We start from the raw sequence: 550,168 nt of genomic DNA on the forward strand, positions 1-550,168 counted from the left end.
TATCACAAGGATGAAGGAACAGCCAGTCTTCCCTGGTGGCGCAGTGGTAAAGAATCTGTCTGCCAGTGCAGGAGACGCAAGAGATGTGGGTTCTATCTCTGGGTTGGGAAGATCCCCTAGAGGAGGAAATGATAACCCACTCCAGTATTCTTGCCTGGGAAACTTCATGAACTTGGGGAGCTGGTGGGCTACATTCCATGGGGTCACCAAAGAGTTAGACACGACTGAGCGACTGAACAAGAACACAAAGGAGCAGTCAGATGTAGAGACACACAAGGCGAGGTGCAGGAGGGCCCTGAACGGAGGAGTTTCTGATCCTGTGGAGTCGGGAAGGTGTCACCATCCTGGCATGTGGATGCACTCTTGTTCATCAGTCCATCCTTCTGGGATTTTCCTTCTGGGTTCTTTGGGAAGCTTTATTACATAGACACCAATTGCTTATATCACTAGCTATGGGTTGAACATGTTCTGTAGCCCCTCCCCCCTGCCAAGGTGGGGGTGGGGCTGAAAGTTCCAACCCCTCTCTCTGATCACAGGGTTGGTTCCCTGCCAACCAGCCCATCCTGGGGGCTTTCCAAAAGTCTCCTTGTTAATATGAACTCTGATGTGATTGAAAGGGGCTTGTTATGAATAACAAAATACATCTTTATGGCTCTTACTACTTAGGAAATCCTAGGAGTTTTAGGAGCCTTGTGCCAGAAAAAGGGGAAGACCAAATACATATTCTTATCATAAATCACAACATTGTACTGTCCTTTGCCAACTCTCTCTACGTCCTCTGTCCACTGTCCACGCACATACCTGCCTTTCCATGCCTCGGGGTCTGGCTCGGTTCCTGCCCGTTCTTTACAATCACCTCTGTCAGAGCTCCCCTTCTCCATCCCACTGTTTCCACTGTCTTCGCTTCTGTGGAAATGAGAGAAAAGATGGGGAGGTAGGAGTGAGGAAGAGCAGGAAGTAGGAGGGAAAGAAAGATTAGAGACAGGAGGCTGGGTCACTCCTGAAGGTGGAAGGCTACTGATGTGCCTTTGATCCATACACTTGTTTTTTAAATTTTGTTTATTTTTGGCTGTGCTGGGTCTGCATTGCTGTGTGGGCTTTCCTCTAGTTGTGGCAAGCAGGGCAACTCTCTAATTGCAGTGCATCAGCTTCTCACTGCAGTGGCTTCTCTTGTTGCAGATGAGCATGGGCTCTCAGGTATGCGGGCTTCAGTATTTGCAGCACTTGAGCTTAGTAGTTGCGGTTCCCCAGCTCTGGAGCACAGGTTCAATAGTTGTGGCGCACAGGTTTAGCTGTTCCATGGCAGGTGGGCTCTTCCCAGGTCAGGGATCAAAGCACTTTTGTCTCCTGCATTGGCAGGTAAATTCTTTACCACTGATCCACCAGGGAAGCGCCAATACACTTGTCTTTATACTGCTGGAATTAGGATAAAATCATGCCTACAGATAGCCTTAACTGGGTAGAGAAGTCAGCAAAGGGTGACAGATGTGCTGAGGGGTAAATGTGGAAAGGGGACAGAGAGAGAGGTATGGGAGAGGAGGTTCTGGAAAAGGGAAGAGAGTTCCCCAATTTACCACCTGCTGGGCTTTTTACAATAAGGAAGGTTAAGGAGGGGGAGCCTCTCCTTCTCAGTCCTCCCCTAACCCTGCCCCCACCACATCCCACATCCCTAGTGTGAAGGGGACTGACTGAGACCAGGGGCCTCCCTCTCAGCCTCTCAGCAGCCCTGAGGGTGGTGAGGATGCTCAGACCTGGGAATACAGGAAAATCTGGACTGGCTCTGGTTGGAGAGAAATGGGATGGGGAGACAGAGATTTCTTTTAATGAAAGGGCTGATAAGTCTGAAATTTCTAAGGCAGGCTGGAAACTTGTGCTGCAGAACTTTTTCTTCCCCAGGAAACCTCAGACTTTGCTCTTATGAGCAAAATTGAACTGATTGAATGGGGCTGATGAACATTATGAAGGATCATCTTCTTTACTAAAAGTCAACTGATTATAATTAATCCTATCTGTCAATATTGGGTTGGCTGAAAAGTTTGTTTTGGTTTTTCCATAAGATATCATGGAAATAAACTTTCTGGCCAACTCGTGGTTCACAGCAACTCCTAGATTCATGTTTGATTAGATATCAGACACTATACCCCATAGTTGGCTTAAAACTTAACATTCAGAAAACTAAGATCATGGCATGCGGTCCCATCACTTCATGGCAAATAGATGGGGAAACAATGGAAAGAGTGAGAGACATTATTTTTGGGGGCTCCAAAATCACTGTAGATGGTGACTGCAGCCTTAAAATTAAAAGATGCTTGCTCCTTGCAAGAAAAGCTATGACCAACCTAGACAGCATATTAAAAAGCAGAGAATTACCTTGCCAACAAAGGTCTGTGTAGTCAAAGCTATGGTCTTTCCAGTAGTCATGTATGGATGTGAGAGTTGGACCATAAAAAAAGCTGAGTGTTGAAGAATTGATGCTTTTGAACTGTGGTGTTGGAGAAGACTCTTGAGAATCCTTTGGACTGCAAGGAGATCCAACCAGTCCATCCTAAAGGAAATCTGTCCTGAATATTCATTGGAAGGACTGAGGCTGCAGCTGCAGCTCCAATACTTTGACAACCTGATACTCATTGGAAAATACCCTGATGTTGGGAAATATTGAAGGCAGGAGAAGGGGATGACAAGGATGAGATGGTTGGATGACATCACCAACTCAATGGAAATGAGTTTGAGTAAGCTCCAGGAGTTGGTGATGGACAGGGAAGCCTGGTGTGCTGCAGTCCATGGGATCACAAAGAGTCAGACTGGACTGAGTGACTGAACTGAGCTGATACCCTATATTGGATACTATACAATACTTTCAAACTGTAGTGCTGGAGAAGACTCTTTAGAGTACCATGGATAGCGAGAAGATCAAAACAGTCAATCCTAAAGGAAATCAACTCTGAATATTCATTGGAAGGACAGATGCTGAAGCTAAAGCCCCAATATTTTGACCACCTGATGTGAAGGACTGACTCTTTGGGAGAGACCCTGATGCTGGGAAAAATTGACGGCAGGAGGAAAAGGGGATGACAGACGATGAGATGGTTGATGAGCATCACTGACTCAATGGACACGAGTTTGAGCAACCTCCTATAGAAAGTGAAGGGCAGGGAAGCCTAGCATGCTGCAGTCCATGGGGTCACAAAGAGTCAGACACAACTTAGTGACTCAACAACAACAACAGCAGCAACTATACCCTAGCTGAGTAGACACATAAATTTAGCCATCATAGTAGATAAAGTGGGGAACAGAATAAGCAGATTTTGTGCTTCTAATGCAAGGCAGTAGAGATTCATGTGGAGTGGAAAACAGCAGTGTTTTCACATGACTCACCATTTTGAATGAAAGTCAAGTGGTTTCCTAAGGTTTAGCTCCTGTTGATCTGAATGCCGTTTAGCTGGTTTTGCAGAAGTCCCGGTGCTTTCCGAGGACTAGTGCTCTCCAACTGGGTGTTGGATGACGATGGAAAGAAGACTCAGATTATTTCCAGTGTTTGGATTTGGTTCTAAATTAGGAAAGGAGTATGTCAAGGCTGGATATTGTCACCCTGTTTGTTTAACTTATATGCAGAGTACATCATGCAAAATGCCAGGCTGAATGAAGCACAAGCTGGAATCAAGATTGTTGGGAGAAATATCAATAACCTCAGATACACAGATGACACCACCCTTATGGCAGAAAGTGAAGAAGAATTAAAGAGCCTCTTGATGGAAGTGAAAGAGGAGAGTGAAAAAGCTGGCTTAAAACTCAACATTCAGAAAACTAAGATCATGGCATGCGGTCCCATCACTTCATGGCAAATAGATTGGGAAACAATGGAAAGAGTGAGAGACTTTATTTTTGGGGGGCTCCAAAATCACTGTAGATGGTGACTGCAGCCTTGAAATTAAAAGATGCTTGCTCCTTGCAAGAAAAGCTATGACCAACCTAGACAGCATATTAAAAAGCAGAGAATTACTTTGCCAACAAAGGTCTGTGTAGTCAAAGCTATGGTTTTTCCAGTAGTCATGTATGGGTGTGAGAGTTGGACCATAAAGAAAGCTGAGCATTGAAGAATTGATGGTTTTGAACTGTGGTGTTGGAGAAGACTCTTGAGAGTCCCTTGGACTGCAAGGAGATCCAACCAGTCCATCCTAAAGGAAAACAGCCTTGAGTAGACCTGAGGCTGAAGCTGAAGCTCTAATACTTTGGCCACCTGATGTGAAGAACTGACTCATTGGAAAAGACCCTGATGTTGGGAATTATTGAAGGCAGGAGAAGGGGATGACGAGGATGAGATTGTTGGATGGCATCACCGACTCAATGGACATGAGTTTGAGTAAGCTCCAGGAGTTGGTGATGGACAGGGAAGCCTGGTGTGCTGCAGTCCATGGGGTCACAAAGAATTGAACAGGACTGAGCAACTGAACTGAACTGAGGCGGGAAAGGCCACTAGGCAAGCCATGACACCATCTTGGGGTAACACTACTGGGTTAGTTGGCTTCCACCAGGTCATGATGCAGTAACATACTGCCCCCACATCTTGGCGGCTTAGAACAGCCACAGCATGTTTCTCCCTCATGTTATATATTCATGGCTACAGTTCTGTCCATCTGACTGTTTATTCCAGGACACATGCTGAAGGAGGATCTCCTATCTGGAATCTGGTATTCCCAAGGCAAAAAGAAAGTGAGAGTGCTGCAGGAAACACTTCAGGCTTCTACTTGGAGATGGCATATCATTCATACTCCTGTCTCACGTTGTTGTTGTTGCCAGTCATGTCTGACTCTTTTCAACCCCATGGACTGCAGCACGCCAGGCTTCCTTGTCCTTCACTTTCTACAGGAGTTTGCTCAAACTTGTGTCCATTGAGTCAATGATGCCAATCAACCATCTCATCCTCTGTTGCCCGCTTCTCCTGCCCTCAGTCTTTCCCAGCATCAGAGTCTTTTCCCCTGAGTTGGCTCTTTGCATCAGTTGGCCAAAGTTGGCTTCAGCTTAGCATCAGTCTTTCCAATGAATATACAGGGTTGATTCACTAAAGGAAATGATCCCCTTGATCTCCTTGCAGTCCAAGGGACTCTCAAGAGTCTTCTCCAGCACCACAATTCAAAAGCATCAATTCTTCGGTGTTTAGCCTTCTTTTTTTTTTTTTTTTAGCCTTCTTTATGGTCCAACTCTCACATCCATCCGTGGACTACTAGAAAAACCATAGCTTTGACTATGTGAAATTTTGTCAGCAAAGTGACATCTCTGCCTTTTAATACACTGTCTAGGTTTGTCATAGCTTTTCTTTCAAGGAGCAAGCATCCTATCTCACAAGTGGTGCTAAATCACAGGGCCAGGGACTTCCTTGGTGGTCCAGTGGTTAAGGCTCCAGGCTCCCGATGCAGGATGCTTGGGTTCGATCCCTGATCAGGGAATGAGATCCCAGATGCTGCAACTAAGACCCAGCGCAGTCAAATAAATACATATTAAAAAATATATTTTAGGAAGTTCTGACCTGTAATTATAACAACTTTAAAATTTAAATAAAAAATTTCCCAGAAAAAAAAAAATCATAGGGCTAGGTCTGACAACAGGGTGGGGACCACAAATCTTACAGTGAGCACAAACAATCCTTTCACAGGAAGGGAGGGCAGTGGATAATGGAAACCACAGCACAGTGTATCCAGCCCGCATCTACCTGATTCTTAGAATTCCAGCTGGCCTCTTTAACAGCATTATTTAACTAACATGACTGACAAGAAGAAAGTCATTTTACACTGAGTTCATGGGAGGGAGCAAAGTAATAAAACCAGGTCTTACCTACCCAGGTTCTTGGACTGTTTAATCAATAGAAATTGATAGGAAGCCTGGTGATAAATTCAAGCAAGGCTTTGTTGGGACTTGGGCTGCAGCACGAGGGGCCGAAAAGAGGCAACATGTGCCCTTGCTTGCTCCCTGGGGGAAAGGGGGCGAACTGGTTCCTCAAATGGGGTGAGGATAGGGGCGGGTAGATGGGTCTGGCTGGAGGGGTGGCTTAGGTGGTCTGCCCACCCCCAGAGTGGTACTGTGTGCAGGGGTCATGCACAGTGCCCTGGTACCCTGCTTTTGCTACCAGCATGTCACAAAATGGCAATTAGGTTTTGGCATCTTTGTATCTGGGTTTCCCTGGTGGCTTAGCAGTAGAGAATCTGCCTACAATGCAGGAGACGTGAGTTTGATCTCTAGGTTGGGAAGATCCCCTGGAGAAGGGCATGGCAACTCACTCCAGCATTCTTGCCCAGAGAATCCCATGGACAGAGCAGTCTGGTGGGCTACAGTCTAGGGGTCGTAAAGAGTCGGACACGCCTGAAGGGACTGAGCAGGCACACATTTTTGTATTTTGTTGTTCATAACTGCCCTGACTTCGTGTAGTTATTTTTAGCCTTTTATAGTTCCTTTGTGTCTGTGCTTGAGGAAATGTTTGTTGAGGCACAAGCCCTGCAGTCAAGGGTCTCAGGTCCCAGGTCCCAGCCTACCTCACAGGCGCTGGGTGACAAGGTCAGGACTTGGGCAGAGGACTCTTTCCAGTTCCTGACATCCTGGCCAGAGCGCCAGAAGGACGTCCAGCCCTCCTGTGGCCTCTGGGATTTCCCTCTGACACCCAGGGCTCGGGACACTGCCCCCTCCAGGGTTATGGGTTCAGCCTGTCTGGGACCTTGGTGGTAGGAATTTTTTGGGTGTTTTTTCCTAATAAACAAAACAAGGGGTCAGATGGGATGAGCTGGCCTTACTGTTTGAAACCTCCGGAAGTGCTGTGGTTTGGGCTGCCATAAACATCTGGATGCAGGAAGCAGTGTGGGCAGACACAGACCCAGAGGAAAGCCACGCTCTCTAGAAGCCACAGGCCCCGATTTCTCTATTTATTGTCCCCCTCCCTGCACCTCACCCCTTGTTTTGGTAAAAGAGTCAAATTGTTAGAATAGTAGAATTTCAGATCAAAAGTTGAATTATATAATCACAAAAGGCAAGGTTGGAAGGCATGCTGGATATCATTTGGGTGCAGCCTGTTGAAAAAAAAGAGACTTCCCTGGTGGTGCAGTGGTTAAGAAACTGCCTTCCAATACAGGGAATCCCCACACCCCATTGGGTACTGGGTCTGCGTTTGCTCAGTGAGAGAAGAACAACAGGGTAGACTCATCCATGGATCCCAGGACAGGATTTCCAGGCAACAGGGTGCCCACTGAAGGGCCAGGCAGCAGGGCAGAGGTCTTCAAGTTCTGAGATTCTTTTCGTTTATCTAGTGGTGGGGAAAGGCACCTTCTGATTTGTGACACCAGCTTTTCAAGACTGTGTCAGTTCAGTGGAAAAGCATTTTGGGATGTCCTGCAAATAATCTATGACCCACACACCAAGCAAACAAATCAGTTGCATGTAACTCTTGGGTCTGCAGGTCTGGGGTTCCTGGCAAAGAAATAGGAGATATGTCAATGGAGTGGTGTGACTGGGGGAAGTGAGACTCTGAGACTTGACTTGTATTTCCTTTGTCCAGTCTTTTTCTTTGGAAAAGTCTGGTGAGCTTCCACTTTAGTGGTGAATGCTTATGGGTGGGAATGGAATGCAGGAAGTGCCAAATTAAATAAAATTTAACAAGTTGTGTTAATAGTAACAAAGCCTATCTTTACTGAGCTCTATTAATATATACCAAACAGTATTCTATGCTTTATGTGTACTTACCTAACAAAACACCCCTAAGGTAGATACTGCTATGAAAACGCTGGGGGCACAGAGTCAGGAACTTATCCCAGGTCACATAGCTAGAAGGCAGTGAGAGCTGGGATTTGAACCTTGGCAGTGGGGCTCCAGAACCCACACTCAGCCTACATCACATTGCCTTTAGCAATGATTATCACTATTGAATGAGCACTTACCTTGATGAGGGGTGGGCTAGGGGCAGGGGGGTGGATTGGGCTGGCATTCGGCTAGTGCGTTAGAGTTGCCTTATTTCATTTGCTCCAAAACAACTGCTTCAGGTATTAGGTAATATTTCTACCTATGGCATGAAGAAACAGGCTCCGAGAGACTGAACACCTTGCCCAGGATCCCAACACTAACTGGTAGTCCCAGCACTAATTCCAACATCGGCTTGTTTCCCAAATCCCTCCTCCCTCAGGTTCTTCACTTTTTTTTTTTTTGCCACACCATGGGCCATGTGGGATCTTAGTTCCCCAACCAGGGGTTGAACCCTTGCCCTCTGTGTTGGAAGCATAGTCTTAACCACTGGACTGCCAGGAAAGTCCCCCAAACTCCAACAGTTTCTTAAATATTGATAATTGTTGAAAGTGGATAATACATCCAAAGAGTTTGATTTTACTATTCACTTCACTTGTGTGTATTTGAAAATTTCCTTAAGAACCCCCCTCCAAAAAAAACAAAACAAAACAGAACTATGAACTTAGCCACTGTGTTGTCCCAATTCCACTGGTTCCTGTGTGTTTCCTTGATGGGGCAGGAAGAGGAAGAGATGAAGTTTAGATATGGGTCGGTAGAATTTCGTTCCCAACAATGTGCGTGTATTAGTCTGACTCTCTGTGACCCCATGGACTGTAGCCCACCAGATTCCTCTGTCCATGGAATCCTCTAGGCAAAAATACTGGAGCGGCTTGCCATTTCCTTCTCCAGGGGAATCTTCTTGACACAGGGATAGAAGCTGTATCTCCTGCTTGGCAGGTGGATTCTTTACCACTGGGCCAGCAGGAAAGCCCAGGGACTATCATTTTGTTTGCTAAGTGGTGGGAGCTGCAGTCCAGCGTGTACTGGGCCACAGAGCCCTTTGGGCCTTATGTTGAGACTAGGGAAGGCTCTGCAGCTTTTGGAACGATGTGGTGGCTCAGGCTTCTATCCCCAGAGGATACCCCTTCCCAGGGAGTCAGGCCTTGACCTAGAACTTCCATTGACCAGAGGACTCGGGACAAGTACCTCAAGATCATAGAACATCTGGCCATAGAGAGGTTGTCCAAGGAACTATTCTAGCATGGGCTGGGGCCGTTCTGCTCCTCTGAGGGCCTTGTGGGACAGTGAGGAGCCTCAGCCCACACTGCCCGGGGACAGAGGACAAATTCTGACAGTACCCGCCCGAGGCCATCTGACTCAGGGCCTCCTCTCTTGCCCAGAGCTGGCTCATCTCCTTAGCAGGCCGGGAGGGCCAGGCAGGAAATATTGCCTCCAGCTGTGTTCAGTTGTATGTGACTTTGTTCTTGGGGGAGGATGCGGCTGAAATTCAGGGAATTTCCAAAACGTCCGAAGGAGGCTGGTATTAAAGGATTGTGAGAGGCTCGGGGTTGAGCAGGAGACAGGATGAGGCCCTCCACTCTTCAGTCAACTGGGAGCCTCTTGTGGCTTCCTGTGCGCTGCTGCCAGAGTTCCATTTATCCCTCTTTTCTCCCAGGATTTCGCAGTGCTTAGCAGTATCTCAATAATTCTGCTTGCTCGGTGGATGGATTGATGCTTTTCAGACATCAGCTGAAAACATCAAGTTCCTGACACTGGTCAATGAGTCAGAACTAGAATGATCATCCTCTCATGGATCCTCTTTCCCCAAACTTACGTTTTGTACATTAGATTTCCTGAAGTGGTTATGTTACTGAGAGGTGTACGGTCCGGCCACTCGCTGCTCAAAAGCCAATAAACAGGCCAGGTTGGTGGAAAGAAAAATTTGCTTTATTTTAGATGCTGGCAACTGGTGGGGGGAGTGTGGATATCTGTCCGAAGGCCAACTTTCCTCACTGCCAAGCAGCAGGTGAGAGCTTTTATAGGCTGAGGGAGGGGACTACATGTAGAAACAACACAGTCAGCTCTGACAGTCATCTTCAGATAGGTTATCGATGGACTGACCAGCGTCATCTTGATTGTTTTAGGTACAGTTAATCTTCAGTTCCAAGGTCGGTTTGCTTCCATTTCTTTGAGGCCATTTCTTGGAACTGTGGCAGCCTATGTCACAGCTGCAGTCTGGTTATCATGTAGTTAACTTCTTCCACCCGGTGGGGGTTTCAGTATCTATAAGACAGCTCACAGGACATGGCTCAGAATATTATCTATAGTCCTTGAGGAGAAACTAAAGGTCCTTGACTATGCTTAATGAGTACCTTATTATTATTTGGTCTCCTTTGTTTTCCTTCGTTTCTGCATGTTCTCATTTCTCTGATTAAACTCATTCTTTAAATTTTTCCACAGACAAAGGCAGGCAGAGAACATGGGGGAAGGACCGTAGAGTCCTGCTGTGTTTCAGTTACTTGTAAAAAGAAAAAAGGAAGAAGCAGCTGCAACATATAGTCAGGGCTTTCTCTGGTCAGCCTTGATTTTTTTTTAACCTTTTTTTTCAATTGGCTGCACTATGCAGCATGTGGGATCTTAGTTGCCTGACCAGGAATCAAACCTGTGTCCCCTGCATTGACGTGTGGCATCTTAACCATCAAGTCTGATGAGGGAAGTCTCATCAGACTTGATTTGAAGTCACTAAATACATTGCCTCCTCAATCTTTACAATCACCCTGTGTGGTAATTGCTATTCCTTTATCATCTTTCCACGTTTGTGAGGCCCTGAAGCTTATACAATTGGTGGGCCCTCTTTTAAAACAAATTAGATTCCAATTATGTAAATATAAGTACAAAATTAGGTTCAGGGCCTTGACAAGTGGCATATGACAAGTGGCAGAAACCAACAAAATATTGTAAAACAATTATCCTCCAATTAAAAATAAATAATTTTTTTAATTACTGAAAAAAAATTTAAACATTAATTTACTATTTTTTTGCTGTGTTGCGTCTTCACTGCAGTGTGCAGGTTTCTCTAGATGTGGTGGGCCGGCTTAATTCCCCTGAGGCATGTGGGCTGTTAATTCTTGAACCATGTCTACTGCTTGGAAAGGTAGATTCTTAACTGCTGGGCAACCAGGGAAGTCCTCAAGGTATTGTTTCTTTCCTTTTTGAAAGGCTTCCATATTTTCTGCAGTTCTAATAAGGAGCATGTAATTCCTATGAAAAGAAATTTTGTTCTATTGACTGCCCAAGCAGGAAAGAGTCTGACGAGTGTGTAGCCGTGCTCCTGTGTGGGTTAGAGTCAAAGTGAAGGCAGTGGGCACAGGATCAGGCCACCTGTACCCACTGCCTTGGTCTTGCCCAGGACTGGGAATGGAGCATCCCGACTCTAGAGTTTGAGCATCTGGACCCAGAGGGAAGAGGTAAACTGACACCAGTGAGCTTCGAGCAAGTACTCTGGGTGACCTCTGGCCGTTGCTGGGTGTCGCCCAGGGAGGACTACTTTAGACCCGGAACTCTCACATGGGGAGCTTTCCTGGTGGCTCACACGGTAAAGAATCTGCCTACAATGCAGAAGACCCAGGTTTGATCCCTGGGTTGGGGAGATCCCCTGGAGAAGGGAATGGCTACCCACTCCAGGATTCTTGCCTGGAGAATTCCATGGACAGGAGAGCCTGGTGGGCTACAGCCCATGGGGTTGCAGAGTCAGACATGAATGAGCAACCAACACTTTCACTTTCACTTTGGGCTTCCCTGGTGGCTCAGATGGTAAAGAATCTGCCTGGAAAGAAGGAGACCTGGGTTTAATGCCTGGGTTGGGAAGATCCCCTGGAGAACGGAACAGCTACCCGCTCCAGGATTCTTGCCTGGAGAATTCCAAGGACAGAGGAGCCTGGGGTCAAAAGAGTTGGACATGACTGAGTGAACACCTTCACTTTTTTCCCTCTCATCTGGAGGATGAGGGGCCAATTCCCCAAAGACAGAACTGCTGGCTTCGACTCCACAGCTGAATGTGCAGGATTCATTCTCAATTCATATCTTTGCCATCACTGATCCTCCTTCTTGGAAGGCCCTCTCCTTTTTTACTTTGCTTCAAGGCTTAATTCATGATCCACTTGGTCATAGGACTCTGCAGTATAGACTTACACCACTCACCCAACCTTTGGTTCTTTCTGTCTTAAAATGCCTCTTCTCCCTTCCTCTCTTGTGAAACAACAGTAGCTGATAGAGCTATGGATCAGGCACTTCCTATGGACAGTTTTCATGCATTTTGGGGATTATCTCATCAACATGTACATGTGTGCTCTGCTCACTTTGCCCCTCATGGACTGTAGCCCGCCAGGCTCTTCTGTCCTGGATTCTCCAGGCAAGAATACTCGGAGTGGGTTGCCAGTTCCTCCTCCGGGAGACCTTCCCAACCCAGGCATTGAACCAGAGTCTCTTGTGTCTCCTGCATTAGCAAGCAGATTCTTTACTACTGTGCCACCTGAGGAGCTACCTCATTTAATCTTCTAAACAAGCTAATCAGTGACTTTTATCAAATCCATTTTTCCAGACAAGGAAGCAGAGGCTGAAAGTCATACAGTATCTGACTTGAGGTCACATAACTGGGAAGGGGCAGAGCCAGAACTCCAAGAAAAGACACGGGTCTGTGCTAAACTTCTTGCCTGACCTATCTTCTGATTAAACTAGAAGCTCTAAGAGATGCCTGAGGGGACTTCCCTGGTGGTCTGGAAGTTAAGACTTCACTGTCGGGGGCGTGGGTTCAATCCCTGGTTGGGGAACTAAGATCCCACATGCTGCACAGCATGGCTAAAGAATAAAAAACTAAAAAGAGAAAAATAATGTTTAAAAAAGAGGTGCCTTGGACCTCTTGATGTCCTCATGGCATGGCTGAGTGGCTAGTACAGAATGGGCATGCAGTGTCAGTAGAGAAGTGTGGGAGGAACTGGGGACATTTTGAAAAGATTCTTCAGCTGATGCTGAGCTCCGGATTGGGAGGAGAAATCACAGATAGAAGCATTGCAAATGAGCCTCTGAGCTGGACCTGGTCTGGCAAGAGGCTAGATTCTGAATCCAGTCTCTCTGCCATTAGGCCCCAGCCCAAAGTCCTGCCTTGATCAGCTAAGGACTGAGCATCCTGTCTTCTGAAGGCTGAACTTGAAAGCCACATCATCATGGAAGGGTCTGATTTTCATTTGGTTCTGGTGTCTCCAAAGATCTTAATAGTTTTCCTAGTTTCTGCAAATGTTCCAAGGCCGTCTGGGATTCTAGTCCAAAATACACTATCCATCACTTTGAGCCTCGAGACCCTGGCAGGTCCCTTCTGGACCACACGGTCCCACCTGTGATTGCCTGCACCCTTCCTTGTTCAGTGGTGAGAGCCAGTGCACCTGCAAATGTGTGTGTGTGTGCGCGCGCGTGTGCGTGCGCGTGTGCTTTGTAACCTGCAGGGCTCTCACTCACATCCTGCTGGCATTTCATTTGCATTAACTCACTCTGTCCTTGAGGCAATCCAGGGAGGTACTCACTGCTACCCTTGGGTTTTGTTTATCTAATGCAACTTTTGTTTTTTAATATATAGTCATTGAAATAATTCAGAACTTTAAAGCTCCGAAACATATACTTCTAAAAAGTCTCCCTCCCTCCCCTGGTCCTCAGCCACCCAATTTCCTTTCCTGGCAGCAACCCAAACAGCCCATTTTTTTGTTTATCCTTCCAGACATACTTCTTGCACACACAAGGAGATGTGTATAAATATTATGTCCTCCTCCTCTGCCTTCTCCAATGGTGGCCCACTATCCATCCAGTCTGTACCTCACCTACTTTACCTAGCAATACACTCTCCCCAATATTAATACTTCTTAGTACCTCACCTACTTTACTTAGCAATACACCCTTCCCAATATTAATACTTTTTAAAAGTTGTTTTCTTTTTTTATGTGCATCATTTTAAAAGTCTTTATTGAATTTGTTACAATATTGTTTCTGTTTTATGTTTTGGTTTTTTTGGCCAGGAGACATGTGGGATCTTAGTTCTCCAACCAGGGATGGAACCTGTACCCCTAGCATTACATGGGGAAATATTAATCACTGGACCACCAGGGAAGTCCCTCTCCACATTATTTTTAAACCCTTGAGGTTACTGGGGTTATGGAGCCTGGATGGCAAATCAGGTCTTTCAGGATGCAAAGCCTGTAAGGCGCTGACTCTGGGAGGGCACATCCGAAAGCCCTGTTCCTATTCAGGACTTTCCCTCAATGGGCCCAGGCAGCTCTGATCGACACACCTCCGGGTGCCAAGAAAGCTGGGAACAAACCAGCCAATGGCTTGGCCTGGCAGAAGGTTCCAGGACCTGGAGGAGAAAAGGGTTTTGTTCTCCGCCCCCTGAAGACTGGCAGGAGTTGGCCTGTCCGGGGGCCATGCTGTCTTTCTCTCTGCTGTCTATAAGAGCAGAGAAAAAAAAAAAGTTTTCTCTTCCTGCCAAGACCCGATGGCAGTTCGGCGGGTCTTGTGCTGGTGCCTCCAAGGGCCCGGCTCCCACGCTCACCTCCTTTAGATGGCCGTGCTGGCGGTGGGCAGCCTTGGAGGTCCCTGCCAAGGCTGGGGGCCTGGCCTCCCTGGGAATGTACATCTGCTCCACGTCTGTACCTAATTGCTGTGCTGGGAAGGAGCTCTCCATGACCGTGTCCAGACAGCCGGCCTTCTGGGATTGGTGTGGGGTAGGAGGCCAGGGAGAGCCGGCCAGCCCGGGCTGATGAGGAAATGTCATTGGGAGTTAAGTGTGTTTTTCTGCTTTTCCCTATAAAGAGCCCTGTTTGTGGCCTCTCTGTCACCGGCTGTCCCCCAACCCCAACCCCCCAGGCTCTCTGCTCCTCCACAACACTGGGTCTTGAAGGTCCCTGGGAGGCTGCCGGCGGCTTCCTTCCGGTGCACTTGATTCCCAGGGAGCCTGCCCCCAACTTCCAAGCTCACTGGAGGGAGGGAGGGAGAGAGGGAGGCCAGATGGGAGCCTGGAAGCTGCCCACGGGGGACGGCTTTGATGAGGTTTCTTACTGGGAGCACCAGGTCCCAAGCCAGGATCTACTCTCTGTCCTCAGAAGCTGGGCTTACAGACAAAGCGCCCAGCAGCCGTGTCCCTGAGCAGGCCAGCAGGTGGAGGTTTCTCTGAGCTTCATCCTCCCAACTGTGAAATGGGTGCAATAGCGAGATCTGAAGCCAGTGGCGAGAGGGCCCAGATAAAGCCGGGTGGGGGCAGGCTACAGCCTGAGTCTCTATGGGCCGGCGAAGTTTGGCTGGAAGAGCAGAAACAGAGGGACCTGCTGGGGCGGGCAGGGAGGGGAGAGGGCTTTGGTTTGGCTGGGGTCCATGCTCGCCCCCGGGGGAAGTGGGCCCCTAGACTAGCGTTAGGGAGGTGTACCTCCGGGCATCTTCAGCAGTGAACCTGTCTTTTGAAGGATGGTAAAGAGGGGCATCCAGTGTTCAGAGTGTAGAGCCTGCCCCCTGAGAACTGAGCAGCAAGATGTGGTCTGAGCCCCCACTCAAAGGGGCTGCTGGGGGCAGCTCAGGGAGGTAATGCAGGCTGGAGGTTTCAGTAGCAGCAGTGTGGAAAATGGGCAAGAAAGAGCCTGTTGATGGCTTTTTCCTGGTGGTCCAGTAGGTTAAGACGCCAAGCTTCCACTGCAGGGGCCGCGGGTTCCATCCCTGGTCAGGGAACTAAGATCCCTCATGCCAAGTGGTGTGGCCAAAAATAATAATAATAATATTAAAAAAGAAAGAAAGAAAGAAAAAAAAAAAGAGCCTAGGAGGGGATGGCAGGACAATGGGTGTACACCAGTTCTTTGGGAAGTGCTGGGGAAGCCATTTGGGAACTGCCACTCTTAGGACACAGGAGCCAGGTGCCAGTGATAACTCTGAAGGGGGAGGGCCTTGGGAGACCCCCTCCTTCCACATTCATCAGGGAGTTTTGGTAACTCATGGGCAGGCCTGCTAAGTCGCTCAGTCACGTCCAGCTCTTTGTGATCCACTGGACTGTAACCCTCCAGGCTCCACTGTCCATGGGATTCTCTAGGTGAGAATACTGGAGCGGGTTGCCATGCCCTCCTCCAGCGGATCTTCCTGACCTCGGGATCGAACCCATGTCTCTTATGTCTCCTGCATTGACAGGCAGATTCTTTACCATTAACACCACCGGGGAAAGCCCAACTCAAGGGCATCCACTTGCTAGTTCAAGGAAGAAATGGGTCTCAGAGCTCCACCAAGATCTCTGGCATTGAAAAATTTTAAAGTTGCTGTTGGAAGGCCATATGGAGAGAGACATGGAGAGGGCGGTGTGCAATTAGTTTGTCCAGCCTCTGAGAGCCATGGTGGTCTACGTTAGAATGTGTCAGGGGGCCCCTATCACGGTTTGCCTCATTAGGCTTGGATGAGCTTGAGTCCCTGCTGGGCTTCGAGCCCCTTTTAGTCACCTTTATGCCCCTTTGGCATTCACACCAGGCCTGGCAGATGCTAAATACTCACGGTGAAGATGGAGAATTCAGTGAATCATCTGTAATTTTCCAGGGCCACTTTGCAAGGCTGGATAAGTAATCTGGATTAACTGTGGCCGGTAATGTGAGGTCCAACTACTTTTCTGTATCCCTCCCTACTTTACTTCCTTCCCCTCCCATCCCAGTAGAAAAGAGTTCTTTTAGTATTATAATGTAGCAAAGTCAAGTTTCCAGGCAATGAGAAAAGTCTGCTTGAGCAGCTGATTCTCATCTTGATGCATCTTATGAGAGCTCTAAGGGCTACTGGGCCCTGGCACATTATGTAGTGGGTGCCAGTTGAGTGCATGCATTCTCAGTTGCTCAGTTATGTCTGACTCTTTGCAACCCCACAGACTGTAGTCCACCAGGCTCCTCTGTCCATGGGGTTCTCCAGGCAAGAATACTGGAGTGGGTTGCCATTTCCTCCTCCAGGGGATCTTCCCGACCCAGGGATTGAACTCACTTCGCCTGTAGTGGCACGTGTACTCTTGACCTCTGCGCCACCTGGGAATAATCTGGGTCTCAGGTACCCCACCATAAAAAACGGCAGAGCCAAGTTTCCATTTGTTGACTTAAAAGATGCAGGAGAGTTGCAAGTTAAGTTTTATTTGGGCCAAATGAGGCCTGCAGCCCAGAAGACAGCACCTCAGATGGTTCTGAGAGACTGCTCCAAAGGGGCAGTGGGAGAAGGTCATTATATAAGATTTCAGTGAATGGGGAGTTCAATGCAATCAAGCACTTACTTTACAAAAGGTTTTCTACTAGTCATGAGGAGCTGAGGTCACCATGAAGGGATTTAGTGCTTTTCCAGATATTATGAGATGCAAGGATTGGGATCATGAAGTCAGTTCCTGAAAATATCTATCTAAAGACCTGTTCCACCAGTTTCCCTGGAGCACAGAATGCCTCATTCTCCAACCTGAATTCCTTCAGGGAGTGTCAAAGGTCAGCAGCTGCAGCAGTCCAGGATTCAACCCCCCCAGAGGCAGATGGCAAAGACCCTTGTGTTGTTCAGTCATTCAGTTGTGTCTAACTCTTTGTGACCCCATGGGCTACAGCATGCCAGGCTTCCCTGTCCTTAACTATTTCCTGGAGTTTGCTTGAATTCATGTCCATTGAGTTGGTGATGCTATCTAACCATCTCATCCGATGCTGCCCTCTTCTGCTTTTGCCTTCAATCTTCCCCAGCATCAGGGTCTTTTCCAATGAGTCGGTTCTTCACATCAAGTGGCCAAAGTACTGGAGCTTCAGCTTCAGCATCAGTCCTTCCAATGAATATTCAGGGTTGATTTCAGGATTGACTGGTGGCAAGTGCCAGTTTGTAGTTGACACATTCCAGTTTGGAGGATTCAGAAGTCCGTGGGCCTCTCATGTCTTAGGGCCTTAGGGCCTTAGGGCCTGCCTTAGGGCCAGCAGGCACTCAAAACCTTTTCATTCCGCTGCCCCTTCTTCTTCAAGCATCCAGGGAATCTGGGCTTGCTGTAGAGAAGAACCAGTTCTGACTCTGTGTTGGAACTGTTTCTTTGACTTGCTTTCATTGCTGTTGTTGTTGAGCCCCTAAATCACGTCCAACTCTTTGGGACCCTGTGGACTGCAGCACACCATGCTTCCCTGTTCTTCACTATCTCCCGGAGTTTGCGCAAACTCAGTCCGTTGAGTTGGTGATGCTATCTAACCATCTCATCCTCTGCCACCCTCTTCTCCTGGGTGAAGAGGAGAATCTTGCCCAGCCTCAGGGTCTTTTCCAATGAGTGGGCTCTTCATATTAGGTGGCTAAAATATTGGGTTCTTTTCATTGCTGTTATTAAAATCATTCATAATGGCCTTCCTCAAAGGACCCAGCCCCTCTGCCTGACTGTTAAAGTGCCTTTGTTCGGCTCAGAGAGAGATAATCTGAGCCTGCCCACTTGTAATGGCCACAAAGGAGAGATTAACTCACCCCTTCCAAAGTCTGGCCCTTTCTGGAGATGTTTTGCAAGACTGAGGGCCCTTTTTACTTTACTTCCTCACTGCCCCTCCCTCTCTATTCTGCCTTTTGACTTTAGTTCCTCATCACTTCTCTCTCTGGTTCTATAAAAGAACATGGCATCCAGACCCCTTAGTCTGGCATCTTCTCGGTCAGCTGGCTTTCTGCCTCTACACCTCATCTCGGATCCATCGGCCTGGCCTGCGGCAAGCAGAGTGAGCCCAGACTGAGGTGAGGGAGTGCGCGTTTGCAGAGAGCCCTACAGGTGAATGCACACAGGTTTGGCTTTCTTCCTGCGTCTGCATTTTCACGCCTTGGGTTGCCACCTTAGAGCTGGTGATTTTCACATCTATCTGTATGGATCAACTAGCTCCCAGGGACTTTATTGCCAACTTCCCCAATGCCTCAGGACATTCCAGCTTTGTATTCTCAAACACAAAGATCACTGGAAGAACAACCTCCCCCCACCACACCAGACAGCAGAGTGAAGGAGGAGGAGGGCCACCCTCCGCTAAGAATGCAATTGCCCTTTTACAAGTTTCACTTCAAAGCCCCAGCCAGGTCTTTGTGAGTGTAGCTGAGAACGGCCCTTTAAGGAGACCGTTCTTGCTGGGACCCTTTCTCACTCCTGGCAGCCCAAGGGGCTGGGGGTGGGGTGGTGTGAAGTGCTCACTCGGTATCTGAGGGCCATTAGGAACATTGCTCTGTCCTCCTTAAGGGTTGTGCTGCTATGTACTCCGCTCAGTCGATCGGTCATGCCCGACTCTTTGCGACCCCGCTAGGTTCCTCTGTCCATGGAATTTTCCAGGCAAGAATACTGGAGTGGATTGCCATTTCCTCTAGGGTCTTCCTAACGCAGGGATCTGACCTGTGTCTCTTGGCTCTCCTCCATTGGCAGGTGGATTCTTTACCACCTGGGAAGCTATTTCTGAGAATGAGTGTTTGCCCTTGGGAAGCCTGGGGGCATCTGATTCAGCAGTGATGCGCTGGATTAGTGGGAAAATGAAGAGGCTTTTCTGCAAGTTACCTTGCGGGTGAGACCTTGAGGCGGTCTGGACTTGGTAGGCCAAAGCTTTCCCAGCCAAAGGTCATCAGACAAGCTGTCTAGTCCCCAGGGCGTTAATCAAGGTTCTAGATTCTAAAAAGACAAATAGACTCTAGAATCTAAATTCTAGAAAGACAAATAGTTTAGACCCGTGGATATGCTGGGAAAGGAGTGGATTCTGGCTCCAGGCAGGAGTCTCAGCAAGCTCCTCGACTGAGGTTAGCAGACACTTGGAAAGTGGGGATGGGAAGTGTGCAAGGCTAGGAATTGGCATACCCCCTAAAGGTCCTGTGAGGAGGATTTAATGCCTTAGGATCAAGAGGTTGGCAGTGCTAGGTAAGGGCTTTAGGGGCTCCAGGTCTTGTTGAGAACTGCAGGGTAAAATAGGATTCATTACAAACCATTGCTGAGAAGGAAAAAACTCCTCCTCTACACTCTTATGTTCTGTTATGAGGGCCTGTGGATTAAACTGACAAAAGACAGTTTAACAAGAATTTACTTACACATAGGTGATCAATGATGAGCAACCCAAAAGGGGAGTTAGAATTAGGGGTCTGAGTATCTAACTTAGTAGGTGAAAGGAAAGAGGAAGAAAAGGATCCTATGGAAGGAATAGGTTTCTCTAGAAGAACTAAGGGGACATAAGAATATTGGCAAACATGTTTCTCTAAAAGGGTATGAGTGGTCTTTCTGTCATCTACAGGACCCTAAAACTCCTCTAGAGAGGGGTTTACTGTAGTTTACTCCTGGTCTCTTCATGGGAGCAGAGCCACCCCGAAGAGGGCATTTATGACAATTCTCAAGTCTCAAAGTTTTCTGCTTTTAGTCATATAGGGAAGCTCTGAGAAGGCTTCTTTCCACATCAATTGAGTTCCAGATGTCTTCAGCTTAAAATAATCCTTGTTTCAACTCTGAGGTGCTGAATGGGCCTTCATGCCACATAGCTTGGCAATTGCTCAGTAAATATTTTTCAGTGAATGAACACAGTAGCGACTAGGTAGGGAGGGTGTTGATTTATGGCTACACATTTCACACCGAGGATTGGGGCAGGAGATGTAGTCCAATTCCTCTCTGGAGACAAGTTTGCCCCACAGCCAAGTTGAGCTCCCTCTGCGCTCAGTGGCATTTTTGGAATATGGCAAAGACTGGGTAGACCAACTTGTTCACCTGGCAGTTTTACAAAAGTGCATGTAACCTCTGCCAGGACTTGGGAGTTGAGTTCAAAGGGGCACTGGGGCCAGAGCTGCAGCATAGTGGGTTTGGAGCAAGCAATCAGAAATTTTAAGTCTGCTGCTCAGTTCAGTGAGAGTTAAATAACACAACCAAGTAAATCTTAAAGATCTCATTGGCTTTATTAAACAATTCGTGAATTGGGCAGCATTCCACTTAGCGAGTATAGAAAGGAGCTCCACCAAACTGGAAAAAATGAAAGATTTCTAAAGACAGAGAGGGGGCAGAAAAAGGAAATTATGAGCAAAAAGATGCATTGTTTCAGGCAGGGTCACCTTCCTGAGGGGAACAGAAGGGACCTACGAGGCAGAATATCTCATTAGTGCTGACCAGGTAATTTCAAGCTGGTTAAAGATTACATTCCTGGGGGAGGCTGTAATTGCAGTTGGGTTAGGTATTAAGTCTTGGTTTGCTAAGGAGGGGTTTTAACATAAGTAATTCCATTTTGAAACTTTAATTTTCATTGTTGTTGTCTCTTTTTTCTTTTTGACAAGAGGGTTGACTATTTCTTGGGGGAAATGGCAAAATGAGTGTCTGACAAGTTCTCCTGGGGCTGCTGGCTTGAAAAGGAGGCAGTAGTAAGAGAAAGAAGACAGGGCTGAGATCTCTGCATAAACAAGGCACCCATATCCTTAAAGGGAGACCCTTCCAGCTGGAGGATGAGAGAGTGTTGGGTGGGCGAGTGGGGGGGTGGGGGTTAGTCTGTGACAAACCCTCCTGGGCCTGTGGTTTACTAACCACTCTTCAACCCTGCCCAACCTGGAGCTCTGGCTTCATTCCTCCCCGAGTTCAATTTCTAAGAAAGGACTTGATGTTCTTCCCGGAAATGGCCTTGCTCTGGACTCAGGCAGGAGATGGCTTGTCCAGATGTCCAGCTGGCCCCATTAAAAAGGCTTTGAACAGAGCCCTACAAAAATAGATCTTTCTAAGGCATTTCTTCCGTGTCCCCTTTCTGCTCTGCAGATCAAATCCCCGACCCAGGTGTGGTGGTATTTCTTTTCCACACCAGATGCTGACTCTGAGGACTGCTCTGGGCCGGCGAGGCAACCTCCCTGCATGACACTAACCTCCCGGGGAGAAAAGGAAGCAGACTTTGAATGAAGATTAATGTGCCTGGTTAGCAGCTTTGGTCGAGGTACCAGGCAGGTAAGATGGGAAGCTGGGGCTCAAATCCAGGTCTCGGGTCTAAATCTCTCTGTGCAACACCCAACTGTCTCTCAGAGGAGCAGACAAACCAGGTGGGGAGGCATCTCAGGGTGCCAGGAACTGTGAACAGGAGACCATTGGCTGTTCTGAGCATCAGGGCTTCAGGAGTTCAGAGAAGGAGAAATTAGTGAGGGTGGAGGGAGTTGCCAGGGAAATTAGTGAGGATAGTGTTCAGAGGTAAGGAAAATCATATAAAGGAACCTCAGAATTTGGCCCACCTTTTGGTTTCAGCGAGAAAACACTTTTACATTTTTAAACTGAAAGCATGTTTATTCCCCATTGCCGGCCCTTGGCCTTTGGCTGAAAAACAAAAGGAGGTTGTTCAGTCCCTGGGCTGGGATGTTTGCTCACAGATCATGATGTGTGCTTGGAGCATCTGGTCTGGGAAAGGGGGTGTGCATCTAAGGAGCGTGAGCTTGGGACTGCCGTGCTGTTCTGCTCCAGCCCCGCCTGCTTTCACAGATGCTGGAGGGCAGGAGAGGAATGGCTGGACTAGACAAATGCTTCCTTCCTCTCCACATCAATGGAGTTGGGCAGTGTTGACAAATACATAATCATAAACCAGCATCTTAGAGATAGTGACTGTGCCTCTCATATACCCTCCTCCTGACTCATGCTTTTTGCTTGAATCCCTCCAGCCACAGGGACTCACCCCTGCAACAACTCAATCTGTTTCCCAATGCAAACATAGCAGCTATCATTGGAGAGCACTGTTTTCTTTTTGAGCACTTTCTGGATGCTCCAGGCTCTTCTTATATCCTTCCTGCCCTCAGTTCAGTTCAGTCGCTCAGTCGTGTCCAACGCTTTGCGACCCCATGAACCGCAGCATGCCAGGCCTCCCTGTCCATCACCAACTCCCGGAGTTTACTCAGACTCATGTCCATCGAGTCGGTGATGCCATCCAGCCATCTCATCCTCTGTCGTCCCCTTCTCCTGCCCCCAATCCATCCCAGCATCAGGGTCTTTTCCAATGAGTCAACTCTTCGCATGAGGTGGCCAAAGTATTGGAGTTTCAGCTTCAGCATCAGTCCTTCCAATGAACACCCAGGACTGATCTTTAGGATGGACTGGTTGGATCTCCTTGCAGTCCAAGGGACTCTCAAGAGTCTTCTCCAACACCATAGTTCAAAAGCATCAATTCTTCGGTGCTCAGCTTTCTTCACAGTCCACCTCTCACATCCATACATGACCACTGGAAAAACCATAGCCTTGACTAGACGGACCTTTGTTGGCAAAGTAATGTCTCTGCTTTTTAATATGCTATTAAAAAGGTTGGTCATAACTTTCCTTCCAAGGAGCAAGCGTCTTTTAATTTCATGGCTGCAATCACCATCTGCAGTGATTTTGGAGCCCAAAAAAATAAAGTCTGACACTGTTTCCACTGTTTCCCCATCTATTTCCCATGAAATGATGGGACCAGATGCCATGATCTTAGTTTTCTGAATGTTGAGCTTTAAGCCAATATTTTCACTCTCCTCTTTCACTTTCATCAAGAAGCTTTTTAGTTCCTCTTCCCTTTCTGCCATAAGGGTGGTGTCATCTGCATATCTGAGGTTATTGATATTTCTCCCAGCAATCTTGATTCCAGCTTGTGCTTCTTCCAGCCCAGCGCTTCTCATGATGTACTCTGCATGTAAGTTAAACAAGCAGGGTGACAATATACAGCCTTGATGTACTCCTTTTCCTATTTGGAACCAATCTGTTGTTCCACGTCCAGTTCTAACTGTTGCTTCCTGACCTGCATACAGGTTTCTCAAGAGGCAGGTCAGGTTTTCTGGTATTCCCATCTCTTGAAGCATTTTCCACAGTTATTGTGATCCACACAAAGGCTTTGGCATAATCAATAAAGGAGAAGTAGATGTTTCTCTGGAACTCTCTTGCTTTTTTGATGATCCAGTGGATGTTGGCAATTTTATCTCTGGTTCTTCTGCCTTTTCTAAAACCAGCTTGAACATCTGGAAGTTCACGGTTCACGTATTGCTGAAGGCTGGCTTGGAGAATTTTGAGCATTACTTTACTAGCATGTGAGATGAGTGCAATTGTGCGGCAGTTTGAACATTCTTTGGCATTGCCTTTCTTTGGGATTGGAATGAAAACGGACCTTTTCCAGTCCTCTGGCCACTGCTGAGTTTTCCAAATTTGCTGGCATATTGAGTGCAGCACTTTCATAGCATCATCTTTCAGGATTCGAAATAGCTCAACTGGAATTCCATCACCTCCACTAGCTTTGTTCGTAGTGATGCTTTCTAAGGCCCACTTGACTTCGCATTCCAGGGTGTCTGGCTCTAGGTAAGTGATCACACCATTGTGATTGTCTGGGTCATGTACATCTTTTTTGTACAGTCCTTCTGTGTATTCTTGCCACCACTTCTTAATATCTTCTGCTTCTGTTAGGTCCATACCATTTCTGTCCTTTATGGAGCCCATCTTTGCATGAAATGTTCCCTTGGTATCTCTAATTTTCTTGAAGAGATCTCTAGTCTTCCCCATTCTGTAGTTTTCCTCTATTTCTTTGCATTGATCGCTGAGGAAGGCTTTCTTATCTCTCCTGGCTATTCTTTGGAACTCTGCATTCAAACGGGAATATCTTTCCTTTTCTCCTTTGCTTTTCGCTTCTCTTCTTTTCACAGCTATTTGTAAGGCCTCCTCAGACAACCATTTTGCCTTTTTGCATTTCTTTTCCATGGGGATGGTCTTGATCCCTGTCTCCTACACAATGTCATAAACCTCTGTCCATAGTTCTTCAGGCTCTCTGTCTATCAGATCTAGTCCCTTAAATCTATTTCTCACTTCCACTGTAAAATCATAAGGGATTTGATTTAGGTCATACCTGAATGGTCTAGTGGTTTCCCCTATTTTCTTCAATTTAAGTCTGAATTTGGCAATAAGGAGTTCATGATCTGAGCCACAGTCAGCTCCCAGTCTTGTTTTTGCTGACTGTATAGAGCTTCTCCATCTTTGGCTGCAAAGAATATAATCAATCTGATTTTGGTGTTGATCATCTGGTGATGTCCATGTGTAGAGTCTTCTCTTGTGTTGTTGGAAGAGGGTGTTTGCTCTGACCAGTGCATTCTCTCGGCAAAACTCTATTAGCCTTTGCCCTGCTTCATTCCACTACTCCAAGGCCAAATTTGCCTGTTACTCCAGGTGTTTCTTGACTTCCTACTTTTTCATTCTAGTCCCCTATAATGAAAAGGACGTCTTTTTTTTGGGTGTTAGTTCTAAAAGGTCTTGTAGGTCTTCATAGAACTGTTCAGCTTCAGCTTCTTCACCATTACTGATTGGAGCAAAGGCTTGGATTACCGTGATACTGAATTTCTCCAAAGCACTCTCATCCCTTTTGTTGGAGACTGGTATTAGAGACGAAGGTCTGAGCACTAAGGTGCTCATTGCTACTGGGGTGTCACTGTTTCTAGGCCTTCTCAGCAGACAGAGCTAGGAAATAAACATAACTCTTTGGAGAAGGAAATGACAACCCACTCTAGTATTCTTGCCTGGAAAATTCCATAGACAGAAGAGCCTGGTAGGCTACAGTTGATGGGGTCACGAAACAGTTGGACATGACTTAGCAACTGAACTACAACAACATTATGACTCTTGTATACACGCATATCTATAATTATTTCTGTACCCATTCATCTGTATCTAGGTTAAGTTGAATTTGAAGTCATACTAGTATCTCTGATTAATCTAGTACTATGTGGATTATTCCAACCTCCTTTCTTGCTTATCTACAACTTCTTTCTCCAACAGTGAGAAATCTGAGTCCTATCATCAACCATCCATTTACTCACTTGTTTAAGCCCCAGTATACATGCATACAGGAGGCTTCCCAGGTGGCTTAGTGGTAAAGAATCTGCCTGCCAGTGCAGAAGATGCAGGTCCCTGGGTCTGGAGGATCCCCTGGAGGAGGAAATGGCAACCCATTCCAGTATTCTTGCCTGGGAAATCCCATGAACAGAGGAGCCTGCAGGCCACAGTTCTTGGGTTGCTAAGAGTTGGACATGACTGAACAACTGAGCACATATATGCACATGTTAACCTGAAACTCCATGAAAAACAACTTTACTGCCTTTACTGACTAGCTTTTGGGGATTATGCGGAATTCCGTTTGTCCTCAGCCTTATAGTTTCCAGTCAAAACACTGTTTTCCTAAGCTGCTTATGTCAGTTCCTCTCCACTCCCCTTCCCGCCTCCCCCACCAACTGCTTGCACTGAGGTTTGTCATACATTTGCAATCAAGTTAGACTCTTCTGTCACAGTCTGGGGTTCCCCAGCCATCCTGGCTGACTTTTAAGTATTTGTCTATGTTAATAAAGTTCACTTTTTGTGTTGTGAAGTCTGTGGATTTGGCTAAATTGGGTAGCATCACGTATCTAGCACTCCAGTGTTATACAGAATATTCCATCACCCAAAAATTCCCCCAAGCTTGCCCTTTGCGGTTAACCACTCCTGCTTCCCCAAACCCCTGGCAACCACTCATCCATTCTTCATCCCTATAGTTTTACTTTTCCCAGAATGTTATGTGAATGAAATCATAAAACATGTAGCTTTTTAGGTCTGTTTTCTCTATCTTAGCAAAATGCATTTAAGATTCATCCATGTTGCCATATGAATCACTATCTCAGTAATTTTTTCACAGATAAGTATGCCATCATATGGTTACACTACAATTTGCCAATTCATTGATTAAAAGACATCTTTGTTGCTTCCAGTTTCTAAAAAAAATTTATTTATTTATTTTGTCTGTGTTGGGTCTTCATTGCTGTGCCTGGGCTTTCTCTAGTTGCTGCAAGCGAGGGCTACTCTTCATTGTGGTGCATGAGCTTCTTATTGAGATGGTTTCTCTAGTTGCAGAGCACAGGCTTTAGGGCATGTGGGCTTCAGAAGTTGTGGTTAGTTGCCCTGGGGCATGTGGAATCTTCCTGGACCAGGGATCGAACCCATGTCCTCTGCATTAACAGGTGGATTTTTAACCACTGGACCACCAGGGAAGTCCTCCAGTTTTTAATGACTATGAATGAAGCTGCTGTAAACATTTGTGTACAGGTTTCCATGTTAACATATGTTTTAATTCACTTGGATACACATCTCGAGTGTAACTGCCTGTGTGTCATAAGTCTATGTTAAATTTTATAAGAAACCACCAAATTGTCTTCCAAAATGACTGCACCATCTTCCATCCTCATGGGCAGTGAATGAGGGTTCCTATTGCTCTGCATTGCTGTCAATAAGTATTTGGGGTGATCAAGTTTGTTTTTTATTTTTTTGGATTTTGGCCATTCTATAGGTCTGCAGCAATATTAAATAGTTGTTTGCATTTTTATTTTCTTAGTGAAAAATCACTTTGAGCATCTCTTCTTATGCTTATTTGCCATCCACTTATCTTCTTTGTTGGGCTTCCCTGATAGCTCAGTTGGTAAAGAATCTGCCTGCAATGCAGGAAACCCTGGTTTGATTCCTGGGTCAGGAAGATCCACTGGAGAAGGAATAGGCTACTCACTCCAGTATTCTTGGGCTTCCCTTGTGGCTCAGATTTGGGTAAAGAATCTGCCTCAAGCCTGGGTTCGATCCCTGGGTTGGGGAGATCCCCTGGAGAAGGGAAAGGCTACCCATTCCAGTATTCTGGCCTAGAAAATTCCATGGACTGTACAGGCCATGGGGTCACAAAGAGCTGGACATGACTGAGAGGCTTTCACTATCTTCTTTGTCAGTTTAGGTCTTTTGCCTATTTAACAAACTGGATTGTATATTTTCTTATTTTTGAGTTTTAAGAGTTCTTTATTCTGGATATATGTTCTTTATAAGATATGTGATTTGCAGACGTTTTCTTAGTGTGTGGTTTGTCTTTATTTCTCTTAACAATGTTATTGCAGAGCAAAAAGTTTTCTTTCATGAAGTCCAGTTTGTCCATTTTTCTTTCACGGACCCTGCTTTTAGTACAGTATTTCAAGCTCATCACCCAAAGAGAAGTTACGCAGACTTTCTTCCAGACGTTCTATAGTTTTCTGGTATAGAGTTATTTCTATGATCCTTTTTGAGTTAAGTTTTATATAAGATTACAGTTTAATTTTGTTTTTATTTTCTTTTGGGCATGCAGTCATCTGATTCTTCCAGTACCCTTAGTTGAAAAACCTATCCTTTGCCAGGTATTGCCCTGGCACCTTCAAAATTCAGTTGATCAAATTGGTGTATATATTGGGGTTAATATCTGAGCTCTCTGCTCTGTTCCTTTCTCAGAGCTTTTGCTTCTTCAGATCCTGGTAAGGCTGGCTTCTTATTCAGGATCAGTGTGAAAGTCACCTTTTTATTTTTTATTTTTTTTTATTTTTTATTTTTTTAAAGTATTTATTTATTTGGCTGCCCTGGGTCTTAGTTTTGACATTCGAACTCTTAGTTGCGGCATGTGGGATCTAGTTCCTTGACCAGGGATTGAACCCAGGCCCCCTGTGTTGGGAGCATGGAGTCTTTAGCCACTGGACTACCAGGAAAGTCCCGAAAGTCACCTTTTTAAAGAGGTCTTTCCGGGTCACCCGAGCTAAACTTGTCCTCCTTTATTCGAAACATGTCATATTGTTGTGCTGTCTTTGTAGCACTAAGACCTGAAATCATCTAGTACTGGGTAAGAAAGTGTTCAGGCCAAGGAGATACCATCCCACTGAAGTCCAAAAGGGGCAGATCATAAAAGAAAAGCCCCTTCCTCTCTGGCCCTGTCTCACTTGTTAAACCCTCTCTCAGCTCCAGATCTCAAGGCCCAGGTCTTTTGTCTCTGTCCTCAGTGAGTGGAGCCAGTGGTTTCCATTCTCACTGCGCATGAGCTTTAACTGGGGGAACTTTAAGAATACTGATTCCCAGGCTCCACCCCAGGGATTCTAATGTAATTATGTGGAAATGTGGCCTGGTCATCTGTATGTTTTAAAAGCTTCCCAGTTGATGGCAGTGTGCAGCCACCATTTCCAGCTTGATTGCTGCCCACAGTTGGTACTCAATAAATGATTGTTGAATGACTTGATGACGACATGTAACTTAAGTTGGTAGCTCTGCATTTGTACCAGGTGGGTGGCAGAAAGTCAGTGAGGGTGATCAGGAACTTTGGTTCTGCTGGGGTTTGTGGCATTAACCAGCAAGGATGATGTACTCACAGCCCTCTCGATCTGTTATCTGAGGTGGGATTTCATTTTTCTTCTCTTTTCTGGCTGTGCCATACAGCTTGTGGGATTTTAGTTCCCTGACCAGGAATCGAACTCAGGCCCTCACAGTGAAAGCACTGAGTCCTAACCACTGGGCCACTAGGGGATTCCCTTAGGTGGGATTTCTGAAGAGCTGTATTTCCTTTTTATTGAGATATAATTCACAGAACATAAAATTCACCCTTTAAAAATGTACAGTGGTTTTAGTATACTCTCAAGGTTGTACAACCATCACTGCTAATTTCAGAACATGTTCATCACCCCTAAAAGAAACCTTGTACCCATGAACTATCTTTCAGTTAGCATAATGTTTTCAAGTTTCATCCATGTTGCAGCAGTGATCAGTACTTCATTCATTTTTATGGCTGAGTAATGGTTCATTGAGTGGCTATACCAGTCGGTTTATATATTCATCAGTTGATAGACATTTGAATTGTTTTCAATTGTGGGCTGTTGATAATGAGTCAGGAACATTCATGTGTAAGTTTTTGTATGAACTTGTCTTCAGTTCTTTTGTGTATGTACTTAGGAGTAGAATTGCTGGGTCCTATGGTAACTCTGTGTTAAACTTTTTGGGAAACTGCCAAACTGTTTTCCCCAGAGGCTGTACCATCTTACAAGCCCATCAGTAATGTGTGAGGGTTCCAATCTCCCTATATCCTCACTAGCATTTATTATCATATGACTTTTTGATTATAGCCATCGTAATGGGTATGTGAAGTGGTATCTCATGTGTTTTTTTTTTTTTTCCCAATTCTTATTTACTTATTTAGCTGCACTGGGTCTTAGTTGCAGTACATGGGATCTTTGAAGCAGCAGGTGGGATCTAGTTCCCTGACCAGGGATCGACCCCAGGCCCCCTGCATTGACAGTGAGGAGTCTTAGCCACTGGACCACCAGGGAAGTCCCTCACGTGATTTTGATTTTGACTTCCATTTTTCTGATGACTTAAAGCATCTTTTCATGTATATCTTCCATTTGTTTATCTTCTTTGGAGAAATATCCATTCAAATTCTTTTCCCATTTAAAAACTGATTTGTCCTTCTGTTAAATTCTGAATTATTTATATATTCTTGATATTAGATCCTTACAAATGACTTGCATTTAATTCTTCCGATTCCGTGGGTTGAAAAGATCTTTTTGAAAGTGTCCTTTGGAGTATAAAAGTTTTAAATGTTGATGCAGTCCTATGGATCTATTTTTTCCTTTAGTTGCTTATGTTTTAGGTGTCATGTCTAAAAATCCACTACCTGATCCAAGATCATAAAGATTTATGCCTGTTTCATTTTACAAGTTTTATAGTTTTAACTCTTACAGTTAGTTCTTTGATCTCTTTCGAGTTAGTCTTTTGTATAAAGTATGTGGGAGTCCAACTTTATTCTTTTGTGTCTATCCAGTTGTTCCAGCACGATTTGGTGAAAAGACTACTCTTTTTTGGGCTGTACCACATGTCTTGTGGGATTCCAGTCTCCTGACCAGGGATCAAACCTGGACCCATGGTAGTGAAAATGCTGAGTCCTAACCACGGGACCACCAGGGATATTCCCAGACTATTCTTTTCTACTGAATTATCTTGGCACTCGTTGAAAATCAATTGACCATAGATGTATGACTTTATTTCTGGACTCTCAGTTCTATTCCATCGATCTATGTATCTTTCCTTATGCCAGTACCACATGGTGTTTTTTTTAATTAAAAAAAATATTTATTTGGCAGTTCCAGATATTAGTTGAGGCATGTGGGCTCTTAGTTGAAGCTTTTGGGATCCAGTTCCCTGACAAGCCCCCACCTCCCCTCCCCTGTTGGGGGTGTGGAGTCTTAGCCGCTGGTCCACCAGAGTTCCCACACAGTCTTGATTACAGTTGTGTTGGAGCAGGTTTTAAAATTGTGAAGTATGAGTCTTACAACTTTGTTCTTCCCCTACTAAGATTGTTTTGATCATTCTAGGTCCCTTCTGTTTCTACCTGAATTCTAGGATCAGCTTTCAATTTCTGCAAAAAAAAAGACGGTTGGAATTTTTATAGAAGTTGTGTTCAACTTGTCAATCAGTTTGGAGAGTACTGCCATCTTAACAAATCTTAACAATATGTCTTCCAATTCATGAACAAAAATGTTTACATTTATTTAAGTCTTCTTTAATTTCTTTCAATGTTTGTTAGTATTCAGTATACAAGTCTTCTACTTCTTCTGTTAAATTTATTTGTAAGTATTTTATTCTTTTTTGATGTGTTTACATTTAAGTCTTCTTTAATTTCTTTCAATGTTGGTTAGTATTCAGTATACAAGTCTTCTACTTCTTCTGTTAAATTTATTTGTAAGTATTTTATTCTTTTTTGATGCTACTGTGAATGAAATTGTTTTCTTAATTATTAATCCATTTTTGTATTGTTCATTTCCGGGCTTCCCTAGTGGCTCAGAGGTAAAGAATCCCCCTGCCAATGTAGGAGATTTGATCCCTGATCAGGTTTGATCCCTGAGTCGGGAGGACCCCCTGGAGATGGAAACAACAGCCCACTCCATGGACAGAGAAGCCTGGAGGGCTATACTCCATACGTTGCAAAAGAGCCCAACACAACTTGGTGACTAAGCAACAACAAAATCATGAAGGGTACTGGATTTTTACCAAATGCTTTTTCTGTGGCTACCGAGTTGATCATGTAAGTGTAGTGTTTTTCCTTCTGAGTGGTTTTAAGAAGGGTCTCCTGCCAGTAGTTAAGTCTGACTAGTCTGAACCTAGGTATCAACATAGCTGGTAGGGGAGATATCTGGCTGCTCTCTTTTGTGTTTGTGTGTGGCTGGTCGGATGAGAACACTATTATTAAAATATTTTTACCCCCGAAAATAGGCAATACCTGCATATGATAAAAAATAATTATTTAGGAAAAATTCAACCGTGACAAGCAAGTCTGTTTCGACCCTGACACTCTAGTTTCTGCCCCCTTAAACAACCACCGTGTTAATTTCATTTCCTGGAACACTGAGATGTTTTCCTGCTACAAGGAAGGGCAGAGGTGAACAGTTGCCTCAGGGACTTTATAGCGTGAAAATCCTGAAGTATTTTCTACCTGGCCCTTTACAGAAAAATATGCTGATGATTCTTTTTTTTTTTTTTAAAGTCTCTTACCATTTCAAAGGATGATGCTATGATATGCTATGCTATCTTTGTTGTGTACATGTCATTTTATGCGTGAGAGTTTCGGCAGAATGAATTCCTTTACGGGGAATTGCTAGGTCTTCCGGTCTCAGCCTTTGTCATGTTGATAGATATTACCGCACAGCTCTCTGGGGAAGTTGAACCAATTTACATTCTCCAGCAATGCATGCTTGAGCCTGTTCCCGAGAGCCTCGCACTCACAGTGCGCTACTAATTTGATGCTTGCCAATCTGATAAATGAAAATGGTACCCGTCCTTGTAATCTGGGTTTTTCTTACAATGAATAAGGTTTAGCATCTTTTCTTAAGCCTAAGAAGTTAAAACAAAACCAAAAAGCAAAAAACAGACAACTCCTGAGCCCTTTACTTCTCAGACGACTCGGAACTCCAGGCCTGGTCACTCGCACCCGGCGGGATGCAGGGCGTGGCTCGGACTGAAGTGGGCGGCCGCGGACCCCCGGCTCCTCCCAGCCCCTCCCCAGTCCGCGGAGCCCCGCCCCGAGCCCGCCTCTGGCGGGCCTGGGCGGAGCACGTGGCCCGGTGGGAGGTGCTGCGCTGCCTGATTTATTCCCGTCCAGGAGCAGGAGTGCGAGCCCCCGGGTCTGAACCGCCGAGCGCCGGGTCCCGCGCCCTCGTCCCCACACCATGCCGTGTCCCCGTCTGCTGGCCGCGCTCTGCGGCGCGCTCTTCTGCGCCTCCGGACTCTTCGCCTTCTCCGGTGAGTCGATCGCACCGCCCTCTCGCCCTCGCCCCTCCTCTCCGCGCCGCTCGGAAGTTCGCCGCCGCGCCCTCCCTCTGCCTCCGCTGTTTACAAACTTGGTCCAAGAGCCGGAGCTGAGCCGAGGGGCGACCTCTCCGGTTGCGCCCGGGCGGGCGGCGGGGATGCTCTCGGCCTCTTCTGCTGGGGGTGGGGGTTTGGCCGGTGCTCGAGGCTTGAGCGTTGGGCGGGGGCTCGGGACACGGGGTGACAGCCCAGCCTCCCCCAGGGAAGTGGCTTACACAGAACAAAGGAATCCGCTGTGTGGGGCCTCTCTTTTCCCATCTGTAAAATGAGGCCACATCCCTCATAGCTCAGACGGTAAAGAATCTGTCCGCAATGCGGGAGACCCGGGTTCAATCTCTGGGTAGGGAAGATCCCCTGGAAGAAGAAATGGCAACCCAGCCCAGTACTCTTGCCCGGAGAATGCCATGGCCGGAGGCTCCTGGCGGGTTACAGTCCATGGGGTCGCAGAGTCGGACACGACTGAGCGACTAACATAGTGCTTCTGCGCTCCTTCCACCAGGAAGTTTCTAGGACTCTTGTATTGATAAATCTTTTCCAGGCAACTTTACCTGGAAACTCCCTCCCAGGCCATGCCGGCGGCTGGTCTGTTCATTGGGATTTTATCCTCCGTTTAAAAATAGGTATTTGGTCAGATAAGCGAGGGGCTGGCTAGGGAGCCAGAGGACTGGATAGGCTTGGGGCTGGGTTGGGGGTGGGAGGAACTCAGGAGGGGGCGAGGAGCCTAGAGAGGGATTCGGAAAAGGGCTCCGACCGGAGATGGCGGCTCCTAACTCCCCTCTCTCCGTATGGCCTTGGCCTGCCGCTTTATCTTTCTTGGCCCTCCTCCCCTGCCTAGGACGCATCCTGCTGAGAGCTGGGCCTCCAGCAGGCTGGTGATGGGGATGGGCGATGCCCCACACCACGGGCTGAGGAAAGGGTGCCCATGGGGTGAGCGGGATATGGCAAAGACTCTTCAGGCACCGCTTCCATCCTTTCTTCCTAGAAATAAGATTGATGAAATACGTTGGGGTGGGAGGGTCATGGCTGAGCCCCGGCTCTGTCATCCGGTGCCAGCCTGCCCCCTCCCCCCTCCCCACAACTGGAGTGGAAGCCTTAAAGCCACTTGAAGTCTCTTGGAGACACAGAGAGATGGCTGGGTCTTAAAAGTCCCTTGCCTCGCCTCCCCTGGCCCCACAGCCTGAGCCCTGGCAAAATGTCCCTGGGGAGATCTCCCAGAGAAGGCAGGACCCTGAAATCCCAAAGGTGATTTTGGAGACCCAGCTTAAGCGGGAAGGAGGAAGCTCCACAGCTGCGAGGCGCCGTGAGTGGGTCAGGCGCCTGGCAGGTAGGGAACACCTTTCTCTTCCTCTTTCCCCCTCCTCTGCTTTGCCCTGGAGCTCTGCAGGGAGAGCGCCCTTTGGGAGGGGGACAGAGGGGAGTCAGATTTTGCCGGCAGGAGCCCAAGGCTCTGGCCATTCTCAAGCCTCTGCTGAGGCAGTGCCTGCCGCCTGTCAGGTCAGGGAGGGGATTAACCTGCTATTTAAAGCCAATGACTAATGGCTCATTGGGAGCCGCCTTAAGCTCCTGAGGCCCCCACCGCTCATTAACGGTGTTCCCTTTGAGCCCCCGCCCAGCTCTCCAGGGCTTTGGGGTTTCAGGGGGGCCCTCCAGCCTGGGATGGTGTGACTCTGCAGGGAGGAAAAAAGGTTTCTCATGTCTCACCCCAAGTGATGCGTAGGGGTGTGGGGTCTGGGGCAGCCCTTCTGGGATGCAAAGATCAACTAGAAGATGCTCTGAAGGTCTGGCTGACCTAATGGGCTGAAGTCCACCCAAGTCAAAGCACTGGGGACAGGCTAACATTTGTCACCTAGGCCCCCAGATAGAATCTGTGAAGTCCTCTCCAGCCCTCTTCCCACCTCTTGTTGTTGTCCAGTGTTTCTCAAATCCACCTTCCTCCTTACCTCTCAGCCTGACTTGGTCTTTTACCAGGAGGCCTGTGGCAGCATCCTTGATGCTTTCCTGGTCTCCTCTCTCACCTGCTCAGTCACATTTCCATGCAGAGCCAGAGGAATCTTTGTATACTTCTGAGCCACTTCTCCACCCCGGCAGCCCATCCACATCTCAGCACAAGGCCTTTTCTTGACATTCTCCCTCACCATCTAGGAAATGGCTTCCCCAATCCCACCTCATGCTTGTGAACCTCTGACTTTTTCCTGGTGGCCAGTGGTGGGGATGCTAAAGAAGGGTTAAGAGCCCTTGTTCTGCAGGATGAAGAGTCTCCACTTGTCATTCGTAAGGTCCCCCCACCCCCAACCTCCCTTTTCAGCAATGTCTTTATTCTTGTTCTGCAGCATACCATGTGCTCTGGGCTTCTGCTTCTTTTTGGAAACTTCTTTCCTCATTCCCCAGCCGGGCACCATCCCACTGTGACTTTTAGCCAGCGCAAATGTCCCTACCTCTGAACCTTCCAGCTTTCTGGCAGAAACCATCCTCCCTTGGCCCCTCACACAGCAGAGCTCATGGTGCCTCCTCATTACCTGGTGACTTGTAGGTCACCACCACTTTCCTCTGACTTCTTATTTTTTTTTTTAAATAGGTATTTGCTTAGTTGGCTGTATCTGGTCTTAGTTGTGGCATGCAGGATCTTCAGTCTTAATTGCAGCATGCAAACTCTTAGTTGAGGCATGTGGGATCTAGTTGCCTGACCAGGGATTGAACCCAGGCCCCCTGCATTGGGAGTGTGGAGTCTCAGCCACTGGACCACCAGGGATGTCCCTCTTCTGGCTTCTTGAGACCCAGACTGCATCTGTCTTAGGGGCCCAGAATGTATACCTGGTAGTTGCCCAAACCCCTCCCTCCCCCCAATATTTACTCAATGAATGACTGTTCCTAACCCAGAACTGGCATTGCAGGTGACTTCTGTGACTCCAGCCAGTGCCTGAATGGTGGGACCTGCTTGTTGAACGAGGACAGAAAACCCCCCTTCTACTGCCTCTGCCCCAAAGGCTTCACGGGCCTCCTATGCAACGAGACGGAGCACGGTACCTGTCCTGGGCCGTGCCTGCTGCTCCCCACCAGCTCCCCAGCTGCAGCCCAGGCTGCTGGCCTAGCTTGTCCCGCTGTGGGCAGTGGTCCCCAGCACCCCTCCCGTTGTTCGCTGCCCTTTTCCTGGAAGCTCCCAGGTCACTTGGAAAGCTGGGTGCTTCCTTCACTTGGGCTGACTCACCTCCACGTGACCCTTCTTGGCTCCAGGCTGGCCCAGGCCCCATCGGGCAGATTGAGAGGGGTGAGGGAGGAGCTGGGGGGCACTGGCAGGCAGTGGGGCGAATTTGGGTGGAGGGTCCTTTGGGGCTTGGCCTGTCTGTCGTTGCCTGTCTCCAGCTCCTTCTTGACCACCTGCCCGTCTTACCTGCTTCCTCCCCAGGTCCCTGTTCCCCAAACCCCTGTCACAATGATGCTGAGTGCCAGGAAATTGACCACGGCCTCCGAGGGGATGTCTTCACCGAGTACATCTGCAGGTGCCCTGTTGGATTCATGGGCACCCACTGTGAGAGCAGTGAGTATCCAGGGGTGCCTGCTCCGAGGGGCACACCCTGTACCACAGGCCTGGTGGCTCAGGCCACATGCTGGCCTTCCTTGTGCATCAGGGTCTCCTCCGGGTGGATTTGGAGCAGGGCAGAGCTCAGTTACTTTGGACTGGGGAGGCAGGGAGCGACTCTGTCCCTCCCCAGGCTTCTTCCTGCCTGGTTCTCTCTCCTGGGACTGCTGGCCAGGCCTGATGTCCCTGCAGGGGAGTGAGGGGTGGGGGTGACCCCAGAGGTCGTGGGAGTGTTATTTTCTGTCACCACAAACAAGACATACAGCCTTAGAGTTAAGTCCTGGGATTTTTCTACCGAGAAGGGAAAACCAACACATTCTTAATCTTTTGGGGCCCAGGGAGTCAGTTAATAAGGTTTGATCCTGAGGGTCTGACAGTGCTGGCCCAAGTGTGACCTCTGGCCTCCTCGCGAAGCTCAGAGAGGAGGGAGAGGCCTGGGCAGCCTGGGCCGTCCGCTCACAGCCAGGCGGTCAGAGGCCCGGAGTGTGCAGAGGGGCTGACCAGCCTGGCTCGCTTGGTTATCCACCCAGCCGCAGATCGGCCCTGGCGGGTGCCCAGCAAACCTTGCCAGTGGCGTCTGTCCATGCCGTCCTCGCTCCTGGCCTAGCTGAGCTTCCTCCCACAAGCCGGGACTGTTCCTCACCTGCCATCGGGTGGGCGAATCTAGGCCCAGGGCTGGATGGGGTGAGGGAGGCGGTGCCTGATATCTGCAGCCCAGGGGGTCTGTCCCTGAGCGGGTGAGCAGGGGGCAGTGTCCTGCTCTGGGCAGATACGGGGGCGGTCTCCAGGGAAAGGAGAAAGGGCTGGGCCAGCCGGGTGGGAGCCAGCTCCCCGGGGAGACCAGGTAAGTGCCTGCTTACCCTTCACCTCAGAGGAGACAGGCCCCGAGGCCCTGTGCCTAGGGCTGAGACCAACGTGTCTGAGACGCTGGGTAGAGGAATGTGGGGGGTGGTGGGCATTTGCCAAGGCCGCTGGGAGCCCTGGGTGGAGCCAGGTGGGCCCACTAATTACTGTGCCAGAGCCCAGGTAACCCTGGGTGTGCCTGAGTGCGAATTACTCATCTTGCCTGCTTCTGCTTCTCGGCTTGGGGTCTGTCCCAGGCTGGATGTGGCAGCGACCACAAAGGGCGAGGAACTGCCCCGCCCCCCCATAGGGCCCTCTGTTGCCCCCCCTACTTGTTATGTGGTGTGTGTCTTTGGAGCCCATAAGGACCCCGCAGGCATGTTTGGGGCCCGCTGGGTGTGGATGTGAGGGCTGAGGACAGAACAGATGTGAGTTCGGATCTCCGTTTAGCCAGCGGCTGGCTCTGATCTCGGCCACATGGCCTCGCTTGTGCCTCTGTCTCCCTGTGAAAGGGTCATACACCGAGCTTGGCTGGAAGACAAGTGGATCTCTCCCGGGTTCTCTGCTTGGGACCCGAGGTCCAGGCTTGGCCCCCGAAGACCACATTGCTGGTGAAGGCGATGGGCCTTGGCCAGGGGGGTTGTCCTGATGGCCGGTCAGGACCAGTAGTTAGAAGGCCCAAAGGGTACCAGAGTAAACAATGGCACTCACACTCCATTCAGAAAACTCCTGCCAGTGAGAGTCTAGAAAACTCCAGGCACATGTGCTCAGTGCTTTATGTGCAGTGTAGGGACTGTTCGCTGCCGTCTGAGGGGCCCTTCTTACAAAGCCGTCCTCCTGGGGGGCCAGGGGGCTGGGCTGGATGTGGCGGGACATGGAGGAGGACAGGAGGTCATACTGGTATGTGCTCACCAGCCCACCCCCTGTGTTAGAATAATTGCTGCTTGATGTCCTGTAAAAGAGAGACCACCTCCTGCAGCCTGGTGGGGGACTCCAGCTGCCAGTCGTGACATGTGGGCCTCGCCTGGAACCTTCTAGCAGCCCAGTGTCCCAAACCCCTTCACGACTCTGCCCGGCCCCTCTGTTCCTCACTGTGCGCTTTGTTTCCGCACCTCCTCCTTGGCCCTCGTTGTCCTTTCATGGTCTCTGCTCTGGGTCCTCTGGGTCCTCAGCAGAGGCCACAACTGTCTTGTTCTCGTGTCTTCTGGGCCCCGCCTGCGTGGGTGGCCCTCTGACTGCCCTTCTCCCCCTCAGGTTGCACCTCGCCGCTGGGCATGCAGACGGGTGCCATTGCCAACTCCCAGATCTCTGCCTCATCCATGCACTTGGGCTTCATGGGTTTGCAGCGCTGGGCCCCGGAGCTGGCCCGCCTGCACCACACGGGCATCGTCAACGCGTGGACATCCAGCAACTACGACAGAAACCCCTGGATCCAGGTATGGAAGGGGTGGCCCAGGGATGGGTGATATGTTAGGAGTGAAGGTGGTGTGATGGGAGATTGTGGGTGCCTACGTTGGGGGGAACACCATGGGAGGGTTCAGAACTGGGGTCCAGGTAACAAGGTAGCCGGTTCCCACAGGTGAAGTATCTTTAAGTGGAGGGCTGCTCTGGGGGCCTGGAGTGGGTGGGCGGGATGAAGGGAGTGAATACTAGGCTGTTAGAGAGACTGTTTGCAATGTTTGCAGGCTCTGGAAGCTGGTCCATTTTTTTTTTTTTAAGACTTTATTGAATTTGTTACAATATTGCTTTTGTTTTATGTCTTGGTTTTTTTGGCCACAAGCCATGTGGAATCTAGTTCTCCAACCAGAGCAGGGATGGAGCCCATACCTCCTGCACTGGAAGGCAGATTCTTAACCCCTGGACCACCAGGGAAGTCCCTGGAATCTTGTCCCTGTGTCCTGAGCACTGGGTCCAGAGCCTGGAGACGGCCAGATGAGAAAGCCCCTGCTTCTTTGTCCTGATTGGGGGAGTGACGAGGGTAGGAAGAACCCGGGAGATAGGGTTCTGTCCTGCCTGCCCTGGTCCAGGTGAACCTGATGCGGAAGATGCGGGTGACGGGCGTGGTGACCCAGGGGGCCAGCCGCGCAGGGAGTGCTGAGTACCTGAAGACTTTCAAAGTGGCCTACAGCACCGATGGGCGCCGATTCAAGTTCATCCAGGTTGCAGGGCGGTCAGGAGAAGGGCAGTCAGGAGATAAGGTGAGGTTTGTTGGGAACCCTGAAGAAGGGCTGTGGTCAGCAACCCCTGGGGCTCAGTGCTGTTTGAGGGCTCCCAAGGAGGCGAGGGTACCCGGGATGATGAACCATAAGGTGGGCTTTCAGGTGTATCTTGGCTCACAGAAATTGGGAAGCCCAGATTGTGTCTGTGCTCTGATTTACAAGTAATAGGTCCATATTACAGATATAAGAATTGTTTTTAGTTGCTCAGTCGTGTCTGACTCGTGCGGCCCCATGGCCTGTAGCCTGCTGGGCTCCTCTGTCTATGGGGTTTCCCAGGTAAGAATACTGGAGTGGGTAGCCATTTCCTTCTCCAAGGGATCTTCCCAACTCAGGGACCGAACCCACTTCTCCTGCATTGGCAGGTGGATTCTTTACCACTGAGCCACTAGGGAAGCCCATAGATAAGAATAATGAGACTCAAGAAGTTTCAATGACTTGTTGAGGGTGGCTGTAGTGGTGGAGATGGGATGCATTTATAGCCTTCAGGGATACCATGTACAGTTGTATGGGTTGTGCACTGCTCAAGGGCTACTACTTAGCATCATTCACAATGTAGACCTCAGTGTACTTCTGTCTGTGGGAAAATTGTTGTTATAAAGTCTTTTGAGAGAGGAGTACCTTTTCCTAATTTGCATAGAGGCGCCCTGTAGATCATAGGTGGTCCTGGGTGAAAGATGAGGATTTACACCTACGCCCCATGGTGACCAAAGAAGGTATGAAAAAGGGAATCTGTTGAGGGCTGTGGGCTGTCTGGAGGAACGGGGAACTCCTGCCAGCTCTGCTATGCACACCTCTGTCTCCTGGCCCAAAGTGGAAGTGGGGGAGAGACCACCCCAGGAAGCGGGACTGCCCGCACTGACCCACTCCTCCAATCTGCCTCTTCCCTCCTAGATATTTATGGGTAATGTGAACAACAGTGGCCTGAAGATCAACATGTTTGATACCCCCTTGGAGGTACAGTATGTGAGACTGGTGCCCATCATCTGCCACCGGGGCTGCACCCTCCGCTTTGAGCTCCTTGGCTGTGAGTGGAATGGTGAGTGCCAGTGGCTCTGCCATCCTCAGAGATGGCTGTCCCTGTCCCCTCCTTTCTCAGCCACGGCGAGGAGTTGGGTAGGCAGGCAGCAAGGCCCAGGAACCTGAGCTCACACAGAAGGATCACCAGGCCTTAAGCAGTCCTGCCCAGGTGCTTACTCTTTGCTGGTTGGTAAGAGGAAAAAAGGACTTCTGCGGCTCAGTGATAAAGAATCCGCCTGCAATGTAGGAGAGCCGGGTTTGACCCCTGGGTCGGGAAGATCCCCTGCAGGAGGAAATGGCAACCTACTCCAGTATTCTTGCCTGGGAAATCCTGTGGATAGAGAAGTCTGACGGGCTACAGTCCATGGGGTTGCAAAGAGTCAGAGATGACTTAGCAACTAAATAGCAAATGACAACAAAGAGGAAAAAAAAGATACCACCTCAGTTTTCAAAATATTTTCACGTACTCTGATAGGTACCTCGAGCTTCTAGAACATTTAGCGTTGGTTCTGTTTTGCAGATGTCAGTTCTACCAGGGCAGGGAGTTTGTTTTGTTCACTGCTGCATTCCCAGTGCATAGAATAGAGCCTTCATCATAGGCGCTCAATAAATACTGATTAATGAGTGAATGAATGAAGGAGGAAAGTGAGGCCCAGATAAATTGTTTATCAAGGGCACACAGCTGGTAGGCATTAAAACTTGGTCTGAATTCCTGGGCTTTGACACCCACTCATCCACGGTTTCTCCCTCCCAAACCTATAATCTGCATTCAGGAGAAATATTTCGGGACTTGGAGGGTGATAGGGCTGGAGATGGTGCTTCTTGTCGCTGTTTCTGGAGAGATCAGGGTACAGGGGTTGGGCTGAGGGCATTGTCTCTGCCCAGCTCAGTCCAGCCTTGTTTTCTCCCTGAGGTCTGGATATTTTTCTCTCTTTTCAGCGACAGTGCCACCTGCTGGCTGCCGGCAGAACTGCAGGGCCTCTAGGCAGAGCTTGCAGAGCAGAGATGGCTCTCTGCCTTTCTTTTCTTAACCCAGGGCCTACCCTTTGCACCTCCTTCCCCACTGTGGATCCTCTTTCTGTTATTGCATTTCAGTTACCACCCCAAACCACTCAGTGCTGAGTTCAGTGCCTGTCTGGGGTTATTCTTTTTTTAAAGCATGAAGTAAACTCAGTTTATTTTTGCTCCCAGGGTCACTGCCTTTTGAACCTAATTGTTTTGGGGAGTTAAAGACTCTGCTTTTGCTGAAAGAAAATTTAAGCAATTGGTAAAGGACAGAACAGGTCTGGGGACTCAAACCATGGGCTCCTCTCCCTGGTGTCCCTCACTACTTGCTGTCGTAGTCCGAAGCCCTTGCCTGTTTAAAGTTGCTGACCTGAGCCTCTCATGTCACAACTGGCTCCTTCTAAGGCCAAGAGAGGGTGTGTTTGGCAAGGGGAGGAGGTGAAGCTGACTTGTTTATTTTCCTTAAGGATTGGACCAATCTCCTTTCCCTTGTAGGGATTTGGGTTGGCTGGAGAGAGTATTGGTGTGTGCGTGTGTGTATACATGTGTGCACGTCTGTGGGACTGAGATCTGGGCATTTCTGGGCATGCCCTGCACTAGATTCCTCTTTACCAGCAGACACAGTCTCCTTGGTGAATTGATTAGTTATTTAACTCAGTAGATATTTATTAAGGTATTTATTAAGCTCCTTCTGAGTGTCTGGCTCTAGGGAGTAAGGCTGTTGGGTTCTAATGAGAGAGTCTGATGTGAGACAAGAAGCAAATATAAAAGAAAGGTCAGATAGCAGTAAGAATGATAAAGGAAAAATTAGCAGGAGATGTGACGATGGTGACTTGGGGTGAAGAGAGGGAAGGGCATGGGGACTGCCCTGTTGGGATGGCCTTTGAGTAGAAGCTTGAATAATGCAGATCAGGCCATGTGAAGAACTTGGAAAGGGCATCCCAGGTCAGGAATTGGTGAGTGCAAAGCCCTTGGGACATGTTGAAGGGTAGAAGGGAGGCCAGTGGGGCTGGAGCCTAGAAAATGAAGGATGGCTTGGTGGGCGATGGGCAGAGATGGACCAGGCAGGGACCGTGTGGATCATTTTAAGGATTCAGGCCTTCGTCCTCAGAACAACAGGCAGCCATTGTTGCGGGGGTGCTGATAGGCGTGGTTAGAGTTGGGTCCAGAAGGGACCCCTCAGGCTGTGTAGGGAGAATGGAGGCAGGGGGCATTGTGAGCGAGGGGGAGACGTGTGGAGATGAGGCGGCTTGGGTCAGGGTGGCGCAGCCAGTGGGTTGGGTGGATGAGTGTCTTCTACTCCAAGTGAGCTCCATGGCCCGGCAGAATGAGCATCACTTGGAAGCTTGTAAACTTCCAGCCCCACCCTAGACCTTCTGAGACAGAATCCCTGTATTAGCAGGGTCCCTCAGTGATCTAAGGGCTTCCCAGGTGGCACTAGTGGTAAAGAACCCACCTGTCAATGCAGGAGACATGAGACAAGGGTTCGATCCCTGGGTTGGGAAGATCCCCTGGAGAAGGGCATGGCAACCCACTCCAGTATTCTTGCCTGGAGAATCCCATGGATAGAGGATCCTGGAGGGACTATAGTACATGGGATTGCACAGTCAGATATGACTGAAGTGACTTAGCTCGCACGCATGCACCAGTGATCTGAAAACCATCAGTATTCTGGTTCAGATGGTGAAGAATCTGCCTGCAATGCAAGACACCTGGGTTCGATCCCTGGATTGGGAAGATCCCCGAAGAAGGGAATGCATCTCACTCCAATATTCTTGCCTGGAGAATCCCATGGAAAGAGGAGATTGGTGGTCTATAGTCCATGGGGTCGCAAAAAGTCAGATATGACCGAGTGGCTAACACTTCATTTCACTTCCACTGATCTATGAGAAACACTGCTCTGGTACCTAGATGGGGAGTCTGAGGACCAGAGTGGGGAGGAGGCTTCCCCAAGCTCACACAGGGGGTGGTGGAGCTGAGCTCTGCGTGGTGCCCTGCCAGTTCTCTTTTATATGGAAGGCTGTCTGACTTCTGGGGAGAGGGCCCGTAATGATGGGGAAATGTCATGCTGGAAGCAGATGGGGTGTAGAAGGGTGCACCATGATCAAATGATGCCTTGGCTCCTCTCCAGAGCGCTCCAGGTTTATGCCAGCTCCTTGGCCTTCCAGGTCTGAAGCTTTGGGATGAGCCAGCTCCCAGCCCATCAGCCTGTCTTCATGGGAGAGGCTGAAGGTTACCTGATGCATCACCATCACAAAGAGATGGTGTGATTGATCAGCGTCGGCACCGTCTGAAGGCAAATGTCTTTACTGGCAAGGTCACCAGCATCTGGGGAGATGTAAAGCACCGTGTACTATAGTCTGCTCCCAGATGGCACCATGGATTTGCAAGTCTTACCCCAGATTCTGCAAAGGGACAGACAGTCAGTTGTGCAGTGAAGATTCTGACATGTGTGAGACATACCTGTTGTTCTCTTGGGAATTTTTTTTTTTAAGATATTTATTTATTTGGCTACACCAGGTCTCAGTTGCAGCATGTGAACTCTTAGTTTCGGCATTATGGGGTCTAGTTTCCTGGCCAAGGATCGAACCTGGGCCTCCTGACACTGGGAGTGTGGAGTCTTAGCCACTGGACCACCAGGGAAGTCCCCTCATGGGAGTTTGTCTCCTGCCCATCCCCAGCCGTTCTGGTCTCCTGCAGGTGCAGATGAGAGGACAAAACAGCCCGGCACATTCCTGAATGTTTGGAGCAGGCCTGAGTGAACCCAAGGCCAGCTTCTCAGGCAACCCTCTCAGGCACGTCAGATAGCAGCAGAGTAGTGAATGTGTAAACCCTTTGGGAGGGGCTGTGGGGCCGGGAGACATGGTCGTTCCTGAGCCTCAGGAGTTCTGACTTGTTAGCTTCCACCTGCTGGGGAGCAGGAATGCTGTGCTATTCATCACTGGGTCATCACCAGGCAGGCCTTCCCAGCTCTGAGGGTGCAGGAGTGGTGAAGACAGTGTCACGTGTGGCGTGGTGACTCGCTCTGTGTGTGTGTGTGGTGTGTGTCAGAGAGACCTGGGGACAGTGCTTCATGGCTTTTAGCCTCAGTTTTCTCATCCGTGGAATGGGGTTGCTAATATCCTGTTGATTCCGGTTTTTGTATGGTGGATTAAGTGACTGAAGTCAGCACTGAGTCAGTGAGATGGTTATTATTAGTTACTCCAGGACTTGGCGGTAGGAATCGCAGCCGTACGGTAGGAACGACAGGAAGTGCTGTGAGTCCAGAGGGGAGAGGAGTCCCACCTGAGTGAGGTGGTCAGGGCAGGCTTCTTGGAGGAGGGGTCTGAGTCAGGCTTTGAAGGAGGGTGAGAGGTGGTGGATCACGGCCCTGCCCTGGTGCAGAGGGAGAAGAGTACTGGGTGATCTGTACAGAGCATCTGAGGGGCGTGGGGCGGGAACTGAGCTGAGGTGTGGGTCGGGCTGTCAGCAAGAAATTATTTAGACCAGTTAGTTGGCTCTAAAAGGTGGAAGGAGATTGTTCTTTTGTTTTTTAATGGTTTTTAAGTGTAATTTTATTCTCTTGGCTGTTCTGGGTCTTCATTGCTGCGTGGGCTTTTCTCTAGTTGCTGCAGCCGAGGGCTACTCTCTAACTGTGGTGCACGGGCTTCTCACTGCAGTGGCTTCTCGTTGTGGAGCACAGGTGTGCATGGGCTTCAGTAGTTGCGGCTCCAGAGCTCAATAGTCATGGTGCACGGGCTTAGTTGCTCCGTGGCATGTGGGATCTTCCTGGACCAGGGATCGAACCTTTGTCTCCTGCATTGCCAGGCAGATTCTTTACCACTGAGCCACCAGGGAAGCCTGAAGGAGCTTCTGTGTTTTGTCCAAGAGGATGCCAGAGGCTTGTCAGAAGCCAGAGTTCTTTTCCCTTCACTGCTTCACTCTCACACCTACTGGGGGAGGCTTTGGATCCCAGATCTGGGTGACAGCCCCCCACCCCCCACCTCCTTGTTGGCAGGATGCGCTGAACCCCTAGGCCTGAAGGATAATACCATCCCCAACAAGCAGATCACAGCCTCCAGCTACTACAAAACCTGGGGCCTGAGTGCCTTTAGCTGGTTTCCCTACTACGCACGACTGGATAATCAGGGCAAGTTCAACGCCTGGACCGCCCAGACCAACAGTGCCTCTGAGTGGCTGCAGGTGGGTCAGGCTCCTCCGGGGATGCAGGGCTGGGGTTGGGTGGGGCTGTGGGATCTATGACCCTGGACCAACCCTGGCTTCTGCTTGCCAAGAGGGAGTTTCTTTGAGACTTGTTTGTGTTCGACTTTGCTCTTTTCTTCCTCTTGTGTTCCCACCTTTCTGCTGGTTCTGTAACTTGAGTGGGGGGATGGTGGAGGAGCTCAGAGCTGCTTCTGTCAAGGCTCTCAGCCCCGGGTGATGAGTGTGTGTGTGTAGAGGTGGGGCCACCTCCAGTGGCTGCCACAGGGTAATAAGGCTGAGCCCAGGGCCAGCAGGGCAGGATGGAGGAGGGACATGTCGGGCTTCCTGTGCCTGCTCTCAGAGGATGCTCTCTCACTCGCTGAGAGCACACCGCGTGATGGCCCTTGGACTTCACTGCAGCTGGGAAGCTCAGGAGAGTCGTGGAGAACCAGAGCATCCTCTCTTATCTCTGAGGAAGCCGGGTCCTGGCAGGGCGAGGACTTGCCTGGGGCTCCCCTTCTGGTTGGCAGTGAGATGGGTTTGTAGCCTGGATCTTACTGAGCACCATCTGCCTCTGGTCAGCTGGCAGGCTCCCCAGGTTGGACTTGGGGGCAGGAGGGTGGTGGTGTCTCTAGGCCCCAAGGAGCACATTAGCCTGGGGGACTGGGTTCCATGAGAAGCTGCCTGCGTTTGGAATCCCCCAGGACCAATATCAGGCTCTGGACAGCCTGCAGGGCCTCATGAGCAGTTCATGTCTCTATAGACTATGGCCTCTCTGCCCCTGTTTCCATCCTACAGGGGTTGCTTGGGGCCAGGCTCTGAAATCTGACCTTTGTTGCAGTGAAGTGCTTGACAAAGTTGGTGGAATTATTTATGCCCATTTGATTGATGGGGAAACTGAGGCTCTGCCAAATGAAGTAATTTCCCCAAAACTAGAATGTATGCCCCAGCATGTATGTGTGCTTTTTCCCACCTTACTGGAGATGGTGCAAGCGGAGAAGACGGAATTGATTTTTTTTTCCCCCTTGTAGATTGACCTGGGCTCCCAGAAGCGAGTGACTGGCATCATCACCCAGGGTGCCCGAGACTTTGGCCACATTCAGTATGTGGCTGCCTACAAGGTGGCCTACGGTGATGATGGTGTGACCTGGACTGAGTACAAGGACCCGGGGGCCAAAGAAAGCAAGGTGAGTGTGTGTCCAGCTGTCCTGCCTTCCTCACTCCAGGGGTGCCCTGCGAGTCAGACCTTGGGGTCTGAGGGGGAGGAGGGCTGGCTCTGGGGGCCTCCTGACACCTCCTCTGCCTCCAGATTTTCCCTGGTAACATGGACAATAATTCCCACAAGAAGAACATGTTTGAGATGGCGTTCCAGGCTCGCTTCGTGCGCATCCAGCCCGTGGCCTGGCACAACCGCATCACCCTGCGTGTGGAGCTGCTGGGCTGCTAGTGGTAGGCCCAGCCGCAGTGACCGGAAGGGCCCTGGGGCGGCTGCTTCTTTCCGTGGACCTGCTGCCTCCTCCGCCTGCCCTTCTGATTGTAGCTGACCTGGGGGCAGGCAGTGTCTCCCTCCCAGTCACCTCTCCCTCCCTCCTCTTCCCTCGCCCCCTCCCAGGGGTCTCTGGCACCCAGTCCTCAAGGCATCCCGTTTTCTTAGTCACGGTGGGAGCTGACTAGGTCTGGGATGGACAGGGAAGGGCAAAGTACGGAGCGTGGGTGACCTGTGCCTCTCCAGGTCCCCAGGTCCAGCCCCCGTGTCCTTTCTGAGCTGCTCCCACACCCCACACCCCCAGGGACCTGGAGGAATAAACTGGTCCTGAGGCCTCAGGCTGGAGAGAACAGCCTGAGGCATGATGCTGCACTCCTGACCCCCGAGACTTCCCCCTCATCCCCACCCACTCCCCACAGACCCCTCTTGACTCTCATCCTGAAGCCTAGAAAGAGGTAGAAGGTGGGGTGGGGTGGGTCTGTGGAGTGATGGGGGAGGAGGCGGGTGAGCGCAGGGAAGGCGGGGAGCCCCCTGTGCTGGTTCTTTACCCCAGAGTACACAGGCAGCTTCCAAAATATATTTATATCACCCCCTGAATGCTCACTGTGGTTCATCATTGCTCCGTCGAAATGGGCTTCCGCCTGCAATGCAGGAGACCCTCGTTCGATTTCTGGGTTGGGAAGATCCTCTGGAGAAGGGATAGGCTACCCACTCCAGTATTCTTGGGCTTCCCTGTGGCTCAGCTGGTAAAGAATCTGCCCGCAATGCGGGAGGCCTGGGTTGGATCCCTGGGTTGGGAAGATCTCCTGGAGAAAGGAAAGGCTACCCACTGCAGTATTCTGGCCTGGAGAATTCCTTGGACTGCGTAGTCCATAAGGTCGCAAAGAGTCAGACACCACTGAGTGACTTTCACTCACTCAATGGGCTTAGACTTGGGCTGGTTGCTGCCGCCACCCTCAGCCCTCGCTGAACCCCAGCATTCTGTGTCACCTGTCCTGGCTGCAGAGAGGGAGGAGGCTGCTGGGGGGCTTGGGCTGGAGACCCACTGGAGGGGTCAGGACTGTTCCCCATAGTTCTCCTGCTTCAGAGCCATGCAGCCCAGGGCCTTAGTTGCTGCCAGGTGAGGGGCCCCTGGGAGCCTGCGCAGTGGCTTCCTTCACGCCTGCCTTTGCTCCTTTCCAGCTCCAGGAAAACAGGGGGAGGCGGCTGGTTTTCCCCTGTGGCAGTTTCCATTTTCTTTGCCACTGGAATGGTGGGTTGGAGGAGCTGTTAGAAACTTGGTGAACCTAGGCAGCTTTCAGAGCCGCGGGAGGCCCCAGGGTGGGGTGCAGTGTGGGATGGGGGGGCGATGGCAGGGCTTTGCCAAAGGGGCTCGGCGCTGCTGGCCAAGCACACTGGGTCCTGGGAAGCCACTGACAATTTTACTCCAGGGCTGGGAGGAAACTCCTGGGGTACCCCTCTTCCCACTCCCTACTCTTAGTGGGGAGCCATCAGGAAGTGGCTCATGTGTAGGGGGGCACACTGCAAGCCAGTGATCTGGAAGGGGGGGCTGGCAGATACAGGAGGGACTGACTACCCGGGAGAGGGGCATATGAAACCACCCGTTAGTCTTGGGACACAAGATGGATTTTCCTGAACAGACTTTGGGAGTGTGCCTTGACACATATATAGGCAGCGTCTGGGCTGCAGATCTGGCCATGTGGCTGCCAAAGGGAGGGTGTGGTTTTGTTGGAACTTCATCAGGGAAATTAGTCTGGAAGTGGCTCCTCCCCTAAAGCTTCTTGGCTGGGCTTCTTGGCTGGGCAGGGATAGAATAAAAGGTGCAGACTGTGGTCTCCAGTTGAACTGGGAGGGTGGGGTTCCCCATCCCTGGGGGCTGGGGTTCTTTCCCATTTCAGAGCTCTCCTCTGTGGAGCTGCATGGTCTGGGTCTAGAGTTGGTCTTTCTGGGTGGTTACTGACTTTAGGACTCCCTCCTAGGAGCATATCCTACAACCAAACTTGTTCAGGCCTCTCCTGGGGACTGGGCATCTTTTCCCCCCTGCATCTCTCCTCTGGGATGGTGCCGCCCCCAGTAAGTCCCACTTGCAGTAAGTCCCAGGAGTCCCACTTGCAGAAGGGGAAACTGAGCTTCTCTCTAGTCTGTCAACTTGTCCCTCTGTGGCATTGGATATTTCCTGCTGGCCAGTTTCACTGGCTGGTTGGCCAGGTGGACTGGTGGGCAGTAGTCATGAACCCTCTACCTGGCCCAGGAGACCCCAGGTGACTCTGGAATTGCCTACACCACCTCTCAGTCCCTTCTTCCACTCATCTTTGCACGCTTGGATATGTTGGCTCATAGCCTTCTCAAAGTCCCCCTCCTGGGACCCTAGATGAGGGTCCCTTCCCTCCTGACCCCTTCTGTCCTTGACTCCTCTCCCTGGGCAGCCCCCTCCACTTCCAAAGCTTTCACTATCACCTCCACCAAGTGGTCACTGTAGTTTTTTATTCCTGACCACAGTTCTGAGAGCCACCTCTTGAGATTTTACCTGCTGGCCAGCCCTGCCACTGGCCAGGATGTTAAACTTGCTTTGCTGTAACAAAACTGATCTTCCCTGCTGTCCATCTATCCCTCTCCCTAACATGTGTGGCTGTCAGCACTGGGACCTGTTGACCTGCCTCTCCCAGGAGTCCAGATACCTTTTCATTCCTGGTTTAAGTATAGTGGAGTGATTAGAAGCACAAGGCCTCAAGTTGGAGAAAAGTGAAAGCGTTAGTCGCTCAGTCGTGTCTGATTCTTTGTGACCCCATGGACTTTAGCCTGCCAGGCTCCTCTGTCTGTGGAATTCTACAGGCAAAAATACTGGAGCAGGTTGCCATTTCCTCCTCCAGGGGATCTTCCAGACACGGGGCTCGAACCTGGGTCACCTGCATTGCAGGTGGATTCTTTACCATCTGAGCGACCAGGGAAGGCTTCAAGTTGGAGAATCTGGGTTCAAATCCTGACTCTGAGTGATCTTGGGCAATTTACTTAAATCCCTCTGAGCCTCATTCCCCACCTGTAAAGCAGAAATAAGAGGACCAACTCCATGGCCTTGGGTTGGATGGAGAGAATGTACATAAGCACTGATGAAAAGCCTGGCTCATCAGGGGCCTCAGAAACTTGGATCATTGTCAGCAAAGCTTGCAAGGGTTTCCTAATTGGAACTGGCATCCTACTCATTTCCCCATCCTATCCATCCTGCACCCAGTTTTCTGACAGCTCTCCTTTGGGGAGGAAACTGCACTGGTTCCCTTTTGCCCATCAGGCTGGCATTCACTTTGGGTGCAATTTAGTCCACCATGGAGAAGGGAATGGCTACCCACTCCAGTATTCTTGCCTGGAGAATCCCATGGACAGAGGAGCCTGGCGGGCTACTGTCCACGGGGTCACAGAAGTCGGACACGACTGAGCACACACACACTACTCCTGCAGCTCTTTGTGGTCTGAGATGCTCCTGGCAAGTCACACACACACACATACTGTCAAGGTGTATTTAGGAAGAGGTTCTGGGTTCAGTGACCACTTGGCCAAGGCGGAAAGACCTCCTTATGCTTGGCTGCTGAGGAACCAATGGGGCTTTCAGGCCAGGCCTCCCGTTGGCCTGGAGGGAAAATTAAACACCCAGTCCAAACAGGCATCCCGGGAGCTGGCTGCCTGATAGCTGTGTTGACAGGTCAGGATTCTAAAGCCGAGTCACCCCTGTTGGAGGACAAGGCAGAAGCCTGACCGCCCCTGCAGGCTGCTGGGAGCACCATCTGCCCATCCTGTGTTCCCCCTTCCCGCCCCCAGGACTACTCACTCAAGCCCCACCTACTAGGGGCAGCCTCCCTGTGCCTGATGCTGAGTTAGCCGACCCGCAGATTTCCTGACGGTCAAACTCTAGGGCAGGAGGGCTGTCAGCGCCCCTTTGCCTTCTCTGGGCGAAAGGCAGGTGAGAACGGTCACCCCTCCCTCACCTGAAGGTGGGAGTCGGCCGTAGCCCACCCGCAGTGTGGAGGTGGGGGGCTCCCCCCTGCTTAGTCTCGTTGCTTTTGGTAAACCGGGACGTTCTACTGAGACCCTCTCTCTACGAACGCTCGTCTTCCACGCCCCTAAATATGACAGCCTCAACTCCTGGGCACTCCCTTCACCGCGCGGCCTGCCAGATGCTCCGCAGGCTGGGGTGGTCTCCAGCCGGTATGGGGTGGTCTCCAGGCAAGTCTGGAGGCCGCCCAAATCTGTCGCACCTCCTCCGTTTGGGGCCAGCCCAAGGGAGGGAAAGGGGCGTGTGTTCCTTTAAGGGGCTGGCCCGGCGGGAGCGCGGGGGTTCGTCCGCAGCCGCTTCCCTTCGGGCCATTCAAGATCCCCGAGTCCGCCTGCTTCCTCCGACCAGATCAGCCCCGCAGCCCGGAGCGCTCGAGCCGTCGAGGAGCCGCCTGGGGACGGTACGTAGCTCAGGGGTGGCCGGGCTCTTGGGGCGCCCTATGGACCAATTCCTCTCTTCCCGCTTCCTCAGCCTCACGCTTCCTGGGCAGGGTTGGGGAAGTGGGCAGAAGGAGTGAGCCGGGCCCCGTGGGGCCGGGGCCGAGTTGGGTTGTGATCGCCGCCGCCGGTCGGGGGCGCCCCGGGCGCCCGCGGGTTCAGAGCAGCGCGTGGCGTGGGCTGGCTTGCGTGGGACCCTTGTGCATAGACCCTGGTCGGCGAGGAGGCCAATTCTGAGGGAAACCAGTGGCCTCCGAGACCACCTCCCGGGTCTCCTCTCTCCCACCGGATCTCTTCGCATCTTATCCCGCAGCCTCCACAGCGCCCCAGGCGCCGGGCTCTGCCTCGGGGCATCTTTTGGGTGCTCATCTGTTCGGGGCGGGAGCGGGGTCGGGGGTCGGGAACACTGCGAGGGGCAGGGGACACCTCCTGAGGCAGCGGGCGGGTGGTCCTCTGCTGGCCTGCTCTGGCCCTCTCAGGGCAAACGCAATGGATGCTCGTGGGTTTCAGGCCTGGGTTCAGTGGGGTTTCTAACTTAGGGAACACCCGGAGCGCGCGGAGAGTAAAGTCCTGGGTGGGAGATGGGATCCTTTAGGGAGAAATTTAGAGCTCCTGAGCAGCCAGGGGGAAAAAAAAACGACAGCGCCGGACACTTGGACCGAGCTCTGTCACCAACTCGCTGGGTGGCCTTCAGCAGCCTGTGACCCGGTCTGGACCTTGACTCCCAGCGCTGACCTTTGGAGGGCCTTTTGCCTTCTGCCGCAGGAGGAGGTGGCCGAGAGGCGCCCTGGCCCTTCTCCCACAGCCCTGCACGGGCCAGCGGGCTGGGAATGCTGGTAGGAAACACCTCCGGACTTCTACTTTCCGGGAACCGCAGGTTTCAAACGGCTTGGGGCACCGAAGTCAAATTCCTCTCCGGGAGCGGAATGATGGAGACCTGGAGGGCAAGGCTGCCCTCTGCTGGTGGCAGGGAGACGTGTTCTGCCCGGTGGTGCAGTCGGGGTACTCGGCTGTAGCTCGTCTTCCTACCAAGTCAAGGTTCAGCTTATTCTGATGTGCGGAGGGGTCCTAAGGCACGTGGTGGCTGGGAAAAGCAAAGAATGGGTCGTCAGGAATAAGGAAATCCACACATCTTGTTTTGGTCACTCCAATACTTCAGTGAGCTGGGGGAAAAAAAAATCACCCCCAGACCGGAAACTAAGAGCTGTTTTGGCTCAGGGCTTAGTTTCTGAACCGTGAATTACCTCGTGCACGGCTGGTAAGAACCCTGGGGGAGCAACGTCGTATGACATGGAATGGCTTTGGACTGGTGGTGATCCCCCCCCCCCCCCCCCCCCCCCCCCCCCCGCCAAGCTCACTAATGTATTAAAGTGACCAAAACAAGATTTTTTCACTATTAAAGAGCAAACCTCAGCAGTGTGTGAATTCCTTAAGATAAATGCTGTCAGTCCTGCAGAAAGTGCCTTTCTTACTGATGTCCCTCACTATTCGAATGCTTGCTACTCACTGTCCAGCACTCAAGAACCGAATAGACAGCATCCTTCCCTGTCCAGATTCCCCAAACTCTTAGTATCCAAACTCTTGCCATCCCATCTGAAGGATGCGAGAGATGTGGTGAGGCAGGAGCGCTGTACTGCTGGTTTAGCCGCTGAACAGAACTTAGCATAAAGTTTTCTGATAAAAGTAGAAACCAGGGACTTCCCCGGTGATCCAGTGGTTAGGAATCCACCTTCCAATGCAGAGGATGCAGGTTCGATCCCTCCTTGGGGAATTACATCCCACATACCTCAGGGCCGTGAAATTCTCCTGGCCAGAATACTGCTCAGATGGTAAAGAATCCGCCTGCAATGCAGGTGACCCGGGTTGACCCTTGGGTCCAGAAGATCCCCTGGAGAAGGAAATGTCAACCCACTTCAGTATTCTTGCCTGGGGAATCCCATGGACAGAGGAACCTGCAGTCCATAGGGTCACAAAGAGCCGGACATGACTAAGCGACTAGCACTACCTCAGGGCAACTAAGCCTGCGAGCAGCCACTAGAGGGGCCCACAACTAGAGAAGCCTGTGCATCACAACTAGTAAGCCCACCTGCTGCAACTAGAGAAGCGCCTGTGTGCCACAGCTAGAGAAAAGCCTGCCCAATGGAAAGAGACCCAGCACAGCCAAAAAAAAGTGGGCAACAACAGCTGAAGAAGTTGCAAAGACATTTCCTCTGTGTTAAAAAACAAAACATTTAAGAAGATGGCTTTACCCTGGGTCAGACTTTTAATTTTGGTAAATCTAGTATCTTTTGGAATCCAGTGCCCCTAAGAACCCACATCCTGAAGGAAGAAGTGTTTGCCCCAGTGGTGGGGGAAAGCTGCAAAGCGGGGATTGACATGCTGTTTTTTTTTTTTTCTTTTTTCTGGATTGCTCTTGTTTCTGTTAGTCCTTTGGTTACAAAGTTGCATGTAGTGCTCTGGTTACAAAGTTGCATGTGTTTTGAGCTGTTGAGTTGTTCAGTCCTGTCGGACTCTTTTGCAACGCTGTGGACTGTAGCCCACCAGGCTCCTCTGTTCATGGGGATTTCTCAGGCAAGAATACTGGAGTGGGTTGCCATGCCCTCCTCTGGGTGATTTTCTAGACCGTCTAGACCCAGGGATCACACCTGTGTCTCTGGCATCTCCTGCATTGGCAGGTGAATTCTTTACCACTGAGCCACCTGGGAAACTCCTGTTTGTGCTTAGGCTGCTTGGATCCGAGTCACCAAGAGGCTTTGTGGATGTCACCTGGGGATTCCTCTTGGATAAGAAGCGAGGCTCACAGTGTCCTGTCATGCACAGCACACAGGGCAAGTCTGGGCCTTGGGCTCCCTGCAAAGAGGTCTAAGGGCACAGTGGATTCTACCCTTCAACTTCCTTCACAGCATTGCTTCTTCTCCAGTAAGAGCTCCTAACTGTTCTGAAAACAAGAATGTTTCCTCCACAATTCCACCACCCTTACAGGCCAATGCTTTTCTTTCTTCCCCTCGCTTGCTCTCCCTTTCTCTGGTTTTGCTGTTCCTCCCCTTCTGGTTTCTGTACACAGGCATTCTTAGGGTCACACACTTACAATCACAGCAGAGTGGCAAGTCTGTGTTCTGCTTTGTCTACCCTAAATTATACCTTGTGCACTTTCCACGTTGCTGCCTGATGATTGTACTCATACTTCCAAATGCCTGCTGTCAACTCTGGTCTTGCTGCCCCAGAGTCTGCTTCCACTCAGCCGCTGGAGGGATGTTTTTAACATGTAGGTCTGATCCTGTGGCTCCTCTGCCTAAAGCCACTACTAGCACCCCAGGGCCTTGGGGACAAAGGACAGGCTGCTGAGTCTGACACTCAAGGGCATCTAGACACTGGTCCTTCTGTCCTCCTCTCCCATGTTTCAGCCAGAGCCTTGGAAGGAAGCAGAATTCATCCTGGATGTTTCCAATAAAGACTCTCGAATGATGGCTCAGTGGTAAAGAAACTACCTGCCACGGGAGATGGTGGGTTCGATCCCTGGGTTGGGAAGATCCCTTGGAGAAGGAAATGGCAATCCACTCCAATATTCTTGTCTGGAGAATCCCATGGATAGAGGAACCTGACAGACTACAGTCTATGGGGTTGCAAAGATTTGGACCCAGTTGAAGTAACTGAGTAAACACATGGCACTTTCAGTAAATGGACAAGCAGGGCAGGAATGAGGGGGAGGTATGTGGGGTACTAGGCTCCTGTGCAAAATTTTTTTTTCAATGTGGACCATTTTTAAAGTCTCTACTGAACTTGTTACAACATTACTTCTATTTTATGTCTTGGTTTTCTTGACTACCAGACATGTGGGATCCCAGCTTCCCGACTAGGGATCAAACCCACATCCCCAACATTGGAAGGTAAAGTCTTAACCACTGGACCACCAGGGAAGTCCCCTCATGTGAAAATTTAAGGGAGGGGAGTGTGCATACCAAAAATCTCAATAATCAAGACATAATATTTTGATGCAATACAAAAAAAAATTGAATCAACAATCTGTAGCCCTTGGGCCAGCTGCCTATTTTATTTGAGTGTCCACTTAAACTGTAAGAGCCCCCCAGAAGTATTCTAGCGTAGCATTAAAAAGATTTTTTTTTTTTTAACCTCTACCTCCATAGTCGTTTCTGGACTGAAACAAAAGCTTTGCAGTGCAGGACTCATCCTCACTGACCATGAATGCCCCTGATATTTTCTACTAGTCTGGTCTCTTCAATGTCATTTTAAAATGCTGCTAACAACTTTTCCAGTTCAACCTTGCAGTTTGAAAAATGGTAATACTGTCATATGGTCCTGCTTAATTTTTTCTGCAGTCTTTTCACTGCCTCCTAATTCCTGCTTGGGCTTCCCTAGTGGCTCAGTGGTAAAGAATCTGCCTGCCAATGCAGAAGACACGGGTTTGATCCCTGATCCAGGAAGATCCCCTGGAGGAGGGCATGGCAATCAACTCTAGTATTCTTGCCTGGAGAATCCCATGGAGAAGGGAGCCTTCAGTACATGGCGCCACAAAAGAGTCTGACATGACTTAGGGACTAAAAAACGACAACACTAAATTCCTGCTTAGGATCTGTTGGCTTGCCTGTTGCCCATCTTGCCTGCAGGGTGCAGTCCTCTGAGAACAGGGACCTCATCTTGCTCATCACCGCTGTTGTCCAGCCGTGAGAACAGTGCCTGGCATGTCAAAGCTGCTCTATCACAGGGTTCCCCAACCTCCAGGATCTAATGCCTGGTCATCTGAGATGGAGCTGATATAATAATAATATAAATAAAGTGCACAATAAACATAATGTGCTTGAATCATTCTGAAACCGTCACCACCCCTACTTTCACCCTGCCCCAGTCCGTGGAAAAATTGTCTTCCTTGAAACAGGTCCCTGGTGCCAAAAAGGTTGGAAAGTGAAAGTCATTCAGTCATGACCAACTCTGTGACCCCATGGACTGCAGCCTGCCAGGCTCCTCTGTCCATGGAATTCTCCAGGCAAGAATACTGGAGTGGGTAGCCATTCCCTTCTCCAAGGGATCTTCCCAATCCAGGGACTGAACCCCGGTCTCCTGCATTGCAGGCAGATTCTTTAGCACCTGAGCCACACACACACACATACACACACTGCAGGGGATCTTCTTGACCCAGGGACTGAACCCTGGTCTCCTGCATTGCAGGCAGATTCTTTAGCATCTGAGCCACACACACACATACATACACTCCAGGGGATCATCCCGACCCAGGGATCGAACCCTCGCCTCCTGCTTGGGAGGCAGATTCTTTACCACTGAACCACAAGGGAAGCTGCTAAATTCCTGTTGATTGAACGAATGAGTAAGTGGGTCCCTGGGCCCCGCTGCAGACTTCTCTAACTGGCTTGTTTCTCTTCTCCTCCCAGCTTGCCCCGGGCCCCAGCCTTGCCTGGACACCCTGGCGCTGCCCGGCGCATGACGCCATGGGCCTGCGGCTCCCGATCCCGCTGCTCCTGCTGGGCTGCGTCTCCGGCCTGCCTTTCTACAACGGCTTCTACTACTCCAACCGTGCCAACGGCCGGAACCTGGGCAATGGCTACAGCGACGGTGGGTGGCCTCTTGGCTCTGCTCTTAGCTCAGCTCTTGGTTTGGCTAGGTGACGAAGGCCTCTCCTGGCCCCTGCAAGTTCCGAGTTGGGTAGGGGCTCAGGACGTGAAGCCAGCAGCCCTGCTCCCATCTGGGCCCGTGCAGTGGTCCAGCCTTGTCGCTAAGATGAGCAGAAGGGTGAGAAGGTTACTCCATGTCTACTGGCCCCTCAGATATGGAGGGCTTCCCTGGTGGCTCAGTCAGTAAAGAATCCATCCGCAATGCAGGAGACCCAGGTTTGATCGTCCCCTGGAGGAGGAAATGGCAACCCACTCCAGCATTCTTGCCTTTAGAATCCCATGGAAAGAGGAACCTGGTAGGCTACAGCCCGTGGGGTTGCAAGAGTCAGACACGACTGAGCGACTAAATCAACAACAACCCATGGTTGTGGAGCTGAATGCACTATAGCACGGTCAATTTTGCTTTTTATACTTTCCCCAAAGTCCTGCCAACTTTTCAAAATTCCGCTTAAACGTGACTTCCCCAGGTCTTCCCAGTGGAAAAGGGGTTTGGAGTTAGGGAGATAGGTTTGACTCTCCATTTTGCCACTTACTACCTATGTGGCTTTGGACAGGTGACTTTTTTTTTTTTTTTTAACTTTTATTTGCATTTATTTTTTTGCGGCATTTCTTCCCCAGGCAGTACGTTTCTTTTTTAATATTTATTTATTTATTTGGCTGTGCTGGGTCTTAGTTGTGACACTTTGGGATCTTTAGTTAAGGCATGTGGGATCTAGTTCCCTGACCAGGGATCGAACCCAGGCCCCCTGCATTGGGAGTGTGAAGTCTTAGCCATGAACCACCAGGGAAGTCCCAGGGCCATAAATTATTGTTTTTTTGGTTTCTTTTGGGATATCTTTTTCTTCTGTGCAGCTTTCTCTTCTGGTTTAGGAATAATCTGACCCTTTTCAATAAGGATCATCTACATGTGGCAGGGGAGCTTAGGTATGGGTTGATACAGCCCTGAGCTCTGTAAGTCCTGTCCCGCATCTTTAGGGGCTTTTTCACCTGGACGTGCTCCATGACCAGAGAATCTACATCTAAGCTCTGAAGTCTGGAATCACTCTCTGCATTTCTGAGCATGTGCAATAAAAATTCAGCACCCTTCTTGGGCCACCAACCCTGCATCCAGCCCCACTGTTTGGCCTGGGAACACCTATCAACACCATTGTAATGACAGAATGGCACACAATATCTTTAAAGTGACATCTTTCAGATACTTGGTGGCTTTCCGGATATGCATACCCTTCATGGCCTGGGTGGTTTCATGAGTGTTCTTAAAAGAAAGTGAAAGTCGATTAGTCATGTCTGACCAACTTTTGCGATCCCATGGACTATACAGTCCATGGAATTCTCCAGGTCAGAATACTGCAGTGGGTAGCCTTTCCCTTTTCCAGGGGATCTTCCCAACCCAAGGATTGAACCCAGGTCTCCCACATTACAGGCAGATTCTTTACCAGCTGAGCCACATGGGAAGCCCAAGAATACTGGATTGGTAGCCTATCCCTTCTCCACGGGATCTTCCCGACCCAGGAATCTTCTTTACCAGCTGAGCCACCAGGGAAGCAGTGTTCTTAAAGTGAACATGAAAATTTGAACCTCTTGATTTTGTGCAGTTTTCTGGGCCAAGTGAATAGCAAACCATTTTTAGAGGTCACTTCAGGCCAGTTACTGGAAAAGCCAGGTGACTTTTTATCAGCAGCTTTACACACCTACTATGCATCATTTGTTAGGTCACATGAGCCTCATAGACACTCGGACATAGGCAAGGAGTTGTTAGGTATGGCTGTTTTACAGCATGAGATTCTCTACAGGGAGCCTCCCTGTCTATCCCTTGTTTACTCCTGAGGTTACCCCCTGCCCTCAGCCTGTGTACCTCTAAGGTCTGAAGTCCAGACCTAAGGCCGTGAGACCATGAGGCCCCGATACGAAGACTCCAGTGAGAGATGGGCCAGCCTTAGCCATAAATCTGGTTCTTGTGGCGCATGTTAGGCCCGGTGTTTATTTGTCCCCCTGAGCCTGACTGCAGTCTCCTCTGTGAGTCCTGGCCTGGTCTCACCTGTGTCTCTAGGTGTTTGGGAAGAGTCGTGGTGGACAGCTGGCCAGAGTGAAGGGCAGGCTGTGCTCTCCTGTGACCAGTGTGTTAGAGAAGGAGACTCAGATGATCTGAGTCCCCCCACCCTCCCTTCTGAGGTGCTCTTGCTGCCAGCTACACCAATTTGCCTTTTGCTTTTCTTTCTTTTTTTTTCTTTTTTTAGCTGAACCACATGGCATCTTAGTTCCCCAACCAGGGATCAAACCCTCCTCCCCCCACTGCCACCGCATTGAAAGTGTGGATTCTTTTTTCCCCCCATTTAAAAAATTTAAAGATATTTAAAAAGTGAAGGACAGGGAAGTCTGGTGTGCTGCTGTTCATGGGGTCATGAAGAGTTGGACATGACTGAGTGACTCAATAACAACAAAACATTTTTACAGTGTTGTATTGGTTTCTGCTATACAGTGCAAATCAGCCATCATTACACACACATCCCCTCTGTCTCTAGCCTCCCTCCCCTCTCTGCATCCCATCCCTCCAGGTCCTCACAGAGCACCAGAGGTAGCCTCCCTGTGCTACACAAGCAACTTCTATCTGCCATCCATGGACCATCAGGGAAGTCCCAGTTCGCATCTTCTGCCTAACAAACCTAGTGGTTTAAGACAACAGCCATGTACTTTGCTCATGGTTTCATGGGCCAGCATTTTGGGCTGGACTCCATCTTTCCTGTCTTGGCTGTGCTCACTTAATTGATTGTGCCTGCGGTGGGCGGGCAGGTCAGCTGGGGGCTGGTGGGTCTAGGATGGCCTCAGCTGGGAGGGCTTGTCTCTGCTCTCTGCGTGTTCTCACCCTACAGGGGAGCCCAGGCCTTATTCTGATGGTGGTTGGCAAGATTCCGAGAGAAAGAGAGGCCTCAGCAGGGCCCCCTGGAGCCTCAGCTCTGAACAAGCACCTCAGAACACTCACTTCCCCTGTGTTCATTTGGTCAAAGCAAGTGGCAGGGCCAGCAAGGATTTCAGGGACTAGGGGTGGTTCATAGAGTCACCTCCTGAAGGAAGGAGTTGTGAAGTCACATTGCAGAGTGTGTGGGTACAGGGGTGGTGCAATCTAGAACTCCTGAGCCTGGCGGGAGCTGGGGGTGAGGGTGAGGGAGGGGGTGGCCCCTGCAGGACTACCGATGTGCCGCCGGAGGTCACCATCTGCACCCCACCTTTCCCCTCAGGCATCTTCAATGGAGTGAAGCTGGTGGTAGAGACGCCGGAGGAGACCCTGTTTTCCCACCGAGGCGCCAACGTGACCCTGCCCTGCCGCTACCACTACGAGCCAGCCCTGGCCTCTCCACGGCCCGTGCGCATCAAATGGTGGAAGCTGTCAGAGAATGGGGTCCCGGAGCAGGACGTGCTGGTGGCCATTGGGCTGAGACAGCGCACCTTTGGGGATTACCGAGGCCGGGTGCACCTGCGGCAGGACAGAGTGCGGGAGGTGTCGCTGGAGATCCGGGACCTGCGACTGGAGGACTATGGACGCTACCGCTGCGAGGTCATCGATGGGCTGGAGGATGAGAGTGGCCTGGTAGAGTTGGAGCTTCGGGGTGAGACCCTGACCGTGGCTGGGTCCTGGGGGCTGTGGGGAGAAGGCCTGAGAAAGCATCTAGACCTCTGTGCTTCTGGCAGATAAAGCATTTAATCCTCAGAACAGCCCCATGAGGAAGCTCCTGTTATTCTCACCCGCAACTTATGGATGAGAAAACTGAGGCACAGAGAGGTCAAGTCACTTACCTAAGGTCACACAGCTCATACATGGCTGAGTAGGGGTTTGACCCCAGGCAGTCAGACTCCAGAATCCTCTGCTCTCTGCTCCCTCTTGCTCACGTCCTATTCAGAGAGAGGGAGACAGGAGCTGGTGACACAGCTCATTGAGTCAGAGCTGAAATTCACACAGGGTTGGCAGGAGACACAAATGAGGCAGCCCAGGGTGGGTGATCAGGAGTGGTGGGGACGGGGGCCACTCCTGAGCCCTCCTACTCAGGCCCAGCTGATGATGCTACACCAGAAGCAAGCCCAGTGCAGCCCAGTTTTCTTTCTTTCTTTCAAATATTTACTTATTTGACTGCATTGGGTCTTAGTTTCAATGCAAGGGGTCTTTGTCATGGTGCACAGGCTCTAGAGCAGTTGGGCTTAGTTGCACCAAGTAATGTGGGATCTTAGTTCCCCAACCACGGATCGAACCCACGTTTCCTGCATTGCAAGGCAGATTCTTTACCACTGGACCACCAGGAAAGTCCCTGCAGCCAGATTTTCTGATTTGATAAGAGAAGCTTTATTCATGTGTGAAACCTCTGGATTTTTATGTAGAAATCGCCTAACTAAAAAAAAAAAAAAAAAAAAAAACCAACCAGTGCTGTCCAAAGCTGCCAGCTGTGGTCTCCACATGACTTCTGCCTTCTCTGACCCTAGGCTGGGGCTGTGTGTCCTCAGACCTCTCCTGCCTGTTAGGGAGGCTGCCGGGAGGGTATAGAGGGAAGGCTGATCTGACTCCATGTCTGCCCCGTCCTAGCTGTGGCACTCCAGATCAGTGCCTTCCCCCAGAGCTCCAGTCCTGTCACATGTGAAATGAAGAATAAGGGTAGTTCCTCCTTCACCTCCTTTGAGGAGATGAGGATAGAATGTGGCTCAAGGGCTTGTCAATCAGAGGCGGACCTTGCCACCAGCAGCCACCTGCCCAGTCCATGGGGCTTAGATGGTGGCCCAGAGGGGCCATGTTCCTTGTCCCTGATGTTGGGGATGGTGTGGGATGTGTGCGAGCCGGTCAGAGCCAGTTGTCTGGGGGCCGCGGGGGCAGCCTAGAGAAGCAGGGAGTCCTCACCTTTTTGGGGGTACACTTTTATTTCCTTTTTATTAATTTTTATTGGAGTATAGTGTCTTTACAATGTTGTGCTGTTTTTTTTTGCTGCACAGAAGAGGGAATCAGCCGTACGTATTCGTGTATCCTCTCTGTTTTAGATTTGCTTCCCCTTTAGGTCAGCGCAGAGCCCTGAGTCGAGTTCCCCATGCTGCACGGCAGGGTCTCATTAGATTTCTGTTTTATACGTAATAGTGTGTGTATCACACAATGCGTTTGTGTCAGTCCCAATCCAGGGAACCCTCACTCCAGGCCCTGCCTTTGAACAGCGCCAGCCCCAGGCCCTAGGGATACCCCTTCTCCTTAAGGTTTCATCTGACTTGGTAGAGACTGAGTCCGGGGGAGTTAACATTTTTTATTACAGTCAAGTTTCAAACATGGAATTTTGAGGGAGCCTGTGGCACCTCCCAGACTATGGCACCAGAAAGGGAAGCCACCTGCTCAGGACCTCCCTGACCTCGAGTCTCCTTTAATAAGACCTTTTTCCACCCCTCCTCTTCCCCTGGAGCTTCCCTCATGGCTCAGGTGGTAAAGGATTTGCCTGCAATGCGGGAGACCCCGGTTTGATTCCTGGGTGGGGAAGATCCCTTGGAGAAGGAAATAGCAACCCCATTCTTGCCTGGAGAATCCCATGGACAGAAGACTCTGGCAGGCTACCGTTCACAGGGTCACAGTCAGACATGACTGAGTCACTAACACTTTCACTGTCTTCTTTCCTTGTCCTGTGAAAGTTGTCTGTCACATGAGGGACATTTCTTCCATCCTCCTCTGAAGCTTCCATATTAATGTTAACATAGACGATGAGGTCTCAGCTTCTGAGTCAGAGCCCAACAATGCCTATCTCCTGTAGGTGGCAGCACCTCCTCACTGGTGTCTTACTTCAGGCTGCAGTAACCAACACAGCCCTGGGGACCTCTGAACAACAGCAATTCATTTCACATAGTTCTAGAGGCTGGAAGTCCCACACCAGGGTGCCAGGTCGCAGACTTCTGTGTCCTCACAACGGTGGAAGGGGCTTGGGGGGAACTCTCTGGGGTGTCTTTTTTAAGGGTACTAAAACTAAGACTCCACCCTCATGACCTAATCACCTCCCAAAAGCGCCATCTCCTGATACCATCATATTGTGCATTAGGATTTATTTATTTAGCTGCACTGTGAGACTTGCAGGATCTTAGTCCCCTGACCAGGGATTGATCCTGAGCCCTGGCAGTGAAAGCACCATTTGCTAACCACTGGACTGCCAGGGGGAATTCCTGGGCATTAGGATTTAAACATCTGTATTGAGACCGTGGGCTTCCTCAGTGGCTCAGTGGTAAAGAATCCTCCTGCAATGTAGGAGACGTAGGGGACAAAGCTTCAATCCCTGGGTTGAGAAGATCCCCTAGAGATGGAAATGGCAGCTCACTCCAGGATTCTTGCCTGGAAGAATAGGCAGGAGCCCATCGGGCTCCAGCCTGTGGGGTCACAAAGAGTCAACCGAGTGACTTGGTAGGCATAGCACTGGGGTTCTTGGCACAGCCCTGTGGATTAGGTATTAATCCTGTTCTGTAATTGGGGATATTATTTGACTGACTCATTCATTCCTTTAACAAGTTAGTAGATTTCTGAGAGCTGCTGTGTGCCTGTCTAGCTTTGGGAGGGAGATGTAAAGCAGATATTGGTTCTGCGTTGGACTTGGACAGTGGACAGGAGGTGACAGGTTTGTAGAGCTTTACTGAGGGACTGTGTGTGTGTGTGTGTTGAGGGAAGCCTCTGTCTCAGTGGAGGTGGGTCTCCCATCGCCGGGCCCTGCCCACCCATTCAAGCCCCCTTTTCCGCCCTCCCCAGGTGTGGTCTTTCCTTACCAGCACCCCCAAGGGCGCTACAAGTTCAACTTCCACGAAGCCCAGCAGGCCTGCGAGGAGCAGGATGCGGTGGTGGCCTCCTTCGAGCAGCTGTTCCGGGCCTGGGAGGAGGGCCTGGACTGGTGCAACGCAGGCTGGCTGCAGGACGCCTCGGTGCAGTACCCCATCACGCAGGCCCGGCACCCCTGTGGAGGCCCGGGCCTGGCCCCCGGCGTGCGCAGCTACGGCCCGCGCCACCACCGCCTGCACCGCTACGACGTCTTCTGCTTCGCTGTTGCCCTCAGGGGTGAGTCGACTGGCCACGCATGGGCCTGCGGGTGGGAGGGCAGCGTCTGGGGGGACCTGCAGTCCTCTCGGCCCACCCTGCTGGTGCTTCCAGCTGAAGCCCTGTCCAACTGAGTGCCTTGATGCTGCTGCTTCACACCGATCATCAGTTTAGTCATTCACCTAACATTCCCTGAGTGCCTACTAGGTGTTGGGTCATCATAGACACAGAAAACACAGTCTGCCCTCACAAAGGAGCTCATTTCATGGGAAGATACATGAATAAAAACAAATTGGTTCAGTGCCATATCCCAGCTTGGGACATAGTAGGTGCTCAGTAAATGGCTGAACAGATGAGAGACTCTTGATTGGTCCAGCAGAGGTGGGGCGCCCTCCTAGAGTAAAATTAGGAAAGGCTGGGGCAGAGTACAGATCTGACTGTGGGGAACCCAGCCCCATGGCATGTGGGATGATGCTTTTGGAGAGGGGCTGAGATTTGGGAAGGGGCCCCTGACAGTCTCCACTGCAGATGCTCCATAGCATGGCAGCTCCCTAAGCGCAGAGAGTTAACAGGTCTTTGGGGGCTGGGTGGTGGGGTCTGCATGGGCTTGCCTTGCCCCAGGCCCTCTCTGGCTGCACCCTCCGCTTCTCCATCCTCACGCCCCGCATCCCACAGGGCAGGTGTACTACCTGGAGCACCCTGAGAAGCTGACGCTGACAGAGGCAAGGGAGGCCTGCCGGGAAGATGGCGCTCAGATCGCGAAGGTGGGCCAGCTCTTTGCAGCCTGGAAGTTCCGTGGCCTGGACCGCTGCGATGCTGGCTGGCTGGCAGATGGCAGTGCCCGCTACCCTGTGGCTCACCCACGTTCCAACTGTGGGACCCTGGAGCCTGGGGTCCGAAGCTTTGGCTTCCCAGACCCACACAGCCGCAAGTACGGTGTCTATTGCTACCGGCCGCGCTAGCGCCGGGGTCTCAGCTCTGTTCCCGCCCCTGCCCCCTCCCCTTGCGGGCTGTATTTATTGAGTAGTTCATTTTCCCTTACAGGTTGGGGCAATTTTCATCTTGTTTTTATGCTTTCCAACTTAAAATTTTTTTTAATATTATTTTTTGGGTAAATCCCACAGATCCCATATCATCCCTTTACTCAGGTGGACACCCAAAGGCTCTCACCCTCCCTGAATCCTCCTGCCTCGCTCCTCCGGGACGTTTGAGGTCCTTGGGCTCATGAGAGCTCTCTGCCACCGCTGAGTCCATCCCCTCTCCTGGCCCTGGGGAGGCTGCTCTCAGAGCCGGCAGTGGCTCCCAGAGGAGCCAGGGCTGCGACCTGTCCTCTGCCTCTGCCTGGGGATGAGAGGGCAGCCAGGTGGCTCTGGAGCTGGGGTCCGGGCCTGGTGGTCTCCTGCCCCTCGTACTTCTTTGGGGAGCAGCTGGCCCACGTCGGCATGGCAGAGGAGCCTGGGAGGGAAGCGGGTCCCTGGGCTTCCATGTGACGTCCCAGGGAAGGAAGAGAGTTCCCTCCCCATGTTTTCCTTCTCTCTTGGCTCCAAAGAGTCTGTGTTTTGTTCTCATTTTTCCCTGTTTGGCGAGTGGCCCTCGGGTCTGTGTACTATTTTGGACAATAAATGGTGCTGTGACTCCTCCCTCCATCCTGAGCCTTCCTCTGTGTCTCGCTCTTTTTTTTTTTTTTTAATATTTGCTTCTTTACTTATTTGGCTGCACCAGGTCTTAGTTGTGACATGCAGGATTTTTGATCTGCATTGCAGCAGGCAAACCTTTAGTTGCAGCATGTGGGATCTAGTTCCCTGACCAGGGATCGAACTCTTACTCCCTGCATTGGGAGTGCAGAGTCTTCACCAGGGAAGTCCGTGTGTCTCATCTTTATCTCATTCAGTCTTAGGGTCCAGCTCCCTGCATGGGGGATGGTTCTGTCCTAGACGTGAGGTCACCTGGGTCTGTCCACTTGGGTGGGCAGGGAACGCCATGGGCTGCACCTTCAGGCTGCCATGGTCTGGCCTGGCCTGCCCTGGGTGTACCCTGCCTCGGGGACTGACCTAGCAGCTGGAGGCCCCGGCGTGTTCTCCCACCGTCCCACTCCGGGCTGTGTGTCTGTGAGGACCCAGCGTAAGAGTGGGAGGCCGGAGGAGGCTGTGCCCTGCAGAGATACTGGGGACCAGCCCTCTGTGTTCCTCACTCTGGTCCCCACCCCCATGTCAGCCTTAAGAAACCAGCTCTCTTGCCTCTGCACAGGCACACCTCGGCCACGCACAGCCGACCCTTTACGTAGCAAGGTGCTTCTCCAAGTGTGGCCGGCACCACCAGCTTCACCTGGGAATGTGTTTGAGATGCACCTTTCTGCACCTGACCCCAGACCCACTGAGTCAAAAACTCTGGAGTGGGGTCTCTCACAAGCCCTCTTGATGCAGACTCAATGTTGAAAACCAGTGACATAGGTGTGTTCCCAATGAATCAGTTACTTAATCAATAAATGGCATAATTTTTGAGTTCCTACTCTGTGAACATCGCTGCATCTTCTACTTTTGTCCACGGATCCTTTCCAGAGCTGTAGGTAACCTGGGCACACAAAAATACTCACCAGCAAACACTCAACCACACAAGTACACACCTGAAGAGACATCAGCAGACTCACACTGGCACATGCTAACCAACACCAGTGTTAGTCCCTCAGTTGTGTCTGACTCTTTGTGACCCCATGGACCATAGCCCACCAGGCTCCTCTGTCCATGGAATTCTCTAGGCAAGAATACTGGGGTGAGTTGCCATTCCCTTCTCCAGGGGATCTTTCCAACCCAGGCATCGAACCTGGGCCTCCTGCATTGCAGGGCGACTCTACCGTCTACAACCAACATCAGACACTTTCACACACAATCAGTGCCCATTGAGCAAGTGTGATGAGGGAGTGGCACTAACCTGACCTTCCAGGGAGGAGGCTGGCAGATGGTAACTGTCTGGCACACACACCCCAGCTCCACTCAAGGTCTGTTGGAGGAAATCCATAAACAATTGAAAGCGTTTTCATTGATAACCTACAGCCTACTTATGGGCAGGATGCCCAGACCTTTGTGCTAGTGGCTAGCTAACCCATTTGACCCCAAAAATGTATAAACAAGATTCACCATTCCCAGACTGTCTGCAGTTTTTTTCTTCCCTCTTATAAATTTTGATTTTGCCTCTGTTCTTGGACTCACTCTATAAATCGACTCCTCTTGTGTGAGCAAACAGTGTAAATCAAAGGACCAAACTATGGAAAGTGGCCAGAAGTCTGACTTGAGTTACTCTCTGACAGCATGCCAACTCACAGATCCATATACAGCACCTCTTGGCTGACACACACACACACACACATGCACACACACACACATGCATACACACATACACAGAGAGGAACTCATGTAAGAATAGAGCACCACAGGTGTGACTGTCCCAGGCCTTCTGATCAAACAGGATTCGCACAAATTTAGAGCCATTTGATCAGAATGTGTCCCTACAGCCCCCATTCCTAAGAAAGACCCTGGACCATGATTGCCTTCTCTTTAAATTAAGAAAAAAGAAGGGAAAAGAAAAGAAATAGATCTCTTCCAATGTCTTTATTATTATAATTATCATAATCTTTACTTTTCAAAAATATAAATAGGTGCACGGAACCCTGGTGCCTGCACGGTCCCGGGGGTGGGGAGAGGTGGGGGGAGGGGTGGGCGACACTCCCACCGGGAGGGAAGTGCCCCCCGGCCCAGCCCTGCCGAGACGGACACCTGCTCGGGTGGCAGACCCAGGAGAGAGGACTCTGGAGGAGGGACCCTTGGAGGGAACCCGACCCCCATGCTTCGAAGATCCCTTGATGGCTTGCTCTCTCAGTGGGCTGGAAGCCTCCCCCTCTCCCCTGGGCTTCTCCCCGACACAGATGAACTCCATCTTATCCAATACATTCAGCTGCGGTTCCAGAGTTCTTCAGCCCTCGGGTCTCTCTGCCCCTCCTCCCTCCTCCCTAGCTCTCCCTGGAGGTGAAAGAACCAACGATTGCACTGCTCTTGGATAAAGTCAGGAAACAAAAAATAATCTTCTTTATTTAACTTAACCCCTTCCCTTCTCCCCCTGTCCTGTGCTGGTCCCTGGAAAGGCACAGCGGGAGACGGAAGGAACGTCTCTAAACTCCAGTCCACGGGTTACCATACGTTTGCTTTGCTTTGGCATTTGGGGGGAAAATTAGATGCAGATTTGGCGATTTGGGGGTGGGGTGGGCGGGTGCATACACAATGTGGGGTTTATTTTTTTTTCTTCTTTAATGGAATTCCTTATATGACAGAAAGCGACAAGGAGAGGACACCATCTGGATGGGGTGTCAGCCTGGCCAGGCTTCTGGGCTCAGCATCCTGGGCATGTCCGGGAAGCTCCTCTCAGTGGGCCGTGCTGGGGCGGCTCCTCCTTAGGGTCCGTGAGCTCCGCTTCTGTAGTCTGCGCTTGTAGGTGGCGGCTGGGGTGCAAGGGAAATGGAAAAATCTGGGTGAACCCTGGGAAGAAAGCAGGCCAGCCCAGCCTCCCCCAATCCCTCTCTGTCGATCCCCTCCCTGTAGAAACCATGGGCTCATGAAGGCAGCCTGAGGTTTTAGCTGCTTCTTGGTTTTGATTTTTCTTGAAACCACCTTGGGCTAAAGGGCTTCAGGCTAGAATACTGGAGTAAGAAATGGCAACCCGCTCCAGTATTCTTGCCTGGAAAATACTATGGACAGAGGAGCCTGGTGGGCTACAGTCCATGGGGTTGCAGAGTCGGACATGACTGAGCGACTGATAACAGGGGGCTTTGGGCTGGTGTTGAAAAGGCCACTAGGGCACTCGCCTTCACCTTCCCCCTCTCAGTGAAAGTGAACCTCCCGGGGGGCAGGGGACATCTGTGACAGAGCCCTCAATGGTGTTGGCAGTGGGGGATAGGGAGGAGGATGCATTGGCCAGATCTAACGCTGTGCGGGGTGATGCTCACGGTCCGTGCAGGTGATCCGAGGCTCCTCCCAGTGCCCGCTGGGCTGGCACCGGATGGTGGGCACGTGGCGCTGGATGAAGCCCTCGGTGCACTGGTACCGCACCAGGGCATTGATCTCGTACCGGTCCTTCTTCTGTCCGAAGATTCTGGCGTGCTCCACCACGGGGGGCTCTCCGCAGGCCACTGAGGGGCAAACATCCTTCAGAAAGGGCTCTCAGAGGGTCTCCCCTGATGCCCTGTGATGAGCTGGTGTGGTCCCCCTGGCTGTGGGGAGCCAGCTCAGAGTCCAAGGAAGGGGCAGGGAGCCTTGACACCCAGCCATGAGCCCTGCCTCTGGGGTGGGGGGGCACTTTCACTCTGCACTGAGAATCTGGAAGCCACTGGTTCTGACATCTGGGCTCCTCAATGATTTAGAGCATCAGGAAGTGAATACAAGGATGAAGGGTTGGGAAAGAGGGTGAGGGCCAGGCAGACTGGCTGTGACTTCGCTGTGATAATGGGCTATGAAAACGGCGGTGCAGATGGACATCTAGGGTGCTTCCATGTCCTGGCTATTATAAACAGTGCTGCGATAAACATTGGGGTGCATGTGTCTCTTTCAGATCTGGTTTCCTCGGTGTGTATGCCCAGAAGTGGGATTGCTGGGTCATATGGCAGTTCTATTTCCAGTTTTTTAAGAAATCTCCACACTGTTCTCCATAGCGGCTGTACTAGTTTGCATTCCCACCAACAGTGTAAGAGGGTTCCCTTTTCTCCAGCATTTATTGCTTGTAGACTTTTGGATAGCAGCCATCCTGACTGGCGTGTAATGGTACCTCACTGTGGTTTTGATTTGCATTTCTCTGATAATGAGTGATGTTGAACATCTTTTCATGTGTTTGTTAGCCATCTGTATGTCTTCTTTGGAGAAATTTCTGTTTAGTTCTTTGGCCCATTTTTTGATTGGGTCATTTATTTTTCTGGAATTGAGCTGCAGGAGTTGCTTGTATATTTTTGAGATTAATCCTTTGTCTGTTGCTTCATTTGCTATTATTTTCTCCCAATCTGAGGGCTGTCTTTTCACCTTGCTTATAGTTTCCTTTGTTGTGCAAAAGCTTTTAAGTTTCATTAGGTCCCATTTGTTTATTTTTGCTTTTATTTCCAATATTCTGGGAGGTGGGTCATAGAGGATCCTGCTGTGATTTATGTCAGAGAGTGTTTTGCCTATGTTCTCCTCTAGGAGTTTTATAGTCTCTAGTCTTACATTTACATCTTTAATCCATTTTGAGTTTATTTTTGTGTGTGGTGTTAGAAAGTGTTCTAGTTTCATTCTTTTACAAGTGGTTGACCAGTTTTCCCAGCACCACTTGTTAAAGAGGTTGTCTTTTTTCCATTGTATATTCATCAGTAGACGAATGGATAAGGAAACTGTGGTACATATACACCATGGAATATTGCTCAGCCATTAAAAAGAATTCATTTGAATCAGTTCTAATGAGATGGATGAAACTGGAGCCCATTATACAGAGTGAAGTAAGCCAGAAAGATAAAGACCAATACAGTATACTAAGGCAAATATATGGAATTTAGAAAGATGGTAACGATAACCCTATATGCAAAACAGAAAAAGAAACACAGATGTACAGAACAGACTTTTGGACTCTGTGGGAGAAGGTGAAGGTGGGATGTTTAGAAAGAACAGCATCGAAATATGTATATTATCAAGGGTGAAACAGATCACCAGCCCAGGTTGGATGCATGAGACAAGTGCTCGGGCCTGGTGCACTGGGAAGACCCAGAGAGATCGGGTGGAGAGGGAGGTGGGAGAGGGGATCGGAATGGGGAATACATGTAAATCCATGGCTGATTCATGTCAATGTATGGCAAAAACCACTACAATATTGTAAAGTAACTAGCCTCCAACTAATAAAAATAAATGGAAAAAAAAAAAAAAGATAGCAGCTAAAAAAAAAAAAAAGAAAACGGCGGTTCAGGGGAAGGAGAAACCATAGGAGGCTGGGGGGAGGGGGAGGGGCACGAGGCCAGGAGCAGGAACAGCTGGCGAGCGTCCTAGCCATACCTCCAAGTCTGCAGACTCAAAGCCAAGGATCAAGGCCTGACAACTCCAACTCGTGTGACTGATGGACTTGGGATCCTAGAGAGGGAGGCTGCCAACTAATGTGCAACTGTGGGTGACTTTCTGTGCTGATACCCAGGGTACTGTGTGCGCAGGGGGCTCTGTCCTCTAGCCTGTGACCTTCACCCTCTCCCTGTCCCTAGTGGGTCAGCCTTTCCCTTGGTTCTGGGATGCTGGCATGGGGCAAGACCCCTGCCCCCCAGGTCAGCTCCAATCTGCTAGTTGGGCAGGTGAGTGATGCCAGCAGCCAGAAGTCCAGGTGACGTGGCCCAGGTCACACTGCAGGAACCTGGGGTCTTGAGTCTGTCCTCGTGGGACCCCTCCCAAGCTGCCACTTACCTGTGCCCTTTTTACAGGTGAAGGGCAGCTGGTAATTGCATGGGACATCGTTCCACTCGCCCTTCTCATGCCAGATCATCACCACGCAGTCCTCCCCAGTGGCAAAGAAGTTGTCAGGCTGGTTGGGGCGCCAGTTCTCAAATTGCTGTGGGTGGGATTGGGGAAGGGGTGAGCAGAGGGCAGGAGTGGGACAGCCTGCCTAACCCCTGCTTTCACTCCCTGTCCAGCCCCTTCCTGGCCATGGTGCAAAGACTGCCGGGAGTCTGGTGGTGCCATGGGACTCACAGGCCCTCCAAAGAACTTGATCACACCGCCAGGCTATGGTCATTGTCAGGAACTCAGAAGACCCCGGGTTCACAGTCCCTGTTAATGAGCTGATGCCAATCTCCTCTTCCATATGGGCCAGCGGGGATGGTCACCAGGCTGCCAGGCTTGGGCAGGACTTGGTGGTAGAGCTACTGTTCCTATGTTCAGACTCTGCCTTTCCAGGCTTCTCCCTCTAGCCTGACTGCAGACAAACGAGGCCCCTTTCCTCTGATGTAGCTGCTCCTCTTCCCCATGACCATAACAGAGCCATGACCCTATTCACATTTGCCTCTTCTAGGAAGTCTTCCCTGAGGTCCTTTGCTGATCTTCATTATTTACTATGTATACTATTCAACTGGCATCTATGTTGCTTTCTATCTGTCTGTCTACCTCCTTGTGTGGACTCTAGTGCTCTGTGGGCAAGAAACCTCTCTAAACCTTCCTTTTGGGGACTTCTCAGGTGGCTCAGTGGGTAAAGAATCTGCCTGCCAATGCAGGAGACATGGGTTCGATTCCTGGGTTGGGAAGACCTCCTAGAGGAGAGTATGGCAATCCATTCCAGCATTCTTGCCTAGAGAATCCCATGGACAGAGGAGTCTGGCAGGCTACAGTCCATAGGGCCACAAGGAGTCAGAGACAATTGAAGCAACTGAGCATGTATGCATGCATGCATACATACCCTCTTGGTGATTTGCCCTCATTCATTCATTGCCTTCCTCATCCCCACCCTTCCCTTCATGTTATTATTCAGGTGTCCAGCCTTGGGCTAGTCTCTAAAGGTGAGATGAACAAGACACAATCCCGACTTCAGGGCTCCTGGTCTAGCACCTGCTCAGTGAATGTTTGCATGTGATTTGAACGTGTCTGTCTCTGGGGTTCTTCCTTCATTCTCTCTGGGCCACCAACTATCCTGGGTGCCAGCAGAACTCACCAAGGTGTGTCCATCTGACCAGCGGAAGTCCCCTTCGATGGTCTTGTCATTCAGGCCGATCCACTGGTAGTCCTGGGCATTGTCTGGAGAAAGGATGTGGGTATTGGGCACCTGAAGGTATCTGGGAGAAACTTGAGTTCATCGAGACAGAGGGGACGGAGGGGTGCCAGGAGCTGGGTGGGTGCTTAGGAGCATGCCACCTGCCTCCGGGGTCCTGACAAGGGCCTTGATACGTGCATGTTTGCGTTGCACTTGGGCCCACCTCCCTGAGCTGACGTAGACTGATGACAGGGTTAGTCTGAGGCTGACTGACAGACTGTGGGCTGTCCTGGGTACAGTCAGAGCCGCTGGCCCCTCAGCCTGTGGAAATGCCCCCTTTCCCTCCCTCCCAAGTCCACTGACTGCCGGCCAGGGAGGCCCTTGGCTTGCGTGGCCATTCCCCTCTCGGGCCCCTCAGGCCCCACCACACTCACTGTTGACAAACTCCTGCTCCTCGGGGGTGACGATGCTGCTGAGGTGTGACTGCTGCTTCCGGCACTGGCTCTCGGCGTCCACCCAGGTTGCCCGGTCGGGGAAGTGGCGGTAACAGTGGCCCTGGAACTTGGTCCAGCCCTCCTCGCACAGCTTCTGGTCTGCAATACAGGGCAGGGGCTTGAGGAGAGGGCCAGGGGGCTGACTAGGGGTGGTGGATTCCTGTGTTCACCCTGCCTTCTGCGTCACACCCCGAACGGCAGGGAGAGGCCCCACTGGATGGAGGCTCAAGTGGGAAGCCAGGAGGCCTGGTCCCGCCCCTTATCCCCCAGAGGCCTCTGGGAAATGCCAGGGACCCGCTCTTTTTCTGATATCGCCTCCCATCCCCGAAGCTTTTCTCCTGTTGATGCCTGCTTGGCAGGACTGGCAGAACTCAGCAGGCCAGGTAAAAAGAGGTGGGAAGGTAGGAGGTATTGAGGCTTAAGGACAACTTAAGGAGACTCTGAGGGGCTTCAGGGAGAGAGGGGGCGGCGGGGGAGTGTGTGCAGGTGGCAGGAGCAGGCAGTGCTTGGGGCATAGAATGGAAGCTTGGGTGGGGACAGAGGAGGAGAACCAAGTCCACTTTGGTCCAAAGAAGACACAGACCTCTCAGTCTTTTGATCAGAGTTGGCTCTAGCAGAGCACACAATACTGGCTTGGGGTCCATGACCCAGAGACCCTGGTTCTTCATGTTATTTCTTGGTGGCGGATGAGAAGAGGGACTTCTCTCCCCCTAAATCTATATTGATAACAGGTTCTGAGTTCAGGAGAAAGCACTGAGTTGGAGCTCTTGGAACTGTCTAGAAGGACAGACAGAGGCAGGGGTGTGCTAGAGCTGGCGTGTGTCTTCCCAACTTGGCCTTTATTTTTATTTATTTATTGCCGCTCCGTGAGGCATGTGGGATCTTAGTTCCCTGACCAGGGATCGAACCCATGTCCCCTGCAGTAGAAGCAGGGAGTCTTAACCACTGGACCATTATGGAAGCCCCCCAACTCGGCCTTTAGTGGTATGACATTGGTAGCTGCCCTGGCCCTCGTGGGAGTGTTGAATCTCAGAAACTGGCAGGTGCTACACATCATCTTTGAGAGTCTCTACCAGCACAGCACTGGACAGAGGGAATTCCAAGACCCTCTCTTCTTTCTTCCCCTGGTGTCTCACAGGTGAAGGACTGTCCCTAGGGCCCTAGAGCTGAGTGTGGGGCCATGAACCCCTCAGGCTGTGTGGCAGCCTTCTGGTCGGGCAGTTCTAGGAAGAAAGGATCACTACTGCTTGGCAGGGTTGGAAGACAGACACAGAGAGACGAGTTCGTGGCCAGCGGTCTTTGAAGAGGGAGGCAGAGCAGCAGGAAGCGCTTAGGAGGAGGTGGCTGGTGCCCTTGCCACCAACACCTTCCCCCAAAGGGTTTGGAAAGAAAGGCAGAGAGGCCTCAGTGATAACTGAGCACCTGAGGAAGCCACAGACATCATCCCAGGGCTGACTTGTGGGGTCAATTGGGGCTTGAGGGCTGAGCTGGGCTGGCAAAGCTGGAGGGAATAGCTGAGCCGGGAGGAGCCAGGGTCCTGCAAAATGGAGGCTCTCAGGAAATAAGCAACAGACTCCAGGAGGCAACAGGAAATAAGCAACAGGAAGGCTACAAGAAGGCTCAGGGCTATAGGAAGGTTGGAAGCATCCGCTGGGGGTGGTGAGTGCTGGACTGGATGGGAGAAGACAGGCAGCCCTGCTCAGCTGGGTGCCCAGGCCCGGGGCCCAGTTCCGGGGCCCTGGCAGCACCCTCTCTTTGCTGCATCAGAAGCAGAGCCCTGTGCAGGCACCTCCTTGCCAGGCCTGGCACCCAGGAGCTGGGGTCCGCGTGGACATTCCAGACTCTTCTCCCTGTGGCAAATATTCTGGCATTACGGGGAGAAAATCCTTGTAACTCTCCACTCCCACCCCAGGCAAGACCCATTGCACCAACTTCTTGGAGCCTTGGGGTGAAGGTGGAGGATGGGAGGCTGCAGAGAAGGAGGGTCCAGGCCAAGCCTTTTTGTCCAGAATTTCCTCCACCAGCCTGAAACCTTCCAAAACTATCTTCACACACTGATTAGGAGTTTCAGCTGCTGTCTGAAAGCTTCTGGGATGTACAACTTGAGGGTTCATTGTAAATGGCTTTGGCCGCTGAACACTTCCAGTTCTGCGTGGATCATTGCTACTAGCAACAGCAAGCTTTCCTGAGATGGGGTGGCCCTGAGACCCAGGAGGATGAGGAGACTAGGAAACACCAAAGGCGAAAGAGCTTCAGGCATAGTCTGGCCTCAGGAAGTTCCTGGCCCACAGCTCCCCTTGGCAGGTCCTGGCCCAGATGCAGAAGCAGAGGGGTTGGCAAGAGGAAGCTCATCCAGTGAAGGGGGCACAGGTTTGATTCCTGGTCGGGAACTAAGATTCCACATGCCGCATGGTGTGGCCAAAAAAAAAAAAAGCACGAAAATTGTTTAAGAAGGAACAGGAAGCTCAGCTCCTGTCTCACGCAACGAGGCTCTGTTCTCCCTGGCCAGCCTTTCGCCTTGCACAAGGAAGTGAGAAAGGAAGTGCAGACCGGAGTGGCATTGACATGGCAGCTGTCGTGGTGGCAACGATGACAAGGTGACACGGAGCAGTCCCTGTGCATGCGTGACCTGAGCATGCTGGTGACATGGGAGCTCTCAGACAGGCCGACCATAGCTCTTGCCAGAGTAGAAGTCAGCTTGGCCAGTGTGGTGCGGTGGCTCCCCGGGCCATGGAGTGGCCACTAAGGTCCCGTGGGCAATAAGGCAGGCAGACACAAGCCCATGGGCATGTTGGGAGGATCCATGGCCATCACCCAGAGCAAGGACCAATGACTCCCACCCATAGTTTCCTTCAAGACAAATGCATGGAATCGGCTCTGTCTTCTTAGTCTGATGCAGGCACCAACTTTGCTGGTGGCATCTGGCAGCCCTGGAGAAGGTTAGTATTTGAAAGTTTCCCCCAGAGCCCCACCTTCCAAAATGCAGATTGGCCCGGCTTGCCTGGCTCTTCTGCGGTCAGGTCAGCCAGTGAACCAGAGGAGGGTTTCCGCGGGGAACAGCAAGAGAAGGAGTGAGAGTGAGGGAGGCTGACTTCTCAGTTGTGACCCCAGAAGTGGCTGCCTGGATGGATCTTGGGTGGGGGGTCCAGCCAGGGCCTAGAACCTGTGGTTAGCAGGGAAGGGTGAGGGAGGAAGAGTGGGTGCAGCAGTTAGTAACATTAGCTGAAGCCGAGACGGCCGTACCAATCTCACACACGTCCCCTTGGTAGCTGGGAAGGCATAAGCATGTGAAAGAGTCGATGGCATCCACGCAGGTGGCTCCATTCAGACAAGGGCTTGAGAGGCACTCGTCAATGTCTGCAAGAAACCAAGGGCCACCATTAGGACTCCTGCCCGCAACTCCAGCTTCTCAATTGCATTGCAGCTTCTTTATGGGTGGCCAGCCCTGCGGTTCTCCACAGCCCTGGATTTCCTAAGAACTGTTGCTGCTGCTGCTGCTGCCACCATCTTGGAGCACTGAGCCAAAGATCCAGCAAGGGTTTTCTCGCATGTGTGTGATTCTTGACTGGCAAGCTTGGGGCACTGGAGCCAGGTTTCCCAGCGGGTGAAGAGATCTGGGGCTTCTGAAGGCAAAGGCCTATTGTGAGAATGAGCTTGGAGTTCCCCCAGGTGTCTTCTCTTGTGAATATTTCAAGTGGCCTTGGGGTCTGAATTGGCTCTCAACATGGCAGTGAGCAAGGACGCTGGAATTCAAATACTGGAAGCTTAGTAAGAGCTCTTTCTTTCCCTAACTTCTTCTGTCATTTTGAACCAAGGAAAGAGGACAAGGTCATGCAGTACTAGAACAAACAAGCTAGAAGTGGTTTGCAGAGCACAGGTTCATGAGAAAATGGCAGTGTGGAATATTCACACGAGATTTTTTTTTTGGTTGCAGAACCTTCTTTGTCTTCAGTAAATAAAAGTCTAGAGTATCTTATAAAGATGAAGGCAACTTTGTTATCTTGGGGGGATGGAACAGAAATTCAGCCTAATATCTCCTCATGTAATCTTCTCTTTCAGCCAAAGGCCTCAGAACAGGGACATCTCCAGTGAATCATGATTTCTAGGAGGGTTGCATCCTGGCCAGTGGGAGACCAGTGTTGGGAGCTGGCGAGGCACTTAGTAAGTGGCCACCCACCAGCACCAGCCTGGGATACGGGCAGGTCTCCATCAGCCTCGTTCCCCAGAAGACTCTTCTCTCCTTCTGTTCTTCTGGTCCAAGATGTACTTTGTGATCCATCTTTGTGGAACTTATACTGAGAAGTCATTGGCCTTTGCCTCAGATTTTCATCCATTAGCCAAGATGAGAACTGAAACTCCTAATATAGTCTTTCTGTATCTTTCAGAGAAGCCAGAGACCTAGAAGATCCTTCTACTCTTTTCGTATTCATTCTTCAAAGGCACCTGCTGGGTTCCTTCCTCTGAGAACATGACAAAAGGTATTGGAAGCTCCTCTTTCCAGGGGATTCATACAATTCTGGAATGAATAGATTCCACTGTCTTATAAGTCAGCATGATGTGTACAGCTATGTTCATACAAACTTCAGGACCTGATGTGTCGATGGGTGGTCTCCACGTAGGCACCTTCCTAAATATGTTCCAGGACTTAGTTCTTACTTCTTAAGAACAGACTAGACCGTTAAGTCAATCCTCTGAGAAGATAAAAGAACTTTCTTCTGGATCCTCTTCATTAGTGTGACACTGATGTTATCTAGACCTTAGCTGGTTTTGTGCCATGAGAGGCCCTGAGAATCTCAAGTCCTCAGGGAGGTCTCTCTTCCCACGAAGATCTTGATTTCATTTCAGGGAGTTGTGCACCATGGGCTAGAAACCAACAGTTCCAAGTTTGAAACTGTTCCAAGCAAAACCAAAATGCATGGAGGAACGGGCTGAAATCCCAGCATGCACTTGGATTCCCAGCATGCACCAGGATTCTCAGCAGCAGCAGTAGCAGCAATAGGTCAGGCCGGTGGGCTGGGCAGAAGCTGGGGGAGGCTCTTTTGCTTCTACTGTTGTCTTTTGGTCCATTAGCGTCATTATGGGAGATGGGAAGCACTGGGCAAGGGGGTATTAAGCAAATGTAGGCGCTAAAGCAGTTGTACAGAGCAGGGGCGGGAGTGGCCCTTGGGAAGAAGAGCTAGACATCAACCCTGGGGCCTCTGGCCAACCCACGGGGGAGAGGGTGGGAGGACAGAGGCCCAAGGGACGTCAGGCCCGGTGGTCTCCAGTGGCCCCAGAGGCTTATTTTACATCACTTGCCCCCCTCAGGTGGCCTGAGCCCCGGGACAGTGCGTTTTCCTTTGTTATGTTTGGCCAGGGCACAGAATCTGAGAAGACTGCAGGGACTGAAACTCAAGGAACTAGTTTCCTGGGCTCAGAAGCTGTTTCATACAGCGTCCAAGATTCACAGATAAAGAGGGAAGGCAGGGCCGTAATCCTGAAGACCTGAGAGCCTGTGAGTGGCACTGGAGCAACTTAGGCCGTCAGCAGGATGGAGAGGGTGGGACATCCTGGGTGGGGTCTTCTCTTTGGTCACTCAGGCCTGTCGTGCCTCTTCTCTTCCTCTGATTAGGAGAGCCATTCTGGCCCTGATTCGCCCCACCTCTTTCAGTGAAGGCAGTTAGAACATTGCTTGTCTTCTGGAACCATGAGAACAGTTGGGCTGGGCCCTGCTGTACTTTGGGGACACCAGACAAGGTGACAGCAGATGGAGAATGGGAAGGGCTTTGGGCAGACTATGTGAAGGAAGAGAGGAAAGAGAGGGAGCCATTATCTCCCAAGAATCTTCTCTGAGCCAGACACCATATCTCACAACCTCTTATCCTCCAAGTGTTCCTCTAGCATGGATGTCATTGTGTCATATTATAGATAAGAAAATAAATGAAGTGACCTGCCCATGCTGGTAAGAAGGGGAGACAGATTGGAGGAGATGGAGGAGAGAATTAGACCATGAGGATGAAAGTCAGGCCTCTGTTATACGTGGAGGGAGAGAGACACTGGATCTCAGCATCTCATTACCATTTTGTGCCTCCCCAGCCAAGGGCTCACAGGTCATCACTGAGTAGGGACTCTGAGTCTGCTTTCCACTACTCTAACCAAAAGGGATTTTTTGTTCCTGAACAAGGTTTTCTAGTGATGTCGCTAGCTAAGAACCCCTGGTAAAGGTGATAGGAATAAAGATACTTGCAAATAATCACCTTGGTCTCTGAATTGGAGAACTCAGGCCTCTACCCTGAATAGATCTTGTCCAGCTGTTGCCTGGGTCAAAACTCAAGACATCCAAATTAGCATTTATTTTGTTTACAGAAAAAGTTGAGTGAAGTGACAGCAGGTGCTTTTACTCAAGTGATATCCAACCAAAGGGGTTGCCACTCATAAACACCATGGTATGAGTGCTACCCCTCAAGTTGTTCAGTGTGCAACCTGTGTGGCTATATGTGATGACCCTGGACATGACTTTACTGAACAAGGATGGTCGGGGGGAAATCCCCTCAAGAAGCACATAGGCAATTTCTTAGCTCAACAGATGCTCCACACCCTGCAAAGACCTAGGATCAATCAGGATGAACAGAATTGAACATATATACTTGCTTTCCAGCATATCACAATGGATAGTAGGACTATGTGTGTGTGCTCAGTCGTGTCTGACTCTTTGCCACCCCCTGGATTGTAGCCTGCTAGGCTCCTCTGTCCAGAGAATGCTCTAGGAGAGAATACTGGGGCGGGCTGCCATTTCCTACTCCAGGAGAAGAGCTATAACAGCATATTTATCAGTTCCAATTAGCTTTAAAAACAAACATGATTAAAGTTATAGTTATTTATACTGTCAAGTCTTTTATATTTTAAAGGTTGATCTTGGATGCAACTTTAGTATCCCTCTTCTTAAATTCAACTAGTTGCCTGTTAAAATCTGCCTGTGGGCTTCTTGGTTATGTCAAGTTAAGATGTAATTTGTATTTTCACTTGTAACCCTGTATTTTTACTTGCTTTGAAAGCATTTCCCCCAACCCCCAGGGATAAGGTTTCACTGGAATTCAAACATCACCCCACTGGGGAAAGAGACAGTGTCGGATCATAGACCAGAATCTCAAATCCACAAAGTGAAAAATATCAATAAAACAGAAAAGAGTCTGATTAAAATTTAAGTTCATGCCCTTCTAACCATGGAGTTTAGAGAAATCCAGGCAATGCCAGTGATTGCTGGGAAATTGAATGTGAGATCTGCTTTATTAAACTTAGCTGTTCATTAGAATCATTGTGATAGTTAATTTTTAGATTAAAAAAAAAACTACCAACACTACCAGAGTCCCTTTCCAGACCAAGTGAATCAGAATGGCTCAGGGTAGGGCCCAGGTATGGCACTTTTAAAAAGCATTCCAGCATTTCCCTGGTGGTACAGTAGATAAGAATCCACCTGCCAGTGCAGGGGATGTGGGTTCGATCCCTGGTCTGGGAAGATACCACATGCCACAGGGCAACTAAGCTGGTGTGCCACAACTACTAAACCCACGTACTGTAACTACTGAGGCCTGTGCGCCTAAAGCCCATGCTCTACAACAAGAGAAGCCACTGCAATGAGAAGCCCAAGCACTCGAGAGTAGCCCCCACTTGCCACAACTTAAGAAAGTCCACGCACAGCAACAAAGACCCAGGGTAACCAAAAAAAATAAATACATAAAAATAATAAAGTATCCCAGGTGATTCTAAGGAGCTGCCAGGATTGAAACCTCAGGATCAGAAATCTAATTCCTACAGGAAAGACTGTGTTAACAATGGAAGTCAGGAGAGTGCTTCTGCTTTTTAAGTCGATAGGAATAGGATAGTCTTACTTTTTTTTTGGCCACATCTCGTGGCCTGTGGGACCTTAGTTCCCCCACCAAGGATCAAACCTGCCCTCCTGCAGTGGAAGCGAAGAGTCTTATCCACTGGACTGCCAGGGAACTCTCCAGTTCAGCACTTAACTGCCAAAGAAACTGTAGTAGTAGAAGTGCTCACTGCTAGTCTTGTCTGACTCTTCGAGATCTCATGGACTGTAGCCCTCCTGGCTCCTCTGTCCATGGGATTTACCAGATAAGAATACTGGAGCGGGTGCCATCTCCAGTATGACAATACTGGTTGCCATCTCCTACTCCAGGGGATATTCCCAACCCAAGGATTGAACCTTCGTCTCTTGTGTCTCCTGCATTAGCAGGCAGGCTTTTTACCACTGTGCCACCTGGGAAGCCTTGCTAAAGAATCTGAGTATTCATTAAGCATTTATTTTGCTGTAAAGAGTACAGATTAATAGTTTATCAAGAACTTGTTTACGGAACGCTGACTAAACAAGATGACACAGATCTATAAGGCCTTTTAACAACCTGTGGTTCCCGGTTCTATAGCCACATGATAGGTGGGTGATCTATGGATGCTGGACACCATCTGTAGTCCTTTTGGAAGCACCAAGTCTTGAGTTAAATTGAACAGGAGTGACTTGGGACCCCAGGGGTATTGTGGTGGGCATTGAGATGCCAGATTTTGCATGTGGATGACTCACTACTCACTCTTTACAGATGACAAAGCTTTTCGTAATCAGTGGCATGAGAGACAGAAAAGGGAACCTGTAAGATGTACATGGATGATCTTAATCCTCACAGCAGTGTTTCCCAGCTCTGCCTGCACACTGGAGTCACCTGGGAGATTAAAAAACCCCAGTGCCAAGGCCACAGGGGTGGGGCCGAGGCACCAGGTCTTAAAGCAGAGAACCACCATCTCTGACACTGTTTACAAATGAGGTAGCGAGGGCTCGTCTGTGTCTAGTTGAACCACTGCGATACTACAGCCACTCTTCATTCTGGTTCCCCGGAAATTTAGCTTCTAGCTTTTTAAGGCCAACAACTGGTGCTATGTTCAAGAGGTTTCTTATTCAGCTGGATGTATTAAGCAGTGAAGACCTCAATTCTTTTTTTTTTAAATCACAAATTCATTTCCTGGATATTAGCACACAAATGTTTTCGATACAAAAAGTGTTAGAAATTGTTAGTCGCTCAGTCGTGTCCAATTCTTTGTGACCCTATGGACTCTAGCCCGCCAGGCTCCTCTGCCCAAAAAATTCTCCAAGCAAGAATGCTGGAGTAGGTAGTCATTTTCTTCTCTAGGGGATCTTCTTGACCCAGGGGTTGAACCTGGGTCTCCTGCATTGCAGGCATATTCTGTACCGTCTTTGCCACCAGGAAATTATATCCTGGAAAAAGAACCAGTAATGTGCTATTAAAATAATGCCTATCAATATAACTCAAACTAAATGGCCAATTGATTAGGTAATTATTGAATAGATCTAACTCAATTGTTAATTGAAATAATAAAAGTGTTTCCTGAACTGGTCACTGTAATCATCTTTTAACCCAGTTGGTTAGTTAAGTCGCTCAGTCTGTCTGACTCTTTGAGACCCCATGGACTGTATGTAGCTGCCAGGCTCCTCAGTCCATGGAACTTTCCAGGCAAGGATACTGGAGTGGGTTGCCATTTCCTTCTCCAGGGGATCTTCCTGACCCAGGGATCGAATCCAGGTCTCCCGCACTGCAGGCAGATCCTTTACCGTCCGAGACAATTGGTTGGGATATGCATTAATTACAGAGTATTTTGTACTCTTATCCACTACCTTCACCACATGCACATAACAGAATTGTTTTGAAGACCTCAGTTCTTGATTGGACTCACTCAGTGGAGTTAGGCAAATTGCTTAACCTCTAGGGGCTGCACTTTCAAATGGACATGATTACCAGGCTCTCAGAGCTGCCTGGGAAGAAACTGCGGGAAGGAACGCCCATTGGAAATTTACATGATTAAAGAAAAGCTGTCTTTAGAGCAGATTAGCTGAGGTCCATTGTCACCTACTTCTAATTTCAGAGGTGCCAGGACGCGAGCCTTGCCGCGTGACTTCTGATACCAGTGTTCCATTTTTGTTTCAAGTAGCAGGTTGGAGAAGGAGTCGCTAAGAATGGAGAGAGGTGTCAGAAGATACTAAAAGAGGGCAAGGGGGCTCTGATCCTGGTGGCTGCCCCCATCCCAGAAGCCCTGCTGGGCCCTGAGTCTGTTCCTCGCTGACCCAGGCTGGGCTGGCTGACAGAGCTGAGCTCCATAGCACTTCACCAAGACGGGCGCCCTGCTGCTCTCCACCTGCACACCCAGACCCGGGAGTGGGGAACGTGTCTGCACACCTGTCTACCAGGCAGAGTCACTTCTACTGCCGACTGAGGGCTCTGTGCTGCAAAGCGCACCAGGTCTCCCCAGGTTGTCATCAGCGGTGGGCTCTCCCAGGACAGAGGCAGTGCTCTGCCTTCCCCGTGGGGATGGAAGACAGAGGGGTGTGTCTGCAGCCCCTGGGGTCATGATGGCTCAGTGGAAGCACTGTCCCCTTGGTAGAAAGGCCAGGACCTTCCTAGGAGAACCAACCTTCTTTGGCCACAGAGGCCTGTAGTGTTCTCAGTCACGGCCCCCACATGTAGGCAGAGGCTGATCCCAAAGGTGAAGAGAGTAAATAGTATACACTCTAGAGCCTGTTTGTGTATATATATATATATATATATATATATATACACACACACACACATTTCCTGTGTAAGTGCCAAGTATATAGCAGGTTTATATTAAGAGTGTATATATATTAAGAGTATATAACTCATTCACAGTAATTTCCCTACATCTGAGCCTTCAAGTTGCAAACTTTCAAAGATGCGAACGTGCATGTGGTTTCAGCAAGGAACCGGAACCCATGCCATCGGCATCAGGCATTGTGCCCTCCATCTCCTGTTGCTGACGACCCTTCATCACTACCATCTCCCACCTCCTCTCCCTCCTCCGGCCTAACTCTTCTAGCCTGTTCACTCGATGCCAGTGCCTGTATGCCAGTGTTATACTTCTCAAGGTACTGTCCTGTATGATTAAAAATGTTTTCTTTGTTTTTGTGTCTGTTTTGGATGTATTACTTGTGTGAAAAGTATTATAAGCCTATTACAGTACAGTACTCTATAGCCAATTGTATAGTCGGGTACCTAGGCTAATTTTGTTGGACTTAGAACAAACTGGACATACAAATGTGGTCTCTGTACAGAACTCATTTACATGGAGGGGACTTGCTGTATTATTTTGAATATATATTGATATCTATATTAATGTACCTTCATGTATGATGTAAAGGCATTTTGCATGCGTCTTAGGAATGAAGCCTAATGGAAGGCCTTGGGTCTCGGATCTCTGACTCCAGACACAAGCAGGGGTAAGGACGTGGAGGGAGTGCAGAGAGCTAACCCAAGAATCTGAGCTTGGAGGGAACTGGGCATTTCTTCCCTCAAGGGAGGTGATGTTGATGAGCTGAAATGTCCTCACGGCCACAGGCCTCCAGGTGCTCAGGGAGCAACACATAGATTCTATCATCTCATTTTGGGAACCACCTCCAATCAGAGGATCCCTCAGGCTCCTCACTTATCTCACAAGCTGCTTGGACAGACAGAGGCCCCAGCATGGTGGGTGCTCAAGGGTGGGGCTCTGCTGGGTCATAGCTGACCTGCAGCCATAAATCCTGGAGCTGGGAGTGATGAATTCTATCTGTGTCATCTCATTTAAGGCAAGAAAGGTACTCAAACCCCACCCAGGCCTAAGCATGGAGGGGACCATAGGGGCTTTCCCAGAGTGGTCCACTCTGCATGATGCAAGATAGCCTACCCTCAGATTTTCCCTCCCAGGGACTTTGGGGCATGACTGGCTCTCTTCAATACACCCTCTAGCTCAAAATTTCTTTGAAGTCTCCAGCTTTATCTTCAAAATCCAAGCACCCTTTAGATTTTGCTCATAAAACAATCATTGGCTTGAAAAAAAAAAAAGAACTACTTCTCAGTTTAATGACTTTTTTCTCTTAAACCATCACGCAGAACAGACCCTCTAGAAAGACATGCCATGCTTACCCTGTGGCTGCTACCCCAACACATCACTATGTACTCTCCTATGCCAGTGTGACCAGAAGCCTGCACCTCAGGTGACCTCGGACGCCTTCTCCTGACCCTTCTGTCTGCACCCCCATGGCCGCCGAGGGTCTTACCTACATCGCAGTGCTTGCCAGTGTGGCCAGGGGGCACAGGCATATAACGTGTCCCTCCATCTCCTGGCAGGTCCCAGCACCACAGGGCTTCTCTCACAGGAACTGGTGGAGGCTGCAACCCCCAGGGAGAGGCTGGGCATCAAGAATGTAGCTGCCTGGGGTACAGTGCAGCCTCCAAGACCTCCAGGGTGGGGCCCCAGGCCACAGAAACCCACAAGGCTGGTTTTGGGTCAACATGATTTCTGGGGACTCTCTCCCTCCTGAGCCCCTGCTTCTGGCAGGGCTGAATTCTCTGACTGGACTCTCAGTACACAGGGGGATGCAAGGGGTCCCAGAAAATAAAGGAAAATCAGCAGCTGCTGGGTTTGTGTCAAGGTGAGACCATCACTACAGTACAGAGGAGGGTTCACTTGCACAGGGTCGGGGTGAGGACCCAGGGTCCAAAGGCATGACACAGCTGAAGTGATGCATCATAGTTTCTTGAACTGTGCAGGTTTTAACCCTGCACAAAGTAAATAATGGCACATAAATATCATCAGCAGATTCATTCTCTCCTTTCACACTCATTCTGTGGGCCAGGGACAGGAGAAGAATTTCCAGCACTATCTAAACAGTACTTCTTGTGCCAAGTACAGATAGTTGAGTTCACATATAAATGTTTGTGTTATGGAACTCTACTGTGACCGTAACAATTGTGAACCTACAAGTGTGTACTGTGTGCAAAAGATATAGCCTCATTCTTGACATATTTATATCTCATTTACTCTCTCCTGGTACTATTGCCGTTTTACAGATGAGGCTCAGAGAGGTTAAGAAACTTGCTTAAGCCTGCACAGCTCAGAAACTTGAGTCGACACTGCTTCCTACCATGCTACAGTCTGAATCACTCCGACCCACTTAAAGGAAAATAATCCCAACTGTACCTGTTGTGGTTGCCTCTGAATCATCTGTCCCTCCTGCAGAGGTTGGGATAGAAGCATCAGTTGGGGAGGTGGCTGTGTCAGCTGTTTGGCTCTCTTCTCCTGAGTGCACGGGGCTTGAGGATTCGATTTCTAGACGTGCCTCTGCAGGGCGCTGGGTTTGCTGAGTCCACTCGGATTCTGGGATGGTGGTGCTGATGACAATATCCAGCCCTGAGGTGTGGCCAGACAGGTCTCCGCTGGTGTCAGTCTTGTCTCCAGAAGCCAGGGGAGTGGTGGAAGGTGAGCCTGATGCCTCTACGCTCACGTCAAAGGTGGTGGTTGACTCTCCACTCACTTCCGGGGTGGCCAAGCCCTCCGTGGGGCCTTGCGGAAAGGCTGAGGGGCTGCCGCTTGCTCCCAGGCCTGAGGTTCCCTCCAGATCAGCTTCATGGAAGGTGGAGGTGGTTTCACTCAGGTCAGGGGACCCGGAAGCTCCTCCGCTTGCCTCGGGGGCAGCAGACGCTCCCACCTCAGCCTCGGGATAGGCCGACATCTCACCGCTGGATTCTGGGACTGATGATGCTTCTATCCCAGATCCAGGGAACCTTGGCACATCCCCAGATGCAGAGGCTTCACCACTGGTTTCAAAAAGCTGGGGGGTGTATGTTACGGGGGGTCTCTGGCCCAGTTCCTGGGAAACGGTTGGTTCAGTAACACCCTCCACCAACTCAGATGTGATTAACGTAACTTCTGGAAGTCCGGAGGCCTCCCCACTGGTGCTCGTGGCTGCAGAGGATTCCCCACTTACATCAGTGGTGCCAGAAAAGTCCCCACTAAAATATGGAGTACTTGCAGGCTCCCTACTGGGCTCCACTAGCCCAGACTGAAGCCCACTTTGGTCCAAAGATCCCAAATGGTCTCCAGACATGTCTGGTGCTCCAGAAGGGGCACCACTAAGTTCCAGAATGCCTGAAGGCCCTTCTCCTGCTTCTTGGGCAGTTGGAGCCTGGGTTACAGATTCCACCAAAGTCCTGTCTACAAAAGAGACAGTGGGGAAACCAGACGGAAGTCCACTGCTGTCATATGCTCCGGAGGGCAGGCTGCTCCCACTCTCAGCTCTGGAGGCTTCTCCACTGACCTCAGTTACTCCACTTGGCAGGCCACTGAATTCTGGAGGCTGGGACGTAAACCCACTGGAGTCAATTGCTCCAGAAGACAGTCCACTGACATCCACTAGCCCAGATGTGCCTGAGAGATCTGCCTCTCCTGAAGGGAGGCCACTGAGTTCCACAGATCCTAAGCCTTCTTCTTCTTTAAATGTCGTTGGGGTCACTTCAACCAAACTGGTGTCCACGAACGTAATGCCAGAAGATTCACCACTGCCACTCATGGCACTGGAAACCAGGTCAGGGATCCCAGATGTTGTCCCACTGAACTCTGGCAAACCTGATGGTTGCCCACTGAGATCAGGGATCCCAGGTGCTTCTCCACTCAGGTCAGTTATGCCAAATGGTGGACCAAGGCCAGAAAGAATTCCAGAAGCTTCTCCACTGATTTCTGGTTGTCCAGAGGGCAGTCCACTAAGCTCAGTCATGCCAGATATTTCTCCAGAAAACCCTGATGGCTGCCCACTGATCTCAAGAATCCCGGAAGTTTCCCCACTAATGTCAGGAAACCCTGAGGGCTGTCCACTGACACCAAAGAGTCCAGAGGTTTCCCCACTGATGTCAGGTGACCCGGATGCTTGGCCACTGAGTTCAGCTCCTGAAGAGAGTCCGCTTGCTCCTCCACTAATGTCCAACTCACTGAAGGGCAGCCCAGATGTTTCTCCAGCACCGCTGATGTCAATGGTTCCCCTTCCTTCTAGTTCACCTGCTGTGGTGGCTGTGACAACTTCCACCAATGTAGTATCCACTAGGGAGACAGTTGGGAACCCAGATGGAAGTCCACTGAAGTCAGGAAGGCCAGATGATGGGCCACTTCCAAGGTCCACCCCAGAATACTCACCACTAAATCCAGAAGGAAGACCACTTGCTTCTGGAGCTTGCCCACTTCCTAGAGTTACAGAAGGTATTCTGCCAAGGTCCAAGTCTCCAGAAGCTGACTCAGTCAAGTCTTCTTTTCCAGAAATCAACCCACTAAGATCCCCAGCTCCAGAAGCAGAGATCTCCAGACCGTCCCTTCCAGAAGGAAGTCCACTAAGGTCCCCTACTCCAGAAGCAGAAGTCTCTAGATGATCCTCTCCTCTAGAAGGAAGTCTACTGAGGTCCTCTACACCAGAGGCAGAGATCTCTAGATGACCTTCTCCAGAAGGAAGAACACCAAGGTCCTCTACTCCAGAGGCAGAGACTTCTGGACCTTCTCCAGAAGGAAGTCTACTGAGGTCCTCTACTCCAGAGGTAGAGGTCTCTAGATGACCTTCTCCAGAAGGAAGTCTACTGAGGTCCTCTACTTCAGAGGTAGAGGTCTCTAGATGACCTTCTCCAGAAGGAAGTCTACTGAGGTCTTCTACTTCAGAGGTAGAGGTCTCTAGATGACCTTCTCCAGAAGGAAGTCTACTGAGGTCCTCTACTCCAGAGGTAGAGGTCTCTAGATGACCTTCTCCAGAAGGAAGAACACCGAGGTCCTCTACTCCAGAGGTAGAGGTCTCTAGATGACCTTCTCCAGAAGGAAGAACACCGAGGTCCTCTACTCCAGAGGCAGAGACTTCTGGACCTTCTCCAGAAGGAAGTCTACTGAGGTCCTCTTCTCCAGAGGCAGAGATCTCTAGATGACCTTCTCCAGAAGGAAGTCTACTGAGGTCCTCTACTCCAGAAGCAGAGGTCTCTAGATGACCTTCTCCAGAAGGAAGAACACCAAGGTCCTCTACTCCAGAGGCAGAGACTTCTGGACCTTCTCCAGAAGGAAGTCTACTGAGGTCCTCTACTCCAGAGGCTGAGATCTCTAGATGACCTTCTCCAGAAGGAAGAACACTGAGGTCCTCTACTCCAGAGGCAGAGACTTCTGGACCTTCTCCAGAAGGAAGTCTGCTGAGGTCCTCTACTCCAGAGGCAGAGACTTCTGGACCTTCTCCAGAAGGAAGTCCGCTGAGGTCCTCTACTCCAGAAACAGAGACTTCTGGACCTTCTCCAGAAGGAAGTCCGCTGAGGTCCTCTACTCCAGAAACAGAGACTTCTGGACCTTCTCCAGAAGGAAGTCCGCTGAGGTCCTCTACTCCAGAAACAGAGACTTCTGGACCTTCTCCAGAAGGAAGTCCGCTGAGGTCCTCTACTCCAGAAACAGAGACTTCTGGACCTTCTCCAGAAGGAAGTCCGCTGAGGTCCTCTACTCCAGAAACAGAGACTTCTGGACCTTCTCCAGAAGGAAGTCCGCTGAGGTCCTCTACTCCAGAAACAGAGACTTCAGGACCTTCTCCAGAAGGAAGTCCGCTGAGGTCCTCTACTCCAGAAACAGAGACTTCTGGACCTTCTCCAGAAGGAAGTCCACTGAGGTCCTCTACTCCAGAAACAGAGACTTCAGGACCTTCTCCAGAAGGAATTACGCTGAGGTCTTCTACTCCAGAGGCAGAGATCTCTAGATGACCTTCTTCTCCAGAAGGAAGTCCACTGAGGTCCTCTACTCCAGAGGCAGAGATCTCTAGATGAACCTCTCCTCCAGAAGGAAGTCCACTGATGTCCTCTACTCCAGAGGCAGAGATTTCTAGATGAACCTCTCCTCCAGAAGGAAGTCCACTGATGTCCTCTACTCCAGAGGCAGAGATCTCTAGATGAACCTCTCCTCCAGAAGGAAGTCCACTGATGTCCTCTACTCCAGAAGCAGAAACTTCTGGGCCCTCACCCCCAGAGGGCAACCTGTCAACTTTAGGAGCACTGGTCCATGTAATTCTCTCTTCTTCCCCTGAAGGCAGTCCACTTTCCACAGGCAGGCCTGAGCCCACTGTAGAGGTGAGCCCACTGGAGTCAAGGTCTTCAGAGGGCAGTCCACTTGCACTTTCCCCTGAGGGCTGCCCACTGAAGTCTAGGTGTCCTGAAATTTCTCCACTGCCTGTGAAGTCACCACTGACTTCGGGCACCCCGGATGCCTCCCCAGAGCTTGGCAGCTCAGTCCTGCTGGGCACTGGGGCTGAAAGTGTGGATGGCTCCTCTGAGGGGAATGGCTCCTCTGAGGGGAATGGCTTCTCTGAGGGGAAAGGCTCCTCTGAGGGGATTGGTTTCTCTGAGGGGAATGGTTCCTCTGGGGGGAATGGCTTCTCTGAGGGGAATGGCTCCTCTGAGGGGAATGGCTTCTCTGAGGGGAACAGTTCCTCTGGGGGGAATGGTTTTTCTGAGGGGAATGGTTCCTCTGAGGGGAACGGCTTCTCTGAGGGGAATGGCTTCTCTGAGGGGAACGGCTTCTCTGAAGGGAACAGTTCCTCTGGGGGGAATGGTTTCTCTGAGGGGAATGGTTCCTCTGGGGGGAATGGTTCCTCTGAGGGGAACGGCTTCTCTGAGGCTGAGGGCACTTCCGTTGCAGAAGGGCCTTCTGTGTGCTCTTCTGTTGCTGCGCCAGTGGGAGGCCATGTAGGAGGGATCCCTGGAGGAAAGGAAGAAGAAAGACAAGGTGTGAATTTAGTAACTCTACCCATTTTAAGCTCATGCAGAGAAGCTGAACTCCATTCCTTCCACAGTAAGACTTTTTCCTCAAGAGCTCAGAGATGTGTCTAGACATTTTCTAATGGACCCTTGCACAGACACTTGGGAGAATAGGGACCAGAAAGCTCCCCACCACCCTCAGGCTCTGCTTTGTGAGACTCTAGGGGGCGCCACCCAAACAAGTCACAGTATGTGAGAGCTTGGCTGCCGTTGAAGGCAATCAAGGTCACCTTCTTTCAAGTGCTTCTACATTATCACCTCATTTATCTAGAACTATGATTTTTAAAGTGTGGTTTTTGGACCATCAGCACTGCATCAGCTGGGAGATGGCAGAAAAGGAGATTCTTGGGTCCCTCCCCAGCTCCACTGAATTAGGAATTCTGGGGCAGGACATGGCACAATGATTTTAATATCCTGACCATGCTGATAATCCTTGTAAGTGAGAATTGTGCACCAGAACTCATCCCTCTGAGGCCAAGAGGGATGTTTTCAAAAATACATCAACTTTTTCCATTCTGAGAGCCCTAATAGGGCTAATAGAGAGGATTTGGAAGAGAGAGAGAGAGAGAGAGAGAAAAGAAAGAAACCCCATAACTCTAAATAATTATGGTTACATTATTTCCTTTCTGTCCTGTTTCCTTTGGCATTGAAAAATAACTAGCTGGGATTGTACCTTGCATATATTTTTGAGCTAATTTCCCAGGCAGAGAACCTGAGCACAGAGGGTGCTGGGTCCCAGTGGTCAGGCTCACAGCCTACCTTCACTTAAAGGAGAATCCTGGATGAGGGTAGGGAGCTCAGGAGCAGTGGCGGTATGCATGCAAGAGGATTTTAGATGGATATTTATCTATCTATTTAAACACACATATACATGTGTGTGTGCATGCTCTGTCACTTCAGTAGTGTCTGACTCTTTGCAACCCCATAGACTATAGCCCGCCAGACTCCCCTGTCCATGGGATTCTTCAGGCATGAATACTGGAGCGGGTTGCCATACCCTTCCAGGGGGATCTTCCCTATCCAGGACTCAAACCCAGGTCTCCTGCATTGCAGGCAGTTTCTTTACCACTGAGCCACTGGGGAAGTCCCCCGCATGCATACATATACACATAAATATATACACACACCACAAATCAGAAAATAGCCACTTACAGACATTACATTTTTGGTTTCTTGTCAAAAGCAAGTCAATTTAAAGAAAAAGGTCCAGAGTTAACAGCAGCAGAGATGGTTCCCCATAGGGCTCAAATCAGTGAAGTGGTAGGGAGCTGACGAAATATTGGGAAATATTTCTGTGGGGCCACTGGAGTCCCCTCCCATGAATAACTTCTGTTACTGGCTTCCCGAGTTCTCTGCCAAGCCACACACTCATGCCTACGAGGACTCAGTTCTTCCTGTCCTGGTGAAGGGCAAGGAAAGGGCCTGGAGCAGGTGTGACTGCTGGGTGAAGTCCCTGAGTGAAAATTCTACTTATTCCACTGATGCACCTTTACCTTCTGGGTTTGCATTTCCAGCACCCAGAGGAGCACTTGGTGCGGCCAGATTGCTTGGGAACTGTGCACTGACTGAGTGACTAGATGAATTAGTGGGAAGCTTTGATATATTCCTGTCTTCAAATGCACGTGACCCTGGGCAAACTGACTCTGCTAGGTACACACAGGTTACTGTGCATCACTATAAATCAGTCTTACCTGAAGTGGCCATGTTAAAAATGTTCCATGAAAAAACAAAAAAGACCCTGTGGTCAAATTCATTTGGGACCTATTGAATACACTGCCCTCTCTGCTTTACAGAGCATATTAGCACATCCAAGGCTCTGAGAAGGTCTGCAATGGTGGGGGTTGTGGGGTGGGTGCTATTAATGTTTCTGTAAGCCAGGAGTTCCTAAACCTGATACCTACTAAATGCTTTTTCTAATAGGGTTTGAAGTCTGTGGATTTCATCCCAGCAAGTCCCATGTGATTTAATCATGACAGCTGTTGCTCAGGAAGTTCTGACTGGGGACACCTGGCCCGAAAAAGGACCCAAAAGGAGAAACAAGAGAAGAAGACAGGTCACAGTGGGACTGCCAACAGCCACCCCCTTCCAGGTCCTTTCTCCTCTGTTGGAGTTCCTCCCACAAGAGTTTTAAGAGTTTAGAGAGTAGAGGTCTGAATGCAGGAGCACAGAGTGAGTGAGAGTCCTCCAGTTGATACAGTGCTGGGCATTTGGGGCGTGTAGCTGGAAGATAACTGAGTGCAGAGAGAGAGTGAGAGAGAGAGAGAGAAGAGGTGTGTTTTATGAACAAAGCCGCCCTTTTTCTCCCTTAGGAGTTGGTCTTTGATGCCTGCTGAGATGGCTGAAGTTGCCCATGGCAGCACACTTAGATAATGTCAGGGCTGGGGGTCAGGGCTGGGGAAATAGAGCACAGGTCCCAGGGAGAGAACATCCTCTCCTCCCCCTATCCAGGCCACACCCTAGCCCAGGGAGGCAGCAGGACTTGCAGGAGAGCCCGGACGGACCTGGTAGTGGGAAAGTGCCCGCTGGGGTGTAGGCGAGTTCCCATTCCGTCTTGTTTTCTGGCTCAATGGTGAAGCCTGGGGTTGCAGTCGTCTCCTCCCCGACGGGGACAGCAGCCACGCCAGGCCCCACTTGGGTCACGATCCAATCCTCCACGTCAGGGCCTGCGGTGGGTGTGCTACCCTCCTCTTCTCCTGGAGAGGGCGCCACTGAAACACCTAAAGGGGATATGGGTGGTGAGGGCTGGGGGCTCCTTCTTACCAGTGACCCACCTCAGGCTGGCCCTTCTTCAAGGGACGCAGGGGACCATGAGGTGGGCCAAGCCTGTGCACAAATCTTGCTGGTCCTTGGCCTTCCAATCCCCACCCAGTCCGTTGAGATGACATTCGTCCTTAATTAATAAGAGCTGTTTGCTTCAACTATATCAATATGAACATACCATCAGCACTTTATTTCAGGGTGGTCTGGGGCACCTCTTTTGCAGAATCTATTATACACGCCAGGCATTGTTTAAAGGTGTGATGCATCGATGCATAAAATCATCTTAGAGGACTTCCCTGGTAATCCAGTGGCTGAGACTCAGTGCTCCCAATGCTGGAGCCTGGGTTTAATTCCAGGTCAGGAAACCAGATCCCATACACTGCAACTAAGAGTTCGCGTGGAGCAACTAAAGATCCCTCCTGTCAGAACTAAAGATCCTGCATGCTGTAACTAAGACCCAGCACAGCCAAATAAATAAGCAAATATTTTAAAATAAGATAAAATAATTTTATCCCACAAGAGCCACGTGAGAGAGATACATTATCTCACAAACAGGGAAACTAAGGTTAAGTGACTTTTCCAGTGTCAGTAGCTTCTAAGTGACAGATCTAGTCCATGGGCCCAAGTATCTGGTGCCAGGGGCTTCCCAGGTGGTGTAGTAGTAAAGAATCCACCTGCTAATGCAGGCAATGCAAGAGATGTGGGCTTGATCCCTGGGTCAGGAAGATCCCCTGGAGGGGAAAATGGCAATCTGCTCCAGTATCCTTGCCTGCAGAATTCCATAGACAGAGGAGCCCGACAGGCTACAGTCCATAGGGTCACAAAAGAGTTGGACACGACTGAGCGACTATGCACACACCACAATCTGATGTCAGACTCTCTGCTCTTAAGTACTGCAATGATGCTGCCTTTCTTGGACAGAAATTATGTTCCAAGTATGTCTGGATCAAAGTCAGGAGAGTGCTATTTAACATGCATGAAGCCATCCTGGCACTGGCTAGTGAAGGCAGGATTCATTGACTGGGAGTAACTGTTCTCGTTTAGTGGGCTTGATCAGGAAGGAAGCCAGGTTTCTCAGCAGATGTATAAAAGGCTGAGTCTACAGAGTGTTGGGGGCAGATGGTAGAAATGCTTGGCTGAGAATTTATTGGGGGGCTAATTGGCTTGCTTCTGATGTCCAGAGCAAGGAGAGGGGTGCTGGGGCAAGGGCCTCATCAATTCCTCTGGGAAGGGATTGACTTTCCTGACTGGCAGAGTGAGACTGAACTTTCTTTGAATTAGGTTTTAAAAGGTGATCCTGGGGCTTCCCAGGTGGGGCTAATGGTAAAGAACCCGGTCTGTTAATGCAGGGGACATAAGAGACATGGGTTCGATTCATGGGTCAGGAAGATCCCCTGGTGGAGGGCATGGCAACCCACTCCAGTATTCTTGCCTGCAGAATCCCATAGACAGGATCTTGGTGGGCTATGGTCCATAGCGTCGCAAAGAGTCAGACATGGCTGAAGCGACTTAGCACTGAAAGTCTTGGAAACTTTGGGTCATTCAAGGCTTTTTTTTTTTTAAGATCCTTTTTTTAAAAAAAATTTAGACCATTTTTAAAGTCTGTATTGAATTTGTTACAATATTGTTTCTGTTCCATGTTTTGTTTTTTTGGCCACAAGGCATGTGGGATCCTAGCTCCCTGACCAGGGATTGAACCCACGCTCCCTGCATTGGAAGGCTAAATCTTATCTACTGGACTGCCAGGGAAGTCCCTTGGGGAGTTTTTTTAAAAAATTAACTTTATTTTGAAATAATTATATATTCACAGGAAGTTATAAATATACTGAGTTTTGATGTATAATATGTAAAATATGGCACAAGCCAGTACTACAATCTACATTCTGGGCAGTGCATCTGGACCCATGGACCCTGTAAGAACTCATCCAATCAGAGCCCAGCCAGGCCTTGGCCATAGCCTGGCCATGCCCACTGAGTCGATGACATCCCTCTCAGAACTCTGGTAACATGGCATAGAATCCTCAGCACGGGTCAGTTAGAAATATGAATTTTTGGTGCTTAGTGAAGAATAATTTGACTAAACTCATCACAGAAATATTTAGAAGCAAATGAAAGTTTGACCAGGCTGTACAAGTCGAAACTGTATGTATACTTATATACACACATACACACAACATATATGTGTGTTATTTATTTGCAAAGCTAACATTCATTGAGCATTTAGTATTTCCCAGGTACTATGCTAAATGTTCTGTATGCATTACCCCAGTTAATCCTTCCAGCAACAATTCAAGGTAGGAAATATTATATCACTATTTTATAGAGAAAGCAGAGAAACAGGGAGACTAAGTGACTTGCCTAAGGTCACACAGCTACAAAGCAGCAGAGTCATAACTAAAATTCAGATTTGCCCGATTTTAGAGCCCAAGTTCTTACTTGTTTCTCTTTATGTGTCTCTGGGGGCACATTAAAAGGGTGTACTTGCCATGGAGTCAAAGCCTAAGGTCACCCCATCCAGTGGACTGACTTTGTCCTCTTTGCTGTGATGGATGGGCAGAGATCAGGAGGGTCGAGTCTGGGGGAGTCACCCCCAAGACAGAGGGGGGCCGGAGGGGAGATGAGGACACAAACCTCGGAAGCAGAAGGCGTGGTGCCGGGACAGCGGATCCAGGAGGCCCGTCTGGTTGGGGTAGAGGTAGACGGTTCTCACGCCTGGTTTGTCGCCGCCGCAGGCGGGCCTCGGGGTGACAATGGGGTAGCGGAGGCTGCCGTCGGACAGCCAGCCGGCGTAGCACTTGTCCAGACCGCGGCTCCAGGCAGCGTAGAGCTGGCCCGTGGTGGCCAGCGTGGCGTTTTGGGATTCACAGAACTCCTGGGCTTCCCGGAAGGTGAACTGCTCCAGGCGTGTGGCAAAGAACACCTCCCCTGGGGGTAGAGGCAGGTGGCAGGTGTGAGCCTTCGTGCCCATGGCCAGAGCAGCCGCTGCTCACCCCGGGGCAGGCAGGCTGCACTAAGACGAGTTAGTCACGCTCCATCTGAACAACCTCCCCTCCTTCTCTCTGGATTCTCCAGTCACACTTAGGCACCCCCTCTTCTGTCTAAGAGAGGCACTCCTGGGCACCCTGTGCTCCCCTGAGCCTCAGCACTTGATCATGGAGCACTGAATGCTATGGACCTGTGGCCCCACCCGCATCCTGTGAACTCAGAGAGCAGGGCCTGTGGCCACTCTTAGGGGTCGGAGTCCCAACACCCAGAACAGTACTGGGGTCTGCGTCTGATCTGGGGGGAGGAAGTTCACATTTACTGAACACCTGCTTATACCAGGCACTTTTTATGCACATCTCATTTAATACTCAGTGAAGTCTCTGATATAAGCATAAATCAGCTCCATTTTATAGATGAGGAAACTGAGGCCTAGAGAGGTTAAGTAACTTGCCCAGGTCCCCAAACAAGTGAGTGGCAGTGTTAAAATCTCTCCAAAATACCAGCATTTCCAAGACTGGGTTCAGTGGGACAGTGATTTGGTGATTTTAATCGAAATGATAAGAAATAAGACCAAACAAGGGTCTGTGTTTCTTTAAGCTTGGGTGATGCTGGATTAAGCAGAGTTGAAGAGGTTTTTTTTTTTTTTTTAAATGCAGGACTTCTCAGAGTCTTTGATTTGTTCATGGCATTGAGATGCTCAATGAGGCAGAAGGTACATATAACATTTTAATTCATTTATCTATAGAACTTATTGCTTTTTCAAGAAACCAGTGCTTCCCTGCAATGCTGGGGAATCCACGTGAACCATCTGGGAGGCAGATAAGGGGCCTGGCCTGAGAAGGGGACTGGGAAGGCCTTCTTTCTTAAGTAGGATCCTTTCCTGGCTGCCTGCCCAGGTGAGAATGGGACTAGGTGGATGGTGACTCCCCCTCCGCTGTACCTCCCCATCAGCCCCCTCACCCATCCACAGCCCGAAATGTGAGAACAGGGCCTGTACCCTCGAGTCTGTCCACGTAGCAGTAGACATCGTAGGTTTCTGATGGTGGCCGCACGCCGTAGGTCCTGACCCCTGGGCTGCTGTCCTTGTCACCCACACAGGGGGTCCGCGGGCTCACAATGGGGTATCTGCAGGGAAGGGTGGCAGGGGCAGATGAGCGTTTGTTCTAGAAAACTGGGGATGTAGGCCCCAGGGTGAGGCGGCAGGTCTCCTGGAGGATTCAAACCAGGAAGGAGGACTTCCCTGGTGCGCCAGTGGTTAAGAATCTGCCTGCCAGTGCAGGGGACACAGGTTCAATCCCTGGTCTGGGAAGATCCCATATGCTGTGGGGCAACTAAGCCCATGTGCCACAATTACTGAGCCCGTGCACCCTAGAGCCCACGCTACGCAGCGAGAGAAGCCACCACAATGAGAAGACTGCACACAGTAACTAGAGAGTAGCCCCCACTTGCCACAACCAGAGAAAGTCCACAAGCAGCAGCGAAGACCCAGTGCAGCCAAAAAAATAAAAAATAAAACAGGAAGGAATCTCTCATGCAACATGCTCCCTGTGCAGCTGGGGGTAGGGCCGCCTGGGGGCCATTGCGGGATTCCTGGCTTCAGAAGAAAGCCCACGGCATAGAAGGGTCAGGCTGGGGAGGACTGGGGGGCTTGACAGGGAGCTCTCAATATGTTTTTTGAGGAGAAATGACCAAGGAGCTAATGTCTCCTGGGACCCATTCCCACCCTCTCAGAATACGCCTTGGTTCTGGGGGAGAAATTAAGGGGTCAGCCAGGAGTGTGGTGGGTGCCCGCTCGGTGGTGGCTGCCGCAGGCTCAGGCTCCCCAAGCCTGACCTCGCACGGTTGGGTTTGGATGGGGAGGGGAGCCCAGCTCGTCTCACCTGACTGTCTGGTCCTGCAGCCAGCCGGCGTCACACTGCTCGTAGCCTGCTTCATAGGCGGCCTGGAGCTGCTCTGGCGAAGCAATGACGGCCCCGGTGCGCAGGCAGGCCTGCTTGGCCTCCTCAAAGGTCAGTGAGTAGCGGGAGGAGCCCGGGCGGTAGTGGAACACGACTCCTGGGTGGGGAGGAGAGGGAGAGAAGGTGAGACAGGTCAGGATCAGGGCATGGGCCAAGGGCCACAATGCCAGTGTCTGTGGTACCTGGTTCTCAAGGCTTTGCAGGTGTGGAAGGAGCCCTGGCTCCTTGAGGAATGACCTCCTTTCACCCCCTCCTTCCTTTCCTACTCCCCATCTGATTCCCTGTCAAGCTGGTAATCTCTGCTTGTTCAAACTGCTCCTGAAATCCACTTTCCTGAGAAAGCCTTCTAGGACCTTTCTGCCATGGGTGTCCCCAACCCTTCATTCTGGCTTCCTCATTCCAAGGCTGCTCATTTGTCCCCGGACTCTTTAAAATAAAGGCACTTGCTCTTAGTATATAAAAAGAATAAGTGATCACTGCAGAGCATTCAGAAAATACAGAGAAGGACAAAGAAGAAATCAAACAAATCAATCAAACCATTGCCTTTCTTCCACTTGGCCCAAAGTCCTGGGTTCAGGGGGTAGGTGGTCCTCCTGAAAACGGCTGCAAGAGTTTGTGCGGGTGCACTGGGTGTATGTCTGGGGACGGGCACAGGACACAGCCTGTCCATGAACCCCCACTCACTCTGCCTCCCCTGTTGCATTTAACTGGACACACATTGGATTTTGACACTTCCCTGGGTGACTGGCCAGTTCGTGTCCAGTTGCGGACGGATCCCCAGTCTGAGTCTCTCTCACGTTCTTGTCCTTTCCTGTGTTAGATGCCCACCTATCCATTGGCACCTTAATGGGTCGCGGCCATGTGGAGGGAGTGAGGGTCTCTCCAGCCCTGAGCCAACCCTGGGACACAGCTACTGTTGGACTTACCCCCAAACTTCTAAGCAATTCTTCCTTCTCAATATACTGTATTTATCTGGGCGATTCAGGCTGACATCTCACTTTGTGTCATCATGGGAGTGAAGGTGGATGGCAGTGTCCATCTGACCTGCCCCCAGGTGGAGATACTACCAAGGTCCTCATGGAGGCCACCGCAGTATATCTTTCCTATTCATGGACTTGAGTTTTGGAACTAGCCAAGTTCTATGTGACATGACATCCCAATTATCCAAATATTTATTTAGTTTTTGGTCGCCTGGCATGTGGGATCTTAGTTCCCTGACCAGGGACTGAACCCACGCCCCATGCATTGGAAGTGCAGAGTCTTAACCACTGGACTACCAGGGAAGTCCCCGTCCAGACATTTATTAAGCACCTGAAACACCACCATCCCAGAACCAAGGTGGCAAACGTTTTCTGGAAAAAGCCTGACAGAACACATTTCAGACTTTGTGGGCTAAATGGGGTTTGTACATCTACCTGATCCTGTCCTGATGGCCCTAAATGGCTCTAAATGGCCACAGACAACATGTTACCAAATGGGTGTGACTTTGTTCCAGTCAAACTTTATTTGCGGACATTAAAATGTGAATTTTATATAATTTTCACGATATGTCACAAAATGTTATTCTTCTTTGGATTTTCCCCCTCAACTACTTAAAAAGCTTCTTAATTCTTAGTTCACGGGCCACAGAAAAACGGAACATGGGCTAGGGCTAGGTTTGGTCCGTGGACCACAGTTTGCAGACCCCTGTTCTGGAAGGCCAGTGCCGTGAGAAGCCCTGAGGGTAGCCAGTGCAGCTGAGCTCGGCGGCTGAAGTGCCTGTTGGGGCGAGGAGGGCCCGTGGGCAGAAGGGCCCTGGTTTTCCTTTGCCCTTCACCTCTACCTGTCGATACATTCACTGGTTTTTACGTCTGACTTCATTTGAAGGAAATGCTTTGGGACAGAGAGCCGCACACACATAAAAGAGCGTGAGCATCACTGGTGTGGCCCATCCCCTTTGTTCCTTGTTTCACAAGTGAGGAGAGCTGAGTCTGAGAGGTGGGACGCTTGTCTCACATCCCAGGTGAAGCTGAGAGTACAGAAGAACCTCCACCCAGGTGGCTCAGTGGTAAAGAATCTGCCTGCCAGCACAGGAGACGCAGGTTCGATTCCCTGGGCTGGGAAGATCCCCCGGAGAAGGGAAATGGCAACCCACTCCAGCATCCTTGCCTGGAGAATTCCATGGACAGAGGAGCCTGGCAGGCACAGTCCACAGGGTCGCAAAGAGTGGGAATGACTGAGTGACTGACCGCTTCCTGAACTGCACATAGAAGACCCCAGACCAAGCCCTTTCCCCAGCCCTGGATGCAGCCCCTGAGGGGTGGACACTTACCCCCTGGCAGTCGTGGCTGCCCAGGGACCTCGGCTGCACCTGGGGCTAAGGTCACCTGCACGACGAGGTCCTCGCTGGTGAAGGCCGTGGGGGCTTCCAGGCCGGGCGTGGACTCTCCGGGAAAGGCCCAGGGCCGGGTGGCCTCTCCAGTCCTGTTCTCCACTGCGGGGAATGCAGTGGCCCTTACTTCAGGGACAAACGTGAAAGGCTCTTCGGGTTCCGGGGCGGTGGGAGAGACTTCAAAGTCGGGCTTCGCCGTGAGGATCACGTTGCCTCGGGCTTCACCCTCGGTTATGTTTCGGGGCAGGGGCAGCTCCACGTCAGGCCAGGTCACCGTCTGGATAGTGATGTCCTCCTCGCCGCCCACCCCGAAAAAGTTTTCTGGGATGTCTACAAAGTCTTCACCTGGGGCAGGGGGCAGGGGGCAGAGACAAGCATTAGTGCTTGGCCTGGAGCTGGCTTGATGGAGATGAATATCAGATGCCCCCTTCCTCTGCTAAGAAAAGAAAGCACCTACTGTGTGCCAGGCACCTGGCCGGGCCCATTGCTGGAGACCTCAATAGCTTGAGTATTTATTATAGGGGTGCCCTAGATTGCAAAAATATGCAGTCACCATAGCACAAAACCCTGACCAATCAGCTCACTGTTTATTAAAACCATCTTGTTCCAACATCCCTTCCTGTGTAATGCCAGCCAGTTGCTTCCTTACTATCTTGTGAGCACCTGCTGACCCTCTGATGTTAGAACTAGCCAATGGGACAATGTAAATCAATCAGAAAAAGAAATGAAAAAATCTTCCCAAAGATGCAGGAGCTCATGAAATTGATCAAAGTGCCATGAGAGAACTGCCTGCCTCAGTCATGAACAAACGAGCCACTTAGTAATTAATAAAGAGAGCATCCATGAGGATGCTACAACTGCAAACAGGGTGGTGGGAATATTGAAAAGTGAAGAGAAGCTTTTGGGGGTAATTCTAGTTATTTTTGCACAAATAACCCTAGACAGTGTAAAATACAGGATAAAAACATTTTTAAAAGTTTTAGTCTAAATGTTCACAATAAAGTCCTTGTCAAAAACTTTTTCCCACTCTTAAGTAACACTATGGCCCTCATTTTGAAGTGAATTCAATTAAAAGGGCAACTGTGGAGAGGAAGGTGGGAGGGAGGCTCAAGAGGGAGGGGACATATGTATACCTATGGCTGAATGTTTGACAGAAAGCAACTCAATTCTGTAGAGCAATTATCCTTCAATTAAAAAATAAATACTTTTAAAATTTAAAAAAGGGCAAATCACAGCGCCCTCCTGTGGTGCATGGTCTCAAGTCAGGCCCCACATCTTCTCGTTAGACAGATGAGGAAAGTGAGGCTCAGGGCCTTGACTTTGTCACAGCTGCCCAGGAGTGAGTGGCAGAAACGTTTCAAACTTGAGAAAACAGTCTCTGAATCTCATGTTTTCCCCCAATTCTGGGCTGATGAGATAGGACTGGGTATTGCAGGTTGCAGTGATTCTAGCTCCCCAAGGAACCCATGAAAATAGGGGGTGCTGAGATATGGGGTTCAGGTACCCAGTGGACACTTGAAGGAGGTAAAACCCAACTCCCCATTCTAAGATCTCATCCTCTGGGTCTCCATTTTGGTGGCAACTCCCCCTCCGAAATGCCTCCAGGCCATTCCTACCTGTGTAGCAGATGGCGTCGTAGCGGGATGAAGGGTCAGGGTAGCCTGTCTGGTTGGCGTGCAGGTAGACGGTCCTCACTCCCAGGAGGTTGCCCCCGCAGTTCGGCCGGGCCTTGGAGATGGGGTATCGCACGCTGCGGTCAGCTAGCCAGCCGGCGCTGCACATGTCCATGCCGCCTTGCCAGGCCAGGTAGAGTTGGCCCGTGGTGGCCAGCCGGGCGCCCAGCCTCCGGCACTCGTTGGCTGCCTCCTGAAAGGTGAACTTCTCCGGGGATGTTGCATAGAAGACCTCGCCTGCAAAAGACAGCCGGCAGGGTAAGGAGCTCCTTCCCATGTCTGCCCTGAGTCCCCAGGGAGATCCCCAGGTTCCTCTGGGTTTGGTCTTTAACTGGGCAAAGCCCTGGTCCCACATGTCTATATTTCAGGGGAAGAATGGGGGTGTTGGGAGGGGTGTCGAGGTAGGGTATGGTATCCTGGGTTAGTGCCCTGCCCAGGAAGAGGCCCGCATGACTCCGAGAGTCAGCAGGAAGAAGGGGATGGATAGCAGGAAGAAGGGGATGGGCAGCAGGAAGAAGGGGAAGAGCCTCCCAAGGGGCTCTTGGGAGGGTAGGGGGTGGCCTCACCCTCCATCTCCTCCGCGAAGCAGTACACATCATAGGTTTCATTGGTGTCACGGATGCCATAGGTTCTCACACCAGGAAACTCATCCTTGTCTCCATAGCAACCTTCCCTTGGAGTGTGGATGGGGTACCTGCCGGGAACCCAAAGTAGGGATGTGACACGCGGGGGACAGAGGGGGCCGGTGACCTTGTACCCTACTCCCTTGTGGGAGGAAGCAGTGACTTACTGGTGTGTTTGCTGGGATCTGCTGAGATCTGTGGGCTACTTGTTTCTACAGTTTTTGCCCGGGTTTATTGAGATAGATGTTTTCATCACTATTGGTGACAGAAGGCAGCCCCTTTGACTGAAAATTTATTGTACCAAACATGTTCTATCAGGGGTTTGAAAACCTTTTCTGTAAAAGGATGGATAGTAAATATTTCAGGTCTTGCAGGCCAGAGGGTCTCCACTGTGACCAACCACTCAACCTTGCCATCCTAGTGCAAACGAAGCAACCACAGACAAAAGAACAAGTGTGGCTGTGTTCCCATAAAGCTTTGTTTACAGAAACAAGGAGTGGGTTGGACTTGACCCATGAGCCATAGTTTGCTGAACCCTGCTCTGTATCACTGGAGTCTCATATCAACCTAAGGAGGAAGGTGCTATAACCACTCTGAACCATAAGAAAGTGGGGCCCAGAGATGTTAAACAATTTGTTCAAAGTCACACAGCCTCTGAGTATCAGAACTGGGGGTTGAGGTATATAGATACCTCCTGTATCTGAGGTGTGGTCTCTTGCACTATGCTAGGCTGTTGAATCATCTTGCCTTTTTTTTTTTTTTTAATGGTTAATGGCTTTTTTTATCCTGAGATCTTTTGCCTATCCCAGTATTACAGAGCTATTTCCCTTTGTTTTCTTCTTGTGGCTTTGTGGTTCTGGCTTTTGCATTTGGAGCTTTGATCCACCTCGAAAGAATTGTCTCATCTTGCTTTTATAGTCTTGCTTACATGATTGCCCTCCCTTGAAGGTAAGGCTCTGTCTGTCTTGCTGGGCAACCCACCCCTTAGCAGCTGTGCTCAGGCAAAAATGAGTCAAAAAGATTAATTTACATGTGTCTTGCCCTATTAAAAAACAGAATAGAAAGTGGTTCACAAAAATATTAAACACCAAAATTTAAAAAAGATGTAAAGGGAAAAATGAGTAGGAAGAATAATGATGTAAAATTTGCATGGAGAAAATGCTCATGTAGAGCTATGCTGCTAGTGATCATTCATCCACCACAGGACAGAGGACCAAGGATTTGGGACCTGACCTTGAACTGGCCAAGGCATCTGTCCAGCCCCAGCCCAGGTTGGCCTTGGTGTCAGGCTGGCACCAGCTCAGTGCTGGTCAGCGTTCCAGTCCATCTCCCACTCACTCCGATGGTGGCCCCGGGGCTCACCTGACAGTCTGATCGGCCAGCCAGCCTGCGTCGCACTGGTGGAAGCCGTCCTCATAGGCGGCCTGCAGCTGCTCGGGTGTGGCGATGATGGCGCTGTTCTGCAGGCAGGCCCGCTGAGCCCTGTCAAAGTCCAGGGTGTAGCGCGTGGAGATGGCTCTGTAATGGAACACGATGCCTGCAAGACACAGGAGAGCGAGAGGGCAGGTCAGCACAGCCTCCACTCATCCAGGCCCTCATAGAATCAGGGAGAGCCAAGGGGGCATACAGACATCTGGGCTGGGCCTCCAGCTGATGGGTGGATTCTAGCTCCCTATCTGCATGGGGTCCTTCTGCCTTTGCTAGAATATTTCTATTAACAGGGAGCTCATTACCTTACAAGGCATCTTTTTGGAAACCTGTGATAATTCTGGTAATCAGGTTATTTGACTTGGATCAAAATCTGCCTTCCTCATAATTTTTCATATCATTCCAGGACCCCATATTTGCTTTGCAGAAAGAAGCTCCCTCAGCCCAGAGCCATCCCAGTGAGAGTCTTGTTTAAGGCACAGGTAGGAGCAGACCGCCTTTTGGAGAGTGTTGAGCACCAAAGAATTGATGTTTTCGAATTGTGGTGCTGGAGAAGACTCTTGAGAATCCCTTGGACAGAAAGGAGATTAAACCAGTCAATCCTAAAGGAAATCAACCCTGAATATTCACTGGAAGTACTGATGCTGGAGCTGAAGCTCCAACACTCTGGCCACCTGATGTGAAACGTCACCTCACTGGAAAACACACTGATGCTGGGAAAGAGTGAAGACAGGAGGAGAAGAGGGAAACAGAGGATGAGATGGCTGGATGGCATCATCAACTCAATGGACATGAGTTTGAGAAAACTCCAGGAGATAGTGAAGGACAGGGAAGCCTGGCATGCTGCAGAACTGAGCAAATGAGCAACAACCACCCAACAGGAAAAACTTGGTGCTGACTGAAGTCCTGAAGCCTACCAAGAACACACCCATATTCCTTAGTCCATCGAGGGCAGGGGACCAGAAAGTCCTCATCCCTTTCTTTGGCTTCTGGAACTGGAAGTGGGGGAGGGACACCTGGGTGGAGAGTCAGGAGATGCTCAGGCTCCCTTCCTGGGAAACTTCAGGCAAGTCACTTAACCTCAGTTTGCTTGTCTGTAAAATGGGGATGATCATAAAGCAATCAAATCACAAGACTGTTGGGAAGCACAGATTGTCATTCATTACACATGACTGTGGCCACGGAGTATTTAATTCACTCAAAGTCCAGTGAGAGTGATGTTACTAGCTTCGCGTTACAGAGGAAGCAACTGAAGTTAAGTAACTCAACCAAGGTGCAAACTGGCAGGAGGAGGAGCTGGGGTTTGCAAGCCAGCCAGCCTGGGTGCCCATCAGTGAGGATGGCATTCTGGTTTTTTCTGTAGGTGAAGTAGGGTTCCCCCGGGGCAGACTCTCACCTTTCACCACAACCTCCAGGGTGGCCTGGCTGTCCTCGATGCCGTGCATCACCTCGCAGCGATAGATCCCGGAGTCATTGGAGCGCAGGTTCTGGATTTCCAGGGTGGCATCGCTGGGGATGGCGGGGTAGTTGGGCAGCGTGACCTTGTCTTGGTAGGCGCTGTTGACCCGCACCCGCCCTTCAGTGGCCACCAGCAGCACCACCTCCTTCTCCTTGGAAATGCGGCTCCACTTGATTCTCGGGGCGAGGGGGGCAGTGGAGGGGGCGGTGGTCACGGGGTGCATGGGGTCGATGAAGTAGCAGGGGATGGTGAGGGAGCTCCCCAGGAGGACCCGCAGCGGGGACGGTTCAGGGATGCTGACACTCAGCGAGTTGTCAGGTTCTGTGCGGGGAGACACGGGGGCGGGAGACAGACCCGTTAGTGCCCAGAGAGGACCACCCAGCCTCTCTGTCGGTCCTTCTGGAAATGACAGTGTCCGTGCTGGTGCTGGGGAAGCCTCCTGTGTCATAAGGAATTCCCTTTCTAGAGCAGCTTCCTCAAGACCCCCTGGTCTCTCTGTCTCAAGACGGGAACTATGGAGCCAGAAAGGGTTGCAGAGGGGGCCATCGATAAGTTCAAAGGCGTACCTCTTTGTTTCTCAAACTGGGGTACCCTAGGTGATGCCAAGCCATGGGATAAACAGAACCCATCTTTCTGGAGTGACAAGCCATGGGATAAACAGAATCCATCTTTCTGGAGTGACAGCTTGACTCAAATATTGGTAAAAAGTTACTTTGGGGGAGAAGCTCCAGTACTTTGGCCACCTGATGTGAAGAGCTGACTCATTGGAAAAGACCCTGATGCTGGGAAAGACTGAAGGCAGGAGGAGAAGGGGATGATAGAGGATGAGATGGTTGGATGGCGTCACCGACTCAATGGACATGAGTCTGAGCTAGCTCCAGGAGATGGTGAAGAACAGAGAAGCCTGGGGTGCTGCAGTCCATGGGGTTGCAAAGAGTTGGACATGACTTAGTGACTGAACTACATCAAGAAAAAATTACTATGGGGAAGAAAAAATTTATACAGCTTGTAAAGCTAAGATATAAAAATATCAAACATTTAAGGAGGTCTGCTTTGGGCTTCATCCTGACCTTGCAGAAGGACTAGTCATTCTCTTCTGTTGTTGGGGGATCAGGGGCCTAGTTGGAGAGGCATCAGTGAAAATCAGACGTTTAAGTCTGCAAAGAGTCAGCCTGGGGTGGGGTTGGGATATGATTAGACTCCATAAAAAAAAAAGACAACAAACCTAGATAGTATTGATAGGGAAGATGCAGAGAGTTTGCAAATTCTCTTAGAAGTCAAAAATCTTCCTGGTATTGGAAAGAAAGAGCCTTTGAAAAAACAGCACTTTTATGAACAGTCATATACTTACCAAACTTTTTTTTCCAGGAGAGCCTGCAGGTTGACCATAAAAATGTTTCAGATATTTGTGGGTGGCAGATACATAGCACGGCAGGAAAGAGGGAGCCAGGAATGTTTGGGGTCCAGCCCTAACCTTTTGATATCCTGGGGGATCACTAGCAGGCCCTTCACGGAAATATCCCTCTGAGGCTCCGCCCTAGCACAGCACAGAGCGTGGTTTTAGTGGTGGTAGCTCTCCAGGGCAGGTTCTTCCCAGGTAGCACTAGTGGTAAAGAACCCACCTGCCGATGCAGGAGACATAAGAGACTCAGGTTCAACCCCTGGGTCAGGAAGATCCTCTGAAGGCGGGTGTGGCAATCCACTCCAGTATTCTTGCCTAGAGAATCCTATGGACAGAGGAACCTGGTGGGCTATAGTCCATGGGGTCACAAAGAGTCAGACATGACTACAGTGACTGATCACACACGTACGGTTCTCCAGGGACAACTGGAAGTGACAGCAGCACCCAGCTCTGCAGTTTTTAAAGCTCTCAACCAACCCTCAAGAGATGGTTGGCCTGTGTGGGCAAATCACCCCAGGGTACAGCCAGCTGGGTACTCAAGGGTCTCAGGGCAAGAGCACAAGTGGAGACTCAGGGATCATATGTCTAAATGTTTAAAAGCTACAAATCAAGCCAACAGATTGTTTAAAAAAAATGTTCTATCTTCTTATTTGACAATGATACCTTTCAAAATTAAAAACCAGATTCAAATTTAGAATTCTTGGATCCCTAGAGTTTTGCACTGGGATGTGGTGGCCACGCTGGAGAGAGGGAATCAGGACCCCTTTTATTCCCTCCACGGCTCTGCACTGTGAAGCGTCTGTATTAATCCAGGCCCTCACAACCCAGCTCTGTCTGAACAGCCACCCCTTCACCGCTCCCTCTGGCCTTCTGGTGGCTCAGACTGGTGGTGGTGGGTGGTCCTTTCATGGAAGGATGGACCCAGAGGAGCAAACCATGCAGCCCTAAAAATGACTTGGGTCCAGCTGCACAGGGAATTCTGGGCATCCTGGGTACCCAGAGGGAGCATAGAGTGGGGTGGACACATATCACTGGTCCTACAATTCCTCATTTTTAGGGAATGTTGGGGCTGTAGGAGAGTCAGAGAGGAGGGCCTCTAAAGTGATGGCCCAGATCAAGCACCAGGACTATCAGTGCCAGGCTTGGTCTCCATCTCCCGAGTTCAGGCCTCAGTGCCTGCTGGGTAAATGAGACACGCGTGGGGATGTCCTCACCTGAAACTTCTACTGAGATGGCTGCTGCGATGACCCTCAGAGTCACAAACACCAAGAGTAAAGTGGTCATAGTTCACCTGGAAGAGAGGGGAACAGAGATGTTATTGGGAGGTTCAGATACAGTGAGGTTGAGGGTCATGTGTCACGTGACAAGTGTGATAAACTCCTCATCCATGGATCTGAAATAACATCAAATAAGGAGGCTAATTTTAAAAAAGTGATAATGATTATACTTGAACAATGGCTTTATGGATAATTTTATTTTGCACTTTGGATTTTTTTTCATGTTTTATAAAAGTGTCTATGATAAGCATGCATAGCTTTTGTGATTAAATAAAACAACAGATATTTATCTAAAGAGCTATAAAGAGTCAGACACGAATGAGTGACTTAGTGTATACATACATACACACACATTAAGGATTATAAAATATCTTCAACTGATTTACTGTTTATCTTACATATGTGACTGCAAAGAAAAATAAAGAGATTTTATTGGAAAAAAAAATGAGGCTGCATTGTGATCTGAGAGATATCTTCTCCAAGAATCCTGTCCTCATAAAACCTTCATGGATTCCTTAGTTTAGTTACTGGTGTGAGGCTGTAATTAAATTTATCTCCTCCTGTTTTTTCTAGGGAACCTCTCATCTTCTAACCAGTAAAGTTTCATCCTAAAGGATCCCTGGGATGGTTGATTTTATGTGTCAACTTGACTGGTCCATGAGGTGCTCAAATATTTGGTCAAATGTTATTCTGGGTGTGTCTGTGAGGGTGTCTTGGGAGGAGATGAACATTTAAATCGGCAGACTAAGTACAGCAGATGCCCTGCCAGTGTGGGTGGGCCTCACCTAATCGCGAAGGCCTGCATTGCCCCCAGTGGCTGAATAAGAGATAATGTCTCTTGCCTGATGTTCACCAAACTGCCTTCAGACTTAAACTGAAACACTGCTTCTTCTTGGTTTCAAGGTTTCACACCCTGGCTCTCTAGCTTGCCAAGTGAAAGTGTTAGTCACTGAGGTGTGTCCAACTCTTTGCAACTTTATGCTCTGTAGCCCACCAGGCTCCTCTCTCCATGGAATTCTCCAGGTGAGGATACTGAAATGGGCTGCCATTTCCTCCTCCAGGGGAATCTTCCTGACCCAGGGACTGAACCTGGGTTTCCTACATTGCAGGCAGATTCTTTACCATTTGAGCCAATTTGTTAGCTTGCCAAAAACCTTCATAATCATCTGAGCTAATTCCTTAGAATAAATCTCTTTCTATATGTATATGCACAACCAAATAGTTCTGTTTCTCTGGAGAACCCTGACTAACACAGTTTCCCAGGCCCAGAAAAGTGACACGAGTTACCCCATCTCCTTGATGAAATCTGAACCTGCCATCAACTTCAAATTGAGGAATTTGTGTGTCTTAGGACAGAGAATGTACCAAGATTTGGGGCACAATTCAGGGGTCTCATTCAAGTCAGGGGAAGGATGCTCACCCAGATTGCTCTGTGGGATATGTGCTAAGTCAATTTAGTCATGTCTGACTCTGTGACCCTATGGACTGTAGCCTTCCAGGCTCCTCTGTCCATGGGATTCTCCAGGCAAGAATACTGTGTGTTGCCATTCTCTCCCCAAGGGGGTCTTCTTAACCAGGGCTTGAACTTGCCTCTCTTACATCTCCTGCATTAGCAGGCAAGTTCTTTATCGCTAGCACCATGAAGGAGATGACAGCCTAGGACCCCTGAAGCAACCCCTATTGGCCCAAACAATGACTTCATATGAATTAGAGAAACAAACTTTCCTTACTGTCTTCTGTTGGAAAACTGTCCCACAAAGTATACTAATCTGTGATGACAAAATGTAAAGGGAGCCCCCTGCGTAACTGGAACCCTGACTGAGTGGGCCAGAGTACTCAGACCTCAAGAAGACCCATCTGAACTTACAAGAGATCAACCAGAGGGATGGTTCTCAACTTGGGTTGCACACTGAAATCACCTGGGCTTCAGCCTGGTCCTCAGACATTTTAAAAACTCCCTAGATGGTTCTAAAATGTGGCCAGGGCGCCGCTGGCTAGAGTATGCAGTCACACTGCGGACACTTGTGACTTGCACCCCATGACACGTGCCCTAAAGACAGGAAGGGAGCTTTCACAGGCTGAGTGCAATGCCCGACTGAGGCTACAGCCAGTGTCCCTGACCTGGACTCTGTCAGTGTCTGATGACCCAGTAGGAGTCTCTACTGACTCAGTTACCATCAGCTGTGGCTGGACGGATTTGAGGATGAGGGCCTCTGAGGTTCTCACCCTTAGACTGTGGGGAAGGGAGTGGGTAGGGCCAGGACTCTGGGGACCCTCGTGGGTGATCCCAGTCTGTCATTCTTTAAAATTTGTTTTTTCTTTTTAGATGTATTTTTTTTTTTTTTTTTGGCTGTGCTGGGTCTCAGTTGCAGGATCTTTATTTGCGGCATGTGGTATCTAGTTCCCTGACCAGCGATTGAACCCAGGTCCCCTGCATTGGGAGTGCAGAGTCTTAGCCGCTAGACCACCAGGGAAGTCCCTTAGTTTGTTGCTTGAGTGATCTTTCCACAGCTATCCATCATTCATTCCACATACAGTGGGCACCTGAGGAATGAAAGGGTTGTCTGTGTGGGTGCTGCTGGGGGCTCAGAGATGAAGGTGTGAGGCATAGGATGAGTAGGAAGTCTGGAAAATTCCGAAGGCTTAAGAAGCAGCTCCTAGCTTCTCCTGAGGGATTTTTCTCCTTAGAAGCTGCCTTGAAAAAAAAAAATCTCTGGGACTCCAGGTTCTGGCTCGTGAGGTGCCTTTTCCTCAGGCCCAGTGTGATCCCTCATGGCCAAGAACTATTCCTCCGGAGGCTAAAAGGGTCAGGTGTCTCCTCCTCTGTGAGGAGGGGCTAGACTTGCAGGGCCCTCTCTTCCTAGAGCCTCAGGGAAACCGTGTGCAGACACAAGGCCGCCTGTTCTTCTTCCCTCAGAACACCCTTCACTGGGAAGTTCTCTGTATGTTTTCAGAGTTGTGTTTCTTCCCTCACTCTCTGAACAAGCCTGACGTTGTCCGGGAAGCAGTGGTTCTCTGTGGGGCTTGAGTCTGCTCTGTTTTTCTCCCTGGCTTCGGCCGGGAATGAAAAGGGCAGGGAGTGGGCACTGGTGGTGGTGGGTGGGGGGATGGGTTGTGGGCAGAGAAATTAATTTTACTTCGTCTTCTTTTTTTTTTCAAGACAAACTTTGGGATAGAAATATCGTAATAAATATGCTCTTGTGTTTGTGTGTGTTTTCTCAGCTGTAAAGAAAATAGGGAGAAATTCCATTCTGTCTGGATTCCAGTGTGTCCGGGCCTCACTGAGCCTTTATGTGAGGAGATGGACTCTGCCAGTCCCCACAACAGGGCGGCCTTTCTGCAGGGGAAGTGGAGCTGGGTGGTGGCGACGGGATTGGGAGGCTGGGACTGAGGACAGGGGAAGGAGCTGTCTAAAATGGAGGGAAAGAGGGGCTTGAGGAGCGGGTGAAAGTTGGAGGGTCTGTGCAGAGCTTCTGTGGGATCCATGTGAGTGAGGTTGGGCTCATTACCAAGGAACTGGCTTTTTCAGGACAGAATTATTAGGAAGTTTGCTGGGGGAAAGAAAGTGTGCTAGTGCTTTGAACCTGAGCTCAGGCCATGTGTGTGTATGTGTGAGAGACAGACAGACAGACAGACACACACAGACCCATAGTTGAATGTATGGAAACCCTCCACCGCCTGATCAGTTAGACCCTATCCCATGGCTGCCAACCCAGTCAGGGCTTTGACCTTTATTCCATCAGATTATGGGGCGGAATGGGAGGGGCTCCCCTGCTTGCCCTGAATTCTTATTCCAGCAACATGCAGTGGAGACCCCTAGACCTGGGTCCCAGTCCTGCTCGGCACCTCCTGCTTTAATAACCCAAGATCCCACTCCATGGCTATTTCAGAGACTGAGCGAGAGAATGTGCCAGGCAGACCCGGCTTCTGGAGGGCGGGGGCTGTGTCTCTGGCTCGGCGGCCAGCCCAGGGTCTGGCACTCAGCAGGCATCCGTCAGCACCACCCTCCTCCCTAGTGTCAGGCCTGGGTGAGCCTCTCAGAATGTGGGGACTGGAAGAGAGTCTAGCGGTTACAGGGAGGCTTCTTGCCCTGGGATGAGGGTTGGATGAGATGATTTTCCATAAAGGATAAAACTGCCTTTGCCAACATCACCACCCTACCACACATTTGGAAAATAAGGAACTAGAGAAAATAAATCACCATCATCCTCCATCCTAATCCAACCATTGTTCGTGTTTTGATAGTTTTCCTTCTGGTTTTTTTCCTTAGGCATCCACTTGCGTTTCGTGGAGTTGTAATCTTTTTGCATCCTGTTAGCTTTTTCCACATAGCATGGTGGATCAAATGACTTGGTTTTTGTTCCTTCAGAACTGATGGATGGCTTTGGGGCTGTACAATCACGACCTTGCTGCTCGGAATCCTGTCTACATGGCCGAGGCAGGTGGTCTTCAGTCTCTAATTGAACAGGAAGTGCTCATTCATTCTTCACGGGGTGATCCACCCCATGGTTAGTGTGTTAGTTGTGTTAGTCACACAGTTGTTTCTGACTCTTTGCGACCCCGTGGACTGTAGCCTCCCAGGCTCCTCTGTCCATGGAATTCTCCAAGCAAGAATACCAGAAAGAGAGATTTTAAACCCAGAAGAGGGAAAGTGGCAGGGATCCCACATCAAGGACACATCTGGCCAGACTGACTCCAACTGCAGCTGCTAATTTCCCACATATTCTAAATAGACATGGTGGGAAGGTGTGGAAAGGGGGAGTCAGGAAACTGACTCCAGGTGAACTCACACAAGCCCTCAGTTTTCTCATCTGCACACTGGAATCAGAATGCAAGCTCCACCCCAGGGACATGGTGAAGATAGTTTTCATGGATGTTAATGCTCATTTTATATTTTCTCCTCTTTCTCTTCTCTCTGTTTTGCTTATTCTCTCTCCATCTGTGTCTTTTTTTTTTTTTAAATAGAGTTGATTTCTTTATTCCTATTGTATTACTTGGGCTTCCCTGGTGGCTCAAAAGGTAAAGAATCTGCCTGCAATGCAGGAGATCTGGGTTCGATCCCTGGCTTGGGAAGATCCCCTGGAGGAGGGCACGGCAACCCACTCCAATATTCTTGCCTGGAAAATCCCCATGGACAGAGAAGTCTGGTGGGTACAGTCCATGGGGTCACAAAGAGTTGGACATGACTGAGTGACTAAGCACAGTGCATTGCATTACTTGCTTGGTTATCACTGCAAATTAAATTCTGCAAATGTTTTCCTGCTTTCTGGGCAATTAAGCGGATTCATTGGAAAAAGCTGTGGCAGCGGGCTGAGGGTGCTGCAGATTGACCTCTCAAACCTATAGTTTTGTCTAGGATTGGCCTCAAGCAGCCCTGTGCTAAGACAAGGGCAGAGTGTGGTGGGGAGGGAGGGTTTTCCTCTGAGTTTCTTATGTTCTTGTAGATGGAGACATATCTGTACCTAGAAAATAGCAGGCGTGTGAATGGTGCCAGGTCCTTGATGCTGTCTAGAATGACTGTATGACCCCAAGTGTAGTTTCTGCATCTTTCACAGAGGGCAGAGTGGGACAATTGGCCCTGGAGTTCTCTGAGACTCTAAATGTCAGCTCCACACAGTGCAGAAAAGAGACATTTGATACAGGGTCAGAGTTGGTCACATCTCACCTGTCACAGCCTCCCCGCCCCGGGTTAGAAATGAGCTCATCTTTTGTTCTGATCCTGCACCCAGATCAGCATTCCCTGGGAAGGTTCAAACCCACTTGGAAAGATGCCCCCTTGTGCCCTCCACATGCTGGGAAAGAAGTGGGGGGGCAGCAGAGGGATGCAAAGAGGGGAGCTGTGAGGTTATGAGTATCTTGCCTAAGTTTCAGAGGAATTAGGCTTTCAGGGGAGCCTCAGGCTCTCAAGGGAGGAGCAAGATTTAAGTGAAGGAATTAGGAGAAAAAAGAAAAGAAATCAAGAAATGATACAGGTCCAGGAACTTCCCTGGTGGTCCAGGGGCTAAGACTTCATATTTCCAAAGTAGGGTGCCTGGTTCGATCCCTGGTCAGGGGACTAGATCCCACATGCTGCAATGAAGATTAAAGATCCCATGTGTTGCAACTAAGAGCCAGAGCAGCCAAATAAATAAATAAAACAATATATTAGTTAATAAAAAATAAGAAAACAAAGACATGTGTCCAGAAGGTGTCACATCTGGTGCATGAGTGTGTGTGCTCTCAGCTGTGTTCAACTCCCTGTGACCCCACGGACTGTAGCCCACCAGGCACTCTCTACTAATGTGGGCTTGCCTTCCAGTCGTGCCTTTGGTTTGGGTCTGGCCCTCCTCTTTCTCTTCCTTCCTTTTGCTCACACAGTTTGTTCCTTCCAGAAGACTTTACATTTGTAGAACAGCTCTACATCTGACCTAATCATAGCCTTTTCTGAATCCAGGGTAAATACTACCTTCTGGGAACTTCCAGATACCTTGGCCTGAAACCGTCTCCTTTCTGCCCATGTTCTTTGTCATTCCTTGTGGTTACCACCAACTAATTAACAAACACATGCCAGCTTGTCGTTTCTTTCCCACTGTAGTTTTAAACTACTGGGCTAAGCACTTATGGAGCGTGTATGGGTGGGGAGTGGGGCTGTGTAGTGAGAAGATGGTTTTGGAGTCACATGCATGTGCTTGTGTGTGCTGAGTCATGTCCGACTTTTTGTGACCCCAGGGACTGTAGTCCACCAGGCTCCTCTGTCCATGGGATTCTCCAGGCAAGAAATACTGGAGTGGATTGCCATTTCCTCCTCCAGGGGATCTTCCTGATCTAGGGATCGAACCCATGTCTTCTGTGTCTCCTGCATTGGCAGGTGGATTCTTTTACCACTGAGCCACCTGGGAAGCCCTTTGAGTCACATAGATTCTGTTGAATTGCAGCTGTGATGCATGTGAACATAAAACCTTGGCCCAACTATTTAACCTCTTGAAGTATCGATTTCTTTGCTTCTAAAGTGCTGATCAAGTAGAATCTATCATATAGGATTTTTGCAATTCCCTGGAGAAGGGCAAGGCAACCCACTCCAATATTCTTGCCTGGACAGAGGAGCCTGGCGGGCTACAGTCCACAGGGTCACAAAAGAGTTGGACATGACTGAAGTGACTTAGCATGCATGCACTGTGTGGCTTTCAGTAAATTCTGTCTCTTTCCTAAATCATCCAACCGGATCCTCCCCGACTGAGGAGGGAGAATGGCTGCATTGTGTATACACATCACGGTCTTCAATCCATTGTGGATGCGTTGAGCACCTACTGTGGGCACCACACGCTGGGCTCTGCACGTCGTAGCCCCTCAACCAACATGCAATGACTTGATAGAAGTTATACCCAGTACAGTTCATGCCTAGATCTAATTGAAATGATGTCCCATGCATAGATGGTCATTTGATTTGCAATGACAGCAAACAGTGGGATCCCCCACAACTTGGTTAACTTAGGGCTCATGGATATATTCACTCCAAGCCTGGGTGTAGGATGAGAGTTCAAATAAAAGTCTGGATTCTTTAAGTGAGATCCTGACGCTGCTGGTGTCCTCTCCAGTGACCCAAGACTTGTCACTCTCAGAGCTGCCCCGTGTTTGCTGAATGAGGGCAGCCATCCCTGTCCCACCCTTAGGCAACAGTGAGCACCTTACAGCCAAAATCAGCTTGTACAGTGGTTTCACGGGCAATCTAAAGACTGCCTTTATTGGACTTCCTTGGTGGCACAGTGGATGGGAATCCTTCTGCCAAGGCAGGGGACATGGGTCCGATCCCTGGTCAGGGAAGATCCCAGATGCTGAGGCGCAACTAAGCCTGTGCACCACAACTCCTGAGCCTGTGCTCTGGAGCCTGGGAGCTGCAACTCCTGAAGCTCCCGTGCTGTCGAGCCCATGCTCCACAGCAAGAGAAGCTACCGCAGTGAGACGCCTGTGCACTGCAACAAACAGTAGCTTTCACCTGCTGCCAGCACAGTCAAAATAGATAAATAACAGCACTGACTTTGGTTGGCTGGAGGTGTAAGGGTTTGCAGGTAAAGGCCCTCCCCATGGAGGTGGGTGATAGGCACAGTAGGAACCTGAAAGGAGCAGATTCTGGTTCAGGGCACAGTGAAAGTGTTAGTTGCTCAGTCGTGTCTGACTCTGCGATCCTATGGACTATAGCCCGCCAGGCTCCTCTGTCCATGGGATTTTCCAGGTAAGAATACGGGAGTGGGTTGCCATTTCCTTCTCAGGGGATCTTCCCGACTCAGGGATTGAACCTGGGTCGCCTGCATTGCAAGCAGATTCTTTACCGTCTGAACCACCAGGGAAGCCCACAGATGTTTTTAAAAAACATCAATTTCTGCTCTCTCTGGCCTTTCTGTCTTGATTTTCTTCACTCACTGAAAAAGGTACTTGCTAGTAATAATTGGTTGACCTGGATCTACTGTGACGAGAGATATGCTATTCTTCTTCTCTCTGGAGTCCACTTTGAACCCAGGAACCATGCAATTTCCTGAAATAGCCTAGTCTCAGTTTCCTAGGAGACCATATGGTATGAGAGAAGGTGGGTACGTTAAAACTACAACCTGAATTCATACCTTTGACTCATCACTTGCTGTATTTTAGATGAGCTTGAGAAAGTTTCTTGACAACTCTGGCCAGAATATCCATGAATGAGGGCTCTGGAAATTGCTAATTTCCAGTTAGGAGGAGAACAGGGAGTGATGACTCCCATGACAAATTGCTCTAAACGTCTTATTTCCTCTAAATCATCAAACAGAAGTCCTTTTATTCCCTGAGCAGCCTGATCCTGTTGGGTGGGGTGGTAAAAGGCATTGGGAGGAAGGAAGCTTATATCACATTGGAATCTTGAGTGAGCCAGGGACGTAGAGCTCAGATCAGAAAGGACCGTTAAAACAAAATGAATCTTGGCCTATATTTCATGGCAGAACAGGACGAATGCTCTTGGAGTAAAGTCCAGCCCCTTCTCGTGTTCTGTTAAGATACATTCTATGCCCTCACTCCTGCTCACACCACATCATACCTCTATTCCCAGCTACATTCTAGCTATTTCTCGAACATAAAAATGTGTTTCCTCTTAACGGCTTTAGTTCCTTCTCGTCCTTCCTCCTGGTACACAGTTCTGGATCTTTCCCTCATTGGCCACTTTCATCATTCTAGCCTCAGTTCAAATGTCCCTTCCCTGACCACCCTGTTCCCTCACCCCTACCCAGTACCTCCCTATCACATCACCCTATTATTGTTTGTTTATAGCATTATCATTACTAGAACTTACTGCCCTTTTCCATCTGCTTGTTTATTGTTTGTTTCCTCTACTAGAATATACACTCCATGAGGGCAGGAACTTTCGTCTGTTTTGCTCACTACTATCCCTGGTGGCTCAGATGGTAAAGAATCTTCCCGCAATGCGGGAGACCCAGGTTCGATCCCTGGGTTGGGAAGATCCCCTGGAGAAGGGACTGGCTACCCACTCCAATATTCTGGTCTGGAGGATTCCATGGACAGAGGAGCCTGGCAGGCTACATACAGTACATGACTTTGCAAAGAGTTGGACACAACTGAGTGACTAACACTATACCTACTTAGGCTTTCTAGGTGGTGCAGTGGTAAAGAATTCACCTGCCAATAAAGGATACAGAGGAGATATGGGTTCTATCCCTGGGTCAGGAAGATCCCCTGGAGTAGGAAATGGTAACCCACTTCAGTATTCTTACCTGGAATATTCCATGGACAGAGGAGCCTGGCAGGCCACAGTCCATGGGGTCACAAAAAGTCAGACACAACTGAGCACCCACAAATGCATACATACTTCAGGTGTCTGCAACAGTGCCTGGTACATAGCAGGTGTTCAACACATATTTGTTGAATGAATGAATGAATGGTGCTTCATGAATGGGCAATGTCCCTTCTGGATTGTTTGGGAATGGAAGGAGCACTAAGCTTAAGACTGATAATAACTGTTGCAAATCATTTCAAAACATCTTGCTTCCTCAACCCTAAAACACATTAGAAGCCCTAGGAGGAAGTGTTAACTCTGAATGTGGGTTAGGGGTAGCCTGGAGCATACCATGGCCCCTGGAAACATCCATTCACCCTCCTCTCCTGTTAGGAGAGGACCAAGACTGGTCAGCATGGATCTGGGGACCACCGAGAAGGGAGTGGTGGGTGACCCAGGAGATAGCACCCAGGGACAGAACAGAACTCAGAGTCATCTAGCAGCCTGATGAAGCCTGTGTATTTAAGGGGCTGGGAGTGAGCCAAGTCCAGAGCTGGGAAGGAAGGCCAGCCATGATGGTGCTTCTTAGGATGGGAGGCTGCACCCAAACCTGGCCCCAAAACATAAGACCAGACCAGGGTGGGCACCAGAGGGAAGAATTCAGCTCAACATCACCAGCCTTTCCCCATTACTCCCACCTCTCCTTACCCTCGACTGCAAATTCCCAGTAATACCAGTTTAAAATGGAGAGTGGCACATTAATGGCTCCTGATTCACTCGCCCAGAGACACTGAGCTTTGCCCAGTTTTCTGTGTGGAAAAAAACCTGGTACTTGGGACCTGCCCCTTCCTGTTCTCAGCCTTCCATTCCAACCCGGGCTCTTGGAGGTTTTCTCTGCATTAATTTCAGACGTTGTGTAAATAGCAGACCTGGGAGTTTGGAAAAGAGTAAGTATCCTTCAGCCCAAACTTTCCATCAGGCACAAGAACCTTTCCTGGGGCAGGAATCTGGGGCCAAGAACTGAGTTCCCTCCAGTTGGCGCTGACCACCAACCTGGCAGGACAGAGTGCTCCTTCCTGTAGGAGTTTGGGAAGGGGCTAGGGGACCCAGCAGGACTCCTCAGGGGCCTCCCTTGGTGGGAGCTGAGCCCAGGTTTCCAAAACGATCTTCGGTAAAGGTTTCTGGCAGCTGAAGGTCCTGGCCAGCAACGACACAGGCGTTTGGGGTTACAGATGAATTCCTGAGCAAAGCAGAGGGCCAAGTGCCTAGGATGCAGCCGAAAGGAAGCAAGGGGCAACTAGCCCAACCCCTTAAACTCTGGGGGCAGATGCCCAGGTTCTTGGAGTTTAGTCTAGATTTGGGGTCTAGTCAAGAGTAAGAAAGAGGATGGGCCACTGGAATCAAGCCTCATTCTCTTGACTGTAGTTTGCATGCCCTAATTCTAGGACTGGGAAGACGTCATAGAGAACATTCACTTAGCTCCTTTTGGGTCAGGCTTTTCTTTGAGAGCCACTGGGATTTATGGACCTGGCTCCCAGAAGGTAGTCTCTATGTCTTCATTTACCTGGGGGCCTTGGGCCACGCTGGATTGTCTGTAATAACATTGTGATTTACGGTGGGGGTCTTGGGTCATGTGATATCAACCTGACCTCTGGAAGGACTGGAAACTAAGGTCAGCCATGTGGGTGGTCAGCCATGTCTACAGGACCAACCCACAGTGAAAATCCTGGACAGCCAGGCTCAGGTGAGCTTCCCGGGTTGGTAACACTCTGTACACATTGCAACCCATTGATGCTAGGGAAGTAAAGGTTGTCCACACAACTCTCTGGGACAGTGCAACTGGACACTCACGCCTGGTCTCTCTGGGACCCTGTGCTGTGCGGCTCTTCCCTGTGCTGATTTTGATCTGTATCCATCTGCTGTGATAACCAGTAACTGTGAGTATAACAGCTTTGCTGAGCTCTGAGTCCTTCTAGTAATCGACTGGACCACAGGGAGGTCTTGGGGACCTCCTACAATGGAAACTTTCTGCTCCACCAGGTTAGGTCGCCCTTCCCAGGGGGGTTCAGTGTAGCCCGAGTAGACAGCAGACAAGCCTGCTTCTTCCCATGGCCATCCCTCAGTGACATTGCTTTCTCTTCTTGGCGCGTGTGCTCTGAAGAGCTAAGCATTCTTTTTTTGGCCCTCATGTGGAGGGAATCATTGCCTTTCATCTGGAAAAGTTCCAAGGGCTTCCTGGCTCTCCTCCCTTCCTCTTTTCCTCTGTCAAACACCCATCATGTGGAAAACTGCAGCAGGTGTCGAGGAAGGATCAGAGTGAATCCATTGCCGGGGCTCACTGTGTGAGATAGGAGATGAGATGTGTGAGTAAATCCTACAGTACCAGAGGAGAACCTCTCTCAGCGAGACTGCTCCACAAGCTAAGATACAGAAATCACTCCTGTTTTGGGAAGACCTGGGAGAACTGTGAAGAAGAGATGGCTTTTGAACTGAGCCTTGAAAGATGTGACGAAGGGGACATCAGAGGAAGAGATGGTTGGATGGCATCACCGACTCAATGGACCTGAGTTTGAGTAAACTCCAGGAGATGGTGAAGGACAGGGAAGGCTGGCCTGCTGCAGTCCATGGGGTCGAAAAGAGTCAGACATGACTGAGTGACTGAATGATGACAATGGGCCTGTGGAGGTAGGGGAAGGGCATTCTAGGAGGGTCACATGAATAAAGGTATGGTGAAAGGAGTAGACCCAACTGGTGTAGGATCACATAAAGTTAGAAACAAAGCGGGGCCAGATTCTGAAGAGACTCTATGATTGGGCTGATGAGATTGGCTTTATTTTGTAGGTGATGGTGCCGGGGGGGGGGGTGTCTCAGGGTTTTGGGGAATGACCTGATCTCAGGTGTGTATCAGGAGGAAACCACGGCCCCCAGTATCTCTGTTGGCTTATCTCTGCTCTATGAAGTTCCCATTGCCATCAAGTGCACCCCACTCCCTCACAGCAGGAGTGCATGCTGCCTATAGCATTTGTCTGTTTCTTTGGGGAGACTGCACCCATTGGGGTAGGCACTGGGCTTGTCCATCCTTGGGTTTCCCTTGTCCATGAGCACCTACCCTTCCTCTAAAAATGGCTATAGATTGAAGGATGAGCCCAAGCTAGGCATGGTGCCCAGCAGCAGTGTGAACAAACAAATCATCTCCTTCAAGATTCACAATCGTCCTGGGAGGGGCTCCATTACTGGTCCTGTTTTTAGAAAGGAGGATACAGAGGCTCAGAGTGGTTAAATGACTTACCATAAACCCTGTAGCCAGGGAATGCCAGACCCAGAATTCAAACCCAGATCGGTCTGACTCCAAAACCAGTGCTCCTAACTAGATCCCTGCTTCCCATGTCCATGCTAGGGATGGGGGCAGGTGCTGAGAATGGAACCTGTCATGGGTTTGTTCTTGTCACCCAAAGAACTTTGACAATCTGTGGTCTCAGCTTTAAAGCATGATTCAATGAAGGGACATTCGTGGTGTGCCTCCTACATGGGGGACTTCACATCTTGACTCAAAGCACCAAGGCACCTTGGGGCTGTAGAATGAGTTCAACACCCAGAGACAGGCCGAGAACTTACTCTCTGAACCCCTCACAGACTCTTGATTTGTTTCAGAACAGTTGGAGAAGAGCTGCAAACATTGACATGAAAAGATGTTGCACCCCTTTCCAGCTTCCTCCCTTTCCAGCTGTCTCCGGCGTGTCCCCAGTTCGCTGGCAGCTGCTCCTGGTGGTGTGACTCTGCCTCGCAAGGCTGTCAGGACTATGGTGCCTATTAGCCTCCTGATGGGATGCCAGAGCAGCGACCTTCATGAAAACGCCTTCTAGGGATTCATGCTGTCTGCTGCCTCCTAGCTCCTCCTAGTCAGGGTTTCTTCCTCACAAGAAAGCCAACTTTCCTTTTTCAAAAAATTGATTCTTTTTTTTTTTTTAAGCTGTGGTAAAATACAAATAGGGCTTCCCAGGTGGCACTAGTGGTAAAGAACCCAGCTGCCAGTGCAGGAGACAGAAGAGACGCAAGTTTGATTCCTGGGTCAGGAAGAGCCCCTGGAGGAAGGCATGGCAACCCACTCCACATGGCAACCCACTTCAGTATTCTTGCCTGGAGAATCCCCTGGACCGAGGAGCCCAGCAGGCCACAAAGAGTCAGACATGACTGAAGCGACTTAGCACGCACACAAAATACAAATAACATAAAATTTGCCATCTTAACTATTTTCAAGTTCAGATATTTTATCATGAATTGGCATTAAGTGCATTCACATTGTTCCACAACCATCCATTCACATTGTTCCACCATCCATCTTCAGAATTCATCTTGCAAAATGAAACTCTGTACCCATTAAACAAGAACTTCCATTTCTGCTCCCTGCAGCCCCTAGAAACCACCAGGCTACTTTTTGTTTCTATGGACTGGACTTGGATTACTATCTCTCCTTCTGAGGAGGCAAATCTATACCCCTGTCTGGCACAATCTTTAGAGATCTTTGTGCGCTATTCCAATTGGAATTTTTCCCATCCAAATTTTCTGGAATATTTTGTATACCCAGGGAGGCCTTCATGTACTCAGGACTCTCTGGGGCACCACACTGCCTCCAGCATCCTGGGATGCTTTCACATACCCCAGCAATGATCTACATCTTCAGGGGGTTGGGCTCTAAGGCTGCACACAAGCTGGAACCCAAGTAGGATCAAAACTCCCCTTGAAAGTCTCTTAAGAACTGGTGAAGTCCCCCCACCAACATTCTCTCCCAATGTGTTGAACGCAATAATCTTTCTTCCATTACTGGGTGGGACTGTTGTTTCTTTATCTGAGAAGAAGGTAAATTTGTTGGCTTTTTAGGAGGGCCAGGATGTATAAGAAATACATATCATTAAACACTAGATACACATGTGATACCTCAAGATCCTCATGCTCTGAGAGGAACAAGGGGACAGAGGCCAATCCTGGGGACAGCAAATTTGAGCCCCTTGTCACTGCCTCACTGGGGACCCAGAGCCATTAGTGGAGTGGCTGCAGAGTTTCTCACTAAAGCGTGCTCTCTCCCAATGACTGTCACTGCACTGTGGCTGCTTCAAACTCAGGAGAGCTTGATGCCAATTTCCCTTGATGGAAAAATTCACCCGCAGCTGCACAACCAGTAGAAGTATGAGGACAAGGAACCAGGGCTCTCTGCATCATGTGATGAGCAGACAGCACTCTCTCCCATCTAAGCTGTGGGCTCTCCTGAAGGTCAAGGAAAACTTTTCATTTCTTGTTTTGTATTCCCTACCGTGTCCAATAGAGAGCCTGGCATGTAGAAGATTCCAGTTATGGAAAAACTGTTTACTGACTTAGAAACACATTCACCTTATATGACGGAGCACACACACACACAAAAACAAGTTGCAAAATAATATACAGAATGAGACTCCATTTCATTTTTATGTAAATCTATTCATGGAAAAAAGACCACAAAGATATACAGAAATGTAACTGGTTATCTTCTGGTGGAGAGTTTGCAGTCACTATTAACTTTTTTCATTTTGAGAGTTTTTATTTCCTAAACTTTCTATGCTGTTCACTATTTTTTTTAAAGCAAAAATGTTTCTAAAAAGAAAAGGAAATTTTATGTCCTTAAAAAAACTTCATCCAAGACAATCACAAAAGAGAAGAAACTCCAGTCCTGGAGGCCATTAGGAGAACTGGAGTCTGTGGGTCAAAGCCAACAGACTCCCCAGTGACCAACGTGACAGCCAACTGGGGTTGGGGTGGGTGGAGAGGAGTGTCCCAGTGGAGAAAGGCGGAGGGAGAAAGTTCTCTCCGTGTTAAAAGTCTTGGAAATCTGCTGGGAAACAGAATTTTCTTCTGTCCCAGTGTTCATAGACTCTGGACCCACAGTCTTTCTAGTTCATGGCTCCCTCTCCTGGAGGTGGCCCTGAATCTGCCAAAGAATCCCCATGAATCAAGGGCATGGTGTGCAGGAATAAACAGGGCTTTACACATACACCCTGAAGGACAAGCCCCAGACAGAGGGACAAACTCTGCGGCTTCTCTTTCTTACGCTAGATGTCAGGGCCGGGTCTGAGAAATTCATCTTCTCTCTGGGCAGAGTGCAGGAAACCATGAACTTTATAATCAGATAGTCATGAGTTCAAGTTCTGGCCCTACCACTTAACACTGTGCCTCAGTTTCACTATCTACTATCTCAGCATGGAGGGTGTGTATGTGTGTGTGTGTGTGTGTGTGTGTGTGTGTGTTAGCATACAAGCACTGATCTATTGGAGTGCTATCACTTACTTAATCTGCGTTTCCTGACAGAACTTCCTTTATATCTTACAAATGCAAAAAGTGAAAGTGTTAGTCACTCAGTCCTGTCTGACTCTTTGCAACCCCAGGGATTGTAGCCTTCTAGGCTCCTCTGTCCATGGGATTCTCCAGGCAAGAATACTGGAGTGGGTAACCTTTCCCTTCTCCAGGGGATTGTCCGGAGCCAGGGATTGAACCCAGGTCTCCTGCATTGCAGGTGGATACTTTACCATCTGAGCCACCAGGAAAGACCTACAAATGAAGCATAGATCTAAAATATAACAAGAGTCAATAAAGAATGCTATGGGCTGAATTCTGTCTCTCTCCTTGCCCCAAAAGGTATGCTGAAGCTCTAACCCCCAGTACCTGTGAATGTGAGCTTATCTGGAAATAGAAGCTTTGCAGATGTAATTTAGTTAAGATGAGGTCATTACAATGGTTCAATAGGGCTTGCTGCAGTTTCCAGGTATGTCTGGAGGCCTGCGCTAGCTTCAGGGTGGCTGGAAATATAAGGTAATTGCTGCATCTCTCTGGTCCCTTCCTGCTCTGAGCTTGTATGACTATTCAAGAGCTTAAGTGGGCAGAAAAGCAGCTGATCAACTTCATCATGGGCAAGAAGAGGCAGTCACGTGGTCATCCAACCCACTGACTCAAAATTCAGGTTCTGAGACACCAGGAATGGGCCCGGGGAACATTCCCAACGGACAGCAATTACTGCTTCAGTGCACTTGCTCTGTGCCACACACTTTGGTTTAGCTATGTTATCTTGCTTTATCCTTTCAACAACCTCATGAAGGGAGAGTCAATGTGCCCAATTTACAGATAAGGAAACTGATGCACACAAGACTAGTCAACCCTGGCAAAGTCACACCTCTGGTTGAACAGTCCAAACTGGGCCCAGAGCCCTTCAACCTAATTCCACCCCTGGAAAACAGTGGCCTGATGGATTCCTTGGTGAGTCCAGGTGTTAGATGTCATTAGGAAGGAAGCTGGAAATAAAATGTAAGTGACAATGCACTGGACCCTCCATCACAAAAGAGAGACAAGATGGACTTGGAGTTCAAGGAAGGCCCACAGTGGGTGGGGCCTGAGGGCACAGAGTTGGAGGGGAATACTCTTAAGTGTGGATGGTGAAGGCTGAGAAGAGCTGCCCACTGAGGTCTTCAGAATCATGAAGACGCTGAGCTGCAATGCCAGGGGAAGCCTTGTCTTGTTCTCCATCCTCTCCCCTGGTGCCTGGCTGGCCTCCTAACACGTCACGGGGAGTGCTGGGACCCTGCAGTTTGAAAGAGGTACTGGAAATGCAATAAAAGAGCCCATGACCCATGCTGGGTGGCCAGTGATAGAACCCGAGGCTCCAAAGGTGGCAGGACCTAAAACTGAACGTTTATTTCTAAAAGTAGCTGCTCCTCACGATGTTTGAGTCAGCATGAATCATTAAGGAAAATTTGAAAAGAGAGCAGCCATTCATCTCCTCAGCTGGGCACCTCTGATGGCAGAACATCAGCTCGCCGGGGTGACTACGCAGAGTCCCTGGGTCCTGGCCGGGGTGGGTGGGGCCGCTGAAGTGGGCAGGGCAGGTGGGAACTGTCCATAGCAGCTGCCATGTTCAGCAGACAGAGCACTGGGAGCAGGGAAATTGGGCCCTCGTTCTAGCATTGACAGTCACACCTCCAGGCAGGACATATATTTTTCTAGGTTCTGGCTTTCACATCCACAACAAGAGAAAGATGCACCATACAATGGCTTTCAGAAGACATAAAATCAGAGTTGTTCTCATAGAATCTGATGCTGACTCCCATAATCATTGCCCCTCTCAACTCACTTCTGTGGCCCCTAAGGGGTGTCAGAGACACACAACTCCTATGCCGACCCCCTGGAGGATAGTTTGAAAAGCACTGGATAGAAATCACTTGGCAGATTTTTAATTAATTTTTTTGGCCATGCCTTGTGGCATGCGGAATCTTAGTTCCCTGACCACGGATGGAACCTGGGCCCACGGCAGTAAAAGTGCAGAGTCCTAACCACTGGACCACCAGGGAGGTCCCACACACCTACTGTGTGGCAAGCGTTTTCCATGTGTTGGAGATAGAAGACAATCAAGATAGACAGGGCTTTTGGTCTTGGAGGGGCTGGGAAGGGGGCAGACAACCACCGAGGAAAACAACCAAGCAGAAACTTTCAGACAGTGATAAGCTGCAAGGAAAATATGACAAAGGACTGCTGGAGTGTGGGGTTGAGGGTGTTCATGTTAACTGGGTGGCCAAGAAGGCTTCATTGAGGAGGTGACATTTGGACCCGAATGACCAGAAACAGCCAGCCACGCAAAGCCCTGTGGGAAGGGCATCCAGGCAGAGGAGCCCATGAGGGCAAAGGCCCTGAGGTGGGAATAAAGTGGGAGGCCAGTGGTGGGTGAGGGGAGAGTGTATTATGGAGATCAGCTCCGGAGGGCCTTGGGCCAAGAAAGGGGACTAGGCTTTATTCTAAGTGTGAAAGGACCACACCACTAAGGCCTTCTAAGAGCCTTGGCAATCCCCAAAGGGCAAAGGAGGGCCTGACTGCCTGGGGCCTGCATCTAAGGGTAGGTTCCTACACCGACACAGGGTTCCTACGGTGACTAAGGAGCAGTCTAGACTGGTGACCAGTGTCCGGCCACAGCAGTTACCCGAGCCTTACCTGCTGTTTATCAGAGTCTTGCTGACCCCTGTGGGTGAAGCCCGGGGTGTGAGCCCCTGAGGCACTGAGACAGCCGAGGGAGCTCCTGAGAGCAATGAGGGTGAGGAGCCTCCTTGACCAACAGAGTCACTCCAGTCCCCCGACCGGGTGACACAGCAGCCCTCTCCCTGTGGAACGGGCAGGAAGGACTCAGGTTCTCTCACACCACAGGGACCTTTCTCTCTTAAAATGTCAACAAGCTATAGCAGAAGCCACGGCAGGTGGGGTTCAGGAAGCAGCTGAAATCCAGAATGAGGCTGCGCCAGGGGAGTTAAAGGCTGCGGTAAAGGGGTGAAGAAGCCCCCTGACTGGGCTGTGTGGACCTGGGGGTGGGGTGACAGCCACAGATGGAGTCGTGAGGAAGGGGGACAGAGACAGGCAGGGAGACAGGGCACCTCTCTGCTAAGGACTGGGGCTGCCAATCCCCGCCGGGGGCGGGGGCGTGCTAGTCACAGAGACAGGAGACTGGCGCCCCCTGGAGTCAGACAATGGGTAGAGCACACTGGGTCAGGCCTGCAGCCCAAGGGGAGGGGACAGGGTGTGGGGGTGTGTGTGTTGGAGGGAGACCAGCCTGGTCTGGAGACAGAACCCTGCTCAGAGGCAGAAGCCAGAGGAGGAGCCAGGGCCCCACCCTCCAGTAAACCACACTGAATGCTCTACTTCTCTCTCTCTCTTTTTTTTTAATCTAGGGGAAAAAAGAACTAAAACGAACTCCCAGCAAGACCAGTGTTTAAACGGAAGGTGGCAGGTAGGAGGTGGAAAAGGAGAGGTTGGGTTCAACTTGGCTCAGATGGTAATGAATCCACCTGCCATGCAGGAGACCTGGGTGCGATCCCTGGGTCAGGAAGATCCCCTGGAGCGGGGCGTGGCAACCTACTCCAGTGTTCTTGCCTGGAGAATTCCCATGGACAGAGGAGCCTGGCGGGCTACACTCCATGGGGTCGTAAAGAGTTGGACACGACGGCGAGACTAAGCACAGCAGTGACTGCGTTTGAGGTTTAGGGCTTTAGGCTCTCCTTGGTGGGGTCCCCCTTGTCCTGGGTTGGCCCCTGGGGCCCTGGTGCTGCAGCCTCATTCCTGCTGCAGCATCAGATCTGGCTGACTGCCTAGATCGGCATCTCCAGACGGAGAACCTCACTCTGCTCTAGGGAAGAAGAGTGCTCTGGTCACATTCAATGTGAGGAACTTGATGGTGATTTCCAATGCTCAGCACATTGAGAAGTCCTACAAGAAAGGGGCACTTTTTATTCTGTTTAACCCTTGGGGATGTGCTTTTTTTTTTTTTTCACATGCAATGCCTATTGACATCTCGGGAAGGAATGTTCCACTTTGGAGAACCCTGGGCTAGCTTCTGCCTCTAGAGCAGAATGTACCTTTACATTCCAGTACATTAAATGTATTTTAATCCCGGGTCAAGGACAACTGTATGATGAAAGAATGGTCCCTGTCTCAGGTAGGAGAGGGGATATGTGAAAGTTGCTCAGTTGTATCTGACTCTTTGTGACCCCATGGACTATACAGTCCATGGAATTCTCCAGGCCAGAATACTGGAGTGGGTAGCCTCTCCCACAGGAGAGGGGAGGCAGGCCTCTACTTTCTCACTCCTCTAAAGAATAAAGGTAGGGGCAGAGGCTGTAGTTCTGTCTACAAAAAAGGGGAGGATAAGTCATACCAAAAGGCAGGGCTAGAGGGAGGGGCTCAGAATCAAATGCAACAAGAGGAACAGTTTTGGGCTTTAAACGAGGGGTTCGGAAATGGGGCCTCATTAGAATCATCTGGGGAGATTTTGAAAAACACAGATGCCTAACCTGCCTTCCCCCAACAATCGCTTGGGGCACATACGGCTCAGGAATCCCTGTTTCTCAAAAACTCCTCCAATGTTTATGATTCTAGGGATAGAGCCTCTAGGCCCCCTTTTCAGTGTCTTGTAAAACAGACAAACATCTGCTGCATCCCTGAGTCATCTTAGAATCCAGGTGTTCCCCTGAGCCATTTGGATAAGCAGGTCAAAAAGAGGGGCTTGGGGGGGAAGGAAGCACCCCTGACGGGGCAGGGAAGTAGTGGTGGGAAGGTCAGGCCAAGACCCAGAGTTTGTTGGGGAAAATGTGGCTTCCACTCCCCCTGGCTTTGGACTTTTCTCTTCTAATAGGTTTTCTTCCCCAAAACAACCCTGAGACCAGCAAGGACCCTGGAGGGACAGAGCCAGAAGGTGGCCCAATGGTGGGTGATGGGTGGTCCCAGGACACAGTGTGTCCACAGGTAGATGCGATGGCCCAGGGTTTCTGTGTCCTAGCACCTCCTGTTACTGGTTTGAATGTGACATGTGACATGGAGGGAGGAGCCTCAGCAGCCTGGTTAAAACCATGACTCCGCCAAGAGCAGCCTGCGCCCCTCCAAGTCCAGTGCCCTCCCCTCTTTGGGACTCAGTCTCCTCCCCTGTATGATGAAGGAGGCAGGGGGTTATTTTTTCTGGCCATACCTTGCAGCATGTGGGATCTTAGTTACCTGACCAGTGATTGAACCCATGTCCTCTGCTTTGGGAGTGCAGAGTCTTAACCACTGGACCACCAGGGAAGTGTCCCAGGGAGGTGATTTAAATTCTCCCTAAGTCCCCCTGTGCTCTGAGGTTTCATGATTCTGAGAAGGCTCAGAGAAGTTTGTTCCTGCTCAGTCACTCAATCAACCCCATGGACTGTAGCCCGTCAGGTTCCTCTGTCCATGGAATTTTCCAGGCAAGAGTACTGGAATGGGTTGCCATTTCCATCTCCAGGGGATCTTCCCAACCCAGGGATAGAACCCGCGTCTCCTGCATTGGAAGGCAGATTCTTTACCAGTGAGTCACTTGGATTTCTCAAATCCACCCATTTGGATAGTGGCTTTCAGTTAGGCCTTAATTTATTTCAACTCCATGTAAGTGACAAATGGTCCCATTTTAAAGAAAGGATTCAATGACATGCCTGCACTGAGATAAGTCTCTGGGTGCCTGATCCTGATTTGGTCCTCTTTTCAGTTCTAAGGCCCCATTTCTACCTCCCTCTCTCCATGGGGATCCAGCTCTTGGGGCTGTCCCAGCTCAATGGTTGTATCTGCAGTTCCCTCTAGAGGGAGCTGTTGCCTGGTGCAGTAACCTGACCCTAGCAGGCAGTGGGAACCATAGGTCCTGGTTTCTGGCCTTCTTGGGATAGATCAGCAAAGTGGAGGATGCCCAGCTGGGTATTGTTGGCACTTTCCTCGTCAAGAATTGAAAGGAGTTTATAGAGCAACGGTCCACTGGTTTGTTCATTCAGCCTGTCTGTGTGTACCCAGTACTGGCTTAGGTACAATGTACACCAGATATAAAACCAGCTTAGGCTTCACAGGCACCCCCTCAAGGCAGCTTCCTGGACAGTAATTTCTCACTAATCTGGACCTGTGAGGGTAGGACTTAGTATCTCTATTTTACAGAAAAGGAAACTGAGGCCCAGAGAGGTGAAGCAATTTCCTCACATTACACAACTCAGTTCATGTGACTCCAAGTCCAGGGTGCCTCACAGTGGTGAATGCACACACTGGGCTTCTCGTTGAAGCAAAGCCTTACCCATCTTTTCATCCCTTGCTGAGAGCTATATGTATGAGGAGGAGGAGCTGACCCCCCCACCCCTACAAGCAGAAGGCATTACTATGGCAACTGTGCTCTAAACAGCAAACTTCTTGGACATTATAATCACATGTCTACACTGGCTGATGCGGTAACTTTCCAGAGTGGAACCTTTAAAAACCTCAGATAATAATAACAGCTGCTATTTTATTGTATTGTGTGTCAGGTCCTTTATTTGCTTTATCTTGAATTCTCTCAAACTATCTCACAAGCCCCATTTCATAGGCGCAGAAACTGAGGCTCAGAGCTGATGACTTGCCCAAGTGCTTGTAGCTAGGATTTCAACTTGGATCTGGGCCACCAAAGTCCAAGTTATCTCTACTTTACCTCTGTGGCCCTGGCTCTTTTTTTCATTTGTTGTCTTACTCTTACTCACCTGCCACACTCTCTCTTCTTGCCCTCCTACCCCCCAGCTTACTTTCCTGCTGTTAGACACAGTCGGACATGGCCTGACCTAACAACTAAATGAAGATCTGGAGCAGGGTTTCTTAATCTTGGCACTATTGACATTTGGGGCTGGGTAATTCTCTCTTGCTGAGGTGAAGCACTGTTCTGTGCATCATACATATTCAGCAGCATCCTTGGTCTCTACCCACTAAAGATCAACAGACAGTATCACTCCTCTCTACAGTGACAACACTAAGTATCTACAGACATGACCAAATATTCCCTGGGGTGCACAACAGCTCTCCAGTTTAGAACCACTGTCTTATAGAAATGAGGAGTCAGGGTCAAGTTGATTATAACCTGCCTTCCCCATTAGATCACGGGCAGCTGGAGGGCAGGAAGAGCAAACTGTTTGATGTACTGCTGTGTTATCCACACCTACTGCAGTGCCTGGCATGTGGCAAGTGCTGCTGAAAGAATGAATGAATGAATGAGGTTTCCATGAACATGGTATGTTTCAGGATGAGGGCCTGAAGGACGATGTTCCCATCCAGATCCTCATCGACCTGCACGGCCTGGTGCACAATACCTTTTCCTTTTTAGGCCTCAGTCCCCCTTTGCCATCTCTTAAATGAGGGTCCTCCCTGGCCCTGAAGCCCTGGACATCAGTGGTCTGCGAACTGCCATGTTCCATCTCTGAGGCCCAGAGTCCAGGGGCTGAGAAGAGTGTTAGCCTTGGACAGAAGAGAGGCTGTCTCCCCACAGGCTGGACACTGAGATCTGCCCAGTCTTGAGTTTATCCTTCTTTATCCACGCTCCTCAAGTCAAATCAATTACAGAGAGACAGGCAAGTGCTCCCCCCTCGCCGCCTCCCCCCAAGACCCTATGCAGTAGAGGTGGCTCCTTTTCAGAGTGTGTGTCTTAAAAGGAAAAACATGTAACCTCAAAGGTAACCAAATATCCCGATCGTGGTGCCCAGCACCACACACCCCAAATCCACCTATTCATGAGTTTAACAAAAAGCTTCTTTAGGGTACACTGTAAGGCCATTGAGAGGGAGAAAAGTCGCCTCTTACACACCCAGGCCAGCCCGCAGGGCCGCCCTCCCAGCACACACATACACACACTCACACACACACACACTCAGGCCGCTTACAAGAAGGCTCTGAGTTTTTAAAAGTAAACCCTACCGTTTCCGCTCTTGCCCTGGATTCAACTTTTGAAAAAAGGAACCGTTTTACCGCTTTCCCTACAAATTCCCCCTTTCTCTGGCCTCCCTTTGCCTCAATCCCGCGCCCTCCCCCGAACCCTACTTTTGCCCCGCCCCCAGCAGCTGATCCTTTGCAGTCCCCACCCCAGCACCCCAGGGCAGATGCCACACTGACAACCCTGGCCTTTGCCCCCTGGAACAGGGCTTTCTTAAGCGTTGCAGTAAAGCTCCCATCAAATATGATGGGGGCATGGCCAAGAGGTGGCCTGGTGACAGCAGTAGAGGACAGCTCCTGTTTCAAGATGTGTTCCCGTCCATAGACCCCGCTTCCCTTTCCAAGGGCAGCCAGTTAGCCCTGTCCCCTCGCCTGCTCTACTTGTAAGCAGGCCTGTCCTCTTCCTTGAACTTGCCCTTCACTCCCACCTCCAGCTTCCATCTTCCAAGATACTTAAGGGTCTTGTTCCTACAAGGGCAGCAAGGATGCCCCAGTGCCTGCCAGCTGGGACCATGAGGCAGGAGTTTCTCAGAGACGAAAACATCATCGGGACCAGTGGCTTTCCAGTTCTTTTGATTGCAACCCCCAGTGAGAAATACATTACACAAATACCAAATTTGTGTACATTAATGCATATACATGTAGATTGTCAACACAAATATGCTTCTGTAGAACTGCAAAGTATATACCAGAAAGCAAAGTTTCTAGAAGCAATACTTACCTTTGCAGCATGGGAGACACTATTCCTATTTCATTAAACTGCCACTAAATTGGTTTCAAAACTGGCAGTTGGACAACTCCTGTGCTAGATGTTCTTGTGGGAACAGGCTAAAAATGACACTTCTAACTGGGGCCCATGGGCTTCCCTTGGCTCAGCTGAGGTCTTCTTAGCATCTAACAAGAGGGGCCTTGAGAGGGACCAGGTTCTAGAAGGGATCGTTAAAAAAAAATCCACATCAAAATTTGAACACATGGTCTTTCACTGAGACAGAATTGGGACCCTGGGGTGGACGGGGTGGCTAGAAACCGCTAGAGGAGAGGAATTCAGGTTTGTGGTGCCTGCTGAGAGCTGAACAAGGCATTATATTATATCTTTTAATCCTCATAAAAATCCCCAATTGGAGATTTTCCTCCCCTTTTTAGAGAAAAGGAAACTGAGTCTCAGGGAGGCTAAGTAAGATAAAGTCATGTGGCCAGAAGTTAGTTGAGCTGGGATTCGAACCCGTGTCTGCCTTGGCCGGCAGGCTTCTCAGCCACATGGCTCTTCTCTACCAGCTCAGGAGGTGAGCTCTCTCTTGGATTCCAACTCTGACTGGGGACTCTGACAGGCCATTCTGGGTCTGTGAGGATGGAGAAACGCCCCATCTCAGCAGGTGGGGGTGCAGGCTGCCTGGGATGGGACTGTGCGTGTGAGAAGGTGACATGGGCAAAATGTGTGCATAGGTGTGAGGAAGGGCTCAGACAGCACAGGTTCTCACCCCTCAAACACACAGACTCCCCACCCCAAAGAAGTAATAATATATGTTTTCCCTTTCTGAATTCTTTGCTGTTGAACAGAGAGCTTTCAGATAATAAAGGGAGAATCCCAATTCAAGTATGAAATTCACTGAAAATTTCTAGTGAAAGAAAACCTTCAAAAGAAAAATAAAACCTTCTACTTAATATTAAAATCAGTAATAATAATAATATCAAACAGCTTTGAGTACTTGTCTGGTGGCAGGCACTGTGCTAAGAGCTTTGCTTGGGTCACGTCAAACCTTCCGTTTACAGAGGATCCGCTCTGGGCCAGCACTGAGCACAAAGCCTGGTACCTAGGTGGCGCTTGCAGATATCAGAGAATGAATGAATGTGCCTAGTGTTGAGCTAGAAACTGCACAGAAGTACAACTAATTTAAACACAACTCTATGTCACCTGAGGAATTCCAGCATGTCTCTGAGAGATATTTTCTTCCTTTTGAATATCCTTCATCCAAAACTTTTTAAACTGGAGAGATCTTTTGTTCTGTACTTTTATCTTCCAGGTTAGAATCATCATTTCCCCCCACCCCACGTTCTCACCTCTAACAAGCCTTTGACTATTCTCCCCTATTGCCTTTCCATTCCTGGGTGGTCTCTTCCTGGCCCAGTGATTGACAGGTCAACACCCTTACATCAAACTTCACTGAGCCTTGTAAGCCCCTTTGCCCAGGAGCCCAGGCAACCTGACTGTCCTGTCTCCTTGGCAACCCAGAAGGCAAGGAAGAAAGAGAAGGATTTGATCCCAGACGTCTGGACCCTTCAGTCAGGACTAGTGATCGACTGTGGCCTCAGAAAACCTACATTCTAGTCCTACCCATGCCCCTTAGATATTTCTGGAATCACTCTCCCCAGAGATGCTCCCCATCCTGCTCCACCATCACTGGCTTCTCCTGTAGGGGAACCTAGAGATGGAAAGGATACCTGTGGCCATGGGGCCTCATCTCTCCTCTTCTTCCTTGAGGAATGCTCCTCCTGGGTGGCATGTTCAGAGCACTGCTCTTGGCTCTCTTGTGGGCAGCTCAGGCGCCCTGTCCCAGGTTCTGCCAATTCCTCCTGGCTTTTTCCCCACCTCCAGGTGCCCAGTGGCCAAGGAAGTGGGACCAAATGGGGAAGTTCTCTCAGCCTCTGCTTAGGCACCTGCTGGGTAACTGACACCCTGCCTTGTCATTTCATTTAGTGTCCAACCACTCTGCTGTCAGGAAGCCTCCTCTTTCCCCTCAGACAGAGGACAGGCCAAGGCTCCGGAAGATGAAGCATCTCCCCAACCCCCCTCAACTCAAAAGTAGCCCAGCAGGATTGGGACCCACGGTTCTCTGACTGTGGCTCTGACTCTGAAGCAGCTACTCTGTCCACTACAGCTCCTCCCAGACCCCGAGACTTGAAAACAAACGGGAGTTTGGAGCGAAGGCTCCTTTGCTCTCTCTTCCTTCATTCTGGGGACCGGGAGACAGGAGCCCCTCATCACGTGTTCCCTCGCCCCATCCACGCTGAGTCTGCAACAGCCAGAAAGTTTGCCCAAGTCCATTACGGGTGCAGCGGGTGGATGTCGGGGGTCCGCAGCACACGCCTCCCGGGAGAGGGGGAGACCGAGGCAGCGCAGCCTCCGGCACAGAGGGGGAGCCACAGCATCTCCCCCGGCTCGCCAGGCGCGCTGAGAGAGCCTCCCTCTGGAGGGCAGGAGACGGTTACCTTCAAGAGTTGGGCTTCCTTCTCCAAGAACTTCAGTCCCATACACTTGGCGAGACAGCGGGGGCACCTGGGGCCGGGAGGCCCGGGTCTGGCCGCGCCGCGGGGGAGACGCTCTGGGCAGGCGCTGCGCACCCCTCCTCCTGCCGGCGTCCTGTCCGCAGGTCCCCTCGGGCGGTGGCCGCAGCGGCGGCGTCTGGGTAGCGGAGTACCGGCCGGCCTGGGGAAGGGATGCTGAAAGGCGCCCGGAGCCCCCTGGCACCCGTGTCAGATGCCGGCCGGCGAGGGTGCTGAGAGAGAGACCTTGAGCAGCGCCGCGCGTCCTCAGCTCTGCGAGCCCCCTCTGGAGCGGCGGAAAGGTAGGTGGGCGGGCGGGCGGGCGGGCGGGCACGGCGCGCGGTGACACATACATAGGGGCGGGCGGGGGAGGGGAGGGCCTGGGAGGGGGCGGGGGGGGTCGAGCGCGAAGGGAAACCCCACCCCCGGGGGACCCGAGGGGCGGCCGACAGGGGGAGGGGAAGGCAGAAGCTGCTGAAGCGCTCTGGACCCCGGCTCCGGTCCGGCGCGCAGCTGGGGAAGCCGCCCGGCGCGCAGGGCGCGAGAGGAGGGCTCCCCACGGCGGCGCGGCCCCGGCAGCTCCGGGGCCGGCGGGAGGACGGCGACGCGAGAAGGGCTGGAGTGCCCCGCGTCTGCAATGCGGTCGGGCCGCTCCGCAGTCGGAGGGGGCCCCGGAGGGCCGCACCGGCGCTGGCAGCCCCCGGCGGGCCGGGCTCCGCCGCCGCCACGGCCGGACCCGGCTCCCCGGCGCGCTCGCGGGGTCTGCGGCTGATGCTCCGCAAGATGCGATAGCGAGGGGCGCGGCCCCCTGCTCCCGGGCGGCGCTCCGGAAGGACCCTCCTGGGGAACTGGCTGAAAGTTTTTGGGGAAGGGGTGCGCCGAGAGGGCAGGGGAGTGCGGAGGGGGCAAAGGAGGTTCGGGGACTGCGGGAAGGTGTGCTGGGGGCTGGAAGCCTCAGCTCCAAAGGCTGAGGGTCTTCACAATCCAGGAGAGAGAGACAAGGATATTTCAAACGGAGCAGGAATTCTCCAGTAGCTGCAGACACCACCCTCCTTAATTTTGATTCCAGGCAAAAGAATAAAAGAACTAACAGCATTTGAAGACTTTCTGTGAGCTGGTTGCTTAATACACATTAATATCTCATTTAATTTTCCCAAAGAGCCCAAGGAGCTACATATTACAACTACTTTACCTCTCGCAGAAGAAAAAAAAAAAAAAAGTGAAAACTGAGGCTCAGAGGGTGATGGGATTACCTCTCAAGGCGGGTCTGAATTCATACCCAAAGTTACACTCTCTTTGCTGCTATGCGAGCTGCGGGTTCAGCCTCAGCACTTTTGGGGGACGCAGGCTGGCTGGCGGCCTTCAGCATCCTTAGGGAGGAAGATACTGGTGACTGACACTAGGATTTAGCGGCCTTGGTCAGTGTGGTAGAAGCCTCTACACCCATCACTGGGTAGGGACTAAATGGAGAAGCACGGGGGTGGGATCTTTGTGGGCTGCCCATTAGGGAGATAATAGACCCAGTTTTTCCTCGATTAAAGGGGGCCAGACTGCCTCAGTTTCCCCAGTGTGACTACTCTAGAATTGTGTGGGTATTTCCCCCTGTTGGAGGGGCAGGACTGGCCCTTGCCCAGCACATTCTCTGGAGCTGCCGCCGCCCCCCATCCCCTTCTCTGTCCTGGCCTGAGGAGGGTGTGGTGCCCAATCCACCCGCTGGTCCTGGGAGCTGGGCTATAAGGTGTTCCCTTGGTTGCCGGCTCTGACTTCACCCCCTTTCTACCTGAGTCTATTGGTTTTCCTGAGTCAGGTATCTAAGTTGCAGAACACTTTGGGCACTGCTGACAAGATGGTGCTCAGAACCCCTCGCAGGAAAACAGTGTCTTTGGGATGAAATCTTACTAGTTAGTGACCTCAGTGTCCAGACCAGAGGAAATGACCCTTCTAGAAAAAAGACAATCCTTAAAATTCAAACAGGAAGGTCATGGATTCCCCTGTCAGTATTCATTCAGCTGATGCTGTCTGGTGAGAACAAACCATACCCTCATTTGTGACATGGGTCCTGTCTGACATATGTCTCAGGACAGGTGGGGTTAGTGAAGGATAATTCATATTCAAGGACAAATATTAATTAGGTAGGTAATCTTTGTAATGAGGGGAATGAATGTTTATTGATCATCTAGATTGTATTGAGGCTAGAAAGCATATAATAGACACCTATTGCGTGCCAGACACTGCTTGATACTACAGCCTGGCAGGTGGCTCTTATTCCCATTTTACACACCAAGAGACTGAGAGGTAGTGAATGAGTGTGGGTTGGCATGACTGCACACTGCCTGCCCTTACAGGCTACAGAAAACCCAGCATGACGGGAAAGCGTTTGAACACTTTAAAGACGGTGTTCAGCAAATCAAAGGACTTGAGTGTCTGAAAGCCCTTGGTGGCATATGGATATTCCCCTATTCCATGCAGGTGTCTACACAAGTCTTGTGTAGTATTTCTGATCCTGGTTTTCCCTCCTCTGCTGAACACTTTGTAGTTTGCCCCCTGCCTTCTCCAGGCCCTGACCTGGTCTGCTGTCATTGGGAAGTTCTAACCTCTTGCTGCTCAGACTTGTTGACATGCTAGCGGGGTCAGCTGGAGCTTTTTGGAAATGCAGACCCTCAGGCCCACCCCAGACTCAGGATCTGCATTTTAATAAGGTCCCCCAGGTGTCTTCTGTATCTGCTTATGTTTGAGAAGCATCTTTCAGCAGGTTTACTCATTCAGTCACAGAATTACAGAACAAGAGAATCTCTGTGCTAGGAAGGGCTCTTAGAGAATGTTGAGGACAACTTTTTCTGGGTCTTCACTCGGGCTGGGGCTGAGTTCCAGGACAGGGCACTTGAGACAGCCCTTCTAGGATACCATGGCTCCATATCCCAGTTTTTATGGCAGTGTGTCACTTGACCCCAAGATTTGGTGGCTTAAGTCATTGTCTCTCATGGTTTCTATGGATGAGGAATTTGGGAGAAGCTAGCCCAGGCAGTTCTGGCTTGGGCCATCTCATGGGGTTGTGGTCCAGACGTTAGCTGCAGCTCCATCATCTGAAGACTTGGCTGAGGCTGGAGGATCCAGGTCTCAGGTGGCTCACTCACATGGATTGGCTCTTGGCCAGTGGCTTCAGGTCACCTCTGGATGGGCCCTGCCAGTGAGACTCCTTCATGGCATGACACCTGGCTTCCATGACAGTGAGTAATGCCAGAGCCCAAGGGGAAGTCACAGTGCTTTTATGCCCCAGCTTTGGAAGTCACAGATGGTCATGTTCACTGTAGAGTGTTGGTCACATATGGTCAGCCCTGAACTAGTGTGAGAAGGGACACACAAAGCTGTGAATATGGGTCTGGGGATGGCTGAGAGGCATCTTGGAAGCTGGTTTCCACTCTCCATTAAATTGACTCTTAGAGGATGGCCAGTCTCCTGGTCCGTGTAACTGTATTACCATGGAGTGCTTGTTATTGACCCTGTCATGGTGATGCCATGTAAATGCCTCACCAGTTCAAGTATAAGATGTTTGCAGAATTCCTCTGAAGCATCTTTCCAATACCCTTGTATGAGTGAGTGTTCTAGCTTGCCCTCCACAACAACAGATTTGTCCCAATCTCTGCAGGACAGGCTTCATTTAGCCCAAGAGGAGTTTCTATGTCTTTTCTCATAGTGGAATGCCCACAGGTCTTTCAACTATTTCCTGAAGGAGTTTCCTTCTGGCTTCCTTGCTCTCTGGAAACTTCTGTTTGTGGCTGTCCCTCTAATGTGTAATGCCCAAGATCAGCTGTGGACTGACCAGGGCAGAGCCAAGACAACCTTTCCCTCTCACCATTTGGGTGTTTTGCACCTACCGATGCCACCAGAGATTGTTGAATCTCCCATTCAAATACTAACCAGGCCCGACTCTGCTTGGGATGGTCGTAGACAAGTTTGTTGAGTCTTAGCACTACGTCATGCTTTTGGTTGATACTGAAACTTGTGGACAGTTGAAACCATCAGACTGTTCTCAGACTGGCCACCACAAAAAGGCTTATCTCAAGCAACAAAACAGGGTTGAGGAGGGGAAGGGTCCCTGTGTGTTCAAGAGCTACAGGACATGAATCCCAGTTCTGGCACAGACATCTGGAGCAAGTTGTGTAACCTCACTGGGTCTCGATGTTCTCATATGTAAAATGGAGCAAACTTATGGAATTGTTATGAGAATTAGAATAGGAGCTGGGATGGCAGCACTGAGCGAATGATCTAGCTCAAGGTGCAAGGTGGTTAGTTTTCTTCTCTGGTCCCCTTCACTGCAGTTTGATGTCCTTGAATAAGTGCATTCTCTTCTGTCTGCTGGTCTCTGGGTTTGTAAAAGAAGTTAAAAATACTCACCTCCTAGAGCATGGCAATGATTAATACTATATGTAATGTGTGTAGAAAACATTGTGATCCTTTCTGGAAGCAAAGGACCATAGAAATATGGTATAGAAGTAGCTTTCTTATAGCAGAACTGTGAACCAGGAAGCCAAGTCTTCTGAGAACTAGTGGAACATTTGAAAAATGCTGTTTTATTTGTTCAACAGTGTGTGAGTGATGAACTCAGAGGGAAAGGTTCTAATAATAAAGAGCATGGGGTACGTTAATGAAACATTTACAGTTTCACGCAGGACTGTGTGGAACAATCACGTACGGTAACAGGAAAGTGCCGTTGTCACTTAAGACATAGAAGTTGAAGGGCGTGTTTGAGGAAACTCTCATTTCTTGAAGATTCAGTTTGATTTTTTTTTCCCCCTGAATTCATCGCAGATTCTATTTTCAATAAACCCTGCCATTTATAAAAGAGGAAGTCATGGCAAACGTTTCACTCGTGACTCACTTGTGCTTTATTATTGAGGATACGCAGGGAGTGATGCTGATTGAGGTGTTCATGTGTTGGTTTCTGCCATCATAGTCATCATCATAGCATCATCATCATCACCAGTTATGACAGGTCTGGGGTAAGAAGAGGGATAGAAGGGTGCTTCTCTAGGTAACTCCAGACCCCACAGCTCCCGGAGCCTCCCCATCTTATCTCTTCATCACCCTGAATCCTAGGGCATCTCCCACACCTGGACCTGAGCTGGCTCTTCTTTGTATTCCAGCCATCAGAGTCCTTGGAACTGACTGCCCAGCCCTTGTCACATTGGGCTCGATCTTTTTATTTCCTTTCACTGATAAATATTGTGTCATTCTGGAGAAATTTTCCTAGATTTTTACACCTTTTAGTAGAGAAACAAAATTGGTATCATATGAACAAATACAGTACCCCATAAACAAATGCTTGCTAGAAATGAAACAAAAGAGGGACAGACAGCAACTCCATAGTTTGAAAATGACCTGCTAAGACACGGGCATGGCTTTTCCCCACAAAACCTGGCACTCATTTGGTATACAGTGCTGGGGGATAGTCCTCTTAACATTTTAGTTACTGCTCTTCATCTATTCGGCTTCTTACCGTGTATTCCTTCCAGAGGAGAAAACCCAGAATACATAAGGGGACAAAGCTGTATTTCAGTAGACTATTTTTTATTATTAGGACTTTTACTTGTTAGCATTTTGATCTTGAAAGAATCATAAAAATAGGCATAAAAGTAGGCATTATTAAAATGCTGGAGGGCTGTCTGACTAGTCTCAAAATTCCAAGTTTAAAAAAAATGGGATTTCAGTTTCTTCACGGGTTAGCACAATGTCATCATCATAGTAATATTTATTGGTGTGTTTATTTGTCATTTATTTATTATTATAAAGCACATATAAAATTTATTGTTTTAACAATTTAAAATATACAATTCAGTTCCACAGTATTAAGTAAACACACACTGTTGTACAACCATCCCCACCATCCATTTCCTGAACTATTTTGTCTTCACAAATTGAAACTCTATCTATTAAACAGTAAACTCCCCATGCCCTCTCTCCTCCCAGTGCCCGGCAACCACCAGTCTACTTTGTGTCTGTGTGAGTCCAGCTACTCTAGGTAGCTCCTATGGCTGGAATTACGCAGTGTTAGTCCTTTATTGATGGCTTGTTCACTTAGCATAATGTCTTTAAAGTTCATCCATGTTGTAACCGGTGTCAGAACTTTCTGTTTTTCACAGTAATATTTACTGGGTGCTTACTATGAGCCAGGACCTGTGCTAAATGCTTCGTTAAACCTCACAGTGACTCAATGAGGTCTTGTTGGCTTTATTTCACTGATGAAGCAATTGAGGACAGGGAAGCTGCTCAGGTTCATGTTGTTGCTAAATGATAGAACCAGGCATCTAACCCAGGCCTCCTGGCTTCAGAACCCTCATACTTAAAATGTTAATATCAGTCATTTATTGAGCACCTACTATGTGTCTGGTCCTAGGCATTACACCATTTTCCCTCTCCCTTTCTTCCTTTTGCTGTATCATTTACATAGAATGAAGTACATCTTTAGTATACAATCAGTGAACTTTTTCACATCTACAAACACCATTGTAACCACAACCAAATCAGGGTGTAGAACATTCCCTTGTTCATCTTCTAGTCAATAGCTGTCCCCTCCCTGCTCCCCCACCCCCACCAGAGATCACTGTTCTAAACTCACTGATGGACCAATTTTGTCTATTTTTTACTTGATAGAAATGTCATCTTCCGATGAGTACTCCTTTTTGTTTGGCTTCTTTTACTCAAACCAGAGGCAAACTGGAGAGAGTGTGGCCTGTCCAAAGGGACAGCCACCAGCCACTAGCCAGCTTCACCTGAATGTTGCCATTTAGGAGTTCAGGCTCCATGTTGCTGGGTCATGTACTAGCAGTGGTAATAGTAGCCGTAGTTGTTTTCCTTGAGAAACCAAATATCTAGATCTTCGTGGGATATCAATGGTGATTAACTTAAAAATTTAAAATATAGCATGTGTCAAAACACTGAAGAATCAGCAAAATTTGTCTATGGGTGGTTGGATAAATACTATGATGGCGAGAATGGACAGGAAAGAACATTCAAAAGGGAAAATCAAAGACACCGGGTCTTGAGGGAGAGCGAGAGAAGCAGGAATCAAGATGGTCTCAACCTTCTGAAGCTGAATGACTGGAAATGGGGAGTCCCATCAGGAAATGGGCAGTGGGGAAGGGCAGCTGGCTTGGGGAGACAAGACAGCAAGTCCCATTGTAGACAAGCTTGGTTTTCCGAGGTGGAGAGACGCCCAGGGGGAGGCGGCCAGACGGCAGAGAGATCTTTGGGACTGGGGCTCAGGGAAATGCTGGGTCTGCAATTCCACACGTCTGTGTTTAACATAAGAACTGCTGCTGATAAGTCATGTCTGACTATTTACAGCCCCGTGGACTGTAGCCTGCCAGGGCTCTTCTGTCGAGGGGATGCCCCAGGCAAGACTACTCGAGGGGGTTGCCATTTCCTCTTCCAGGGGGTCTCCCTGACCCAGGGATCAAACCCCGCATCTTCTGCATTGGCAGGTGAATTCTTTACTGCTGAACCACCAGGGAAGCCCCCAATATAAGAACAGGGAACATTAAATTGTAGTTGACAAATGTTAAAATATACTTTAATTTTGTACTGTAGCTAATGAAGGGAGAAAGTAGAAGGGCAGAAAAAAGGGAAGAAAAGAGACTTTGGAGAGAAATGCAAGGATATGCTGGAGACCCTGACACCCAAAGAAAAGTGATGCAGGTAATGGGGTTCTAGAGAAAAAGAAATGTGGACAAGTGTCAAGTAATGCATTTCCATCAGCCATAGATACAATTGGGGTTTGATTGCTTGACAGCTGCATTTTGTGGCTATTAGGACTTTGTGGTTAATGAACTTCTAAATTCAGTTTATCCCCACAGTGTTCAGTAACAGAATTCATGATTTTTTGAGGGGCGGTGCACCACAAGGCATGTGTAATCTTCCCCGATCAGGGATAGAACTCATGCCCCCTGCATTGGGAGCAGAGTCTTAACTACTGGACCACTAGGGAAGTCTTTAAATTCCTTTTTTGAACAACTGTTGCATTTTTGCAGCTTATAGACACAGATATGAGTCTGGTGCTTCATGGCATTTACCTGTAAGCCCAAATGAATGAGATTAACAGCTATGATCTTTTTATACACACTGGCCAGATCTCACCACGGAATCATGGCATTAAGTCCTTCTTAGGTCCCGGATCAAGTCAGATATCCAGCCCCACAAAAGCCATGCCAGCCTTCCTGAGGATCCTTGGTTTCATAAGGGCATGTATGGTTCAGGCTAGAAGTTCTCCACAGAGATGTTTCAGCGCCACTTTAACCTTTGAAGGATGAAGAAAAGGGACATGGTAAAATTCATTCAACTTAGGGGTGGTGTCATTTAATTGCTCTTTCTTGCTTCCCGTTTTCCACAATTGAAGGAATAGGACCATCAAGTCCCGCTGTTATGCCTACAGAGTAAAATGGTAGACTAGGTCCTAAGCTCTCTGTGTTGTGTGTGTGCACCATACAGCTACCAAGGGAACACTTATGATTTAATTCAAAAACAGAAAATTGACAAATGAGAATGCTTAAAGCCATAAGAAGCAAATAGGAATATATGAGAAAATTTGTGTATGCATGCTTAGTCGCTCAGTCATCTCCGACCCTTTGCGACCTGATGGACTATAGCCCGCCAGGCTCCTCTGTCCATGGGATTCTCCAAACAAGAATACTGAAGTGAGTTGCCATTTCCTCATCCGGGGATCTTCTCAACCCAGGGATCGAACCCTGGTCTCCTGCATTACAGGCAGATTCTTTACTGTCTAAGCCACCAGGAAAGCCCATGAGAAATTTAATACTTGATAAAATTAATACTCAATAAAACTCCCCAATAGAGAGGAAAAAGATGACAGACACAGAGGAGAGAATGGCTACCAGTGAGTGGGGGTGTATTGGGGAGTGTAAGAGGACAGGGCAGTCTATGAATTATCTGGTGAAGAAATAAATAGAAATTACATTGGAGCGTCAAAGGGGATCCTCCCCTAGTACCCCCAGTCTGAAAATCAGCTATTGCCTGTGCCCAGGTGAGCTGTGTCCCACTACCTGTCCAAATCTCACACCCGTGCGTTTTTTTCCCCGTCTCTGGCCCCTCTGCATGCCTTGGTTGGAAACGTGGCTTTTCCAGAGTCAAAAGCCAGAGGACAAGGCACCTATTCACCCTGCTGGGTTTGAAATTCTCCTTCGAAATTCCTTTAACTGCAAACGCCTTCTCCCAAGTACACTGTGCATCTTTTCAAATTTCAGACATAAACAGCAGCGTAGCCCCGCCTGGCAACCCCCTCTCACCCTCCTGATAAAAATAGAAAGTGCCAAGGTGGGGAAAGTCATGGACACAGTGGGGTTTTGTGGACCAGCTGTTTGCACGAGTCTTCCTGACCCCTCTGCCTATTTTGAGGAGGGGTGTCTCTTGAGGGGAGGGAGCTTTGAGCTGGATTCTTGGGGGATTTGTCATCCCTGGCACCTTGGCCCCTTCCATTCTGGGCCCAAGACGCATCTCTGTGGTTGTGTGTTTAACTCTGTGTCCCAGGGAGAGACACGTTTACCTGTGGTTGTTGGCTTGGGTGTCAACTCTGGTGACTGCGGGGGATGGAAACAGTGGTGGGAAGAAGTGCGGGGAAGCAGTTCATTTGCAGAAACCACTGATGTGAAAACTTTCACTGGACAGCCAATTGCACATGGCAGAGTCCTGGGTGTGGTATGAGTTTAAATCGAGGCAGGCGCCGTGACCCCACGAGCAGGTGAAGGGCATTTGGAGGTAATGAGCACTTACCCTGCGCACTCGATTCCCACTGTGTGGGACGTGGGTGGGTGAGCAGTGTGTGGTGAATTGGCAGGTTCATTGAGCTAGGGCTTGCGAGACCTGTTCTACTTCCAGCTGCACCATTTATCAGCAGTGTGACCTTGGGCCTCAGTTTCCTTTTTAGTAAAAGAGGAATTGCAGGGATTTCCCTCCTGGTCCAGTGGCTAAGACTCTGCACTCCCAATGCAGGGGGCCCAGGTTCCATCCCTTGTCTGGGAACTACATCCCACACTCCCCAACTAAAGATCCTGCATGCTGCAATGAAGATTGAAGATCTCGAATGTGGCAACTAGGACATGACACAGCCAAATAAATAAATATAAATGAATGAAAGAAGAATGACAATATCCCCACACAAAGATGCAGGTGAGTTCCTGTTGCTTCTCTGCTTACAACCATCCAGTGGCTTTTGGTTGCATTCAGGACACAGCGGCCAACAGAGCTTGAATGACCTGGCCCTGCCTCTCTCACCTCATGTCCCCTCCAGCTGCCTTACTCTTCCCCTCTGTGTTTTCGCTCCATTTCATCTTCATATTGTACTTTAAATATCAGAGAGGCCTTCCCTGACCATCCAGCTTCTTTGCTGCCCCCAGTTTCTATTACGGCGTCTCATTCCTTCCCTTCCTGGCCTAGCCCACACCTTGCTGGTGTGTATTTTGAGCTGTTTACGTGTAGTGTCCCCCGCTCTCTCTTACCAGACTCTGAGCTTCATGAGGGTAGGAACATATATCGCCAACTCCCAGCTCAGTGTGGGTCAGTCGCAGGCTCTCAATCGATATTTGTTGAATGAATGAATGAATAGGTCTTTTTTCTTCTTTGTTTCTCCTGTGTCTGACACGTTTAGAGACTCCAGATCATAATAACTCACATCCATTGAGCACTCTGTGTTAGGCAGTGTTCTAAGCATTTGACATCTAGTGACTCATTTAGTAACCGTGATAATCTTACAATTTGTTAATGGCCATCATAACTTATTCCTGTTTTCCAAAAAAAGAAACTGAGGGTCCGGAGAGGTCAAGTGCTTTGCCTAAATCATAGCTAGTGAATGGCAGAGCAGAGGTTCAGTCCCAGATAATTAGATACCAGAATCTGTATCTTTAACCTCTCACCATCCTGCTTGAATGAAGAGATGAGTGAAGGAAAGAAGCTAGTTTATTGCAGAGGCTCATAAACATTCATTTATTCTTTCCCTCTGCCTGCATGCTTGATTGAAATGGTCGAGTTAGAGCTTTATATGACAGTAAAGATGTGTAAAGTGTATAGTGATGAATGGGAGTGGATGGATGGGGAGCTCTAAGGGTGGGTAGGGTGGGGCCTCAGTACCAATCAGTCAGGCTCTATCACCCAAGAGAACTTCCTGGGGATGGTAGGGTTAGGAAATGTTTAAATAACAGGAAGAGGGGGGTGGGGGGTGATGGCAGGCCAAGGCCATGGCCTGAGGCTAGAGCTGACAAGGGTGGGCAGCAAAGAAAGACTAGAAGCTACAAATCCCATGGATAGCAAGTTAGAAAATTAATAGGAGAACAGAAGTACCACTAGGATGCATCAGGACGTGAAGCTTAAGATGGTGATCCATCAAGTCAGGACCCACAGGTGGGAGTTCTTCTTGTCTAAGATGAAACCTTGGAAGAGATGAAGTTGGTTTGTCTTTAGTCAAATCTGGCAAGAAGTGTTTGAGCTCCAGAGTCTGATGTCGGTTCACATGTTACAGTTCAACTTCTGGTATTTGGTTGGCAGCCCAAGCCTTGCCACCTATAGTTGACTAATCCTGACCTTAACACGCAACTAGAATCTACCAGATCCTGAAGAGCTGGCATCTTTGACTTAGAGAAGATAATCAATTTGGAGTCTTTAAGCTGGGCAGGAGGATTCTGTGGCATTCTGACACTTTCACTGTGTTAGGACTGAGGTGTTGACATAGACTCAAAATTAAAAGTGGATGATTGGGAAACAAGGCAGTGTGGGTCACTGGGAATAGTGACATTGACCTTGTGTTGTGCTAGTTAACCTTTGGCCCATGTGTCAGCTGGGCTTCCCAGGTGGCTCAATGGTAAAGAGTCGCCTGCTAATGCAAAAGAAACAAGAGGCTTGGGTTTGATCCTTGGGTCAGGAAGATCCCCTGGAGGAGGGCACAGCAACCCAGTCACTCCAGTATTCTTGCCTGGAGAATCCCATGGACAGAGGAGCCTGGCGAGCTACAGTCCATAGGGTCACCAAGAGTTGGACATGACTGAAGTGACTTAGCACACATTAAGCACTCAGTCAGGATAGGCTGGGTTATGCTGCAATAACAACAGCCCCCAAATCTTAGGGACTTGAAATAATAAAGATTTGGTTCTTGCCCACATCCATAATGTGGATGGTTGGGAACTTTGCACCATGTCATTATCCTCCAGGTCAGGCTGATGGAGCAGCCACCATCTGGGACATTCCCCTCTGGTTCCATGGCAGAGGGGAAAAAAGGGTCCTGTTGTGTATCAGCAATTAAATGCTCCAGCCCAGAATAGGCACATGTCATTTGTGGTTCCAAAATCACTGTGGACAGTGACTGCAGCCACGAAATTAAAAGATGCTTGCTTCTTATAAGAAAGGCTATGATAAACCTAGATAGCATATTACAAAGCAGAGACATCACTTTGCTGACAAAGGTCTGTATAGTCAAAGCTATGGTTTTTCCAGTAGTCATGTACGGAATTGAGAGCTGGACCATAAAGATGGCCGAAGAATTGATTCTTTCAAAATGTGGTGCTGGAGAAGACTCTTGAGAGTCCCTTGGACAGCAAGGAGATCAAACCAGTCAATCCTAAATTAAATCAACCCTGAATATCATTGGAAAGACTGATGCTGAAGCTGAGGCTCCAGTACTTTAGTCACCTGATGGGAAGAGCTGACTCATTGGAAATGGTCTTGATGCTGGGAAAGACTGAGGGCAGGAGGAGAAGGGCGCAAGAGAGAATAAGATGGTTAGATAGTGTCACTGACTCAATAGACATGAGTTTGAGCAAACTCTGGGAGATAGTGGAGGACAGAGAAGCCTGGCATGCTATAGTCCATGGGACTGCAAAGAGCCTTACACAACTTAGTGACTGAACAAAAATTTCTGGTTACAACTTATTGGTTAGAATTAGTCATGTGACCCCCATCCAGCAAACATGGGAGAGGAAGTGTAATGCTAAGTGCCAGGTGGATGAAAAGCTGGAAAACTGTGAAAGGCATCATTACTGTCTCTAGTCAGTCCTCTCAGTGATGGAGTAAGGTTTGCATTCCACCTGGCTATTTTAGTCACTGGGATCCTTTCTTTAGGGGTCAGAATGTCTCCCAGACACTGGGGACTCAGAGTAGGTGAGGGTGATATGGTGCACTGGGGGGTCCTGGGTGGCCCCAATTATTGCCAGAACAGCCTTCACCTTCTAACAAGAGTCTTAGACATTTGATGGAACCCCATTTAGTACCCATGTACCCATGCTCCTTCCTCCACTCTTCTGGAAAGAGAGGAGGGCCACCTCCTCCTTGCATTCCTTTCCTGGGCTTTCAGAACCTGGAAGCCCCACTTAGGACATGTTCAGTCTTTGACACAAGGTGGTGGGTTCAGGGTGCTTGCCAGGGTGAGATCTCCTCTTTGCTATAGGACTGTTAGCTCCTCAGAAGACCCCCTTCCTTTCCCATGGCTTTATTTCTTGTCTTCTGGGACCAGATCTTGGAGGCCACTGGACTCTCCAAAAGGTGGAGCCGTCACTGGAGTTGGTTGTGGTCTTTCAGGCTATGGACTTCCCATCTGGGGACCTCTTGCAGGTCTTCCTGCTCAGCTTGTCAGTGTGGAGCTCTGATGACCCCTAAAAATGATACAAACAAGGAATGATCATAAGAAAATGAGGGAGCATTTTGTATGGTGAGAGCAAGAATGCAGGGAGGCCTACTTGGAGCCATAGGGCTCAGCTTTCCTAGTTGTGGCTTGGCCCAGGCTCTGGGAAGCCTGCCTTTTCTCACTCAGCAAAGGAGGAGAAGCTTCCTGGCTTATGGAGACAAGGGGAGGATATAGGCTAAGAGATTCCAAGCTGTCTCCTTAGGCAAAGCACACAGAATGAAATCCAGGGGATTGTGCTGAAATGAGAGCCTGAGAAGTTTCAAATTGCTTCATTTTTGTTCCAAGGAAGCCCTGGGGCCGTGGCATGGGTCCATCCCTGAGAGCCTAGGAGTTGAAGTATTGTGGCCTAGGGATGGGGACTGAGGTAGGGCTCAGGAACCAGGTCGTAGGAGAAGGTCTAACCATCCATGGCATCCCTGCACTAGGTAGGGCAGAGCTCACCTGGGTAGAGTCTTCATGAGAAGCCAGAGCTAGCACAGATACAGGAAGGGACCAATAATTCAAGTCAAAGAAGAAGAGCCCTGGGAACATGAAGGCCGGTCTGGAGCTGTGGGTTGGAACCTGGGGTGGAGTAGTAATGGAAAGAGACAGCCAGACTGCTTTTCTAAAACAGGGGCCTCCCCAACATGCCTTATTGAAGATCATGGTCTGTTGTTGAGGCTTCATTTTTGAAGAATAGAGAAGGGATTGGCATGACTGACACATGGCCCAACATGAGCAAAAGAAAGGAGACAGAACAGAATGCCTAGAGAGGCCACCCTGGGTAGGCTTGAGTCAGATGGGGAGAGGGCCAAGAGGACCCAGGGCATACTAAAGTTTATAAGCAGGAAGAAACTGGCATTGGTATTTCTGCATGTAAAAACCCAGCCCTGGGCTTCCCTGGTGGTCTAGGGGTTAAGAATAAGCCTGCCAGTGCAGGAGACATGGGTTTGATCCCTGGTCCAGAAAGATCTCACATGCTGAGGAGCAACTAAACCCAAGTGCCACAGCTACTTGAAATCTGAGTGACTAGAGCCCGTGCTCTGCAACAAGAGAAGCCACTGAAGTGAGAAGTCCGGGCACTGCAACGAAGAGTAGTCCTCGCTTGCTACAGCTAGAGGACACACACACACAGCAATGAAAACCCAGTGCGGGCAAAAATAAATAAATAAATAAATAAAATAAAAGATTAAAAAAAATCCTGGCCCCATTTTCAGGGCCCACACTCAAATGCTACCCCATCTAGAGAGTTCTATCATAATCTAGGGTGAGAATACATCCCCAAATACATTCCTCTGTGATTCTGTATCTGTCACTTGTTGTCACAGGTGCCTTGTCCTGGAATTAGTTTTGAGTGTCTCTCCCAAAAGCCTGATCTCCCTGTGGACAGCACCCCACAGCAGGGCACCGCCAGGTTAGCACCTGGCTCTCAGGTAAATGAGGAGCTGAAGGGAGGCAGTGGGATGTGGGAAGTCCTTCCAGAATCCTGCTTCCCCAGGGAGGTTCCAGGACCACCCACCTCCCATATACCTGGGCCATTTGTTTAGAATTCACCCCCTGACTTGCCAAATCTGACTTTACAACCCCCTAAATCGTCACTTGTTTGCTTTCTTTTAAAATTAACGTTAATGGAGCTTCTCTGGTGTCTCAGCATTGAAGAATCCACCTGCCAATGCAGGAGACTTGGGTTTGATCCCTAATCTGGGAAGATCCCACATGCCATGGAGCAATGAAGCCCATGCACCACAACTACTGAGTCTGTGCCCTAGAGCCTGGGAGCCACAGCTACTGAAGTCCGTGCACCCTAGAGCCTGTGTTCCACAACGAGAGAAACCACTGCAGTGAGAAGCCTGCACACCACAACTAGAGAAAAGCCCATGCAGCAACAAAGACCCAGCACAGTCAAAACTAAATAAGTAAAGTTACTGAAGCATAATATGTGTAATAAAATGTACCCATTGTAAGGGTAAAGTTTGATGAGTTTTGGTAATTTTACAGTCATGTAATCATCATCTCAATCATGATATGGAGTATTTATTTCACACCAGAAAGTTCTCTCATGTCCCTTTGCAGTTAATCAACTACCTTCCTTGGCTCCAGATGACCACTTCTTTTTGTTTCTAGAGATTAGTTCCAGGACTTCATATAAATGGAAACATGTGATGTGGTAGGTTGAATAGTAGTTCCAAAGATGTGTCCTAATTGCTGGAACCTGTAAATGTTACCTTATTTGGAAAAACTGTTCCTGCAGTTGGGGCTTTCTGGGTGGCTCAGCAATAAAGAATCCGCCTGCAATGCAGGAGACTCAGGAGATGTGGGTTTGATGGGTCTGGAAGATTCCCTGGAGGAGGAAATGGCAACCCACTCCGGTATTCTTGCCTAAGAAATCCCATGGACAGAGGAATCTGGTGGGCTACGGTCCATAGGGTGGCAAAGAGCCAGACACACTGAAGTGACTGATTCCATCTCTGCAGATGGGATTAAGTTAATGATTTTGAGATGAGGAAATAATTCTGGATTATCTGGGTGGGTCCTGAATGCCACTGAATGGTGTTTTTATAAGAGAGAAGTAGAGGGAGATTCAACACTACACATACACAGGGAGATGTCAATGTGAAGACGGTGGCAAAAATTGGAGTGGTGTGGCCGTAAGCCAAGTAATGCTGGTAGCCACCAGATCTGGAAGACAAGGAATGGATTCTCTCCCAGTGCCTCTGAAGGGAGGGCTGCTATACTGGGACGTGGATTTTAGTCTCCTGGTATCCAGAACTCTGAGAGAATAAATTTCTGTTGTTTTAAGCCTAGGATGTTTTAAACAACCTTAAGTTGTTTTAAGGTTGTGGTAATTTTTCACAGCAGCTCAAGGAAACTAATGCACATGGAATATAATTTTCTGTGTCTAATTTCTTTTGCTTGGATTGATTTTAATATTCCTCCATGATATTTGTGTTCACAGTTCATTTTCCTTATTACTGCAGTCATATTTCACTGTATGGATATGCCATGATTTGTTTATTCATTTTGCCTATTGATGAATATTTGAATTGTTTCCAGATTCAGAGGACTGGGACTAGAGCTGTTATGAACGAGTTCCTGTGTGTGTGTATACATGTATCCTATTTCTTTTGGGTAACAATCAGGAGTGAAATTGTTGGATTATGCTATAAGTGTATGTTTAAATTAATATGAAACTATCAAATACTTTCTCAAAGGGGTTATACCAGTTTGAATCCCCATGAACAGCGTATGAGAGTTCTATTACTTTGGTTCTCACTAACACATGATTTTGTCAGTCTTTCATATATTATATATGTATATTATATATAATAAATAAAAATATGTAATTTAACTTTAATTGAAATTATTATCTATATAATCTATAATAAATGCACACATTTATGCTAGAGTTATAGTTATATTTAATAAATATATATGTATTATATATATAATAAATATACTAAATATATATAGGACATACATATATTCAACTTTATTTGAAAAACACTTACTTGTTTAAAAAAATGCTTCTTTTTTCCAAAAAAAAATTAGGACTTCCCTGGTGGTCCTATGGTTAGGAATCTATCTGCTAATGCAGGGGACACAGGTTCGATCCCTGATCTGGGAAGATCCCGCGTGCCTTGGAGCAACTAAGCCCGTGTGCCACAACTACTGAGCCTGTGTGCCCTAGGGCCCATGCTCTGCAACAGGAGAAGTCATGGCAATGAGAAGCCCATGCACCACAACTAGAGAAAGTCCTCTTGCAGCAACAAAGACCCAGTGCAGCCAAAATAATCTAAAAAGTTTGTGATAAGTGATGTACATAGGTGATACTCTACTAGTACTGGAAGATCAGAAAGTACTGGAAGATCAGAAAATCTGTAGTAGTTTTATCTATAGAAATAGCTAAACATGAACCAAAACGATATTTAGTGTAAAGTGTAGATATTAAGTGTAAAGTTGTAGACTTACTGAAATCTTTCATTTTTATTTTCTAATTTTGTATTAAAAATTAACATGATTCTTCAAATGTTGTGTCACAATTTTTACCAACCTAAGTCTTGTCAAAAAATATGGAATGCTTCATGATTTTGCATGTCATCCTTGCACAGGGGCCGTACTTATCTCCGTATTCTAATTTTTGAATGTATAGAGGTACTCCCCTGTGGTTTCAATTTGCATTTCCCTAATTGAGCACTTCTGGGTGTGCTTATTGGTCATTTGTATATCTTTCTCAGACAGCTGTGCAAACTTTTGCCCATTGTATATGTAGGAGATGTTGTTTAATTTCTTACTGAACTTTAAGAGTTCCTTGTTTATTCTGGATACAAGTCCTTTGTTGAATATAAATACTACAAATCTTTTCCCCCAGTCTGTGGCTTTCCTTTTCATTTCCTTGACAGCGAATTTCAAAGAGTGGAAGTCTTTTGATACAGTTCAGATTTCCAATTTTCCCCTGTATAGTTAGTGTTTTTTGTTTACTACCTAAGAAATCTTTGCCTACCAAAGTCACAAAGATTTTCTCCTGTTTTCTTCTAGAAGTTTGCTAGTTTTAACTTTTATGTTTAGGTCTGTGTTACATCTTGAGTTATTTTGTGTGTGTGTGATGTAAGAGCTGAGATTAACTTTTATTCTTTTTTTTTTTTTTTTTTTTTAGTGGAGTGCAGTTTATTACACCGGCGGGCCCAAGGCAGAGTCTCCTCTTAGCCAAGGACCCTGACCAGCATTTGTGAAAATCTTTCATACCCCATGTGTCCAAACCCACTACCCCAATTCCCTTGAGACTTACATAAACAAAGGAAGGGTAACTACAACTACAATAACCCCATCATTCACGTGTTATGTGTTCAAGCAGTCAATAAGCCCGCAGTTACATTCCAAATAGTTAATAACTGATAAGCCTGTACTTACATTCTGATAGATAGTGTCCGGAGGCAGGGGTGATTAGTGTCTGTTCTTCAAGAGTCCCCTGCCCAGAGGGGGGTCTTATCCTTCCATTGTCATTCCCACAGGCGCTAAGCACAGAGTTCAGAGTCCACTGGAGAGGTGGCCACGCACGATCAGCACAGACAGGCCTGAGATGGAGTCCAGGCCCTATGAATTCCTTCTTCATTCCCCCCTCTTGATGCTCTTAGTTTCCATAACAAGCATCATTTATTGAGATATATTGTACCTTAGCCCTCCTGCCACCCACATGAGAGAATGCTATCAACCTCTGGGTTACAAAATTCACAAGGCATTGTAGGAAGCAGGGTCCACAAAGCAGTATGATCAAGATTACTATAACAACAGTTCATTAGACATGGCTTTCACTTGATTTTGCATATCCTCCAAGGCAGCAGATACATCTTCAGACAGGTCAGGGATGTACACACCATTCGCCAAAGTCCCTCCTTGGGCTGCTGTGAGTATGTCTAATGCCATCCTATTTTGAATTACTGCCTTCCTCATCTGAATCTGTTCTTCGTTCAAAGCTTGAATGGCTTTAGTACTGTCTAAGAGGGCCTGTTTAATGAAATTAGTTAAGGCCTCTACCTTAACCATGATATCCGTTGTCCCTACAGAGGGTATAAACAAGGCAACACAGATCGTGTCCATCTTGCATGCATATAAGGCAGGTTTACTGGAGGCTGGTGTAGGCTAGGCTTAATTCTGCCATGGGCGAAAGCAAATCCTAATGTGCAACGCCCCACCCAGCCAACTGGTAACCATGGCCATAAGTTAAGCCCACAGAGCCACTGGGTCCCATTGGGGGCTACCCAGCGGATTCCAGGATTATATTTCCAGTCGGAACCGGGCCACTGAGCAGACTGATTGGGGTGATAGGTAACTTCCAAGATTTGTTTACTTTGTTCAGGGGACAAATAACAATTCTTTTGGGTCTAGGGGATGGTCTCCAAATCCAACTTTCTGTTCTTTTTGTTCCCAGCAAATAGTAGCAGGGGCAATCAACTGTCCTTTCTCAGGAGTCATCCAGAAATATTCATCCCAGACCTGGTAGTATTGCTCAAGGCACCGGGAGGCCTGTCCCCCTTTTGTAAGGGAGCCCTTTTCCTCTTTAATTCTCATATATGAGGTATAAGCCTTTGTTATCTCCGTAAGGCTGGTGTTCATGTTAAATGTAACCCTATGTCCCTGGCCCATTGATGGCTTCTTCTAACACCAGAGGGTAAAGAAAGGTTATGGTTGGTGAGAGAGAGGAAAGTTCCTTTCTGTTGTTAAAGTCCCCATAACGGAGTGACGATACCCACCAGGGGAGTCTATTACTGACAGGGGCATAGCCCCACATACCCAAGTTCAGAATTGCATTGGTGAGGCCGAGCAGCAGGAGTCGTTTACCCAGCTCTATCCTGTAGAGGGCTCATCTGGGACCTAGTTTTCTTCTTCCTCCTCAGAATGATCTTGGTTTCCCGTGGGTCGGTGGGGTCCTTCTGGGTGGTCCACTCGGCGTCCTCCGGGTCAGCCTGGTATGTCTTCTTTGCTCTGGTGTGATGGATCAAGGGACAATACCTGCAACTTTAACTGAGCGCTCAGTTCCCCTGCTGCCGTCCACTACCTGCTGACGTGAAAGGTCTGGGCGTTGAGAAGCAGAATCCTTCCAGAGGGGCGAGGCGCCTTCCCCCCTCTAGGAGATTCAAGCCACAAAGCTTCGGGGTGGCCTCAAATGAGACCTGTCTCCTCAAAGTGAGGAGTTTCCCGGCCAATGCACCAAATGTTATAGCCACGCTTTCCGGGAAACAAACTCACTCAGAAGGACAATGCAGATAGTGGAGTGCAGTCCATTACACCGGCGGGCCCAAGGCAGAGTCTCCTCTTAGCCAAGGACCTAACTTTTATTCTTATAGGTATTCAGGTTTTTTCAGCGCCATTTATTGAAAAGACCTGTTTCCCCCATTGAATTACCTTGGTTCCTGTGTTGAAAATCAGCATGTAGGTTGTTTATCCACTCATCCATGGATGGATCATGTGTTTTTTTAAAATTTATTTTAAAATTATTTATTTATTTATGGCTATGCTGGGCCTTCATTGCTTTTGCACAGGCTTTCTCTAGTTGTGGCAAGCGGGGTTTACTCCTCATTGTGGTGTGAGGGCTTCTCATTGCAGTGGTTTCTCTTGTTGCAGAGCACAGGCTCTAGGCGCTCGGGCTTCAGTAGTTGTAGCACACAGGCTCAGTAGTTGTGGCTTGTGGGTTTAGTTGCTCCACAGCATGTGGAATCTTCCTGGACCAGGGATTGAACCCATGCCCCCTGTATTGGTAGGCAGATTCTTATCTACTGCGCCACCACTAAAGTCTGGATCATGTGTTTTTGAGGCGACCGGAAGATATTACTTTTTAGATTTCTTTTCCCTAATGGTTTGTGGCTCAACTCTGCATTATTAATGAGCACCTCTGGTGATTCTTGTATGACTAATGTATGGGACCACTGGCTTGTAGGGCAGTGGTTCCTAGTCAGGAATGTGGATGATAATTACCCAATGCCAGGGCCCTACCTCCAAAGGGCCTGATTTAGCAGATCTGGAGGAAGCTTCCAGAAGAAAACTTCCCTAAGAGCTAATGATACTTTACTTAAGAACAATGGGTATACTCTCTCCTTTGCATGCAAATGTTCCTTAGACACATGATGACTGGCTTTTCTGCTGGGCTCTGAGGTGCTTCAGTGAATAAGGTTTGGTAGAGGCATCAATAAGCAAACAGGTCAGTGCAACCCCATGAATGGGGTGTAGATGAAGCAAACAGAGCCTTGTGGGAAGAGTGGGTGAGTCTGGTGGACCTAGGTGCCACTGTGAATGCTGCAGCTAGAGATTCAGGGTGCCTCTGTTTGTCCTGCAAAGATCCCCATGGGGCCTGGCTGCACCCTCATGCTGGTTAGACCCTGAGCGTGAATTCCTTCTTGTGGTGAAGACTGCATGTCACATTCCCTCCACTCGTGGACTTTCTGGCTTTGTCTTGAGACGGCTGCGTCATGCTGTCTCCAGGTGCCCTGTCCCTAGTGGAAAATTTTGGTCTCTGGAGGTGTGGAGAGAAGGCAGCTCTGTTGGTTCTGGTGGATTCTGTGACCGCTGAGCCATCCACATAACTTGGTCTTGGTCCATGCTGCCCTGTTTGTTTGCCGTCTGGGTCGCTTCTCCTAGTAGGGTGAACTGTCCCCCTTGCCTAATTTCACACCAGACCAGAAGCCACTTGGCCTTTCTTCCTGCCCGCCTCCTTCTGATCAGTGCTTCTGGGAGGATTATCCATCCTGATGGCTCAAAATGTACAAACCCATCTCAATACACAGGGCACCCAGGTGCCAGAGGCATTAACCCGGCTCAGCTTTACGTGGTTTTCTTTCTGGTCTGGGCTAGAGCCCTGCAGTTGTGTAAGAAGTGGGGAGCCTGTTTGCTGTTCCATAGAATGGTCCAGAAGTGAAGGTAGCCTGGGTGCTCTAGCTCTGAAATTGGTCAGAAACAGTGGTTATCAAAGTGGGCTTCCCAGGTGGCTCAGTGGTGAGGAACCCACATGCCAATGCAGGAGACACAAGAGACGTGGGTTCGATCCCTGGGTCAAGAAGATCCCCTGGAGGAGGAAATGTTAGCATGCTCCACAATCCTGTGGACAGAGGAGCCTGGCAGGCTACAGTCCATGGGCTCGCAAAGAGATGCTTTCATTTTCGTATAGCCGATTGTGTTAGTTGGGTACCTAGGCTGACTTTGTTGGCCATACAAACAAACTGGACTTACAAACGTGCTCTCAGAACAGAACTCATTCATACATAGGGGACTTAGTTATAGACATTCTTCAAGATGGGCCCTACATGCCATTATCTTTCTGTTCAAAGCCAGTTATAACTGTTCAAACTTTATTCTTTTATATGTGGATGTCCAGTCTTCCTACCACTATTTGTTGAAGAGACTGTCCATTCTCCGTTGAATGGCCTCCACTGAATGGCACCCTTATTGAAAGTTATTTGACCATATATATTCAAGGGCTTATTTCTGGGATCACTAGTTTATTCCATTAGTCTATATGTCTATCTTTATGACAGTGCTACACTGTTTTGCTTATTATAGCTTTGTCATAAATTCCTCTATGTCACTTTAAAAATATTTAGTTTTTGTGTTTTCACAGATGTGTGTGTATGTATACCTGTGTGTGAATACAGCTTAAAGTGTCTATTATACTTTAAGGTTTATTACCCTGCCTCTCAAATCAAGCCCTTCTTTTTTTTTGCTCCCTGGAGGCAACCACTTCAATTCTTTTATCTTTTTCATTTGGAATTCATCTCAATACACTTAAGCAATGTTAACATAGTGATACTTCTTTGTTTTTTAGGTTCTAGGCATGATCTATTGATTTCTCATTGTGTTGGAAATGAAGATTTAGCTCTCAATAAGTGCATACTTTCTATCCCCTTCATCCTCCCAGAAGAGTTAAATCATAACTTTGGACAAGTCAGTATATAGCACTACTCTGATGATGGAAGGGCTTCCCTGGTGGCTCACTGGTAAAGAATCCACCTGCCAGTGCAGAAGATACAGGTTCAATCCCTGGATTGGGAAGATTCCCTGGGGAAGGAAATGGCAACCCACTCCATTGCCTGGGAAATCCCATGGACAGAGGAGCCTGGTGGCCTGTGGTCCATGAGGTTGCAAAAGAGTCGGACACACCTTAGAGACTAAACAACAACAACGTGACAGTGAAATGTGCTTTATAGCTGGGCCATGTAGAACCCTGTTGTTTAGTTTCTTTTCTTACAGAACTTTTTGTTTTCCATTGACATCAGAATACTATTATTTGTTTGTCATGTTTTCTATGTATGTATCGTTAATTCAACCCCAGAGGATGCCTGGGAGCTCCCTTTGGCACAACTCTGCTGAACATGAGGAAGCCTGTAGCTCAGGGGTGGGTCATGTATCTCAGAACAGGGCACCTTCCCTTGTCAGGAAGAGGCTTGTGCAACAGGCAACTGAAAGTATTTATCCGTGTCGGAGTGTGCTCAGTCCCTCAGCTGTGTTCGACTCTTTTGTGACCCCATGGACTATAGCCTGCGAGGCTTCTCTGTCCATGGGATTTCCCAGGCAAGGATACTGGTATGGGTTGCCATTTCCTTCTCCAGGGGATCTTCCCAACCCAGGGATTGAATCCGCATCTCCTGCATCTCCTGCCTTAGAAGGTGGATTTGTTGGAGTTAGGTGGGCTAAGGTGACAAGGATGGATGTGATAGTATTTTGCACCAGGCACTTACACTTGAGTAAGAAGGATGGTATTGAGACAATCTTTCTGATTTGAAGCAAACTTTGATGAGAGAAGAAGAGCAACTGCAAATTTGAGAAAGGACAGATTAGAAGCAGTTATTTCTAAGTAGAATATTCAGGGAAGGCTTTAGCGGGGAGGAGATATTTAAACTGAATTAAGTGTTCAATGGGAAGAGTTGCTGGTGCAGAGAGAATGGCATTTAGGTGCAGGGAGAAAGGGCAGGAAAGGTACAGAAATTGGGAAGTATACTGTGGGTTCAGGAAAAGACCAGTGTGGCCACGGTGTGGGCTATGTGGGGATGCACCAGACAAGGCAGAGCTGATTCTGTGCTTGAGCATCTCTGTGCTGGGACTGGGTTCAGTCTGTTATAGGCACCAAACTAGTGGTTTTCAAAATGGTATCCTTGGACTTCCCTGGTGGTCCAAGGTTGAGACTCTGGGCTCCCAAATGTAGGGGGCATGAGTTTGATCCCTGGTCAAAGAACTAAGGTCCTGTATGCTGCATAATGCAGCCAAAAAAATGTTATAACCTGGGAACTTGCTATTTGTTTATTTATCTTTGACTGGGCTGGGTCTTCATTGCTGCGTGTGGACTCTCTCCAGTTGTGACAAGTGGGCTTCTCATTCCTGTGGCTTCTCTCATTGCAGAGCATGGACTCTAGGGCACACAGCCTTCAGTGGTAGCAACACAAAGGCTCAGCAGCCCTGTGCTTGTGGGATCTTCCCAGGCCGGGAATCGAAACTCATGTGCTCTGCATTGGCAGGTGGATTCTCAACCACTGGACTGTCAAGGAAACCCTGGGAACTTGTTAGAAATGAAAGCTTTTGGGCTTCCCAGGTGGTGCTAGTGGTAAAGAACCTGCCTGCTGATGCAGGAGAAATGAAAGCTCTTAAGCCCCACTCAGATTCATGGAATCAAACACTCTGGGAGTAGGGCCTAGCAATCTGTGTTTTAGCAAGCCCTAGATGGTTCTGAAGCATGCTAATGATTGTACCATACAATTTGATGCTTACAACAGTGCCATAGCTGGGCGCTCACTGTCCATGCTGTGCAGATGGGGAAGTTGTCTCAGAGTGAGCAGGTAACTTACCAAGGTCCAGAGGGATGCTGAAGCTGGCTTGCATCCGGCTCTTGAGAGCAAATTATAAGCATCGCTTCCCAGCTCTAAATTTAGTGATGTCATATTGGTAGCTTGAAACTGGCCATAATGGAAGTATTAATACCATGGAAATTGGCAATGCTGCGAATCAGGGCGTCAAGCCCACCTTGAGAGTCAGTTGTTAAACATTCACTGACATAGCTCTCTCAGGGCACTCGGTCAGTAAGTGGTTGGTAGGCTTGGGTCTTGAACCCTGACAGCCTGGCTCCCAAGTGCATGCTCTTAAACCACTAGGTTAAACTTATTCTGAAAGTCTGGAAAGGCGGTCCGGGGCCCACAGTGTGGAATCTTTAAGTGCATGTTGAAAATCTGGGCTTTATTCCGTACACACTGGATTTTTCAGAATTCCGAACGGGTAAGTGATATGATGGTATGTTTAGGCAGGAGAGTGAAATTGTTGGCTGTGGCTTCTCCCTTTGCAAATATGCTGAAAAGATGGGATGAGAGGGTGTTGTAAGGCAAGTCAAAATACATAGTTGCACTTCATGGTGAAGGGCCTCAGCAGCCAAAGGTTGCCCATTCGCAGAAGAGGTCGTGAAGCCCTGCGGAGCAGAGGCCTCTTGCCTCACAAAGCCTCCTTGTTCTTCAGGAGAAAGGTCCCCTGTCTCTTACTCCAAACATCTGCCACAACGCATACTGGGCTTGACGCAGCCCTGCTGGCCAGACGTGTCCCAGGAGTCCCCGGTCCAGGGTGAGCGTTCACTCTGCAGCCACTGGAGCGGACCACGTGGTCACTTACCAACACTCACTCCCGCTTCCTCACAGAACCTCGAGGGTTTCAAGGCCCCCCTCAAGTCAAGGAGCCGCATGCCTCCTGGGAGGCTGGACAACCCTCCGATCCTAGAGGGTGAATTCTGCTTAAGCCAGTAGTTCTCAAACCTTTTGGTCTCAAGACTGTTAAAAATTGGGCTTCCCACGTGGTATGGTGGTAAAGAATCTGCCTGCAATGCAGGAGACTGTCTGAAATGCAGGAGATGGGGGTTCGATCCCTGGGTCAGGAAGATCCTCTGGAGAAGGAAATGGCAACCCACTCCAGTATTCTTGCCTGGGAAATCCCATGGACAGAGGAATCTGGTGGGCTACAGTCCATAGGGTCGCAGAGTCAGACGTGACTGAGCAACTAAACAACAAGCTTTTGTTTATGTGTTGTTTCAATTGACATTACCACATTAGAAATTAAAACAGAATTTTTAATATTTATGTATATGGTTGCATTGGGTCTTAGTTGAGGCACCTGAGATCTTGGTTGCATCATGCGGGATCTTTTCTTGCTGTGTATGGACTCTTTAGCTGTGGCCTGGAGGCTTAGAAGTTGCGGCGCTTGGGCTTTGTTTCTTCTCGGCATGTGGGATCTTAGTTCCCCAACCAGAGATTGAACACGCCTCCCCTGAATTGCAAGGTGGATGGATTACCAAACACTGGACCATCAGGGAAGTCCCCTGAAGCTGAGAATTTAAAATTTATTAATTCATTTACAAACAACTCATTTCATGTTAACATATGTTTATGACAGAAATATTAATAACCTCAGATATGTAGATGACACCATCCTTATGGCAGAAAGTGAAGAAGAACTAAAGAGCTTCTTGATGAAAGTGAAAGAGGAGAGTGAAAAAGTTGGCTTGAAGTTCAGCATTCAGAAAATAAAGATCATGGCATCTGGTCCCATCACTTCATGGGAAATAGATGGAGAAACAGTGGAAACAGTGGCTGACTTTATTTTTTTGGGCTTCAAAATCACTGCAGATTGTGACTGCAGCCATGAAATTAAAAGGCACTTACTCCTTGGAAGAAAAGTTATGACTAACCCAGACAGCATATTAAAAAGCAGAGATATTACTTTGCCAGCAAAGGTCTGTCTAGTTAAGGCTATGGTTTTTCCAGTAGTCATGTATGGATGTGAGAGTTGGACTATAAAGAAAGCTGAGTGCCAAAGAATTGATGCTTTTGAACTGTGGTGTTGAAGACTCTTGAGAGTCCCTTGGACTGCAAGGAGATCCAACTAGTCCATCCTAAAGGAAATCAGTCCTGAATGTTCATTGGAAGGACTGATGCTAAAGCTGAAACTCCAATATTTTGGCCACCTAATGTGAAGAACTGACTCATTGGAGAAGACCCTAATGCTGGGAAAGATTGAGGGCAGGAGGAGAAGGGGATGACAGAGGATGAGATGGTTAGATGGCATCACCGACTCAATGGGCATGAATTCTAGTAAACTGTGGGAATTGGTGATGGACAGGGAGGCCTTGCGTGCTGCAGTCCTTGGGGTCGCAAAGAGTCGGACATGACTGAGTGACTGAACTGAACCGATGACAAATTAGCGTATTTCCTAACACAAAAATATTTCATGGCACTGTCTAGGTGTAAAAGAGAGAGGTATTCATGTACTGTACAGCTGAAATTTGCTGAGGAAGTAAATCTCACCCCACAGGAGAGATTGCTGTGTGGCTTGATGAATGTGCTAATTAGCTTGGTTGGGGTAATCATTTCATAATGTAACATCTGTATCAAAACATCATGCTGTATAACCTAAATATATACAACTTTTATTTGTCAGTCATACCTCAATAAAGCAGGGGGAGAAGAGCAAGAAGGAAAAAAGGAGTACTTGAATAGCTTTTTCATATAATTGGATATTTTTCTCTGATACTGCACCAAAACTCAACAAGAAGTAGTTTTGAAAAAGTTTGCTGTAATTTGATACCTGAAATGAGGTCAATGAACTTTTCATACCTTCTTGTGAGAAAATCTGTTGGTGTACCTCTTACTTTGGGTGGATCGTCTACCCATCTGTGATCATTTGGAAAATACTGGTATGCACATATTCCAAATGTTGACACATTTTGTTATACAGCGTAAAAAACAAAAATCGTATTTGTTAATATCACCACCAAGAAAGTTTTTATTGGAAAGCTGCCAAAGTCATGGCGTCAACGCAAGTTTTACAAAATTTGAATTTTTGTTTGAAAGCTTGAATGTCATCATTGGCTGCAAACACTGTCAGTTGTTTTTCTTGAAATGACAGGCTCGCTTTGTTCATCTTCAAGAAAATGTCTGTCAAATACACAAGTTTGAATAACTATAGTTTGGCAGTTGTTGTTCCACATAAAAATTATGTTCTCTGCAAAAAGTGGCTAGTTTAGTTTACAACTCAGTTGTAAATTTTTTTTGTAAATGCTTTTTCTCTAGATAAGCATTTTCGTACATGAGTTATGCTTTTTATGCTTTATGCATAATTTTCATTTCATCACATAGGATATTAAACTATCATGTTAAAAAAAAGTCATGCTTAGGTGTTGAGAGTTAATAAAATTAATAGTTCTCACTGCTTCATCAAGGACATCCTAGAGTGAAACTGGCTTCTTTTTAAATTGGGAGAGCACGATACCAAAGTGTACAATGATAGTATAGTTTGCCACTGCCTGGGTGCTATGACCTCAGCAGTTTAACCCGCCTTGCTTTTGTTTCACCAGTGCAAATGTCAACATGGTTGATAACCCTTAAGATAATCCATAAGATTCAAAAAAGTTCTTCAATGCTGAATATTTCAGCACCACTGGTGTCTGTTGCCAAGCATCCATGTAAAAGAAGATATTCTTTGATGATTAGTTGGTGTTGATCCTGAACAAATACAAACGAAGCAGCTGATCTAGCCACCCCTGTGTATTCATCCATTTATAAGACAGACATACATTTCTTCCGATAAGAGATCAATTCAGTCTTCATGTTGACAACTAAACTGTTCATTTGACAAACTGCTATATCACCTGGAAGTGGAGTGCTGTAATTTTTTTTTTTTTAACTGAGTTCTCATTCAACAGACATCAGCAGTGTCCACTGGATAAGACTTTCTTAGTCTCCATTGATGCAGTTTGATGACTTACTCTGTCAGACGCTGCTGTGACTTTTTCACTTCTAGTTTGAAAAGCTGTATGAAAGCATTTTTGGCTCTTTGAGAGTTCATAATGTCTACATTTAAAGTATTTAGTTGGGGACTTCCCTGGTCATCTAGCAGTGAAGAATCAGCCTGCCAATAGGTTTGATTCCTGGCCACGGAAGATTCCACATGCCACGGGGCAACTAAGCCCATGCACCACAACTGAGCCCACGTGCCTAAAAGCGTTAGTCGCTCAATCGTGTCAGTCTCTTTGTGACCCCATGGACTGTAACCCTACAGGTTCCTCTGTCCATGGGATTCTCCAGGCAAGAATACTGGAGTGGGTGGCCATTCCCTTCTCCAGGGGATCTTCCCGACCCAAGGATCAAACCAGGTCTCCTGCACTGAAGGCAGTTTCTTTGCTGTCTGAGCCACCAGGAAATTCAACAAGAGAAGCCACTGCAATGAGAAACCTGTGCACCACAACTAGAGTGTAGCCTTCGCTCGCTGCAACTAGAGAAAGCCCAAAGGCAGCAACAAAGACCCGGTGCAGCCGAAAATAAAAAAATTTAAAAATTAAATTAAAAAATGAAATATTTAATTCCTTTTTCTTTAAACTCTGATTTTTAAAATGATGCCACAATTCAAATGGCCCCATCGGGGCTGGAACAGGGGTGAGGCAAGTGAGTGCCGAGGACACAGGATTTAAAGGGGTGTCCATTCTGCCTCCCTGCACTTGCAGGAGTCTGACAGCAAGGGCCTCCTGATATTCTGCACCTGGGCACCTCACTAGCTTCTCCCTAGAACTGGCCCTGGGCACCGTAACACTATTCAGAAATGTTCTGTTGCATAAGACACAATGAAGTAAATAATTAATTTCTCTAAAGCAGAGGGAGAGAATGCTTTCATCCTATACTTTCATTCTTACTCACAATATCTCCCATTCCAGGTGGCACTAGTGGTAAAGAACCCACCTGCCAAGGCAGGAGACATAAGAAATGAGGGTTTGATCCCTGGGTCAGGAAGATCCCCTGGAGGAGGGCATGGCAACCCACTCCAGTATTCTTGCTCAGAGAATCCCATGAACAGAGGCGCCAGTCCATGGGGTCACAAAGAGTTGGACATGACTACAGACTGGTTCCAAATTGGAAAAGGAGTACGTCAAGGCTGTATATTGTCACTCTGCTTATTTAACTTATATGCAGAGTACATCATGAGAAACGCTGGGCTGGAAGAAGCACAAGCTGGAATTAAGATTGCCGGGAGAAATATCAATAACCTCAGATATGCAGATGACACCATCCTTATGGCAGAGAGAGAAGATGAACTAAAAAAATCTCTTGATGAAAGCGAAAGAGGAGAGTGAAAAAGTTGGCTTAAAGCTTAACATTCAGAATACTAAGATCATGGCATCTGGTCCCATCACCTCATGGGAAATAGATGGGGAGACAGTGGAAACAGTGTCAGACTTCATTTTTTTGGGCCCCAAAATCACTGTGGATGGTGACTGCAGCCATGAAATTAAAAGACGCTTACTCCTTGGAAGGAAAGTTATGACCAACCTAGATAGCATATTAAAAAGCAGAGACATTACTTTGCCAACAAAAGTCTGTCTGGTCAAGGCTATGGTTTTTCCAGTGGTCATGTATGGATGTGAGAGTTGGACTGTGAAGAAAGCTGAGCACTGAAAAATTGATGCTTTTGAACTGTGGTGTTGGAGAAGACTCTTGAGAGTCCCTTGGACTGCAAGGAGATCCAACCAGTCCATCCTAAAGCAGATCAGTCCTGGGTGTTCATTGAAAGGACTGATGCTGAAGCTGAAAGTCCAATACTTTGGCCACCTGATGCTAAGAGTTGACTCATTGGAAAAGACCCTGATGCTGGGAGGGATTGGGGGCAGGAGGAGAAGGGGACGACAGAGGATGAGATGGCTGGATGGCATCACCAACTCGATGGACATGAGTTTGAGTAAGCTCCGGGGGTTTGTGATGGACAGGGAGGCCTGGCATGCTGCGGTTCATGGGGTCGCAAAGAGTCAGACATGACTGAGCGACTGAACTGAACTGAAAGCGACTTAGCACATGCACAGCACACCAGTTGTCAGCAAACTCTTTGACATACTACTTTCATCTTCAGGATGTTTAGATTTAGTGATGGGCTGAGAAAGGGAGTCTTCTAAGCATGTCTTTTAAAGCTACTGATCAATGTAGAAAATGTAAATATAAACAAAATTTTAAATTCAGAATAAAATATTGTTAAATTCTAAAGTAAGAGTTAGAGATCCAATTTAAAAATTAAGAAAAGTTTTTGAACATTTAGTGAATAGTATTTCAAAATGGGGATTCCCTGATGGCTCAGACAGTAAAAAATTTGCCTGCATTGCAGGAGACCTAGGTTCAATCCCTGACTTGGGAAGATCCTCTGGAGAAGGGATTCACTCCACTCCAGTATTCTTGCCTGGAGAATTAGAAAACAACAAATTGAACTTCTTATGCTTCTGTGTAGGTGCAAAAGAAACTTTGGGATTTTGAAATAATGATTTTTTGGATGATAATGAGGTCACAGGTTGTAACCAGCATAACTAAAGATAGCCAATAAAAGCACAGAAATACTGAGAACAAACTGAGTTAATCTCTGAAAATGCATGTATTTATGCCCTAAACTTACTTTTCTTAGAAAATTCTAGAAAACACAGGAATACACAAGTATATATTTCATGAATTGTTTGAGCAATGACATTATATATCATTATATATCATGTAGCCTCTGGAAAACTCTACTGTATACTTGGGAGAGAATTAACATGAACAAGACATATGAAATCATATATTATTAGGAAAACAGTTTTCACCTTACAGGCCCACTTAAAGGGGTTCCTGGATCACATTTGAAGAACCTCTGGCCTAGTAGCTCAGCTGGTAAAGAATCTACTTGCTTTATTTATTTTTTTCCATAGCATTTCCATGGTCTGCAATGTAGGAGACTGGGATTTGATCCCTGAGTCAGGAAGATCCCCTGCAGAAGGAAATGGCAGCCCACTCTAGTATTCTTGCCTGGGAAACCCCATGGACAGAAGAGCCTGGTGGGCTACAATCTAGGGGATTACAAAGAGTCAGACACGACTGAGTGACTAAACCGTCACCACCTGGTCTAAGGTAGTATTAATCTTCTTGCCAGTGATTGGTTTAGGCATAGTTGTGTGACACAAGTGAAACATGAAGAGAATTCTGCTGCGTGGTTTCTGGGAAGGTTTCCTAGTCCTTAAGAGAGAAATGCAAGAGATAATCTCTTCTTCCACTGGTCATTGTTGGGATTGAATGTAATGTCTGAAACTATTGCAGACATTTCATGCCTTTGAATTTTGCTGATTCATGTCTATCTTTCATACTCCACATCTAATATGTCAGAAAATACCATTAGCTCTACTGGTAAAATATATCCAGCATCTGACCTTCTTCTACCATCTCCACACTCCTCACTCAAGTCCAAGCCATCATCATTTCTCACTCAGATTATTATAACAGTTTCCTAATTTTCCTGTTCCCTTTGTTCCCCAGGGCAACCAGGGTAAGTCTTTTTTATTTTTCCTTCAGGGTAAATCTTTTAAAAAGAAATCCAGGTCATGTCACTCTTCCATTCAAAACTTTTTGGTAGCTGTCCTTCTCTTAAGATAAAAGCCCAGTCCTTACTATGACCATAGGATGTACCTGATCTGGCTCCCAGAAACATCTCCTGATGCTTGGCCCTTCCTTACTCATTCCATCTTCCTTACTTGCCTTCTGCCCATCAAACAAACCAAGCATGCTCTTCTCTTAAAGCCTTTGCCTAATGCTTTTCTAGATATCTGCATGGCTTTGTTCTAACTATTTCTCCCTTGATTATTCTAGGCATTTGCTCAGAGATGCCTTCCAATCACCCTCAGTCCCACCTGGGACCTCCTACCCCTTTATTCCTGCTTTATTTATTTTTTTCCATAGCATTTTCATCTTTGACGTATTACATTGGAGCTTGTTTGTTGCCTATTTTTCCTACCATAATGCAAGTTCCATGAGGGCTTTGCTTTGTTCAGCACTGTAACCTCATCGCCTAGAAAAGGGCTTGGTATTTAGTAGAGATCATTAAATGAGATTTCCAGAAAGATAGAAAAAAAAAGCGTATGGAAAAGAGGAAACAGTGACTAAGAATTTCATAGAATTGAAAGGAAGAACTTGGATCTTAAAAGTTCACAGAGTACTAAATGGGGGCAGATTGACTCAAGACAAACAAATAGTCAAGTTAGGGGCATCACAGAGAAGTCTTAGAACACCGAACACAGGAGAAAATTTTGAGTTTACTTTCAGAAAAAACAAAAGAAAGAGCAGATCATGTACAAATATAAGAATTATATTGACATTAGATTTCTCATGAGGAAGGAATGAGGCATGGGAAATGAGGACTTATAAATAACTTACTAAGATTTGTCATTCTCTAAAAATAAAATTTTAAGTAGAAATAGGAAAATTGTCTATAATGATGAAGAACCAATTCTGGGTGATACCAGCGTGGCGGGGTGGGGATGATGCTGAGGAGATGTAGAGACTGGAAAGAGGTGAGTGAGGGCCAAGGGAAAAGAAATTGGCAATGAAAAATAAACAGAAGTATCATATTTAAATAGGGGAAACAACTAGAAGAATGAAAGTAGAATATACAACTTTCAATCTAGCATAAGAAAATCTGATTCCTGCAGTGGAAAATAGGAGAGAGAAAACAGAATAAATACAAAATAAGATGGTAAATACAGTAAACACAAAGTGAAATGGCTGAAATAAGTCCTAATATACCAGCAATTAAAATAAATGGAAATGAATTAAACTCAGTGATCTGATTGGATAATAAAATGTAAACAAAACATGACTAAGCAATATATTGTCTTCCAGAGACTGTGGCAGATAAAGTATTATTCCCCTTTTCCTTATTGCTTTTCTCTGTAGAGGTTGGAACATTAAACTATTACTCTTTTAGTCTCCATTCCAAGTGAAGTGACCTTGGGACCCAGTTCTATCCCTTGAGACATAAGTGGAAGTCAGCAGGACCAAACTGTCACAGGAAACAATAGAAAACTTGCACAGACCAATAAACATTAAAAAAAATTGGAATAGTAACCAAAGACTTTCCTATATCAAAAAGCCCTAGGACTAGATAATTATATGGGCCTTTTAAGGGACAATAATCTCCATCTTGTACAAGTTTTCCAGAAAACAGGAATGACATTAATAAAATGATTTTCTGAGGTTAGCATAACCTTGATTTCGAAACTGATAAAAGACATCATAAGAAAAGAAAATGACAAGTGTGTTTAATTTATACACAAAACTATGAAAATCCTAAGTAAGATATCAGCTGAACTAATCTAAATGTGTATTATTTGAAAAAAAAATAAGGCATTACAATCAAGTAGAGTTTATCTCAGGAAAGCAAGAATGGCTCAGCATCAGGAAAAAAGTCAATGTAATTCACTGTATTAATGAGTAAAGGAAAAAAAACATACCAATGACAAAGAGACGGTCTGTTCTGTTCCATCGATATAAAATGCACACCTATTTAAGACTCTTAAAATTCTTAGAAAATTAAGGATAGACAGAAACTCTATTGATAAGGGTCATCGACCCAAAATATCATATTTAAAGAGAAATTTTAGAGGCATTCCTTTTTATATTAAGAATTAGACAAGGATGCTTGCTGTTTGACAAAGAAATTGAGGTGCTCTGAGTAATAAGACAAGAAAATAAAATAATAGGCAGAACAATTAGGAAGGAAGAATTAAAACAGTCATTATTTATAGATAAGATGATCAATTACATAAAAATCCATTAAAATCAACAAACCTCTGGCACTACTAAGACAGTTGAACAGATTTATTAGATTCAAGATCAACTTGAAAAAAAATCAGCAACATTTCCATACTCCAGGAAAAACTAGCCAGAAAATAAGGTAACATTTACAATGGTAACAAAAATTTTAATGAAAAAATGCTTGAGATATTTATAAATGAAATTTTAAAAGGAAAATTAAGGTCTTAAATGAATACATGAATAAATGAAGAGAGAGATGTATGCTGTCCAATCCATAGCCCCTAGCCATATGTGAGCACTTAAAATGTGGCCAGTTCAAATTGAAATGTGACATTAAGTGTAAACACTGGTTTTCAAAGAATTAGTATAACAAAATGATGTAAAGAATTTCATTAGTTGTTAGTTTAGTCACTAAATTACATCCAACTCTTTGCGACCCCATGGAATGCAGCATGCCAGACTTTCCTGCCCTCTCTCTTTCGAAGTTTGCTCAAGTTCATGTCCACTGAGTCAGGGATGCTATCTAATCATCTTATCCTCTGTTGCCCTCTTCTCCTTTTGCCTTCAATCTTTCCCAGCATCAGGATCTTTTCCAACGAGTCAGCTCTTCCCATCAGGTGGCCAAAGTATTGGAGGTTCAGCATTCAGTCCTTCCAGTGAATATTCAGGGTTGATTTCCTTTAGGGTTGACTGGTTTGATCTTGCCATCCAAGGGACTCTCAAGAGTCTTATCCAGCAACACAATTTGAAAGCATCAATTCACATGTGGAAATTTTATATATATTGGCTTAAACTAATTTCATTTTTCTTTTTACTTCTTAAAAAATTTTGCTACTAAATTGTTAAAATTACATATGTGGCTTACATTTCTGTTACACTGTGGGGGATCATGATCCTGGATGGTATAACTTAACATAGTAATGATATAAATTGTCTTTTAGTTAATGTCTATCCAATGCAATTCCAATCACAATTCCACCAGAGGTCTGTGTGTGTGTAACTAAGAAAAATGGTTAAGAAAAGATAGTAAGTGAAAATTTATAGAAGGTGAGACCAGAACTTTTTGAAAAGATAGCTTACCTCAGTAGCCATGAGAAAAATAATTTTTAAAAGCAATATTTTAAACTCAAATATTGGCCATCAGTAGAAAATTGAGTAATATCAAGTGCTGGTAAGTAAGATGATGAGGCAATGGGAACTCCGTTGCCCTGTTGGTGAAAGTGTAAACTGATGACAGGCATTCAGGAAGCTTATCTGGCAGTACTTAGTGAAACCAAGGGAGTGTGCAACTTGCAAGTCAGCAATCCACATCCTGGACATGTAGGTCCCAGAATTTCTGGCAAAAGAGCGATAAGGGGACACATATATGGCTTGGGCTTCCCAGGTGGCGCTAGTGGTAAAGAACCCACCTGCCAATACAGGAGACATAAGAGACGTGCTTTCGATCCCTGGGTTGTGAAGATCCCCTAGAGGAGTGCATGGCAACCCACTCCAGTATTCTTGCCTAGAGAATCCTGTGGATGGGGGAAGCTGGTGGGCTACAGTCCATAAGGTTGCAAAGAATTGGACATGACTGAATTGGCCTAGCATGCATGCACACACATGGCTGTTCACCTTTATGTTATTTGTGGTGTCTAGGAACTAGAAACAACCCAGGTATCCATCAACAGGCAAATGGACTGATGTAGTCGGGGCGTGTGCTGGGCTTTAATGTGGTGGTCCCATACAGCAGGGCTAAATAGCAACACGATACAGCGTCCAAATATAGGACCATAACGAAAAAGTTATAGTGAATTTATAACAGTACCACTTATGAAATTAAACTCACAATACTATCTTTTCAAAGGCACATACACGTGAAAAAAGTGCATTAAACCAATTTGAATGCAGTTGTCAATGGAGAAGGATTGGAAGTGAGGATGTGGGGAGAAGAGGAAGAAACAGAAGCTAGGGAAAGTGACTATGTATGGACAAGGCTGCCGTATGACCTTCTTTTGGCTACCTGACACCCTGAAATAAAATAGTAAAATATGATATAAAATAAAATGATAAAAATTTCACCAAGGGGCAAACTGATTTGACTGGATCAGGAGAACAGTTCCTTGTCTTCTGGGGCAAAGCTCTCTGCCCCGCATTCTCTCCTGAGAACCCACTTTTTTTTTCAAAGAGGCCTTTCCTGTGGCCTCACAATACAGCAGGCCTGTGTGAGGCTCCTGGAAACCTGTGTGGAGAGCGCAGAACAAACTGAAACCCACTCTTTCCCCTGAGTGGGGGGTGGACCGCTTCCCTGGTCAGGCCTGGGAGGCACCTTGGCCAGGCGGGCAGCTTTGCGAAACACAGCGGGGTCTCTGTGCAGGCCTGAGGTAACCCAACAGGAGCGAGACCGCTCCTCCTGGGCCGCAGAGAATGGGCTTCTCTGTGTGCGCTTGTTTGCTTTGGTTTCGAGCTAAAAAAAAAAAAAAAAATGATTTCACACATAATTAGGGCTGTGGCAGCGAGATTGTGTTCGAGGTGCTTTTACTGGAAATATCAAGAGGAGGGACAAGGCAGGACTGTGTTCCTCTTCCAGCCGGGGCTAGGAGCGGGAGGAGGAGCCCCGGGCTGCGTGGATGGGACAACAGGCAGTGTTCACAACAGACAAGCAGCTTTCAGGGAGGCAGGCCCAGCTGCGAGGGGCTGAGGTTGACCGTGGAGGTGGCAGTGTGTGGGGTGTGTGGTGCGTGCCTGTGGTGTGTTGGGGTGGGGAGTGTGCCACTCCCCACCCCTGCCCCTCTTTCCCCTTCCCCTTCCTCATCTCCCAGCTGCCCGTGGAGGAGACAGGCGCCCTCAGAGGAAGAAGAGGTGGGGAGAGCTGGGAAGGAGGTGAGGAGGCCGGGGCAAAGGGGCCGGCCCCAGGAGAGACTGAAGGGGTGAGGAAAGAGATGCCCCCACACACTTCCACTCGGGTCTGCACAGCCCATGTGCCCAACACCGAGCTGGCCCGGTGGCAGCTGCCTGGCACTGGGGAGCCAGCCCTAAGCCAGACACCGGGTGACCTGGCTTGTGGTCCTGCCTCTGCCTAGGACTGGACAGATCTCTGGAGCCTTCTGGGCCTCTAACGGCTTCTCCATGCCATTAGGGCTGGACTGTCAGCCTTTTGCAGAATGAGAGCTCATTTAAAAAAAAAAAACCTTTCGGGGGCTGGTGGCTCACTGGGGAGCAGTCCGCCTGCCGATGCAGGAGACATGGGTTAAATCCCCGATCCGGGGAGATCCCACATGCTGCAGAGCAACTGAGCCCCTCCACCACAACTAGTGAGCCTGTGCTCTGGAGCCTGGGAGCTGCAACGGCTGAGCCCACACGATGCCCCCGCACCCAGAGCCCGTGCTTCACGGCTAGAGAAGCCACCGAAAGAGAAGTGGTGCACTGCACCGAAGAGTAGCCCCCACTCACTGCAACTAGAGAAAAGCCTGCGCAGCAATGAAGACCCAGGGTAGCCAATAAATAAATTAAAAAAAAAACAACCTTTTGGGAACACCAAATACCATATCTCCCTCTTAGAGATTCACAGTACACCTTATGAATTAAAAGCTGTGAGGGAGGAGGCCTGCAGAAAAATAAAGGCCTGTTTCACTGGGAATTTGTGTAACAGAGCACTTTCCAAAACATTTAATTATAAGGATCCCTCCCCCTATTTTGCATAATGTCTATTAACATCATGTGTATTCAGTTACTATTGATGTATAATAAACCGTGTCAAAACTTAGTGGCCTAAAACAACCATTTTATTATGCTCCCAGATTCTGTGAGTCAGAAACTCGAACAGGACACAAGCAAGGATGGCATGTTTCTACATCATGCTGTTTGGGGCCTTGTCTGAAACGCCTTCATGACTGGAGGCGACTATGGGTGGAGGCTGTCTTCACTTGTGCGCCTGGCAGTTGATGCTGGCTGTGGTTGGGACCTCAGCCAGGGCTGGGAGCTAGAACACCTCTGGTGTCTTGTCCATGTGCCTCGGGCTTAGCAGCCTCTGGGGAGTCAGACTTCTTACCTGGTGGCTCAGGGCTCCGAGGCGAGTGTTCCAAAGACCCAGGCAGCAGCTCTAGATCTTTTATGATTTAGCCTTGGATGTCAAGGTCACATTAGTGATAGTTTGGTTGGGAAGCTTTGGGAAGGACAGGATTGACCAAGCCCTTCTGCTTTGGGGAGATCATTTCTCCATGACCAACTCATAGTCTTCTTCATGTTTCCCCCACTTGTAAATCCACATCCTTTACCACAAAATTCTTTTCCTGAACCAGTCAACCCAGACACAGGTATAATGACCAGCGTACTTTATGTCAGTTAATTAGTGCAGAGAACACTGAATACACAAGAGGAGAGGGCAGCTTGGAGTTGAAGGATGAATGGACGTTAGCTCGATCGGGATGGGGACAGAGGGAAGGAGGAGGAGAACCTTCCAGATGCAGGGAATGGCCCCTGGGAAGGTGCTGGGGAACAAGGAGTGTAGCAGGCATTTGGACATGGTCTGTGGGTGGGTATGCAGAACTGCCATGGAAGAATGTGAGATGAAGCTCTTAGAATCAACCATTCAAGGTTTTGTAGATCTTGTTGAAGCTTTTGGATTTTATCCCAAGAGTAACCGGGACGGGGCGGGGGTTGGAGAGGGAGGGGTCTTGATGATTTTCATTTTAAAAAGCCCCCTCTGGCTGTTGCTAGAGGATGGACGTGAGGGTGAATGTGGACAGCTGGGGGTTATTGCCATGCTGATGTGGAGATGGAGAGAAGTGGATGACTTGGGCAGATGTTTTGGAGGCAGGGCATGGCTTTGGCACCTGTGTGGTGCTTTTTCTGTTGGAAGGAACCCCGGAGAAGGAAGAATTTAGGATGACAAAATGAAGAGTTTGCATCTGGGAATGGTGACATTGGGCTACCTCTGAGACACCGTTGTTAAGGAAGGGTAGTTGGATATGAGGGTCTGAAGTTCAGAGAACAGGCTGGGGGCAGATACACAAACCTGGGAATCAGCTCCCTGTAAATGGAGCTGTGGAGCAGATGGCCTTGCCTGGGAAAGGGTATAGAATGAGGAGGCAGGGAGCCGGTGATGCAGAGGTGATGTGTAAGAATTCTAGGTTAAGAACCTTACCAAAATCCTGAGTATCTCCAGCGTATCAAAATCTGGATGGAGTCAGCTGAGCCTCTGTCTTTCTGCTGGTGCCTGAGATGGCCCACTCTCCCCAAGGAGTCTCTGCCCCTCCCTTTCTATGGAAACATAGGATGTGGCATACGGTAAGAGCTTATTGGAATTAAAAGATTGAGAGAGATCTGGGCCCATTCTGTGTTTTTGGAGACTTCTGCTATATTAAAAATAAATAAATTCCAGGTCTTCCCTGGTGGACCAGTGGTTAAGAATCTGCTTGCCCATGCAGGACACAGGGGTTTGATCCCTGGTCTGGGAAGATTCTACATGCCATGGGGTAACTAAGCCTGTGTGACACTACTACTGAGCTCTAGAGCCTGCACATGGCATCTACTGAAGCCCACGCGCCAAGAGCCCGTGCTCTGCAACAAGAGAAGCCACCGCAATGAGAAGCCTGCACCATATCTAGAGGGTAGCCTCCACTCGCCACAACTAGAGAAAGCCCATGCAGTAATAAAGGCCCAGTGCAGCCAAAATATAATGAATAAATAAATAAATCCCAAAATATAGAAATTGACAAATTTTAAAAGCTTTTTATTTGGAAATAATTCCAAACTTACAGATAGTACACAAAAATAAAACCTGTACAAACATACCTATAACCCTTTACCCAGATTCACCTCCTGTTACCATCTTACTCATTTGCTTTATCATTTGCTTCCCCTCCTTCCCTTTCATTATCATCTCTATCTGTCAACCCCCTCAGCCGTCCATCTGTCTATCCATCTATCACCTATCTATTTTCTTTTCTAAACCACTTGAGGGTAAGTTATATACATTATGACCCTTTACCCCTACATATTTTAGGGTTTATTTCCAAAGAATAGGGATATTCTTGTACATAACCATAGTACAGTAATAAATGTGATTAATTTAATATTGATGTGCTCTGCTTGCGCTTAGTAGCTCAGTCATGTCTGACTCTTTGTAACCCCAGGGACTGTAGCTTGCCAGGCTCCTCTGTCAAGGGGATTCTCCAGGCAAGAATACTGGAGTGGGTAGCCTATTCCTTCTTCAGGGGAACTTCCTGACCCAGGAATCGAATTGGTATCTCCTGCATTACAGGCGGATTCTTTACCAGCTGAGCTACCAGGGAAGCCCTTAATATTGATACAATACTTGAAATTGTGGTGTATTTAAAATATTGACATAAATTGATGTTTTATAGAAATACAATATAGTAGGATTGTACTATTCGCAAGAGAATAATAGGATTTATAAAACCACATTATTTCACAGTGCTTGGTGGTTCTGTCCTGGGACCTTGAAGCCAAGTGATGATCATTCTTTTGTGTCCATCCTGGCAGCTAATATGTGTGACTGTACCAAAAGCCTTATTGGGGAGAATTTTAAAATTCTGAGTTTGAAGCACTTTGTGAAATTTGAAATTCATGTCAATCAACCCTTCTCTGCCACACCCTGGGTCCCCTATTCCATCCACATCCTAGTTACAGCATTAGCATTTGAATAGTTTTGGTTACAGAAGTACCTCTTAAGCTGCAAATGCCTGGTATTGTTTACCTGAAGAACAAGTTCCTCTTTGTGACCTTACTGTCCTGGCCTAGGGCTGACCAGAGATGCTAACTTCCCCCATTTGGGCACCTCGGTCCATCTGGTCTCCCAACAGTAAGCCTTTCTTTGGTTCCTCAGAGCTTCCCTTTTTTCCCCCTATAAACAGTTGTAAAACATTCTGTCCCTCCTGAACTGAGCCCAATCAACACCAGAGAAAAGCTCAGATAGGCTCTGATGCCAAAGATGGGCAAAGTCTTGTGTTTTGAGAAAAAACATTGATGTTTAATCTTTTTATTATTAAAGCATATTCTGTGTTTAAAGCTGTGGCCTCACCTTCTGACCCATAGTACCCTGGATTTCTGGGCAGCTAATCTTCTGGAGGTTTCCCAAGGAGACTGGGGACACTGTACCCCAGATCTTACCCCACCAGGGAAAGGTTGGATGTTGGGTCTTGAGGAAGGGAACCTTGGAGCTCAGGAAGAAGGTGTTTAAGCAGCCTGTTACAAGTCAACCCAAGAAACCTTTATTGAATTAGAACTCCCTGCAAGGACCTTATTGATGCAAAGAGCTGACTCATTGGTAAAGACCCTGATGCTGGGAAAGACTGAAGGCAAAAGGAGAAGAGGGCAGCAGAGGATGAGATGGTTGGATGGCATCACTGACTCAATGGACATGAGTTTGAGCAAACTCCTGGAGATAGTGAAGGACAGGGAAGCCTGGCGTGCTGCAGTCCATGGGGTGGCAGAGTCAGACATAACTTAGTGACTGAACAACAGCAGGACAAGGAGCCTGCCTCAAGGAGCCTCAAGTCCAATTCCTGCCTCAAGGAGTCTCAGTTTAGTGGGGAAACCGGCTCAACCAACTGGAATATAGTAGGCTGTGGCTTCTGCTCAGGAGAGAGAGCAACTACTCTGTGAATCCAAGGAAGAGAGAAGTTCCTTCAGCCAGGAGGAGGCTTTCAGGAAGGGGTGGTGTGCCAGCAGGACACTGAAGGATGAAGAAGAGGATGAGATGAGGGGGAGGGAGAAAGGGGAGGTGAGGTTGAAGGCAAGCCTGGGGACTCAAGATCCGCCTCCATAGACCTGGCTTCTCCCCAGAGTCTCCCTTGCTGGCTTCTGCTGAGCCTGCAAGGCCTGGTATTAAATGGAAAGCATGTGGGATAGAGTGGCTTTATGACTGTGGGAACCGAAATCCTCCTGCTGTGGGTACTCGCTGGCACCCGGGACAGGGCCTATGCTTTGGGAGTGTCCACTGCCCAACACAGTGACCTTGGGGTGAATTCAAAGTCGAGAGTCCCAGGACAGCAGTTGCCACCACTCACCTCTGTGAGCACGGATAGTAGGAGAGGAGTCTGCACACGCAGGGGATTGAGGTGGGAGCAGGCCAGACTCATTGCTCCCCGGGATATGTACCCAGCCAATTCAAGAATAATTGATCCGTCCTCAGAGGAGAGTTAGCACACACACATGCATGTACAGAGAAGAGGTGCTTTAATTCAAAAGCAACTTCTCGGGCTTCCCTCATGGTCCAGTGGTAAGGAATCCACCTGCCAATGCAGGACACACGGGTTTGATCCCAGATCTGGGAAGACCCCACATACTGCGGGGCAACTAAGCCCATGTGCCACAACTACTCAGCCTGTGCTCTGAAACCTGGGAACCGCAACTACTGAAGCCTGCTGGCCCTGCAGCCTGTGCTCCACAGCAAGAGAAGCTACCACGATGAGAAGCCCTCAGTCTGCAGCTAGAGTAGCCCCCTACTCACCATAAGTAGAGAAAAGCCTGCGAAGCAGTGAAGACTCAACACAGCCAAAAATGAATAAAAAAACAAACAAAAAACCCAACTTCCTCTCTTCAGTCTTGTTTGAGAGCAGGCCTGTCTGGGTCCAGGCTCTGAGAACATGAGTTTGTTTCTTTTTAGCCTTGCTTCCACCTCAGGGCTTTTGCACTTCCTGGTTCTTCATCTTGAATTACCCTTTCACCACATACACACAGCCTCCCTTCTTCATCCTCTCGAGTCCTTGCTTATCTGGTCCCTTTTCAATAAGATGTCCCTGACTTCCCTGAATAAAGATGCAGCACATTAACACTGAAACATCAGTAATTTCCAGGGGTCAATAGTGAGACACTAGACACTAGACAGCATATTAAAAAGCAGAGATGTTACTTTGCCAGCAAAGGTCTGTCTAGTCAAGATATGGTTTTTCCATTAGTCTTGGATGTGAGAGTTGGACCATAAAGAAAGCTGAGCGCTGAAGAATTGATGCTTTTGAACTGTGGTGTTGAAGACTCTTGAGAGTCCTTTGGACTGCAAGGAGATCCAACCAGTCCATCCTAAAGGAGATCAGTCCTGAGTGTTCATTGGAAGGACTGATGCTGAAGCTGAAGCTCCAATACTTTGACCACCTGATGTGAAGAGCTGACTCATTGGAAAAGACCTTGATGCTGGGAAGGATTGAAGGCAGGAGGAGAAGGGGACAACAGAGGATGAGATGGTTGGATGGTATCACTGACTCAATGGACATGAGTTTGAGTAAACTCCGGGAGTTGGTGATGGACACAGAGAGGCCTGCGTGCTGTGGTCCACGGGGTCGTGAAGAGTCGGACATAACTGAACGACTGAACTGAACTGAACTGAGTGGTGAGAAAAAGGATGAGGAGCAGAGCACAGAAGGTTTTTTAGAGTTGTGATACTACATTGCATGATACTATAATGGTGGATATCTGTCATCAGAAGATTTTCCACAGCATGTACATCAAAAAGTGAGTGTGTTAGTCACTCAGTTGTGTCTGACTCTTTGCGATTCCATGGACTGTAGCCCATCAGGCTCCTCTGTCCATAGAATTCTCCAGGCAAGAATACTGGAGTGGGTTGCCATTCCTCATCCAAGGGATCTTCCCAACTGAGGGATTGAACCCAGGTTTCCCGTACTGTAGGCAGATTCTTTACCATCTGAGCCACCAATGTAGGTTCAGTTGCAACAAATGTACAACCTTCCTGGGGAATGTTGATGTGGAAGAGGCTATGATTGTGTGGGGGCAGGAGGAGTATACGGGAAATCTGAGTACCTTCTGCTCTATTTTGCTGCGACCTAAAATTGCTTTTTTTCTTAAGTGTATTTTTAAAAAGGCATCCCTGGACTTCCGTTTCTCTGAAATCTCTGTTCTTAGTTTCATGTGTGTTTTTAATTGTTCTTCATTGCACCTGCACACCAGTAAACATTTGTATCCCCTCAAAAAGTGCAGCACATTTCCACACTGTATTTACTCTTCCTTCTGCTATTTTCTCCATTGCACTTTTTGACACTCAACATGCCACATATTTCATTTGCTTATTTTGTTAACTGTCTATCTCTTCTTCTTCCCCTGCCGCACACAATAGAATGTAAGCTCCATGAGGGCAAGGATACTTGTCTGTTTTGTCCATTGCTTTATGCCTTGTGCCTAGATCAGTATTTGGCCCAAATACATTCCCAATAAATATTTGATGATAGACAGAGAACCTTTCTGAGCAAAAAGACCAGGCTGGCCTGTCTGAGTCCTGCATTCAGCAGTAGCATCTGGGTGACAATATGATCCTGGGAGTGTGGGTGGCCTCAGCAACCTTGGCAAAAGGCCTCAGGAGAAAACACAGTAGAAAGTCTCTTTCCCAGTGGTTGATGCTTAACACTCAGTAAATTTCCATCTTGGCCACTTGTGAGAGCTGTTTGCAAATAAAGCTGTGTTGTGAGGCATCTCCCATCCTCTCTGGCTGATGCTGGGTGGTGGGGAGCTTTGGCTGGACTAGTGCTTCTTGTCAAAGCCCAACTCTCCAGCGGTGGGGGGGTGTTTGCTAAGAGAGCTCTTTATTTATTTTCCCTTGAATTTTTAAAAAACTTTTTATTCTGTATTGGAGTATAGCCGATTAACAATGTGGTAACAGTTTCAGGTGGACAGCAAATGACTCAGCCATACCTATACATGATTTATTCTCTCAGGGGTGGGGTGAGTTCTGTCTCCTGCAAAATGGATGCTTTGCATCCTCAAATGTGGGCACAGATTTTACAGGTAAGCCACAGCTCTGCAGTTGATTATTATTCTAGATTGTTGAGTCCATGTGTGAGGTGTACATTTCCAAGTGGTGATTGGTGGGGCTGGTAAGAAACTCACCTTCAAAAGTCCATCACCTTACCCTATATGCGAGACACTAAAAGAGACACAGATATAAAGAACAGACTTTTGGACTCTGTGGGAGAAGGCGAGGGTGGGATGATTTGAGAGAATAGCATTGAAACATGTATATTACCATATGTGAAATAGATCACCAGTCCAAGTTTGATGCAAGAAACAGGGCACTCAAAGCCAGTGCACTGGGACAACCCAGAGGGATGGAATGGGGAGGGAGCTGGGAGGGGAGTTCAGGATGGGGGACACATGTACACTCATGGCTGATTCACGTCAATGTATAGCAAAAATCACTACAATATCACAATTAGCCTCCAATTAAAAAAAAGTCCATCACCTATACCGGTGGTCTTGGGTGAAGTAGGGCTTCCAAAGAAGCAAAGACAGACTCTGTAGACCATTTTAAGCATAGCATGCTTCATTTCTGTTCTGATACCACTATTTTCTTTCCTTGAAATAGGATAAAATATCTCAGAAGGGGAGAGTGAGAGACAGGAAATCTTTTTGACGTTGTTTTCAAAATGTATGCAAAATCCAACCACTTCTCACCACTCCCATTGTTATCATCTCTCCTTTGAATTGTCTCCTAACAGGTCCCTCTTCCTCTATTTTGTCCCGCTTTGGTCTTCATTTGGAAGCCAGTATTAAAACCCACATCAGATCATGACACTTCTCTACTCAAAACTATTTTTCATCTCCCCGCTTCACTGGCTGTTCTCTCCTTCTCTGTCCTCATCTCCATTACTCTCTTCCTCACTCCATTCCTCCATATGTTCCTGGGACATTCTAGGCACACACTTGCCACAGGACCTTTGCATATGTTGTTGCTCAGAGCTCTGTCTCCTTGGCTCATTCTTTTTTGAGATTTGCATTCAAACACCACTTACTCAGGGTTTTCCCAGGTGGTCCAGTGGCTGAGACTCTACACTGTCAATGCAAGGGGCCTGAGTTTGATCCTTGGTCAGCCATAACTAAGAGTTCGCATGCTTCAACAAAGATCAAAGGTCCCATGTGCCGCAACTAAGACCCACTACAGCCAAATACTTAAATAAATGTTAAAAAAAACACACAAATACTGCCTACTCAGATCATGCTATCAAAAGTTCAGTTCTCCTCTAAACACCACATGCTCCCTTTCCTTCTTCATTTTCTCCTTTGTATTTATCACGAACATCCTACCCATTTTTTTTGCATTTTTCTCTTGCTTATTGTCTATCTCCATTACCAGGATAAAAACTCTCTAGTGTCTTAGTCTGTTTGGGCTGCTATGACAAAATACCCTAGGTTGGGTGCCTTAAACAACAGAGGTTTATTTCTCACAGTCCTGGAGGCTGCCAAGATTAAAGCATTGGAAGATTTTGTGTCTGGTGAGGACCTGCTTCCTGGTTCATAGATGGCTATCTTTTTGCAGTGTCTTCACATGACAGAAGGGGCAAGGGTACTCTCTGGAGTCCCATTATAAGGGCACTAAACCCATTCATGAGGCTTCCACCCTCATGACCTAAGTACCTCCCAAGGGCCCTGCCTCCTAAAACCATCCCCTTAGGGGTTATAATTTCAACATATAAATCCTATATGTTGGGGGACAAAAGCATTCAGTCTATAGCAGTGGTCCCTAACCTTTTTGACACGAGGGCCCTGTCTCATGTAAGAATTTTTCCATGGATAGGGGACAGGATGGTTTGAGGATGATTCAAGTGTATTATATTTATTATGCACTTTATTCCTATTTTGTGGCACTCTCAGGATATTCCATCTTGATTTTAGGGTTAGGGTTTATGCTTCCATGAGAATCTAATGCTGCTGCTGACCTGAAGGGAGGTGATGCTCAGGTGGTAATGAGAGTGATTGGGAGTGGCTGTAAACACAGATGAAGCTTCACTCAGTTGTCCATGGCTTACCTCCTGCTACGCGGGCCAGTTCCTAACAGGCCAAGGACCAGAACCGGTCTGTGGCCCAAGAGTTGGGGACCTCTGGTTTATATAGTGAATATTTTAGTCTGGTTTCCCAGAGGCAGACCCTGAGGTGAGGATCTGTGGGCAAGTGATTTATTAAGAAAATTCTCCTTGGAGAAACAAGTGGGGGAGATAGGAGGGATGGAAGAAGAGAGAAGAAATCAAGCAAGGATGAGATTTGATATGAGATTCCAACCTTAGTCTGATTACCAGGGGAACTCTAGAGTGTGCATTACATCTCAGAGTTTTCCTCCTACACAAGTTAGTCACTAGCTGCTGGCTACATGGGTGTGCATATGAGTGAGTGTGTGTGTGTGTGTGTATGGTGGGGTTAGGGGGGTGGACATTACCTCCTGGGCACTTCCTGCTTTGCAGCAGTGAGTGTTGGAGAGGAAATGGCTCCAAAAGTCCAGAGCAGCCCTCTGAAGATCACAGATGCAAGCCTTCAAAAGCAAAGCACACAGAACCTGAAGAGAACTCGCAGGACCAGTGAAGGGGATCTGAGCTAAAGCATTTATTGCAGTGGTCCAGGTGGCGCTAGTGGTGAAGAACCCACCTGCCCATGCAGGAGTTACAGGAGACGTGGTTTCAATCCCTGGGTCAGGAAGATCCCCTATAGAAGGAAGTGGCAACCCATTCCAGTATTCTTGCCTGGAGAATTCCATGGACAGAGGAACCTGGTGGGCTATGGTCCATAAGGTTGCAAAGAGTCAGACATGACTAAAGTGACTTAGGACACAGGAGGACCAACTTTTTTGGCATCAGGGACCTGTTTCATGGAAGACAATTTTTCCATGGATGGATATGGTGGTGGTGGGGGGGATTGGTTTCTGGATGATTCAAGTGCATTATATTTATAGTGCACTTTATTTCTATTATTTTCACATCAGTTCCACCTCAGATCATCAGGTATAGATCCCAAAGGTTGGAAACCCCTGATTTATAGTGTCAGCTATAATAGGCAAAGGTTCCATTCAGATCCCTGGCCTGCACTCCTCCTTCCCCTATATTAATTTGTCTTCATTCATTGGGTACCAGGGGCTTACGCAAAAAAACAAGATCATTTCTGGAAGAAAATGACAGGGACCACCTCTTGGGCCTGAGAGAGAAGAGTCAGGGGAATTTTGCTTTCTACCTCTATCTCCTTTATCACTGTTGGAATATTTGCCATGAACACATCCTTAATATATGGTTTAAAAATACACATGTGAGGGTCTTCCCTGGAGATCAAGTGGGTAAGGCTCCACATTCCCAGTGCATGGGTCCCTGGTTCAATCTCTGGTTGGAGAACTAAGATCCCACAAGCGTGCTGCAACTAAGAACCAGTGCAGCCTAAATAAATAAATAAAATATTTTAAAAAAACATGTGTGTTTTACACTCACCCCTTCAATGTTTCTTTCTGAGTCACCTCCTAAATGGTAGGGTCTATGCCATGCCATGTGAGGTAAGGGTGGTCCCAAGAAGGCTGCCTGGTTAGGGAGGTGATAGAAGCTCCGGTGACACGAGTTCAAATAAAGTCACAAATGAGGCAACAAATCCCCCCAGTGGAAGGCAAATCAGAGAACTGGGAACTGTCTCAGGGAGGAAATGGAGCTGGGAGTGAGTCTTGAAGCAAGAGCTCCATTTAATGCAAGATAAGGGTGGACTTTAATTTTTAAAAAAATGTTTATTTTATTTATTTATTCATCCATTCATTTGACTGAGCCTGGTCCCAGTTGCGGCCTGTGGGATCCTTGATCTTCATTGTGGATTTTCTGTCGGGGCATGTGGGATCCAGTTCCCCGACCAGAGATCAAATCCAGGCTCCCTGCATTGGAAGCGTGGAGTCTTAGCCACTGGACCACCAGGGGAATCTCAAGGGTTGAGATTTATGTATTGAGATTTATATATCCTCTCTGTTCCTGGCACCGGGCTGGGTCTGGGGGTCTGGACACCTGGACCTAGATGAACTTGGGAAATGTGTGGTTGCTGAGGGAACTCAACCCAAGGTCAGGTCTACAGGCAGTAAGGAGGTGGTTTGTGAAGACAGGCGGGAACAAGGGTGCTGAGCAGGATAAATGATTGTGACTTAAACAGTGTGTGGTAACCTTTTCTACACAGCGAGACTGTAGTGCAGTCACAATGATTTGGAAGGGGTGAAGAGGGCATTTTAAATTCTCACTTCATGCCTGATGACATATTCAAGTCTTCCTTGGACTCATTGTACACTCTCTGTGCACTACTTGGATTCCCTCCTTTGCGTTCCCCGTGTACCACGAAATGATATCCCAACTTGAGTTCTCTAATTGTTTTATGTCTTTGTAACAATAGTAATTATAATGATCACAATTCCCTCACATGCCTTTTATTAATATACCCAATACCTAGTGAGTCAGTGTCATGTGCCAAATCTATAGATGAAGGACCTGGAGCTTAGATTCTTTTGGAAAGTGGGGGAACTAGTCTTGAAATCAGGCCTTATGTATGACCTTGCACACCCTACACCCTGGGTTCTGACTGTTATAGCACAGTTGTCTCCTTCCTGGGTTGGTAGTAACTTGGAAACAGGATCCATATTTCGTGATTAAAAAAAAATGTTGTATAAAATTTGGACTTCCCTGGTGGTCCAGTGGTTAAGAATCAGCCTGCCAGTGCAGGGGATATGAGTTTGAACCCTGGTCTGGGAAGATTCCACATGTTGCGAGCAATTGAGCCCACGCACCACAGCTACTGAGCTTGCGCTCTGGAGCCTGGGAGCCGCAACTACTGAAGTCTTGAGTGTCCCAGAGCCCATGCTCCACAGCAAAAGAAGCCACCACAATGAGGCCCGCACATTGCAACTAGAGAAAGCCTGGGTGTCGCAATGAAGACCCAGCGCAACCCAAAATAAATAGATTAAAAAAAAATCCTAATGTACAAAATAATGTGCAAATTTCAATCCACAAACTACAATGTGCAAAAAGAGTAACTTTATCTTTTTGAGACTGATCTCTGCTCTGAGTCCTGATTACCCTTCATTGTGGAGATATTCTCAGTTAGCCTGTGGTTCCTGTCACTTCCCCCTTGAGTTGTGGTGCCAGGGGGCTGGGCTTGGGGCAGTGAGCCACTCCTGTGTCATTCCTGTCTCTGTATGTGAGGTCCTTCAGGTTGAATAACTGTCCTCGTCCTTCAGGGCCACCTCTGTGCACAGAGATGCTTGCCTGCTCTGCTGGGCCATGGGGACTTGGTGATGTCACTGAGTCCTGCCTGCCTGCACAACCCATTCGGGCATGTCTGCTTTGGGTTGTTGACAGCCCTCCACTGCTCTCAGATTTTCTGAACTGGCTCTGTCATTTCCATATGGCTCTGTCATCCCTGTTTGACCAGGTTCTTGTTGTTGTTCAGTCACTAAGTCATGTACTTAGTCTTGTTCATGTACATGTACTAAGTCTTTGCGACCCCATGGACTACAGCACACCAGGCTTCCCTGTCCTTCACTCTCTCCTGCAGTTTGCTCAAACTCATGTCCGTTGAGTCAGTGATGCCATCGAACATCTCATTTTCTGTTGTCCCCTTCTCCTCCTGCCCTCAATCTTTCCCGGCATCAAGACTTTTTGCAATGTGCTGACTCTTCGCATCAGGTGGCCAAAATATTGGAGCTTCAGCTTCAGCATTCATCCTCCCAATGAATATTCAGGACTGATTTCCTTTAGGATTGACTGGTTTGATCTCCTTGCTGTCCAAGGGACTCACAAGAGTCTTCTCCAACACCACAGTTCAAAAGCATCAGTTCTTCAGCCCTCAGCCTTCTTTATAGTCTAACTTTCACATCGGTACATGACTACTAGGAAAACCATAGTTTTCACTATACAGATCTTTGTCAGCAAAGTGATGTCTCCGCTTTTTAGTACTCTGTCTGGGTTTGTCATAGCTTTCCTTTCATGGAGCAAGCGTCTTTTAATTTCTTGGCTGTAGTCACTGTCCACAGTGATTTTTGAGTCCAGGAAAATAAAATCTGTCACTGCTTCTACTTTTTCTCCTCCTATTTGCTGGGTGAAGGGAATGGACAAAATAGGTTCCACCTCCCGTGGACACATCTGTGTTTTAATGCTCTTTGCTTCCCATCAATTCTCTTACGCTACTCTTACATGGGCCTCATCTAGTCCTGGGCTCCAAGCCTCGCTCTGACACTGAACATTCTCCCAGACTGATGGTCTCTGCTAAAATCCTTCATGTTAGCTCTAGGGCCTCAACTCAGAAGCCAGGAAAAAAGATTCATTTTCTTATTTCCTCTACCATTCTGCCTCATTATCCCTTCTCTGAGGCAAAAGATCCCACACACTATGTCTGCTGGAACTGAGAAAGGGCCACAGGGTTCATAGCATTGTAAGAGTCAAAGAAAAAAAAAACCCACAGTTGACATTTCAAAATATTATCTAAGCACAGTGGCAATATGCTCATCACATAGTAAAACATCCTAATTGTATGGATTATAAATTGTGCCAACATGTGTTGTGATAAACCAGCCTGAAAGCAGAGTGCTTGGGTTTGAATCCCAGCTTTACCACTTACTTGCTCTGTGACCTGGTACAAGTTACCTACCCTATCTGCGTCTCATTTTCCTCATATTTGAAATGGGAACAATAACTTTACAGAGTTGTCATGAGGATTAAATAAGCAAATGTATGGAAAGCACAAAGACTGGCACCTGGCACATAATGAATCCTTAATAAGCATCATTATTATGGGGTGTTGACTCCTTGGGTTCATGGAGCGCCCTGGAAACCCACTTGGAAGATGATTCAAAACCTGGCTGAGGTTTGGGATGATGTCCTGATACAGTCTGGCTCAGTGCTTCCTCCACCCTCTGCATTTATCTCTAATAGCTGTCATCAGGAGAGTAAAGCTGCCACTTTTTTGGGTCATGGAACAGGCTCTGTGGTTTGGCATGGAAAATAAAATCCCCCTGGGGACATATAACTTCATATTCACCAGCATTTATATTGAGGAAGATCAAGTATTTATAATAAGAAATCAAATTGATTTGCTTTCCAAAAGCATAAACCATAGAGATCCAAATACAATGAAGATGAACAGAAAAATCCATATCCTGGCGCCAGCCTGGACCTTAGAAATTGTCCACTTGGTTTTCCAGGATTAATGAATAGGAGGTCTTGGATGGGAGAAGGGGGAGGGATTTTCCCAGAATTACGTTGGCCAGTAACTGAGCTGGATCTAGAACCAGGTAGATGATCTGCTTTTCATTTATGGCACTGACTTTATCCAGTCACTGCAGTTATCCAGAATGCTCCAGCAAAGGCACACATCTTAGGCAGGCTTTTCCTCTATATCCCTTTGTGTTGATACCTTCTTCCTCTACGAAACTGAATGTGAAGAAACTCTGGGATCCATTTACCTCCCAGCCTCAAGGTTTAGGGCCTATCTTAGCATAACTTCCAGACCTTGGGCCCTGGGGCAATTCATTTTTTTACCCTAAGCAGTAAATGATTTTTCTTTTGAAAATGCATAATGCAGCGTGCCCTACTGACTTTGAAGTATAGTGAGTATCAGGGTGTGATAATGTAGGTTAAAGGGCTTAGGATTTAAATGGACATAAATAAGAAGCAGGCATGGTTGACCTCATTTCAAGCTAGGACAACTTAAGAAACAAAATGTTACATTATGTGGTCAACTCAGTCTTCCTTTTCCTGTTTGTTCAAAGATGAAAAGAGAAAGGTTGGGATGCATTTTTCTACCTTACCTATTCTTAGGCAATTTATCATTTTGGAATTGATTAGAGCAAAGAGAAAATATTACTTAAAACATTTATACATGATGTTCCTACTCTAAAAAGACTTTGAAGACTGCTAGCTATTAGGATTCCATGAATGTAGCTTGGAGTCACACACTCATATGTGCACAGAGACTGTGCAAGAAAACCGTGTAATCTTTTTTTTTCTTTTTCTTATATATATATATATTTCTTATATATATATGTATAATATATATATATTTCTTATATATATATGTATAATATATATATATTTCCATTTATTTTTATTAGTTGGAGGCTAATTACTTTACAATATTGTAGTGGTTTTTGCCATACATTGACATGAATCAGCCATGGATTTACATGTGTTCCCCATCCCGATCCCCCCTCCTGCCTCCCTCTCCATCCCATCCCTCTGGGTCTTCCCAGTGCACCAGCCCTGAGCACTTGTCTCATGCATCCAACCTGGGCTGGTGATCTGTTTCACCCTTGATAGTCTACTTGTTTCAATGCTGTTCTCTCTGAACATCCCACCCTGGCCTTCTCCCACAGAGTCCAAAAGTCTGTTCTGTACATCTGTGTCTCTTTTTCTGTTTTGCATATAGGGTTATCATTACCATCTTTTACAATTCCATATATATGCGTTAGTATACTGTATTGGTCTTTATCTTTCTGGCTTACTTCATTCTGTATCATGGGCTCCAGTTTCATCCATCTCATTAGAACTGATTCAAATGAATTCTTTTTAATGGTTGAGTAATATTCCATGGTGTATATGTACCACAGCTTCCTTATCCACTCGTCTGCTGATGGGCATCTAGGTTGCTTCCATGTCCTGGCTATTATAAACAGTGCTTCGATGAACATTGGGGTGCATGTGTCTCTTTCAGATCTGGTTTCCTCGGTGTGTATGCCCAGAAGTGGTATTGCTGGGTCATATGGCAGTTCTATTTCCAGTTTTTTAAGGAATTTCCACACTGTTCTCCATAGTGGCTTTATTAGTCTGCATTCCCATGAACAGTGTAAGAGGGTTCCCTTTTCTCCACACTCTCTCTAGCATTTTTTGCTTGTAGACTTTTGGATAGCAGCCATCCTGACTGGTGTGTAATGGTACCTCATTGTGGTTTTGATTTGCATTTCTCTGATAATGAGTTATGTTGAGCATCTTTTCATGTGCTTGTTAGCCATCTGTATGTCTTCTTTGGAGAAATGTCCATGTAATCTTGATATTAAATAATCCCTGGAATTTAGTGTTAGAGCTTTTATAGGGAGTGCTGGAGACTGTGGAAAACTGGAAAGGACCGTCTGTGTCTAAAGGGGAAGGCAGTTTTCAGCATCAATATAGTTTTTTTTTTTTTTTTAACGAGAAGCCAGAAATCTGTATTTATGTTTCTCAAATCTTAAATGTTGATGTATAATCCAGTAGTATGTGGGTCAAGCAAAGCTGATTTGTGGGCAAGGTTTGGTTCTCAGGTTGACAACCTGAGACATCTTATCAGACAGGAAAAACCAAAGCGGAGTGTTGGCAGAAGGGGCTGAGTGCACACTGTTCTGGAGGAAGATTGGTGGTGGACTGGGTGCAGGGAAAAGAATAGCTTGAAGACCTGGGAGAACTCCGGATTGTGAACTGAAGGAGAGCTTGCTTTGGTGTAAGGAGAGAGAGAGAGAGTGAGTGTGTGTGTGTGTGTGTGTGTGTGTGTGTGTGTGTGTGTGTGTGTGGTGGGTTGGGGTAGGAAGATGAGTTCAGATGGGAAACCAGAGGAAAAATGAGTTCTGTTTTAACAAGTTGCATTTGAGTTCATGGCTGGGCATATCCAAGGACAAGGAGGATGTAATTAACCTTGAATTCAATATGCAGTTACAGCAATAGGCAGCTGCAGTGTTATGTGACTAGAGTTAGTGTCTGGCATCATCAAGGAGGCATTTATCTGTAGTGTCTTGCTCTCTGAACTTATCAGAAGATTATATTCTGTTCCAAATACTATTTAAAAATATATTATTTTTCTCTTAAATTACAAAAGTAATATATTTTCAAAACAGAAAAGTAGGAAAAATGTTGAAATTGAGGGAAGGAAAATTGCCTATAATCCTACCATCTATAATAATTAATGGCTTCATAGGTATCCTTCTTGTCTGTTATTTCTATACATATATCTTAAATAGTTTACAGAATTGGAGCTATATGGTAAATACTACATTGTACAGTAAGTCCCCTACATACAAACCTTCAAGTTGTGAAAAGAGGTAAATGTGTTTTCTATCAGTGTCAGGCATGAGTGAAATTGCAGCTTGCCCTCCATCTCCTGTTGCTGATGATCTTTCAGCTCTACCATCTCCCACCGCCAGCTTCTCCAGTCAGTAACTCTTCTACTCTTCTTGCCTGATCACTTGATTCCAGTCCCTGTATGCCAGTGGTTGTACTGTGCTACTGTACTTTTCAAGGTACTGTACTGTAAGATTAAAAATGTTTTCTTTTTTTGGTGTGTTTGTTTTTTATGTATTATTTGTGTGAAAAGTAACATAAACCTATTATAATACTACATAGCCAATTGTGTTAGTTGGGTACCTAGGCTAACTTTGTTGGACTTAGGAACACATTGGACTTAGGAGCATGCTCTTGGAATGGAACTCTTTTGTATATAGGGGACTTACTGTAATATGTTTTTCCCCCATAACATATCTTAAACATATCAATAAAATGTCAATACCATATCAATTAAATAATCTGCTACAATATGATTTTTAATGACTATTTAGTATTTATTCCATTTGATGAAGGAATCAAAATTTAGAGCTAAAAATGCTTTTGCATACATGCTGCGTCTTCAAATTAAACAATGTCGTCTTAGGTGCTAAATCTTTGCACACATTCCGGGCTATTTTCTTAGGATAAACTCCCAGAAAATGGAATTATTAGGTATGCCAAGTCACGAAAGCACTATTGAAAACTTGAAAGAGATCTATTTTCTGTGAAGCAAAGGAAAACTGCCTTGAGACACGCTTCCTAAACAAAGCAAAGGAATTCAAGGATTAGCTGGAACAGAAGCGAGGATGTTAAGGATTGGTTGACCTTTAGCTGTGGAGGTGAGGTTTGCTGAAGTGCAACTGATTGGCTGACAGAATCATAGGACTGTTTCTGATTGGCTGGCTATCACAAGTGTGGGTCATTCATTGATTGGCTGACACTCAGAAGCTTGGATTCTGATTTGAAACCTGTGAATGGAACAGGTTGCAAAGTCTCATGACTCTTGTTTCTTACTATGACTCAGGAACAATTAGTCATGACCTACAAGAGAGGAGGAACTTTTCATTCTCTAGTCAAAAGGCCAAATTGCTGAATATATATATGTACACACACACACACACACATACCCATATATCCATGAGATCAACCCTCTTCACAAAATTTCAAGTGTACAATGCAGTATTGTTAACTATAAGCACAGTATTGTTCAGCAAATTTCTAGGGCTTTTTTTTTTAAAAAATCTTAGATGACTGAAACTTTATACCCATTGAACAGCAACTCCCCATTTCCCTCTCCCCTCAGACCCTGGCAGCAACCCTTTTACTTTGTGGTTCTATGAGTTTGATTACTTTAGATAACTCATATAAGTGGAATCATGCAGTATCTGTCCTCCAGGGACTGACATTTCAATTAGCATAATTAGCATAATGTCCACAAGCTTCATCCATGTTGTAGCATATGACAGAAGGTTTTTTTTGTTTGTTTGTTTGCTTTTCATTTTACAGCTGAATAATATTCTATTGTATGCATATACCACATTTTCTTTATTCATTCCTTTATCCATTCATCCCTCAATGGACATTTAGGTTGCTTTAGTCTCTTGGATATTGTGATTAATCCTGTACTGAGCACGGGAATAAAAATATCTTTATGGAATCCTGATTTCAAGTCTTTTTGATAAATACCTAGGAATGGGACTTCCTACTGTTCTCCATAGATGCTGCACCACTTGACATTCCTAACAGCAGTGCACAAGGGTTCCAGTTTCTCTGTAACCTTACCAGCACAGGTTATTCTCTGTTTTTTTTTTTCAATAGTAGCCATCACTACAGGTGTGAAGTGATATTTGATTTTCATTTCCCTGGTGATCTGTGATGTTGAACATTTTTTCGTATCAGTGTTGGCCATTTATATGTCTTTTTTGGAGACGTATGTGTTTAAGTCCTTTGCCCAGTTTTTAATTGGGTTATTTGTTTTTTGTTATTCAGTTTTGAGTTCTCTATATATTCTGGATGTTAATCCCTTACAAGATATATGGTTTGCATAATTCATTTTGAGTTGATCTTTAGGTCATGTAAGATAAGGATACAATTTCATTATTTTACATGCAGATATTCATTTTTTGTAACATCATTTGTTGAAGAGATTATATTTTTCCCCATAGGATATTCTAGGCCTCTTTGCTGAGAATCCGTTGACAGTATATGCATGGGTTTTTTCTGGGCTCTCTGTTCTGCTTCATTAGTGTGTATGTTTGTCTTTATGTCAGTACCATACTGTTTGATTACAGTAGCTTTGTAATATGTTTTGAAATCAGGATGTGTGACACCTTCAGCTTTTTTCTTCTTTTTCAAGATTGTTTTGGCTATTCAGGTTCCTTTGTGGTTCCATGTGAATTTTAGGATTGGTTTTTCTATTTTTGTAAAATATACCATTGGGATTTTGATAGGGGTTGCATTGAATCTGTGGTCTGCTTTGGATAGTATGGACATTTTAACAATGTTAAGTCTTCTTAATCTATGATTAAGTTATGATCTATCATCTCTGATCATGTTATGTCTTTCCATTTATTTGTGTCTTCTTTATTTCAGTGATGTTTTGTAGTTTTCAATGTACAAGTCTTTTGACTCTTTAGTTAAATTTTAATTAAATTTAACTAAAATTTAAATTTAATTAAATTTCCAAATTTTTTTTGATGCTATTGTAAATGAGATTATTTTCTTATTTTTTGGGGATTGTTGTTTGTTTTTTGGCACCTATTTGAAGCAATATATACATATACTAAAATATCAAGTATAATATATCATACTATTTCATACTATCCTTGTGAAAAACATAGGGATAACCAGCCTTGAATAGAGAAGACCAGGGTGGATGTAACTAGTTTGGTAGTCAAAGTCAGTGGCTATCAAAATGCATGGTTCACTTTTCTCTAATGATGGAAGCCCTCCAACTTTGTAATAGAAGCATCATTAAAGTAAGAAACTTCTATATTCGCTGGACAATCATAATACAAACTGTTCAGGAGTTTGGGGTTGAGACACTTAAGACTTGTGAGTGAGTCCAGCTGGGCCATTTGTCAGGACACTGTGTGACCTGGGGCAGGTTATTTAAGCTCTCTGAATCTGAGCTTTTTTCACTTATCAAGTGAGAAAAATAACAGTATCTTCCATGTAATAATGCTATGTCATAATTCTGAAGACTTGGAGTGCTCTTTGGTGATTTCGGTGAATATTATTAAGACTTTTAGTGAACATTATTGAGAGCACATGGCAATGTCCAGGTGCTGTGCCCTCAAAAGGATTCAGTTCAGTTCAGTTCAGTCACTTAGTCGTGTCTGACTCTTTGCGACCCTATGGACTGCAGCATGCCAGGCTTCCCTGTCCATCACCAGCTCCTGGAGCTTGCTCAAATTCATGTCCACCGAGTCGGTGATGCCATCCAACCATCTCATCCTTTGTCATCCCCTTCTCCTGCCTTCAGTCTTTCCCAGCATCAGGGTCTTTTCCAATGAGTCAGTTTTTCACATCAGGTGGCCAAAGTATTGGAGTTTCAGCTTCAACATCAGTCCTTCCAATGAATATTCAGGACTTATTTCCTTTAGGATTGACTGGTTGGATCTCCTTGCAGTCCAAGGGACTCTCAAGAGTCTTCTCCAATACCACAGTTCAAAAGCATCTCTTCTTCGGCACTCAGCTTTCTTTATAGTCCAACTCTCACATCCATATATGACTACTGGAAAAACCATAGCTTTGACTAGACGGACCTTTGTTGGCAAAGTAATGTCCCTGCTTTTTAATATGCTGTCTAGGTTGGTCATAGCTTTTTTTCCAAGGAGCAAGTATCTTTTAATTTCATGGCTGCAGTCACCATCTGCAGTGATTTTGGAGCTGAAGAAAATAAAGTCTGTCACTGTTTCCATAGTTTTCCCATCTCTTTGCCATGAAGTGATGGGACCAGATGCTGTGATCTTAGTTTTCTGAATGTTGAGTTTTAAGCCAACTTTTTCACTCTCCTCTTTTATTTTCATCAAGAGGCTCTTCTTTCTTTTATTTTCATCAAGAGGTTCTTCTTTACTTTCTGCCATAAGGGTGGTGTCATCTGATATTGATATTTATTGATATCAAAAGGATTATAGAGAGACAAAGATATGATCCCTGTCCTTGAAGAGATTTCATAGAGACAAGATGGAAGGAAGTAGACTGGACACCATGAACTGGGGATGGGACATTTTCCAGAAAATAAACAATGAGGCAAAAAATGTATGTAACATGTATATACAAACCATGTAACAAACATACAAATATATTTGCAAACTAACAACAGTAACCAAAAAAACAAAAAAAGAAAGTAAGAAAACCACAAAAATTCTTACACGTTAGATAATTTCTCTTATTTTCCAAATTCTGTGCAATATTAGTGTAACCGAAGTAAGAAATTGTATTTACATTTACTGCTGAAGAGTTCATAGAAAACAAGAGGAAAGAATGAGAGGGACTGGGGACCGTTGACATTTGGGTTACGTTACATTTAAAAATAACTCTTATTTTTCAGTACTATAGAGAAACCCATATTTGGTGATGAGTAGATTTTAAGGATAAATTTAGCATGCTACCATCTGCAAATAACTTTTAATCCGTTAGTTGCATCAGTATTTTTGTAGCCAATAAAGTCATGCTGATTTATGCCTGCTTTTAAAGAAACCATTTAGAAAAATGTTGTTTCCACTCATTGAAACAACAAGCTTGAGAATTTTTAGATTCACAAAAAGCTATTTTTCTGTGGGTGGTTAGATTTCTAAATGTAACCCTTGTGTAAATATATAGAAATATCATTCCAAGTCACAAAATAAAGCTAATAGGTCAAAGACCACATTCAAATGAAGCTTTTAATAAATAGTTCAGTATATTTAAAAAAAATCACATATTTGCTCAGCAGATATTGATTGAGTCCAGTGGCTGACCATGTCTCCTGCTCTATGCTATAGATACCCAGGCTTGGTGTTGTCAGACTTTACCTCTGTCTCCATGGAGAGATTAAGCAGAGTTCACTGACCCCAGGTCAGGAGTTGTAGAGAGCATTACTGCCATGGGTGACAGCCTCAATTGGACAACTGCCAAGCTTCTGTGTTCCTGAAACATGGCAGCTGACCCTTGCCAGTTCCATGACATGGCTTCACTTATAGCCAGATAAGAAAGAAGCGTGTATTTCTTGAATGATTTCATTCTTATCCCTGAATTTCTTAATAGAGGCATAGTGCTGGTGTGGCAGGTATGCTCAGTTATACCCAGGATGAAGTAAAGGTCTGTTGGCAGGAGGGCATGCTTGAGATGTTATCAAAGCTTGGTTATTCCAAAGATTTTTGCTTTTACATTCTACCTTGATGTAAAATTAGCAATTTTAAACCTAGAGCCTATTATCCAGAGTGAAAAAAGTCAGAGTGAAACAAATACCATATATTAACACATATATGTGGAATCTAGAAAGATGGGTACTGATGACCCTATTTGTAGGGCAGGGATAGAGACATGGAGAACAGACTTATGGACTGTTCCCCTCTCCTTGTGGGGGAAGTAGAGGGTGGGGTGAACTGAGAAAATAGCATTGAAATACATATACCACCATGTGTAAAACAGATAGCTAATGGGAAGTTGCTGGATAACACAGGGAACCCAGCTCCGTGCTCTGTGACAACCTAGAGGGATGGGGTGGGGTGGGAGGTGAGAGGAAGGTTCAAGAGGGAAGGAGCATGTGTATATCTATGGCTGATTCATGTTGATGTATGGTAGAAACCAATACAACATTTTAAAGCAATTATCCTTAAAGTAAAAATAAATAAAAATTTTAAAAATTAGCAATTTTTACCTATCTCAGAAAAAATATTACTATGAAATACATTTCACATTCATTGATATTGATGGGGACTCGGTAGACTTCTGGGAGTGATCCCAGATTGTGTCCACATGTGGGGGTTCAGACACACAGGAATGAAGTGTAGAAGCCAACAGACACTTAATTGCAAGGGGGATGAATATTTGAGGACCTGGAAGAGAAAGGACACCACAGGGAAAGGAGGACAAGCCATGGTGAGGCTGACTCAGCAAAGGGGTTGAGGATTGAAGGGGACCAGCATTTCATTAGTCACAGTATTTCGCTGTGTCTTGAACCTGCCCAAGCCCAGTCTCCCTGGAAATGTATATGTGGACTGAGGAAGAAGGGACTGTGCGTGTCTAACCCCTGGGGACCTGAGGATCTGAGTAGCTCTAAGAGAGTGGGCCACCGGGCAGGACACAGGTGAGCTCTGGCACCTAGGAAGGCAGTTGAGAGCATCAAGGTGTAGTCAGTACTGAAGGTGAGTGGTTACAGGAGCAGGATGGTGAGCATGGTGTTGATCCCCATGGGGTGGGATCTGAGGTGTAAGGTTAGAATTTTAATTTGCATTCCCCCATCTCCAGAGCAATAGAGCATCTTACATCAAGTATGTTAGTCACTCATTCTACCTTCCTTTTCTTTAAACTGGATCTCCATATCCTTTGCTCATTTTTACTATTGAGCTTGACTTTTGGTGATATTTAAGAAGTCTTTTATAAATTGTGGGACCAATCCATGTCAATTAAATCTGCTAAAAAAGTCTCCCAGCCTGTCACTTGCCTCTCTCTCTCTTTTTTTCCTTCCCTTGTCATGCAGGAAGCTTTAATTTTATCATTTTTATCACATTATGGTTTTTTCATATATTTTATGTCTTATTTGGGACATTCTTCCCAACCCCAAACATAGGATAAATATGTTATTCTATGTTTTCTTGAAATATTTTCAGAAATATGAATTCTTCTATTACTAGCAATTGTTGTCCAATGCTATGGTTTTGAAATTCATCTATGGTCATGAATGTAGCTGTGGTTCATGCATTTACTGATCCACAGTATTTCATTTTATGAATAGATTATGATTTGTTTATGCATTCTATCAAGGGCCATTTCATTTGTTTTCCTTCTTTTACTATCATAAATACAACTGCAATAGCATTCTTGTACTGGCTCTTGGGGCATATGGGAAAGTTTCTGAGAGTGGAATTGTTGGGTCATAGGTTATGCCCATCTCTTTTCCCCCACATTTTAAACTTTACTAGATGAGGAAAATTATTTTTAAATTGATTGTATCCAGTTACATTCTCTCCATAGACGTAGAAGCGTTGACATGACCTTATGATGTTGCCAACACTTATCTTTATTATTCCCTTCCTTCTGGTTTCTTCAGGTTTACTCTGGTTTTTCTTTCTCAAATGTTGCTGATTAATTTTTAGTCTGCTTTTCTTATTTGAGCCTTTAAGGCTACAAAATCTCCCTGTATGGCTTTAGCTGCATCCTGTAAGGTTTTTTAAATGATTTTTTAAACATAATCAACTTATAGAAAAGTTTCAAGCACAGCATAAAAAAATCTGTCATGGGACGTCAGAGACCAGCCAGGGTAAGAAGGATGTCTGTCTGCTTAGCGGAGAGGCGGCAGCAGTAGTGGGGGGTTGGTTTCAAGGGGAATGGATCAAAGGTGTCATTATATTAAGGTATTAAGAATAATGGGAGCCATTATTAGGTTTCTTGCTATTGGAGAAAGGAGTTACATCAATGGAGACAGAGATAACTAGAATGAACCCTTGATGTTGGATTGGAACTGGAGGCATAGTGTGAGGTCTGTGGGTACCCTTCCTTACCCAGCTTGGGCTCTGACACCTGGCACTAGTCTGCGTTCTGTGTGGTTGCCCTCCTCACCCTACTGGGACTCTGGCACCTCCCATCAGGCAACCCCCTAGCCTAGTGGATGCCGTGCTTACCGGCTTTGGGCTTCAACATCCCACACCAGGCTTCTTCCTTGCACAGACGCCCTCCTCTCCTGGCTCAGGCTCTGACTCCCCACGCCACGCGGCACCCCCTGCATGGACGTGCTCCTCATTCTACTTGGGCTGCGACGTGGGTTCCAGGTCACCCCTCTCAGTGGACACCTATCTTGCTTTGTCCACCTAACAGCTTAAAACTGAATGGGTCAGGAAGGGAAGTGCAGGAGAAAGGCATCTCATGTTTTGATACATAAGACTTTCAGTGTCTTTCAGTGTTAAATAATTTCTAATTTCCCATTTTAATTTTTCTGTAATCCATGTGTTGTTTAAAAGTTTGTTTTGAATTTTACAAAAAATTTACAGTCATCTTTTTGATTCTTGATTTCTGTCTTAATTACATTGTGTTCAGGGCATATGGTTTATATGCAACTGATTCTGGGTTTTATTACGATTTGCCTCGTGCCTAGCAAATAATTAGTTTTTGCAAATGGGGTATGTGTACTTGAAATATTTCTAGGTGTTGGATACATGGTTCTATACATGTTCATAGATTAAACTTAATTTTATTGTTTAAATTCATTGTCCTTACTAAATTTTTGTCTGCTTGATCTGTCAGTTACTGAAAGAAGCATAATAAATCTGCCATTATTATTGAGGATTTATAAACTTCTCCTTGTAATTCTATCACATTGTTTTACAAATTTGGATCTTAAACTTATGTTATTACAATTGTCATAGGTTCGTGGTGAATTGCACCTTTTACAATTATGTAGTTGCTGATATTCTTAAAAATGCTTTTTCTCCTTACAATTTAATATAGCCATAGCAGCTGGGTTTTTTTTGGGGGGGGGGGGGACTGGGATTAGCATTTTTTGGTATATCTTTTTCAGTCTTATTTTCAACCTTTCTATTTCATATTTTGACTGTTTCTTTTATAAATCTTACACATATAGTTGTGAATTTATAAATTTCTATCACTTTTTGACTTGTGCACATATTTTTAAAACCAAATTTGGCAAACTTTTAAGTGCTGATTTTAGACTTCTACCATTTGTTATAATTCCTAATATAGTTCTTATTTTCACCATCTTACTGTATGTTTTAGATTCATCTTGCCTTTCCTATGCTTCTTTTTAAACCCCCTCTTCTGCTTTTCTATCTTTTTCATCTTGTTTTTAAAAATTTCCCTCTGTGTCATAAGCATTTGGTGAATGCTGACTAGTGTGATTTGATTTGCTGGTCAAGAAAACCCTGTGCTTTATGTTATTTGGCATGGATGTATACTTGGAAATCATGGATTCTCTTTATTTTATCTTTTAGCTCTAAATATTCAGAACACTGGCTTCCTCTGGGCCTATCAGAGCTCTTAAACTGAAAGCATTCAGTTTTGTATCTTACATTTTCTCCACTTAATGATACGGTGACAATTTTTCTCCTCTCTATGCCATGTGATGTCTATATAAGTCTATTGTTGTCCATGAATTTGTTTCCAGTTGCTTTGTTATTATAAGTAACTATGCATTGAACATCTTTGTGCCGGCATCTAGCTCCTCCGTTAGGAAAAATTCCTTGAAATTGCTGATCAGAAGGAAAGAACCATTTTAAAGGCCTTGCCTCCTCAAATATCACACTCTTTTGTTGCGGACACTTTCCAGCAGAGTATAAGAATGCTCAGAGAACATTCCAACAACTGGGTTCCCAAGGTCACACTGACCCCTGGAAGGGGAGTAGGGACGGTCAGGCTTCAGGCAGAGCCCCAGTCAGTTGGAAGACAGAGGTAGGGGTGTGGTCGGCTGCTGCCCGGGTGCTGGGATCACTGGGTGGGTGTGACTTAGGACTGGGATCTTGGGATGAGCCCCTTCTCCCTCCCACCTGTTGTCCGTGTTTTGGACTCTGCACTTAGACCCTGCATCAAGTCCAGACAACGGATCAGAGAGGGCAAGACACTCCCGCCGCCTCCACCCCCCTCCCCACCCCAGCTCCAGAAGGTCTTGGGGAAGCAGGCCCTGGGATAGGAGGGAGGAGCCCTTGGACACCGCCCCCCACCCCCTCCGCTGCCCTGGATGCACTTTTCGCTCTTCCAGTCGGTAGGCAGCCAAGTGCGCCGGCGCTGTTGGGTGAAAAGTCAGCTTGTGCTGCGATCACCGCCATCCGTCGACTCCGTGGCGGATTTGCGTCCCCCGGAGGTCTAGGGGCAAGCTTCTCTCTGCTCTGGAGCTTTCCCCCCCCCGCCCCGAGTGGGAGGGGAGGGCTAGAGGGCCGAGGCTGAGGTCTCCGCCGGCCCGCCCGCCGCCGCCGCCGCCGCCGCGGAGCTGCCAAGATGCCGCGGCCGCAGGAATCCGCCGGGGAGCGGCGAGGAGACCTGGGCCGGGAGGGGCGCGGGGACTCGCCGTCCTGCCGCCGGCCCGCGGCACAAAGCCCGCCCTTGTTCGGCTGCCTCGGATGCGTGCCCTGGGCCCAGACCTCCCGGGGTCCCTCTCTGTCCGGACCACGCCGGGAAGGGGACGTGCCGCCTGCCGCAGACTCCTGCTGGGGATGGGGGCGGGGGTGAGGAGGTGGGGCTTGGGGGTGTGGACAGCTCTGCCCGGGAGCCTGGGGCCCAGCCTCGGGCTCTGTTCTGCCAAGGAAGGCCAGGCCCAGACCCTGGTTGCTTGGCCCCCAGCCGGTGGGTTGCTCCAGCTGTGAGTCATGGACGTTCGCCACCTACTGAGGCAGCAAAGGTGCCCTTGTCACGGTCACCCTTGCAGTGGGCAGGATGGGGTGCTGGGTGGGAGTGGACTGAGGTGGACGCAGGCGCCAGGCGCCTTCTCCTGTGCTGTTCTGACAGAGCATCACTCTGGGCAAGCCTTGGCCAGACTCATCCTCAGAGGTGGATCTGTCTCCCCTCCCACCCCCCTATACAGCCTTATCACTCACTGCCCACCATCCCCCAGAGGGAGTGGCCCATTTTTCCAAAACCTGGCAGATGGCAATGAGGTATTCTCCAGCTGGTGTCCCCCGACCCTGCCCGGCATTCCTTACACATGCATCTCTCATGATGGGCAGCCATCCCTCCATTCACTTCTCTACTTAGCATCCACTTATTGAGCGCCTGCTGTGTGCTAGGCACTGTTCCAGTGATGCAGGGAATACATCAGAGAAGAGGGCAGACCTAGTCTCAACCCACAAGGGTGCTGTGGCCTGACTCCAAAACCTGTTCCTTCACAGTTATTACGTTGACTTTGGCAGATCACTCCCGCTGGCCTTAGCTTTCCCTAGCTACAGATTCAACATAACGGGTCCACAGGACAGACCCGCCAGTCCTGGGCAGCTTTTTTGCTAAGGATTCTCTAATGGGTGACTAGCAAAGAGCACGGTGCAGAGTTAAGGGGAAAAAAAAGACGTTCCAGGAAAGTGAGAAGAAACGTGTGTGAAAAATAGACACCACACTAGATCAGCGTTCAATCAAACCAGGGCCTGCTGAGAAACAAGTGCAGACCTGCTATGTCTCGCTGAGTCCTGTTATTTTTACTCAGCAAATTCAAGCAAGATTTCATGGTCGCATCCAGAGGGCTGGAAAGAAGAAAGCTATGATCCTCAATGGCAAAGCTGATCCCTTTGCTGTGTAGGCTGGGGGTGAGGCTGGGAGTTTGGGGGGAATGGGGTAGGCCTGATCTGAACACACAGGCTCTGGTGACAGCACGGGCTGATTTTAAGCTCTCCATTTCCACCTCCTTCAGTGGCTTCCATGACCACTAAATTGAGTATAAAATTCCCAAAGGCCACAACTGTAACGTGAACTCCAGTCTGTTTTTCTTCAGCCCCATCTCATGTGATTTTTCCCACCTGTCCCCAGCTCCATCAAACAGGACAACACGTTGCTGCCTCTGTGCCCCGCTGCCTTGGCACTTGATAACCATGGTAACAGACACTCGCTCAGCACTCACTACATGCTAGGTCCTGAGCTTCCCTTATCTCAATCCTACAAGGTAGGAAGTGTTATTACCTTGACAGATGAGAAAACTGACACCTAGAATAGTTCCTGACTCACCCAAGATCACCCTGTAAATGGGAATTTGAACACAGTCCCCAGAACCAAGGGCTTCCCAGGTGGTGCTAGTGGTAGAGAACCTGCCTGCTAATACAGGAGATGTAAGAGATTTGGATTTGATTCCTGGTTCGGGAAGATCCCCTGGAGGAGGGCATGGCAACCCACTCCAGTATTCTTGCCTGGAGAATCCCATGGACAGAAGAGCCTGGTGGGCTACAGTCCATGGGGTTGCAAAGAGTTGAACATGACTGACGCGACTTAGCACACATGTACGCATGCATGCCCCAGAACCTAAACACTTGACAGTTATCGGGATCTTTGGAATCACAGTGCTGTGTCCTGTGTGATCTCTAGTAAATTGATGCTATGAACACTCTGGAAGTTTGGGGTGAAGATACCAAAAGCAAGAGATGAGACCAGTTGACCTGGATCTCTTGGGAGCCCCCAGATGGTCTCCTGTTTTAGATCGTTCTCTCTTTCCCCAACTCACGTTCATGAAGTACCGCACCTCTCCTCTAGCTGCCTTGCACCCTGCCGGCTGACTTGATGGAGCACAAGTTCCTGGGCAGTGACCAGCAGCATCTTCCCTTCCCCACCATGTCAGTCTGCAGAGATGGAGCCACTGTCCTGGGGAACGGTGTGTTATGATTGTCCAATCTCTCTGAAATCCTCACCCTGGCCAGTCAGGGCTTTTGTTATATGTAAGATAACTGATTGTCATGACTCCCTGCCATGCAGGAGGGAGACGGTGAAAGGGAGAGGGTGGTGGGTAAGGTGACGTACTGTGGCCATAGAAAGGAGCCTCTCAACTTCTGACAGAGTGTGTGTGTGTGCTCAGTTGCTGAGTCATGTCTGACTCTTTGAGACCCTTTGGGTTGTAGCCCGCCAGTCTCCTCTGTCCATGAGATTGTCCCGGTAAGAATACTCGAGTGGGTTGCCATTTCTTCCTCCAGGGGATCTTCCCAACCCAGAGATCTAACCTAAGTCTGTGTGTCTCCTGCATTGCAGGCAGATTCTTTTCCACTGAGCCACCGGGAAGCCCAGCTTCTAATGGAGAGCAGCACCCAAACCAGAGGAAAGGATAGAAATGTTGCAGTCTTCTCTGCTCTTCCAAGTTTCCAGGAAGTCCCCCGAAGTGCCAAATTGGGAGTCCAAGAGAGCAGAGTAGGTCCTGGGCTGGTGGAAGGAAAGTCTTTTGTTATAGGACTCCCTAGGCTTTGCCCACTGCCCATTAGGCCCAAAGGTCAAGTGAGGCAGTTGAGAAAAAAAAAAAAAAATTCCTCACTGTGAAGTGTCTGAGGCCCTTTTGAGATGAGAGAATGGCCCCCTTTCAGCAGCCCTGCTTGGAGCCAGGACAGTATTCCCAGAGGGAGCAGACTGCTGAATGATCATCTGTCTGCCCAGATGGACCAAGGCCTGACCTGCCAGGGAGGAGACTCCTGACTCTGGTTTCTGTTTTCGAATTCAGAGACTCTGGAGTACTTCAATAAATAAACACCTATTTATTGAGCTCCTACTGTGTGCGAAGCTTGGTGAAGGACACAAAGAAGCACTGATTTGAAAAACCACAGATCAGAATTTATTCATGCAAATGAGCTTGCTCTCTGGTACTCACATATCCAGGGAGGCCATCACTGTTTGAGGAACTACTCCCAGCCCCTTCTCCCAGTGATCTTGAATTTTCTCAGGGAAGATGGTGGATGTTTTAAAATTAAAAATAGCTAATGGTCATTTGGCACTCATTCACCCGTTGCTTACTATGAGCCAGTCATTGTTCTTATCGCTTGGGGATGAGAAGGTCCTGAAAGTTTTCATGGCTTGCTAGGGGCCATCGGCAGGTTGGCTAGCCTGGTGACCAACTGGTCATTCTTCCAAGAGGCCCCTTGACCCACATGGTCTGGAAATGGTGCCAGCCCTCGAGGAGCACAGGTCAGGCCTGGTGTATGATGGCAGGAAATGACAATGCCCAGGGGTTAAGCACAAGGATAGCAGCTTGGGGATGCTGAGGGAACAGAGAGGAGGGAGCTCTAACCACACACAGGAGGGATGGAGCATTAGCCAGGGCTTTCCTGGAAAGGACAGCAATCACCAGTGTTTACTGAACACTTTTTATGTACTAGGCATGAGGGTGAGTACTTTACATGGGTTAATTATCTTGCTTTATCATCACTGCCCTTCCGGAGAGATACAATGGGACTTCCTGAGGAGGAACCCTTCCAATCTTGGAGGAGCATGGCTTTGGGAGGCAGACAGACTTGGGGGTGCATCCCAGATCTCTCTCTTCTTGCTGAAGGACCAACCTTTAGGCACTAACCTCTGGGCACTGGTTTCCTTATCTGTAAAATGGAGCCATTGAGACCAATTTGGCAGTGCTATTATGAATACTTGAAAAAGGATAATTTATGTAAAGCATTTAGCAGAGTATCCACTCGATGACTATCAGTCCTCTTTTCTCTTCTTAAAGAGATTATTCAGAAGGGCAACACTTACACTGATAGACTTAGGAGACTAAAGTTGTCATGATCCTAGCCGTCATATGCGTATATGTGTTTTTAGTTGCTCATTTGTGTCCGACTCTTTGTGACCCCATGGACTGTAGCCCACCAGGCTTCTCTGTCCATGGGATTTCTCAGGCAAGAATGCTGGAGTGGGTTGCCATTTGCTTCTCCAGGGGATCTTCCCAACCCAAGGATCGTGGAGTCTCCTTTGTCTTCTGCATTGCAGACAGATTCTTTACCTGCTGAACCAATGGAGGTGGGCCTAGTTAAAAATGGAAAAACAACTGGCTAGATCAGAAGTTGGCACAAGAACCCAAGGAACTGACTTTCAGTCTTGGAGAAAGGACTGGAAAGAAGGGGAAAATAGCCATTATTTTAATTTTTGCTGATGTACCTGAGTATGTTTATTCCCTGGCTCCCATAGAAGCACTTTGCTGTCTCTCTGGCAATATTAATAGTGATATTACACATCAGTTGGGCTACCCAGGTGACACAGTGGTAGAAAATCTGTCTGCTGATGTAGGAGATATGAGACATGGGTTTGATCCCTTGGTCAGGAAGATCCCCTGAAATAGGAAGTGGAAACCCACTCTGGTACTCTTGCCTGGGAAATCCCATGGTCAGAGAAGCCTAGTGGGCTACCGTCCATGGGGTGGCAAGAGAGTCAGACACAACTTAGCAACTAAAACGACACCATCAGTTATAGTATTAGTTTTCATATTTTGGGAGCACAAAGGGAGGCAGCTGAGAATACTAAATTCCCCCAAGTCCTAGAAGTGGAATCTCTGGATTTTTTTTCTCTTCTTCCAGGTGTGGGAAGGCCTCACAGCCTGGGTGAGTCAACAGGGTCAGACTCAGAAGGATTGACTCAGGGTCCTGTCCCTCCCCTCTCATGACTGGCCTCCCTCATGCCTCATTCTGGGTGGGGTCTGGAATGCTCTGCTCACCCAGAGTCCAAATGCCACGTCCTGCCGAGCTCAGGAGGAATTTCACAGCCTCTGTACAAACCCAGCCTGGCAGAACCTGACCCCTGGCCTCTTCTTTAGGCTGTTTAACCTTCAACTGATGGATCCCCAAACTCTTGAGGGGTGGAAGGGTGGAGCCATCCCCACACTCGCGCTGATCTCTGTGGCTCCCTGTCTCACGTGCTCCTGGGCATTTATACACCTGGTTCGGGTTGTTTTTTGCCCTAGGATGGGAGTTATTGTTGTGAAGTCACTAAGTCGTGTCTGACTCTTTTCGACTCCATGGACTGCAGCATGCCAGGCTCTTTTGTCCATGGGATTCTCCAGGCAAGAGTACTGGAGTGAGTTGCCATTTCCTTCTCCAGGGGATCTTCCTGATCCAGAGATTGAACCTGTGTCTCCTGCATTGGCAGGTGGATTCTTCACCACTGAGCCGCCAGGGAAGCCCCTGGGAAGGGAGAGAAGTGGTCTAAAATCCTGAGGACAGTTGGGGAAGCACCGCTGGCTTTTTCCTCTTGCCCTCTTCCTTCCCCAAAGAACAAACACCATTAGGACACTGCGTAAAGTCAGATGACAAATGTTGCCCTGGGGGCAATATTTACAGTCTCTATCACAAGTAAAGTGATGGCATATAAAGAGCTCTTTGAGAAGAAAAAGAGCAAAAACCCAACAGAAAAATGGGTAAATGACATGAGCAGATAGTTATAGGAAAAAGAAAGGCAAATGGCTCTTAAACATGTGAAACTGTGTTCAGTGTCATAAGCAATCAGAGAAATGCATATTAAAACTTAATTGAACTATCGTTTCTCACTTATGAAATTAGCAATTCAATCTGAGGCCTGGCTGGCTGGTGCGCCCCTGTGAGAGTGCAAAACAGAGGGGAAGTTGGCAGGCTAACCACGTGGCATAGGTATTGAATTGGTCAAAAAGTTCTTTTGAGTTTTTGGTGCCATCTTACGGAAAAACCCGAATGAACTTTTTGGCCAATCCAATAGTTATCCTTTATCAATAGGTATCCAATGACCCGACACTGTCATTCCAGGAATCTACCCTGCAGACAGAACAAAACAAATAAGTACATGGTTATTCACTGTGGCGTTATTTGTCAAAGCAAAAGATAGAAGAACCCAAACACCCATCAAAAGGGGGCTGGTTGAATAAACTCTGGTATGTGCAGGTAGTGAATACCAGGCAGGTCTGAAAAAGAACAAGGAAAAATCCCTATGAATACATGTGTATTGACTTCTGGGATATATTGTTAAGTGGAGACAGCAGGAGGCTGAACAGAATATATAATATTACCTTCTGTATAAGAAAGAAATGAAAATAATAATTGGATATTGTTTGCAAAACAGAAACTAGAGAAAATAATTACATATTCAGTGGGGATGGGCTGCTAATGAACAGGGTAGAAAAGATAAGGATGATAGCAAGACTTTTTCTGAGTATGTCATCTCATATAGTTTTAACTTTGAATATATTTGGCTGCTCTAGGTCTTAGTTGTGGCACATGGGCTCTTCAGGCTTTTTTGCAGCATGCAGGATCTTTAGCTGTGGGGTGAGAACTATTAGTGGCATCTAGTTCTCTGACCAGGGATTGAGTCTGGGCCCCCTGCATAGAGAGCAACTGAAAGTTAAAACATTCAGTTTTAGCTTTTTGAGTATTTTATGTATTTGAAAGCAAAATTACTAGTAAATAAAAGGAAAAACCACCCTCTAAAGCTGAACAGAAACAGATAAACCTAACTCCATGTTAAATTTATAATATTACTTCATGGAGAAAGTAATTATTTCAAGTAACTTTTAAACATAATATTCTGACTAGAGTAGAATATATTTTACGGAGTAAAACAACTGGAAAAAATTCAAATTTTCACTTAGTAGGTTTATTGTTGGAAGTAATAGTAGCATTGTAATTTTGAAACTTTTATTTTTATGAAATAAAGCAAAAAAATAAAATATACTAATTTTATTAGGAACCAAGATTTTTAACATGAGAAAAAAGATACAAATATAAAAATAAAAGAAATTAGAAAAAAATTTGCACTACTAAATTTGCTTTAAAAATTATAATATAGATGCATATTTTTTAACAATTTATTTTCTACCTCTGTCCTTAAAGCACTTAAAACAGTGACACCCCAGTGTCGATGAGCATTCCTAGTGCCCAGATCTTGGTTCCTAAACATTATGGTGCCTTGGAGGTCAGCTGAGGCCAGCTCTGGAGCAGGAAAAGTATGAAATGGGTCTGGAATATCGTCTGTGTCATAAAGCAAGGTGGCACTCAAAGACGAATGGAAATTATGCCAAAAGAACATAGGAGCCAACTGAAGAGCCTTCTCCTAAACAAATGTGGCCCAATTTGAGCCAAATCACAAACATAATGATGGCCATTAATTGTAACACTAAGAATTAAAAAGAGTTCTGAGCTTCCCTGGTGGTCTCGTGGAAGTTCAGGGAACTAAGATCCCCATGGCACATGGCCAAAAACCCAAAACACTACCAATGTGATGTCACTGAACTCCAAGTTGAGAAGACCTTCTCATAAACAGGTCTCAGAGGCCCATGCGAGCCGGCTGCAGCACACCACTGCCGTCCAGCCAGACAAAGGGTTGGAGCAGACAGGATGCATCCTGATTTCTCCGGAGTTAAGGTAGGGCTGGTGGTTGGAACCTTTTGTTTTTGTTGTTCAGTAGCTCAGTCGTGTCCAGCTCTTTGTGTCCCCATGAACTGCAGCACAACAGGCTTCCCAGTCCTTCACTGTCTCCCAAAGTTTGCTCAGAATCATGTCCCTTGAGTCAATGATGCTGTCCAACCATCTCATCCTCTGTCTCCCCGTTCTCTTCCTGCCCTCCCATCTTTCTCTGCATGATAGTATTTTCCAGTTAGTTGTCTCTTCGAGTTAGGTGGCCAAAGTGTTCGAGCTTCAGCTTCAACATCAGTCCTTCCAATAAATATTCAGAGTTGGAACCTGGACCTCAGGAAAGAAGGCATGTATCAGCTAAGATGTAGGATAAAATGAGCCTCCCAGCTGGAGCTAGGCCCCTCCACTGCTGGAAACTAGCACTCTCCACTATGCTCCCCGTGGGTTCCACTCTCTCCAAGCTGGATGCCCCTACCTCCAGACGGCTGCTCACCATCCCCAGACTGCCCATAGCACACCTTCTTTCCCAATAGTCCATCTTTGCTCAAAGCTCCTGGGCTCTCCACTTTACTACCCAGAGTCTCAACTCCTCTGCCTCGGCGTTCTCTCCTTGCTCCACTTCATTTCTCACACCAGTCCAGTGTTCATCCTCCCCTCACTGCCACACAAATACAACCTATATATTCTACTCCTGCAAATTCTCACTAACATTTTCCTGGCTTGGAATGTCCTACTCTATCCTGTCTAAATTCTGCAAGTCTGTAAATTCTGGTTCCAGACTCACACATTCCAGGAATCCCTCCCTGACTGCTCCAGCTCACAGTTGACTTCTTTCTGCTTTATTCTCACCTTCACTGCAGTGATTGCTTCCATTAATTGTCACCTCCACCACCACCTCCAGTGCCTTCCTCACTTCCACCATCCTAGTTCCTTACGTTCACTAGCACCACTATTCCTCACTACCACCATCACCTCTACCTTTATCTTCATCTCCTACATCACCTATACCATCACTGGTTCTCTACTTCCACATCACTTTCTTTTTTTTTTTTTCCAGTTTACTTTTTTTTTTATTAGTTGGAGGCTAATTACTTCACAACATTTCAGTGGGTTTTGTCATACATTGATATGAATCAGCCATAGATTTACACGTATTCCCCATCCCGATCCCCCCTCCCACCCTTCCACATCACTTTCATGCTTCCACCACCAATGTGCTATTACCTTCACTATCACTTCCTCCAGCACAGTTATCATCACCTCCAATTTTACTTCCATGGAGTCCACTTCCTTCATCACCTCCATTGCTGCTCTATGATCTTCACTACCACTTCCACCGTCATGGCCTCTGTCATCATCACTTCCGTCTTCTCCATCATTACTTCCTGGCTTATTATCACCCATCAACTCCGCCATTATGACCACTGCTATTTATCTCTTTGACCTCTATCCTTAGCACCACCTCCTCATTATCAGATTTTTCTTAATTGTCTCCATGTCCCTATCTTCGACACTGAACATAGAGATCTCCTATCTGGCCCTTGCCCATGAATGATATCTGTGTAAAAATGAGCCTCATTCTGTTGAGATTAAGGAGACCTGTATAAAGAAAGTCAAGTCAGATTTTGCTCAATCCCATGGACAAGGACATTCACAGCCCTTCTTGGGCACTAGAGCTTGGCACATATGTGAGTAGTGGGGGAAAAGAACATATGTTCAGTTCAGAGGGTGGCGCCACACGCTCAACAGCTCCTGCTCTGAGTCCCGCTGCCCTGTCATTATCAGAACCAGGGTTCCCCGGGCTTGAGGTCAGTGATGCAGGGAGCAGGAAGTGGCGCCAAGCCTGCTGGAATGAGTGGTCAGTCCAGCCCAACCCTTGGTCTGCCCTGTCTGCAGGCTTGCTGGGAAAGCATGCTGGTGCTCCAAGACTCCAACCTCAGGTGGTTAGGCATAAGTGCCAAACATCCCTAGCTTCCCTTAATAATCACTGTGACTCTCCCACCCCTGAAATTATCAAAACCCTCCTTGAACCAATTCTTGTTTGCCTCCCTACCATCTCTAGGGTGGATTAATTCCAGATGTTTGCAGCTTCCTGGGCAAAGTACTGCTTCCTGTTTTTTTTTTTCTTCCCCCCAAAGCATCCCTTCCCAAGCTTCTTGGGGATACTCCCTGCTTCTACCATTTTGAAATGCTGAACTTTCTCCGTATTTTTCATGACATGAACACTTTCTCTCTTCTCGATGCTCTTGAGAATGAACCAGACAAATAAGTAAATCTATTTGCAGACTAGGTTCCTGGATGCTCTAATAGGCTTAATCGATCTTTCCCCCTGTGTAATCATGCCTTTATCACTGGGGAATGGGGTGCATTGACCCTGGCTCCGTATCATGAAACTCATACTGTCAGGTACCCATCCAGTACCTAAGTATGTGCCTTCAGGGTAAATTCAGAAGAGGAGCAGGTTATAAAATTCTCTTTCAGATTTGGCCTCTCTCACCATCCTGCTTCCCTCCCTTAGCCCCCTGCCATCCGCTGAACAATCACAGCTCTGTGCCTTTGCCCTTGAGGCTTCTCCTCTTGGAAAGCCCTTCCTTCTCTTCCTCCTCTGGCTCAAGACCCAGCTCAGGCTCTGGGTCCCTAGAAGGCTTCTCTGATACTCCAGAGAGAGCCGGATGCCTCCACTGGGCTCCCCAAGCTCCCTGCTCTCCCTCAATTAGAGCATTCATCACACTCCACTGTAACTGTCAGGTTAGGTATCCCCATCAGGCTGCACTATCTTCCCCCTAAACTGAGATCTTCACAAGGGGGTGGGGCATGGCTCCATCTCTGACTTGAAATAGTTCATACTATTGGTTTGAGATCTCTCCTGTAAGAAGTTCCTTGAATTATGTTTGTGACCTATGAACCTTTTTAAGTCAGTTCATAAAAGAGAGGCTTGAGGATGAGAGAATTCATCCTTCTACAGAAGAGAGCTTACCGTTTAGATCAAACAGAGTAGGAACACAGCTGGGGCTTGGATGGATCAGGACACAGTGCAGACATCGGGATACAGTGAGGTTCAGGACCAGCTGCCTCTCTCTGGTAGGGGGCTTCTGGGTTCCTGTGCTTCCTCAGACTCACTTCCCATTTTTGAAAGCATACTTTTTGCTCTGCGATGATCTATAGTTTCACTAGCCCAGTCAGCATGCATGTGTGCTAAGTTGCTCAGTCGCGTCCGACTCTTTGCGACCCTATGAGCTATAGCCCACCATGCTCCTCTGTCCATGGGATTTCCCAGGCAAGAATCCTGGAGTGGGTTGCCATTTCCTCCTCCAGGGGATCTTCCCAACCCAGGGATCGAATCAGTATCTCTTGCGTCTCCTGGATTGGCAGGCGGGTTCTTTACCACCAGCGCCACCTGGGAAGCCCCGACCCAGCCAGACAGGTTCATTATTTAGCAGCTATTTTGAAGCCCTAGCTCACATCTTTCCTGGACTTTCAATATGACATTTTAAATAGTCTGTGGCTTCCTGTGGACTATTTACTTTTAAAGCAGAAAAATTGTTCTATTTATTTCTATTTTTCCCTAACAATATTTTCCAATAGTTCCTCTTACTAAAAATGACAGGTTTTTTTTTTTTTTTTGGTTGTTCCCCTATCACCAGGAGGTAGAGTTTAATCAAGTGTGTGTGTTGAGGTGAGAGGTTTACCCAAATATTTCCTGTGTAAGAGCCAGGTGACTTAGGACCAAGCCCTGTGTGTGTCCTTTCCCTGCGGGTTCTAAAGCTATAGTGCCTACCCCAGGAAATGCTTGCGAATCTCCTTGTCAAACATCTCTTCCGTTTTGTGTTTGGACGAGGTTATTTCTGCTTTCAGAAAAGATGTCAGGTTGGGTGTGCACCATCACTGTGGGTGGATGGGTGTTCCTGGCCCAGGGGTTTCCAGGGTCACCACCCTGGCAGGGTGTGTGGGAGGAGAGGAGCTGACCAGCCTAGACGGGCTTCGAGGTGGCTGAGGTCCAGCTCTTGAGAAGCAGAATCAGCTTTACTGTGGGCTTGGGACCAGTGAACTTTATCTCAGTGTTCAAGAGTCATTGGGTGGTGGGTGCCTACTCATGCCACATAAAAGGGAGACATTTCCCCTCAAAAGACTTCATTCTCCCTGGTCTCTCTGGCAGAGCCTTTCCTATCCTTTCCAACAGGGTACAAAAATTCCATCTAAGCAAGGGCCAAGGTCAGGGCTTCCCTGGTGGCTTAGTGGTAAAGAATCCACTCACCAATGCAAGAGACGAGGGTTCAGTCCCTGGGTTTTGGAGATCCCCTGGAGAAGGAAATGGCAACCCACTCCAGTGTTCTTGCCTGGAGAATCCTATGGACAGAGGAGCCTGGCCGGCTACAGTCCATGGGGTCTCAAAGAGTTGGGCACAACTTAACAACTAAGCAACAGTATCAGGGCACAGGTTGAGAGACTGTTGCTCTCAAGCTCCTATACAGCTTGACAGGGCTCCCTCAGCTAGCTCAGATCAGGCCCGCCACCGCTCCCCCTGCACCGCGCCCCCCGCCCCCCCCCACCCCCCGCGCCGCCCCCGCTGCCTCCGCTTCCAGGTTCATCATCTGAGCAGAGTTCTTTTGGTACCACGTGCTTTTATTCCCTTTTGTTATCAGTCTCTTCTCTGAACAAAGCTGTGCAGTGCAGTCTTCCACGTATTCCTTTCTGGTGCTCTGTGTCCTTTCAAACCTAAGGCTGCGGACTTTCTTGCTGGTCCAGTGATTAAGAATCGTCTCCCAGAACAGTGTGGAGATTTCTTAAAAAACTGGAAATAGAACTGCCATATGACCCAGCAATCCCACTCCTGGGCATACACACCGAGGAAACCAGATCTGAAAGAGACATGTGTACCCCAATGTTCATCGCAGCACTGTTTATAATAGCCAGGACATGGAAGCAACCTAGATGCCCATCAGCAGACGAATGGATAAGGAAGCTGTGGTACATATACACCATGGAATATTACTCAGCCATTAAAAAGAATTCATTTGAATCAGTTCTAATGAGATGGATGAAACTGGAGCCCATGATACAGAGTGAAGTAAGCCAGAAAGATAAAGATCATTACAGTATACTAACACATATATATGGAATTTAGAAAGATGGTAATGATAACCCTATATGCAAAACAGCAAAAGAGACACAGATGTACAGAACAGACTTTTGGACTCTGTGGGAGAAGGCGAGGGAGGGATGTTTCGAGAGAATAGCATCAAAACATGTATATTATCTAGGGTGAAACAGATCACCAGCTCAGGTTGGGTGCATGAGACAAGTGCTTGGGCCTGGTGCACTGGGAAGACCCAGAGGAATCGGGTGGAGAGGGAGGGGTGAGGGGGATCGGGATGGGGAATACATGTAAATCCATGGCTGATTCATGTCAATGTATGACAAAAACCACTACAATATTGTGAAGTAATTAGCCCCCAACTAATAAAAAAAAAAAAAAAAGAATCGTCTCCCAATGCAGGAGACGTGGGTTCCATCCCTGGTTGGGGAACTAAGATCCCACATGCAGTGGGGCAACTAGAGAGCCTTTGAGCTGCAACTACCGAGCCTGTGGGCTCTTGAGCCCATGCCCTGCGACATGAGAAGCATGCATGCTTGAGCGAGAAGCCGCAACAAAGACCCAGCACAACCAAAACAAAAAACAAAAATGCACAACAAAACAAAAACCCTAAGACTAAAGTCACTTAGAAGACATTTCTATTTTATACTTTAAAGTGTGCAGGGTATTGTGAATAAATCTGCTGTAGACATTTTTTTTTTTCATGTCTTTTTGGTGAACATTTGTACTCCTCTCTGTTGGTGGGATCACTGAGTCATGGAGTGCTATTCACCTTTAGTAGATTCTACGAAATGATTTTCCAAAGCAGCTGAGCCGACTTACTCTCCCACTAGCACTGTCTGAGTGTTACGCTTCTCCACACCCTCCCCAACACTTGGGATTATCCATTTTTTAAATTTTAGTCTTCCTGGTGGGTATGTAGCAATGTCTCACTGGGTTATTGTTTACATTTCCCTGACAAGTAATGATGTTGGGTTTTTTTTTTTCCAAAGTAACCATTTTGGACATCTTTTTTTTAAAGTTTCTGTTCAAATATTTTCCCTATTTTTTAACTGAGTTGTTTCTCTCCTTATCACTGACTTGTGGAGTCTTAAAAGTAGACATTCTAAATAGGACTACTTTGTCAGTATATATATTGCAAACGTCTCTCAGTCTTTGTCTTATCTATTTGCTTTCTTTTTTAAAAAGATTTTTTTTTAATGTGTACCATTTTTTAATGTCTTTACTGAATTTGTTACAATATTGCTTCTGTTTTAGTTTTTTGGCCATGAGGCATGTGGGATGATAGTTCCCGGACCAGGGATCAAACCCGCACCCCCTGCATTGGAAGGTGAAGTCTTAACCACTGGACCACCAGGGAAGTTCCCTTTATTTGCTTTCTTAATAGTGTCTTTTGATGAACAGGTTGTTAATTTTAATGAGTTCCAGAATGTGGGAACTCCTAGAGTCCTAAATCATTAGCTCTAGAAACAGTCTTAGGACTCATTTGGCTGAGCCATCTCGTTTTATAGAAGAACCAATTAGGGCTGACAAGAAAGAGGACTGTAAAAATGAAAACTTGGAATAAACTCTTTATTCCTAAAAGCTAAAGGAGTTCTGGGCTTCCCAGGTGGTGCAGTGGTAAAGAATCTGCCTGCCAGTGCAGGAGATGCTAGAGACGCAGGTTGGATCCTTGGGTTGGGGCGATCCCCTTGAGTAGAAAGTGGCACCCCCTCCAGTAGAAAGTGGCACCCCCTCCAGTATTCTTGCCTGGAAAATTCCATGGGCAGAGGAGCCTGGTTGGTACAGTCCATGGGGCCGCAAAGAGTCAGACATGACTAAGCATACACACACACGAAGGAGTTCTATGATCATCGTTATTATCTTTATCAACAAGGCCACTAAGATTTTACAGACTTACTTCATGGCAGGCACTATCTAATTAATCACCACATAAGTATATTTTTAGGGTCCCTGGTTAATTCATCCACCCAGCTGATCTTTCACCTGGTCTCTTTCATGCATATCATGCCTTCAGCAAGAAGCAAGCACATCCTGAAGTTGGCGGTTGACAGAACATGCTCTCCTGCTCTAAGGCACAACCTCTGGGCTGGAGTAGAGAGAACTCTGGTGGGAAAGTTTTGCTGCTAATGTATTTATGGAATGAATGTATTTAATTCAAATCTGTATTCCTCTTTGTTGTTGTTTAGTTGCTAAGTTCTGTCCATCTCTTTGCGACCCTATGGACTCCTCTGTCCATGTAGGCCACCAGGCTCCTCTGTCCATGGGATTTCCCAGGCAAGAGTTCTGGAGTGGGTTACCATGTTCTTCTCCAGGGGATCTTCCTGACCCAGGGATGGAACCTGTGTCTCCTGTATTGGCAGGCAGATTCTTTACTGCTGAGCCACAAAGGAAGCCCTGTATTCCTCTAGCAAGGATGAAAATACAAACTTTAAAAAAACAAATACAAAAAAAAAGCTAAGCCTTACCTAATTAATCCTCCCAACAAGCCTATGAGGAGGAGGCTAGTGTTCGCATGTGGGACAGATGAAGAGTGCAGAGCTTGAATGGGCCCAGGTCACACAGCTGTATCTGCCTGACCCAGGGCTGTCTGAGTCTTCCTAACGGGCCACTCTGTGCCCCTCCAGTGCTTCCATTGCTCAAACATGTGATTTCTGTAGGCTTCAGTGCTCGTATGGTCTTTGAGTAGACCTGGCCCTCTGTTCCAGGAGGGCATGAGTCCACACAGCATCTTCAGGGTCCGCCCCAGTCTGCTGTGGTCCTGAGGCTACAACCATATGGGAGCTACCTTTAGATGTGCAGATGTGAAGGGCCCTCCCCAGAGCCTGTTCCCTTGCATTCCCTCCCACTTTCTTTATCTCTGTCGGAGTCTCTGTCCTCTTTGTGGTGTTGGGCCAGTCCCCTTATGGATCCCAGCCACGAAGGGTGATGTGAGGCTGCATTTTGTGTGGACCCATGGAAGTCTTATGAGCAAGTGTGAAAACTGACTCACCTTCACACCAACCCACAGGTCCCCATAACCTGGGGCCCCAGAACTCATGTCCCAGATTTTCTCAATCTTTCCCTATGGAGTGGAGACTTTATAAGTAGAAGTGACATACTGAGAAGAAACCCTAAAATGACTTGAGATTCTTTTTCCACCCTGCAGACCATGAGACCACATTTGTACGTGCGCATGAGCCCGCATACATACATCAATGGGGCCAGAGCCATGGGCCTCCAGGATTGGGGCTGCCTTTGATATAGAGGATGATCTGTGTGGTGGAATTTAATGGGGGAATGAGGGCTGGGAATTCATTTTCTTCTTGACTCACTTGGCACATCCCCTAATATCTCCTTCCCTGGTGGGGAGAGGTCATTGCTCCGTGTTGGGGACAGACCTCTGTTGGGAGTCCTTCTTCCTGCCTGCAACTGTGCTGCGTCTCCAGGAGGTATAATCCCAGGGGGTCCCAAGCCAAGTGCAAGGAAGTGTTATTCCCACAGAATGAGGAAGAGCTGGCAGGACAGCCCAGAAACAGGGACTTTGACCACCCTGCTCCCTGAAACCCTAGGCCAGAGGCAACCTTCAGTAGCCTCCTAACTACCTGGCTTTCCTTGGGGAGGGGAAGAGGGAAAAAAAAGGAGAGAAAAAAGAATGAGGAGGAAAAAGAGGAAAAAATAAAGAGAACGCTCCCTCTTTCCCTGTCTCAATGATGTGCCCATGTTGTCCTTCAGGGTCCTCCCTTGAGGAAAACCTAGGGCTGGAGACCAGCAGATACCTCATCCCTAAAGAAGCGCTTGTGATTTTTCAGACAGAGCCCCAGAAGGGGTCTGTTTTTAGATATAATCGTGGAGCTGACTTGAAATATTTGTAAAGTGCATTGGAGTCAAGAGTTAGTCCCGTGCAGTCATAAATATAGGACACTGATATATGTACTTGTTTGTCTCTCCAGCAAAGAAATATCCTCTGCCATGCTGGTCCCTGACATAGCAGACAGCAGAGGAGTCGTGCACTCTGCTCTCAAGTCCAAGGCACTGGGGAGGACTTCCAGCAGAGGTAGGCAAAAATGGATGACGTTCAGGGAGTGGAAATTGATGAGTTGGAAGAGAGGGGAAGAGCCAGGAGACAGGTAAGGAGACAAGACTCTTGTAGACCCAGTGGAGGGACCCCTGTTTTGTGTAACAGTTCTTTATTTGCATATGGTCTGTGGCAGCAGTTAGATAGATGGCTAGGCTTCCTAAGAGCAAGAATACTGTGCTGTGCCTTATGGAGAAAATACACATACTAGATAAGCTTAGTTCAGGCATGAGTCATGGTGCTGTTGACTGTGAATTCGATGCTAATGAACCAACTATATATTATTAAATAAGATGCCCTTAAATAGAAACACACATAAAACAGAGCTGTGAACTGATGGTAATGAAAATGTGACCAGAGGCTGGCAGGAGCCTAACCCTATATTCCCCCAGAGGAGCAATACTTCAGTGTTTGCTAATTCAGTGTTTGCAGTGACTTATAGAACATTAGTGCGACTAAGGAGAATTTTCTGTAGATCAAATGGCAAGAAATAGACAACGTCTATTAGAACCAACCAAGAGAAGAGAGGGGAGCGTGAGATGAAGCAGAGGCAGAATGGACAGCGGGAAGTGTCAAGGGGACGGGTTCTTGGGGCTGAACAAGGGGCCAGCAGCTGTGAGGCTGTGAGGAGGACAGCTGGGCCATCAGCACTTTCAGTCAGAGGTCACAGCAAGGAGGGACCCACTTAGAGAAATGCCTGAGCCCTGCAGGGATGCAGTGGGAGATGGGTCTCAGCTGGGATGGGGGCGGGGCAGGGTGCAGATACACCTGGAAGGGAATTCTTTGGCCAGGAGAGCACCCCAAGGTGCAGTGGGGGGTTGGGCCTTGAAGATGAGGGGTCATCCCTCCCTCCATGGTATGGGAGACAGAGTGGACAGGACTTCCTGATCAGCACCAGGCTTCCTGAACCTCAGGCACAGGCTACACACCTCCAGAACAAGGCCAGAACTGTCCTTGGAGCAGGGGAGTCTGTCCTGGGCACCAAGCCCGCCCTGTGGGCCAGCTGGCCAGAGACAAAGTCTGGGGCAGCGGGGCCTTAGCAGCCCAGGAAGAGGGGGCAGAATGTCAGGCCAAGACTGGGGACTTCAGGAGAGTGTCTGCTCTTTGCCCTGTGCTCCTAGGAGGGGTTGTGGACTGGGAACTATAAAGATCCGTCCATTCAGAAACCATCCACCCCAGGAAGACAGGCTGTGGTCAGAACTGACTTAGTCCTTACAATTGATCTGAAAGTCACCCACTCACACCTCATTATGTCACCCAGGCACACCTCATTATGTCAATGTTCTGTTTGCACACAAATAACCTTTTATTGACATTAAAAAAACAAAACAAAACTAGTAAGTCATAGGTTTTCAAACTGGAAAGTGCCTCCAGAAGTCCAGTTCCTTACTGGGAGCAAGCAAAATATTATTGTGCCCACGTGACAATTTAGGAATAGGGCACAGGGGCCTTTATAGATAATACGGAGCAGATGGAGACTAGAATGGGGCTTCCCAGGTGGCGCTAGTGGTAAAGAACCCGCCTGCTAATGCAGGAAACTCAAGAGATGTGGGTTCTATCCCTGGATCAGGAAGATCCTCTGGAGGAGGGCATGGCAGCCCGCTCCAGTATGCTTGCCTGGGGAATCCCGTGGACAGAGGAGCCCAGCGGGTTACAGTCCATAGCGTTGCACAGAGTTGGACACGACTGAAGCGACTTAGCATGCATGCATGGGGACTTGAATGCAGGTCCCGTCTCCCTAGCTTGACTCCCCCTCATGTGGTTTGAGGACTTGACTCCCCCTCATGTGGTTTGAGGACTTGACTTTTTCCATTCGATCCCTGTTTTCCTCCAACACATCTAAGGGAGTGTGTTGTAACAACACAGTGTAAAGGAACCGTGTGCCTGCTGTGATGTGCACTTGCCTTTCTCTTCCTGCTTCTGATAACTTTGGCCCATCTGTCCCCCTTCATCCCTGACTCTCCCAGTCCTCTACCCATCGCTTCGCTCTGTGGTCCCAGAGAAAAGTGTCTGTGAGGGTGAAGACACGGGTGGGCTGCCTTGCACAGCAGGGTTCTGTGGCTCCTTGAAAAACAAGGTTTGCTCTGTGTGCCGTGCCATGGAGGCCAGCTGCTGGGGGAGAGCAAAGGAAAGAAAATCTGTTTCAGAAAGCCCAGGTGAAGGCGGCCAAGACAAATACACCCAGCCAAGGGAGTAGGAGGGCTGGAAGATTCCAGATGCAGAGGCTTCGCTACACCACCAGGACTTGACCAAGGAGCTGGGCAGAGGAGGGAGGGAGAAGATGTCAGGCAGGCTGTCTACCTGCTGCCCCCAGAGCCCAAGCACGAGACGTTTTCCTGGGGACCGGCCTTTTGTGGGTGGAGGAACTGAGCAGGGTTCAACCAACAACACAAGCTTCGCTTGGAACCCCAAGGCCCCACAGTGGGAAATGGGGGAAGGGGTGTATGGACCACGCCCGGCGTTGTCCCAGGTGATGACCAGCTAGGCCTTCTGCTTCCTGTCTGTCTCATCCCGCCCCCCGCCTGCCTCCCTCTATGTCACATGGCTCTTCTGTCAACAATGGCTGAGCAAGAGAGGCCGAGGGGCCAAGGGGATGTGTGGGTCCTTCCTTTAAGGCTGTTCTGGGAACCAAAGCTGGGCCTCATGGAAATGTACGCTCTGAAAGGACAGCCCCTGGTCTCCTAGCACGAGACGTTTACCCAGGGCGGGCCCCGGTGAGTCAGGGGGCCATTCGTCCCCAGAGAGAGTCACGCCGGCGGGTTGCAGGCTTGAACAGTAGGGCATTCTGCTGCCGCCTGGCTCCTCACCCTTTTACTAGCACAGGGAAAGGGAAAGGCGAGCTGAACCAGCAGCAGACAACATGGGCCCGAGGGGGAGGACCACGCTGGCTGGAGCAAGTCCGAGGACCTGGCTGGGCAAATGGCCCTGGGGCTGGGCCACCAGGCAGAGGCGCTGGGATCTGCAGACGGTGCCCTGTCCTTGGAACCAGACACGTTCCAAGACACGTGTTGGCCTGATGTCAGACACACAGCTCAGAGTGGGCAGGGCAGTGGGACAGAGGCCTCTATGACCAGCCTCACCATATGTCTGAGGCCTCCTGGCTAAGACCCAAGGGTCTTTTCTGAAATTTTGAAGAGCTGGTCTCTAGAAGAGAGTGATGCTGCTCTCTAGGGTCCCCCAAGGGAATTGGAGGGATGGATCAAAGAACCTGGTTGCTGTTGTTGTTTGGTTGTTCAGTCCATAAGTCATGTCTCTTTGCTACTCCATGGACTGTAGCCTGCCAGGCTCCTCTGTCCATGGGATTCTCCAGACAGGAATACTGGAGTGGGTTGCCATTTCCTTCTCCAGTGGATCTTCCTCTGCGTCTCCTGCATTGGCAGGTGGGTTCTTTATTGCTGAACAACCAGAGAGGCCCCAAATCTGAAGATACCCTCAAAGTAAGGAAGAACTTGTCAGTAACTGTAAAATTTCTCTCAGGACAGATGAGGTTTGGGATTAGCAGATGAAAACTAGTATATATAGGATGGATAAACAACAAGGTCCTCTTGTATAGCACAAGGAACTACATTCAGTGTCCTGCGATAAACCATAATGGAAAAGAATATGAAAAGGCATGTTTATATATATGTATAACTGAATCACTTTGCTATAGAGCAGAAATTAACACAGTGTCAATCAACTATACTTCAGTAAAATAAATTAAGCGACAACAAAAAAGAAATAATGAATTATCTTTCATTAAATGTGTTCAGACAAAAGGTATGGCAACCACTTTGGCGGGATGTCTGGAGGGGAATCATGAACTAATGAGTGGTTGCAGGAGATTCTCTCAAGGACATGTCCTATCCCAAAAGTCTTTAGGTCCTAGGAATTGAGTCAGTGACATGCATGTTGGCAAGTGTTTTAATCTAACCAAACCTCAGTTTCCCCACCTGAAAAACAGTGTGTCTGGGTTGCATCATAATGAGGATCAAATGAGCTTTGACACTCCAAGGCTATAGTGACATGTAAGATGTCACTAACATAGGTTCTAAGTAAATATGGGTGGCTATTAAATGATCAAAGTCAGTAGCTGACACCAATGACATTACCCCTATATCTACTGAAGTCTCGAGTGCCCAGTCTTGCCTCACTGTTCCCTAAATCAACAGTCAGACTGGAACACACACACACACACACACACACGCACTCACCTCCTCCCATTCTGAAGAATCTTTCAGTTTAGACAGAGAGCAGACCTGCTTCCTCCATCCGGCTTTTACCTTTTTTAAGTGTGAACTCAAAGATCATCTCTTTTAAGTTCTTATGACCTACTTGCCCTGCTTGGACTAGACTTCGCCTGAGCTAGCATCCCTATAGTTCTTATCTAATGGTCTGTTTTTTTGCTTGTGTTTCCCATCAGGCTAGGCTCCTGGGGGGCAGGGATGGTGTTTAGTGCATCCTCAAGGTAGAAGTGTTTAATGGTAAAGACTGTGTGCTTTGGTATTGAACATATCTGGGTGAGAGTCCTGGTCTGGTCTTGACTAACGGCAGGACCTTGGTCTCCTTGCCAGTAATTTGAATCTCAGCTTTCTCATCTGTAAATGGGAATAAAGTGAGGGTAAAACACTCAGAGCTCTTGAGAGGATTAAAGAAAGAAGGGATGTGGGAGTTTGGAAGAGAACCAGGTACACAGGAGGGCTTCCCTGATGTCTCAGCAGTAAAGAATTCACCTGACAATGCAGGAGACTTGGGTTCGGTCTGTGAGTCGAACATCCCCTGGGGAAGGAAATGGCAACCCACTCCAGTATTCTTACCTGGGAAATCCCATGCGCAAAGGAGCCTGGCAGACTAGAGTTCATGGGGTTGCAAAAGAGTCAGACATGACTTAGCGACTGAGCACAGGTACGCGGTTAACATCCAATAGATTTAGCTATTGTGATTGTGATTATGGATCACGTGTGCCCAACACACAGCAGTAGCTTAGTGTGGGTGACTGAATGGACGGAGAAGAGACTGAACAAATAGACATTTGCCTGTCCCCTGGCTGGCTGGGCTGAACTCATCATGACCTTCTGCAGTGGGCCCCAGGCACTCTGTCTCCCTGCAGTGGAAAGTGTACTGTGTTCGGGGTCAGGGAGCAAGGCGAGCCCCTTAAGGGCAGGGAACTGGGGTACCAAGGGGCCAAGACTTTATTGGGGTCCCACCAACGCTGTTCTGGAACACCGCACAGGAGGCCCAGGAGGGCGGTCCTTGTTGGGGAGCCCTGGCAGGTCTCAGGCACAGCCTGGGTCCCATCCGCTCTTGTGCAATCCTCACTCCCAGGGTGACTGTTGCTTCTGGAGTTTGTTTAAGGAAAGTGGCGGAGGGAGCATGAGCTTTGGAGCCACTCGGCGGCCGCTGTGGCTGCGCAAGCAGACACACAACAAAGCAGCCCATTGAAGGCCAGAACCACCAAGTCCCATAAACAGCCTTCAGAAGGGACACCTTGTCCCACATTTACAGAAATGCACCCCGGGCTCTATTTAAAGACCTACACACTGGAATAAGCACGAGTCGGTTTATTTCTGATTGTCCACACGGCCCCCTGGGATTCTCTCTGAAGAATGACTGCACACCCCTATTGACCCTACCCATCCCCAGCCATTTCAGCCTCTCTGAGTCTTTTCACTAAAATGAACAAACAATCTAGCCTATTCATTTAAAAAAATTTTTTCTTTCTGAAACATAGTTTAGCCAGATCCCTCTTAGAGGGCTGAGCTTGGACCAAATATAGATGTTTAATAATTTAGTTATTTTGATGTTACTGAGTAGCAGAGACCAGGTGTTTATTTTGGGGGTGGGGTGGGGTGGGGAGGGGCCTGGAGGAGGCACAGGGTGTAAAATATAGGTCAACTGCAAACTCGGATCCCATGATGATTGTTCTCTGTGCAGAAAGAACTTTAAAAATGCAAACAAGAGACAAATGAGACCTGGGCCCAGACTATCCCCCTTCTATCCAGCCACTGACAGGGAAGGAGCCGAGGATGGGAAGGGCACTGCTGGGTGTCAAGCTCTGAGCTTGGAGTGTGTGTGTTTCACACTCACCCTAGGTGTTACTACAGCGAGGGACGGGGGAGCTCTTGGGGTCAGGCAGATGGCGGTTGAAATCCTGGCTCCACCAGGGAAGCTTCTTGCCTATCTGTGCCTCAGTTTCCTCAACTGTAAAAGAGAACCAACTCACAAGGTTGCGGCAAAGATGACATGAAGTGATATTTACAGAGCAGTTAGGATAACAGTGCCTGGGTCATGCTAAATACCATTGACTTAAAAAATCGTCACAACCTAAGAGTTGAGAGTTATGTTTTATTCAGTGGGAGACAGCATCTCAAGTGACCCTGCGAAAACTGCTCCAAGCAGGTGAGAGGAGGAGCCAGGTTGTATAAGAAGTCTTACAACAAAGGGCAGGTGGTCTGAACATCAAAAGATTATTGTTAATTAAACAAAAGCAGATATCCCAAGTTAAGGAATTCAGTGCCTTTTTTATGCATGGAGAGATATAAGAGTCTGGGCTCACTGAAATCATTAGTTTCATATGCATCTCAGCTATGGGGCCAGCTATCATATGCATCTCAGTTCCTCAGGGTTCACTGTAGGTAGTGGCTGCAGCCTGATGGCTGTCAGATCACAGGTATTCTCCTTCCTGAGTGCCCTTCAGTTCAGTTCAGTTCAGTCACTCAGTCGTGTCCGACTCTTTGCAATCCCATGAATCGCAGCACGCCAGGCTTCCCTGTCCATCACAAACTCCCAGAGTTTACTCAAACACATGTCCATCGAGTTGGTGATGCCATCCAGCCATCTCATCCTCTGTCATCCCCCTCTCCTCCTGCCCCCAATCCCTCCCAGCATCAGGATCTTTTCCAGTGAGTCAACTCTTAGCATCAGGTGGCCAAAGTATTGGAGTTTCAGCTTCAGCATCAGTCCTTCTAATGAACACCCAGGACTGATCTCCTTTAGGATGGACTGGTTGGATCTCCTTGCAGTCCAAGGGACTCTCAAGAGTCTTCTCCAACACCACAGTTCAAAAGCATCAATTTTTCGGCGCTCAGCTTTCTTCACAGTCCAACTCTCACATCCATGAGTGCCCATAGGGCTCAGGAAATCACCTTTGGAGGGCTGGAGTTGCTGATGACTGTGACATCCTTGTTTACTGACATGGCAAGAAATACTCCGTTTCTCAATACTCAATCATTATTATTCTCACATTAGAGACGAGGAGGGCTTCCCAGGTGGCACTAGTAGTAAAGAATCCACCTGCCAATGCAGGAAACGCAAGAGATGCAGATTCAATTCCTGGGTTGGGAAGATCCCCTGGAGATCAGGGCAACCCGCTCCAGATTTCTTGCCTGGAGAATCCCATGGACAGAGGAGCTTGGTGGGCTACAGTCCATAGAGTCGCAAAGAGTCGGACATGACTGAAGTAACTCAGCATGCACAGAGACAAGGAATTAAGTCTTGCAGAGACCATATGAGTTGCTCAAGGTGGTAGAGCTAGCTGGTGGTGGAAACGGGTCTCAGGCCCTAATCAGCTTGATCCAGAGCTGGTGGACTTGCTCCCACCCTTCACTGCCAAGCAAAGGAAGGGGATTCCAGCTAAGTCTTGACTTGAAGAGGCGGAGGGACCCCTTGCCTATCCTTTCCCATGCCCACAACCTACGGGGACCCAAAGAAAGAAGGTTGAGTTCAGGATTCTAGGACATTTAAATACTGACATTTAGCCAGTGCTTCCTACTGCTTCTATTCAACACAAATACAGCTTTTACCACGTGCCAGTTCTGTTCCAAGCACTTTACAGGTATTTTACTCTTTTAGTTCTTATAATTCTCCCCTATGAGGTGGCTACTGTTAATAGCAGTAGTAGTATTTTTCAAAGAAAATCATTTATGATAAAACCATTGAAACTTTCCTTAAAAGGTCAAGCTTGTAATCACTTGAATGGGACAGTTAAGAACAGTTGCCCCCACCCCCATCTTCATCCACATATTTCATGGTACAAACAAAACTGGATGGAGCTTCAGTCTCCTGACCTCCAGGTCAGCACTCCTACAAGCAACACCATTCCAGTCCTGGGTCCACCACCAGCAGTAATCTGGATAAGGGATTCTGGACTGGTCCCAGCCTTAAATGAAGTACCTCTAGGCCCATGCAGAATATAGCAGCCATCTACTTCAGAGCTCTGGCTTCATTTCCAAGGATATGAAACTGGAAAGAATGAAGGGCATTGTAGCATACATGTAAAAGGACTGTTGAGGGCTGAAGATCAGGATTCCACATCCTAGGACCATGTTGATCACAAGTAAGATCCTGAACCTGGGCACTGAAGCACTGATGCTTTCGAATTGTGGTGCTGGAGAAGACTCTTGAGAGTCCTTTGAATAGCGAGGAGTTCAAACCTGTCAATCCTAAAGGAAATTAATCTTGAATATTCATTGGAAGGACTGTTGCTGAAGCTGAAGCTCCAATACTTAGGCCACCTGATTCAAAGAGCTGGCTCATTGGAAAAGACTCTGATGCTGGGAAAGATTGAGGGCAGGAGGAGAAGGAGGTGACAGAGGATGAGATGGTCAGATAGCATCACCAACTCAATGGACATGAATTTGAGAAAACTCCAGGAGATAGTGAAGGACAGAGGAGCCTAACACGCTGCAATCCATGGGGTTGCAAAGATTCACAGCCTGGGATTTAAACCCAGGCCTGGCTTCAGAATCCCTGCTCTCTCTTATCATCTCAAATGTTTTATATTCAAAAACATTTAATACTGCAGCTTGCCCCTCACTCTGACTCTCAGCACCCCATTGCTTAATCCTTTACCACTTTTTCTTTTCCCAATGGAACTTGTCACCCTCTAACTTAACATATACTTTACTTAATTGGTTATGGTTTATTAATGAATGAATGAGTGTAAGCACCACTAGGAATTTGTTTTGTGTGCTGACGTATGCCAGGCACTTAGAGCGGTGCTGACACACAGTAGGCACTCATTAAATGCCAAATAAATCACTAGATAAAGAAACAAGGGTTTCATGGGGATCATGTTGTATTAGGGACATTAAGTAATTTGTTCAAGTACTCATTTGGCTGAATGGTGAGACAGGATTCAAACCCAGATCTGACTTCATAATGTTCTTCTTTCTTTCTTTTTTAATAAACTCGTGAATCTGATACATGATCGTTGTTTAAAACGTTTTATGTCTTTATTTGGTCGCGTCAAGTCTCAGTTGCAGAACATAGGATCTTCATTGTATCATGGAGATCTTTCGTGGAGGGGGCACGGTCTCTCCAGTTGTGACTTGGAGGCTCCAGAGTGCTCAAGCTTCAGTAGCTGTGACATGTGGGCTTAGTTGCCCTGCAGCATTTGGAATCTTAGTTCCCTGACCAGGGACTGAACCTGTGTCCCCTTATTGCAAAGTGGATTCTTAACCACAGGACCACCAGGGAAGTCCTTATAATGTTCTTCTTAATTATGGGTTTTCTCTCAAGAAATGATATGTTTAGCCATTATATATATATATTATATATATTATATTTATATATATTATATATATATATAAACACTTTAAGTCAGCCAGTGCTGACTTAAATATATATATATATTTTAATATATATATTTATATATATATTCATACATTTTTTTAAACTAACAAAGCTCTGGGAGACTTTGAAAGTTTGCTATGGACCTAGAAGAATATGCCCCATATGAAAGCCACACTAAACCAATAGGAGTGTAAGGGAGACCAACAAAATTTTGTCTTTTCCTATAATAGGGACTCAACTGGAATTCCATCACCTCCACTAGCTTTGTTCGTAGTGATGCTTTCTAAGGCCCACTTGATGGAATTCCAGTTGAGCTATTTCAAATCCTAAAGGATGATGCTGTGAAAGTGCTGCATGCAATATGCCAGCAAATTTGGAAAACTCAGCAGTGGCCACAGGACTGGAAAAGGTCAGTTTTCATTCCAATCCCAAAGAAAGGCAATGCCAAAGAATGCTCAAGCTACCGCACAATTGCACTCATCTCACACGCTAATAAAGTAATGCTTAAAATTCTCCAAGCCAGGCTTCAGCAATATGTGAACCGTGAACTTCCAGATGTTCGAGCTGGTTTTAGAAAAGGCAGAGGAACCAGAGATCAAATTGCCAACATTCGCTGGATCATCGAAAAAGCAAGAGAGTTCCAGAAAAATATACATTTCTGCTTTATTGACTATGCCAAAGCCTTTGACTGTGTGGATCATAATAAACTGTGGAAAATTCTGAAAGAGATGGGCATACCAGATCATCTGACCTGCCTCTTGAGGAACCTATATGCAGGTCAGGAAGCAACAGTTAGAACTGGACATGGAAAAACCGACTAGTTCCAAATAGGAAAAGGAGTACGTCAAGGCTGTATATTGTCACCCTGCTTATTTAACTTATATGCAGAGTACATCATGAGAAACGCTGGGCTAGATAAAGCGCAAGCTGAAATCAAGATTGCCAGGAGAAATATCAATAATCTCAGATATGCAGATGACACCACCCTTACGACAGAAAGTGAAGAGGAACTAAAAAGCCTCTTGATGAAAGTGAAAGAGGAGAGTGAAAAAGTTGGCTTAAAGCTTAACATTCAGAAAACTAAGATCATGGCATCTGGTCCCATCACTTCATGGGAAATAGATGGAGAAACAGTGGAAACAGTGTCAGACTTTATTTTTTTGGGCCCCAAAATCACTGCAGATGGTGATTGCAGCCATGAAATTAAAAGATGCTTACTCCTTGGAAGGAAAGTTATGACCAACCCTGATAGCATATTAAAAAGCAGAGACATTACTTTGCCAACAAAAGTCTGTCTACTCAAGGCTATGGTTTTTCCAGTGGTCATGTATGGATGTGAGAGTTGGACTGTGAAGAAAGCTGAGCGCTGAAAAATTGATGCTTTTGAACTGTGGTGTTGGAGAAGACTCTTGAGAGTCCCTTGGACTGCAAGGAGATCCAACCAGTCCATCCTAAAGGAGATCAGTCCTGGGTATTCATTGGAAGGGCTGATGCTGAAGCTGAAACTCCAATACTTTGGCCACCTGATGTGAAGAGTTGACTCATTGGAAAAGATCCTGATGCTGGGAGGGATTGGGGGCAGGAGGAGAAGGGCACGACAGAGGATGAGATGGCTGGATGGCATCACCGACTCGATGGACATGTGTTTGAGTAAACTCCAGGAGTTTGTGATGGACAGGGAGGCCTGGCGTGTTGTGATTCATGGAATCACAAAGAGTCGGACACGACTGAGTGACTGAACTGAACTGAACTGATAATAGGGACTAGGATGCTTTTTAAAGAAAAATCAAAATTCCTGCAATACAGGAGAATCTGCCTGCAATACAGGAAACCCGGGTTCGATTCCTGGGTTGGGAGGATCGCCTGGAGAAGGAAATGGCAACGCATTCTAGTATTCTTGCGTGGAGAATCCCACGGACAGAGGAGCCTGGCAGGGCTGAGCTGGGCAGTGGGACAGCACGGTTCCTGCCCTTGGGGAACGCAGTCTGGTGGAGGCCCTGAAAAGTAGTGCTGAGTGACTGTGGTGCGTGGTGGATAGAAGCTTAAGGATGAGATACTTGGGAACACAAAGGTTTGAGAGCTCATGGAAAGCTTCAGGGAAGTCACCCAGAAGAGGGTGGGGCCATTGGAACCAGTTTCTCTTGTGTCCAAAGTCCTTGTGTGTGTGTGTGTGTGTGTGTGTGTGTGTACATGCATGCATACTCAGTCATGTCTGACTCTTTGTGACCCCATGGACTGTAGCTCGCCAGGCTCCTCTGTCCATGGGATTTCACAGGCAAGAATACTGGAGTGGGTTGCCATTTCTTTCTCCAGGGGGTCTTTCCTGACCCAGGGATCGAACCCATGTCTCCTGTATTGACAGGCAGATTCTTTACCACTGAGCCACCTGCGAAGCCCACTCACCCCCCATAGGAAAGCGTTAAAGACAACTGTCTTTCCCTAAGCGGGGCTTTCTGGAGACATGATGCTCAGGCAAAGATGATCATTTCAGTGATGAAGTTAGCAGGGCCTGTTTCAACCTCTTCAAAGCTGACTTAAACCTTCGGACTAGAGCTCCTTCCTCAGGACCCCTAACCCTCCTGCGCTGGTCTCCCTGTCCTCTTGCTGTCTCTCCTCCTGGAGCCATGTAAGCTCAGGGGGCTGCCGCAACCGCAGCATCAGGGCTGAGCACCCTGCTCCCTGCCAGCTCTGAGGGGAGCCGCCTATTTGACCAGATTGCACCTTGGGATTAGCTCCTGCTGCTTCACATATCAGGCTTTCAGGCACCACGGCGCAGAGCTTAAGCTCTTCCTTTTTCAAAACTGGGAGATTTCTGGCAACCTTGGGGTAGGATTTTTCTATTTTGTCTCCTATTTTTCTTTAATAGCAAAGGGCTGGAAAATGCAGAAAACCCTGTGCTCAGCAAAAACCTCCCTCTATAAGGAAATAGCAGGAAACCGCGTTCCAGGATGAACACCAGTTTAGGTGTTTCTTGGAGGCTCTGGCTTGGTTACATAATGCCTGATGGCCCGGCCCAGGCGAGCTGGCACCCCTGAAGCTTGGCAAAGCCCACCTTTGCTTTGTGAGCCCCTTGCCCAGAGCTGCTCAGGTCCTTGGGAAAGCACACACTCTCTCTGTGATTAACAGTTTTCTGTTTAATGCTGACTCCTCCGGTGCCCCCTTCTCCTCTGCCCTCCTGGCTCATTTTTCATGGAAAAAACAACAGTTTCCATGATGAGCTCAGAGTACAGGCAGGAACTGAACCTGTCTGGGCTTTTTGCTTCCCCACTGGAGGGTTTGCGGATTAAGTGACCTGTGGTTTTTGCCTGGAGCCAACATTCCATGATTCTATGGTTTTTCTCGAAAAGAAAAGCTTCTCCCTATTCTTGAGTCTGCAGACCGTGACTGAGGAGGAAGGCTTCCAGGCAGAGCCATGGAGTCCCCTCCTCCTTGGCTGTGACTAATCCTGTCCTCTCCCCACCTAGCAACAACACACACATACACACAGGGTCTTAAGCAAGCGTGCATCTTGTGGACTGCCTTCTTTCTTTCATTCATCTGCCCATCCATCCATCCATCCATTTATTTGCTTATTCATTCATTTGTTCCACGACTGCTCATTAAGTGCCCACTGTGTCTGGCAGACACAGAGGTGATCAGATCCCTTCTTGCCTTTGAAGTCACGGACTGGTAGGGGAGGGGCGCATGTGGATCAGTCAGGTCACGCTGACTGAAAGGCTGAGTGTAGGGGTTGGATGAGGGGGCTGTGAGGAGAAGTGCCCACAAGCATCCTGGTCATATCACCTCCTCCTCAATTTATGCTTGCTCACACTGGACCCAGAGTGTATAATATGCCTGTGAAGTGCCCTAAACACTTTAGAGATGACATCTCCATCCTGTGCTTAGGAGAGCTGGCCAAGTTTCAGGACATGCATGCAAGTGGGGAAGTCAGAACCAAACCCAGGACCCCCTGAGTGTTGTTAAGTTGGTGATTCTTATCTTGATGACAGCTAGCAAGGTTCAGGACTCTGAAATAAGACAGGGTGGAAAAAAAGCATTCAGGCTTCATTGTAGAATTCCAGAGCCAAGAATTGTCACCTACTTCAGCCTCCTCTTGGCAGGCGAGGAAACTGAGGCATAGATTGGACAAATCATCCATCCATTGTCCGCGGCTTGGAAGAGGCTGAGCTGGGAGAATGCCCAGGTCTCCTGACTCCAAGCTATTCTCCAATAGGCCCTGGTTCAGCCCACTGCTGTAACTGCTTACACCCCCGTTTCCTAGAACTTTCCCTGGGAGGTCCTGCATCAGACTGGCTGGCCACAGCAAATGCTGCTGCGCTAGCAAACAGGGGTGAGCTCATCCCCTGGGGTGGTGTGGCAGGATGGTGGTGGTAGCCTGGGCCTTGGCTGCCATCTGAAATCATGGATGAAAATAGCTCGCCTGCGGTCTATTGATACCCAATACTCTATCATCAGATTGGGGAAGTCAATTAAAAGTGTCTGGTTTCCCTCCCCGAGGGCCTGGGAATTGCACAAAGGCCAGAGACTAGTGGCCAAGGGGAAGAGGGCTGTAACCCTTCTTATTCAACACCAGAGCCAGAGGCCACACCTAGATGGTCTGCAGGAAGCATCAGGCAGCTCCCAGGGACTGGCAAAGAGGGACCAGCTCTCCAGTCTGAAGAAAGGCTCAGACTCAGGTTGCATGAACATCTGGCCCTCCTGGAAGATGCACAGGAAACAGCTCCGGATGGGAGGGCCCTGGGACCGCCCTGGAACTTCCTCTGGCCAGTGGAGCCGAGGCCAGGAGACCAGGCTGGTATGAGAGGGGAGCCACTGTGGCTGATTCCAAATGGGACCTCAGGGATCCTGGTTAATGTTCAGACCAGGGCAGAGGTATGAGTGTCCAGGGGACTGCAATCTCCTCTCCTGTCACCCATGAAACACAGAAATGTGGCCCTCCTTTTCTCCAACTCGATGCTGACCTGGGCCAGCCAACACGAGACAGAAGTCAGGCTTGCCAAGCCCTACTCTGGCTGAAGTCAAGCCATGTGCCTTCCCCAAGACAGCTTGGCCTCTGTGGGTTATAGGTTGGTAGAGTTCTGTCTCATTACCCAGCCAACTCCTCTTCCACCTTTGCCCCCCATTCTGCTTCCTCTTTTCAAGCCCCCAGGTTCCAACTTTCCTTGGGTGGATGGTGAAAACTGTGATGCCATGCTGGACCAGCAGTAGTCCAAGTTGAAGATCCAACATCTGAATCACCTGTGAGGGCTTCTTAAAGATAGAGTGTTAGGTCCCTTCCCCAGAGTTTCTCACTCACTAGGTCTGAGACGGATCCGAAGAACATGCATTTTGAATGAATTCCTGAATGATGCTATTGGTCCAGGACCACACTTTGGGAAATACAGTACTAAGTAATGATCAGATGAGGAAGGGGGCAACCTTAGCTGACACAACCAGGGAAGACCTCCCTGAGGAGGTGACCTTGACCTGGAACTTGAAGGACAAGGAGGAGCCAGACATCCAAAGGTCTGTTGTTTAGTCACTCAGTTGTGTCCCACTTTTTGTGACCCCATGGACTGCAGCATGCCAGGCTTCCCTGTCCTTCACTATGTCCCGGAGTTTATTCAAATTCATGTCCATTGAGTCGGTGATGCCATCCAACCATCTCATCTTCTGCTGCCCTCTTCTCCTTTTGCCTTCAATCTTTCCTAGCATCAGGGTCTTTTCCAATGACTTGGCTCTTCGCATCAGGTGGCCAAAGTATTGGAGCTTCAGTTTCAGCATCAGTCCTTCCAGTGAATATTCAAGTTAATTTACTTTAGGATTGAGTGGTTTGATCTCCTTGCAGTCCAAGGAACTCTCAAGAGTCTTCTTCAGCATCACAGTTCAAAAGCATCAATTCTTCATGTTCAGTCTTCTTTATGATTCAACTCTCACATCTGTACATGACTACTGGAAAAACCATAACTTTGACTATATGAACCTTTGTAGGCAAAGTACTGTCTTTGCTTTTTAATATACTGTCTAGGTTTGTCATAGCTTTTCTTCCAAGGAGCAAGTGTCTTTTAATTTCATAGCTGCAGTCACCATCCGCAGTGATTTTGGAGCCCAGGAATATAAAATCTGTCACTGCTTCCACTTTTCCCCCTTCTGTTTACCAAGAGGTGATGGGACCAGATGCCATGATCTTAGTTTTTTGAATGTTGAGTTTTAAGCCAGCTTTTTGACTCTCCTCTTTCATCCTCATCAAGAGGCTCTTTAGTTCCTCTTCACTTTCTGCCTTTCTGCAAAGGTCTAGGGGTTTCTAAACTCTTCTGTGCCACAGGTGCTGGGACAGTCTGGTGAAGCTGATGGACCCCTTCCCCAAACGATGTTTTTAAACATATAAAACAATATACACAGGGTTACACAGGAAAACAATTAAACTGAAATTGACCTTAATCCATAGACTCTCCTGGTTAAGAACCCCTAAGGAAGGAGTGTTTGGGGGAAGAGGGAACAGCAAGTTCAAAGACCCTGCGGTGTAAATGAACTTGGCAGGTTGAAGCCCAGGTTCAGTCTCTTGACTGAACATAGGGGTCCAGAGGAGTAAACCCAGGGGCCTGGAGTTGTGGGGGCAGGAGTGGAGGTGTGGGGATGTGGTAGGTTTTCATCTATATTCCCCCCTGTGCTGGAAGACCTCAGGGCTTAAAACAGGGTGGTGATCAGATTCATGTTCTTAAAGATCACTTTGGCTGCTGGATGGAGGATGGTATGTTAGGGGGACAAGAAGGAAGGCAGGAGACCCGTGAAGGCTGTTGCCAACCCCCAAGTAACACACAGAGAGGGGATTGGGTGGGTGGCGGGAGTGTGTGGGGGGACAGCTTGGCGAGTCAAGGAGGATTTGGGAGGCACACTTGAGTAAAATGCTTGTGTGTTGGCCACAGGGCAGAGGGAAGGCAGGACAGGGAGTTGGGGTTTGAGCCTAGTTCTGACTGTTCATAATTGACCATGCGATCTTAGACCAGTTGCTTCCCCTCCCCTTCCTCAGGCCCTAGCGGGGAAGGGGAAAGATGGACTAAACTCTAGTGCTAGCCTATAAGGGTTGAGCGCAGGATTGGCGGACCCTCCGGCTAAGAAGTGCTGTTTGCCGGGGAGGGTGATGCCCGCGGTGGCGGCGCCCATGTGGCTGCCCCGCCTGGCCTGCGGGCTGCCCTACGGGCGGAGGGGGCGGCGCGGCGGCGGGGAAGGCGGCAGCCAGGTGGCTGAGCGACGGGGCGGCGAGGCGCCTCCGTCTGGCTGCCAGCGGCGGCTCGCGCGGTCCAGCAGCGCCCGCCCAGGGCAGCGAGGCCCCGAGGGAGGCTCCCGCGGCCGCGCGCGGGCGAGACTAGCGCCCTCCTCCTCGGTCTCTGCCGCCGCCGCCGCCTCCTTCTACTCCTCCTCCTGCTCCTCTGGGCAGAGCCTTTGGAAAAAAGGGACGGGCAGAGGGGCAGACGGCAGCTGGCCGGCTCCGCGCCGCCCACCCGGGCAGCGAGCACTAAAGAGGAAAAACTACCACTTCTCAGCCCTGGCTCCCACCCACCCCCATCCCTCCTCGCTAGGTCCCGGGCCCCATGCCTGGAGGAGGGGGCTCCCCCACTCGCTAGATGCCTGAAAGGGAAATGTTCCTCCAATTTCACTGCCACAGCCCATCATTTCCTCCCTTAGATCTTTGAATTGCAGTCTGGAGATTGCTTCTGGGAGGCTTGGTCATTTAGTCAATCAACAAACTTTTTGAAAAACCAATCCTTGCTGGCCCAGAGCTGGGCTCTGTTTGCTACACAAATTAAGATCCAGGCACTGCCCTGGAAGTGCACCAGTCTAAGGGTGAAGACAGAAATGCGTGCTAACATGAATTGAGCACCTATTTATTGTTTGCCAGGTTTTGAAGGTAGGTGGTATTATCCTCATTTATAGATAAGAAGACAGATACCAACTGTACAGGATAGACTAAGATAATAGATGGGTAAAATTACATCTATAACACAGTATATAACCCCAAAGAAGTGAATCTCTTAGGATATACAGACCTCACTTACAAAACCCACTGGAGTGGCTACAATTAAAAAGACTGAAAGTATCAAGCAATGTCAGGGGTGAGGAGCAACTTGCATTTTCAAACGCCATTGACAGGCATGTCAGTTGGAACAAACATTTTAGAAAATGCTTGGCGGTGTCTGTTAAAGCTAAACCTGATGCAGCAATTCCACTCCCAGCTGCACTTGGTACTTATGTACACCCAAAAGCATGTTCAAGAATGTTTCTAGAAGTTTTATTCACAGGACTTCACTGGTGTTCCAGTGGTTGGGAATCCATCTTGCCGTGTAGGGGACTTGGGTTCTATCCAGGGAGCTGGGGTCCCACATGTCTCAGAGCACCTAGGCCCCTGAGTCACAACTAGAGAATCTGTGTACTGAAGTGAAGGATCCTGTGTGCCACAACTAAGACCTGGAACAGCCAAATAAATAAATAGAAGCTTTATTCATATACAATAGCTCCAAATTGGAAATAACCTAAATGTCCAGCAATAAGAAAAAGGGTGAATTCTGTATGGTTTAGGCACATGACGGAATATTATGCAGCAATTAAAAAGAATGACCTAATGCTGCAGACAGCAACACAGATGGATCTCACAGATAATAGTTGGTGAAAAAGTGCATGCTGTTTAATTCCATTTACATGAAGTTTCAGGGCTAATTTAAGGTGATAAAGGTCAGAATAGTGTCTACCTTAAGAGGTTACTGACTAGAGGGACACAAGGAACTTTGTGAGGGCTGGACATGCTCTAAATCTTGATCTGGGCAATGGTTACACCAGTGTAAACATGTGCAGAAACTAACCAAGTTCCACATTAAATATCTGTGCACTTTACTTTTTGGAAGTTATTGTTGTTCAGTCACTCAGTCATGTCTGAATCTGAAACCCCATGGACTGCAGCACGACAGACTTCCCTGTCCTTCACTATCTCCCAGAGCTTGCTCAAACTCATGTCCATTGGATCGGTGATGCCATCCAACCATCTTGTCCTCTGTCGTCCCCTTCTCCTCCTGCCCTCAATCTTTCCCAGCATCATGGTCTTTTCCAATGTGCTGGCTCTTCGCATCAGGTGGCCAAAGTATTGTAGCTTCAGCTTCAGTATCAGTCCTTCCAATGAATATTCAGGACTGATTTCCTTTAGGATTGACCAGTTGGATCTCCTTGCAGTCCAAGGGACTCTCAAGAGTCTTCTCCAACACCACAGTTCAAAAGCATCAATTCTTTGTCGCTCAGCCTTCTTTATGGTCCAACTCTTATACCCATACATGACTACTGAAAAAATCATAGCTTTGACTATATGGACCTTTGTTGGCAAAGTAATGTCTCTGCTTTTTAATATGCTGTCATATCTCAATACAAATAAAGCAAAACAAAGAACTCCTGCCTATCAGTAAGGAAAAGCTAGGAAGTACAAAGTTTGATAGGCAAAGAATGCAAACTGGTAATTCACAGAATAAGAAATCCTAAGAGCTAACAAGTAATTGAAAAGATGCTCTGGAATTCCCTGGCAGTCCATACCACAACTGAGAGCCCGAATGAAGCAATGAAGATTGGTGTGCTGCTTCTAAGACCCAGTGCAGCCAAATAAATATTTCTTTTAAAGGGAAGGATAAGTAAAGTGATGGGGACACACTATGAATGCTACACAGTGATTAGAAATAACAAACTTCTAATTGCAGAGTATACATAGTGGAGCTCCCAAAATAAGATCAAGTGAAAAGGTAAGAAACAACTAGATTTACAGCAAGGTATGTAAGCTAACCCCCCACTGCCCACCACATACACAACAGTTCTGCTCATTTTATGAGAATTTGTTCATAGTTCAGGGACTACGTTAAATATCAGAGTGGGTGCTTAAAGGAGAGGGAGAGTAAAGGTTGGGAATGAAGAAGAAAAATAAAATATGACCCAGTCATTATACTTTGAGAGAGAAATGAAAGTATATGTTTACACAAAGTTTTCTACATACATGTTCACGTTATTTGTAATAGCCCCAAATTGGGAACCACTCCAATGTCCATCCCATCAACAGATAAATGGTTATGCAAATTGTACTATAACTGTACAGTAGGCTGCTTCTCAGCAATTAAAGAGGAAAAACCATCATACACAAAACAGTATGGATGGCTTACAAAATAATTACACAGAATGAAAGAGTCCAGACAGTATGATTCCATTTATATACATTTCTAGGAAACACAAACTAATCTGTAGTGACAGAAAGCAGATGAGTGGTTGCCCCCAGAGTGGGGGATAGGAGGAGGGCGGTGGTGGGGCGAGGGATGACCAGAGGGCATGGGGGTGATGGATTTGTTCACTACCTGGGTTATGGTGATGGCTTCTTCAAGTGTATGAATATGCCAAAACTCATCAAATTGCACACTTTAAATATTCTATGTCAATTAAAGCTATAAAAAGAAATAAGAAAGGGCTTTGCACTTACTAATGGTGATCATATATTTTGAGCTAAAGGATATCATTAACCAACTTGCTGTGCTTGAAATGAAAAGCTAAAAACAACAACAAATGCAAATAAATAAAAAAGAAAAGAAAAGAAAAGCTTAGATGGTTGAATTGGCCCAGGCCTAACAGCTGGGATGCTGACTCCAAGACTGTAACCATTAGTCTTTGTGGCTCAGGGCTTACACTAGTTCAAGGTGCTCTATAAGCAACTGTATTGGTGGGGAAAGTAAAGGCAACCACATTCACCCAACCTTTAGGGGTCATCTCTGGGAAGGAACCCAGGTACTCAGAGATGGGGTGCAAGGCCATGACCTCTAGGCCCTCCTCATCTAGTCAGAGAGAGAATCTTAGACAGATGGTCTCAATGCTGAGTGAAGTCAGGGAAAGCTTCCTGTAAGAGGTGATGCTTGAGTTCCAATACGTGCTTGGCCCGGAGTCAGCACTCACTGAATATTACCTATTTGTTTTTTACTATCCCCCATGATATTAGAGAGAGTAGAGTAGAGAGGAAGATGACATTCCAGACAGAGGGAAGTACACCATCCAGGGTAGGTAAGCATGTTGGGGATTCATAGATGATTTGGTTTGGCTGTGACTGGGCAGTGGGGCAAAGTACCAGAGAAGCCTTCTTGGGACTGGTTGACATCCCTCTGAAAGCAAGCCCCCACTTGGACATGGGGGCATGGGATAGTTCAGGGTGGGTGCGATGGAGGGATCAATGAGCATTTGGTTGTTCCTCCAGCTATGCAGTTTGGCCTGGAGCTTTGCATGACTGACCAGGAATCTCAAGAGTAATCTTGGCGGCTGCCCCGAGCCTTGCCCAGTGCCGTCTAATCTGCAGATGGCTTTAGTCCATCCAGAAGTGGTGTCTTCACTGAGTCCCTCACTTTCCTGACACTTAGTAGAAAATCAATAAGCCTTGGGTTCTATCTCCTTCCTTTCTCCAAATTCTTGCAGACTGTGCCCAATACCTACCCAGGAGGTCACTTGACCATACAAGGACTTGACCAGAAAGTAGGAAGACAGGCCGGGGCTGGGCCAGGTGGACCTGAGTCTAGAAAGTGTTAGTTGCTCAGAGGTGTCCAACTCTTTGTGACCCCATGGACTGTAGCCTGCCAGGCTCCTCTGTCCATGGGATTCTCCAGGCAAGAATACTGGAGTGGGTAACCATTCCCTTCTCCAGATCTTCCTTACCCAGGGTTTAAACCTGGATCTCCTGTATTGCAGGTAAATTCTTTACCATCTGAGCCACCAGGGAAGCCTGGCTAGTCTAGAAAGGGTCAGGCAAAGGCTATGGGGACCAGTAGCCTTTCAGCTGGGTGGAAAGAGGGAGGGCTGTTTCTGATTCTCTGCCGTGAAAAAGCCCCATTGTGGGGTCTTCAGGGGAGAATATATTTATTTTGTTTCCTGAGCTGTGTGAACAGGGCACTGTACTGCCTGGGTTGAGAGGCTTCTGTGTGGCTGGGGAGGGATCACACCCCCCTCCTGGGTGGTGTGCTATGAAAAGGCTTCATTCAGCCGGGCCTGGCGGCCCACCGGCAGCCCAGGCTCCTGTGCTGTCCCTGGGGGCGGCCTGGCTTCCCTCCCTTTCTCCCTGAGGTACGGGCTTGGGGCTGGGTGTGGGTGTGGAGGCCGCCAGGTCAGGCCCAGTCCCCGCGGGGCCCTGTCACCCTCAGGTTCGGTCCCTCAACTGCACACCGAGGTGTGGAGCTGACCGAAGGAGAGGGCCTGGGACACAAGAGCCATTTGGTCCCTGTCTCGACTTGAGATGTAACTCACGTTGAGAGAAGTTTCACACATGCAGTCATAGAGAGCTGCTGAGGCCGACCTTCACCAAACAACTTTAAATCCGTGTTCACTGCTAGGCCATGTTGCCAAGTTGGGGGTTGGGGTGGGCTCTGAATGTTTGTATAAAATTTCTATGATTATTTTGTGAATAGCACAATTATGTTGCATTATTTTGGGGTGTGTGTGTGTGTGTGAAGAGTGTTAATTTGTTCACAGGAAATGCTTTAAACACACCTCAATTTTTGGAGCCCTGTTTGGCATCTTTCTATTTTTCGGTACACTGGGAGACTCAGTCCCTGGAAGTGGATCAAGATCGTCTGGACCTCTGAGGGCCCTTGGCAGAGACAGCCTGCCTCCTGAGCACGTCTGGATGTGAGGGTTGAGGTGAGCGGGCAGGAGGCCCAAGTCCCAGGCAGCCATGGGAGCCGTGGGTGGAAGGACTGCCTCCTGGCCAGCCGTCCCTGTGAGCGGGCAGAGAGGCCAGGGAGGGGTCCTTCTGTAAAACTGACTGGCTTCCCAGGTGATCAGGCTCCTGGCGGGGAAGATGAAGTTCAAATCCTTGTGGGGCCATTCTCCATCTGCCTCTCTTACTGTGCTAGGCTCCCAGGCCAAGCATGGGCTCTCTCTCACTGGACGTGCTCCCCACCCCGCTCAGACCCCCACCCCAGTTCTCTACTGCCATTCTGGGCTCACACCACCCACCTGGCTCCACCAGCAGAAGCTATCTTACTCAAAGTTTAAGGAGGAGAGCCCAGAACCCCCAGCTGCCGTGGGGTCTATCTCAGTGAGTGGGTGGCTCGCTGTCACTATCCTGTCACACTGGCCCTCTGTCTTCTAGTTCCAGCTCTGTCTCTGCCTCACTGAATGACCATGGGAGGTCACTGAGCCTTGGTCTTCTCATCTGCACAGGGGAAGGATTGCATTGATTGGTCACTGAAGCCCCTCAGACCTCCAATTTTCTGTCAGTCTGGAAATCTGGATGCAGGTATACTGCAATCAGACTGGAAATATCTTTACACGAATACATGGGAGGTCATGCCTGGATGCTAGCCATTCTGTGTGCTGCAACACTCCCCAAAGGGGGTTTCTCCTGGACATTTGCCTCCACATTAAAGATGTTTGACTGGGGCTTCCCCGGTGGCTCAGTGGATAAGAATCCAGCTGCCACTGCAGGAGACATGGGTTCAATTCCTGATCCAGGAAGATCCCACATGCTGCAGAGCAGGTAAGCGCATGCACCACAACTATTGAGCCTGTATTTTAGAGCCCAGGAACCGCAACTGGTGAGCCCCAGTGCTGCAGCCACTGAAGCCCGCGTGCCTAAAGCCTATCCTCCACAAGAGAAGCCATCGCAATGGGAAGCCTGTGCACCACACCTAGAGAGTAGCCCGTGCTTGCTGCAAGTAGAGAAAAATCCTTGCAGCAACGAAGAGCCAGCACAGCCAAAAATAAATAAATAAAATGAAATTATAAACAAAGATGTTTAACTAGTATACAGCCCCCCTCATCCCTCCCTCTCTCTGCAGACAGTCGTAGAGCAGGGCTGGATGCTGGTGTCAGGAGCGGAAGTTGGGGAGTGAGGCAGCGAGGCTAAGGAGGGAGGGAGCTGGGAGTGGGCTGCGCTGGAGGGGTGACAGCTCAGCCCTGGGGAGCCCTGAACTCTCAGATGCCAATCTAAAACAGGGTCTGATTTCAGGTTCTGGCCCATTGAGCCCCTGGAGAGCTTCCCTTCCCAGAGGAGCAAGAGGGCCATTTGCTCTCCAGCAAGACCTCCTGATGGGGAGGCATCTCAGTGGGCCTGCACATGCTCTCAGTCTTGGACTTGTACTCAAGGGTGAAAAGAAGGTGAGGGAAGCATCTGGCTGGGCATGGCTCAAATGCCTGAGAGATGCATATACCCCCAACTCTAGCTGAGAAGTGACATCCCCCTGAACTTGCAGGAGAGGGATCTGGCTTATCTGACACACAACGTAGTCATCCCAGAGAAAGCTGGGATGTTCTCAAAGGATGAAGGGTGGATTCACAGATAGATGGATGGATAAAATTAAGCTTATCTGAGAGAGAAATCTCTAATGACTTTATGTAGATGACTCATTTATTTAAGAGAGAAAAACTGAATTTCATCTCAATGTTTTGAGCCTGATGGACTAAGAGAATGAGTCTGAAAGGGAGGGCTGCTGGTCAGGGTTGTGGAAAAGAGATGCATGTTCAGCTTGCAGAGTGGGGATCAGGCAAGGATGGCTTGATCAGAGATCTGTTGGGTTTGAAGCAGCAGAACAGAAGCCAAGTGGAACAAGGGGTTTTCGTCAAGGTGGGGATGTAGATTTGGAAACTTCATACATAGAGATGATAGCTGATAGTCTGTGAATGACTCAGTCCTCAAAAGAGAGACATTATGGCAAAATATGAAGAATAAGGACCTCGGAAGCTTGACTTAATATCCTTTGGTTTATAAATGGGCAAACTGGGCTCCAGAATTTGCCATTCATTCACCAAGCAATCCATCCATCCATCCATCCAACCATCCATCCACTCAACAAATATATTTATCCAGAAGCTATAATGTACAAGGTAATATTCCTGATAATGTTCATGGTTAAGGGCCTGACAAGGGATAGTGTCACCAAGTGGGCAGTGGAGAGGGAGGATATGGGAACCAAGGAAGGAGGATGTTCAGGAAAGCCAATAGCATCCTATCTCATGGAGCTCAAAGAGCAGGAAAGTTAAAGTAAACAAGTTGGATTTGCTCTCTGGTGGATCCTGGGAGAGAGTTTTGGTAAACTGTTGGCAAGGAGGAGTCATGAATGAAGGAGTTAAGGAGACACTGTCTATACTTCTGGAAGATGGACAGAAATGATGTTTATCTTCTGCATCATGCTTTTCAGTGGTGAAGCACTATATCTGTGCAACCAGCACATTTACCAATTACAGATGTATTGTCTGTAATGTCTAAATAGTGTTCCATCAGGACAAGGTTCCCTGATATAGAGCAGATAGATGCTCTATTGCCTACCATCAGTCATTTACTAGCGAAAGCATGTGCTTTGGGAAAAGCCCTGTGCCAGACAGCAGAAGACCTGGTTTCAAGTCCTGGCTTTGATGTCTGTCAACCAACCAGATTATGTTGGCCAGATCATTCAATGAGAGCTTTTTATCCATACACCAACGAAGTTACTTCCTACCCCTTATCTGGTATTACTGTTCACTTTGGACTCTCCGCAAATATATTACTTGCAATTTGTGGCTGCTAAATAAATACATTTGTTGTGTCGATGGATGAAAGGATGGATGGCTAGGTGGATGAGTTAAAAATTCTGGAGCTCAGTTTGCACTTCTATAAACCAAGGGACATCAATTCAAGCTTTCTGAGAGTGCTTCCATCTCCAATCATCTATGATTTTCTATGACTAAGCTTTTTATTAAAATCACAAGCAGAATTCTTCCAAAGTTGTTTAGAGCTAGCACACCTGGACCAATTAAGCTTCTATAGATTATCCCAGTGAATCTCCTTGAGCTTAGAGACTGGACCATCTATTATCATGGCTCCAAAACCTTTCTTCTATGATCAGAGATAGAATCTTAAAAGGTTGATACTAAGCATTCACTGAAGGAAAAAGGAATCACTTCCAACTATACTCTGATTCTCTAGAGACACTTAAGGATGCGTAGCATGTGGTTGGGGCTTCCCTGGTGGCTCAGACGGTAAAGAATCTGTCTGCAATGTGGGAGACCTGGGTTCAACCCATGGGTTGGGAAGATTCCCCTGTAGGAGGGCATAGCAACTCACTCCAGTATTCTTGCCTGGAGAATCTACATGGATTCTTGGGTAGGCCACAGTCCGTGAGGTTGCAAAGAATTGGACACAACTGAGTGACTAACACTTTCACTTCAGCATGTGGTTCTCATGGTAGACAACATGCCACAGTGTTTGCCAGCAACTCAAAGATGTCCTTGATGACAGGACATGTCCCTGTAGCCAGTTTCTGGTGAGCCACCCCTATGTGGCTTCGCAGTTTCAGGTTTGAGCTTGTTTCTTCCCTGATAGCTCAGTTGGTAAAGAATCTACCAGCAATGCAGGAGACCTTGGTTTGATTCCTGGGTCAGGAAGATCCACTGGAGAAGGGATAGGCTATCCATGTCAGTATTCTTGGGCTTCCCTTGTGGCTCAGCTGGTAAAGAATCCGCCTGCAATGTGGGAGACCTGGGTTTGATCCCTGTGTTGGAAAGATCCCTGGAGAAGGGAAAGGGCACCCACTCCAGTATCCTGGCCTGCAAAATTCCATGAGCTGTATAGTCTGTGGGATCACAAAGAGCCGGACACAACTGAGCGACTTTCACTTTCTACATCCATCAGTCCATCAACTCACAATCCGGATCATCAGCACAGAATCCCAGTTACAGTGTGAAAGGGAAGCTGACCGTTTGGAAAGCATCCAGAGGCAGGTGGCCAGGAGGGTGAAGGGTCTGGAAATGCCTGAAAATGAGGAGCGATGAAAAGAACGAAGGGTATTCATCCAGAAGAGAAGATGACATGGCACCTGCTGCCAACAGTGCTGTCCAAGCTCACTGGGACTAGAGTTTGTACTTTTTTCTCTGCATGGTCCTCCTGAGAACAAACCTGTGACTGGTGAATGGGAGGAACAGGGAGGCTGATTTCAGCTCATTCTAAGAACCTCAGGAGGTTTGTTTTTTTTCAGCCAAGTTATAAGAATATAGAATTGACTGCCCAGGGAAGCAAAGAGTAGGCTGACAATTGCCAAGGATGGAGGAACACAGATTGCCGTAAGCTGGGTAGTTACACCAGGTGACTTCTCAGACTTCTTTCAGTGTGGAGGTTCCAGGATCCCAAAGAATTTCGAAGTGGAGTAAAGAGAAAGCTCTTTGCTTTGTCGATTTAGAAATTGTCTGCTGGTCTTAGCTGTGGTTCATCTCATACCTACTGATCTTCTCTAAACACATTTCTCTACTCAGTGGTTTGGGTCTCCCAGCTGAAATGATTATAAACCTCTTTTCTCTCTCTCTTTCCTTATTAAAGGATTTTTTTTTTGGGGGGGGGATCTTTTTTCTTTTCCAAATAAAGAACTTAGGAAGTCTCAGGAAGACTGGACCTATGTGGAGAAATTCCATAAGAAATAATTAACCAAACAAACAATAAACCTCCAAGCCAAAATTATATGGCAGTGAAGTGCACACCTCCCAAATTCAGGTTGTCCGACTGTCCAGAGCACAGAACTTTTGTCTGTCTTCAATATCTGATAGATTTGCCTACCCAAGATTGGACTTCTTAAGTTCGATTCTGAGCATGGGTAGGTGGGAAACCCTCTGAAGCTCACATCTCCTGAAGATGGATAGAGAGGGAGAAACTTGGTTTCCATGGCAACGAGGGGTCCCAATCATAAGCAACCATTTTTTCTACCTGGAGCCAAGTCTTCGAAAAGTGACTCAGCCTGAGGTTTGCACATTGGTGACCTCTTATCTGGTGGTTGGTGATGTCAGTGGAGAGATTTTCATGGAATTATTCAGAGTATGGCCCACAAAACAGAAATTAACTTATCAGCTGCAGGGCCTAAAATAAAAACTGATTCGCAACCACTTTGTGACAACACCATTGCCAACCAGAAGTAGCCCTTGGCTCCCCGACCCAGGGCTCAGTTGGAATTTTTTTCACAGTAGCATAAACTCTCAGAGCCAGCATGGCTCTTCGGGATTGTCCAACCCCTTCATTTTACAGATGAGGTTTCTTTTGAAGCTAAGTTCCAAGCAGGATTTGCATCCAACAGGAAAGCATTAACATTTTCCAGAAGCCGCCCTTGCCTCTCTGGTGAAGGCTGCTTTAGCACAAAAGTCCGTGTCTTGTTTCAATTAGCTTGCATGCTCTGGGCAAAATTACTGGAAAATGGGGAGCGGGGCAGAGGAAGTGGCGTCACTGGAGACCCCGGTAAGAGCCTGGTGATGTTTTGACAGTCACTGAGGCCCTCACTAATGTGATTGGTGATGGAGACAGGAGGGAGGCTGCTGTTCCTGGAGAAGCTGGTTCTAGCTACTGGTCCTCAGGGGCCCTTATGGGAAAGGCACCTGAGTGTCAGGCCTCAGGTAGGGGTGGGAGTGTGTCCACGTGCTGAGTACCAGATACAAGAGCGCCACCTACTGTCTGAGGAGATCAAGTGGATCTCTGCTTCCACTGTGGGCAAAGAAGCTGTAGTTAAATATGCTGGGCGGCTTCTCCAGGGCTCTGAACTGTTTGAGGAGGACCCTTTTCTCCAGCTGTTGTCCCCAACACCCTCCACCTCCGCCAACCTCGGTTCCTCCACCTGCTGCATCTCGCAGGGGAGCTAGGTTCCACCACACTGACCAGGGGTCACAGAGGATGGGCTCCAGTTCCCTGGGTCATGAGCTTTCTATGAACTCACAGAAGCCTCTGCCTCATGGGTTTCTCTTCTGAGCGTGTGTGTGTGTGTGTGTCTGTGTGTGTGTGTGTGTGTGTGTGTCTGTGGTGTGTCTTGGGGAAGGGAGGGTGGAATGAGGGAGTTGGTGCTGTTGTGCTGACAATGCAAGTCTTGTTCTGCAGCCCAGAGGAAAAAATTAGTACAAACTAGAAGAAAGAAAATTTTGGCGTTTCCAAGAATACTTAAATAATTGCTGCTATTCTGCCCCCGAGATTGTTGGTTTGTTTGAGTAATATCTCTGGCCTGAGTCCTTAACACCGCTCTGGCTCCCAGAGGCCAGGCTGGCTCTGTCACATCTGTAAGGATTTCCCCAGAATGTGCGATGCTCAGAGGGACTCCGTGGCGACACAAAGGAGCCAAACACTGGGCTGTAAGGAGAGATGGTGAAGATGGCATGTCACTGTCCAGGGACACTTCTCGGGGCTCACAATTCATAGCATTTCAGACGTGTTGAGGCTTTCATGGGGCTTCTTCAGTTCCACTCCAGGCCTCTCCTCCATGGGGAAGGTTGGCTCCATGCCTTCATCCCTTCTGGGTCAGAAGACACCTACTGGGCTGCCTCAGGGCCACTGGGACCCAAGAATTCCCCCCCAGTCATCTCCACTCTTCCCCCCCCCCAGCCCCGCCACAATCCCAGGTGCATCCTCAGGGCCGTCTCCTCCCAGAAGTCCAGCAGGTGCCTCTTCTTTCAGCTTTTGCCTTTAAAAGGGGGCTCATCATCCACCCATCCCCACCCACTCCCTGGGATGCCCTGAAAGGCTCTATTCAGCATCAGACACAGCATCCTTGTTCATTTCCAATCCCTTGGTTCCCAGCTTGGAAGCTGCTCACCAGTCTCCCAGGCCAGGAAAATCCTGCTCAGGTAGGACTGCTTCCTAGATCTTTCCAGAATTCCACCTGGATGGCAGCTTTGGAGCTGAAGAGCCAAACATGTTAATTTATTCTATGGTTCCTCCATGATCCTTTGCCTTGGAGTCATGCTGGATTGGGGTCTCCCTTCCCCAATGTGCAAGAGTCACATATTAAGGTAAAACTTGGGGGAGGGGATTCAGAACAGTCCTTACTTCCCATGTCATCCTGTCCCCACGGCCTTGCTCTCACCCCATGGCTCCTCCCTGTTCACCCCTGAAGCTGCCCTTCTCCGGGTGGGGCTGTGTCCCCTCAGGTGGCAGCTCCTTCTAGTGATAGCTGCAAGGAGGAAAGACTGGGACCCGTGTTGCTGTGGAAGGAGGCCGTGGCCTTGAAAGTGTGTCCTGGGTCCCAGAGCCTTGAGCTTTGGTCCTGGGCTCCCACCCATGGGCCCTTTTGACATGTGGGCTATAGAGCAAAGCCTTCAAACCTGCAGCTTTGGCATTGTTATTTGGGTTCCCATTTCCTAGTCATGCAACCTTAGTATGTGAGTGTGCTCAGTTGTGTCTGACTCTTGGCAGCCCCACGGATTGTATCTTACCAGGCCTTTGTACATGGGATTTTCCAGGCAAGAATACTGGAGTGGGTTGCCATTTCCTTCTCCAGTGCCACCTTTGGGAAGAACTTAATTCCCCCCAACCTTAGTTTTCTCATCTGTAAAAGGGGTTAGCACTACAATCCACAGTCCCTTTTCTGAAACCATGTGGGTCAGATATGCTCCACGACTCCGAATTTTTCAGCTTCATTTATGTAACATGGTGCATCTATCCTACATGACATAATACCCCACTGGGGTCTGAAACACCTTGTAATCAAACACATTAGTGTTTCTGCAACTGAATTTTGAACATTCACACTACATGAAATAAAGGCTATAAATGGTCTGGGTCTGTTCAGTTCAAACTTTGTTACCAAACAATTTTTTTTTTCTTAATTCTTGTTCAATTTTCAGAACTTTGAAAGGTTGGAGTCGCAGATAAGGGTCAGGCTACCCTGTGTCTCCATAGATAATGGCACGCAGCAGAAAGAGGTGAAGAAGTGTTCATGGTCTGATGCCAGACCCAACCCAGCTGTGAGCTTTGGGATAAGACAAGTTTCATGACAAGGTCAAGGGTGATGGGTGAAGGAGAACCATTCGGGGGCAGCTGTGCTGTTACCCGAGTGTCTGAGCCATTGATTCCAACTCCACAGATCCTGAGCCTCAGCCGTCACAGGGCCCTGAGCCTTTCCCTGGCATCTGACTTAATCCCCCTCCAGGCCTGGACCTTTCTCGGGTGGATCCTCAGCGAAGACCTCTGCCATACCGGTGACCAGTAAGACCAGAACGACTACCACATGATCGTCCTCAGGCCCCGGGCTCCCCGACCATTATGGGCTGCTGCCTCCGACAGCTGCAGCTGTTCTCCACCTGCATGGCCTTCTCTCTGGGGGCCAGCGTGGGCACCTGGAAGGGGGCCATAGGTAACTGGTCCATGTTCATCTGGTGCTTCTGCTTCGTCCTGACCCTACTCATCCTCATAGTTGAGTTATGTGGGCTGGAGGGCCACTTCCCGTTCTCCTGGGACAATTTTCTCATCACCTGCAACTGCTACTCCGCCCTCCTCTGCCTCTCGGCCTCCATCATCTACCCCATCATCTACGTTCAGCTCTTGTCCAACAGCCACGACTGGGACCGCACCATCATCTCCACTGCATTCTCCTGCATCGCCTTTGTGGCTTATGCCATGGATGTGACCTGGACTAGGGCCCAGCCCAACATAATCACAGGCTATATGGCCACTGTGCCAGGCCTTCTTAAGGGGCTGGAGACCATCGTGGCCTGTGTCATCTTTGTCTTCCTCAGCAACACCTCCCTGTACCTGCACCAGCCGGCCCTGGAGTGGTGTGTGGCCGTGTACTCCATTTGCTTCATCTTGTCATCCGTGGCCATCCTGCTGAACCTGGGCAAATGCGACAACAGGCTGTCCATCCCCTTCTCCATTTTCCAGCTTGTGCTGACCCTGCTTTCCGTCCTCCTCTACACCACTGCTCTGCTCCTCTGGCCACTCTACCAGTTCAACGAAGAGTTGAACAGGCAGCCCCAGCGGTCCAGTGATGTGAACTGCAGCAGTGGACTCCCCACCTCTGTGTGCACCTGGGACCAACAACTGGCTGTGGTTAGTTTGACAGCCATCAACCTGCTGATTTATGTGACTGACCTGGTGTTCTCTGCCCGCCTGAATTTTAACGGCAGCTGAGGCTTTGCCCAAGGGCTCCCAGTTCCTCCCTTGTCTCACCTGAAGTTCATTACCAAGCTCTGATGTCCTCTTTCTGACTCTCCTCTCTCCCTTCTCACATCCTTCTGCATTCATCTCACTCCCTTTCCCACTTCCTTCCCACCTTCTGCTCTATCTCCTTCCTATTTTCTTTGATTGCACACGTCCTGTTTTGCTTTTCTCTTGCTTCTCTCATATTTTTTACATTTCCTGTTTTTTGCCCCTTTTCTGGTCATCCTTGGTTTTCTCATCTCCTGTGTCCTGACCACCTCTCCCCATTTTCCTTCTTCTGACCCATCAGGACCTGAGACTCCTTCCTTCTCTGCCCACCACCCCCTCCCACCTCCTAAGGTGCTGACTCCATAGCACACAGCCCTCTGTGCAGCTGTTCACACCCTGGGCCTCTGGAGGGGCCTCGTTGCCAAAACGTGTCTGTGCCCCTGGTGTATGTGTGATGGGTTTGGGGATGGGGGTGTATAACTAGGCATTGCCTCTTTCTTTGTGTACAGTGTGTCTCCCATTTAAGTTAAAATAAAAAATCTCTGGAGGTCAGTAATTTCCAGTGGGTGTGACTCTTGAAGCAGAGACCCTGGGTCTCTGGGCCCAGCTGGTGGTTGGCCTCGTCTGACATTGGCTCCAGAATTTTTCCAAGCTTACTGAAAACCCACTGCCTGCAGAGGCCATCTTAAAGGAAGCAAAGGCTGAATGCTTCCCTATCCCAACTACTCTCTGGGGAATCAAAGTAGGAGCTGGTGAAGAACCCCAGAGTCTTGAAGATAGCTGTCTGCAGTGTTGGTGAGGGGCAATGATGTGGCCCTCCTGCCTCAGTGATCAAAAGAGCAGGTACTGTCTCTGCAGTGAGAAGAGCATTGCCCTGCCAGCCTTAAAGCTGATGTTAGCCTGCCTGGGATTTTTTGTTTTCTTTTTCTGGTCAGGAGGATAAAATTGACTGAATGGACCTGTTCTTAAAGGTGAAATTTCTTTTCTGTTTTTCTGGGGAAGGTGGGTTGACTGAGTGGGGATTTTAACTGCTGTAGTCAAATGAATTGCAGTACTTGAGTGTGTGTGCGCACACACATGTCAGTGGCTTTTTGCCACTGCTTTCTGCTTTTCTGAGATTCAGGCATAAAGTGACCTATATAAATGTAGAAAAAAAATATGTATGGTTTCTTTTAATTATCTGAAGTTTCCAATCCCCATCAGCCCCTGCTGTCAACCATAGAGAGAAATCTTGTCCTTTCGTCCACATCCACAATGTTCTTTTTTTTAAAACCTCAAAGATAAAATAAACAGAATGAAAATGAAACCAACAAAATCCACAGGTCCTAATTGCCCAAATTTGACTAGAAATCAGAAAAAGCCTAGGTCTTAAAGGGGCCCGGCTAGCCCTTGGATGCCTGTCTTTAAAGGTGTGTGGTTTGTGCATACTGACTGTGTGTGGTTGTGTGTGTGTGTGTGTGTGAGTGGGCAGGCATACATTAAGACCAGCAGCCCTTTAAATAACTGGTGAAGTCATCTCAAGCCTTCTTCCTCGCCTGTTCTCAGCCACAAAGGCTCAGAGCTAGAGTCACCAGGGCCAGAGGGGCCAGGCAAGCAGAGCTGTGGGGGAGGGGAGGGGAAGGACAACCACTGCTGCCCCTCACCCCTGTACTGGGATGAAGCATGTGATCTTCACCCAGAGGCAGGTGGGGTGGAGGGGGAGGGCTCCCAGGAGGTGGTCCTCGTGGCAGGAAAATCTTAAGAAGCAGTAAAATAAAATTCGTATTTTAAGACAAGAAACATTTATTTGGCCAAATAAACTAAAGCTGGGTTAAAAAGTTAAACAGATTTCTTTATTGCAGGACTTCTTAGGACTAAAAGAGATCTATAGCAGTGAGTGATTCCCAGACTTGTGTGATCAGGGAACTGTTTTTTCCCATGGAACATCATGGACAGTATTCCATGGGATACTCTTTGGGAACCATCAGTCACATCCCCCTCCCCCAGACTGGTTCAACAGCTTGACTGGAAAGGCTCTAACAACATCAACATCACCTCCCACAGTGGGCCATCTTATTTTGCAGCAGCTTTCATTCCTTAGGGGGTGCAAAGTTCACTTGCCCTGCTCTCTGGACTTGCACAGAGAATTTCAATCTCTGCTCAGCTGGAGAGTTCTCCAAAAAGTCCTCAAGAGTCCTTGGCTCTCCTCTGCTCACCTGCTCTAGACAGAATGTCTTTGCATTGCTTCAGGTGCTCGTTCAGGGCAGGAATTGGGTTTTGCTGTGGGATCTGCAGTGCCTGGCACACAGTGAACATACAGTAAATAGTTGTTTAGAAGAGAAAGGCATAGAGCCTCCCTGGATGGCTCACACAACCACAATAGTGCCTCCATCTCCAGAGCTTCCACATTCCTGGCTGCTTCGTTGTCAAGCCACAGCCTTTCCCAGGGTTTATTATCAGCAAAGGAGACAAGGCCCCTGATGGCAGGAAGCTGGCTGGGGCTCAGGGTGCTGGCCCTTCAGCCCTGGGGGCCTCTCAGCAAATAGTCCCTTGGAAACAGGGCAGCTGTCCCTGAGGAGGGGGCGGGCTGGGAGGGGCCTCACTCCCCCCACACACTGGACCCTGGAGGAGGCCCTGTGTGAGCAGAACTGCAGCCCTGGCTGGCGGGACTGCCTTGGACAGGTGACCTGGGCAATTCCATAGTCTCCAGGGTCCCTGCCACTCTGGCCATGTGTCCCTGTCACAGCCTTGAAACCCCTTCAGGCCCCTGTTCTCCTGTCTCAGTTCCAGTCCAGGCCCCTCCTCCATGACGAAGGTTGGCTCCAAGCCTGCATCCCTTCTGGGTCAGAAGACACCTACTGGGCTGCCTCAGGGCCACTGGGACCCTGCAATCCCCCCAGTCATCTCCACTCTGCACCCCTCACCCCTGCCCCTGTCCCAGGTGCATTCTCAGGGCTGCCCCCTCCCAAGGGTCCTGCAGGTGCCTCCCCTTTCAGCTCCTGCCCTTAAAAGGGGGCCAGTCATCCATCCATCCCCACCCCCTCCCTGGGATGCCCTGGAAGGCTCCCCATCAGCATCAGACACAGCATCCTTATTCATTTCCAATCCCTCTTCCCAGCTTGGAAGCTGCTAACCAGTCTCCCGGGCCAGGAAATTCCTCACTCAGGTAGGACTACTTTCTAGATTTTTCTGGACTCTTACCTGGATGGCAGCTTTGAAGCTAAAAAAATCAAACATGATGTCAGTTTATTCTGTGGTTCCTCATGACGCCACCCCAGAGTCATGCTGGGTGGGCGTCTCCTTTCCCCAGTGGGGAAGAGTCACATGTTAAGGCAAAATTAGGGGGTGGGAATTTAGAACAGTCCCTACTTCCCACGTCATCTGGTCCCCACGGCCTTGCTCTCACCCCATGGCTCCTCCCTGCTCACCCCAGAAGCTTCCCTCCTCAGAGTGGGACTGTGTCCCTTCAGATGGCGGCTCCTTCTAGTGATGCTTCAGGGAGGACAGGCCAGGACACGCGCGTCTTCAGCTTGCTATGGAAGGAGGCCGAGGGCTGTGAAGGTGGGTCCTGGGTCCCAGAGCCCTGAGGTTTGGTCCTGAGCTTCCACCCGCGGGCCCCGCTGACATGTGGACTGTAGAGCAAAGTGCTCAAACCCACAGCTTTAGCTGTGTTTTCTGAGTTCCCTCTTCCTGGTTGTGCATGCCACCTTAGGTGAAGGCATTTGATTCCTTGAACCTTATTTTTCTCATCTATAAAATGGGGTTAGCAGTATAATCCACAGTCTCTTTTCTGAAACCCTTGGGTCAGATATGCTCCAGAATTCAAAATTTTTCAGTTTCAGACAAGTGACATGGTGCATCTATTCTATGTGACATAACATCCCACTGGGGTCTAGAAGTTCCTTGTAATCAAGTACATTAGTGTTTCTACAACTGTACTTTTGAGCACTCATAATACATAAAATAAATGAAGATCATAAATTATCCCAGATCTGTTCAGGTCAAATTTTGCTACCAAATGAATTTTTAAAAATTCTTGTTCAGTTTTCAGAGGCTTGAAGGTTTGGGGTTGCAGATAAGGACCTTCCTACCTTGTGTCTCTATAGATAATGGCACGCAGCACAAAGAGATATAAAAAATGTTCATGGTTGAGGCCTGAGCCACCCCAGCTGTGAGGTTTGGGATAAGACAAGTCTCCTGACAAGGCCAAGGGTGATGGGTGGAGAGAACCATGTGGAGCGGCTTGTGCTCTTACCCAAGTGTCTGAGCCACTGGTTCCAACTCCACAGATCCTGAGCCTCAGCCCTCATGGGGCCCTGAGCCTTTTCCAGGCGTCTGACTCAATCCACCTCTGGAACAGGATCTTTTTCTGGTGGGTCTTCAGGGAAGACCACTACTGTAATGGGACCATGACCTGCCTGACCGTTACAACACCATGACCACCCGGTCGACATCCCCAAGCGGTGACGCCAAGTTCAACGTGTGCCGCTTCCTCCGCCTGCCACAGCTCTGCTCCACTTGCGTGGCCTTCTCGCTTGTGGCCGACATGGGCAATCCGAGAGGGGCCATAGGTAACTGGTCCATGTCCTTCTGGTGTGTCTGTTTCGCCATGACCTTCATCATTGCCATAGTTGAGTGTTGCAGGCACCCGTCTCACTTTCTTTTCTTCTGGTACAACATCTCTGTCACCTATGCCTGCTACGCTGCCCTCATCTGCCTCTCGGCCTCTATCATCTACTCCATCACCTATGTCCAGTTCGTGCCTTATGGTCCTAACCGGGACCGGGCCATCGCCGCCACTGCTTTCTCCTGCATCGCGTCTGTGCTGTATGTCATAGAAGTGGCCGGGATGTGGGCCTGGTATGAGCTCAAGGAGATCTTCTTCTACAAGCACACCTTGCGAGCCCTGCTGAAGGTGCTGGAGACCTTCGTGGCTGGTGTCATCTTTGCCTTCCTCAGCAACACCTCCCTGTATCTGCACCAGCCGGCCCTGGAGTGGTGTGTGGCCGTGTACTCCATCTGCTTCATCCTGGCAGCTGTGGTCCTCCTGCTGGACCTGGCTGAATGGGAATACATGCTGTCTGGGCCCTTCTCCATTTTCCAGCTTGTGATCACCCTGCTCTCCATCCTCCTCTATGTCAGCGCTCTGGTCCTCTGGCCACTCTACCAGTTCTATGAGGAGCTCGGTGGGCAGCCTCAGAGGTCCAGTGATGGGGACTGCAGGGACGAGCTCACCTATGACATGTGCACCTGGGACCAGCGACTGGCTGTGGCCGTCCTGACAGCCATTAACCTGCTGGTTTACGTGGCCGACCTGGTGTACTGGGCTTGCCAGGTTTTTCTGTAGGGACTGAAGATTAGCCCACGGACTCCTGATCCCCTGCTCATAGGAAGTATTCCCACCGAGCTCAGATGTCATCTTCCTGGCTCCCTCTCTCCTAACATCCTTCCCCATGTATCTCACTCTCTTTTCTGTTCGCTTTCCCACTGCTGCTCTGTCTCCTTCCTGGTTTCTTTGGTTGTTCAAGTCCTGTTTTGTTTCTTTCTCTTGCTTCTCTCATCTTTCCTTCATTTTCTGCTTTTTGGCCCTTTTTTGGTCATCCTTGGCTTCTCATCTCCTGTGTCCTGACCGCCTCCCCTCATCTTCCTTCTTCTGACCCATCAGGACCTGAGACTCCTTCCTTCTCTGCCCACCGCCCCCTCCCACCTCCTAAGGTGCTGACTCCGCAGCACACAGCCCTCTGTGCAGCTGTTCACACCCTGGGCCTCCGGAGGGGCCTCATTGCCAAAGCGTGTCTGTCCCCTGGCAATGCCTTAATGGTGTGGTTGGGAGAGTTTAAAGGGTGTGGGAGGGTAGGAAGGGTTTGGGCTTTTTTCCTTCCAGTGGAGCAGCTATACTGTGCACCTCCCCTTTAAGTTAAAAAAAGACTCTCTGAAGGTGAGTAATTTCTCGTGGGCAAGATTCTTGCATGAGATACTCTGGGTTCTTGGGCCCCACTTGGTGCTCAGTTCTCCAAGCGATTGGCTCCAGAATTTTTGCAGGCTCATTAATCATCCATTGCTTAGAGGGCATCTTAGAGGAAGCCAGGGGTAAATGCCTTCCTTCCCAACTACTCTCTGGGGAACAACAACAAAAAAAGAGCTGGTGAAGAACCCCAGGGTCTTGAAGACACCTGTCTGCAGTGTTTGTGAGGGGCAGCGATGTGGTCCCCCTGACTCAGTGATCAAAACAGATCCTGCCTCTGCAGGGAGAAGAGTATGGACACTGCCGACCTTAATGCTATAGTTTGCTGGGTGGTTTTTTTTTTTCTCTCCTTTTCTTTCTTTCTGTTCTGGGGGCCAAAAATTACCGAGTGACTCTGTTCCTCAAGAGAAAGTTTCAAATTTTCTTGGGCAGGTGGTTTGTAGGGGGTGGGAGTTGCTGCTTCCATTATCAAAGGAACTGTATTGTTTGAGTGTGAGGGGACACATACATGTGTTTTTCTGTGTCAGTTGCTTTTTGATGTTGCTTCCTGCTTCTCTGGGACTAAGGCATAATTTGAACTATATAAATGTGCACAATTTTTAAAAATTTTCTGGAGCTTCTCGTTCCTATCAGCACGGCTACCAATCATAGAGAATTGACTTTTTCTACTCTCCCACATTTCATAATAACCTTTTCAACCTCAATATAAACATGAAAGAAAAGGAAAAAAAAAAACAAAACAAAATCCACATACTCTACTTGCCGCAAATTTGCCTAGAGCTCAGAGGAGTCCCAGTCAGTTTCCACCCTCACCCAAACAGGGGTCTCTGGGAGCCCCTCCCACTGACTCCCCACCCAGGCCTGGACTAGAGCCTGGGGGTGTGGCCCAGCCTGTGACGCTAGATGTTGGGCCCCACCCCAGTGCCCAGTATCCTGTCCCCTTAGCTCTTAAAGGGGCTGTGACGGCATCTGGATGCCTCGTATAAAGGTATGTGCTTGTGTGCATGCTCAGTACACATGTGTGTACATGTGTGTGTGCCCTTGTGCTCCCTTGCATTGAGATCAGCAGGCCTTTACAGTAACTGGTGGCTGTGAAGGTCCCTCTAGTCTCCTATCCTCAACCACAGAGCCTCAGAGCCCAGCATCCTGGTGTCACCAGGATCAGAGGGGCCAGGCAAGCAGAGCTGCGGGGGAGGGAGGGGAACGACCCACACTGCTGCCCCTCATTCCTGTCCTGGGATGAAGTGTGTGATCCTCACCCATTGGTAGGGGGGTGAAGGGGGAGGGCTCCCAGAAGGTCATCCCATGGCAGGCAAATCTTAAGAAGGAATGAAATAAAATTCATATTTTAAAGCAAGAGAAGAAAGGTTTGCAAATAAAATGTTTCTCTGCCCATTTGGGCCTCTTCCTTCCTTGCTAGTGTGCACTGTGCATTAATCTGACCTCCTCCTGCTGCTGCTGCTGCTAAGTCGCGTCAGTCATGTCCGACTCTATGCGACCCTATGGACGGCAGCCCAGGCTCCGTCTGGGGTAGCATAGGCTCCCCCGTCCCTGGGATTCTCCAAGCAAGAACACTGGATTTCAGTTGCCATTTCCTTCTCCAATGCATGAAAGTGAAAAGTGAAAGTGAAGTCGCTCAGTCATGTCCGACTCTTAGCGACCCCATGGACTATAGCCTACTAGGCTCCTATGTCCATGGGATTTTCCAGGCAAGAGTACTGGAGTGGGGTGCCATTGCCTTCTCCAATCTGACCTCCTAAAGAGCAGAAATATCTGCTCCACCATAGAGATCAATTTTTCTAGCCCAAGCCATGGAGCTTCTTAGAAGATAACACTGCTTACTTACTTACGACCTTATTGAGGTCACTAGATGTATTACTTGTGTTCTGCCCATTTTACAAGATTCTTGTTTCTTGAATCAATGATGAAAAAAATAAGATAACTAGGCTACTTGAACCCGCCTGCAGTGCAGGAGACCCTGGTTCGATTCCTATGGCGGGAAGATCCCCTGGAGAAGGGATAGGCTACCCACTCCAGTATTCTTGGGCTTCCCTGGTGGCTCAGTCAGTAAAGAATCCGCCTGCAATGCGGGAGACCTGGATTCGATCTCTGGGTTGGGAAGATCCCCTGGAGGAGGGCATGGCAACCCACTCCAGTATTCTTGCCTGGAGAATCCCTGTTGACAGAGGAGCCTGGTGGGCTGCAGTGTATGAGGTCTCAAAGAGTTGGACACAACAGAGTGACTAAGCATACATAAGCACAAGCTACTTGAAATGAAATATAATATATAGTTCTCTGAGATCCATGATTGTGATCATGTGATTCTAGATATGAGAAGAAGCAAAAGGTAGAAACCGTCTCCTGGAACTGAGAGACTTGTAAGACTTGTGAGACAGGTGGTCCAGCTTTCTTTTAGCTACTGTTGCCAGGACAGGGTGAGTAATAGCATGTGAGTGGTCTATCTGTGAAATCCCCAACTGACCTGGGAATGAGCATTCCTAGCACCCTGGGACAAATTGGTGAAAAAGTCTCCTAAACCTTGGCTGAAATTAAGACAGAAACAGAGGGAATTGTGTAATAAAGAATGTTGCCGACTACCCAGTTCTATAAGAATCAAGCCAGCTGATTCATGTCAATGTATGACAAAAACCACTACAATATTGTAAAGTAATTAGCCTCCAACTAAAAAAAAAAAAAAGAATCAAGCCAGGACTTCCTTGGTGATCCAGTGCCTAAGACTCTGCACTCCCAACACAGGGGCCCCGGGTTTGATCCCTTGTTGGGCAACTAGATCCCGCATACTGCAACTAGGACCCAGCCTAGCCACATACATAAATAAAAATATATGCTTTTGAAAAAGAGAAACAAGTTATTAGCCACTGCAGTCGCTGGTCTACAATCCACCCTGAAAGGGATTCAGGGTGAAAATCAGGATAAAGTACTTTGTGCCCTGGGACAAGTGTAAGAACCAGACCTCAGATAGTTAGATACTTTCAGAAGAATTTTTTATGAGCCTAGTTTCTTGCATCTTCCCATATTCAGAAAAACACTAAAACCATTACCCAAGATATCTGGTCCTCGTGAAGAGCAGTAACCTATACCAAGCTGTGTGTCCCCAAATCACATACATCCTGCCCTCCTTCTTACTTCTCCAGGACAGGTCTCAGAGCTGCCTGTGAGATTGTCTCCCCAGTTATACTCCTCAGGTTGGCTCCAATAAAACTTCTATTTCTTTCTTAACTTGACTATTGACTAATTTTTCATTGATAAACACATTGACACACCCAAGTTTTTGTGCAGGAGTATCATATTCTTATATTTCCTGAATCAAATGGAACTCAGCCCTGGGACCTCACTTCCCAGGAGGATGGAAATGACTCTGTGCTTTAGTAAAAGCATTGCCCAGGGTGGGCTCACCTGAGGGGATCACTGTCCAAGACTGGTGGTTATCAGGGTGGCTGCTCCACCCCTCCTGTTGGGGGGGGTTAAGTGTCATTTGTCACAATTCCAAGGCTGGTCCAGTCCCCTCACTGTGGAGCTCGAAAGAGAGTGTAAAGGTCCTCTGCTTAGTCCAACCCTCTCATCATAGAGGAGGAGTAGCTGGACCCCAGGGAGGGGGAGGATGTGTCCAGAATCACCCTGTGTGTGGCAGAGTCAGAGTCAGGACCAGGTGTCCTGGTCCACAGACGCACGCTGCTTGTGACAAGTTGTGGCAGTACCATCCTCCAGGCTGGGATTCTGTCCCGTCCACCCTAGTTCTGCACAAACCTGCCCTGTCCCCCTGAGGAGGGCACTCACCGCCGCTGAGTCCATTTCCTCATCTGCTAGATGGGAGAGGGGTGCCAGAGACCCCTGGTCCTTCCCAGCGCCACTTTTCCCTGATCTTTTCTGCTAGGAGTACAGAGAGACTGATCCCAAATAGTAGAAGAGGAAATGGAAACCCAGAGTGAGAAAGAGGTAGATCGGCGTCCACAGCTTGGTCCACAGTCACATGTGGTCCTGCCTCCAGTCAAGTGGCCCCACAGCCCTGGTCTGGTCTCCCTGGAGATGAACCATGAGTTGCATGGAGAGCAGAGCCCAAGAGATCTGGTTTCTGGTTTCAGTTCTGCCACAGGATAACTCATGAGCATGGATGAGTCTTGTCACTGATCTGAGCTCCAGTTTCCTGTTTATAAAATAGGAAAATTAGGCTAAAATCATGGGTTTTAAGCTATGTCCTCTGGAGACCTTGGTTTCTAGTGAGATGGTGGGGTTGCAAGTAGGGTGTTGGCCCACCCAGCATTTTCTCTAACCAGAGCAATCTGGCTTGAATCAAACTCCCACTCAAGATCTCATTTGAAAATAAGATTGGAAAGATTGGAAGTGATTCATATGCTCATCTTTAGGGTGGTGGTTAATAAACTATGGTGTAGACAGAAGAAGGAATACTAAACAGCTGGAGAAAAATGAGGATGCTCTCAAATAATGATAAGGAAATATCTCCAGTATATACAAAGTAAAAACAGTAAGATACATAGTATGCTATTTTAAAATGTATAATAGGGAGAGAAATAAAAATAAAAATATCTATAGATGATTGGTTTGCTTCAAGAAACACAGAAAAGACCCTCATGAGTTTAGTGGAGCAGATGCCTGGTCTTAATCAGGAAGAGGAACTGAAGAGAGAGTAGATGGAGCCACAGGTAGAAGTGAGGTTTCTCAATATATGGCTTTTAAAAGAATATTTTTATTTTGAACCATGTAAATATATTACCTTTCAAGAAAATAAAATTTAAGTTTGAAAAATATACCAACTGGAGAAGAAGGGTCAGGGGAGGGATAGTCGGCAGATGGTCTCCATGTTTCCTGCAACTCTGATGGACAGTCTAGGGGAGGAGCTGAGAGATGCCCACACAAGCCTGTCTCCAAAGGCAGAGGGAAGGGAGGTGCCTTGGGTCCAGGGGTCTGGGGAGGGGGAGCTGTGGCCCCCAAGTCCACCTGCCATGACCAGGACTCCCCCAGCCCTTTAGCACACACAGTTGATGGAGAAGACCCCTAGTGCTCAAGCCTCAGGCCCTACCCTTGCTCCCTGCCTGGCCTGGGCTCTCTCCTGAGGCAGTGGCCAGAGGCTCCCTCCTCAGCCGGCCAGCCAGAGCCTCCTCTAGGCAGCGTGACTTCAGCTGGCGCCCCCACTCCCCAAGACTGTGGCCTGAGCCGCATCCAGAACAGAGCCTGGGGCATAGACGTTCCCATTCTCTGGCTCTGGAGCAGCTTCTTGGAATAATCATGGAGATAGCCTTCCCCAATTTACCTTTGAGTGGAGAGAAGAGGATTTCTTCTCTCCTGGGGCATCAGGCACCTGGTTATCTACCCTGGGAACCAGTGCAGGATGCCAATCCATGTGGCCCTTGTCTGTGTGTTTGTCTCCTGTCTCAAGGTGTCTGTATGGAGGCAGATGAGCTGAGGAGAGGGCAGTGTCTAAGGCCTCCACGCTCTCTCTGGCATTTTCTGGCTGGCTCGTCAACAGGAAGTGGTCTGGCTGAGATGAGGGCACTGCTGCAGGACCTCTGCTTGGGGCACTGCAGTTAGAGCAGGACAGACAGGAGCCCAGAGATTATTCCTGGACCCAAGAGAAGAGGGAGGGGGCTCAGCCTTTCCTGAGGTTCTAGTACCTGCTGAGTTTTGCAGAAAGCCAGACTTGAAATCCAGGCTCTGACAAGGAGTAACTGTGTAACCTTGAGCAAAAGATATAATGCAGTTTTTGGGCCTCAATTCAACATCTATAAAATGGGGATGACAATAAATATATCTCTGAAGATGAAATAGAAATAAGTAACCTAGTCAGACTGTTGTTGCTGAAGAAATGGCCATTCCATTCCTCTTGAGTCTAAGGTACAATGCCAAATCCAGGGAGAGTTTAAGATCTTGAACCAAGTATCTAGGTTCAAATCCCAGCTCTGTCACTTCCTATCTGTGTGATCTTGGCCAGTTGACCTTTCTGTGCCTGTGAAAATGGGGACACAGAGTGCATAGTTCAAGGGTTGTTGGGAGGAACAAATGAATTCACAGCAGTGCTTGACCTGCAGTGAGCATGACACGTGTGACCTCTTGTAACTGTTGTGTCCACAGCAGCCCCGCTGCAGCCCAAGTCCTCAGGGCCCCTTTCTCAGCCAACAGAACCTGTGAGCTGTCATCTGAGGTCTCTTCTGGAGCCAGGCTGGGCTGGTGAGCGTTTTCCCTGTTGCTCATTTCTGGATCTGCTTCTGACCAGGGGTTGGGAGGTGATGACGGGAGCTCCATACAAGCCTATCTCCTCACCTCCACTCCAACCAGCATCTGTTTCCATAAATCCCTCGAGTATTTTGTCTGGAAGAAGAGTGAGCTTCCTCAGGCAACAAAGTTCTCAGAAACCATCCATCTGGGCAGCTCGCAGAGTGGGGCTCCCTCTGGACATCCTCCCCTCCCTACATTGACCCTGACAAACCTTAAGACAAATGACACCCTCTCAGCACTACAGCCAAGGGAAGGCACTCCCCTGGTCCCAGCTGCAGCCTGCTTGCCCCTCAGGCTCCCAGCTGCCCACTGCTACCAGCAGCACGCCATCCCTCAGGCCACTAGGTGACCACAGTGGTCCATGTTCATGCTGAGCCAGGGCCAGCTGCCCATCAGCCCAGACCACTGCCCCCAGTAACACACTCGTTGCTAGTCTGGGACCACACCTTTTGCTAATCCCTAAGAAGAAAGAGCTTGTGTTTCTTTCTAGTGCTACAGGCAGAAGGAAGGATTCCAGAATATTCTGTTCCTGGACCCTGCAGAGGCTGGCAGAGACCCAGATCCCTCCATCATCTCAACCTCTGCCCTCCACCACAGCACCCTGGCACCCCTGCTTTCTCCTCTTCCTGCTCCACAAACTTGTTTTAAGCTTTGTTCTTGGTGTCAAGAAGTTGCTCCTTATAGGCATGTAAGGAAACAGTGTTCTGCATCATCAAGCAAATAGGGGGACAGAGTTCCCAGTCCATTTGTAGGAAGCTGTCATTTTTTTGTTGAAACAGGCCTAATATGTTATGTGTATATTATTATGGCCTATTGTAAAATAGAATGCAAACTCTACATTCAGCTTCAAGTAAACTATGAGGCTTCAAACATAAACACTGCAATACAGATGCACCAAGTAGAGCATTTGCCTCTTTCACTCATGAATATATTCCCAGCACTGAACTGGGCTGACACAAGCAGGAATTTGTTGAATGAATATGACTTTATAATATAGCCTTATGAATATTACCTTACAGCCTCAGGATCCAGGTTGAACCTCCTGACCTGGATACATTCTGTTCTTTCTGTCTTTAGTGGAAATGTTACAGAATCACTGGGTTTTGTGTTATCTCATTTAATCTCCTAACAACATCATGGTCTGTGAAGCAGAATCACTGAGAATGTGAACTCCCCCCTATATTTGAGGATGTCCCTGCCATGTGAGTTTTGGGGAGAGACTGGGCCTGAACCTCAATAAGAACCATAAAAGGGCAGGTAAATAATTAACCTGACACGCCTGGGCTTGGACACACACCTAAGGAGCAGGTGACAAACAGACACAGGTCAGATCATTTGCTTCTGCGGGGCCTATAGTAGCATCCAGTGTGTGCTTCCAAAGGCCATGGTGTCTGAACCAGCTGCCCTTGGCTGTGCCCTGGCTGCCTAGCTCCTGCCTTCCTGGTCTGAGCCTATTTCTGAGCCTGGTCCCACCTTAATAATTCTCTAAGCTACCCAGCAGCTCTCTAGTGCAGTTGTTCTCTTCTTAAGTGGCCAGAGATGTTCTCTGCAGGTCTAATCAAGAGCCCATCATGTCTAAAAGCAGGTGCTAATTATCTCTATTTTCTGGATGATGAAACTGAGGCTTAGAGTGGCATTGACTGAGCACAGGACTGCCATATTCCAGGCTGAGCTCTGGTCTCAGTTCAGGGTTGGGGGACATGGAGACATGTCAGTGGAAAGGCTCTGAGGTGACCAAGAGGAATTGGGAGAAGTTCTCAGGGGCTGGAGGGAGGGAGGCAAAGAGGCAAGAGAGATAGAAAGAGGTGTTAGCTTGCAGGGCTTTGAAGGTGATATTTTGGAATGTGTTTCATCCTGAGGGAGCAAAGAGAAGCCTGAAAAGTTTTCTTAGTTAAGTTCATTCCAAAGCAGACATTCAGGTAAAAAATGGAAACAGAGTCATTAGCAGGAAGCTTATGGCAGGAGAGCAAGTGAGGGGATGGATGGATCTGGACCAGGTGGTGACTCTAGAAATGAAGAAGAGAGAGGATGGATTCACAAGTATTTTGTGAAAAGCATCTGTGAAGGTGCTGCCATTGACTGAATGAGAAAGATGAGGAAGGATCAGCATGTTTTGGGGGTGGGAGGTTCAAGAGGTGGGATTGGACATGTTGAGTGTGAGGTACCATACATGATTCAGAGAGAGCACTCAGGAGGTAGCTGGATAAGACTCTAGCACTCAGCAGAAATTAGCTCTGAAGGCAGGAATTCGGGAGTTGTCATCATTCAGCCTATTTACTTCATTCAGCATCTTCTTAAATGTCACATCCATGGAGCAGTCTTATCTACTCCCCACATTCCAATAACCCCCTCTTCACCTGTTTTCCCATTGTCATTATATTTATTACCAGATAACATGCTATTATATATTGGTTTGCATATTATCCATCTAGATAAGTAAGATTCATGAGGGAAGGAACTATTGGTTCCATTCTCTGTTCTCTGTCCAGTGCCTAGAACACTTATAGCCATCTGACTGGATAAAGACTAGAAGGTGCACAGAGAAGAGGGGGTCTAGGCTGGAGTCCTGAGGACCTGAGACCCTCAGACAATGGGAGAGGAGGAGGAGGGGGGAGAAAAGGAGGGAGGAGAGGCTGAGTAGCAGGGGGACCATCACTCCAGAGAATGGTTCCTGGTGAATTACCGGGAGAGATCCATTTCTTAATAAACTCCCTCCCTCTAGAAGCACAGGAGCCGGGCCTCAGGTGCAGGTGGAGAAATAGCACGTGTATGGGGAGGGGCCTCAAGGAAACGCAGAGGCAGGAGCCCAGGCCGCCTCCCTGAGCTCCGGCTGGTTCCCCCTTTCTTAGCCTCCCTTCCCAGAGCACGCAGTATGTGGTGCCCAGAGGGAGGGGCGGGGCGCTGGGAGCACCTGGGACAGAGTCTTAGATGTTAAGGGAGCAGGAGGGAGAGGTGAGGTTACAGCTGTCCCTGGGGCATCAAGTGTCAGTAATCATGGTCCCTCCCCTCATCAAGACCAGTTGAATGTTTGCTCCCAAATATTTCATAAATCTGCCCCTGCCATCCACCCCTGAAGTGTCTTTGCTCAAGGCCCATCATCACATACCTGGACTGTGGAATCAACCTCCAAACTGGCCACCCAGCTTCTTGGCCAGCCTCCATTCCATTTTCCTCCTACAGCCAGCATGCCAGTTCCAGAGTGGCCCCTAATGGATCAGCCCCTCCTTAGAGAATGTTAGGGAGGCCTCATCACTTACAGCTAAGATCCTACCTGTGTCTCTGGTGTCCCGGTCCATCTACATTGAGCCCTGTCGGCTGCTCCTGCGACACCTCCCTTCCTCCCCACCTCACCTGTTGTGCTCATGTGAGACCCAGGAGCTTCCCACATCAGATTACTTCACAGAAGTGTCACTCTGAAAGCAATTGGGGATGGAGTTGGTGGAATCAAGGAAGACCTCCTAGAGGAGGTGATTAAAAGTTAAGTCTTAAAGGGCATATAAAAAGGTTAACGAAGCAAAGAAGTGAGGAAGAGTTTTGGGTTATATGATTTGCTCAAGGATCTCATGAAGTTTCAATGGCAGAGTGGATGTGACTGCTGCTTGTGTGTGGGAGGAGGGAGAAGAGAGAATTGAACATGGCCAACTAGAGGCTGGTCTATATGCCCACTTGGGTCAGGAATGAGGTTTGGGGTGGCAGAAAGTAAGGAGTTGGAGCTGAGACACTTCCCTAAAGCCAGGACCACATTGCAACCTCACCTAGAGTAGACAAGGAAAACCATGCCCTTCAGCAAGAGGAAAGGTCAAAGCTGATACCCACCTTGACAGGAGTTTTGGATTTTTTTAAGTCTCTACAAGAGAAGCAAAATCTAAGTCTTCATTTCTGGTGAAATGTGTCCAAATATACATAACCTCTGAGGTCAAACAATGCCAACCTGGAAATTAACACAATGGGCACCTAACAGGTGTTTGGCCTGGAGTGTCCTGAGCAGAAGCAAGTGCAATTATTCTGGGTGAAGCTTCCAACAAAGACGTGAGGACTCTCCCAGAAAAGTGAGTCCTGTAAGAGGGGGTCACAGTTTAATGACAAAGCACATGAAGGATCAACCCACTGAGAGTCCCAGGAGCTCCAGTGAACACACACTAATATGAAATACTCAGCAAACCAATACACTTTGATAAACAAATACACTAATGATAAACACATTAGAAAAGGACACCATGAAAAAAAGACAGGAAGATAGGAAAGAGAACTGTAATGGGTTGAAGAGGGTCCTCCTGAAACTCATGTCTATTCAGAACCTCAGAACCTCAGAATGCGGCCTATTTATATAGAAGTATGGTGATGCAAACATACTTAATTAAAGATTTGGGGATGGAGATCATCCTGGATGGAGGGTGGGACCACAGTCCAGTGACTGGTGTCTTTACAAGAGAAAGGACACAGAGATTTACACACACAGAGTTGAGAGAAGATGAGCACATAAAGACAGAGATGGAGTTAAGGGGGGGTTACAAGATAATGGGTCTCCAGAAGCGAAAGGAGGCAAGGACAGACCCTCTCGGAGCATCACAGGCAGCACAGCCCTGCTGACACCTTGATTTCAGACTTATGACCTCCAGAACTGTGAGAGAATACATCTCTCTTGTATTAAACCATCAAGCTCATGGTAACCTTATGCAACAGCCCTAGGAAATAAAAATAAGTAAAAACTTGGAAAATATAGTCTCTCATATTTTTATAAATTACCAGATAAGCTAGCTGACCTACTCTAGAGCATGGTAGTCACATGGACCCCAGGACCCCTTGTTATTTCCTGTGTCCCCCAGTGTCTGAGACTCACAGGGGAGGGTCCACTGATCTAGAGAAGAGGAGTCAGTCCAAACGCCCACAGGAGCCAGGAGGGAAGGAAATAAGTAAAGGGGATGGAGAGGACCAGGGCCCCTGGAGAGGACCAGCTGCACCTGTCGGGGGTGGTGGAAAAGAAGGAGGCCCTGTGCATGACACACTCTCATGTGTATAAAATGGAAAAAAGGATACAGATATGCCCTACAAACATGTGCATTTATGTACACACAAGTCTACCTATTTCAGAACATGTGAAATGTGTTGAAGACTGTACATGAGGTTGAGGACACAGATGCTCCCTGGATGGAGGGGTGGACATTTCTGTGAGCAGACAGGAAGCCTGGTCATGCCCAAGAGAAAAAATCAGGACATGTGAGATGATCATAGACATGCTTTATGTCAATTATACAGAAGAATAAGAGAAATATAGAAAACTGCACGAAGATATGAATGGAAAACAATATAGAGGGCATAGCCACATCAGCTCCAGCCCCCCCAGCCCCCACCAGACCTCCTGAGGCTTCTAAAGGAGCTGGGAGTCTGAATTTTCATGTGAAATTAAAGCACTGCAGCTTCCAAACCCTTAGGGAAAGAGATATTAATACTAGTGATTCTACATCATTTCTTCATAAAAACACTGTGATGGAAAACTGAATACATCAGGAGTCCACCTCCAGTGCAAACTAGTTTGCAGCCCCTGATCTGGAGCAAATCAAGCTGCATGTGCCCATGTCCAGAGTGGGGCCAGGGCCTTCTGGGTCCTCTGTGAGGGGGGCGGGGAGGGGAGCAGATAGGGGGTATGGATTGAGAGCTCCCTGTCAGAGACCCTCTGAGGAGCCCTTCACGTGCTTTTATTCATTTAATTGACACATAGTCGGTTATAAGCCCATTGCACAGATGGGGAACCTGAGGTTCTGAAGAGTAAATGGACAGGATCATCCAGTTATGAAATGTCTTATCCTTGTCACTCTGGTGTCCATTTTTCCTCTTCCTTCTCTGTCCTTCTGGCACCTCCTCCTTCCTTCCTCTGTCCCAGCCATGACCTTCCCAGCTCCCTGTCTTCCAGTCCACACGCCTGGCTGCTGGGCAGGCAGGGCTCAGCCACACCCAGGCTGTGCTCTGATGGGAGCACCATGTCCAAGCTCACAGATTAGTGTGGGGAGACTCAGGCAAACCTGCTGATTTCCAGATGGGGGAACAGGGGCCCAGAGAGGGCATGGGCCTTACCCAGGGTCACACAGCAGGAATCCCCATGCCTCTCCTTCCCCAAGTCCTCCCTCTGTGCTATTAAATGGATCTAAAGTTGTCTCTTAGCCTTAGGTGTAAATTGCAGGGTCATTTTGTTGAGGTAAGTTGGGAACAGCTTTGGGGACAGACACCCCCAGCTTCCCTCACGCCAGTGCCTCTCCCCACCCCGGCAGTGCCCACTGGGAGGCCCGCAGGCTTCAGGGCTCCCCTGCAATTGGGGCTCAAGGAGCTCTGGGAGTCCAGGGAGGTTCTCAGGTTTGCTCTGTCTCTCTTTCCACCTCAGCTTGTCCCAGGGTTTATTATCAGCAAAGGTGACAAGGCCCCTGATGGCAGGAAGCTGGCTGGGGCTCAGGGTGCTGGCCCTTCAGCCCTGGGGGCCTCTCAGCAAATAGTCCCTTGGAAACAGGGCAGCTGTCCCTGAGGAGGCGGTGGGCTGGGAGGGGTCTCACTCCCCACACTGGACCCTGGAGGAGCCCCTGTGTGAGCAGGACTGTAGCCCTGGCTGGCGGGACTGCCTTGGGCAGGTGACCTGGGCAATTCCATGGTCTCCAGGGTCCCTGCTGCTCTGGCCACGTGTCCCTGTCATAGTCCTGAAACCCCTTCAGGCCCCTGTTCTCCTCTGTTCCAGCCCAGGCCCCTCCTCCATGGGGAAGGTTGGCTCCATGCCTGCATCCCTTCTGGGTCAGAAGACACCTACTGGGCTGCCTCAGGGCCACTGGAATCCACACCCCCTGACCCCCAGTCATCTCCAGTCTGTCACCACAGCCCCCACTCCAGTCCTGGGTGCATCCTCAGGGCTGTACGCTCCTAGGGGTCCAGCAGATGCCTCCTCTTTCAGCTCCTGCCCTTTAAAGGGGGCCAGTCATCCATCCATCCCCACCCCCTCCCTGGGATGCCCTGAAAGACTTCACATCAGAATCAGATATAGCATCCTTGTTCATTTCCAATCCCTTCTTCCCAGCTTGGAAGCTGCTAACCAGTCTCCCAGGCCAGGAGAATCCTCACTCAGGTAGGACTACTTCTAGATATTTCCAGACTCGCATCTGGATGGCAGTTTTGGAGCTTAAAAGCTAAACATTATGTTAATTTATTCTGTGGTTCCTCCAGGACACTCCACCTTGGAGTCATGCTGGGTTGGCGTCTCCCTGCCCCAGCGGGGAAGAGTCACATGGGAAGGCAAAATGCGGGGGAGGGGATTCAGAACAGTTTCTATTTTCTGTGTCATCTTGCCCCCACATCCCCACGGCCTTGCTCTCACCCTATGGCTCCTCCGTTTAATCTCTGAAGCTGCCCTCCTCCAGGTGGAACTGTGTCCCCTCAGATGGCAGTTCCTTCTAGTGATGGCTCCTGGGAGGACAGGCCAGGACACGTGTGTCTCCAGGTTGCTGTGGAAGGAGGCTGTGGCCCTGAAGGTGTGTCCTGAGTCTCAGAGCCCCAAGCTTTGGTCCTGGGCTCCCACCCATGGCCTGGCTGACCTGCTGAACTGTAACGCAAAGCACTCAAACCTACAGCTTTGGCATTTTCATCTGGATTTCCCACTCCTATCTACGGGGCAACCTCAGGGAAACACTTAACTACCCAGCTTCAGTTTTCTCATCTGTAAAATGTGGTCAGCAGTACAATCCAATATCCCATTTCAGAAACCTTTGGGTCTGCTCCAGAATTCAGAATTTTTCAGCTCCAGATAGGTGACATGGTGTATCTACTCTATATGATATCACACTCACGGGGGTCTGAAAGCACCTTGTAATCAGATATATTAGTGTTTCTGCAACTGAACTTTTGGACGTAAATTGTCCCATGTTTGTTCAGGTCAAAACTTGTTACCAAATGAATTTTTTCAAAATTCTTTTTTCAATTTTCATAGCCTTGAAGGGTTGGGGTTGCAGATAAAGACCAGCCTAACTTCTGTCTCCACAGATAAAGGTACACAGCTCGGAGAGATAAAATATTCATGGTTTGAGGCCAGACCAAACATGGCTATAAGGTTTGGGATAAGACAAGTCTCCTGACAAGGCCAAGGCTGATGGGTGGGAGGAAACATTCTGGAGCGGCTGTGCAGTTACCCGAGTGTCTGAGCCATTGGTTCCAACTCTGCAGATCCTGAGCCTCAGCCCTCACAGGGCCCTGAGGCTTTTCCAGGCGTCTTGACTCCAGAGCTGGATCTTTTTCTGGTGGGTCTCAGCAAAGACCACTGCCGTATGGACGACCTAGACCTGCACAACATCTCAACCTCCACATGACCAATCTCAGGCCTGGGCTCTCTGACCATCATCATGGGCTACTTCCTCCGCCTGCTGCAGCTGCTGTCCACCTGTGTGGCCTTCTCACTGGTGGCTGGTGTGAGCACTTTGCAGGTGGCCGCAGGTAACTGGTCCATATTTGTCTGGTGCTTCTGCTTCGTCGTGACCCTCATCATCCTCATAGTCGAGTTGTGTGGGCTTCAGCCCCGCCTCCACCTCTCCTGGGACGGCTTTCTCATCACCAGCGCCTCCTGTGCCACCTTCTTATGCCTCTCAGGCTCCATCGTCTTTGCCACCGCCTGCATCCAGTTGCTGCCTCACAGCCCCTTCGGCAACCATGCCATTGCGGTCACTGCCTTTTCCAGCCTTGCATCTCTGGCTTATGCTGCTGAAGTGGTCTGGACCTGCGCCTGGTCTGGAGAGTTCTCCTGCTCTGTGCTCACCTTGCCAGGCCTGCTTCACAGGCTGGAGATCTTCGTGGCCTGTGTCATCTTCGCCTTCATCAGCAGCCCCCACCTGTACGTGCACCAGCCGGCCCTGGAGTGGTGCGTGGCCGTGTATTCCATCTGCTTCCTCCTGTCAGCCGTGACCCTCCTGCTGAACTGGTACAACTGGGACAACAGGCTGCCTGTCCCCATCCCCCTTGTGCATTTGGGGCTGACCCTGCTCTCCGCCCTCCTCTATGCCTCAGCTGTGGTCCTCTGGCCACTCTACCAGTTCAATGGGGAGTTCGGCGGGCAGCCCCAGAGGTCCAGCGACGTGAGCTGCCATGATAAACTCACCTATTATATGTGCACTTGGGACCAGCGACTGGCTGTGGCCGTCCTGACAGCCATCAACCTGCTGATTTATGTGGTTGACCTGGTGGACTTGGCCCGCCGCTTTTTTTATCAGCTTCTGAGGCTCTGCACCAGGCCCCCCGATTCCCTCCTGTTGTCAGTGGAGGCATCTTCACCAAGCTCAGTCGTCCTCTGATGCCTCTTCCTGGCTCCCTCTCTCCCTCCTCACATCCTTCCCCATTCATATCACTCTCTTTTCTGTTTCCTTCCCTTCTTCTGCTGTGACTCCTTCCTGTCTGGTGTGGTTGCCCACATTCTCTTTTGTCTCTTTCTCTTGCTGTTCCATCTTTCCTATATTTTCTACTCTTTGTCCCTTTTCTGATCATTCTTAGTTTTCTCATCTCCTGTGTCCTGACCACCTCTTCCCATCTTCCTTCTTCTGATCCGTCAGGACCTGAGACTCCTTCCTTCTCTGCCCACCGCCCCCTCCCACCTCCTAAGGTGCTGACTCCACAGCACACAGCCCTCTGTGCAGCTGTTCACACTCCTGGCCTCTGGAGGCTCTGGTTGTCTGTCACCCTGGCTGTGTCTTAGTTGGTACAGATGTGTGGAGTGGGGTGAGTGCGGGTAGCTAGGGATTGGACCCCCTTTCTCCCAGTGGAGGGGGTTGTACAGTGTCATTGTTGTTCAGTCTCTCAGCCGTGTCCAACTCTTTGCGACCCCCATGGACTGCAGCACACCTTGCTTCCCTGTCCTTCACCATCTCCCGGAGCTTGCTCAAATGCAGTCCATTGAGTCAGTGATGCCATCCAACCATCTCATCCTCTGTTGCCCCCTTCTCTCCTGCCTTCAATCTTTCCCATCATCAGGGTCTTTTCTAATGAGTCGGCTTCTTTTTAAGTTAAAACAAAATCTCTGGGGGTTGATAATTTCCAGTGGGTGGGAGTCTTGAAGCAGAGACCTTGGGTCCCTGGGCCCCACCGAGTGCTCAGCCCCACCTGAGATTGGCTCCAGAATTTTTGCAGGCTCACTAAACCCACTGCCTAGAGGGCTTCTTAGAGGAAGTTGTGATGACTTCTATCCCAATTACTTTCTGGACATAGAAGTAGGAGCTGGCAGAGAACCCCAGGGTCTTGAAGACATCTGTCTGCAGTGTTGGTGAGGGGCAGCAATGTGGCCCTCCTGCCTCAGTGATCAGAACAGCAGGTCCTGCCTCTGCAGGGAGAAGAGTGTGGCCCCTGCAGCCTTAAAGGTGATGTTAGCCTGGATTTTTTGTTTCTTTATTTTTACTGATCAGGAAGGCAAAAATTAGTGAATATCCCTATTCCTAAAGGGGAAGTTTCTTTTCATTCTTTTTCCCAGTGGGGTTACTTCAGAGGGTGGAAATTGCCTCTGCCATAGTGAAAGGAATTACAACCCTGACTGATGCACATAGAAGTATGATTCTGTGTGTCAGTGGCTTTCTGTGATGCCTCCTGCTTCTCTGGGATTCATGAATAAGATGGTCTATATGAATATATAAGTATGTATATCTTATTCCCAGGAGCTCCTGGTTTCCACCAACCCCCTGCTGTCAATCATAGAGAAAATCTTGTCCCTTCTCCACAACCACGATGTACTTTTTTAACCTCAATATTAAGATAAAGGAAAACAAAACAAAACAATGCCTCCTCCCCTCCTCACCAATCAAGAGATCCTAATTAACCCAAATTGATCTAGAGCTCAGAAGAGGCCTTGCAGATTTCCCTCCTCACCCACCCAACCCTGGGTGGGTCCCTGGTGGGATCCCTCCCACTGTCTCCCCACCATCACCTGAGTTAGACCTTAGGGAGTGGACCATCTCTGGGAAACTAGAGTTTAGGCCACACCCCAATGCCCAATATCCCATCAGATAACTCTTAAAAGGCTCCTGCCAGCTCCTAGATGTCTTTCTTTAATAGTTTGTGCCAGGGACTTCCCTGGTGGTTCACTGGTTGAGACTCCTGGCTTCCACTGCAAAGGGAGTGGGTTCTATACTTGGTCCGGGAACTAAGGTCCCACCTGCCGTTCAGCGCAGGCAAAAACATTTTTTTAAAAAGAGTTGTGTGCCTGTGTGCACGCACAGCGTGTTTGCCTATGTATGAGCATGCGTGTCCGTGTGCATGCTGGCATTGGCACCAGCAGCCTTTTGTATAACTGTGGTGAGGAAGTCACCCCAGACTTTCTTCCTCTCCTGTTCTCAGCCACAAAGCCTCAGAGCCCAGCATAGTAGCTTCACCAGGGCCAGAGGGGCCAGGCAAGCAGAGCTGTGGGGGGGGAGGGGTAGGACCCCCACTGCTGCCCCTAACTCCTGTACTGGGATGAAGCATGTGATCTTCAACCAGTGGCAGGTGGGGTGAATGGGGAGGGCTCCCAGGAGGTGGTCCCTATCATGAGAAAATCTTAAGAAGGACTAAAAAAATTTATATTTAAGGCAAGATGAAAATTTCAGCATAAAATTGTTCTTTGACCATTTGCGCCTCCTCCCTCCTCTTTAGAGTGCATTGTACATCTGCAGTATGTGTTAACCAACCTCTCTGCTCAGCCATAAAGGTGATCTTTTCTTCTTATGGCCTCCGCAACATAACTCCTTAGAAGATTAACACAATTTATGACCTTATTAATGTCATAGCTGTATTATTTGTATTCTGCCTATTTTACAAGATTATTGTTTCTTGCATTGCCAAATGTGTGATTGAGCCTCTGGTAAAAAATAATGTTGACCTGAAATGATTGACCTGATGTATACTCTATAAGATGCTTGACTGTCATAGTGTGACTCTAGATATGGGAAGAGGCAATAGGAAAGAGCCATTTTTTGGAGCTGACAGCCTTGTAAGACAGGTTGTCCCAAGGATTAAGGCTACTGTTACCACGACTGGGTGAATAATAGCACTTGAGTGACTAGGAATAGACATTCTTAGTGACCCGCGACAAAATGGCCACAAAATGCTTCCTAAATCCTGGTCAAAATTAAGATAAAAAACGAGAGGACTGTGAAATAAAAAATGTCACCCACCACTCAGTTCTACAAGAATCAAGTAATTAGCCACCATAGTCACTGACCTACAATCCACCCTGGAAGGGATTTAGGTCGAACATTAGGATGAGACACTGTGATTTATTAAATTGGACCTCAGATAACAAGAGTTTTTCAAGAGAAATCTTTATGAACCCAGTTTCTTGCATCTTCCCATACTTAGAAAAGCACTAAAACCGTTAACTAAGGGAGCTATTCCTCATGAAGAGCAGTTAACATTCTACCAAAACTATGTGCTTGGTTGCATGTACCCCTTTCCTGAAATCACATACATACTGGCCTCTCCCCTTACCTCTTCAGAACAGTTTCATAGCTTCCAGAAAGATTGTTGCTCGGGTCATATTCCTTGTTGTTGCTGTTTAGTTGCTCAGTTGTCCAACTTTTTCGACCCCATGAACTGTGGCCCGCCAAGTTCCTCTGTTCATGGGATTTTCCAGGCAAGAATACTGGAGTGGGTTGCCATTTCCTTCTATAGGGGATCTTCCCGACCCCAGGATCAAACCTGCACCTCCTGCATTGGCAGGTGGATTCTTTACAGCTGAGTTCAAATAAAAAACTCCACTTCTTTCTTAGATTGATTAATGATTCATTTTTCACCAACAAAAGCAAGCATACACAGACCTCACCAGGCTTCCTTGATGGTTCAGTGGAATCCCAGAGTGAGACAGAGGCAGATCTGGGGTCCACGTTTGGGTTCACAGTCACATGTGGTCCTGCCTCCAGTCCAGTGGCCCCACCTCTGGCTGTGGTCTGGTCCCCTTAGGGATGAACCATGAGGAGAATGAAGAGCAGAATCCAAGAAATCTGGTTTCTAGTTCTAGTTCCACCACCATATAACAGATGAGTCTTGTCCCTGATCTGAATTTCAGCTTCCCATTTATAAAATGAGGAGTTTGGGCTTAAATCATAGTTTTTGAGTTGTGCTTTCCAGAGCCCTTGGTTTCTGGTGAGGTGATGGGAGTTGAAAATAGGTTGTTGGCCTCACCTACCACTTTCTCTAACCATAGCATCCTGGTGAGAATCAAGGTCCCACTCAAGATCTCACTTGAAAATAATTGAAAAGATTGGAAACAACTCACATGGTCATGTTTAGGATGCTGGTTAATAAACCAAGGTGTAGACAGAAGAGGGAAAACTATACAGCTGGGAAAAATGAGGATGCTCTCAAAATAATGATAAAGAAAATTTCCAGGATACCCTAAGTAAAAATAGTAAGATACAGAACAATGCATTATATTCTTTTTTAATGTAATGAGAGTAGGAGAAATAAAAAATAAACCTGTCTGTACTTGATCTGTATCATGAAGCACTGGAAGGGCTCCCATGAGTGCAATGGAGCAGTCACTACCTGGTACTGATGAGAGAGGGTAACTGAGGGGAGAGTGCATGGAGCCAATTGTGGAAGTGAGGTTTCTCAATATGTGGCTTTTTAGAGCATTTTGATTTTGAAACATGTAAGTAAATTACCTTTAAGAAAACAAAATTTAAGTTTGAAAAATAGACCAAGTGGAGAAGAAGGATCAGGGGAGGAATAGTTGGCAAATGGTCTCCATGTTCCTTGCAGCCTTGATGAACAGGCTGGTGGAGGAGCTGAGAGATGCCTGCATGGGCCTGTCTCCAAAGGCAGAGGGAAGGGAGGTGCCTTAGGTCCAGGGGCCTGGGGAGGGGGAGCTGTGGCCCCGAAGCCCACCTGTTGGATTCCCAGGGCCTCTCACAGCCCTTTAGCAGAAACAGCTGATGGAGAAGCCCTCTGGTGCCCAAGCCTCAGGCCCTTCTCTTGCTCCTTGCCTGGCCTGGGCTCCCTGCCTCCCAGGACAGTGGCCCTACCCTTGCTCCTCTGGCCTCCTCCATGCAGAGTGTTTCCAACTGATGCTCCCCCAGACTGTGGTCTGAGCCACATCCAGAACAGAGCCCGCGGCACAGATTTTCCCACTCTGGCTCTGACCAGCTTCTTGGAAAAATCACAGAGTCAGCGTTTCTCAATTCTCCTATGAGTGGAGAGAAGAGGGACCCCTCTCTCCTGCAGTCTCAGGCACCTGGCTGTCCACCCTGGTTGGGGGCGGCAGTATTGGCTGCCAATGCATGTGGCCCTTGGCTGCGTGGCTGTCTGCTCTCAAAGGTCCCCGTAGAGAGGCTGGTGGGTGGAAAGAGGATAGTTATGTTCCATTAGCCCCTGCCTAGAGTCTCCACACTCTCTCTGGCGTTTTCTGGCTGGCTTTCCAACAGAAAGTGGTCTAGTTGTTGCAGAACCTCTGGTGGGTCCAGCCAGAGCAGGACACACAAGAGCCAGGAGATGATTCCTGGACCTGAGAAAAGTGAGAAGGGGCTCTGCATTTCCTGAGGTTCTATTACCTGCTGAGCTTTGCAGGGTGAGAGACCTGTATTTAAATCCAGGCTCTGTCAGGGAGTAACTGTGACTTTGTTTAAATTACATTATGTACTCTTTGAGCCTTAGTTTCATCATCTATAAAATGGGGATGACAATAATAATCTCCCTAAAGAGAAAATGAATAAATGTAATAAGTCACCAAATCAGATGGTTAGTATGAAAAAATATTGGTTACTCTCTTCCTCTGGGTATAAATTGCAAGGTGAATGCCAAGCTGAATTTAAGATCCTAACCCCCCATGACAGGGTTCAAATCCCAGCTCTGCCACTTAAACCTGTGTGATCTTGGCCAGTTGACCTTCCTGTGCCTGTGAAAATGGGGACAGTGAGGACCTAGTTCATTGACTGCTGGCAGGAACAAATGAATCAGAACAGAGCTTGATCTGCAGTGAGCACAACACGTGTGACCTTTGTAACTGTTGTGTCCACAGCAGTCCCGCTGCAGCCCAAGTCCTCAGGGCCCCTTTCTCAGCCGACAGAACCTATGAGCTGTAACTTGAGGTCTCTTCTGGAACCAGGCTGGGAGGGTGAGGATTCATCACAGTTGGTCTTTTCAGGGTCTGCATCTAACCAAGGGTGGGGAGGTGGGGTGGGGAGCTCAATTCAAGCCCATGCTCTCACCTCCACTCCAGCATATGTTTCCATAAATCCCCCCAGTGTTTTGTCTGGAGGGAGAGTAAGCTTGCTCTCCACAAAGTTCTCTAAAACAATCCATCTGGATAACCAGGCTGTTCATGGGATGGGAGTCCCTCAGGGCTCCTCCCCTCCCTACATTAACCCCAACAAGCCTTAAGGCCAATGACAGCTCTTAGCACGACTGCCAAGGGAAGTCACTCCCTGGTCCCAGCTGCAGCCCGCCTGCCCCTCAGGCTCCTGGCTGCCCACTGCTGTCTGCAGCATGCCATCCCTCAGGCCACCAGGTGACCACAGTGGTCCATGTCCATGTTGAGCCAGGGCCAGCTGCCCATCAGCCCAGACCACTGCCCCCAGTTACACTCTTGTTACTAGTCTGGGACCACTCCTTATGCAAATCCCTTAAAACAAAAAGAGCTTGTTCTTTCTGGTACTTTGGGCAGAAGGAAGCACTACCAGAATATTCTATTTCTTGAAACTGTCAGAGGCCAAAACAGTCTGAGATCCTTCCATCATCTCTCTTATTCTCTGCCCCCCTCCCATAGGACTCTGATACCCCAACTTTCTCCTCCACCCACCCCAAACTCAGTTTAAGCTTTGTTCTAATGTAAACCAGACTTGCTCAAATACAGGCATATAAACACATCATTTTCTGTATCTTCAAGCAAATAGGGCAGCACAAGCACCAGTCCATTCATAGAAATCATAACTTTGTATTGAAACATGACATGTTATGGATATATTATGATGGCCCTATTTGGATGGATGGATCACAGGTGAGTCTTTCTTCAAGGCTGCCTTTCACCAGGCCGCCCCCCAACCCATCACATTATTGTCTTTGACCCTCACACTAACCTGGAATGGTTATTATTATCCCTTGTCTACACATCAGGAACCAGAACATCAACAGGGCTAGAGCCCAGGACCTCCCAGCCTGGGAGCCACTGAGCGGGCCTGGCCTCCAGCCTCTGCCAGCCAGGTCCTGCCCTTCCTGTGGATGCACCTCGGGCCAGGCTCCTGGGCTTCCAAACAGCAGGGGAGCCTCAGCCTGGTCGCTGTCTTCCAGCCTTTCCTTCCCTTAGAGGACAGATGCTAACTCACATAGAGAGGATTCTCATTGCAAATCCACCCCTCGTTACATAGACTCCAGTGAGTCCCGGTGCAGTTGACCGAACCACTAGGCCCTACCAGCTCACTCCCCTGCGGCCTGAGCTCTTCAGGCAGAATAATTCCAGCCTCCACTGAGGACCCTATGGGGGGCAGAGCTGGGACTGACTGGCAGGGGTGTCTGTACCCCTCTCCCTCTGTTCCTGCCCCAAATCTCAGGGGATGGGAATCCTGGCTCCTCTCCTTTCAAGGAAGGCTGACCCTTTGGAAGGAACTTGGGCTGGGAGTCAGGGAGCCTGCGGTCACCTTCCAGGCCAAGCTGCACCACTGCTCTGGCTGCCCTGAGCCTCAGCTCACGGGTGAGTGAGGGCTTCTCGAGGGTCCTGGAGCTTTCCCCTATTCATATTAAAGACCCAGCCCCTCACATCTCCTGCCAAAGTGACTCTCAGGCTGATTCCGCCTGCAAGTCAGCGTTAGAGAGAGATGGTTCAAGGGCTCTACCTGGTGGCCACTCACAGCCAGACAGGCAGCCCTGATGGCCCTATTTGGATGGATGGATCACAGGTGAGTCCCTGGTGGCCACTCACAGCCAGACAGGCAGCCCTGATGGCCCTATTTGGATGGATGGATCACAGGTGAGTCCCAGCAGTTTCCAAGGTTCATAAAAATCATAATTGAGGAGGTCAGGACCCTGACCCTGGGAGACAGGGCAGGAGAGAACCCTGAGAATTCAATCTGCCAGTCCTCTCACACCTGGTTCCCGGGTGTCAGTGGTGGGAATAGGAACCACCGTCATTGTAAAACTGTCTGAAAAGCACTGGCATTGCTGTCAGATGGGACTAGATTTCAATCCCTTGAGTTCTTAACTTCAGCCCAGTAGTGGGCTGTTTAGGACTCGGCCTACAGGGCTGTGTCCTCTCTCTGCATGAATAGGCAGCCAAGGTAGATGGTGGGGTGAGGTTGGACCAGTGAGAAGAGTCCCCCTGGTGGTGTTCAGTCTCATCCGTGGCTGCACATCTCAATGGCCTTATGTGGGCAGTGCTTCTCAAAGTGTGGTCCCTGGACCAGCAGCAAGGCATCAACAGGAAATTTGGGGGACTGCAGATTCCTAGGTTCCCCCACCAAGACCTGCTGAGTCAGAAGCTCTGGACGGGGCCCAACAGACCCCAGGTGATGCTGAACCTAGTGCAGTGAGAGAACGCTGTGCTCACGTACCAGGGGACGCTGAGAAGGCACCATAGGTGATTTGAGTGTCTTATGCATCAGAATCACCTCTGGAGGTGGAAATACTAACCAGTGCCTGCCACACCCCCACTGCCCCACCCCAGTGATTCTTGACCTCGTAGCAGAGGGCAGTGGCTCTCCTAGACTGGCCTCTGGTCTACAGAAGAGTCATCAGTTATTGCCACTTGGTGGCTGCTTGAGCTATGACAGGCATGGCGCTGTGGGCTCTGTGTGGAACGTCTCCCAAGAACCCTATGAGTTGTTAGACTCTCTTGCTTCACAAATGGAGAAACTGAGGCACAGAGAGGTTGAGTAACTCAGCCTAGGTTACACAGCTACTAAATGACAGCTTTCCAAACTGCTCAGATGCCAGAGTCCACCACTTTTTATTCCTCATTTTACAAATGAGAGGAGGGATGAGGTGCTGAAGGTCACCAGGGGACACCCATCACTCCTCCTGCACCTTTGCCTGGAACCTCCCCAGTGCGGGGGCACCAATATCAAGATGGGCTGAATTGACCTCTGAGCTGGGTGTCACCCCCAGGAAATAATGCCTACCTCCTGAGCATAGATACAGCTGGAAAAGGGAGGGGGAGCCGGGGGTGTTAATTAAGTCACCAAGACTTCTCCTGGACCCACAGGATTCAAGATGTTAAGGAAATCGACACTCACCCCCATCCCAGCTCAACTGTTCATTGCCCTCTTAGCGCTGGGCAGTGTCCGCTGACACCCAGCTCAGAGAGAAGAAATAAAAAGACAAGAGGAGGATCTGGAGTAGAGAGCATATGGAGCCATGTTAATGCTAAAAATGCACTGCTCAAAAGCAAAAGAGTTGCTGTCCTGAAAAGACAAAGGTCTCTAGTCCTTGGGGAGGGGATGAAATCCACCAGGCAGGAAGCACTCACTGTTATCGAATTCTACTGGAGATCCAGTAGAACTCCATGACTGCCCTGGCGTCTTCCACTGAGTTGTCCTGTAGACACAGGACAGAGAGGGGACAGGGGGCTGAATCCAGGCACCATGGGACCTGGGCCTTTCCTGCTCACATCCTGAGTCCAGGGCTGAAGTGGGTCAGGGTTGAGTCTCCCAGGCCCCTGACACCCTGGACTCGGCAGGTGTCTGGAGCAGGCCTGGCTTCACCCATGAGCCCGAGGCCCAGGCAGGGCCAGGCACAGAACCGGTCCTGAGGCCGGGTGTGCCCTCCAGGGGCTCCCATCTGCTGGGTGGGGCGGGGCCCTGCAGACTTGGCCTCAGACCCAGAGGGGCTGGAGCAGTTCTCACAGGAGCCCAGGGTCGGAGAACGTGGACAGAGATGTTTCTAGAGTGCTCCTTACTCAGCACATTGAGAAAAGGGCTCTTCAGTGAATCCAGGAGCTGACACTCTGTCCTGGGTCCCTGGTGCCATAAGTCCTGCAGAGGGGCCCAAACTCAGGTCCATCCCCTGCCTCCTGCACGTTCCGGCTTCCCAGACAAGACCCCGACTCCTCAGACTGGGGCTTGGGCTCTCCCCTCTCTTGCCTTCTCCATTAAGATACACCTGCACCCTCCACTCAGACCTGGTGTCCTGTATGTTCCCTGTCCTCCATCCCTGCTCAGGACACCTGCCCTTCTCTCTGACACTCCCCACAGATGTGCTGATGGTCAGGTCATGGGCCTCCTCCCCTTCAACCAAGAGTCTCTCAAGAATGAACCGGACCTTGTTTACCCGGATCCTCAGCCTCTGATCCAGAGCTGGTGATTCATAAACATCCACTGAACTGGAAGGGCCCACATGTGGCTGCAACTCCTAATGTCCAGCCTGCGTCCCTGGGCCCTTCCATCTCAGTGAGCTCCCAGCCCCCAGCACATACTTGCCCCCGCCTGGGGCTTTGAGGGGCCGGCTCATCCAGTGTCTTTGAGCTCAAGATCCCTCTCTCTGTTTTTGGAATGCCCATCATTGCATACTGAGGCTTCTTTGTGAGTAAATGTTAGTCCTCTGGTTACATCTCAGCAATACTTTCCCATTGAGTCCCAAATACTTAATGTGGCACCCAAGGCTGTGAATGATTGCCCCTGCCAGATTCTGCCCCCCCACCCCCACCCCTGTCTCTATCTCTCTCTCCTGCATCTGACAGGATCCAGACTATGTACTCCTTATGAGAATCTAATGCCTGATCATCTGAAGTGGAGCTGAGGTACTGATGCTAACACTGGAGAGTGGCTGCCACTGTCTTTCATCACCCTCAGTGGCACTGTCTATTTGTAAGAAACAAGCTCAGGGCTCTCACTACTTCTGCATTATGGTGAGTTGTATCACAATGCAATAATAATAGAAATAGAAATAAAGATAATAATACAAATAAAAAGGTAAAAATAATAATAATAATAATAGAAATAAAGTTCACAATAAATGCAACGTGCTTCAATCATCCTGAAACCACAGCCTTCCCTCTGGTCCGTGGAAAAATCATCTTTCACAAAACAGGTCCCTGGTGCCAAAAAGTTTGGGGACTGGTGCTCCAGAGGACTCTCTTGTCTATATGGGGACCTCTGGCATTTGGAAGATCCACAAGGGGAGCCCTGAGTATGAGCCCAGGACTCTGCTCACCCACACCTGAGAGAAAGGTGGTGTAAGAATCAACTGACTTACTCCTCCAAGGCCGCTTTCTGCTCTGTGCTCTGTGGATCCACTCATGTCCTGGGATGGGTTATAGGAGGGCTACAGAGCCCTCATAGTGAGTGCAACATTTCCAGGGTATGTGCATGCATATTTTTGGTATAGTCATATTCTCAAAGAGATTTTTGTGTCATAAAAGGTTAAGAGTTTCCAAGAGGCTCTTTCATGTCTTCTGAAGAAGTAGGGTCTCCTAATATTGCTGAACCAAACCGAGTAAGTGAGGGAGTGTGGATCTGAGAATCTCTTTGTGTTTTCCATCTGGAATAGTAACTTCCCTTGGCATCAGGAGAAGCTCATTCAGAAAAACCTTGTAACCTCTCTGAGCATTTAATTACCCCAGATTGTTTCCTTCCCAAACCACAGCGTCAGAGCATCCCTGAGTGGAGAGACCACTTTAGGATTTCAATTCAGTCCTCTACCTTATAACCGAACCCTGATCTCACCACTAACTTTGTACATAGTAATACTTCTTAAGGCCCACTTGACTTTACACTCCGGCGTGTCCACCTCTAGGTGAGGGATCACACCATCATGTCTAAGACCTTTTTTTGTATAGTTCTGTGTATTTTTGCTACCTCTTCTTAATCTCTTCTGCTTATGTTAGGTCTTACCATTTCTGCCCTTTATTGTGCCCGTCCTTGCATGAAATGCTCCCTTGATCTCTCCAATTTTCTTGAAAAATTCTCTAGTCTTTCCATTTTATTGTTTTCCTCTGTCTCTTTGCATTTAAGAAGACCTTTTCTATTTCTCTTTGTTATTCTCTGGAACTCTGCATTCAATTGGGTGCATCTTTCCCTTTCTCCTTTGCCTTTTGCTTCTCTTCTTTCCTCAGCTATTTGTAAGGTCTCTTCAGACAACCACTTTGCCTTCTTGCATTTCTTTTTCTTTGGGACAATTTTGGTCACTGCCTCCTGTACAGTGTTACAAACTTCCATCCATAGTTCTTCAGGCACTCTGTCTATCAGATCTAACCGCTTGAATCCATTCATCACCTCCACTGTATAATCACAAGGGATTTGATTTAGGTCATAACCGGATGGCCTCATGGCTTTCCCTACTTTTCTTCAATCTGAGCCTGAATTTTCTAATAATGAGCTGATGATTTGAGCCCCAGTCAGCTCCAGGTCTTGTTTGCTGACTGTATAGAGCTTCTCTGTCTTCAGCTGCAAAGAACATAATTAATCTGATTTCAGTATTGACCATTTGGTGATGTTCATATGTAGAGTCATCTCTTGTGTTGTTGGAAAATGGTGTTTGCTATGACCAGTGTGTTTTCTTGACAAAGCTGTTAGCCTTTGCCCTGCTTCATTTTGTACTTCACAGCCAAAATGTGTTGGCCTCTTATCCCGGGTGTCTCTTGAATTCCTACTTCTGTATTACAATCCCATATGATGAAAAGGGCATCTTCTTTTGGTGTTAGTTCTAGAAGGTGTTGTAAGTCTTCATGCTGCTGCTGCTAAGTCACTTCAGTCATGTCCGACTCTGTGCAACCCCATAGATGTCAGTCTACCAGGTTCCCCCGTCCCTGGGATTCTCCAGGCAAGAACACTGGAGTGGGTTGCCATTTCCTCCTCCAAAACAAGAAAGTGAAAAGTGAAAATGAAGTGGCTCAGTTGTGTCTGACTCTTAGCGACCAGGTTCCTACGTCCATGGGATTTTCCAGGCAAGAGTACTGGAGTGGGGTGCCATTGCCTTCTCCATAAGTCTTCATAGAATTGGTCAACTTCAGTTTCTTCAGTATCAAGGGCTGGGCCTAGCCTTGGATTATCATGATGTTGAATGGCTTGCCTTAGAAATGAACCAAGATCATTCTGTCATTTTTGAGACTGCACCCAAGTGCTGCATTTTGGACTCTTCTGTAAGTTAGTAAGATAAACTAAAACATCTTAGGAAGTTTGGTAGATTTCTAATTGTGTTGTCTATTATTAAGTTGTAGAATTTCTATCTATTTTCTTGATACTAGAGATGAATAATACACTCCTTGTCATATTTTTAAAAAGTTTCCAGAAATGCTTGCCTACTTCCTGCTCTAGAGCATGATGACCACATGGATCCCAGGACCCCTGGCCATATCCTGTGTCCCCCAGTGTCTGAGACTCACAGGGGAGGATCCACTGATCTAAAGAAAGGTGATCAGTCCAAACACCCACAGGAGGCAGGAGGGAAGGAAATAAGTAAAGGGGATGGAGAGGACTAGGGCCCCTGGAGAGGACCAGCTGCACCTGTTGGGGTTGGTGGAAAAGCAAGATGCTGTGTGCATGACATGGTCTCATGTTTATAAAACAAGAAGGAAAAAAGAGACAGATATGCTCTACAAACATGTGTGCTTGTCTGTACCCACATATCTACATATGATGTCAGAGCATGTGAAAGGTGTTGAAGGCTCTACATGAGGTTGAGGACATGGATGTTCCCTGGGTGGAGGGACAGATGCTCCTGTGAGCAGGCTAGGTAGCCTGGCCATGCCCAAGAGGGAAAACCAGGACATGTGAGATAATCATCTGTTGCTGTTCAGTTGCTCAGTTGTGCCCAACTCTTTGCGACACAATGGACTGCAGCACGCCAGGCTTCCCTGTCCTTCCCTGTCTCCTGGAGCTTGCTCAAACTCCTATCCATTGAGTCAGTGATGCCATCCAACCATCTCATCCTCTGTCGCCCCCTTCTCCTTCTGCCTTCAATCTTTCTCAGCATCAGGGTCTTTTCTAATGAGTCAGCTCTTTACATCAGGTGGCCAAAGTATCGGAGCTTCAGCTTCAGCATCAGTCCTTCTAATGAATATTCAGAATTGATTTCCTTTAGGATTGACTGGTTTGATCTCCTTGCAGTCCAAGGGACTCTCAAGAGTCTTCTCCAACACCACAGTTCAAAAGCATCAATTCTTCAGCGTTCAGCCTTCTTTACGGTCCAACTCTCACATCTGTACATGACTACTGGAAAAACCATCAGTTCAGTCGCTCAGTCATGTTGGACTTTTAGTGACCCCATGGACTGCAGCACACCAGGCTTCCCTGTCCATCACCAGCTCCCAGAGCTTGCTCAGACTCATGTCCATCGAGTCGGTGATGCCATCCAACCATCTCATCCTCTGTTGTCCCTTCTCCTCCTGCCTTCAATCTTTCCCAGCATCAGGGTCTTTTCCAATGAGTCAGTTCTTCGCATCAGGTGGCCAAAGTATTGGAGTTTCAATTTCAACATCAGTCCTTCCCTGGAAAAACCATAGCTTTGACTATATGAACCTTCGTTGGCAAAATAATGTCTCTGCTTTTTAATACACTGTCTCTGTTTGTCATAACTTTTCTTCCAAGGAGCAAACGTCTTTTAATTTTGTGGCTGCAGTCACCACCTGCAGTGATTTAGGAGCCCAAGAAAATAAAACATCTTTTAGTTTAGTTCTTTTAAAATAGTTTTGCTTTGTGTCAATTATACATCAGAAGAAGAAAATATAGAAAATACTAAACAAAGATGACAGTGAAAATCAGTATAAATGGCATAGCAGCTGATTTTATGAGACTCGTAAAGGATCTGGAAATCTGGATTTTCATATGCAATGAAAAAACATTGCATCTATCAAACACTTCGGGAAGAAATAAAACCAATTCTATACCATCTCTTCCTGAAAACACTGTGAAGGAACACCAAACAAATCCCTGGGCCACTTCCAGGACACACAGGTTTGCAAGCCTTGATCTGGAACAAATCAAGCTTGCATGTGCTTATGTCCAGAGTGGGGCCAGGGCCATATGGGTCCTCTTTGAGGGGGAGGGGAAGGGGAACAGGTAGCTGGCATGATTCCAGTGTGGTCAGGTGCCAGATCCCCTGTAAGCCCTTCATACAGCTTCATTCATTAAATTGACATATAGTAGGTATTAAGCCCATTGCACACATGAGAAAACTGAGACTCTGTACAGTAACTTACCAGTTTCCTCCACACCCCACAGCCTCCCTGAAACTCTGAGCGTCAATCTCAGCTCCTCCTCCTTCCTCTGTCCCTGCCATGACCTTCCCGGCTCCCAGTCTTCCAGTCCACATGCCTGGCTGCAGGGCAGACAGGGCTCAGCCACACCAAGGCTGTGCTCTGATGGGAGCACCACGTCCAGGTTCACAATTAGAGTGGAGGAGGGACTGCTGGAGAATCCCAGGCAAACCTCCTACTTTTCAGGTGGGGGAACTGAGGCCCAGAGAGGGCACAGCCTTGTCCAGGGTCACCCAGCTAGAAACTCCATGCCTCTCCTTCTCCAGTGCCTCCCTCTGTGCCATTAAATGGAGCCAAAGCCTCCCCATCAGCATCAGACACAGCATTCTTGTTCATTTCCAATCCCTTCTTCCCAGCTTGGAAGCTGCTAACCAGTCTCCCAGGGCAGGAAAATCCTCACTCAGGTAGGAGTACTTCTAGATCTTTTCAGACTCACACCTGGATGGCAGCTTTGGAGCTTAAGAGCCAAACATTATGTTAGTTTATTCTGTGTTTCCTCCATGAGGCTCCACCTTGAATCATGCTGGGTTGGGGTTTCCCTGCCCCAGTGGGGAAAAGTCACATGTGAAAGCAAAATTGAGAGCAGGGGTTCAAATAGTTCCTACTTTCTGTGTTATCTTGTCCCTACGGCCTTGCTCTCACCCCATGGCTCCTCCCTGTTCACCCCTGAAGCTGCCCTCCTCCAGGTGGGGCTGTGTCCCCTCAGATGGCAGCTCCTTCTAGTGATGGCTGCGGGGAGTAGAGGCTGGGACATGTGTGTCTTCAGGTTGCTGTGGAAGGAGGCAGTGATCCTGAAGGTGTGTCCTGGGTTCCAGAGCACCAAGCTTTGGTCCTGGGCTCCTACCTGTGGGTCTGCTGACATGCTGGGCTGTAAAGGAAAGTGCTCACACCCACAGCTTTGGGATTTTTATCTGGGGTTCTCTTTTCCTAGGGTGTTGACATTAGGGAAGACACTTAAGTCCCCCAGCCTTAGTTTTCTCATCAATAAATGGGGTTAGCAGTACAATCCACAGTCCATTTTTTTTTTTAATCCTTGGGGTTAGATATGCTCCAGAATTCAAGATTTTTCAGCTCCAGACAGATGGCATGGTACATCTATTCTACATGACATCACACCCCACTGGGGTCTGAGAGCACCATATAATCATACACATTGGTGTTTCTGAAACTGAACTTTTGAACATTCACACTAAGGGAAATAAATAGAGATCATAAATTCTCTAATATCTGTTCAGGTCTAATTTTATTACCAAATAATTTTTAAAAAATTTGTTTTCAATGTTGAGAGACTTCAAGGGATAGGATTGCAGATAAGGACCATCCAACCCTGTGTTTCTGTAGATAATGCCACACAGCTCAGAGAGAGCCAAAGTGTTCATGGATTGTGGCCAGACCCAACCCAGCTGTGAGGTTTGGGATAAGACAAGTCTCCGGACAAGGCCAAGGCTGATGGGTGGGGAGAACCATTCTGGAGAGGCTGTGCAGTTACCCACGTGTCTGAGCCATTGGTTCCAACTCCGCAGACCCTGAACCTCAGCCGTCACAGGGCCCTGAGCCTTCTCCAGGCATCTGACTTGATCTGCCTCCAGAGCTGGATCTTTCTCTGATGGGTCATTAGTGAAGACCACTGCCATACTGGTGACTGTGACCTGCCGGATTTCACAACACCATGCCCACCAGGGCGACATCCCCAGAAAAGGATGAATGGGGCAAGGTGTGCTGCCTCCTCCATCTGCCACAGCTCTTCTCCACCTGCGTGGCCTTCTCCCTGGTGGCCGACATGGGCATTTGGAGAGGAGTCATAGGTGACTGGTCCATGTCCATCTGGTGCATCTGTTTTGCTGTGGCCCTCATCATCTCCATTGTTGAGTTATATGATCTCCCATCCTGGTTTCCTTTCTACTGGTACAGCCTCCCTGTTACCTATGCCTGCTATGCCACCCTCATCTGCTTCTCGGCCTCCATCATCTACTCCATTGCATATGTCCAGTTCCTGCCTTATGGTCCTTACTGGGACTGGGCCATTGCCGCCACTGCCTTCTCCTGCATTGCATCTGTGTTTTACGCCTTGGATGCGGCCTTCACATGGAACTGGTATGATCTCGATGACATCATGTGCTACATGCACACCATGCCAGGCCTGCTGAAGGTGCTGGAGACCTTTGTGGCTGGTGTCATCTTTGCCTTCATCAGTAGCCCCTCCCTGTACCTGCACCCTGTTGTGCCCCACACGCCCTGGTGTGGTGTGTGGCTGTGTACTCCGTCTGCTTCATCCTAGGAGCTGTGGTCCTCCTGTTGAAACTGAGTGAACGGGAATGTAGACTGTGCATCCCATACCCCATTTTCCAGCTTGTGCTCACCTTGTTTTCCATCCTCCTCTATATCAGCACTGTGATCCTCTGGCCTCTCTGCCAGTTCAATGAGGGGTTCGGGGGGCAGTCCCAGCGGTCCAGTGTTGTGAGCTGCAGTGATGAGCTCGCCTATGACATGTGATGTGCCTCTGGGATCGCCTATTGGCTGTGGCCATCCTGACAGCCATCAACCTGCTGATGTACATGATCAACCTGGTGTACTGGGCCCGCCAGGTTTCCGAAGGGACTGAGGATGTCTCCAGTGCTCCTCATTCTGTCCAGTCCTATCCCATGTCTTCACAGAGTGAAGACATCCTATGATGTCCTCTTCCTGGCTCCCCTCTCCCTCCTCACATTCTTTCCCATTCATCTCACTCTCTTTATGTTTCCTTCCCTCCTTCTGCTGTGTCTCCTTCTTGTTTTGTTGCCCACATCCCGTTTTGCCTCTTTCTCTTGCTTCTTTCATCTTTTTTACATTTTCTGCTTTTTTGCCCCTTTTCTGGTCATCCTTGGCTTTCTCATCTCCTGTGTCCTGACCACTTCTCCCCATTTTCCTTCTGATCCATCAGGGCCTGAGACGCCTTCCTTCTCTGCCCACCGCCCTCTCCCATCTCCTGAGGTGCTGACTCCACAGCACACAGCCCTCTGTGCAGCTGTTCACACCCTGGGCCTCCGGAGGGGCCTCATTACCAAAGCGTGTCTGTACCCCTGGTGGTGTCTTAGTTGGTGGTATTGGGGGGTGGGGGTTGGAGGTGTGGGGGTGGGTAGCTAGGGAATGGACCCCTCTTTATCCATTCTTCCATTGATGAACATTTAGGCTGCTTCCATGTCTTGGCTATTGCAAACAGTGCTGCAATGAATATTGGGGTGCATGTATCTTTCCAGATAATGTTTTTCTCCAGATATTTGCCTACGAATGTGATTGGAGGGTCATATGGTAGCTCTATTTTTAGTTTTTTAAGGAATCTTCATAGTGTTCTCTCGGCTTCCCTGATGGCTCAGGCAGTAAAGAATCCACCTGCAATGCAGGAGACCTGGGTTCGATCCCTGGGTTGAGATCCTCTGGAAAAGGGAATGGCTACCCACTCCAGAATTCTTGCCTAGAGAATCTCATGGACAGAGGCACCTGGCAGGCTACAGTCCATGGGGTTGCAGAGAGTCAGACATGACTGAACGACTTTCATATACTATTCTTCATAGTGGGTGTATCAATTTACATTCCCACCAACTGTGTAGGAGGGCTCCCGTCTCTCCACACCCTCTCCAGCATCTATTGTTTGTGTGGATTTTTTGATGATAGTCATTCTGGCTGGTGAGAGGTGATATCACATTGTTTTGATTTGCATTTCTCTAATAAATAACAATGTTGAACATCTTTTCATGTACCTATTGCTATCTGTATATCTTGGAGAAATGTCTTATGTTTTCTGCCCATTTTTTGAGTGGATTGTTTGTTTTGATGCTGCTAAATGTCACAAGCTTTTCATAAATTTTGGAGACTAATCCCTTATTGGTCACATCATTTGCAAATATTTTCTCCCAATCTGTGGGTTGTCTTTTCATTTTATTTATTGTTTCCTTTGCCTGCAAAAGCTTTAAAGTTTAAGTAGGTCCCATTTATTTATTTCTGTTTTTATTTCCATTATTCCTAGAGACAAATAAAAAAAAAAGATATTGCTGTGATTTATGTCAGGCAAGGCAACCTATAGATTCAATGCAATCCCTATCAAATTACCAATGAAATTTTTCACAGAACTAGTACAAAAAAATCTCAAAATCTGTATGGAGACACAAAAGACCCTGAATAGCCAAAACAATCTTCAGAAAGAAAAGTGGAGCTGGGAGAATCAGGCTCCTTGACTTCAGAGCATGCTACAAAACTACAGTCATCAAACGAGTATGATACTGGCACAAAAATAGAAATTATAGATCAATGGAACAGAACAGAAAACTGAGAAATAAGTCCATGAACCTATAGACCCAGTGACTGAACTGGGTCTCTTATATCTCCCGCATTGGCAGGCAGGTTCTTTGCCACTAGCACCATCTGGGAAACCCTATGGACAATTAATCTATGACAAAGGAGGCAAGACTACTAATTGTTGGGAAGACAGTCTCTTCAACAAATGGTGCCAGAAAAACTGGACAGCTACATGTAAAGAATGAAATTAAATCATTTTTAAACTGCATATACAAAAATAAGCTCAAAATGGATTAAGGACCTAAATGTGAGACTGGACACTACAAAACTCAAAGAGGAAAGCATAGGCAGAACACTTTCCAACTAGCTATGTTTTCTGTACTTTGCTTTTGTTTTGTTTTTTTTTACAAAATTATTGTTTCTTGCATTATCAAATGTATGGCTGAGCCTCCAATAAAAATAATAATGACAAGGTGACTTAAAACGATTGACTTCATGTAAAGTTTGTAAGATCCATGATTGTAATAGTGTGACTCTAGATATGAGAAGAAGGAATAGGACGGAATCATTACCTGGACCTGACAGACTAGTAAGACAGGTGGCCTAGAGGCTTTTGGTTGCTGTTAACAGAAGCGGCTTCATTTTCACTTTTCACTTTCATGCATTGGAGAAGGAAATAGCAACCCACTCCAGTGTTCTTGCCTGGAGAATCCCAGGGACAGGGGAGCCTGGTGGGCTGCCATCTGTGGGTTCTCACAGAGTCGGACACAACGGAAGCGACTTAGCAGCAGCAGAAGCAGCAACAGAAATTGAGTAATAGCACATTGAGTGGCCTATATAAAAAATCCTCTCCCCTCCTGGTAATGAGCATTCCTAGGACCTGGGGATGAATTGGTCAAAAGTGTCTCCCAAGCCTTGTTTGAAATTTAGAGGGGAATGGCCATAGGATTGTGTAATAAAGAATATTCAAACAACCCAGTTCTACAAGAATCCAGTCATTAGCTATTGCCATCACTGACCTAGAATCCACCCTGGAAGGAATTTATGGCAAAACCACGATAAGACAATTTGTGCTCTGGGAAAACTGGCAGAACCAGCCCTCAGATATGTAGACATTTCTAGTAGAAATTTTTACAAACCCAATTTCTTGAATCTTGCCATACTAGAAAAGCATTAAAACCATTAACTATGATATATGGTCTTTTTGAAGATCAATAACTTTGTCAAGAAGTGTGCTTGTTTGCATGTACCCCTTCCCTAAATCACATACATAGTGGCCCCGATTTACCTCTTTGGAACAGTTCTCACAACTTCCTGAAAGAATGTCTTCCTGGTTATAATTCTTATATTGGCTTGAATAAAATTTTTCATTTCTTTCCTAATTGACTTTCACTCATTTTTTCATAGATATGAGCAAGTGTGCATTTATAAATATTTCCATAAGTTAAGTGAAGGAAATTCATATTCTTCTATTTTCATGAATTAAATTGAATATAACTCTGTGACCTCACTTCCCAGGAGGATGGAGATGCCTCTTTGCTTTAGTTAAAGACCTGTTGTCCAGGGTGGACTCACCTGAGGGACTCACTGTCCAAGTCTCATGGTTCAGGAGGATGGCTGCTCCATCCCTTCTGTTGGGGAGTTAAGGGTCATTTGTCATAATACCAAGCCTGGTCCAGTCCCCTCACTGTGGAGCTCAAAAAAGAGTGTAAATGTCCTCTGCTTAGTCCAACCCTCTCATCATAGAGAAGGAGCAGCTGGACCCAAGGGAGGGTCAGGACTTGTCCAGAGTCACCCTGTGTGTGGCAGAGTCAGAGACAAGACCCAGGCGTCATCCTTCCCAGGCTGGCTGTCTGTCCACAGCTCCATGCTGCTTGTTATAAGTAGCAGCAGCATCCTCCAGGCTGGGATTCTGCCCCATCCATCCTTGTTCTGCACAAACCTGGCCCGACCCCCTGAGGAGGGCACTCACTGCTGCTGAGTCAGTTTCTTCATCTGCTAGATGGAGGAGGGGTGCCAGAGATCCCTGGTCCCTCCCAGCCCCCCTCTTCCAGGGGCCCCTGGACTTGCCAGTCCTGGAGACTCAGACGTGGAGCTGGAAGCCGAATCCCTCCCCTCTGTCCACCCTCTCTGCTTGTTCCCTCTTGGCTGCTGGGTCCTGTTTGTTCATCACATCCCTCCTGATTACACAGACCCTCCTTCCCCACGACCTCTGCTTGGTGGGGAACATGTTTCTCTTTCATAACAAGAGTTTCCTCAGTCACTTCACAGTGGTCCAACTCTCCAGTGATTCTTGTCAAAAACACAAACTGCTTCCAGGTGCCCCCACAGTCTGAGGTGTCCCAGATTCCCTTGTTCTTGCACATTCTTGACTTTCCACTTCTTTTGAGTCAATCTTAGCAGCCATTTGTAGGAAAACATTGCTTTTGTGGGATTTCTAGGTGGTTCAATAGTAAAGAACCTACTTGCCAATGCAGGAGACACAGGAGACACTGGCTTGATCCCTGGGTCAGGAAGACCCCCTGGAGAAGGAAATGGCAACCCACTCCAGTATTCTTTTCTGGGAAATCCCATGGATAGAGGAAACTGGCAGGCTACAGTCCATGGGGTCACAAAAAGTCAGACATGACTGAGTGACTGAGCATGCATTACTTTTGTATTGAAACAAGGCCTGATATGTTATTGTTATGTTATTATGGCCCTATTATAAAGAAGAATGCAAAATGCATTCAGTTTCAAATAAAACATGAGAAAGATAAACACTAAAATCTAGAACCAACACGTATGTGTATTCCCAGTGCTAAGAATAGGGTTTGACACATGACAGATGGCTTCCAGTCCCAAGTCCTGAGGACCTGAGACCCTCAGATGATGGAGAGGAGGAAGAGGAGGAGAAGGAGGGAGGAGAGTCTGAGCAGCAGGAGGATCATCACTCCAGAGAAGGTTTCCTGAGGCAGGTGAACTGTGCTGAGATACCTGGTGATGAGAGGGTAAATATACCTTGAGTTGCCCACATGCTGCTCAGTGGTGAACTGGTGAGAACATTTTCCATGGAGAGGTGGGAACAGAAGGCAGAGAGGGGGTTAGAGCAGATGAGAGGAGGGAAGATGCAGAGGGGAGTGTAGATCATGTTCAGGACGCTTGTGGAGAAAGAGTGCAAAGGACAATAGCTGGGCAGGTGTAGGACCAAGGGTTTGCTTTTGCTTTGCTTTAAACTGCAAGATGCTACAACATGGTTTGCACATGACAGGTGTCATATATATTGAATTCCATTTCCTCATGCTAGAACTCAAAACCCTTTTTATTGGCAGAATCTGACCAGTAACTGAGTATTTTTGGTTCATGGCCTCGCCCCTGGACCTGAGTGTAAAAGAAAGGGGAAACTAGAGTTCAAATGATTTTCCACCAGACTTTCAAACTCATTGGTAACTTTTTTCCTAATGCCAAATTCTGTAGACTCAGTGTTTGTGTCCCTGCAAAATCCATATGTTGAAGCCTAAATCACCAATGTGTTAGATTTGAGGTGGGGCTTCTAGGAGGTAATTAGGTCATGAGGCTGTGGCCTGTGTGAAGGGGATTAGTGCCCTTATGAGAAGAAACAGGAGAGATGATTTCTCTCTCCATCGTGTGAGGACATAGCCTCATACAGCGGGAAGACTGCAAACCAGGAAGAGAGCCCTTACCAGATTTCAGCTTTCCAGGAACTTTGATCTTGCACTTCCTAGTCTCCAGAACTCTGAGAAGTAAATGTCTGTTCTTTAAGCTGCCCAGTCTATGGAGTTCTGTTACAGCAGCTCAACTGGCAAAACACTGGGTCCTGGCAATATATCAGGAAGTACAGTTTGTTGAGTTGGAGTGTTTCTTCCAATCAAAGCCTATACAGCAGACATAATAGATCTGGGAAGAAAATTGTCATCTTCCTGAAGGACCCAGAAGCAACTGGTCCACAAAGTATTTCCAGGCCTAGTGCCTTCTCCCACCCTTACCCGCTGTTATTCCCCTTCTCCTCCATCAAAACCATGATGCATTTTTGTTCAAGGCTGCCTTTCACTGGCCCCCCTCTCTGCCTGGCCCTTCATATCATTGTCTCTGACTCTCACACTAACCTTGGGAGGGTTATTGTTAGCCCAGTCTACACATCAGTACCAGAACCTCAGCAAGGCTATAGCTCAGGACCTCCCAGTCTGGGAACTACTGAGCGGGTCCTGGCCTTCAGCCTCTGACAACCAGGTCCTGCCCTTCCTTCAGCTGCACCTAGGGCCAGGCTCCTGGGGCTTCCAAACAGCAGGGGAGCCTCAGCCATGATCACTGTTTTCCAGACTTTTCCTTCCTTTAGAGGACAGGTGCTAACTGACAAAATGATAATTTTTATTAAAATCCACCCCTCCTTCTATAGACCCCAGTGAGTCCTGGGTGAAGATAGACCGAACCACCAGCCCTGCCAGCTCCCCCTTGGCCCGAGCTCTTCCTCCAGACGGAGGGTGCTAGATGGGGGTCCATCAAGAAGAATGCTTCCAGCCCCCTCTGAGGACCTCTCGGGGGCAGAGCTAGGGCTGGCTGGCAGGATGGAGTCTGCACCCCTCTCTCTCTGTCCTAGCCCTAAACTCTGGGAGATGGGAGGATGATGAAGAGGTGAGGATGCCCGGTCGTGAGCAAGGGTCAAGTTCAGGACCCTAAACAAGGTCCCCACCAGTGTCTCCAGGGCTCCACCATCTGGTAACGGAGACCAGCGATTCTACCAGGTGACACAGGCACCCCTTGAACTCAGGATGCTGGGCCAGGCTAGCATTTGCCCTTTTCTCCCGTTTCTCAGCAAAGCCACTCAAACCCTCTCATCCCCCAGCAGGAAAAGCATGTGTTCTTTCCACGTAGAGGAGAAATTGTGCTCCAAGTGAGTAAGTTTCTTGGCCGCGGAGCCTGGCCCAGACAGCAGCACACTGGGCAGGAAGCGAGCGACATTCGTATCACTCCTGGGACCAGACTGGCTGTATCCTCACCTTCAGAGACAGTGATGCTGTCCTGATGGGGCTGGGCGCTGGGGAGCAGGGTGGTGGGACGTGTGCCTGGAGACAGCAGGTGAGGGTGGAAAATCCTGTCCCTGAATAGAAGGTCTTTCTCCATCGGGTGGGCCTGGGGGCAGAGGAAGGAGGGGAGGAGGGGTGGCTAGAGGGTGTGAGAGGGGCAGGCACACTTCCCAATCCCCTCATTACTCCAGCTAACAGGTCAGAGTCACAGGTGCCCCAGGGGAGCTCAGTAAGGCCTGGCCACTGAAGACAGTCCCTTCAGACCACCCCCCAGATTTCCCTTGGTTCCTCCAAGGTTAGTTGGCAGAAAGGGATCACGTCCCTGTCTTCTAGTTCATTTTGCCAGAGCCTCAGGAATGTACAGGTCTTTCCAAAGCCAGCCCTGGGATGGAGGACATGCTGGATCCCCCTGGCTCAGCTGAGTTCTGGTTTTCTTCCCACCTTTTCCTCATTTGTTAATAATCCACTGTGAATGGGTTTGGGGGACATGGGCAGAGAAGGGACAAGGAGGCCAGGGTGTTGGGGTTGTTGGTGGAGCAGAGGTGAAATACAATCCAGATAAAGGCAAAAAAATTGAAAAAATGGGGACATTTAACCTGGAAAGTCAAAGATCCAGGGTTGAGACAGACATGAGGATGAGCTAAAGATGGGTGACAGGTCACCATGTGGAAGTGACACTGGATTTATATTGGGTAGAAGCTTCAGTGGTGAAAGTCCTGTGTGTATAAACCAGGGACCCAACCCTCCAAGCAGTGCTTTCTAGACAGTGACTCCTCTGTCCTTGGGCACATCCAGGCCAGGGTCCATGGCCAAGGTGAAAGGAGTCAGGTGGCAGGTGGGAGGTGGGCTAGGGCTCAGGGCTCAACCTGGTGCCCTGTGGTTCAGACACAGCCCTGAACATGTTCCCATGGGTTAGCGTTTCTTCACAGACACCATCAGCTGGGCTGAGAGGCACCTGCCCAGTGCAGCCTGCTTTCTCAGTCCTGACAAGCATCAGGCTGGGGTCACTGGCTTGTTCCTGGACCAACCACTTAGGCATTTAGAGTTGTAAGTCCTGGAGCAGAGGTCCTGACCACACTCATCACCCTTCCCTTCTCTAGGTTCACCGGCAGGCCCACCTGGTCATCATTATTTTTATTGGAGCCTCAATCTCACAAATTACATTTGTTAATGCAAGAAACAACAATATTGTCAAATAGGCAGAGTACAAGTTAAATAGCTAGTGAAATTAATAAGGTCATAAGTAAATAGTGTTATCTTCTAAGGAGTCACATGGCTGGGGCCAGAAGAAGAAAAATTCATCTTTATGGTGGAGCAGGTATTTCTCTCCTTGGGGAGGTCAGGTTAACACATACTGCAGATGCTCACTGCACTCTAGAGGGGAGGGAGGAGGCCCAAAAGGGCAGAGAAAAAGAATTATGTTGAAATGTTTCCTGTCTTGCCTTGAAATACAATTTTTATTTCATTCCTTCTTAAAATTTGCCTGCCATGGGGACCACCTCCAGGGAGCCCTCCCCATCCAACCGCACCTGCCACTGGGCGAAGATCACATGGTTCATCCCAGCACAGGAGTGAGGGGCAGCAGGGCAGGGGTCCTCCCCTCCCCTCGCCTCGCCTCCCCTCTCCTCGCCTCCCCTCCCCTCCCCTCCCCTCCCCCACAGCTCTGCTAGCCTGGCCCCTCTGGCCCTGGTGACACCAGAATGCTGGACTCTGAGGCTCTGTGGCTGAGAGCAGGGGAGGAAGATGGCTTGTGGGGGCTTCCTGGCCTCCAGTTACAGTAAAGGGCTGCTGTTCCGAATTCATCCACGAACAGGGTCGGGGAGGCACATACACACACGCGCTGAGCCTACATCCAGGCACCTTTAAAGAGAGCATCCCAGTGCTGGCAGAGGTTTTTAATAGCTAAGGATTCGGGGCTTTGGAGTGGGGCCAAACCGCTAGTTTCCTATAATGGGCTGAAGGTCTAGCCTCAACCTGAGGGGGCATGGGGAGTCGCTGGGTGCGGTTCACAGAGGGGGTTTTTGGGTGAGCATGGAAGTCCAAGTTGACTAGGCTACTTCTGAACTCTAGACACATTGAGGGCAGTTAGGACCTGCTGATTTTGTTTTGCTTTGTCTTTGTCCTTTATATTAGGTGAGTAGAAAAAAAGAACATTATGATGTAGAACAAGAGACAAGGCTTCTCTCTATGATTGCCAGCAAAAGCTGATAGGAAGCTCCAGGGAATTTAACACACACACATATTTTATATATGTGCACACACACACACACACACACACACACATATAATACATTATGTAGATCACATTATGCCTGGGGCCCAGAGCACAAGGAAGCAATAGTAGAAAGCAACTGACTCATAGAAACACACGTGTGCACCACACACTAAAGCACTTCAGTTTCTTTAACTACATAAGCAGCAATTCCCCACCACCTCAACACACCTGCCTAAAAAAACTTTGAAAAGAAATGTCCTTTCAAGAACAAGGCCACCCAGTAAATTCTGAACCCCTGACAAGAAAAGTAAAAAAAAAAAAAAAAAAATCAAGGTAACAACAGCATTAAGGCTGCAGTGTCCATGGTCTTCTCCCTGCAGAGGCAGGACCTGCTGTTTTGATCACTGAGGCAGGAGGGCCACATCACTGCCCCTCACCAATACTGCAGATAGGTGTCTGCAAGACCTTGTGGTTCTTCATCAACTCCTTTTCTGATTCCTCAGAGATAATGGCACACAGTCAGAGATCCACAATGTTCATGGTTTGAGGCCAGACTCAACCCAGTTCTGAGGTTTGGGATAAGACAAGTATCCCAACAAGGCCAACAGTGATGGGTGGAGAGAACCATTCAGGGGCCTCTGTGCTGTTACCCAAGTGTCTGCCACAGAGAAGGATGGTTCTTATCTGCAATCCCAACCCTTAAAGTCTCTCAAAATTGAAAACAAATTTTTGAAAAATTGTTCAGTAACAAAACTTGACCAGAATAGACATGAGACAATTTATGATCTCTATTTAATTTACTTATTGTGAAATTTCAAAAGTTCAGTTCAGAAACACTAATGTGTCTGATTACAAAGTGCATTCAGACCCCAATGGGGTGTGATGTCATGTAGAGTGGATGCACCTGTCTAGAGCAGATCTGACTCCAAGGGTTTCAGAAAAGGAACTGTGGATTTTACTGCTAACCCCATTTTACAGATGAGAAAACTAAGGCTGTGGAATCAAGTTCCTTCCTTGGGTGGTATGACTAGGAAGTGGGAACTCAGATAAATGCCAAAACTATAGGTGTGAACACTTTGTTCTACAACCCAGCATGTCAGCAGGGCCTGTGGGTGGGAGCCCAGGACCAAAGCTCAGGGCTCTGGGACCCAGGACACACCTTTAGGGCCTCAGCCTCCTTCCATAGCAACCTGAAGATACACCGGGGACAATCTAAGGTATCCTGGCCTCTCCTCCCTGCAGCATCACTAGAAGGAGCTGCCACCTGAGGGGACACAGCCCCAACTGGAGGAGGGCAACTTCAGAGGTCAACAGGGAGGAGCCATGGGTGAGAGCAAAGCTGTGGGGACAAGATGATGTGGGAGTAGGGACTGTTGTGAATCCCTCCCCCTATTTTGCCTTCACATGTGACTCTTCCCCACTTGGGAAGGGAGTCCACAATCCAGCATGACTCCAAGGTAGAATAACTTTGAGAGGAACCATAGAATAAATTAACATAATGTTGGACTCTTAAGCTCCAAAGCTGTCATCCAGGTAGGAGTCAGGAAAGATCTAGAAGTAGTTGTACCTGACTGAGGTATTCCCTGGCCTGGGAGACTGGTGAGCAGATTCCAAGCTGTTAAGAAGGGATTGGAAATGAACAAGGATGCTGTGCCTGATGATGATGTGGAGTCTTCAGGGCATCCCAAGGAGGGTTTGGGGATGGACAGATGATTGGCCCCCTTCTAAGGGCAGGAGCCGCAAGAGGAGGCACCTGCAGGACCCTTGGGAGGGGACAGCCTTGAGGATGCACCCTGGACTGGAGTGGGGGCAGGGGTGACAGAGTGGAGGTGACTGGGGGGATTCCAGAGTCCCAGTGGCCCTGAGGCAGCCCAGTAGGTTTCTTCTGACCCAGAAGGGATGCAGGCATGGAGCCAATCTTCCCATAGAGGAGGGGCCTGGACTGGAACTGAGACAGGAGAACAAGGGCCTGAAGGGGTTTCAGGGCTGTGACAGGGACACGTGGCCAGAGTGGCAGGGACCCTGGAGACCATGGAATTGCCCAGATCACCTGCCCAAGACAGTCCCACCAGCCAGGACTACAGTCCTGCTCACACAGGGGCTCCTCCAGGGTCCAGTATGGGGGGAGTGAGGCCCCTCCCAGCCCGCCTCTCCTCAGGGACAGCTGCCCTGTTTCCAAGGGACTATTTGCTGAGAGGCCCCCAGGGCTGAAGGGCCAGCACCCTGAGCCCCAGCCAGCTTCCTGCCATCAGGGGCCTTTCACCTTTGCTGATAATAAACCCTGGGACAAACTGAGGCTGGAAAGAGAAACACAGAGCAAATCCTGAGAACCTCCCTGGACTCCCAGAGCTCCTTGAGCCCCAATTGCCAGTGGAGCCCTGAAGCCTGCGGACCTCGCAGTGGGCACTGCCAGGGGTAGAGGCAGAGCACTAGCTGTGACAGAGACTGGGGTGTCACTCTGCCTGTCCCTGAATTTGTTCCCAATTTACTGTGAAAATGACCCTGCGACTTATACCTAAGGCTAAATAATAACTTTGGATCCATTTAATACCACAGAAGCAGAGCTTGGGAAAGGAGAGGCATGGGGGTTCCAGTTGTGTGACCCTGGGTAAGGCCTGTGCCCTCTCTGGGCTTCAGTTCCCCCACCTGGAAAGCAAGAGGTTTACCTGAGTCTCCCCAGCAACCCCTCCTCCCCTCTAATCTGTGATCCTGGACACTTTGCCCCCGCCAGAGCACAGCCTTGATGTGGCTGAATCCTGCTTGCCCAGCTCTAGGCATGTGGACTGGAAGACAGTGAGCTGGGAAGGTCATGGCCGGGACAGGGGAAGGAGGAGGAAGTGTCAGAAGGCAGAGAAGGTGGAGGGGAGATGGACACTCAGAGTGACAAGGAGTCTGTGGGACCTGGAGGAGACACTAGAGCTGGATGATCCTGGGCAAGTTATTCATCAGAGCTTCAGTTTCTTCATCTGTGCAATGGGCTTAATACCTGATTTGTGTCAAGTAAATGAATAAAAGCATGTGAAAGTCTCCTCAGAGAGCCCAAAACAAAACACAATCATGCCAGCTACCTGTTCCCCTCCCCCTCCCCCTCACAGAGGACCCAGAAGGCCCTGGCCCCACTCTGGACACAAGTGCATGCAAGCTTGATTTGCTCCAGGTCAGGGGCTGCAAACCTGTGTGTCTTAAAAGTGGCCCAAGGATGTGTTTGGTTTCGCTTCACTGAGTTGTCAGGAAAAGAATGTATAAAATATGTATTATTTCTTCCCTAAGTGTTTGGTAGCTGCAGTGTTTTCATTTCACATGAAAACCCACATTTCTAGCTCCGTTTGAAGCCTCAAATTTTTGTTTGTGCCCTCCAACGGTCTGTTTCCCCAGTCCTGTGGAAGTTCTGCAATCAAATCCCACTGGCCTCCAAAGTCAAATTTGCTGGGGTTCTCAGTCCCTTTGCTGGATCCCCAGGTTGGGAAATCTCTTGTGGGTCCTAGAATTTACTGAACAGTGTGAGAATTTCTTTGGTCTAATTGTTCTGCAGTTTGTGGGTCATCTGCTCAGTGGCTCTATGGTGGGGCTAATGGTGACCTCCTTCAAGAGGGCTTATGCCACATGCTGCATGATCCAGGTCTGCTACAACCACAGCCTCTGTCCCCGCAGCAGGCCACTGCTGACCCATGCCTCTGCAGGAGACACTCGAACACTCAACAGCAGGTCTAGCTCAGTCTCTGTGGGGCCTCTGGGTCCTGGTGCACACAAGGATTTTTTTGAGCTCCCTGAGTGTCTCTGGCAGGTATGGGGTTTGATTCTAAATGTGATTTCACCCCTCCAACCATCTTGTTGGGGCTTATTCTTTGCCTTGGATGTGGAGTACCTCCTTTTGGTGGGATTCAACATTCTCCTGTTGATGGTTGTTCAGCAGCAAGTTGCAATATTGGAGTTCTCACAGGAGAAGATGAGCACACATTCTTCTACTCCACCATCTTGCATTAGTCTAAAGAATAGCAAGGAGAGATAAGAAAGCCTTCCTCAGTGATCATTGCAAAGAAATTCAAGAAAATAATAGAATGGGAAAGACTAGAGATGTCTTCAGGAAAATTAGAGATAGCAAGGGAACATTTCATTCAAAGATGGGCACAATAAAGGACAGAAATGGTATGGACCTAACAGAAGCAAAAGATATTAAGAAATGGTGGAAAGAATACACAGAAGAACTATACAAAAAAAAAATCTTCATGACCTAGATAACCACAATGATGTGATTACTTACCTAGAGCCAGACATCGTGGAGTTCAAAGTCAAGTGGGCCTTAGGAAACATCACTACAAACAAAACTAGTGGAGGTGATGGAATTCCAGACGAGCTATTTCAAATCCTAAAAGATGATGCTGTGAAAGTGCTGCCCTCAATATGCCAGCAAATTTGGAAAACTCAGCAGTGGCCACAGGACTGGAAAAGGTCAGTTTTCATTCCAATCCCAAAGAAAGGCAATGCCAAAGAATGCTCAAACTACCACACAATTGCATTCATCTCACACACTAGCAAAGTAATGCTCAAAATTCTCCAAGTCAGGCTTCAACAGTATGTGAACTGTGAAGTTCCAGATGTTCAAGCTGGATTTAGAAAAGGCAGAGGAACCAGAAATCAAATTGCCAACATCTGTTGGATCATAGAAAAAGCTAGAGAGTTCCAGAAAAACATCTGCTTTATTGACTATGCTAAAGCCTTTGACTGTGTGGCTCACAACAACTGTGGACAATTCTTAAAGAGATGGGAATACCAGACCACCTGACTTGCCTCCTGAGAAATTTGTATGCAGGTCAGGAAGCAAGAGTTAGAACTGGACATGGAAAAATGGACTGGTTCCAAACTGGGAAAGGAGTCTGTCAAGACTGTTTATTGTCACCCTGCTTATTTAACTTATATGCAGAGTACATCATACAAAATGCCCAGCTGGATGAAGCACAAGCAGGAATCAAGATTGCCAGGAGAAATATCAATAACCTCGGATATGCAGGCAACACCACCCTTATATGGTGGTGTGAAAGTGAAGAAAACTAACACGAAGTGAAGAGGAACTGAAGAGTCTCTTGATGAAAGTGCAAGAGAAGAGTGAAACAGTTGGCTCAAAACTCAACATTCAAAAAACTAAGATCACGGCATCACGGTCCCATCACTTCATGGCAAATAGATGGGGTAACTATGGAAACAGTGACAGATTTTATTTTCTTAGGCTCCAAAATCACTGCAGTTGGTGACTGCAGCCATGAAATTAAAAGATGCTTACTCCTTGGAAGAAAAGTTATGTCCAACCTAGACAGCATATTAAAAAGCAGAGACATTACTTTGCTGACAAAGTCAAGGCTTTGCTTGACATAGTCAAGGCTATGGTTTTTCCAGTAGTCATGTATGGATGTGAGAGTTGGACTACAAAGAAAGCTGACTGCCAAAGAATTATTGCTTTGAACTGCAGTGTTGGAGAAGACTCTTGAGAGTCCTTTGGACTGCAAGGAGATTAAACTAATCAATCCTAAAGGAAATCATTCCTGAATATTCATTGGAAGGACTGATGTTGAAGCTGAAACTCCAATACTTTGGCCACCAGATGCGAAGAGCTGACTCATGTGAAAAGACCCTGATGCTGTGAAACATTGAAGGCAGGAGGAGAAGGGACAACAGATACTGAGATGTTTGGATGGCATCACCGACTCGATGGACACGAGTTTGAATAAACTTTGGGAGTTGGTGATGGACAGGGACGACTGGCATGCTGCAGTCCATGGAGTCAGACACGACTGCGTGACTGAATTGAACTGAACTTGAAGCCTCAAGAGATCTGGTGTCACTGGGCTGCGTTGCCTTGTGGGGGACAGGTGGGTGGAGCCGAGCTACAATCTTTACTTTATATTGATTTTAATTCTTATATTTTTTAGTTTTCTATATTTTCTTCTTCCCATGTATAACTGACATACAACAAGACTACGGTCATCTCACATGTCCCGGTTTCCCCTCTTGGGCATGGCCAGTTTTCCTGCCTGCTCAGAGGAGCATCCACCCCTCCATCCAGGAAGCATCTATGTTCTCAACCTCTTGTACAGCCTTCAGCACATTTCTCATACCCTAAAATCATATTTAGACATGTGTGTACATATGCAGCTTCCCAGGTGGCTCTAGTGGTAAAGAATCCACCTGCAATGCGGAGATGCAGGTTCCATCCCTAGGTCCTGAAGATCCCCTGGAGAAAAGAATGACAACCTACTCTATTATTCTTGCCCAGGAAAATTCCGTGGATAGAGGAGCCTGGTGAGCTACAGTCCATGGGATCGCAAAGAGTCCAAAAAGACTCAGTGACTGAGCATACATATATATACATATATGCACACGTTTCTGATACATATCTGTAGTTTTTTTTTTTTTTTTTGCAGTTTTATAAACATGAGATTATGTCATGCACAAGGCATCTTGTTTTTCCACCAGCACTGAGAAGTGCAAGTGGTCCTTCCCAGGGGCCTTAATCCTCTTAATTTCCTTCACTCCTGGCTCCTGTGGGCATTTGGACTGACCACCCTTCTCTAGACCAGTGGAGCCTCCCCTGTGAATCTCAGACACTGGGGGACCCAAGATATGACAAGGGGTCCTGGGATCCATGTGACCACCATACTCTAGTGTAGAAGATTGGCAATCCTCTCTGTAAATTTTAAAAAAAATATGACAAAGACTTCTTCATTTCTGGAAGCTTATCTTGGTTTTCTAGGGCTACTGTGACAAGTTAGCACTAGTTAGGTAGTTTAAACAACAGAGATTTATTCTCTCACAATCCTGGAAGCTCAAAGTCTGAAATTAAGGTGTCAGCAGGGCTGTGCTGTCTGTGATGCTCCGATAGGGTCCATCCTTGCCTCCTTCAGCTTCTGGAGGCCCCTTAGCTTGTGGCCACTTAATTCTCTCTCTGCCTCCACCTTCATGTGCTCATCTTCTCTCAACTCTGTGTGTGCAAGCCTCTCTGTCCCTTCTCTTATAAAGACACCTGTCACTGGATTATTGGCCAACACTCCATCCAGGTGATTTCCATCCCTAAATCCTTAACTAAGTATGTCTGCAAAGAACATACTTCTAAATAGCATCACATTCTGAGGTTCTGAGTAGACATGCATTTGGGGAGATATTCGGCAACCCATAGCAAACACCCTCTTCCAACAACACAAGAAAAGACTCTACAGATGGACATCACCAGATGGTCAATATCAAAATCAGATTGATTATATTATTTGCAGCCAAAGATAGAGAAGCTCTATACAGTCAGCAAAAACAAGACTGGCTCAGATCATGAACTCCTTATTGCCAAATTCAGACTGAAATTGAAGAAAGTAGGGAAGACCACTAGACCATTGAGGTATGACCTAAATCAAATCCCTTACGATTACACAGTGAAAGTGAGAAATAGATTCAAGGGATTGGATCTGATAGACCAAAGAACTATGGACGGATGTTCATGACATTGTACAGGAGGCAGAAATCAAGACCATCCCCAAGGAAAAAAAAATGCACAAAGGCAAAATGGTTGTCTGAGAAGGCCTTACAAATAGCTGAGAAAAGAAGAGAAGCAAAAGGCAAAGGAGAAAAGGAAAGATATTCCCATTTGAATGCAGAATTCCAAAGAATAGCAAGGAGAGATAAGAAAGCCTTCGTCAGTGATCAATACAAAGAAATAGAGGAAAACGATAGAATGGGAAAGACTAGAGATCTCTTCAAGAAAATTAGAGATACCAAGGGAACTTTTCATGCAAAGATGGACACAATAAAGGATAGAAATGGTATGGACCTAACAGAGCAGAAGATATTAAGAAATGGTGGAAAGAATACACAGAAGAACTATACAAAAAAGATCTTTATGACCCAGATAATCAGGATGGTATGATCACTCACCTAGAGCCAGACATCCCAGAATGTGAAGTCAAGAGGGCCTTAGGAAGCATCACTATAAACAAAACTAGTGAAGGTGATGGAATTCCAACTCAGCTATTTCAAATTCTGAAAGATGATGCTGTGAAAGTGCTGCCCTCAATATGCCAGCAAATTTGAAAAATTCAGCAGTGGCCACAGGACTGGAAAAGGTCAGTTTTCATTCCAATCCCAAAGAAAGGCAATGCCAAAGAATGCTCAAACTACTGCACCATTGCGCTCATCTCACATGCTAGCAAAGTAATGCTCAAAATTCTCCAAGTCAGGCTTCAACAGTATGTGAACTGTGAAGTTCCAGATGTTCAAGCTGGATTTAGAAAAGGCAGAGGAACCAGAAATCAAATTGCCAACATCTGCTGGATCATAGAAAAAGCAAGAGAGTTTCAGAAAAACATCTACTTCTGCTTTATTGACTATGCCAAAGCTTTTGACTGTGTGGCTCACAACAAACTGTGGACAATTCTTAAAGAGATGGGAGTACCAGACCACCTGACTTGCCTCCTGAGAAATTTGTATGCAGGTCAGGAAGCAACAGTTAGAACTGGACGTGGAACAAAAGACTGATTCCAAATCGGGAAAGGAGTCTGTCAAGGCTGTTTATTGTCACCCTGCTTATTTAACTTATATTCAGAGTACATCATGAGAAACACTGGGCTGGATGAAGCACAAGCAGGAATCAAGACTGCCAGGAGAAATATCAATAACCTCAGATATGCAGATGACACCACCCTTATGGCAGAAAGCAAAGAAGAGCTAAAAAGTCTCTTGATGAAAGTGAAAGAGGAAAGTGGAAAAGTTGATTAAACACAACATTCAGAAAACTAAGATCATGGCATCTGGTCCCATCACTTCATGGCAAATAGATGGGGAAACAGTGGAAACAGTGACATACTTTATTTTGGGGGGCTCCAAAATCACTGCAGTTGGTGACTGCAGCCATGAAATTAAATGACACTTGCTCCTTGGAAGAGAAGTTATGGCCAACTTAGACAACATATTAAAAAGCAGAGACATTACTTTGCCGACAAAGGTCTGTCTAGTCAAAGCTATGGTTTTTCCAGTCATCATGTATGGGTGTGAGAGTTGGACTACAAAGAAAGCTGAGCACCAAAGAGGTGATGCTTTTGAACTGTGGTGTTGGAGAAGACTCTTGAGAGTCCCTTGGACTCCAAGGAGATCCAACCTGTCCATCCTAAAAGAAATCATTCCTGAATATTCATTGGAAGGACTGATGCTGAAGCTAAAACTCCAATACTTTGGCCACCTGAGGCGAAGAACAGACTCATTTGAAAAGACCCTGATGCTGGGAAAGATTGAAGGTGGGAGAAAGGGATGACAGAAGATGAGTTGGTTGGATGGCATCACCGACTCAATGGACATGAGTTTGAGTAAACTCCAGGAGTTGGTGATGGACAGGGAGGCCTGGCATGCTGCAGTCCATGGGGTCGCAAAGAGTATGACATGACTGAGCAACTGAACTGAACTGAACTCTGCAACCCATTAAGGTTCTCTCTCTTATCTTCCTGTCCTTATTTCCTGGTGTCTTTTTCTAATGTGTTTATCGTATTAAGTGTATTTATTTGCTTTATCTTTTAAATTGGTGTTTGTTCACTGGAGTCCTTGTGACTCACAGTGGGTTAGTCCCTCTTACACCTTGTCATTAAACTGTAAGCCCCCTTTTATAGGACTCCCTTTTCCTGGGAGGATCCTGCTGCCTGGATTGGGAGCCTCACCCAGAATAACTGCGCTTGTTTTTGCTCAGGACCCTAAGGCCAATCTCCTATTAGGCACCAATTGTGTTAATTTCCAGGTTGGAGTTGTTGGACCTCAGAGATCATGCGCATTTGGGCTCAACACACAAGAAGTAGAGACTTAACATTTTTATTACTCCTGTGGAGACTTAAAAAATTCCAAACTCCTGGGGAGGTAGGTATCAGCCTTGACCTTTCCTCTTGCTGAAGGGTAGGCTTTCCTTGTCTTCCCTTGCTCCTAGGCTGCAGTTCACGTGGTCCTGGCTTTAGGGAAATGTCTCAGCTCCAACTCTTTACCTTGCATCACCTTGAAGTCTCATTTCTGACCCCAGTGGGCATATAGACCAGCCTCCAGTTGGCCAGGCTCAATTCTCCATTTCTTTTCACCTCCCACATCCAATCAGTAGTCACATCAGTTCTGCCACTGAAGATTTAGGGACGCTTGAGTAAAGGATATAATCATACAACTCCTTCCTCTCTTCTGTGCCTTGTTAATTCTAACTTGTCCTTGATCCCAAATCACCTCCTCTAGGAAGACTTCCTGGATCCCACCAGCTCCACCTCTCATTGCTCCCAGACTGATACTTCTCAGCCTTGATTCTCTGGGAAGAAGCGATTGTGGACAGGTCATTACAGGGTCCTGCATCTTATCTGAGCATCACAAGTGAGGTGGGGAGTAACAGAGGTATTGGATGGGCCTGAACACTGTAAAAATAAGTTGGATTTTAGCTGTGAGTGATGATGCCTCACTGACATTTTCTATGGTTGGGCCATTCAATCAGATGCCCACACTGGAAGTGTGCCTCCAGTTGTTAGGAGGAAAATGAAATGGAGGTCAGTGAAGAAGCAACACAGAGTTTAGTGGTCATGTGGAGCAACTGGAACATGTGTACCTCACAGTGGGCGTGTAAAAGCTACACTCAGGAGTCTGATAGTTTCTTGTACAATTAAACATAAATTACCCCATGATCCAGCAATTTCACACATAAGTATTTTCTCAACAGAAACGAAAGCTGACTCTATAAGACTTGTATGAGAATGTGGATCACAACTTTCTCATAATAATTTCACACTGGAAGCAAACAATATGTAAATTAACTGGGGAATGAACAAACAGTAATATATTCAAGGGAGGTTTCCTGGTGGCTCATCAGTAAAGAATCCACCTGCAAGGCAGGATATGTGTGCAGGAGGCACGGCTTTGATCCCTGGTCCAGGACTATCCCCTGGAGAAGAAAATGGCAATCCACTCCAGTATTCTTGCCTGGGAAGTCCCATGGACAGAGGAGCCTGGTGGGCTACAGTCATGGAGGTCGCCAAAGAGTCGGACCTGACTAAACGACTAAACAACCAAACAACAAATATATTCAAAAGCAGAGTATTACCCACAATAAAAACGAATGAATCATATATCTACATAAACATGGATGCATCTCAAAAACTGTATGCTGAGTGAAGGAAGTCAGGCACAAAAGAGTATACACTGTAGATTCTGAAATAGGTTCAAGTAATCTATGAGGGCGTGCTGCATCGTCTGCTGCAGTCCATAGGGTTGCAAAGGGTCAGACATGACTGAGTGACTGAACTGAACCGAACTGAATCTATGAGGAGAAAAAGTCAGAAGCAGTTCTCTTGGGTTGGGGACATGGATACACTTAGAAAGTTATGAGGAAATCCTCTGAGGTGTTTTAATTGCTTTTAACAGTTTGCAACACATAGGTGTTTGCATTTGTCAAAACTCATTGAATGGTGTTCTTAAGATTTGTGCCTGTCCCTGTATATAAAATTTACCTAAAGAAGTAAATGAGAACCATAAACAAATACTATGCTAGCAATGCTGAAGTACTCAGGGCTGAAGTGAAGTATACTTGAAGCTTACTTTAGTGCATTTTTAAAAAGATGTGTTAGTGGATAGAGAGAGAAATGGGTAAGTAGACAGATATGTGATGGAGTTAAGCACATTTATTTATCGAATAACTAGGTAATGAATGTATGGGTGTTCACTGAATAATTCTTTCAAATTTGAAAATTTTCATTCTGCACATTAACCCCCAGGACACACATTTTGAACAAAAATCTAATATATTTGTTTTGAATTGATGACAATGTTAGTCACAGGAGACAAACGTGAGTAAAATGGCTTTTGTGTTTTGCTTTAACAATATCCACTGTACAGAAAGCAGTCTCATAGGACTATAATAGGGTCAGATAAAGAGATTTTAGAGTAACTTCATCAAGCTCAGGATTTATTTTTTAACTACTTTCCAAAGCAAGGTAAATACTGGTGTTTTTAAAAATTTATCTTTAGCACTTCTTTAGTAGACCATGAGAGTGTAACAGGCAGGTATGCTAAGCCTCTCCAAACAGAACAAATAGGCTGCATGTGTTAGACATTTTTTTTTTCTCTCTCTTAAGTGGCAGGAGGAAACAAACTACAACCTGAACTTAACTTTTCTCAAACCTTGAGCTAACCAATGCATTTTTCTTATGGAAATGTTTTTCTTAGGCTATGTTAATGAACGATGTATTTACCCTAGACTCTGTCTTTCTTCAAACCTGTTCCTTTTAAGACTCAGAACCGATAAGGGCTCAACAAACCAGTATGTTTTACTCATACATTGTTCTCCTAACCTTTGTTAATGAAACTATATATTTTCTTGGAAACCTGCCTTTCTTCAAGATTCATGTCTATCGTTTTTATGGCCCGGGATGACTCCCCTTGTGCCATTGTTATCTCAAAATGCATGTTGTGGGCGAGGGGCCTGGTGCCACTCTGAGTTTTGAGACATTTCCTTTCTCTAATTAACAGCTTGCTGATAGGTATATAACATAGGGCTAAAGGCTAGCAAGGGGGCACTCTTTCTGCCCCCTTCTGATGTCTATGTCAGAGGCTTTCTCTATCTCTTTTATACTTTAATAAAACTTTATCACACAAAAGCTCTGAGCAATCAAGCCTCATTACTGGCCCCTGATTGAATTCCTCTCTTCCAGAGGCATCTTTCATGGCTCAGCAACAACCTATCAACAGTATCAACAATTACTCTGTAAAACTGTAATTTTCTATAACTGTAGGTTTATTATAGTCAACCTTTCGTTGAAAGAAATGAATTCTGGATCCATGAATTTTTGGTGCACAGATTATCTTTTGATGGAAAATAAAATTCAAGATGTCCTCTCATTCTGTTAAGTGTTTGATAACATTTTACAAATAAGCAGTATCAAGACATGCATATGCCACCTTTTTGATACTGTTTTAAATGATGGAACACTTTATAAAAATCTGTAGAAATTCTATTTTTCCAAATTTCCAATTTTAGCTTTTGCCTTTTCATCCTATCTGATATTAAAGAGCATAGCAATACGAAAATAACCTTAGTGTCCATCAGTGGGTGAACAGAATTGGAAACATACATACACACACACACACACACACACACACACACACACACGGAATATTATTTAGCCCTAAAAAACAAAACGAGATTCTGACATTAGCAACAACATAGATAAACCTGGAGGAGAAAAACAAACAAACAAACAAAAAAAAAACCTGGAGGAGGTTATGTTAAGTGAAAAGAGAGACACAGAAAAACTAGCACAATTGCTCTTATGTGTGGAATCTAAGAAAAACAAATTCACAGAGGTAGAAAGTAGAACAATGATTACCAAGGGCAAGGAAGTGGGGAAACAGGGAGATGTCAAAGGATATAAAGTTGCAGTTCAATCCAGGGATGCTTGGATGCTGTAGTTTGGGAAGGAGACAAGCTGGGTAAATTAAATGCTCAGGGAGGCTACTAGATCTTTCTGAACCTGCTTCTCTTGGTGCCAAGGGAGGTCACTGCTCCAGATGGACAACACAGAGAGAATCCTAAATCTATGCTCCCTCGCTTATTCTGTTTGGTGCACAACATTAGGAAACCCTACTTCTTTTGGAGATACAAGAAAGCCCCTTGGGTTTTTTTTTTTTTTTTCCGAACCGTGCTTCCCTCTTCTTTACCTTACTTGACTTTCTCTTAGAAGGAAGATCCTTAAGCAGCCCGCGTTGGGACAAAAGGATTTTCAGAAACCCAGAACTGAGTGGGACTTTTTCGTTCTTTCAGACCTACCTCAGCAACTTACTCCATGGCAGTTCCCGAGACCCGCCCCAACCACACTATTTATATCAACAATCTCAATGAGAAGATCAAGAAGGATGGTGAGTTTTAGGGATAGTCCGGACACCAGGCTATCCCACACGAGCCTGCCCCCTCTTCTGTCCCCAGCATCCATGTCTGTTCCTCAGCCTTCTCCCGCCAAACTCTTTAAGAGTTCACCCTTCGGCCTTTGCACAGGCAGTGCGTTTGGTATTTCCTCATTTTCTCTTACACTTTTCCTGTTAACCTGGTCTTTCAGGGTCTTTCACGGTTTTAGCTTTAAGACCCCCCCTCCTCCAGGATGCCTCCCCCTTCCCTTTTCCACCCACGTGCCTGCCTCTGACTTCCTAAAACCCTAAAAAAAAAAAAAAAAGAAAGCCCCTTGGAAACATTTCAGCTTTTCCAGTACACAATTCCCTTTGAGAATATGACTATCCCAGAAATATGCATGCACATACCCTGGAAACATTGCATTCTGTTACAAGGCTCTTACAGACCTCCTAGAACCCATCTCCCAGGACATTAATGGACCGACGGGACTCAGGGTGGGATGCTGACCTTAGAGGTAAGTCAGGTGATTCCTGCACTACCTTCCCCTCAGGTGTGGGTGAGCAGAGTCCTGGGCTCATACTCAGGGCTCCCCCTTGTGGTGCCCCACAAATGCCAGAGGTACCAAGATAGACAAGAGAGTCCTTTGGAGGCAGACCAAGGAGTCTGAGTTCTGACAATGATGCTCACATTCATCATCATGGTCCCCTTTTCCTTCTATGACAGAGGAGTTCTGCAGCCCCCATCGCAGGACCCTCAGAGGGTGACTACTGAAGCATTTGGGGAAGGTGGAATGCTGCTGTATTCTCTACTATTTGGATCAAACTCTTTTCAGAGAGTTGATTGTGGTCTAGAGTTTGCATCCTGAGGAAATGAGGGACTTCTGAACTAGGGCTCTCCTAGAGGAGGGGTACTTTTCACAGGAGAAGCCAGGGACAGGGAGGACTGAGCAGTAATTATGGGAGAGAGAGAGTAGACTCTGACAGGGACAGACATGCACAGTCTTGGGCACCACATTAAGCACTTAGGACTCAGTGGGAAGCCATTGCTGAGATGTAACCCGGGGACTAACTTTCAGTTACAGAAAAGCCTCTGGGATTTCACCCCAGAGAGGAAAGTGACAGATATGCAATGAGGAGTTCAAAAAGTGAGAGAGGGACCCTGAGCTCAAACCCACAGGCCCCCCTGAAGCCCAGGTTGGGGGCAGGCCTGTGTTAGGGGTTGGGAGCTCATCAGGGTGGAAGGGCCCAGGGAGGTGGGCTGGAACTAGGAGCTGCGGCCACACGGGGGCCCTTTCAGCTCTGCGGATGTTTATAAAGCACGTGCTCTGGACAAGGCTGGACCAGATGCTGGGGACCCAGGTGAGCAAGACCCAGCAGGTCCTTAAGAAACTCTTAGATGAAGAGAGGGAGGCCCATGACCTGACCATCACACATCTGCGGGGCATGTCCAGAGAGGGAGGGTAGGTGTTCTGAGCAGAGTTGGAAGATGGGGAGCAGGCAGGACACCAGGTCTGAGTGGAAGGTGAAGGGTGTTTCTTAGCAGAAAAGGACACGAGAGGGGGCTGGGGAAGGGAGACCTGGAGCTCCAGCCCGAGGAGTGGGGGGGCAGCTTGTCTGGGGAGCAGGAATGTGCAGGTGGCGGCAGATGGGGCTGAGTTTGTGCCCCTCTGTAGGGCTTAGGGCACCAGGGACCCAGGACAGAGTGTCAGCTCCTGGAGTCACTGAAGATACCTGTTCTCAACGTACTGAGCAAGGAGCACTCTAGAAACATCTGTGTCCATGTTCCTCAGGCTCTGGGCTCCCTGTGAGAATTGCTTGAAGCCAGGCCTGCTCCAGTCACCCGCTGATTCCAGGGTGTCAGAGACCTTGAAGATTCACCCCTGACCGACTTCTGCCCTGGACTCAGGGTGTGAGCAGGGAAGGCCTGGGTCCCATGGCACCTGGATTCAGCCCCCAGGCCCCTCTCAGTCCTGAGTCTGCAGGACAGTGTGCTGGGACACAACTTGGTGGAAGACGCCAGGGCAGCCACCCTTCCAGGGCAGCCAGGAAGAACCAGGGAGCTCTACCTCATCTCCAGGAGAATCGAGAACAGTGAGGGCTGCACGCTTGGTGGAGTTCATCCCACCCCTGCCCGAGGACTAGATCCTCATCTTTCCAGAGCAAATACTCCCTTGCTTTTGGAAAATGCATTTTTAGTAGTTCCATACTCTCTCTACTCCCTCGGATCCTCCTCTTTTTCTTTCTTCTCTCTGAGCCAGGTGTCGGTGGACACCACCCAGCCCTGAGAGGGCGACGAATACTTGAGCCGGGACAGGAACACCCTGAATCCTGTGGGCCCAGGGAGCAGACCACGTGACTAATCAATACCCCTCCACCTCCCTGTTCCAGTTCCATTTGCTCATGGGAGGGGGGTATTATTTCCTGGGGGTGGCACCTGACTCAGAGGTCCATTCATCCCATTTTGAAACTGGTGCCCTAGCACTAGGGAGCTTCCAGATGAAAGTATAAGAGGAGTGATGGCTGCTCCCTGCTGACCTGCAGCACTTCATCCTTCTGTTGGTGCAAGTTCTTGGGCCCCATGCACAGTGAGGCCAAACTGAAATGTTGAGGTTTGAACCAGAAAAAGGTTTATTGTAGGGCCATGCAAGGAGACAGGTGGCTCAAGTCCTAAAAAAAAAATCCCAAGATCCCTGAAAAGTTCAGCAAAGCAGTTTAAAAAACTTGGTTAGAGGGAGGGGGTGGTGTCCCAGGGTCTGTGGTTATCTCCTGCACAATTCTCTGATTGGCTGATGGTGGGACAGCAGGGTGGTGTCACAGGGCTGAACTCTATCAGTCCTTAGGCTCCAGGAAGCCTGGGGCTATGTGCTCCTGGTCATCAGAGAGTTAACATCTTCCATTTGTTGGAGAGGGAGTTGGTTTTCACATCTTCAGAACATCTCAGGAAATGTGCATCCCCTACTATTTATTATCTAGGAACTTCAGAGAAGAGCTAATGCAGAGGACATAGGGGGAATCTTGTCCTGGGACAGCCTCATGGGGTCCTGCTCAGTTACACTTCCTCTCATTTGTAAAATGAGGAAGCAAAGATGATGAACTGAGTCTGAGGGAACTAGGTTGGAGTCCTGGTTCTGCTATTTTGTAGCTGTGTGACCTAGGGTGAGAGACCTAACCTCTCTGTGACCCAGTTTCACCATCTATAAAGCAGGGGAACCTAACCATTCATAGGGTTCTCGTGAGATGTTGATACAAAGCCGCCAGCACCAGGCCCATCATAGCTCAAGCTGCCACCAAATGTCTGTAACTGGCATTTCCTCTCTGCACCACAGGTCCATCTAGGAGAGCAGTCCCTCTGCAGGGCCTCCTGTGAAGAAAGGCTGTGTGTACTGTACCGGGAGAAGGATTTGTGAAATGAAAATATCTCCTGCCATATCAATAGACAAGAAATGTCACAGCCATCAGTGATTATTCTGCCAGAGCCCCATGAACATACAGGTGTTTCAAGAGACAAAGGCAGCCCTGTGCGCTGGTTCCCCTGGCTCAGCTGAGACCTGATTTTCCTCCCATCTTTTAATTTGTTAAGAATCCCCTGAGAATGGGTTTGGGGGAAGTGGGCAGAGAATGGGAATAGAGAAGCAGCCGCTCAGCTCGGAGCAGCCTCCTCTAGAGGCAACGCAACCCTGTGATACCAGAGCTCCTGAGACTTCAAAGGGAGCTGGAAATACAGATACTCTTTGATATTAAAGAACTGTGCAGTTAAACATGTAAGGAAAATATAGCATCAATTCTATACCATCTCACACACAGGAAACGCTGTAAAGGGAAGCCAAACACAAGTACCGGCCACCTGCATGACAAACAGGATTGCAGCCCCTGATCTGGAGCAAATCAAGCTTGCACCTGTCTCCAAGCCTTACCTCTTCAGCACAGTTCTAACAGCTTTCTGAAAGACTGTCTCCCTGCTTATAATTCTTTGTTGACTTGAGTAAAATTTTTCACTTTTTTTTTGAATTGACTATTGATGAACATTTTTTACTGATATGAATAGGTATGCATTTATCTGTTGCAAGTTCATTGCAAGAAATCTCATTTTCTTATATTTTCCTGAATCAGACTGAACACAAAACCCCTACCCGAGGGAGGTGATGAGGCTGGAGAGGTAGAAAGGGGTGTGAGCTTGCAAAGCCTTGGAGGTGAGGTTTTAAAAGTATGTCTTTCATCTTAAGGCAGCAAAGAGAACCTGTCAAGGTTATTTCAGTTTGCGTTCAGCACAAACAGACATTGAGGGAAAGAATGGGAGTAGAGGAAGCAGCTAGAAGCTAATGGGAAGAGTGCAGAAGAGGGGATGGGTGGATCTCAGGTACATCTTTGTTCAAGGCTGCCTTTCACCCGCCCCACTCTGTGCCTGGCCCCTCACTTCGCTGTCTCTGACTCTCACACCGGCCCTAGGAGAGCTATTATAATCCCCAGTCTACAGATGAGGAACTAGAACCTCAGCAGGACAAGAGCTCAGGACCTCCCAGCCTGGGAGCCACCGAGCAGGGTGTGGTCTCCAGCCTCTACCCACCAGGTCCTCCCTTTCTGTTACTGCGCCTCGGGCCATGCTCCTGGGGCTTCCAAACAGCAGGGGAGCCCCAGCTGGGGTCGCTGTCTTCCAGCCTTTCCTTTCCTTACAGGACAGATGCTAGTCACATAGAGAGAGTTATTATAAATCCACCCCTCCTTTCTATAGACTGCAGTGAGTCCTGGTGCAGTTAGACTGAACCACCAGGCCTGCCAGCTCCCCTTCAGCCTGAACTCTTCCTCCAGACAGAGGGTCCTGAATGGGGGTCGTTCAAGCGGAACAGCTCCAGCCTCCACTGAGGACCCTGGGGGTGAAGAGCTGGGATTGGCTGGCAGGGCAGTGTCTGTAACTCTGTCTCTCTATCCCAGCCCTAAACCCTGGGGATAGGAGGACACGAAGAGGTGAAGACACCCAGTCCTCAGCGAGGGACCAGCTCAGGGCCCAAAATAGAATCCCGACAAGCGTCCCTGGGCTCCAGCACCTGGGAATAAAGGGCAGTGGTTCTTCATAGACATGAGAAGCTGGGCTGAGTGGCACTTGCCAAGGGTAACTGACCCTGCACTGAGCCAGAAGCAGGAGGCCGGGTTAGAGGTTTTCTCTGGGGAAGCTCTTCTGGAAATTCTGGTTCCTCTCCTTCCAAAAGCGTGAAACCCTGGAAGGAACCTGGGCTGAGAGGCAGGAATCCTGGGGTCGCCTCTCACACCAGGCTGCAACACTGCCCCAGGGCTCTCCCAACCTCAGCTCATTGGCTGAGAGAGGGCATCTAGAGGTCCCTGGAGCTAACCCCTAACCAAGTTGGAGACCCAGCCCCTCCTGCCTCCTGCCAGAGTGTCCCTCAGGCTGGTTCTCCCTGCAAGTCAGCCTGGGGGCGAGATGGTCCAAGAGCTCCACCTGGTGGCCACTCACAGCCAGACACACAGCCGCTTCCAGCAGAGATCCCTGAGAAGTCAAACTGCACCTCCTGCCTCTCTCACACTGGTTCCCAGGTGTCATAGCTGGGAATGCAGAGCACTGGCTCTGGAAACCTATCTGAATGAAAAGCACTGGCATTGCTGTCAGATGGACCTGGATTCGAATCCCTTGGGTTCTTAACCTCACCTGGAGCCCCTCATCCTTGCAGTGGGCTATCTGGGACACGTTCTGTGGAAGTGTGTGCTCTCTCTGCATGAACAGGCAGCCCAGGGAGATGGCAGGGGTGAGGCTGGACCAGTGACAGGAGTCGCCCTGAGGTGCTCAGCCCTTAGGCCAGTGGCTCATCCGTGGCTGCACATCACGGTTGCCTGATGTGGACAGTACTTCTCAAAGCGTGGTCCTCGGACCAGCAGCAGAACATCAACAGGAAGTTCTTGCGAATGCAGATTCCTGGGTTCCACCCCAGACCTGCTGAGTCAGAAACTCTGGGATGGGGCCCGGCAGCCCCCCCGGTGATGCTGATCCTGGCCCAGCGTAAGAACACAGTGCTCAGGTACCAGGGTGCTGAGAAAGCTTCCCCGGGGATCCCAGTGTCTTAGGCATCAGAAATATCTGTGAAGGTCATCAGGGGCCACTCCACCCCCCCCACCAGAAGGGATTCTGGTTCCCTGGAGCTGAAGCAGGACCCAGACACAGATCTAAACAGCAACATGCAGCTGTTCCTAATGTGAGTCACTGCTCTGGTATGGACACTTCTATACATACACTGTGCATGCTCTTCCTTTAGTGGCCAGGCCCTGCAGCACAGGACAGCTGCTCTCTGCTAGGTCACTGGACTGTGCAGAGAATAATCACCCAATATTGACATTTAGTGGCAGCTTGAGCTATGACATGCATGGTGCTGGATGGTTTGTGTGTAACATCTCAGAAGAGCCCAGCGAATTGTTAGAATTCCCTGCTTTACAGATCAAGAAACTGAAGCACAGAGAAGCTAAGTCCTTAGTCACACAGCTACTAAATGGCAGACTCAGAATCCCAACCTAGTTCTCTCAGACTCCAGAGTCCACCACTTTTGCTTCTTCATTTTACAAACAAGAGTAGGGATGAGGTGCTGAAGGTCACCATGCGGGGCACCCATCCCTCCTGCTGTACCTTTGCCTGGAAGCTCCCCAGTGCTGGGGCATCAACTTCAAGATGTGATGAATGGACCTCGGAGCTGGGTATCACCTCAGGAAATAAGGCCTCCTGCCTGGGCATAGATGTAGTTGGAAAAGGAAGGTGAGGTTTCATCCTGGACTCACAGGATGGAGGACGTTAAGGAATTTGACACTTGCCCCATCCCAGCTCAAGTGTTCCTTGCCCTCTCAGTCCTGAGTGGTGTCCACCGACACCCAGATCAGGGAGAAGGAGAAAGAGAAGGCTCTTAAAGAGTAGAGAAAATATAGATCCATTTTACCACTAAAAATGCACTGTCCAAAAGCAAGAGAGTTGCTATCCTGAAGAGATGAAGGACTCTAGTCCTTGGGGAGGGGCTGATACCACCAGGCGGGCAGCCCTCACTGTTCTCGATTCTCCTGGAGATGCGGTGAAGCTCCATGGCTGCCCTGGCATCTTCCACTGAATTGTGTCCCAGCACGCTGGCCTGCACACATGGGACAGAGAGGGGCTGGGGGCTGAATCCAGGCGCCATGGGACCCGGGCCTTCCCTGCTCACACCCTGAGTCCAGGGCTGAAGTGGGTCAGGGGTGAGTCTCCCAGGCCCCTGACACCCTGGACTCGGCAGGTGTCTGGAGCAGGCCTGGCTTCACCCGTGAGCCCGGGGCCCAGGCAGGGCCAGCACAGAATCCAGGTCCTGAGGCCGGGTGTGCCCTCCAGGGGCTCCCATCTGCTGGTGGGGCGGGGCCCTGCAGAGTGGGCCTCAGACCCAGAGGGGCTGGAGCAGTTCCCACAGGAGCCCAGGGCCCGGGGAACATGGACACAGATGTTTCTACAGTGCTTCTTGCTCAGCAGGTTGAGAATAGAGCTCTTCAGTGAGTCCAGGGACTTACATCTGTCCTGGGTCCCTGGTGCCACAAGTCCTACAGAGGGGCCCAGACTCAGCCCCATCCACCGCCTCCTGCACATTCCTCCTCCCTAGACAAGCTGCCCCCTACTCCTTGGGGCTCCAGGTCTGCCCTCCCCAGCCCCCATCTCGTGTCCTTTTCTGCTAAGACGCACCCTTCACCCTCCACTCAGACCTGGTGTCCTGTCTGCCCCCGCCCTCCGTCCCTGCTCAGGACGCCTGCCCTCCCCTCTGTGGACACACCCCCAGATGTGCTGATGGTCAGGTCATGGGTCACCCTCCCTTCCACCTTCTCAAGGACAGGCTAGGCCTTGTTCACCCAGGTCCTCAGCCTGTGGTCCAGCCTGGCCCAGAGCAGTGCTTCATAAAACATCCACTGAGCTAGAAGGGCCCACATTTGGTCACAGTTCCTAATGTCCAGTCTGTCTCCCTGGACTCTTCTACCCTGGTGAGCGCCCAGCCCCCAGCACATGCCAGCCCCCTCTGGGGCTTTGAGGGAGCCTGTTCAGTCTGTGGCTTTGGGTTCAGTGCTCCTCTCTTACTTTCTGAATCCCTCTCGTTAGACATCTGCCACTTTCCTATCCTGGTTGTGGGGGGGGAGGATTCCCAGAGGCTTCTCTGTAAATGAATGGTACCAACACTGGCTTCCCACTGAGTCCCAAATGCTTAATCTGGTGCCCAAGGCTGTGATTGGCCTATCCCTGCCAGACTCTACTCTCTCTCCTACAAACATTGCTCAGACCACCTGCCCCCTTTCTTCTGCCCCTTACCACAGTAAGTGCCCCTCCCCCAGCACAGCCCTGGTTCAGGTGCCCCTCATTTCCTCAGGGTGCATCCTCCAGATCCCAGTCCGCTCTCTGAAAAGGGTTTAATCCAAATATTGGAAAATACAAAGCAATGCACATTTGCAAAGTTTTCAACAGTCACCTTCTAGAGGGTCATACAATGGAGTTCCCCAGTGTCTGAGACTCATAGGGGAGGGTCCACTGATCTAGAGAAGGGGGGTCAGTCCAAATGCCCATGGGAGCCAGGAGGGAAGGAAATAAGTAAAGGGGATGGAGAGGACCAGAGCCCCTGCAGAGGACCAGCTGCACCTGTCAGGGGTGGTGGAAAAGATGCCCTGTGCATGACATGAGCTCATGCACATAAAACAGGAACAAAGATACAGATACTCCCTACAAACACATGTGCATGTATGTACACACATGTCTAAATATGATTTCAGAGCATAAGAAATGTGTTGAAGGCTGTACATGAGGTTGAGGACATGGATGGAGAGGAGGACGATCCTGTTGAACAGGCAGGAAGCCTGGTCATACCCAAGAGGGGAAACCGGGACATGTGAGATGATCATAGTCCAGCTTTATGTCAATTATACATGAGAATAAGAGAAATATGGAAAACTACACAAAGATATGAGTGAAAAACAATATGGAGGGCGTAGCAGTTGCTCAGCTCCAGCTACCTCCCCCAAGGGAACACAGCCCAGTGACATCAGATCTCCTGAGACTTTTAAAGGAGCAGGAAATTTGGATTTTCGTGTGAAATTAAAGCAATGGGCAGCTACCAAACACTTAGGGAAGAAATAATACCTATTCTACCTCTCTTCCAGAAAACACTGTGAGGGAAAACTAAATGCATTAAGAGACTGCCTCAGTACAAACTGGTTTGCAGCCCCGGATTTGGAGCGAACCAGTCTTGCATGAGCTTATGTCCAGAGTGGGGCAGGGCGGTCTGGAGCCTCTTTGAGAGCGACGGAGGGGAACAGGTAGCTGGCATGACTGACTGAACCATGTGCCAGGCCCTCTGATAAGTCCAACATGTACTTTTTATTCATCGATTGATACAGAGTAGGTGTTCAGCTCATTGCACAGATGGGGAAACTGTGGTTCTGTTAAGTCACTTGCCAGGTTCCTCTATGACACACAGCCTCCTTGTCTCTCTGAGTGTCCATCTCATCTCCTCCTTCTCTGCCTTTCTGGCACCTCCTCCTTCCTCTGTCCTGGCCATGACCTTCCCGGCTCCCTGTCTTCCAGTCCACACGCCTGGCTGCTGGGCAGGCGGGGCTCAGCCACATCCAGGCTGTGGTCTGACGGGGGCACCACGTCCGGGATCACAGACTAGAGTGGAGGAGGGGCTACTGGGAGACTCAGGCAAAGCTGCTGCTTTCCAGGTGGGGAAACTGAGGCCCAGAGAGGGCACAGGCCTGACGCAGGGTCACACAGCAGGAACCTCATCCTCTCCTCCTCCAAGTCCTCCCTCTGTGGCATGAGAAGGATCCATACTTGTCATTTAGCCTTAAGCAGCATGTGTGTGTGTTAGTAGCTCAGCTGTGTCCTACTCTTGCAACCCCATTGACTGTAGCCTGTCAGGCTCCTCTGTCCATGGAATTCTCCAGGCAAGAATAATTGAGTGTGTTGCCATTTCCTTCTCCAGTAGCATACACAGGGTAAATTCAGAGAGGTTGTGGGAATAAAGTGGAAGATAGATAGCATGACACCCCCAGGTCCCTTAAAGCCAGTGCCCCTCCCCCACCCCGGCAGTGCCCACGGGGAGGCCAGCAGGCTCCAGGGCTCCCCTGGCAATTGGGGCTCAAGGAGCTCTGGGAGTCCAGGGAGGTTCTCAGGTTTGTTCTGTCTCTCTTTCCAGCCTCAGCTTGTCCCAGGGTTTATTATCAGCAAAGGTGACACAGCCCCCGATGGCAGGAAGCTGGCTGGGGCTCAGGGTGCTGGCCCTTTAGCCCTGGGGGCCTCTCAGCAAATAGTCCCTTGGAAACAGGGCAGCTGTCCCTGAGGAGGGGGAGGGCTTGGAGGGGCCTCACTTCCCCCACACTGGACCCTGGAAGAGCCCCTGTGTGAGCAGGACTGCAGCCCTGGCTGGCGGGACTGTCTTGGGCAGGTGACCTGGGCAATTCCACAGTCTCTGTGGTCCCTGCTACTCTGGCCATGTGTCCCCGCCCCAGTTCCAAAACCCCTTTAGGCCCCTGTTCTCCTGTCTCAGTTCCAGTCCAGGCCCCTCCTCCATGGGGAAGGTTGGCTCCATGCCTGCATCCCTTCTGGGTCAGAAGACACCTACTGGGCTGCCTCAGGGCCACTGGGACCCTGCAATCCCCCCAGTCATCTCCACTCTGTGTGCCCTCCCCCCACCCCAGTCCCGGATGCATCCTCAGGACTGTGCCCTCCCAGGGGTTCAGCAGGGGACTCCTCTTTCATCTCCTGCCCTTAAAAGGGAGCTGATCATCCGTCCATCCCCACCCCCTCACTGGGATACCCTGAAAGTCTCCATGTCAGCATCAGACACAGCATCCTTGTTCATTTCCAAAATCCCTTCTTCCCAGCTTGGAAGCTGCTAACTAGTCTTCCAGGCCAGGAAAATCCTGCTCAGGTAAGACTACTCCTAGATCTTTCCAGACTCGCATCTGGATGGCAGCTTTGGAGCTTAAGAGCCAAACATTATGTTAATTTATTCTGTGATTCCTCCGTGATGCTCCACCTTGGAGTCATGCTGGGTTGGGGGGTCTCCCTTCCCCAGTGGGGAAGAGTCACATGTGAAGGACAAATTGGGCAAAGCATTCAAATTGTTCCTCCTTCCCATGTCATCTCTTCCCCATAGCCTTGCTCTCACCCCATGGCTCTTCCCTGTTCACCCCTAAAGCTGCCCTCCTCTGGGTGGGGCTGTGTCCCCTCAGATGGCAGCTCCTTCTAGTGATGCTGCAGGGAGGAGAGGCCAGGGCAGGTGTGTCTCCAGGTTGCTGTGGAAGGAGGCCTGAAGGCAGGTCCTGGGTTCCAGAGCTCCCACCCACAGGCCTTGCTGACATGTGGGATGTAGAGCAAAGGGTTCACACTTATGGCTTTAGTATGTTTATCTGGAGTTTCCACTTCATGGTCATGCCACCTTAGGGAAGGACTTAATACCTCCAGCCTTTATTTTCTCATCTGTAAAATAGGGTTAGCACTACAATTGCAATCCTTTTTTTGAAATCCTTAGTGTCAGATCTGCTCCTGAATTCACACTTCTTCAGCTCCAGATAGATGACATGCTGCATTTACTCTGTAGGACATAACATTCAACTGTAGTCTGAAAGTACCTTGTAATGTAACACATTAGTGATTCTGCAACTGATCTTCTGAACATTCACACTAAGTGAAAAAAAAAAGAGATCATATATTGTCTCATGTCTCTTCATGTCAAATTTTGTTACCAAACAATTTTTTAAAAATTCGTTTTCAATTTTGAGAGCTTTGAAGGGTTGGGATTGCAGATAATGACCATCCTACCCTGTGTCTCCATAGATAATGGCATACAGCTATTTAGAGAGACCCAAAATGTTTGTGGTTTGAGGCTAGACCACACGCAGCTGTGAGGTTTGGGATAAGACAAGTCTCCTGACAAGGCCAAGGGTGATGGGTGGGGAGAACCATTCCGGAGCGGCTGTGCTGTTACCTGATTGTCTGAGCCATTGGTTCCAACTCCACGGATCCTGAGCCTCAGCGGTCTCAGGGCCCTGTGTCATTTCCAGGCGTCTGACTTAACCCACCTTCGGAGCCAGATCTTTCTCTGGTGGATCCTCAGCAAAGACCACTGCTGTACTGGTGACAGTGACCTGCCTGGACATCAAGACATCATGCCCACTCGGGCATCACCCCCAGACTCTGATGACTTTTGGGTAGGGTTCTGGTACTTCCGTTTGCCAGAGCTCTTCTCTACCTGCGTGGCTTTCTCTCTGGTGGTTGACATGGGCTTTGAGAGAGGGGACATAGGTAATTGGTCCATGTCCATCTGGTGCTTCTGTTTCGCCATGACCCTCATCATAGTCATGGTCGAGTTATGGAGGCTCCCTTCCCGCTTCCCTTTCTACTGGTACAACTTCCCCATCACCTATGCCTGCTACGCTGCCCTCGTCTGCCTCTCGACCTCCATCATCTACTCCATCGCCTACGTCCAATTCCTGCTTTATGGTCCTTCCCGGGACCGGGCCATCACTGCCACTGCATTCTCCTGCATCGCGTCTGTGGTTTACGCCATGGATGTGGCCTGGGTATGGGATTGGTATGATCTCGATGATATCACCTGCTATGTGCACACCCTGCCAGGCCTGCTGAAGGTGCTGGAGACCTTCGTGGCTGGTGTCATCTTTGCCTTCCTCAGCAACACCTCCCTGTACCTGCACCAGCCGGCGCTGGAGTGGTGTGTGGCCGTGTACTCCATCTGCTTCATCCTGGCAGCTGTGGTCCTCCTGCTAAACCTGGGTGAACGGGAATACAGGCTGTCGGTTCCCTTCCCCGTTTTCCAGCTTGTGCTCACCATGCTCTCCATCCTCCTTTATATCAGTGCTCTGGTCCTCTGGCCACTCTACCAGTTCTACGAGGAGCTCGGCGGGCAGCCCCAGAGGTCCAGTGATGGGGACTGCAGGGACGAGCTCACCTACAACATGTGCAAATGGGACCAGCGACTGGCTGTGGCCATCCTGACAGCCATCAACCTACTGGCTTACGTGGCCGACCTGGTGTACTGGGCCCGCCAGGTCTCTGTAGGGACTGAGGATTAGCCCAGGGACTCCTGATCCTCTGCTCACAAAAGGTATTCTCACCGAGCTCTGACGTCTTCTGATGTCCTCTTCCTGGCTCCTCTCTCTCTCTCCTCATATCCTTCCCCATTTCTCCCTTCCCAAAGCACTCAGTGCTCAGGTGCCCAGAGGAAGAGTAGGGTGCTGGGAACACCTGGGATGGGGTCTGAGATATAAAGGGAGCAGGAGGGAGAAGTGGGGTTGCAGCTGCCCTGGGGGCACCAAATATCTGGTAATTGCGGCCCCTTCTCTCATCAAGACCAGCTGAATGCTTGCTCCCTAAAGATTTTCATAAATCTGCCCCTGCCCTTCACTCCTGCAGTGTCTTTGCTCAAGGCCCATCATCACATACCACCTTGACTACAGAATTATCCTCCATCCATTTTCCTCCAATAGTCAGAGTGTCAGTTTCAGAGTGAGCCTCCGACTGATCAGTCCCTCCTTAGAGAATGTCAGTGAGGCCTCCTCACTTACAGCTAAAATCCAACCTATGTCTCTGGTGTTCAGATCCATCCACAGTGGGCCCTGTCTGCTGTTCCTGCAACACCTCCCTTCCTCCCCTTCTCACCTGTTTTGCCCAGGTAAGACCCAGGAGCTTGTGATGACCTGCCCACACCAGGCTGCTTCACAGAAGGGCAAAGGCTGAGAAGTGTCAGTCTGGGAGCAATGAGACATGGAGCTGGTGGGATCCAGGGAGGCTTCTGGGAGGAGAGGACTAAGAGTCAAGTCTTTAAGGAGAAGTTCAGGTTCACAGGAAAGAAGAAAGAAAGGACATTTAGAATAATTGATTTGCTCAAGGATCTCATGAAGTTTCAGTGGCAGAGCTGATGTGACTGCGATCCTTGTGTATAGCAGGGAGGAAGGAGGAGGGAGAAGGGAGAATTGAGCCTGGCCAACTGGAGGCTGGTCTGTTTGCCCACTTGGGTCAGGAATGAGGCTTTAGGGTGGCACAAGGTGAGGAGCTGGAGTTGAGACACTCCCCTAAAGCCAGTACTATGGGGCCTGCAGCCTCAGAGCAAGGGTGGACAAGGGAAACTATGCCCTTCAAAGAAATATCATATGACATGCCTTATATGTGAAATCTAAAAAGAAATGATACAAATGAACTTACAAAACAGAAAGAGACTCACAGACTTAGAGAATGAATTTATGGTTGCCTGTACACCCTGTTACATTTAAACTGGATAACCAAGAAGGACCTACTGTATAGCACATGGAACCCTGCTCAATGTTATGTGGAACCTGGATGGGAGGGGAGTTTGGGGGAGAATGGATACGTGTATATGTATGGCTGAGACCCTTTGGTGTGCAACTGAACCTATCACAGCATTATTAGTCAGCTATACCCCAATGCAAAATAAACAGTTTAAAAACAAACAAACAAACAAAAACAAAACCATGCTCCTCAGAAAGATAAAAGGACAAAGCTGATATCTGCTTCCAAAGGAATTTGGGATTTCTTTTAAGTCTCCACAGGAGAAATAGAATTCTCAGGTCTTCACTTCTGGTGTATTTAGACCAAAATGTACCTGATCCCTGAGATCCAACAACTCCAACCTGAGAAATTTACGCAAGTGGGAACCAATAGGCAATTGGCCTGAAGGGTCCTGAGCAGGAGCAGGTGCTGTTACTCTGGCTGAAGCTCCCAACCCAGGCAGAGGACCCTCCCAGGAAAAGGGCTCCTGTACAAGGGGCTCACGGTGTAATGACAAAGTACACGAGGGAAAAATCAACTGAGTCCCAAGAACTCCAATGAACACTCACCAATCTGAAAGAGACAGCAAACAGGTACACGTATGATTAAACACATTAGAAAAAGACACCATGAAAAAAGGACAGGATGATATGAGAGAGAACCTTAATGAGTCAAAGAGCGATCCCGCACCCCCCCAAAATATCCATGTTTATGGCATTATTTAGAAGTAGGGTCTTTGTGGACATAATTATTTAAGGATCTTGAGATGAAAATCGTCCAGGATGGAGGGTGGGCTGGCAATCCAGTGACTGGTGGCCCTATAAGGGAAAGGACAGAGAAGTTTGCACACAATGAGTTGAGAGAAGATGACAGCATGAAGGCTGTGGCAGAGATGGAATAAGTGGCCACAAGCTGAGGGGTTTGAAATATTACTAGTGGAAATGAATGAGCCTCACCTGGAGCACTGGAGACAGCATGGTCCCCCTGACACCTTGATTTCAGACTTCTGGCCTCCAGAACTGTGGGAGAATAAATTCCTGCTGTGTTAAGCAATCAGATTTCGAGTAAATTGTTCCAGTAGCGCTAGGAAACTAAGATGAGTTTCCAGAAATGAAGAAGAGAGTCTTTTTCATATTTCTTAAGTTTACAGAGAAACCAGCCTTCTGCCGTAGAACATGGTGGTCACATGGATCCCAGACTTCTTATCATATCCTGTGTCCCCCATGATTGAGACTCAGAGGGGAGTATTTAGAGACAGGTGGTCAGTCCAAATGCTCAGAGGAGCCAGGAGGGAAGGAAGTAAGTAAAGGTGGTGAAGAGGACTAAGACCCCTAGAGAGGACCAGCTGTACTTGTCGGGGGTGGTGGAAAAGGGAGATGCCCTGTGCATGACAGGGTCTCAGGTTTATAAAACAGGAAAACAATCTACAGATGTGCCCTACATACATGTACATATATGTCTACATATGATGTCGAGCACGTGAAGTGTGCTGAAGGCTGTACATGAGGTTGAGGACACAGATGCTCCCCAGAAGGAGGGGTGGGTGCTCGTGTGAGCAGACAGGAAGCCTGGCCACGCTCAAGAGGGGAAACTGGGCACATGTGAGATGATCATAGTCCTGCTTTATGCCAATTGCATATGAGAAGAAGAAAATATAGAATATGCTAAACAGAGATGAGAATGGAAAACAATATAAAGTAAAGGGCATAGCAACTGATTCATGAGACTTCTAAAGGAGCTAGAAATCTGGATTTTCATGAAAGATGAAAACACTGTGCATCTACCAAATAGTTCAGGAAGAAATAAAAGTGATTCTACACCATTTCTTCCTGAAAACACTCAGAAGGAAAAACAAACACATCCCTGGGCCACCTCCAAGACACACAGTTTTTCCTGATCTACAGCAAATCAAGCTTGCATGTGTTTGTGTCCAGAGAGGGGGCAGGGTCTTCTCAGTCCTCTTAGAATCGGAGGGAGAGGGGAACAGGAAGCTGGCATGGATTGAGTGTGCCGTGTGCCAGGCCCTCTGATAGGCCCTTCACAATCTTTCATCCACTTAATTGACATATTCCCTGGTCGCTCGGTGGTAAAGAATTCACCTGCAGTGCAGGAGGTGGAAGAGATGTGGTTTTAAAATGTGGGTCAGGAAGATTTGCTGGAAAAGGAAATGGCAAACCACTGTAAAAATTCTTGCTTGGAAAATCCCATAGACAGAGTAGCCTGGCAGGTTCCGGTCCAGGGGATTGTAAAGAGTTGAACATGGCCGTGTGCATGCACAGGTATTAAGCCCACTGCAGACATGGAAAAACTGAGGCTCAGTGGGTAACTTGCCAGGTCCCCCATGCCCCACATCCTCCCTGAAATTCTTACCATCCATCTCACCTCCTCCTTCCTTCCTCTGTCCTGGTCGTGACTTTCCTGGCTCACTGTCTTCCAGTTCACACGCCTGGCTGCTGGGCAGGCAGGGCTCAGCCACATTCAGACTGTGCTCTGGCAGGCCCACCATGTCCAGGCTCAAAGATTAGAGTGGAGGAGAGGTAGCTGGGAAACTCAGGCAAACCTGCTGCTTTCCAGGTGGGGGAACTGAGGCCCAGAGAGGGCACAGGCCTGACCCAGGTCACACAGCAGGAACCCCCATGCCTCTCCTTCCTAAATTCTCCCTCTGTGCCATTAAATGGATTCAAAGACTCTACATGAGCACACAGATACAAAATCCTTGTTCATTTTCAACCTCTTCTTCCCAGCTTGGAAACTTCCATCCAGTCTCCCAGGTCACAGAAATCCTCGTTCACATAGGATTACTCCTAGATCTTTCCAGACTCCCACCTGGATGGCAGGTTTGGAGCTTGAGCCAAACATTATGTTATTTATTCTGTGGTTCCTCCAGGACACTCCATCTTGAGTCACGCTGGGTTGGTGTCCCCTGTCCCAGTGAGGAAGAGTCACATGTTAAGGCAAAGATGAGGGGAGGGGATTCAGAACAGTCCCTACTTCCCATGTCATCATGTTCCCCGGCCTTGCTCTCACCCCATAGCTCTTCCCTGTTCACCCCTGAAGCTGCTTTCCTCCAGGTGGGGCTGTGTCCCCTCAGATGGCAGCTCCTTCTAGTGATGCTGTAGGTAGGAGAGGCTGGAACACGTGTGTCTTCAGGTTGCTGTGGAAGGAGGCCATGGCTGTGAAGGCATGTCCTGGATCCCACAGCCCCGAGCTTTGGTCTTGGTCTCCCACCCACGGGCCCTGCTGACATGCTGGGCTCTAGATGAAAGTGTTCAAATCCATGGCTTTGGCATTTTTATATGAGGTTACTACTCCTAACCTTTTGACCTTAGAGAAGGCCCTTGATTCACCAAGCCTTAGTTTTTTCATCTCTAGAATGGGATTAGCAGTGGTGGCTCAGCTGGTAAAGAATCCCCCTGCAATGTGGGAGACCTGGGTTTGATCCCTGGCTTGGGAAGATCCCCTGCAGAAAGGAACGATTACCCAATCCAGTATTCTGGCCTGAAGAATTCTCTGGGTCGCAGAGTCAGACCCGACTGAACGGCTTTCACTTTAGTTTTTTCATCTCTAAAATGGGATTAGCAGTACATCTACAGTCCATTTTATGAAATCCATGGAGTTAGATATGCTCGAGAATTCAGGATTTTTTCAACTCCAGTTGCACATAGTGCATCTACTCTATAGGGCATCCCACCCCACCCCACTGGGGTCTGAAAGCACTTGTAATCAAACACATTAGTGTTTCTGAAACTGAAATTTTAAATAATCATACTAAGTGAAATAGAGATCATAATTTGTCTCATGTCTGTTCACATCTAATTTTGTTACCAAATAATTAAAAAAAAATTTTTTTTCAATTTTGACACACGTGAAGGTTTGGGACTGTAGAAAGGACCATCCTACCCTGTGTCTCTGTACATAATGACACACAGCTCAGAGGGATCCAAACTGTTCCTGGTTTGAGGCCAGAACCACCCTGCTCTGAACTTTTGGATAAGACAAGTCTTGTGACAAGGCCAGGGGTGATGGGTGGGGAGAATCATCTTGGATCAGCTGTGCTGTTACCCAACTGTCTGAGTCATTGGTTCCAACTCCACAGATCTTGAGTAGCAGCCGTCGCAGGACCCTAGGCTCTTTTCAGATGTCTGATTAATCCACCTCCAAAGCTGGATCTTTCTCTGGTGGGTCCTCAGTGAAGATCCAGTCTGATGACAGGGACCAGCCTGACCATCAGGCTCACCATGAGCTCGTCCTCTGGCCTGGCCTCTGCAACCATCATGGGCTACTTCCTCCGCCTGCTGCAGCTGCTCTCCACCTGCCTGGCCTTCTCGCTGGTGGCTGCCACTGACACTTGGAGGGAGACCATAGGCAACTGGTCCATGTTCATCTGGTGCTTCTGTTTCGTCGTGACCCTCCTTACTTTCATAGTCGAGTTATGTGGGCTCCAGTTCCTCTGGCCCTTTTCCTGGGACGATTTTCTCATCAACTATGCCTCCTACTCCACCCTCCTCTGCCTCTCGGCCTCCATTATTTACCCCACCACGTACATCCAGATCGTCCCTCGTGGCAACTCCCGGAACCATGCCATTGCTGCTACTGCTTTCTCCTGCCTCGCGTCTGTGACTTATGCCACTGAAGTGGCCTGGATCTATGCGTGGCCCAGCCAGATCACCTGCTATGTGCTCCCCATGCCGGGACTACTCAAGGGGCTAGAGAACTTCGTGGCCTGTGTCATCTTTGCCTTCATCAGCAACACCTCCCTGTACCTGCACCAGCCGGCCCTGGTGTGGTGTGTGGCCGTGTACTCCATCTGCCTCTTCCTGGGGGCCGTGGCCCTCCTGCTGTATCTGAGAGGCTATAGCAACAAGTTGCCCATTTGCTTCCCCATTTTCCTGTTGGGGTTGGCCCTGCTCTCCGTCTTCCTCTACGTCAGCGCTCTGGTCCTCTGGCTGCTCTACCAGTTCGACGAGAATTTTGGTGGTCAGCCCCAGCGGTCCAGTGATATGAGCTGCCGCCATCAATTCACCCACTTGGTGTGCATCTGGGACCAAAGACTGGTTGTAGCCATCTTGACAGCAGTCAACCTGCTGATTTACATGGCCGACCTGGGGTACTGGGCCCGCTGGGTCTTTGTTAGGGACTAAGGACAAGCCCAGGGACTCCTGATCCCCTCTGCTCACAGGAGGTATCTTCACCAAGCTCTGGAGTCCTCTGATGTCTTCTTCCTGGCTCCCTCTCTCCCTCCTCACATCTTTCCCCACTTACCTCTCTATCTTTTCTGTTTCCTTCCCTCCTCCTGCTCTGTCTCCTTCCTGTGTGGTTGCCCACACCCTGTTTTACTGTTTTCTCTTGCTGCTCTCATCTTTTCTACATTTTCTGCTTTCTGCCCCTTTTCTGGTCATCCTTGGTTTCTCATCTCCTGTGTCCTGACCACCTCTCCCCATTTTCCTTTTTCTGATCCATCAGGACCTGAGACTTCTTCGTTCTCTGCCCACCGCCCCCTCCCACCTCCTAAGGTGCTGACTCCAAAGCACACAGCCTTTTGTGCAGCTGTTCACACCCTGGGCCTCCGGAGGGGCCTCATTGCCAAAGTGTGTCTGTCCCCCTGTGGGTGTCTTAGTTGGGGTGTGTGTGTGTGTGTTTTGGGGTGGGAGTAGGTAGATAGGCATTGGGCTCACTTTCTCCCAGTAGAGGGGGGTGCACAGCGTGTCTCCCATTTAAGTTGAAAAGAAGTATCTGGAGGTCAATAATGTCCAACGGGCAGGATACTCAAAGCAGAGACCTTCGATCCGTGGGCCCCACCTGGTGCTCAGCCTCACCTGAGATTGGCTCCAGAATTTTTGCAGGCTTACTAAACACCGACTGACTAAAGGGCATTTTAGAGGAAGCCAGGAGTGAATGCCTTCCAGCCCAACTACTCTCTGTGGAATCAAAGGAGCTCTTGATGAACCCCAGGGTCTTGAAGACACCTGTCTGCAATGTTGGTGAGGGGCAGTAATGTGGCCCTCCTGTCTCAGTGATCAAAACAGCTTGTCCTGCCTCTGCAGGGAGAAGAGCATGGATCCACCAGCCTTAGAAGTGATGTAAATGTGGACAAAGAATTCTGCCTGCATTTTCAGAAAACAGTGAATTATCTTGTCCATCATGTCCTAGGGCGTCAGCCTCTGTTTCAGCCCTAATATCCTATCCTAAGGGGAATTCAGGATGGAGAAAAACAAGGTACTGATCCTAGAAAGTTAAGATGCATATCAGAGGATAATTTTTGTGAGCCCAGAGCACTATATCTTCCCATACATAGAAAAGCAGTAAAATCATTGACTTGAGACATCTGTTTTTTGTGATCAGCAATAATCTATTGATTTTAACTACATGTGTTCCCCCAGCCCCAGTAAAATCTCCTGTATATCCTGACTCCTCCCTTACCTCTTTGGAACAGTTCCTCAGAGCTATCTGAGAGTGTCTCCTTGGCTAGAGTCCTCAGTAATATCTCCAAATTAAACATAAATTTGTGACTTTTAGGTTTTTCCTTTTTTTTCCTCAGTCAATGGTTTTGGTGACTACAGAAGGCACCCAGGGAAAGCTTCTCCTCTTCTCCTGAACTCTATGAAGCACTGAGCCTTCTATACCACCAGAGGCCTCTTGCGCCCATCTGCCTCCTTAGGGAGTCCAGATGAACTGAGGTGAGTCTCTCTTGGATTTTGGATTTCCTGTTATTGTCTGATAATCCTAAATTTTATTCTGTGGTGTTAAGCTCATCTCTGGAGGAGTAGGTTCTCCTTGAAACTTAGTTTCGAGAAGCAGTAACTGGTTTATCTTCAGTTAAAAGATGTGGGAAGATTTTGCTCAGTTGAAACACACTGAATGGTAATGAAATAAAATCCATATTTATGGCAAGTTGAGAAAAATTTAAGCATAAGACTTTTCTCTGCCCATTTGGGTCTCCTCCTTCACTTTTTTGTGTATTGTGCATCTGCATGAACTAGGCCTCCTTGGGAGACAACATTTTTTCTTGATTTCATCAAAGATCACGGTTTCTTAGGAGATAATCTTCCTTCTTCATTCTGTGAGGGACCAAGATGACCCAGGCTTCTCAGGTAGATTCTTCCCAGCAGTAAAGAATCCACCTACCAATGTAGGAGATGCAAGAAACACAGGTTCAGTCCCTGGGTTGGGAAGATCTCCTGGAGGAGAAAATGCAACCCACTCCAGTATTCTTGCTTGGAAAATCCCATAGTCAGAGGAGGCTGGCAGGCTACAGTCCATCAGATCGCAAGAGTCAGACACGACTGAGCATGAACAGCATGACTCATACCCATTGTTCTCTTTGTTTGTGTAGCTCTGGGTTGAGTAAACTGACAATAATATATCATTTAATGTATAACTCTTTGTCTCAAAAGCTTATACAACTGTGCTTTAACTTATAACAAGTGGAACAGTCCTCAGAGAGATTTTTGAAAGACTGTCTCTTGGGTTATAATCCTCCAGGTTAGCTCAAATAAAAATTTCTACTTGTATCTTAGATCGACTATGATTTTTTTCATGAACATTGGATTATTCTCAGTTGAAGGACACTAGGAATAGTTTATGTCCATACAGAATTTATACTTACAAGTATCTGCTTAACTGATAATTAAAGGAAATCTCACCTTAAATTGGCAAGATTGGGGTTCTTTTGACATTGCAAAATTAATATATTTTCACATGTGCAGCTAGAGAAAACAGCTTGATAAACCATCCTTTTAAAATTCTTACCTTAAAGGAACAAAAGCCCTGTAGTGAAAACTTACATTTCTCTTCCTGTGTCTTTGGGATTAAATGTACCTAATCTTAGGCATTTCCCCACTCTTCACTGTGTTAAAGCTTGGTCTCTATTATCCAGAGGAAGTCATATGGCAGCCAGTGAAATACATTGGGATTCCAAGGAGACTTTTTGTCTGGCTCTGCCAACTCTCAGGGAAATTAGTCATAAGGGATCCCAACCCATAAGCGTCCTTTGTTATCTTAACCTTCTTTTTACCTTCTCATACTATTTTTGGGAGTGACCTTTCTACATTTTGTGAAGGCTGCATCCTTTGTACCTTCTTGTGGTGGCACCTCCTTTTATCTTTGGCTTTGGTGGGTCTTTGATGCAGCTCTTCGTTGCTACACAGAGCTACCCTCTAGTTGCAGTGTGCGGGCTTCTCATAGCAACAGCCTCTCTCGTTGCATAGCACGGGCTCTAGGGTGTGTGGGCGCAGTAGTTGTGGCGCACTGGCGTAGTTGCTCCATGGCATGTGGGATCTTTCCAGACCAGGGATCGAACCCATGTTTCCTGCAGTGACAGGCAAATTCTTTACCACCTAGTCACCAATGAAGCCCTGAAATAGAACTGTTTTTAATCTTTGGTTTTAAGAAAACCTTTCCTCTTTTGCTGTGATCTACAACAAGTTGTTAAAGTATACGTTTGTAAATAAAGATGTAACATTTATCTTTTTCTCTTTACCTGATCCCTTTAGAACTTGGCTTATCCAGCTTGCTCTCCTGTGGACTTGATGATTTATTGTGACCAGATTACAGCTAGTTATACTATTCACTGTTTTAATTTGTTGTCTCTTACTATTTTCAAATTATGTATGCCTCATGCCCCTCCCTGCTGTACTATGACTTTATTAATGTCTCTGCTCTATCACTTATATTCTGTATACTTCTAAGATTGCTATCTCTTATTTTACCCAATGTGTAACCAAGCCTCCGACAAAATTAATGATGGCTAAACATGTTATTCTATCATGTATAAAACTCTACGTAGAATAACTGTAATACTGCAACTCTAGATTTTAGGAGAAGCAACAAGAGAAAACATTTCCTGGATCACAAAAGACTAGTGAGACAGGTGATCCATAGAATTTTGGGTTATCAACAGGACCTAATCTGAAAAATTAGCGTATTTTTAAGATTAAAAGGAATCCTTGCCTGATTTAGGAACGAGTCTTTCTAGTGTCCACAGACAAACTGGCTATGAAATGCCTCACAAATCTTGGTCAAAATTTGACCAGGAGGAATTGCCAAGGACAAAGAACATGGTTTGCCATTTCAGTAAACAATGGATGTTGCCCTCTATCTATCCATCAGCCACTGCAGCCACCCTCAAAAGTGCAACCAGGGAGGAATTCAGAATGGATATAAACAGGATACTGGCTCAAGATGGTTAACATGCACATCTAATAATTTCAGTGAGCTCACACTCACTTCCCATAGATAGGAAAGCACTAAAATGATCAACTTGAGGTGCCTGGGTTTTGTGGCTAGCAATAATCTTTTGATGGTCAACTTCATGCTATTTTTTTTTTTTTAGAAAAAACACATGCGTATTCTGGCTCTCCCCTTAGCTCTTTGGAACAGTTCCACAGAACTATCTTAGAGGCTGTTTCCAAGGCCATGGTCCTCCATAAGTTTCCTGAGTAAAACATAATTTGTAAACTTAAGTTTGTGCCTTTTTTTTTTTTCCAAATTGACATTAACCTGGATTTTTTTCTTCTGTTTCCTGGTTATGAGGGCAAAAAGTACTAGTGGCCCCATTCTTAAACAGGAAGTTGCTTTTCAATTTTTTGGGGAGTGGAGGGGTAGATTGGGGGCAAGCAGAGGGGTAGGTTTGAAACCTGCTGCTATAGTGGAAGGAATTGCATTGTTTGCGTGTGTAGAGCATGCACACATATGTTTCTATGTCAGATGTTTCTTAATGCTCAGAGAAAGATAAAGGAAAAAACCAACCAGACAAACAGGCAAAACACAAAATCCACAGACCCTGATTACCCAAATTTGCTTAGAATGCAGAAGCAACTGAGCAGGTGTCAATCTTCACCCAAACCAAGGGTTTTATAAGCCCCTGCTATTGCCTCCCCACCCCAGAGCCTTAGACAGGGCTCATCCCTGGGAAACTAGGGGTTGGGCCCCTCCCCAATGCCCAACATCTTATCCTGTAGCTCTTAAAGGTCCCTTTCCAGCACCTCAACGCCTGCCTTTAAAGTTCTGTGCCTGCGTGCTTGCTCAGAGTGTGTGTGTGTGTGTGTGTGTGTGTGTGTGTGTGTCCGTCCGTGCACTCCCATGCACTGAGATCAGTGGCCCTTTACAGTAATCAGTGGCCAGAAACACACCACAGTCCTTCTTCCTCTCCTAATCTCAGAACAAAGCCTCAGAGCCCTGCATCCTAGGGTCACCAGGGCCAGAGGGGCCAGGCAAGCAGAGCTGTGGGAAGGGCAGGGGAAGGACCCCACTGTGCCCCTCACTCCTGTACTGGGATGAGCCATGTGATCTTCACCCAGGGGCAGGTGCGGTGGGTGGGGAGGGCTCCCAGGAGGCGGTCCCCATGGCAGGTAATCTTAAAAAGTAATGAAATAAAGTTAATATGTTAAGGCAAGACAAAAATGTCATATAGCCAAATACATTTAACAGCATGTTAAAAAGTTAAACAGATTTGTTTATTGCAGGACTTCCTAGGGCCTTGAATAGAGCAATATGCATTATAAAATTACCAATAGCAGGAAGTGTTTCTCAAACTTGCACAGTCAGGGAACACTTTCCATCCAGCATCTTGGACTAGTGTTCCATGGGATATCCTTTGGGAACAATTAGTTTCAAGCCTCTGCTGGGAGTGATCCAGCAGTGCTGGCTGGAAAGGCTCTAATGACATCACCTCCCACAGTGGCCCGTCTCATTTGGGGGCATCTTTAATTCCTTAAGGGGTGCAAAGTCCACTTTCCCTGCTCTCTGGAGTTTGAACAGAACAGACCCAACCCTTTTCTTTTTCAGAGTCCTCTGAAAGTTCTGCTATGTCTCTGGATCTTCTGTCGTCACATCCCCTAGACTGAATGTCTCTGCATTAAGCCAGATGCTCCTTTAGGACAGGAACCAGCTTCGTTGTGGGGTCTGCAGTGCCCAGCACACAGCAAACATGCGGTAAATCATTGTTTAGAGCAGAAGTGCATACAGCCTCCCCGGATTCCTCATGCAACCACAACTGTGCCCCCATCTCCAGACCTTCCACCCTCCTGGCTGTCTGCGATGATGAGTTGTGGAGCCACACATGGTGCCTCACATGTTTCCAGTGACATTCGGTCTCCAGTGCTCGTTGTTCTATGGTCCCTTAACTCTCCAGATCCCACAACTCTCTTACACGTAATCTCGAGATGGCGACTTGTTCCCTGCTCAAGATCTTGCACAAGCTGTTCCCTCTACCTTCAACGTGGCCACCTCTTTGCCAGTCTTCAGTTCTCAGTTGAAATGTCACCTGTGTAGGAGAATCTTCCAAAACTCATCTGCTCCGTCCCACGACCATTGTTCTCTTCATCGTGTTGGTCACTTCCTGAGGTTTCCTTGTTAGAGGATTTAACTAGTTTATGGATTTGTCATCTGACACACCCACTGGAGCAGAGCTCCATGCAAATAAGCATCTAGTCTCTGTGGTCACCTCTGGGTCTCTGGGCCAAGTCCATCCAGGGCGTAGTTTGGACAAATGAGCAACTGGAATCAGTGATCATTGGAAAAGGGGGTGTTCTTATCACATGTAGACAAAGTGATAATTATGATAAAGTGGATGGGGAGGGAACTTTGGGTGGTGATGAAAAAGTTTATGGCCTTGAGACTGTTGATGGTTTCATGAAGTGTATATTTATCTGAAAACGCATCGAGTTGTATACAGAACAGTTTCATGTCAATAATACCTAAATAAAGAAGTTTTTTAAAAGCTAACATAAAAGAGTAGTTAAGAACCCCACATGGTAACATAAAAATCAAGTATAATGTTTGAAAAGACAAAATCATATATATTACAATTAAGATAAGGTAGAAATAAGCTTTACATGGATATACATTACAAAGAAACACATTTGTGTTACTAAAAAAAATCGATCATGGAGGTCTTGTCATCCAGGACCACACAGACTCTCTTCCAACATTTCATCATAAATGCTCCTGTCACTGTTCATCCAGACATCCCAGGGCACAGCGAGGCTGTGAGGTGCTGACCTTCTACCAGAGGCAAATTCAGGAGCTGCGTCTGGCTGCCTGGGCAGCTCGGGGCAGTTGGAGCTGTGAAGGACCCTTGTCACCTTTCACTGTGTGGTCACTCACCAGGGTGGGATGGTCTGCCTGAGAATTCTCATGTCTTGATCAGTTCCATCCCTCTTGAAGTGCACGAGCCAGGCCTCCAGATGCAGGTGCAGGAGGAGCACGTGTATCAGGAGGGTCCTCCAGGAGACGCGGAAGCAGGAACCCCGGCTGCCTCCCTGACGCCCTGGCCTCCATTCCATTTTCCTCCTATAGCCAGAGTGTCAGTTCCAAAGTGGGCCTCTGACGGATCAGCCCCTCCCTAGAGAATGTCAGTGAGGCCTCATCACTTACAGCTAAAAACCTATGTCTCTGGCGTTCAGGTCCATCCACATTGGGCCCTGTCTGCTGCCCCTGCAACACCTCCCTTCCTCCCCACCTCACCTGTTTTGCCCAGGTAAGACCCAGGAACTTGTAATGACCTGTCCACACCAGGTTGCTTCACAGAAGGGCAAAGACCGAGAACTATCAATCTGGGAGCAATCAGACATGGAGCTGGTGGGATCTTGGAAGCCTTCCTGGAGGAGGTGATTAAAAGTCAAGTCTTTAAGGAGGAAAAGAAGAGAGAAAGAACCTTTAGAATTAATTGGTTTGCTCAAGTTTCTCCTGAATCTTCAGTGGCAGAACTGATGTGACCCCTGTTTGTCTGTAGGAGGGAGGAGGGACAAGGGAGAATTGAGCATAGATATCTGGAGGCTGGCCTATTTGCCCACTTGGGTCAGGAATGAGACTTCGGGGTGGCACAGGTGAGGAGTTGGAGCTGAAACACTTCCCTAAAGCCAGGATCACATGGCCTGCAGCCTCGGAGCAAGGGTAGACAAGGAAAACCAGGCCCTTCAGAAAGAGGAAAGGTCAAGGCTGATACCTACCTCCACAGGAGTTTTTGTTTTTGTTTCCACAAGAGAAATAGAAACTTCAGGTCTTCACTTGTGGATTTTGGCCCAAAAATTCTCGATCCCTCAGGTCCAATGGCTTTACAAACTGGGGGAATTAACACAATAGGTGCCAAACAGGTGACTGGCATGGAGGGTCCTGAGCAGAAGCAAGTGCAATTATTCTTTGGTGAAACTTTAGTGAAACTCCCAACACAGATGTCAGGATCCTGCCAGGAAAAGGGATCGGGTAGAAGGGGTCTCACAGTGTAATGACAAAGTACAAAAGGGATCAACCCACTGTGAGTCCCAAGAACTCCAGTGAACACAGAACAATCTGAAAAAGAAAACAAATTCACTTAGTATGATAGACACATCAGAAAAAGACACAGTGAAAAAAGGACAGGAAGATTTCAGTGAGGACCATAATGGATTGAAGATTGTCCTCCGAAAAGGTCATTTCTACTCAGAAAACACATTCATTTAGCAATAGGGTCTTTGGAGACTTATTTAGTTAAAGCCTCTGGGATGGAAAGCATCCTGGATGGAGTGTGGAACAAAAATTCAGTGACTGGTGTCTTCATAAGAGGAAGGACAGAGAGGCTTGCACACACAGAGTTGAGAGAAGATGAGCATGTGAAGGTGGAGGCGGAAATGGAGTTCAGTGGCCACAAGCTGAAGGGGGGAACTGGCTTGGATTGAGTGTGTCGTGTGTCAGGCCCTCTGATGAGCCCTTCACATGTTTTTATTCATTATTTAACACAAAGTAGGTATTAAGCCTATTACACAGGTGGGGAAACTTCAGGATCATTTAGCTATGAAGTGTCTGCCAAAGCTCCAGGGCCTCTTTGTAACTCTGAGTATCCATTTTCCTTCTTCCTACTCTGCCTTTCTGGCACCTCCTCCTTCCTTCCTTTTCTGGCCTTGACCTTCCCGGCTCCCTGTCTTCCAGTCCACACGTCTGGCTGCTGGGCAGGCGGGGCTCAGCCACACCCAGGCTGTGCTCTGACGGGGGCACCACGTCCAGGCTCACAGACTAGAGTGGAGGAGGGGCTGCTGGGAGACAGGCAAAGCTGCTGATTTCCAGGTGGGGGAACTGAGGCCCAGAGAGGGCACAGGTCTTACCCAGGGCCACACAGCTGGAACCCCCACGCCTCCCCTTCCCCAAGTCCTCCCTCTGTGCCATCAAATGGATCCAGAGCTGTCATTTAACCTTAGGTGGAATCAGGGTGACTTTGGAGAGGTTGACGGGGGGGCAATTGGGGAACAGACAGCAGGACACCCCAGCCTCCCTCACCCCAGTGCCCCTCCCCACCCCGGCAGTGCCCACGGGGAGGCCTGCAGGCTCCAGGGCTCCACTGGCAATTGGGGCTCAAGGAGCTCTGGGAGTCCAGGGCGGTTCTCAGGATTTGCTCTGTTTCTCTTTCCAGCCTCAGCTTCTCCCAGGGTTTATTATCAGCAAAGACAAGGCCCCTGATGGCAGGAAGCTGGCTGGGGCTCAGGGTGCTGGCCCTTCAGCCCTGGGGGCCTCAGCAAATAGTCCCTTGGAAACAGGGAGCTGTCCCTGAGGAGAGGCAGGCTGGGAGGGGCCTCACTCCCCCCACATACTGGACCCTGGAGGAGCCCCTGTGTGAGCAGGACTGCAGCCCTGGCTGGTGGGACTGCCTTGGACAGGTGACCTGGGCAATTCCATGGTCTCCAGGGTCCCTGCCGCTCTGGCCACGTGTCCCTGTCACAGCCCTGAAACCCCTTTAGGCCCCTGTTCTCCTGTCTCAGTTCCAGTCCAGGCCCCTCCTCCATGGGGAAGGTTGGCTCCATGCCTGCATCCCTTCTGGGTCAGAAGACACCTACTGGGCTGCCTCAGGGCCACTGGGACCCTGCAATCCCTCCCTCCAACCCCCGCTGCTCCCAGCATCTCCACTCTGCTGCCCCGGCCCCCACCCAGTCCCAGGTGCATCCTCAAGGCTGTCGCCTCCCAGGGGTCTAGCGGGTAGCTCCTCTTTCAGCTCCTGCTGTTAAAAGGGGTTAGATTCTCACGTGGATGGCAGCTTTGGAGCTTAAAACCTGGCATTTTAATATTTGTTTCTTGGTTTCACAACAAGTTGTGAGGATTCACAACAGTTCCTACTTCCCAAGGCATCTTGTCCCCACGGCCTTGCTCTCACCCCATGGCTTTTCCCTGTTCACCCCTGGAGCTGCCCTCCTCCAGGTGGAGCTGTGTCCCTCAGATGGCAGCTCCTTCTAGTGATGCTGCCGGGAGGTGAGGCTGGAACACGTGTGTCTTCAGGTGCTGTGGAAGGAGGCTGTGGCCCTGAAGGTGGGTCCTGGGTCCCAGACCCCTGAGTTTTAGTCCTGGGCTCCCACCCGCAGGCCCTGCTGACATGTGCGTAGTGGAACAAAAGGTTCAAACTCACAGCTTTGGCATTTTCATCTGAAGTTCCCACTTCCTAGGCATGGGATCTTAGGGTAGAGATTTTTTCCCTCAAGCATTAGCTTTCTTATCTGTAAAATGGAGTTAGCAGTACAATCCATCATGCCTTTTTATGAAATTCTTGGGATCAGATATACTCCAAAATTCAGAATTTTTCACTTTTAGGCAGGTGACATGTTGCATCTACTCTATATGACCTCACACCCCACTGGGGTCTGAAAGCATCTTGCAATCACAGTAGTGTTTCTTCAACCAAACTTTTGAACATTCACACTAAGTGAAATAAATAAAGGCCATAAATTGTCTCATGTCTGTTCAGATCAAATTTGTTTCAAATGACTTTTTAAAAGTTTTATACATTTTTCAGAGCCTTGAAGGGTTGGGCTTGCAGATAAAGGACCATGTGTCTCCTTAGATAATGGCACATAGCACAAAGATGTAAAAAATGTTCACGGTTTGATGCCAGACCCAACCCAGCTGTGAGGTTTTGGATAAGACAAGTTACCCGGCAAGGCCAAGGTTGATGGGTGGGGAGAATCATTCTGGAGCGGCTGTGCTGTTACCCAGGTGTCTGGGTCACTGGTTCTAACTCCACGGATCCTGAGTCTCAGCCATCACAGGACCCTGAGCCTTTCCCTGGTATCTGACTTAATCCACCTCCGGAGCTGGATCTTTCCCTCGTGGGTCCTCAGCGAAGGCCAGGGCTTACCCGGGACAGTGACCAACTTGACCATCTGAACCACCATGCCCACCACTTCGTCGTCCCCAGGCCTTTGCTCCTGGACCATCATGGGCTGCTCCGTCCGCCTGCTGCAGCTGCTCTCCACTGGCGTGGCCTCCTCCCTGGTGGCCAGCGTGGGCACTCAGCGGGTGGGCATAGATAACTGGTTCATGTTCTTCTGGTGCTTCTGCTACACTGTGACCCTCCTCATCATCATTGTGGAATACAGTAAACTCCGGTTCCACTTTTCCTCCCACTGGTACAACTTCCCCGTCAACTATGCCTGCTACGCCGCCCTCTTCTGCTTCTCAACCTCCATCATCTCTGCCACTACTTACGTCCCGTTCTTGCCTCAGGGCCCCACCCGGAACCACGCCATCACTGCCACAGCATTCTCTTGCATTGCTGCTGTGGCTTATGGGACTGAATTTGTCTGGACCTGGGTGGGTCACCGGCCCGGAAGGATCATCACCTATGTGCATACGGTGCATGGCCTGCTCAAGCTGCTGGAGAACTTTGTGGCTTGCATCATCTTCGCCTTCATCAGCAACACCTCCCTGTACCAGCACCAGCCAGCCCTGGTGTGGTGCGTGGCTGTGTACTCCACCTGTTTCATCCTGGGGACCCTGGCCATCCTGCTGGGCTTGGTCTACTGTGACAACTGGCTGCCCATCCGCTTCCCCGTTTCCCAGCTTGGGCTGACCCTGTTTTCCATCCTCCTCTACATCAGTGCTCTGCTCCTCTGGCCGCTCTATCAGTTCAATGAGGACCTGGGCGGCCAGTCCCAGCGATCCAGTGACATGACCTGCAGAGATGAGTTCACCACTTACGTGTGCGCCTGGGACCAGCGGTTGGCTGTGGCCATCCTGACAGCCGTCAACCTGCTGCTTTACGTGCCTGACCTGGTGATCGCCAGCTGCCTGGTCAGTGACAGGCTCCACCCACGGGCTCCAGATTCCCTCTACTTGTGGAGCTATTATGTCGTCTGATGTCAAATCCCTGGCTCCCCACTCTCCCCGCTCACATCCTTCTCCACTCACTTCACTCTCCTTTCTGTTTCCTTCCCTCCCTCTGCTCTGTGTCCTTCCTGTTCTGTGGTTGCCCGCACCTTGTTTTGCCTCTTTCTCATTTTTCCTACATTTTCTGCTTTTTGGCCCTTTTTTGGTCGTCCTTGATTTTCTCATCTCCTGTGTCCTGACCCCCTCTTCCTATCTTCCTTCTTCTGATCCATCAGGACCTGAGATTTCTTCCTTCCCTGCCCACTGCCCCCTCCCACCTCCTGAGGTGCTGACTCCACATCACTCAGCCCTCTGTGCAGCTGTTCACACCCTGGGCCTCCGGAGGGGCCTCATTGCCAACGCCTGTCTGTCCCCCTGGTAGTTCTTAGATGGCGTGTGGGGGGTGGTTTGGGGTGGTGGTGGGTAGCTAGTGATTGTGTCCCCTTTCCTCCAGTGGTGGGCAGTGTACAGGGCTCTTCCCCTTTAACTGAAAAAAAGCAAAACAAAACCCAGGGGGTCAGTAATTTCCAGTGGGTGCAGGCTTAGAGCAGGGACCCTGGATTCTGAGACCCCACCTGGATTGCTCAGCTCCACCTGAGACTGGCTCCAGAAATTTTGCAAGCTCACTAAATACCCACTGCCTAAAGAGCATCTTAGAGGAAGTCAGGGGTGGATGCCTTCCATCCCAACTGCTCTCTGGGTATCAGACATGTGTAACGGAAAGCAAGCTCTTGTGCCTTATGCACTGTAAGGCCAAACAATACCGAAATGTCTGAGTTTGGAGTAGAAAGAAAGGTTTACTGCAGGATCATGGGAGGGAAAATGTGGCTCATGTCCAAAAGCCCTGAACTCCTCTAAGAGTATTAGCAAAGTAAAAGCCAAGTGAGGGAGGAGGGTCTCAGGATAGTGATCAGCTCCTATGCAATGCTCTGATTATGGTCCTTACCTCCAGGAGGCATGGGGGCTGTGTGCTCAAGGTCTTGAAGTGGCTAAACTCTCCCATTCAGTCAGGGTTTTTCACATCTGTAAAACAACTTTGGAAACGTGCATCAGATAGTGTTTTCTAAGCACTTCAGAAGGATCTAAAGCAGAGGATTTGAGGGAGGGATAGCCAGTATTCTTGCCTGGAGAATCCCAAGGACAGAGGAGACTGGTGGGCTACAGTCCATGGGGGTCTCAAAGAATCGGACACAACTGAATTTCTTTCTGGTCCAAGAAGCCCCGATAGAGTCCTGCTTGGTTACAAGAGGAACGATCAAAAAAATCACATGGTCTTGGAGACACCTGCCTCCCTATTTGTGAGGGGCAGTGCTGTGGCCGGCCTGCCTCAGTGCTCCCAGGCCTCTGCAGGAAGAAGCCTTAAAGGTCTTGTTAGGATGGGTATGTTTCATTTTGTTTTTCTAGTCTGTGTGGCAAAAATTACTGGGTGACCCTATTCTTAAAGGGAAAGTTTCTTTTCAAATTTTTTTTTGGGGGATGTGGGATGGATGGATGCGGAAGGACGGAGGCAGGCAGGGCACAACATTTAAAAGAATGATATAGCCCAGAGACAGGACATAAATTGATTATTACTGAGGTAGGGGATACTTGCCTGGAGAATCCCAGGGACGGGGGAGCCTGGTGGGCTTCCATCTACGGGGTCGCACAGAGTTGGATACAACTGAAGCGACTTAGCAGCAGCAGCTGTAGCAGGGGATAGATGGGCCCTTGGGCTGGACATCTGGTGTTTGTCAAATGGGTTAAAACTGAAGCTCTGCTCTCACCCAGACACTCCAAGGACAAAGCTAGCGGCAGAAGCTGAGCTCTGTTAAAGCAGAGATAAAATACCCACTCCTGAGGTCAAGGAAGACTTCCCTGTCTGCACATGTGTGGAAGGCTCCTTGTAGTTCAAAAAGGAAAAGGGTAGCACCCCATAATAACTGTGGACATGCACCCACAGGCTTCTGCATTGGGATTCATCTTAGCAAAAAGTTGCGAACACATCTTGGCCAAATGTAAACAAAGACCTTGAAGGATTATACTATATAAGCAACATAAATCACCTCCTACTGCACTCCTCTCCAAGTATATATTTCTGCCCTCCTTCTGACTTAAATAAAAAAACTGTTTCTCTGTGTGTTCTCTCACATGTTATGCTGTGTCTCTAATAATAAACTGTGTACCTGTTTTTACAGTTTTTGTTTTCTTGAAACGTTCTCGCTTTCAAACATGGGAAAGAGCAAGGCCACTTTTCTTCTAGCCTCCAGCCCCTGGTGGCGAGGATTCTTAGTTTTCACCCGGGCTACCCAGGTTCAATTCCTGGGCAGGAAGCTAAGATCTCTCCTCAGGATCACTCACTGCTGTCTCTCCGAGGTCAATGCCAGCCTGCTTTAGTTAAAGAAAGTGGTGGGTGAGGCCAACATCTTACATGCAACAGGCAAAATAGGAGGTGGGCAAATCAAAAAGGACGAAAGAGCGAAAGGAAGGAAGGAAACAGAAGTCTGTTTAGAGTCGGATGGGCTTGGATTGAATCCCTTGTGTTCTTAACCTCACCTGGAGACCCTCATCCATGCAGTGAGCTATTTAGGACACGTCCTGCAGGGTTGTGCCCTCTCTGGATGAACAGCAGCCAAGGGAGAGGCGGGGGTAACAGGAGTCCCCCAGTGGTGCTCAGCCCTTAGGCCAGTGGTTTATCCATGGCTACACAGCATAATCACCTGATGATCCAGCAGTGCTTCTCAAACATGGTCCCCAGGGCAGCAGCAGAACATCAACAGTAGGGTGAGGGTGTCAACTTCAAAAAAAGGACACGAGAGTTGTGAGTTAAGTTTTATTTGGGGCAAAATGAGGACTGCATCCTGGGAGATAGCACCTCAGGTAGCTCTGAGAAACTGCTCCAAAGAGGTGAAGGGAAATATGTGCCATCAAGCACATCTTTTTCCAGAAGTTTTCAACTAGTTTCATGAAGCTTTTGCTCATCATGAGGAACAGTGGTTACCATGAAGGATTTAGTGCTTTTGTAGATATAAGGAGATACAAGAATTTGGCTCATAAAATCAGCTCCTGAAAATATCTAACTGTCTGAAGACCTGTCCTGCCAGTACCCCAAGCACAGAGTGCCTCATTTCTGCTCTCCACCCTGAACGCCTTTTAGCGGGTACTGAAGATCAGCAACTACAGTAGCACATGACTTCATCCTTATAGAGGCGGATGGCAAGTGCCAATTTGTAGCTGATGGGGGAAACTTGTTGGGAACAGTTTCCTGGGTTCTACCTGAGACCTGCTGAATCAGAAATTCTGGGATGGGGCCCAGGAGCCCCCAGGTGATGCTGCTCTTGGTCCAGTGTTAGAACATGGTACTCAGGTCCTGGGGTGCTGAAAAACTCCTCAGGTGATTCCAATGTCTTAGTGTTCAGAATCACCTCTAGAATGGGACTTCCCTGGTGGTCCAGTGGTTAAGAATCTGCCTTGCAGTGCAGGGGACATGGGTTCAATCCCTGCTTAGGAAACTAAGATATCATATGCCATGGAGCAACTGGGTCCATGCACTGAAACTAGAGAGTCTATGTACTGCAATGAAAGATCCCACAAGATACAAGAATCCAATGCAGTCAAATAAATAAAAGAATACCTCTAGAAGTCAAAATACTAACACGTTTCTGCCCCAACCCCATTGCCCAACCCCAGCGATTCTGGTTCAGTGAACCTGAAACAGGATCCAGAGGGGATTAAAAAACAACTCAGAAACTGAACCAATTCACAGTCACTGCTCTGGTTTGGACCCTTCTCCCTACACATTAAGCACAGCCTTTCTTCAAAGGCTGGGCCCTGCAGCAGAGGATGGCTGCTCTCCTAGGTAGGCCTGTGGTACAGAGAATAATCACAGTTATAGACATTTGATGGCTGCTTGGGAGGCCTGGTCCTTGGGGTTTTGTATCAACATCTCACGAGAACCCTATGAATGGTTAGATTCCCCTACTTTACAGATGATGAAACTGAGGCACAGAGAGGTTGAGTCACTAACTCTAGGTCACACAGCTAGCAGAACCAGGATTCCAACCTAGTTCCTTCAGACTCCAGAGTCCACCACCTTTGCGCCCTCATTTTATAAATGTGAGGAAGTGTAACTGAGCAGGAATGAATAAGGCCTTTGCAAGACAGGCCCCTCCCCGATATCCTCTGCTTTAGCTCCTCTCTGAAGTTGCTAGATAATAAATAGTAGGTGATGCACATTTCCTGAGATGTTCTGCAGGTGTGAAAACCACCCCCCTCTGCAACAAATGAAAGAGGTTAACTGCCTGATGACCAGAAGCACGTAGCCCCAGGCCTCCTGGAGCCTAAGGACTGATAGAGTTCAGCCCTGTGACACCACCTAGCTCTCACACCATCAGTCAATCAGAGAATTGTGATTAGGAGCTAATCACAGACCGTATGACACCCCCCAGCCCTGCCCCCCAACGTGGCTTTTAAAACTGCTTTGCTGAAACCCTTCAGGGAGTTTTTTAGGGCACAAGCCACCTGTCTCCTTGCATGACCTTGCAATAAACATTTGTTTGGTCCAAACTTCAACATTTCAGTTTGTTTGGCCTCACTGTGCATGGGGCCCAAGAACTTGCATGAACAGAGGGATGAGGTGCTGAAGGTCAGCAGGGGCCAGCCATCACTCCTCTTGTACCTTTGCTTAGAAGCACCCTAGTGCTGGGGCACCAATTTCAAAATGGGAAGAATGGACCTCTGAGGCAGGTGCCACCCCCAGGAAATAATGCCCCCCTCCCAGGAGCAGATGGAACTGGAACAGGGAGGTGGAGGGATATTGATTAGTCATGTGGTCTGCTCCCTGGGCCCACAGGATTCAGGGTGTTCCTGTCCTGGCTCAAGTGTTCCTTGCTCTCTTAGTGCTGGGTGGTGTCCACTGACACCTGACTCAGAGAGAAGAAAGAAAAAGAGAAGATCCAAAGGAGTAGAGAGAATATGGAACTATTTTCCAAAAGCAAGGGAGTTCTGGAAAGATGAGGATCTGGTCCTCGGGCAGGGGTAGGATGAACTCCACCAGGTGGGCAGCCCTCACAGTTCTTGATTTCTCCAGGAGATGCAGTGAAGCTCCATGGCTGCCCTGGCGTCTTCCACCAAGCTGTGTCCCAGCACGCTGTCCTGCAGACTCAGGACGAAGTGGGGCCTGGAGGCTGAATCCAGGTGCCATGTGACCCGGAACTTCCCTGCTCACACCCTGAGTCCAGGGCTGAAGTGGGTCAGGGGTGAGTCTCCAAGAGCTCTGATACAGTCGTCTCAGCAGGTACTGAAGCAGGTCTGGCTTCAAGCAGTTCTCACAGGAGCTGAGGGCCCGGGAATGTGGACACATGTTTCTAGAGTGCTCCTTGCTCAGCACGTTGAAAACAGGGCTCTTCAGTGAATCCAGGAGCTGGCACTCTGTCCTGGGTCCCTGGTGCCACAAGCCCTGCAGAGGGGCCCAAACTCAGGTCCATCCCCTGCCTCCTACACATTCTTGCTCCCAGACAAGGCCCCCCCACCCTGCCTCCTCAGACTGGGGCTCGGGCTCTCCCTTCCCCAGGCCCCCATCTCCTGCCTCCTCCATTAAGACACACCCTTCACCCTCCACTCAGACTTGGTGTCCTGCCTGCTCCTCATCCTCCATCCCTGCTCAGGACACTTGCCCTCCCCTCTGTGGACACTCCCCTCAGATGTGTGATAGTCAGGTCATGGGCCACCCTTCCTTCAACCAAGAGTTTCTCGAGGACTGGCCGGGCCTTGCTTATCCAGGTCCTCAGTCTCTGGTCCAGAGCAGGTGCTTCATAAACTTCCACTGAGCTGGAAGGGCCCACATGTGGCCACAGCTCCTAGTGTCCAGCCCGCCTCCCTGGGCCCTTCCACCCCAGTAAGCTCCCAGCTCTCAGCACATACCTGCCCCTGCCTGGGGCTTCAGGGGGACCATCTTTGCCTGTGAGTTTGAGATCAGGGTCCCTCTCTCATTTTTTGAACCCACCCCATCATATCTGCCACTTTCCTATCTGGAGGGAATTCCCAGAGGCTTTTCTATATCTGAAAGTTAGTCCCCAGGTTACATCTCAACAATGACTTCCCACTGAGTCCTAAGTGCTTAATGTGGTGCCCAAGACTGTGAATGCCTGTCCCTGCCAGAGTCTACTCTGTCTCTCCCACAAGCCTTGCTCTGTCCCACCTGCCCTTGGCCTCTCCTGTGAGAAGTACGTCTCCCCTATCATTTCCTGAGGATGCAAACTCTAGACTTCAATCAACTCTCTGAAAAGTATTTAATCCAAATAGTGGAGAATACAGCACTCCACCTTCCCCTAAAGATTTCAATAGTCACCTTCCGAGGGTCCTATGAGGGGGGTCCCAGAACTCCTGAGACATAGAAGGAAAAGGGGACCATGATGATGAGTGTGGGCATCACTGTCAGGACTCAGACTCCTTGGTCTGCCTCCAGAGGACTCTCTTGTCTATCTGGGGACCTCAGGCATTTGGGGGGCACCACAAGCAGGAGCCCTAAGTATGAGCCCAGGACTCTGCTCACCCACACCTGAGGGGAAGGTAGTGCAGGAATCACCTGACTTACTTCTAAAGTCAGTTTCCTAGAGCCATGGGTCCATTAATGTCCTGGGAGATGGGTTCTAGGAGGTTTGTAAGAGCCTTGTAACAGAATGCAATATTTCCAGCATATGTGCATGCATATTTCTGGGATAGTCATATTCTCAAAGAGAATTGTGTACTGGAAAAGCTGATAAGTTTCCAAGGGGTTATCTTTTATCTCCTAAAGAAGTAAGGTTTCCTAATACTGTGCACCAAACAGAATATGTGAGAGAGCATAGATTTAGGATTCTCTCTGTGTTGTCTGTCTGAAGCAATGCTCTCCCTTGGCACCAGGAGAAGCAGGTTCAGAAAGATCTGGTAGCCTCTCTGAGCATTTAATTTACCCAGCTTGTCTCCTCCCCAAACTACAGCATCAGAGCATCCTTGGATTGAACTACAACTTTGTATCCTTTGACAACATCTCCCTATTTCCCCACCTCCCTGCCCCTGGTAACCACTGTTCCACACATAAGTGTGATTGTGCTAGTTTTTCTATTTCTCAGTTTTCACTTAGCATAATGTCCTCCAGGCTTATCTATGTTATTGCCAATGTCAGAATCTCTTTCTTTTTTAGGGCTGAATAATATTCCATTTGTGTGTTTTCTTATTCTATTCACCCATTGCTGGACACTAAGGTTATTTTCATATTGCCATGTTCTTTAATATCAGATAAGATGAAAGCGAAAAAACTGAAATTGGAAATTTGGAAAAATAGAACTTCTACAGATCATTATAAAATGTTCCATCATTTAAAACATTATCAAAAGGTGGCATATGTATGTCTTGATACTGCTTATTTGTAAAATGTTATCAAACACTTAACAGAATGAGAGGACATCTTGAATTTTATTTTCCATCAAAAGATAATCTGTGCACCAAAAATTCATGGATCCAGAATCCATTTCTTTCAATGAAGGTTTAACTGTAATTAACTATAAAATTATATTTATATAAAATGGTAATCTTACATGGTAATTGTTGATACAGTCTACTAAAGAAGCACTTTCAAAGATGAAATTTTTAAAACTACATTATTTACCTTGCTTTGAAAAACAGTTAAAAAATAAATCCTGAGCTTGATTAAGTTAGCCTAAAATATCTTCGTCTGGTCCTATTATCGTCCTATGAGACTGCTTTCTGTACAATGGATATTGTTAAAGTAAAACATAGAAGCCATTTACCCACATTTTTCTCCTGTAACTAACATTGGCATCAGTCCAAAACAAATATATTAGATTTTTGTTCAAAATGTGTGTTCTGGGAATTAACATGGGGAATGAAAATTTTCAAATTTGGAAGAATTATACAACAAATATCCACTCATCACCTAGATTAATTACTTTATCACGTATCTATCCATTTACCCATTGCTCTCTCCATCCATTAATTTATCTTTTTTAATGCACTTATAAGTAAGCTTCAAGCATCAGTACACTTCACTTCAGCCTTGAGTATTTCAGCATTGCTAGCATTAACTGGGGTTCAATATTTGTTTATGATTCTCTTTTATGCCTTCAAGTAAATTTTATATACAGTGACAGGCACAGATCTTAAGAGTACCAGTCAGTAAGTTTTGACAAATGCAAACACCTATGTGTTGTAAACTAGTGTTAAAACACAGAGCAATATAAACACCCCAGAAAGTTTCTGCATACCCTTTTGAGTAAATCCCTCTCCCCAACCCAAGAGGGGACCACTTTTGATCCACCTAGTAGATTAGTTTAACCTATTTTGGAATCATACTGTATATATTCTTTTGTTTCTGGAATCTTTCATTCAGCACAAGGATTTTGAGATGCATCCATGTTTTGTGTAGTTTATAGTTCATCCTTTGTACTGTAATATTCTAGACTTGACTGTATTACTGTGTTTATTCCCCTGTTGATTGATATATTGCCTGTTTCTAATTTGGGATTATTATGAAAAAGCTGCTGTGAACATTCTCATATAAGACTTGTAGAGGAAGCTTTCATTTCTGTTGAGAAGATACTTTTGGGTGAAATTTCTGGGTCATGGGGTATTTATGTTTAATTGTATAAGAAACTGTCAGACCCTTCAGAGTAGCTTTTATGCGCCAACAGTGATGTATGCATGTTCCAGTTCCACTGTACTGTGCATTGCTTCTTCACTGACCTCCATTTCATTTCCCTCCTAACAACCAGAGGGATACTTCCAAAGTGTGCATCTGATTGAGTGGCTCACTCTTAGGAAATGTCAGTGAAGCATCATCACTCTTAGCTAAAATTCAACTTATTTCTCTGGCGTTAAGGCCCATCCAACACCTCTGTTACTCCATACCTCACTGTGTTGCTCAGATAAGATGCAGGACTCACTTGTGTTGCTCAGATAAGATGCAGGACTCTGTAGTGACCTTTCCACAATTACTGCTCACCACAGGGCGAAGGCTGAGAAGTATCAATCTGGGGGCAATGAGAGGTGGAGCTTGTGGGATCCAGGAAGGCTTCCTGGAGGAGATGTGAGGTCAAGGACAAGTTAGAATTAACAAGGCACAAAAGAGAGGAAAGACTTGCAGGATTAAATGATTTGCTCAAGGATCTCATGAATCTTCAATGGCAGAGCTAATGTGACTCCTGCTTGTGTGTGGGAGGAGGGGGGAGAAGGGAGAATTGAGTCTGGCAAACTGGAGGCTGATCTATAACCCTGCTTGGGTCAGGAATGAGACTTTGTGGTGGCACAAGGTAAGAAGTTGGAGCTGAGACATGTCCCTGAAGCCAGGACTACGTGGCCTACAACCTTGGAGCAAGGATAAACAAAGAAAAACCATGACCTTCAGCAGGAGGAAAGGTCAAGGCTGACATCCGCCCCACATGAATTTTGCTTTTTTTTTTTTAAAGTCTCCACAGAAGAAATAGAAAGCTCAGGTCTTCTCTTCTTGTGAGTTTGGGCCCAAATGTGCATGATCTCTTAGGTCCAATAACTCCAACCTGGGAAACTAACACAGTCAGTGCCCAAAAGGTGATTGGCCTAGAGGGTCCTGAGAAGGGACAGGTGCAGTTATTCTGGCCGAAGCTCCCAACCCAGGCAGCAGGACCCTCCCAAGCAGCAGGACCCCCCCAGGAAAAGGGGTCCTATTAAAAGGGGTCACAGTTTAATGACAAAGTACATGAGGGAACAACCCACCATAAGTCCCAGGAACTCCAGGGAATGCCCACCAATATGAAATACTCAGCAAACAAATTCACTTTATATGATAAAACACATTAGAAAAAGAATCATGAAGTAAGGACAGGAAGATATGAGAGAGGACCATAATGGACTGAAGAGTGTCCTCCAAAAATTCATGTCTACTCAGAACTTCAGAATGGGACTTATTTAGAAGTAGGGTCTTTGCAAACATGTTTAGTTAGGGATTTGGGGATGGAAATCCATCCTGGTTGAGGGTGGGCCTGATAGCTCATGACTGGTATCTTTATAAGAGCAATGAGAGAGAGATTTGTACACACATAGTTGAGAGAAGATGAGTATGTGAAGGTGGAGGCAGAAGTACAGTTAAACGGCCATAAGCTAACGGATCTCCAGAAGCTAAAAGAGGAAAGAAAGGACCTTCTTTCTGAAAAATCAGAGACAGGACAGCTCTGCTGGCACCTTCATTCCAGACTTCAGGCCTCCAGGACTGTGAGAGAGGAAATCTCTATTGTTTTAAGCCAACAAACTTCTACTAACTTGTTGAAGTAAACCTAGGAAACCAAGATAACGTTCCAGAAAGGAAGAAAAGAGTTTTTGTCGTATTTTCAAAAAGTTTACAGAGAGGATTGCCAACCTCCTGCTCTAGAGCATGGTGGTCACCTGGATCCTAGGACCCATTGTCATATCCTCTGTCCCCCAGTGTCTGAGACACACAGGGGAGGTTCCACTGATCTAGAGAGGGGTGGTCAGTCCAAATGCCCACAGGAGCCAGGAGGGAAGGAAATAAGTAAAGCAGGTGGAGAGGACTAAGGCTCCTGGAGAGGACCAGCTGCACTTGTCAGGGGTGGTGGAAAAGCCACAGGCTGTGTGCATGACATGGTCTAATGATTATAAACCTGGGGAAAAAAATCTACAGATAAGTATCACAAACATGTGTGCATATATAAATGTGTGTGCATGCTCAGTCACTCAGTCATGTCAGACCCCTTGGACCATAGCCCACCAGGCTCATCATCCATGGAATTTTCCCAGGCAAAATATTGAAGTAGGTTGCCATTCTCCTCCAGAGGATCTTCCAGACCCAGGGATCGAACCTAGGTCTCCTGAGTCTCCTGCATTGACAGGCAGATTCTTTACCAGTGAGCAACATGAGAAGCTGCAAACGTACACACAGGTGTATATATGATTTCAGAGCATGTGAAATGTGTTGAAGGCTGTAAATGAGGTTGAGGACACAGATGCTCCCTGGATAGAGGGGTGGACGCTCCTGTGAGCAGGCAGGAAGCCTGGTCATGCCGAAGACAGGAAACTGGTCACAGGTGAGATGATCATAGTCCTGCCTCATGTAATTATACATGAGAATAAGAAAATATAGAAAACACTAAACAAAGGTGAGAATGAAAAGCAGTATAAAGTAAAGGGCATGTTGGCTGCTCAGCTCCACCCCTCTTTCCAGAGGTAGCACAGCCCAGTGGCACCAGATCTCCTGAAGCTTCAAAAGGAGCTGGAGATCTGGATTTCCAAGTGAAATTAAAACACTGCAGCTACCAGCACTTAGGGAAGAAATAATACTGATTCTACACTATCTCTTCCTAAGAATTCTGTGAAGGAAAACCAAACACATCCCTGGGACAACTTCAGGGCACACAGGTTTCTAGCCCCTGATCTGGAGCAAATCAAGGTCACTTATGCTTGTGTCCAGAGTGGGGCCAGGGCCTTCTTGGTCCTCTTTGAGGTGGAGGGGGAGGCAAACAGGTAGCTGGCATGGATTGAGTGTATTTTGTGCCAGGCTCTTTCATGAGTCCTTCACATGCCTTTATTTATTTAATTGACATAAATCAGGTATTAAGTTTGTTACACAGATGGGAAAACTGAGGCTCTGATGACTAACTTGCCCAGGATCATTCAGTTGCAAAGTGTCTCCTCCAGGCCCCACAGCCTCCTTGTCACTCTGAGTGTCCATCTCCCCTCCTCCCTCTCTGCCCTGCTGGCACCTCCTCCTCCTTCCTCTGTCCCGGCCATGACCTTCCCAGCTCCCTGTCTTCCAGTCCACACGCCAGATGCTGAGCAGGCAGGGCTCAGCCACACCCAGGCTGTGCTCTGACGGGGACACCACGTCCAGGCTCACAGATTAGAGTGGAGGAAGGGCGGCTGGGAGACTCAGACAAACATGCTGCTTCCCAGTTGGGCAGTTGAGGCCCAGAGAGGGCACGTGCCTTACCTAGGGTCACACAGCTGGAACCGCCACGCCTCTTTCACTCGAAGACCTCTCTCTGTGCCATCAAAAGTGAAAGTGAAAGTCACTCAATCATGTCCATCTCTTTGCGACCCCATGGACTATACAGTCCCTGGAATTTTCCAGGCCAGAATACTGGAATGGGTAGCCTTTTCCTTCTTCAGGGGATCTTCCCAACCCAGGAATCAAAGCCAGGCCTCCCACATTGCAGGCAGATTCTTTCCCAGCTGAGCCACAAGGGAAACCTATTAAAAGGCTCCAAAATCCTCTTTCAACCTTAGGTGGAAATCCCAGTGGCAGTTCAGGGAGTTAAGTTGGTAACAAACTGGGGTACAGAGCATTAACATCGCATAATAACTTATATCTGGTGCCCCTCCCCCACCTCGGCAGTGCCCACGGGGAGGCCCGCAGGCTCCAGGGCTCCACTGGCAATTGGGGCTCAAGGAGCTCTGGGAGTCCAGGGAGGTTGTCAGGTTTGCTCTGTTTCTCTTTCCAGCCTCAGCTTCTCCCAGGGTTTATTATCAGCAAAGGTGACTAGGCCCCTGATGGCAGGAAGCTGGCTGGGGCTCAGGGTGCTGGCCCTTCAGCCCTGGGGGCCTCTCAGCAAATAGTCCCTTGGAAACAGGGCAGCTGTCCCTGAGGAGAGGCGGGCTGGGAGGGGCCTCACTCCCCCCACACACTGGATCCTGGAGGAGCCCCTCTGTGAGCAGGACTGCAGCCCTGGCTGGCGGGACTGCCTTGGGCAGGTGACCTGGGCAATTCCATGGTCTCCAGGATCCCTGCCACTCTGGCCACGTGTCCCTGTCACAGCCCTGAAACCCCTTCAGACCCCTGTTCTCCTGTCTCAGTTCTAGTCCAGGCCTCTCCTCCATGGGGAAGGTTGGCTCCACGCCTGCATCTCTTCTGGGTCAGAAGACACCTACTGGGCTGCCTCAGGGCCACTGGGACCCTGCAATCCCCCCAGTCATCTCAACTCTGCTGCCCCCACCCCTGCCCCAGTCCCCGATGAATCCTCAGGGCTGTCCCCTCCCAGGGGTCCAGCAGGTGCCTCCTCTTTCAGCTCCTGCCCTTAAAAGGGGGTCAATCATCCATCCATCCCCATCCCCTCCCTGGGATACCCTGAAAGGCTCCCCATCAGCATCAGACACAGCATCCTTGTTCATGTCCAATCCCTTCTTCCCAGTTTAGAAGCTACTAACCAGTCTCCCAAGCCAGGAAATACCTCACTCAGGACAACTCCTAGATCTTTTCAGACTCGCACCTGGATGGCTCCTTTGAATCTGAAAAGTGAAACATTATGTTAATTTATTCTGCGGTTCCTCCATAACACTCCTCCCTGGAGTCATGATGTATTAGGGTCTCCCTTCCTAAATGATGAAGGATAACATGTTAAGGCAAAATTGAGGGGAAGGGGATTCAGAACAGTTCCTACTGTTACCGAAAGGTGTAGGGTCTGGCTGTTCGTTGCCCAAAAGCCACTAAACAGGCCAGGTTGGTGGAATGGAAAGTTTGCTTTATTTCAGATGCTGGCAACTTGTGGGGAAGGTGGACATCTGTCCCAAGACTGACTCCCCGCCACACTTCACCACCACTTGCCCCCCATAAGCAGGGGTTGAGAGCTTTTACAGACAGAAGGAGGGGGCTACACTCAGAAACTGCACAGTCAGTTCTAATAGCCATCTTCAAAAGGTCATCATTGTTCTGAACACCATCATCTTTGTTGTTTTGGTACAGTTAATCTTCAGTTCCAGAGTTGGTTTGTTTCCATTTCTTTGAGGCCAGTTCTCAAAACTATGGCAGCTTATGTCATGGCTATAGTCTGGTCATCATGTAGCTAACTTCTTCCACCTGGTGGAGGTTTTAGTATCTATAAGACGGCTCAGAGGACATGGCTCAGCATATTATCTACAGCCCTAGAGAAGGACTGGGAGAAGGAAATGGCAACCCACTCCAGTATTCTTGCCTGGAGAATCCCATGGACAGATGAACCTGGTGGGCTGCTGTCCATGGGGTCGCACAGAGTTGGACACTACTGAAGCAACTTAGCAGCAGCGGAGAAGGAACTAAAGGTCTTGATTATGCTTAATGACTACCTTATTATTATTATTTGGTCTCCTTTGACTATTTTCACTTGTTTCCACATTTCTCACTGCTCCAATTAAAGTTTTTTTGAGCATTCTGTGACTAAAGTTTTCCACAGACAAAAGGCAGGCAGAGGACACGGGGCTCCTGCTCTGTTTCACTACTTCTCACGTCATCTTATCCCCACGGCCTTGCTCTCACCCCATGGCTCCTCCCTGTTCACTTCTGAGGCTACTCTCCTCTGGGTGGGGCTGTGTCCCCTTAGACGGCAGCTCCTTCTAGTGATGCTGCACGGAGGACAGGCTGGGACACATGTGTCTCCAGGTTGCTGTGGAAGGAAGCTGTGGCCCTGAAGGCATGTCCTGGGTCCCAGAGACCCCAGCTTTGGCCCTGGGCTCCCACTCCCAGGACAGCCGTGCTGACATGCTGGGCTGGAGAGCAAAGTGTTCATACCCACAGTTTGGTATTTTTATCTAGAGTTCCCATTTACCAACTGAAGATTTAACGGAAGATTAGTTCAGTTCAGTTCAGTTGCTCAGTCGTGTCTGACTCTTCACGACCCCATGGACCACAGCACACCAGGCCTCCCTGTCTATCACCAACTCCCGGAGTCCACCCAAACCCATATCCATCGAGTCGGTGATGCCATCCAAACATCTCATCCTCTATCGCCCCTTTCTCCTCCTCCCTTCAATCTTTCCCAGCGTCAGGGTCTTTTCAAATGAGTCAGCTCTTCGCATCAGGTGGCCAAATTGTTGCAGTTTTAGCTTCAACATCAGTCCTTCCAATGAACACTCAGGACTGATCTCCTTTAGGATTGACTGGTTGGATCTCCCTGCAGTCCAAGGGACTCTCAAGAGTCTCTTCCAACCCCACAGTTCAAAAGCATCAGTTCTTTGGCACTGAGCTTTCTTTATAGTCCAACTCTCATATCCATACATGACTACTGGGAAAACCATAGCCTTGATGAGACAGACCTTTGTTGGCAAAGTAGTGTCTCTGCATTTTAATATGCTGTCTAGGTTGGTCATAACTTTCCTTCCAAGGTGTAAGCATCTTTTAATTTCACGGCTGCAGTCACCATTTGCAGTGATTTTGGAGCCCCCCAAAATAAAGTCAGCCACTGTTTCCACTGTTTCCATCTATTTGCCATGAAGTGATGGGACAGGATGCAATGATCTTAGTTTTCTGAATGTTGAGCTTTAACCTAACTTTTTCACTCTCCTCTTTCACTTTCATCAAGAGGCTCTTTAGATCTTCTTCACTTTCTGCCATAAGGGTGGTGTCATCTGCATATCTGAGGTTACTGATATTTCTCCCGGCAATCTTGATTCCAGCTTGAGCTTCATCCAGCCCAGTGTTTCTCATGATGTACTCTGCATATAAGTTAAATAAGCTTCAGTCAGTCTGTCAGTTCAGTTGCTCAGTCGTGTCCGACTCTCCGCAACCCCATGAATCGCAGCACGCCAGGCCTCCCTGTCCATCACCAACTCCCAGAGTTTACTCAAACTCATGCCCATCGAGTCAGTGATGCCATCCAGCCATCTCATCCTCTGTCATCCCCTTCTCCTCCTGCCCCCAATCCCTCCCAGCATCAGGGTCTTTTCCAATGAGTCAACTAGAGAAGGAATTTAATGCCCTGAGCCTTAGTTTTGACTCTGGTAGAATGGGGTTAGCAGTGCAATCCACAATCCCTTTTCTGAAACACTTGGGGTCAGATATGCTCCAAAATTCAGAATTTTTCAGCTTCAGATATGTGACATGGTACGTCTTCTCTATAGGACGTGACACCCCACTGGGGTCGGAAAGCAACTTGTGATCAAACACGGTAGAACTGAATGTTTGAGAAGTCACAGTAAATGAAATCAATAGAGATCATAAATTGTCTCATGTTTCTTCAGGTCAATTTTTTACCAATCAATTTTTTTAAAAGTTCATTTTCAATTTTGAAAGACTTAAAGATTTGGAAGTGCAGCTAAAGACCATCCTACCTTGTGTCTCCATAGATAATGGTACACAGCTCAGAGAGATCCACAGTGTTCATGGTTGAGACTAGACCACACCCAGCTGTGAGCTTTGAGATAAGACAAGTCTCCTGCCAAGGCCAAGGGTGATGGGTGGGGAGAACCATTCTGAAGCAGGTGTCTGAGCCATTGGTTCCAACTCCACAGATCCTGAGCCTCAGCTGTCACAGGGCCCTGAGACTTTTCCAGGCATCTGACTTCATCCACCTCTGGAGCTGAATCTTCCTCTAGTGGGTCTTCAGTGAGGACCACTGTTATACCGGTTACTGTGACGTGCCTGATCAGCACAACACCATGCCATCCACTTCCAGATTTTTCAGAGTGTTCTGGTTTCTTCGCCTGCCACAGCTCTTCTCCACCTGTGTGGCCTTCTCCCTGGTGGCTGACATGGGCTTTTTGAGAGGGGCCATAGGTAACTGGTCCATGGCCATCTGGTGCCTCTGTTTTGCCATGACCCTTGTTGTAGTTATTGTCGAGTATAAGGATTTCCAGTCCTTCTTTCCTTTCTACTGGTACAACTTCCCCGTCACCTATGCCTGCTACGCTGCTCTCGTCTGCCTCTCAATCTCCATCATCTACTCCATCACCTACGTCCAGTTCCTTCCATATGGCCTCTTTGGGGACCGGGCCATTGCCGCCACTGCATTCTCCTGTGTCGCTTCTGTGTTCTATGCCATGGATGTGGCCTTTATGTGGAACTGCTACAAGCTGGACAATATCTCCTGCTACATGCACACCGTGCCAGGCCTGCTGAAGGTGCTGGAGACCTTCATGGCTGGTGTCATCTTCGCCTTCCTCAGCAACACCTCCCTGTACATGCACCAGCCGGCCCTGGAGTGGTGTGTGGCCGTGTACTCCATCTGCTTCATCCTGTCATCAGTGGCTCTCCTGCTGAGCCTGTGGGAATTTGACAACAGACTGTTATTCCCTTTCCCCATTTTCCAACTTGTGATCAACCTGCTCTCCATCCTCCTCTACGTCAGTGCTCTGCTCCTCTGGCCGCTCTACCAGTGCTATGAGGAATTTGTCAGGCAGCACCAGAGGTCCAGTGATGGGGACTGCGGAGATGAGCTCACCTATCACATGTGCACCTGGGACCAGCGTCTGGCTGTGGCCATCCTGACAGCCATCAACCTGCTGGTTTACGTGGCCGACCTGGTGTACTGGGCCCGCCAGGTTTCTGTAGGGACTGAGGGACCAGTCCTGATCTTCTGCTCACAGGAGGTATCCTCACCGCTCTCTGACATCCTCTGATGTCCTCTTCCTGGATCTCCTCTCTCTCTTCTCATATCCTTCTCCACTCATGTCATTCTTTTCTGTTTCCTTCTCTCCTTCTCCTCTGTCTTCTTATTATTTTGTGTGGTTGCCCACAACTTGTTTTTCCTCTTTCTCTTGCTTCTCTCATCTTTCCTACATTTCCTGCTTTTCACCTCTCTTCTGATTGTCCTGGGTTTTCTCGTCTCCTGTGTCCTGACCACCTCTCCCCATTTTCCTTCTTCTGACCCATCAGGACCTGAGACTCCTTCCTTCTCTGCCCACCGCCCCCTCCCACCTCCTAAGGTGCTGACTCCACAGCACACAGCCCTCTGTGCAGCTGTTCACACTCTGGGCCTCTGGAGGGACCTCATTGCCAAAGTGTGTCTGTCCCCATGAGAGTGCCTTGGTTGGTGTGTGTCTGTGGGTTTATTGGTTGGGTGGGCAACTAGGGATTAGGCTTGCTTTCTCCCAGTGGAAGTGGGTATACAGAGTACCTCCCCTTTAAGTTTAAAAGAAAATCTCTGGAGGTCAATAATTCCCAGTGGGCAGGAGTCTTAAAGCAGAGACCCTGGGTCCCTGAGCCCCACCTGGTGCTCAGCCTCACCTGAGTTTAGCTTCAGAATTTTTGCAGGCTCACTAAACACCCACTGCCTATAACGCATCTTAGAAGAAGAAAAACATGGATGTCTTCCATCCTAATCAATCTCTGAGGAATCAAAAGTATTGCTGGCAAAGAACCACAGGATCTTGAAGACAACTGTCTGCAGTATTAGTGAGGGGCAATGATGTGGCTTTCCACCCTCAGTGTCAAAAAAAACGTGTCTTGCCTCGGCAAGGAGAAGAACATGGCCACTGCCAGCCTTAAAGCTGATATGTCTGTCTTTTTCCCCCCATTTTCTTCTTTTTTTTCTGCTCAAGGGTAAAAGTCATTGAGTGAACCTGTTCATAACGGCTTCCTAGGTGGTGAAGTGGTAAAGAATCCGCTTGCCAATGCAGTAGATACAAAAGACATGGGTTCGATCCCAGGGTCGAGAAGATCCCCTGCAGGAAATGGCCACGCACTCCAGTATTCTTGCCTGGAGCTTCCATGGACAGAGGAGCCTGATGGGCTACATTCCAGGGGGTCATAAAGAGTAAGACATGACTGAGCACATAGCACACCTATTCGTAAAAAGAAAATTTCTTTTCAAGTATTTTGGGCAGGTGGTTTGAGGGGCTGGGGATTGCTGCTTCCACTGTTAAAGAAACCGCATTGCTTCAGTGTGTGGTGCACACACGAGTGTTCTGTGTACTAGTTTTTTCTTCTGCTTCCTGATTCTCCAGGACTCAGGCATAATGTGATCTATATCAATATAAATAGTTTAGAAAAATTCCCCAGAGCTCTTTGTTCCCTTCAGCCCCTACTGTCAGTCACAGAGAAAAGACTTGTCCCCTCGCCCACGTTTATAATGTCCTTTTAAAATCTCAATATAAAGATGAAAGAAAACAAAGAAAAAATCTAAATATTCTATCTGCCCCAAACTTACCTAGAGCTCAGAAGGGTCCCAGACAATTTAAATTTCCACCCTCACCCAAACCCAGGCCTCTGAGAGTCCCTCCCTCTTACTCCCCTACCCACACCTGGACCAGAGCCTAGGGGTGTGGTCCAGCCTGTGATGTAAGATGTTGGGCCCCACCAAAGTAAGATATTGGGTCCCACCCAAGTGTCTATATTCTATCCCCTTAACTCTTAAAGGGACCATGACAGTACCTGGATGCCTTTCTAGAAAAGTGTATACTTTGTGTACACACTCAGTATGTGTTTCTCTGTGTGTTTGTGTGTGTGTGTCTGTGCTCCCTGAGTTGAGACCAGTAGTCCTTTACAGTAACTGGTGGCTGTGAAGTCACCCCAAGCCTTCTTCTTCTCCTGTTCTCAGCCACAGAGCCTCAGAGTCCAGCATCCTAGAGTCACCAGGGCCATGCAGCCAGGTAAGCAGAGCTGTGGGGGAGGGCAGGGGAAGGACCCCCACTGCTGCCCCTCACTCCTGTACTGGGGTGAAGCATGAGTTCTTCACCCAGGGGCATGTAGAAGGGGAGGGCTCCCAGGAGGTGGTCCCCAAGGCAGGCAAATCTTAAGAAGGAATGAAATAAGTGTTATATTTTAAGGCAAAAAAAGAAAAAATTAAACATAAATTTTTTCTCTACCCATTTGAGGCTTCTCTCTCCCCTGTAGTGAACATTGTGCATCTTCACTATGTGTGTTAATCTGATTGCCCAATGGCAGGAATACTTGCTGCAACCATAAAGATTGGTATTTCTGTCTGGCCCAAGCATGTAACTCTTTAGAAAATAGTACTACTTACTTATGACCTCATTAATGTTACTAACTGTATTACTTATATTCTGCCTGCTTGACAAGATGGTTTTTTCTTGCATTCACAATGTGTGATTGAGTACCTGATAAAAATAATGATGATTAGGTGACCTGAAATGATTGACCTGATGGACAGTCTATAAGATTGATGATAGTAATAGTGTGACTCTAGATATGGGAAGAAGCAACAAGAAGAAACCATTTTCTGGACCATGCCAGAATAGTAAAACAGGTGATCCAGAAGATTTTGGCTTCTGTTACAGGACTGGATGAACAACAGCACATTGACTGGTCTGTCAGTGAAATCGTCTCATACCCTGGGAATGAGCATTCCTAACTCTTGAGACAAATTCGTCAAAGATGCCTCCCAAACTTCTATCAAAACCTAGACGGAAACAGAGGGGATCTTGTAATAAAGAATGTTGTCTACCATCCAGTTCTACAAGAAGCAAATCCCTAGCCACTGCTGTTCACCGACCTACAATCCACCCTGGAAGGGATTCAGGGAGAAGATCATGATGAGGTACCTTATGCTCTGGGAAAACTGGTAGAACTGGCCCTCAGATGGTTAGATATTTTTAGGAGAAATCTTTATGAACCCAGTTTCTTGCATCTTCCTACATGTAGAAAAGCACTAAAACCATTAACTCTGGTATCTTGTCCTTTTGAGAGCAACAATTTGGCCAAGATGTGTCCTTGACTGCATGTACCCCTTCCCTAAAGTCACATACATACTGGCCCCACCTTACCTCTTTGGAACAGTTCTCACAGCTTCCTGAAAGAATGTCGACCTAGTTTTAATTATGTTGGCTCAAATAAAATTTTCCATTTATTTCTTAATTGATTACTGACCAATTTTTTCATAGATATGAGCAACTATGCATTGACCTCCCCAAGTCTGAGTGTAGGAATCTCATATTCATATACTTTCCTGAATCAAATTGAACACAACTCTGGGACCTCACTTCCTCGGAGAATGGAGATGCCTCTGTGCTTTAGTGAAAGAACTATTGTCCAGTATGGGCTCACCTGAGCAGCTCACTGGCCAAGCCTGTGGTTCATGAGGGTGCTGCTCCATCCCTCCTGTTGGGAGTTAAGGGTCATTTGTCACAATTCCAAGGCTGGTCCAGTCCCCTCACTGTGGAGCTCAAAAGAGAGTGTAAAGGCCCTTTGCTTAGTCCAACCCTCTCGTCATAGAGGAGGAGCAGCTGGATCCCAGGGAGGGTCAGGACATGTCCAGAGTCACCCTGTGTGTGGCAGAGTCAGAGTCAGGACCCAGGTGTCCTGTCCCCAGGCTGGCTGTCTGTCCACGGCCCCATGCTGCTTGTGACAAGTGTGGCAGCAGCATCCTCCAGGCTGGGATTCTGCCCCGTCCACCCTCGTTCTGCACAAACCTGCCCCATCCCCCTGAGGAGGGCACTCACTGCTGCTGAGTCCATTTCCTCATCTGCTAGATGGGGGAGGGGTGACAGAGACCCCTGGTGCCTCCCAGCCCCCCTCTTCCTGGGGCCCCTGGACTTGCCAGTATTGGAGCTGGAAGCCGGCTCCCTCCCCGCTGTCCACCCTCTCTGCTTGTTCCCTCTTGGCTGCTGGGTCCTGTTTATTGGTCACATCCTTCCTGATTACACAGACCCTCCTTCCCCACGACCACGTTTCTCTCTCATAACATGAGTTTCCTCAGTCACTTCCCAGTGTTCCAACTCTCCAATGATTCCTGTAAAAACACAAACTGCTTCCAGTTGCCCCGGCAGTCTGAGGTGTCCCAGACTCCCTTGTTTCTGCACATTCTTGTCCTCCCACTTCTTCAGAGTCCAGCTCAGCAGTCTGAATGCTCTTGCTTTGTTTGGGGAGCTCATGTTACCTTTAGGGAACATAAAGTTTATTCTGTTGAGAGTACAGAGAGACTGACCATAAGCAGGGGAAGTGGAAACAGGAGTCCAAAGTGAGAGAGAGGCAGACCCGGGGTCCACGGATGGGTCCACAATCACATGTGCTCCTGACTCCAGTCCGGTGGCCTCCCAGGCCCCGTCTGGTCTCCCTGGGGATGAATGGCGATCATGTGGAGAGCAGAGCCCAAGAGATCAGTTTTCTAGTTCCAATTCTGCAGCTCATCTACCATGAGCACAGACGAGTCTTATCACTGATCTGAGCCTCAGTTTCACATTTATAAAATAAGCAGATTGTACGAAAGGGATTGTTATTAAGCTGTTTCCCCTGCGGCTCTGTTTCTGGTGAGGTGATGGGGTTGTAAGTAGGTTGATGGCATTATCCACCATTTGTCTCTAATCAGAGCTGCATGACATGAATTCTCTCATTCAAGATCTCATTTGATAATAAGGGTGGATAGATTTAAAATAACCCAAGTGCTCATGTTAGGACAAAGATTAATAAACCATGGTGTAGCCACAAGATGGAATACTATACAGCTTGGAAAAAGGAGGATTCTCTCAAAATAATAATAAGAAAATATCTCCAGGATTTATAAGGAAAAAACAGTAAGATACAGAATTATGAATAGTATGATACATTTTAAATAATCAAAGGAGAGAAAATAAAAATAAAAACATCTGTATTTGCTTGATTTGCATTGAAAAGCACATGAAGGACTCCTAGGAGTCCAGTGGAGCAGTTACCTGATCCTGGTGAGGGAGGGGAGCTGAGGGTTGAGTGAGGAGGGATTATATGGCTCAATATATGGCTTTTTAGAACAATTTGATTTTAAAATATGGAAATAAATTAACTTTTTAAGAAAACAAAATTCAAGCTTGAAAAATATCCCAAGCTGAGAAGAAGGGTCGGGGGGGGATGGTTGGCTGATGGCCTCCATGTTCCCTGCAGACTTGATGGACAGGCTGGGGGAGGAGCTGAGAGATGCTGCGCAGGCTTGTCTCCAAAGGCAGAAGGAAGGGAGGTTCCTTGGGTCAAGGGATCTGGGGAGGGGAAGCAGTGGCTCCCAAGCCTACCTGCTGGGTGGCCAGGGCCTCCCCCAGCCCTTTAGCACACACAGTTGATGGAGAAGACCCCTCGGTGCCCAAGTCTCAGGCCCTTCCCTTGCTCCCTTCCTGGCCTGGGCTCCCTGTTTCCTGGGGCAGCGGCCAGAGGCTCCTTTCTCAGCCAGCCAGAGCCTCCTCCAGGCAGGGTGACTCCAGCTGACATCCCCCAGACTGTGGCCTGAGCTGCATCCAGAACAGAGCTGAGGGCACAGATGTTCCCATTGTCTGGCTTTTCTTGGAAAATCATGGAGATGACTTCCTCAATCCAGCTTTGAGTGGAGAGTAGAGAGACCCTTCTCTCCTGTGGCCTCAGGCACCTGGCTGTCCACCCTGGTTGGGGATGGCAGTGCTGGCTGCCAATCCATGCAGCCAGCCCTTGTCTGTGAGGCTGGCTGTGATGTCCCTGTAGAGAGGCTGGTGGGTGGAAAGAGAGTGATGAGCTCCATCAGCCCCCACCTAAAGTCTCCACACTCTGTTTTTTTCTGGCTGGCTTTCCAACAGGGACTGATCTGACTGAAATAGGGGTGTTGTTGCAGGGTCTCTGGGTGGGGCACTGCAGCCAGACCAGGACACACAGTGTCCAGGACATGACTCCTGGACCCAAATGAAGGATTCCAACCTCGTTCCACAGATCCGCAACTCTTGCAAGTTCACTACCCTTATTTCCTAGTTTTATAAACGAAAGGAGGGATGAGGTGCTGAAGGTCAGCAGTGGGCATCCATCACTCTTCCTGCACCCTTGCCTGGAAGTTCCCCAATGCTGGGGCACCAATATCAAGATAAGATGAATGGACCTCTGAGGGAGGGGTGTCACCCCCAGGAAATAATGTCAACCTTGAGGGAATAAATGCAACTGGAAAAGTGAGGTGGAGGCAGGGTATTAATTAAGTCCCAGGAACATCTTCTTGGACCCACAGGATTCAGGATGTTAAGGAAATTGACATTTGTTTTCATCCCAGCTCAAGCATTTGTTGCCGTCTCAGTGCTGGGCAGTGTCCACTGACACTCAGCTCAGAGAGAAAAAAGAAAGAGATAAGAGGAGGACCCGAGGGAGTAGAGAGAATATGGAGCCATGTTACTGCTAAAGATGCATGTTCCCAAAAGCAAGAGAGTTTTTGTCCTGAAGAGACGAAGCCCTCTAGTCCTTGGGGAGGGGCTGAACTCCACCAGGCATGCAGCCCTCACTGCTCTCGAATTCTCCAGGAGATGCGGTGGAGCTTCATGGCTGCCCTGGCGTCTTCCATTGAGTTATATCACAGCACGCTGTCCTGCAGATACAGGACAGAGAGGGGACTGAGGGTTGAATCCAGGCACCATGGGACTCGGGCCTTCCCTGCTAACATCCTGATGTCCAGGGCTGAAGTGGGTAAGGGATGAGTCCCCAAGGCCTCTGACACCCTGGACTTCGCAGGTGCCTGGAGCAGGCCTGGCTTCACCCATGAGCCCAGGGCCCAGGCAGGGCCAGGCACAGAATCCAGGGTCCTGCAGCCAGTTGTGCTGTCCAGGGGCTTCCCACAATCTAGATGGGGGCAGGGCACTGAGAGAATACTGGAGTAGGTTGCCATGCCCTCCTCCAGGGGATCTTCCTGACCCAGGGATCGAACCTGCGTCTCTTGTACCTCCTCCATTGGCAGGCAGGTTCTTTACCACTAGTACCACCTGGGAAGCCCCCCTAGCTTATACACTTCCTCTTTTCTTTATGTAAACTATGAGGGATATCTGGGGAGTTGGGAGTGGATTCTTCGGGACATGGCTTCACATTCTCCCCAGGATTAGCAGCTTCCCCAGTAAAGCTATTTTCCTTTTAACTGACACTTGTCCCTCACCACTGGACTTTTGAAAAGAGGCAGCCAAACCTGAGGGAGGTTCCTAAATAACGATCCAGGAAGAGGACCTCATGACTTGTAAAGAAGAGGGAACTGGGAGCCCCTGAGCTGATCCTCAGTCCTTGAAAAAACCATGTGGGCCAAGAACACCAGGTCGACCACGTAAACCAGCAGGTTGACGGCTGTCAGGACGGCCACAGCCAGTTGCTGGTCCCAGGTGCACACAGAGTAGACGAGCCCGTCGTTGCAGCGAGGCCGCTCCGGCTGGCCACCAAACTGCTCGTCAAACTGGTAGAGAGGCCAGAGGACCAGAGCACTGGTGTAGAGGAGGACGGAGAGCAGGGTCAGCCCCAGAAGAAAAGTGGGAAAGGCAACGGGCAGCCTGTTGTCACAGTCACACCAGTTCAGCAGGAGGGCCGTGGCTGCCAGGAGGAAGCAGATGGAGTACACGGCCACGCACCACACCAGGGCCGGCTGGTGCAGGTACAGGTGGCTGTCGATGATAAAGGCGAAGATGACAGCAGCCACGAAAGCCTCCAGCCCCTTGAGCAGTCCTGGCACAGTGACCATGTAGCCGGTGATCACGCCTAGCCAGACCCAGGTCCGAGCCCAGGCCACTTCGCTGGCATAAGCCACAGCAGCAATGAAGGAGAATGCAGTGGCGGCGATGGCATGATCCTGGGAGCGGCCATGGGGGAAGAACCAGATGTAAGTGATGGGGTAAATGATGGAGGCCGAGATGCAGAGGAGGGCAGCGTAACAGGCATAGGTGATGAGAAAGTTGTACCAGGAGAAGGGGAAGCGGGACTGGAGCCCACAGAACTCGATTATGAGGATGATGAGGGTCACAAGAAAGCAGAAGCACCAGATGAATATGGACCAGTTACTTACGGCCCCCATCCAAGTGCCCACACTGGCCACGAGGGAGAAGGCCAGGCAGGTGGAGAGCAGCTGCAACAGGCGGAGGAAGTAGCCCAGGAGGATTGCAGAAAGCAGGCCTGAGGATGAACACATGGTGATCATGAAGTCAGATCAGTCTGTCACCTGTATGGCAGTGGTCTTCCCTGAGGACCCATCAGAGAAAGACCCAGCTCTGGAGGGGGATTAAGTCAGATGCCCGGAAAAGACTCAGAGTCCTGTGACTGCTGAAGCTCAGGATCTGTGAAGTCAGAACCAGTGGCTCAGACACCTGGGTAACAGCACAACTGCTTCAGAATGATTCTCCCCACCCATCACCCTTGGCCTTGTCAGGAGACTTGTCTTATCCCAAACCTCACAGCTGGGTTAGGCCTGGCATTAAACCATCAACATTTTTTTTTTTTTTAATTACTTTGTGGTACATGACGTTATCTGCAGAAACACAGGGTAGGATGGTCCTTATCTACATTACTCAATTTTCATGCCTCTGAAAATTCAAAAAGAATTAAAAAAAAATTCATTTGGCCTTTAATGTCATGGATTTTGCTACAAATTGGAATCTTGAATAAATATAATATTAAATTAAAATAATTCACTTGGTAACAAAATTTTACCTCAATAGACATGAGACAATTTCTGATCTCTATTTCACTTAGTGTGAATGTTTAAACGTTTGGTTGAAGAAACACTACTGGGTTTGACTGTAAGGTGCTTTAAGACTCTAGGGGGTGTTATATCATACAGGGTAGATTCACCGTGTTTCATGATTGAAGCTGAAAAATTCTGAATTCTGGAGGATATATGACCCCAAATGTTTCAGAAATGAGGTACTGGATTGTACTGTTAACTCCATTTTGCAGAGAAGGAAACAAAAAACACTCAAGGACTTAAGTACCATCCCTAAGTTAGTACCATGACTGCTGCTGTGGCTGCTAAGTCACTTCAGCCGTGTCGGACTCCATGTGACCCCATAGACAAAAGCAGCCCACCAGGCTCCTCTGTCCCTGGGATTCTTCAGGCAAGAATACTGGAGTGGGTTGCCATTTCCTTCTCCCGTACCATGGCTAGGAAGTAGAAATTCAGAGAGAAGTACCAAAGCTGTGGGTTTGAACACTGTTCTATACCACACAGGTCAGCAGGGCCCATGGGTGGGAGCCCAGGAGCAAAATCGAGCTCTGGGACCCAGGGCACAGCTGCAGGTCTTCCTTCCACAGCACCCTGAAGACACACATGTCCTGGCCTCTCCTCCCTGCAGCCATCACTAGCAGGAGCTGCCATCTGAGGGGACACAGCCCCACCAGGAGGAGTGGAGATCAGATATTAACAGGGAGGAACCATGGGGCGAGAGCAAGGCCATGGGGACAAGATGATATGGGAAGTAGAAACTATTCTGAATCCCTCCCCCAATTTTGCCTTAACGTGTGGCTCTTCTCCATTGGGGCAGGGGACACCAACCCAGCATGACTCCAAGGTGGAGTGTCATGGGGGTACCACAGAATAAATTAACATAATGTTTGACTCTTAAGCTCCAAAGATGCTATCCAGATGGGAGTCTGGCAGTACTCCTATCTGTGAGGATTCTCCTGGCCTGGGAGACTGGTTAGTAGCTTCCAAGCTGGGAAGAAGGGATTGGAAATGAATAAGGATGCTGTGTCTGATGCTGATGGGGAGCCTTTCAGGGCATCCCAGGGAGGGGATGGGGATGGACGGATGATCGGCCCCCTTTAAAGAGCAGGAGCTGAAAGAGGAGGCACCCACAGGACCTTTGGGAGGGGACAGCCCTGAGGATGCACCCGGGACTGGGTTGGGGGTGGGGGGGCAGAGTGGAGATGACTGGGGGGATTGCAGGGTCCCAGTGGCCCTGAGGCAGCCCAGTAGGTGTCTTCTGACCCAGAAGGGATGCAGGCTTGGAGCCAACCTTCCCCATGGAGGAGGGGCCTGGGCTGGAACTGAGACAGGAGAACAGGGGTCTGAAGGGGTTTCAGGGCTGTGACAGGAACACATGACCAGAGTGGCAGGGACTCTGGAGACCATGGAATTGCCCAGGTCACCTGTCCAAGGCAGTCCCGCCAGCCAGCGCTGCAGTCCTGCTCACAGAGGGGCTCCTCCAGGGTCCAGTGTGGGGGAAGTGAGGCCCCTCCCAGCCCGCCCCTCCTCAGGGACAGCTGCCCTGTTTCCAAGGGACTATTTGCTGAGAGGCCCCCAGGGCAAAGGGCCAGCACCCTGAGCCCCAGCCAGCTTCCTGCCATTGGGGGCCTTGTCTCCTTTGCTGATAATAAATCCTGGGACAAGCTGAGGCTGGAAAGAGAAACACAGAGCAAATCCTGAGAACCTCCCTGGACTCACAAAGCTCCTTGAGTCCCAATTGCCAGTGGAGCCCTGGAGCCTGCTGGCCTCGCCGTGGGCACTGCTGGGGTGGGGAGGGGCACCGGGGTGAGGGAAACTGAGGGTCATGCTGCCTGTTCTCCAGTTGCTCTCCCACCAACATCCTCAAAGTCACCCTTCATTCCAGCTAAGGTTAAATGACAACTTTGGATCCATCTGATGGCACAAGGGAGGACTTGGGGAAGGAAAGGCATGGGGGTTCCTGCTGTGTGACCCTGGGTCAGGCCTGTGCCCTCTCTGGGCCTCAGTTCCCCCATCTGAAAAGAAGAGCTTTGCCTGAGTCTCCCAGCAGCCCCTTCTCTATTCTAATCTGTGAGCCTGGACATGGTGTCCCCATCAGAGCACAGCCTGGCTGTGGCTGAGCCCCGCCTGCCCAGCAGCCAGGCATGTGGACTGGAAGACAGTGAGTGGGAAGGTCATGGCCGGGACAAAAGAAGGAAGGAGGAGGTGCCAGAAAGGCAGAGAAGTGGAGGGGAAATGGACACTCATAGTTATAGAAGGCTCTGGACCTTTGGCAGACATTTCAGAGTTGGATGATCTGGGCTAGTTACTCATTAGAGCCTCAGTTTCTCCATCTGTACAATGGGCTTAATCCCTACTTTTTATCAATTAAGTGAATAAAAGCATGTGAAGGGCTTATCAGAAGGCCTGTCACATGACACCCTCAATCCATTCCAGTTACCTGGCCAGGCACCATGGTAACCATTTGCATGAGTTGTTTTATGACAGGAGGTCCTGGTAAGAAACACAGAACTAATAGGCCACCACCAACTGGGAGAGTTTAGGAAAGGTTCAAACGTGATGCCATGTGTCCAACCACCTCCCAGAATCCTTCTTGCTGGCATCCATCTTGGCTGAACAAGGCATGCACGACCAGGAAGGACTCTGAGTCAGAAGGATTAGCTAAAGACAACCCAGAGACTAATTCCATCACCATAAAACCCGAGACTGCATGCCATGTGGTAGAGCAGTTCTCCTGGATTCTCTTACCCTACTGCTCTCTGCCTGGGCGCCCCTTCCCAGTAAAATCTCTTGCTTATGTGTCTCCTCAGATAATTCATTTCTGAGTGTTAGGCAAGAGCCCACTTTCAGACCCTGGAAGGAGTCCTCCTTCCTGCAACATAAGTCAAGAAAACTTTATAAATGATCATATGATCATACAAATCAGGTCCAGCATTTTGGGCAAGCTATCTCTCTCTGATGTCATCTTCTCATCCTGGTGTAGTGCAGTTTCCCCTCTGTTTGATTGTCATTTTAAGGTGAGATAAGGTCAGCTGTGCTCTCTATAGACCAGTCCAGTGTAGGCGCCTTTGGAAATGGGAATTAATCCAAGAGTCAATTTCCCTTCAATTTTACTATGCATGAGCTAGTTAAGAACACCTGAGGAAAAGATCCTTCCATCCAAGTTGGAGACAGTCCCTTAAATTATGTCTTTTTCCAGTCCTGGTTGCAGGTCATGAGGCATCTGATCGTCATCCAAAGATAGACTACTGAGATAAGCTTCAGAAACAAACTTAGGGTGTTCTTTAAGAATTCAATTAGATGTTACATTAATACCCCATAACAGCAAAGAACTATCCAGGAAGTGAGTCTGACTAGATACAGACCTCCATTAACAGACTGGGATTTGATATTTATTGAAACATCTTTTTCTCTCTAAAATTACCCTCATTTTTATGAAATATAACCAAATTAAGGCTAGTTTGTTTGCAAAATAGGTCTGCTGTCAATAAATTTGGCCTGATGATTTATATAACTGTAATCGATCATAGGGTTTTTGCTTTGCTGAAACTTTAATCTCAGACTGAACTGTTAAAATAAAACAGGGCTGGGAAAGTCATGCCAAAGGCTTATCACAGATTTCACCTAACAAATCCAAGTGAATTCTTCCCTTTTCAAGGTCTCAAAAATCCCTTGAGATCTCTGTACCTGTTAATGAGATAACCTTCCTAACTCATTAGATAAAGTTACTGGAAACCTAAGAGTTTCCAATCTCTGTAGGAGTCAGAGAGAAAATGCAATTGTTTTAGTTTGTTTATAAAGTATAATCTTACCAGATTAGAGTCATACTTAGTTTGAGGGGAAGTTTTCCCCTATTCCCAGAAAATACAGATTCAAACCTGTAATTTTTTCAGATAGAAACCATAAAAGTTATAAGCATATTTGCTGGTTCATTCCATCCTTTTTTAACTTTTGTGAAGTCATCATTAGAATACCAGGACATATCAGAACATTAGGAATTCCATTAATTGCTAGGATATCTATATCAGTAATATTTACCATACATTATAACCTAAGAGGATTTATTACTCCTTTGATAATATTTCCCATGTAATTTAGCAAACCAAATAAACACAATTATCTTAACATCTCTCTTTGGGATGTTTCAGGGGCCCTCTGAAGTATCCCAAAGTTAGCTAGAGGTCAAAAGAACTTCAGCAGAATTCAATTTGGGAAGTTTTCTCAAAAAAATCACTCAGAAGGGTTTAGAACATTCGATCAGATTTAGTCAGTACTGATGGGTATATCATTTAGCTTGCTGATATGGCACAGTGGGTGTATATACCAAGGCTCAAGGTCTAGGAAAAGTCATCTTGGACCTCGTTGGCTCTAACCAGTTTTCCTATGGCTGTGTCATGCCTAACAAAACCCATTCATCCAACTAACTGTAATGCAATTTTAGAAAATACTGATCATGTATAACTCTTTTCAGTTTTATTTTTTATACCTTCTTGTACTGAAAACACATCTTAGTTTCCATACAGTACTTTCCATAATGAGGTACATTTCTTGTTAACAAATTTGTAACAGAATACAGTCTTATTTGACCTCTAGTAAACCTAAGTACCGGAGAAGGCAATGGCACCCCACTCCAGTACTCTCGCCTGGAAAATCCCATGGATGGCGGAGCCTGGTGGGCTGCAGTCCATGGGGTCGCTAAGAGTCGGACATGACTGAGCAACTTCACTTTCACTTTTCATTTTCACACATCTGAGAAGGAAATGGCAACCCACTCCAGTGTTCTTTCCTAGAGAATCTCAGGGATGGGGGAGCTTGGTGGGCTGCCATCTATGGGATCACATGGAGTTGGACAAACTGAAGTGACTTAGCAGCAGCAGCAAACCTAAGTACAACAAAAATATTATACCTATTGATGGTTTTAAAGACATGTCTATCTTACCAAGTATTGATTTAACACTGTCAATTAAAAAAGATGTACAACTTGAGAGAGAGAGTGAAGTTTTATTTGGGGCAAAATGAGGACTGCAGCCTGGGAGGCAGCATCTCAGATAGCTCTGAGAGACTGCTCCAAAGCGGCAGTGGGGGAAAGTCAATATATAAGGTTTTGGTGAAGGGGGAGTTCAATATCATGAAGCATTCATTTTACAAAAGGATTTTTGTTAGTCATGAGGATCTGATGTCACCATGAAGGGATTTAGTGCTTCTCTAGATAAGAAGAAATGCAAGGATTGAGATCATAGAATGTGTTCCTAAAAACATCCAACTATCTAAAGACCTATCCCACCAGATTCCCTGGAGCAGAGTGCCTCACTCCACCCTGAACTCCTTCAGGGGTTGTTTTAGGTCAACAGCTATAGCAGCATGGGGTTCAATCTCTGTAGAGGCAGATGACAAATGCCTTTGTTGTCCAGTCATTGGCAATGCTCTTGGTAAGTGCCAATTTGTAGTTGACAATACTGAATATTTCCCAGTTCACATGAACCTGGAATACATTTAGTTAAATTTAGAATTGTTTGATTTGTAAGTACTTACTTTTCTTTAAACCAATTAAATAGAACTCATTTACAAATTAACCTTAAAAATATTATCCAGAGACAAGAGGTACCCAAGACATACACATATTCAGACACAACACAAAATCTAGCTTCATTTTTTAACCTTAGTCATGACTAGATATTACAATATAAAATTTAATAGTTTATAAAGAACAGTTGGAATAAATAAAATTTTTGAAGGATTCTTCCCATTTTCCCTCAGTCTCAGGAGTTAGAGATGATCTAGATAATCTAGAGATGATCTAGATAAGTGTTCTGAGAGCCCTGGTCTCAATACAGTTCAGTTCAGTTCAGTCGCTCAGTTGTGTCCAACTTTTTGCAACCCCATGGACTGCAGCAAGCCAGGCTTCCCTGTCCGTCATCAACTCCTGGAGCTTGCTCAAACTCATGTCCATCAAGTCAGTGATGACATCCAACCATCTCATTCTCTATCGTCTCCTTCTCCTCCTATTCTCAATCTTTCCCAACATCAGGGTCATTTCCAATGAGTTAGTTCTCCACATCAGGTGGCCAAAGTTTTGGAGTTTCAACTTCAGCATCAGTCCTTCCAATGAATATTCAGGATTGATTTCCTTTAGAATGGACTTGTTGGATCTCCTTGCAGTCCAAGGGACCCTCAAGAGTCTTCTGCAACACCCAGTGCAAAAGCATCGGTTCTTCGGTGCTCAGCTTTCTTTATAGTCCAATTCTCATATCCATACATGACTACTGGAAAAACCATAGCTTTGACTAGATGGACCTTTGTTGGAAAAGTATGTCTCAGCTTTTTAATATGCTGTCTAGGTCGGTCATAACTTTTCTTCCAAGGAGCAAGCATCTTTTAATTTCATGGCTGCAGTCACCATCTGCAGTGATTTTCGAGCCCAAGAAATAAAGTCTGTCACTTTTTGCCATGAAGTGATGGGACCAAATGCCGCAATCTTAGTTTTTTTTCTGAATGTTAGTTTTAAGCCAGTTTTTTCACTCTTCTCTTTCACTTTCATCAAGAGGCTCTTTAGTTCCTCTTTGGTTTCTGCCATAATGGTGGTGTCATCTGCACATCTGAGGTTATTGATATTTATCCTGGCAATCTTGATTCCAGCTTGTGCTTCATCCAGCCCAGCATTTCGCATGATGTACCCTGCATAGAAGTTAAATCAGCAGGGTGACAGTATACAGCCTTGAGGTACTCCTTTCTCAACTTGTACCAGTCTGTGGTTCCATGTCTGGTTCTAACTGTTGCTTCTTGACCTGCTTCTTGAACTTCTAAGATTTCTTAGAAGGCAGGTCAGGTGGTCTGGTATTCCCATCTCTTTAAGAATTATCCACAGTTTGCTGTGATCCACACAGTCATAGGCTTTAGCATAGTCAATGAAGCAGAAGTAGATGCTTTTATGGAACTCTCTGGCTTTTTCTATGATCCAACAGATGTTGGCAATTTGATCTCTGGCTCCTCTGCGTTTTTTAAATCCAGCTTGAGCTTCTGGAAGTTTTCAGTTCACGTACCATTGAAGCCTCACTTGGAGAATTTTGAGCATTAATTTGCTAGCATGTGAGATGAGTTCAATTGTGTGGTAGTTTAAACATTCTTTGGCATTGCCTTTCTTTGGGATTGGAATGAAAACTGACCTTTTCCAGTCCTATAGCCACTGCTATAGGTTTTCCACATTTGCTGGCATATTGAGTGGCAGCACTTTCACAGCATCATCTTTTAGGATTTGAAATAGCTCATCTTGAATTCCATCACTTCCACTAGCTTTATTCGTAGTGATGCTTCCTAAGGCTCACTTCACTTCACACTCCAAGATGTCAGGCTCTAGGTGAGTGATCACACCATCATGATTATCTGGGTCATGAAGATTTTTTTGGGGGGGGGTGGAGGGGTTTAGTTCTTCTGTATATTCTTGCCACCTCTTCTTAATATCTTCTGCTTCTGTTAGGTCCATACCATTTCTGTCCTTTATCGTGCCCATCTTTGCATGAAGTGTTCCCTTGGTATCTCTAATTTTCTTGAAGAGATCTCTAGTCATTCCCATTGTGTTGTTTTCCTCTATTTCTTTGCATTGATCACTTAGGAAGGCTTTCTTATCTCTTCTGCTATTCTTTGGAATTCTGCATTCAGGTGAATATATCTTTCTTTTTCTCCTTTGGCTTTTGCTTCTCTTCTTTCCTCAGCTATTTGTAAGGCCTCCTCAGACAACCATTTTGCCTTTTTGCATTTCTTTTTCTAGGGGATGGTTTTGATCACAGCCTCCTGTACAATGTTACAAACCTCCGTCCATAGTTCTTCAGGCACTCTGTCTATCAGATCTAATCCCTTGAATCTATTTTTCACTTTCACTGTATAATCATAAGATATTTTATTTAGGTCATACCTGAATGGTCTAGTGGTTCTCCATACTTTCTTAAATTTAAGTCTGAATTTGGCAATAAAGAGTTCATGATCTGAGCCACAGTTTGCTCCTGGTCTTTTTTTTGCTGACAGTATAGAGCTTCTCCATCTTTGACTGCAAAGAAAATAATCAACCTGATTTTGATGTTGACTGTCTGGTGATGTCCATGTGTAGAGTCTTCTCTTGTGTTGTTGGAAGAGGCTGTTTTTGCTATGACCAGTGCATTCTCTTGGCAAAGGTCTGTTAACCTTTGCCCTACTTCATTTTGTACTCCAAGGCCAAACTTGCCTGTTACTCCAGGTATCTCTTGACTTCCTTTTACATGTCAGTCCCTTGTGATGAAAAGGACATCTTTTTTGGGTGTTAGTTCTAGAAGGTCTTGTAGGTTTTTATGGAACCCTTTAGCTTCTTTGGCATTAGTGGTTGGGGCATAGACTTGGATTACTGTGATATTGAATGGTTTGCCTTGGAAACAAACAGAGATCATTCTGTCATTTTTGAGATTGCATCCAAGTACTGCATTTCAGACTCTTTTGTTGGCTATGAGGGCTACTCCATTTATTCTAAGGGATTCTTTCCCACAGTAGTAGATGTAATGGTCATCTGAATTAAATTTGCCTATTCCAGTCCATTGTAGTTCAATGATTCCTAAAATGTTGATGTTCATTCTTGCCATCTCCTCTTTGACCACTTCTAATTTACCTTGATTCATGGACCTAACATTCCAGGTTCCTATGCAATATTGTTCTTTACAAAGTCAGACTTTACTTCCATCACCAGTCACATCTACAACTGGGTGCTGCTTTAGCTTTGGCTCCATCTCTTCATTCTTTCTGGAGCTATTTCTCCACTCTTCTCCAGTAGCATATTGGGCACCTACCAAGCTGAGGAGTTCATCTTTCAATATCATATCTTTTTGCCTTTTCATACTGTTCATAGGGTTCTCAAGGCAAGAACACTTAAGTGGTTTTCCATTCCCTTCTCCAGTGGACCAATTTTTGTCAGAACTCTCCACCAGGACCTGTCCATTTGGGTGGCCCTACATGGCATGGCTCATAGTTCCATTGAGTTAGACAAAGCTGTGATCCATGTGATCAGTTTGGTTAGTTTTCTGTGATTGTGGTTTTCATTCTGTCTGCCCTCTGATGGATAAGGATAAGAGGCTTGTGAAAGCTTCCTGGAGGAACAGTCTGTGGGGGAATCTGGGTCTTGCTCTGCTAGTCAGGGCCCTGCTCAGTAAATCTTTAATCCAATTTTCTGCTGATGGGTGGGGCTGTGTTTCCTCCCTGTAGTTTTGCCTGAGGCCAAACTAGTCAATCTGGAATCAAGCTTGCTGGGAGAAATATCAATAATCTCAGATATGCAGATGACATCACCCTTACTGCAGAAAGTGAAGAACAACTAAAGAGCCTCTTGATGAATGTGAAAGAGGAGAGTGATTAAAGCTCAACATTCAGAAAACAAAGATCATGACATCCAGTCCCATCACTTCATGGCAAATAGATGGAGAAACAGTGGCAGACTTTATTTTGGGGGGCTCCAAAATCACTGCAGATGGTGACTGTAGCCATTAAATAAAAAGACACTTACTCCTTGGAAGAAAAGTTATGACCAACTTAGCACATTAAAAAGAAGAGACATTACTTTGCCAACAAAGGTCCGTCTAGTCAAGGCTATGTTTTTTCCAGTAGTCATGTATGGATAAGAGAGTTGGACTATAAAGTGAAAGGTCAGGCATGTTGAGGCATGCCCCAGAAAAAGTGCCGCAGACGAGTTCCGGAGGCTGGCTAAACTTCCGGGGGCCGACCCCCTGCAGCCTGGTCCAATCAGGTACCAGCACGGAGCCCTTGGACACCAACTGCCCTGTAGCCCGCGCTTTCTTACTTATATGAGAAGACCTGGCTTGGACGCCGGCCCTGGCTATAAAACCTCTCCCCACCCCTCATACCTCGCAGACTCCCTTTGTCTCCTCGCTCACCCGCCCCCGGGAGTTCTGCCCGAGAGCGACCGCCCAATAAAGGCCTTCATCAACGGTTCTTAGAGGTGGCCCTTTCTTCCCGCGGCGTTTTCTAACATAAAGAAAGCTGAGCGCCAAAGAATTGATGCTTTTGTAACGTGGTGTTAGAGAAGATTCTTGAGAGTCTCTTGGACTGCAGGGAGATCCAACTGTCCATCCTAAAGGAAATCAATCCTGAATGTTCATTGGAAGGACTGATGTTGAAGCTGAAACTCCAATCCTTTGGCTACCTGATGAGAAGAGCTGACTCATTTGAAAAGACCCTGATGCTGGGAAAGATTGAAGATGGGGGGAGAAGGGGATGACAGAGGATGAGATGGTTAGATGTCATCACTGACTCAATGGACATGAGTTTGAGTAAACTCCGGGAGTTGGTGATGGACAGGGAGGCCTGGCGTGCTGCAGTCCATGGGGTTGCAAAGAGTTGGACACAACTGAGCAACTGAACTGAACTGAATGGTGGTAATGGCCACCTCCTGCAAAAAGACTTATGCCAGCACACCCCACGGCTCCCAGGGCTGTTGTATTCAGTGCTCCTGACCCCACAGCAAGTCTGTCGACCCACACCTCCACCGGAGACTCCTGGGCACTCATAGGCAAGTCTGACTCGGTCTCTTGTGGAGTCGCTGCTCCTTCCTCCTGGTTTCTGGTGCATACAAGGTTTTGTTTGTGCCCTTCAAGAGTCTGTTTCCCTAGTCCTGTGGAAGTTCTGTAATCAAATCCCATTGGCCTCCAAAGTCAAATTCCCTGGGAGTTCACCATCCCTTTGCCGGATCCCTAGGTTGGGGAATCTTTTGTGGGCCCCAGAACTTTTATAACAGTGCAAGAAGTTCTTTGATATGATTGTTCTCCAGTTTTTGGGTGGTCTGCTCAGTGGCTCTATGGTGGGGCTAATGGTGGCCTCCTCCAAGAGGATTTATGCCACACATAGTGCCTCCCAGATCTGATGAAGGCAGAGCCCCTGTCCCCATGCAGCCGCTGCTGATCCATGCCTCCACAGGAGACATTCAAACACTCAAAGGCAGGTCTGGCTTAGACTCTTGTGGGGTCTCTGGGTCCTGGTGCACACAAGGTTTTGTTTGAGCCCTCTGAGTGTCTCTGGCAGGTATGGGGTTTGATTCTAAAGGCAATTTCGCCCCTCTACCATCTTGTTCAGGCTTCTTCTTTGCCCTTGGATGTGGGGTATCTTTTTTTGGTGGGATCCAACATTTTCCTGTTGATGGTTGTTCGGCAGCAAGTTGCAATTTTGGAATTCTTGCAGAAGATGAGCATACATCCTTCTACTCCGCCATCCTACAATATAAAATTCATTAGTTTATAAATAAAAGTTGGAATAAATAAAAGTTTTGAAGACTTCTTCCCATATTTCCTCAGTTTCAGGAGTTAGAGATGATCTAAGTAACTGTTTACTGAGAGCCCAGGTCTGAAGGCACAGGGAAAGAAAATCAAATTCTAGCAAAATGGTGCCAGGTCTAAAGCAAATTGTGGCCACACAAAGCAAAATGGCCATCACAAATCACAACACAGAACACAGAATATAACACACACACGTAGACCTGGCAGTCCTAATCAGACACTCCCTTAAATACAAGATTACAGTCTCTCAGGAAACCTCCTATAGAGACACAGTACTTCAGATACAAGTACTAACAGAGTAAATGAAAATATCTCAGGTCTTCAAAGATTTCAAAGGGAGGAAAGGAAGCCAGGTTGAAAGAAGAAGGATGAAGAAGTGGGACAGGAGAGCAAAAGGGATGGCCTTACAAATTTCTCCTGCTATCTGCAGATACCCAGGTGTTATAGGACTTTACCCTGGGCCTCCAGGGAAGGGAGGACTGGAACTTGGCCCTACCAGAAATCAGACCAGACCAGAACAGAACCAGAATCCAGAAGAGAAGCAGAATTCTAATTCTATGCCAGGAGGAGGTGATCAGTCTCCCATCCTCAGCTCAGGCTGAGGTACTTCGACCAGATTCCTGCATCCAGGAAGGTGGGACTAGAAAAAAAGGGTAGAATAGGAAGTGTTAAGGAGAGGAAAGAGAGAGGGAAGGGGTGAGAGGTCCATAAAGTCTCTTGTTCCTTATCTGGTCAGGACATTCTGGCCATTTGTCTGCATCAGGAGGAGACCAGGGACAAAAGGGTTTCAGTTGTGGCTGCTGGGACTGGCCCATTGGTGGGCAAGCTGGTCCCCAATTTCCCCAAGTGGTCAGGATGTTAGTCTCCATTTGCTCCAGGAAGGGGGACCCCTTCCAGGGCCCAAAATTGGGCTCTTGTCTAACCCTTGGAATTGAATTGTCCGAGAAGACACATGTGCTGACAAAGCAAGAGATTTTATTGGGAAGGTGTGCCCAAGTGGAGAGCAGTAGGGTGAGGGAACCCAGGAGGTTTTATGGTGATGGGATTAGTTTCCGGTTGTTTATAGCCAATCATTCTGACTCAGAGTCCTTCCTGGTGGTGCCATCTTGTTCAGCCAAGATGGATGCCATTGAGAAGGATTCTGGGAGGTGGTTGGTTTTAGACACTCAGTTTCACCTTTTGACCTTTCTTGAACTCTTCCAGTTGGTGATGGCTTATTAATTCCATGTTCCTCATTAGGACCTCCTGTCATAAAAGAACTCATGCAAATGGTTACTCTGATGTCTGGCCAGGATGGGTGGTTTCAGTCAGTGTGCTTCCCCTAACACATTGCTGGGTTAGGAAGATCCCCTGGAGGAGGAAATGGCAACCCGCTCCACTATTCTTGCAGAGATACTCCCATGGACAGAGAAGCCTGGTGGGCTATAGTCCATGGGGTTGCAATGGGACTAACACAACTGAGAGACTGAGCACGCATGCATGCAAGCTATGGGTTAGCGTAAATTTATGAAGAGGCTTGGGTTATATGCATATTCATGAAGGGGCTTGAGCAAGGGAGAGTTCAGTATAGAATTGGAGCAGAGGTTGAAAGAGACCAAGCTTTAGTTCACTGAAGTTAGGAGGGTCAGAGAAGGCCAAGATCATTATTCCTTGGGTCCATGTATTAAAAAGCAGAGACATTATTTTGATGACAAAGATCCATATAGTCAAAGCTATGGTTTTTTCCAGTAGTCATGTACAGATGTGTGAGTTGGACCATAAAGAAGGCTGAGCACAGAAGAATTGATGCTTTCAAATTTTGGTGTTAGAGAAGACTCTTGAGAGTCCCTTGGGCAGCAAGGAGATCAAACCAGTCAATCCTAAAGGAAATCAGTCCTGAATATTCACTGGAAGGACTGATACTGAAGCTGAAACTCCAACACTTTGGCCACCTGATGTGAAGGGCCAACTCATTGGAAAAGACCCTGATGATGGGAAAGATGGAGGGCAGGAGGAGAATGGGGGCGACAGAGAATGAGATGGTTGGATCGCACCACCAACTCAATGAATATGACTTTGAGCAAACTCCGGGAGATAGTGAAGGACAGGGCGGCCTGGCTGCAGTTCATGGGGCCACCAAGAGTCAAACACGACTGAGGGACTGAAAAATGACCAGTTGATTTAATGCTTGAGTACTGGGGGTGAGTAAAGGGTTGAATTCTACAAAACAGCTAAAAAATGCTTCAGGCTGATATTTACCATTGAAACAGAATTTATAACTAATTCTTTGCTACTGTTACTTCTCTTTCATGAGTTATTTGTCTTGAGTCACTTGTTCCTGCATTCTTTTGTCCCCTTAAGATCATTAATTCCTTTTCAAGGGCAAGTATTGTGGCCATAGTTGCCACAATACCTGTCTGAGGGACAGATGTATATACTCTGTCTTGTAATACCAGGCAGGGGAAGCATTGCCCAGTGAGACATAATTATATCTTGGGAATAATTAGATTCTCACAATATAATTAGGCACAGGACATATAACCATCTTATATAACGGCCATTTAAATATACCAATTTATGTAATCTTTCATCTCAGTGTTGTTAACTTTCATACCTTTAACTTTAGTTTCCATTAAGAGCCCATTAATAAGCCTTGGTCTTAAAGAAGTCCTAGAAGCTTCTCTTTTCATCTCTGGCCATTTTATCCCATTTGAAGTCACCAGTGAGGGGTTGAACCAAAGGACACAGGTCCTTTTGTTAATCTTTTAGCTTGATTAGTTGCCCTGTTGTCTGTTGCCCCAAGCATTTCCTAGTCAAGTATCTCAAGTGCAATTTTCTTCCAGCTTTAAAATAAGCATATCTATTTTTCAGCTCAGTTCAGTTCAGTTGCTCAGTCGTGTCCGACTCTTTGCGACCCCATGAACCACAGCACGCCAGGCCTCCCTGTCCATCACCAAATCCTGGAGTCTACCCAAACTCATGTCCATTGAGTCAGTGATGCCATCCAACCATCTCATCCACTGTCATCCCCTTCTCCTCCTGCCCTCAATCTTTCCCAGCATCAAGGTCTTTTCAAATGAGTCAGCCCTTCGCATCAGGTGGCCAAAGTGTTGGAGTTTCAGCTTCTACATCAGTCCTACCAGTGAACACCTAGGACTGACCTCCTTTAGGATAGACTGGTTGGATCTCCTTGCAGTCCAAAGGACTCTCAAGAGTCTTCTCCAACACCACAATTCAAAAGCATTAATTCTATATCTATTTTTAAAATGGGGTAAAAAGAACAGACTTTTTAACATTGGGAACAAACAGGGCCTCTATTTGGCACATCTAGTCTTAGATCATGTTGTATCAAATCTTTTGTTTAATCCCACTGGCATCAGTTTTCTTTATCCCATTTCTTAATAGCCATCTAAAGATTTCTTCGGGCTTCCCTGGTGGCTCAGTGGTAAAGAATACACCTGCTAATGCAGGAGATGCAGGAGATGCTGGTTCAGTCCCTGGGTTGGGAAGATCCCCAGAAGAAGGAAATGGGAACCCACTCCAGTACTCTTGCCTGGAGAATTCCATGGGCAGAGGACCCTGTCAGGCTACAGTCCATGGTGTTGTAAAAGAGTTGGACAAGACTTAGCTACTAAACAACAACAAAGATCTTATCTTTTTGAGTTGAGTCCCTTTAAATTTCCAACTTGTTGGGAAATGTCTAGATTTTGCCTCATCTTCTTCTTATTCCCTTGTTAATCAATCTAATTAATAGTTCATCTAATATATTAACATCTGTAACACCCATTGAAGGAAAGCCAGGACCACAAATAAAGCTTTCCAAACTGTACTTTTTGCTTATTTGTTTTAAAGTAAAGGAGTTCTTAGATGAACCTAAAATATTTTAATCGACCTTCCAACTTGTTTATTTTTCCTCAAGTACCAAGAGAAGAACTGTTTATACTGAGACTCTCTGAAAATATACCAATTTAGAAGTTTTCTCAATTTAAAGGGTTCATCATCTGGCCACTGCTTGAGGTGCCTCACAAGAAGGTGTAAAGGATACAGCCTTCACAAGATCTAGAAAGCTTCCTCCCCGAAATAGTCTAAGAAAGTAAAGGACCTTCGTTGTGCATGGGCCTTTGTTGTACAGGCAGACAAAACGAAGGTTGAAGTGACAAAGGCCACTTATGGGCTAGGGAAGTTGGCATAGCCAGATCAAAAAAACTCCTTAAAATTCTAATCTGTTCAACTGGCTGCCATACGTGTTCCTTCTGATGGTAGAGACTCTTAAAGCACAGGGAGAAAAACCTTGGAAGTTCTGTTATGTTTATAAATCAAAGACACAGGAAGAAAAATGCAAGGTGCCTCTAAAAGACTTTTGTTCCTTTAAGGTCAGAATTCTAAAGAGACAGTTTATCAAGCTGGTTTTTCTAGCTGCGCATGCAAAGCTAATTAGTTTTGCAGTGCCCAGTAAATAAAATTTGGCCATTTGGGGGCAATATTTCCTTTAAATTCTAATTAAGCAAGAACTTGTAAATATAACTCTGTAGGTACTTCTCCATGTCTTTCAACTGAGAATAAACTGCTGTGATGAAAAAATTAATCAACAGTCTAAGAAACAAATGGAAAATTTTTTATTTGAGCCAGTCTGAGGATTTTAACCTAGGAGACAGTATTTCAGAACACTCTGAGATTGTTCCACCCATGAGGTCAAAGCACAGTTATATAAGCCTTTATGACAAAGGGTTATTCTTCAAGTGAGGTATTACTGACACTTTACACAATCCAGATCAACTCAATAAAGTGTGTGGTGAGTACAGGTCATTCTGACTCCTGAGGAGAAGAGGAAGGAAGTTTATCTCCTAAAAAGCTGTGATCCTTGATATGGTTCCTCCAGGTTCCTCCATCCATGGGATTTTCAAGGCAACAGTACTGGAGTGGGTTGCTATTTCGTTCTCCAGGGGATCTTCCCAACCCCTGGGATCGAACCCAGGTCTCCTGCATTGCAGGCAGGTGCTTTAGGGTCTGAGCCACCAGGGAAGTCATTTGATATGGTAAAGAAGGAATTTTATCTCCTTAAGAAAGTGAAAGTGTTAGGCACTGAGTCATGTCCAGCTCTTTACAACCCCATGGACTGTAGCCTGCCAGGCTCCTCTGTTCATGGAATTCTCCAGTCAAGAATACTGGAGTGGGTTGCCAAGCTCTTCTCCAGGGGATCTTCACGATCCAGGGATCAAATCCAGATCTCCCACATTACAGGCAGATTCTTTACTGTCTGAGCCACATGGCTGTCAATCTACTTAGGAGGTGTGATTAATGCAGATTCTCGATTTGCAGTAATGGGAGGGAGGAGACCCAAACAGGGAAAGAATAATTTTATGTTTAAACTTTTCTCCTCTTGCCATTAAAATATGGATTTCATTTCATATCACTCAGTGTGTTTCCACTGAGCAAAATCTTCCTAGTGTATTTCACCTTAGAATAACCCAGATACTGTTTCTTGAAACTGAGTGTCGAGGAAAACCTACCCATCCAGGAAAGAGTTTAATAGTGCTAAATCAAACGTTGCATCATCACCCAATAATAGGAGATCCAGTAACCTCCCCCATATTCATCTGGACTCTCTGAGGAGGCAGATGGGCACAAAAAGGCACCCCACCTCCAGTCCTTCATAGAGTTCAGGATGAGAGAAATCTGCCCTGGGTTCCTTCATCAGTCACCAAAAATGTATGACTGAAGAAAAAAAAAAGCCTCACAATCTAAGTTGTAAGTTATATTCTGTTTGGAGACCTCACTAAAGACTATAGCTTGGGAGACACGTAGCTCTGCAGAACTGTTCCAAAGAGGTGAGGAGGGGCCACGATACATAGGAGTTTTTGCTGGAAAAAAAAAAAAAAAAGGAAACATGTAGTAAAACATCAAAGGGTTATCACTAATCACAAAAACAAAAATCTCAAGGTAACGAGTTTAGTCTTTTTCTTGGAACCAGAAGGTGCAGGAGTCTGAGTACATTAGAATCGTTCCTTCCTTATGCATCGTAATGATCTAAAGCCAGTGTCCTGTCTTTCTCCATCGTGAATTCCCCTCAGGCTGCCCCCACTGGGGGCTGCTGCAGTGGTTGAAGCCTTGATGGCCAGCAGCATTCATTGTTTAAGAAATGACTCACAATATTTTTTTGTCCACATGGTCTGTAAACAGTGGGTTTTAGTAAGCCAGAAAAAATTCTGGAGCCAATCTCAGATGGGACGGAGCAACAAGGGGGGCCTAGGGATCCAAGTCTTTGCATTAGTGCTCCCACCCAAGGGAAATTATTGATCTCCAGAGATTTTTTTTTTAACTTAAAGGAGAGGTGCACTGTACCACCCCCTCCATGAGGAGGAAGTGAGGCCTGATCCTTAGCTACCCAACCACACCTCAAAACCACCCCCACACTAACTAAGGCACCACCAGCAGGACAGACACACTTTGGCAGTGAGGCCCCTCAGGAGGCCCAGGGTGTGAACAGCTGCACAGAGGGCTGTGTGCTGTGGAGTCAGCACCTCAGGAGGTGGGAGGGGGCGGTGGGCAGAGAAGGAAGGAGTCTCAGGTCCTGATGGGTCAGCAGGAAAATGGGGAGAGGTGGTCAGGACACAGGAGATGGGAAAACCAAGGATGACCAGAAAAGGGGCAAAGAGTAGAAAATACAGAAAAAAATGAGAGAGACAAAACAAGGTGTGGACAACCACACAAAACAGGAAGGAGACAAACAGAGCAGGAGGGAAGCAAACAGAAAGGAGAGCAAGATGAATGAGGGCGGGTATGAGGACGGAGAGAGGGAGCCAGGAAGAGGATGTCAGAGCTTGGTGAAGATACCTCCTGTGAGCAGAGGTGATCAGGCGTCGCTGGGCTGGTCCTCAGTCCCTACAGAAAACTGGCAGGCCCAGTACACCAGGTCGGCCACGTAAATCAGCAGGTTGATGGCTGTCAGGATGGCCACAGCCAGTCGCTGGTCCCAGACGCACACATAGTTGGTAAGTCTATGTTGACAGCTCACATCCCTGGACCTCTTGGGCTGCCCGCCAAACTTTGCATCAAATTGGTAAAGCGACCAGAGGACCAGAGCACCGATGTAGAGAAGGACGGAGAGCAGGCTCAGCACCAGATGGAACGTGGAGGAGGAGATGGGCAACCTGTTCTCACAGTCAGCCAGGTTCAACAGGATGGTCACAATCCCCAGGAAGAAGCAGATGGAGTACACGGCCACACACGACACCAGAAATGGGTGGTCCATGTACAGGTAAGGATTACTGATGAAGGGTAAGATGACACAGGCCACCAGTGTCTCTAGCATCTTGAGCAGGAATGGCAAGCTGCCTATATAGCCAGTGAAGTCACCCGTCCGGGGCCAGCTCAAGATCCAGATTGCTTCGGTGGCATAAGCCACAGTAGAAATGAAACAGAATGCACTAGCAGCAATGGCGCGGTCCCGGGAGGGGTTGAAAGGCAAAAACTGAACATAGGTAGTGGGGTACATGATGGAGACCAAGAGGCAGAAGAGGGCGAGGTAGCAGGCATGGCAGAGAAGAAAATCCCCCCAAGAGAAGGAGAAGCGGTACTGTAGCGCCAGTAATTCGATTATGAGGATGATGAGGGTCACCATGAAGCAGAAGCACAAGATAACAAAGGACCAGTTACTTGTGGGCACCGTCCAGCTGTCCAGGCTGCCCACTAGTGAGATGGCCATGCAGGTGGAGAGCAACTGCAGTATTCGGAGGAAGTAGCCCATGATGGCCCAGAAGTCCAGGCTTCAGGACGATCATGTGGAGGTCACGATGGTCATGCAGGTCACCTTCACTAGTATGAGAGTGGTCTTGACTGAGGACCCACCAGAGAAAGATCCAGCTTCAGAGGCAGAGTAAGTCAGACATTTGGAAAAGGCTCAGGGCCCTGTGACGGCTGCGGCTCAGGATCTGTGGAGTTGGAACCAATGGCTCAGACACTCTGGTAACAGCACAGCCGCTCCAGAATGGTTCTCCCCACCCATCACCCTTGGCCTTGTCAGGAGACTTGTCTTATCTCACAGCTAGGTTGGGTCTGGCCTCAAACCATGAACATATTTTTGCCCTTTGTACTGGGTCATTATCTACAGGAACAAGAGAAGGATGGTCCTTATCTGACATCCCAAACCATTAAGGCTCTGAAAATTGGAAAGTGTAAAAAAAATTCATTTGGTAACAGAATTTGACCTAAACAGACATGAGATAATTAGTGGTCTTTATTTCACTTAGTGTGCAAGTTCAAAAGTGAAGTTGCATAAATATTAATGTATTTGATTCCAAAGAGTTTTGGTGTTATGTCATATAGAGTAGATGTGTACCAGGTTGCTTGTCTGGGGCTGAAAAATTCTCAATTCTGGGCCTTATCTTTATTCTGACTCTAAGTAGTTCAGAAAAGGGACTGTGGATTGTACTGCTAACCTCATTTTACAGATGAGGAAACTAAGGCTGGAGCAATCAAGTGCCTTACATAAGGTGGCATGACTAGGAAGTGGGACCCCACATGAAAATGCCAATATTGTGGGTTTGAGCACTTTGCTCTACAGCCCACATGTCAGCAGGGCTTGAGGGTGGGAGCCCAGGACCAATCTCAGGTCTCTGGGACCCAGGACATTCCTTCAGGGCCACGGGCTTCTTCTACAGCAACCTGAAGATACACATGTCCAGGTCTGGCCTCCCTGCAGTCATCACTAGAAGGAGCTGCTATCTGAGGGGACACAGCCCCACCTGGAGGAGGACAGCTTCAGGGGTGAGCAGGGAGGAAGCCCATGGGGTGAGAGCAAGGCTGTGGGGATAAGATGATGTGGGAAGTAGGAGTTGTTTTTCAACCTCCTCCCCCAAATTTTGCTTTAACATGTGACCCTTCTCCCCTGGAGAAGGGAGACCCTAATTCAGAATTACTCCAAGGCGGAGCATCATGGAGGAACCACAGAATAAATTAATATACCATTTGGCTCTGAAGCTCCAAAGCTGCCATCCAGATGGGAGTCTGAAAAGATCTAGGAGTAGTCCTACCTGTGAGGATTCTCCTGGCCTGAGAGACTGGTTAGCAGCTTCAAGGCCAGGAAGAAGGGATTGGAAATGAACAAGGATGCTGTGTCTGATGCTGATGGGGAGCCTTCCAGGGCATCCCAGGGAGGGGAAGGGGATGGACGGATGATCGGCCCCCTTTTAAGAGCAGGAGATGAAAGAGGAGGCACTCACAGGACCTTTGGGAGGGGACAGCCCTGAGGATGCACCCGGGACTGGTTTGGGGGTGGGGAGGACAGAGTGGAGGTGACTGGGGGGATTCCAGGGTCCCAGTGGCCCTGAGGCAGCCCAGTAGGTGTCTTCTGACCCAGAAGGGATGCAGGCTTGGAGCCAACCTTCCCCATGGAGGAGGGGCCTGGGATGGAACTGAGAGAGGAGAACAGGGGCCTGAAGGGGTTTCAGGGCTGTGACAGAGACACGTGGCCAGAGTGGCAGGGACCCTGGAGACCATGGAATTGCCCAGGTCACCTGCCCAAGGCAGTCCCACCAGCCAGGGCTGCAGTCCTGCTCACACAAGGGCTCCTCCAGGGTCCAGTGTCGGGGGAGTGAGGCCCCTCCCAGCCCGCCCCTCCTGGGACAGCTGCCCTGTTTCCAAGGGACTATTTGCTGAGAGGCCCCCAGGGCAAAGGGCCAGCACCCTGAGCCCCAGCCAGCTTCCTGCCATTGGGGGCCTTGTCTCCTTTGCTGATAATAAACCCTGGTACAAGCTGAGGCTGGAAAGAGAAACAGAGCAAACCTGAGAACCGCCCTGGACTCCCAGAGCTCCTTGAGCCCCAATTGCCAGGGGAGCCCTGGAGTCTGCGGGCCTCCCCGTGGGCAATGCCGGGGTGGGGAGGGGCACTGGCGTGAGGAAAGCTGGAGGGTCATGCTCTCTGTTCCCCAGTTGCTCTCCCACCAACATCCCCAAAGTCACCCTTCATTCCACCTAAGGTTAAATGACAACTTTGGATCCATCTGATGGCACAAGGGAGGACTTGGGGAAGGAGAGGCATGGGGGTTCCAGCTGTGTGGCCCTGGGTAAGACCTGTGTCCTCTCTGGGCCTCAGTTCCCCCACCTGGAAAGCAGCAGGTTTGTCTGAGTCTCCCCAGCAGCCCTTCCTCTATTCTAATCTGTGAGCCTGGACGTGGTGTCCCCGTCAGAGCACAGCCTGGATATGGCTGAGCCCCGCCTGCCCAGCAGCCAGGCGTGTGGACTGGAAGACGGTGAGCTGGGAAGGTCATGGCCGGGACAGAGGAAGGAAGGAGGAGGTGCCAGAAGGACAGAGAAGGTGGAGGGGAGATGGACACTCAGTTACCAGAAGGCTCTGGACTTTTGGCAGACATTCCAGAGTTGGATGATTTGGGGCAAGCTGCTCATCAGAACCTCAGTTTCCCCATCTGTGCAATGGGCTTAATCCCTACTTTGTATCATTTAAATGAATAAAAGCACGTGAAGGGCTCATCAGAAGGCCTGTCACATGGCACACGCAATCCCTGCCAGCTACCCGTGCCCCTCACAGAGGACCCAGAAGGCCCTGGCCCAACTGTGGACATCAGCAGAGGCAAGCTTGATTTGCTTCAGATCAGGGGCTGCAATCCTGTTTGCACTCGAAGAGGCCGGTACCTGTGTTTGGTTTCCCTTCACACTATTTCCTGGGTGTCAGATGATATAGAATTGATGCCATATTTTCCTTACATGTTTAACTGCACAGTGTTTTAATTTCCAAGAATATCTGTATTTCTAGCTCCCTTCGAAGTCTTGGGAGCTCTGGTGTCACTGAGTTTTGTTGCCTCTAGAGGAGGGTGCTTGGAGCTGAGCAACTGCTTCTCTCTTCCCATTCTCCGCCCACATCCCCCAAACCCATTCTCAGGGGATTCTCAGCAAATGAGGAAAAGATGGGAGGAAAATCAGGTCTCAGCTGAGCCAGGGGAACCAGTGCACAGGGCTGGCTTTGGCTTTCAAAACACCTGTAAGTTCTCTGGCAGAATGAACTACGACACAGGGACGGGATCCCTTCCTGCCACCTAACCCTGGAGGCATCAAGGGGAATCTGGGGTGTCTGGAAAGCACCGTCTACAGTAGTCCTGTCTCGCTAAGCTCACCTGGGTCACCTCTGACTCAGACCTGTTTGCTGGTAAAGGGGATTGGAAGGGCTGCCTGCTCTTTTCACACCCGGTAGCCTTCCCTCTCAACCCCAGCCCTGCCCAATGGAGAAAAGACCTCTATTCTGGGACAGGATTCTCCATTTTCACCTGCTTCCTGTCTTCGTGCTCACATCCGGCCCTGCTCCCCTGCGCCCTGCCCTATTCGAAGGCCTGCTGTCTCTGAAGGTGAGAATCCAGGCAGTCTGGTGCCAGGAGTGGTAGGAACGCTGCCCACTTCCTGCCCAGGCTGCCATGGGCACCGTGGCCAAGAAGCTTACTCACTCGGGGCACAGTTTCTCCTCTTCATGGAAAGAGCATGTGCTTTTCCTGCTGGGGGATGAGAGGGTTTGAGTAGCTTTGCTGAAACATGGAGGGAAAGGCAAACTCTAGCGTGGCCCAGCACCCTGAGTTCAGGGGATGCGCTGTGTCTCCTGGTAATACCACTGGCTTCTGTTCCCAGGTGCTGAGGGCAAGACCTGGCGGGCAGAGGCTCGGGGCCAGGCCCCACTCAGTGGTTGCGGGGCTGGGAGGTCCTAAGTTCTAGCCCCACTGAAGTCCTAGTTCCTGATCTGAAGACTGGAGATTATAATAACCCTCCCAGGACTGGTGTGGGGTCAGAGACAAAGAAGTGAAGGGCTGGTCCCAGAAGGAAGCCCAGTGAAAGGCCATCGTCCTCTCACCTGCAGTCCCGCCATTAGCTTCTAGCTGGTTTCTCCATTTCCATTCTTTCCCTCAATGTCTGCTTGGACTGAACTCAAATTGAGACACCTTTGACAGCTTCTTTGTAACCTGAGGATGAAAAACAAACTGCAAAATGTCATCTCCAAAGTCCTGCAGGCTCAGACCCCTTTCTACCTCTCCAGCCTCCTCACCTTCCTCCAGCCACTAAGAATTTCTTCCAGTTCCTCTTGGTCATCACAGGGCCTTTCCCCTGATATGTCTATGTGCTCCCCAACCCTGAACTGAGACCAGAGCTCAGCCTGACACACGGTAGTCCTGTACTCAGCCAATGCTACTCTAAGCCTCAGTTTGCTCATCCAGAAAATGGAGATAATACCATCTGCTTTTAGTCATAAAGTCTTTGGATTACACCTTGCAGAGAACATTTCTGGCAAAGCTCAGCTGTTAAAGAATCTGTCTGCAATGCAGGAGACTCCAGTTCAATTCCTGGGTCAAGATGATCCCCTGGAGAAGGGATAGGCTACCCACTACCATATTCTTAGGCATCCCTGGTGACCCAGATGGTAAAGAATTTGCCTGCAATGCGGGAGACCTGGGTTCGATACCTGGGCTGGGAATATCCCCTGGAGAAGAACATGGCTACCCACTCCAGTATTTTTTCCTGGAGAAGTCCATGAACACAGGAGCCTGGCAGGCTACAGTCCATGGGGTCATAAAGAGTTGGATATGACTGAGTGACTTTCACTTCAAGCAGAGAACTGTACTAGAAGGATGCAGGGTAGCTTGGAGAGCTACTAGGGAGGGGCCAGCCTGGGAACAGGCTCAGATCAGGATGGGGGGAGCTGAGCAGCCAGGGCACAGCCAGGGCAGCTGGTCCAGGCACTCGTGGCCATTGGAAGCACACACTGGATGCTACTGCAAGCCCTGCAGAAGAACATCTGATCTGACCTGGTGTCTTTCAGCTGCTCCTTAGGTGTGTGTGCAGGCCCCACTTGTGCAGCAAGTCAAATATTTATCTGGCCTTTAAGTTTCCTGTTAGGGTGAGGCCTAGTTGCTCACCATGACTCACAGGAGAGGGACATCCTCAAATATGGCAGGCAGTTCAGGTTGACAGTGAATCCATGCAGGGAGGTATTCATCACACAAGGCCATGGGGGTGGTTGGGAGAATTAAGTGAGATAACACACAAATCACTGATTCTCAGACTTTTCCCCTAAAGGCAGAAGGGACGGAATGTGTCCAGAGCGGGAGGTCCAGGCAGGACCCTGGGGCTGTAATCCTGTGCTGTCTACAGTCAGCAAGTGTCTGCCCTGTGCCAGGCCCTCTTCTCAGTTCAGGGACTACAACAATGAACAAAGGACAGAATACCCCTTCTCAGTGGATCTGTATTCTAGGGTTTATCTTTGAAGCCCCCTGTTTTCCTTGAAAGTCAGTTCAGAGTTCTGCATTCTATTTTGTCATAGGTCTATAATGTCAATAATATACCCACAACATGTCAGGCTTGTTTCAGTACAAAAGTTATGAATGGACTGGTGCCTGCTGCCCTATTTGTTTGAAGATACAGAAAACTGTGTCTTGTTGTGCCTATATTTGAGCAAGTTCTGGTGGACACGCCTCCTCTGGGTGATGGAGGAGAAAACTGGGTCCTTTGGGAGGGGGGCAGAGTGTAAGAGAGATGATGGAGGCATCTGGGACCATGTTGGCAGTTTCAGTCAGGTAGTGGCACTTCCCCTAACAGTGCCAGCCTCCTTTGGGAGAGCGGAGAATTGAGGGAATTCTCTGAGGCCACAGACCTCCTGCAGTAGGGCTATACCTGATCACACCCGACCGTGTGTCTCGACTGTGGAACTCCAGACTATGGCAGAGAATGGGAGAGAGGTTGCCCTTTGCAGCTGCCAAGGTCTCTTACGCCTTGAGGACAACTTTTTATTCTCTTGTCCGTGCCAGCCTGACCTTCCATTCAGAGAAACACTAAATATTGGAGGATCGGGAGGAGGGCATCTGGTGTGCTGTGACACCCACCAGCATTTGGGTAAATCCCCGGAGGTGCACCTCAAGGCCTCTTGATGTTTTCTGTTTGGGGGACTGATGCAGTTCCAGTTTGGGGGTTTCTCCCTGCGGAAGGGAGAGGGGGTCCTTGTTTGTAAGGCGCTGCTTTGGAGAAGTGTCCCAGGCTTGGTGGGACTTAGAAGTCACGTCTGGGGCAGTCTTACCATTTGTGTTTTGAATTTCTGGACATCTCTTTGCCATTCGCTTTGTTTTTGGTGACTTCCCATTAGTGTGGTTTGGTTTGGCTTGTTTACTTTGGTTGTGAGCACAGACTTCTGATACTAATTGCTTAAGCTAGAATTGAAGTGCTTCGTCTAAATTTCCATCTCAGAGTCCCCTAGGGAAAATCCTAGGGAACTGGTCAACCTGTAATTATGACAAGAATTTACTTAAGTGGAAGTTAAAGATGATCCCATGTAAAAAATATTTTTTCCCCCAGAAAGCTCTTTTTTTTTTTTTGCCTATGTAATTAATTAAGATGATGTGGGGAGGGGGGTGGGAAGCTGGCTTGGTAACTTTAAACAAAGACCTCCTGGGGGAAACTTATATTTCTATGTGTTTTTGAGATGTAAACGTTCTATCTGACATTCCTAAGTTGTTCTGTTGTGTGTTTGTTCGAGTTAGAGGACCCTGGGGCCTTTTATAATTTATTAGTGCCCAAGTGATGGGTATTCTAAAATTAAAGAAACTAACAAATTATGAAATCTAGAGTGCTCTCATTGTAAACAACTGTTTTTTCCTGTACCTATCTAACCAAAATTAAGTTAACCTTAAAACATGAAAAGCTGGTTTGGGAAACATCATTATGATCTTCCCCTCAATGTCACTTACAGATGCTAATAAGAACAATTAAGAATAACAGCAGAAAAAAAATTGGAAGGAAAATCTAGCTATTATTTCAATGACTGGAAGAGGACTTCCAATACTGGAAGAGGCAACCCATTCCAGTATTCTTGCCTAGAGAATCCCACGGACAGAGGAGCCTGAGCGGCTACAGTCCGTGGGGTTGCAAAAAGTCAGAGAGGACAGAGCGACTAAGCACATTTCACTGAGGTATTTTCTTTTAAAAAAGGATTTGCCTTTACTAAAAAAAAAAAAAAAAAATCTTTGGATGGTTATTTGAAATCGGATAAATAGAATGGACATTTATTTGATTAAAATAAGATTTGACATTACTATACTACCTTAAAGTTAATGAGCCAAGAGGGATTCCCTCTGTTGTTTGTCAGTCCCTCAGTCATATCCGACTCTTTGAGACCCCATGAACTGCAGCAAGCCAGGTTCATCTCTCACATCACTACATGACTACTGGAAAAACCATAGCTTTGACTATCCAGACTGTCGGGGGAATTTGTAATTTCCTCGGTTCTGTTTTGCCACAGCAAAAAATTGAAGCGACGGATGGATCAGTGTTACAACTCAGTTTTATTTGGCAAGCAAAGGAAAATACATCCTTGAGGCATGAGGGCGGCTGACCCAAAAGACAAGAAGAGAAGAGAGGCCCCTGAGTCAATTTTGGCTCCTATTTTTGTATGTTTTTTTCTCCTTCCCCTGAGCCTGCCCTGTGTAAACTGGGCTAGCCAGGAAGACTGTTTGTTTTACCTGAGGTCCTCACTCCAGTCCCTAGGACTTCCTTTGTTCTATTTTCGTGGGCTTTTTCTTTCTTTGTCTTTTAGGTACCGCCATTCTGGACTCCTTTTTCCCATTCTAACTACCTAACAGGACCTTTGTTGGCAAAGTGATGTCTCTGCTTTTTAATACACTGTCTAGTTTCAACATAGTTTTCCTTCCAAGGAGTTCAGTTCAGTTCAGCTCAGTTTAGTAGCTCAGTCGTGTCCGACTCTTTGTGACCCCATGAATCACAGCATGCCAGGCCACCCTGTCCATCACTAACTCCCGGAGTTTACTCAAACTCATGCCCATCAAGTCGGTGATGCCATCTAGCCATCTCATCCTCTGTCGTCCCCTTCTCCTCCTGCCCCCAGTCCCTCCCAGCATCAGGGTCTTTTCCAATCAGTCAACTCTTTGCATCAGGTGGTCAAAGTATTGGAGTTTCAGCTTTAGCATCAGCCCTTCCAATGAACACCTAGGACTGATCTCCTTTAGGATGGACTGGTTGGATCTCCTTGCTGTCCAAGGGACTCTCAAGAGTCTTCTCCAACACCATAGTTCAAAAGCATCAATTTTTCGGCACTCAGCTTTCTTCACAGTCCAACTCTCACATCCATACATGACCACTGGAAAAACCATAGCCTTGACTAGATGGGCCTTTGTTGGCAAAGTAATGTCTCTGCTTTTTAATATGCTATCTAGGTTGGTTATAACTCTCCTTCCAAGGAGCAAGTGTCTTTTAATTTCATAACTGCAGTCACCATCTGCAGTGATTTTGGAGCCCCAAAAAATAAAGTCTGCCCCTGTTTCCACTGTTTCCCCATCTATTTGCCATGAAGTGATGGGATCAGATGCCATGATCTTAGTTTTCTGAATGTTGAGCTTTAAGCCAACTTTTCCACTCTCCTCTTTCACTTTCATCAAGAGGCTTTTTAGTTCCTCTTCACTTTCTGCCATAAACGTGGTGTCATCTGCATATCTGAGGTTATTGATATTTCTCCTGGCAATCTTGATTCCAGCTTGTGCTTTATCCAACCCAGCGTTTCTCATGATGTACTCTGCATATAAGTTAAATAAGCAGGGTGACAATATATAGCCTTGATGTACTCCTTTTCCTATTTGGAACCAGTCTGTTGTTCCATGTCCAGTTCTAACTGTTGCTTCCTGACCTGCATGCAGGTTTCTCAAGAGGCAGGTCAGGTGGTCTGGTATTCCCATCTCTTTCAGAATTTTCCACAGTTTATTGTGACCCACACAGTCAAAGGCTTTGGCAGAGTCAATAAAGCAGAAATAGATGTTTTTCTGGAACTCTCTTGCTTTTTTGATGATCCAGCAGATGTTGGCAATTTGATCTCTGGTTCCTCTGCCTTTTCTAAAACCAGCTTGAACATCTGGAAGTTCACGGTTCACATATTGCTGAAGCCTGGCTTGGAGAATTTTGAGCATTACTTTACTAGGGTATGAGATAAGTGCAATTGTGCAGTAGTTTGAGCGTTCTTTGGGATTGCCTTTCTTTGGGGTTGGAATGATAACTGACCTTTTCCAGTCCTGTGGCCACTGCTGAGTTTTCCAAATTTGCTGGCATATTGAGTGCAGCACTTTCACAGCATCATCTTTCAGGATTTGAAATAGCTCAACTGGAATTCCATCACATCCACTAGCTTTGTTTGTAGTGATGCTTTCTAAGGCCCACTTGACTTCACATTCCAGGATGTCTGGCTCTAGGTGAGTGATCACACCATTGTGATTATCTGGGTCATAAAGATCTTTTTTGTACAGTTCTTCTGTGTATTCTTGCCACCTCTTCTTAATATATTCTGCTTCTGTTAGGCCCATACCATTTCTGTCCTTTATCGAACCCATCTTTGCATGAAATGTTCCCTTGGTATCTCTAATTTTCTTGAATAGATCTCTAGTCTTTCCCATTCTGTTGTTTTCCTCTATTTCTTTGCATTGATCGCTGAGGAAGGCTTTCTTATCTCTCCTTGCTCTTCTTTGGAACTCTGCATTCAGATGGGAATATCTTTCCTTTTCTCCTTTGCTTTTCACTTCTCTTCTTTTCACAGCTATTTGTAAGGCTTCCTCAGACAACCATTTTGCCTTCTTGCATTTCTTTTCCATGGGGATGGTCTTGAGCCCTGTCTCCTGTACAATGTCACGAACCTCTGTCCATAGTTCAACAGGCACTCTGCCAATCAGATCTAGTCCCTTAAATCTATTTCTCACTTCCACTGTATAATCATAAGGGATTTGATTTAGGTCATACCTGAATGGTCTAGTGGTTTTCCCCACTTTCTTCAATTTAAGTCTGAATTTGGCAATAAGGAGTTCATGATCTGAGCCGCTGTCAGCTCCCAGTCTTATTTTTGCTGACTGTATAGAGCTTCTCCATCTTTGGCTGCAAGGAATATAGTCAATCGGATTTTGGTGTTGACTATCTGGTGATGTCCATGTGTAGAGTCTTCTCTGTGTTGTTGGAAGAGGGTGTTTTCTATGACCAGTGTGTTCTCTTGGCAAAACTCTATTAGCCTTTGCCCTGCTTCATTCTGTACTCCAAGGCCAAATTTGCCTGTTACTCCAGGTGTTTCTTGACTTCCTACTTTTGCATTCCAGTCCCCTATAATGAAAAGGACATCTTTTTTGGGTGTTAGTTCTAAAAGGTCTTGTAGTTCTTCATAAACCGTTCAACTTCAGCTTCTTCAGCGTTACTGGTTGGGGCATAGGCTTGGATTACCGTGATACTGAATGGTTTGCCTTGGAAATGAACAGAGATCATTCTGTCATTTTTGAGATCACATCCAAGTACTGTATTTTGGACTCTTTTGTTGACCATGATGGCTACTCCATTTCTTCTAAGGGATTCCTGCCCACAGTAGTAGATATAATGGTCACCTGAGTTAAATTCACCCATTCCATTCCATTTTAGTTCACTGATTCCTAGAATGTCAACATTCACCTTGCCATCTCCTGTTTGACCACTTCCAATCTGCCTTGATTCATGGACCTAACATTCCAGGTTCCTATGCAATATTGCTCTTTACAGCATCAGACCTTGCTTCTATCACCAGTCACATCCACAACTGAGTATTATTTTTGCTTTGGCTCCATCCCTTCATTCTTTCTGGAGTTATTTCTCCACTGATCTCCAGTAGCATATTGGGCACCTACCAACCTGGGAAGTTCCTCTTTCAGTATCCTATCATTTTGCATTTTCATACTGTTCACGGGGTTCTCAAGGCAAGACTACTGAAGTGGTTTGCCATTCCCTTCTCCAGTGGACCAGTACCCTTGCCTGGAAAATCCCATGGGAGGAGCCTGGTAGGCTACAGTTCATGGGGTTGCAAAGAGTTGGACATGACTGAGCGACTTTACTTACTTCTCCAGTGGACCACATTCTGTCAGACCTCTCCACCACGACCCATCCATCTTGGGTGGCCCCACATGGCAGTGTCTTTTAATTTCATGGCTGCAGCCACCATCTTCAGTGATTTTGGAGCCAAGAAAATAAAATCTGTCACTATTTCTATTTTTTCCCCTCTATTTGCCATGAAGTGATGGGATCAGATGCCATGATCTTAGTTTTTTGGATGTTGAATTTTAAGCCAGCTTTTTCACTCTCCTCTTTCATCTTCATCAAGAGACTTAGTTCCTCTTTGCTTTTTGTCATTAGGATGGTGTCATCTACATATCTGAGGTTATTGATACTTCTCACAGCAATCTTGATTCTATCTTGTGCTTCATCCAGCCTGGCATTTCATATTATGTATTCTGCATAGAGTACATTATTTTTTCTGTTTTCTGACTGGTGGGATTTGAGCTGTCATTTGAGTTGTCATTTTGATCTTCATTCCTAAAGTGATTACAGATGCTGACCATCTTCTTCTGTGGTGGAGATTTGGTGTTTTGTTTTGTTCTCAAACTTGTATGAGGAAAATTTATCTGTGGCAAGTGGCTTTTAGAAAGTCGGTTGCGTTTGGAATTCATTTTGGAAATACCGTCCTCCAGAGATTTCTTGAGGTTAGCTGTCATGAACAGCCCACCGGGCTTTCTGAATTGGAGATGTCAGTAAGCACCGGCAGTCAAGTTGAAGTTAGAAGAAAAGTCCACAAGGGCATCCATTTTTCATGCCCGCCTCTGGACCCTCCAGTAACAAATGCCTAGGGAAAGTTGGCTTCCTGGGATGTGAACGAGAGTGGACTGTGCCTGACCAAACACTCAAGGACTTGTGGTTCAGTACTTCTTCCCCCTAAAACTTCACAACCGTCCATTGACACTGTCCCATCTGGGGCCACAGCATCCTGCTGAGGGTGTTACAGTGCCTAGCAGGCAGCACTCTCAGGAAGTAGGCTTGAGTTGGGAACTTCAGCACCAGGAGACGTGGAGGCTAGGTGACTATTGCCCCCAGGGTCCTCAAGCCCTTGATCCCATTCGGGACTCTAATCCCAGCCAGAATGTAGCAGACAGTAGGCCTTTAAAAAGGGTTAACCGAAGGGCACCGTGCCAGGCTGTCTGGACCCCACCCCAGTCCAGCAGTGGGACCCAAGCCTGCTCAGCCTTCAGGGATGGGATAGCATCCCATGTTAGGGAGGCTGGAGATAATAGAGTAGGCTCCGCTTTTCGTTCCTTTTCTTCAACATCTTGTTGATACTACCTTGCAGTATTGTTGATTTGCAATCTTGTGATTGTTGTCATTGTACAGCTGCCTGCTTCAGGCAGGACATATCCATGGAGTGTATTTGTTGTTTTCTGAATTCTTTTGCCATGGAGATTATTGCAGAAGGTCAAGCAAGGTGCTGAGCATCAGGTCCTTGGGGATTATCTATCTCACATGCAGTTTTCTGTGTACATGAGGAAGGGAGGAAGGAGATAATCCTTGTGGAGTATCTCCTAGAGACACACATTTATGTGTATAGGTCAGAGATAGAGATTTCTGTGTGTATGCAGGAGGAAAGAAGGAAGGAAACTGATAATCCTTGTGGATTATTGATTGCAGATACAGATTTGTGACTGTGTTAGTCAGACAATAATGAGAGAAGTTTGAACCTTCAAACGGTGCTAGTAGGAATGTGAAATGGTGCTGCCATTCTGGAAAACAGTCTGGCAGTTCCTCAAATTGTCAAACCTGAAGTCACCCCATGACCCAGCAATTCTACTCTTACATATAAACCCAAACACCTGTGCATGCGTGTTCACAACAGCACAATTTCCAACAGCCAGAAGGGGGGACTACCCAAATGACCATCAACAAGTGGTCAGAGAACAGATACACATAATGGGATCCATCCACACAGTGGAATATGACTCAGCCATGAAAAGGAGCGAAGCTCTGACACAGGCTACAATGTGGATGGACCTTGAACACACAATACTCAGTGAGAGAAGCAGACACAGAAGGACACACAGCACACGATTCCATTAATAGGAAATGTCCCAAACAGGCAAAGCCACAAAGAATGAAAGTGGGTTTGTGGTGGCTAGGGGAAGGGAGTGGATGGATGGATGGGTAGATGGATGGATGAATGGATGGATGGATTGATCGGTGGGTGGATGGATGGAAGAAGGGGTAAACAGAATGTAGTCCATTCAGTGGAATATGACTCAGCCATGAAAAGGAGCGAAGCTCTGACACAGGCTACAATGTGGATGGACTTGAACACACAACGCTCAGCGAGAGAAGCAGACACAGAAGGACGCGCTGTCTTGGTCTGCTTGGGCTCATAGCAAAATAGAAGGCTGGGGCTTCAGCAAGAGGAATGCATTTCCTATAGCTCTGGAGGCCAGACGTCAGAGATCAGGGTATCAGGATGGTCAGGTCCTAGTGAAACTCGGTTCTTGGTGGGAGCCGGGGTCTTCACTGAGTCCTCACATGCAGGAAGGGCTGAGGAGGCCTCTTGGGGGTCTCTTTCATAAGAGCATTAATCCCATTCATGAGGTCTCTACTCTCATGACCTCATCACCTCCTCAAGGCCCCCCCTCCTCACACCATCACCTTGGGGGCTAGGTTTCAACAGGTGCTTTTTGACGGGGACACCAACATACAGCCCAGAATAATCACAAACTCTATGATTGCATTTATAATAAACACCCAGAACAGGCAAATCCAGAGACAGGAAGTGGGTGAGTGGTGCCAGGCGCTGGCAGAGAGGAAGGGCAATGGGAGGACCTGAATAAACCCTGCACCTTAGGATGTTCAGGAATAAGCCAGTTCTGACTCCATGTTGGAACTGTGTCTTTGACTTGCTCTCTGTTACTTTTGTTACTATAATCACACATAATGGCCTGCCTCAGAGAATCCTGCCCCTCTGCCTGACTGTTAAACTAAAGTGCCTTTGTTCAGAACCCTGTCCACCTGTGGATGGCAGGAAGGACGAGATTAACACATTCCCTGCCTCAGGCTTGCCGTTCTACAAGATATTTGCAAGATTTAAGGCCTTTTTAGTTTGTTTCCTCACCTCCTCCTTCTCTAATTCATAAAAGAACCTGGCATCCAGACCCCGACAAGATGGTTATGTAGTGACATCGACTGCCCGTCACTTTGGTCAGCCAGCCCTTATGACACAGTCGTATTTCTAGCCCCCACATCTCATGTCATGCAGCGAGCATATACGGCGAGCATAGCCAGCTTGGACCCCTGACCCTACACCTGACCTCTGTCCTCAGCTGGTTTTAATCTGCATCCTAAGCAACTCTGTGCCAGCTGCAAAGAGAGGGAGGCTGTTCACACGCCCCTCCCAGGGCACGGGGCTCACATGGGCAGACTCCTCCCAGGGCAGGGGGCCGGTCTGGACAGGGCTCAGCACACAAGAACCGTGCACCCTCATTGCAGAGCGCCCCCAGGCCTCTTCCCGGTCAGAGCCGGCCCTGAGCACCTCAGAGCAGAACCTGGACTAACAAACAGCTGCTCCTGGGCAGGTCAGTGACCCTGGGCTTCACTCTGTGTGGCCTCTTTCCGGCAGGCCTTCCAGAGGCTTCCACTGCACCCGGGGCCCTGGGCCCCTGTCTCCACCCACCAACCCTCCTCTCCCTGACTCCTGGGTTCCTCTCTTTAGGAGAAGATCTGCTTGAAATTCTCTCCCACTCGTGGGCTAGATGAAATGATTAGAAACCAAACCAGAGCTGCAGCCCCATGTCCATCTTGACCCTCAGGCCCACACCTGTTCCTTGCACCTGGCAGGCACAACAAGACCCATTTTCTGCAACTGTGAACCCCTGATGGGTGAGGGTTGGCTGACTGGATGAGTTAGCCAGCCCTTCCCAGCAATGCCTGGGTTGAGGTCTTTATAAACAATCCCCTGCAGGCAGTGGGGCTTCTGCGGTGGCTCAGTTGGTAAATGAAATAACCTGCAATGCACGAGACGCGGATTGGATCTCTGGCTCAGGAAGATCCTCTGGAGAAGGAAATGGCAACCCAGTCCAGTATTCTTGACTGAGAAATCCCATGGACAGAGGAGCCTGGCGTGCTACAGTTCATGGGGTCACAAGAATCCGACACGACTCAGCGACTAAACCACCACCACTTCCCTAGTAACTCAGCTGGTAAAGAATCCACCAGCAAGGCAGGAGATCTGGGTTCATTCCCAGGGCGGGGAAGATCCCCTGCAGAAGGGGACGGCTACCCACTCCAGTATTCTGGCCTGGAGAATTCCATGGACTGTATAATCCGTGGGGTTGCAAATAGTCAGACACAACTGAGCAACTTTCAACTTTTTTCACCTGAAAAAAACCACCTGCTCCAGGCAGCAAGAGGGCCTGCAGCGGCACCTGACACCATCTTCTCTGCCCCTCAGGAGCACAGCTGGTCTGGCGAGAAGGAGTGAGGGGTCAAATTTTGTGGACTGATTTCTTATTTTGGGTTTCTTTTTTGTTGTTCTAAGAGGTGGGTCCCAAAAGAACTTGCTGTGATGAATGACAAAGTTTCTACTGCCTATATTTTCCTCAAGAATTTCATAGTATCTGACCTTACAATTAGATCTTTATCTTGAAAATCTGTTGCTAAGTGGTGTCCAAGTCGTTTGTAATTCCATGGACTATAGCCTGCCAGGCTCCTCTGTCCGTGGAATTTCTCAGGCAAGAATATTGGAGTGGGCTGCCATTCTCCAGGGAATCTTCCTGACCCATGGATCAAACCTGAGTTTGTTGCATTGACAGGCGAGCTCTTTACTACTGAGCCATAATAAGGTGGGATATTATCTTTGTTGTCATTCAGTCACTCAGTTGTGTCCGACTCTTTGTGACCACACGAAATGCAACATGCCAGGCTTCCCTGTCCATCACTGTCTACCGGAGTTTTCTCAAACTCATGTCCATCGAGTCGGTGATTCCATCTAATCATCTTGTCCTCTATCATCCCCTTCTTCTCCTGCTTTCGATCTTTCCCAGCATCAGGGTCTTTTCCAATGAGTCAGCTCTTTGCATCGGATGGCCAAGTATTGGAGCTACAGTTTCAGCATCAGTCCTTCCAATGAATATTCAGGACTGATCTCCTTTAGGATGGACAGGTTTGATCTCCTTGCAGTCCAAGGGACTCTCAAGAGTCTTCTCCAACACCACATTTCAAAAGTATCAATTCTTCGGGGCTCAACTTACTTTATGGTTGAACTCTCAGATCCATACATGACTACTGGAAAAACCATAGCTTTGACTAGATGGACCTTTGCGGGCAAAGTAATGTCTCTGCTCCTTAATGTTATCATACTGCTGCTTGATTCAGTTACCACGTACCCATACACCATCTCTCTTTTTCTGGATTCTTTTACCATAGAGGAATTGCAGAAGGTCTAGCAAAGTTCGCTGTGCTGAACATCAGGTCTTTCTGGAGTATCAGAGATACAGATTTCTGTGTATATGTTAAAGATTTTGGTATATATGTTAAACATAGAGACTTTTGTTTATATCTGGAGGAAGCAAGGGAGGAGATTATCTTGCAGATTATCTGTTACAGATATAGATTTCTGTTTATATGTTAGTGATACAGATTTCTGTGTATTCTTACAGATTCTGAAATTTTTGCATTTGTGGGAGGAAAGTAATAAAAAAAAGTGAAAGTGTTAGTTGCTCTATCTTGTCCAACTCTTTGCCACCCCGTGGACTGCCACCCCTGCGAGGCTCCTCTCCATGGAATTCTCCAGGCAGGAATACTGGAGTGAGTAGCCATTTCCTTCTCCAGGGGATCTTCCCAACCCAGGGATTGAACCCAGGTCCCCTGCATTGCAGGTAGGTTCCTTACTGCCTGAACCACCAGGGAAGCCCATTTCTGTGAGGAAAGGGCAAGGAAAGAAGAAAGGAGGCAATCCTTTTGGAATATCCATTTAAGATACAGATTTCTGTGTATATGTTAGCCCCGACCTCCTAATTCACCATTGCTCTTTCAACTTTTTTGGATCCCTCTGTCTGTGTTTGAATTCTCAGAGTCTCTTTTGGTGTTGTAAAGTAGTTTGTCTACTTCCTTTTAAATTTTGCCTAGGATTCATATCATACACTATTTTCTCCCTCTGTCTGCCTGACTAGTGTCTGACCCTCCAAGGTCCATCCCTGTGGTGACCAGTGGAATAATTTCACAATTGCAGTGGTGGTTTCCAATGGTTGAGTTGTGGTCCATTGTATGTATGTACCACATCTTCTTTAAGCTTTAATGTGTCAGTAGACATTTTGCTGGATCTGTGTCTCGGCTGCTGTAAGTAGTGCTTCAGTGAGTGTTGGGGTGCATGTGGGTTTCTCGGGATACAGGCCCAGGTGTGGGAATGTCAGATCCTAGGCTTAGCTTTCTGGAAAGGTTTTTTTTTTTTTTTTTTCCCTGGCACAGGGAGGCTGTCCTTTCTAGTGGCTGTTGCCAGTGTCCATTCCCACGTACTGGGTAGGTGGGTTCTCTCTCCTCCTGGCTCGCTCCTGCATGGTTGTTTGTGACATGTGAGAATGGCCATTCTGAGCGGTGGGATTTGATTTGTCATTGTCACTTTAATTTACATCTTCCTGTAATAATTAGGGATGTTCAGCATCTTATCCTGGAGAAGGAAATGGCAACCCACTCCAGTGTTCTTGCCTGGAGAATCCCAGGGAAAGAGGAGCCTGGCGGGCTGCCGTTCATGGGGTCGGACACGACTGAAGTGACTTAGCGGCAGTGGCGGCAGCATCTTACCCTGTTGCAGGGTGGGGATTTTTTCCCCCTTTATACTTTTCTTTAAAGGGTGTCAGGAAAATTTACCTGTTGCAATTGGCTTCTTGAACATCCGTTGTGTTTGGAATTTACGTCTGCAATGTCAGCCCCAGATCCTTTCCTGAGGGCAGCTGTCATTCACAGCCCCACAGGCCTTGTTCATGGGAGGTGTAAGCACAGCCGGTCAGGTTGTACTTACAGGAAATGTCCACTTGGCGGCAGCGCTGTTTCAGGCTCAACTCTCGTTTCTAGGGCAACCAGAGCCTTAGGGGATGTCTGCTTCCTGGGCTGTGAGTTAGAGGACTGTGCCTGAGTAAACACCCGAGGGCTTGTGTCCCCCTGCCTCTTCCCCTAACGCTTCACTCTTCACCGTCCGAATCATCCCTGCCTCGCCCACAGAACCCTGCTGAGGTGCCTAGGAGGCTGCCCTCTCAGGACAGAGGATTGAGCTGGGGACCCCAGCGCCAGTCAACCTGCAGTCTAGGTTACTTTTCAAAGTTCAAGGCCTGAGGGTCAGGCGACCATCCTCTGGTTAAACGAAGGACTCTGGTCGCAGCCAGAGCAAACCTCACAGTACAGGTTCAAGACGGGGCTCAGTTAAGGGCACCCTGCCGGGCTGTTCAACCCTTCTCCTGGCCAGTCATGGATCCAAGGCCGTTCAGACTCCAGGGATGGGATAGCAGCCCAGGTCCGAGAGGTGGATGGAAATTAGGCTTTGCTTTTCTTTAATCTAATGGCGATGATATACAGGGATATAGTTGACCTGCCATTTGGTGCTTGTCGTCAGTATACAGCCACATGATTCAGTACAACATATATTAACATACAGCATATCTGTTCTTTTATGGATTGTTTTGCCCTAGAGGTTCTTGCAGAATTTCAAGCAAATTTCCCTGTAGTGAACATCAGGTGTTTGTGCAGTATCTGTCAGAGATACAGATTTCTGTGTAAATGCGGAATTAGGAAGGAAGGAGATAATCCTTGTGGATTACCCATTACAGATACAGCTTTTTGGATATATGTTAGTATTAATCTCCTAATTCATTCGTGACTTTTCCTTTTTTTTTTTTAATTCTTTGTGTTTCGATTGTCAGAGTATCTTTTTGTGCCATAAACTACTTCCTCTGTATTTCTTTTTTAAAATTTTGCCTAGAAGGGAAAATTCTGCTATTTTCTTCCTCAGCTTCTGACTTCACTTGGTGTATGATCCACCAAGGTCCATCCTTGTGGGAACCATTTGCAGAATTTCATAATTTCAGTGGCAGTTTTTCATGTCTGAGTAATAGCCCATTGTATATATATACCACATTTCTTTAAGATTTAATCTATCTATGGACCATTTCTTGGGTCTGTGTCTTGGTTATTCGAAGTAGCACTGGAATGAACGTTAGGTTGCATATGTCATTTTGAATGATGATTTTTTGTAATATAGGCCCAGGTGTGGGCACAAAATTCCTAGGCTTAGTTCTCTTGAAATTTTTTCTTCTGGCCTGTGGAGGCTGTCCTTTCTAGGGCCTGTTGCCAATGTCTGTTCCTAGGGAGGGTGTAGGGGGATTCCATCATCTCCCTGCTTTTTCCCCCCTTTACTGTTTGTAGACAGTCAAGATTCCCATTCTGTCAGATGGGATTAGATTTCTTGTCGTTTTGATGGCCATTTCGCTATAATAGTTCAGGATGCTGAGATTCTTGTCCTGTGGCTGTTTGGGTTTTTTCTTTTCTTTTTCCTTAAATGGTGTGAGGAAATTTTACCTTTAATTGGACTCTTGAAAGTCAGTTGTCTTTGGAATTTATTTCTGCAATAGCTGCCCAAGGTCCTTTCCTGAGGGCAAGTGTCATTAACAACCCCAGAGGCATTGTTAATTGGAAAGTGAAAGTGAAGTCGCTCAGTTCTGTCCAACTCTTTGCGACCACATGGAGCCTACCAGGCTTCTCTGTCCATGGGATTTTCCAGGCAAGAGTACTGGAGTGGGTTGCCATTTCCTTCTCCAGGGGATCTTCCTGACCCAGGGATTGAATCTGGGTCTCCCGCATTGCAGGCAACCGCTTTACCCTCTGAGCCACCAGGGAAGCCCCATTGTTAATTGGAGGTGCTAGTAAACATGCTGGAGAAGGCAATGGCACCCCACTCCAGTACTCTTGCCTGGAAAATCCCATGGACGGAGGAGCCTGGTGGTCTGCAGTTCATGGGGTCGCTAAGAGTCGGACACGACTGAGCAACTTCACTTTCACTTTTCACTCTCATGCATTGGAGAAGGAAATGGCAACCCACTCCAGTGTTCTTGCCTGGAGAATCCAGGGACGGGGGAGACTGGTGGGCTGTGGTCTATGGGGTCGCACAGAGTCGGATACGACTGAAGCGACTCCGCAGAAGCAGCAGTAAACATGCAGTGGACAAGTTGTAAGTACAGGAAATGTCCACAAGGCGGCAGCACTTCTTCATGCCCAACTCTGGTTCCACCTGCAACCCCAGCCTTAGGGAAAGTGGGCTTCCTGGTCTATGAATGAGAGTGAAATGTGCTTGAGCAAACCTCCAAGAGCTTGTGTCTCACTACTGCTTCCCCCTAAAGCTTCACCCCTTCCCTCCAGCCTCATCTGAACCTGGGGCACGGCTCCCTGCTGAGGCTGCACTCTTAGGGAGGAGGCTTCAGCTGGGGACTCCAGCGCCAGTGAACCTGGATTCTTGGTGACTTTACCCTGGTCCTCAAGGCCAGAGGGTCAGGCCACCATCGTTAGGGGGCACTAGGGATTCTGGCTCCAGCCAGGGCAAGCCAGACAGTGCAGGTTTAACAGGGGTGTCAATGAAGGGCACCTCCTAGCCTGTCTCGACCCCACCCCAATCCAGCCCTGGGACTCAAGTCGACTCGGGTTGCAGGAATGAGATATCAGCCCAAGTTAAGGAGGTGGCAGGGTGTAAACTAGTAATTCCTTTTCTTTAATCTCATGGGATGCTGTGCTGGGATGACTTTCAGTTTTGTGCTTGTTGGCAGTGTACAGCCACCTGAGTCAGTTGTGACATATACAGACAGCTTATCTGTTGTTTTCTTCAATTCTTTTTCCTTAGAGGATATTGCACAAACTCAAAGTTCCATGTGATGATCCTCAGGTCCTTGTGGAGTGTCTGTTAGAGATACAGATTTTTCTGCACACGTGGATGGAAGGAAGGAGATAAAGCCTTTATTTATTTATTTATTTTGGTTTGCTTTGTCTGTGTTGTCAGTCTCTTTTTGTCTTGTAAATTAGTTCCCTGTATCTGCTTTTTTATTTTGCCTAGAATGCTATTGGACAATAGCATATGGACTCATTTGCTATGGTCTCTGTCTGCTGACTTCACTTAGTGTGTGATCTTCCAAGGTCCACCCCTGTGGCTAGCAGTGGGGTTACTTCAGTTTCAGTGGCAGTTTCTCTGGGGGAGTAACAGTGCATTATCCACATGTACCGCACCTTTTTTAAGTGTTAGCCCTTTGGTGGACATCTTACTGGCTCTGTGTCTTGGCTATTGTAAGGAGTGCTGCAGTGAAGGTTGGGGTGCACGTGCGTTTTTGAATGTTGGTTTTCTCAGGATATCAGCCCAGGGTGGGAACGTCAGATCCTAGGGTTAGCTGTCTGAAGGGGCTGTCTCTACCCCACCCTAGTTTTTCCTTCCTCTCTTATTTATCATTTATCTTTTTTTGGCTAGATGTGTGTTTCAATCCTTACCAATTTTTATCCCGGTTGTTTGGTATCATTTGAGTACAAACCCCTTATCTGATATGTGGTTTGAAAATAATCTCTTCCAGTTTGTGGATCATTTTTTGATTTTCTGAATAAGGTGCTTCATAGAGTGGAAGTTTTAAATTTTATAAATAATTTTAAAATTTTTATTTCTAAGGGGAAGTTTTTAATTTTCTGAGGAAATTTTTAATTTTTAATATTCAGAGGAAGGTTTTAACATTCTGAAGAAGTTTTTAATTGTATGAAAGTGCATATTTGTATGAAAGTAATTAATTCTATGAATATAATTAATGTATATTATAATATTAATATTATATTAATTATATTATAATTGATATATGATTATTATATTATATGTCATATATAATATATATTACATTATATATTATATATTATTCATATGTTATATTATTAATGTATGTTATATATATTATATTATATATTTTATATTATATAGTCTATATATTCTATATTATTATAATATATATAATATATACTATATTATTATAATATATATAATATATACTATATTATATATTATGTCTTAGTATATATTATATATTATCATATATTATTATTGTATTATATTATATAGATATAATATATAGATATAAATATTTATATAATGTATATTATATATTTATTTATATAAATATAAATATTTATAAATGTATTTATTATATATATAAATTATATATATAATATATTTAAATTGTATATATATTTAAAATATATATACATTATATGTCATATATAATGTATATTATATTATATATGTTATATATAATATATAATGTATATATTACTATGTTATATATTATTTATATTTATATTATATATTATATATTATACACACATATAATATATAATATATACATTATACATATAATGTATATATAATATATAATATATTAATTATATGTAAATTATATTAAACATTATATATTATACAATTATTAATATATATTATATGAGATATATTATTATATCAATATATTATTAAGATATAATATAATATTAATATATTAATATAATGATATGTTAATATAATATTAATATTATTAATGCATGTATTCATTAAATTGTATGTAATATATGAAATTTATTTATTTTAGGAATGTTAATAATTTTATAAAAGGTATTCAAATGAGTAAACGTATAAATTTTATAAAAGTTTTAATTATATGGAAATTTTCAATTTTATGGAGGTTATTAATTTTATGGAATATCTGTGTAGCAGTATATTTATCTAACTATCTAACAATAAATATCTATCTACCTAGACATGTAAACATCTATCCACAGAGATATAAATTATTCTCTATATATTGATATAAATATCTATGTACACATCTGTTTATATTTTTTGGCCAGGTATGTATTTCAATATTTATCAAGTTTTGAGGAGCTGTTTGGTATAATTTGAGTACATATCTTTCTCTGATATGTATTTTGGAAATAGTTCTTCCAGTCTGTGTTTCATCATTTGGTTTTCAAGGTGTTTCATTTCATGACTGCAGTCACTATCTGCAGTGATTTTGAAGCCCAAGAAAATAAAAATCTGTCACTTTCCATTTATTCAGTTTTCTCGTGCTCCTCGTTCACCTTCATCAAGAGGCTGTTCAGTTCCTCTTCACTCTCTGCCATAACGGTGGTGTCATCTGCATATCTGACATTATTGATATTTCTCCCAGCAAGCCCATTTCTAGCTTGTGATTCATCCAGTCCGGCATTTTGCATGATGTACTCTGTATAGAAGTTAAATAAGCTCAGTGGCAATATACAGCTTTTACGTACTCCTTTCCAGATTTGGAACCAGTCTACTGTTCCATGACCAGTTCTGTTTGCTTCTTGACCTTCATACAGGTTTCTCAAGAAGCGGGTAAGGTGGTCTGGTATTCCCATCTCTTTAAGAATTCTCTGCACTAAGTTATGATCCACATAATCAAAGGCTTTAATTCTTTGAAAGTTTTTAATTTTATGAAAGTTTAAAATTTAAAAGTTGTATGATATAAAAACATACAACTATATTTTATATATGACATATATACCTCTATTTTATATATGAGATATGACCTGTATTGTCACATAGAGATATATACTGATATTTTCACATAAGACATATATATTTATATTGCCATATAAGAAATATATAACTCTATTTTCATATATGAAATACATATGGAATACTACTCAACAAAATAGCAAAATGAAAATGGAAAATTTTTAAAAATAGGAGATGCCAGCTAGAAACTTTGATGAGATTTTTAAAAATCACATAAAATAATTTTGCTCTTTTAATTTTTGCTTCACAAAGAACTTGTCAGTCAAGTCAAGCCAATGAATGTAACTACAGGATAAATATGTTTTGTTTTTAAACTTAAGTTGCTTCTTTGGTCAATGTTTTCTGACAAAATATTTTATTTTCATTATTTTTCATGCCTACATATTGATTTCAGTTCACAATGCCCTATAAATAGAAGTCATTAGCAATCTTCTAGTTTCAAATTAAGACTTTTGTATGTATTAAGATGTAAGACAGTATACTTGATTTAGAAGGGTTATCTTAAGCCTCTAAAAGCTTTACTCAAAAGGCACAATGATTTTCATTATGGTCCATGGACTGGTATTTGCAAATCTACTAAATAAGAAGCTCTCGAACTGCTGTCTAACAATTGTAGTTAATAAGCATCCAGGTGCATCTCAAGCACTGAAGCAAACTGAAGTTTGAGAACTATTGCCATGTAAGTCCTGGCAAAACACACATTTTACCAAGCCCAAGTTGTAAGAATTAGTATCATTATAACTTATAGTAAAGTTTTCATTCTTTTGGTTAAAGAACAAATATATACCTGTGTTTTCATATATGAAATATATACTGAATACTACTCAGCTATAAAAAAGATTAAAATAATGGCATTTTCAGCAGTATAATCCTAGAGCTTATCATTTTAAGTGATATAAGTCAGAAAGACAAAGGGAAATACCATATAATAGCACTTTTATGTGAAATCCAAAGTATGACACCATTGAACTTATCTATAAAATGGAAACAAACTCATACATAGAGAACTAGGGGTTGGTTACCTGTGGGGATAGAGTGGTGGGAGGGGCAAGATAGGTGTAGGAGATCAAGAGATGGAAACTACTATGTATAAAATCAATAAGCTACAAGGATATGTTTATACAGCACAAGGAAATATAGCCTTCATTTGTAATACCTTTAAATGGAGTATAATCCATAAAAATATCAAATCACTATGTTGTATACCCAAAACTAATATAGTACTGTAGATAAACTGTACTTCCACTTAAGAAATTGTTGATGGCTATCTATAAAAAATTGTTGATGGCATCACTGACTCAATAGACATGAGTGTGAGCAAATTCTGGGAGGTGGTAAAGGGCAGGGAAGCCTGGTGTGCTGCAGTACCTGAGGCTGCAGAGTCAGACGTGACTGAGACACTGAACAACAATTTATAAAAACAATAAAGTAATCAAACAGAAAAAAATACGTGAGATACAAATGGGAAAATTTTAAAAATACAAGATTCCATCAAGAGACAAATTTTGATGAGAATTTAAAAAATCATGTAAAGTAGCTTTGTGAAAGTTGCTCTTTGCGAACCCATGGGCTATACAGTCCATGGAATTCTCCAGGCCAGAATACTAGAGTGGGTAGTCTATCCCTTCTCCAGCAGATTTTCCTGACCCAGGAATCAAACTGGGGTTTCCTGCACTGCTGGCAGATTTCTTTACCAACTGAGCTACCAGAGAAGCCCAACCAGCACCAAACTAACTTTACTGTTTTAATTTCTGTTTCCCAAGAACTTATTGGTCCAGTCAAGCCAATTAATCTACCTAACAATAAACCTTACCAAGCTAAGGGCACTGAGCACATTTTGTCACCAAGTTTTTCCAAGATGCCGCTGGTTGGCAAAGTTACTTTTTTTTAAACTTTAACCTTCCTTGACTATGCCAAAGTCTTTGACTATGTGGATCACAACAAACTGTGGAAAATTCTTAAAAAGATTGGAATACCAGACCACCTTACCTGCCTCCTAAGAAATCTGTATGCAGTTCAAGAAGCAACAATTAGAGCTGGACATGGGACAAGAGACTGGTTACAAACTGGGAAAGGAGTACGTCGAGGCTGTATATTGTCACCCTGCTTACTTAACTTCTATGCAGAGTACATCACACAAAATGCCGGGCTGGATGAAGCACAAGCTGGAATCAAGATTGCTGGGAGAAATATCAATAACCTCAGACATGCGGATGGCACCACACTTAGGACAGAAAGCAAAGAGGAACTAAAGAGCCTCTTGATGAAAGTGAAAGAGGAGAGAAAAAAAGTTGGCTTAAAATTCAACATTCAGAAAACTAAGATCATGGCATCAAGTCCCATCACTTCATGGCAAATAGATGGGGAAACAATGGAAACAGTGACAGACTTTATTTTCTTGGGCTCCAAAATCACTGCAGATGGTGACTGCAGCCATGAAATTAAAAGATGCTTATTCCTTGGAAGAAAAGCTATGAAAAACCTAGACAGCATATTAAAAAGCAGAGACATTACTTTGCTGACAAAGGTCCATCTAGTCAAAGTTATCATTTTTTCAGTCGTCATGTATGAATGTGAGAGTTGGACCATAAAGAAAGCTGAGCACCAAAGAATTGATGCATTTGAACTGTAGTGTTGGAGAAGACTCTTGAGAGTCCCTTTGACTACAAGGAAATCAAACCAGTCAAGCCTAAAGGAAATCAGTCCTGAATATTTATTGGAAGGACTGATGCTTAAGCTGAAGCTCCAATATTTTGGCCACCTGATATGAAGAATTGACTCTTGAAAAAGACTGTGATGGTGGGAAAGATTGAAGGCAGGAGGAGAAGGGGACGACTGAGGATGAGATGGTTGGATGTCATCACCAATTCAATGGACATGAGTTTGAGCAAGCTCCAGGAGTGGGTGATGGACGGGGAAGCCTGGCATGCTGCAGTTCATGGGGTCACAAAGAGTCGGACATGACTCAGTGACTGAACTGAACTGACTTGACTGTTCTTGTGGCAATATCATGTGATCTAACAGGTCCTAAGACCACATTACCAAGAGTTTTCTTTTTAACTGAGCAACTTAAAAGTCATGCTGTACTTCATCTTGTCAATGTTAAATTCTCATTGGACAGAGTAACTTTTGAAGCTGTTACCCCAAAATCTTCTATTCACATCCTAAAGTGCACCTGTGTTGCTTTATTAGGAATCTAGGAACTGCAAATTGAAGAGATTACCGTGTTGAAGGAGCTGGGAAGTGGCAGTTTGGAACAGTCCATCTGGGCAGGTGGAAGGGACAGTGTAAAGTTCTGTTAAGGTGATCAGGGAGCGCTCCATGTCAGATGAATTCTTCCAGGAGGCCAGACCATGAGGTAAGTTTCTTCTGGGGAATCATGGTTTAGCCCTCACCATGAGAGGACGTTCATGCAAACAGGTCTGTCTGTAATATCTCTGAGGCCTGAATTAAGAGCCCACATATCATAGGATATACAGTGGAATATTACTCAGTCATAAAAAACGAAATAATACCATTTCAATAACAGGGATGGATGTAGAGATTAGCCCATTAAGTGAAGACACAGAAGGACAAGTATCATATGATATCACTTATGTGTGGGCTCTAAACTATGATGCAAATGAACTTCCTGACAAACAGAAGCAGTCTCAGACATAGAAAACAAACTTAGGGTTACCGAAGGGGAAAGGGATGGGGATTAATTAAGAATTTGGTTTTAACAGATATGTACTACTGTATATAAAATAGATAAACAAGGCCCTCCAGTACAGCACAGGGAACTATATTCAATATTTGTAATAACCTAATAATCTGAAAGCATGTATGTGGGTGTGTTTTTGTATATATGTATTATATATGTTTATATATAATAAATATACTGTGTTTTATATATATATTTAATATGTATATAACCAAATCCCTTTGCTATATACATGGAACTAACACAACAGCATAAAACAACCTATTCTTCAATTCAAAATGCACCAGTTTTCAATAGAAAAAAGTCCACATATCACTGACACAAATATTTGAAGTTTAAATAAATTTAACACACCATTACACAAAGCGCACATTTTAAAAACTGCTTAAAGATGCATAACTGATGTATACTATCTATGGTGAAACAGATCACCAGCCCAGGTGGGATGCATGAGACAAGTGCTCGGGCCTGGTGCACTGGGAAGACCCAGAGGAATCGGGTGGAGAGGGAGGTGGGAGGGGGGATCAGGATGGGGAATACGTGTAAATCTATGGCTGATTCATATCAATGTATGACAAAACCCACTGGAAAAAAAAAAAAAGATGCATAACTGAGCTCATCACTTTGATACAGCCACTACAGAAGATGGTAAGGAAATTCCTTAAAAAACTAGGAATAAAACCACCATATGACCCAGCAATCCCACTCCTAGGCATATACCCTGAGGAAACCAAAATTGAAAAAGACACATGTACCCCAATGTTCACTGCAGCACTGTTTACAATAGCTAGAACATGGAAGCAACCTAGATGCCCATCGACAGATGAATGGAAAAAGAAGCTGTGGTACATATATATACAATGGAATATTACTCAGTCAAAAAAAAAAAGAACGCATTTGAGCCAGTTCTAAAGAGGTGTATGAACCTAGAGCCTATTATACAGAGTGAAGTAAGTCAGAAAGAGAAAGATAAATATCGTATACTAACACATATATATGGAAACTAGAAAGATGGTACCGATGAATTTATTTGAAGAGCAGCAATGGAGAAACAGACATAGAGAACAGACTTACGGACACGGTTGGGGGAGAGGAAGGAGAGGGTGAAGTCTATACAGAGAGTAACATGGAAATTTACATTACCATATGCAAACTAGAGAGCCAGTGGGATTTGGTGTGTGACTCAGGGAACTCAGGGGCTTTGTAACAACCTAGAGAGATGGGATGGGCAGAGAGATGGGAGAGAGGTTCAAGAGGGAGGGGACAGATGTGTACCCATGGCTGATTCATGTTGATATTTGGCAGAAAACAGCAAAATTCTGAAAGCAATTTTCCTTCAATTAAAAAAAAAAAAAAGAGTCCCTGAGTCATGGGCCATACCCGTGCCTGACAATGATGAGTACTGTTGACCACCCGCCCCCAGCTGTCTGCTTGCTGGGTCCCATCCTCGGGAGGTGTGATATCACAGTCCTTGGCTGTTGTCCTATTTGAGGGGTGGAGATGTGGAGAGGTTTGTATGTTTCCCTTTATTATCCTTCAGTTTTACTTTTTATTTCCTAAAAGAAAAAAAAAAATAAAAAAATTTAAAAAAAAGAAAAAGTGGGAAAAAAAAAAAGATGCATAGCCAAGTTCATCACCTTGAGGAACATAATCACACATGTTCCTATAGTTAGACTAAGAAGAAAGGAAATAACTAAAATGTAATAAATCCTTATTTGTGAAAAAATTGTCAAGTTGTCACATTAACTTTATTTTACACATCTGAAAATTAAAGAATCATCCTATAATGCTCTTTACTGTTAATTATTTGAGAAATGCAAATCAAAATTACAATGAGGTACCAACTCAAACTGGTCAGAAGGGCCATCATTAAAAAAATCTCCAAATAACAAGTGTTTCACAGGGTATGGAGAAAAGAAAACCCTTCTCCACTGTTGGTGGAAAAGTAAATTGATGCGGTCACTGTAGAGAACAGAATGGTGGTTCCTCAAAAAAACTAAAAGTAGAGTTACTATATGATCCAGCAATCCCACTTCTAGCCATACATCCACACAAAGCTTTAATTCAAAAAGATACATGCAGTATGTGCATGCCAGCTGCAGATCTGACAACAATCTTTTACTCTCACATCTGAGATATCAGATTTGTTTTCATATATTGTCTGCTGTGTTTAGACTCTTGGTTCATACTCCATGTAACCCCATATTGTCATAATTAAATCCAATTTGAATGTTAGCCTTATTTTTCGGATGTGGCTTCCCTCCAGCAGCGTAGGAGCATTCTCTTTTCTCCAGGTCCTGTTATCCTGGCATGACATTTCAGACTTCAACAACTCTTACTTATTGATATGGTACCAATTTCATTCTAGATCAATTTGAACACAGAATCAAAAAATCAGGGGGCCTATGTTTTCTGTTCTTTTCATGGAGAACAATGAAACTTTTAGAAGAAAAAGTACCTGCAGCTCATGTGCTCTTCGAGTCACTTATTGTTTGCAGGAATTTTCTTTCATTTTTCTTCCAGGTATGACCTTTTATTTGTTTAATAACAAATAGAATTTGTTAATGGAATTTGTTAATGGAATTTGATGTATGACTCAGGATTGGAATTAACTAATTCCAAATAACAAATTAGAAGAAAGTAGTTTGAAATGAGGGCTTGCTTCTGTGTAGAAAATCTGAACCAATGGAAACTGTAAAATCAGGGTGCCAAGTTTTAAGAATATTTTAGGTTTGCAAACAATAACTGTTATACTTGCAATTTCAACAATATATTTTTATCCTGATAAATAATATACTTTCCCAGAAGGCTTCCAGTGTGGCCACCTCCTGCTGGAAGCCTGGGACGCTGGAATCAGGCCACTTCCTGTCTGTCTTTACAGGACACTGGGCTGCACTCTAAGAAGTTCCTGGCTGTTCCCTGGATCCTGACATCATGTGGCCGGAGAAACTGGTAACACTGTTGTTTTGCCTGTTGAAATGTTTAATAATGCAGATCCTTTCAGTTTCTTGATGTGGGTGAAGTGTGGAGCCCAGTGATAATTTCTTCAAGAAATGTACCTCCTAGTTCCCACATGAGGGTGAGTCCCCATCCAAGGATGAGAGCCCTGCATGTGTGTGACCCGTGCCTCCTGGGAGACCAGCCCTAAACTCGTCTGAACCTGACCAAGTTCCGTCTACATGATTTAGACCTCTGTAAGTCGTGTCTACATCGATGATATTTAGACGAGACAGTGTGCTTTCTACAGTGAGAACATTTAGACCTGAACCTGTTCTGTGTACACTAGGACATGGAGACCTGGGTAGAGACCTGGCCTGGCCTCTGTCCTGGAAAACTCCATGCCTGCATCTGAACGTCAGTGCTCAGATGTCTGGGGTCTGGGGCTGAGGTGGGCTTCTCTGGGTAACCGTGCTCTTCTCTGAGTGGGGTTCCATGGCCCTCCCGGGGTCAGTGCTGCTGTAGGGCTTGCAGTCTTTCCCCTGCCAGGTTCACCTTCCCTAAGGGTCCCAGAGACTCCTCAGGTGGGCTACTTGGTAATTATTCCAATTTTCCAGCACATTCAGGCTAGTAGGGAGGCAGGTTCACCTGGTAAATTGATTGCAGAGTACAGGGATCGGGCAAAAAGTCAACGGGCAGCAGGGGAAGTTGCTGCTACGCACACCTTCCAGTCCACTCTCTCCTCCAAAGACAACAGAGCTGCCCCTCGTCTTTCAGCCCAGCTGTCACCTATTTTCTCAACACCTCAGTGGGACAAGAAAGACAGAGGCTGCCAGAACCAAGGCAGTGTGCTCACCTCTGGCATGAACTTTCAAACCAGTAAAGAAATCACACAGAACCAAAGTGAAAACGGGCGGGAGGGGTGGGGGGCGGGGGCTGACTTCTCAGGGACAATTGTGAGGAGAGGGACGGACGCTACACTTCTTTCTAGGGTCCCAGGAGGTCCCAAGCTCCTGGCTTGTTTACGCATCAGAAACCCACCATCCACAGCTGTGGGGTCTTGACCAAGGGGATGTGTGACCCCAGCTGGGGGGTCTGGGGACTGTGTGAGTCTCACCCCATGTGCATGGGTCAGGATGATGTGTAGGGGGAGACCCCAGACACGAAGCTAAGAAAAGGGGAATAATACATGAGAGCTTCACTTGTGTTTAGGAATTAATACTTTATGGTATTCAGTTTATACAGGCATGTGCCTGTTTGCCTCTTTACCCCTGAGAGGTTCACCCTCCCTGGGGCTCCTGGAGGCTCGTCAGGTGGGCTAACCTGGTAATTATTCCAATTCACCAGTATGAGCATGGTGGGAAGGGAGGCAGGTTTACCTGGTGAACTGACTGAAGAGCACATGGATCAGGCAAGAAGCCAATGGGCAGCAGGTGACGCTGCTGCTGTGATCTTCTTCCGGGCCACCGTCCCTACTCAGCAGAGACCAGACCTGCCCCTCGTCTCCCAGCCCTGCGTCTGGTGTGTTTTCTCAACGCCCCAGTGGAACAAGAAAGGACCTTGTCTACCAGAGCCAAGGTAGTGTGTTCAACGTTATCATGAGAGCTGTGAAAACAGGTAATTTCACACAGAACCAAGTGGAAGAGACGAGGAATTCTCAGGGCCAAGTGTGGGGAGACGAGACCGACCCCCTTCTTTCTACCGTCCCAGGAGGCTACAGGAACCCACTCGTTTCCACCTTAGGGGCCCAATCAGCAGAGACCTGGTGTCCTAACCAAGGGTTGTGGGACCCCCAGGCGCAGGGTCTGGGGAGCTGGTGTCACCTTGGAAAGTGTGGAAGTGACCCTGCACCTCAGACCCCCAGGTGCAGGGTCTGAGGACTGTGCGGGTCTCACCCACACATGGTCAGGAATCTGTACCCAGAAACCCTCTATCTCCTTTTCACCTGCAGTGTGTCTTGTCCCCTCGGAGATTCCCAACGTCTGAATTGAGGGTGTTGCCCTGATTAACCCGTGGCCTTTTTCTGCTCTTCATCTTGTGCCATTCCTATGCGGTCAGGCACCTTTGAGTGGGTTGCTGCTCTGTGTTCTGCTGAGTGAAAACCTTTGTGGTGTCATATTAATACTGTAGCATATCCCATGCCTAATTCATCGGGTCACCACTGTCTGGTTCCCCTACGCCAAGCTCAGGTAATTTAATTTGTAGTTTAATTTTTATTTTATATTAGAGTAGAGTTGATTTTCATTGTTTTGTTTGTTTTAGGTGTATAGAACTTGGCTCAATTTTACACAGATCTAGGGAAATCCCATGGACGGAGGAGCCTGGTGGGCTGCAGTCCATGAGGTCGCTAAGGGTCGGGCACGACTGAGTGACTTCACTTTCACTTTTCACTTTCATGCATTGGAGAAGGAAATGGCAACCCACTCCAGTGTTCTTGCCTGGAAAATCCCAGGGACTGGGGAGCCTGGTGGGCTGCCGTCTATGGGGTCGCACAGAGTCGGACAAGACTGAAGCGACTTAGGAGCAGCAGGGAAAGAGTAAATTAGCCAAGACGGCTTGATCAGGCTCTCTCGCCCCACGACCTCTTGCTTTGCCCCACGTTTTGTAAATAATGATTATGTAACAGCTGAGCTAGCTTATAGTTCTGCGCATGCGCGACATGAGTACTCGCTAAGCTCCACCTGGAAATCCCTTGCGGTTGTATTAGGTTATGTTGTGGCTGATGCTATGGCTGCTGCGTCAACCAGGAGAGGATAAACACATCTGCAGTTCCTACAGCTCCTCACGTCTTCTTCCAGCTCTCCCCTGCGCGTCTTGCCTGCCATGGGTTCAATGAACTGTGCGCACAGTGAGGTACAGTGAGATAACTAACGCTGGGAGCAGGATCAGCAAGAGAAGAGGTATATTCTTCTTCCATTTTTTTCCTCATATAGGTTATTACAGTTTTTTCAGTAGAGTTTCTGATTCTATTCAATAGGTCCTATTTGATTATCAGTTTGATAGATTATTAGTTTGTATATATTAATCCAAAACTCTTAATTTATCCCTTCTTTTTAATATTCTTTTTTTAATTTATTTTTTACTTTTTTAATATTCTTTTGATAATCATAATTTGGCATTCTCAGTCTGTGAGTCCATTTCTGTTTTGTACATTAGTTCATTGGTATGAATTTATACCATCAAGAAAGCGAGAGAGTTCCAGAAAAACATCTACTTCTGCTTTATTGATGATGCCAAAGCCTGTGATTGTGTGGATCACAACAAACTGTGGAAAATTCTTCAAGGGATAGGAATACCAGACCACCTGGCCTGCCTCCTGAGACATCTGTATGCAGGTCAAGAAGCAACAGTTAGAACTGGACATTGAACAACAAACTGGTTCCAAATAGGGAAAAGAGTATGTCAAGGCCGTACATCGTCACCCTGCTTATTTAACTTAATGCAGAGTACATCATGCGAAATTCTGGGCTGGATGAAGCACAAGTTGGAATCAAGAGTGCTTGAAGAAATATCAATAACCTCAGATATGCAGATGACACCACCTTTATGGCAGAAAGCAAAGAAGAACTAAAGAGCCTCTTGATGAACATGAAAGAGGACAGTGAAAAAGTTGGCTTAAAACTCAACATTCAGAAAACTAAGATCATGGCATCCGGTCCCATCACCTCATGACAAATGGTGAAACAATGGAAACAGTGACAGACTTTATTTTCTTGGGCTCCAAAATCACTGTAGATGGTGACTGCGGTCATGAAATTAAAAGACACTTTCTCCTTGGAAGAAAAGTTATGACCAACCTAGACAGCATATTAGAAAGCAGAGACATTACTTTGCCAACACATGTCCATCTAGTCAAAGCTATGGTTTTTCCAGTAGTCATGTATGGATGTGAGAGTTGAACTATAAAGAAAGTTGAGCACCAAAGAATTGATGCTTTTGAACTATGGTGTTGGAGAAGACGCTTGAGAGTCCCTTGCCCTGCAAGGAGATCCAACCAGTCCATCCTAAAGGAAATCAGTCCTGAATATTCATTGAAAGGACTGATGCTGAAGCTGAAACTCCAATACTTTGGCCACCTGATGTGAAGAGCTAACTCATTTGAAAAGACCCTGATGCTGGGAAAGATTGAAGGCAGGAGGAGAAGGGGATGACAGAGAATGAGATAGCTGGATGGCATCATCGACTCAATGGACATGAGTTTGAGTAAACTCCGGGAGTTGGTGATGGGCAGGGAAGCCTAGCATGCTGCAGTCCATGGGGTTGCAAAGAGTCGGACACAACTGAGTGACTGAACTGATGAATTTATAGATTCCACTTGTATATGATATCTTACGATATTTGTCCTTTTGTTTATGACTTGCATCACTTAGTATGAAAATTTCTCAGGCCTTCCATGTTCCTGCCAATATCATTATTGTTTTCTGTTTTATGACTGAGTAGCATTCCAGTGTATAGTTGTATCATGTAGTCTTCATTTTTCTTCAGTGGACCTTTTGGTGGATTCTATGTCTTGGCTATTATAAATAGTGCTATCCTGAAAATCGTGGAGCATGTGTCATTTCGAATGATTAATTTCTCCAGATCTAAACCTGGGAGTGAGTTTGCAGGTTCATATGATACTTCTGTGTTTAGCGTTTCAAGGAACCGCCATGCTGTTTTCATAGTGGCTTCACCATTTGCAGTCCCACCGAGACTGTAGGAGAGCTCCCTTTTCTGTACATCCTCTGCAGTACTGATTTTTTGTAGATCTTTTTGATGATGGCCATTGTGACCAGTGTGTGGTGATACCTCATTGTAGTTTTGATTGGCAATGATTTGATAATTATTGATGTGGAGTATCCTTCCATGTGCTTGTATTATTTTATACCTTATGAGTACAGTTTACCTCTTGAAACTGACTTCTTGAAAGTTGGCCCTGTTTGGAATTCTTCTCCAATGTTTTACCCCAGGACATTTCTTGAGTCAGGTGTCATTACACCCTGTTGGACTTCTGACTATTAAGAGTCTTGCAGCACCTGTTTTATGGTGGAAATATTAATCGAAACCAGCTAATTGCTCCCTGCCCTCTCTCAACTTTCTTCTGGTACCCATGAGATTCTTTTCTAAGTCTGGGGCTGTTGCTATTTTGAAATGAAGTTCATTTGTATCCTTTTTTATTCCATCAGAAATGATGTCCTATGATAGCTGCCTTTCCTGTCTCACTTACTTCACTTAGTATGATCATCTTGAGTGTCTTCCCTGCAACTGGAAGTGGCATTATTTCATCCTGTTTATTTCTGAGTAATATTGTATTGTGTATATGTACCCCATCTTTGGTGTCCATTCATCCGTCTTGGTACATTTAAGTTGATTCCCTGTTTTTGCTATAGTACCTCATGCTGCCATGATCATTGGCATGCAGTTATCTTTAAAATTTTTGCTTTTTTCTGGACCTTTGCCTAGGGATGGCATTGCTGGGTCACTTGGTTCTTCCATGTGGTTTTTTTTAAAGATGCTCCATAATGTTCTCCCTAGTGGATGTACCCATTTACATTCCCACTCACAGTGGGTTTTCTGCTCTCCACACTTTGTGCAGATTTTATTGTTGTAGATTTTTTGAGATGTGATCCATTGAAGTAATTCTGATCCATGTGAAGTAACACCTCATTGGACAATTGATTTGCCTTTCTCTTGATAAAGGTGAAAGAGGAGAGTGAAAAAGCTGGCTTAAAACTCAACATTCAGAAAAACTAAGATCATGACATCCAGTCCCATCACTTCATGGCAAATAGATAGGGAAAAAATGGAAATAGTGACAGATTTTATTTTCTTGGGCTCCAAAACCACTGCAGCCATCAAATTAAAATTCACTTGCTCCTTGGAAGAAAAGCTATGCCCACCTAGACAGTGTATTAAAAAGCAGAGATGTTACTTTGCTGACAAAGGTCCATCTAGTCAAAACTACGGTTTTTCCAGTAGTCATGTATGGTCGTGAGGGTTGGACCATAAAGAAGGCTGAGCGCCCAAGAATTGATGCTTTTGAGCTGTGGTGTTGAAGAAGACTCTTGAGAATCCCTTGAACAAGGAGATCAAACCAGTCCATCCTAAAGGAAAGCAATCCTAACTATTCATTGGAGAGACAGATTCTGAGGCTGAAACTCCAATACTTAGGCCACCTGATATGAAGAGCTGACTCACTGGAAAAGACCTGGATGCTGTGAAAGATTGAAGGCAGGAGGAGAAGGGGATGACAGAGCATAGGATGGTTGGATGGCATCACCGATTCAATGGACATGAGTTTGAGCAAGCTCCAGGAGATGGAAGGACAGGGAAGCCTGACGTACTTCAGTCCATGGGGTCACAAAGAGTTGGACACGACTGAGCAACTGAACAACAACAAAGAACTAGTGAGGCTGAGCTTCTTTTCTTGTGCTTTATGGCCATCTCTATGCCTTCTATGGAGAAATGTGCGTTTAGATCTTTGGGCAATTTTTATTGGATTGTTATTTGATATTGTACTATATGAGTTGTTTGTATGTGTTAGTGATAAATTCTCTGTGGGTATCTTTATTTGCAAGAATTTTTTCCATTCTGAGGGTTGTCTTTTTTTCTTTCACTGATCATGTCATTTGCTGTGCAAATGCTTTTAATATTTATTAGGTGCCATTTGTTTATTTTATTTGTCCTGATTCTAAGAGGTGGATCATAAAAGAACATGCTACATTTTATGTCAAAGTGTGTTCTGCCATTTTCCTTAAGAATTTCATAGCATCTGTCCTTTTATTTAGACCTTTAATCTTTTTGCAGTTTATTTTTGTGTATGGTGTTAGGGAGTATTCTAATTTCATTCTCATTTTCATGCTAAGGAACCTGCTCAGTGTCCCCCACAGTGGCTGCTCCCAATTTGCATTCCCAGCATCAGGGTAGGAGGGCTCCCTTTTCTCTGTACCCTCTCCAGCATATATTGTTTGTAGAGTTTCTCCCTACAATCATTCTGAGTGGTGTGATATGATACCTGCTTGAAGGTTGGTTGTCATTTCTTTCATACCTAGTGATGTTGACATCTTTTCATGTGATTTGCTTAAACACTGTGAGTTAAACTTTCTTATTCAAATTGGTTTCTTGAATGCCTGCCCTATTTTGAATATTTTCCTGATGAATTCGCCTAGGACATTTCTTGAGGAGGGTGTTTTTTACTTTCAGTCCTACAGGTCTTGTGGAAAGTAAGTGGTTGTTATGAGAAATGGCCACAAGGCGGCAGCGTGTCTTTATGCCCAAAGGGAAAGTCCTGTTCCTGGATTGTCAGAGTGGAACATACCAGAAGAAACACCCAAGGTTTGTGCCCCAATCCTTCTTTCCTCCTTACCCCTAGCCCCTGGACAAACCACACCGAGGAGTGTGCTATTATTCATAGTTGGGGGGGGGGGGTGTTAGTTGCTCAGTCGTGCCTGACTCTGCGACCCCATGGACTGCAGCCCACCAGGCTCCTGTGTCCAGGAGACTTTCCAGGCAAGGATCCTGGAGTGGGTTTCCATTTCCTTCCCCAGGATACTCATAGGTGCGGTGACCCTAAGAAAGGAGGTTGGAGGTGGGAACCCCAGCATCAGGAAACATGGAGCCAATGGAGCTTGTCAAAGCTCTTCCAGCCCAGAGGCGCCAAATCCTTTGGGTGCAGTAGTCATAGTCTCACTGCAGGCGGACCCGCCTGGATCTGGAGGTTGTGAGCTGATGCAGAGGGGAACAGGCTCACCAGGTCCGTGGGGGCAGGGCTCATTGGCTGGTTTATCCTCCCCAGCTCCATCAGCCCCATGACAGTCTGTCCTTGGGAACCAAGCCTGCCCAGGCTTCAGGGATGTGACAGCAGCCCAGATCACCAAGGCCTGAGGGGAATAGAGTCAGCATGCTCCTTCTATAATTTGTATTTTGTATTGGTGTATAGGTGACTTACAATGTTGTAGGGGGTGTTTATTTTTGTTTTTAGTTTTAGGTGGACAGCGACATGATTCACTTATGCATAGACGTGTACATGTCCTTTTTCGGATTTTCTTCCCATATCGTTTATTATGCAGTGTTGAATAGGAGTCCTTGTTGATTATTTCATAAAGAGTAGTGTGTATGTGTGTATTTCATAAAGAGTAGTAGTAGTATGTTCATCTCCACCTACTCATTCCACCTGCTCACCTGCTCATTTCTGCCCACCACCTTACCCTTTTGGTAACTATAAGGTGCCTTGCTATGTTGTGGGGTGTTTCTGTTTGGTAAAGAAGTTCATTTGTATCCATTTAAAAAATCCACCTCTAAGTGATACCCTGAAAGAGGAACTCCCCAGGTCGGTAGGTGTCCAATATGCTAATAGAGATGACACAGGTTGAGATGGCTGGATGGCATCACCGACTCGATGGGCATGAGTTTGAGTAAACTCCGGGAGTTGGTGATGGACAGGGAGGCCTGGCGTGCTGCGATTCATGGGGTCGCAGAGAGTCGGACATGACTGAGTGAACTGAACTGAACTGAAGTGATATCCTATGATATTTCTTTCTTGTCTCATTTCACTTAGTATGATCATCTCTACTTCCCTCTTTGTTGCTGGACATGGCTTGATGTCGCCCTTAGTATGCTGAGTATAGTGCACTGTGTGTGTGTACCCCATCTCGTTTACCCACTCATCTGTCCTTACCTATTTAGGTTGCTTCCCTGTCTTGGCTCTTCTACATAGAGCTGCCATGAATGTTAGGTGCACATGTCTTTTAAAATAATGGTTTTCTCTGAATCTATGCCCAAGAATGGGATTCCTGGGTGCTATGGTACTTCTCTGTTCAGTTTTTAATGAACCTTTGTCCTGTTCTCCTTCTTGAAATTTACTCACTTTCATTCCCATCAACAGGGAGGGGGGTTGTTTTTCCTCCATACCCTCTCTAGCATTTATTCTTCTAGATTTTTTTTTGATGCTGACCATTCTAACCTGTGTGAGGAGATACCACATTGTACTTCTGATTCACAGTTGTCTAATACTTACAGATGCTGAGCATTTTTCATGTGCTTCATTTGGAGAAATGTCCATTTAAATCTTGTGCCCCTATTTGATTGGGTTGTTTGTTTGATATTGAAGTGGAATAAGCTGTTTGTACATCTTAGAAATTCCTTGTGTATCTTTGTTTGCAAATATTAGTTCAATTATGAGGTCTGTCTTTTTGTTGTGTTTCTGGTTTCCTCTGCTATGCCAACATTTAAGGGGAATTAGGTTCCATTAATTTATTTTTATTTTAATAATTATAAGAAGTGAGTAAAAAAGGACTTGCTGCATATTATGTCAAACTGTGTTCTGTTCTGTTCTTTAAGAACTTCGTTGTATCTGTCCTTTTATTTAGATCTTTAATCTATTTCGAGTTTATTTTTGTGTATGCTATCAGGGAATATTCTAATTTTAAGAAATTATGATATCTTAAAAACAGCACCCCATTCTCCATAGTGGCTGTTATTAATTGACCTTTTCATGAGCAGTGTAGGAGGGTTCCCTATTTTCCATACTTTCTCTAGCATTTATTGTTTGTCAGCTTTTGGACAATAGCAATTGTGAACCATGTGAGGAAATATCTCATTGTAATTTTGACTTGCATTTTTCTAATATTTTAGCGATGCTGATATCTTTTCATGTGATTTTATTTTTTAAAGGGTGTGAGTTAAACCACCACCTGAAATTGGCCACTTGAATGCCTGCCTTGTTTTGAATTCTTTTTGGATGACAACCCCTAAGACATTCCTCGAGGGCAGGTGTTTTTTATTTATAGCCCCTTGATCCTTGTGAATAGTAAATTCCCAGCACCACTGCTTTTCATGGATTGTTACAGAAAAAGGCCACAAGGGAGCAGCACTTCTTCATGCCTCCCTCTTCTTTTTTTCCCTTAATTTCCTATTATTTTATGTTGGAATATAGTTGCAGAATATTGCATTTTATATAGGTACCCCATCTTCTGTATCCATTCATCTGCCTTTCTACAGTTAGCTTGCTTTCTTGTCTTGCCTAGTGGAACTGAGATTGAGCGTTAACCATGCCTTTTAAATTTTAGGTTTGCTTTGGGTTTTTTCCTAGGTATTGGACTGCTGGGTCCTAAGGTACTTCTATGTTATTTTTCAAATTAACCTCTGTACCGTTCTTGGTATTGTATGTACCTATGTACATTGGGAAGGACACTGCGGGAGGGTTCCCTTGTCTCCACATCCTCTCCACACTTATCGTTTGTAGAGTGTTTGCAATGGCCATTCTGACCGGTGTGATGTGATACCTCGCTGTAGTTTAGATTTGCGTTTCTCTAATATTTAGCAATGTTGACATCTTGTGATTTTTTTTTAAAGGATGTGAGTTAAACTTACCTCTTGACATTGGCTTCATAAGCACCTGCCTCGTTTTGAGTTCTTTTTCGATGACCACTCCTAGGACATTCCGTGAGGACATGTGTTTTTTACTTCCAGCCCCTGGATCCTTGTGAATGTTAAATATCCAGCATCACAATTCTTCATGGTGTTGTTACAGAAAATGGCCACAAGGCGGCAGCACTTCTTCATACCTCACACTTCCTTTTAGTTTTTTCCTATAATTTCCTTGTAATTTTACATTGGAATAGAGTTAATATCTGACATCGTGTTTGTTTGTCTGCTTTGTTTTGGGTTCTTTTTCACATATATATGATTAAAGTGTGTTCAATAACCTTCCCTCTGCTTTTTAGTAATTACTATGAAACAACAGACTGGTTCCAAATCGGGATAGGAGTACCTCAAGGCTGTATATTGTCACTGTGCTTATTTAACTTCTATGCAGAGTGGTGGTGGTGGTGGTTTAGTGGCTAAGTTGTGTCCGACTCTTGCGATCCCGTGGACTATAGCCTGCCAGGCTCCTCTGTCCATGGGATTCTCCAGGCAAGAATACTGGAGTGGGTTGCCATTTCCTTCTCCAGGGGATCTTCCCAACCCAGGAATTGAAGCCGGGTCTCCTGCATTGCAGGCAGATGATTTACCAACTGAGCTATGAAGGAATCTATGCAGAGGACATCATGAGAAACGCTGGGCTGGATGAAGCACAAGCTGGAATCAAGATTGCCGGGAGAAATATCAATAACCTCAGATATACAGATGACACCACCTTTATAGCAGAAAGTGAAGAACTAAAGAGCCTCTTGATGAAAATAGAAGAGGAGAGTGAAAAAGTTGGCTTAAAATTCAACATTCAGAAAACTAAGATTATGGCACCCGGTCCCATCATTTCATGGCAAATAGATGGGGAAACAGTGGAAACAGTAACAGGCCTTATTTTGGGGGGCTCCAAAATCACTGCAGATGGTGACTTCAGCCATGAAATAAAAAGACGCTTGCTCCTTGGAAGAAAAGTTATGACCAACCTGGACAGCATATTAAAAAGCAGAGACATTACTTTGCCAACAGAGGTCTGTCTAGTCAAAGCTGTGGTTTTTCCAGTGGTCATGTATGGATGTGAGAGTTGGACTATGAAGAAAGCTGAGCACCGAAAAATTGATACTTTTGAACTGTGTATTGGAGAAGACTTTTGAGAGTCCCTTGGACTACAAGGAGATCCAACCAGTCCATCCTAAAGGAAATCAGTCCTGAATGTTCATTGGAATGACTGATGCTGAAGTTGAAACGCCAATAGTTTGGCCACCTGATGTGAAGAACCGACTTATTTGAAAAGACCCTGATGCTGGAAAAGATTGAAGGCGGGAGGAGAGGGGACAACAGAGGATGAGATGGTTGGATGGCATCACCTACTCTATGGACATGAGTTTAAGCAAGCTCCGGGAGTTGGTGATGGACAGGGAAGCCTGGTGTGCTGCAGTCCATTGGGGTCACACAGAGTCAGACACGACTGAGCAACTGAACTGAACTGATAGATCATCTATTTGATATGTATCTATGTGTACATGTTAATTCCAAACTCTTAATTTATCCGGCCTGTATCTGTATCTGGTCTCTTCAGGGGACAAGAGGTACTCCAGGTTCATTGTGGAGTCACACTGCTGGAGTCCCAGCTCCCTCAGTCCCGAGACACACTCCAGCCTAGGATCCCAAGGCAATCAGGCTCCAGAGATGTGACCAGCCCATGTCACTATGGCCTGAGGGAAGTAGAGTCAGCATTTTTTAAATGTTTCTATCCTATAATTTAAATTGAAGTATACTGGTGATTTACATTCTTGTGGGTTTTTTTCCTTTTCAATCTAATGCAACTTGATCACTTCTCCATGGGGATTATTTTTCCATGAACATTATTTCAGAGAGTTACATGTTTCTTTGTGTTGCACAGTGGGCCTGGTGACTTTTTATAAACAGTAGTGTGCATATGTTGGTCTGAAGCAGCTCATTTCTCCTGACCCATATCGTTCTTTCTTGGTTACTAGAAGTTTCTTTCCAAAGTCTGAGAGGTTGTGTCTCTTTGGGAAAGAAGTTCATTTGTATCCATTTTTAGATTACCCCTAGAAGTGATATCATATGATATTGCTTCTCCCTGTCTCCTTTACTTCACTTGGAATGAATTTCCTTTTCTATGGCTGGACTTGGCATTATTTCCTACTTCTTTACGGTTGAGAAATATTGCATTGTGTAGATGTACTCCATTGTCTGTATTATCAACTACAAATTGGCATTTACCAAGAGCATTGCCAATGACCGGACAACAAAGGCATTTGTCATCTGCCTCTACAGAGATTGAACCCCATGCTGCTATAGCTGTTGACCTAAAACAACCCCTGAGGGAGTTCATGGTGGAGTGAGGCACTCTGCTCCAGGGAATCTGGTGGGACAGGTCTTTAGATAGTTGGATGTTTTTAGGAACACATTTTATGATCTCAATCCATGCATCTCGTCATATCTAGAGAAGCACTAAATCCCTTCATGGTGACATCAGATCCTCATGACTAACAAAAATCCTTTTGTAAAATGAATGCTTCATGGCATTGAACACCCCCTTCACCAAAACCTTATGTATTGACTTTTCCCCACTGCCACTTTGGAGCAGTCTCTCAGAGCTATCTGAGGTGCTGCCTCCCGGACTGCAGTCCTCATTTTGCCCCAAATAAAACTTAACTCACAACTCTCAAGTTGTACATCTTTTTCAGTCAACAGTTATGGCGACCACGAAGGGACCCAGGGTAGACTTCCTTCCTTCAACTGGACTCCATGAGGAACTGGAGCTTTGGTACCAGCAGCGGCCCCTTGCGCCCATCTGCCTTCTCAGGGAGTGCAGACGAATTTGGGTAAGTCTCTCCTGGTTCTTGAATCTCCCATATTGGTTAAGATTCTGAGTTTTATTTGGTGGTGGAGCAGGTTACCTGCCCCCTCCCAGTAGGAAAGATACTGAGGTGGGGGGGTGGGGCCCAGGTGAAACATCCAGGGCACACCCACTCATGGTCTAGACACTAGTGGGGCTCAGTTGGAAGATACTGAGAAATACCCACCCAGTCAAAAGATACTGGCTGGCTGAAAGATGCCAGGAGAATTGCCCACCCATTGGAAAGGTACTGGGTAGGGGGCTCAATTGGGAAAAAATCCAGGAATACCCAGGGCTTGGCTGAAAGATGCTGAGGTCACTCTGTTGTAGGGGACTGAATGGTCTTGGCTGAGTGGCTAAGTAAGAGGCTGATCTGACACTTTTCCTCAATTTGACTTCCATTATAGAATTTGTCAGGGTAAAAGTGAGGATAACACATGAGAGCCTTGCTCTGAAGAAAAGGGACAAGACACCTCCCAGCCAGTTTCGATTTTCTCAGGTGACTGAGAAATTTACAGCGTGGTGGAAGCCTAGTCCTCATACCTTACAGTGGTCCCATAGGGAAACACTTATTAATCAAAGTACTTGCTCATCTGGGAGGGGTCACACATGAGAACTGGCCATTCAGCGACCTGAGCGGTCTTAGATTGCTGGAGGCAGAATCCGAGACATGTACGACAAGCTGAAACCACTCTGGGGTGACTCCTGGAGGAGTTAAGCTCACAAGCAGCACATGGGCCCGCTCCACAAGTTCACTAGTGATTTTAATCCTGACAAATTCAGCTTAAAATGAGAAACAGAATCTCTCAAAAACAGAAACAAAGGGGTGTCAGAAAGCCAGCCTTTGACTAACACACCAGCCAGATTCGTGTATAATATGTGCGGAGCTCATACGTGCAAGTACCCAGTTAACTGGAGAAATTATACTAAAAGAGATCTCGACCTAAAATGGCCAAATTGGGGCCCTTTTGATATTCCCAAATTGATATTATTGCGTACACAATTAGAAAACACCGGCCATCCTTACTTTGACTGATATCTAGAAGCTTCTATAAGAGGAAATGATAGAGTAATTTCTTCGTAGGAAACCAACAGGAAATTGCTTGAAACTCTATCAGATCTAAAAAAGGCTGCTAGCACTGACTTTGCAAGGTCACAGGTTTAGTGGAACTGGGAAGTCATGTTTGGCCATTTATGCCACTTGGCTTTTGATTTCTGGGCATCTCTTTGCTTTTTGTTCCATTTGGAGTGTGACTCTTGGCTAGTGAAGTTCTGGTTCTGTTTGGTTTGTTGGTTTGGTTTGAGCGCACAGACATCTGATACAAACTGCTCAAGTTAATATGGGAACTGCTCATTCTAAGGTTCCACACTGCACCTGGGAACCCCTTGGAAAAACAAATTTTTTTTGACGGGTCAGTCTATAGATATGACAAGAAAAGTAGCCTAAAAACATTTGGTCTTTATTGACACAGGATAGGAAAATGGACTGAAGTCCCCTTATACCCAGGACTTCCTTCTGTAATCAACAGCCTGGGGCTGATCAAACTAAGACCCGTACTTTCCCAGAGGGACAATCCCTGCTGGGACCAATCTGCCCTTGTTGTCAGGGCCAAGTTGAGCACTATCTGGTCTAAATTTTGGCTATAAAACTATGGTGACAAAAAAATACGGTTTTTGACAATGTGGTCACAATATTCTTTAGACTACAGAGGAAGCTTGAAGAAAAAAAATCTCTTTAAGAATTCTTGCCTTGAGGAAACAACTCCTCCTATACCTTTAGGCCAGAGCTCTCTGATCTCTTATCTAGACCATCTCTAATTCCTGAAACTAAAAGAAAAAGAAAAACAAAGCTATTTAAAATCTTCTTCCAACCATTTTTACAATTAGTTTGTTTTGTATTATGATATCTGATTCATAACTAAGTTTGGAAAACAAAGCTATAGGATCTCTTGTGTCTATTTGGATATATGTATGTGTCAGTGTGTGTCTTTGTGTTTTTTGATAATATTGCTGGTTGCTGAGATCAGTTTGTAAATGAGCTCTAATATAATTGGCCTTAAAAAAAAAGTAAGCACTTACAGATCAAATAATTCTAAATACAAGAGAAATTAACGTAAATGAATTTCATGTTCTTGTAAATTGGGAAATATTCAGTATTAAAATTCCTGATTTTGTTGTTTGTTTATTGATCTAACTACTATAGACATGTCTAAGAGTAATTAACATTAAGCAGAATACTTACATTTAATATAGCTTACATATTATTAAGTTATTAAACTTAAATATTATTATATCTGTTACAAGTTTGTCAGCAAGGAAATTACCTTGAGTGAAGAAACTTCTTAAAAATGTAAATGAGATATGAGCTTTTAGATAAACTCTATTAAGAATAATTATGCTTTAGGAAAGTCTGTTTAAAATAGTCCCTCCAGACTGGGATAACTTGAATTTCTAAGGGTTGTGCTAAACTTAGTTTTGGAAGTCTATTGAATAGCTAGGTCATTTCCAAATAAAATAAGATTTTGAAACATTTACTACTGAACACTAATTTCCTCTTACAGAGAAACTAAAGAAATTTTGGATTAAAAATGAATGATGTTTGGTGCCATCCTGAAGTGTTCTCTTTAAGAAAACAAAGGTTTTAGAAATTATCACTGGTATTTATGCTCACCAATCTATAAAATGCTAATATAAAAGTCAGTTCTTGGTTGCTTAAGGAAAGTAAGAAGTGTGTTTTCGGCAAAGTAGGTATGAGGAATGGAATTGCATTTTGTGAAGGGAAAAAAGTAATACTGACTTACAGGTGGTTCTTTAGGATGGAAGAACAAAGTAATGGGTACAGAAAGTGATAAGAAGCTTTGTGGAAAGTGAACCATGGGAAAAGAGTTTTGTACATGGTTTAAAATAAGTTTAAAATAAAGCTAATTAAGTTTACCTTTTAAATGAAGTAAGCTGGTGCAAAAACTTGAATTTAGCTTTTCTCTCTGTTAAGAGGACATCTTTTCTTCAGATGTTGAACTGCCTTTGATAATAGGTTTAAGTTTTCTTTATCTCTTAAATGACTTGTTCTGAAATCCCTTATTGTGACTTTGGCTAAGTAATTAGTATTGTTTCACAATGACCTATAATCCTGTCTGCCAAACCTTTTTGATATTTGTTGACAAAACTTCCTAAATCATTCTAATGAAGATTTCTAGCTAACTTTGGGATGGTTCAGAGGGCCCCTGAAATATCCCAACGAGAGATGCTACACTAATTAGGTTCATTTTGTATACAGAATTACATGAGGAATATTGTCAAGTGAGTAATAAGTCTTGGGTTATATTGTATGGTAAATGTTACTAATATAGATATCCTAGAAACTATATGGAGTTCATAATGTAGGATAATGGAGTTAGAGAGGCGAGGTTTAGAAAAAGAATGAGCCTGGCACTTTACGGGAACAGACACCTTTAATGAGGCAAAAAGGGGCAGCAGTCAGATTAGCAAGCTGCTGCCCTAACCTAAGAAATGAGTAAGTATATATAGGCATGTATGTGAAAAGTTACTGTCTTAAGGGGGCCTGTTCTTCTCTAAGGTTGTTCAGAGTAGTTGTCTCTTAAACGGCTGGGGCAAGGAATTCTGGAGATCGGCCAGGGGCTGGGACCCTCTGGGAGCTGGGCGTAAGCAACCTTAATGTCCATTTTCTCTTTGGGTGAGAGAGTTCTTTGTTTTGCATAGAATGGTGGGGAGGACCTGGAGGGGAATTTTAACTCCAGGCTATTTTGAGCCATGCAACTCTCCTTCATTCCAGATCCTAAGGAATATACACAAAAAGAGAGGTGGGCGCCGTTATGTTCAGGGCTTTTTCATGCTGATAAATGAGGATCTGGGGTTTGTGGTCTGGGAGGAAGGAAGTCCAAGGCCCGTAGTGTCAATTTTCTATTTTAGCCATCAGGTTCTCAAGCAAAAGAACAGTCTTGACTTGGTCTTGGTAAATGGCTCGGATTCGGTCTTGGAGGAATCTCTGGAAAAGATTAAACAAACAAGGCCCAAAGGTGAGTAGGAGGATGATAAAAATGAATGGTCTGAGAAGGGGTAAAAGTTATAAAAGGTTTGCTTTTATACATAGCCACAGGGTGGAGATGTAATCTTCAATGTGTTTGAGTGTGGATCCTTGAGGACTCGAGACCCAGATATCTGTCAGAAGTTGTTCCAGGAATAATTGTAGCCGTGAAACCAACAGGCTTATCTGTCGCCAGGCTGGGGCCGGTGGAAGCCATGAAAAGTATAGAGTTGTAGGACCTGTGTGAGAAACTTGATAAGTATTAGTCTGGCAAGCATTTTCATCATTGGGCTGCATAACCTTTTTTTTTTTTAAATCAGGTGATGTGTACCCAAGGGGTGAGATATATATATATATATATAGATAGATAGATAATGTTGTATATATTTTGTATATATATTTATATAAATAAATATATATATATTTTATTTTGTAGTGGTAGGGGTCAGCAGAATTACCATGTAGGGTCCTTGTCATTTTGGGGTTAGATCTGAGTGGGACTGAACTGTCATACAGACTTTGTCTCTTATTTGAAGGGATGGGTATGGAAGATTGGGGTGTGGTCGAGGGAGTAAGTTATCCATATGTTGCCAAAGGGCATCTCATATCTGGGCAAGTAAAGGAAAACGAAGGTGGGAAGGCAGTTTGGGACCGTCCTGGGAGGGGGAGACCCAAAGGTATTATGGGCCTCCCATACATGGCCTCAGATGGACTGCTATTTAAGGGTTTTTTTGGTAAGACCCAGACCTTTAAGAGGGCTAAAGGGAGGAATTTAGTTCCATCTTGATGAAGTTCGATCATTAATTTGGTCAGAGTCTCTTTTAGGACTTGGTTGGCTCTCTCAACCTTTTCGGAAGACTGGAGATGATAAGGAATGTGAAACCTCCAAGGAACTGAAGGGCTCGTGCAATATTTTGGGTGATTTGGGATGTGAACTCGGGCCCATTGTCAGACTGGAGGGAGGAAGGCATTCCAGACCTTGGGAGGATTTCAGTAAGAATAAGCTGAGCCACGGTAGGGCCTCGTTTGTTAGTAGTCAGGAAAGCTTCAATCTATCTAGAAAATGTATCTACAAAGACTAGGAGAAATTTAACCCTTTTTACAGGTGGTGTGCGGGTGAAATCTACCTGCCAGTCTTGTGCGGGCAGATGTCTGTGAATTTGGCGGGTGGGGAAAGGAGGGGGGCGAATGTTAGAATTAGGATTTGTCTGTTGACAAATGGTATAAGTTTGGGTCAGATTATTTAAATAAGTCATATCGTCCTAGTCAATTTAATAAAGTTCTGAAGGAAAGCCTTAAGTACTTTTGCAGAGGGGTGGAAAAGAGAATGTAAATATGAAAGTAATGTGTGGATGTTAGGCTCACCAATTTGGGCTACAGTAAAGACAGGACTAACAGAGGCAGCTTGTCACTTTGTTTTGTGATCTGTTATATTGTTGTAAAAGGAGATAGGACTATGTAGCTGATGTCTCTGGCAGTGTATTACAGCGGCTTGTTTTGGGAGCTGAGCCGCATGGAGGAGTTCAGAAATAAAAGAAGCTTTGAGAATAGGTGTGTTCTTTTAAGTGAGCAATTTTCTGTCTTTTCAGATTATAATGTTAGAATGTAATATGTTATAGGCATATTTGGAGTCAGTGTAAATGTTTACCTTGTGGTCTTTGGCTAGGGTCAAAGCTTGTGTAAGAGCTATCAGTTCAGCCTGCTGTGAGGATGTGTGAGCTGGGAGTGTGGCTGACTTGATGAGGCGTGGGGGGATAACTTGTTCGGGCTGTCCCTGAACTACAGCGTATCCAGCCCCAAATGGGGCTTGTTTCTGGGCAGTGTCATCTATGAACCAGGATGGGACTTTGGGGTCAGTAAGGGGCCGATCAGTTATATGTTCAAAGGGATTAAGTGTCATATCTAAGGTCTGAACACAGTCATGAGATAGGTGTTCTATTTCTAGATCTGGTGTAGGGAGTAAGCTAGCAGGATTAAGAGGTTTACAAGGCATGAAAGAAAGGGATGGGTCGAGGAGGTGTGTGTGGAGGATTTGTAGTTGAGCGGGGGGCAGAGAAAGGAAAGCCCGATGAGAGAGTAAATCTTTGAAGGAATGAGGTGAGCATACATTTAGAGGAGCATTTTGAGTTAGTTTTTTTGGGCTTCGGATATTAAGAGGGTGGTTGCAACTAAAGTCCGGAGACAAGGTGGCCATCCAAGTGTGATGAGATCGAGTTGTTTAGATAAGTGAGCTAGAGGGCCCCATATGTCTCCCCCTTTTTGGTACATAATCTATAAGGCATGTCCTTGTTGAGAATGTACAAAAAGGAGAAAAGGCTTGGTGTAAGCAGGTAAGTAAAGATAAGGGGCCTGTGGTAAATGTTTGACAAGAGTCTGTATTGGGGTGTGGAGAGAGGTGGGGGCCAATAAGGGTTTATCTAAGTTTTTTTGAGTAGCTTGGTAGAGAGGTTTTGTGTGGAGGGCAAAATTTGGGACCTGTATTTGGAAGAAGTTTAATAGACCTATAAGTTTGTTTTTTTTTTTTTTGGTTTGGGGCCTGGGGGTCTGTGTCAAGACTTGAGATCTCTGAGTTGGGATTACTTTGGATGTGGGAGTGAGAAGTAATCTCATGTAATTGACAGTGGTGGAAGCAATTTGTGCTTTGGAGAGTGAGACTGTAGTTCCAGTTGTCTAGGGCATTTAAAACTGTCGCAGTGTGGACTAGGCAGTTATGGCAAGAGGAACAATAAATCATCTACATATTGGAATAAGGTAGTAGAGTCTAGGTCTAAAGTTTGTAGGTCTCTTTGGAGGGCTTGACCGAAAAAAAGAGGGCTATCTCTAAAGCCTTGTGGTAAAACGGTCTAAGTTAATTGTTGAGATTGATATGTGTCTGGATCCGTCCAGGTGAAGGCAGATAGGGGCTGTGAGGAGTGGTGTAGAGGCGTAGGAAAGAAAGCATCTTTGAGGTCTAATACCGTGAAGGAGAGTGTGTCAGGGGGAATATGTGAGAAACGGGTGTAGGGATTAGTGACCATGGGGTGTATGGGTATTATGGCCTCATTGACCTTGTGAAGATCTTGGACTAGACGCCAGGAGTGGGGTTCCTTTTTAACTGCCAGTATGGGAGTATCATGAGGAGAACAGATGGGCCCCAAAAGGCTGGCTTGGAGCAGTCGGGAGATTATTGGTTTAAGTCCTTGTTGGGATTTTGTGGTCAGGGTATATTGAGTTTGGGTTATTATTTGAGAGGGATTTTTAAGAAAGACCTGTATGGGGGAATGGTGTCTGGCTACTGATGGGGCTTTGGTGTCTCAGACCTGAGGATCTATGGGGGAAGGTCAGGGAGCAGGTTTTGGGAGTGAGGGCTGGTCAAGGGTTTGGGTGTCATTGGGATGTGAAGAATTGATATGGGCTCTAAGAATGGGAGATATATAGAAATTTGTAGCTTAGCCAGAAGATCATGTCTCATCAATGTCCATTGAGCATTGAGGAACTACTATAAAAGAATGTGTTAATGTTCTTACCAAAGGAACAAAGGAGAGGAAGGGGTTATGGTAATACAGACCTGAATTTGGATAACAGATCTCTCTCTAGGAGTGTCATGGGGGACTTAGGCATTATGAGGAATGAGTGTATGAGGGTTGATTTTTCAAATTGACAGAGTAATGGAGGGCTGATATTTGGCCTTAAGGGAATTTCAGAGACCCCCTTGATTGTGAGCTTTGAGTCTTGAGTTGGGCCAGGGTAGAAGTTAAGCGAGAAAAAGCAGCTCCAGTGTCTACTATAGAGGAGGTCTTTTTTCCAGCCAGTATCCCGTCTATCGTAAGTTCTGAGCTCATGTCCGGGACATGGGCTGGGGGCACTGGAACCCAGGCCCCGTTGTTGGAATAGCTCTTGTAGGGTCGGGCTGGGGTTCTGGGGAGATGTGGGGATCTCTCCAGGGGTGCCAGGGCGTCCCTGCGGACACTCCACTCTCCAGGTCTGGGGGGGTGGGGACCTCTCCAGGGGCGCTAGGGCATCTCTGGGGACAGTGCACCTCTCAATGTTCCCCCTGACCACAGGCTGGGCATGCTTCTGTGGGGGGTTGCGGGTTCGGACATGTCTTTGTCCAGTGTCCTGACTGATTTGCATCAGAAGCAGGGTCCAGTTGGGGGTGGGGTTGGGGGGGTGGGACTTTTAAGTTCCAGTCTGGGATGACTTGGGCCGGGCTGATCTTAATTGCTGCTGCCAAAAAGGCATATTTAGCTTTTCTCTCACAGTCTTTTTCTCTCTCAGCCTCTTCCTGTCTATTATTGAACATCTTAAGGACTATTTCTAGAAGGTATCTTTGGGGAGAGTCTCAGGGCCCTTTTCTAGCTGCTAGCGCAGTTTTTGGTGAATATCAGGGGCTGATTGGCTTAAGAACTGGACATGTAGGTACAGAAGTCCAGCGGGGGTGGAAATATCTAGATTAGTGTATTTTTGGACTGCCTCAATAAGCTGTGAAAGAAAAGGGGCAGGATTTTTTATCTTTTTCTTGAGTCATTTTCCTAATCTTATCATAGTTAACATGAATGTGAGAGCTTTTTAGCATTTCTTTTAGTAAACAGGTGATCATATGATGCAGATACCGAATGTTGGCATCGCCTGCTTGATATGTCCACCATGGCTCAGTTAAAGGGACTGCATCATCAGCCACTGGATTAGTCCTATCTTGGTTATGGAGCTGATCAGCATGAGTCTGGGCTGCCTGTCATATCCATTTCTTTTCATCAGGGGTTAAGTGGCATTTAGGATGTAATAAAGATCATTTCAGTTTGTGTAAGGTGGAGCAATTCTTTTCTGTATCGAGTAGGATTTTTTGAAAAGGATCCCAATTTTTCTTCAATTTGGCTCATCAGAAATTGAGAAAGGCACATGAACCCATGTTGGGCCCTCCCATCCCACTACCTCTCTGAGAGGAAATGTGTTTGCTTTGGGTCCTGGCCAATGGAAGTGGGGTGGAAATCTCTTTTGGGGTTTTGGAGTCATCGTTTTCTGTTTTGGAGGAAGAAGGGCTGGAGGATGGGGGTCTCGTCTCCGGAAGTTTTTTCTCCGGGGCAGTAGGGAGGAGGCTCATCTGTCTGGTCAAGATTGGGGGCTAAGGGGTTAGGGGGCCTTTTAGGGGCTTTAGATTTGGATTCTTTTGTAATGGAGGGGGGAGAGAGCAGAGGATTTGATAGATAAGACAGTCTTTGTAGAGAGAAGGACAGCTTTTAAGGTCTCAGAAGGCTTGAATATAGGGGACCTTCGACCATTTGCCATTCTGTTTGAGGAAGTTAGTGAGATCTGATAAAATACTGAAATGGAAAGTCCCAAACTCAGGCCAGTGGTTTTGATTGTCTAGTTGGTATTGAGGCTGGATCTGTATAGAGTTGCTTTAAGTGGTTAGCTTTGAGTTCAGTGAGTGAGAGTGGTTTGAGATTTTTGAGAACACAGGCCAGAGAGGAATCCTTTGGGACAGATTAGCCAGACCCCATAATTGAAAGGCAAGCAGAGGCTCCTATTGGGAGCTCAAGTCGTCACTCGTAGTCTCAACAGGAGTTATGAGAAGAGAGCTCTGTGTCGAGGTGGAGCATCCCCCGCCGTCGCCTACAGAGTGGCCCTGGGCCCAGGGGTCCCCGGGACCTGGAGAGGACTGAGGTCTAGGGCGCCTCTAGAACACCGTCCAGATCGGATCTTACCTTAATCTAGGGGCCGGCTTGAGTGGAGTGTTGCATGTAGAGCAGTCAAATGGCAAAAGGCCCCTGTCCTGGAGTTGGCGGGTCTCGTGGAAGACAAAGTATAGAGAAGAGAGAGGGAGAGGCCAATATTCCTCGGGTTATGTGGAAAACCAATAAAGCCCTTACACAGGACTTGTACCGCTCACAAAGGCACAGGGCGTCCTCTCCAGGAGGTCTTGAAAGCCCGGGCGGGAAAGTGACCTTGGCAGGCTTCCACGCTCCGAAGAGCTGGCCGTGGAGAACGAGAAGGAACCTCAACCTCCTGGGTTTCGGCACCAAAAATGTAGGGTAAGGGAGTTAGAGAAGGTGAGGTTCAGAAAAAGAACAAGACCGGCACTTTACAAGAACAGATTACCTTTAATAAGGCGAGAAGGGGCAGCAGTCAGATTAGCGAGCTGCTGCCCTAACCTAAGAAATGAGTAAGTATATATAGGCATGTATGTGAAATGCTACTGTCTTAAGGGGGCCTGTTCTTCTCCAAGGTTGTTCAGAGTAGTTATCTCTTAAATAGCTGGGGCAAGGAATTCTGGAGATCGGCCAGAGGCTGGGACCCTCAGGGAGCTGGGCGTAATCAATTTTAATGTCCATTTTTTCTTTGGGTGAGAGAGTTCTTTGTTTTGCATAGAATGGTGGGGAGGACCTGGAGGGGAGTTTTAGCTCCAGGCTATTTTGAGCCTTGTAACTTTCCTTCACATAAAATTCTGATATGTTTGGGTAAAATGTTATCAGACATAATTCTAGTTACTATCTTAAAATATTGTCATAACACTAACCAAGTTTCACAAAAATGCTTCCTCTTAAAGAACATTTATAGAGAGGACTTTTGGATAAATACCAGTTTCTAACTAGGTAAGGATTCTAATGGAAAACCTGATGACTTTACAAAGGTTAACAAAAGGACTGAATGAACTGGCAAATATGCTTATAACTTTTATGGTTTCTATCTGAAAAATTACTGTGTTGAATCTGTGTTTTCCAGGTGTAAGAAAAAACTTCCCCTCAAACTATGACAGTAACTTGGTAAAATTATATTTTATAAACAAACTGAAACATTTACCTTTTTGCTCTATCTGAACCCTCCAGAGATTGGAGTCTCTTAGTTTCCAGTAACTTTATCAGGTAAGTTAGGAAAGTTATCTCACTAACAGGTACAGAAATCTCAAGGAATTTTGGAGACCTTGAGAAGGGAGGAATTCACTTGGATCTGTTAGGCAAAATCTGTGGTAAGCCTTTGGCATGACTTTCCTAGCCCTGAAAGGTTTTATTTGAAAAGTTCAGTCTGAGACTTTATAAAAGTCTCAGCAAAACAAAAAGGTCTATGATCAGTTATGGTTATATAAATCATCAGGCCAAGTTTATTGAGACCAGACCTATATCACAAACAAGTCTTAATTTGGTTATGTTTGGTAAAAACGATGGTGATTTTAGGGAGAAAGAGATGTTTCAATGAATGTTAAATCCCAGTTTGTTAATGGAGGTCTGTATCTACTAAGACTCATTTCCTGGACAGTTCTTTGCTGTTAGGGTATATTAATGTAACATTTAATTGAATTATTAAAGGACACTCTAGGGTTGTGTCTGAAACTCATTTCAGTAATCTGTCTTTGGTTGGAGATCAGATGCCTTCAATCATGACCTGCAACCAAGACTGGAAGAAGACATAATTTAAGGAACTATCTCCAACCTGGATGGAAGGACCTTTCTATCAGGTACTTTTAACTAGCTCATGCCCAGTGAAATTGACGGGAAATTGACTTTTGGGTTAACTCCCACTTCCAAAGACCCCTAAGCAGGACTGTTCTATAGAGAGGCCTGCTGACCTCAAACTCACCTTAAAACGATGCTCAGAGGAAATTACACTACACTAGGACGAGAAGAAGATAACATCAGAAGTAGACAGCTTGCCTAAAATGCTGATTTGACTTTTATGATCATTTATGTTTTCTTGATTCCTTGGATCTATGCCTGTCAATCAAATGTTTTTCTATCATGGCCACGATTCTATGCTAGTTTTAAACTCAATCCAGTTGTTGGCTTGTGACCTGTGTCTAGTACTTCTGGGTTACCTTGGTGGATTTCTGTTCTCCAGGACTCTGATTGGATACCCCCAATAATAACTGGAAATTTATTTTAGATGAATGTTCAGTCCTGTTGTATCTATTCACAATATTACTAGATGGGATCCTCTCACCTGGCCAATATAATAATAACTGCTCTGATGCTGGCCATAGATTTAAGTTTTCTCTTAGCGTCATTTGAGCTCAGAGTGATGAGCTAAGTCTCAATAAAAAAGTAACTTCTCATCTATTAAAAGGAAAACTCCCACAGTTATGGGGAGGATCTACACGGTTAACACCAGGCTATGATCATTTAAGTTTAAAGGCTCCTCTATGTTGGAAATGGTTAAATCATAAAATGATCAACCTGGTAATTATGAGACAAGGCTGGGTGCTTTATGAACTATGCCTATTATTACCCTTAGAGAGAGTGATTGGTATGGAACTCAGTGGATTTGTGGCACTAATTTATGGCCTTGACATCTCCAGGGATTGATACAAAGGTGTAGCCTGGGATTCCTATGAATTTAAGGTCATATATGTTAACAAATTAGGGGTAACCCCAGCTAATCTATCATTGGTATGATCCCAGTGGGTCAAAGATCTGGATTCTACTAGTATGAGCATTTAGCAGGTTTTGTATGTGTGTGCGTGTGCCTTCAATGGGGTTGGAGGACATAATTGACCATATCTAAGCTTTAACAGCTTTCCTAAGCTTTAAATGGTAGTAATCAGGCTATCAGCCTATTGAATTCTGAGATCTCTATGATGAGAAAGGCAATGCTACACAACTGTGAGGCCCTTGACACCTTGCAGCCTCTCAGGGAGATATCTGTGCTACGATTCAAAGTGAATGCTATATTTTAATACCTGATAAATCCTTTAATGCAACACATTTGAACCACATGAAAAATCAGATTTCTGCTTTAAGAGACCCACTCCCTAGTCTTGATGACATTATAAAAAAAAAAACTGGTTTGGTGTGGGAGGCTCATGGCTAAAATATTTACTTTTAGTTACACTAATGTTATTAACTATACCATTTGTATTTTGCTTGTTTTACAAGATTATTATTTCTTGTATTACCAAGTGTATGACTGAGACTCCAACAAAAATGATGACTAGACTTGAAGCAGTTGATCAAATGTGTAGCTTGATGTATGATCTATGATTGTAATAACGTAACTCTAGGTATGAAAAGATGCAATGAGAGGGAATACTTTCCTGGACCATAACTAGAAGACAGGTGTCCAGAGATCTTTGACTATTAAGACCTAGTCCAGTAATAGCACATTGAGTGTCTTATCAACAAAAACCTTCTACAGAACTGGGAACGAGCCTCCCCAGCAATGTGGGACAAAATGGTCATGAAATGCCCCCCCAAAGTATGGTCAGATTTATGACTACAAGGGGGCCATGTCAACTACAAATTGGCACCTACCAAGAGTTTTGCCAACAACTGAACAACAAAGGCATTTGCCATCTGCCTCTTCGGAGATTGAACCCCACGCTGCTATAGCGGTTGGCCTTCAACAACCTCTGAGGAACTTCAGAGAGGCGTGAGACACTCTGCTCCAGGGGATCTGGTGGGACAGGTCTTTAGATAGTTGGATGTTTTTAGGAACACATTTTATGATCTCAGTCTTTGCACTTCCTCATATCTGCTGCTGCTAAGTCTCTTCAGTCGTGTCCGACTCTGTGCGACCCCCATAGACGGCAGCCTACCAGGCTCCCCCGTCCCTGGGATTCTCCAGGCAAGAACACTGGAGTGGGTTGCCATTTCCCTCCCTCATATCTAGAGAAGCACTAAATCCCTTCATGGTGACATCAGATCCTCATGAATAACAAGAAATCTTTTGTAAATTGAGTGCTTCATGGTATTGAACTTTCCCTTCACCAAAACCTTATATATTGACTTTTCCTCACTGTTGCTTTGGAACAGTCTTGCAGAGCAATCTGAGATGCTGCTTCCTGGGCTGCAGTCCTCATTTTGCCCCAAATAAAACTTAACTCACAACTCTCAAGTTGTACATCCTTTTTTAGTCGACAATTTCATCTTCCCAAATCTAGAGTTACACTATTACAATCATTGATCATATATCAAGCTATACATTTGATCAACTGCTTCAAGTCTAGTCATCATTATTTTTGTTGGAGGCTCATTTATATACTTGGTAATATAAGAAAAAATAATCTTGTGAAACAGGCAAAATACAAATGGTATAGTTAATAACATTAGTGGAATTAAAAGTGGAACATTTTAGCCATGAGCCTCCCACACCAAACCAGTTTTTTAAAAGATCGTCAAGACTAGGGAATGGGTCACTTAAAGCAGAATTCTGTTTTTTCATATGATTCATCAAATGTGTTGCATTAAAGGATTTATCGGGTACTGAAACATAGCATTCACTTTGAATCGAAGCACAGATATCTCCCTGAGAGGCTGCAAGGTGTCAAGGGCCTCACAGGTGTGTAGCACTGCCTTTCTCACCATAGAGATCTCGGAATTCAATAGGCTGATAGTCCGGCTACTATCATTAAAGCTTATGAAAGTCGTTAAGGCTTCAATATGGCCAGTTCCATCCTCCAACCCCATTGAAGGTGCGTGCACACACATGTACACAGACACACACACAAGCTGCTAAATGGTCATACCAGTAGAATACAGATCTTTGACCCATTGCGATCATACCAATGGTAGATTGGTTGGGGTTTCCTCTAATTTGCTAACATGTATGACCTTAATTCCTGGACTCCCAAGGTTACACCTTTGTATCCATTCCTAGAGGATGTCAAGACCATAATTTAAGTGCCACATATCACTGAGTTCATACCCCAATCATAATCTCTCTAGGGGTAATAAAATAGCATAGTTCAAAAGCACCAACCTTGTTTCATAATTTACCCAGGTTGATCATTTTTAGTAATCGATGAATTGTTCCCAACATAAGAGGCGCTTTAAATTTAACAATGACATGCCTGGTTGTTAACCATATCGGAAATCCATCCTGTAATTACGGGAATTTTCCGTTTTAATAGATGAGAGGGTTAGTTTTTTTTTGATTGAGACTTAGCTTGTCACTCTGATTGAGTTTGAATGACCTTAAGAGAAAAAAAAATCTATTGCCACCATCAGAGCAGGTATTATTAATTGGCCAGGTGAGAGGTTCCCATCTAGTAATACCACGAATAGACAGAACAGGACTGAACACTCATCTAAAATAAATTTCCAGTTATTATTGGGGGTATCCAATCAGAGTCCTGGAGAACAGAAATCCACCAAGGTAACCCTTGTCTAGGTACTAGACACAGGTAATTGGTCACAAGCCAACAACTGGATTGAGTTTAAAACTAGCATAGAATCGTGGCCATGACAGAAAACATTTGATTGATAGGCATAGGTCCAAGGAATCAAGAAAACATTATAAATGACCATATGAATCAGATCAGCATCTTGGGCAAGCTGTCTACTTCTGACGTTGTCTTCTTCTTGTCCTAGTGGAGTGAGTGCAGTTTCTTCTGTTTGAGCATCATTTTAAGGTGAGTTTGAGGTCAGCAGGCCTCTCTATAGACAAGTCCAGCTTAGGGGCCTTTGGAAGTGGGAGTTAACCCAAGAGTCAATTTCCCTTCAATTTCACTGGGCATGCGCTAGTTAAGAGTACCTGATAGAAAGGTCCTTCCATCCAGGTTGAAGATAGTTCCTTAAATTATGTCTTCTTCCAGTCTTGGTTGCAGGTCATCAGTGAGACATCTGATCTTCATCCAGAGACAGATTACTGAGATGAGTTTCAGAAACAACCCTAGAGTGTCCTTTAATAATTCAATTAAATGTTACATTAATATACCCTAACAGCAAAGAACTGTCCAGGAAATGAGTCTTAGTAGATACAGACCTCCATTAACAAACTGGGATTTAACATTCATTGAAACATCTCTTTCTCCCTAAAATCACCATCATTTTTACCAAACATAACCAAATTAAGACTTGTTTGTGATATAGGTCTGGTCTCTTTTATAAAGTCTCAGACTGAACTTTTCAAATAAAACCTTTCAGGGCTAGGAAAGTCATGCCAAAGGCTTACCACAGATTTTGCCTAACAGATCCAAGTGAATTCCTCCCTTCTCAAGGTCTCAAATTCCTTGAGATTTCTGTACCTGTTAGCAAGATAACCTTCCTAACTTATCTGATAAAGTTACTGGAAACTAAGAGATTCTAATCTCTGGAGGGTTCAGATAGAGAAAAAAGGTAAATGTTTCAATTTGTTTGTAAAATATAATTTTACCAAGTTACTGTCAAACTTAGTTTGAGGGGAAGTTTTTTCTTACACCTGGAAAACAGATTCAACACAGTAATTTTTCAGATAGAATCCATAAAAGTTATAAGCATATTTGTCAGTTCATTCAGTCCTTTTATTAACCTTTATTGAAGTCATCAGATTTTCCATTAGAATCCTTACCTAGTTAGAAACTGGTATTTATCCAAAAGTCCTCTCTATAAATCTTTAAAAGGAAGGAGTTTTGTAGAACTTGGTTAGTGCAATGACAGTATTTTGAGATAGTAATTAGAATTATGATTGATAACATTTTACCCAAACTTATCAGAATTTTATGAACTCCATATAGTTTCTAGGATATCTATATTAGTAACATTTACCATACAATATAACCCGAGATGTATTACTCACTTAACAGTGCTTCCCATGTAATTCTGTATACAAAATGAACCTAATTAGTATAGTAGCTCTCTTTGGGATATTTCAGGGGCACTCTGAAGCATCCCAAAGTTAGCTAGAAATCTTCATTAGAGTGATTTAGGAAGTTTTGTCAACAAATATCAAAAAGGTTTGGAACACTCAGTCAGACAGGGTTATAGGTCATTGTGAAACAATACTAATTACTTAGCCAAAGTCACAATAAGGGATTTCAGAACAGATCATTTAAGAGATAAAGGAACTCAAATCCATTATCAAAGGCAATTCGACATTTGAAGGAAAGGTGTTATCTTAACAGAGAGAAAAGCTAAATTTCAAGTTTTTGCACCAGCTTACTTTATTTTAAACTTATTTTAAACCATGTACAAAACTCTTTCCCCATGGTTCACTTTCCACAAAACTTCTTATCACTTTCTGTACCCATTACTTTGTTCTTCCATCCTAAAAAGCCACCTGTAAGTCAGAATTACTTTTCCCTTCACAAAATGCAGTTCCATTCCTCATACCTTCTTTATTGAAAACACACTTCCTACTTTCATTAAGCAACCAAGAACTGATTTTTATATTAGCATTTTATAGATTGGTGAGCATAAATACCAGTGATAATTTCTAAAACCTTTGCTTTCTTAGAACATTTTAGGATGGCACCAAACATCATTTGTTTTTAGTCCCAAATCTGTTTAGTAAGAGGAAATTATTGTTCAGTAATAAATGTTTCAAAATCTTATTTTATTTGGAAATGGCCTAGCTATTCAATAGAATTCCAAGACTTAGTTTAGCACAACCCTTAGAAATTCAAGTTATCCCAATCTGGAGAGAGTTTTAGACAGACATTCCTAAAGCATAATTATTCTTAATAGAGTTTCTCTAAAAGCTCATATCTCATTTAAGTTTTTTTAGAAGTTTCTTCACTTGAGGTAATTTCCTTTGTGTAATTTCCTAGATGAGAATATGTAAATAGATTCTCCTGAAAGGTGTATAATTTTCAGGAATAGTATAATGTGAATCGGACTTTTGTTCACCTTTTAGCCCACTTTCCCTATTTCAGCCCTGGAACCTGGGGCGCAGATTTACCGGCCTGAAATAGGAAGTTTTCCCGGGGACGCTGACTCCCCTGCCCCCAGTGAGAGGGGAACTCCTGCCTCTTGCTGGAAGGCATTTCAGAAGCTTGAAGTGCAGATTAAAAATATGGGCAATATATCTTCAGAGTTAACACCTTTTGAATTGTTTTTGAAAAAACCATCATAATTTTTATGTGTCTTTTGATGGTACTCATTATCGGAGCATGGGCTTGGTAAAATGCGACTCTCCCGTGGCTTTCTTGTCATTTATCTTGCTGGTAGATCCACTGGCCTCTGTGACTAGTTAGTTCTTTTTGAAACAAATATTGAAACGGTCAATCTAGTTTGTGTGATGTTGAATAATCTCATCCAAAGTAATTTCTCAATTGTTTTTCTGTTGTATAACATTTCCCATTTCATTTTGCTCCTTTTTTCTTCTTGTTTTCTTTTGTGTTTGTACCTATACATCCCATAGTTTTTTGTAATGAAGTACAGTTGATTCACATAACTTAACTATATCTGTGTTGCGATACAGCAAAGAGAGGCAATGTTTTATGGAATCAACTTTACTGAAATATTACTACATTGTGAGGTTTTCGTTGGTTTTGGAGATGAATTGCTTGTGGATATCCTGGTTTGCAAATATTTCTTTGCAGTCCATGTGCCTTCTTCATTCCTGAAGGCTTCCTTTTTTGGACACCTGCTTCAAAATTGAAGTAGGTCGCATTTCCTAGTTTTGGTTTATTTCTCATTGCTCTAGGAGATGGATTCCAAAAGACCATGCAATGAAGTCATCCAAACCCAAAAAGAACTTGTAGTTTATATCCTCATGTGTCCTGCCTATGTTTTCCTTAAGACTTTCATAGAATCCCTTCTGACCTTTAGATATTTATGATTTGGAGTTCATTTCGTGTATGATGATAGTGTTCTAACCTCATTCTCATTTTCTTTGTTTTAATAAGCCTCCTACGATCCTTCGTAGCGTCTCTGACCAATGTCTGTTGCCAGGATCAGGGGAGGAATATTCCCTTTTCTTGACGCCTTCTCAATCAATATTTGTCAAGTTTCTGACAATGGCCATTCTGAGGGCCGTGAGGTGATTCCTTGCTGTGGTTTCGATTTGCATTTTCTCATATTTAGCGCAATTGACCTCTCTTCATGTGATTTCTTTTCAAAGGTGAGTTCATGTTACTTCTCGATGCAACTTCCTGTAACTTGTCCCTGTTTTAAATTCTTTTCTGATGACCGCTCCTAGGACGTTTGTTGAGATGAGCTGTTACTGACTTACCCTTTGGCCTTGAGAATACTCAAAGCCCATCAGCACAGCTTTTCAAGTTGTTGTTACAGAAAATGGCCACAAGGCAGCAGCATTACCTTAGTTCAGTTCAGTCGCTCAGTCCTGTCCGACTCTTTGGGACCCCATGGGCCACAGCTCTCTAGGCTTCCCTGCCCATCACCAACTCCCGGAGTTTACTCAAACTCATGTCCATTGAGTCAGTGATGCCATCCAACCATCTCATCCTCTATCGTCCTCTTCTCCCGCCTTCAATCTTCCCCAGTGTCTGGGTCTTTTCCAATGAGTCAGTTCTTCCAATCAGGTAGCCAAAGTATTGGAGCTTCAGCTTCAGCATCAGTCCTTCCAAAGAATATTCAGGACTGATCTCCTTTAGGATGGACTAGTTGAATCTCCTTACAGTCCAAGAGATTCTCAAGAGTCTTCTCCAACACCACAGTTCAAAAGCATCAATTCTTCGGTGCTCAGCTTTCTTTTTATAGCATTATCTAGCCCCACACGTTTCCCCCACCCCCTGTCATTTGTGTGATTATTTATCGGAATAGAAGTGATTTCCGATCTTATGTGTGTTTCAGGTGTATGGGAACTTGATACATTCATGGATGAACATTTCTCTCTTCTCTTTAAAGTTCTCGTTCCCATCTAGGTGATTACAGTGTGTTCAGCAAACTTCCACCTGCTATTCAGTAGGCCGTTTTGTTTTTTTTTTTTTTCATCAATCTTTCAGTAGGCTGTTTTGGATCATCTAGTGGATACATATATGTGTGTCTATGTTAATTCAAATGTCTTCATTTACTTTGCCTGTACCCAGTGACTGAGGGCTCCTGCAGAGGGCAAGAGGCAGTCTAGGAACGTCGCGGTGTCACAGCGCCTGCCACATCCTCCCAGGACCTTGAGCCTCAAAACAATCCAGCCTTGGGACCCAAGCCCGTCCGGTCTCCAGAGATATGATAGCAGCCATCATATGATGGATGAGGGAAATAGAGTCAGCGTATGTTTCTATATTTATTGTGTTTATCCAGTTATTTGAACTTGAGTATATAGGTGAATTACAAGGCAGTAGGTGCTTTTGTTTTTTTAATTCATAGTCATTGATTCACACATTGATGAGTATATGCTCTATTTCAGGGACTGTTCCTGTATAGATTATGACAGAAAGTGGAGTATCATTCCTAGTATTACCCAGTAGATTCTTGGGGCTTGTTTTTTAAATAGTACTGTGCACATATTAGAGAAGTAGCTTATTTCTATGTGCCCAACAACTTTCTTCTCTGCTAATGGTAAGTGAGACGAGTTTTTTCTGTCTGTGAACTGTTTATCTTGGCTCAAAGAGCTCCTATTATCCATTTTTAGATTCCATCTAGAAGGGACATCATATTCTCTTTGTTGTTCCCTCTCTTTTGTCCTTTATTGTGTCCATCTTTGCATGAAATGTTCCCTTGGTATCTGTAATTTTCTTAAAGAGATCTCTAGTCTTTCCTATTCTACTGTTTTCTTTGATTCTTTGCATTGATCACTGAGGAAGTCTTTCTTCTCTCTTCTTGTTATTCTTTGGAACTCTGCATTCAAATGGGTATATCTTTCCTTTTCTCCTTTGCCTTTCACTTCTCTTTTCTCAACTATTCGTAAGGCCTCATCAGACAACCATTTTGCCTTTTTGCATTTCTTTTTCTTGGTGATGGTCTTGATCCCTGCCTCCTGTACAATGTCACGAAGCTCCATCCATAGTCCTTCAGGCACTCTATCAGATCTAATCCCTTGAATCTATTTCTGACTTCCACTGTATAGTCATAAGGGATTTGATTTAGGTCCTATCTGAATGGTCTAGTGGTTTTCCCTACTTTCTTCAATTTCAGTCTGAAATTGGGCACTCAGGAGTTCATGATCTGAGCCACAGTCAGCTCCCAGTCTTGCTTTTGCTGACCGTATAGAGCTTCTCCATCCTTGGCTGCAAAGAATGTAATCAATCTGATTTCTAATCAATCTGATTTTGGTATTGACCATCTGGTGATGTCCATGTGTAGAGTCTTCTCTTGTGTTGTTGGAAGAGGGTGTTTGCTGTGACCAGTGTGTTCTTTTGGCAAAACTCTGTTAGATTTTGCCCTGCTTCATTTTGTACTCCAAGGCCAAATTTGCCTGTTACTCCAGGTATCTCTTGACTTCCTACTTTTGCATTCCAGTCTCCTATGATGAAAAGGACATCTTTTTTGGGTATTAGTTCTAGAAGGCCTTATAGGTCTTCATAGAACCATTCAACTTTAGCTTCTTCAGCATTACTGGTCTGGGCATTAGACTTGTATTACTGTGATAGTGAACAGTTTGCCTTGGAAACAAACAGAGATCATTCTGCTGTTTTTGAGATTGCACCCAAGTACTGCATTTTGGGCTCTTGTTGACTCTGAGGGCTGAGCCATTTCTTCTAAGGGATTCTTGCCCACAGTAGTAGATATAATGGTTATCTGAGTTAAATTCGCCCATTCCAGTCCATTTTAGTTCACTGATTCCTAAATTGTCGACGTTCACTCTTGCCATCTCCTGTTTGACCACTTCCAATTTGCCTTGATTCATGGACCTAACATTCCAGGTTCCTATGCAATATTGCTCTTTACAGCATCGGACCTTGCTTCTATCACCAGTCACATCCACAACTGGGCGTTGTTTTTGCTTTGGCTCTCTCTCTTCATTCTTTCTAGAGTTATTTCTCTACTCTTCTCCAGTAGCATAATAGGCACCTACTGACCTGGGGAGTTCATCTTTTAGTGTCATATCTTTTTTCCTTTTCATACTGTTCATGGGATTCTCAAGGCAAATATACTGGTTTCCCATTCCCTTCTCCAGTGGGCCACTTTTTGTCAGAACTCTCCACCATGATCTGTCTGTCTTGGGTGGCCCTACACAGCATGGTTCATAGTTTCATTGAGTTAGACAAGGCTGTGAGTCATGTGATCAGTTTGATTAGTTTTCTGTGATTGTGGTTTTCATTCTGTCTGCTGTCTGAGGGATAAAGATAAGAGGCTTATGGAAGCTTCCTGATGGGAGAGACTGACTGTGGGGGAAACTGGGTCTTGTTCTGATGGGCAGGGCCATGCTCAGTAAATCTTTTTTTCTCAAGGCACATTTAATTTAATATCAAGAGTGCAATACAAAAGACCCAAATACAATGAAGGAACACATTCCCCCATTATCCAACGACAGTGCTCTTTCAACATGTGCCTGTTGAATGGGATGGGGATTTAATAAATTTCACTGCTGAAAAAAAATAATGCAGTGAGTCTCATCACAGCCAGTATCATTATACGATCTAGCTGTGATATGAATGTTTATAATGCTTCAAACCATTTAAAACCTGAAGTTTGACCCCACACCTTCATGTTTGTGCAGTCCTCAGTAAGATTATCGTCCTCAGTATTAGCAACCATTCAAAGAACAACTCATTGAGTAAAACCACATAGGTTTAAGGCTCAGTCAAGTAACACAGAGCCCCAAACGAAATGGTTAAATAGATGAACTACTTGTACTGACATCTGTTATTTGATTCACTCATGACTATTAAGTTGGTTCTTAGCAAATAAATCCTTTAAAGGCAACATTCACCTCATTTAAGTGTGACCCAGAAGTTCAACAACAATCACGAAGTCCACAGTCTAATTGGAAAAACTGATATCCAGTGTCTCTAAGTCACTATGCTCAAGGTTAAGAGCAGTGCATATTCCATCTCTACGTTTACTGGAATTTTATTATATGTTCGACTCATGGTTTTAAATCTCTAGGTTTTCATTCCTCCAAACTGTCTGAAGACACAGTGTGGCACAGACTTAAGACTTCTGTTTCTCCCTCTTCTTCAAACAAATATTTCTCAAGTGTCTACATAGAAGGGGAATTTTTCAGAGGTGGCCACTTCTTCGGAATAGTCCACTGCCATCAGGCCTCTGAAGCAAGGGCAGTGGGGAGAGAAAAAAGCTGAAACACAAGGTTCATCTGGTAAGTTTTACATTAACCTTTACAAGTTGGATAGTATAAGAAAGTGGCTTTTTGGCTCAAAAAGTCTGAGTCTTGGTGTGGAAATGAGTATGTAGCTGTCCCACCAAAGCTTTCTTGCAGTGGGACTGTCAGGGAAGTCTTGACTGGGGAGTATGATTAGTTTACCTAACAGGCATAACTTTCAGGCACTCAGTTCATTTGGGGCTTGTTCCAGTTTTTCTTTAGTCTCTTCCAGGTCACTTTTCATTTTTAGGAATAAGAAGTTGATTGCTGGGTCCACCATTGTTGATCTCAGTTGGGCAATGCTAGGCTGCTGGACTTGCTTGAGGTAATGGATCTGAGTAGTACACTCTTGCATCGCTTGCTCCTTGGTTGCTAGACAAATTACAAGAATGTTTTCCCTGTGTGCAGATTCTTGCTGCTGTTGCTTTAGTTTTTCTTCAGATTCCCTTAAGCCAGTTACATCATTAGAGTTGAGATCTGTGTACTTGCCCTCCAAAGCTTGCACATACGCTTCATACTGTTTCCACCTTAGAATTTTTTTTTTCTGAGTTAGAAAATTGTAATTTATTGATGAAAGTGACAGTGAAGTTGCTCAGTCCTCTCCGACTCTTTGAGATACCCCATGGACACCAGGCTCCTCCGTCCATGGGATTTTCCAGGCAAGGGTACTGGAGTGGGTTGCCGTTTCCTTCTCCAGGTCCACCTTAGAATTAATTCAGCTCGTGCCAAACTTTGAAGTCTGTTTCACTCAGTCAAACCTTTTTGGGAAGAGGTTCTTCGTCAGTCATCTTGAATCCTCTTCGGACAGAGGCTGGCCTCCTTGTCCATCACCAACTCCCGGAGTTGAACTATAAAAGAAAGCTGAGGCCTGGCGTGCTGCAGTCCATGGGGTCACAAAGAGTCAGACACAACTGAGCAACTGAACAGAACTGAACTGATCTAATGTATACACAGGAATCTGCATCTGTAATAGATAATCCACAAGGATTATCTCCTGCCTTCCTTTTCTTCTTTCCTTCCATGCACATATACACAGAAGTTGTTTTCTCAAACATATACCTAGAAATCTGTAGCTGTAATAGATAATCCACGAGGATTATCTCCTTGCTTGGTTCCTTGCATATGTACAAAAAATCTGTATCTCTAATAAATAGTCCACAGGGACTTGAAGATCAGAATAGAGCACTTTATGGGAACTTGTTCAATAAACTCTATGGCAAAAAACACAAACAACACTACACATATGCCAAATGAATCTGTCATAACTGAATCAGTTCACTGTACACTGAGGATAAGCACAAAACTGCAAATCGACTATACTTCAACATAGCATCGTCATGAGACTAAAAAAAAAAAAAAAAAGAACGAAGGAAAGATAAGTAACACCTACTTGGTTCCCTCTGACCTCCAAGACCTGCGCTGTTATCCCATTCCTGGGATCCTTACTGAAGCCCTGAGTGAGCTTGCGTCCCAGGGCTGGACTGCGGTACGTGTGAGACAGCCTGGGAGGGTGTGTTCATAGAGACTCCGCTTAAACTTGTAATCTGGTTTTCTCTGGCTGGGACCAGAATCCCTAGTGCACCCCAATGATGGTGGCCCGACCCTCTGGCCTCGAGGGCCAGGATAAATTCACCAAGTATCCAGGGTATGTGGCACTGGGGTCCCCAGCTGAAGCCTCCTTCCTGAGAGTGCTGCCTCCTAGGCACCTGAACAGAGAGTGGAGCCCCAGGTGGGCATCAGGCTGGGGGTGGGGGTGAAGATTGAGGGGGAAGAAGCAATGAGACACAAGCCCTTGGGTGTTTGTCGGGCACATTCCACTCTAATTCACAGCCCCGGAAGCCTACTTTCCCTAAGGCTCTGGTTGCAGGTAGAACCAGAGTTGGGCATGAAGAAGTGCTGCCGCCTTGTGGACATTTTCTGTAACTACAACTTGCCCACCCGTTTTTACCAGCGCATGTATGGACGCGAGTTGGATGGTGAAGAAAGCTGAGCGCCGAGGAATTGATGCTTTTGCACTGTGGTGTTGGAGAAGACTCTTGAGAGTCCCTTGGAGTGCAAGAAGGTCCAACCAGTTCATCCTAAAGGAGATCAGTCCTGGGTGTTCATTGGAAGGACTGATGTTGAAGCTGAAGCTCCAAAACTTTGGCCACCTCATGAGAAGATTTGACTCATTGGAAAAGACCCTGATGCTGGGAAGGATTGCGGGCAGAGGATGAGATGGTTGGATGGCATCACCTACTCAATGGACATGGGTTTGGGTAGACTCCAGGAGTTGGTGATGGACAGGGAGGCCTGGCGGGCTGCAGTCCATGGAGTAGCAAAGAGTCAGACACGACTGAGCGACTGAACTGAACTGAAATAATTCAAAAGCTCACTGCAGACGGTGCTGTTCAGTTCAGCCGCTCAGTCATGTCCGACTCTTTGCTACTCCATGGACTGCAGCCCGCCAGGCCTCCCTGTCCATCACCAACTCCTGGAGTCTACCCAAACCCATGTCCATTGAGTAGGTGATGCCATCCAACCATCTCATCCTCTGTCGTTCCCTTCTCCTCCCACCTTCAATTTTTCCCAGCATCAGGGTCTTTTCAAATAAGTCAGTTCTTTGCATCAGGTGGCCAAAGTATTGGAGCTTCAGTCCTTCCAGTGAATATTCAGGACTGATTTCCTTTAGGCTTGGCTGGTTGGATCTCCTTGCAGTCCAAGGGACTCTCAAGAGTCTTCTCCAATACCACAGTTCAAAAGCATCAATTCTTCTGCACTCAGCTTTTTTTATAGTCCAACTCTCACATCCATACGTGACTACTGGAAAAAACATAGCTTTGACTAGATGGGCCTTTGTTGGCAACGAAATGTCTCTGCTTTTTGCAGCCATGAAATTAAAAGATGCTTGTTCCTTGGAAGAAAAGCTATGACTGACCTAGACAGCATGTTAAAAAGCAGAGACATTGTGTTGCTGACAAAGGTCCATCTAGTCAAAGCTATGGTTTTTCCAGTAGTAACATATGGATGTGAGTTGGACTATAAAGAAAGCTGAGCGCCGAGGAATTGATGCTTTTGAACTGTGGTGTTGGAGAAGACTCTTGAGAGTCCCTTGGACTGCAAAAAGATCCAACCTTGGACTGCAAAAAGATCCAACCAGCCAAGCCTAAAGGAAATCAGTCCTGTATATTCATTGGAAGGACTGATGCTGAAGCTGAAGCTCCAATACTTTGGCTACCTGATTGGAAGAACTGACTCATTGGAAAAGACCCTGATGCTGGGAAAGAGTGAAGGTGGGAGGAGAAGGCGATGACAGAGGATTAGATGGTTGGATGGTATCACCGATTCATTGGGTATGAGTTTGAGCATGCTCCAGGAGTTGGTGATGGACAGGGAGGCCTGGTGTGCTGCAGTCCATAGGGTCGAAGAGTCTGATATGACTGAACAACTGGTCTGATGATGGTGGGGTAGTTAATGAGATCTGTCCTCACAATAGGTCCTGTGAAGGTATTGCAGAAATGAATTCCAAACACAACCAACTTTCAAAAGACCAATTTCAAAGGTAAATTTTCTTCACATGCTTTAAGGATAGAAAAAAAAAAAAGAAGAGAGAAAACAAACTCAAATGGCCCCAGGACAAGATGAGGAAGTGAGCTGAGATTCTATCTAGATGCCTCATTGTTACAGAGGAGCTGAGTGTCTGCTAGGCACACACGACCTGAACAAGAATCTTGAGGCCTCTAGATAAACACTGCTGATTGTCTGCCTAGGGTCCCTGTAGTCAAGAAGGAGATAGCATCTGCCAGACAAAAAAAAAAAAGCTTTCAAAGGAGCTAATCCTAGGATCTGACATACATAAACCTGGGCTTATATGACAAGAAAACCATCATTCCAAAAGAGACATGCACCTCAAAGTTCATTTCAACACTATTTATGGGAGCCAAGAAACAGATCCAAGAAAGTGTCCACTGACAGATTAAAATTTAAAGAAAATGTGGTACATATACAAGGCTGAGACTATTACTCAGCCTTGAAAACCCACCACAGATTATGAAATTATGTCATTGTTTGCTACAAGGATGGACCTTGTAGGATCATACATTTTAAGTGAAGTGAGACAGAGAAAGACAAAAGAATGTGATATCCTTATAGGCAAAATTTTTTTAAATATATGAAGGAAAAGCATTTAAAACCCAAAAAAATCTCTAAGAATTCAAACACAAAAACAATCTGCACAAAGTAACAGCAAAAGGGCAGGTTTAAATTCCAAGGTCACGACTAACATATACACAGGAATCTGTATTTGTAGTAGATAATCCACAAGGATTATACTTTTCCTTCCTTTCATCCTTCTAAATATACACACAAATCTGCATCTCTAAATATACAAAGAAAACTATAATAATTCACAAGGATTATCTCCTCCTTTCCTTCCTTTCACAAATACAAAAACATCTGCATCTCTAAAAGGTAATCCTGATGATTTTCAGCAGACAATACTTTCCTCAGCCTTCTGAAATAAACTCTGTGGCAAATGAATCCCCCAAACAAGAGTTACACTCTTTCTGTATGTCATAATTGAATCAGGTGGCTGCCCACTGACAAGAAGCACAGACTGGAGATTAAAGAAAAGTAAAAGAGAAAAAGGAATGCTCATTTTGTTCCCTCTGACCTCCTTACATGAGATGCTATCTCATCCCTGGAGCCTGAGCAGGCCTGGGTCCCACTGCTGGACTGGATGCTTAGAGACAGGCGGACAGGCTGAGCCCCCACTTAAACTTGCACGTCCTGTTTGCTTGGCTCTGAGCAAAGTCTCCAGCGCACCCAGAAGGTGGTGGCCCGACCCTCTGACCACCAGGACCTTGGAGAAGCCAGCTGGCCTCTAGGCCTCTGGGGGCCGGGGTCTCCAATTCAAGCCCCCTCCTGAGAGCGCAGCCTCCTAGGCGCCTCAGCGGGGAGCGGGGCCCCAGGCTGGGATGGGTCTGGAGGGGAGAGCTGAAGCTTTCGGAGGAAGATGTCCTGAGACACAAGCCCTGGAGTGTTTGCTCAGGCACTTTCCGCCCTAATTCACAGCCCCGGAAGCTGATTCTCCCCAAGGATCTCATTACCCGAGGATTCAGAGCTGGGCAGCAAGAACTGCTGCTGTTGCCTGTGGATCTCTCCTGTAACTACACTTTGACCAGCCGTGCTTAGTTGTAGGTGTAATTCACAAGGCCTGGGGGGCTGTTAATGACAGCTGTCCTCAGGAAAGGTCCTTGGGTGGGTATTGCAGATATAAGTTCCAAACAGAGCCGACTTTCAAGAAGCCAACTGCAACTGGTAAATTTTCCTCACACTCTTAAAGGAAAAGAAAAAAAAAGAAGATGCTCAGCATTCCTAATTATTACAGGAGAATGACAAAATGGCAACAGATATCATACCACACCAGTCAGAATGGCCATCCACAAAAGTCTACAAGCAATAAATGTAGGAGAGAGCCAGGGGGTGAGGGAACCCCCACTATACAGTCAGTGGGAATGCATATTGGCAACAGTCACTACTAGAAAAGAGTCTCTTCAGGCTAGAAGTTAAAGTTTCAAGAAAGTTAAACCAGGGTCTGACATTCCCACACCTGGGCTATATTCCAAGAAAACCACCATTCAAAAAGACACATGCACCCCAACACTCACTGCAGCACTGCTTACAATAGACAAGACCCAGAAAGAAAATTTCCACCCACAGCTTATAGGTTAAACAAGATAGGTACATATTTATCAGGGACTATTACTCAGCCATAAAAAAGCACCCCTGAAATTATGGAGTCATGCCATGGGTCTCCACAAGGTGGACCTTGGAGTATCATACAAATGAAATCTGTAGGACAAAGGAAGAAAATAGCAGATGAAGACATTCTAGGCAACATAAAAAGAGATAAAAAGAAAAATTATAACACAAAAGGAACCTCTGAGAATACAAACACAAAGAATTCAAAAAATAAAAGTGGCTAGGATGAATTCGGAGGAGGTTGGGACTAACATATGCCCTGAAATCTGTATCTGTAATAGATAATCCATGAAGATTATCTCTTTCCATCATTCCTTCCTTTGACATTCAAAAAAAAAATCTGTATCTGTAATAGATATTGCACAAGGATCTGATGGTCAGCAAACGGGACTTTCCTCTACTTTCTGCAATAACTATTATGGAGAAAGAATCCAAGAAAGCACAGGTATGCTGTGTGGATATGTCATAACTGAAACAGCGGCTGTCCACTGACGACAGGCACAGACCCGCAAATCAACCATATTCTAACACAGGAAGGCATGAGATTGCAGAAAAGGAAAGGAAAGCAGTATCTATTTCATTTTCCTCTTGCCCCCCTAACTTGGGCTCCTACCCCATCCCTGGAGCCTGAGGAGGCTTGGTTCCTGTGGCTGGACTCAGAGTGTCACGACACTGGGAAGTGTGCCCTTAATTTAGATTCCTGTGACACTGGTACTGTGCGGTTCCCTCTGGCTGGGACCACACGCCCGAGGGCACACAAGGATGGTGTCATGACCCTCTGACCTTGAAGACCTTGGAAAAGTCACCTAGCCTCCAGGTCTCCTGGTCCTGGGGTCCCCAATTCAAGGACCCTTCCTGGAAGTGCAGCCTCCTAGGTCCCTCACCTGGGGTTGTGGCCAGTGTTGGGATGAGTCTGGAGGGGAGGGGAGAAGCTTTAGGGGGAAGAAGTAGTAAGACACGAGCCCTCGAGGTTTTGCTCAGGCACATTCCACTTTAACAAACAGCCCCGGAGGCCGGCTCTCCTTAAGGTTCTGGTTGCAGGATCAGAGTTGGGCATGAAGAAGTGCTGCCGCCTTGTGGACATTTCTTGTAACTACAACTTGGACACCTCTGTTGGGGCATTTCCATTCACAAGGCCTGTGGGGCAGTTAAGGGATTCCCTGGTGGCTCAGACGGTAAAGCAGTTAAAACTGCTCTCAGGAATGGTCCTGGGGCTGGTATTGCAGAAATAAATGACAACAACTGACTCAAGAAGCCAATTGCGACAGGTGAATCTCCTCAAGTCCTTTATGGAAAAAAATAAATGGCACTGAACAAGACATTTAGCATCCTTAATTATTACAGGAGGAAAGACAATCAAAACGACAACAAGAAACCAAATCCCACCAGGCAGAATGGACATCCACAAAAGTCTACAAACAGTAAATGTTCGAGAGGGCCAGAAGCTGACTGAACCCCTATACAAGGTTGGTGGGAACGGACATTGCCAACAACCCCTAGAAAAGACAGCCTCCACATGCCAGAATATAAACATTCAAGACAGCTAAACATAGTATCTGACATCCACACCTGGGCTTATATCCCCCAAAATCCATCATTCAAAAAGACACATGCGCCCCAACATTCACTGTTGCACTACTTACAATAGCCAAGACACAGAATGAGGAAATGTCCTCTGACAGATTAACGCTCAAGGACAATGTGGTGAATAAACACACTGGACTATCAGCCATGAAAAGGCAGCGTTGAAATCAGGAAATTATGCCACTGTTTGCCGCAAAGATGGACATTGGAGGATCATACACTAAGTGTATTCAACAGACAGAGGAAGACAATAGCATATGATGTTCCTTTCAGTCAAATAAAAAAAGAAATACAAAGAAACTAATATACAGCACAGAAAAAGATTCTGAAAATTCAAACACAAACAAGGAATTCCAAAGAAAAGAAACAATAAAGGGCCATGGATTAATTAGGAATTCAGGACTACATGTTCACAAAAACTTGTATGTTGAACATATACACATAAATCTGTATCTGTAATAGATAATCCACAAGGATTATCTCCTTCCTCCCTTCCATCCACATATACACAGAAAGCTGTATATCTATGCACACAAACTCATATGTCTAACGTATACACTGAAATCTGTACCCATAATAGATGATTCAAAGGATTATCTCCTTTCTCCTTCCCTCCATATATGTAAAAAAATCTGTATCTCTAATAGTTACTTAGAGCTTCCCTTGTGGCCAAAGGGTTAATAATATGACGGTAATGTGGGAAACCTGGGTTCAACCTCTGGGTCCAATAGATCCCCAGAAGAAGGGAATGGCTACCTACTCCAGTATTCATGCCTGGGGATACATGGAAAGAAGAACCCAGCAAGCTACAGCCCTTGGGGTTGCATAGAGTCAGAGGAGATATACCTGGAGGACATAATATTCAGCCCCAGGAGGTTACTTGACCTTGTTCCATAATCTCTATGGCAAAGAATTGGAAAAACAAAAAACAGATGCCGTATGTAAATATCATAGCTGAATCAGGAGCCTGAACACTGACAAGCACAACATCGCAGATCAAATATAGACCAACACAGCATCCACATGAGATTAAAGCAATGTCTATTTTATTCCCTCCGATTTCCCTGCCTTGGGCTGCTTTCCATTCCCTGGACCCTGACCAGGCTTCAGTCACATGACTGGACTGGAGAGGAGCTGACAGTCAGGCGGGGGGCCCTAAATTGAGCCCCCTCTTAAACCTGTGCTGTCTGGTTTGCCGTGGCTGGGACCGTAGAACCTAGTGCACGCACAGGATGGTGGCCTGAACCTCTGGCCGCGAGGACCTTGGAAAAGTCACCTTCCTCCAGGTCCGCTGGCGCTGGGGTCCCCAGCTGAAGCCTCCTTCCTGAGTGCAGCCTCCTAGGCACCCTAGCAGGGAGCGGTGCCCCAGGTTGGGATGAGTCCGAAAGGGAGGGTGAAGTTAAGGGGAAGTAGCAGTGAGACACAGGCCTTGCGTGTATGTTCAGGCACATTCCCAGGAAGTCAGTTTCCAAAGTCTCAGCTTGCCTGCCATTTCCTTCTCCAGGGGATCTTCCTGACCCAGGGATCGAATCCAGGTCTCCCTCATTGAGGGCAGACTCTCTACCTACCGTCTGAGCGACCAGGGAATCCCTAAGAACCAGAGTTAACACGAAACAGTCCTGCCTCCTTGTGGACATTACCTGTAACTACAACTTGAACACATACTTAATACCACCTCCAACTGTCAAGGACTTTGGGGGTGCTAAGACAGCAGCTCTCAGGAAAGGCCCTGGGGCAGATATTGCAGAAATGAATTCCAAACACAGCCGACTTTCAAGAAGCTAACTGCAACAGGTAAATTTTCCTCATGCCCTTTAAGGAAAGAAAAAACAAACAAACAAACTCAGACACAGGACAAGATGCTCAGCATCCCTACTTATTATAGGAAAAATGACAAAACTACAACAAATACCACACCATACAGTCAGAATGGCCAACAATCTCTGCATTCCCCCAAAAAATAATAATAAAATTTCAAGTATAGCATCTGACATTCCCAAACTTGGAGTATATCCCGAGAAAACCATCTTTCAAAAAGACACATGCACCCCAATGTTCACTGCAGCACTGCTTACAACAGGCAAGACACAGAACCACAAAAATTTCACCCACAGCTTAAAGCTTAAACAAGGTGGGGGAAATATTTGCCATAGACTACTACTCAGCCATAAAAACTACACCTGAAATTATGAAATTATGTGATTGGTCATCACAAAGGTGATCCTTAGAGGATCATACACTAAGTGAAATCAGCCAGACAAAGGAAGAAAATACCAGATGAAGAACCTTCAGGGCAACACAAAGATTAAAAAAAAAAAAAAAAAGGAACTAATTCACAGCTCAAAAGAAGCCTCTGAGAATTCAAATGCAAAGAATTTTTTAAAAAAGTTAAGGACCAGGATGTATTCATAGGGGCTTGGGGCTGGCAAATACACAGAAATCCACTACTTCAACATATACACCGAAATCTGTATCTGTAATAGAAGATCCATGAGGATTATCTCCTTCCCTCATTCCTTCCTTTGACATACACACACACAAAATCTGTATCTGCAATAGATACTGCACAAGGATCTGATATTCAGCAAATGGAAATTTCCTTTACCTTCTGTAATAACTGTTATGAAAAAGGAATCCAAAAAAAGAACAGATATGCCATATGAATATGTCATAACTGAATCAAGGGTATATAAACCCTGACAACAAGCATAAAACCTCAAATCAACCATATTCCAACATAGCAATGGCATGAGGTTACAGAAAAGAAAAGGAAATAAAAGCAATATCTATTTCATTTCCTCCTCCTCCCTGACTTGGGTTGCTATCCCATCGTTGGAGTCTGAGGAGGCTTGGTTCCCATGGCTGGACTGGGATGGGGTCTTCACACTGGGAAGGATGCACTTAATTTAGACCCCTATGACACCTGTGGTGTTTCTCTGTCTGGGACCACATGACCTAGACACCCAAAGGATGCTGGCATGACCCTCTGACTTTGAGGACCTTGGCAAAGTCACCTAGCCTCTAGGTCTCCTAGTGCTGGGGTCCCCAATTCAAGGCTCCTTCATGAGACTACAGCTTCCTAGGCACCTCAGCAGGGGCTGTGGCCCAAGTTGGGATGAGTCTGGAGGGGAGGGGTGAAGCTTTAGGTGGAAGAATTAGTGAGACACAAGCTCTGGAGTGTTTGCTCACGCACATTCCACTCTAAATCCCAGCCCAGGAGGCCGGTTCTCCTTAAGGCTCAGGTCGCAGGACCCGAGTTGGAATGAGGAAGTGCTGCCGCCTTGTGGACACTTCCTGTACCTACAACTTGAACACGTGCATAATGGTGCCTCCAATTCACAAGGGCTCTAAGGCAGCGGCCCTCAGGAAAGTTCCTGGGGCAGGTATTGCAAATAAATTACAAGCACAACTGACTTTCAAGAGGCCAGCTGTAACAGGTAAATTTTCTTCACGTTCTTTCAGGGAAAAGTAAAGAAGAAAATCCCCAAAGGGACACAGGACAAGATGCTCAGTACCCCTCATTATTACAGGAGGAATGCCATCAAAATAGCAACATACTAGTCAGAGTGGCCATTCTAAGATGTCTACAAACCATGTCTACCCTCCGCGCCCCACCTGACTCGGTCAGTGGAATCGACATTGGCAACAGCCACAGAAAGGACAGCCTCCCTATGCCAGAAAACACACACACACACACACAAAACAACAAAAAAAACCTTGTCAAAGGTGCCAAGCCTAGGATCTGATACAGCCACATCTGGTCATCTGTCCTATGAAAATCATCATTCCAAAGACACATTCTCCCCAAAGTTCACTGCAGCGCTGCTCACAGCAGCTGAGACACAGACACAGGAGGATGTCCACCGACAGATTAAAGAAAATGTGGTACACATACACAATGGGCTCTTCCTCATCCATGAAAAGCCACCACTGAAAGTATGACATCAGTCACAACAAGAATGGATCTTGGAGGATCATACATTAAATGAGTCAGCTAGACAGAGGAAGACAAAAAGAATCTGATTTCTCTTACAGGCAAAATTTTAAAATATACAAAGGAACCAATTTAAAACACAAAAAAATTGCTGAGAATTCAAACACAAAGAATCAATCTCAGAAAAGTAACAATAAAGGGGCAGGGATAAAACCAGAGGTCCTGAAAAACATATACGCAGGAATTTGTATCTGTAATGATAATCCCCCCTTCACGGATCACTGCCTTGTCATGTCCAAGGGGCTTGTATAACTCAGTGAAGCTATGAGCCATGCCGTGGAGGGCCACCCAAGACCAACAGGTCATACCAGAGAGTTCTGACAAAACATGATCCACGGGAGGAGTGAACGGCAAACCACCCCAGCATACTTGCCATGAGAAACTCATAGACTGCTGTTTAAAAACCTAGTGGATGCAATGGAATTCCAGTAGAGCTGTTCGAAACCATAAAGGATGATGCCATTGATGTGTTGCATTCAATATGTCAGCAAATCCAGAAAACCCAGCAGTGGCCACAGGACTGGAAAAAGTCAATCCTCATGCTAATTCCCAAGAAAGGTAGCAATAAAGATGTGCTATCGGACAGTTATATTCATCTCCCATGCTAGTAAGATCATGCTTAAAATCTTACTTGCATGCAAAGCATTATGCGAACCAAGAACTTCCAGATGTACAAGCTGGTTTAGAAAAGGAAGAGGAACCAGAGATCAAATTGCCAACATTCACTGGGTCATAGAGAAAGCAAGGGAATTCCAGAAAAACATCTACTTCTGTTTCATTGATTATGCTAAAGCCTTTGATTGTGTGGATCATAGCAAACTGTGGAAAGCTCTTAGAGAGATGGGAATACCAGACCAACTTACCTGTCTCCTGAGAAACCTGTATGTGGGTCAAGAAGCAACAGAACCCTGCATGAAACAACTGATGGGTCCAAGATTGAGAAAGTATGACAGGGCTGTCTGCTGTCACCCTGCTTGTTTAGCACATTGAGCACATCATGAGAATGGCCGGGCTGCATAAGTTACAAGCTGGAATCAAGATAGTTGGGAGAAACATCAACAATCTCAGATATGCAGATGATACCACTCTAATGGCAGAAAGTAAAGAGGAACTAAAGAACCTCTTGATGAGGGTGAAGGAGGGGAGTCGGCTTAAAACTCAATGTTAAAAATACTAAGATCATGGCATCTGGCCCCATTACTTAATGGCAAACAGAACGGGAAGTATGGAAGTAGTGACAGATTTCCTCTTCTTGGGCTCTAAAATCACTGTGGATGGTGACTGCAGTCATGAAACCAGAAGATGATTGCTTCTTGACAGGAAAGCTATGACAGACCTAGGGAGTGTATTGAAAAACAGAGACGTTACTCTGCCGACAAATGTCCGTATAGTCAAGGCTGTGCTCTCCCCAGTGGTCATGTGTGGTTGTGAGAGCTGGGCCATAAAGAATGCAGAGCATCAACGAACTGACACCTTCAAACTGTGGCACTTGAGAAGACTCTGGAAGGTCCCTTGGACAGCAAGGACATCACACTAGTCAACCTTAAGGGAGAACAACCCTGAATACTCATTGGAAGGACTGATGCTGAAGCTCCAGGATTCCGGTCATCTGATGCAAACAATCAACTTGTTGCAAAAGTCCCCGATGCTGGGAAAGATTGAGCGCAGAAGGATAAGAGGGTGTCAGTGGATGAGATAGCTGGATGGCATCACCAAGGTGATGGACATGAACTTGGGCAAACTCCAGGAGATGGTCAGGGCCAGAGATGCCTGTGTGCTGCAGTCCATGGGGTCTCAAAGAGTCGGACATGACTGGCCAACTGAACAACAACAATGAATGATAATCCACAAGGATCATCTTTACTTCCTTTCTTCCTTTCAAATATACACAGAAATCTGTATCTCTGCCTATACAAAGAAACCTACCTCTGTAACAGGTAATTCACAAGGATTATTTCCTCCCTGCCTTCCTTTCACAAACACACAAAAAAATCTGTCTATCTAATAGATAACCCAAGACATGATTTTCAGCAAAAGGAACTTGGATCAACTTTCTGCAATAAATTTTATGGCAAAAGAATCCCCCAAAGAAGTGATAGGCTCTATGTATGTGTCATAATTTAATCAGGCGGCTGTACAGTAACAGGAAGCATAAAAATGGAGATTAAAGAAAAGTAAAAGAAGGAAAAGGAAGGCCCATTTGTTCCCTCCAACCTCCCTGACTTGGGCTGCGATCCCTTCCCTGGCCCCTGAGCAGGTGTGGGTGCCCATGCTGGACCTGGAAGGTTGTGGTAATAGACTGCCCCCCCAAAAAAAAACCTGTACTGTCTGGTTTGCTTGGCTGGGAACAGAGTCCCAGGGCACCTAAAGGATGGTGGCCCAACCCTCTGACCTCCAGGACCTTGGAAAGTCACCTAACTCTAGGTCTCCTGGTGCTCCGGTGTCCAATTCAAGCCTCCTTCCTGAGAGTAGAGCCTCCTAATCCCCTTGACAGGATGCTGTGGTCCAGGCTGGGAGGAGGCTAGAGGGGAGGGGTGAAGCTTTAGGGGGAAGAAGTACTGAGACCAAGCCCTTGTGTGTTTCCTCAGGCACTTTCCATTATAATTTATAGCCCAGGAAGCTGATTTTCCCTAAGGATCTCCTTGCAAGGGGAACAAGAGTTGGGCAGGCAGAATTGCTATTGCCTTGTGGACATTTCCTGTAGCTATAACTTGACCAGCAGTGCCCACTTGCACCTCCAATTCACAAGGCCTGGGGGGCTGTTAATGACAAGCTGCCCTCAGGAAAGATCTTGGGCAGGTGTTGCAGAAATATATTCCAAACAGAATTGACATTCAACCAGCCAATTCTGACAGGTAAGGATCCTAAATTCTTTATGGAAAAAAAAAAAAACCCAAACAGCCACAGCACAGGATGATCAGCATCCTTAAATATTACAGGGGGACTGACAATCAAAACAACAACAAGAAATCAAATCCCACCTGTCCAAATGGACATCATCACAGGTGTATAAACAGTAAATGCAGGAGAAAGCCAGGGGGTGTTTGAACTCCACTACATGGTTGGTGAGAATGGACATTGCCAACATCCCTTAGAAAAGACAGTTTTTGCATGCCAAAAAACCCCAAAAAACCTTTCCGACAAGCTAAGCCTAGTATCTGACATCTTCACCTGGGTCAATGTGCAGACAAAACCATCACTCAAAAGGATTCATGCACCCCAGTGTTCACTGCTACACTGCTTACAACAGCCAAGACACAGAACCACAAAATGTCCTACGATTAAAGCTTAAGGAAAGTGTCACACATAAACACAAATGGACTATTACTCAGTCAAAATCTGAATCTGTAATAGATAATTTACAAGGATTATCTCCTTCCTTCCACATATATATTAAAAAATCTCTATCTCTAATAGATACTATGGGCTTCCCTGGTGACATAAGGGGTAAATAATATGAAGGCAATGTGGGAGACCTGGATTCAATGCCTGGGGCCAAAATATCCCCAAAAGAAGGGAGTGGCTACCTACTCCAGTATTTGTGCCTGGAGAACTCCATGGAAAGAGGAACATAGCAGGTTACAGTCCTTGGTGTCACATACACTCAGAATAGATACACCAGAAGGACATAATATTCAGCCCAGAGAGGTTACTTGACTTTGTTCAATAATCTCTATGGCAAAGACTTGAAGGACAGATATGCTGTATGTAAATGTCATAACTGAAACAGGAGCCTGGCCACTGACAACAGGCGCAACACTGCAAATCAAATGTAGGCCAACGCAGCATCTACGTGAGATTAACGAAAAGAAAAGAGCAATGTCTATTTTATTCCTTCCAATCTCCCTGACTTGGGCTGCTTTCCAACCCCTGGAGCCTGAGCAGGCTTGGGTCCCGTGAGTGGGTGGAGAGGGGTCCAGACAGTCGGGCCGGGTGCCCTTGACTGAGCCTCCTCTTCAACATGTACCATCTGGTTTGCCCTGGCTGGGACCATAGACCCTAGTACATCCAAAGGATGGTGGACCGACCCTCTGGCCACGAGGACCTTGGAAAAGTCACCCTCCTCCAGGCCCACTGGTGCTGGGGTCCCCGGCTGAAGCCTCCTTCCTGAGAGTGCCGCCTCCTAGGCACCTCAGCAGAGAGCGGTGCCCCGGGATGGGATGAGTCTGGAGGGGAGGGGTGAAGCCTTAAGGGGAAGAAGTGAGACCCAAGGCCCTGGGTGTTTGCCCAGGCACTGCTGCTGCTAAGTCACTTCAGTCGTGTCTGACTCTGTGCGACCCCATAGACGGCAGCCCACCAGGCTCCCCCGTCCCTGGGATTCTCCAGGCAAGAACACTGGAGTGGGGTGCCACTTCCTTCTCCAATGCATGAAAGTGAAAAGTGAAAGTGAAGTCGCTCAGTCGTGTCCGACTCTAAGGACCCCATGGACCGCAGCCCACCAGGCTCCTCCATCCATGGGATTTTCCAGGCAAGAGTACTGGAGTGGGGTGCCATTGCCTTCACATTCCTCTCTCATTCACAGCCCTGGAAGGCAACTTTCCCAAAGGCTCAGTTTGCCTGAAGAACCAGAGTTGGCGAGAAACAGTGCTGCCGCCTTGTGGACATTTACTGTAACTACAACTTAAACACCTTGCTTTCTGCCTCTCCATTCACAAGGCCTGTGGGGCTGCTAATGACAAGCTGCCCTGGGGAAAGGTCCTGGGGTGGGTATTGCGGAAATAAATTCCAAACACAACCGACTTTCAAGATGCCACTTGCAACATGTACATTTTCTTCACACAATTTAAGGAAGAAAATGAAGAAAAAAACAATCCCCAAATGGTCATAGGACAAGATACTCAGCATCCCTAATTATTACAGGAGGAAAGTCAATGAAAATAGCCAGAAATCTAATCACACTAATCAGAAATCTAATCACACTAATCCACAAATAATAAATGCAGTACAGAGCTGGCAAGACAGGTAACACCTCCCTCTCTGACCCAGCACAATCAGTGGGATGGACATTGGCAATAGCCACTGAAAGGAGAGTCTCCGCAAGCCAGAAAAAAACACTTTCAAAGCAGCAAAGCTTAGGATCCGACATATGCATACCTGGGCCAAGAAACTGTCATTTCAGAAGACATATGCACCCCAATGTTCACTGAAGCACTACTCACAGTAGCCGAGACACAGACCCAAGAAAATGTCCAATGACAGATTAAAGCTTAAAGAAAATATGGTGCATATATACAATGGAGTGTTACTCAGCTATGAAGAGGCACCACTGAAATTATGAAACTATGTCATCAGTCACTAGAAGGATGGACCTTGGAGGATCACACACTAAGTAACGTCAGCCAGAGAATATGATACCCCTACAGGGAAAATTTTTTAAATATATGAAGAAACTCATTGAAAACTCAAAAAAATCCCTGATAATACACAAACAACCAGTCCCCAAAAAGTAACAATAAAGGGATATGGATAAATTCAGTGGTCATGACTAAATATACACATGAATCTCTATCTGTAATAGGTAATCAACAAGGATTATATTTTTCCTTTCTTCCTTCCTTCCAAATATATTCAGAAATCAATCTCTAACATATACACAGAAAACTAAATCTGTAATAGATAATTTACAAGGATTATCTCCTCCCTTCCTTACTTCACAAATACAAAATATCTGTAATAATAGATCATCGTGAAGAACATGATTTTCAGCAGATGGAACTTTCCTCAGCCTTCTGCAATAATCTTTATGGCAAAAGGATCCCCAAAACGAGAGTTATGCTGTTTGTTTATGTCATAGTTGAATCAGACGGCTGTCCACTGCCAAGAAGCACAAAATTGGAGATTAAAGAAAAGTGAAAGAAAGAAAAGGAATCCCATTTTGTTCCCTCCAACCCCCTGACTTGAGTTGCTATCCCATCCCTGGAGCCTGAGCAGGCTTGGGTCCCACTGCTGGAATGCATGGGGGTAGAGACAGCTGGGCAGGGTGCCCTTAACTGAGCCCCCACTTAAACCTGTACTGTCTGGTTTGCTGGGCTAGGAACAAAGTCTCCAGCCCACCCAAAGTATCGTGCCCCAACTCTCTGACCACTCTCTCGGGTGGATATTGTAGATATAAATTCCTAATAGTCGACTTTCAAGAAGCCAACTGCAACTGGTAAATTTTCCTAACACCCTTTGAGGAAAAAAAAAAAAGAGAGAGAGAAATAAAAACTATCCCGAACTGCAACAGACAAGATGTTCAGCAGCCCTAGTTATTGCAGGAAGAATGACAGAATGACAACAAATATCACCCTACACCAGTCAGAATGGCCATCCACCCAAGTCTACAAGAAATAAATGTAGGAGAGAGCCAGGAGGTGAGGGAACCCCCCTACATGGTCAGTGGGAATGCACATAGGCAACAGTCACTAGAAAAGACAGTCTCTGCCTGCCAGGATTGAAGTTTCAAGATCGTTAAGCCTAGGTCTGATATTCCTACACCTGGGCTCTGCCCTGAGAAAACCATCATTCAAAAGACACATGCACCCCAACGTTCTCTGCAGCACTGCTTACAATAGACAAGACACAGAAACACAAAATTTCCACCCACAGCTTAAAGCTTAAACAAGATGTGCTACATACTTACCATGGACTATTACTCAGCCATAACAAAGTGCTCCTGAAAAAGTGGTATTATGTCACAGGTCTCCACAAGGGCAGGCCTTGAAGGACCATACGCTAAGTGAAATCAGCCAGAGGAAGAACCTTCCAGGCAACAGAAAAAGAGATAAAAAGAAACTAATTTACAACACAAAAGGAGCCTCTGAGAATTCAAACACAAATGAAGAATTAATAAAATAAAGGGCCAGGATGAATTCAGAGGAGGTTGGCACTACCACATACACCAAATTCTTTATCTGTAATGATAATCTATGTGGATTATCTCCTTCCCTCATTTGTTCCTTCAACATTCATGCAAAAAAACAAACAAAAACTGTATCTCTAACAGATACTGCACAAGGATCTGAAGTTCAGCACAAGCACTCTCCCCTACCTTCTGCAATAACCTCTATGGAAAAAGAATCCAAGAAAGCACAGGTATGCTGTGTGTATACATCATAACTGAAAAACGCGGCTGTACACTGAGGACAAGCAAAAAAAAACGCAGATCACCTATATTCTAATGCGGCAAAGACATGAGATTACAGAAAAGGAAATAAAAGCAGGATCTATTTCACTCCCTCTCCCCTCCCTGACTTGGGCTCCTGTCCCATCCCTGGAGTCCGAGGAGGCTTCGTTCCTCTGACTGGTCTGGGAGGGTCATAGCACTAGGAAGAGTGCTCTTAATGTAAACCCCTACGACGCTTGTATTTTGTGGTTTCCTCTGGCTTGTTCCTCACGCCCCAGAGCACCCAAAGGATTGTGGCATGAGCCTCTGACCTCGAAGACCTCGAAAAAGTCTCCTAGTCTCCAGTTCCCTGGTGCTGGGGCCCCCAATTCAAGGCCCTTTCAAGGGAGCACAGCCTCCTAGGCCCCTCACCAAGGAGCGGTACACCAGGTAGGCATGAGGGGAGCGGGCTGGGGTGAAGCTTCAGGGGGAAGCATAGTGAGACACAAGCCCTTGGGTGTTTGCTCAGGCACATCCCACTCTAAGTCACAGCCCAGAAAGTCCACTTTCCCGCAGGCTCTGACTGCAGGTGGAACCGGAGTTGTCATGGGGAGTGCTGCCGCCTTGTGGACATTTCCTGTAACAACAACTTGCCCACCAGCGCTTACCTGTACCTCCAATTCAAAAGGCCGGTGGGGTGGTTAATGACAGCTGCCCTCAGGAAAGGTCCTGGGGTGGCTATTGCAGAAATAAATTCCAAACATAACCGACTCAAGAAGTCAATTGCGACGGATAAATTTCCTCAAATCCTTTGTGGGGGAAAAAAAAGAAAAAAGAAAAAATGGCCATAGTACAAGCCATTCAGCATCGAAATATTACAGGAGGAACGACAATCAAAATGATAACAAGAAATCAAATCCCACCAGTCAGAATGGACACCCTCAAAGGCCTACAAAGAGTAAATGTGGGAGAGATCCAGTAAATGACTGAACCCCACTATATGGCTGGTGGGAATGGACACTGCCAATAGCCCCTAGAAAAGACAGCCTCTGCATGCCAGAAGATAAAGTTTTCAAGAGAGCTAAGCCTCGTGTCTGACACCCACACCTGGGCCTATACCCCCAGAAATCCATCATTCAAAAAGACACATGCACCCCAATGTTCATTGCTGTACTATTTAAAATAGCCAATTCACAGAACAACAAAATCCCGTAACAGATTAAAGCTTAAAGACAATGTGGTAAATAAATACATTGGACTATTAGTCAGCCATGAAAAGCAGCACTGAAATAATGAAATTATGCCACCATTTACCACAATGATGGAGGTTGGAGGACCATATACTAAGTGGAAGAAAATAGAAAATAGAGAAGAAAATAGCATATGATGTTCCTTCTAGACAAAAAAAAAAAGAGAGAGAGAGAGAGAGAAACAAAGAAACTAATATACAGTACAGAGAGAGACTCTGAAAAATCAAACACAAACAGGAATTCCAAACAAAAGAAACAATAAAGGGCCAGGGATGAATTAGAAATTCAGGACTACATATACACAGAAACAATATCTGTAATAGATAATTTGCAAGGATTATCTCCTTTCTTCCCTGCCCTCCTTCCTTATTCCTTCATTCCTTATTCCTTCCTTCCACATATACACAGAAATCTGTATGTCTAGCATGTACACACAAATCCATATTCTAACATATACACATGAATCTGTACCCATAATAGGTAATTCAAAGGATTATCTCCTTCCTCCTACATAAATAACTATCTGCATCTCTAACAGACACTGTGGGCTTCCCTGGTGGTTCAAAGTGTAAATAATCTGAAAACAATGAGGGAGAACTGGGTTCACCCCTGGGTCAGAATATCCCCAGGAGAAGGGAATGGCCCCCCACTCTGTATTTGTGCCTGGGAAATCACGGAAAGAGGAGCCTGCTGGGCTACAGCCCTTGGGGTCACATAGTCAGAATAGATACTCCAGAAGGACAGAATGTTCATCACAGGGACCTTACTCGCCTTGTTCAATAACGTCTATGACAAAGAAGTGAAAAAAGAACAGATATGCTGTGTGTATGTGTCATAACTGAATCAGGAGCCTGTACGCTGACAAGCACAACACTGCAAATCAAATATAGGTCAACATTTCATCGGCATGAGATTAAAGAAAAAAGTAATACCTTTTTTATTCCTGCTGATCTCCCTGATGTGGGCCACTTGCCATACCTGGAACCTGACCAGGCTTGAGTCCCATGAGTGGGTGGAGAGGGGTTGAGACAGCCAGACTGGGTGCCCTTAACTGAGCCTCTTCTTAAGCCTGTAGCATCTGGTTTGCCCTAGCTGCGACCACAGATCCTAGTGCACCCAAAGGATGGTGGCTTGACCCTCTGGCCACGAGGACCTTGGTAAAGTCACCTTCCTCCAGGTCCGCTGGTGCTGGGGTCCCCAGCTGAAGCCTCCTTCCTGAGTGCAGCCTCCTAGGCACCTCAGTGGGGAGCGGTGCCCCAGGATGGGATGAGTCTGGAGGGGAGGGGTGAAGCCTTAAGGGGAAGAAGTGAGACCCAAGGCCTTGGGTGTTTGCCCAGGCACATTCCTCTAATTCACAGCCCTGGAAGCCAACTTTCCCAAAGGTTCAGTTTGCCTGAAGAACCAGAGTTGGCGAGAAACAATGCTGCCGCCTTGTGGACATTTTCTGTAATAACACCATGAAGAGCTGTGCTGCGGGACATTTAATATTCACAAGGATCCAGGAGCTGCAAAAAATTACATACATGCCCTCGAGAAATGTTTTATGGGTGGCCATGGAAAAATAATTCAAAACAAGGCAGGCATTAAGGAAGCCAACTTCAAGGTCTAAGTATAATTCACACCCTTTTCAAAAAAATCTCATGAAATGATGTCAACATCGTTGAATATCAGAGAAATGCCAATCTGAACTACACCAAGGCATCACATCACACTGGTCAGAATGGCCAAACAATCTACAAACAGTAAGTGCTGGAGAGGCTGTGCAGACAAGGGAACACTCCTTCACCGACGCTTGGGATGGAAACTGGTAACAGCCTCAATGGAGGACACAGTGAGGGTTCCTTCAGATATGAAAATGAGAATGAAATCAGAAAACTTCTTAACACCATACACAAAATAAATATAGTATAAATATCTAAAGGTAATGATGGATACTATGAAATTCTTGAGAAAAATATAAACAGGACATGATTTGACATAAAATGCACTAAGTTTGTTGTGGATCTACTTCTCAGAATAATGGAAAATAAACCACAAATCAGAAAATGGGGTTTCATTAACCTTAAAACCATTTGCCTAGCAAAGGAAACCCTAAACAAGATACAACCACAACCCTCAGAATAGGAAGAAAGATTTGCAAACCAACACACCCACAAGGAATTCATCTCCAAAACATACAAACAGCTCATGCAACTCAATATCAAAAATAAATACAAACCAAGAACAAAGTAGGCCAAAGATTGAAAATGATATTTCTCAGAGGCAGGCCTGCAGATTGCACTTAGGCACATGAGAAGATGCTCAGCATCACTAAACATTAGAAAGACTCAAAGTCCAATAAGCTAAGCACTCACATTGGTCAGAATGGCCATTTCAAAACATGTTAAAGAATAAATGCTAGGAAAAAAAAAAAAAAAGAATAAATGCTAGGACTTACCTGGTGGTGCTGCGGTTAAGAATCGCCTGCAAATGCAGGAGACAGACGCCTGGTGCTCGGGAGCCCACATTCTGCAACCAGCAGGCACCACAGGGAGAAGCCTGCAGAGTGAAGCTGGAGAGTAGCCCCGCTTGGTGCAGATAGAGAAGGCCTGCACTCAGCAACCAAGGCCCAGTGCAACCACAGAAAAATGACTAAATAACATTATTTTATAAGAATAAATGCTAGAGAGGGTGTGGAGACAAGGGAACCCTCTTGCACTGTTGATCATAATGTGCATAGGTTCACCCAGTAGGGAGAACATATGCAGGTTCATTTGAAAAGCAACATAGAAGTACTTCAGGACCCAGCAAGCCCATGTCTGGGCATAAATCTGGAGAAATTCAAAAATTTCAAAGCTGAGGGAATGCCTGCCATCTCGGCCCCATAAGGTACACCAGCCAAGTCTGGGAAGCAAGCTAATTGATGAAATTACAGATGAATGGATACATGATGGGGTACATATACCCAATGCAATATTTCTCAACCATAAAGAAGTAGGAAATAATTCCAAGCCCAGCCACAGAAAAGAAAGTCAAGGTGATCATTCCACGTGAAGTAAAGGAGACAGGGACAGACAAGTATCATATGATGTCACTTCTAGGTAACCAAAAAATGGATGCAAATGAATGTCTTTACAAAAGAGAAACAGATTAACAGACTTAGAAAAGAAACTTAGGGTTACCAAAAAAGAAATGTGGAGCGGGGACAGGGGGTAATCAGCTGGTCAGGTCAATGTGCACCTTAAAACAGGCGCTGTGGTTGTTTGGTCGCTCAGTCGTGCCCAGCTCTGTGCCGCCCCAGGGACTGTAGCCCACCAGGCTCCTTGTCCGCGGGATTCTCCAGGCCAGAACACTGGAGTGGGTGCCATTTCCTCCACCAGGGGATCTTCCTGACCCAGGGATCGAACCCGTGTCTCCTGCAAGTCCCTGCATTGAAACTGACTCATTGATTCGGAGAACTGATAGTTTCCAGTGCAGAGAGGGAGCTGGGAGGGGCAAGATCGGGGTAGGGGAAAAAAAGGCACACACCACTGTGAAACAAATAAGCTACTACAGCAGAGGGAAATACAGTCATTATTTTGTGATACCTTTAAATAGAGTATGTTCCATAAAAATATTGAATCACTACATTGTACACCCAAAACAAACATAGGCATGTAAATCAACTGTACTTCAGTTAAAAAATACAGTTGATGGCTAGCTACAAACATAAAAATAATCAACAAAAAAAAGTTAGCAAAATAAAACTGGGTTTTTTTTAAAAAAAAAATAGAAGATTCCATCAAGAAATTGATTTTGATGAGATTTAAAATAATCATATAAAGTAGTTTTAGTCTTTTAAAATTTTCTTCACAAATCTGTCAAGTCAAGCCAATTAATCTAACTACAAAATAAATATGGTTTTTTGAAAGTTATCTTGCTTTTTTCAGTCTTCTCTGAAAAAAACACTTTATTTAATGTTATTTTTGGTGCCTACATATTGATTTTAGTTCACAATGCCATATAAATAGCAGTCACTTAGCAATCTTCTAGTTTCAAATTAAGACTTTTGTATGTATTAAGATGTAAGATAGTACACTTGATTTAGAAGAGTTATGTTAAGTCTCTAAAAGCATTACTCAAAAGGCACAGTGATTTTCATTATGGCCCCTGAACTGGTATTTGCAAACCTACTAAATCAGAAATTCTGGAACTGAGGTCTGACAATTTGAATTCATAAGCCCTCCAGGTGATTCTGAAGCACTGAAGCACAGTGAAGTTTGAGGTCTATTGCCCTATAAGTGCCAGAAAAACACACATTTTACCAAGTCCAAGTTGTAAGAATTAGTATCATTATAAGTTATAGTAAAATTTTGATTCTTTTGTATAAAGAACAATAGCAAAGGAGTTCACGATACAAATGTATATGCCTGTATTTTCATATATGAAATATGCACCAATATTTTCATTTGTGAAATACAAAATATTTTATTTTCATATATGAAAGATATGCTGATATTTTCAAATGTGATTTATAGAAAATTCCATTTTCACATATAAATAGGTATATTTTCATATATGAAATGTAGAAAAGATTAAAATAATGCCATTTTCAGCAAGATGAACCTAGAGATTATCATACTAAGTGAAGTAAATCATAAAGACAAAGACAAATACCATGTGATATGACTTATATGTTGAATCTAAACTGTGACACGAACATACCTGTGAAACAAAAACAGACTCACTGATACAGAGAACGATAGCTACCCGTGGGGAGGGGCAGGTGGACGTGGAGAGACAAGATAGAGCTGTGGGAGTAAGGGGTACAAACCTCTGGGTGTAAAACAAACAAGCTCTAAGGTTACCGTGTAAAGCAGTGGAAGTATAGCCATTATTTTTAATACCTTTAAATGATGTATATTCCATAAAAATATTGAATCACTATGTTGTACACCCAAGACAAATATAGTAATATAAATCAACTGTACTTCAATTTAAAAGATAGTTGATGTCTAGCTACAAACACAAAAATAATCAAAAAGAAAAAAGTTAGAAAATAAAAATGGGATATTTTTAAAAATAGAAGATAAAAAAGATTGCATCAAGAAACTAACTTTGATGAGATTTTTAAAAATCACATGTAGTAATTTTACTCTTAATTTTTGCTTCACAAAGAACTAATTAGTCAAGTCAAGCCAATTAATCTACAGAAAAAAACATGCTTTTCTTAAGGTTAAGTTGCTTCTGTCAATGTTCTCTGACAAGACACTTAAATGTTATTTTTGATGCCTATGTGTTGATTTCGGTTCACAGTGCCCTAAAACAGAAGTCACTTAGCAATCTTCTAGTTTCAAATTAAGACTTTGTATGTATTAAGATGTAAGAAAATTTAGATTGTCTTGATTTAGAAAAGTTATTTTACATCTTTAAAAGCATTACTCAAAAGGCACAGTGATTTTCATTATGGTCCCTGGACTGGTGTTTGCATATCTACTAAATCAGGAGCTCTGGAACTGCTGTCTGACAATTTGAGTTCGCAAGCCTCCAGGTGATTCTGAGGCATGGGACCACACTGACGTTTGAGAACTACTGTCCTAGAAATTCAGGCAAAACTCCACATTTACCAAGTCCACGTTGTAAGATTTAGTATCATAAATTATAGTAAAATTTTGATTCTTCTGGTTAAAGAACATAGCAAACAAGTTCGCTCTACAAATGTATATACCTATATTTTCATACATAAAATAGAGAAAATTTTATTTTCATATGTGAAATAAGCAGTTATATCTTCATATATAAAACATAGAAAATTCTATAAGTAGATGCACCTATATGTTCATATATGAAATACAGAAATATAGACCTGGGTTCGATCTCTGGGTTGGGAAGATCCCCTGGAGAAGAGAATGGCTACCTACTCCAGTATTTTTGCCTGGAGAATTCCATGGACAGAGGAGCCTGGCAGACTACACTTGCTCCTTGTGAGAAAAGCTATGACCAACCTAGACAGCGTTTTAAAAAGCAGAGACAATCACTTTGCTGACAGAAGTCTTTATAGTCAAAGATATGGCATTTCTAGTCATGTTCGGATGCTACAGTTGGACCATGAATAACACTGAGTGCTGAAGAATTGATGCTTTTGAACTGTGGTTTGGAGAAGACCCTTGAGAGTCCTTTGAACTGCAAGGAAATCAAACCAGTCAACCCTAAAGGAAATCAACCCTGGATATTCATTGGAAGGACTGATGCTAAAGCTGAAGCTCCAATATTTGGCCACCTGATGTGAAGAGCTGACTCATTGAAAAAGACCCTGATGCTGGGGAAGACTGAAGACAAAAGGAAAAAGGAGAGGCAGAGGATGACATGGCTAGATAGTATCTCTGATTCAGTGGACATGAACTTGAGCAAACTCCAGAAGATAGTGAAGGACAGGGAAGCCAGTGTGCTGCAGCCTATAGGGGTGAAATGAGTCGGACAAAACTTATCAACCAGACAGCAGCAATATGTACACAGAAAGCTGTGTCTGTAATATTAATATATAATTCATAAAACTTATCTCCTTCCTTCCACATATACAAAAAAAAAATCTGTATTTCTAACAGATACTCCACAAAGACCTAATGTTCAGCACAGGTTTGACCTTCTGCAATAACCTCTTTGGCAAAAGAATCTAAAAAAGAACAGACACGCTGTATGTTTATGTCATAACTGAATCAGGTGGCTTTACCCTGACCACCAGCAAAACACTGGAAATGGACTATACTCCAACACAGCATAGGCATGATGTTAAAGAAAAGGAATAAAAGAGTAATGCCTATTTTATTCCCTCCGACCTCCCTGACTTTGCCTGCTCCCCCATCCCTGGAGCCTGGGCAGACTTGGGTCTCTTGTCTGGACTCGGGTGGGGTCCAGGCAGCTGGGTCGAGACAACCAAAACTTTAGCAGAGAAGTGTATCTATGCGATTTTGACCCCACAAGGTACAATAGCCAAGACAAGGAGGCAAGCTAAGTATAGGAGCACACATGAATGGATATAGAAGGTGGGTTCATGTCCACAATGCAGCATACCTCCACCATGAAAAGTAGGATATGCAAAGTCCAGCCACAGAAAAGAAAGTAGACATGGTCATTCCAAGTGAAGTAAGGGAGACAGGCAGCTACAAGTACCACATGATATCACTTCTAGGTGTACTCTGAAAATGATAGAAATGAACGTCTTTCAAAAAGAGACACAACCTCAAAGACTTAGAAGGGAAACTTCCAGTCACCAAGAATGTAAGATGTGGGGCAGGGAGAAATGAGCTGCTTCAGACTAACATATGCACATAACCATTTCTAAAGTAAGACTCCAGGACCCACTGTGTAACACAAGGAATCTTACACCACACTATGTAATTACCTATATAGAAAAAGAACCCCCCAGAAAACGTATACATCTATATGGAAGTGAACCAGTTGCAGTAGATTGAAAAGGAAAGGGAAAAAAAATAATAAACCACAAGATTTTAATTCACCTATATACTCTAGTTCAAAGAATAGTTTAAAAACAGAAAAAAATGCTAACTCTAACTCTATTCCCTCCAGGCAATAGTGACCTGGGCTGGCGTTACATCCCCGGAGCCAGATTGGCTTATGTCCCAAGGATGGAGTTTCCCGGGGCTGAGGGACCTGGGAGCATGTGGCAGACAGTGTGCCCCCAAAATGGACCTGGAGTATCTCTTCCTCTCTGGAGAGCCCCCAACCTCCAGTTACAGGCCGGAGGAACTAAGAGTTCGGAGTTAACATATACACACTAATACGTGTCAGACAGATGATCCAGGAGTAACTACCAAAAAGCAGAGAAGTTTATTGAACACATTGTAATCACCGAAATGCGGGAAAGGACCTGAAAGATAACAGATAAACATCTATGTATAACTGAATCGAGTTCTTGTACACCTTAAACAAAAACATCAGAAATCAACTATGTTCCGATATAAAATTACATGAAAATTACTGAATAAAAGAAATAAACATTGTAGCATGGAGACGTGCTGCCGCCTTGTGGCCATTTTCTGCAACAACACCATGAAGAGCTGTGAAAGTGAACATCACTCATGCGTGTTCCGCTCTTGGCAACCCCAGGGACTGTTGTCCATGGGATTCTCCAGGCCAGAATACTGGAGTGGGTAGCTTTTCCCTTGACCAGGGGATCTTCCGAACCCAGGGATCGAACTCAGATCCCCGCATTGCAGGCAGGTGCTTTACCTGCTGAGCCACACAAGGGAAGCCCGTGAAGAGCTGTCCTGCTGGGTATTTAATATTCACAAGGATCCAGGGCCTGTAAGTGAAAAATACCTGCCCTTGAGAAACTTCCTAAGAGTGGTCTCTGAAAAAGAATTCAAGATGAGGAAGGCGTTCAAGAACTCAACCTCAAGAGGCAATTTTAATTCCTTTAAAAAAAAAAATCACATGAAAATACGTCATCACCAAACATTCAGTTCAGTTCAATTCAGTTGCTCAGTCGTGTCCGACTCTTTGCGACCCCATGGACTTCAGCCCGCCAGGCCTCCCTGTCCATCACCAACTCCCGGAGTTTACTCAAACTAAACATTAGAGAAATGCAATTGTAAACTACAACGGGGTATCATGTCGCACCAGGAGGAACGGCCGTTATCAAACACTCTGCAAACAGTCAGTGCTGCAGAGGGATGCGGACAACGGAGCCCTCCTCCACTGACGCTTGGGAGGGAAGTTAGAGACAGCCACTAGGAAGGGCTCCACGAAGGTTCCTTCAACCACGAAAAGAAGAAGGAGGTTGGAATACTCCCTATCTGTACACAAAAATAAACACCAATATTATAGATATCTAAATAAAAGGACGGATACTATGAAATCCTTGAGAAAAATATAAACAGGACATGATTTGACATAAAATGCAGCAAGTTCTTTGTGGATCCACACTTTTAGAATAAAGAAAAATAAACCACAAATCAGAAACCAGACCAAACTAACCTTAAAAGCATTTGCATAACAAGGAAAACCCTAACGAAAGAGGACAACTCTAAGAGGAAAAAAATAATTTGCAATGAGATACCTACAAGGAATTCATCTCCAAAACATGCAAGAAGCTTGTGCAACTCAATGTTAAAAATAAATGCATCTCCCCCGAAAAATGGGCCAAATGGATATTTGAAATGGATATTTCTTTGAGGAATGCCAACAGGCTGCAATTTGGCACATGAAAAGATGCTCAGCATCACTAATCTTAGAGAAATGGAAATCAAAACTCTAATGAGGATGGTGCTCACATATTTCAGAAAGGCCATCTTAAAGAATAAATGCTGGAGAAGGTACGGAGAGAAGGGAACCCTCCTGCACCTATGTACCTTCAATGTACATAGGTACATCTGGTAGGGAGAAGACAATAGAGGTTCATGTAAAAAATAACATAGAAATACTTTTAGACTCAGCAATCCCACAACAGGGCATAAATCTGGAGAAAATAAAAAATTTAAAAGATGAGGGTCAGGTGCCTCATTAGCGCAGTAGGTAGCGCGTCAGTCTCATAAAAGATGAGGGTCTCCCTGTCCTCTTGGCCTCACCGGGTTCAATAGCCAAGTCAGGGAAGCAAGCTAACTGTAGAAATTACAGGTGAATGGACACAGATGATGAAGTACATAAACACAGTGTAATATTACTCAAACATAAAGAAGCAGGAAATAATGCCAAGTCTAACCACTGGAAAGAATGTAGAGATGATCATTCCAGGAAAAGTAAGGCAGACAGGGAGATCAACTCTATTCCAACAAAAAATAACAGGGAAAAAAAAAGAACAGTGAGGCATGAAGTTGTGCTGCTCTCTTGTGACCTTTATCTGTACAAAGCCATGAAAAGCAGAGCTGCTGGGTATTTAATATTCACAAGGATGGGGGGATGTAAGTAAAAACACCTGCTCTGGAGAAATGTCCTAGCGAAAAAGAATTCAAAACAAAGCAGGCGTTCAAGTGGCCGATTTCAAGAGGCAAGTTTAATTCACACTCTTTAAAAAAAAATCACGTGAAAAGATGGAAACATCGCTAAATAAGAGAAATGCAAATCTAAGCTGCAGTGAGGTATCACATCACACCAGCAGGAATGGCCCTTGTCAAACACTACAATCAACAAGCGCTGGAGGGGGTTTGGAGGCAAAGGGAACCCTTCTCCACTGATGCTTGGGATGTAACTTGGTAACAGCCACTATGAGGGCACTCTGAAGGTTTCTTCAGCCATGAAATTGAAAATAAGGTTAGAATACTCCCTGACACCATACTCAGAAATTAACTCCAAACAGTATAATATCTAACTGTAAGGACAGATACTATGAAATTCTTGAGAAAAATATAAACAGGACATGATTTGACCTATACTACAGCAAATTCTTTGTGGATCCATATCTTAGAATAATGAACAATAAACTACAAACCAGAAAAAGGGACTGATTAACCTTCCTTAAAAGCATTTGAATACCAAAGGAAATAAAAAATGAAACACTCAGAATAGGAAAAAATATTTCCAAATGAAGATACCCACAAGGAATTTATCTCCAAAATGTACAAACAATCCTGCGACTCAATAGCAAAAATACATACACCACGAGAAAAAAAAAATGGGACAAAGTTTGAATGAAAACGGAGAGTTCAAATGACTGGATAAAAACAGAATAAACAACAAAAGATGCTGACTCTATTACATTGAGGCCACAGTGACCTGGGCTGCAGTCACATCCCTGAAGCCTGGGCAGGCTTGGTTCCCAAGGGTGGACGGTCATGGGGCTGACAGAGCTGGGGAGGACGTGACAGCCAATGAGCTGCCCCATGGACCTGGCATGTCTGCTCCCCTCTGCACGGGCCCACAACCTTCAGATCCAGGTGGGTCCTCCTGCAGTGAAACCATGCCTACTGCACCCAAAGGAGGGTGGACTCTCTGGGCTGGATGAGCTTTGAAAAGCCCCATGGACTCCATGTCTTGTGGTGGTGGGTTTCCCACCTCCAGCATCCTTCCTTAGGGTTGGCCCACCTGTGGATGAAAGCACCCTCCTCAGAGTGGTGTTGTAGGAACTGGGGTGTGTCCAGGGGCTGGGGTAAGGAAGGAAGAAGAATGGGACACAAGCTTTAAGTGCTTCTTCTGGCCCATTCCACTCAAATTGTCAATGCAGGAGCAGGACTTTCCCCCAAACTCTGGTTCCCCCAGTGACCAGAGTTAGGCAAAAAGACACGCTGCCACCTTGTGGCCATTTCCCATAACAATAACTTTGAAACCATTGCTCATGGGCACTTAATATTCTCAAGGCCGGCAGGGCTGTGAGTAAAAAACAGCTGCCCTCAAGAAATGTCCTAGAGGAGGTCATCGGAAAAATATTCAAAACAGGGAAGGTGTTTTGAATATTTATTCAAGAAGCCAACTTGAATAAGTAAGTTTAACTCACACTATTTAAAAAAAAAAAACACATGAAAAGATGTTAACATCACGAAATATGAGAGAAAGGCAAATCAAAACTTCAATGAGGTATCACCTCACACTGATGATAACGGCCACAGGCAGAAATTCTACAAACAATAAATGCTGGAGAGAGTATAGAGCACAGGGAGCCCTCCCCCACTGATGCTGGGAATGAAAATCCGGAGCAGCCACTGTGCAGGGACGGGGCAGGTTCCTTAGCATGAAAATGAGAATGAAATTAGACTGCTCCCTGACACCATACACAAAATTAACTGCAAGTATATTAAAGGTCTAAATAAAAAGACAGATAATGTGAAACTTTTGAAGAAAAAAATAGAACACACTTTAACATAAAATGCAGCATTTGTGATCCACCTCTTAGAATCATGAAAAATAAAACAAAAATTAACAAATGGGACCTAATAAATGCTTAAAGCATTTGCACAGCAAAGGAAATCATCAGTGAAAAAAGAAAGACAACCCTCAAAATGGAAAAAATTCTTGCAAATGAAGATACCCACAGGGAATTTATCTCCAACATGTACAAACAACTTGTACAGTGCAATATCAAAAAACAGTCCAATAAAAAATCAGCCAAAGATCTAAATGCACATTTCTTCAAAGAAGGCATAGAGATGGCTATAAAGCACATAAAAAGATGCTCAGCCTCACTAGTTCTTAGAGAAAAGCAAATGAAATACACAATGAAGTATCACCTCACATTGATCAAATGACCATGTCAAAAAACCTACAACAGTAAATTCTGCAGAGGGTGTGGAGAGAAGGGAACCCTCCTACACTGTTGGTGGGAATGCAAATTGGTATATCCACTAGGGAGAATGTTATGGAGGTTCTTAGAAAACTAAGCATAGAAGTATCAAGTGATCCAGCAATACCATACCTAGGTGTGGATCCAGAGGAAACCAAAATTTAAAAAGACACCTGCATCCCAAAGGTCATGGAAGCACTAGGTACAATTGCAAAGACACAGAAGCAACTTAAGTGTACAAGAACAGATGAATAGACACGGAAGATGGGGCACACTTAAACAATGCAATATTACTCAGAAATAAAGAACAATGAAATAATGACACTTCCAGTTACAGGGAATAAACCAGAGGTGATCATACTAAGTGAAGTGAGTGAGACAGGGAAAGACAAATGTCATAGGATATCACTTCTGGTGGAATCTAAAACTGGGTACAAATGAACTTCATTACAAAAGAGAAACATATTCACAGAAAAGAAACTTACGGTTACCCAAAAAGATGTGGTGGGGGGCAGGAAGTGATTAGCTGGTTCAGATCAATATATACACCTTAAAACAGGTGCTGTTGTTTAGTCGCTCAGTTGTATCCAACTCTTTGCAACTCCATGAACTGTAGCCTGCCAGGCTCCTCTGTGCGTGGGATTTCCCAGGCAAGAATACTGGAGTGGGTTGCCATTTCCTTCTTCAGGAGATCTTCCCTACCCAGGGATCGAACCCATGTCTCTGCAAGTCTCCTGCACTGTAGGCAGATTCCTTACTGCTGAGCCCCAAAAGAGGTGCTACAAGGTTCTAAATAGTCACAAGTCCTATAGGGCTTTAAATGGCACACTTGCCCTCAAGAAATGTCCTGGGGTAAGTCATCACAAAAGAATTCCAGTCCAGAATTCCTGGACGAATCGCCAGTCCAGGTTTGATACATGATACAGGATGCTCGGGGATGGTGCACTGGGATGACCCAGAGGGATGGGATGGGGAGGGCAGTGGTAGGGGGGTTCTTTAAAAGTTAAATAATAATTAAAAAAAAAAAAGAATTCCAAATAGGGCCAAGTTTCTAGAAGTCAGTTTCAAGAGGTAAATTGTTCTCACAAGGTGTAAAATAATAAAAGCACATGAAAAGACTCCACATCAATAATTATTAAATCAATGCCAATTAAAACTTCAAAAAGGTATCACCTTACACTGGTCACAATGGCCATCATTGCAAAGATCTACAAAGAATAAATACCATAGAGAATGTACAGAAAAAGGAATCCTACTACCATCTTGGTGGGAATGTAAATGATGTAGCCACTATGGAAAACAGCATAGCAGTTCACTGAAGCACTAAACACAGAGGTATCATATGATCCTGCAATCCCATTTCTGGACTTAGGTCCAGGAAAAAATCGTCATTCAAAATGACAGATGCATCTCAATTATCAGGGTAGCATTATTTACAATAGCCAAGACATAGTATCCACCAAAATGGCCGTTGACAGAAATATGAAGACTATGTCGTACTTCTATACACTGGAATACTACTCAGCCATAAAGCAAAATGAAATAATGGTATTGGCAGCAGCGTGGATGAACCAAGAAATCATCACACTAAGTGAGGTAAGTCAGATGGAAAAAGACAAACATCCCAAGATACTACATACAGGTGGAATCTGTAAATTCATATGAATGAACGAATGTGCCGAACAGAAACAGGCTCACAGCCTTAGAAAACCAAATTCCGATTTTCAAGAGAAAGTTAGAAGGGACGGATAAATTAAGAGTTTGGGATGAAAATATACCCACTAATACATATCATGTTGGTAATATATCAAGTTTCCTGAGTAGAACAGGAAACTGAAAAAAATGTAATAAACTATATGAGGAAAAAACAAAAAAGAATAGATATACATTTATGTATATCTATTTGATTTGAATCAAGTTCATTTATACCTAAAACAAGCAAAACATCGGAAAGCAACTCTACTCCAATATAAAATAAGAATAAAATACCTGAGCTTGGTGAAGGGGAAACCAGGCTGAGGTGACCTATGAACTAGACCTGTGATCTGCTCTGATATTAATAGGACACCACCAAAGGTTGTCACTCAGCAGAGCACACAGCAGCAACCCACTCAAAGGTGCCTGACCTCGTGTGAACGCCACAACGTGAAGAGAAGGAAAAGGACCACAGGTTAATCAGGCAACACCCTCAATTCAGATTTGGGAATCTCCGAGGGGACAGGATGCACTGCAGGCAAAGAGCAGATATGCAGTCTCTGTGTACACAGGATCCTGACCCACGTGGATGGGGGAGACCCAAACAATCCCCAGACCCTGCACCTGGGGTCCCACGACCCTTGGTTAGGGCATGGTGTCTCTGAGGAGTCTCCAGGAGCCCCAGGGAGGGTGACCCTCACAGGGTAAAGAGGCAAACAGGCACAGGCCTGTATAAAGTGACTTCCATAAAGTATTGATTGCTAAACAAGTGAAGCTCTCATATATTCTTCCCTTTCTCTTGTTTTTGTGTGTGTGGTCTCCCCACACACGTGATCCTGACCCATGCAGATGGGGTGAGACTCACACAGTCCCCAGACTCCCTACCTGGGGTCATGTGCCCCCTCGATCAGGACACCATGGCTGTGGTCAGCCAGATCCCAATGTGTAAACAAGCCAGGTCTGTGGGACCCCAGGGACCCTAGAAAGAAGTGTAGGGCCCGTCTCCTCTCTGCACAATTGTCCCTGAGAAGTCAGGGCCCTCCTGTTTTTACTTTGGTTCTGTGTGAATTTTTTTTTGCTGGTTTGGAAGCTCATGCAAGAGTTAAACACAGTACCTTGGTTCTGGCAGGCTCTATCTTTCTTATTCCACTGAGGTGTTGAGAAAACAGGAGAGCTGGGCTGAAAGACGAGGGGCTGCTCTGTTCTCTTTGGAGGAGAGAGTCAGCTGGAAGGAGTTCACAGCCACAGCCTCACCTGCTGCCCATTGACTTTTTGCCCTATCCCTGTGCCCTGGAACCAATTCACCAGGTGAACCTGCTTCTCTACTCAATCCGAATGTGCTGGAAAACTGGAATAATTACCAGGTAGCCCACCTGAGGAGTCTCCAGGATCCCCAGGGAAGGTGAACCTGGCGGGGGAAAGATTAAGAGCCCCGCCCTCCCCCTGGGAGGGCCATGGAACCCAGAGAAGAGCACGGTTACCCAGAGAAGCCCACCTCAGCCCCAGACCCCAGACATCTGAGCACTGACATTCATGCAGGCATGGAGTTTTCCAGGACAGAAGCCAGACCAGGTCTCTACCCAGGTCTCCATGTCCTCATGCACAGAGTACAAGGTCAGGTCTGAATGTTCTCATTGCAGAAAGTGTAGGGAATGGAGTTAGAGAAGGCGAGGTTCAGAAAAGGAACGAGCCTGGCACTTTACAGGAACAGATCACCTTTAAAGAGGCGAGAAGGGGCAGCAGTCAGATTAGCGAGCTGCTGCACTAACCCAGGAAAAGAGTAAGAATATATAGGCATGTATGTGGAAATCTATTGTCTTAAGGGGGCCTGTTCTTCTCCAAGTTTGCTCGGAGTAGTTATCTCTTCAATGGCTGGGGCAAGGAATTCTGGAGATCAGCCAGAGGCTGGACTGGCTGGGAGCTGGTCGTAATCAAACTTAATGTCCATTTTTTCCTTCAGGTGAGAGAGTTCTTTGTTTTGCATAGAATGGTGGAGAGGACCTGGAGGGGAGTTTAACTCCAGGCTATTTTGAGACATGTAACTTTCCTTCAGAAAGCCCACAGTGTCATCTAAACATCATCGGTGTAGATAGGACTTAGAGAGGGCTAAATCTACTATGTAGACAGAGCTTGGTCAGGTTCAAATGAGTTTAGGGCTGGTCTCCCAGGAGGCACAGGTCACACACATGCAGAGTCTCTCATCGTCGGATGGGGGCTCACCCTCATGTGGGAACTAGGAAGAAGAAGTCATCACTGGGGAAACGGAAAGAATCTGTCCCATTACACATTTCAACAGGCAAAACAGCAATGTTACCAATTTCTCTGGCCACATGATGGTCAGGATCCAGGGGAGAGACAGGAACTTCTTAGAGAGCAGCCCAGTGTCCTGTAAAGACAGACAGGAAGAGGCCTGATTCCAGCATCCCAGGCTTCCAGCAGGAGGTGGCCACACTGGAAATCTTCTGGAAAAATACATTCCTTATCAGAATGAAAATATATTGTTGAAATTGCAAGTGTACTAATTACTATTTGCACACCTAAAATATTCTTAAAAGCTTGGCACCCTGATCTTTGCGGTTTTCATTGTTTCCTTTAGTTCAGATTTTCAAGCCATCTTTTCAAACTACTTTCTTCTAATTCTGTTATTTGTTATTATATGAATGAAGGGTCACACTTTAAAATAAAAGAAAATCCCTGCCAACAGGGACAAAGACCACATGAGCTACAGGAATTTTTCTTCTAACAGTTTCATTTTTCTCCATGATGAAAACAGAAAACATAGGCCCGCCTGATTTTTTGCTTTTCTGTTCAAACTGAGCTAAAATGAAATTGATGCTCATAGCAACAAGTAACAGTTTTGAGGTTTGAAATGTCATGCTAGGGTAACAGGGCCTGGAGAAAAGGGAATGCTCCTATGCTGCTGGAGAGAAACCACATCCTAAAATTCAAATTGGACAGATTCAAACTATGACAGAATGTGATTGCATGGAGTATGAACCAAGGGTCTACATGTAGCAAGCAATATGTGAAGACAAATTTGATATCTCACATGTGAGAATAAAGGTTTCCTATCAGATCTGCAGCTTGTATGCACAAATTCTTTTAGAATACTGCATGTATCTTTTCAAATTACAGCTTAGTCTGTATGGCCAGGAGTGGAATTGCTGTATCATATGGTAACTCTATTTTTATTTTTTTGAGGAACTGCCATACTTTTCTCTACAGTGACTGCACCAATTTCATTCCTACCAACATTGTAGGGATGTTGGAGGGTTCCCTCTTCTCCATACCCTCTGTAACACTTGTTATTTGGAGATTTTTTTTTAATGATGGCCATTCTGACCAGTTTGAGGTGGTAGCTCACTGAAGTTTTGATTTGCCTTTCTCTAATAATTAACAATGAGGAGCATTACAGAATGATTCTTTAATTTTCAGATACGTGAAGTATGTTAAGTGTAACTTGTCAACTTGACCATTATTTTCACAGATGAGGATTTATTAAATATTTAGTTATTTCCTTTCTTCCTAGTCTAACTATAGGGGACATTCATTATCCTATTACTTAAGGCAATGAGCTTGCTTATGCCTGCAAAGCAGGAGACCCAAATTCGATCCCTGGGTTGGGAAGATCCCTGGGAGAATGGAATGGCTACCCAGTATTCTTGCCTGGAGAATTCCATGGGCAGAAGATCCTGGTGGACTATTGTCCATGGGGTCGCAGAGTTGGACCCGACTGAGCAGCTAACACGCACACACACACGCACGCGTCTTTGAGCAGTTTGAGAGACCTGCCTGCTCCCTATGCAGGGAAGGCTTGTGTTGGGACCAAGCTCTGCTTCCCGATAAAAGCTGTTCCTTGAGCACATTCAGTCACTGCCCCGGGGCACATGGTGAGACCACCGTGTCAGCTGACATTTCCATCTCAGGCCTCAGACTGACCATTCCATTTGCGGTGTAACAGTTCGCCCTGGTGATACAGCTTGACCTCTTTCTGTATGACTAGGTGAGTTGTTAATGACATTTTAGGATTCTGTAGGATCAACAGTCATCTAATAGCAAAATATGTTTTAAAATTACACCAGGACCTGGGGGTTACACCATGAGCCTGAGGCAGTTTCTGCCGGATTTTTCTGTTCTGACATCAAGGCCCTCCCCCAGGTTGATGATAGCACAATTGCCAGAGACTGGATGAGCTATGTAATTGGGAGGGATCAGCGCAAAATGAAAATGTCGGAATCCTTGCGTAAGAATTATTAACAATTTGGATGGTGACAGCCCGCTTTAAACCAAGCACGGAGCCCTTCTAAATGCGGGAGGAACCCCGACACTGTGCAAGCCTGTGTCCGTGAAGCCAGCCCCAGCCAAAGAGTTCTGTTCGCAGAGAGTCAATCTTGTGTAAGGGTGTGCTAAATTGATTTATAACTTCAAATATTTGTATTAATGACATGTGGACTTGTTTTCTATTGAAAACAGGTGAATTTTTAATTGAAAAGTCATTGTTTTACGTTGTGCTAATTCCAGCTGTACAGCAAAGTCATTCAGTTATATATATATATTAATATATATATAATATATAACCTATATTTATATAAGCATATATAATACATATATATAAACATACCCATATATATGTTCTTTCTCAGATTATTAGGTTATTACAAGATATTAATTATAGCTCCCCATCCTGTACATAGGGACTTGTTTATCTATTTTATATATATTATTATGTATCTGTCGATACCAAACTCCTAATTTGTCCCCCACCTGTTTCCCTTTTGGTAACCCTAAGTTTCTTTTCTATGTCTGTGACTGCTTCTGTTTGTCAGGAAGCTCATTTGCATCATAGTTTAGAGTCCACACATAAGTGATATCATATGATACTTGTCCTTCTGTGTCTTCACTTAATGGGCTAATCTCTACATTCATCCATGTTACTGAAATGACATTATTTCATTTTTTATGACTGAGTAATATTCCATTGTATATCCTATGATATGTGGACTCTCGATTCAGGCCTCAGAGATGTTACAGACAGACCTGTTAGCATGAACGTCCTCTCATGGTGAGGGCTAAACCACAATTTCCCAGAAGAAACTTAACTGATGGTCTGGGCCTCCTGGAAGAATTCATCTTCTGACATGGAGCGCTCCCTGATCACCTTAACAGAACATCATACTGCCCTTTCCACCTGCCCAGATGGACCGCTCCAAATGGGCCACTTCCCAGCTCCATCAACACAGTAATCTCTTTACTTTGCAGATCCCAGATTCCTAATAAGGCAACACAGGTGCACTTTAGATGAGAGCAGAAGGCTTTGGGGCTAACAGCTTCACAAGTGACTTCCTCTCCAATGAGAATTTAACACTGACAAGATGAAGTACAGCACGACTTTTTAAAAAGTTGCTCAGTTAAAAAGAAAACCCTTGGTAATGTGATCTAAGGACCTGTTATACCACATGATATTGCCACCAGAACAATATTGCTCCTGAAATAGCTACAATTAGTGACAAGAAAGGTTAAAGTTAAAAAAACCTTTGCCAACTAGAGGCTTCTTGGAAAAGCATGGTGACTAAATGTGCTTACTGCCCTTAGCTTGGTAAGTTTTAGTGTTAGGTAGATTAATTGGCTTGACTGGACTAATAAGTTCTTGAAAAGCAAGAATTAAAACAGTAAAGCTATTTTAGATGATTTTTAAAATTCTCGTCAAAATTAATTTCTTAATGGAATCTTCTATTTTTAAAAATTTCCCATTTTTATTTCACTTATTTTTTTATTTTTGACTACTTTATTGTTTTTGTAGATAGCCATCAACAATTTTTTAAGTTGAAGTACACTTTATTTATAATACTATATTAGTTTTGGGTATTCAACATAGTGATTCAATATTTATATGGATTATACTCCATCTAAAGGTATTAAAAATAAAGGCTATATTTCCTGATGCTGTATAATATGTCCTTATACCTTATGGATATTATACATAGTAGTTTCTATCTCTTAATCCCCTACACCTATCTTGCCCTCCCACTGCCCTATCCCCACTAGTAACTGGTAACCATATCTGTGAGTCTGTCTCCATTTCATAGATAAGTTCATTGGTGTTATACTTTAGATTTTACATGTAAGTGATATTATATGGCATTTCTCTTTGTCTTTCTGACTTACATCGCTTATTATGATAATCTCTAGGATAATACTGCTGAAAATGCCATTATTTTAATCTTTTTATTAGCTGAGTAGTATTCAGTATATATTTCATATATGAAAAGCTAGGTATATATTTCATATAAGAAAACATAGGTATATATTTCATATACGAAAATATACATACATATATTTGCAGAGTGCACTCCTTTGCTATTGTTCTTTAGCCAAAAGGATGAAAATTTTACTATAACTTCTAATGATACTAATTCTTACAACTTGGGCTTGGTAAATGTGTATTTTGCCAGGATTTTCAGGGCAAAAACTGAAAACTGAAGTTCTCAAAAGTCAGTTTGCTTCAGTGCTTCAGATTCACCTGGATGGCTTATTTATTAAAATCATCAGACGGCATTTCCAGAGCTTCTGATTTAGTAGATTTGCAAATACCAGTCCACGGATCATAATGAAAATCATTGTGCCTTTTGAGTAATGCTTTTAGAGACTTAAGATAACCCTTCCAAATCAAGTATACTGTCTTCCATCTTAATACATACAAAAGTCTTAATCTGAAGCTGGAAGATTGCTAAATGACTTCTACTTATAGGGCATTGTGCACTGAAATCAATTTGTAGGCATGAAAAATAATGAAAATAAAATGTTTTGTCAGAGAACATTGACAGAAGCAACTTGAGTTTAAAAAAAACATATTTATCCTGTAGTTATATTAACTGGCTTGACTTGACTGATAAGTTCTTTTTTTTTTTTATAAGACAAATTTTAAATAATTTTTATTTTTAAGATTTAGCATCCTCATTGACAATCCAGAAACAGTCCGTGCTCTTTGGATGCACACATAAAATGGTTAAAAGTGATTCCCCAATTTTCAATGACAAGGTAGGAAAAAAGAACATGTTCACAGCTGTAGCTGAATTCTTCTGTCCTTTTTACCAAAAATCTTATTTTGCTATCAACCCACTCACCAAACCATACGGAAAGACAATTTTTCAAAAAGCCAACAAAACCCAAGAACAGGGATCTAGGTATCAAGCCAAAATCATCCCCTGGAACAGTGCTGATGCCAAAAAAAAAAAAAAAAAAGGAGGATAGGAAAACAAATTTCCATAGCACATTAGAGAAGTCCTTTAAAAAGAATTCAGAAACTTAGCACTGGAACTATGGTGGTGCAGTGTTCAAAACGCAGATAATTAAAGTTCAGCTTGGGAACATATTAGGCTTTCTCCTATCCCAGCAGGGGAAATAAAACTATGAGCTTTTGGAGCTAATATTAAAATTGTCCTTACCAATGAAAGACAGGGCAAGGGTCAACCGGAGAGAATGTAGAACAAAAGGTAGCAAAGACAAGTCGTTCTGAATCTAAGCTCTACTGCCTAGAAGAAACAGCAAAGTTTAAAAGGGCTGAAATTCTTCTAAGCCACTATCAATAAATTCTAGACTTGGCTCAAAACCAGTGGACTATAGACCACTGATAAATATATCAGGTGACCTACAGTGTTTATGTACTAAAAAATATTTTTTTAATTATCTGTAAATTTCTATTCTGAAAAGCAGCAGATCAAAATGACACTGGGCCACCCAATCAGTTAAAGTAAAGGGCTTCCTCCAAATAAAATCAGCAGAAATTCAGGTTGGAAAGAATGTAATATGAAGTAAATAAGATCAGGCTCTCGGCACAATTTTAGTAAGGCTTCTACCCACCCCAGGTGTTAAGGAGTACTACTGAGACAGCTCCCACAGAATGTCTTAGAGGGATGCTTCTCAGAGATAAAAAGGTCTTTAACTCTTGACCCGTCTCTCTTTTCCTAAAGCTTGGAGAAGAAAATAAATATTTAATTTTTAACTATTCAAAGTTTCAGGCACATTGTAATATTAATATTTTCTATATTTCATTTTCTGAACCTTTGGCTTAATACTTCTTCAATTATGCTGCGATGAAAAAACGTATACATGTGCCTTAATCAGTAGTACCACGTGAAAATAAAACCTTGTTCCTCCATATCTTCTACACAGGAAGACTGAATCAATGGCACCCTAAATATCCTACAAAATTACTCTGTATACTTGACAAAAGATTAGGGCAAACCATTCCACTTCCATATCTTGAGCAGTAGAACTTAATTAGTCTTCAATCTCATCTTCCCAAATATCTCCATTAACATCTACAGCATGGAACAACCGGTTAAAACATGGGGAAGCAGGATCAGTGAAATGTTTATAAGGGTTTGCTCTGGAAAGAGAACCCATGCAAATCCAGCAGAAATATTGCATACAGCCAGTACATGTCATCTTGTTACATCCATCTAATTTCTCAATGGGAGTTCCACAACATGGGCAGCTCTTTGAGTTCTTTTCTAGCCACTCCTTACTTTCCATCTCTTCCAGTGCCTTCTGAATCACCCTCTTACCATACCTCTGTTCCAAAAATCTTTCATTGGCCTCATCTGCTTGCAGGTACTCATCTCGTAAGTCCATTAGTTTTTCTGCTGTCACCTTATATGGACAGACCCCGTGGTAGGTCAGTCTGCACAGGGTACGGAAGGCGAAATTGCTGCTGGAGCAGATGCCCATGGTACAGCCAGGCTCCTGCATCACAGGCAGCTGGCAGGATGGGCGGGGGCAGCACACCACATCGGCCATCAGGTCCAAGGTGGACTGGAGGAGAAGGCGGTCAAAACGGGCAAACAACTCTGCTTCCACTAGCTCTTTGACCTGACCAGGAGTGGCCACTGAAGGGCACTTGGGTTCTGGGCAGTTGAGGCACTGAACTTGGCCATCTCTGATCTGGATTTCAAAGTAGTCCTTGAGACAGGCTTTGCAGTACACAGGCCTGCACTCCAAGAAGTACATGCACTCACCACCCAGTTTCTCACAGAAACAGACATTGCACAGGAACAATTTACTATTAAAGCATTTTATCTGCTGAGCTTGATCAACGTCCAAGATTTCCTGGATCAGACTCGACAATCCTTCCACATCCTGCACGGCTCTCTCGTCCACAACTTCCTCTTGGTCTATGTCAGATCCAGTGGCTCCTCCAAAATCTAGCTCTGTGTTGGAAGAAGCTGGAGCCATCCTTCTCTGAACCTTTTTCTGAGAACCCATCGTGAGTTCAAAAGGAGAGACAATATTCAGGTATGCTAAGGTCTCTTCCTTAAGGAACTGCATCCAGGCAAACAGGACCACGCTGCCACGGTGTTCTTCCCACAGGTTGTCTAAGTGCTTGCAGAGAGCAGATAGCTGAGTTGATGACAGCCATTTGCCACTAAGAGTGAATGAAGGTGGGGAGGAGGATGGATAATCTGGTGGCAGTTCAAAGTTCAGCACAAGTGGAGGCAGAAAGCAAATGGTGTATTCAAAGCCACTATTCTGGAGACACTCATTTGAATTGCCGCTCACAAATATCTTGAAATTTTGTGGTAAGTCCAAATGGATCCTGGTTTCTCCACCTTGGACAGACTCTGCTTTTCTAAATTCATCTCCATCATAAATACTTGCCAGGGCCAGCAATTCATCCTCCTGAGCTTCTCGGTCTTCTGACGACATTTAATTTTCTGAGGAGCTGAAGACAATCTAGCACTGGAGTTTGTATTTCAGCCCCAAGTTTGGAACTCATGCAAATCTCATTTATTCTTAAGATGATGGAGATGAGACTGCTGAAGGTGGATAAAAGGCCAAGATGTAGAACTCATACTAGATATCCTAGAGAAATCCTGCCATCTACACTTGCTGGCCCCGCCTGAAGACGCCCGGCTCAACCGGCGGACCGCCTCTTCCATCTTCTGATAAGTTCTTTGTAAAGCAAAAATCAAGAGTAAAACAATTTTACGTGATTTTTAAAAATCTCATCAAAACCTGTTTCTTGAGGGCATCTCCTGTTTTTAAAACTTTCCCATTTTTATTTTGCTATTCTGCTGAGTAGTATTCCATGTGTATTTCATATATGAAAATAAAGTTATATCATGGCAATATAGGTATGTATGTCATGTGAAAATATTAGTATATATCTCTTATATGACCATGTAGGTACATATCTCATATGCAAAAATATAGGTATATATGTCATAAAATATAGGTATCTCTTTTTATATCATAAAATTAAAAACTTTCATAAACTTAAAACTTAAATTAAAAAAGAATTAAATGGAGAAGGAAACGGCAACCCACTCCAGTACCCTTGCCTAGAAAATCCCATGGATGGAGGAGCCTGGTGTCCATGGGGTATCTCAAAGAGTCAGAACTGAGCGACTTCACTTTCATCAATAAATTACAATTTTCAAACTCAAAAAAAATAAAAAAATAAAAATAAAAAATAAAAAAGAATTAAAGACTTTGATTATGAATCACAACATACTGGAGAATTCTTAAAGAGATTGGAGTACCAGACCACCTTACCTGCTTCTTGAGAAACCTGTCAAGAAGCAACGGTTAGAACTGGATATGGAACAATGGACTGGTTCAAAATTGGGAAAGGAGTATGTCAAGGATGTGGCTTGCTACATGGCTTATTTAACTTCTATGCAGAGTACATCATATTAAATGCTGGGCTGGATGAATCACAAGCTAGAAATGAAGTTGCTAGGAAAAATATCAGCAATGTCAGATATGCAGATGATACCACCCTAATGGCGGAAAGTGAAGAGAAACTAAAGAGCCTCTTGATGAAGGTGAAAGAGGAGAATGAAAAAACTGGAATAAATCTCAACATTCAAAAAACTAAGATCATACTATCTGGTCCAATTGTCATGGCAAATATACGGGAAAGAAATGGAAACAGCGGCAGATTTTATTTTCTTGGGCTCCAAAATCACTGTGGATGATGACTGCACCCATGACATGAAACATCTTATTCAGAAAACCAAATGATGAACCACAGATTGAAAGAAACTATTTCCAAAACACATATCAGAGAAAGGATCTGTACTCAAATTGTACCAAACAGCTCCTTAAAATTTGATAAAGATTGAAAAACACACCTGGCCAAAAAATATAAACAGATATGTACATAGATATTTACATCAATATATAGAGAATTGTTTATCTCTCTGTAGATAGATGTTTACATGTCTAGGTAGATAGATATTTATATCTCTCAGTAGATAAATATTCCACAAAATTAAAACTTCCATAAAATTAATAACTTTCATAAATTGAATATCAAAATTTGCATAACTTCTATAAATTGAACAAATTTATAAAATTATTAACATTCCTAAAATAAATCTTTCATAATTAATAATGTTCATAGAACTACTCACTTCCATACAATTACTCACTTTCATACAATTAAAAACTTCTTCAGAAAGTTAAAACCTTCCTCAGAAAATTAAAAATTATAAAATTATTTATAAAAATTAAAACTTCTACTCTATGTAACACCTTATTCAGAAAATCAAAAAATGAACCACAAACTGGAGGAGACTGTATTCAAACCACATATCAGATAAGGGATCTGTACTCAAATTATACCAAACAACCCAAAAAAAATGTGGTAAGGACTGAAACACACATCTGGCCAAAAAAAGATAAATGATAAATAAGAAAGGAAGGAAGGACTAGCATGGGGTAGAGACAGCCCCTTCAGACAGCTAACCCTAGGATCTGACGTTCTCACCCTGGGCTGATATCCTGAGAAAAACAAGATTCAAATCGGCACATGCATCCCAACCTTCACTGCAGCACTCCTTACAATAGCCAAGACACAGAACCAGCAAGATGTCCACCAACGGGCTGACACTTAAAAAGGTGCGGTGTTTCTCCCCCAGAGAAACCGCCACTGAAGCTGAAGTAACCCCACTGCTAGCCACAGGGGTGGACCTTGGAAGATCACACACTAAGTGAAGTCAGCAGACAGAGACCATAGCAAATGAGTCCATATGCTATTGTCCAATAGCATTCTAGGCAAAATAAAAAAACAGATACAGGGAACTAATTTACAAGACAAAGAGAGACTTTGAGATTTCCAACACAAAGTGAGCCAAAAAAATAAATGAGTAAAGGCTTTATCTCCTTTCTTCCGTCCATTGTGCAGAAAATCTGTATCTCTAATAGACACTCCACAACGACCTGGGGATCATCACATGGAACTTTACTTGAGTTTGTGCAATATCCTCTATGGAAAAAGAATGGAGAAAAAAAAAAAAAGAAACAGATAAGCTGTCTGTATATGTCCCAACTGACTCAGGTGGCTGTACACTGCCAACAAGCACAAAACAGAAAACTGTCCCAGCACAGCATCCCATGAGATTTAAGAAAAGGAATCACTAATTTATACCCTGCCACCTCCTTAACTTGGGCTGATATCTCATTCCTGGAACCTGAGTAGACTTGAGACCCAGGGCTGGATTGGGGTGGGGTTGAGACAGGCCAGGAGGTGCCCTTCATTGACACCCCTGTTAAACCTGCACTGTCTGGCTTGCCCTGGCTGGAGCCAGAATCCCTAGTGCCCCCTAACAATGGGGCCTGACCCTCTGGCCTTGAGGACCAGGGTAAAGTCACCAAGAATCCAGTTTCACTGGTGCTGGAGTCCCAGCTGAAACCTCCTTCCTAAGAGCGCAGCCTCTCAGGACCTCAGCAGGAGCAGTGCCCCAGGTTTGAGTGAGTCTGGAGGGGAGATGGGTGAAACTTTAAGTGGAAGAAGTAGTGAGACACAAGCTTTGGAAGTCTGCTCAAGCACATTTCACTCTCATTCATAGACCAGGAAGCCCACTTTCCCTGAGGCTCTGGTTGAGGTGGAATCAGAGTTGGGCATGAAGAAGTGCTGCCGCCTTGTGGACATTTCCTGTAACTACAACTTGCCCAATTCAGTTCAGTCACTCAGTGGTGTCTGACTCTGCGACCCCATGGACTGCAGCACGCCAGGCCTCCCTGTTCATCACCAACTCCTGGAGTTTACTCAAACACATGTCCATTTAGTCGGTGATGCCATCCAACCATCTCATCCTCTGTCATCCCCTTCTCCGCCTGCCTTCAATCTTTCCTAGCATCAGGGTCTTTTCAAATGAGTCAGCTCTTCGCATCAGGTGGCCAAAGTATTGGAGTTTCAGCTTCAACATCAGTCCTTCCAATGAACACTCGGAACTGATCTCCTTTAGGATGGATTGGTTGGATCTTCTTGCAGTCCAAGGGACTCTCAAGAATCTTCTCCAACACCACAGTTCAAAAGTGTCAATTCTTCGGCCCTCAGCTTTCTTTATAGTCCAATTCTCACATTCATACATGACTACTGGAAAAACCATAGCCTTGACAAGACAGACCTTTTGTTGGAAAGTAATGTCTCTGCTTTTTAATATGCTGTCCAGGTTGGTCATAACTTTCCTTCCAAGGACTAAGCGTCTTTTCATTTCATGGCTGCAATCACCATCTGCAGTGATTTTTGGAGTCCAAGAAAATAAAGTCTGTCACTGTTTCCACTGTCTCTCCATCTATTTGCCATGAAGTGATGGGACCAGATGCCATGATCTTAGTTTTCTGAATGTTGAGCTTTAAGCCAACTTTTTCACTTTCCTCTTTCACTTTCATCAAAAGGCTTTTTAGTTCCTCTTCACTTTCTGCCATAAGGGTGGTGTCATCTGCATATCTGAGGTTATTGATATTTCTCCCAGCAATCTTGATTCCAGCTTGTGCTTCCTCCAGCCCAGTGTTTCTCATGATGTACTCTGCATATAAGTTAAATAAGCAGGGTGACAATACACAACCTTGACATGTTCCTTTTCCTATTTGGAACCAGTCTGTTGTTCCATGCCCAGTTCTAACTGTTGCTTCCTGACCTGCATACAGGTTTCTCAAGAGTCAGGTCAGGTGGTCTGGTATTCCCTTCTCTTTATCCACAGTTTATTGTGATCCACACAGTCAAAAGCTTTGGCATAGTCAATAAAGCAGAAATAGATGTTTTTCTGAAACTCTCTTGCTTTTTCAATGATCCAGCAGATGTTGGCAATTTGATCTTTGGTTCCTCTGCCTTTTCTAAAACCAGCTTGAACATCTGGAAGTTCACAGTTCGCACATTGTTAAAGCCTGGCTTGGAGAATTTTGAGCATTACTTTACTAGCGTGTGAGATGAGTGCAATTGTGCAGTAGTTTGAGCATTCTGGCCCACTGCATGTTTACTAGCACCTCCAATTAACAAGGCCTCTGGAGCTATTTGTGGCTCAGCTGGTAAAGAATCTGCCCATGATGCGGGAGACGTGGGTTCGATCCCTGGGTTGGGAAGATCCCCTGGAGAAGGGAAAGGCTACCCACTCCAGTGTTCTGGCCTGGAGAATTCCAAGGGGGTCGCAAAGAGTCGGACATGACTGAGTGGCTTTCACTTTCACCTGGAAGCATTAATTACCCCTGCCCTCAGGAAAGGACCTGGGGCAGCTATTGCAGAAATAAATTTCAAACACAACTGGCTTTCAAGAAGCCAACTGCAAAGGTAAATTTACCTCACTCCCTGTAAGAGAAAGAAATGAAAACAAACAAACAAACAAACAAACCACAAATGGCCACAGGACAGGAAGCTCAGCATTCTGAGTTATTACAGGAAGAATGCTAATCAAAACGACAAGAGATCTAATCCCATCTGACAGAATGGGAATCTGACTGTCTACAAACAGGAAAGGGAGGAAAGAGGAGGGAGATGATGGAATCCCCCTACCCCTTCCCTAGGAACAGAGTTTGGCAACAGCCCCTAGAAACGACAGCCTCCACAGTCCAGAAGAAAAAATTTCAAGAGAGCTAAGCCTAGGATTTTTAAACCCACACCTGGGCTTATATTACAAAAAACCATAATTCAAAATGACACATGTGCCCCAATGTTCACACCAGTGCTACTTCAAATAGCGAAGACACAGACCCAAGAATTGTCCATGGACAATCAAATCTGAAAGAAATGTGGTATATATATACAATGGGCTATTACTCAGACATGAAAAACTGCCACTGAAATTATGAAATTCTGAAAATGAACCCACAAGGATGAACTTTGGTGGATCACATACTAAGTGAAGTCAGCAACAGAGGAAGAAAATAACAGGAGATGTCCCTTCTAGGCAAAATTTAAAAAAAGAAATACAGAGGAACTAGTTTACCATACACAAAGAGACTCTGAGAATCGAAAAACAAAGAATTCCAAAAAAAGAAAAAAAAGGAAACACCATGAATGAATTAGGAGGTTGATACTAACATATACCCAAAAAACTATATCTGTAATGGGTAATCCACAAGGATTATCTCCTTCCTTCCTAATTCCACATTTATACAGAAATCTGTATATCTAACAGACGTTGCACAAACACCTGATGTTCACCACAGGGAACTTTGCTTGAAATTCTACAAGATTTCCAAGGGCAAAACAATCCATAAAAGAACAGATACGCTGTATGTTAATATATGTTGTACTGAATCAGGTGGCTGTATACTGACGACAAGCACCAAATGGCAGGTCAACTATATCCCCGTATATCATCGCCATTAGATTAAAGAAAAGCAAAGCCTAATTTCCACCCACTTTCCGGACCTGGGCTGCTATCCCATCCCTGGAGTCTGAACGGCCTTGGATCCACGACTGGCCAGGAGAAGGGTTGAACAGCCCGGCAGGGTGCCCTTAACTGAGCCCCGTCTTGAACCTGTACTGTGAGGTTGGCTCTGGCTGCGACCAGAGTCCTTCGTTTAACCAGAGGATGGTCGCCTGACCCTCTGGCTTTGAACTTTGAAAAGTAACCTAGACTGCAGGTCGACTGGCGCTGGGGTCCCCAGCTCAATCCTCTGTCCTGAGAGGGCAGCCTCCTAGGCGCCTCAGCAGGGTTCTGTGGGCGAGGCAGGGATGATTCGGAAGGTGAAGAGTGAAGCGTTAGGGGAAGAGGCAGGGGGACACAAGCCCTCGGGTGTTTACTCAGGCACAGTCCTCTGACTCACAGCCCAGGAAGCAGACATCCCCTAAGGCTCTGGTTGCCCTAGAAACGAGAGTTGAGCCTGAAACAGCGCTGCCGCCAAGTGGACATTTCCTGTAAGTACAACCTGACCGGCTGTGCTTACCCACACCTCCAATGAACAAGGCCTGTGGGGCTGTGAATGACAGCTGCCCTCAGGAAAGGATCTGGGGCTGACATTGCAGACGTAACTTCCAAACACAACGGATGTTCAAGAAGCCAATTGCAACAGGTAAATTTTCCTGACACCCTTTAAAGAAAAGTATAAAGGGGGAAAAAATCCCCACCGTGCAACAGGGTAAGATGCTGCCGCCACTGCCGCTAAGTCACTTCAGTCGTGTCCGACCCCATAGACGGCAGCCCACCAGGCTCCTCTGTCCCTGGGATTCTCCAGGCAAGAACACTGGAGTGGGTTGCCGTTTCCCTCTCCAAAATGCATGCATGCATGCTAAATCGCTTCAGTTGCCTCTGACTCTGTGCAACCCCATGGACAGCAGCCCACCAGGCTCCTCCATCCACGGGATTCCCCAGGCAAGAACGCTGGAGTGGGTTGCCATTTCCTTCTCCAGGATAAGATGCTGAACATCCCTAATTATTACAGGAAGAGGTAAATTAAAGTGACAATGATAAATCAAATCCCACTGCTCAGAATGGCCATTCTCACATGTCACAAACAACAATGCAGGAGCGAGCCAGGAGGAGAGAGAACCCACCTACCCAGTACGTGGGAATGGACATTGGCAACAGCCACTAGAAAGGACAGCCTCCCTGTGTTAGGGAAAAACAACAACAACAACAACTTTCCAGAAAACTAAGCCTAGGATCTGACATTCCCACACCTGGGCCTATATCCCAAGAAAACCATCATTCAAAAACCCACATGCACCCCAACACTCACTGCAGCACTGCTTACAGCAGCCGAGACACAGATCCAGCAAAATGTCTACTGACACATTAAAGCTTAAAGAGGATGTGGTACATACATACAACGGACCACAACTCAACCATGAAAGACCGCCACTGCAATTGTGAAATTATTCCACTGGTCACCACAAGGATGGACCTTGGAAGGTCAGACATTAGTCAGGCAGACAGAGGGAGAAAATAGTGTATGATGTGAATACTAGGCAAAAATTAAAAGGAAGTAGACAAACTACTTTACAGCACAAAAAGAGACTCCGAGAATTCAAACACAGTCAGAGGGTTCCAAAAAAGTTGAAAGAGCAAAGATGAATTAGGAGGTCAGGACTAACATATACTCAGAAATCTGTATCTAAAATAGATAATCCAAAATGATTACCTCCTTTCTTCTTTCGTTTTCTTTTCCTCCCAGAAATGGGCTGCAGCTCTGGTTTGATTTCTAATCATTTTTTCTGGCCCATGAATGGGAGAGAATTTCAAGAAGATCTTCTCCTAAAGAGAGGAACCTAGGAGTCAGGGAGAGGAGGGGTAGTGGGTGGAGACAGGCCCAGGGTCCCAGGTGCAGTTGAAGCTTCTGGAAGACCTGCCGGAAAGAGGCCACACAGAGTGAAGCCCAGGGTCACTGACCTGCCCAGGAGCAGCTGTTTGTTAGTCCAGGTCCTGCTCTGAGGTGCTCAGGGCCAACTCTGACTGGGAGGAGGGCTGGGGGCGCTCTGCAATGAGGGTTACATGCAGAGTTCCTGTGTGCTGAGCCCTGCCCAGACGGGCCCCCTGCCCTGGGAGGGGTCTGCCCATGTGAGCCCCGTGCCCTGGGAGGGGCGTGTGAACAGCCTCCCTCTCTTTGCAGCTGGCACAGAGCTGCTTAGGATGCAGATTAAAACCAGCTGAGGACACGGGTCAGGGGTCCAAGCTTGCTGTGCCCGCCACATGACACTGGATGTTGAGGCAAGGAATACGACTGCATCCTAAGTGCCAGCTGACCAAAATTTTGATGATCAATGCCTCCAAATAACCCTCTTGTTGGGTTCTGGCTGCCAGGTTCTTTTATGAATTAGAGGAGGAGGTGAGGAAACAAACCAAAAAAGCTGTTAATCTTGCAAATACCTTGGGAGAATGCCAAACCTCAGGCAGGGGGATGTGTTAATCTCTTCCTTCCTGGCATCCACAGGTGGACAGGGTTCTGAACAAAGGCACTTTAGTTTAACAGTCAGGCAGAGGGGCAGGATTCTCTGAGGCAGGCCATTATTGTGTGATTATAGTAACAAAGTAATGGAGAGCAAGTCAAAGACACAGTTCCAACATGGAGTCAGAACTGGCTTATTCCTGAACATCCTAAAGGGCAGGGTTTATTCAGGTCCTCCCATTGCCCTTCCCCTCCCCCAGCACCAGGCCCCACTTACTGACTCCCTGTCTCTGGATTTGCCTGTTCTGGATGTTTATTATAAGTGGAATCATATAGTTTGTGACTATTCTGGGCTGTATGTTGGTGTCCCCCTCAAAATGCACATGTTGAAACCTAACCCCCAAGGTGATGGTGTGAGGAGGGGGGGCCTTGAGGAGGTGATGAGGTAATGAGAGTAGAGACCTCATGAATGGGATTAATGCTCTTATGAAACAGACCCCCAAAGAGCCTCCTCAGCCCTTCCTGCATGTGAGGACGCAGTGAAGACCCCAGCCCCCACCAAGAACCGAGTTTCACTAGAACCTGACCATCCTGATACCCTGATCTCTGACGTCTGGCCTCCAGAGCTGCAGGAAATGCATTCCTATTGCTGAAGGCCCCAGCCTTCTATTTTGCTATGAGCCCAAGCAGACCAAGACAGTGCGTCCTTCTGTGTCTGCTTCTCTCGCTGAGCATTGTGTGTTCAAGTCCATCCACATTGTAGCCTATGTCTGAGTCATAGTCCACTGTGTAAATGGACCACATTCTGTTTACACCTTCTTCCATCCATCCACCCACCGATCAATTCATCCATCCATCATCCATCCATCCATCCACCTATCTGTCCACCCATCCATCCATCTATCTGAGAGGGTAACAGGCAGGAAGGCCAGGGGTCTCCAATGCTTTTTTCTTTCTCTTACAGATGGGAACTAGCAATTCCAGACTCACTCCTTTGAACTATATCCTGAAAAACTGGGGTAGATTTGATCCCCAGAGCTTAAAGAAGACCCATACTTATTTCCATATAAGAACCAGTATCCACTGAAACCTGAGGTTAAGAAAGGGTTAAAACCTATCATTGAGAATTTAAAGGAGCAGGGGCTATTAATTCCCTGTAACAGTCCATGCAACACTCCTAATTTGGGTATAAAGAAACCAACTAGTAAATGGGGACTAGTTCAAGATTTATGAATAATAAATGAACTGTAGTTCCTTTACACCCATGGTGCCTAATCCTTATACTCTATTGTCTAAAAATCCTGAACGAGCCAAATATTTCTCAGTAATTAGTTTAAGAGATGTTTTCCATTCAGTGCCTTTGGCGGAGGAAAGTCAATTTCTATTTGACTTTGAAGACCCTATGCAGCTAGCTTTTCAGTTAACCTCAACATTTTTGCCTCAGGGATTTCGTGACAGCGCTCACCTATTTGGGCAAAATTTGTCACGAAATCTACAAAACTTTAATATCTCCAAAGCAGTGGTACTACAATATGTAGATGATATTCTGCTCTGTGCTGAGACAGAGGAAGCTTGTTCACAAGCCTCAGAAGATTTCTTAAACTCTCTGGCAGGCTGCAGTTACAAGGCATCAAGGGAAAAGGCTCCGCTTTGTCAACAATCTGTTAGATATCTGGGCCTAATCATATCAGAAGGGACTAGAGCCACAGGCCCTGAGAGAATTAAACCTATACCAAACCATCTCCTACCTATGACTTTAAGACAATTGAGGGGATTTTCAGGAATCACAGGCTACTGCCACATGTGGATCCCGGGTTATGGGGAATTTGCCCGGCCTTTATATAAACTCATAACTGAGACTCAGCAGGCCAAAATCGACAAACTGGTTTGGTCTCCAGATACTCAAAAGGCTTTTAAGCCTCTTCAGACTGCTCTCCTGCAAGCTCTCACTTTGAGCTTGCCAACAGGGTCAGAATTCAATTTGTTTTTAACTGAAAGAAAAGGTATGGCCTTGGGAGTTTTGACACAATCCCGAGGGCCTCACCAGCAACCTATTGCTTATTTAAGTAGAGAATTAGATGTAATTTCATGTGGGTGGCCACACTGTCTAAGAGTAATTGGGCCAATGGCTTTATTAACACCTGAAGCCCTCAAAATAATTAATGGATGAAATCATACTGTACTTCTCATGATGTGAGTGGAATCTTAAACTCTAAGGTTAATACTTGGATGACAGACAGTTGGCTTCTTAAATATCAGTCATTGTTGTTAGAAGGACCAATAACTAAACTTAAAGTTTGTGGAAATTTAAATCCTGCCACTTTCCTTCCTGAGAATGAAAATGAAACACCTGATCACAATTGTCCCCAATTTCTAACTTTATGCAGCTCGGGAAGATCTAATGGATATCTCATTAGACAATCCTGACATGGAAATATTTACAGATGGCAGTTGTTTAGTTCAGGATGGGAAGCATAAAGCAGGTTACGCCGTGGTGATGGCTGAACAGGTTTTAGAAGAAAATCTCTCCCCCAGGGAACCAGTGCTTAGTTAGGGGATTGTGGCTCTGACCTGAGCTCTAGAGTTAAGCAAAGGGCAGCGAGGAAATATCTACACTGATTCTAAATATGCTTATTTGACTTTACATGCTCATGCTGCAATACGGAAAGAAAGTTTAAAACAGCACTAGGAGAACCTATTAAGCATTTCAGAAAGATCGAGAGCCTTTTAATTGCTATATATTGTTCTAAAGAAGTAGCTGTTATGCATTGCAAAGGGCAGAGCAGGGATGGGAGTCAGCCAAAGGTGGCTGACTGTCAATCCAGAAAGTTCAGTTCAGTTCAGTTGCTCAGTCATGTCCGACTCTTTGCGACCCCATGAACCACAGTACACCAGGCCTCCCTGTCCATCACCAACTCCCGGAGTCTACCCAAACCCGTGTCCATCGAGTTGGTGATGCCATCCAGCCATCTCATCCTCTGTCGTCCCCTTCTCCTCCTGCCCCAAATCCTTCCCAGCATCAGGGTCTTTTCAAATGAGTCAGCTCTTCGCATGAGGTGGCCAAAGTATTGGAGTTTCAGCTTTAACATCAGTCCCTCCAATGAACACCCAGGACTGATCTTTAGGATGGACTGGTTGGATCTTCTTGCAGTCCAAGGGACTCTCAAGAGTCTTCTCCAACACCACAGTTCAAAAGCATCAATTTTTCGGCGCTCAGCTCTCTTCAACGTCCAACTTTCACATCCATATATGACTACTGGAAAAACCATAGCCTTGACTAGATGGACCTTTGTTGGCAAAGTAATGTCTCTGCTTTTTAATATGCTATCTAGGTTGGTCATAACTTTCCTTCCAAGGAGTAAGCGTCTTCTAATTTCATGGCTGCAATCACCATCTGCAGTGATTTTGGAGCCCCCCAAAATAAAGTCTGACACTGTTTCCACTGTTTCCCCATCTATTTCCCATGAAGTGATGGGACCAGATGCCATGATCTTAGTTTTCTGAATGTTGAGTTTTAGGCCAACTTTTTCACTCTCCTCCTTCACTTTCATCAAGAGGCTTTTTAGTTCCTCTTCACTTTCTGCCATAAGGGTGATGTCGTTTGCATATCTGAGGTTATTGATATTTCTCCTGGCAATCTTGATTCCAGCTTGTGCTTCTTCCAGCCCAGCGTTTCTCATGATGTACTCTGCATATAAGTTAAATAAGCAGGGTGACAATATACAGCCTTGACATGTTCCTTTTCCTATTTGGAACCAGTCTGTTGTTTCATGTCCAGTTCTAACTGTTGCTTCCTGACCTACATACAGGTTTCTCAAGAGTCAGGTCAGGTGGTCTGGTATTCCCATCTCCTGAAGAATTTTCCACAGTTTGTTATGATCCACACAGTTAAAGGCTTTGGCATAGTCAATAAAGCAGAAATAGATGTTTTTCTGGAACTCTCTTGCTTTTTTGATGATCCATCAGATGTTGGCAATTTGATCTTTGGTTCCTCTGCCTTTTCTAAAACCAGCATGAACATCTGGAAGTTCACAGTTCGCACATTGTTAAAGCCTGGCTTGGAGAATTTTGAGCATTACTTTACTAGCGTGTGAGATGAGTACAATTGTGTGGTAGTTTGAGCATTCTTTGGGATTTCCTTTCTTTGGGATTGGAATGAAAACTGACCTTTTCCAGTCCTGTGGCCACTGCTGAGTTTTCCAAATTTGCTGGCATATTGAGTGCAGCACTTTCACAGCATCATCTTTCAGGATTTGAAATAGCTCAACTGGAATTCCATCACCTCCACTACCTTCGTTTGTAGTGATGCTTTCTAAGGTCCACCTGACTTCACATTCCAGGATGTCTGGCTCTAGGTGAGTGATCACACCATCATGATTATGTGGGTCGTGAAGATCTTTTTTGTACAGTTCTTCTGTGTATTCTTGCCACCTCTTCTTAATATCTTTTGCTTCTGTTAGGTCCCTACCATTTCTGTCCTTTATTGAGCCCATCTTTGCATTAAATATTCCCTTGGTATCTCTAATTTTCTTGAAGAGATTTCTAGTCTTAGCCATTCTGTTGATTTCCTCTATTTCTTTGCATTGATCACTGAGGAAGGCTTTCTTATCTCTCCTGGCTATTCTTTGGAACTCTGCATTCAAATGAGAATATCTTTCCTTTCTCCTTTGCTTTTCACTTCTCTTCTTTTCACGGCTATTTATAAGGCCTCCTCAGACAGTCATTTTGCTTTTTTGCATTTCTTTTCCATGGGGATGGTCTTGATCCCTGTCTCCTGTACAATGTCACGAACCTCCGTCCACAGTTCATCAGGCACTCTGTCTATCAGATCTAGTTTCTTAAGCCTATTTCTCACTTCCACTGTATAATCATAAGGATTTGATTTAGGTCATACCTGAATGGTCTAGTGGTTCTCCCTACTTTATTCAATTTAAGTCTGAATTTGGCAATAAGGAGTTCATGATCTGGGCCACAGTCAGCTCCCAGTCTTATTTTTGCTGACTGTATATAGCTTCTCCATCTTTGGCTGCAAAGAATCAGTCAACAAGAGTCTGAAATGCAGTACTTGGATGTGTCAGGCGAGTGTATACTCTTTGGTTCTGTCTCATTACAACAAAGATTTGGAGTGATGGACATTAAAGTCCCTGGCATGTCACAGCTCTCTGGTCTTGGACAGACTGTGTTATAGCTCTCAGTGTCTCGAACGGACCGTATTATAGCTCTTAGACAAATCAGTGCTACAGCTCAGCGTTGCAGCTCTTTTTTATTTAGATAATCACAGGAAAATCCATCCTTGAGGTGTGAGGGCATGTTGACCCAAAGACATGAAGAGAAGAGCGCCCCAGCGCATGGAGGGGGAGGGGGAGGGGAGGGGGAGGGGAGGGGGAGGGGAGGGGGGAGGGGGAGGGAACGCACGCTTTGCCTCCTCTTTTTATATGTTTTTTTTCCCCTCCCCCTGGGCCTGCCCTATGTAAATTGGGTTAGCCAGGAGTGTTGTTTGTTCTACCTGAGGTCCTCGCTCTGGTCCTCGGACTTTCCTTTGTTCTATTTTCTCGGGCTTTTTTCTTCCTTATCTTTTAGCCACCGCCATTCTGGACTCCTTTTCCCTACTCTAACTACCTAACAGATGCAATCTCAAGCCAGAAAAGCAGCACTTTATGAAACCCCTTCTCTGCAGACACGTTTGATCTGGACAGGTCCTGTGGAACAGGAAAAACCACAATATACTGAGGAAGAATTAGAAAGATATGAGAAAAAAGGAGCAAAGATTACTGATAAAGGATGGTTACAGTCCGAGGATGGATGATTAATAATTCCTGATGAAGGAGGAAACAGAACAGGCTCTATCTTGAAAGCAGGACTCCATCTTGGGCCCGACTGTGGACTTTGAGCTATATGCCCATTATCTATGGAAACGACATACCAACCGGAAAATCAGGCCCCATGGAAGGAAGAGCTAAGAGCCCCAGGGCGCTCCATCACCTAAAAGAATACCCTAATTATCTGTGTAACCGAGTAGAATCATATATTCTATTGTGCTTATTGGGGTATGACCACAAGCCTATTGATAATTGTCCACTGTTACCTACCTAGGCTTAAGGCATATGATCGCGGGTTAACTTTGATTGTATCTTTCTTTTTCCTTTGTTTCAGACAATTTGGGGAGGTGGGTTTATGCTCGTATACTTAGGGTATATAAGGTTTTCACAAAAACTGGTCGGGGTCCTTGGCTAAGAGGAGACTCTGCCTTGGGCCGGTAGGTGTAATAAACTTCACTCCACTATCTGCATTGTCCTTCTGAGTGAGTTTGTTTCCCGGAACTCATGGCTACAACACTGAAAATGCTCAATGGAAAATTCTCCAGGGTTTACACCAGAGTTTTCATTTAGATGTAGAGAGTACTTACCAGATGGCTTCTCATTTGTTTGAAGGTAAAAATGTAATGAACACTTTAAAGAACATTATCAAAAGATATGAGGTTTGTCAGAAAAATAACCCAGAGACTGAAAAGCTAGCAAAATCTGGATTACAACGAAGTGGAAAAGATCCTGGAGAGGACTGGGAAATTCGTTTTACTCATATGCCAAAAGCTAATGGATATTCTTGCTTACAGGTTTGGGTGGATACATTTACTGGATGGATTGAGGATTTTCCCTGTCGTGGTGAACAGGCTAAGGAGGTTACAAGAATTTTAATCCATGAAATTATCCCCAGGTTTGGGCTGCCACAGAGGCTTCAGAGGGACAAAGGCTCCGCCTTCAAAGCTGCTGTGACTCAGGGGGTGTCTAAAGCGCTAGGAAGAGAATATCACTTACACTGTTCCTGGAGACCCCAATCCTCAGGAAAGGTTGAAAAAGCTAATAACATTATCAAAAGACATCTGTGCAAATTAACTCAAGAGATGCAGGACAATTGGATTAAAGTTCTACCCATAGCTTTAATGAGGGCTCGACTGCCCCCCCAAAGGAGGGACTGTCCCCCTTTGAATATATTTATGGAAGACCTTTCTTATGCACAGACATTGTTATAGACCCTGAAGCCTTAGAATTCACTAAATAGGTAACTCAGCTCTCAGCTTTTCAACAGGCATTAACGGAACTCTGGGAGGTGACTCCTGACCCCTCTGAGTTAAGCAAGCCTTTATTTGAGCCAGGAACCGAGGTTCTGATAAAAACATTGGAATCTGGGGGCCAGTCCCTCACACCCCTCTGGGAAGGCCCTTACCAGGTTTTTCTTTCTTCTCCCACAGCTGTCAAAGTGCCAGGAATTGATTCGTGGGTGCATCACACTCAAGTTAAGAGGTGCCACCCTGACCAGAACTAAGTGACATCATTTTATGTCTTCACTTTCTATGCTCTGACTGTACTTTTCAGATGGGCCTGATCATCTATGTGAGCCTACTTCTGCCGACTCCAAAAATCCTGAGTCTGCCATTTGATCTTCAAGACAACGCCTTCCTCTTGGGCCCCCTTGATCAGAGGCCCTCAATATGAGGGTTAGGAGAATATGTTGCCTTAACAATTTAGGGACCACGCCCCTAAACAGCAGGAAGTAGTTATGGAAAAAAAACGATGCCCCTTTCCCTTGGCAACATAATTCTCCTAAAAGAAAAGGGGGGAATGAGAGAGTCATTTCCTAGGTAGGTCTAGGGGTCCCCAAGGAGAGAAAGGTCTGGAATACTCAAGGAGGAAGAAAGGACAAACTTTTTACTTTTTTTCCCCTCTACATTCCTTAGGATTATATAACAATAATGTATCCTGCCTGAGGACAGTCTCTGGATTAAACCTTCTGGTTAATTCTGTTATCTTAAAATGTAAACTGTGGGAGTAGGTCTGGTGAGGCCTTTACAACTTCCCGACATTCTTTGGATTCATTGGAGAATATGTAACTCCATTGCTAACACTAGCAAGTAGGTACTCTTTCTACCCCCTTCTGATGTCTATGTCAGAAGCTTTCCCTATCTCCTTTATACTTTAATAAAACTTTATTACACACACACACACACACACACACACACACACAAAAGACAATGCCTTCCTGTCCTGGACTCACTCCTATGCTGCATTTCACAATCGGTCTAACTGCCGGGTCTGCAGAGTGCTCCTCTCTTCATCAGTTGAAGGCTTCCCTTGGTGGACAGCTCCACTTCAAGGAAAATACTTTCGCCAAGTCTGCAAATACCTTAGACAATAATCATATATGATGCGTCTTCTTAATCTGATGACATCTAACAACCCTAAGATGGGCTGGTGCAACACTTTGTGCTTTAACTATGGACATAAGGTGACTTTTAATTTTGATTATACATTGTCTTGGTTTAATGACTATTTCACTACACATAAGGTAAATGGGTCTAGATCTGGTGGCTTTTTACCTGAGGTTTATCAAATATGGGATGAGCTTATATGGCTAACTCCTGAAAAAGGACATCTAATATCTAGTGCCCCTATGTTCTGGGAACAAATAGAGCCATCCCCAGAAGTTAGCCAAAAATTTAATTATAATGATTGGAAACAGTTGAGATTTTTGCTTCAGGAAATATGCAATGTAATCATTCCCATGATTTCCAACCCCAGTTCAGATCCTCCTTTAGCCTGGCCAAGCACTGATTGGGACTGGATATCTCAGTCATGCTGGCTTGCTCCAAACAGGACCTATTGGATATGTGGCTCTTACCTGTGGGCATGGCTTCCCCCTAGCTGGATAGCGAGATGCACCCTAGGTCTAGCTTTTATTCATGGCTTCATATTTTCAGAGCTTCCAGAAAAGCCTGCTAATTTACCCACCTTAAAACTCAGTGGGCAAGGTCTGTATTTCACTGGTATAATTATTTGGCTGCAGTGTTTGTTCCCTCTTTGGGAACTACATATGTTATGTTACAAGTGGATGCTTTGACTAATTTTACTGAGTAGGCATTACAAGATTCTCAAAAAGCTATTTCAGCTCTTAATGCTGAACAAATACAAATTAGAAAGGTGGTTTTACAAAACAGATTGGCCTTAGATATTCTGACAGCTGCACAAGGAGGAACTTGCACCATTATTCATACCCAGTGTTGTACATATATACCTGATATAAGCACTAATATTAATCATTTTACTAAACACATGAACGAGATGATTCAGGCTATGGATACTCCTGAAGACTCAACTGCCTCACTTTGGACGTTAACTAGTTCCCCATGGTGGGAAACTATGTTAATTACAATAATTCTGATTGTTCTGTTTTTGCTGTTTGCTCCCTGCATCTGTAACTCTGTAGTTGGATTTGTTTCTAGTTGCATGAAGGCTTTTAAGTTACAAATTGTTGCTCAAACTTCTGCGACTGCTGCAGCTTCCTCCATCTACTACTTGGGGCCCCTGGATCAGAGACCCTCAATATGAGGGTTAGGAGAATATGATGCCTCACCAATTTAGGGACAATGCCCCTTATCAGCTCAGAAGCAGTTATGGAACGAGAACAAAGCCCCTTTCCCTAGGCAACATAATTCTCCTAGAAGAAAAGCGGGGAATGAGAAGGTAGCAGGCAGGAAGGCAGGGGTCTCCAAATGGAGGAAATAGGCTGCAAGTGTCAGACATTTTTATCTCTCTCTTAAGCAGCAGGAGGAAACAAACTAGTGTTATATATTTTCCCCTTCTCTATACAAATATAAAAAGAGGTTTCTCTTAAAAATTGTGTTGCCTTAATGACACCCGGTTCCACCTAACCTTTTCTCAAACCTTGAGCTAACCAATGCATTTTTCTTATGGAAATGTTTGTCTTAAGCTGTGTTAATGTACTATACATTTACCCTAGACTGTGTCTTCAAGTTGGTTCCACCTAAAGGCTCAGAACCTACTTGATAAAACAGTATGTTATACTCACACATTGTTCTCCTAATCTATGCTAATGAAACTATATATTTGTGTGGAAATCTGCCTTTCTTCAAGGTTTATGTCAATCATTTTATGGCCCAGGATGACTCACCTGGTGCCAATGTTATCTCAAAATGCTTGTTGTGGGTGAGGGGCCTGGTGCCATTCCCTGAGTTTTGAGACAGTTTATTTCTTTAATTAGCAGGCTGCTAGTAGCTATATAACATCCAGCTAAAGACTAGCAGCGGGGCACTCTTTCTGCCGCCTTCTGATGTCTATGTCAGAAGCTTTCTCTATCCCTTTTATGCTTTAATAAAACTTTATTACACCAAAGCTTTGAGCGATCAAGCCTCACCTCTGGCCACAGATTGAATTCTTCTCCTCCAGAGGCCAAGAATCCTGGTGTCTTTTGTGGTTCAGCAACAACCTTTCACATCCATCCGTCCATCATCTATCCATCCAACCATCCATCATCCGTTAGGTAGTTAGAATAGGGAAAAGGAGTCCAAAATGGCAGTGGCTAAAAGACCTGGAAGGGAAAAGCCCATGAAAATAGAACAAAGGAAGGTCCGAGGACTGGAGTGAGGACCTCAGGTAAAACAAACAGCACTCCTGGCTGGCCCAATTTACGTAGGACAGGCCCAGGGAGAGAGAAACATACAAAAAGAGGAGCCAAAGCTCTCTCTCTCTTCCTCGCGCTGGGGCGCTCTTCTCTTCACGTCTTTGGATCGACATGCCCTCACTCCTCCAAGATGGATTTTTCTGCTATTATCTAAATAAAATAGAGCTGTAACACTGATTTACCTAAGAGCTATAACACGGTCTGTTTGAGACCTGAGAGCTATAACACGGTCTGTCCAAGACCCGAGAGCTGTGACACGCCGAGGGGGCTTTAATGTCCATCATTCCAAATCTTTGTTGTGACGAGACAAAAACCGAGGAGTATACACTCGCCTGACACATCCATCCATCCACCCACCCCCCTCCCCTATCCCCTAGCCACGACAAACCCACTTTCATTCTTTGTGGCTTTGCCTCTTTGGGACATTTCCTATAAATGGAATCACATGTGGTGTGTCCTTCTGTGTCTGCTTCCCTCACTTGTGTGTTCAAGGTTCATCCACATTGTAGCCTGTGTCAGAGCTTTGCTCCTTTCCATGGCTGAGTCATATTCCACTGTGTGGATGGACCCCACTGTATGTATCTGTTCGATCCTTTATTGATGATCATTTGGGTAGTTTCCCCATTTTGGCTTGAAAACTGGGCTGCTTTGAACATGTGTGCACAAGTGTTTGGGTTTATCCATAAGAGTGGAATTGCCAGGTCATGTGGTGACTCCAAGTTTGATATTTTGAGGAGCTGCCAGACTGTTTTCCAAAATGGCAGCACCATTTCACATTCCCACCAGTGGTGTTTGAAGGTTCAAACTTCTCGCCTTATTGTTGTCTGACTAACACAGGCACAAATCTGTATCTGTAATCAGTAATCCACAGGGATTATCAGCTTCCTTCCTTTCGCATACACACAGAAATCTCTATTGCTGACATATGCCCAGAAATATGTGTCTCTAAGAGACACTCCACAAGGATTATCTCCTTCCTTCCTTTCTTCCTTCTTCACATACACAGAAAATTGCATGTGAGGTAGACAGTCCCCAAAGACCTGATGCTCAGTACCTTGTTCAACCTTCTGCAATAAGCTCTATGGCAAAAGAATCCGAAAAAGGACAAATGTACTCCATGGATACATCCTGCCTGAACCAGGTGGCTGTACCCTGACAAGAATCACAACATTGCAAATCAACTATACTGCAAGGCAGCATCAGTAGGATGTTAAAAAAAAAATGACAGAAAAGTAGTGCCTACTCTGTTATCTCCAGCCTCCCTGACGTGGATGCTATTGAAGGAGGAAACAGACAGAGCTGGACTCCATCTTAGGCCAGGCTGTGAGCATTAGGCTACACACATGGTCACCCTCCCAATGGACTCTGAACTTTGTGCCCGGCGTCTATAGAAATGGCATACCAATGGAAAACCAGACCCCCCGGATGAAAGAGCCTCAGGACTTGGACTCTCCGTAACTCTCTGTAACAGAACAAAGTGGTAAATTCCATTATGTTTATCGGGATATAACCACAGGCCTATTGATAAATATCCACTGTTTATCTAGTCTAGTGACACATGAATCACGGGTTAACTTTGATCGTATCTCTCTTCTACCTTGTCCAGACTAGTTTCAAGGAATTTGGAGAGGTGGGTTTGAGCAAGTACACTCAGGGCATATAAGGTTTTCACAAAAACTGGTCGGGGTCCTTGATTAAGAGGAGACTCTGCCTTGGGCCCGCCGGTGTAATAAACTGCACTCCACTATCTGCGTTGTCCTTCTCAGTGAGTTTGTTTCCTGGAACGCGTGGCTACAACACTATCCCATCCCTGGAGGCTGAGCAGCCTTGGGTCCCACTGCTGGACTGGGGTGGGGTCCACACAGCCTGGCACAGTGCCCTTCGGTGAACCTATTTTAAAGGCCTGTTGTGCTCTGGCTGGGACCAGAGTCCCGAGTGGGATCAAGGGCTGGAGGACCTTGGGGGCAATAGACACCTAGCCTCCACGTCTCTTGGTGCTGAGGTTCCCAACTCAAGCCTTCTTCCTGAGAGTGCTGCCTTCTGGCACCTCAGCACCCTCAGCAGGACTCTGTGGCCCCGGATGGGACAGTGGAACGAAGGGTTGTGAAGCTTTAGGGGCGAGAAGTACTGAGCCACTAGCCCTTAAGTGTTTGATCAGGCACAGTCCACTCTAATTCACATCCCTGAAAGCCAACTTTCCCTAGGCTCTCGTTTCGCTAGGGTCCAGAGGCAGGCGTGAGAAATGGCTGCCCCCTTGTGGACATTTCCTGTAACTTCAACTCGACCACCGATGCTTACTGGCATCTCCAATTCAGAAAGTCTGGCTGGCTGTTCCTGATAGCTGCCCTCAAGAAATGTCCTGGGGCAGGTATTGCCAAAATAAATTCCAAACACAACCAACTTTCTAGAAGCCACTTACCGCAGGAAAATTTTCCTCCCACGATTTGAGGGGGGGAAAAAAACAAAGCACCAAATCTCCACTACAGAAGAAGACGGTCAGCATCTGTAATTACCTCAGGAATGACAATCAGAAATGACAATAAGAACTCAATTCCCACCAGTCAGAAGGGCCACCATCAAAAACCTACAAACAATAAATGCAGGATAGCACCTGGAAGGAAGGGAATGCCCCTCCTCTGTCTTGGGAAAGGACATTGGCCATACCCACAGTGACCATCTCCAAACGCCAGAAAAAAAAAATTATCAAGAGAGCTAACCCTAGGATCTGCACCCATATTTTCAGACAGAAAGTATAGAAAATTAGATTTTCATGTATAGATATATACATCCATATTTTCATACAGGAAATATAAGAAATTTTATTTTCAAATAGGAAATATAAAAAATCAATTTTCATATATGGAAATATCCACCCATATTTTCATAAATGAAATACCAAAAGTTCTACTTTCATGTATGGAATATCCATTCATATTTTCATATATGAAATAAAGAAAATATTAAAATAATGCCATTTTCAGCAACATGAGCCTACAGATTCTCATAGTAAGTGAAGAAAGTTGGAAAGCAAAGACAAGTACCATATGATATCACTTATATGTGGAATCCAAAATATGACATAAATGAACTTATCTATGAAACAGAAACAGACTCACAGATACAGAGATCTAATGGTTACCAGTGGGGAGAGAGAGGTGGGAGGGGTAAAATAGAGGATTAAGAGATACAAACCACTATGTGTAAAATAAATAAGCTACAAGGACATAGTAAACAGCTGAGGAGAAATATAGCCATTATTTTGTAATACCATTTGTCATTGTTGTTCAGTTGCTCAGTCATGTCCAACTCTTTGCGACTCCATGGACTGCAGCACACCAGGCTTTCCTGTCCTTCACTGTGTCCTCAGGTTTGCTCAAACTTGTCCATTGAGTTGATGATGCCATCCAGTTATCTTATCTTCTGTCTCCCCTTTCTCCTCCTGCCCTCAATCTTCCCAGCATCAGGGTCTTTTCCAATGAGTCATCTCTTCGCATCAGGTGGCCAAAGTATTGGAGCTTCAGTCCTTCAGCATCAGTCCTTCCAATGAATATTCAGGACTGATTTCCTTTAGGATTGACTGGTTTGATCTCCTTATTGTCCAAGGGACACCTTCGAGTCTTCTCCAGCACCACAATTCGAAAGTATCTTTGGCACTCAGCCTTCTTTATGGTTCAACAGTCATATGTGTACATGACTAGTGGAAAAACCATAGCTCGACTAGATGAACTTTGTCGGCAAAGTGATGTCTCTGCTTTTTAAACATGCCACATACATACACAAATATGTAAGTGATTTTGGTGAGAGTGTCCATGCAACCAGGTCTTTTCAGGTGACTGCTATTGACAGGAACACATACCTTAGTTAAGGGTATTAGTGCTTTTCTAAATATGGGAAGATGCAAGACCCTGAGTTCATAAATATTTCTCCTGTGAATATTTAATTGAGGGCTGGTTCTGCCAGGCTTCCCAGAGAACAAAGCACCTCATCCTGATCTTCACTCTGAATTCCCTCCAGGATGGATACTCGGTCAGCAACAACAGTGGCTAATGACTTGATTCTTGTCAACCTGAGTGGTGGGCTACATTTTTTATTACATAATCCCATCCATTTTAGTTTTATTTTCAATAAAACTTGGGAGGCATCTTTAACCAATTTGTCTCAAGAGTTAATAATTTCACTGACAGACCACTTAAATGCTCTTACTCACCCAGTCCTAGAAACAGTAGCAAGTTCCTCTGGGCCACTCAGCCTCAGGGAAATGGTTCCCTCCCTGTTGCTTCTTCCCATATCTAGAGTCACACTGTTACAATCATGGATCTTTCAGATTATCCATCAGGTCAATTTTTTCAAGTCACTTGGTCATCATTATTTTTATCATAGGCTCTGTTAAACATTTGGTAATACAAGAAAAAGTTATATAAAAGTAAAATAGGCAGAATACAAGTAATAGAACTTGAGGTATTGGTAAAGTTGTAAGTAAGCATTGTTATCTCCTAAGGAGTTACATGGCTGCACCAGAAGAAGAAAAATTCATCTTTATGGCTAAGCAGCTTTTTCTTCCCTTAGGGAAGATTAGTTAACACATAACGTGGGTGCACAATCCACACTAGAGGTGAGGGAGGAGGCCAAACAGGCAGAGAAAAAATTTATATTTTCCTTGTCTTCCTAAAACTGTGGGAATTACTACATCAGTTTTTAACACTGTTCTGCCATGGGAACCACCTCCTGGAAGGCCTCCCCATCTATGCAACCTGCCTCTGGATGAGGATCACACGCTTCATCCCAGAACGGGAGAGAGGGGCAGCAAAGGGGGTCCTTCCTGTCCCCTCCCCCACAGCTCTGCTTGCCTGGCCCCTCTTGGCCCTGGTGACACTAGGATGCTGGGCTCTGAGGCTCTGTGGCTGAGAGCACACACACACACACACACACACACACACACACACACACACTCAGCATGTACAAAGAAACACACTCACACCTTTGAAAGGAGGTACCCGGGAGCTGGCAGGGCCCCTTTAAGAGCTAGGGGACCAGATGCTGGGCATTATGGTGGGGCCCACCTCTTCTTTCCTAACACTGGGCCATTCTCTAGGATTTGGCTGGGGTGGTAAATGGTGGGCTGGAGGGGTGGGGACAGGTGAATAGAGACTCATGGAGGGTTTCCTTGAGAGGGTGGTTTGCTTTCGTGAGGAGGAAGTCTGCTTGGCAGCTTTGAGCTCCAGGCAAATTTGGGGTAATTAGGATCTGTGGATTTCGTGGGTTTTCTTACTTTTATCTTACGTGTGTGCTAGTTGCATCTGGCTCTTTGCAACCCCAGGGACTGTAGCCCACCACGCTCCTCTGTCCATGAAATTCTCCAGGCAAGAATACTGGAGTGGGTTGCCGTTCCCTTCTCTAAGGGATCTTCCTGACCCATGGATCAAACTGGGGCTCCTGCATTGCAGGCAGATTCTTTACTCTCTGAGCTAAAGGTTTAAAAGCTGACATTATAGATGTGGTACAAGGGACAACACCTCTGGATAATGCTTCTCTCTGTGATTGACTGCAGGGGCTGACAAGTACCAGGAGCTCCAAGAATATTTAAAAATGATGCATATTTACATGGATCTCATTATTCTGAGTCACAAAGAAATAGGACACCACATCAGAAAGCAGCTGGCACACAGAAACACATATGTGTGCCCCCCACACTCAATGAATGCAATTTCCTTGACTATGGCAGCAGCAATCCCCATCCAGTTCAAACCACGCCACTAAAAATAAAATGAAAAGAAACTTCTCCCTTAAGAGTAGGGCCACCCAGTAACTTGTGCCGTTCTAACCAGAAAAGAAATCCAGCTAACACCAGCTTTAAGGCTGCAGTGGCCATGCTCTTCTCCCTGCAGAGGCAGGACCTGATGTTTTGATCACTGAGGCAGGGGGACCACATCGCTTCCCCTCACAAACACTGCAGACAGGTGTCTTCAAGACCCTGGGTTTCTCTGCCAGCTCCTTCTTTGATTCCTCAGAGTATATGGGATGGAAGGGTATCTACCCCTGGCTTCCTCTAAGACACCCTCGAGGCAGTGGGTGTTCAGTGAGCCTGCAAAAGTTCTGGAGCCAAAATCTCACATGGGGCTGAGCACCAAGTGGGGCCCAGGGGCCCAGAGTCTCTGCTTTAATCCTCTTGCTGCTGGAAATTATGGACCTCTAGAGATTTATTTTTTAACTTAAAGGAGAGGTGGGGTGGACACCTCCCTCCACTGGGAGAAAGAAGGTCCAATCCTTATTCACCCTGCCCCCCCAACCTCACAGCCCCACGCCCACCCACATCAACTAAGGCATTGCCAGAGGGACAGACACACTTTGGCAACAAGGCCCCTCTGGAGGCCGGGGGTGTGAACAGCTGCACAGAGGGCTGTGTGCTGTGGAGTCAGCACCTTAGGAGGCGGGAGGGGGCAGTGGGCAGAGAAGGAAGGAGTCTCAGGTCCTGATGGGTCAGAAGAAGGAAAATGGGGAGAGGTGGTCAGGACATGGAAGATGAGAAAACCAAGGATGACCAGAAAAGGGGCAAAAAGCAGAAACTGTAGGAAAGATGGAACAGCAAGCTGCTGCTGCTGCTAAGTCGCTTCAATTGTGTCTGACTCTGTGCGACCCCATAGATGGCAGCCTACCAGGCTCCTCCGTCCCTGGGATTCTCCAGGCAAGAACACTGGAGTGGGTTGCCATTTCCTTCTCCAATGCATGAAAGTGAGAAGTGAAAGTGAAGTCGCTCAGTTGCGTCCGACTCTTCTCGACCCCATAGACTGCAGCCTACCAAGCTCCTCCATCCATGGGATTTTCCAGGCAAGAATACTGGAGTGGGTTGCCATTGCCTTCTCCTGGAACAGCAAGAGAAAGAGGCAAAAGAGAATGTGGGCAACCACACAAGACAGGAAGGAGTCAGAGCAGAAGAAGAGAAGGAAACAGAAAAGAAAGTGAGATGAATGGGGAAGGATGTGAGGAGGAAGAGAGGGAATCAGGAAGAGGACGTCAGAGAAGGCAGAGCTCAGTAATGAAATTTCTGTTAGGAAGAGGAGTTGAGACTCACGGGCAGAGCGTTACCTTAAAGAAACCAAGGCCATGTATGCACTGTCAGCCACGTAAGCTAGCAAGTTCATGGCTGTCAAAATGGCCACAGCCAATCGTTGGTTCCAGAAGCACAATGTGGGGGGAAGGTCACTGCTGCAACTGATATCATTGGACCACTGAGGCTGGCCCCCAAAATTCTCATCAAACTGGTAGAGTGGCCAGAGGACCACAGCGGTGGTATAGAGGAGGATGGAGAGCACTGTCTGCCCCACCAGGAAACCAGGGTAGGGAATGGATAGCCTTCTGTCATTGTCGTAGTCACACCCATTGACGAAGTAGCCCACGGCCCCCAGGATGAAACAGATCGAGTACACGACCACACACCAAATCAGAGCAGGCTGGTGCCGGTACAAGTCAATGTTAGTGATGAAGCCGAAGATGACACAGGCCACGACATTCTCCAGCCTCCTGATCACGCCTTGAAAGGTGGGCATAAAGCGGTGTACATTGCCAGGCCGGACACACACCCAGGCCACTTCCAAGGCATAAAGCACAGAAGCCATGGCTGAGAAGGCAGTGGCGGTGATGGCGTGATTTTGGACAGGACCCTGAGGCAAATACTGGATGTAGGTGATGCCGAAGATGATGGAGGCTGAGAGGCAGGCGAAGGTAAAGTAATAGGCGTAGGCATGGCGAAAACCATCCCAATACTGGGGCAAGTGGGACCGGAATATACATAACTCAATTAGGAGGATGAGGAGGGATGCAGAGAAGCAGAAGCACCAGATGATGAAGCACCAGTTACCTATGCCCTCCCGCAGAGTGTCCTCGACGGCCACCAGTGAGAAGGCCACGCAGGTGGAGAGCAGCTGCCCCAGGCGGAGGAAATAGCCCACGATGGTCACAGAGTCCAGGCCTGAGAACAAGCTCATGGTGCTGTGATGGTGGTGCAAGTCTATGTCCCTGATATGGCTGTGGTCTTCACTGCGGGACAAAGGTCCAGCTCTGGAGTTGGATTAAGTCAGACGCGTGGAAAACGCTCAGGGGCCCTGTGATGACTGAGGCTCAGGATATGTGGAGTTTGAACCAATGACTCAGACCCCTGATAACAGCACAGCTGCTCTGCAGTTTATTCTCCCAACCCATCACCCTTGGCCTTGTCAGATGTGTCTTATCCCGAAGCTCCCAGCTGGCCTCAAATTATGAACATTTTGGATCTTCCTATGCTATGTGCCATTATCTACAGAGACACAGAATAGTATGGTCTCTATCTACAACCCCAAACCTTTAAGTCTCTGAAACTGGAAAAGAAAAAAAAGAAAAAACTCATTTTGTAAGAAAATTTGACCTGAACAGACATGAGACCATTTGTGATCTATATTTATTTCACTTAGTGTAAATGTTCAAGAGTTCAGTTGTAGAAATACTAAGATGTTTGATAAAAGGTGCTTCTAGGCCCCATTGGGTATTATGGCATGTAGGGAGATGTACCAGGTTACGTGACTGAAGCTAAAAACTACTGAGTCCTGGAGCAGATCTGACCCGGGGATTTCAGAAAAGGGATTATGGATAGTACTGCTCACTCCATGTTACATATGAGAAGACTGACTCTTGGGAAATCCAGTGCCTTCCTTAAGGTGGCATGACTAGGACCTGGGAATCCCAGACAGAAGTATCAACTGTGGGTTTGAATGCTTTGATCTACAGCCCACATGTCAGCAGGTCCCCCGTGGGTGGGAGCTCTGGGACCCAGGACACACCTTCAGGCCACGGCCTCCTTCCACAGCAACCTGAAAACACACATGTCCCGGCTCTCCTCCCTGCAGCATCACTAGAAGGAGCTGCCATCTGGGGGGACACAGCCCCACCCAGAGGAGGGCAGCTTCAGGGGTGAGCAGGGAGGAGCCATGGGGTGAGAGCAAGGCTGTGGGGATGAGATGACTTGGGAAGTAGGAAATATTTTGAATTCTTTGCCCAATTTTTCCTTAACTTGTGACTCTTCCCCATTGGGGAAGGGAGACGCCAACCCAGCATGACTCAAGATGGGGCGTCACGGGGGAACCTCAGAATAATTGACATAATGTTTGGCTCTCAAGCTCCAAATCTGCCATCTAGGTGTAGGTCAGGAAAGATCTAGGAGTAGTCTTAACTGAGTGAGAATTTTCCTGGCCTGGGAGACTGGTTAGCAGCTTCGAAGCTGGGAAGAAGGGATTGGAAATGAACAAGGATGCTGTGTCTGATGCTGATGGGGAGCCTTTCAGGGCATCCCAGGGAGGGGGTGGGGATGAACGGATGGTTGGCCCCTTTTTAAGGGCAGGAGCTGAAAGAGGAGACACCTGCAAGACCCTTGGGAGGGGATAGCCCTGAGGATGCATCCGGGACTGGGGTGGGGGTGAGGGGGGCAGAGTGGAGAAGACTAGGGGGGATTCCAGGGTCCCAGTGGCCCTGAGGCAGCCCTGTAGGTGTCTTCTGACCCAGAAGGGATGCAGGCATGGAGCCAACCTTCCCCATGGAGGAGGGGCCTGGGCTGGAACTGAGACAGGAGAACAGGGGCCTAAAGGGGTTTCAGGGCTGTGACAGGGACACGTGGCCAGAGTGGCAGGGACCCTGGAGACCATGGAATTGTCCAGGTCACCTGCCCAAGACAGTCCCGCCAGCCAGGGCTGCAGTCCTGCTCACACAGGGGCTCCTCCAGGGTCCAGTGTGTGGGGAGTGAGGCCCCTCCCAGCCCACCCCTCCTCAGGGACAGCTGCCCTGTTTCCAAGGGACTATTTGCTGAGAGGCGCCCAGGGCTGAAGGGCCAGCACCCTGAGCCCCAGCCAGCTTCCTGCCATCAGGGGCCTGGTCACCTTTGCTGATAATAAACCCTGGGACAAGCTGAGGCTGGAAAGAGAAACAGAGCAAACCTGAGAACCGTCCTGGACTCCCAGAGCTCCTTGAGCCCCAATTGCCAGTGGAGCCCTGGAGCCTGCGGGCCTCCCCGTGGGCACTGCCGGGGTGGGGAGGGGCACTGGGGTGAGGGTTGATGGGGGTGTCTGTCCCCAAAGCTGTTCCCAACTCACCTCAACAAAATAACCCTGCAATTTACACCTAAGGCTAAAAGACAACTTTAGATCCATTTAATAGCACAGAGGGAGGACTTGGGGAAGGAGAGGCATGGGGGTTCCTGCTGTGTGACCCTGGGTCAGGCCTGTGCCCTCTCTGGGCCCCTGTTCCCCCACCTGGAAAGCAAGAGGTTTGCCTGAGTCTTCCCACTCTAATCTGTGAGCCTGGACGCGGTGCCCCCATCAGAGCACAGCCTGGATGTGGCCGAGCCCTGCCTGCCCAACACCAGGCATGTGGACCGGAAGACAGTGAGCTGGGAAGGTCATGGCCGGGACAGAGGAAGGAGGAGGAGGTGAGATGGACACTAAGAGTGACAGGGAGGCTGTGGGGCTTGGAGGGGATGCTTCACAGATGGATGACCTTGGGCAAGCTTATTCATTAGAGCCTCAGTTTCCCCATCTGTGCAATGGTCCTGATATTGACTTCATATGAATTAAATGTATGAAAGCATGTGAAGGGCTCATCAGAGGGCCTGGAACATAAGCATACCCAATCCGTGCCAGCTACCTGTCCCCCTCTCCCTCACAGAGAAGGCAGAAGGCCCCGGCCCCACTCTGGACATCAGCACGTGCAAGCTTGATTTGTCCCAGATCAGGGGCTGCAAACCAGTTTGCACTCAGGTGGTCCAGAGGTGTGTTTGGTTTCCCTATACAGTGTTTTCTAGAAGAGATCATATAGAATTGGTGTTATTGTTTTCTTAAGTGTTTGTTATCTACTCAATATTTTAATTTCAGTGAAAATCTGCATTTCCAGCTTTCTTTGACTCCTCAGGAGATCTGGTGTCACGGGGCTGTGTGCCCTTAGGAAGCAGTGGGGATGGGTGCCTGGAGCTGAGCACTTACTGAGCCCTTTACTTTATATTGCTCCTCATGCTCATCTGTGCTTAGTATTTTCTGTGTTTTTCTCATTCTCATGTCTGATTGATATAAGGCAGGACTATGATCATCTCCCATATCCTGGTTTATCCTCTTGGGCATGGCCAGGCTTCCTGCCTGCTCACAGGAGCATCCACCCCTCCATCCCGGGAGCATCCATGTCCTCAACCTCGTGTATAGCCTTCAACACATTTCACATGCTCTGAAATCATATGTAGACATGTGTGCACAGACATGCACACATGTTTGTAGGGCATATCTGTAACCTTTTTTCCCTGATTTATAAACACAAGACCTTATGCACACGGCATCTTGCTTTTCCACCACCCCCGACAGAGGCAGCTGTCTCTGTCCTCTCCAGCAGCCCTAGTCCTCTCCATCCCCTTTACTTATTTCCTTCCCTTCTGGCTCCTGTGGGTGTTTGGATTGACCCCCCTTCTCTAGATCAGTGGACCATCCCCTGTGAGTCTCAGACACTGGGGGACAGACCCTGGGAGATATGACCAGGGGTCCTGGGATCCATGTGACCACCATGCTCTAGGGCAAGAGGTAGGCAAGCATTTCTGGAAAATTTTCTAGAAATTTATCTTGGTTTTGTAACAAATTAGTTGTACAACAGACTACTATAAGCTTGGTATCTTAAAACAACAGTAACTTTTTCTCTCACAGTTCTAGAGGTCAGAAGTCTGAAACAAGGGGTCAGCAGGGCTGTGCTGTGTTTGATGCCCCAGGGGACGATCTGTCCTTGCCTCCTTTAGCTTCTGGAGACCCTTTAGCTTGTGGCTACCTAACTCCCTCTCTGTTTCCACCTTCACGTGCTCATCTTCTCTCAACTACATGTATGTGAATTTCTCTGTCCTTTCTCTTGTAAAGACACCAGTTACTGGACTGTGGTCCCACCCTCTGTCCAGGACCATTTCCACACAGGAAATCTTAACTAAATATGTCAGCAGAGACCCTACTTCCAAATAAGGCCACATTCTGAGGTTCTGATTAGACATGACTTTTTTGAAGGACACTCTTCAATTCATATGCTCCTTGCTCCCATCTTCCTGTCCTTTTTTCATGGTGACTTTTTCTAATGTGATTAATTGTCTTAACTGTATTTATTTGCTCTTTCAGATTGGTGTCTGTTCACTGGAGTTCTTGGGACTCACAGTGGGTTGATCCCTTGTGTACTTTGTCATTAAACTGTGAGCCCCCTTTTACAGGACCCCCTTTTTCCTAGGAGGATCCTGGCACCTGGGTTGGGAGCTTCACCCAGAAGAACTGCACTTGCTCAGAATCCTCCTGGCCAATCACCTGTTGGGCTGAAATTGAGTTAATTTCCTAGGTTGGAGTTTTTAGAGCTCAGGGATCAAGAATATTTTGGCCCAAACCCACAAGAAGAGAAGACTTGAGATTTCTATTTCTCTTGTGGTGACTTTAAAAAAAAGTCCAGGCTCCTGGAAGGTGGATGTCAGCTTTATTCTTCCCTCCATCTGGAGGCCGTGGTTTTCCTTGTCTGCCCTTTCTCCAGCCCTGTGGCCCTGGCTTTAGGGAAGTGTCTCAGCTCCAACTCAAGGTACATCAGTTCAGTTCAGTTCAGTTCAGTTCAGTCACTCAGTCGTGTCCGACTCTCAGTGACCCCATGGACTGCAACACACCAGGCTTCCCTGTCTATCACCAACTCCCAGAGTTTACTCAAACTCATGTCCATTGAGTTGGTGATGCCATCCAACCATCTCATCCTCTGTCATCCTCTTCTACTCCCGCCTTCAATCTTTCCCAGCATCAGAGTCTTTTCAAATGAGTCACTTCTTCTCATCAAATGGCTAAAATATTGGCGTTTCAGCTTCAGCATCAGTCTTTCCAATGAATATTCAGGACTGATTTCCTTTAGGATGGACTGGTTGGATCTCCTTGCAGTCCAAGGGACTCTCAAGAGTCTTCTCCAACACCACAGTTTAAAAGCATCAATTCTTTGGTGCTCAGCTTTCTTTATAGTCCAACTCTCACGTCCATACATGACTACTGAAAAAACCATAGCTTTGACCGTATGGACCTTTGTCAGCAAAGTGATGTATCTCCTTTTTAATATGCCGTCTAGGTTTGTCATAGCTTTCCTTCCAAGGAGCAAGCGGCTTTTAATTTCATGGCTGCAGTCACCATCTGCAGTAATTTTGGAGCCCAAGAAAATAAAGTCTGTTGTCGTTTGGCCATTGCTTAATAGTAATTTTAATAGTGGCTCAAACCAATGAGACAGAAGAAGTGCCCCCAGAAGAGGATATAGCCTTCACAAGATCTAGAAAGCTTTCTTTCAAAAACAGCCTAAGAAAGTAAAGGGCCTTCACTGTATAGGCAGATAACTATATGTCGAAGGTGAAGGTGACAAAGGCCACTTATGGGCTAGGAGTATTGAGGCTAGGAGTGTTGACACAGCCAGACCAAAAAATCTCCTCTAAAAATTCTAATCTATTTGACTGGCTGCCATGTATTTCTTCTGGATGGTAGAAACTCTTAAAATATAGGAAACTCTTAAAATACAGGGGGAAAAAAGCCTCAGAAGATCAGTTATGTTTACATATCAAAGACACAGAAAGAGAAATGCAAGATCCCTCTAAAGGGCTTTTGATCCCTTAAGGTCAGAATTCTAAAAATGTATTTTATCAAGCTGATTTTTCTAGCTGCACATGCAAAACTAATTAATTTTGCAAAGTCCAGTGAACACCAATTTGGCCGTTTTGGGGATGTTTCCTTTAATTTCCAATTAAGCAAGACCTTTTTTTTTTTAGTTCTACCACTTTATTGCTACCAACCCATCTCCCTCCACCCTCATGGACTGCAGCCCGCCAGGCTCCTCTGTCCATGGACTTTTCCAGGCAAGAATACTGGAGTGGGTTGCCATTTCCTTCTCCAGGTAAGCAAGACCTTGTAAATATAATTCTGTAGACACTTCTCTGTGTCTTTCATCTGAGAATAACCCATTGTGATGAAAAAAATTAATCGACAGACAGTCTAAGAAACAAGTGGAAACTTTTATTTGGGCCAGTCTGGGAATTATAACCTAGGAGACAGTCTTTCAGAACACTCTGTGAATGTTCTACCTATGAGGTCAAAGCACAGTTATATAAGCTTTTGAGACAAAGGGTTATCCATCAAGTGAGGTATTACTGACACTTAACATGATCCAGATCAGCTCAACAAAGTGTGTGGTGCATACAGGTCATTGTCGCCCCTTAGGAGAAGAAAGAAGATTATCTCCTAAGAAGCTGTGGTCCTTGATATGATAAAGAAGGAATGTTATCTACTCAGGAGGCATGGTTAATGCAGATGCACAAGACCCAATAAGGGGAGGGAGGGGGCCCAAACAGGGAAAGGAAAATTTTATATTTAATCTTTTCTCCTCTTGCCATTAAAATATGGATTTCATTTCAAATCATTTCATTTCAAATCGGTGTGTTTCCACCGAGCAAAATCTTCCTAGTGTCTTTCTCCTGAGAATAACCCAGGTACTGCTTCTTGAACTAAGTGTCAAGGAAAACCTACCCCTCCAGGGAAGAGTTTAATAGCGCCAAATCAAACTTTGCATCATCACCCAATAACAGGAGATCCGATAACCTCCCCCATATTAATTTGGACTCTCTGAAGAGGCAGATGCACACAAAAGGTACCCAATCTCCAGTGCCTTGTAGAGTTAGGATAAGTCTGCTCTGGGTTCCTCCTTCATCAGTCACCAAAACTGCTCACTGAAGGGAAAACAAGAAACCTCACAATCTAAGTTGTGAGTTACATTCTATTTGAAGACCTCACTAGAGACTATAGCTTGGGAGACACGTCACAGATAGCTCTGCGGAACTGTTCCAAAGAGGTGAGGAAGGGCCAGGATACTTGGGAGTTTTTGCTGGGAAAAAAAAAAGAAGGAAACATATAGTCAAACATCAAAGGATTATTAGTAATCACAAAAACAGGAATCTCAAGGTTTAGTGTTTTTCTTGGGACCAGAAGGTGCATTAGAATCATTCCTTTCTTACGCATTGTAATGATCTATAGCCAGTGCCCTGTCTTTCTCCATCGTGAATTCCCCTCGGGCTGCCCCCACTGGGGGCTGCTGCAGTGGCTGAAGGCTTGATGGCCAGCAGCATTCATCGTTTACAGAAATGACTCACAATATTTTTTTGTCCACAAGGCCTGTAGACAGTGGGTTTTAGTAAGACAGTAAAAATTCCGGAGCCAATCTCAGGTGGGACGGAGCCCCATGGGGGGCCTAGGGATCCAAGTCTCTGCATTAGCACTCCTGCCCAAGGGAAATTATTGATCTCCAGAGATTTTTTTTTTTAAACTTAAAGGAGAGGTGCACTATACCACCCCCTCCACAAGGAGGAAGTGAGGCCTGATCCTTAGCTACCAAGTTACACCCCAAATCCACCCCACACACTAAGGCACCCCTAGGGGGACAGACACGCTTTGGCAATGAGGCCCCTCCAGAGGCCCGGGGTGTGAACAGCTGCACAGAGGGCTGAGTGATATGGAGTTAGCACCTAAGGAGGCAGGAGGGGTGTCAGGAAGGAAGGAGTCTCAGGTCCTGATGGATCAGAAGAAGGAAAATGGGGAGAGGTGGTCAGGACACAGATGAGAAAACCAAGGATTATCAGAAAAGGGGCAAAAAGTAAAAAATGTAGATAAGATGAGAGAAGCAAGAGAAAGAGGCAAAACAGAATGTGGGAAACCAAAGAAAACAGGAGGGAGACAGAGCAGAAGAGGGGAAGGGAAAAGAAAGGAAAGTGAGATAAATGGGGAAGGATTTCAGGAGAGACAGAGGGAGCCAGGAAGACATCAGAGCTCGGTAAAGATACCTCCTGTGAGCAGAGGTGTTCAGGAATCCCTGGGCTGGTCCTCAGTCCCTACAGAAAACTGGCAGGCCCAGTATACCAGGTCAGCCATGTAAATCAGCATGTTGATGGCTGTCAGGATGGCCACAGCCAGTCGCTGGTCCCAGACGCACACATAGTTGCTAAGTCTATGTTGACAGCTCACATCCCTGGACCTCTCAGGCTGCCCGCCAAACTTTTCATCAAATTGGTAAAGCGACCAGAGGACCAGAGCACCGATGTAGAGAAGGACGGAGAGCAGGCTCAGCACCAGATGGAACGTGGAGGAGGAGATGGGCAACCTGTTCTCATAGTCAGCCAGGTTCAACAGGATGGTCACGATCCCCAGGATGAAGCAGATGGAGTACACGGCCACACACGACACCAGCAATGGGTGGTCCATGTAGAGGCTGGGGTTGCTGATGAAGGGTAAGATGACACAGGCCACCAGTGTCTCTAGCATCTTGAGCAGGAATGGCAGGCTGCCTATATAGCCAGTGAAATCACCCGTCTGGGGCCAGCCCAAGATCCAGATTGCTTCGGTGGCATAAGCCACAGTAGAGATGAAGCAGAACGCAGTAGCAGCAATGGCGTGGTCCCAGGAGGGGGTGTAAAATAAGAACTGAACATAGGTAGCAGGGTAAATGATGGAGACCAAGAGGCAGAAGAGGGCGAGGTAGCAGGCATGGCAGAGAATAAAATCCCCCCAAGAGAAGGAGAAGCAGTACTGTAGCGCCAGTGATTCGATTATGAGGATGATGAAGGTCACCACGAAGCAGAAGCACAAGATAACAAAGGACCAGTTACTTGTGGGCACCGTCCAGCTGTCCAGGCTGCCCACTAGTGAGATGGCCACGCAGGTGGAGAGCAACTGCAGTGTTCGGAGGAAGTAGCCCATGATGGCCCAGAAGTCCAGGCTTCAGGACGATCATGTGGAGGTCATGATGGTCATGCAGGTCACCTTCACCAATATGAGAGTGGTCTTGGCTGAGGACCCACTGGAGAAAGATCCAGCTTCAGAGGTAGATTAAGTCAGATGCCAGGGAAATGCTCAGGGCTCTGTGAGGGCTGAGGCTCAGGATCTGTGGAGTTGGAACCAATGGCTCAGACACTCAGGTAATAGCACATCCGCTCCAGAATGGTTCTCCCCACCCATCACCCTTGGCCTTGTCAGGAGACTTGTCTTATCCCAAAACTCCCAGCTGGGTTGGGTCTGGCTTCATACCATGAACATATTTTTGCCCTTTGAGCTGTGTCATTATCTATAGAAACACAGAGCAGGATAGCCTTTATCTGACATCCCAAGCCTTTCAGGCTCTGAAAATTAAAAAGTGTTAAATAATTCATTTGGTAACAGAATTTGACCTAAACATACACTAGATATTTAATGATCTTTATTTATTTCACCTGGGGCTTCCCCATTAGCTCAAGGGTAAAGAATCTGCCTGCAATGCAGGAGCCTCAGAAGACACAGATTCGATCCTGGGATTGGGAAGATTCCGTGGAGCAGAGCATGGGAACCCACTCCAGTATTCTTGCCTGGAGAAGTCCATTTGTTGCAGGAAGGGAGACCCCTTCCAGGGCCCGAAACTGGGCTCTTGTCTAACACTTGGAAATGAATTGTCCGAGGGGACACATGTGCTGACAAAGCAAGAGATTTTATTGGGAAAGGGCACCTGGGTAGAGAGCAGGAGGGTAAGGGAACCCAGGAGAACTGCTTGGTCACATGGCTTGCAGTCCCAGGTCTTATGGTGATGGGATTGGTTTCCGGGTTGTCTTTAGCCAATCGTTGTGACTCAGAGTCCTTCCTGGTGGTGCACGCCTTCTTCAGCTAAGATGGATGCCAGACAGAAGGATTCTGGGAGGTGGTCGGACAGGTGGTGTCTCCTTTTGACCTTTCCCAAACTCTTCTGGTTGGTGGAAGCTTATTAGTTCCCTGTTCCTTACCAGGACCTCCTGTCCTAAAACAACTCATGCAAATGGTTTCTACGGTGCCTGGCCAGGGTAGACGGTTTCCATCAGCGTGCTTCCTGTAACACTTTCTCACAGCCTGCTTTCGCTTTCTGTTGAGAGAAGGAAACTGGCCTCTGAAGGAGCTGTGGAGCTGTTGACTGAGTGAGTAGAGGAGTGTAGAGGTGGAAGCTCCCTTCCCACCTGTTTGGGGATATTCTTTGCCCTTTGGAACTTTGGGGTCAATGTGACATCACAGGAGTGGGACCTGGCTTTTCTGTGACTCTGTACCAGTCTCTACGCAAGGGGGAGTTTGTATGTTTGTTTGTAATCTGTTCCAGGGGAGTGGGTGAAGTGAAGTGGGGGGGCCTACATCCATCCAGTGGACTTCTAGACTTTATAGAAGTCCACTGGACACATCCTGGAAGGTTGGCAAAACTAGAGCTATGACCTTGTTTTAAAAAAGTTTCTTTTTTTAAATTGCAATACAGACTGGCCCAAAAGAATGGTGGCCCTTGAATGGGTCTCTAATTCCTCCACTATTTGGAGTTAGAACTAATTTATCAAAGATCTGGTAAGTGGGAGGGAACTCCATGTACAGGTTTTTCTGTTACTCTATAGTTAACAGTAACAGGGCAGTGAAAGGCAAAATTCTTCCAACAAGGGCACTAAATTGAAGCCAAAAGGGAAACTAAACTGTGAAAAGCCTGCCAGCTTTACAGAGTCTTTGCAGGCGAGGGAGGGAGAAGAGGGGATCAGCTTCTTATGAAACTGAATTTCCCCCACCTCAGTGGTTCCTATCCTAATGCCCCAGGCAGGGGCTGCCTAGGTCTGCACCCCAGTCCCCCAGACTCTGGACAGAAGAAGAGTTCTATTGTTCTAACACCAGGGGAGTTCTAACCCGGGTAGAGCCTGAGTGCCCCCCCCCCCCCGCCACCCAGCATGAGAAAAGGAGGATCTGAAATAGTTTCTTCCTTTAAGACCTGACAGGACACTCAGTTTGGCCAGGGTGTGTCCACTACAGGGGGAGGGGGAGGGAGAGGGTAGATTTCCAACAAGATGATTCCCTGCCGGAGGTCTGAGTGCCAGAGGACAGCCAGTTGGCTATTATTGGACTTTGCTTTCCACCTCAAACCTGCTAAACCACAAAAACACCAGTCCTCCATACACAGGTGATCCAGAAAAAATGGTAGAAACGTTCATTAGTATTTTTTTCAACCCACCGCCCAACGCAGGCTGATGTACAGACGTGGGTGATGATTGTGTTCACAGCGGAGGTGCAGCACCTTGTCTCAGACAAAGCCCGACACTGGTCTCTCAGTGTTTGGCTTCTTGAGGGATAAGCAGACAAGCCTGAGTTGGTAACATGGCTATCGGGCTTCCAGAAGCTAAAAAAGGTGAAGAGGGACCCTCCCCTGGGGCATCAGAGACAGAGCAGACCTGCTGACACCTTGTTTCAAAACTCTGACCTCCAGAACTGTGAGAGAATACACTGCTGTAGTTTTAAGCCATCAGGCCTGTAATGGTTTGCTGCAGTAGCCCTAGAAATTCAAGATGAATTTCCAGAAATGAAAAATAAATTCTTTGTCATAATTTTTTTTTTAAGTTTTCAGAAAAACTTGCTAACCTCCTAGTCTCGAGCATGGTGGTCATGTGGATCCCAGGACCTCTTGTCATATCCTGTGTCCCCCAGTGTCTGAGACTCACAGGGGAGGGTCAACTGATCTAGAGAAGGCTGGTCAGTCCAAACACCCGCAGGAGCCAGGAGGGAAGGAAATAAGTAAAAGGGATGGAGAGGACTAGGGCCCCTGGAGAGGACCAGCTGCATCTCTCAAGGGTGGTGAAAAAGCAAGATGTCGTGTGCATGACACACTCTCACATGTATAAAACTGGAAAAGATATACAGTTATGCCTTATAAACTTGTGTGCATATATGTACACACATGTCCAAATGTAATGTCAGAGCATGTGAAATGTGCTGAAGGCTATACACGAGGTTGAGGACATGGATGCTCCCTGGATGGAGGGGTGGATGCTTCTGTGAGCAGGCAGGAAGCCTGGCCACACCCAAGAGGGGAAAACAGGCACATGGGAGATGATCATAGTCCTACTTTATGTTCCTCAGTTCAGTTATACATGAGAAAAAGAAAATATAGAAAATTAAATGGAGAATGAAAAACAATATAAAGGACATAGCAACTGCTCAGCTCCAGTGACCCCGTTTTTAGGGAATGCAGCCCAGTGAAACCAGATCTCCTGAGGCTTGAAAAGGAGCTGGAAATCTGGATTTTCATGTGAAATTGGAGCACTGTGCAGCTACCAAATACTTAAGGAAAAAAATAATGTTGATTCTCTACCATCACTTTCTGAAAACACTGTTAAAGGAAACCAAATACATGCCTGGACCACCTCCAGTACAAGCTGGCTTGCAGCCCCTGATCTGCAGCAAATCAAGCTGCATGTGCTGATGTCCAGAGTGGGTCCCGGGCCTTCTGGGTCCTTTGTGAGGGGGAGCTGCTGCTGCTGCTGCTAAGTCGCTTCAGTCGTGCCCGAATCTGTGCGACCCCATAGACGGCAGCCCACCAGGCTCCCCCATCCCTGGGATTCTCCAGTCAAGAATACTGGAGTGGGTTGCCATTTCCTTCTCCAATGCATGAAAGTGAAAAGTGAAAGTGAAGTCACCCAGTCGTGTCCAACTCTTAGTGACTCCGTGGACTGCAGCCTACCAGGCTCCTCCGCCCATGGGATTTTCCAGGCAAGAGTACTGGAGTGGGTTGCCATTGCCTTCTCTGTGTGAGGGGGAGGGGGTCAGGTAAATGGCATGGATTGAGTGTGCCATGCTCCAGGCCTCTGATAAGCCCTTCACATGCTTCCATACATTTAATTAATGTAAAGTAGATACTAAACCCCCTGCACAGATGGGGAAACTAAGGCTCTGGTGAGTAACTTGCCCAGGTTCATCCAGCTCTGAGGGATCTCCCACAATTTCTCCCCTCCACCTTCTTTGCCCTTCTGGCACCTCCTCCTTCCTCTGTCCTGAACATGACCTTCCCGGCTTCCTGTCTTCCAGTCCACACGCCTGGCTGCTGGGCAGTCGGGGCTCAGCCACACCCAGGCTGTGCTCTGACGGGGGCACCACGTCCAGGCTCACAGACTAGAGTGGAGGAGGGGCTGCTGGGAGACTCAGGCAAAGCTGCTGCTTCCCAGGTGGGGAACTGAGGCCCAGAGAGGGCACGGGCCTGACCCAGGTCACACAGCAGGAACCTCATCCTCTCCTCCTCCAAGTCCTCCCTCTGTGGCATGAGAAGGATCCATACTTGTCATTTAGTCTTAGGTGGAATCTCAGGATGAGTTCAGGTAATTAAACTGGGATCAAACTGGGGTACAGTGAGCAAGACACCCCAGCCTTCCTTACCCCAGTGCCCCTTCCCACCTCGGCAGTGCCCACGGGGAGGCCCGCAGGCTCCAGGGCTCCCCTGGCAATTGGGGCTCAAGGAGCTCTGGGAGTCCAGGGTGGTTCTCAGGTTTGCTCTGTTTCTCTTTCCAGCCTCAGCTTGTCCCAGGGTTTATTATCAGCAAAGGTGACCAGGCCGCTGATGGCAGGAAGCTGGCTGGGGCTCAGGGTGCTGGCCCTTCAGCCCTGGGGGCCTCTCAGCAAATAGTCCCTTGGAAACAGGGCAGCTGTCCCTGAGGAGGGGCCGGGCTGGGAGGGGCCTCACTCCTCCCACACTGGACCCTGGAGGAGCCCCTGTGTGAGCAGAACTGCAGCCCTGGCTGGTGGGACTGTCTTGGGCAGGTGACCTGGGCAATTCCATGGTCTCCAGGGTCCCTGCCACTCTGGCCATGTGTCCTTGCCACAGCCCTGAAACCCCTTCAGGCCCCTGTTCTCCTGTCTCAGTTCTAGTCCAGGCCCCTCCTCCATGGGGAAGGTTGGCTCCATGCCTGCATCCCTTCTGGGTCAGAAGACACCTACTGGGCTGCCTCAGGGCCACTGGGACCCTGGAATCCCCCCAGTCATCTCCACTCTGCCCCCCCACCCCCACCCCAGTCCTGGGTGCATCCTCAGGGCTGTCCCCTCCCAGGGGTTCAGCAGGTGTCTCCTCTTTCAGCTCCTGCCCTTAAAAGGGGGCCAATTAGCTGTCCATCCCCACCCCCTCCCTGGGATGCCCTGAAAGACTATACATCAGCATCAGACACAGCATCCTTGTTCATTTCTAATCCCTTCTTCCCGGCTTCGAATCTGCTAACCAGTCTCTCAGGCCAGGAAAACCCACACAGGTAGGACTGCTCCTAGATCTTTCCAGACTGGCACATGGATGGCTGCTTTGGAGCTTAAGAGTGAAACATTATGTTAATTTGTTCTGTGATTTCTCCAAGACACTCCTCCTTGGAGTCATGCTGGGTTGAGATCTCCCCTCCCCAATGGGGAAGAGTCACATGTTGAGGCAAAATTGGGTGGGGGGATTCGCAACAGCCCCTACTCCCATGTCATCCTGTCCCCACGGCCTTGCTCTCACCCCATGGCTCCTCCCTGCTCACCCCTGAAGCTGTCCTCCTCTGGGTGGGGCTGTGTCCCCTCAGATGGCAGCTCCTTCTAGTGATGCTGCAGGGAGGACAGGCCGGGACACATGTGTCTTCAGGTTGCTGTGGAAGGAGGCCATGGCCCTGAAGGTGTGTCCTGGGTCCCAGAGCCCCGAGTTTTGGTCCTGGGCTCCCACCCCTGGGCCCTGCTGTCATGTGGGCTGTAGAGTCAAGGGTTCAAACCCACAGCTTTGACATTTTTATCTGGGTTCCCATTCCTAAACTTACTATCTTAGGGGAGGCCCTTAATTGCCTAAGTCTTACTGTTTTCATTGAAAATGAAGTTAGCAGCACAATCCACAGTCTTTTTTCTGAAATCCCTTTGCGACAGATATGCTTCTGAATTCAGAAACTTTCTGCTTCCGATTAGTAACAAGGTGCATCTACTCTGTATGACCTCACACTCCACTGGTGTCTAAAAACAATTTGTGATCAAACACATTCATTTCAGCAACTGTACTTTTGAACATTCACTTTCGTTGAAATAAACAAAAATCGTTAATTGTCTCGGGTCTGTTCAGGTCAAAATTTGCTACGAAACTATTTTTTTTTAAATTCTTTTTCAATTTTGAGAAACATGAAGGTTTGTGATTGTAGAAAAGGAGCAGCATACTCTATATTCCTTTAGATGATGGCACTTAGCACAAAGAGATAAAAATATATACACAGTTTTGATGCCACCCTCAATCCAGCTGTGAGGTTTAGGATAAAACAAGTCTCCTGAAAAAGGCACCAGTGATGGGTGGGGAGAATCATTCTGGAGTGGCTGTGCTGTTACCCAAGCGTCTGAGTCATTGGTTCTAACTCTACAGGTCCTGAGCCTCAGCCGTCACGGGGCCCTGGGTCATTTTCAGGCATCTGCCTCAATCCATCTCCAGATCTGGCTCATTCTCTGGTGGATCTTCAGTGAGGACCATTGCCACAACCGGTGACCGTGACCTGCCTGACCGTCACAACACCATGTCCACCAGGTCCACACCCCCAGACCAGGACTACTTGGCCTTGGTGTGGCTCTGCTTCCGCCTGCTGCAGTTGTTCTCCAGTTGTGTGGCCTTCTGCCTGGTGATTTCTGGCCTTCGGAAGTGGCGCGTAGGTGCCAGGGCCGTAAATATCTGGGCCTCGCTCATCTGGTTCCTCTCTTTGCCCATAAGCCTCATCGTAGTCATGGTTGAGTTATATTACATCCAGTCCCACTTTCATTTCTCGTACCACATGCCCCTCACAGATGCCTGCTTCGCTGCCCACGTCTGTCTCTCACTATACATGGTTCAGTCTATCCGGAGCCTTGGGTTTTCGCCTTATGGCCCTTCCGTAGACCGGGTCAGTGCTGCCCTGTCATTCACCTACATTACGTGTTTCCTTTATGGTGTAGAACTGTCGTGCTCGTGGAACTGCTACAAGCTCAAGGACCTCACCTGCGCTGTGTGCACCACGCAGGGTGTGCTAAAGGTGCTGGAGAGCTTTGTGGCCTGTGTCATCTTCGCCTTCATCTCCAACACCTCCCGGCACCCGAAGGAGCCAGCTCACGAGTGGCGTCTAGCCATCTATTACATCTGCTTCGCCCAAGCGATCGTGGCCACGCTGCTGAACCTGGGCAGCTGGGAGTACAGGCTGCCCGTCCAGGTTGTGCTGACCCTGCTCCCCGTCCTCCTCTACTCCACTGCTTTGGTTCTCTGGTCACTCTACCCAGTAAACGAGGAGATTGAGATCAAGCCCGAGGGATTCTGGTACCTGTACATATTGGGGCTCACCCACTGCTCGAGTTGCGGGGACCATCGACTGGCTGTGGCCATCCTGACAGCCATCAACCTGCTGATTTATGTGGCCGACCTGGTGATTTCAGCCCACTAGGTTTTTGTCAAGAACTGAGGATCAGCCCTCTTGTCAATGGAGGTTTCTACACTAAGCTCTGATGTCATATTCCTGGCTCCCCTTCTCACATCCTTCCCCATTCTTCTCTCTCTCTTTTCTGCTTCCTTCTCTCCATTTGCTCTTTGTCCCGTTTTATGTGTTTGCCCACACCCTGTTTTGTCTTTCCCTTGCTTCTCTCATCTTTTCTACATTTTCTGCCTTTGCCCCTTTTCTGATCATCCTTGGTTTTCTCGTCTCCTATGTCCTGACCATTTTCCTGCTGATCCATCAAGATCAGACTTCTTCCTTGTCGGGAGCCACCGGGATGCACCCAGTCCGTGACAAGGTCATGGGACGAGAAAGGAACCTGCAAGGCATCTCTTCCCCTCGAGGTTGTCCTGGGGGCCCGGTATGTCCCTTTCTTCCTTCTGTCTGACTGTTGTTGGGCTTTCTATTAATTTTTGGAAATATAATATATAGTAATAAGGCCTCACTGGAAAAGTCCAAGACTTTGGAAATGGTCAAGATTGCTCTGGCTCAGGACACGACCATAAACATCAAGTCATAAAAGAAAAGGTCACAAGTATAGTCTGGCTGCTTGCTTAAAAGATTATAATGTTCTAGAATAGAAAAGAGTAGAGGTATTTAGATTTAGAAGTAGATATACTGCTTTAGTTTACTTGCTCCTCAGTTGAAAGGGTTTTCACTATTGCTATTTCCTTGCTGCTATTTGTTCATTGTTTCCCTTTCTTTAAACAACATGGGATATTATGGGTATTTTTGTAAAATTAGAAAATGGGGTATATAGGATTTTAATAGAAGATTTATATTAACCAGCTTCATCGCCATTATCTCACTATTAATAGAGGTATTTTGCTGCTTTAGAGGTGTTTTTGCTGTTTAATAGTTAATCGTTGTAAATTGAGATTTTGTGGTTTCAGGTAAAGAAAAATATCAGGTTTTTCTCATGGTACTATTTTCAGAAATGTCAAACATGTTACTGTGACCCTTCCCATGTATTGTTTTATTGTCCAAAGGATTTACACTATACCTGAGATTTGTGGAACATTGTTTTTGTTAGAGTGAGAATGTTAGGTCATTGAGGCAAGAAGACTATGTACAGGACATTTAAGTATAAACCCTGTAACAGGAAATGTTCTAGATGAATGCTTAGGGGGAAAACATGTGGAAAAAAATATTGATGGAAGCACAAACCAATATCTGATGTAACATATGGTGACTTAAGGGGGAGGTAACATTCATTCTATAAAAACTGAGCTATCCTAAAAATAAAAAAAAATTACCTCTTCTACACAACCGTCTGTGTGTGTGTCTGTCTGTCTTCTTCCTCGCCGACGCCACTCATCCCATGGGTATTCCTGGTCCTGCTGGGGCTGGACCTCGGAACTTCCTCCTCTGCCCACCACCCCCTCCCACCTCCTAAGGTGCTGACTTCACAGCACACACCTCTCTGTGTGGCTGTTCACACCCTGGACATCTGGAGGGGCCTCGTTACCAAAGCAAGTCTGTACCCCTGGCAGTGTCTTAGTTGGTGTGTGTGGGTGGGTTTGGGAGTGTGGTGGGTAACTAGGCATTGGGCCCCAATTATCTGAGTGGAGTGGGGAGTGTACTTGTGCCCTCCCTTCAATTAAAAAAAAAAATCTCAAGAGGTCAATTATTTTCAGTGGGCAGAAGTCTTAAAACAGAGGCCCTGGTGTTCAGCTCCTCTGAGATTGGCTCCACCTGGTGTTCAGCTCCTCTGAGATTGGCTCCAGAATTTTTGCAGACTCACTAAACACCCGCTGCCTAGAGGGCATCTTAGAGGAAGCCAGGTTAATGCCTTCAATCCTAACTACTCTCTAGGGAATCAAAAAAAGGGAGCCGGTGAAGAACCCCAGGACCTTGAAGACACATGTCTGCAGTGTTGGTTGAGGGGCAGGGATGTGGCCCTCCTGCCTCAGTGTTCAAAACAGCTTGTCCTGCCTCTGCAGGGAGAAGAGCATGGCCACTGCAGCCTTAAAGGCGAAGTTAGGCTGAGATTTTTTTTTTCTATCTTCTGATCAGGAGGGTAAAAATTATTGGGTAACCCTGTACTTAAAAGGGGAAGTTTCTTTTCAAATTTTCTTGGGCAGGTGGTTTGTGGGGGTGGGGGTTGCTGCTTCCATTGTCAAAGCAACTGCAGTGCTTGAGTGTGAGGGGACACACACTTGTGTGTTTCTGTGTGCCAGCTGCTTTCTGCTGTTGTTTCTTGGTTCTCTGAGACTCAGACATAATGTGATCTAGATCAGTGTATATAATTTTTAAAAATTCCCTGGAGCTTCTGGTTCCCATCAGTCCCTGATGTCAGTCATAGAGAAAAGGCTTGTCCCTTTGCCTATATCCACAATGTCCCCTTTTAATCTCAATATAACGATGAGAGAAGCAAAATAAAAAAAGTGAGAAAGACATTCACATATTCTAATTGCCCCAATTTGTCTAGAGTACAGAAGAGTCCAGCCAATTTCCACCCTCACCCAAATCTGTTTCTGGAAGCCCCTCCCACTGACTCCCCATCCACACCTGGATCAAAGCCTTGGGGTGTGGCCCAGCCTGTGACACAAGATGTGGGGTCCCACCTCAATGCCCACATCCCGTCCCCCTTACTCTTAAAGGGGCCTATCCAGGAAGGTGTGTCCTTGTGTGCATGCTCAGTGCACATGTGTGTGCATGCCGTGTGCCCATGTGCTCCCCTGTAGTGAGACCAGCAGCCCTTTGCAGTAGCTGGTGGCTGTGAAGGCCCCACAAGTCTCCTGTCCTCAATCACAGAGCCTCAGAGCCCAGCATCCTGGTGTTACCAGGACCAGAGGGGCCAGGAAAGCAGAGCTGTGGGGGAGGGGAGGGGAGGGATCCCCTCTGCTGCCCCTCACTCCTGGACTGGGATGAAGCCATGTGTTGTTCACCCAGGGACAGGTGGGGTGGAGCAGGGGGCACTCCCAGGAGGTAGTCTCCATGGCAGACAAATCTTAAGAAGCATTGAAATAAAATTAACATTTTAAGGAAAAACAAGAGAAATTTAAACATAAACTTTTGGTTAAATACTGCAGAGATCACATGAAATAAGCACTGAAAAGTGTCCACTGGATGTGACCATTTGAAAGTCATTGACAGCCTTGCTTAGAGCTTTTTCATGAAGTTCTCAGGACAGAAGCCAGTGCATTGGAGACAGAGAAAGAGAAGGAAAGACAGTAAATATAGGTTTCTCCTGGGGCAGCTAGTGCCTGTGAAGGGAAAGAGAGGGTCACAGTTGGAGAGAAGCCAAGGGTCAAGGGAACCTAGATGATAAGTTTGCAAAAGGCCATTTACTATTGCTTGACTTCAACCCAAAGGAACATCCAAATACTGACCCAAGGTCCAAAGGGGGAAAATATTTTTTAATGCCCAGAACATGATAAAATGTGAATCAGGGTGACAGTGTATGAAATCATTTATGTAAATAGTAAATATGTTAACTTGTTATCAAACAAGTCTGAATGGTCCATCTTTTTTGGAGTCAAAACAGGAAATAAAGAGAAAAAGGGTAAAGGTTATTAATGTGAAGAAACTTGTGATTATCACTTCAGGGTTACTTACTTCATGAATCTAGTTCTTCTGTACAGTATATTGGACAGTAGATGCATGCGGCTGTTTAATTTTTTTTAATCATATCCTTTTGTTTTATTTATTTATTTATTTTAGCCAAGCCATGCAGCATGTGGGATCTTAGTTCCCCAAACAGGGTCTGAACCTGTGCCCCCTGCAGTGGAAGTGCAGAGTCTTAACCACCGGAGAAGTCCCCTTATTTTTAACTAAATAAAATTAAATAGATTGAAACATGCAAGTCCTCAGTCTTACCAGCCACATTTTAAGCACCATATACCCACTTGTTGGAGGCTACTGTATTGAACAAGGCAGGTATAGAATATTTCTATCATTGCAGAAAGTTCTACTGGGGACTTCCCTGGTGGTTCAGTGGTTAAGAATCCACCTTGCAATGCAGGGAATGTGGGTTCAATCCCTGATTGGGGAAGTAAGATTCCACATGTCATGAAGCAACTAAGCCTGCATGCCACGACTACTGAGCCTACGTGCATCAACTATAGACTCCATGCACCACAGCCAAAGGTCCCACGTGATGCAACTAAGACCCGATGAAGCCAAATAAGTGAATAAATAAATATTTTAAAAAGTTCTACTTGACTGCCCTGTTTCATATATTCCAAGGTTATATAGTTAGACGCATATATGTTTGGGCTTGTTATGTCTTCTTGTTCACTTTCTCATAAACTATTCATAAACTATCTCCTTGTCCCTTGTGATGTTTATTACCCCAAATTCTGTTTCTCAGAATTTAAATTTGCAATCCGGGCTTTAGATAATTTACATTTACCTAAAGTATCTTTTTCCACATTGTTTCCTTGCCACACTTGAACCTTACACAATCTACACAGATATTTCAGTGTTTTTGCTAATCGGGGTGATAAGGGAATAACAGAAAATAAGGTTTTGACACAAAATTGGCCTACCGACTTTCCTGAAACAGTCCACTAAAAATTCATACAGGTTGATTAAGGTCAGTTTCATTTTTATCTAGCAATTTCTTTTCTGCTGTTGTTAATTTCTTACTGAATTTCCCCTTGGGGAATAGTCTAAAAATACATATTTCCTTAAAAACAATCAGCCCCTCTGGTAGGCTGGAAAAATATTTCTTGGAGAGATAACCTTGTCAACTCCCATATCCTGTGAATGTTATTAATTTGGAAAAGAAAAAAATCTTTGCAGATGTGACTAGATTAAAGTTAAAGTGAGCAGAGAAGGGAGGAGGAGGCCAATACTGGGCTGGGTGGTGGGGCAGAAGGAAATAGGGTCAGATTCCACATATGGGGAAGGTATTGAAGAAACTGGAGCCTTGTAACCTGGACAGTCAAGAACTCAGGGTTGAGACAGACATGAGGATGAGGTGAAGATGGATGACAGATCACCATGTGGAAGTGACACTGGATTTATCCTGGCTGGAAACTTCAGTGGGGAAAGTCCTGTGTGTATAAACCAGGGACCCAACCCTCTGAGCAGTGCTTCCCAGACAGTGACTCCTCTGTCCTTGGCCACATCCAGGCCAGGGTCCATGGCCCCAGTGAAAGGAGTCAGGTGGCAGGTGGGAGGTGGGCTTGGGCTCAACCTGGTGTCCTATGGTTCAGACACAGCCCTGAACATGTTCCCATGGGTCAACGTTTCTTCACAAACACCATCAGCTGGGCTGAGAGGCACCTGCCCAGTGCAGCCTGCATTCTCAGTCCTGACAAGCATCAGGCTGGGGTCACTCGCTTGTTCCTGGACCAGCTGCTTAGGCATTGGGGTGGTGAGACTTGGAGCAGAGGTCCTGACCACACTCATCATCCTCCCCGTTTCTAGGTTCACACGCAGCCCCCCCGCCCCCCGAGGCAGGAGGGGACACACAGTGTCTTCCCACAGGCTCAAGGGAGAGCACATCCCAGGCAGGACTGCCATGCCAGATGCACTCCCCCTCCACAGGCTGTTCCCCTTCCTCTCCTCCCGCTGCCATCCTGCTGGGTCTATCCTGGTCTCCAGGGACTGGTTCCTACCAGCCAGGACAGCAGAGGCACTCATGGAGCCTCCTGGCCTGCAGCAGACTGGCCCCAGGGTGTCGAGGGCTTGAGAAGGGCACAAGGGCAGGTGTTCTGTGAGCCGAGATGAAGGACAACATGGGGACGCGCACCCTCCCCCGACCCAGGACAGGATGGCAGAAGCAACGGAGCAGAGAGAAGGTGGGGGGCGGATGGCGAGAAGAGGGGCGGGGGATCTAACCTGGAGAAGCAGAGTGGGGCAGCTAAAGGGCTTGGGAAGAAGAGACTGAAAGGTGAAGGGTGTTGAGAAACACAGCTCTCCCTTCTCCCTGTTGCCTGGGGTGGACCCTGACCTGCTCTTTTCAGAACTGAGGGCAGAAGAGCAGGAGGCAGTGACTTCCACACGGATGCCTAAACAGGCTGGAGCGGAGTTCACCGTGAGCCCACTTGTTTCCATGATGGCTACGGAGTCAGGATTATTATCCCCATTTCACAGAGGAGATGACTGAGGTGGGAGTTGCCCAGATATGAGTAGAGCCATATGTGACAGCAGGGCTCCTGGGTTGTCCCAGGTCTGCTCTCTGAGGAGTTGCTCCCGGTGGTCTGCTGGGGAGGACAGAGTCGGGGCTCAGGAGCCAGGCTGGGGTCACTGGAGGACTGTGAAAGATGATCAGTGTGAAGCACAGAGCCCAGAACCAGTCACAAAGCAGCCCCTCAACAAACATCACCTCCTATGCCTCCTTCCATCACAACCTCGGGGAGAAAACCCAGCATTGGCACCATCAACCCCAGGTGTGTGGGGACCCAGTTAGGTCAGGGGTCCAGAGGGGCAGCAGGGGCAGCTCTGCCTTTATTAGGATCAAGGGTGATGGTGCTGTTCATGGGTCCCCACCACCCCCAGCCTGGTGCTGGGCACCCTGCCTATGGGGGACCTCAGCCCCCTCCTCAACCCTTTGATGGACGGGACCCTGAGCTCACAGAGGTAGACACAGAGTCAGGTAGACTGACTGGGGTCTCCCCAGAGCATCAGCCTGTGCTTCCCACATGTCAGCGCTTCCCCCAGAGAGCTGGCTGTGCAGGGGGCACAGAGCTCGTGTTTGAAAAGCGCTGCCCACTTCAGGAGACTGTGCGGTGCAGCTACGGATGAGCCACTGGCCTAAGGGCTGAGCATCTCCAAGGGGACTCCAGTCACCGGTCCAGCCTCACCCCTACCATCTCCCTGGGCTGCCTGTTCATGCAGAGAGAGCACATAGCCCCGCAGGACATGTCCTAAGTAACCTGCTGCAGGGATGAGGGGCTCCAGGTGAGGTTAAGAACCCAAGGGATTGAAATCCAAGGTCAAACTTTGGAGAAGGAAATGGCAACTCACTTCAGTATTCTTGCCTGGAGAATTCCATGGACACAGGAGCCTGGCAGACTACAGTCTATGGGGTCGCAACGAGTCAGACATGACCGAGCGACTAACAGTTTCATTTTCACTTTCATGACACCAAACAATTATGCTTTTCACTCGGGGGGTGGGGGGGATGCTGCTTTACAACAGCAATGCCTTGTACCACTGAACCAGGTGATGTAGGTGGTACCACCTGGGAACTGGGTCTGGGAGAGTGGGGATGTGTAGCCTGACCTCTCAGGGTTCTCTCCTGCTCTGGCTCTAGGGCTTAGGGTCATGACCTCTGTTGTTGTTATTATTATTATTATTTTAATGAACTTTGGAAGCTGTTGGGTTGTGTGGGGCTGCCCATCTGGCTGTGAGTGGCCACCAGGGAGAGCCCTTGGTGATAGGTTGTTGCTGAACCAAGAAAAGACGCTGGGATTCTTGGCCTCCAGAGGAGAAGAATTCAATCCTGGGCCAGAGACAAGGCTTGATTGCTCAGAGCTTTTGTGTAATAAAGTTTTATTAAAGTATAAAGGAGATAGAGAAAGCTTCTGACATAGGTATCAGAAGGGGACAGAAAGAGTACCCCTTTTTAGCTGGATCTTATATAGCCACTAGAAGTCTGTTAATGAAAGAAAGGAATGTCTTAAAACTCAGAGAATGGTACCAGGCCCCTCATCCATAAGATGTATTTGGGGATAATCTTGGCACCAGACAAGTCAGACCGGGTCATAAAACGATTGACTTGAATCTTGTAGAAAGGCAGATTACCATACGAATAGTTTAGTTTACATAGATTAGGGGAACAATGTCTGAGTATAACACAAAGGTTCGTCAAGTCGGTTCTGAGCCATTAGGCCAACTGACTTGAACACAGTCTCGGGTAAATGCATAATATATTAACATAGCTTAAGACAAACATTTCCATAAGAAAAATGCATTGGTTAACTCAAGGTTTCAGAATAGTTAACTTTGGGTGGAACCAGGTGTCATTATGGCAACACAGTATTTTAAGAGAAACCTCCTTTTAATATGGGTATGGGGTGTCTCTAAGGAGCCCTAGATGCCCTCACTCAGCCCCTGAGCTGAGGCTCAGGGCTGCCAGGGCAGCACTGCAGCCTGGTCTGGAGGCTGACCCCAGGCTCCCTGACTCCTAGCCCCTCGTTCCTTCCAGGGCTTCAGGCTTCCTTGAAAGGAGAGGAACCAGGATACCCAAAGTAAAACCTTTCATGAAGGAAATCTCTAACTCAACCTCCAGCTTTGGCTCTGGGGTTTGGATGTCCCCAGGGGAGGGAAAATGCCTCCTTGCCTCCCAGGTAGGTGCTGAGGTGAGCGAGCGTCAGGACCCAGAGGGCAGCATGTGCCGTGGCACCAGCCCCGTCTTGAGCTGCATGCCTCCTGCACAGCCAGCTCTCAGAGGAGGAAGCACGGTCGTGGGGGAGGCACAGGGGCTTCCATCTCCACGTCTGAGTCTCCAAGACTGGCAAGTCCTGGGGCCCCAGGAAGAGGGGGGCTGGGAGGGAACAGGGGTCTCTGGCACCCCTCCCCCATCTAACAGATG

The 550,168-nt window shown here is 46.8% G+C and overlaps 14 protein-coding genes, 1 non-coding gene and 5 pseudogenes across 70 annotated transcripts; 11 read left to right on the forward strand and 9 right to left on the reverse strand.

The window, feature by feature from the left end:
• Nucleotides 1–21,701: 21,701 nt before the first annotated feature.
• On the forward strand, nucleotides 21,702–47,831 carry MFGE8 (milk fat globule EGF and factor V/VIII domain containing). 3 transcript variants are annotated; one of them, XM_043489947.1, is made up of 10 exons: nucleotides 21,702–21,718; nucleotides 32,700–32,839; nucleotides 35,797–35,925; nucleotides 36,309–36,440; nucleotides 38,580–38,761; nucleotides 39,353–39,523; nucleotides 40,436–40,580; nucleotides 45,564–45,748; nucleotides 46,780–46,935; nucleotides 47,058–47,831. In XM_043489947.1, exons 2-10 carry the CDS (start codon nucleotides 32,767–32,769, stop codon nucleotides 47,193–47,195), a joined length of 1,311 nt encoding a protein of 436 aa, XP_043345882.1. In that variant the 5' UTR covers nucleotides 21,702–21,718; nucleotides 32,700–32,766; the 3' UTR covers nucleotides 47,196–47,831. The 3 variants fall into 3 exon arrangements, with proteins under 3 accessions (XP_043345882.1, XP_043345883.1, XP_043345881.1); XM_043489946.1 differs by lacking the exon at nucleotides 21,702–21,718 and having other exon boundaries at nucleotides 32,655–32,839; XM_043489948.1 differs by lacking the exons at nucleotides 21,702–21,718; nucleotides 35,797–35,925 and having other exon boundaries at nucleotides 32,654–32,839.
• Nucleotides 47,832–51,486: 3,655 nt separating this feature from the next.
• HAPLN3 (hyaluronan and proteoglycan link protein 3) lies at nucleotides 51,487–66,037 on the forward strand. Its single transcript, XM_043434275.1, has 5 exons — nucleotides 51,487–51,679; nucleotides 57,122–57,302; nucleotides 60,598–60,966; nucleotides 64,104–64,406; nucleotides 65,061–66,037. The coding sequence occupies exons 2-5, from the start codon at nucleotides 57,179–57,181 to the stop codon at nucleotides 65,345–65,347; spliced, it is 1,083 nt and encodes a 360-aa protein (XP_043290210.1). The 5' UTR covers nucleotides 51,487–51,679; nucleotides 57,122–57,178; the 3' UTR covers nucleotides 65,348–66,037.
• Nucleotides 66,038–67,975: 1,938 nt separating this feature from the next.
• Nucleotides 67,976–136,776, reverse strand: ACAN (aggrecan). 19 transcript variants are annotated; one of them, XM_043489846.1, is made up of 20 exons: nucleotides 136,393–136,775; nucleotides 109,122–109,198; nucleotides 106,443–106,826; nucleotides 104,981–105,155; nucleotides 103,562–103,689; nucleotides 102,939–103,232; nucleotides 101,263–101,667; nucleotides 98,874–99,048; nucleotides 97,991–98,118; nucleotides 96,640–96,933; nucleotides 93,750–93,965; nucleotides 89,393–91,189; nucleotides 88,968–89,038; nucleotides 86,639–88,907; nucleotides 76,847–76,960; nucleotides 73,544–73,702; nucleotides 73,071–73,153; nucleotides 71,834–71,978; nucleotides 69,379–69,561; nucleotides 67,976–68,874 (listed from the first exon to the last, which is right to left on the reverse strand). In XM_043489846.1, exons 2-20 carry the CDS (start codon nucleotides 109,189–109,191, stop codon nucleotides 68,798–68,800), a joined length of 7,167 nt encoding a protein of 2,388 aa, XP_043345781.1. In that variant the 5' UTR covers nucleotides 109,192–109,198; nucleotides 136,393–136,775; the 3' UTR covers nucleotides 67,976–68,797. The 19 variants fall into 19 exon arrangements, with proteins under 19 accessions (XP_043345781.1, XP_043345780.1, XP_043345769.1 ...); XM_043489845.1 differs by having other exon boundaries at nucleotides 89,333–91,189; XM_043489834.1 differs by having other exon boundaries at nucleotides 86,639–90,853; nucleotides 90,944–91,189; nucleotides 136,393–136,776.
• Nucleotides 127,211–127,283, reverse strand: TRNAK-UUU. Its single transcript has one exon. It is a non-coding gene; the product is annotated as a tRNA-Lys (tRNA).
• Nucleotides 136,618–251,114, forward strand: LOC122455055 (myeloid-associated differentiation marker-like). 35 transcript variants are annotated; one of them, XM_043489853.1, is made up of 7 exons: nucleotides 136,618–136,748; nucleotides 209,868–209,968; nucleotides 218,987–219,163; nucleotides 241,165–241,332; nucleotides 241,787–242,173; nucleotides 242,645–242,793; nucleotides 249,256–251,114. In XM_043489853.1, the coding sequence occupies exon 7, from the start codon at nucleotides 249,674–249,676 to the stop codon at nucleotides 250,538–250,540; it is 867 nt and encodes a 288-aa protein (XP_043345788.1). In that variant the 5' UTR covers nucleotides 136,618–136,748; nucleotides 209,868–209,968; nucleotides 218,987–219,163; nucleotides 241,165–241,332; nucleotides 241,787–242,173; nucleotides 242,645–242,793; nucleotides 249,256–249,673; the 3' UTR covers nucleotides 250,541–251,114. The 35 variants fall into 35 exon arrangements, with proteins under 35 accessions (XP_043345788.1, XP_043345786.1, XP_043345796.1 ...); XM_043489851.1 differs by having other exon boundaries at nucleotides 218,987–219,090; XM_043489852.1 differs by lacking the exon at nucleotides 136,618–136,748 and adding an exon at nucleotides 197,801–198,285 and having other exon boundaries at nucleotides 218,987–219,090.
• Nucleotides 154,168–154,265, reverse strand: LOC122419840 (annotated as a pseudogene).
• A 149-nt stretch (nucleotides 251,115–251,263) lies between the features above and the next one.
• LOC122455054 (myeloid-associated differentiation marker-like) lies at nucleotides 251,264–257,101 on the forward strand. The gene has a single exon (XM_043489849.1). The coding sequence runs from the start codon at nucleotides 254,973–254,975 to the stop codon at nucleotides 255,882–255,884; it is 912 nt and encodes a 303-aa protein (XP_043345784.1). The 5' UTR covers nucleotides 251,264–254,972; the 3' UTR covers nucleotides 255,885–257,101.
• Nucleotides 257,102–269,822: 12,721 nt separating this feature from the next.
• Nucleotides 269,823–290,046, forward strand: LOC122419726 (myeloid-associated differentiation marker-like). Its single transcript, XM_043434526.1, has 2 exons — nucleotides 269,823–272,370; nucleotides 289,879–290,046. The coding sequence occupies exon 1, from the start codon at nucleotides 271,124–271,126 to the stop codon at nucleotides 272,063–272,065; it is 942 nt and encodes a 313-aa protein (XP_043290461.1). The 5' UTR covers nucleotides 269,823–271,123; the 3' UTR covers nucleotides 272,066–272,370; nucleotides 289,879–290,046.
• LOC122419725 lies at nucleotides 287,696–289,883 on the forward strand (annotated as a pseudogene).
• A 34,512-nt stretch (nucleotides 290,047–324,558) lies between the features above and the next one.
• Nucleotides 324,559–325,386, forward strand: LOC122419655 (myeloid-associated differentiation marker-like). The gene has a single exon (XM_043434407.1). It carries the CDS (start codon nucleotides 324,574–324,576, stop codon nucleotides 325,384–325,386), a length of 813 nt encoding a protein of 270 aa, XP_043290342.1. The 5' UTR covers nucleotides 324,559–324,573.
• Nucleotides 325,387–330,804: 5,418 nt separating this feature from the next.
• LOC122455026 (myeloid-associated differentiation marker-like) lies at nucleotides 330,805–338,315 on the forward strand. Its single transcript, XM_043489779.1, has 3 exons — nucleotides 330,805–332,815; nucleotides 333,138–333,276; nucleotides 337,385–338,315. Exon 1 carries the CDS (start codon nucleotides 330,805–330,807, stop codon nucleotides 331,738–331,740), a length of 936 nt encoding a protein of 311 aa, XP_043345714.1. The 3' UTR covers nucleotides 331,741–332,815; nucleotides 333,138–333,276; nucleotides 337,385–338,315.
• Nucleotides 338,316–342,762: 4,447 nt separating this feature from the next.
• On the forward strand, nucleotides 342,763–343,693 carry LOC122454948 (myeloid-associated differentiation marker-like). Its single transcript, XM_043489599.1, has one exon. The coding sequence runs from the start codon at nucleotides 342,773–342,775 to the stop codon at nucleotides 343,691–343,693; it is 921 nt and encodes a 306-aa protein (XP_043345534.1). The 5' UTR covers nucleotides 342,763–342,772.
• Nucleotides 343,694–360,070: 16,377 nt separating this feature from the next.
• Nucleotides 360,071–361,030, forward strand: LOC122454949 (myeloid-associated differentiation marker-like). Its single transcript, XM_043489600.1, has one exon. It carries the CDS (start codon nucleotides 360,071–360,073, stop codon nucleotides 361,028–361,030), a length of 960 nt encoding a protein of 319 aa, XP_043345535.1.
• A 7,244-nt stretch (nucleotides 361,031–368,274) lies between these two features.
• Nucleotides 368,275–369,219, reverse strand: LOC122454950 (myeloid-associated differentiation marker-like). The gene has a single exon (XM_043489601.1). The coding sequence runs from the start codon at nucleotides 369,217–369,219 to the stop codon at nucleotides 368,275–368,277; it is 945 nt and encodes a 314-aa protein (XP_043345536.1).
• A 2,088-nt stretch (nucleotides 369,220–371,307) lies between these two features.
• Nucleotides 371,308–388,776, reverse strand: LOC122454951 (annotated as a pseudogene).
• A 66,640-nt stretch (nucleotides 388,777–455,416) lies between these two features.
• LOC122455030 lies at nucleotides 455,417–456,026 on the reverse strand (annotated as a pseudogene).
• A 41,031-nt stretch (nucleotides 456,027–497,057) lies between these two features.
• Nucleotides 497,058–498,656, reverse strand: LOC122455024 (E3 ubiquitin-protein ligase RNF14-like). 2 transcript variants are annotated; one of them, XM_043489776.1, is made up of 2 exons: nucleotides 498,435–498,656; nucleotides 497,058–498,176 (listed from the first exon to the last, which is right to left on the reverse strand). In XM_043489776.1, exons 1-2 carry the CDS (start codon nucleotides 498,480–498,482, stop codon nucleotides 497,058–497,060), a joined length of 1,167 nt encoding a protein of 388 aa, XP_043345711.1. In that variant the 5' UTR covers nucleotides 498,483–498,656. The 2 variants fall into 2 exon arrangements, with proteins under 2 accessions (XP_043345711.1, XP_043345712.1); XM_043489777.1 differs by having other exon boundaries at nucleotides 498,329–498,462.
• A 25,790-nt stretch (nucleotides 498,657–524,446) lies between these two features.
• Nucleotides 524,447–525,349, reverse strand: LOC122454953 (myeloid-associated differentiation marker-like). The gene has a single exon (XM_043489602.1). It carries the CDS (start codon nucleotides 525,347–525,349, stop codon nucleotides 524,447–524,449), a length of 903 nt encoding a protein of 300 aa, XP_043345537.1.
• Nucleotides 525,350–532,824: 7,475 nt separating this feature from the next.
• LOC122454954 lies at nucleotides 532,825–534,145 on the reverse strand (annotated as a pseudogene).
• Nucleotides 534,146–535,006: 861 nt separating this feature from the next.
• Nucleotides 535,007–542,087, forward strand: LOC122455028 (myeloid-associated differentiation marker-like). Its single transcript, XM_043489781.1, has 2 exons — nucleotides 535,007–535,362; nucleotides 540,591–542,087. The coding sequence occupies exon 2, from the start codon at nucleotides 540,739–540,741 to the stop codon at nucleotides 541,627–541,629; it is 891 nt and encodes a 296-aa protein (XP_043345716.1). The 5' UTR covers nucleotides 535,007–535,362; nucleotides 540,591–540,738; the 3' UTR covers nucleotides 541,630–542,087.
• Nucleotides 542,088–550,168: the final 8,081 nt, after the last annotated feature.

The sequence above is a fragment of the Cervus canadensis genome, chromosome 17 (genome assembly GCF_019320065.1).
Source record: "Cervus canadensis isolate Bull #8, Minnesota chromosome 17, ASM1932006v1, whole genome shotgun sequence".
NCBI classification, from domain to species: Eukaryota; Metazoa; Chordata; class Mammalia; order Artiodactyla; family Cervidae; genus Cervus; species Cervus canadensis.

Bases quoted from the DNA above. Each gene is read 5' to 3' on its own strand.
- LOC122454948 (XM_043489599.1), top strand. From the start codon at position 342,773: ATGGGCTGCTCCGTCCGCCTGCTGCAGCTGCTCTCCACTGGCGTGGCC.
- ACAN (XM_043489828.1), bottom strand. From the start codon at position 109,191: ATGACCACTTTACTCTTGGTGTTTGTGACTCTGAGGGTCATCGCAGCA. The intron at 99,049-101,262 runs GTAAGTGTCCAC...CTCCCCACCCAG, and splicing joins GCAGCCACGACTGCCAGGGG to GAGTCGTGTTCCACTACCGC. The intron at 69,562-71,833 runs GTAAGTGGCAGC...TTTGCCCCTCAG, and splicing joins CACCTGTAAAAAGGGCACAG to TGGCCTGCGGAGAGCCCCCC.
- LOC122455026 (XM_043489779.1), top strand. From the start codon at position 330,805: ATGACAGGGACCAGCCTGACCATCAGGCTCACCATGAGCTCGTCCTCT.
- MFGE8 (XM_043489947.1), top strand. From the start codon at position 32,767: ATGCCGTGTCCCCGTCTGCTGGCCGCGCTCTGCGGCGCGCTCTTCTGC. The intron at 36,441-38,579 runs GTGAGTATCCAG...TCTCCCCCTCAG, and splicing joins GGGCACCCACTGTGAGAGCA to GTTGCACCTCGCCGCTGGGC. The intron at 38,762-39,352 runs GTATGGAAGGGG...GCCCTGGTCCAG, and splicing joins ACAGAAACCCCTGGATCCAG to GTGAACCTGATGCGGAAGAT.
- LOC122454949 (XM_043489600.1), top strand. From the start codon at position 360,071: ATGCCATCCACTTCCAGATTTTTCAGAGTGTTCTGGTTTCTTCGCCTG.
- LOC122455055 (XM_043489853.1), top strand. From the start codon at position 249,674: ATGGGCTGCTGCCTCCGACAGCTGCAGCTGTTCTCCACCTGCATGGCC.
- LOC122454953 (XM_043489602.1), bottom strand. From the start codon at position 525,349: ATGAGCTTGTTCTCAGGCCTGGACTCTGTGACCATCGTGGGCTATTTC.
- HAPLN3 (XM_043434275.1), top strand. From the start codon at position 57,179: ATGGGCCTGCGGCTCCCGATCCCGCTGCTCCTGCTGGGCTGCGTCTCC. The intron at 57,303-60,597 runs GTGGGTGGCCTC...CTTTCCCCTCAG, and splicing joins GGGCAATGGCTACAGCGACG to GCATCTTCAATGGAGTGAAG. The intron at 64,407-65,060 runs GTGAGTCGACTG...CGCATCCCACAG, and splicing joins CTTCGCTGTTGCCCTCAGGG to GGCAGGTGTACTACCTGGAG.
- LOC122455028 (XM_043489781.1), top strand. From the start codon at position 540,739: ATGTCCACCAGGTCCACACCCCCAGACCAGGACTACTTGGCCTTGGTG.
- LOC122455024 (XM_043489776.1), bottom strand. From the start codon at position 498,482: ATGTCGTCAGAAGACCGAGAAGCTCAGGAGGATGAATTGCTGGCCCTG. The intron at 498,177-498,434 runs GCAAGTATTTAT...TCATCAACTCAG, and splicing joins AGGATGAATTGCTGGCCCTG to CTATCTGCTCTCTGCAAGCA.
- LOC122454950 (XM_043489601.1), bottom strand. From the start codon at position 369,219: ATGTGTTCATCCTCAGGCCTGCTTTCTGCAATCCTCCTGGGCTACTTC.
- LOC122455054 (XM_043489849.1), top strand. From the start codon at position 254,973: ATGACCACCCGGTCGACATCCCCAAGCGGTGACGCCAAGTTCAACGTG.
- LOC122419655 (XM_043434407.1), top strand. From the start codon at position 324,574: ATGGGCTTTGAGAGAGGGGACATAGGTAATTGGTCCATGTCCATCTGG.
- LOC122419726 (XM_043434526.1), top strand. From the start codon at position 271,124: ATGGGCTACTTCCTCCGCCTGCTGCAGCTGCTGTCCACCTGTGTGGCC.